The sequence below is a fragment of the Ranitomeya imitator genome, chromosome 2 (genome assembly GCF_032444005.1).
Source record: "Ranitomeya imitator isolate aRanImi1 chromosome 2, aRanImi1.pri, whole genome shotgun sequence".
Classification (NCBI taxonomy): Eukaryota; Metazoa; Chordata; class Amphibia; order Anura; family Dendrobatidae; genus Ranitomeya; species Ranitomeya imitator.
Genome location: NC_091283.1, coordinates 466,301,542 through 466,878,257, shown reverse-complemented (window position 1 = coordinate 466,878,257; position 576,716 = coordinate 466,301,542). Strand labels below are relative to the sequence as shown.

Sequence of the window (576,716 nt, the reverse complement as noted above, 5' to 3'; positions counted from 1 at the left end):
ATGATGGGAGAGGGAGTGTCTGTAGACGCTCTCTCCTCCATCATTGCATTCAACTGTAACGGCATCATAGACGCCGGTATAGTTGAATGCGACGGCAGGGGGGTGAGTCGGCGGTGGTGGGGGGAGGTGGACCGAGCGGCCCACGACTGGCACCGGCCCTTCTGGCATTTGTCAGAAGGGCCCGATGGCCAGTCCGACCCTGCTCCTGTACTGTCAGTTCTTTCGGATGAATGTGATATGTCCAAAGGTAGAAAGAATAAAGAGACTGCTGATTGGCAGCAGGGATCATTGACATTGATGTTGACTCCCGGGAGAGTACATTTGTGAAATACTAAACTGAGAAAAACAGATTCTTGTTGCATTAACTATAGGTTACATTATTTTCTTTCTGATGTTGGGGGGTGGGCGTAAACTGGGAAGCAAAATGACTGCTCAGATTAAACTGTTATAGTTATGGTTGATTAAGGTGAGAAAGTTGTGCTCTTTGGCACATTTTTTTTTGTATGATGCCCAGCGTGCCAGGAATTGCAAGGTTATTGATTAGTAATAAAAAAGTTACAACATAGACTACATGTCCACAGGGCCTACATATCTTGTCAACTTTATCACGGAGATAGTGATGAATATCACGGAGATAGTGATGAAATCGCTCCTGTCAAACCAATCTAATCAGTTTTTATGAAGATGTAAGCTATAGGCTGGACCACGGTGAGTCATTGGACGTGGTATATCTCGATTTTTCCAAAGCGTTTGATACCGTGCCGCACAAGAGGTTGGTACACAAAATGAGAATGCTTGGTCTGGGGGAAATTGTGTGTAAATGGGTTAGTAACTGGCTTAGTGATAGAAAGCAGAGTGTGGTTATAAATGGTATAGTCTCTAACTGGGTCGCTGTGACCAGTGGGGTACCGCAGGGGTCAGTATTGGGACCTGTTCTCTTCAACATATTCATTAATGATCTGGTAGAAGGTTTACACAGTAAAATATCGATATTTGCAGATGATACAAAACTATGTAAAGCAGTTAATACAAGAGAAGATAGTATTCTGCTACAGATGGATCTGAATAAGTTGGAAACTTGGGCTGAAAGGTGGCAGATGAGGTTTAACAATGATAAATGTAAGGTTATACACATGGGAAGAAGGAATCAATGTCACCATTACACACTGAATGGGAAACCACTGGGTAAATCTGACAGGGAGAAGGACTTGGGGATCCTAGTTAATGATAAACTTACCTGGAACAGCCAGTGCCAGGCAGCAGCTGCCAAGGCAAACAGGATCATGGGGTGCATTAAAAGAGGTCTGGATACACAAGATGAGAGCATTATACTGCCTCTGTACAAATCCCTAGTTAGACCGCACATGGAGTACTGTGTCCAGTTTTGGGCACCGGTGCTCAGGAAGGATATAATGGAACTAGAGAGAGTACAAAGGAGGGCAACAAAATTAATAAAGGGGATGGGAGAACTACAATACCCAGATAGATTAGCGAAATTAGGATTATTTAGTCTAGAAAAAAGACGACTGAGGGGCGATCTAATAACCATGTATAAGTATATAAGTGGACAATACAAATATCTCGCTGAGGATCTGTTTATACCAAGGAAGGTGACGGGCACAAGGGGGCATTCTTTGCGTCTGGAGGAGAGAAGGTTTTTCCACCAACATAGAAGAGGATTCTTTACTGTTAGGGCAGTGAGAATCTGGAATTGCTTGCCTGAGGAGGTGGTGATGGCGAACTCAGTCGAGGGGTTCAAGAGAGGCCTGGATGTCTTCCTGGAGCAGAACAATATTGTATCATACAATTAGGTTCTGCAGAAGGACGTAGATCTGGGGATTTATTATGATGGAATATAGGCTGAACTGGATGGACAAATGTCTTTTTTCGGCCTTACTAACTATGTTACTAATAAGGGAGCTCATCTGTTGCTGATCATGATGATTCCTGCTACTCATGAGCCACCTCTCCTTTGGATCTTGCTTTCTTCAGAGGTCATTATCTGTTTTACCCCATTTGAATCTTGAGATAAAAGACTGATAATTAGTTTACATGATGAAATCTGCTGACCTTGAAAAATCCACACAAAAAAATTACCTATGCATAATCTCTCTGGGTGGCTACTGAACATGGTATTGAAAATAAAGTCTGGATATATCACTATAGGCATAATGTTGATTGATTGATGAATAGGTTAATATGTGGCTGTAAAGAACAACATATACAGTAGATGATTACAATAAATTAGCATCTAGAGTTGATTAGGACAGCATGCTCTGCACTTTAGGTTCACAATCTGTGGTACTTGTAACCCAGAGAGTGCATGTGATGTCTCAAGGGGCTACCCACATTTTTGTGATTTTACTGGGAAGTCTTGGGGGACTTAGATGCTTTTCTTTGAGTAGGGGTACAAAGCATAGGAACTAGAGATGATCAAATATTTTGAAGCTTGAATTTGCCAAATAAGTTAAATATTTCCCAAAAATTCGATTTGCAGTGAATTGTAATACGGCAAAGCTTCCACTTGCATGAATTTCAATCTCTTTAACAAAAATAAAGACTTAGCAATGTCAAAGTTACCTCATCATAGAATCGGATAATAACCCAGTATGAACCAACAGCTAATTTAATAGCCCAGCACACTGACATACTTTTCATCTTGCTTAAAATAAAACAATGATTGAAAAATTATCCATTATATCCATTTAGGTATTTGTTATCAGGCACTTTGTTCTTTACAGAAAACTGACTCAAACTAAAGATGTCGCTGTCAGAGGTGCAGTGCCTTGCGAAAGTATTCGGCTCCCTGGAACTTTTCAACCTTTTCCCACATATCATGCTTCAAACATAAAGATGCCAAATGTAAATTTTTGGTGAAGAATCAACAACAAGTGGAACACAATTGTGAAGTTGAACGAAATTTATTGGTTATTTTACATTTTTGAGGAAATTAAAAAACGGAAAAGTGGGGCGTGCAATATTATTCGGCCCCTTTAACTTAATACTTTGTTGCTCCACCTTTTGCTACGATTACAGCTGCAAGTCGCTTGGGGTATATCTCTATCAGTTTTGTACATCGAGAGACTGAAATTCTTGCCCATTGTTCCTTGGTAAACAGCTCGAGCTCAGTGAGGTTTGATGGAGATCGTTTGTGAACGGCAGTTTTCAGCTCTTTCCACAGATTCTCGATTGGATTGAGGTCTGGCCTCTGACTTGGCCATTCTAACACCTGGATACGTTTATTTGTGAACCACTCCATTGTAGATTTTGCTTTATGCTTGGGATCATTGTCTTGTTGGAAGACAAATCTCCGTCCCAGTCTCAGGTCTTTTGCAAACTCCAACAGGGTTTCTTCAAGAATGGTCCTGTATTTGGCTCCATCCATCTTCCCATCAATTTTAACCATCTTCCTGCTGAAGAAAAGCAGGCCAAAAAGGTGATGCTGTCACCACCATGTTTGACAGTGGGGATGGTGTGTTCAGGGTGATGAGCTGTGTTGCCTTTACACCAAAATATCGTTTGGCATTGTTGCCAAAAAGTTTGATTTTGGACCAGAGCACCTTCTTCCACATGTTTGGTCTGTCTACCAGGTGGCTTGTTGCAAATTTTTAAGGACACTTTTTATGGATATGTTTGAGAAATTGCTTTCTTCTTGCCACTTTTCCGTAAAGGCCAGATTTGTACAGTGTACGACTGATTGTTGTCCTATGGACAGACTGTCCTGTCCCACCTCAGCTGTAGATCTCTGCAGTTCATCCAGAGTGATCATGGGCCTCTTGGCTGCATCTGTGATCAGTCCTTGTTTGAGATGAAAGTTTAGAGGGATGACCCGGTCTTGGTAGATTTGCAGTGGTATGATACTCCTTCCATTTCAATATGATCGCTTGCACAATGAACATCTGGAGTGAGTTTGCTGCACTGAAAGTAAAGGGGCCGAATAATATTGCACACCCCACTTTTCAGTTTTTAAATTTCCACAAAAATGTAAAATAACCAATAAATTTCGTTCAACTTCACAATTGTGTTCCACTTGTTGCTGATTCTTCACCAAAAATTTACATTTGGTATCTTTATGTTTGAAGCATGATATGTGGGAAAAGGGTGAAAAGTTCCAGGAAGCTGAATACTTTCGCAAGGCACTGTATCATCATCCTACTAGTGTTGTGCCATTTATTGCACAAAGCCCTTCGCCTCACCAGTGGGAAAGGAGTCTATTTGCAACTTGTATTTGGTAGCCTTCATGGCTCTTTTAAGTATGATGTCTCCCAAAATGCTCACCCTCAAAAAATATAATACCAGTCACAGTGAATCACGCACACACACGCATGCACAGTATGGTGAATACAGTGACCCCAGCAAGGTTTGATGCTCAATAACACAGTATAATGTCCCCACAACCACTCTATAAACAGTATAATGGCCCCCACAGCACCATATATACAGTGTGATGAACCCCCAGCCCCTCTATATGGAGTTTAATGGCCCTTGTTATACACAGTATCATGTCCCCCACAGCTACTTATATGGGACCCCCATAGTGCCCTATATACAGTATGATAAACCCATATCTCCTCTTTATCAAGTATGATAGCCCTCACAGCTTCCTATACAGAGTATGAGGACCCCTACAACTCCCTATACACCATGTCCCATTAGCCCCTCTATACACAGTATGATGGCCCCCACAGCGCCCTATACACAGTATGATAAATCCATAGCTCCTTTATACAAAGGCCCCCACAGGTTGCTATACAAAGTAACATGTCCCCCCCCCCACAGATCCTGGCTGCTGTGATGGGCAGTGACGTTAATAAGGTTACCACAGTTAGGCTGCCGTCACACTAGCAGTATTTGGTCAGTATTTTACCTCAGTATTTGTAAGCCAAAACCAGGAGTGGAACAATTAGAGGAAAAGTATAATAGAAACATATGCCCCACCTCTGCATTTATCACCCACTCCTGGTTTTGGCTTACAAATACTGATGTAAAATACTGACCAAATACTGAGGTAAAATACTGACCAAATACTGCTAGTGTGACGGCAGCCTTAATCTGCTGTGAAATGTGCTAACCTTAATGACATCACCACTCGTTTACTGCCAATTCTCACACTACGCATATCCATGGCTCTTCCAAGCCTATTAATATCAGTATGTAGCTGTCTGCGTAGCCTTTGCTGGTTATTAACCCCTTCCCGACCCATGACGCCACGTAGGCGTCATGAAAGTCGGTGCCAATCCGACCCATGACGCCTATGTGGCGTCATGGAAAGATCGTGTCCCTGCAGATCGGGTGAAAGGGTTAACTCCCATTTCACCCGATCTGCAGGGACAGGGGGAGTGGTAGTTTAGCCCAGGGGGGGTGGCTTCACCCCCCCCCGTGGCTACGATCGCTCTGATTGGCTGTTGAAAGTGAAACTGCCAATCAGAGCGATTTGTAATATTTCACCTATTATAACTGGTGAAATATTACAATCCAGCCATGGCCGATGCTGCAAACCATGGCTGGAAACACTAATGTGCCCCCACCCCACCCCACCGATCGCCCCCCCAGCCCTCCGATCTGTCCGGTACACTGCTCCGGCTCCCCTCCGTCCTGTGCTCCGCTCCCCCCATGCTCTTGTCCGCTCCCCCGTGCTCCAATCACCCCTCCCCTTGCTCCAATCACCCCCCCTGCACTCCGATCCACCCCCCGTGCTCCGTTCCACCCCCCGTGCTCCGTTCCACCCCCCCGTGCTCCGTTCTACCCCCCGTGCTCCGTTCCACCCCTCCCGCGCTCCGATCCACCCCCCCATGCTCCGATCCCCCACCCCATGCTCCCCCCCACCCCATCATACTTACCTTCCTGCCGGGGTCCGTCCGTCTTCTCCCTGGGCGCCGCCATCTTCCAAAATGGCGGGCGCATACGCAGTGCGCCCGCCGAATTTGCCGGCCGGCAGATTCGTTCCAAAGTGCATTTTGATCACTGAGATAGATTATATCTCAGTGATCAAAATAAAAAAATAACAAATGACCCCGCCCCCTTTGTCACCCCCATAGGTAGGGACAATAAAAAAATAAAGAATTTTTTTTTCCACTAATGTTAGAATAGGGTTAGGGTTAGGGCTAGGGTTAGGGTTAGGGGTAGGGTTAGGGTTAGGGGTAGGGTTAGGGGTAGGGTTAGGGGTAGGGTTAGGGGTAGGGGTAGGGTTAGGGTTAGGGTTAGGGCTAGGGTTAGGGCTAGGGTTAGGGTTTCGGTATGTGCACACATATTCTGGTCCTCTGTGGATTTTTCCGCTGCGGATTTGATAAATCCGCAGTGCTAAACCGCTGCGGATTTATGGCGGATTTACCGCGTTTTTTCTGCGCATTTCACTGCGGTTTTACAACTGCGATTTTCTATTTGAGCAGTTGTAAAACCGCTGCGGAATCCACACAAAAAATTGACATGCTGCGGAATGTAAACCACTGCATTTCCGTGCAGTTTTTCCGCAGCATGTGTACAGCGATTTTTGTTTCCCATAGGTTTACATTGAACTGTAAACTCATGGGAAACTGCTGCGGATCCGCAGCGTTTTCCGCAGCGTGTGCACATACCTTTAGAATTAGGCTATGTGCACACGGTGCGGATTTGGCTGCGGATCCGCAGCGGATTGGCCGCTGCGGATTCGCAGCAGTGTTCCATCAGGTTTACAGTACCATGGAAAACCAAATCCGCTGTGCCCATGGTGCGGAAAATACCGCACGGAAACGCTGTGTTGTATTTTCCGCAGCATGTCAATTCTTTGTGCGGATTCCGCAGCGTTTTACACCTGTTCCTCAATAGGAATCCGCAGGTGAAATCCGCACAAAAAACACTGGAAATCCGCGGAAAATCCGCAGGTAAAACGCAGTGCCTTTTACCCGCGGATTTTTCAAAAATGATGCTGAAAAATCTCACACGAATCCGCAACGTGGTCACACAGCCTTAGGGTTAGGGTTGGAATTAGGGTTGTGGTTAGGGGTGTGATTAGGGTTATGGCTACAGTTGGGGTTAGAGTTAGGGGTGTGTTGGGGTTAGTGTTGGAGGTAGAATTGAGGGGTTACCACTGTTTAGGCACATCAGGGGTCTCCAAACGCAACATGGCGCCACCATTGAGTCCAGCCAATCTCGTATTCAAAAAGTCAAATGGTGCTCCCTCAATTCCGAGCCCCGACGTGTGCCCAAACAGTGTTTTACCCCCACATATGGGGTACCAGCATACTCAGGATAAACTGCGCAACAATTACTGGGGTCCAATTTCTCCTGTTACCCTTGTGAAAATAAAAAAATGCTTGCTAAAATATCATTTTTGAGGAAAGAAAAAAAAAATTTTATTTTCACGGCTCTGCGTTGTAAACGTCTGTGAAGCACTTGGGGGTTCAAAGTGCTCACCACATATCTAGATAAGTTCCTTGGGGGGTCTAGTTTCTAAAATGGGGTCACTTGTGGGGGGTTTCTACTGTTTAGGCACACCAGGGGCTCTGCAAACGCAACGTGACGCCCGCAGACCATTCCATCAAAGTCTGCATTTCAAAAGTCACTACTTCCCTTCTGAGCCCCGACGTGTGCCCAAACAGTGGTTTACCTCCACACATGGGGTAACAGCGTACTCAGGAGAAACTGGACAACAACTTTTGGGGTCCAATTTCTCCTGTAACCCTTGGGAAAATAAAAAATTCTGGGCTAAATAATTATTTTTGAGGAAAGAAAACGTATTTATTATTTTCACGGTTCTGCATTATAAACTTCTATGAAGCACTTGGGGGTTCAAAGTGCTCACCACACATCTAAATAAGTTCCTTTCGAGGTCTAGTTTCCAAAATGGGGTCACTTGTGGGGGGTTTCTACTGTTTAGGCACACCAGGGGCTCTGCAAACGCAACATGACGCCCGCAGAGCATTCCATCAAAGTCTGCATTTCAAAACGTCACTACTTCAATTCCGAGCCCTGGCATGTGCCCAAACAGTAGTTTACCCCCACATATGGGGTATCACCATACTCAGAAGAAACTGGACAACAAATATTGGGGTCAAATTTCTCCTGTTACCCTTGGGAAAATTAAAAAATTCTGGGCTAAATAATTATTTTTGAGGAAAGAAAACGTATTTATTATTTTCACGGCTCTGCATTATAAACTTCTGTGAAGCACTTGGGGGTTCAAAGTGCTCACCACACATCTAGATAAGTTCCTTTCGGGGTCTAGTTTCCAAAATGGGGTCACTTGTGGGGGGTTTCTACTGTTAAGCCACATCAGGGGCTCTGCAAACGCAACGTGACGCCCACAGAGCATTCCATCAAAGTCTGCATTTCAAAACGTCACTACTTCACTTCCGAGCCCCGGCATGTGCCCAAACAGTGGTTTACCCCCACATATGGGGTATCAGCGTACTCAGAAGAAACTGGACAACAACTTTTGGGGTAAAATTTCTCCTGTTACCCTTGGGAAAATAAAAAATTGCAGGCTAAAAGATCATTTTTGAGAAAATAATTTTTTTTTTTATTTTCATGGCTCTGCGTTATAAACTTCTGTGAAGCACTTGGGGGTTCAAAGTCCTCACCACACATCTAGATTAGTTCCTTTGGGGGTCTAGTTTCCAAAATGGGGTCATTTTTGGGGGATCTCCAATGTTTAGGCACACAGGGGTTCTCCAAACGTGACATGGTGTCCGCTAATGATTGGAGCTAATTTTCCATTTAAAAAGCCAAATGGCGTGCCTTCCCTTCCGAGCCCTGCCGTGCGCCGAAACAGTGGTTTTCCCCCACATATTGGGTATCAGCGTACTCAGGACAAACTGAACAACAACATTTGGGGTCCAATTTCTCCTATTACCCTTGGCAAAATAGGAAATTCCAGGCTAAAAAATCATTTTTGAGGAAAGAAAAATTATTTTTTATTTTCATGGCTCTGCGTTATAAACTTCTGTGAAGCACCTGGGGGTTTAAAGTGCTCAATATGCATCTAGATAAGTTCCTTGGGGGGTCTAGTTTCCAAAAAGGGGTCACTTGTGGGGAAGCTCCAATGTTTAGACACACAGGGGCTCTCCAAACGCGACACGGTGTCCGCTAACAATTGGAGCTAATTTTCCATTCAAAAAGTCAAATGGCGCGCCTTCCCTTCCGAGCCCTGCCGAGTGCCCAAACAGTGGTTTACTCCCACATGTGAGGTATTGGTGTACTCAGGAGAAATTGCCCAACAAATTTTAGGATCCATTTTATCCTGTTGCCCATGTGAAAATGAAAAAATTGAGGCTAAAAGAATTTTTTTGTGAAAAAAAAGTACTTTTTCATTTTTACGGATCAATTTGTGAAGCACCTGGGGGTTCAAAGTGCTCACTATGCATCTAGATAAGTTCCTTGGGGCGTCTAGTTTCCAAAATGGGGTCACTTGTGGGGGAGCTCCAATTTTTAGGCACACGGGGGCTCTCCAAACGTGACATGGTGTCCGCTAGAGAGTGGGGGCAATTTTTCATTCAAAAAGTTAAATGGCGCTCCTTCCCTTCCAAGCCCTGCCGTGTGCCAAAACAGTGGTTTACCCCCACATATGAGGTATCACCGTACTCAGGACAAATTGGACAACAACTTTTGTGGTTCAGTTTCTCCTTTTACCATTGGGAAAATAAAAAAAATTGTTGCTAAAAGATAATTTTTGTGACTAAAAAGTTAAATGTTCATTTTTTCCTTCCATGTTGCTTCTGCTGCTGTGAAGCACCTGAAGGGTTAATAAACTTCTTGAATGTGGTTTTGAGTACCTTGAGGGGTGCAGTTTTTAGAATGGTGTCACTTTTGGGTATTTTCAGCCATATAGACCCCTCAAACTGACTTCAAATGTGAGGTGGTCCCTAAAAAAAATGGTTTTGTAAATTTCGTTGTAAAAATGAGAAATCGCTGGTCAAATTTTAACCCTTATAACTTCCTAGCAAAAAAAAAATGTGTTTCCAAAATTGTGCTGATGTAAAGTATACATGTGGGAAATGTTATTTATTAACTATTTTGTGTCACATAACTCTCTGGTTTAACAGAATAAAAATTCAAAACGTGAAAATTGCGAAATTTTCAAAATTTTCGCCAAATTTCCGTTTTTATCACAAATAAACGCAGAATTTATTGACCTAAATTTACCACTAACATGAAGCCCAATATGTCACGAAAAAACTATCAGAACCGCTAGGATCCGTTGAAGCGTTCCTGAGTTATTACCTCATAAAGGGACACTGGTCAGAATTGCAAAAAACGGCAAGGTCTTTAAGGTCAAAATAGGCTGGGTCATGAAGGGGTTAAAAATAAATGGCACCCCATGCTATTTTTTTTGGGGGGGTGGCACCCATTTCAATAACCAGTAAAGGCTAAGCATACATCTGAGGGCTTTTATTAATAGGCTGGGAAGCTTCATGTTTATTGGCCCCTTCCAAACTAATAAGACCTTTGAAATGTGTGTGTAAAAATCGGATGGCACTTGCATTGTCTGTGTACTGTGCGATTTTTCTTTCTCACACCCGTTGACTTGCATTGGGAAGTGCGATCCGATTCTCGCTGACAATCGCAGCATGCTCTCATTTTTTTTTCTGAGCTGAGAAAAATCTTGCAGATGAGCACTGAATCATTGTATAACATTGGTCAATGTTTTCTCGCATTGCACCGTATTAGGCCAGTCTCACACGTCCAGATAATTCCGGTACCGGAAAAATCGGTACCGGAATTATCCATGTCCGTGTGTCTGTGAGCTCACGTAGGCCATCCGTGTGGCACACGTGTGCCGCCCGTGAGCCGACTGGGCACCACACGGAGGGTGCAGGAGACAGCGCTAGAGATAAGCGCTGTCCCCTGCATCTGGTGCTGAAGCCGCCATTCATATCTTCTCTCCAGCAGCGTTCGCTGGATAGAAGATATGAAAAATCCGCCCCTCCCCTATGGGAGGTGGAGCCGCATATTCATGACTGTAATCGGCAGCACCACGTGACCGCTCATACAGGAGAAGCTGCGGCGAGGACAGGACGCTGCGAGGGAGCCGGGTGAGTATTTAAATAACAGCGGCGAACGCTGCTGGAGAGAAGATATGAATGGCGGCTTCAGCACCACGTGGGGGGGGACAGCGCATACTGTAGCGCTGTCTCCTGCACGGCACACGGACTGCATACGGACAGCGTCCGTGTGCGGTACGTGTTTTACACGGACCCATTGACTTTAATGGGTCCGTGTAATCCGTGCGCTCCCACGAACACTGACATGTCTCCGTGTTTTGCACACGGACACACGGTCCATGAAAACACGCTGACATGTACAGAGACACATTGATTTCAATGTGTCTACGTGAGTCAGTGTCTCCGGTACGTGAGGAAACTGTCACCTCACGTACCGGAGCCACTGACGTGTGAAACCGGCCTTAGGCCACGTTCACACGTTCAGTATTTTACCTCAGTATTTGTAAGCCAAAACCAGGACGGGAAGAATCAGAGGAAAAGTATAATAGAAACACGTCACCACTTCTGTATTTATCACCCACTCATGGTTTTGGCTTACAAATACTGAGGTAAAAAACTCACCAAATACTGAACGTGTGAACTTTGCCTTATTTACCAGTGTGAGCAAGCCCTTAATGACCTTATTGATACCTCCTGAGTAGATATGTTGGTCATATGATGTTTTTGTACGTGAGGGTTTAGGAATAACTAAATTCTTTCTACCTGGAAATAATCTTTACACGTTACTAGTTTTTTTAATATCATATCAGTTATCTATGATCAAAGTCCAGATAGTTATCTGTGTAAACAAGATTGTAAGATCTCTGGGATGCTGACCTGATAAAGTGCTCAAGATGTCCTTAAAGGGATAGTGTGCTAGAATGATGGCATTAAGGTAAGGCTATGTGCACACGTTGCGGATTGCACTGTTTTTGCAAAATCCGCAGGTAAACCGCACTGCGGATTACCCGTGGTAAATTTTTTTTGCGGTTTTTGTGCGGATTCCACCTGCGGTTTTACACTTGCGGATTCCTATTGAGGAACAGGTGTAAACCGCTGCAGAATCCGCACAAAGAATTGACATGCTGCAGAAAAAACATCACTGCGTTTCCACGCGTTTTTTTCCGCAGCATGTGCACTGCGGATTTTGTTTTCCATACGCTTACATGGTACTGTACAACACATGGAAAACAGCTGCAGATCTGCAGCGTCAAATCCGCTGCAGATCTGCAGCAAAACCCGCAACGTGTGCACATAGCCTCAGGAGTAAAAAAAAAAAAGGGAAGAAAAAACTATTTTAGTGTAGAATTACCGTATTCCTCACCATGTCACTTATTGTTTGAGAAATATGGTATGCTACTTATCTGTGCTGGGTTCTACCTGGCTTAAATGATCCAGATTAGACAATGTGTCAGCCATGTTCATCTTTCCAATGCTTATCCAATTCTTACAAATATGTGGGGGCTTGATAAACATGGAGGTGGAAGCCCCCTCTCCATTGAACATTTGCAATTATCAAATGGGATCCGTTGGATCTCCAATCTAATAATAAATTAGAGGGTTGGATCCATTCCATCAGGACTTTATGACGTCTGCTGTCAATATGGCTGCCGCTATGCTCTTGCTTAGGCCGGGATCACACACAGCGAGATACAGCCGAGTCTTGCTGGTTAAAACCAAGCTCTGGCACTCCGGAGCGGAGCGTGCGGCCGCACAACAATACATGGAGCTGCCCGCTCCGCTCCAGAGTGCCGGTGCCAGAGCTTGGTTTTAACCAGCGAGACTCGGCCATATCTCGCTGTAATGTGACTCTGGCCTTATGGGGGGCTGGGAAGGTGAGCTATAGAGAGTACATTGGTGGAGGTCTCACACTGTTGACCTGATTTAGCTTCTCCTGCAGCTTTGTGACTTGTAGACAATTCGGGATCAAAGGGGATTTTCTTATCAAAATAATGACTCTGTGGTTAAAAAAAACAGCTTCCTACCTTGACCCTCAAGAATAGACAATATTTGCCAGTCAAGGAAGAAAAACCTTGATGACCACAGTGTTCCTTCCATCACATTTAATTAACTGAATGCATTATAATTGGGAGGTAATCTAACATGATAACGTTTGGTATTGATGTTCATGCCAATATTGCCATTAGGTGGTGCTGTACTATTGATGACCTGGGTATTTGTACACTGCGAAAAAGACACCAGCTTTGTCTTTAAAGGGATTTGCATGTCTGTGCCGTAATGAGCACCAGCCTTCAGTGTTCATGACCCATAACCCGCAGGCAGCTCTATTTTTGGATTTCAAAGCTTTCTTATCCTCGTGGGACTAGTCACCGAGGGAAATTTATTACAAGAAAAACATGGCAAACATGGCAATCTCTTTATGGATTGAGAATATTGTACCCTAGGGAAATAGATCAATATTGGGGTCTGGACATTCAGGACACAGAGCAACCACAATTTTATCTTTCATTCTAGAAAGACTGGGACATTTATACATGACATGGACAGCCCACTGATTTCAATGAGAATTGTGCAATACCTCAGTTCTCCTGTGGAGGCACTGCAGGGAAATTGAATACTTGCTGACAGATTTCCCAACAGATTACAGCTAATTATTGGGGTTGAGAGCTATGGATTGGTCCTGTACATAAGTATCCTCGTGCAAGTGAACTACTTCTGGAGCCCCCAAAAGTAAGGAAACACTTCTATTTTTTTTAATTAAACTTTGGATGTAGAAGGATATTTAAATACATTCAACGTATACGTCGATAGACAAACATTCCTTGATGCATGCGCATGCTTATATATACCAATGTGCACCTGGCATTAATTGCTTAGATACATTATATTCCTGCAATGTTTTAAGCAAAAGTTAAGCTGCTGAAGATAATGATCTGCAATAGATGAATTTTTATTCACTGACTGTAAGCAGAGATCTGAATAATGATGATAAATTGGAGGAAAAACTAGATTTAGGTGTTTACAATAAAAAAAAAATTGAAAAAAGAACTCAGAGAACAATCTGTATTCTTCATTTACTGACTGTTATCTGTTTACGCTTGTGTTACAAATCTGCAAATATTTCTTGTTCTCAGAAACAATAGTTCGTATGTTCTCCCCGTGTTTGCGTGGGTTTCCTCTGGGGTCTCCGGTTTCCTCCTACACTCCAAAGACATACTGATAGGGAATCTAGATTGTGAGCCCCGATGGGGACAGTGCCAATAATGTCTGTAAAGTGCTGTGGAATTAATGGCACTATATAAAAATAAAGATTATTATTATTATTATTGAGTTCTGCCATGTGGATGAGCTGTTCCCACACATGGATGATGCAGGAGGCTCAGCAGTGGTAATGCTGCTCATGTCCTGTAGGAGGCGCCTGCTCACCAGCTTTATATCTCCTCTCTGATCTCTTCTTATGCACAGAGCAGCAGGGTATCTCTCCAGTACTGCTCTGCTCCAGCAGCCTGTAGTCACCTCACTTGTCAGTGGCTCAGGCAGGAATGGTCACCCCAGGACAGGGCTGCCTGGCAGGGATTATCTAGAGCAGTTGTGGCATCACCTTCTGGATACTTTACACCTGGGTTCATGGAGCAGAGGCTATTGATTATACTGGGACTGCTGGTCACTTCTAACACAGGTAAGTGGACCCCCAATGTATGGGGTGCTGCTTTATACCACATTAGGGTGCAAATAGCACCCCCTTACATATGGTGTAACTACAACTCCCAGCAGTTAGGGTGTGTGGATCATCAGATGCAGGTGATTGAGACTAAGAACCACAAAGTGATTGAATGAATTGGGATATTTGGTTATGAAAGATGATGTCCTATTCCCCACCTATGTGTATTTAACATGTAGGCTTGTTGTTTCTCAGGTCATTTTTGGGGTTCATGTGTATGGTTCTGGAAATGGTAAGAATTGGGGTGTCTTCTTTAGCCGTGGATTTGTACTGTACTGTACTTTGTGTGTGAGATTTTTGGAAGCGGTTGTAGTTCAGAAGTCTAAGAAATCTTCCATATGGATGTGATCTGGAGCTCAGCACTGACTTCTCACAGCTTCCATGCAATGTAAGGGGTCCATACCATGTCACTGGTCTTGGAAGCATACCGAAGTCATCTCTTGGAGGTCCCATCTGTCTTATGACAGGAGCTTACTGGAATACAATGTCTCATGCAACGTTCTGCAATTTAGTTGAGTACAATGGGTATCGTTGTGGTCCCATGCAATGTTAATTTATTACATAATATGAGATTTAAAATAATCCAATTTCATACAATCTCATAATACAGCACATTAGATATATTGTTAGCGGCTTTTTTTATTTTGTCATATGTTCCGGGGGGGGGGGGGGGGGGGGGCAATCACAACAACTTTACAGCGTACATATATTATATGCTCCAGGATAAGATGCCCTTTTGGTCTACATTAGGCCAATATGTTCATATACAGTATACCTCTTTATATTATATATATATTTTTTTATTATTAATATTATTATTTAGATATTTATTTATTTTTTTCTGTCCTCGTTCGGACATCCATTTTCTTTTCTTGTATGACAGAAAAACGCAGACCGCTTTTAATCAGTGTTCTGGATCCAATTTTCCTTTAGTTTTGGTCTGTGTCAAATTTTTACCATTGATGTGGCATCCGGTATCTGAAAAAAAAAAAAAAATTCCAAGCTTCCCCTACCTACTAAACAGTAAGGCTATGTGCACACGTTGCGGATTAGGCTTAGGAATTTCTGGTGCGGATTCTGCCTCTCCTGGCAGAAAACGCACCTGCGGATTTGTCGCGTTTTTTGTGCGGTTCCGCAGCGTTTTTTGTGCGTTTTTGCTGCGGTTTTCTTGCGGATTTGCTGCGGTTTTTTTACCCCTGCGGTTTTCTATAATGGAATGGGTACAAAAACGCTGCAGATTCACAAAAAAGAAGTGACATGCTACTTCTTTGAAACCGCAACGTTTGCATTTTCCGCAAAGTGTGCACAGCATTTTTTTATTTTTTTTTCATTGATTTACATTGTACTGTAAATCAATTGCGGATCTACAGCGTTTCTGCACCTCAAAAAACGCTGTGGATCCGCAGAGAATCTGCAATGGATTTCTTTTTTTCTGCCAAAAATGCTGCAGCATTTTTAACTACTGCAGTTACTTTAAAAGTCGGAAGCAAATTCTTTTTTTTACTATGTCTTTTTTTGGGGGTGATGAGGAGAGGTATACCGCTGTTTTTCTTGTCATTCTTCCTATAGACATCCTTGTTACAAATGCGGCCAGATTTTTTTTATTAAATAAAAAAAAAAATCAAACCATAAATGAAGAATTATTTAAAAGCACGGTTTTTGTCTTGTAAGCAAATAAAAACCCTAATAAAAAGCTGTATGTGAATGAGGCATAAAGCAGTTATAACCTGATCAAAGGCTAGAAGCACCCTGATCTTATACATTTTCAATGGTGGGATATTTTGTTTTTTGTTTTTTTGGACATAAATATATATTTTTAAATTTTTAGGAGGAGAGGTTTAATTAAAAAAATCAAACCAACTACGGTAATAAGGCTATGTTCACATGGGATTTTTTTTTTTTTTTGCCACTATTATGACAAAAAAATGCATAGTTTGCCACAATTTTTAAAAATCTCAGCAAAAGCGTTGTGTTTTTGTGGCAGTGGCGAGGGTGCTACTTTCACTAATGTTAAACCAGTTTCTCCAACCCTTCCTCAATTATATACATTTATAATGACTGCCCAAGGCTACAGGGACCTTGTATGCCATACAGAGATCATGTGATATACTTTGTACAGTGTTACGGTATATGTCGGCGCTGTATAAATAATCGTTTTATTATAAATTTGTCGATTTTTCTATAGCGTTTGCTGAAACTGTAGGCTGGTATTACGTTGGGACAGACTCTCTCCTGTTTGTCCATAAATCTTGTGTCTGATTCAGTGCCGGGCAATGCTGAAGCCTATGTAATGTAGGGCCACAAAGGCGTCTCACGAACTGTGGGCATGTTCCTTCTTTCTAGGATATATCCATGTTCCCAACATTTGTCCCTTATGTGAATGTGGTATATGTTCATGTGCAGAACTATTATTCAACATGGCTCAAAATACTATTGTTTGGTACACATCAGTACATAGTACCAGTGCATCAACATTTGAAGGGTATGTCCACATTTGCAATCCTCTTCTTATTGCTCTATCTAAAAATACTAAAATGGATGAACATTGTCTTCCTTAAAAATCTCCCACCGTCTTGTGTACACAGCTGCTAAGCTGATCTATTTGCCTCGATGGTTGCAATAATTTGTATTATTTTGTTACATTAGAGTAATACAATTACATAATAATAAAAAAAGCAAAAGTATTCATGCCCTTCAACAGTAAACATTGTTATTATATGGCCAGCCTCTACTTCAAACTCCCAACTTTTCCCCTCTTTCTTGTGCTTTAGGGTTTGTTCTGGCTCTTCTGCCCCAGCTCTCAGGTGCTAAGGGCATCCTCCAAGTTAAGGAGGGAGGAAGAAAAGGTAGCAGGGGAGAGAAGGAGTCATCGACTATTTTTCTCCAGTCGGGAGTAACTCTTCCCCCTGGGTCAGCTTCACCTGGACCTCAAGGAACCCCAATTCCTGGATATGAGCAGATGAGCCCAAGCTTTCACCTGGAGCCAGATTCTGGGGGAGCCCATAGGCGGGAACGACGCTGTACGTGTTACACGTACAAGGACAAGGAGTGTGTCTACTACTGTCATCTAGACATCATATGGATCAATACGCCTGAGTAAGTAAAGGTACTCGTCCTACCTCATCTTCTGTATGACGGAAGGGGTATCCTTTCAGAGCTGTGGGACATGACCGGTTATAGTTGTGTTAGGAGCCATCTATAATGAGTGTTCTGAGGTCCACATTGGTCCCTCACCTCTGTGGCTCGGATTTGAATAGTACAGCCTCAGTTTACAGTCTGATGGACAACATCTTGGGTTGTATAGAGTTTTATCATCTCTGCATTGGGTTCTTTTGCCTAAGCTTCGGAGTGTATATTCTGTATACTATGTTATTGGCTCCTGTACATGTATTCCCATGTACCTCCTCCATAGACATTCCATCGGCAGAGGTCCAGCATCTGTGTTCACCCACCTTCTTATGTAGAAAATCTAATGAGCCCCAGTCTGGAGTGATGACTACACATTTACCACATAGCTTTACTCTACTGAAAGACCCATTCATCCCCATGGAGAAGAATGCTATCTGCTGTTTCTGCACTCAAGCTGAGAATAGGGATTTGAACCAATTCCTTTTTAAAAATGTACCAGGTGGGCATTATCCCTAAAGATATGGCCTGACATTATTGAATCCTCTGGTAGCTCTGTGCATAGGGCATAAGTTTAGGAAGAAGATGGGGTTCTGGTTGGCAAATGTAACCCATGGATGTGACGTTATGAATCTAAGTAGCTTTAACAATTTCTTTTGCCTTCTGTTCTTGTATGTTAAGTTTAATTTATTTGACTGGAAGATTAATTTTTGCCCGTAATTTAAAGGCTATTTATACTTTGACATGGCATATTATTCTACATATGCTAGTAAAGTTGATAAAATTGCACCAAGTATAAGGCTGCAATTGTCATTCTTTCACTTTTTTTAACCACTTGTGGGAGTGTCCCTCCCAGTAATATAGGCTGGGTGTGAGGTCTGTGTGTATCCAGGATGCTGCTGCCTTTACTTACCTTCGTGTATCAGTACAGCTCTGATACTGCACTTGTTTCCTCTCCATGAGCTTTCCTCATTGTCTATTGCCTGTTTTCTCTACTCCCCATAAGACTTTAGATACTTTCTCCCCTCTCCACAGCAGATCTGTGTACAGCCACCTCTTGCTCTCTCCTTTTATTAGGATGATAAAACATTTTTAATGAAGGCTATTTAGAACTAACTTCTCACGTGTGAAGCAAAGGAACAATCATAAAAATATTTCTGTGTGACAGTGTGTATAGCTTACAAAAATTATGGCTGGGGAAAAAAGATAAAATAAATAAAAAATAATCACCAATGCAAAAAGTGAACAAACTAATGAGACTGTGGATATGCTATTTTTATTAATAGGATATTTGTATATCTTTCGACTATATACAATTTAGAGTATGTAATCTGTATAGACAAACATTAAATTCTAGGTTTGCATCCAATACCTGTCAAAGATAGTCACAGATATTGTTGCCTGAAATGTAATATTCTCTGAGGTCTCCTTCAGCCCTTCGGTTTGTTGAGGGTGATTGCCAAACTTTTTTGGAGCTGATTTCCCCTTCTTTGGGAATGTCTTGGACATGCAACAAGAACTGTTAGTAATGGTTATTATAGATGCGATTAAACTAAGGGGCCCAAAAGGTTCCTCTACCAAATTAGAAAAACCCAGTTTTATACATGTCACATGGTTGGCAGAGCAAAGAGGGATTGTGACGGATTGTACATTGAGACCCAGTTGCTTTATTATGTCTCCAGGTCCACATCCAGTGCGAATATATGTTCCCACGGGGCGTATATAAGTGGATTTTCTGTATGCTGAATATCTGCTGTGTATTATTGAGAATGAGGTTTAAATGGAATTCTACAGGATGTCAAATTTATTCTGCGAATGTCGCTGTAGTCTTTATCCTTTGCAGTCATGGTGATACATCTCGGCAATACAAACTACTGCAGTGTAAGATGGCAGCAGAAACGTCCCATGGGTTCGTTCTCTTATTATGATTACATTGGCATGCTGCAGAGTTGGTTCAGACATTTCCGCAATTGAAAATGTATTCAATATATGTCAATGTGTTTTGTTTTTTTGTTGGTGTTTTTTTTTTTTTTTACAATGGGTTTCTGCAAACCATGGGGCTGTTCCTCTAATAAATCACCGGCGAGTAATTATAGGGTATACAGTATAAGAAGTGTGGAGTGGAAGAAGGAATAATTGTGCAAATGCTTGGGGCCTTGTCTCGAAATATCATAAGCATCAATGAATATTGATGGGGTTAGGGTCACACAACCGTTTTTTGTCCACATCCGAGAAAAACCGTTCCATTTTCTGATTAAAGTTTGATCAGAGTGGCATCATTTTTTCTCGGATGTGAAGAGAAAAAAATTTCCAGCACTTTCTCCATCTTGTCTGTCCATGAAAATTGGACCACACTGGGATGTCATCAAAGTGCGGTCAGATATTTTTTTTTTTTCACAGACCCATAGACTTGCATTGCCGGTTGGACCAATATCGGTAATGCAAGTCTAAGCACACGTTCAGTATTTGGTCAGTATTCTACATCAAAATTTGTAAGCCAAAATCAGGAGTGGGAACTAGGCAGAAATGATGCACATGTTTCTATTACACTTTTCCTGTGATTGTTCCACTCCTGGTTTTGGCTTACAGATCCTGAGGTAAAATACTGAACATGTGAATGTGGCCTAAGGGTCATAATAGGATCTGTCTCCGATATTTTCTGTGGAACACTCGGTCCGAAGAAAAAAATCAGACATGTGCACAGCACATGCCCAGAACTGCTCTGCTCCACCTGGCAACAATCAGGGCTGGAGATGCTGCCCATATGTTTAGCTCACAGATGATTGTAGTAGACCCTCATCTATGAGAAGAATCAGATCTGTACAGTAGACAAGCACGATGAAACTGCTGAGAGCCCTCACCTCAAAATGAGATTCCATCACCATTTTGCCTAGCAAAGTGAGTGTTCATAAATCCTATTGTTCCAGATATATGTCCCTATATTTTTGGGATTAGCAGGGATCACCAAATTTGGAGCGCTCCTTTGGATATGCCATAACATTCTGGGATGGGAGATACTCCTTTAGAAGAGCTGTCTAGGATTGGAAGAACGTGATATGACTGCTCCAGACCTGTGTATGGGTTGTGTCTGTAGCTTATCTACTTTGTAGTAAATAGAGGTGAGACGCAATATCACACACAACCTGGAGTGGCGCTATTCTTGGACATAAAGTATCTTTAGGCTATATAAAAAGATTTTTTTTTCTCGTACATATCTTGTCATGGACTGTGGGATAGAAATGTTAATTGATCATGGACCACTTGTATATGTTTGTAGTCAATGCTATACAACCAGGAATAATTTGCATATTCTACTTGGGAATAAATGTATCTTTTCTTTTTTTTAAATCTTCTACCTGGAATGTAAATTGAGCTCCTACGTCTACCAGACTTACCACCTGATCTGGTACCAATGCTGGGCCCCTGCCTTTTAGAAAAGAGTGAACTACTTCATCATTCATTAGATATAATTTAAGGAGCCCTGGTGGTCTACGGAAATGGAGTGCGGGAGCAGGGAAATAGCAAAATTTTTATATTTGAATGGAAAAATGATTAGCAAAGATTATGACAAGATGAAGATACTCCAACATCTGGCTCCAGTTAGACTCAGTAGTGGTCTGGCCCAGTGTAGCAGGATCTTACTGTGTGCACAGGAGCTTGTGTAACATAGCACTAGGGCTGCTCTAAATGGTACCGTATCAGCCCCTAATCCTGGCCTCCTGCAGAGCGACATCTACGCTGTGTAGTAATAAGAGTAGAGCGTAGGCTCTTTAGATAATTGCACATCTGCTTGTATATGACCATATAAAAAGGTTATACAGCGACTCTCGTGTCCACATCCGGCGGAGAGAGACTCTGCTCGTGTACACTCCATTAGCCACATGCCATGTCTTGCGTGTGCCTAGCAGGTATCATACGCCTGCCCTGTTTCTGAGAATAGGATGTGTCGTGTGCACTATACCTGCTGAGTGCACTTCACACTCGCTTGATCGCCATGTCGATAGCGTCTCTGACCTCCATATACAGAAGTGAGAGGTGCTGGATAACTGCTTCAGGCCCTGCACATCTTTAGGGGCCAAAACTGCCAAAGTTGTACCTCCTCTTGAGGTGAATTCAGTAAGGGATTATGTTGGCATTTAAGTCTATTCTGAGATCTGTCCTTAAACAGTTCTTGTCGACAGGTCAATGTAACTTATCTGTACCTTGTACACTGTGATGTAGCATTTCACAGTGCCCAGTTGTATCATACCCCTGAAGATCCAGGGTATTCCTTCCTATCCCTGAAGTTCGGGGGTATGTGCCAACTTCAACTATGCCTTTGTCCTCGGGACACAGAGTAGAAGACAATGATGGAGCAGAGAACCATCAGATCCCTATTCCACCATCACATAACAACTCCTCAGAGAAGCAGGATGCACAGGCAAGAGGGATGCCTATGTGGCATGTGGCAGCATCATACTGTGTGTGTGGGGGGGAAACCTGTGAGATATTAAAGTACATATGGGTCATATTACTGTGTGTGTTTATTGTAGGAGAGTCACTATATTTTGGGTAATGTATTATTCGGACATCATACTATGGGGACATTACACTGTGAGAATGGGGAAGACTGATAGCGTAACTGTCGCTTTTGGGGCATGGTGTCTGTGGGGGCATCATACTGTGTGTGGTGACATTATCATGTGTGGGTCATATTACTGTGTTTGTGAATTTGTTATAAGAGCATTATGGTACGTGAGGACATTCTACTGTGTGGGGGAGACTGTGAGAGCATAACACTGTGTCATGGATAATGGGGGGCTTCATACTGCGTGTAGGGACATACTTCCGTGTGTTTGGTCGTGAGGACATCAATATCTGTGAGGGTTGTGGGGCATCATACTGTGTGTGTGGGTAAATATGCTATTTGTGGGTCATATTACTGTGTGTGAATCTGTTTTGGTGGGCGTCATACTATGTATGGGCACTGTGGCATCATACTGTTTGTACTGGGCACTGTGGAGGACTATGAAATTCATACCATGATGTGTGGGATCACTAATGGGCTTCACTAAGAGCAATGTTTCTTTTGTGATTACATATAAGGGACTTTGAACATTAGGATTAGGATAAAATAAACAATTGCTGGGCATTAGGATCTACGGGAGTTGGACGGGCAGGGCGGGATCTGAGGGTGCTAGGCAGGCACTGTATTATGTGAGGGTGCTGGACTGGGCCATTTATATATGTGGAATATATTTTACAGCAGTTTACTTTGAGAGTGCAATATTTGCATTGTTACATCCTGTAGTAAATGGTAGAGGTGTAAATGGTTAACATGTATATTACTGTGCTGGAAGCCTGGTGAAAGGTTTCTTTTCTTGTGTGGAAAGATACTCATTTGCCTGGCTCTGATTTCCTTCATGGCCTCTGCTTTCTTCTACCTAGCCCCAGACCCGTACTGCCATAAATCGTCTTTAGCTGTAATAACCCCAATCCTCAGTCAGTTCTGGCTTAAGGATGCTGCAATCCATGTGAACATTTATTGGACAGAATCTGTAGTTTCACCCTCTTCAGATTTTGGGCAAGTAACTTGAAAAGACAGTACTTGGCTTTGAATCGGCCTTTAGCCATCAGTCTTGGTCACTTTTCATGAACCTTGAGTTTGTTCCCTCCATGGTAAACCAAGGTGATGCAGGTGTAGAAACCTTTGTTTTCTTTTGAACCCTTTTATCGGGTGTTTGGTTATATTTTCATATGCCATATTGTTATACATGTCCTGTTTTCCTTATTAAATTTCAAATACTTTTCACATTTTAGCCATTTTCTGCTGTTGGGTCATATCCATGTAATTAATTATGTGCTATTTGCTCAATGGAGTAGACAAATGTATATTTTGATTTTTGGCTCTTCGCTTGATAGACTTGGGTAACTCTTGGGCAGAGACTTAACTTTAAGCTCCTGGGCCCCAATGCAAAATCTATATACGCATCCCCACCTATCATATGCCTTTTATAATACTGGCATCTTCTCAAAAGGGCACTTTTCCTTCACCCCCCCCCCCCCCATCCCCCAAAGGCTTGAGGAACCAGCCCTGTTTTGTTAGTGGCGTGTGATAATAATTGATATTTTCAGGTCTTAGGCACAGGTCACTGCGTCTCTGAAGTCGGGTCTACACTTCCATGCTTCAGAGGCGCACTGCCCATGACCAGAAGTTCAGAAGATGGCTCACTGACATTACAGTATGTACACACAAAGGTGTCAAGTGGGTGGGGTCAGCTTTCTGAGCTCTGCTACATGCTAAATCTAAAAACACTGATCGTGTCACAACTACTACACCCACTAAACTAAGTGACACATTGTTGGAATTAGGGTCACAATTCCTACATTATACTTCTCTCAGATGAGGTAGCAAAAACCTGGTGACAGATTCCTTTTAAGCAATTGATTTCAAGGTATGTCAAATGAGGCAAAGCCCTAAGGTCTTGTTCACACACAGTTTTTCCCAACTGATGGCTGTCCATTGTTAAAATGGATGACACACTGATCAGAAAGGTTTAATGGAATTCTTGAAATATGTAATGTTTTCACGTATTGAGTAATTTGATGGGAAGATCATGATGTCTTCAAGCCCAGCATTTGGCTGAGCCATTGGAATAAAGGCATTGCCCAAGTTTTAAAACATATTGCCCAACTGCATAAACTGTTTTAAACTGATAAAGAAAACTATTACTTACCGGTCCTACACTCCTCGCTGCAGCGCCACCATTCTTAGTCGTTCTGCAGAGATGACCACTTCAGCCAATTGCTCCCCTTTAAAAAAAAAAACAACCACCATAAAGATTATCCTCATAGTTAGGCCCTGTTTTTCAGTCCATCATATATTATGCATACACATTACCTCCTTTTGAGAAGACTATCTTGAAGACCATGGTTTTGTTGTTTTTTTTAAACCACACTTTAGAGTCTCAGAATGGTTTTAGATTAGAGACGTGTCATCCATAGATGGCGACAAACATAAAATAGTGGGACACTATCTCTCTACAAGAGTCTGTCTTGGACATTTTATTTATTTTTTTTTTGTCCTTGTCTTTTGTCATTCAAGTTTCTCTATTCCTCTATGGTGCAGTGTTCTGAACTTTTTCACCTTGTGCACGTTCTATAATAAGTACAGTAAGTATTATGTGGGTCATAAATGATGAAGTTCGTTCCACTCATATATTTATTAATAGAAATCGTTACATATTTTGGATATAAAGAACATCTCATGATCCCTGGAGCCTTGTAAAATTATGTCCTACATGATGTTCCCCATGGTTTCATATTACGTACATCTAACAGAGAATGCACAGATCTGGAAATGACAATATACAAATGTTGACCTGTGATCTTAAATGTCTTGAGGAACCAAAAAAATCTAGTCTAATGCTAAAGGATTTTTCAACTAGTTGACCCAGAATTGGCAACTGATGTGGTGTACTGCCAGGTTGTAGGGGCAGAACATGACTCCGGAAGACAACACCAAGTGCTTGTGCCTTGCACTAGACCTAATCATCATCCTGGTCTTGAAATTTGCTTATCCCTTCCCTATGGGCACATCTATACTCTGTGTAGGGTTTATACATCAGCTGTAATATTGAAACCACTGACAGTTGAAGTGAATAACATTAATTGTCTTGTGATAATGGCTTCTGTCAGGGGTAGGATTGTAAGATTTATTAGGCAGCAAGGGAGCATTCAAGTGTTTGAATCTAATGTGATGGAATCTGGAAAAATGGGCAAGTGTAAGGAGGATGTGAGTGGAGCACCCCCCAAGGGCAGCGGGGTACTCAGTACCGGGTCCTTCGGTTCACTGGGGGATGTCACGGTGGCTGACCCGGTCCGTGGCCCTCGGTATGTCCGAGTTAAAGGGAAAGGTCTTTTAAAGGGGAAATGTTCTTGACACCACCTGTGGTATTCAGTCAGGGTGACCTACGCTACTTTAAGGGGTCCGCTGGGGTGATGTTATGGCAGCTAGATGGTATACCTTCCCACAGGTGAAGTATGTCCCCAGGGCTTCCCAGTGTGTAGATGGTGGATGGTGAGAGGCACAGTGAAGAGCGAGGACACAAGGTTGCAGTCTCTTTACGTTTACTGGAGGCTTCAGCATCCACAGTCCAGAGCACCAGATCACAGGGCAGACAGAGTCCGGCCGGTTTGAAGAGCGAGGACACAAGGTTGCAGTCTCTTTACGTTTACTGGAGGCTTCAGCATCCACAGTCCAGAGCACCAGATCACAGGGCAGACAGAGTCCGGCCGGTTTGGAGGCAAGTCCAGAGTCCCCTTATCCAGGTAGAAATCAGTAGCCTTCCTTTAGCGCCATTGTGTTGTAGTGCCTTACTGCTAAGCTTCTCATAAGGTCCTCACAACTGTTGAAGATGTTACAGATGTTATGTCTCTCTCTGTCTCCCAGATGGGTAGGACAAACCCATATGACCGGTGGCTTGAGGCGTTTTACAGGGACTCTATCATGCCCCAGCCTCTATTCGGTGCCACCTTGCCTCCTGGGTATAGGGCGGGCAGGTAACATGAAATTAGCTGTCCTGCCGGTCTCTGGAGCAAGGCATAAAGGACTGTTGCTCCCTCGGTGTTCTAGCTACCGGGATCCTGCGCCTCAGAAGGAGGCAGCTACTCCTTTGCTACGACTTCTTCACCCTCTCTACAATACAGTCCTACTTTAGTGTCTCTTCCTAGAAGCTGCCACACTCAGGGCAGGCACAGCTCTTTGTCCTTCTGTCTCGGCCTCTGACAGGATCCCACCCCTGTCAGGGACCAACTACCTGAGCTAAGCTCAGCCAGCAACTTACTAACTTCCTCCCCAGGCAACCAGTTTTACCTAAGTGTGAGGAGTGCCCTAATAAATAGGAGCATAGCTCTCCCTGGTGGCCTGGAGTGCGAAATGTGTTGTATGTTTGTGATACCTGGATTTAGTTGTCCTTCTTTGCCTCCAAATGTAACATCACTCCCCCTAGAGGAAAATGACATTACTGCAATGACCAGGACCCTGGGGCGCTGCGGACTGGGGAAAAGAAAACAAACAATACATTAGCAAAAGACATACACATTTTTGAAATGCTGGAAAACAAGTTAATATAAACTGTTGCTTCCCTTTATGGGAGGTGAGAACACTTGAACGTTGCATAACAAACATATGTACATTATGGGCCCATTTTACTAAAAGTCTAAAACAGTTACTAACTATGAAATACAATTACCCGTACAGGTATACTATCTATTAAGTGAAAATCAACATTTTATTACTGTTATTCTTCTTCAAGTGCAAAACAACCATTTTCTCTATTCAAGTTCAGGACAGTCTATCAACCCCACGGGCTCACTGCATTTTCCTTCAGGTTATTCAAAATTGCATCATTAAACATTTTCTATTATCTAACTCAATCTTAATTTTATTCAAAGTGCTCTATATTCTCAACTACATACTTTCAACTATGTAAACACAATTCTATCTGGATTAAAATTTTTAACCTTATCTGCTATATTAACCCTGTAATATATTAACCTTCTGGCAAAGTGCAACATTTAAACATTGAACCCTTTATGGGTTCAGATAACTCAATGAGGTAGTGCAATATCAATCACATCAAGATTCAAGTCAGTTTAGCAACATAAGTGACGTGATGCGAGGGACCCGTTACGAACCCTCAACGTTGGTCTTGGGTGGGCTACAAGACGTTTATCCTGACCCGGAATTCTGCCACACCAATGGGTTTTTCTTCAGGTCGCTGAAAAACAAAGCAATTCTCGCAACAAGATTAGCAACAGTCTCTGTTGAAGGCAGTCTCTGTAAAAGCCTCTGTTGTAAAACCAGTAGGAAGCATCTTTAAGAAGGTGCAAACTATTTACAAGTAAGTTCTGATCATGCACAGTCCATGATTCTGCAGTTCTTTAAGGCAACAGGCAACAAGTAACTTGTGCAAAACACAGGATCCCTTTAACATGTGACCCCTTTAAGAAATAACCCTGGAAGGGTTTAAAGCAGCAAAAGAGTTAAAGAACGATGTACAATCAGTGTTCCAGTTTGGTGGGTTTCTATTGCAGTTTTGGAGGTAGCACCAGTGGAGGTAGCCCTTTAGGGTACTGGCGGCTACCAGGTGCTACATATGGGGCTCCTTCGCTCCATATAGGGGTCTAAGTGCCCACTAAGTTCTGTTCTGGCATTTCCTTAGCACAGGTTACAGTTGGTTCTGCAGTTACCGCAGTCTCTGTGGTAGTAATGGTGCACACGGTGGTTTTTGTAAAGGTGCAGGTAGGGGTGATAGTAGTGTCAGCTACTTTAGCACTTATTGGCGCTGTTGCAACATGAAGAGGCATGGCTGGTGTTTTGGAGCTTGGGGTCATAGGGTCTTCACGTTTGTGCATGTTTAAAGCAAACCAGCCCTTTTCACCAAGGTTTAGGTGTAGGTGACACTATCTCCTGGATACAAGTCCCTGTCCGGGTGTCCTTCCCAGAGATGGGATTCCACGTCCCTCCGGTTGACGAATATTTCAGCGTACAACCCCTGCTCCTTTATGAAGCCCCAGCCGCCTTGCAGTTTGAAAGTGACCACTGTGCCCTGCTTACGCGGGGCCTGGTTAGCTGTGTGGTTCTTGCGGGCCTGGGCTTTGACCTGTAGATCTCGCTTGTCAAAGGCTCTGCGCTGGGCCTGGTGTCTCTCCTCCTTTTCCTCCCACTTGCAGGGGCGCTGGGACTGGTAGTCCTCCCAACTTAAGACCTCTACAGTCTCTCCTTTCCGCTCAGTGGTCCCGAGGAACCCCATGAGGTCAGGGCCTGGGTTGACCCATCAGTAAACAGTTCTCTCTGCATACAGCTTACCCGCAGGGTGGTGGGTGCAATTGGGGCCTTCATAAACCGCTCCATTCCCATGGCGTGGTCCCAAGGCTCAAGATGCTGGAGTCGGCTTGAACCGCTGGTAGGTGGCGCTGCCACGGGGCCTATCAACAGTCCCTCGGTCTCTGGGGCAGGGTCGGCGTCCTTACCTGCCGCATCGGTGTTTTCGGTGCCGGTCGGTTCCGTTGGTGGCGGCGTCTGCAGCGGTGCTGGCAGCGGGTCCGGAAGCAGTGCTGGAAGCGGTGCTGTAAGCTATGCTGGAAGCGGTGCTGGGAGCGGTGCTGATTGGTCTTCCGCCAGCACCGTCCAACACGTGGCCTTGGCGCCCAGCTGCATCTGCAGGAGCTGGTCTATTAACTCCTCCGCGCCGGTCTGTGGGAAGTCGGGGCCAATGCGTGATGCCTGGCTGCGGTGTCTATCCAGGTGGCTGGGGGAGTCCTCTGCTTCAACCCCACGGTCTGGTTCCGGGTGTCTGGCCATGGCGTCATCCTCGTGGCTGGCTCCTTCCTGGTCTTTTTCCCGCTCTCTCCTCCAGGGGCGGTTTCTCTTTCTTTGTCTCCGCTCTCCATTGAGGATCAGGAGGCGGTTCTTGGCTGCTGACAGACACGTCCTCAAGGTACATAAATATTTGGACTGGGCGGCCATTATCTTTTGCGCTTCTCAGGTCATTCACGCCCACGACGGCACGCCCTTCTTCTTCTCCTGCGCTCCTCATGGCGCTGTAATGTTGGAGGTTTTGGCGGGAATTTTGGCGGTCTTTTGCAATACACAGTCCTTTAGTAAATCACAGTTCAAGCACAATTCTGACACAGTCTCTAGGCGCACATGACCTGATTTTCAGGCTTAAGTATATCCTGTTCGTGACGCCAAAAATTTGGAGCACCCCCAAGGGCAGCGGGGTACTCAGTACCGGGTCCTTCAGTTCATTGGGGGATGTCACGAGGCTGACCCGGTCCGTGGCCCTCGGGTCCGAGTTAAAGGGAAAGGTCTTTAAAGGGGTATTCGGTCAGGGTGACTGATGCTACTTTAAGGGGTCCGCTGGGGTGATGTTATGGCAGCTAGATGGTATACCTTCCCACAGGTGAAGTATGTCCCCAGGGCTTCCCAGTGTGCAGATGGTGGAGGTGAGAGACGCAGTGAAGAACGAGGACACAAGGTTGCAGTCTCTTTACCTTTACTGAAGGCTTCAGCATCCACAGTCCAGAGCACCAGATCACAGGGCAGACAGAGTCTAGCCCAGAGTCCCCTTATCCAGGTAGAAATCAGTAGCCTTCCTCTAGCACCGTGGTGTTGTAGTGCCTTACTGCTAAGCGTCTCATAAGGTCCTCACAACTGTTGAAGATGTTATAGATGTTATGTCTCTCTCTGTCCCCGAGATGGATAGGACAAACCCATATGACCGGTGGCTTGAGGCATTTAACAGGGACTCTATCATGCCCCAGCCTCTATTCAGTGCCACCTTGCCTCCTGGGTATAGGGCGGGCAGGTAAAATGAAATTAGCTGTCCTGCCGGTCTCTGGAGCAAGGCATAAAGGACTGTTGCTCCCTCTGTGTTCCGGCTACCGGGATCCGGCACCTCAGAAGGAGGCAGCCTGTGTAGGGCAGAACTCTTCTGATATCCACTCCTTTGCTACGACTTATTCACCCTCTCTACAATACAGTCCTCCTTCAGTGTCTCTTTCTAGAAGCTGCCACACTCAGGGCAGGCACAGCTCCGTGTCCTTCTGTCTCGGCCTCTGACAGGATCCCACCCCTGTCAGGGACCAACTACCTGAGCGAAGCTCAGCCAGCAACTTACTAACTTCCTCCCCAGGCAACCAGTTTTACCTAAGTGTGAGGAGTGCCCTAATAAATAGGAGCATAGCTCCCCCTGGTGGCCTGGAGTGCAAAATGTGTTGTATGTTTGTGATATCTGGATTCACTTGTCATTCTTTGCCTCCAAACGTAAGATCACTCCCCCCTAGAGGAGAATGACATTACTGCAATGACCAGGATCCTGGGGCGCTGCATGAGCAACTTTATCAAGGGCAAAATTATGATGTCAAGAAAACAGGGTCATGGCATCTCCAAAATAGCAGGTCTTGTGGGGTGTTCCTGTCATGCAATTATTATTAGGTACCAAAATGGCTCAAAATAAAACAACTGGTGAACAGTTCATGGGTCCTAATGCTCATAGATACTCATGAGGAGTGAAGGGTAGTCCATCTGGTTCGATCTCACAGAAGACATACTGTAGAACAAATTGGTTAGAAAAATACGTTACTGCTGACTATAGAGGAATGGTCTCAGAAACACAGAGTGCATGGCAGCTTGCTGTGTGTGAGACTAGTCTGACTTCCCATGCTGAATCCTGTCAACTGTCGTAAGCACCTAAAGGATGCATCAGAACTGGATCATGGAGCAGTGGATGAAGGTGATCTGGTCTGATGATATATCATGTTTTCTTTTATATCATGTGGACGGCCAGGTGCATATGTGTCCCCTACCTAGGGAAGGTGCACTGCATTATGGGAAGAAGACAAGACAGTGGAAACAGTGTGACGCTCTGGTTGATGTTTTGTTTGCTGAGAAACCTCGGCCTCTGACACTTATGTGGATATGACACATACAGCCTGTCTAATCATTGCACAGACCAAGTACACCATTCATGGCAGGGCTATTCCCTAGTGGCAGCACCCTCTTTCACCAGGATAATGTCCTTGCCATGCTTCATAAACCGTTCAGGAATCGGCCAAGGAGTTCAAGGTGATGACTCCAGATTCCCCAGCTCTCAATCCGATGGAGCATGTGTGGAATGTGCTGGGAAAACAAGTCTGATCGATATGTGCCGCATCTCACATTTTACAGGTATAAAACGTTCTGATGCTAACAGCGTAGTGTCAGATTCACAGGACACCTTCAGAGCTCTTGTAGAGTCCATGCCTCAAGGGGTCAAGGCTGTTTTGGTGCCACAAAGGTCTCTTATTAGTAGGCAGGTGGGTTTAATATTTTGGCTGTTTGATTTATATTTCCTGGCGAACTGAGGAATGGATTTCATTAGAAGACCTATTTTTGTCAAATCATTTTCTGCTTTCCTCTGATTTCATCAAAGAGAGAAAGAAAATGTACACCTAAGGGCTCATGCACTACCTAGTTGGATCTGTCTATGAAATCGATTTAAACTATATGCCCATATTGTGCTCCCGATTTTCTGCATAAAATGTTCCATCACATGCTGTACTATTTGAATATGATCCCTCAAAAGTCAATGGTGTACATGGTCGAGAGAGGGGAGTGGACTTTTGTCTACCTGATCCATTTTCTTTCTACCAATGCTGATTGTAGTGGCAATTCTCTGAAACGTGAAATCCTGCATAGGTTCTCGCTACCCAACCATAGAGGGGATGAGGCTTAGAGGGCCTTTCTCTGTAAAGACCCTATTACTGTAAGGGTATGTGCACACGTTCAGGTTTTTTCGCGATAAAAACGCGATAAAACCGCATTAAAAACTGCAGACATATGCATCCTATCATTTAGAATGCATTCTGCAATTTTTGTGCACATGATGCGTTTTTTTCCCGCGAAAAAAACGCATTGTGGTAAAAAAAAGCAGCATGTTCATTAATTTTGCGTTTTTTTCGCATTTTTCCCGCTATTCTATGCATTTGGAAAAAACGCGCAAAAAAACACATCAAAAACGCAAAAAAACGCATGTGGATTTCTGGCAGAAATGTCAGGTTTTTGTCAGGAAAATTTCTGCCAGAAATCCTGACGTGTGCACATAGCCTAATGGTCTGCCTCTTTAGTATATTGGTCTGCCTCTTTAGTATGCGCACCCTTACTAGAATCATGACTTGTGCTGTTCTGCCCCACCATTTCACATTGTTTTCTGTTTTCCTCCAGGAGCTTTCGCAATTTAAGTCCTGGGGCCAAGTCTTCAAAGGCATCCAGTTATAATGTCAAGTATGGCATGGTGCCAGCCTTACTCAACAACTTTGGCCTCTACTGTTTCTTCTATTGCTCACTCTGGATTATTGCAATATCTATGAGAACTCAGCAGCAGGATAAGATTCTGGAATACGGCCAAAGCAAAACTGCAGAAGACGTCTGAGTAAAGTTTTCTGAAAGGGGTCATCTAATTTTGAAAAAAATTTTTATAAAAAATTCGAGTGCATGGTATCACCGTTCCCTGGTGCTTAGCCGCAATCAGTGCAGGAACCCAGAAGTAGGGAGTTCAATTCTCCTGCAGCACCACTTCTGGTGAAATAAAGCATTACATAATTCCAATAGAAGTCAATGGGCTGGCTACATCATACCTTGAAAATATTGAGTCCTACAGTCCTAATGGAGCCTAGTAATTTATGCATATGAGGGATCTTTTAAATCCTTGGCCTGAAAGCTTCATGGATAAAGAATAAGAATCAATTTTTATCTATTTTCTATGTATGTGTTTTTTGCTGTGTTTTTATTAGGCAGAATATAAATTTCTGCAGTCACTCCTATACTGTAGATTGATGAATCCTAATAGCGTGCAATTTGCAAAGAGAGGAGTCTGCATACTTTTCGATCAAGTGCCGACTAGAAACTTTCCCTGCTAGCACATAGGTTCACATTACGTTAATGGGTTAACGCTAGCGGACTCCATTACATGGCGAAATTGTCACAATTAACGCCATGCAACGGATCCGTTAGCACACCCATTGACGGCAATGTGCTAACAGATCTCTAGCGCATCGCTAGCGCATGCCATTTTCGGCACGCGCTAGCGATGTCCCGCTAGTCCGAGGTCCGTTCCTCGCTAGCGCAGATCGGGTATCTGCGCTAGCGGGATCGGCAAACGCGATCCCTTTTGGGACATTGCATTAGCGCAGTCCATAGCACTATGCGCTAAACGGACTGCCCTAATGCAATGTGAACCTAGCCTAGCTCATCTATAAACCTATACCAGACCGGTATGAGGTCTTGCCACCAGCTGAAGTCACATCCAAACACCACCGTTTCCTCCCACCAGCCCAGGAACAAGTTTGCATACGATGGGGCACAGGGACTCCCCATCGCAGTGCCCCTGAGCTGGTGGTAGTGTTTCCCGGTGGTGTTTGGATGTGACTCCAGCTGGTGGCAAGACCTCATACCGGTCTGGTATAGGTTTATAGATGATGTGTTTCTGATATGGACAGGGACGAGAGAAAGGTTTGGGGATTTCCTTAGGGAGCTAAACCATAATGAGGTCTTGGATTTACATCAGAGATTCAAAAGGAAGAGCTGGCATTCCTGGATGTGAAAATTAGAAAGGAGAAAAAAGGTAACATATCCACGAGCATCTATCGAAAGCCAACGAGTACGAACAGCCTCCTACATTGGCAAAGTCATCACCTGGCCCCCCTAAAAAGGCATCCAATTCCTGAGGTTGAAGAGGAACTGCTCTAGAAAAGATCTCTTTTATAGGCAAGCGAGCGATATGTATAAAAGATTTAGAGCAAAAGGATATCCAGAGCATGTTCTTGATACTGCATATGAGCATGCCACGAAAGCAGATAGACAACAACTCTTGCAAAAAGGTACTGATAAGGACTCTATGGAGACTACTAGGATTATTGAAACATTTGACGTTAGACATCAAGAAGTCAGAAAAGTCCTGCTAAAACATTAGGATATTATAAGACTAGACCCAGATCTGAGAGATGTGGTGGGGGAGTACCCCAGCATTACCTTCAGGAAAGGGAAGTCATTAAGGGACATGCTAGTGCATAGCCAATACAGGAGGCCGGAAATGAGTGGAACATGGCTGGATAGAAAGCCATGTGTTTTTTTCAAATGTGGGAACTGCAGTATGTGCAAATGGATGGAACCAGGGAAATCGTTTTGCAGCTCAGCTACGGTGAAGGTTTACTATCAATGCAGTTTCTCCAATTGCAAAACCACAGGAGTAGTGTATATGGCGAAATGCTCTTGCCCAAAAGACTACATAGGAAAAACCAAAAGAGAGTTCAGGAGGCGAGTGGGGGAGCATATGGGGAACATAAGAAACAACAGGGATACCCCAATGGCAAAACATATGCAGACTTACCATGGAGAAGATGTGGCTAGTGTTAAATTTATGATTATTGAGGTGGTCAACATCAACCCAAGAGGGGGAAACGTAGATAAGACCATTCTGAGGAGAGAATGTGAATGGATGTTTAGAGTGGATAGCCTTGAGCCAAAAGGGATTAATGAACAGTTGTCATTTGCCTGTTTTTTGTAGTTGGACCTAAGTCAGAAAAGAGTGAAATATTGAAGAGGACATTCTATGTATTTTGAGAAATGCCGGCTTCATTTTCAATTTTTGTTGAGTCTCCCTTAGTGAATGGGAGCTCTACAGATTACTGTATGAGATATATCATTTTATTGTCACTCCGTACTCCTACTAAAGTGACAAACCCCCAACCCCCCTCTCCCCCCTCCCTCTCTCTTTTTCTTTCTCACCCCCCCCTTCCCAGTCATCTACATTATGGAGGTATGTGGTGAATGGGATCAGATGGGTGTGACCATTTGGACACATCCACAAAGATACATGGGGGAATACCGGGGGCTATTAAAACTATCAAGGATATATATATATATCAGGAAAAAAAACCCGGAATTTGATAGGGAGAAAGTGTCTGGGTGTGAACTATAGCACCAATTATCAAGAGGAAATTGACCCTGTCTGTACCGGAACTGCATATAAGGGGGATTTATCCCTTTAATTACCGCATGGACTGGGCGAGGGATATGCGCTATGTGTGTATAGAGTATTGCGGCAACTTTGGCAGTGACAGGGATTGTGCTGTGGAGTGATGATAGTGGGATGCGAATGAGTTCCTACGTCACACAGTACAGGTCTGGAGGGGAAAAGAGTGCGCATGCGTGGATATACCGCTGTGCTACGCTCTGGCAGTGACTGGGACTGGGCGTGGGATATGCGCTATGTGTGCATAGAGTATTGTGGCAACTTTGGCAGTGACCGGGATTGTGCTGTGGAGTGATGATTGTGGGATGTGAATGAGCTCCTACGTCACACAGTACAGGTTTGGAGGGGGCATGCGTGGATATACCGCTGCGCCTCCCAGATCGAGCTGGAGGGCTTGAGCATGCGCTGTGGCTTGGCGCGAGGAGGCCCACTGCGACCCGGAAGTAGTTTGAGACGCGGGAGTCACACGTCAGAGAGGACATCGCCGCAGTAGCTATTATGCCACGGATGTGGCTGCTGAATGTATGCGGTCCAGCTGGAGCATGTGCCGTGAGATATAGGGGTGCATCAGCTTCCGGGATGAGCAGGTGAGGGTCGGACACGCCACCAAAGCACGGGCATGGCGGTAAGTTTAAAAAGGAGGATGTATCAGAATCATTTAGCTATTACACCGCATCAGGACACATGCTATCTGTGAATCGAGCCTCCTGAGGAGCCCAATGGGGCGAAACGCATTGAGGCACTGTGGATCTGTATGGCAAATGGGTGAAGGGAGATAAGTGTTTGGATCTTTGTTACTTACGATATATCTTGATGACCTTGTATCTGAGACTAATCTGTTGCATTGGAATACCGTAAGTTTATCCATAACAATTGTAATGGACCTGTAAATAATTATTCCTAGACTCCCTCACCAGTACGCCACTACTATGCCTTCTGTGTTCTATGGATACTATTGATTTTACGTGTGGGGACCTAGGGTTCCTTTAGTGCAGGAACATTTCTGTTTATCGACAGTGGTTTCCTTAGACTGTGAGCAGTGGGATTTCCCGAGTGGCTACAGGGTACAATAGGGCTCCCAGGGATAGCCATCGTGGAGCGGGGGCGCCACAACGCTCCCCCCCTAGGGTGCCAACCCCCCCAGACAGGCAGGTGTGAGTTCAGTACACACCAGGGACACCTAGCATACCCCATTTTTCAATTTTAGTGTTTATGTGCGAGCACAGTGTTTGTGTTTATTTTTGTCAATTTTGTGGTGTGAACCAATGTGTAGGTTCTGGTTATCAATAAAGATTTAGTTTTATAGGGATTGATTACGATAATATTTTGAGACCCTGGGTATAATTGATTTTCTTAAATAATACAAAGTATTCTTCCACAAAAAGCTCTCAAACTTTTCCAAACCAGAAAGAGTTACTAAGTAAGCTAATTGATATTGTGCGGCACTAGATACCTTGTTCTCTTCCACAGTGAAGAGTTTATTTGCATATTTTACATAGGACTGCACAACCTATCTAATTCCATTTAAAGTTCCTGTGGTTCATATGGGACCCTTTGAAGTATCTGACAAAATATGGCAGTAAATATGATCACAACTTACATAAGTGTTCTCCTCAGACATTGACTAGTGTCTGTTCTAGGAATGAACCCTGTGGAGAGACTGAACTTTCTTGAAGTCTTACACCACTTCAAAGCAATACTAAGTTATATTGGTGCTAGATACTGGAAGATAGTCGAATCCCAAGACCAGGGCGCCCATGCTGAGCCCTGAAAGGTGATACAAGGTGCACGTCCTGTGATGTTCTCCTGGCTACAAGAGAATGCAACCTCGGCACGCGATGGAAATGCTGCAATCCATTTTTGGGACACGAGCTTCATCTCTAGCTTAATATTCCGAATGCTTGCCAAGATGTCTCAGACTCGCCGAAACATGCTTGAGAGTTGGGTACCCAGGACATGTGCAGGCAAATTCACGGAATTTTGGGGTGATGATAACTCATCTCGTGGAAATGGCATGTGTTGTAGCTTGGTTCAGGGCATCTGTCTATTTAATACATATATGTCGTTGTGGTTAATTTGCTTACTGTATAAAAGATATGCGTATCTATTCTCACTTTAAGAATTACATTACTTATCTTGTATTGGACCATTATTCCTCCAGAGCTGAACTCACAATTCTGCTGTTTGCCTGGTAATATATTTATTGACATACACTGATCAGCTACGATCTTTTAATGCATGTGAATTGTTAGTCATTTTAATAAATTGATAGGTGCTGTCCCCCCGTTTCCCCCATATCTCTGTGTAAATCACATTGGCGCTGATGTTACTACATTACTGACTATCATTATATATGCTGTCGACACCTGTGTTACCATGTGAGAAGAAATTTGCAGGGTGGCAATATTTGGTGCCAATATCGCTCGTTATGTGGAAGTGAAGTATAAGGCCACATTCACACGTTGCGTCCTGTCCTGCGGGTTCTCCCACAGCGGATTTGATAAATCTGCAGGGCAAACCAGCTGCGGTTATCCCTGCAGATTTATCGCGGTTTGTCCTGCGGGTCCCGCTGCGGGATTTTACGCCTACTATTGATGCTGCATATGCAGCAATATGCAGCATGAATAGTAATGTTAAAAATAATAAAATAATTATATACTCACCCTCTGACGTCCCGATCTCCACGGCGCTGCAGGCGGCGGTCCGGTTCCAAAGATGCTGTGCGACCAGGACCTTCGTGACGTCACGGTCATGTGACCGCGACGTCACCGCAGGTCCTGGTCGCATAGCAAACCTGAGACCGGACGGCCGCGTGCAGCGCTGAGACTTCAGAGGTGAGTATAACATTATTTTTTTATTTTAATTCTTTTTTTTTTTTACTCAAATATGGTTCCCGGGGCCTGGAGGAGGGTCTCCTCTCCTCCACCCCGGGTATAACCCGCACATTATCCGCTTACTTCCCGCATGGTGGGTACAGCCCCATGCGGGAAGTAAGCGGATCAATGCATTTCTATGGGTGCAGAATCGCTGCGATTCTGCACAAAGAAGTGACATGGTCCTTCTTTTTTTCCGCAGCAATTCAGCGCAGTTTTTTTCCGGATTTTCCGCAATGTGGGCACAGCGGTTTTTGTTTTCCATAGGGTAACATTGTACTGTACCCTGCATGGAAAACAGCTGCGGACCCGCAGCGGCGGTTCCGCAGTAAAAACCGCATAGTGTGAACATACCCTAATAGTACTGCTTCCTTGACTCTCTCTTTGTTGGCACAGATAGCACTGCTTACCAGTAACTTCCTAAGGCTTGCTATGGCTTATTAAGTGGAGTGTAATGACACTGTTACTGTCTTCCTGACTTTCTTTGTAAATATTGTTGGCACAGATAGTACTGCCTATCTGTATCTTCTTGTAAATTATGTAAACTGAGATTTCACTAAGACTTGCTATGGGTCAGAATGTTAAGCGGAGTGTAATGACACTAGGACTGTTTTCATGACCCTTTTTACTCTATATAAGTAGATTGTACTGACTCCTTGTATCTCCCTGTGCTTCACGTAATTGCAGAGAGTACTGCTTCCCTGTCTCTCTTGTGATATATGGCTGCTCACAGATAGTATTGCTTTCCTGTCTCATTTGTCTTTATATCCTTAAATAACGCTGGAGCGACGCTGGAGCGTTCACCATTGGGGAAAGTGCTGTGTCCACTTTGACAGCTCATTTTATGCTCTGTCACCAAGACTGATTTTTATGTGATGATTGTGCAGCTGGGACAAACACTGATGGCGGACTTTGACATTTGCTGTGTGGTTATTATATGAGATAAATAGGGAATGTGATTTATACTGAACTCTGGTGCACTGGGCGCTTATTGTCATATTAAATGTCTTAAAGGGCAATTCCACCCAAAATGCATGAGATGAAGTTTCTCACCAGCATTGTGATCCAAGGACTACGTTTTCTCCTTATAGTGACATGCCAGGTCTGGCATGCCATTATGAGGAGATTTAAACACCTTGCATGCTCCTCTGTGAAATTAAATATGCAAATTGTCTCTTCAGAGAGGAAGAGGACTTGAAGTCTAGTGAGATCTATTGGAAGTAGCCATCCTACAAGTCAATATCGACCCTTAAACTAGCCAATCATCAGTATAAAGTAATGAGATCTGATTTGGCTGGGTATGAGGCTAAAACTGGAAGTTAAGGGGTAAGTTTTCTCCTTATGGAGAGTGACATGCCAGGTCTGATTCAAATCAGAATTTATACTTTGCATTGATGAGGGGCAGACAATACCCCGAAACACCGTGTCTGCAAACTGAGATTCTGACTTTTAACCGAAGTTATGAGGCAAGATGTGGCAATATTAAAGGTTCAACACTGACTTTTAGAATTGTTACTTCCTATAGGTGGCACTTGAATTCAAGTCCTCTTCCTCTCTGTACAGACAATTTGCATATCACCCCCATTGTGAAGTCCTGTCCATGAAATGCTTAGGAAGAGTCAAGGAACTCTTTTGGGCCCACCCAGAATGGGAGCTGTTTAAATTTTATTTTGGTGTATCCCATCTCTGATCACGGTCAGAACCCTACATAGCAATCCTTTCAAGAATCCCTCTTTACAGGACAGTCTATGCTTTGACCAATTTTACTTTACTTTTCCCCATTTGCTACATTTGAAATTCATCAATACTAATGCAATATTGGCTCCATGCAGATAGAATCAATTTTAGGTTGGTCTTGTACCTTTTTTTAAATAGATGCTAAAATATAACGTCCTTCTGTGTTGTTGTGTGGCAAACGGGAAAGATGAAAATATATTTATGTCAAGCAGCTCGTGAAAGGGCCCTCATTTTTATCTCTGCTGTGTAGGTATATTTGACCAATTTCTTGTCCGATTAACACTAAAATTGGTATTTATAAATTGCCATTTGATCTGGTTGAACGTTACCAGAAAGTTGATCTGACATGCTTACAAATCTGACTGCCAAACACAGTGATTGTTGCCCCAAACTAAACCTGCCATTAACGATATAAGAAGGTTTAATTAGAGGGCAATCGCAACAAATCAGGAAGACGAGAATAACTCTTGGTCTACATGGCTAAATCTCAACGTTTTCTTCATCTGCGACGCTTCCTACATACTGTACATTATACTAATGTCTGCTGAACCCACTGATATTGAGGGGATTGGCCAAAAAACCAATGCGTGTGAGAGCCAATACAATTCAGAGTTGCAGGGAATATTGACATGCCCAATTTTGGCCTACCAATCATATTGTCTCACAGAGAAACTGCAACAAGACATGTCTTTGTTGACAGCTCTCTCATCTTAAACACAGAAGATCTTGGCTGAACAAGTGCTCGTATGTGTGTGTGCAGCAACCAATATGGCTGCCAGCTGAATCATTTTTTTCTGACTGCCATCAAATGTGTATGTTGGACTTAAAGAGGAGCTGTAACTTGAGCAAAAACATTGAGTTAAATATCTTGTAAAAATCCCTTTGTTCTCCTGATTGTGCTGATCTTTTCTGTCTTGTCGTATGTCACTGCATTGCTGAGATATTCACATTTTGTTTCTTCTGGAGCGCAATATGTGAAATCTCTGCTTTGAAGACCAAGTGGACATTTCTTCAGACTTCTCTGGGGGCGTGTGCTTTTATTTCTACCTCCCAGATGCTGCCAATTGTAGCTTGGCAGCATCTGCGACTGCTAGATCATCTGTTAAGCTGTGATTTGGCAGCATCGGAGAGGGAGAGTTGAAAGTGCATGGCCCGAGAGAAGACTTAAAAATGCCCAGTTGGTCTGCAATCAGAGATTTCACATAGTGCCCTTCAAAAGAAACAAATATGAATATCCCTGCACAGAAAAAAATGCCAGAAGGTGAGGTCAGGGATTTTTACAAGGTATTTCACTGAGGGTGTGGGAGCCAAAAATGTCCTCCTTACAGTGATTGCACACAGTGTGGTAATGTCTCAAATTTGCATAGGTTGAAACAATTTTTATAGTGCATCTACTTTCCCACCCACAAAATAATTGTCCCCGATTGTCTCCATTATTAAGGTTGACTTTCTCAAGTGCATATATTTATTCTTCTCTTTATTTGCTATTTTTCTATTAACACTCAAATTTGCATAGGTTGAAACAATTTTTATAGTGCATCTACTTTCCCACCCACAAAATAATTGTCCCCGATTGTCTCCATTATTAAGGTTGACATTCTCAAGTGCATATACAGTATTTATTCTTCTCTTTATTTGCTATTTTTCTATTAACATTGGGCACTAGGTGGCAGTGCTTCACTGATTGCATTTGCATATGTAGTTTTACTGAACCAACATGGATATGAATCAATGTGTGTGAACATTTTGTGGATAAAATTACTGTAGATTAGTCAGTAATCACTCGGCAATCTTTTCATTGTTTCTTTCTATACGCTGCTGTATTATATAGCATGGAAGACAGGGGTCATTAGTAATGATATTCAGTAGTCATTAATACTCTGGAGAGTCTGTGGTTCTAATTACTGAGCTAAAAGAAGTACTGGAGAAAAAATAAAATTCCCTGTCTATATCGACTTTTGTCTGAAGACCTCAGATATAACATTAGTATTAATATGACAAACTGCAGACAACTTTTTGCAAACTTAAAAAACAAACAAAAAAACCCAACCTGCACCGCCTCTTCTCAGTGTTCTGTGTGTATGTATATCTCAGTGCCCTTGCCTCACCCATTCCTCCTACCATTTGTTGTGTCGATGCTACATTCAGGGTATGTGCACACGTCAGGATTTCTGGCAGAAATTTTCCTGACAAAAACCTGACATTTCTGCCAGAAATCCGCATGCGTTTTTTTGCGCTTTTTTTTTTCGCGGTTTTGATGCGTTTTTTGCACGTTTTTATGCGTTTTTGATGCTTTTTTTCTTGCGTTTTTTGCAAATGCATAGAATAGCGGGAAAAACACAGAAAATCCGCAAAATTAATGAACATGCTGCTTTTTTTTTTACTGCAATGCGTTTTTTTGCGGAAAAAAAACGCATCATGTGCACAAAAATTGCAGAATGCATTCTAGGATGCATATGTAGGCGTTTTCTAATGCATTATTATCGCGAAAAAAACGTGAAAGAACCTGAACGTGTGCACATACCCTCAGGCAATTTTCTTGAGGGACTTCATCCACAGGCTCAGGTATATAGGTCTCCTTTGCCTCCTCATTTAAGGGGATTATCTCTCCAGTTTGGCAAAAGGTTGACACTATTTTGTAAGCATTGTTTGTTCAATTTATATGCTGTAATAGCAGATTATGCCTTCTTAGATAGTGCACTATGTGGATTTTATGAGTATTAGGCTCAGGCTATTTTTTGAGCATTTACCTGTTTCTTTTGCCCACAGGGCAGTGCCTTGCATATATTCTTAGTTGCAACATATTGATAGGAGGATTGCACATAATTTTCATATACCTTGTGAGTGATTATTGGTATTGTGGAATTTGTTGACATAAAATCTGTTATATATTTGGGGCGTGGCAAGGGCATGACCCTATTGTGGGTCAATGTTTTATCTTTTTGCAGTGTTTGTATTTTCACTTAATAAAATTATATATATTTTTCTGCCTTGAAATGAGGTTTATTGTACTAACAGAAAATGTGCAATCTGCATTCAAACAAAATTTGACAGGTGCATAAGTATGGGCACCCTTATCATTTTCTTGTTTTAAATACTCCTACCTACTTTTTACTGACTTACTAAAGCACTTTTTTTTGTTTTCTAACCTCATTGAGCTTTGAACTTCATAGCCAGGTGTATGCAATCATGAGAAAAGCTACTTAAAGTGGCCACTTGCAAGTTGCTCTCCTGTTTGAATCTCCTCTGAAGAGTGGCATCATGGGCTCCTCAAAACAACTGTCTAATGATCTGAAAACAAAGATTATTCAACATAGTTGTTCAGGGGAAGGATACAAAAAGCTGTCTCAGAGATTTAACCTGTCAATTGCCACTGTGAGGAACATAGTAAGGAAATGGAAGAACACAGGTACAGTTCTTGTTAAGGCCAGAAGTGGCAGGCCAAGAAAAACATCAGAAATGCAGAGAAGAAGAATGGTGAGATCAGTCAAGGACAATCCTCAGACCACCTCCAGTGAGCTGCAGCATCAACTTGCTGCAGATGGTGTCACTGTGCATCAGTCAACTATACAACGCACTTTGCACAAGGAGAAGCTGTATGGGAGAGTGATGCGAAAGAAGCCGTTTCTGCAAGCACTCCACAAACAGAGTCGGCTGAGGTATGCTAAAGCCCATTTGGAGAAGCCAATTTATTTTTGGAAGAAGGTCCTGTGGACTGATGAAACCAAGATTGAATTGTTTGGTCATACAAAAAGGCGTTATGCATGGTGGCCAAAAAACACAGCATTCCAAGAAAAACACATGCTACCCACAGTAAAATTTGGTGGAGGTTCCATCATGCTTTGGGGCTGTGTGGCCAATACCGGCACCGGGAATCTTGTTAAAGTTGAGGGACGCATAGATTCCTCTCAGTATCAGCGGATTCTTGACAATAATGTTCATGAATCAGTGACAAAGTTGAAGTTACGCAGGGGATGGATCTTTCAGCAAGACAATGATCTAAAACACCGCTCCAAATCTACTCAGGCATTCATGCAGAGGAACAATTACACTGTTCTGGAATGGCCATCCCAGTCCCCAGACCTGAATATCATTGAACATCTGTGGGATCATTTGAAGAGGGCTGTCCATGCTCGGCGACCATCAAACTTAACTGAACTGGAATTGTTTTGTAAAGAGGAATGGTCAAAAATACCTTCATCCAGGATCCAGGAACCCATTAAAAGCTACAGGAAGCGACTAGAGGCTGTTATTTTTGCAAAAGGAGGATCTACTAAATATTAATGTCACTTTTCTGGTGGGGTGCCCATACTTATGCACCTGTCAAATTTTGTTTGAATGCAGATTGCACATTTTCTGTTAGTACAATAAACCTCATTTCAAGGCACAAACATTACTGTGTCCAACAGTTATTAGATATATGAAACTGAAATAGCTGTTGCAAAAAACAACAACAATTTTTATAAAACATTAAGCTTAAGATTAATAGGGGTGCTCAAACTTTTTCATATAACTGTATATATAATTGTCAGGTATACGAATATGTGTCAGGACTTTGCAAATCCTACAATTCCCTGATATCAGAGGCCGGGGAGATCTTGAGTACAACCCGCTGTGATCTTTGAAGCTAACAGCTCTCTGCTGCCCCCTATCGTCCGGACAATTACACGATTGGGTGATGATCAAGTTAGAAGGCCGCAGCCTGTTTGCACCACTAGGCCGGCTATCAGAAAATTAACAGTGAATTCATGGCATATACGGTAAACAAAGGAAGGCAGTGTTTATGAAAAATATACAAAAGATTTTACAAGGGGGACAAAGCAACACAGCATAAACATTTACTTAAAATTCAAGGAATTAGCAGGAGAACTTACTACACCAATTGCAGAGACAAATCAGTTGAGCCAAAGGAGAGCACTTCGATTTGGCCATCAATAACGGGGTCCCTACATACATGACATGTAGCTCTCTGTACGAACCCTGATGATAATTTGGATTGATCTTTTATCAGACCCTGAGTCCCACCCACACCCCCCCCTGTGATGACCTCACAATGTCCCGATTGTGGGCTGGACTCAGCCATTCATAATTTTAGGAAATCCCAATTTATGTAATAACTCCTCGTAGAGCGATCACAGAAGGTCAAGACTGATGTCATCCTTTGTATCAGGATTTTAGTTACGCTTAGAGACCAAAGACGACTTATCTACCAGTTATCCCAGTGCCAACAATGTACGTCTCATTAGTATGGGATGTATAGAAAATCCAATATTCCATATTTTCTCTCCAAAGCCATACTGTCTGCTCTCTCATTGTACTGTGACCATGGTTTTTTGTAAAGGGTGTCATATCTTCTTTGATCCACTTCAGACCCTAATAAGCCTTTTCCTGTCTCTCTGTGTGGGCAATAAACATCCTCCGCAGTCACCTGGACATAAAGAGAATCCTCGCATTTTAACTAATCTGCTTTACATATTTGTGTCACTACCATTTTAAATAAAGGCAGGTTTGATTGCTAGCTCCCAGCTCCACAGGACAAATGGTTGATGAAAGGAAAAAGAGAGGGGGGACATGAGGGACCTCAAGGATTTTTAATATTTTCTCTGACAATAATCAAGAATTAACAATGACATACAGTTAGTATAACATGGTGTAGAGTTTGGATAGCTATTTTGTCCCCCAGAATTTGCATTATTGGCATCTCCAGAGCAGTCAAATCTTAAAGCAATCTGTAGGCAGGTTTTGCGCTATAATCTAAAAGCAGCATGATGTAGGAGCTGACACCCTGATTCCAGCATTGTGTCACTTACTGTGCTGCTTGCTGTCATTTTGATAGAATCTGTTTTCTGCAGATCTAGCAGTTCTCAAAATGCTGAACTCTGTATAGCCCCCCCCCCCCACACACCACTGATTGGCAGCTTTCTGTTAATACACATTGGACACAGAAAGCTGCCAATCAGTGGTGTCTGTGGGGTAACACATTGCAGTTTAATAGAAGGCACAAGACATCTAGTCCTGTTGTGATAATCTTCTGCTGATAAAACACATTTTATTGAAACCTCAACATACAGCCTAATAAGTGACACATCCCTGGAATCAAAGTAGAGGACAATATCCTGTTGAATGGGCTATGCTGCGATAAGCGAGAAACCATTTGTGTTCCAAAATGATTCTTTATTCTCAACGCGATTCAGCACCGGACCAGCGCCTTTCTCGAGGTAAAAAACAATTTTGAATCACTGGAATCAGGCTCTCAACCCTTACATAATGATGCTCTCAGATTACATGGAAAAACCTGCTGACATATTCCCTCTTTACAGGTGCCATGAGATTAAATGGGGAATTCATGATGATTTGGGTGAAAAAATGTAGTATGTTCAACCCCTTGCAGATTTAGCAGGTTTAATAAGATGCAAATAAGTTATAGCCTTCAAACTTCAAACAAGAGCAGGATTTATTAACAGATGCATAAATCTTACAAACCAAAAAGTTTTGTTGCTCAGTTAAATTTTTATAAATTTTAAACATAAAAGTGTGGGTCAATTATTATTCAACCCCTAGGTTTAATATTTTGTGGAATAACCTTTGTTTGCAATTACAGCTACTAATGGTCTTTTATAAGACCTGATCAGGCCGGCACAGGTCTCTGGAGTTATCTTGGCCCACTCCTCCATGCAGATCTTCTCCAAGTTATCTAGGTTCTTTGGGTGTCTCATGTGGACTTTAATCTTGAGCTCCTTCCACAAGTTTTCAATTGGGTTAAGGTCAGGAGACTGACTAGGCCACTGCAACACCTTGATTTTTTGCCTCTTGAACCAGGCCTTGGTTTTCTTGGCTGTGTGCTTTGGGTCGTTGTCTTGTGGGAAGATGAAATGACGACCCATCTTAAGATCCTTGATGGAGGAGCGGAGGTTCTTGGCCAAAATCTCCAGGTAGGCCGTGCTATCCATCTTCCCATGGATGCGGACCAGATGGCCAGGCCCCTTGGCTGAGAAACAGCCCCACAGCATGATGCTGCCACCACCATGCTTGACTGTAGGGATGGTATTCTTGGGGTCGTATGCAGTGCCATCCAGTCTCCAAACGTCACGTGTGTGTGGTTGGCACCAAAGATCTCGATCTTGGTCTCATCGGACCAGAGAACCTTGAACCAGTTAGTCTCAGAGTCCTCCAAGTGATCATGAGCAAACTGTAGATGAGCCTTGACATGACGCTTTGAAAGTAAAGGTACCTTACGGGCTCGTCTGGAACGGAGACCATTGCGGTGGAGTACGTTACTTATGGTATAGACTGAAACCAATGTCCCCACTGCCATGAGATCTTCCCGGAGCTCCTTCCTTGTTGTTCTTGGGTTAGCCTTGACTCTTCGGACAAGCCTGGCCTCGGCACGGGAGGAAACTTTCAAAGGCTGTCCAGGCCGTGGAAGGCTAACAGTAGTTCCATAAGCCTTCCACTTCCGGATGATGCTACCAACAGTGGAGACAGGTAGGTCCAACTCCTTGGAAAGGGTTTTGTACCCCTTGCCAGCCTTGTGACCCTCCACGATCTTGTCTCTGATGGCCTTGGAATGCTCCTTTGTCTTTCCCATGTTGACCATGTTTGAGTGCTGTTCACAAGTTTGGGGAGGGTCTTAAATAGTCAGAAACGGCTGGAAAAAGAGATAATTAATCCAAACATGTGAAGCTCATTGTTCTTTGTGCCTGAACTACTTCTTAATACTTTAGGGGAACCAAACAGAATTCTGGTGGGTTGAGGGGTTGAATAATAAATGATCCTCTGAAAAGACTTTTCACAATTTAAAAAAAAAATAAACAAAGAAATAACATTCTTTTTTGCTGCAGTGCATTTCACACTTCCAGGCTGATCTACAGTCCAAATGTCACAATGCCAAGTTAATTCCAAATGTGTAAACCTGCTAAATCTGCAGGGGGTTGAATACTACTTGTAGGCACTGTATACAGAGTTCTAGCCCTAAATATCCCATGTAACGGAGTTTAGGCTACGTAGTGTGATGCAGTCTTCCCTACTAGTTAAAGGGATAGGTTGCGGAGAGCAAGCAAGGACCAAGTTCTGCTTTTACAACATGATGTGGTGTCTGTGGGGACATTTCCTCCTTCTACTCCACTCTGTGCAGCTGTAGAAGATGTTCCGCTATACTGTCCCATGAAGTCTGGGATACAACATTGGTCTTCTCTAATGGAGGTTACTATTTGCTCTAGTCTAGCGGTGATGTTCCCATGCTGGTGCAAGCTATTACTGAGTGCTTTAATGGCCAATGAAGATTCCCGTCTGTCTATATCCTGCACTCTCCTCTCCCTATCACTATATTGTCTTCTCGTATAGATAGTAGGAATGGTAATATGTGCTGCCCTCCAACATTCTAAACTCATAAGGCCAATGATGATCCATGAAGTGGCTGCTGACAGGAATGTAAGGGTCTTGACTGTAGGACAAGAGCTGCATACCATGAGGAAAATAAGTCACAGGTCAAAGTAATTGTATATTGGAACATCTTCATGGGTGGTAATGAGCACTTCCACCTGTTGACCATCTTCCCGCTTATGCAGCCCCTTATTGATAGGCATTATTGACTTTAAAGGAGGTGTCCAGTCCTAATCAATAAGTCTGTGTGACTGCACACTTATGAATCCCCACAACGTACTGTGCGCTGCGAGGATTAGCCGGTTTCTGACCCGGCTAATCTGGGGGGGCATTCATAAGTTTGCAGTCACACAGAGTGATTGCAGTCTTATCGTCTTGGACTGGACAACCCCTTTAAGGGGATACCCAGGTCGAAACAAAATGACCTATCCTTAGGTTAGGACTATATCTAAGTCAAAGTCAACACCTATAAGGAAAAATGTAGTATAGGTGTCAGTTGCCAGACACCATTTGGAATTGGCAACATACCTTAAGAGGAACCCAAAGTACCTGTTCTACCATTTTAGTTGTGACTGCTGTTGTGTGCAGTAGCACGAACCAACCATCTTCTATGAGTGAGCCTATCCTTGACCAATTTGATTTCTTCTGGACGAGCCCAGCATAGGCATTGATTGCTATCATTGAACAAATAGAACATACAAATAAAGTCTACTAGAGATATCAGAGAATCGTTCAAAAAAGAAAAAGACTCGTGGTTGGCTCAAATTTGGTACCAAATGCGATTGCCTTCTGCCTGGCCTCTGGGGCTCATTATTTTTGTTAGAGGTGGAGCCATATTTTATAATTGCCCTATATGTGGTGTTTTCCTCACCCTTCTCCTGCTTCCTTATCTCCCTTATGAACTTTATTCCAAGTGCAGATTCTGCCACTGTGTCCTGGCCATCGTGCTGGTAATCTTATCCGAAATCTGGAAACAAATGTACAACTGAGATCAAAATAGATATGTGCTCAATAGAGACCACTCCCTGGCCATCAGATGTGGGAAATGCATTATCTTTTAAGTAGGTTGGAAAAGATATGAGTCGCCCACCAGGGCAGGGTACTTGGTCCTAGGTCCGGTCGGCTATTTAAGGGGATGTCACGGTGGCTGCGACCCGGTCTGTGGCCCTGGGACTCACTGTAAAAGGGAACGGTCTTTAAAGGGGAATTGTGAATAAGCCTGTCGTGAAGCCACCTGTGGTGTTTGATCAATGGGGGACCGACGCTGCTTTAAAGGGGTCCTCTGGGGGATGTTGTTGCAGCAATGATGGTGACGCTTCCCACAGGTAAAGTGGGGTCCCCAGGGGTCCTAGAGTGTATGGTGATTATGGTGTTTGCCAGTCAAGTATAGGACACAAGTTGTAAAGTCTTTACCTGGTTTACTGTAGTTGTCAGGCCACAGTCCAGGGTACCGGCAACAGGTACATTAAGAGTCCAGGCAGCCCGGACACAAGTGGAATCCCCTAGGCAAGTCAAGTTGGGAGCCTTCCACTGTGCGCTTGCTATAGTCCCTTGCTGTCTGTAATGTCCTAACAAGGTCCTGGTTCTTTCTCCTGTCCTGGGACAGGTACCTGTATGGTAGCAGCTTGAGCCGTTCCTTCTGGGGTCTCTGCATGGTGACTCCAGGCTCCAGGGTGCTGCTGTACCAAAGGCTTAATTTGGGCAGTACACATGTAGTTCTGTGCCCTCCGATTCTGTTAGGTGTCCTACAGTTCCACTCTAGCCTCGGGCTCCCGGTACACGGTCTCTGCACTTTTGGCTCCTCGGAGGCCCACTTGCAGCCTATTTGAGCCCTGAAATCTCTCCTCTGCTCCTTTCCTGTCTGCTCTCCAGACTGTCTGATCCAGACTAAACTAGCTCCTCCTCCAAACCAGGATCTTTATCCAGGGAAGCTGCCCTAAAACAGGGTTTTGTGCTCCCCCTCCTGGCCTGGATTCAGAAGGTGTTGTGTGTGTGATTTACCTGCCAAAGAGATCCCTCCTGTTTCCAGACATAGCACTACTCTCCCCGAGAAGAAGGCAGCACTACTGTGGTACCCAGACTCTTGGTTTGCCACAGATACATCACATTACCCTTCAAGGTCAGTGAGCAGTATTGTTCCCTTATGTGTAAACTGTGGCATTGTACAGTAGTGTCCAAAATAATTGCAGTGCATTCAAAACATTACACTCTGTTTTCTAATCCAAAACGTGGAGAAATGTATATAATTTTTAACTACTGTACTTTACAGAAAATAACAAAAAAATGAGCATTGGGCTGTTCGAAAAAAATAACAGTGTCTGTATTCGTCTTTACAAACTCACAATATGTATATTTTTTTGAGGATTTAGCATTCTTGTGAATCACTAACCTAATATGACGTTGTACCCACAGATTTTAGAACTGCTTCACATCTATGTTGCATAGAGTCAACCAACTTCTGGCACCTGTCAAATGTTATTCCAGCCCAGGATGCCTGGACTACATCCCATAATTTCTTGGCATTTGTTAACTCTGCCTCAGAAAGGGCATTTTTAATGTCGCCCCACAAGTGTTCTAACGGATTAAGGTCCAGGGATTTGGCTGGTGACTCCATATCCTCAAGTTTGTTGGAATGGAACCAAGATTTTGCTTGTTTAGGGTTGTTGTCTTGTTGAAACGCCCATTTCAAGGACATATCCTCTTCAGTGTAAGGCAATATGACTTCTTCAAGTATTTTAATATATGCAAACTAGTCCATGATCCCTGGCTGGTATGCGGTAAAAAGGTCCAGCACCATAGCAAGAGAAACATGCCCATATCATGATGCTTGCACCACCATGCTTCACTGTCTGCAGAGTGTACTGTGGCTTGAATGCAGAGTTTGCCGAATTGTCTGCGGCCCTTGGACCCAAAAAGAACGCTTCTACTTTCATCAGTCCACAAAATGTTTCTCCATTTCTCTTTAGGTCAGTTGATGTGTTCTTTGGCAAATTGCTTCAGTCCATGGCTTTTTTTTTTTTTTAACGGTGTGACTTTGCAGGGACTTCTTGCTAAGAGATTATGTTCACACAAGTGTCTTCTAAGGCTGGGTTCACATTGCGTTAATAGCAGCCCGTTAAACACAAACGTTAACGGGCTGCTGTTAACGCAAGTGCCGTTATGGCAGCACGCTAGCGCAGATAGAGCTATCTGCGCTAGCAGTGACAGGCCCGGAAACGCTGCAGCCCACATCTTGGGGTCCGTCACTCAATGTCGGCACATGGCTAGCGCACGCCCATTGTGGGTGTGCGCTAGCAGTGCATCCGACATTGCATTCAGTGGCGGCGTTACCGGACTACGTTACACCGCTTTATGCCGCGGTGTAACGTAGTCCGTCTAACGGACGCCAGGAACACAATGTGAACCTAGCCTAACTGACTCAGTGCTCACAGGTAACTTGAGACTGTCTTTGCTCATCTTGGAGCTGATCATTGGCTGAGCCTTTGCCATTCTGGCTGTTCTTTAATCCATTCCAATGGTAATCTTCTATTTTCTTCCACGTCTCTCTGGTTTGGCTTTCCATTTTAAAGCATTCTAGATCATTTTATCCGAACAGCCCATCATTGTCTGCATTTCTTTTATAAGTTTTACCCTCTCCAATCAACTTTTTAATCAAAGTATGCTGTTCTTCTGAACAGTGTCTTGAACTACCCATATTTCTCAGGCTTTCAAGGAGAAAATATGTCCTGGCTTCACCCTTAGATAAGCGCCAGCTGATTCACACCTGTTTCTTCACAGAATAATTGACCTCACTAATTGAACTCCACACTGCTATTATCTTACACACCCCCCTTCAATTAATTATTCTAATGCACAGACTCAAAAACCTGCAGATCATGAATGCGGAGTCTGTTGGTTTTCTTAGGGTATGTGTCCACGTTCAGGATGGCCGGCGGCATCGTCGGAGCGGCTTAGCCGCTCTGCGGTAAGCCCCGCCCCCTTTCTGGGACGCGATGATGCCGGATGTGTTCACAGCACACATCCGGCATCATCGCTCCCCACCATAGGGCCCTGTGCTATATCTTGCGGCGACGCAGCGTCGCCGCAAGATATACGGACATGCTGCGATCTGAAAAGACGCGCAGCATGTCCGGAGTCGCAGGGCCGCCGCGTGCGTGTTACCACGCATAGTGGAGACGGGATTTCATTAAATCCCCTCCACTATGCTGTAACATCTGGACGCTGCGTGTTTGACGCTGCGTCCCTATGCAGCGTCAAACACGCAGCGTTTACTGCACGTGGACACATACCCTTACAATCTACTGCACCAACTGGTAAATTGTTTGACATGTGGTAATATAATTTATACCAAAAACAGTGATTAATCTGGTTAGTTATTATTGTACCTGTTTTTTAGGGTATGTGCACATGTAAGAATTTCTTGCAGAAAATTCCTGAAGAAAACCGCATGCGTTTTTTCCCGCATTTTTTTTGCGCATTTTTTTCCGGAACTTTCCCAATGCATTATACAGCGGGAAAAACGCGAAAAAAACGCAAAATTAATGAATATGCTGCGTTTTTTACCACAATGCGCTTTTTTTTCCCCAAAGGGGAAATAGCACCACCATCTGGGTTTAGGTAAGGCAACTTTTCACTATCATTTAAGATTTTTTCAATCCTTTTTCTGCCAGCATTGGCATCTTTTTGCATAATTTTTCTAATCCTGAAACCTTCATCCTCATGTCATATGACTGTAATTATGTATTGCCATTGATATGGATTACCAATTGTTTCAGGATGCATTTACTTGTCTATGTCACAGACAATTAGTATATAAAGATTATTATTATTAGTATAACATCGCTATTCCTTGCCATTTATTTGTACTTGTACCTGCCTTGCTTGTTTTCCCAAGGTGGTGCCACTGAAATCTATTTTGGCTCCTTTCAGGCACTCATGGCTACTTTTTAAATAATTTTTTTTTCGCTTTGTTGAGATTATTAATACATTTTCTACTTTGTTCAATATACGTTTTTTGTCTATATGTTCCTATGTACACAAAAATTGCAGAATGCATTCTAAATGATAGGATGCATATGTATGTGTTTTTTATGCATTTTTATAGTGAAAAAACACACAAAAAATGCAACGTGAGTTCACAGCCTTATAGATGACCCATCAGATGACCTACCTGGTAAGTCCAGCCCTATTTGGAGGTGACCACCTGCTACTTAGGTTACTGTGGATCATCATATAAGAAATAGACCAATTATACTTGATGTGTCCAGACTCAGGATAATGTCGAAGTAGAGTTCCTTGAGCCCACCACTGCTCACACAGCCTGGGGTTTCCTCCATAGGATATTTGGAAATCATCGCATAAGTGATGACTCTAAATAGGGTAGTCTTTGATGGATCTTTTGGAATTCTCTGGTATTAGGGGTCTATTGCTATATCAGAATCTAGATCTACTTGGTCAATGGACCCTCTTGATGGTAGGGCTGTAGAAATATTCAAATTCATGTTTGTTGTGAATCTTCAATGGTTGGATTTACGTCCCCTTTGTGACAAGCTGATAGTTCCAACCACAGTACCACCATAACCACACTAAGGCTACGTTCAGATTAGCGTTGCGCGCCGCTGCGTCGGCGACGCAACGCACGAAAAAACGTGTGCAAACGCATGCAAAAACGCTGCGTTTTGCGACGCGTGCGTCGTTTTTTGACGAAAATCGAACGCAAGAAAAATGCAACTTGTTGCATTTTCTTGTGTCCGACGCTAGCGTCAAAAACGACGCACGTGTCGGAAAACGCAACAAGAAAAACGCATGCGTCCCCCATGTTAAACATAGGGGCTCATGACGCGTGCGTCGCCGCTGCGTTTCCCGACGCAGCGTCGGGAAACGCTAATCTGAACGTAGCCTAACTAAATCTGCGGTGTAGCTGTTTATATGCTAATTCCAGAGGAAGGTGCAGGAATGACATAGGAAAACAATCTTTGCTACCAGTAGAGAAAAGCCTACCTAATCTTACAGTGGATATGAAAAGTCTACACAACCCTGCTGAAATGGCAGGTTTTCGCCATGTAAAAAAATCATACCAAGAATTATTCAGAGCTTTTTCCACCTTATAATATCACCCATAATCTGTACAATTTAATTTAAAAATAAACTGAAATCTTTTCAGGTAGTAAAAGAAAAATAAAGAACTAAAATATTTTGGTTACATAATTATGCCTTAAATTTATACTTTCTTGAATTATTTTTTTTTTTTCAATTTATGACAGCACTCAATCTTTTGGGTAGGATTCTATGATCAGCATGGCACATTGAAAATTTGCAATCTTTGGCAGATTGCCAGGGGGAGTGGTCAATACTGAACAGCTGAGATCATCCAAGCAGGAAAGCTTCAGAGACTAAGCTGAACAGTTTAACCCATGCACTGCTAACAGAAACCTGCATCATTTAAATGAAGGAAAAGTGCTTCTAATCAGTGCCGGAGTACGTGAAATCCGATAATGCGGTCTTCTGGTTCCTCTGTCATGGTAAACCCATGAATAAGACAATATCTTTAGCTTTTTAGTAGAAGACTAAATATTTAAAGTAAAATTTACTGATATTTGGCTATAAATTTGGCTTCACCTTGACTAAAACCTCAGTTCCAGCTGCCGAAAAACAGCACCAAAACATAAAGCTGCCTACACAATGCTTAACTGTGGGTATGATGCTCTTTTTGTAATGAGCAGTGTTGGCTTTGTGCCAAATATATTTTATAGAATTATTGACAAAAAAGTTCAACTATGGTCTAATGAAACCATGACCTGTTGTCCCACATTCTTTTGGCAGACTTGATGTGGGTTTTGGCAACACATATTGCTGGACTTATATGTTTTTCTTTGGAAGAAAAGGCTTTCTTCTTGCCACCATACCTCACAGACCAGACATATGAAGAACATGGAAGATTGTTTTCACATACAATACACAACCAGTACTTGCCAGAAATTCCTGGTTCTCCTTTAATGTTGCTATTCGTCTTTTGACAGCCTATAGGACCAATTTTCTTCTTGTTTTTTCATCAGTTTTAGAGGGATGTCCAGTTCTAAGTAATGTCATTTTTGTGCCAAATTTAAGCCACCTCTTGATAACTGTCTTCACGGTGTTAAATGGTTTATCTAATACCTCAGAAGAAAATGTTGTGCCTTTTTCCTGACTGATGGCTTTCAACAATGATACCTTTGCTGTGATGTAAGCTGTTTACAGACCATGGCTTTTGCTGTAAAATTCAATTAATAAAATGTCAAGAAAATCCTACTAGAACAACCAAACCTATGGAGTTAATCTGAATGTCTGTAAATTACGGCAGTGACTACTATTTATCAATTATTTATTAATTCTGAACAGAGCCACATCCACAATGGGTGACATTAGATTATGTTCACACGTTGCATTTTTTGCACCGTTTTTTTTTTTATCATGTTCATGTCTCATGTGCATGCTGATAAAGTTTAGTGCATAAAAAAATCTGATTCTACTTCCATCAGTTTTTGGCACCAAAAACGCAGCAAAACCTGATACCTGCTTTTTTCACCTGTTTTTGCACCACCTATTTATTGCTTTCAATGGGTGAACAAACACTGGAAAATGTGGCATGCTACATTTGGCAAAAAATAACGTATCGGACAAAATAGTGAGGACAAAATAACCCAAGCTGTGTGCATGAGATCTCTGAAGTCTCATAGACTTTGCTTGTACTGTTAAACACAGATAAAAATTTGCATTAAGAGGCGCAGAAAAAAAATGCAGAAAAAATGCAACGTGTGAAGCTAGCCATAAGGTGGAAAAAGTTCTGAAATTACTTTTCTTATGATTTTTTTTACATGACAAAAACATGGTATTTTAAGAGTGGTGTGTAGACTTTTTATATCCACTGTAGGTACTACAAGTAACTACTGTCCTCAATACGGAAACAGCGGCAGTTTATATTTCCCAGCTTTGTCTAGTATTGAATCATTCAAGTAAACGATGATACAACATATGACTTTATCTTAGAAAGTGTGCGAGAGGATGGAGGGGAAGTGTTTCTGGGCCAGAGGGACCTTTTTATATATTTTTATATCCTGGATTTATTACCAGAATTACACCACAGAGTCATAAACAGGTCGGATTTCAGACTATTCTGACCTTTCTGCTCACGTGGAGAATGGAATTTGTATGTTCTGTAGGAGAGTTTCTAATGCAGGGCTCCCCAACCTGTAGCTCGGGAGCCACATGTGGCTCGCGGCCCCTTGAATTGTGGATCGTGACTTCCTGCCAGCTTGGTTCATTAGGTCCAGGTCTAAAGAAGTATAAAGTAGTGGCGCTGTTGCGTTTGTGAACTGCGGACAGCAGCAGGTGAAGCCCTATATAACAACTAGGGTAAACAAAGCTAAAAACAGAAGGCATATACAGAAAGTATATGCACCCGCGCTAAATCCTATGTTACATTAAATAAACCACTATTAATCTGGATTTACCTCTTTGGTAAGATGGATTACCCAAGATGTTAAAATATGGCGTGATTCAAATCGGAGGTGGCACAAAAGTAAGTTATTTGTGTTACTGCTTTGCGATGAAGGGCTGATATGCTCGTTACAGGGTACTTCGTGTGTATAGAATGCACTCAGGTAAGAACCTAAAAAAGGAAAGAGTCTGTGTATAGCTTTCACAAATCAAAAAGTGCATATATATATATAGTGGCAGGGTTTCTGACAGCAGCACAGTTATAAGTTGCTGGGTACCTGTATTATGCGACTATATACATTAGAACAGGGTCCGTAAGTCTTAACGGGCGTTGGCACGGTAATAATGAGCCGATAGTTTATATATAAAAGCTACTTAGCTGTCACACTCGTATTCATATGTTGGTAGTTTGATGTAGGTCTTCTGCGAGCACCGTCCCGGCTGGTGACGGGCGTGCGCGTTGTTGGAGATCGTTGCTGGATGTTCAGGATGTTCAGAAGGACCTTCACATTGTTCGGGTCACGTGACTGGCAGTCACGTGCTGCCCCTTCTGAAGAGTACGGATCGCAGGTGGGAGCCAATTGCTTCGGATTCCTTCATCAGGGTTGGCTCCCCCTGCGCAGGTGAACCTTAAATATACACGGCCCGTTTTGCATAATTTATTTGAAGGCGAAAAGCTCCACCTCATTGTTCAGACCTTTCGGTCTTAAAGTATCTAGTTCAAAGATGGAGCGTGTTTCCTCACGGGACATGAGTTTTATGAAGTCCCCATTTCTCCAGTCCTTTTTTACCACCTTAATGCCCGTTACTTTTACCCCTTGTACTGAGCCCTTATGGTGCTTTATAAAATGTTTAGACAGAGGGTGTAAGTCAAATTTATTGCGGATATTATGTAGGTGCTCATTAATTCTTTTACATAGGGGCCGGTTGGTGCGCCCTATGTATTGTTTTTTGCACGGGCATTCAATCACTTAGATTACTCTTTGCGTTGTGCAGTACACGTTATAAAATCCGTAATGTCAAAATCAGACAAAACCTTCCCTAGCGAGAAATAAATGCTATCCAGACACTACAACAAAAAGAGGATATTGTGCTCTCAGAAGACCTACATCTAAACTACCGACGTATGAATACGAGTGTGACAGCTAAGTAGCTTTGATATATAAACTATCGGCTCATTATTACAGTGCAATCGCCCGTTAAGACTTACGGACCCTGTTCTAATATATATAGTCGCATAATACAGGTACCCAGCAACTTATAACTGTGCTGCTATCAGAAACCCTGCATATATATATATATATATATGCACTTTTTGATTTGTGAAAGCTATACACAGACTCTTTCCTTTTTTAGGTTCTTACCTGAGTGCATTCTATACACACGAAGTACCCTGTAACGAGCATATCAGCCCTTCATCGCAAAGCAGTGACACAAATAACTTACTTTCGTGCCACCTCCGATTTGAATCATGCCATATTTTAACATCTTGGGTAATCCATCTTACCAAAGAGGTAAATCCAGATTAATAGTGGTTTATTTAATGTAACATAGGATTTAGCGCGGGTGCATATACTTTCTGTATATACCTTCTGTTTTTAGGTCCAGGTCTAGCAAACAGGTATGAAAAGCACATCTCAAAATGATGAATTTTGTGAGTAGCCCTGCACAGAATTGCAGATCTGGATGCACTTTTACTGGTCTTAGGGGTTTAGAGATGTTTTTGGTATGCTGGAGGTTTGTACTACCTATTAGAGGAGGTGCTCAAAGCTGGATGTGACAGTGCGTTGGGAGAATACTGAATGGGGGTATTGTGGGAACCCCTGGATCTCCGTGTACTGCTCTGGAGTGATTTCTGTGGAAAAGCTTTGGTTATCATTATACCTGTAATGGGGGCTTTGGTTGACACTACTTTGAAGGGGGTGGGAGCTGGATGTGGCTCGCGACCCTCTCTCAGTGCTGAATGTGGCTCGTGACCCTCTCTCTAAGCTGAATGTGGCTCTCAAGGTCAGAAAGGTTGTGGACCACTGTTCTAATACATAAAGGGCCGCCTCACCACATAATGTGGGTTTTGGGGTCAGTGACCACTATATGGTATCCTACACATATTCCAAGCATGGGGTGGGGTCTGTGATATCTATATATCTGTAAATTTTGAGAATTCTGGTCAAAACTCATCGATACAGATGTGTACATATGTTGAAGGGCAGAGGTTTGGACTGTGAAGGTAAAGATCCGTGATAAAATTAAGGGTCTGTGCTTGGTATCCAAGTTCAACCCACAGTAGCGCTATTTTGTCTGTTGGCTATGTCTACTATTGTGACGTAATGTTCAAGCACAACTGTTGTCTGTAGACTATGGATCTGAGTTGCAACAGAACCTGTGGGTGGTTCTATTTTTTTCTAATCTTGAGCAACCACTTTAAAGGGAGTCTGTCAGCACAAAATGACTGTTCAAACCTAGCACAGGCGCTTAGTGCGCCTACCCCCACCACTCTTATTTCCATCTATCTTTGCCCTGATCTGGCTCCTGTAATGTCAAAATTGTCAAAGAGGGTGGTTACTGCACAGTGACTCACTGCGCCTGTGCAGAAGATGAATGCAGACACTGCCCATAGGAGGGCGGACAGGGTTCACATAACAGCGCTAGTGCATGCGCAGGATTACTGCACATCACAGGTCAGTGTGACGCTGATGGGAGGGGACCATTATACCGAAGTCAGGAGGCAGTGATTTCTTCCAGGCATCGCACGCCCCGGAGCCTGGAAGAAATCATTAACATATAATATAAATGAATTGAATTGAATGAATATAAATTAATTTCTCAAGATCTACACCGCAGCTATGAGGCATACAGGTAAGACTGGTTTAAACATTCTATTACCTGTATGCCCATAGTAATAGATCAAAATCGTCCAAAGAGTGGCAGATTCCTTTAAATTAAGTGGTATCAAAGAGGTATTTCTATAGGAGGTGGCCACAAATGATCAGGACTATGGAAAAAGCAAAGTGGCTTTTTCTACAGTTTTCTTAACTCATATAGAAGTGGATCGCCCCCAGACACAGGGCCACGGGTTACTCGGTACCGGTCCTCTGCTGGCTCAGTTCTGGGGATGTCACGGTGGCTGGACCCGGTCCGTGACCCTGCTAAGGGGCGTCCAATAAAGGGTGATGGTGCGTAGTGCGAGGAATAACGAGGACACAGGGTTCAGTTTCTTTACCTTCTACTGAAGGTTTCAGGATCCTCAAACCGGGGCACTGTCAACAGGGCTGTCTGAGACTGGCCAGTCCGAAGGCACATCCAGAGTTCCCCTTGCAGGTGGAAATCAGTGTCTACCCATTAGCGCCTGTGTGTTGTAGTGCTTCCCTGCTGAGCATTCAGGATAGTCCGCACAACTTCTGTTCTCGTTCTTTCTAGATCTTTCTCTTCTCCGTCTCCCAGGTATGTTATGGCTAGGACGCACCTTTATGACAGGTAGGCCTGGAGTTATTCTGGAACCCTAGTGTCGCCCCTCTCCCACGATTGCCTCCTATGTCCTTCTTAGGTGTTGTATGGTAGACAGTCAACCTGTAATTAACTGTCCTGCTGCTGTTTGAAGTAATGCGTGGAGACTGTTACTTCCTCGGTGCTCCGGCCACCGGCTATGCGCCTCAGTAGGATGTTGCCGTTCTCGGGGCACGACTCCTACTGGATCTCCTTTGTGCTGATCTCGTTTCTCACTGTTCCACAATATCCTTCGCTTCGTGTCTCTTTCTTAGGATACCGCCGCAAGGTAGTGCAGGCGCGGTTCCGTAACAATCTGTCCTTTTGCTAGGTACCTGCCAGATTTCCCAGTTCTGACAGGTCCTCCCTGGAGCTCTGCCAGGCTTCGTTCTCTCTAACTTCCTGTCCAACCCCTTAGTTTTACCAATGTGAGGAGTGGCCCAATAAATAAAGCCTTTTACTCCCCCTAGTGGCCGGAGTGTGAAGTGTAGTGTGTGCTTGGTGATACCTGGTCAGTAGAACTCCTTTAGTGCAGTCAGACGTACCATCACTCCCCTTAGTGGCAGAGCGACGTTACTGCAACGACCAGATCTCTGGGGCGCTGCAGAAGTGTATGACGGAAATTGCATAGCACAACCTGCTCGGCAATTACCACAGACCTGATTGCTTGTGGTCTTTATATAGACATAGATTGTCCTGTCTTTGTCAGGATTGGTTAAAGGTGGGAGTACCTTACTTCGTTAATGCAAAAAATATAAAAAAAAACCTTTCTGTTTTGTCTATACAGTCTCTATTCAAACGTACGTGTTTCCATGCTTGGAGTACAACCATATGCAGCCACGAGTTGCTTCCTTGATAACCTATAATGTAAACCATTTTATTGTTCCTTTTTCTTCTCATTGGAGCATCTAAATACATTTGTGTTCTTGCTTTTTGATGTAAGTTGGTACTTACAATGGTGATGAGTATACGACTATTCTAGGTTGATTCTTCCTGTTTTGACACTGAATTCTTTAGCGGTCTATGGGGCAGCAAGATAGTGGAAGGTGGTAGTAATTGCTGATAACCAGTGTGGCTGTATACATGACTGCAAGAATGTATCACTTGTAAAATGCTCAGACTGACATTAATGGAGTAACAGGATGAATGTTTACATTCATTGTCCAATTATACAGTGTCCTCTAAAGGTGCTGGAATCTGCTATATACACATCACCTGTAATCTTATGCCCCAATATCTGCTGGGACAAGACAAGACCCAAAACTATTAGGCTGTGTGCACACGTTGTGGTTTTTTGCGGTTTTTCCCGATAAAGAACGCTATAAAACCGCAAAAAAACGCATACAATAAGCATCCCATCATTTAGAATGAATTCCGCATAATTTGTGCACATGATGTGTTTTTTTCCGCGAAAAAACTCATTGCGGTAAAAACCGCAGCGGCTCTCACGACCCGAGCGCAATAGCTGCATAGAAAGGTCTAAGGGGTAAGGTTTCTCCTTGTAGAGTGACATACCGGCTCTGGGATGCCAAGGTAAGGAGGCTTATTCACCGTGCAATGCTCCTCTGGGAAATTTAATATGCAAATTGCCTCTTCAGAAAGGAAGAGGACTTGAACTATATAGCTCCAGCTGTTGGAAAATCCTACAAGTCACTATCGACCCTTGAAATGTGACTTTGGATAAAAGCCAATTCAGAATCTCAAGTTGTAGACACGGTGTTTCTGGGTATTCTCCCTCGCCATTGCAAAGTATGATAACTGATTTGGCTGGGTGAGAGGCTGTGGACTGAGGTCTAAAATGCAGCTGTTGCACTTGGCCCGTAGAGCCACCAACCAGTCCATGCACTGTGTTCCGATTCATACAGCTTGACCCTGGTATTGTCGAAGTACATCGGGTGAACATCAACCGTAGCCCCCTCTCGCTGTTCCCCACCCAACCGTGAGCAATACCCCAAAGAAACATAGACATCAATTCTCTTTGGAAAATTATGGCCACAGCAGCCTTTATTTAACAAAACACAAATAAACATTGAAATATAAATAACAGTTTACTCGCTGAGAGGGGCCCTTGAAGCTAACAAAACCTGGTAATTACCAAAACAAACAGTGAACATAAAATACCACCAATTACTCCCAGCCGTTACCCCACTGGCTCGGGAGCACCATGCCCAAAAGGGTTCCCATGTTCACTATAATTTCCTGGGGGTTCGACCACCGTTGCTGAAACTCCCATCCACATTTCACCAGATCCCAACCATGGTAAAATTCCAAAAAAGAGGAAACCATATGCCCATGTATCCCCCATCCCAATTTAAACCAAGTTCAAGGACTCCCCCCAACCGCCTTAGACCCCATGACCCAAGAAAATACAAAATACCAAAATAACCCTGTGCCAGACCAAATAATAAACAGGGGCGGGAGGGCGGGTTCCAGAGCTGACCCCGTAAGAGCGGGAATTGACCAGCCCCACCCGAACCCTTAATTAAATATGCCCCTTTAAGACAGCCCCTTAATTAATTAACCCCTACCCCTCCCCTCTAAACTATTATCATGTCAGCCTCCGCCCACGCCACGGGGAGGAGAAGGCTCAGCTCTGGCCTTTCTGAACCCTCGTATTGTCGAGGTACGTCGGGTGAACCTCAACTGTAGCCCCCTCTCGCCCCACCCAACCGTGAGCAATACCCCAAAGAAACATAGACATCAAATTTTCTTTGGAAAACTATGGCCACAGCAGCCTTTATTTAACAAAACACAAATAAACATTGAAATATAAATAACAGTTTACCGTATATACTCGAGTATAAGCCGACCCGAGTATAAGCCGACCCCCCCTAATTTTGCCACAAAAAACTGGGAAAACTTATTGACTCGAGTATAAGCCTAGGGTGGAAATGCAGCATTTACCGGTGAATTTCAAAAATAAAAATAGATCATTATTTCCCCATAGCTGTGCCATATAGTGCTCTGCACCGTTCATTATTTCCCCATAGCTGTGCCATATAGTGCTCTGCACCGTTCATATTGCCCCATATCTGTGCCCCATATAGTGCTCTGCACCGTTCATATTGCCCCATATCTGTGCCCTATATGCTCTGCACCGTTCATATTGCCCCATATCTGTGCCCCATATGCTCTGCACCGTTCATATTGCCCCATATCTGTGCCCCATATAGTGCTCTGCACTGTTCATATTGCCCCATATCTGTGCCCTATATGCTCTGCACCGTTCATATTGCCCCATATCTGTGCCCCATATATGCTCTGCACCGTTCATTTTTGTCCCATAGCTGTGCCCCATATAGTGCTCTGCACCGTTCATACTGCCCCATATAGTGCTCTGCACCGTTCATACTGCCCCATATAGTGCTCTGCACCGTTCATACTGCCCCATATAGTGCTCTGCACCGTTCATACTGCCCCATATAGTGCTCTGCACCGTTCATACTGCCCCATGCAATGCTCTGCACCGTTCATACTGCCCCATATAGTGCTCTGCACCGTTCATGCTGCCCCATACAGTGCTCTGCACCGTTCATATTTCCCTATAGATGCTCCACATAAATCTGTGCCGCTGCTGCAATAAACAAAAAAAGCCATACTCACCTCTCTTGATTGCAGCTCCCGGCGTCTCGTTCCGGCGTCCGGTCCCGGCGTCTCTCTCCGCTCTGACTGATCAGGCAGAGGGCGCCGCGCACACTATATGCGTCATCGCGCCCTCTGACCTGCACAGTCAGAGCGGAGATAGATGCTGGGAAGATGGAGCGGCTCCCGGCGGCTGGAACGGGGACAGGTAAGTATGACATACTTACCTTGTCCCAGCGATCCTGGCGCTCCCCGCCTGTCACACGGTCTTCTGTGCTGCAGCTCTTCCTGTCAGCGGTCACCGGCACCGCTGATTAGAGAAATGAATAGGCGGCTCCACCCCTATGGGAGGTGGAGCCGCCTATTCATTTCTCTAATGAGCGGTCCCACGTGACCGCTGAAGAGGGGAAGAAGCTGCAGCACAGAAGACCGTGGGACGGCAGGGGGAGCGTCAGGATCGCTGGGACTAGGTAAGTATGCCTCAGCGCCCTCTCCCCCTCACCCGCCGACCCCACCGCTACTGTGACTCGAGTATAAGCCGAGAGGGGCACTTTCAGCCCAAAAATTTGGGCTGAAAATCTCGGCTTATACTCGAGTATATACGGTACTCACTGAGAGGAGTCCTTGAAGCTATCAAATTCTGTTGATTGCCAAAACAGTGAACATAAAATAACACTAATTATTCCCTGTCGCTACCCCACTGGCTCGGGAGCACCATACCCAAAAGGGTTCCCATGTTCACTATAATTTCCTGGGGGTTCATCTACCATTGCCGAAGCTGCCATCCACATTTTACCAGATCAAAACCATGTTAAAGCTCAAAAAAAGAGGAAACCATATGCCGATGGATCCCCTATCCCAATTTAAACCAACTTCAAGGACTCCCCCAACTGCCACAACAAGGGCCTTAGAACACCTCAAAGGCCTGAGACCCAACCAGACAGAAAAGCTGTGGCCCTTTCAATTCCTTCCTGTAAACCAAGCGCCCACATGCCACTACCCACCGCATTCAGATGAACCCCATTAGCCAACCAAAATTTGTCCTTCCCTATTTCCAACTCAAAGTGCCACACTGAAACACCCCCATTCCTGGAAACAAAACACAGACACCGGCCTGTTAACCTTTATCCTGGCTTTATTAAGCTTTCCAAGCGACCTCATATTCCGTCAATGTTTGCGTGGCACAATCTCCGACCAAACAATAGTAATCCCCGGATACAATACCCACAGCCATAACAAATCGTTCTTGACAAATTTTACCAATTCCCTAAACGGCCGAACCCCAAGATCATTACCGCCTACATGTAAAACAAGGACATCCGGGGCTCGGTCCAAACTGGCACTGTTGTGTATCTCCTTCATGACCCTATTCCAGGTCATCCCCCTAAAGCCGAGCCACCTGACCGCTGCCAAGGTTCTGGTAAAGCCGCGCTGTTTACCTTCCTTCCTCAGGTCAGCTCGCAAGGCTCCCTAGTGGACATACGAATGGCCACAAATCCACACAAGCAATGAAGAACAAGCTGAAAAACTAAATACATAAGTACGGGAAAAAACAACAAACAAAATTTATAACAGACTTTACCCGCTGAAATTTTCAACTATTTCTTGCGGCCGAACGTAACTCTGATAGTGCCCAGATCGCCATCCCCCAATGTGCTTAATATCTGCAGCTTGTAGCCCCCAGGACGTTGCGTCCATTGCCGCACCAATACGAAAAGAATGTGGGACGAAGTGAGACTCATCTAAACCCAGCAGGCGAACGGCCTTCCTAAACATAATGGTAAACTGGGACCTAGATAAAAAAGACCCATCCGCGTGACATAATAATACACTCTCCAAACTGGGCTGAACACGATACGCCTACCCTTGCCTTCCTGGTCCATTTTCGACCGTCGTACCCAAAACTCCACACTACTCACATTGACCAGCATGTCTCTAGCCAAAAGCCCACCCATAACCCTTTTAGTCGGGGAAACCAGTTCCCCCACTCTCAAGGCCCCAGAAATGCAAGGGAAAAGCCTAGCCTAAAAAGACAAACTTCAAAAGCCGGCGAGCATAACGATCCCAGTACCCCCCCAAACTTTCCAACAAGCTGAAAGAAACGGGACGCCTCCTGTCCCCTTGACCCTTCCTTCTGTGGGCCCCCTGCACTGCCTGCTTTACCAAAAATATCTTTGTCAGATCCCGATGGCCCTGCAACTTAAAACCAAAGGCCAAAGCTGCCATAACGCGTGAAACCTTTGCTGATGACCAACCTTCCACCACACCTCGACTTAAGCAAGAAAGCAAGATCCCCACTTGATCTGACAATGCTGGCATGCTAGGGCATGCAGCCAACAAACCTTCCCACGTATACCATACCGTCTGGTATGCCTCCGAGGTCCTGGGAGCCAACAAAGTGCTAATTAGCTACTCTGCGGCCCAGAGACCACCTTCCAAAGCTCCTCTGGACACTCCAGCCCCTTGACCTCCGCCTCTTGAGCCAACAACCAAAAACGTTCCCACTGTGAATGAGAAAGAGAATCGGCAATCACATTACGAACCCCCGGCAAATGGGACGCCGTAACATGAGAGTTCAAAGCCAAACACGTCAAAGCCTATGTACCCAAACCACCAGGGGGATGACGCAGTGAGACCGTTAATAGTACAGACCACCCCAATGTTGTCACAATGAAAATGCACCCTACGGTCCCGAAACTCCTGCCTCCACAGATGCACTGCTACCAGAAAAGGAAAGGTTTCCAACAGTGCAATATTTCAAACCAAATCCGAAGAAAACCACTCCTCTGGCCATTGCGCCGCACACCACTGACCATTAAAATAGGCACAAAAACCACAACCTCCTGCTGCATCAGTGAACAAATCCAAAGTTCCGCTATCCACCGCCTCCTCCATGACTAATGAACGGCCATTGTAATCTGCCAAAAAAGTGTCCCAAACCACCAAATCCACCCTGTGCTCCGCTGAAAGCCAGACAAAGTGGTGAGGGGCTCGAACACCCACGGGAGCGCTGGCTAACCTCCTTGAAAAGACTCTCCCCATACGTATGATCCGACACGCAAAATTAAGCTTCCCCAACAAGGACTGGAGATCCCGCAATGGCAGTTTCTTCAACCGGCGTTCCCTAGACACTTCCTCCTTTAATGCCAAAACCTTCTCCTCAGGCAGACTAAACTCCCATCTCACTGTGTCAATACCAATGCCCAGAAAATGCAAACATGTGCTTGGACCTTCCGTTTTGCCTGGCGCTAACGGTACTCCAAAATGCCCCGCTACCCACTCAATTGCTCTCAAAATCCTGTGGCAACACTCTGACTCGGTCGGACCAACGCAGAAAAAAATCATCCAGATAATGAATGATAGAATGAAGACCTAACACTTCTCTAACCACCCATTCCAAAAATGAACTAAAAGCCTCCTCAAAAAAGGCTCAGGATAGAGAACAGCTCATAGGCAAACACCTGTCTTCAAAAAAAACCCTTTCCAATAACAACCCAACAAATTAACACTATCCGGATGAACTGGCAACAACAGAAACGCAGATTCAATATCTCTCTTACCCATGAGAGCCCCTTTGCCACACTTCCTAACCCACTTTACTGCTTCATCTAAAGACGCGTAAACCATCGGGCAAAGTTCAGGGTCAATACTGTCGTTCACTGACATCCCCTATGGATAAGACAAATGATGAATCAATCAAAATTTATTCAGCTCCTTCTTAGGTACAACCCTCAGCGGAGAAACTACCAAATCCTCAAAAGACGGATCGGGAAAAGGACCTGCCATACGACCCAAAGCAACTTCCTTACCCAATTTCTCCGAAACCACCTCCCCATGCAATACTGCCGACCGAAGGTTCTAAAGATCTTGCAGAATAGAAAAAGCAGGAGCCGGAATAACAAAACCATCCTGAAATCCGGAAAGCAGCAAGTCTGCTTTGGCCTTATCCGGATATCTATTTAGATAAGGGGCTATCCTTTCCAGCTTAACTGGAGTCTCCCCCTTGGGTATTGCCCCCCTGCTTTGGACTTGCCTTTTTTGAAACATTTGGCAGCCCTGTGAGAGGAGCCACTGCTGTGCGAGCATAGGTGTTTAAATTTGCAGTTGGCTCCAAATTTACACTGTCCTTCGTTGAACTGCCAGCACAGACCAAATTTCTGCCCTCCGGACTGACCTGGCTGACCCCCTGTTCCCGATGTACCGGGCTGATTATTTCCTTGGCCGGTGTTCCCGGCCCCACCGTGAAAGGGGTGGCCAAACTTATATTGCGCCATGACCCACAACCAATGACCTAAGTCCATCTGATCCCACCTAATCGCAGGCCTAATGGCCTTCCTCTGCCAAAACTGCTCATCATACCTGAGCCAAGCTTGCCCCCCGTAAACCTTATGGGCTTCACCTCTGAAATCTATGTAACAACACGGCGCGGAGCAATTTTCCAGCACCTTCTCACCTATAACGCTCGCTAAAATGGCAAACGCCTGAAGCCAATTGACAAACGTCTGAGGTATGAACCGCCACCTGCGCTTCTCCTCCACTTTCTTACTGTCATCTTTTTTCCCCTTATCCAGGTTAAATTTTTCTAAAGAGAGAACGGAAAAAGATCTCAACGAACTCGTCCTTCCAGATCTTTTCCCCGACCTCCTTCTTAAGATGCGCCCCCAACAGTACTTCAAAGCATACGTAAACCTTGCCATGAGCCCTGTCATCCAAATGAATTCTGCATTCCTTTTCTTTCTCAGTCTGAACTGACACTGACACTGGTACCGCAATCCTACCAGGCACCTCAGCTATCCCAACCGGGCAACCAAAACCGCCAACCCGCGGACTTATCCAAGCTGCTACATGCCTCGGTGTCACCACCCCACGTTCCAGCCATGTACATTAGCTAGTACATCTCTAACCCCGACACTGTTCAAATCTCCAGAAACCCCCACATTAGCATTGGCTAACCCCACCTGATAATCGTTAAAAACAGGAGAAGACAAATTATGTGAACACAGACCAGACATGGAATCATACTCACCAGGCTGCGAGGGAGCTGTTAGCCCTCTAGCCGGAAATCCAGGGTCCAGATGTCCATCCACAATACTGCGCCGCCTGCCTGTTCCTCAGGTGCACGGAGATGAAGTCCCGGCATCTCTTCAACTGGCGGCGAACTGGCTAACTGATCCAAAGAGGGGAAAAGGGGTCCCGACTGGAGCCCATCCATGCTAATATATGCCTGCGATGATGGCTCTTCAGCGCACAGGCCCCCATTCTCCCTAGCCTGCCCGGAGGAAGAGATCGTCCCAACAGATCTTCTAGGAGCAGGAGCATACCCTGCAGTTGAACTTGAAGGGGCCAGTTCGCTCTGCAGCATGCGCGAACCGCCCGCCGCAGCCATGTCCATCCTGGTCCCGCTGATGTCCCGAGCCATGGAGGCGGACAGCCCAGCGCGAGCCTCCCTGCAGCAACCCTCCTTAGCATTAGGCCTCACTTGCTACCCGGAGCACGCCGGCTCCGTCCCCCGGTCTGCACTAGGCGAAGGGCCAGCCGCTGCAGCCAGGACCCCGCCTGACAATAGGATTCCTCCCAGGCCAGAGCCTGCTGGCCTGCGATCTTTCTGGTGCCTGGCCTGGAGGGTCCCTAGAGGGGCTCCTGGGCCTCCGAGAGGTCCAAGGAGCGACATCAGGAGAGAGCTCTCCAGTGCCCGCTCCACCTCCGATATGGTAAGTGGTGCTACCAAAACCGACCCCGTAAGAGTGGGAATTGACCAGCCCCACCCCTTCTTTACATGTGCCCCCTTTAAGACAGCCCCTTAATTAATTAACCCCTACCCCTCCAAACAATTATCATGTCGGCCTCCGCCCACGCCGCGGAGAAAGAAAGCCTTTCTTTCTGACTGCGTCCATAGGCTACATTCACACATCTGTGTGAGACTCTTTAGTGCTGTCCTTTTTTTTTCTCCTGGACACAACGCAGACCCATAGAGTTTAATTGATCCATATACACATCATATTTTAAAAAAATGGATCTGTGCCTCCGGTTCGTGAGACTCAGAGCACGTCCTATTCTCAACACAGAAGACAGACTGTACTTAAGAGTTACATGCGAGTTTCATCTGTTTTTAACTGATACGGTAAGAATCAATGGAGTAAAAATGATTGCAGACAGTCTGCCTGCTTCAGTGAAAAAAACTGATGGAACTAGGATGACACTTGAGATTAAAAAACTGTTTCTCTTGGATGGTAACACTCACACATGGGAATGTAGCCTTTATGTGAGCAGCCTCCTATGCATGGCGCTGGCATGGTTTGGACTCTGGTAATGAGCCCACATCATCAGCAGCAAGTGTCAACTGAAATATACTGTTCATTTCTGCCAGTAATATTTCCAAGCCAAGTGATATTGCCATTTTGTGGGCTGCGCATGTGCAAAAAAAAAACAAAAAACAAACCTTTCAATGGACAACCCCTCTAAGCTCCAATGATCCTCTTGGTGATGACTGTAGGTAGCCCGAATTTTATCACTTCAGATGTCTGTGGAAAGGGGCACATTATATGGATCTTTATAGCCTCTCCCACCAACCAAGATATATTCGCAAAGTAATGTGCACAGATGTGGAGGACATGACACAGGGCTGCTTTGCTCAATAATTCTGTTTTAAATTAAAGGTTGAGATCAGCAACAGATCTTGTCCTGTATTGGAAGAAGGCCATATATTTCCACTACATTAGACAACCCCTGTTAAGATCATTGTTGATCTTAATTCCTACTTAGTATGATTTATGATTAACTTTCATTTTCAGGTTTGTTTGGAGGACACTTGTAATACTATAACGGCTTCACGTTTCATTACTCTTCGAGCTCTTACGTTCTTTAGGAGCTGCTTGGTCTTGAGATGCTGATTTTGGTCTTGGGAGCGGGAAGTTTCCACTTAATTTCCAGCACAATTTATGAGTAGTGATGAATGGATGGTGACAGTTCCCAGGCTCGTGTTTATAGTCTGGCTGATATATCAGGTAGCCTATAGTCTGAGACTTGTACCAGTGTGATGAAAGTATCCAACAGACACTGCCGAACCCGAACTAGGTTAACCCCTTCTCCCCCTTTGATGTGGGTTCCGGTGGTGAGCCCACATCAAAGTCGCGACATGTCAGCTGTTTTGAACAGCTGACATGTGCGCGCAATAGCGGCGGGTGAAATCGCGATTCATCCGCCGCTATTAACCTGTTAAATGCCGCTGTCAAATGCTGACAGCGGCATTTTACTAACGCTTCCGGCCGCGTGGCCGGAAATGAGCGCATCGCCGCCCCCCGTCACATGATCTGGGGTCAGCGATGCATCAGGATGGTAACCATAGAGGTCCTTGAGACCTCTATGGTTACTGATGCAGGCCTGCTGTGAGCGCCACCCTGTGGTCGGCGCGCAAAGCAAGCCTGCATTTCAGCTACATAGCAGCGATCTGATGATCGCTGCTATGTAGCTGAGCCGATCGAATGGTGCCAGCTTTTAGCTTCCTATGGAGGCTATTAAAGCATGGCAAAAAAAAATAAATGTTTTTAAAAATATGAAAAAAATAAAAAAATATAAAAGTTTTAATCACCCCCCCTTTCGCCCCATCCAAAATAAAACAATAAAAAAATCAAGCCTACAAATATTTGGTATCGCCGAGTTCAGAATCGCCCGATCTATCAATAAAAAAGAGCATTACCCTGATCGCTAAACGGCGTAGTGAGAAAAAAATTAGAAACTCCAGAATTATTTTTTTGGTCACCGCGACATTGCATTAAAATGCAATAACGGGCGATCAAAAGAACGTATCTGCACAAAAGTGGTATCATTAAAAATGTGATCTCGGCATGGAAAAAATAAGCCCTCACCCGACCCCAGATCACGAAAAATGGAGACGCTACGGGTATCGGAAAATGGCATTTGTTTTATTTTTTAGCGAAGTTTTGAATTTTTTTTCACCACTTAGATAAAAAATAACCTAGACATGTTAGGTTTCTATGAACTCGAAATGACCTGGAGAATCATAACAACAGGTCAGTTTTATCATTTAGTGAAGTTAGCAATCCTAGTGGCGTTGATTGCAGTTTATCTGCTTTTAACGTCACTTTGTGAAAAGCTATTCTAAATTCATAAAGCGTTCATCAATCTAAGGTACTGTCTATATTGGCGTTAGTTTATAATGCAAGCTATGATGGCATCTTTTTTTAATCAACCCATATGGGCATCTTTGATGGGGATTGCCAGGCTCTCAGAAATTTTGGCGGTAAAATTACCACTTGCTTCCTGTGATGTTCCCCTTGTTTTGCATCTTCTGCCATGAAGCTAAGTAATTTGGCACTATATAGCTTCGACAATGGTCATTTGGGCGCTACACTTTATGGAGCTTAAATGAAGCACTCTATAGATCTGGTTATCCATATATTAAGGCCTCATTCAGACATCAGTTATTTTTTATGTACGCAAAAAAAAGTTTTTTAATACCATTGATTGTCATGAATAGACATACAGTACAGTATTAATCATAGACAGCATATGGACAGTACAATGATGGCATCCATGTGCTGTATGCGATTTTCACTGATAAAATTGATGTGAGATAAGTCACTTCCCACGGCCAAGCCATGAGTCAGAATGGTCAAGGAGTCCACGGTCAGAAGCCAGGGGGGTACGTCATAAACATAAGGAAGAGATAAAAGCGTAGTCAGGTAACGTTCCAAGGTCAGAGTACCGGAAGGATAGCAGATCAGAGCTGAAGGGGTTAAAAAGGAATGGTCAGAACAAATTCCAAGGTCAGGCAACAGATCAAGCATACAGAACTCAAGGCAGGGAGAACAAACTTCACAAGCTGAAGTCTGGCAGGGATCTGGGAGACACAGCTCAGTTAAAGGGGTTGTCCACTACTTTCAATTAACCCCCCAATGTACCCCCCCGGGGCCCCTAATAAATTGTGCAAATACCTTGCGTTGCCGTTTTCGCCTGTGAGCGGCGCTATTCTGCCTGCTGAGTCCAGGTCACGTGACCCCAGACTGCAGCCGCCGCTCATTTCCGCCGACGTCACGTCAATTTCCAGACTCTAGAAATTGACGTGACGTCAGCAGCAGGCGTGACCAGCCCCCACAGTCAGCAGTCACTCAGCAAGAGTGACTGGGCTGTGGGCGGTGCTTGGGGGCTGCCTGCGGGGCTGTGCTGGGGGCGGGCGGGGCTCTGTGTGCTCACTGCTGCTAGGATCTGCGGGCGGGGCTGTGCTGCGGTCGCCGGGGATCTGCCCGCCGGCGCCGGTGTTTTTGTGGACCGGCGCCGGTGTCTGCCCGCCGGCGTGTGCGGGGGTCTGCCCGCCGGCGTGTGCGGGGGTCTGCCCGCCGGCGTGTGCGGGGGTCTGCCCGCCGGCTTGTGCGGGTGCCTGCCCGCCGGCGTGTGCGGGGGTCTGCCCGCCGGCGTGTGCGGGGGTCTGCCCGCCGGCGTGTGCGGGGGTCTGCCCGCCGGCTTGTGTGTGTGTGTGTGTGCCGGCGATGTGTGTGTGTGTGCCGGCGATGTGTGTGTGTGCCGGCGATGTGTGTGTGTGTGCCGGCGATGTGTGTGTGTGTGCCGGCGATGTGTGTGTGTGTGCCGGCGATGTGTGTATGTGTGCCGGCGATGTGTGTGTGTGTGCCGGCGATGTGTGTGTGTGCCGGCGATGTGTGTGTGTGTGCGTGCCGGCACTGTGTGTGCCTGCCGGCGCTGTGTGTGTGTGCGCGTGCAGGCGATGTGTGTGTGTAGGCGATGTGTGTGTGTGCCGGCGCTGTGTGTGTGTGCAGGCATCGTCCGATGGGACTACAAGTCCCATCGGGCTCTGCCTGCTACACTGACAGTAAGTGACACATTAGCCAATGATGGTACAGTAGTAGTCCCATCATCCGGCTAATGTGTTGAATGTAAAAAAAAAACATACACAGTACATACATACAACACGCACCATGCGACGACATGCACCATGCGACATTCGACGACATGCACCATGCGACGACATGCAACATGCACCATGCGACGACATGCGACATGCACCATGTGACATGCACCATGCGGCGACATGCTGCATGCACCATGCGACAACATGCGACATGCACCATGCAACGACATGCACCATGCAATGACATGCACCATGCGACGACATGCACCATGCGACGACATGCTGCATGCACCATGCGACGACATGCACCTTGCGACGACATGCGACGACATGCACCATGCGACGACAAGCAACATGCACCATGCGGCAACAAGCAACATGCACCATGCGGCGACAAGCAACATGCACCATGCGACGACATGCTGCATGCGACGACATGCACCATGTGACATGCACCATAAGGCGACATGCACCATGTGACATGCACCATGCGGCGACATGCACCATGTGACATGCACCATGCGGCGACATGCACCATGTGACATGCACCATGCGGCGGCATGCACCATGCGGCGACATGCACCATGCGACGACATGCTGCATGCGACGACATGCTGCATGCGACGACATGTGACATGCAACGACATGCGACATGCACCATGTGACATGCACCATGCGGCGACATGCAACATGCTGCATGCACCATGCGACATGCACCATGCGACGACATGCACCATGCGACGACATGCACATGTGACATGCACCATGCGACATGCACCATGCGACAACATGCACCATGCGACGACATGCGACGACATGCGACATACAGTACATACATAAGTTGGAAACTTGGGCTGAAAGGTGGCAGATGAGGTTTAACAATGATAAATGTAAGGTTATACACATAGGAAGAAGGAATCAATATCACCATTACACACTGAACTGGAAACGACTGGGTAAATCTGACAGGGAGAAGGACTTGGGGATCCTAGTTAATGATAAACTTACCTGGAGCAGCCAGTGCCAGGCAGCAGCTGCCAAGGCAAACAAGATCATGGGGTGCATTAAAAGAGGTCTGGATACACATGATGAGAGCATTATACTGCCTCTGTACAAATCGCTAGTTAGACCGCACATGGAGTACTGTGTCCAGTTTTGGGCACCGGTGCTCAGGAAGGATATAATGGAACTAATGTATAATGTATAATGTATAATTCTAATGTATAATGTATAATGTTCTTCTGTCAACTCCACTGTCATGTCAACTATGTAATTCCTTTATGATTTTTATGATTTAAGTCGTGCTGCTGTGATACCATAATTTCCCACAGGATCAATAAAGTGTATCGTATCGTATCGTAGAGAGAGTACAAAGGAGGGCAACAAAATTAATAAAGGGGATGGGAGAACTACAATACCCAGATAGATTAGCGAAATTAGGATTATTTAGTCTAGAAAAAAGACGACTGAGGGGCGATCTAATAACCATGTATAAGTATATAAGGGGACAATACAAATATCTCGCTGAGGATCTGTTTATACCAAGGAAGGTGACGGGCACAAGGGGGCATTCTTTGCGTCTGGAGGAGAGAAGGTTTTTCCACCAACATAGAAGAGGATTCTTTACTGTTAGGGCAGTGAGAATCTGGAATTGCTTGCCTGAGGAGGTGGTGATGGCGAACTCAGTCGAGGGGTTCAAGAGAGGCCTGGATGTCTTCCTGGAGCAGAACAATATTGTATCATACAATTATTAGGTTCTGTAGAAGGACGTAGATCTGGGGATTTATTATGATGGAATATAGGCTGAACTGGATGGACAAATGTCTTTTTTTGGCCTTACTATGTTACTATGTTACATGCATACTACAGACATACAGTACATATAACATAGAGTACATACTCACCATCACTTGTCACTTTGTTCCCCGAAGCCATTGTCACCTGTAAAAAATATTAAAATAATAAACAAACAATATACTCCCTGTCCGCAGAAATCCAATTAAAACGAGTGTCCCACGACAATCTCCCGTGGAGAGCAGGAGCATCAGTTGATGCGACCACTCTCCAGGGGCTCCAGGAACACAATGATGGAAGGTATCCTTCCATCATGTATTCCTCACAAGGTATTCCTACGCCCCTGTGAGAAAATAGTCCCTAGTCTCACTATTGGCATTGCTGGGTGAGACATTTTCCCACGCAGCAATTGCCATAAAGTGAGACCAGTGAACTAGAGTAACCTCAGTGATGCACTGCAGGAGCCATTGTCTCCTGTCAGTGTGTCACTGAGGGTCCTATAGAGCAGTGACATCACCCGATGTCACTGTTCTATAGGGGAGATCGTCGTGGGACACTCGTTATTAATTGGACTACGGCGGAAAGGTAGTATACGGTTTATTATTTTACTTTTTTTTGCAGGCGCTGAAGTATGGTAAGTATGGTTAAATGAAGAATATTAAAATACTTTTTTCCAAATGTGTGTGTGTTTTATTAACCCTTTCTTACTATTGGATTAGTAATGGATAGGCGTCTTATTGACGCCTCTCCGTTATTAACCCGGCTTAATGTCACCTTACAATAGCAAGGTGACATTAACCCCTTATTACCCCATATCCCACCGCTACTCGGGAGTGGGAAGAGAGGGGCTAAGTGCCAGAATTGGCGCATCTTACAGATGCGCCATTTCTGGGGCGGTTGCGGACTGGTATTTGTAGCTGGGGGGGGGGCAATATCCATGGCCCCTCTCTAGGCTATGAATATCAGCCTGCAGCTGTCTGCGTAGCCTTTCTGGCTATAAAATATAGGGGGACCCCACGTCATTTTTTTTTTGGGGGGGGGTCCCCCTCTTTTTATAGCCAGTAAAGGCTACGCAGACAGCTGCGGGCTGATATTCATAGCAGGCTACAGATATTGGCCCCGGCCGTCGGCTTTCCCCCTCTGGCGCAGAAAATTGCGCGGGAGCCCACGCAGTTTTTTTTCCGCTCTTTTTTTTTTCTTTTTAAATTCATCGCTCATTAAGGCCTCTTTCACTCTTGCGTCAGTACGGGTCCATCGCTATGCGCCGGGCTGACGTACCGACGCACGTTGTGAAATTTGTGCACGACGTGGGCAGTGGATGCAGTTTTTCTACGCATCCGCTGCCCATTCTGAAGTGCGGGGAGGAGGGGGTGGTGTTTCTGCCACAAATGCGCGGTAGAAAATGGCGGGCGAGCCGGCCAAAAAATTTTTCAATTGAACGTTTTTTTGTGCCGACGGTCCGCCAAAACACGACGGATCCGTAGCACGACGGAGGCGATGTCTGGCCATCCGTCACGATCCGTCGCTAATACAAGTCTATGGGTAAAACGCATCCTGCGAGCACATTTGCAGGATCCGTTTATTTGCACCGGATCGTTTTTTCCGCCAGATCCGTTTTTTTCAACCGGATCCGTTTTTTTCCGCCGGATCCATTTTATTCCACCGGATGTTTTTTTTTTCCGCCAGATCTGTTTTTTCTCATAGAGTTGTATTAGCGCCGGATAGCGCCTGGTGGCCACACGTTTAATCCGTTTTTGCAGGATCCGTCAAAAAAGCTGTTTCCACCGGATGGAAAACACATACAGAGGAACGGTTTTTCAGTACGTTGAAAAAATGCACAGCGACTGATCTAGCAAAAAACGGATGAAACGTGTGGCCATCAGACGCACTCCGGCGCTAATACAACTCTATGAGAAAAAAACGGATCTGGCGGAAAAAAACGATCAGGTGGTAAAAACGGATACGGCGGAAAAAAAAAGATCCGGCAGAAAAAAAAAGATCCGGCGAAAAAAAACTGATCCTGCAAATGTGCTCGCAGGATGCGTGTTGTACCCATAGACTTGTATTAGCAACGTATCCGTCGTGTTTTGGCGGACACAACGCACAAAAAAAAGTTCAATGTAACTTTTTTTGTGCGACGTGTCTGCCATTTCTGACCGCGCATGCGTGGCTGGAACTCCACCCCCTCCTCCACGCTCATCACAATGGGCAGCAGATGCGTTGTAAAACTGCATCCGCTGCCCACGTTGTGCTAAAGTTAGCATAACGTCCGTCGGTACGTCTGGCCGAAGGTTTGCGACGGCCCCGTACCGACGCAAGTGTGAAAGTAGCCTTACATCTAAATTTGTTAAATTTGCTGAGTATAATGCAGCCACCCCAGAGTATAATGTAGCCCCCATAGAATATAATGCAGCCCCCCATAGTATATCAGACAGCCTCCCCCATAGAATATAATATACCCCCCATAGTATATAAGACAGCCTCCCCCATAGAATAGAATATACCCCCGCAATAGTATATAACACAGCCACATAGTATATAACACGGCCTCCCCCATAGAATATAATATACCTCCCATAGTATATATCAAAGCCCGCATATAATATAGCACAACTTGCATAGTATATAGCACAGCCCACATAATATAGCACAGCCCGCGTAGTAGTATACAGCACAGCCCGTGTAGTAGTATACAACACAGCCCGGGTCGTAGTATATACAGCACAACACGCGTAGTAGTATATACAGCACAGCCCGTGGAGTAGTATACACAGCACAGCCCACACAGTGGTATATACACAGCACAGCCCACACAGTGGTATATACACAGCACAGCCCACACAATGGTATATACACAGCACAGCCCACACAGTGGTACATACACAGCACAGCCCACACAGTGGTATATACACAGCACAGCCCACACAGTGGTACATACACAGCACAGCCCACACAGTGGTATATACAGCACAACCCACATCTCATCCCCCCGATAATGGCTCCACACTCTCCTCACCTTTCCTCTTGCCTGCGCTGCTCCTGTCTCGGCGTCTGCAGTCTGCCCGGGACACAGCAGGTCTGTGATGATATGACGTCATCGCGCACCCGCAGTGTCAGAGGCAGAGCGGGGAAAGATGGGAGAGGGAGCGTCAGCGGACGCTCTCTCCTCCATCATTGCATTGAACTATACCGGCGTCATAGACGCCGGTATAGTTGAATGCGGCGGCGGCACTGTTGGGAGTAGGGGGGAAAGAGTGCAGCGGCCCACTACTGGCACCGGCCCTTCTGGCATTTGCCAGAAGTGCCCGATGGCCAGTCCGGCCCTGGTCACCGCCCACACACTTCCCTCCTCCTGAACTGCAGCATTTCTCGGGCCCACAAACGCAGCAAAACTGCAGATATTTTTTACATCTCAATGAAAGTCTAAGGCCGGAGTCACACTACAGCGAGATACGGCCGAGTCTCGCAGGTTAAATACAAGCTCTGGCACCGGCACTCCGGAGCGGAGCGTGCGGCTCCATGTATTGCTATGCGGCCGCACGCTCCGCTCCAGAGTGCTGGTGCCAGAGCTTGGTTTTAACCTGCGAGACTCGGCTGTATCTTACTGTAGTGTGATCCCGGCGTAAGGGTGCAGAAACGCTGCAGTTCGGCACAAAAGAAGTGACATGCTGCGGAGGAAAAAAAAAGCTGTGTTTCGGTGCGGCCTTTTCCGCAGCATGTGCACAACAAGTCTGCGGCTCCCATAGACTTGCATTGGTTGTGCACAACACTGTGGATTTAATGCAATTCAGTACTGCAAAAAACGCTGCGGATCTGCAATCAAATCTGCAACGTGTGCACACAGCCTTAGCATTTAGTGAACCTAGCAAAAAGGCAAGCAAAAAACAAGTGTGGGATTGCACTTTTTTTGCAATTTCATCGCACTTTGAATTTTTTTCACATTTTCTACTACACGATATGGTAAAACCAATGGTGTCGTTCAAAAGTAGAACTTGTCCCGCAAAAGATAAGCCCTCACATAGCCATATTGACGGAAACATTATGGCTCTGGAAAGAAGGGGAGCGATAAACGAAAAAAGCTCCAGGGCTGAAGGGGTTTAGAAACATGGATATGGACATATCTATGGAAATAGATATATAGATATATCTGTATGTATCCATCTATCCCACATCTATCTATTATTATTATTATTTATTGTTATAGCGCCATTTATTCCATGGCGCTTTACATGTGAGGAGGGGTATACATAATAAAAACAAGTACAATAATATGGGGTATACATAATATGTACAAGTACAATAATCTTAAACAATACAAGTCATAACTGGTACAGGAGGAATGAGGACCCTGCCCGCGAAGGCTCATCTATCCCATATCTATCTATCTATCTATCTATCTATCTATCTATCTATCTATCTATCCCATATCTATCTATCTATCTATCTAATATCTATCTACCTATCTATCTGTGTGTAATGGAGTGTGGGTTGGACAAATGTAAAAGAGGAGTTGGACAGAAATGACACCACAAATCTTTTTGAAGAGAGAGGAGGGAGAGGAGGGAGGGGTTTGGGTGTGTTTTTGGAGTGGGTGTGCTAGGTTCGGGCTTAGTGGCAGTGCAAAGCATCATGGAACTTGTAGTATTAGGGCACAATAAGGAAGTTGTCGATTAACCTCATGAGAGCTGAATCCAGCACTGAAGATGTGCTGCTACAGCATGATAACAGGTAATATTGCTAAAATAATAATAATAATAATAATAATAATTTTTATTTATATAGCGCCAACATATTCCGCAGCGCTTTACAAATTATAGAGGGGACTTGTACAGACAATAGACATTACAGCATAACAGAAATACAGTTCAAAACAGATACCAGGAGGAGTGAGGGCCCTGCTCGCAAGCTTACAAACTATGGGGAAAAGGGGAGACACGAGAGGTGGATGGTAACAATTACTTTATGTCATGATCCAGTTCTGAGATTATGTTCGGCTCTTGTCTCTGGACTGGTCATGTGGGAGTTAATCCTCTCTGCCTCACCCTGGAGCTGGCTGAACTATTTAAGTCCTCTGTAGCCATTGGGCCAGTGTCAGCTATAGTTCATGCTGCAAGGTTTGAGCTCCTGACCTGATCCCTGTTAATGTGTTCCTGTTTGCCTCTGACTGCCTACACCCGTTTATGACTTGTTCTGACCTCTGGCCTGTACCCCGACTCCGTCTCTGTCTCACGTTTTGGTTACCACGTTCCCGGTAGGTTCTGACATCTTGCTTGTCCCCGACGATTCTCTGCTCGCCCCTTCTGTACCGCGCTGCTATCTCCGTGTATGACCTTGGCTTGTTTCATGTCCCTTTCATTACCTGTGACACCTGTGTTGTTGTTCAGTGTTGCTGTGCTGTGTGTGCAACCTCTTTTCCTTAGCCAGCACCCCCTGGTGGAGATTGCCCTATACTGCACTGCAGCAGCACATCACACTTTAGTTATTCGGACCAGCTATAGTGTAAGGCTCAGGTGTTCATGTAAAGCTGCATGAACCAGTATGTAACAGTACAGACACAGAGGGCTAATACTGCATAAAGTGTATGAGAACATGATGCGAGGAACCTTTTTTTTTTTTTATTATAAATAGGCCACACAGGGATCGTTAGGTTAATGCATTGAGGCGGTAGGCCAGTCTGAACAAATGAGTTTTTAGGGTACGCTTAAAACTGTGGGGATTGGGGATTAATCGTATTAACCTAGGTAGTGCATTCCAAAGAATCGGCGCAGCACGTGTAAAGTCTTGGAGACGGGAGTGGGAGGTTCTGATTATTGAGGATGCTAACCTGAGGTCATTAGCGGAGCGGAGGGCACGGGTAGGGTGGTAGACTGATACCAGGGAGGAGATGTAGGGTGGTGCTGAGCCATGGAGTGCTTTGTGGATGAGGGTAGTAGTTTTGTACTGGATTCTGGAGTGGATGGGTAGCCAGTGTAATGACTGGCACAGGGTAGAGGCATCGGTGTAACGGTTGGTGAGGAATATGATCCTGGCTGCAGCATTCAGGACAGATTGGAGCGGGGAGAGTTTTGCAAGAGGGAGGCCGATTAGTAGAGAGTTACAATAGTCCAGACGAGAATGAATAAGTGAAACAGTCAGAGTTTTTGCAGAGTCGAAAGTAAGAAAAGGGCGAATTCTAGAAATGTTTTTGAGATGCAGGTAAGAAGAGCGAGCCAGTGATCGGATGTAGGGGGTGAATGAAAGGTCAGAATCAAGGATGACCAAGGCAGCGGGCATGTTGCTTTGGAGTAATGGTGGAACCGCACACGGAGATGGCAATGTCAGGCAAAGGTAGGTTAGTAGAGGGAGAGAACACGAGGAGTTCAGTTTTTGACAGGTTTAGTTTCAGATAGAGGGAGGACATGATGTTAGAGACAGCGGTAAGACAATCACTGGTGTTTTCTAAAAAGGTCGGTGTGATATCAGGAGCAGAAGTGTATAATTGGGTGTCGTCAGCATAGAGATTGGATGGCCAAACTGTCAGTAACTGCTTGCCAGGCACACTGAGGGGTGGAACTCTGACACTTAAATAGGTAATTTTGAGCCATGACTCATATCAAAAATGGACATGTCTCTATGTCACGGTCTACAAAAAAGAATCCAATTGACATGTGAACAGCCTTGTAGATTACAATGGGTGAAAATATATGAATAAATAGGTCCGTTCTACCATATATTTGAGTAGGTGCTCAGAAGTAAGACGTAGTCTTCAGATAGGAAAAACTCTGGCACTCTAGTTGCAGATGAAGAAGGTAACTTTATTAAATCAATCCATGTGAAAACAAATTATGTCCAACGTTTGAGGAAAGGTCCAAACATCCTGCTAGAAAATCTAGTAGAAAATCATACGTAGAACACGTACGTGATAAAGGGACGTCTGAATTATTCATAAATGTGGGTAAGCGACAGCTGAAGGTATTGCACAGGGCCCCATCTAATGCAGCACTTTTCCTACTGTCAAAAAAAAACTGGAAAGCTTGACACGGACCTACCACGACAGCCACTCCTTGTGTATTATTTCTGTCTCCTCTCATTATTCTTAGCTTACTTGATAAATATACATATAATTCACAAGTGATCCAAGCCCATTGGTCAGTAAGAGGAAGCAGAAATATATATAATGCTATTTTTGTCATCGGTCACCGCTAGCCGAGAAATTTCCAAATATATAAATTCCACATGTGATTATGCATTAAATGTGAATGAAAATATGGCAAGAGCTTGACTTTATGGGCTTCTTGTGCATCCTTGCCAGATTTTAGCTATGAGTTGAGTATTATGCTTGAGTACAACTTGTGATTTATGTCTAGATCTCTCCTTCCATAGACACGTAAGTAAGTGTGTAATTTGGCCCATACATGTCTCTCTTGTTGAAACCTCTGTGTAATAATTCATGCAGAGTTGATTAGTATTATTCTTATCCAGTTTGCAAATCTAATCTACTCTTTCTAGATCAAATAAATCAAGCAGCCTTTTAAATTTGTGAATTGCAGAATAAAAAAATATTTTGAAATTGTTTTCTTCATTTGATAAAGAAGCCTGTATGGAGTTGAAACACGTTCTGAATAAACCTTTTCCTCATCACCATTTCTGAAGAATTGACTTACTCCAGCAGCGCACCCACCTACGTGTTCATCCAACTGGATACATGCTATAGATATCGCGTTATGTTTTGCACTTTTGAAATGCTTGGAGAAATGAGAAACATATTTTGGAGCTTGATTTAATTTTTTTTTCGTAACAAAATATTGCAAAAACAAAAGGAAATCATAGAAAAATAAATGACTTAAGGAAGCCTAATAGAACAAAATATATATTAAGATTTTGAAACATAATCTAGTTTTAAGTATCACTATAATTTCAAAAGTGCTGGTCAATAGTGTACCTGTGGCACTAGTCCTGCATGTGCCGGTGTTATAGACTTCTAGTAGACTGAAGATTTGTTATGGTTAATTTGGGATTGATGTGTACTGAATCAAACAGATCCAATCAGCTAGAGTGTGATAGAATCAACACTTTCCAAGCACCCTCAGGATTAGCAATACAACATAGCTTAGAGGATATCCCAATGTTAAAACTTAGCTTTTACTCAGTTCAAATAAAACCTATAACAACCCAACTAATACCCCACTCAAAATAACCAAAACAGTGCTCATGTGAACCAGTGCACAAAAGATAAAAATTGGTTGGATCTCACCAATGATGACGGACATGTAGTCACGATACTATGCCTCCCAGTATATTTAGCTGAGAGTCGGTGGTCCACGTGTAGGGATGGGGATTGGGGGTAAGGTATATACTATCCTTCCCTGTTTAGCCCCGTTTTAAACTCCTGTCCTAACAAGGACAGGCCCCAAGTGATCCCTAACTGTGGGCACCACCAGCAAAATGAGTCCTAATGTGCCGTCTCTGTGTACGGTCCCAAATGATTAATTTAATAGAACTCTCTGGTACCCAGCCACTGCGGGACCATTAACATGAATGGACTTCTTATGGGCTATGATTAATGCCTTTTTGGCGCATTCTCTTGCTCCTCTGATGAGTCTCCGCTATTGCATATGAAACGCGTTGGGAGAACTTTGGAACCTGTCCATTTTCCCTTTGCCAATATAAACCAGGTTTCCTGTAACAATTGAAAAAGCTGAAAATATTTCCTTTAGGACATGAAAACATTAAAAGGGGGCCAGTGCATAATCTACGGTTACACAATCAAACCTCCATACTACGTACTTGCCTCTTGTCAGAGCGGTTGCCTGTCCTTTTGAATTAAATGGGAACTGTTCTTACAAAAAATGTACTAAAAAAACAATAGTGTAAGAGAATATAAGAAACTTTATAATATATCGTGCCAGAGATATTCTTTTTCTTTCTCCACCACCTGTCCTAAACTCAACATCCACTTTAAAAAAAAAAAAAAAAACAGCACAGATTTGTTTTGGTCAACACGAAGACAACACAAAATGTATGTACGGTAGTTTGCCGTTTACACAGACTTAAAGTCCGCACTTCAGAACATATCACAGATATAATTAGTTCTGATAATACTAATCGTGCTATTTCTCATGAATCTAATCATTTTTTTTGTCCACCACCGTAGACAGATTTCCACTTTCTGTCTTTGGCATTGTAATATGCAAGTTGCCTCTTCTGAGAAAAAGAGGACTTAAACTCTATAGCGCCACCTGTTGGAAGTAGCGATCTTACAAGTCACAATCAACCCTTTAACGAGTCTTGCAATATGACTTAGGATAAAAGCCAAATCAGTATCTCAATTCGCAGACACGGTGTTTCGGGCTGTTGGCCCTCGCCAGTGCGACGCATGAGAACTAATTTGGCTAGGTGAGAGGCTCTGGACTGGGATCTAAGGGTTATCGTTTCTCCTTATGGAGAGTGACATACCATCTCTGGCTTGTCAAGGTAAGGAGGCTTATTCGCCGTGCAATGTTCCTCTGGGAAATATAATATGCAAATTGCCTCTTCTGAGAAAAAGAGGACTTAAACTCCATAGCTCCACCTGTTGGAAGTAGCGATCCTACAAGTCACAACCAACCCTCTAACGAGTCGTGCAATATGACTTAGGATCGACGAGGGCCAACAGCCCGAAACACCGTGTCTGCGAATTGAGAAACTGATTTGGCTTTTATCCTAGGTCATATTGCACAACTCGTTAGAGGGTTGATTGTGACTTGTAGGATCGCTACTTCCAACAGGTGTCTTTGGCATTGAAAGAGTCATGAGACCTCTCATGGGGGAGAAGATCATAGGAGGTGCTTACTCACCAGGGAAGCCTTCTGGATCTAAAACCTACTGTAGGCACTCGTGTCCCTGATGGTTTGAACATGTGCAGGGACATTATATTTCACTATTGATGTCTGACATGACAGGTTAAATGCTTGTTTTAATTTTATTTGTTTTTTTATGTTTTTAATTTGCAGGTGTACATTTTTTCCATGGTTATCATTGGGGATATGGAGGGGTGTTATACTAATTAGACCCATGCAACTACATCGCACATGTCATGTACAATGTGACTTCACCAATTCATCTATTTGTAATTATACCTTTGCCTATAAAGCTCCCCTATGTTACCTTCCTAGGAGTTCTGACGAAGGACGCCGGGGGAGCGTCTGAAACGCGTCATATCATGTCCGGCATGTATTTAACTTTTTCCAATATGGAAATGGTATTTTAAGTTTTTCTATAAAAGAACCATTTTGGTTGGATCTGAATACATTCCTCTTTTATCCCTCGCTGCGTGCTGTGCTGTGTATAGAAGACTTCACAGCAGCTATTCTCTCATCTGCTCCGAGTAAGTTGAAACTTTAAGGCTGTGTGCACACATTGCTGATTTTTTGCAATAAAAATGCTATAAAACCGCAAAAAAGCATACAATATGCATCCCATCATTTAGAATGAATTCCGCATGTTTTGTGCACATGATGTGTTTTTTTCCGCAAAAAAACGCATCGCGGTAAACACAGCATGTTCATTAATTTTGCGGGTTTTTTTTTCGGATTTCCCACTATAAAATGCATTGGGAAATGTCCGGAAAAAACCGCATCAAAAACGCATCAAAAACGCATGCACATTTTCTGCAAGAAATCCTGAACGTGTGCACATAGCCTAATTGGTTTTCCACTACTTGGACAGCACCCTTCTTAAATGCTTAAGTCCCCCATGTAAATAAAAAAAAAAATATATAGATTTCTGCCCGGAACCTGCTAATCAGCTGCAGCTCTCACACTTCCCTCAGATGAAATTGTCCCATTGGATGAAAGTGTGAAGGTTAAAGTCCAGTGTCAAACTGGTGATAGCTGACACAACACTGATATTGTTGGAATAATACCAGTCCAAGAGATAAGTGTATTTTTTTATTATTTTTTTTTAAATGGGGGATTTGGGTGTTTCAGAAGGAGTTGTCCAAATAGTGGTCAACCCCTTTAACCCCTTCATGACCGGGGGATTTTTCATTTTTCCGTGTTCGTTTTTCACTCCCCTCCTTCCCAGAGCCATAACTTTTTTATTTTTCCGTCAATTTGGCCATGTGAGGGCTTATTTTTTGCGGGACGAGTTGTACTTTTGAACGACATCATTGGTTTTAGCATGTCCTGTACTAGAAAACGGGAAAAAAATTCCAAGTGTGGTGAAATTGCAAAAAAAGTGCAATCCCACATTGGTTTTTTGTTTGGCTTTTTTGCTAGGTTCACTAAATGCTAAAACTGACCTGCCATTATGATTCTCCAGGTCAGTACGAGTTCATAGACACCAAACATGACTAGGTTATTTTTTATCTAAGTGGTGAAAAAAAATTCCAAACTTTGCTAAAAAAAAAAAAAAAAAAAAAAAAAGCGCCATTTTCCGATACTCGTAGCGTCTCCATTTTTCGTGCTCTGGGGTCGGTTGAGGGCTTATTTTTTGCGTGCCGAGATGACGTTCTTAATGATAGCATTTCGGTGCAGATACGTTCTTTTGATCGCCCGTTATTGCATTTTAATGCAATGTCGCGGCGACCAAAAAAACGTAATTCTGGCGTTTCGAGTTTTTTTCCCGCTACGCTGTTTAGCGATCAGGTTAATACTTTTTTTTATTTGATAGATCGGGCGATTCTGAGCGCGGCGATACCAAATATGCGTAGATTTGATATTTTTTTTATTGATTTATTTTGATTGGGGCGAAAGGGGGGTGATTTAAACTTTTATGTTTTTTTTATTTTTTTCACATTTTTTTTTACTTTTGCCATGCTTCAATAGCCTCTATGAGAGGCTAGAAGCAGGCACAACCCGATCGGCTCTGCTACATAGCAGCGATCTGCTGATCGCTGCTATGTAGCAGAATTGCACGTGTGCTGTGAGCGCCGACCACAGGGTGGCGCTCACAGCGACGGGCAATCAGTAACCATAGAGGTCTCAAGGACCTCTATGGTTACAATATACAAGCATCGCCGACCCCCGATCATGCGAAGGGGGTCGGCGATGACGTCATTTCCGGCCGCCCGGCCGGAAGCGGTAGTTAAATGCCGCTGTCTGCGTTTGACAGCGGCATTTAACTAGTTAATAGGTGCGGGCAGATCGCGATTCTGCCCGCGCCTATTACGGGCACATGTCAGCTGTTCAAAACAGCTGACATGTCCCGGCTTTGGTGCGGGCTCACCGCGGAGCCCTGCATCAAAGCAGGGGAGCCGGCATCGGACGGTATAGTACGTCCGATGCCGGTAAGGGGTTAATGGAGTCTGCAGAGGAGAAGCCTGGTGAAAATTCAGGTTACAAGTTATGTAACAGCTAGAAACAGTGTTACTCCTCATGTACACCCCTGGACAGTTTTTACTCTGAAAAGTTAATTGAAAGTTACCCTTTCACCTTTTAATACTGATGTGTAACTTGCATACAATTAATAACACCCCCCAAAATGTTAAAATTTGGCAGAGGACTATCTGTGCAAAAGTTTTTTAGGGAAGTGTGGAAGAAATGGTGCAAAATAAGAATTCTTTAAAAAATAGAAGTGTTAATAGTTTATCAATTAACAAAACGGAAAGTGAATAAACAAATAAATCTAAATCAACTTGATATTTGGTGTGACCACCCTTTAGTGCTATAAAAACACCATAGAACTAATGGGGAAAAGCTATATTTGCCTTGCTTTTAATTAATAAAAAGTGGTTTTATATACAGTATTTACTGAGGTCTTCTTTATGATTTTGCTGTATGTACCTCGTGCCGATAATACTTTTTGAGATTAGTACAGAGTTTATTCCGAATTTGGTATGGCCAGTTTTCTAGCCGGACCTGTAAACTCGGACTTATGGTTGGAGGATGCAAAGTGAAAAAAGCAGGTTCCTATATATAACTAAAATATAACTTTTATTTCTTACCAATTTAAAAGAAGTGCACACATATAGTGCTAACAAAAGTGCAAAGTGCAGACGTACAACATGAAGACACATATAAAAACGCAAAAAGCATGTCACCGCAGAACAAGATAATATCTCGTGTAGGAGTAGTATCTCAAACAGAACAGGCCAGAAACTGTGAATCCGTAAACCTCTAGATCTCACAATTCTAAACCTAAACTGTTATAATGTGGCAGGATATCGCCCCGGAAGACTATATACCTTATTATTTAAAAGTCTCTAGGTAACTGCTGTTGCAGTGTAAACGTATCCCCACCAAGCGGTGTACTCCTGTTTAAATGCTCATATATCCGCAGTGACCCTGTAGCCATTCAAATACCCTTAGTTTAGAAGCATTTCAGGCAAAAATATAGTCACATGCGTATGTTAAAAGGTTATACTCATCTGCCTTCTGTTGGTCACCATCTAGAGACCTGGTGCAGTGCTGAGTTATAATGGCCCATCACCACGGTTTTCTAATTTCAACCGCATCGTTCCCTCTGGGTCCATCATATAGTAAAGTGCCTCCCAACGCGTTTCATATATATCATAATCATCAGGGGATTTTGTCACCTTTACATATATTGCGTGAGCATGACGCTATGGCGGTCCATCTTCCGTCCCTTTTTATGTGTAGCTCACCGGCGTTTCACCGTCTCGTGTTTCCGGACGCTGAGAGCCTCACTTCCGGTGTAGCCATACACTGTGCACCCTGGAAAAAAGGATCGCAACTACTGTTCCGGATACCTAGACGTCGGCGCAACATGCCGTAACGTCATTTCCGATGGGCGGGCATTGCTCGTATGCTGCCCACTTGCCCGTGCGTCCCAGCGCTTTGCGCTTTCTTTAGTACAGGGAAAGGGGACACCAGTCGCTTTAACCTCTCCTGCACTAGTGTATCAATGGGGGGCATATCTAGCAACCCCAGAGTCCTCCGAAAAAAAGCATATGCAGATTTTAACTACCACTTTGAGCCTGCGATATCCCCATGGTTTGAGGCCCAAGAACCCTCGGAGAAACAGTATAAATCACCCATAGAGAATGCATTACATCCGCATCTAAATAATAGCTCTGCAGCAAAAGAGAATAAACACATCTTTACAAAATATGATAACAATAACTACAAATAGATAATAATAAATATTTACAAAAAACTAAAATGAGAGAATATATGTAGGCGACACAGCGGACCTCCACAGATGAATGAAAGGAAAGGGTGCAGCTAAACGCATCCCTAAAACAAACCCTCTCTGTCTCTATCCCTACCTATCGCGGAGGTTGGCACCCTATACCTGCGCAGTGGCGCCCCCACTCGACGGCAGCTGTCCCTGTCACTGGGGTACCCTATTGCTTCCTATCTCTATAGGAAGGAAGAGAAGCCTAGGTGGTCATTCAGACCATATGGTGCTTTAGTCTGGAGGCGAAAGATCCACCTACTTTCCCTCTGTAAAATGTTTCTGTCCCAATCCCCACCTCTCTGGGACTGGTAGACCCTATCAATGCCTATGAATTTAACCATTTTTAGGTCGCCTTGGTGGATCTTGTTAATGTGGTTAGCGACTGGGGTATCTCTCTTATTAATGGTGTCACAATGGTGTTCTCCAACTCTTCTTCTGAACTCTCTGCTTGTTTTACCAATATATTCGAGCCCACATTCACCGGTCATTTTGTAGATTACCCCTTTTGTCTTGCAATTTATAAAATGGTTTACATGGAAGACTTTTCCCGTTACATTGCTCGTGAACACCATACCCTGCTGTATAGACTGACAATATTTACAATCTCCACACTTATAGCATCCCCTGATTTGTCCACCTAGCCAGGTAGTTTGAGTTTGGGGAGGGGCAAAGTGGCTGTGGACCACCCTGTCTTTTATTGAACGACCTTTTCTGAACGTGATTTGTGGGGCAGGGATGAGAATGTCCCTGAGATCATTGTCCATTTGCAAGATGGGCCAATGTTTTTTCATGATCTCACGTAGATCTCCTGCCCCATTTGTGTATTTTGTGATCAGTCTTAAACTGTTTTCATTTTCTTTTTTGGGGGTGGGGGTCAAGAGATCCCTTCTTGGTTTCGTGAAAGATGACTTAAACGCTTCACTCTTGGAGGATGCAAACCAGGCGTTTAGTATAGACGGTACACAGGATTCCAGCACAGGTCCCCTAGCTCTAAAAAATCTGTTTAATGAGGTCTATGGGAGGTATAAGGAGTACCTCAAATCCTGGTGGGAAATTAGAGCACTTGAAAATTACATTAAGCATCACATTGTCCCAAGGGGTCTGCGGATCAACATCACCCCCTCACAGAGAATTGCATCACCTGAGTTTATGACGATTTGGAAAAAAGAATCCGTGGAATCATCTGTTAGGTTTATGCAGATTCTACTTACAGAGGAGAAAAAGGTCTTTGAAAAATTCACTGAACAGCTGAATAAACTTATAGAACGGGTCCTGAAGTGTAAAACAGATCCCGACTTTAATAGGAGGGAGGGTCTGCTTCAGACCTCAGTGGAGAGATATCAAGCATTATTAAAAGAGAGGAAACATCTACAATTCCAGAGGGACCTGAGCGAGTTCAGTGAAAATAAGATTGCGAGCGCCCCGGTAGAGAGGCAATCAGAGGCATCCTCGTCAGACCTTGATATATCTGACACAGAACGGCCTGAAACAACAGTCAGTAATATACAGTTTTTCAGAGGCCAACAGACCAGACAAAGATGGCAGGGTGGAAGAGGGAAGTCCGGAAAAAAGGGGAGAGGGAGGTACAGGAATGGTGTAGGTACCCTAACTCCCTTTCTGGCACCCAGTCTGGTACCTGGTCAATCATCTGGGGCCTCTTCCTCTGCGTCTGTTTCTTTTTTGGAGCAGGGTGCGAGAACAGGGTATCAACTAAGAACTCGGCTCAAACAGGGGCCAAATTATTAACCTGTCTTCGCATATACTCTCTAGGTATGAGTTTGATGTCTTGCAGAGAGGCCTCAACTTCGTCCCAACAAATAATTTTAATTGTTTCAAATGGGTAAAGGATCTCAATTTGTTTATTAGAAAATTAAAATGGAAGAAATTTTTCAAACACAATACCCGGGAAGAATGTGAGAGACTAGGGCTTGATCAGGAAGATATGGAGGGGTATGAGGCCCTATGTGGGCTACTCCAAGAATCCAATATGACCCCGGAGGAGGGGAAAGGCCCGTTTACCTCACTGAAAAATAAAAGTACAAAATACCACCACGGGGTGACACTGGTAATATTGATCTATTTTCTCTCCTAGTAGAAAGAGACCTTAAAAAATTGAGGAAAACAGATTGGCAGACTGGGGACAACCTTACAGAGGCTGAACGGAGAGCATTAGACAGCCTTAAGAGAAATGATCAGTTGATTATAAAGCCCTCTGACAAGGGGGGAAATTTAGTAATCATGGATCATCCCGAATACCGTGCAATCTGTACCTCTATCTTACAAGATAGGACTACATATGAAATACTTCCTACTAATCCACTTGAGGCCTTTAAAAATGATCTAAGATTAATTCTGGAAGAGGCGTTGTCGCGCCAACTTATCTCACTGAGCGAATTTGACTTTATGCTACCACAATTTCCTTTAACTGCAACCTTTTACGCACTGCCCAAGGTGCATAAGGGGTACCATCCCCTGAAGGGGCGACCAATTGTGTCTGGGGTGGATTCCCTGACACAAAATTGTAGATTGTATGTTGATCAGGTTATCCGTCCATTCGTTACCTCTATTCCATCCTACCTCAGGGACACATGTGATCTGCTCTGAAAGTTGGAGGGAGTGCATCTAGGACAAGACGCGTGGCTGGCTTCCATCGATATAGAAGCATTATATAGCAGCATCCCGCATCAGGCAGGGATCAAGGGAGTTAGTTACTTTCTACAACAAAGATCGGTCAGGTGTAGAGAACATAATAATTTTGTCGTAACATTACTTGAGTACATCCTCACCCATAATGCATTTACCTTTGATGGCAAACACTTCCACCAGCTCAGGGGCACAGCGATGGGGTGTCCATGTGCCCTGTCATATGCAAATTTGTTCCTGGGCTGGTGGGAGGAGACCATCGTGTTTGGGGATGAGAAGAGATGGTGGCATAAATTTGTATCCATTTGGTACAGATATATCGACGATGTTTTTGTGGTATGGACCGGTACCAAAGAGGAGTTCAGATTGTTTATGGGATGTCGTAACATAAATAACGTGGGCCTTAAATTTACATCGGAGATCAGTGAGACAGAGCTGGCGTTCTTGGATTTGAGAATTGTGAAAGAAGTACAAGGAGAAGTAGCAACTATAGAAAGCCGACAAGCACTAACAGTCTGTTACATTGGGACAGTCATCATCCGGTCTCCCTAAAAAGGGGGATACCTAAGGGGCAATTCCTCAGATTGAGGAGGAATTGTTCCAGAGAGGATACCTTTAAGAGTCAGGCTGGGGACATGTTTTACAGATTTAGAGAGAAGGGGTACCCGAGACCTATCGTGAACAAGGCCTATGAGTTTGCAAAGAGGACTGAAAGACAAGGGTTACTTCAGAAACATAGTAAGACGGAGGTCGATGATACTGTAAGGATCATCGGCACCTTTGATACACAGCACCAGGAGGTCAGGAAGGCCTTTGCTAGACACTGGGATATCTTGAAGCTAGATCCGGATTTGATGGATGTAGTAGGTGAACGCCCTAATATTACATTTAGGAAAGGTCGTTCCATCAGAGACATGCTGGTGCATAGTCAATATCAGCGACCTAAATCCGGTGAGACTTGGCTGGATAGGAGGCCATGTGGCTTTTTTAAGTGCGGAGACTGTAGACTGTGTAAATGGATGAGACCGTGCAAACGGTTTCAGAGCTCCACCATGGGTAAAATCTTTTACCAACGTTAGTTTTCAAACTGTAAAACAACTGGGGTGGTATATGTGGCGTCCTGCTCCTGCCCTAAAGATTATATCGGGAAGACCATGAGGGAGTTTAGGAGAAGAGTGGGGGAGCATATGGGCGACATTCGTCACAATAGGGATACCCCATTGGCGAAACATACTGTATGCACACTCACCATAGGGAAGATCCAACAGGAGTAAGATTCACTATCTTAGAAGTGGTTAGAGTGAACCCGAGAGGAGGCAATCTGGATAGATTGATCCTGAGACGGGAGTGCGAATGGATCTTCAGGATGGAGTCTCTTGAACCAAAGGGAATCAACGAGCAAGTATCCTATACATGTTTTCTGTAACGATCAATTGAGAGTCTGACATCCTCTGGATGTGTAGTCCTATATTATTTACAAGTTCGGTTTTAAGGAAGCTATGGTCAAACCATTTTGTCGATGGAGTCCTCACTGGGGAGGATTCACATGGATTTCCATGAAAGATCTAGTATGCATTAGCATTCTTTATATTTATCTTTACCTCACCTTCTTCTTCTTTCTTTGCCGTAGGATAGCTGTATCTTTCTTCCAGGTGTCTTATCCTTGGTGACCCAATACAGGTTTTTTGTTTTTCATTTTATTAAGCGGGTAATCTGCAACAGGACATATTGTAAAACGTGCCCTTACGCCCATTATCTTTTACGCCCAGCATGTTCACTAAATACCGTGGGCCTATCCATCTAATACTCCATGAGTGAGTGTGTATCATCTGTATCATTTGAAGACATAAGACCATAATATGTAGTAGGGTGAATTACTTAAGCAATTATGAAGCTTTCTCAGGGTGGCTGCAATGTATCAGAATGCAAATTGCACGTGATACCTCAGATTATGCGTAGTCCATACACATGGTATTTGTTTATCAAGGTGTGGACATACTCCTTATGGCCTATATTGTGCTCTGGACTCACTGGTGGGGCATGTCTGGCCGCGATAGATTATGTACGCGGTATCGGTATATACAGAGTCGCCTCTATACACTTAGCCTGACGATACGTTGTATCGCTGTGGGAGTATCCCTTAGTTATAAGTATAGCCGGTGATGCGATTATATTACAGGCTGGGTGGTAATTGAAGTTTGACCATGTATGGTGTGTAGTGTGAGATGCACTCTATGCATATGAGCCTAGGAGTGGATGATGTGAAGCTGACGGGTATTGCCCCTATACTTTCGCACATTAAAGTGGGGGGAATATCTCCTTAGTTCCCTTCTATTGGGGAGACCGGGAGTAGATTGGAACAGCTATTGTGCATGGAGGTGGAACGTTGATCGTGACACTGCGCACCAAGAGCGAGCTCTGTATAATTTGCCCGGCAGCCTTACGTCACTAGGTAGTCATATGAGTAAGCAGAGGGATATCCTTGTGCGGTCCTTCCGGGACATGCACAGCGGAGAGTTGTAATCCTCACATCGGGCATGCGCAGTAGGTCCTGGCGCACGAAAGCGTGCATAGAAGCCTGAATATTTTGGGCATGCGTCATACAACCAGCCCGGCAGGCTGCGTCTCTGCTGAATCTATGTAGATAATCAGTGACATCGCTCTGTGCGGTTTAATACGGACATGCGCAGTGAAACGGGCGCACGGGAAAGTGCGCAGAAGCTTGTAATCTGATGTCCCCTCTGCGCATGTCAGAGCGGACATGCACAGTACTGCCTGGGGTACGCCACAGGAAGTGGACAGGCGGCACCTGGATCGAGCTAGACTAGTGGCAATTATAAAAGTAGGTGGTGTGGGACTTGGCATTAAACTATCCACTATCATAGGTGACACTACGTATCATACTATCGAGCCTCCTGATGAGCCGTGGCAGGTGAAACGCGTTGAGGCGCTTACTTTAGATGGCGGTGGTGTGGAGCTCAGTGGACATATTGACAGATGAGTACTGATGATCTCCATGTACATCAATGCATAAGGAGTTATTTATGTTGTTGGAGTTTTTCATACAGACTGGTGATATATCAGGGGAACATAGCACGGGTGCTCATGTCTGTATGAATCAGGAAGTTTTGCTTGGTAGCGGTGTATTCATTGAAACGTGAGCTACCTCCAATAGTCCACTTAGTAGCGATTACTATCTACTGTATCCATCATCTTCTACCTACCGCCATAGGTGTCTATGTTTTACTTTGTTCTTTTGGGGATATAGGTCTTCCCTAGCACAGTTGATCTATGTATAGTGCTAGAGGACCCTTTAGCTTCTGGGTAGAGGCTGTCATTAGCTGCTGTAGGGCACATTAGGGCCCCTAGGGTCAGTCATCGTGGAGCGGGGGCGCCATAACGTTCCCCCCTAGGGTGTCTACCTCCGCAGCTAGGTAGGGGTGGATATAGGTGCCTCAGCTAGGGTTATATCGCTTTTCCCCATTAGTTCTATGGTGTTTTTATAGCACTTTTTGCATTTTTGATTTGGTTATTTGGTTATTTGTCACTATTGGTTGGGTTCGTTGCCTTGCTTTTAATTAATAAAAAGTGGTTTTATATATATATATATACTGAGGTCTTCTTTATGATTTTGCTGTATGTACCTCGTGCCGATATTACTTTTTGAGATATGTGACCACCCTTTACCTTCAAAACAGCATCAATTCTTCTAGGTACTTGTACATAGTAATTGATGGAACTCAGCAGGGAGGTGGTTCCAAAAATCTTGGACAACTAACCACAGATCTTTTGTGAATGTCGCTTGTCCAAATCCTTCTATCTCTTCATACAATCTCCTACAGAGTTGATGATGATCAGGGCAGTAAGGGAGCCATATCATCACTTTCAGGACTTGTTATTTTTTAAAGGGCTTATCCTAGAGATTTTTTTTTTATTGTGAGCCTAAGAAAAAACAAGCGGGTAGTTGCTAACTATCTGCCTTGTACCGATGTCTGCAGGCTCTGATAGGTCACAGATCATTCCTGCAAGTGATTCTGTGGCTTCCGCTGACATCACGTCAACAGGCCCGGATTTAGGGGTGGGCCCAAGCCCTGGGCCACCCACCAAGCGGGGGCCTCCCACCAATATAGGGATAAATATCTCAAAACATGTAAAATACACGTCTCTTTGCTGTGAAGCATTTGTAATGATAAGGAATATTTAGCAAAAGAGAAACTATTGAAAGTGTAGGGACCTGGCTACGGTCCTACATCTCAGTGGCTGGCGCAGAGCGGCAGAGTCATGGCACCTGACCTGCGTCAGCATCCACTGACCTGGCTAGCCAGACTTCCTTAGTACCCTCCTTGTACCTAATGCTTAGTTTATGGCATGTGGCAGCCTTCTCCGATCCCAACAGAAGCTTCTAGGCGTTACCTATTCAGCTATATGATCGCTTCCTCGGGCTAGATCAGATGAGAGTTTGTTCAGCTACCTTTGAGGAAGGAGGTGGAGCCACGATGTCGCCGAGAGAAGAGGATTCTCCACCACGGAGCGCGGCAGGACTTCACTCTGGATCTTCAGTCACTGAAGATCCAGAGGTGAAGTGGTTCAATCTTCACAGTGTCGCGGTGGGTGAGCATGATCTCTGTCTGTGTGTGTCTATGTGTGTCTCTGTCTATCTTTCTTGGAGCTCCTGTCCTACACAGTACCATACTGTATATACAGGTCCACACTATATCCTGCATTACAGTGTGTCTGTGTATACTGTATGTATATAGTGTGGACCTGTTTACAGTATATTGCTGTGTATACACTTTATACAGCCCCTCCGCCTCTATTCTATATACAGCCAGCACAGCAACAGCCTCTGATATATACAGCCCGGCAGCAGCCCCTCATATATATACAGCCCAACAGCAGCTTCTAATATATACAGCCCAGCAGCAGCCCCATATATATATACAGCTCAGCAGAAGCCCCTCATAAATATACAGCCCAGCAGAAGCCTCTCATACATATACAGCCCAGCAAAAGCCTCTCATGCATATAGAGCCCAGCAGAAGCCTCTGACATATAGAGCCCAGCAGAAGCCCCTCATATATATACAGCCCAGCAGAAGCCTCTCATACATATACAGCCCATCAAAAGCCTCTCATACACATACAGCCCAGTAGAAGCCCCTCATACATATACAGTCCAGCAGAAGCCTCTCATACATATACAGCCCAGCAGAAGCCCCTCATATATATACACAGCCCAGCAGAAGCCTCTCATACATATACAGCCCAGCAGAAACCTCTCATACATATACAGCCCAGCAGAAGCCTCTCATACATATACAGCCCAGCAGAAGCCTCTCATACATATACAGCCCAGCAGAAGCCTCTGACATATAGAGCCCAGCAGAAACCTGACATATAGAGCCCAGCAGAAGCCCCTCATATATATACAGCCCAGCAGAAGCCTCTCATACATATACAGCCCAGCAGAAGCCTCTCATACATATACAGCCCAGCAGAAGCCTCTCATACATATACAGCCAGCACAGCAACAGCCTCTGATATATACAGGTAAACAGCCTCTGATATATACAACCCAGCAGAAGCCCCTCATATATATACAGCCCAGCAGAAGCCCCTCATATATATACAGCCCAGCAGAAGCCTCTCATACATATAGAGCCCAGCAGAAGCCTCTGACATATAGAGCCCAGCAGCAGTCTTTGATATAGATAGCCCAAATTTCTACAATATACATACATACATATGTACATATTTTAATCATTAACGCCCTTTCAGGACTTCAAGGGTTGACAAGGTCAGATATACTGTGTGAAATGAACTTTAGTGACATCATTAGTGATTTTGCAGCACAAAAATCAAGGAAAGTGCCCGGATTGTAAAAAATGAATGATTTTACTTGAATTACTCTGTGTAAATGATTTTTGTAAATAAACTTGCGTTCATTTAATTTTGTGTTTTTGCATTACATATTGCAGCACCTTGAAAAATGGGCCTCCCTCCAAAATGGACCCCGGGCCACCCACCTCCTAAATCCGGCCCTGCACGTCAAGAGTGCAGCATCTTCTCTTCCTCTCTGTTCTGTTGACAGGGCATGACTGCGAGTGTCATGCTGATTGATAACCAGCTCCTCTGCTACCTGTGGTAATCAGCATGACGCCAGCAGTCATTCCTCATCGACAGAGCAGCCTGGAAAATAAATAGTTGCTCTATTGAAATGAAGCAGCAGAATCGCCTGTAGGAGCGGTCTGTGACTGCTCTGAGCCAGCATCAGTAGTAGTAGTACTGTAGTTAGCAACTACCTGCCTGTTAGTTCTTAGCCCTGTGATAAAAAATAAAATAATCCAGGATAATATAGAATAGAGAATATAGTTCTTAATGACATTGGCTGTATGTTTGGGGTTGTTGTCTTGCTGCAGGATATTTTTGGAGGAAATTGGATGCCTCCCTGATGGTATTGCATGATGGATAAGTATTTATCTAAATTTCTCAGTATTGAGGACACCATTAATCCTGATCAAAGCTCCAATTTGCTAAATCTCCGCTCCAAACTTGTACCAGGCCACCAGGCTTTACTGCTGCCTGCAGACTCTCATTATTGTACCACTCTCCAGCCTTTCAGCAAGCAAACTGTCTTCTGTTAGAACCAAATATTTCACATTTTGACTCATCAGTCCAAAGTACTTGCTGTCATTTTTCTGCACCCAAGTTCTCATGTTTTTTTGTGCATAGTTTAGTCGCTTGCCCTTGTTTTCATGTTGGAAGTATGGATTTTTTGGCTGTAATTCTTCCATGAAGACCACTTTTGGCTAGACTTCTCCAAATAGTAGATGGGTCACAATGCCAGTTAGGGGCTGATGGCACTACTGGATATCTTCACATTTCGAATGGAAGTGAGCATGATGTGTCTTTAATTTGTTACACTTTTTCCTTGGCCACCCGCTGTGTCTACGATCTTCATTGTTTCTTGGTGCTTCTTCAAAAGATCTTGTATAGCACATCTGGAAACCCTAGTTTTCTTTGAAATTTTTCCATGTTGTGTACGCTGCTCATGCAGTATAACAGTAACAGTACTTTGTGTTTTGTTGCTGTTCTCAATTTTGCCTCGATGTATGACCTGTGATATGAAAAGTCATTTACAAGTTTGGCTATTCTTCACCCACATTTAAGCCTCCTTCACATCTGTTTCTGTTTGAGTTAATGACTCTGTTTCGACCTACATACGAAAATGATGATCATTATCACCTGTTAGATGTATGGGTAACCAATTATACCAGACTGTAATCCAAGAATATCCTAGACTTTGTGCTACTGTACCTAGAAGAAATCATGTTGTTTTTAGAGATGAGAAATTATGATCGGGTCCCTGCTTATTCTGCAAGCTATAACGCTTACCGAATAAGCTCCAGTGGGAACCCGGCTTCCCGATAATCAGCTGTTCGGCTCCTCAGCTGCATGTGTCGGGGCTGTGTGGACAGCCCGTGTGTTGTGACTGTCACAGAGCCGCGACACATGCAGCTGCGTTGCCGGACAGCTGATCAGCCGGCGCGCTCCATGTATCTGAAGCTTATTCGGTAAGCGCTATAGCTTGCCGAATAAGCAGGGACCCGAACAGATTCACTCATCTCTAGTTGTTTTGAAGGAAAAGGGTGACACACACACCAAATATTGGTTTGATTTTGATTTCTCTTTTGTTCATTCTCTTTGCATTTTGTCAGTTGATAAAAACAAACTATTAACACTTCCATTTTTAACAGCACTCTTACTTCGTAGAATTTCTTCCTACGACTGCCTAAAACTTTTGCACAGTACTGTTGGTTGTAGAATCGCAGTGGTATAGTTCTGGTCAGCATGTTTCTTCATTTGCTAAAGAAGCTCTCCCATGAAAAATGTTAATCATTAAATGTGTGTATATGGTATGCAGGGTGAGTGTATTACTATGCTCACTTACCTCTGCTTGTTCCAGAACCCAGCACTGTTCTGCTCCGCTTCTCAGTGATGTCACCACTCACCACAATTCTTACTCTCCGACTCCCTCTATGCACGACCCAGAAGTGTCTTTTACAATTTAAGCCTATGAGGCCTCGTTCTGACACTCCATGGACTTACACTATAGGAGCCACTTCCGAGTCACGCAGAATGCAGGGTGAGTGTGACAAGAGAGTCTGCAGAGGGTTGACATCAGTGAGAATTACAGCAGAACGCTACTGGATTAAGGAGAAAGTGGCGGTAGGGGAGTATATTAACACACTTGCACTACACATCATATACACATTTAATGGACATTCCTCACTTATTTTTGAAACTCTTAAGATTTACTGCCTTTAACAGCAGCCTCCTGACCTTATGTTCTGCTTTACATGTTTATCAACTATTGAACTTTAGTCTTGTTTGAAAATTATTTTCACACTCAAGTCTTTGAACAAACTACGGTATATGGACAAAAGAATTTGGGTGCACGGTTTAATCACTGAATAGAGGTTTTCCATTCAGTCTCGTTGCCACAGGTGTATAAAATCTAGCCATGCAGTCTGCCCTTATTTGTGAAAGAATGACCCGTTCTAAAGATTTCATTGAATTCGTGCACCGTCCTGTAATGTGACGTCACCAGTGTAACAATTCATTCGTGAAATTTCTTTCCTCCTAAATATACCACAGTCAATTGGGAGTGGATTAGTAAAAGTAGAAATGTTCAGGAACCCCAGCATCTGAACCATGAAGTGGAGACCATGTTTTCTTGACTCCTTAAGTTCAGAAATCCAAATATCCTCTAGCATTAACTTCAGTACAAAAAATGTGCATCGGAAGCTTTATGGCATGGGAGTCTATGGTCGAGCAGCTACATGCAAGCCTTAAATCACCAAGCACAATGCCAAGTGTCGGATGGAGTGTTGTAAAGTCATCACACTTCTGTCTGGCATCTGATGGATAACTTTTTAATTTTGCGAATGCCAGGAGGACGTTACCTGTTTGACTGAACTGTGCCATCGGGAACATTTGAAGGAGGAGGCATAATGCTATCAAGTTGTCTTTCAGGTGTCCGCTTAGGCCCTTTAATTCCAATGAGTAGAAATCTGAATGCTTCAGCATACAATACATTATGTTCAATTGTAGCTTCCAACTTTGTGGAAACAGTTTGGGGTGGTCTTTTTGTTCCCCATGAATGTGTCCAAATGCACAAAGTAAGGCTCATAACGATATGGTTGAGGGAGTTTGGTGTTGAAGTTTGTTGGCCACACAGAGCCCAGACCTCAGCCACATTGAAAACCTTTGGGATGACTTAAAAATTAAATTGTATGCCTAGCTCTCTCCTCCAACGTCAGTGTCTGCCCTCACAAATGTTCTTTAGGACGAATGGTCAAAAATTCCCGCAGACACTCCAATATCTTGTAGAAAGTCTCAACAGAGAGGAATCTTTTTAGTTGCAATCAAGGATCAACTCGATATTTCTAAATACAGGTTTAGAATGGGATGTCCTAAAAGCTTACATAACTGCAATGTTAAGGCATCCCAATACTTTGGTTAACATAGTGTACATACATTTATCTGTTTTCAGTTATTGAAATAATGTGAGCTGCCCAAGAGCAATCACTACAGAGATGGAGAGATAAACCTGACATTTCAATATCTGCATTTGGCCCAGAGCAGTATAGGAGTTGTGAAGCCTCATTGTATAACAATGTAAATAAAAAAAGATGATGCAACTTGGTCCTAAATAGTGTGTTAAATACCATAGAAAGGTTTTCAGTAAAGCTGGCTATACACTAGTCATCTGAGCCCAATGTTTTTCTGGGGACCTCCAAGTTTTGTCCCGAACATGCCTAATCATTTGCCCCTATAGCAGATATATCAGAACGGTGATGTGTTTTAATTGACAGTACCTTTTAAAGGGATTTTTGCACAAATTTTAATCAATAGTTCTTGGAATAACAATAAATTCCACAATTGAATATGATAAAAAAAAATGTCCCTGTGCTAAGATAATCTTATAAATGTGCCCCTGCTGTGTACTGTGTAATGGCCGTGTGTGACCGTACAGGAACATGGTCTTAGCATATCACAGCGCCTCAGCGGGGAGGGGGGGTGGGGCTAGCAAATAAGGATACAGACACTACAGCACAGGATCACAGCTTATCTGCCTGTTTTTAAGCAATATTTTACCTCAAAGAATCAGCTGTGATCCCATGCTGTCCTGCCTGTATTCTCTTTGCTTCCTCCCCTGCCCAGGAGCTGTGGTATGATCAGACCATGCTCCTGTACGGTCAGACACGGCCATTACACAGTACACAGCAGAGGCACATTTACACGGGGTGTAACGATCATGGTCCCACATTCAGCTGAAGTGTATTGCAGTGGGTCTGTGCAATGCAATACACGCTGCCTGCCAATCAAACGCCAGCAGCTGACATCTGTTTGCATGAGACTGGCAGCCCATGGCAATGACGTTATGCACTCCCGTGGCTGGCACGTTGAAGTTAACTGCTGGCTCCAGAAGAGGATGCTGTTTTGTGGGGGAGCAGGGGAAGCTGAGTAGAATCATTTTTTTTCCTATGTACAGTGATGGCCAAAAGTATTGACACCCCTGCAATTATGTCAGATAATACTCATTTCTTCCTGAAAATGATTGCAAACACAAATTCTTTGGTATTATTATCTTCATTTAATTTGTCTTAAATGAAAAAACACAAAAGAGAATGAAGCAAAAAGCAAAACATTGATCATTTCACACAAAACTCCAAAAATGGGCCAGACAAAAGTATTGGCACCCTCAGCCTAATACTTGGTTGCACAACCTTTAGCCAAAATAACTGCGACCAACCGCTTCCGGTAACCATCAATGAGTTTGTTACAATGCTCTGCTGGAATTTTAGACCATTCTTCTTTGGTAAACTGCTCCAGGTCCCTGATATTTGAAGGATGCCTTCTCCAAACTGCCATTTTTAGATCTCTACACAGGTGTTCTATGGGATTCAGGTCTGGACTCATTGCTGGCCACCTTAGAAGTCTCCAGTGCTTTCTCTCAAACCATTTTCTAGTGCTTTTTGAAATGTGTTTTGGGTCATTGTCCTACTGGAAGACCCATGACCTCTCAGGGAGACCCAGCTTTCTCACACTGGGCACTACATTATGCTGCAAAATTTGTTGGTAGTCTTCAGACTTCATAATGCCATGCACACGGTCAAGCAGTCTAGTGCCAGAGGCAGCAAAGCAACCCCAAAACATCAGGGAACCTCCGCCATTTTTGACTGTAGGGACCATGTTCTTTTCTTTGAATGCCTCTCTTTTTCTCCTGTAAACTCTATGTTGATGCCTTTGCCCAAAAAGCTCTACTTTTGTCTCATCTGACCAGAGAACATTCTTCCAAAACGTTTTAGGCTTTTTCAGGTATGTTTTGGCAAACTCCAGCCTGGCTTTTTTATGTCTCGGGGTAAGAAGTGGGGTCTTCCTGGGTCTCCTACCATACAGTCCCTTTTTATTCAGATGCCAACGGATAGTACGGGTTGACACTGTTGTACCCTCGGACTGCAGGGCAGCTTGAACTTGTTTGGATGTTAGTCGAGGTTCTTTATCCAACATCTGCACAATCTTGCATTGAAATCTCTTGTCAATTTTTTCTTTTCCGTCCACATCTAGGGAGGTTAGCCACAGTGCCATGGGCTTTAAACTTCTTGATGACACTGCGCACGGTAGACACAGTAACATTCAGGTCTTTGGAGATGGACTTGTAGCCTTGAGATTGCTCATGCTTCCTCACAATTTGGTTTCTCAAGTCCTCAGACAGTTCTTTGGTCTTCTTTCTTTTCTCCATGCTCAATGTGCTACACACAAGGACACAGGACAGAGGTTGAGTCAACTTTAATCCATGTCAACTGGCTGCAAGTGTGATTTAGTTATTGCCAACACTTGTTAGGTGCCACAGGTAAGTTACAGGTGCTGTTAATTACCTAAATTAGAGAAGCATCACATGATTTTTCGAACAGTGCCAATACTTTTGTCCACCACCTTTTTTATGTTTGGTGTGGAATTATATCCAATTTGGCTTTAGGACAATTCTTTTTCTGTTTTTTCATTTAAGACAAATTAAATGAAGATAATAATACCAAATAATTTGTGTTTGCTATCATTTTCAGGAAGAAAATGAGTATTATCTGACAGAATTGCAGAGGTGTCAATACTTTTGGCCATGACTGTATTTTTATTATTATTTTTTTATTATTATTTATTTATATAGCACCATTGATTCCATGGTACTGTACATGAGAAGGGGTTATACAAATTACAGATATCACTTACAATAAGCAAATTAACAATTACAGACTGATACAGAGGAGCGAGCACCCTGCGTTTGTGGGCTTATATTCTACAGGATGGTGGTGAAGGAGACAATAGGTTGAGGGTTGCAGGAGCTCCAGTGTTGGGGAGGCGGTAGCTTCGGTAGTGGTGAGGAGGCAGCGGGGTCAGTACAGGCTGTAGGCTTTCCTGAAGAGGTGGGTTTTCAGGTTCCGTCTGAAGGATCCAAATGTGGTTGATAATCGGACGTGTTGGGGCAAAGAATTCCAGAGAATGGGGGATATTTGGGAGAAGTCTTGGAGGCGGTTGGGTGAGGAGCGAATAAGTGTGGTGGAGAGAAGGGGGTCTTTGGAGGACCAGATATTTTATTGATGGAAGATTTCGGGAGATTAGTTCAGAGATATATAGAGGAGACAGGTTATAGATGGCTTTGTACATTAGTATTAGTAATTTGAATTGGATACGCTGAGGCAATGGGAGCCAGTGAAAAGATTTGCAGAGGGGGGAAGCGGAGGAGTAGCTAGGAGAGAGATGAATTAGTTGGGCAGCAGAGTTAAGGATGGACTGGAGAGGTGCAAGAGTGTTAGCAGGGAAGCAAAAGAAAAGGATGTTGCAGTAGTCAAGGCGGAAGATGATAAGGGCATGCACAAGCATTTTAGTAGATTGACGGTTGAGGAAAGGACGGATTCTGGAGATATTTTTGAGCTGGAGGCGACAGCAGGTGGAAAGAGCTTGGATGTGCTTTGAAGAACAGGGCAGAGTCAAGGGTTACTCCGAGGCAGCGGACTTCCGGTACGGGGGAAAGCGTGATGTCGTTAATTGCGATAGATAGGTCAGGTAAGGAAGATCTATGAGATGGAGGAAAGATGATGAGTTCAGATTTGTCCATATTGAGTTTGAGGATGCTAGAGTAGAAGAAGAAGGATATGGCTGATAGACACTCCGGGATTCTGGACAGCAGAGAGGTGATGTCTGGGCCAGAAAGGTAGATCTGAGTGTCATCAGCATAAAGGTGGTACTGGAATCCATGAAACTTTATGAGTTGCCCCAGGTCAAGTGTGTAGATTGAGAAGAGTAGGGGTCCTAGAACAGAGCCTTGGGGGATTCCAACAGAGAGAGGGTGGGATGAGGAGGTAGTATGGGAGTGGGAGACGCCGAATGTGCGGTTGGAAAGGTATGAGGAGATGCAGGATAGGGCGAAGTCTTTGATGCCAAAGGAGGAGAGGATCTGTAGTTGGAGGCAGTGATCATCTGTCGAAAGTAGAGGACAGGTCTAGAAGGTGGAGTACAGAGTTTTGTCCTTTGGCTTTGGCTGTAAGTAGGTCGTTAGTAATTTTGGTCAAGGCTCTCTTACTTGAGTGATGGGGCAGAAACCAGATTGTAGATTGTCAAAGAGCAAGTTAGATGAGAGGTGGGAGGAATGTTCAGCGTTGACGTGCTGCTCCAGGAGTTTGGAAGCGAATTGGGCGATAGCTGGACATAGCTGTTGGATCTAGGGTTGGCTTTTTAAGGATAGGCGTGATTGTGGCATATTTGAAAACAGAAGGGAAGGTGCCAGAAATTAGTGATAGGTTGAAGAGGTAGGCAAGGGATGGGATAAGAGTGGTGGTGAGGTTGGGGAGGAGGTGGGATGGGGTCGAGCACACAGGTGGTGAGGTGCGATTTGGAGAGGAGGCAATTAAACCCCCCTTCAGTGATGTTAGATAGGGTGGTTATGGGGTTTGGGAATACCATAACTCGCCACTGCTGTAATAAGTTTTTACATACCAAAATTGCTGCAAATTTTACCTAACATTAGCATTCCAGATATATAAGGTATAGTTGGGGATTGGGGCATTGCTATGAAATTTAAGTAATTTTATTCAATTAAAAAAAAACTTGTCTAAATTTAAATTTTGCTTTTCCTGACAATCCCATGGACCATGGATAGAGCGGAAGTCATGCTTGCATACTTATAGTCCACTCAACACTGTTCTATTCAAGAGCGCTGTTTTTGGGTTTAATGGGGGTCCTATGGGTAAGACCCCCAGTAACTGGGAAGTTATCCTATGGATAAGACATGATTTTACAATTTTTTTCATCTTTTTCCATTAGTTTCTGCTTTTACAGTCTGCCGCAGGTGCAGACAGAAGCCCAGCTTTCTATCATTTAGTAGACTCCTTAATACACCATTGGGAGACACCGGACTCAGTGGCTGCTTTAGTCCAAAACCTCAAGGACCAGGGCTAATCCCACCAAACATCCGCTCTCCTTTTACAGTGGGCATAACACTAGCCGAGTGATGCAGGATGAGGGTAAAACAGTATGGCAATACTTTATTGAACCACAAAACCAGCAAATAACACACACAACAGTCCCAGCAAAATCCCTGAGATGGTGACAAATTAGAGAGTCTCATCCTTGTGCTGACTTGCTGGGATAAGAGCCACTGTGACTTCAGAGCTTCCAGGGCCATCTACCCCACCTCTGGCACACACAGAGAGAAGGTATCAACAAGCTTAGGAAGCTGACAGTCCATTGAGGTACAAGGACGGGTGACCAGAGGGTCGCAACCTGGCTTCTCCGAACATCTCCATAGAGCCAGGTGACCGATGGATCCCAATCCCAAACAAATCCATGGGTCTCAGGTGACCAGTGAGCCTAAATCTTGACTACCCAAAACGTAGTCATAGGTTCAGTGATGGACAATGCAGCAAATCTGTATTCTTTCAGCTGGGGCCATGGTCCCCTAAGCTGGCATCCTGTAGAATGTCAAATCTGTGTCCCTCATGATGGAGCCATGATCTGGTAGCTATCCTGTAGAATGTTCCTGGCTGTGGTTTTCTAAAGAGTATCTGGGTCTTTGGATCTCTGGATCTCTTTGATATCTTGTTACAGAACATGTCACCTTTATATAGCTCACAACTGTTGTCCTTCAAGCCATCATCCAGAGGTCAAGAGGAAGTTGAGATTAACTCGCATTGTTTGAGTATTAATCAATTTGCATAGTTTTTTACTCCTTTTTTTGCAAGTCAACAAACTAGCTGGCCTGGACAACATGTAATAAACATATTAACAAACCTCTATTGTTCAATTACCCTGCATCTGTCATCCAGGATAACAACATGATATGTTTGTTACAACAAACATCAACTTACAAGTCAATATTACAGGCTTATACGAACAAATGTCTGTGTTTTCTTGACCAACAAAAGAACGAACACAAAAATTCAAAAGTCAACATATAGATAACAGAGTCTATACCTTCTGGCTTACTGAAAATAGACATCTGGATAATTAAGATTAAACGCTGTATCGTCACACCCCATATCTATGAAAGGCCTGGAAAAATGTAAACCTACCACACTTTTAAGTGCATAGGAATCCTCCAGTCTATAAGATGTTACATAATCTATGACCAGGCTTCTGACAGGTTTATTAAGTGTAAGCTATCATATTAAAAAGCACTGAACTTCCTTTTATGTGTTGATACATCTTGTGTGAGGACGCCATTATTATTCCATTACTTTGGCGACGTGATAGTGTTGCATAATGAATTCTGGTGTTACTGGCTTATCTTAAAATGTAAATGAAGTGTGTGTATGAAGTATCCTGCCCTTTTATCAATTTCAATTCCATCAGGATGGTGATCTCCAACTAGTGTCTCTGCAGCTGTTAAAAAGCTACAACCTCATGGCAGAAACCCCTCATGTGGAATAAAGCGATCTGAAACTTTATTGCTGTGCAGGACTACAACACTTGCTTTATAAAGCTGCTATATCTAGTTATGAATAATGAAAGCTGTAGTAAAAGGCATATTCACACTATAGTCATCTACGGCTTTTTCATAAGATAAGTTTCCATGTACCTATCAAAATCGCCAACAGCAGCTGGGAATAGAGCACAAGTAAGTCAGCCATGTTTGCTGCTTTGTCTACATGGCAAGAAAAAATGGCCATGGATCTTGATGCAACTATTATCAACAATTCTCTTAAATCTTTATCATCCTATATTTAGATAGATGTTAAAGGTGCAATTCTTGTTTAAATTACTGTTGTGATCTGATGTGCAGTCATCACTGCATATCCCATTAGCCAGTCATTAGTATCCATCACTTGCGTAATCTGCTGTTCTTTGTAATGAAACACGCCTGCAGATTATCTAGTTTTCAATAAGTTATTTGATGTTGCTACATGTGCTGTGCTTTTATAATCACCTCCTAAGACTGCCTTCCCTGTTTTTATATGCAGGGTTCATGCAGATTTGTTCTTGAGATATGACTTGCCAACCTATAACTCACAATGATGTCTGTATGAAATGTTTCGAGGAAAATTTGAATCATATAAAAGAATACTGTGCAAAATGCAATAAACCAGCAAGTGCAAACAAGCCCAGGAAACTTTATAATGGCATTTATAGAGCTGAAGGCACAGTGGGGTAGGAAGATTCCACATCTGAACTGGGTATTTGACATATTAAAACAAGAAGCCCATTACAGGCAGAGGGACTGCTATGGGGTCCATAGAGACCCCAACAAAAATATGGTCACATTGTTGCAAGCTTAAAAGAAGGCTGAAAGTAACTTAACTGCCCAATAAATTTAGTCATATTTGTGCTCTCTCTTTTAGCCTGTTACTGCTATCAACACACAGCCACTCCAAACCCTACTTCATTCTTTCTCTGTCTAAACCTACACAACAGTATGGATGCATGTTGGTGGTAGCATGCACCTTGATACTTAGTATTATAGAAACTTTTTTCTTTTTGTCAAAGAGTAAGGCTAGTTTCACACTAGCGTTTGGCAGGGTTGCGGATGACAGCCTTCTTCCTCCGTTAAGCCCCGCCCACAGGTCAGCGCAGCGTCAAGACGACACATGCAGAGGCATCCGTGTACAAACGTGTACATCCGCAAGGCCTGTGTACCCCATGTTAAAGATAGGGTACACAGGATGTATGCAGACCTAGGTGGAGCTGAAGGAAGAGGTGCGGCAGTGGGCAGGGCTTAACGGAAGAAGGCGGCTTTCATCCGCAGCCCTGCCGAATGCAAGTTTAAAACCAGCCTAAGTGTTACAATCCTAATTGTGTCGTAGAAACTTGATATTACTATGGACAAACCTACTTCAAACATTCATTGATGAGTAAACTATTTAGAAAATAGTCGTGGCCTTGGGGATATTTAGAAAGCATAAAATGTCTCAGAAAAGTTCTGTAACAAATGTTACTACTAGTTCAGGTGAATCCTCAAGTTTGCCTTTAGGGCTTCTATATTTTCAAGTTAGTTACGTTTTTAACATGTGAAAATAATCTTGGTCCCATCATTCTTGGCATGACTATCCTGAGTTTAATATTTTATGATTATTTGTGGATTACTGGTGTTTCCTATATTTTTTTTTCTCTTTTTCAGGTGTAAAAACAACATTATTATGTATATATTTTTGGCACGGATTCATTATAACCGCCTTGAAAAGTTGCAAAATGTTGGCACAGGTCAGAGTTGTGCCCATATTTTGGCATTTTTCACACCAGTCTCTAGCAGTATATGATGCCACAGCAGTTCTAATTTATGATGAGCAGTGTAATTCTTTAAGCTAGAAATCTCACTTGAGTACCTGACTAGAGAAAGATCTCTGGTGTGGCACATAGGCACATGCTACTCGTAAAATATTCCTAATTCATGAAGTGGCATGCTCCTCTCACCTCTTCATGAATCGGACGTCTGATTCCACCACACCTCCTCCCCAAGAGAGATGAGAATATCGCCGGTCTTGATTATTCAGGGCCTTTGTATAATATAATGTATAAAAATTCAATCTCTGCTACATGGGAAAATAAATTGGTAAAATAAGTGCCGATAAACTGTGCACACAAGTATCTATATTGTACAATCATTTTATGGAGCGTTTAACCAACTGTGATTACTAAAAACTACACATGCCAGTTTCCACGAGTAGCTGTACTACTGAAAAAAAATCATGTCTATGTCATCTTTACTGATGTGTTCAACGAGAAATGGCTGAATTGTGGCTGGTTATTCTCTCGCTGCACATATTCACTCTGAACAATGACTGGGAGCATTTACTTTATCTAGCCATCTTTCACACAATACGTTCTCCATGTAAAAGCTATTAAAGGTAAGAAGGGTCAGATTAATGTAGGAAAAAAACAATACTCACCCAGACTGATCCCCTGAAGTTCCTACTCTCACGCTTATTTGGTCCCCTGCTGGAAATGGCAGAAAATTCCTACTTAAACAATCACTGGATGATGCAGGTAATTATTAGTAAAAATGATTGATGTAACATATAGTTTCTTTATACTACCTTGAAGATTCCTCCGGGTGCTCCGGTTTCCTCCCACATTCAAAAGACATACTGATAGGGAATTTAGATTGTGAGCCCCATCAGGGACAGCGATGTTAATGTGTGCAAAACTTTAAAGCGCTGCGGAATATGTTCGCGCTATATAAAAATAAAGATTATTATTATTAAGACACTTTTTGATTTTACACGTAATGCGATTCCTGTATGAGACAGAACCGAGCCTCTGACAACCCATAAACCTGAACCCACTATGTAATTCTAGATTTGAATGCAGCCAACTACTTCATTTCTCAGGAGTGGGTTAGGACTTTGGATTTTCAGCTGTTTATTGCCATGGTTCTCGGAGCAGAAGGTTATCTGTCAAGTGACAATCATTTTACGATTAAAATAGTTGAGTAACATGGATAAATACTTGTATATTTCCTTAGCTGTAATGTATTCTACTTCTCACACTGGTCATGTTTAACCGATATCTCAATCCTGACAAAATATAATACATTTTATACTATGGTGTAACTGGAAAGAGATTTCTGAGATAAGGTGATGGAGATTATCAAAAATATTTTGCAAAATTCTGGTCCGACATCCATGTCAGTATTTCTGAGGCAGTTAGACGAGGATCTTGCAGACTTCCCAGCATCATGGGTGGCTTTGTCTTCACATGAGACCATGACATTATGAGGACAGTTGCAAATGCTAGAGGTGCATAGGATACTAACATTCCAGTGCCGGCCTAGGATGTTCACTAGACACTAATGTGGATGCCAGACCAGGGTCCTACAGATTTGTTTTGCCAATCCCTAATTCTAATGCAGCATGGAGCCTGTATGGTGAAATACAGTATGTGGAGCAGAGTATTAGGACACCTATACATTACACCCATAGGAGCTTTTATAACATCCCATTTGAAATCCATATGAATTAATGAGTTGGTTCCCAACCAATAGCCTTTCAATCTATAATAGTTCTTACAAGATTTTGGAGGTGTCTGTGGGAGTTTTAGCCCATTCATCCAGAAGAGCATCTGTGAGGTCAGATATTGATGTTGTATGAAAGGGATCTCAATCTCTGTTTTGGTTCACTAATGGTGTTTGATGGGACTGAGGTCTGGGCTCAGTGTGGCCGGTCATGTTCTTCCACACCAATTTTCTCGCCAATGCTTTTATGGAGCTTGCATTGTGCACTGGGGCTTAATCATGCCAGACAAGGAAACTGGCCTTCCCCAAACTGTTCCCACAAACGTGGAAGTATAGTTGTCCAAAATGTTGTGGTATGCTGAAATATTCAAGATTCACCTTCACTGGAACTAAGGTGCTTGGGCAAACTCCTGAAAAACAAGACCATAGTATTATTCCGCCTCCACAAAACTTTAGTGCTGGCATAATGGTGCCAATCCACTTGTATATATAAGAACGCAATTTGTTACTAGATTTTTTTTATGTGCCGTTTTTTATATGGAGTAATATCAAGACCATACTCCTCATACAGAAGACTTAATTGGATAACATCAGCTCATTGCAACCTAGAGGGCACCTCATTTTGCACGTTTACCTTTTCACTTTGCTGCAGGTGGCAGGTCGGATGAATTACCGCTGACAAATTAGGAAGTCAAGTTTGAAATATCCCAAGGCAAGTTATTAATGAAGATTAACTGTCTACATTTAATTTATTCCTGGAACGTGGCAAATTATTTTTTTGAATGTCATTCAAGGTAATGAGAGACAGTAAAGGAGATTATGAAGTTTTCACCTCAACTATGTGATCACTGATGGACACACAACTCATATCTAAGAATTTTTAAATATCTATTTTCAAGGGAATTAGAAAACTTTTATTTTAGATATCTTATTAGTGAATTCTGATTAAATAGAGGGGGATCCACAAATTATGATCCTCATATCTTGGCCAGAATAGAGAGCGGCTACTTGCCACATCTCTCACTTTGGAGGACATGGCCAGTCCTGCATGACACAAACTATTAATTTAATTTACTCTGTTATGTTGCAGAGAAATTAAACAATTCATTTTTGGTTTATAGGTAATTGCTAATTGGGTCCTTTTCAGTGTTGGAGTGGTGCCATTAGTATAAGTTTCCTGCTACTAGCATTATACTTACTAGCTGCTGTTTCCAGCTTTTGCCAGTGCTCCTCCATTCCCCATCTGTCATCTTGTGACTGCAGCTTCTGACTGACCGGAAGTCAGAGGTAACAGTCACAAGCTCTCAGTGTAAGTCTGAGATCCTCGTTCTGGCCCTACTGATCTCAAGAACTGAATCTCTGACGAACCCTCGGTGAGTTGAGCTGTGGTTGATTGCATTCATTCTTAGTGGGACCCCCGGAGATAGCGAAGCACTGCTCTCGGCTGGTGTTCTGTACTCCCGTAAGAGTGAATGGAGCAGCAGTGCTCATGACCAACCACCGCTGTACATAGAACTGGTTCTTGGGACGAGTAGGAATCCCAGCAGTCAGACCCCTAGTGATCGTGAAGTTACCCATTATCAGTTGGATAGGGGATCACTTTTAAACTTGAGAATACCCCTTTAAAATGCCATTGACAGTGATTTTACTCAACTGTTTGGGGGCTTAGGATAAAGGTCACTACGTGGTAAAGTATATGGACTACATTAAGAGAATGTGCACACAACTTTTTCTGGTGGGTTTGCTTGGTAATCCATCTGAAAAAGAGCTAAATAAATGCTAAAGAGAATGAACATAGACATATCAATATAAAAACGACCTGCTGTGCAGATGTATAGTCTTCTTTTAACCACTTTGTTTCACAAGGTGTAAAGTAGTTGAAAGAAAAGACTTGACTATTCTTTGGGTGGCTTCTGCTTGAAAACTGCTCATTATCTTTTTTGCGTTTTTGTTTTTACTCCCCTTCTTCCCAGAGCCATAACTTTTTTTATTTTTCAGTCAATATGGACATGTGAGGCCTTGGTTTTGCAGGAAGAGTTGTACTTTTGAGCAACACCATTGGTTTTAACATATCAAGTACTGGAAAATGGGGGGGAAAAATCCAAGTGTGGTGAAATTGCAAAAAAGTGCAATCCCATGGTTGTTGTTTTTTTTTCATGTTCACTAAATGCTAAAACTGACCTGAAATTATGATTCTTCAGGTCACTATGAGTTCATAGACACCAAATATGTCCAGGTTCTTTTTTATTTAACTGGTGAAAAAAAATTCCAAAGTTTGCTAAAAAAAAAAAAAATTGTGCCATTTTCCGATACCCATAGTGTCTCCATTTTTCGTGATCTCAGGTCGGGTGATGGCTTATATTTTGTGCACCAAGCTGATATTTTTAATGATACCACTTTGGTTCAGATACAGCCTTTTGATCATCCGTTATTGCATTTGAATGCATTGTTGCGGCGTCCAAAAAAAGTAATTCTGGCGTTTTAACTTTTTTTTCTCATTATGGCGTTTAGCGATCGGGTTCATTATTTTTTATATTGATAGATCGAGTGATTCTGAATGTGGCGATACCAAATATGTGTATGTTTGATTTTTTAATTGTTTTATTTTGAATGGTGCGAAAGGGGGGTGATTTGAAGTTTCATTTTTTTAAAAAAAAACATTTTAGAAATACAGGCAGCCGCATGCTCCATTCCTGAGTGCCGGCGGCAGTGCCGGGTATTGAGGCGAGAGACTCACGTGAGTTTCTCGCATTGCACTCGCAAGTTTGACTCTGGCCTTACTGTGATCTTTTGGGAGGCAGAATGAACAAATCAACAGCAGGTGAAGAATTGTTTTTATTTTTTTACACCATTTCTCATGCTATATAAGTGATTAGACAACTTTATTCTATTGGTCCATGCAGTTGCAGCGATACCAGATTTATATAGTTTTTTTTTATGTTTGACTGCTGTCACACGCTAAAAGACTCTTTTTTTTGCAAAAACTATTGATAGCTCTAATTTTTCCATATTTCAGCAGACAGATATGCAACGGCTTGCGGGACGAATTGACATTTTTATTGGTGCCATTTTTGGGCACATGAAATTTTTTGATCGCTTTCTATTCCAATTTTTTGGGAGGCAGAATGAATAAAAACTAGCAATTCAAGAATTGTTTTTTTTTTGTTGTGCTGCATGTGGTAAAATTGATCTTTACTTTTCTACTGATGGAACTGCTTGTTTTTTGCAGGACAAGATGAGTGTTTCAGAGATGCCATATTTATTTACATTACAAGTTTTTCGGTATTATGTGTGGTAGATCGGCTCACTCAGTTGCACATGGAGGTAGTTACAGGAACACTGCATCTTTAAGGATGCACTTTGTTTATTAGTTACAGTATAAACCAAGTTTTAAGCACAAAATAAACACGGCCCTCTCGGCAAAACAAATCAAAATGGTAGCACTACGTGTAGTCCTTGCATCACTGGGGGTCAGCCCACTCAGGTTAGCAATTTCCTTTAACAGGCACCACGTGCACAAACACTGTCCTGGAGTCTTCTTCTCCAGGCACTCAATAGCCCAAACTGCCCCTGAAGTTCAACCATTTAAGGCCAGACCATGTGACGCCTCACTCATGTGATTGATCGCATGACTGACATCACACAGGTCCTGTCAGCACACGGCGATGCCAACTGTGCCAGTGGAGATAAAATGGACATTCTCCCACCCACTCTATGAATGTCCACATAAAACCAGCCTATTTATGCAACTTTAGCTTAAGCCTCACAACACTTTAGAGTGATGGAGGAGAATACCCTAGCCTTATATCGCTGACGCCGTTAAGCGAAGTGACACATATCTCCCCTCCAGTACTTTACCAGTGAGTCTGTCACAGATAATATAGAAATGTATGTTGCCTCATTTATTTTATTTTTTTACAGTGTTATTAAAAAGATTAGTAGGACAATTTTATAAGTCGGATCGTTACAGATGCGGCGACACCAAATATGCATCTTTTTTTTTTTCTTCCTTAAAAATATGTGTTTATGGGTACATTATATTTTTATTTTTTCAAATATTTTTACAATTATTTTTTTACTTATTTATTTCACTTTTTTGCAGCTTGATCGCTTAGAAATAAATAAATGCAGGAGCATTACAATGCTTTATAAACTATCAGTGCTGCACTCACAGACAAACTTGCTACAGCGTGCTCTGAGCATGATGTTTCAAGTTTGGTAGCTCTGGTGACCCACATGTCATCATGATGACATTGGGTCACATAGGAAGGATCGGGCCCCTGCGAGGGCGCCGATCCAAGGGCAGAGGGGGCTCCCTCCCTTTACCTACCTTCTAAATGCTGCAATTGATATCTATCTCAGCATTTAGTGAGTTAAAATACTGAGAGTAGTGCGGGCAGCACTCCTGACACTGAGTGCCAGATGTCAGCTGACACCTGCCGGTGATCGCCCGCTCAAAGCCTCCTTTGCATGGGCTATCATCATGACGTGTGTATATATACACTGCTCAAAAAAATAAAGGGAACACTTAAACAACAGAATATATCTCCAAGCAATTCAAACTTCTGTGAAATCAAACTGCCCACTTAGAAAGCAACACTGTTTGACAATCAATTTCACATGCTGTTGTGCAAATGGAATAGAAAACAGAAGGAAATTATTTTCAATTATCAAGATTCACTCAATATCGGAGTGGTTCTGCAGATGGGGACCACAAACCACATCTCTGTACCAATGCTTTCTGGCTGATGCTTTGGTCACTTTGTAATGTTGGTTGTGCTTTCACACTCGTGGTAGCATGAGACGGACTCTACAACCCACACAAGTGGCTCAGGTAGTGCAGCTGATCCTGGATGGCACATCAATGCGAGCTGCGGTAAGAAGGTTTGCTGTGTCTGTCAGCGTAGTGTCCAGAGGCTGGAGGCACTACCAGGAGACAGGCCATTACACCAGGAGATGTGGAGGGGGCCGTAGGAGGGCAACAACCCAGCAACAGGACCACTACCTCAGTCTTTGTGTAAGGAGGAACAGGAGGAGCACTTCCAGAGCCCTGCAAAATGACATCCAGCAGGCCACAAATGTGCATATGTCTGCACAAATGGTTAGAAACCAACTTCACGAGGATGGTCTGAGTGCCCGACATCCACAGATGGTGGTTGTGCTCACAGCCCAACACCATGCAGGATGCTTGGCATTTGCCACAGAACACCAGGATTGGCAAATTCACCACTGGCGCCCTGTGCTTTTCACGGATGAAAGCAGATTCACATTGAGAACATGTGACAGACGTGACAGAGTCTGGAGACGCTGTGGAGAGCGATCTACTGCCTGCAAAATCCTTTAGCATGACCGGTTTGGCAGTGGGTCAGTAATGGTGTGGGATGGCATTTCTTTGGAGGGCCACACAGCCCTCCATGTGCTCGCCAGAGGTAGCCTGACTGCCATTAGGTACCGAGATGAGATCCTCAAACCCCTTGTGAGACCATATGCTGGTGAGGGTGGCCCTGGGTTCCTCCTAATGCAGGACAATGCCAGACCTCATGTGGCTGGAGTGTGTCAGCAGTTCCTGCAAGATGAAGGCATTGAAGCTATGGACTGGCCCACCCGTTCCCCCGACCTGAATCCGATTGAACACATCTGTCTCGCACCATTCACCAATGTCACGTTGCACCACAGGCTGTCCAAGAGTTGGCGAATGCTTTAGTCCAGGTCTGGGAGGAGATCCCTCAGGAGACCATCCGCCGCCTCATCAGGAGCATGCCCAGGCATTGTAGGGAGGTCATACAGGCACGTGGAGGCAACACACACTACTGAGCATCATTTCCTTGTCTTGAGGCATTTCCACTGAAGCTGGATCAGCCTGTAACTTCATTTTCCACTTTGATTTTGAGCATTATTCCAACTCCAGAACTCCGTGGGATATTAGTTGTGTTTTATGTTGATAATTTTTAGGTTTTATTGTTCTCAACACATTCCACTATATAATGAATAAAGATTTACAACTGGAATATTTCATTCAGTGATTATATATATATATATATATATATATATATACACACTTCACAAAACAGGCAGCACTCCATATTCTTAGAAAAATGTGCAGGGTTTTATTATACCCACATCACCGTGCAACGTTTCGGCTCAAATGAGCCTTTCTCAAGCAGTGAGTATGGTTACAAGCAGCATATATATAGGAACAAATCCCCATCATCCTCCAATCATAGCCTATTAACAAACATCATGTGCTTCATAAATCCTTACAGTTTCTATACAGTGCTACAGTGCTCTCATTGTGCAAACATTATCAAGTGAACAATTATATTTAGCCCATTACTGTCATTCCTTTGTATTTACCTCTGGAGAGACTAAGTGTATATGGAGGCACCAGCATGTAACTGGCGTTCTATAGATCCTACTGCGCATGTCAAACTGTTTCTGCCTGCATCATGAACACAGGACGGATCAGGGGCCAATCAAAAAGAAGCTACTCGTAACTAGCGTCCGGCGCATGCGCAGTAGCACCGACGGACGCCATCTTGAGTGTGGCATGGAACATAAGCGCTTCTCCACACCATATTAAATATGGTAACTAGCGTCCGGCGCATGCGCAGTAGCGCTAGCGGACGCCATCTTAATTGTGGCATAACACCACCAGTGCTTCATATTAGATGTGGCGACTAACTTGCGGCGCTTGCGCACTGGCACCCGCAACCGCCACCTACTGATGGCATCTTCGAAATGTGTACCCCAAAACGCTATTTGTAGCTGTGACATCTGTGGTCAGGTGCTTGCCCAACAGCATTCACATACCACCTTATATCAGTGGCTAATCACAGCCTATACCTCAGACTGACTCATCTTTCACCACTATTTAAGTCCACTGGGCTAAATGCCCTGTCCCTTGCCTTCTGGACATAGATTTGTACCTAATCCCGCCATGACAAACCAGGTGTGGCCTTTATTCAGACCCTCACCTGGTAGTCAAACAGTGTCCAGAGGGTGCCCCCAATCCTCTCCAGACAAGGTGCCACGACTCATGACCCCTGTGTCCAGCAGTAGTACTCTAGTCCCGGCTTATGTGAACATACATGTGGCTACTATCAAGAGAGTCAACCAAAAATTAACCATTTCTCACCACTACTCAAAGAAGTTCCACCATGTGCATAGCTACCACTAAAAAAATTATGAACAATTAAAAAGATGTTTTTCAACAATTTATTCATTAGCCACTGATCCAGTCTATGTGTGAATTTCATGATACCAGATAAGTATTTTTTAAACTTCAAGATTTGTGCTGACAAAATTCTATAATTTTCAAAAAATCAATTTACATGAAAGAAATCTTTCCATAAAGAAAAACACACATCTTTGAACTCCAACACTATAGGCCACTCCAGAGATAATCTTCGGAGCATCTGACAGCAGAGGCACCTATACAGAGATAAAAAAATTAGGAACATACTCAAGAAAATCAAGTACTCCCAAACATAAAATACATTTACCAAGTCATCAACCTCACAGTTTCAATATAGGTACGGTATACTTATAAAACTGCATGTAATTTGAAGTCTACATTCAGGCCATTAGGTCTGAGTGTATTCAATCTATAGATCCACATCAATTCTTTTTTCCTGAGGATGAGCTCCCTATCCCCACCCCTCCTTCCCAAAGGTACTCTATCAATTATTTTAAATTTCAAATCCTTTTCCGAATGATTACACTCAACAAAATGTTTAGGGACAGGAAGATCCGTCCTCCTCTTCCTTATAGAATACCGATGTTGGTTCATTCGTACCTTAAATTCACATGTTGTTTCGCCTACGTACCACAAATGACACGGACACATCAACAGGTAGACCACATAATCTGAACTACATGTTAAATACTGTCTAATTTCATAATTTTTCCCAGTAACTGGATGTTCAAAAGTTGCACCCTTTGCCATACAGGTGCAATTCACACATCCAAGGCAAGGGAAGCAACCATTTTTACTGGAACCCGTCATAAAAGATTGTCTACCCCTCCTCATTGGACCAACATCAGATTTAACCAAAAAGTCTTTAATATTTTTGTTCCTTTTATAGGAGAACAATGGCGGTAGTCCAAGCTCCTTAACCCCGGGCAAACATCTTCCCAACATACCCCAATGCTTACTAATGACCTTAGCAACGTCTCTACTCTCCTCACCATACATGGTGACAAACGGAACCCTTCTATGTTCAGTAACATGTTTATCTCTCGTATCCTTGTATAAAAGTTCCCTCCTACTCCTCCGTAATATCTTATTTTTTGTTGTTTCCATTAAATCCCTAGGATATCCTCTAATTAGGAATTTATCTACTAGTGAGTCCACCACTGTACCGACTTCTTCCTCATTCTTGACTATACGTCTGATCCTAAGTAATTGACTTAGAGGAATAGACCTCACCATGGATCGTGGGTGTTGGCTATCATATAGTAACAAATTGTTTCTGTCCGTATTTTTCACAAAGAGTGTGGTACTGAGCTGCCCCTCTTTTAAACTAACAAGCACATCAAGAAATTGGATGTCAGTTCTCGACATCACCAATGTGAATTTTATTGTTTCATCGATGGTGTTCAGAAACTGATAAAACTCCTCCAACTAACTTTGAGACCCGGTCCAGAGGAGGAAGACATCATCTATGTACCGCCACCACGCCAGAACATACCGGAAGTGGTGGGATACATAGATGAGGTCCTCCTCCAGGACTTCCATAACTAAATTAGCATATGCGGGGGCCATATTGGCCCCCATAGCTGTCCCACGTCTTTGCGTATAAAACGCGTCACCAAACAGGAAATAACTTCTTTTCAGAATAATCTCTAACATTTTTAGCAAGAAGGTTTTACCCTCTAATGTGCACTTCAACAGATCCAATTTCCTCCCCACTGCCTTTAAACCCTGCTCGTGGTCAATAGAGGTATATAATGACACTACATCGAAGGATGCAAGTATAACATCCCCTTCTACATGTAGTGCCTCCAATTTTCTCAGGAAGTCGGTAGTGTCCCTGATATATGACCTACATTCCCTGACCATAGGGTTAAGTATCCTATGTAAGAAGATTCCCATTTTGTTGAATACTGACCCCACCCCGAAACTATAGGTCGTCCCGGGGGATTGATCAGGGTCTTATGAATCTTTGGGATTATATAAAGCACCGGAGACTTTAAATTACATGCAGTTTTATAAGTATACCGTACCTATATTGAAACTGTGAGGTTGATGACTTGGTAAATGTATTTTATGTTTGGGAGTACTTGATTTTCTTGAGTATGTTCCTAATTTTATTTTTTATCTCTGTATAGGTGCCTCTGCTGTCAGATGCTCCGAAGATTATCTCTGGAGTGGCCTATAGTGTTGGAGTTCAAAGATGTGTGTTTTTCTTTATGGAAAGATTTCTTTCATGTAAATTGATTTTTTGAAAATTATAGAATTTTGTCAGCACAAATCTTGAAGTTTAAAAAATACTTATCTGGTATCATGAAATTCACACATAGACTGGATCAGTGGCTAATGAATAAATTGTTGAAAAACATCTTTTTAATTGTTCATAATTTTTTTAGTGGTAGCTATGCACATGGTGGAACTTCTTTGAGTAGTGGTGAGAAATGGTTAATTTTTGGTTGACTCTCTTGATAGTAGCCACATGTATGTTCACATAAGCCGGGACTAGAGTACTACTGCTGGACACAGGGGTCATGAGTGGTGGCACCTTGTCTGGAGAGGATTGGGGGCACCCTCTGGACACTGTTTGACTACCAGGTGAGGGTCTGAATAAAGGCCACACCTGGTTTGTCATGGCGGGATTAGGTACAAATCTATGTCCAGAAGGCAAGGGACAGGGCATTTAGCCCAGTGGACTTAAATAGTGGTGAAAGATGAGTCAGTCTGAGGTATAGGCTGTGATTAGCCACTGATATAAAGTGGTATGTGAATGCTGTTGGGCAAGCACCTGACCACAGATGTCACAGCTACAAATAGCGTTTTGGGGTACACATTTCGAAGATGCCATCAGTAGGTGGCGGTTGCGGGTGCCAGTGCGCAAGCGCCGCAAGTTAGTCGCCACATCTAATATGAAGCACTGGTGGTGTTATGCCACAATTAAGATGGCGTCCGCTAGCGCTACTGCGCATGCGCCGGACGCTAGTTACCATATTTAATATGGTGTGGAGAAGCGCTTATGTTCCATGCCACACTCAAGATGGCGTCCGTCGGTGCTACTGCGCATGCGCCGGACGCTAGTTACGAGTAGCTTCTTTTTGATTGGCCCCTGATCCGTCCTGTGTTCATGATGCAGGCAGAAACAGTTTGACATGCGCAGTAGGATCTATAGAACGCCAGTTACATGCTGGTGCCTCCATATACACTTGGTCTCTCCAGAGGTAAATACAAAGGAATGACAGTAATGGGCTAAATATAATTGTTCACTTGATAATGTTTGCACAATGAGAGCACTGTAGCACTGTATAGAAACTGTAAGGATTTATGAAGCACATGATGTTTGTTAATAGGCTATGATTGGAGGATGATGGGGATTTGTTCCTATATATATGCTGCTTGTAACCATACTCACTGCTTGAGAAAGGCTCATTTGAGCCGAAACGTTGCACGGTGATGTGGGTATAATAAAACCCTGCACATTTTTCTAAGCATATGGAGTGCTGCCTGTTTTTGTGAAGTATATTGACCAAGAATAACCAGTGGACAGGTTGTTTGGGGCTTTGCACCCGAAGATAAGTATTGGATTTGTGCTGTTCCATTTTCTTATTGCTATATATATATATATATATATATATATATATATATATATATATACTGCATAGTTGGAGAAGTCCTTCTATGACGTATACAGTATATTCTGCAGATGACATTTTCTGTATTTCTTGACCGAGTTTGTACACACTGCAGCAGGGATTTTGACCCACTCCTCAATACAGGTCTTCTACAGATCTTTCAGGTTTCTGGACTGTCGCTGGGCAACATTGAGTTTCAGCCCACTCCAAAGATTTTCTATTGGGTTCTGGTCTAGAGACTGGCTATGTCACTCCAGGACCTTTGATATGCTTCTTACAGAGCCACTCCTTAGTTGCCCTGGCTGTGTGTTTTGGGTCATTGTCATGTTGGAAAACCCAGCCGCAACCCATCTTCAATGCTTTACTGAGGGAAGGAGGTAGTTGGCCAAAATCTTGTGATACGAGACCTTGACCATACTTCTTTAATTTGGCGCAGTCATCCTGTCTCCTTTGCAGAAAAGCATCCCAAAGTATGATGTTTTCCCCATTAGGCTTCACTGTAGTGACCGTGTTCTTGGGTTTGTACTCATCCTTTTTCTTCCTCCAAATACGGCGGGTGGAGTTGATACCAAAAAGTTCTAATTTGGTCTCATCTGACCACATGATTTTCTCCCATGCCACCTCTGGATTATCCAGATGGTCATTCACAAACTTCAAACGGGCCTGGACTTGTGCTGGTGTGAGCAGTGGGCCTTGCGTGCCCTGCAGGATTTTAATCCATGACGCTGTAATGTGTTACAAACAGTAATGTTTAACACTATGGTCCCAGCTTTCTTCAGATCATTGACCAGGTCCTCCCATTTAATTTTGGGCTGACTCCTGACCTTTCTCAGAATCATCAATACCACACGAGGTGAGATTCTGTATGGAGCCCCAGATCGAGGAAGATTGACAGTCATCTTGTGTTTCTTCCATTTTTCTAGGAATTATGCCAACAGTTGTTGCCTTCTCACCAAGCTGCTTTCGTATTGTCCTGTAGCCCATCCCAGCCTTGTGCAGGTCTAAAATGTTGTCCTTGGTGTCCTTAGACAGTTTTTTGGTCTTGGCCATGGTGGAGAGGTTGGAGTTTGATTGAGAATGTGGACATGTGTCTTTCTTACAGATAACGAGTTCAAACAGGTGCAATTAATACAGGTAATGAATGCAGAGCAGGAACACATGCGGAATCACTTGCGTTCAAAAGCCTACAGCGCTTTGGATGCAGCAGATATGTGCTGCGTCCAAAGCACTGCTGGATCCTGACCGTGGAAACATACCCAAAGAAGATGATGGTTCGTCATGCTCCTCCTTCTGTATATGTTCTGTAGGCAGATTGTGGTCAGAACATGCAGTTACTGATACAGTTATGCTGTTACCCATCGACCCCGTTTTTTTTAATTTTATTGTTATGCACATAGCCAGAGACCCCATTATTAGCCTTATCTCAAGCAACCCCAATTATAAACATTTTTTAACTAGTTTTTATTTAAAGCACCACTCATACCTTGTTTTCTTATTGCAACACTGGATTTGTGCCTCTAATCTAATTTCCCTGCCCTTAGTATTATACTCACCAACAGCCATCTTCATCTTTTATCGACACCACTACGGTTTTCTTCAACAGTTTGTGACTTTCCAAATCGCTCCAGTATTTTCTGGGTGGGCCGGAAGTCACATCTCAATGTAAAAATCTATGAGAGTCAGAAAGAAGCCAGAACTCTGCTCTCATAGAGTAACACTAACAGCTTGTGACAGATACCTCGGACTTCCCTTCAGTCAGAAGTTATGGCCGCAAGATGGCGGACCGGCACAGGAGCGATGTCGGGAAGAGCTGTAGACGGTGGCTGGTGAGTATAATACTAACTACAGGGAGCTTAGATTAGTAGCACCACTTCAGTGCTGAAATAAAAAAAAGAATGTAGTGGTGCCTTTAATGGCAGAAAAATCTGGAAGGTTCAAATAGATTAGAAAAACATTCCAGTAATGGCACCACACCTATCCACAGGCTGTGTGTGGTACTGCAGCTCGGCTTCATTGAAATATCTAGGCCTGGGAGGAAATGTTACACACAATCCATGGACAGTTGCTGACCTGTTTTTAGAATAAAACAGCAATGCCATATTTTGTTTTTTTTCCTCCAAAGCTTTGACAACAGAACTAAAACAAATTAGTAATGAAGATCATATACAACGTTTACTGAACGGATGACACCGCATAAGATTTTAATATCATAACTGATAGTTTATGTAATTACCGTATATACTGTGAGATCTCTGCAATAATTCAAGCGATCTAATCAATTTCTCCCTTTTGGAGACCATCTGTACAGATGAGATCCCTCTGATTAGAAGTGTTTGTTGACTGAGCTCGTGCTTAGTTTGCGAGTCCTTTCTCTGGATGCTGCACATCTGTAGCCTCTCCTACCACATACATGACTTCCCCAGATGTTGCGTTTAATACATACACCTTCAGTGAGTGAATCTCAATTGCAATGGCTCGTTAATCAATAGTCATTTTTCATCTGGGCATGGAAGGGTTAAAACTATCTTTCATGCCGGATCAAAGAGTGTTCGCAATACCAATCTGATTCCTAAGATTATACGGTAAAGTATGGAATTTGTCAGCTGTTAACTTTGTCTATATGAGCAAGGTTTATAGGGTGCTGGTCAACATCTGAGAATACTTTTACTCTTTATCATTTTTGGGGCCCGTGGTGTGTGAGTGGTGCCAGGCCTTCATCATGATGGACTTCCGGCAAATGGGATATGAGCCTTCAGATAAAGTTTATTAGAATTGAAAGGTCTTGACTTGGGCTAACAGGTCTATATGATTTTCTTCAAGTGCCTCCCTATTGTGCATCTTGAAACAGCCACACCGCTAGTTTTCAGAGAGTCCTGTATTTCAGCTGATGTTGTTTGTGGGTTTTACTTTGCATCCCGAACAATTTTCCTGGCAGTTGTGGACGACATTTTTGTTGGTCTACCTGACTGTGGTTTTGTTTTTACAGAGCCCCTGATTTTCCATTTGTTAATCACAATTTGAACATTGCTGGCTAGCATTATCAAATCCTTGGATATCTTTTTGTATCCCTTTTCAGTTTTATACAGTTCAACTACCTTTTCCCATAGATCCATTGACCATTCTTTTGCTTTCTCCATGACTTACAATCCAAAAATGTCAGTGGCTGGATGAAAGATGCAAGAGTCTGTTTGGATCCCAAATACTCATTCAGATTTTATGTATACACACTAATTACAAGTAAACAGGTCACAGGTGAGGAGGTTACCTTTAGTAGCTATGCAAACCCATTTGTGTCAACTTTTGTGCATGTTATCAGGCCAAAACAACCAGGGTATGTGAACTTTTGATCAGGGTAATTTGAATGTTTTTGGTTGTCGTTATGTTTTAAAAAGAGAAAACACAGTAGTTTGACAAAAAATGGCTTCACCTAACCACTAACCATGAGTGGAGAAAATGCTTTGGTGTTATCATTCATACATTCATATTCTCTGAACAAAAAAGGTCAAGAGATCAAAACTCCTGCCGGGGTATGTAAACTTTTGAGCACAACTGTGTATGTGTGTGTGTGTGTGTGTGTGTGTGTGTGTGTATATATATATATATATTTATATATATATATATATATATATAATATTTATACTTGAGTTACGGTAATGGGTTTCTATGAGACATATATATATATTCTCAGTTAATCACCTGATGAAGGGGATATATTTCCCTGAAATGCGTTGTGTTGAATGAATAAACTTTTCTTATCTGACCTGGGTGGTTCCTGACTCAGAGCGTGGCACTCTGTGGATCTCCACCGCCCACCTTTCATCGTTTTTCATCGCAACAGAAATCGCACATCTATTCCAATAAGTCTTTCTGATCAACATCTAAATTCCCTTTATAGTTGTAGTTCTATGGTTGGGGCCCTTGAATTTCATTCAGTACATAGCAAAGGTGCCAACATTTCCAGGGGACATTTAAATGGTTTATCCTGTTCTGTCCGGCAATGATCTTTGTCAGCTCAGAGTAGTCAAAGACTGCTCCTACAAGCATTCACGTCAACAGAGCAGCTGCTTCTTTTCCTCTCTACTCTGTTGACGGGAATGTGACTGCCAGTGTCATGATGATTGACAAATTTGTTCCCAGCTGCCTAGCCAGGAGCCGGCTGTCAATCAGCATGATGAAGGCAGTGATTTCCTGTCGACACAGCAGCCCGGAAGAGGAAGAACTGTTCTGTTGACGTGTGGTTAAATTAATCAGCGGAATCGCCGGCAGGAGTGGTCTGTGATTGCAGGCGCCAGCCAGAACAGGCAGGTAGTTCGCAACTACCTTACAGTTAGTTCCCCATGAAAAAAATATAAAATACAGTTCAGACCAAAAGTTTGGACACACCTTCTCATTTAAAGATTTTTCTGTATTTTCAAGACTATGAAAATTGTAAATTCACAATGAAGGCATCAAATCTATGAATTAACACATATGGAATTATATACTTACCAAAAAAGTGTCAAACAACTGAAAATATGTCTTATATTCTAGGTTCTTCAAAGTAGCCACCTTTTGCTTTGATGACTGCTTTGCACACTCTTGGCATTCTCTTGAAGGGCTTCAAGAGGTGGTCTCCGGGAATGGTCTTCCAACAATCTTGAAGGATTTCCCAGAGATGCTTAGCACTTGTTGGCCCTTTTGCCTTCACTCTGTGGTCCAGCTCACCCCAAACCATATCGATTGGGTTCAGGTCTGGTGACTGTGGAGGCCAGGTCATCTGGCGTAGCACCCCATCACTCTCCTTCTTGGTCAAATAGCCCTTACACAGCCTGGAGGTGTATTTGGGGTCATTGTCCTGTTGAAAAATAAATAATGGTCCAACTAAATGCAAACCGGATGGAATAGCATGCCGCTGCAAGATGCTGTGGTAGCATGCTGGTTTAGTATGCATTAAATTTTGAGTAAATCCCCAACAGTGTCACCAGCAAAGCACCCCCACATCATCACACCTCCTCCTACATGCTTCACAGTGGGAAACAGGCATGTAGAGTCCATTCGTTCACCTTTTCTGCGTCGCACAAAGACACAGTGGTTGGAACCAAAGATCTCAAATTTGGACTCATCAGACCAAAGCACAGATTTCCACTGGTCTAATGTCCATTCCTTGTGTTCTTTAGCCCAAACAAGTCTCTTCTGCTTGTTGCCTGTCCTTAGCAGTGGTTTCCCAGCAGCTATTTTACCATGAAGGCCATAGAGATGTGTCTGCTGCTAGAACTCTGTGTGGCATTGACCTGGTCTCTAATCTGAGCTGCTGTTAACCTGCGATTTCTGAGGCTGGTGACTCGGATAAACTTATCCTCAGAAGCAGAGGTGACTCTTGGTCTTCCTTTCCTGGGGTGGTCCTCATGTGAGCCAGTTTCTTTGTAGCGCTTGATGGTTTTTGCAACTGCACTTGGGGACACTTTCAAAGTTTTCCCAATTTTTTGGACTGATTGACCTTCATTTCTTAAAGTAATGATGGCCACTCATTTTTCTTTACTTAGCTGTTTTTTTCTTGCCATAATACAAATTCTAACAGTCTATTCAGTAGGACTATCAGCTGTGTATCCACCAGACTTCTGCACAACACAACTGATGGTCCCAACCCTATTTATAAGGCAAGAAATCCCACTTATTAAACCGGACAGGGCACACCTATGAAGTGAAAACCATTTCCGGTGACTACCTCTTGAAGCTCATCAAGAGAATGCCAAGAGTATGCAAAGCAGTGATCAAAGCTAAAGTTGGCTAATTTGAAGAACATAGAATATAAGACATATTTTCAGTTGTTTCACACTTTTTTGTTAAGTATATAATTCCACATGTGTTAATTCATAGTTTTGATGCCTTCAGTGTGAATTTACATTTTCATAGTCATGAAAATACAGAAAAATCTTTAAATGAGAAGGTGTGTCCAAACTTTTGGTCCATACTGTAGTTCCGGACAACTCCTCAAGTCCCAACTCCATCCTCACACATCCCTTTTGGGAACACCTCTGCTGATTTGAGGCTAAGGCCAGGATCACACATGCGAGAAACACGGCGGAGTCTTGCATGTTAATACCCAGCACTGCCGCCGGCACTCAGGAGCGGAGTGTGCGGCCACATAGGAATACATGCAGCCGCAAGCTCCACTCACGATTGTAGGGTGCAATGCCGGGTATTAACATGCGAGACTTGGCCGTGTTTCTCACATGTGTAATCCCAGCCTTATATAAACTTTATCCAGTTTTGCATAGGAATATTTAATGTACAATTGTGATACAGATCCAAAAGTTCCCTTCCCTCTAATCTTTACAACTACATTAAATAAAAAAATAATCATAAATCTTATGTTGGATCCCATGAAAAGCATAGTTATAAATTAAAGCAAAAAAAGTACAGCTCTGTGCGACATTCAAAAGCACTGACACAATGTTGAGTATTGTTAGACATTTCCTAAAGTTTTCCAAAGATTTTGACAGATTTTTTCCAACAATCTATGATTGTGTCCTTGCCCTTCTGTAAGAAATATTCACACATCTGTTCTGTTTTTAGAAATAAAGGAAATATTTACCCTGCAGTTCAGTGTCAGAGGTATATCTTGGGAGTAGTACCTGATTTATACCTCCAATGTATACTGAAATATAGGCATACATAGCCCATCGGCTTTCGCATTAAAAATTGATAGATGTGACACAATAAGAGATTACCAGGCACAAATGGATACTGCAATGCGAATAGACCATTACAGCAACATTTTTGTATCTCTTGGGTCCTACAGAGACAGTTCAGCTAGCATGGGGTTCACCTTGAGTGGTGGTTTCATAGTATTTTATAAGGCTATTAGCTTTCAACCATTGACCTCCCACTGAATTGACATTTGACCAGTCCTGCCTTCCTGCACAAAGTTTTCACTATGAAAAGGATGTCAGGTCTGCTTATTCGTAGAGATGGTGAATAAGGCTATGTTGGCAGCAGGTGGCACCATGAAACTTGAACCCTTGTGATTTAGTCCCTTTGTTAATGCTCCTTTTCAGTAACCTTTTATGGGGCCAGGGGACCATAAATTCCGGTCTGCTGAGAGACCTTGTGGTTTCCATTGAGAGCAAGATGTCTGCGTTGAATAAGATAATCATCTAAAGCCTGGCTTTAGCAGGGTCATCTATCTCTTCGGTCTTCTGATTTACAAGTAACCAGTCCAATGACCCAGGAATCGGATTTATCTACCATATACGCAAAGCAATTTTTTTTTCCAGGCTCTAATCTCTATGGGCCTAAATGGGCCTTAAAGAAGGGACGTTCAACTCTATCTTGTGAAACTCGGGGGCAATCTTATTTGCAGTGTAGGGTGGCACTGGCCTTCCGTTATAATCCACATGCATGACCCAGATGTATTACTTTTCCTTTCAAAATATTTTATTAAATTTTAACTTTAACCAGAAAGGATTGGCTAGGAAAGGGAGGGGGGGGGAAGGGGTGGGGTATGGAAAAAGGGAAAAGACAAACCCCCTAACAGCAGGGGAGACAGGCGATCATACAGTAGAATTATACAAACATAGTAGGATAGCAAGTACTCTGTACAGTTTCGCTAAAACATATTAGTTTAGGTTGGAGTAACACAATAGGCTATTAAACTGACACAGGTAAAGTTTTATGTAGATGCGTTGAGTATGCATCTAAGACCATGTTGACTAACTAGCAGATAGTAATGTACGAAGGTCTGCTGTAAATTTTAGCTTAATGTATGATATGTAGTATCATAATGACTAATTGGTGGGTAGTAGTGTACGAAGGCCTGTTGTAAATTTTAGCTTGATATATGATATGTAGTAACTTATGTCCGGAAACACCCAATGGTGATCCTGCGACTATGTGGGCGGCAAAATATCTGGCTCAGTATTAAAGCTAATCTTTGGGAATAAATACATTTATGTCTTGTGAGGGGTGTTGTGAAAGTAGATGTCAATGTATGCAGAACAAGGCTACAGTTCATGTAGGACCATTGTAGGATCTAAGAGATTTCGGGTCATGTTGCTTAGAGATTCCAGGAGGCTTCAGGCCGTGTTGCTGCAGAAAGGATAAGCCCTCCACTAGGTTTGCAACATGGACATTTCCAGACAAAAGTTTTATCGTAAGAGTAGAGGAGGGAGACCACGAATATGCAAAGTGAGCCCTCTGAAGCTCCCGTGTGATGGATGAAAAGTCTTTTCGTTTTTTCAGGGTATCTCTAGATAAATCCCTAAAAAATGATAGATGACCATATGGGGAGAGCTGAAAGTTCTTATCGAAGGGGAGATCAAATAATTTACTCCTGACCCAAGCCAGGAAAAAGGAGACGATGATGTCCCTTGGCACATCCTGTGGAAGAAACGCGGGTCTTTTGATACGGAAAGCTTTTTCAATAATGTTCGGTTCACTGGCTTCAGGGATGAATTTGTTAATCATTTTGAGAATATAATTCTTCAAATGAGGGGGTTTAACAGACTCTGGAACTCCTCTTATTTTTACGTTATTTCTTCGTCTGTGGTCCTCTAGACTCGCCATGTTGTTTTTTAGTGCGTCTATGTCTTTTTGCAGATTTTCCAGTGTAATTCCAGATATAGGAGGGTCAGCGAACTAACCGAGTGGGTGAGGTCTAAACTCCGAGGTGAGAAGTCCTCCTCGCTACTATCCGATGAATATACAGAGGGTGAGTATGAGTCGCATATAGGCGAGGAGCAATCACTTTGGGATGACCTTGAAGAAGAAGCCGATGAGGAGGAGTCGATGCTCTCTGCAATTGAAAACAATGCGTCTCTTATGTAGGACTCAGACGCTGTCTCCATACCATCTAATCCTGTGTTAAAAGATTTGAAAGAGAGTATGTACTTGTCTAGCTTTGAAGAGCCTTCATCCATTTTTTTATTTATGATGTCACAGAAGCCTGTTAGTAAATTGTTATTTTAGTGGGGGGACCTTCTGTCACTGTTGTCTCCACTGAACCGAGTGATGGACATGGGGTGTTTGATGTTTGATCTATTTGACCGCTATGACCCTTTAACAGTGCGTTTTGTGGAATGCGATTATTTTGTGCCATGTCCTCTGGTTTGAGCTGTGAAACTCCAGGACTTGTGGACTGATGTATCTCCTTTAATTGGGGTCTGAGCTGCGGTATTAATGAAGGGGCATCGTATCTAAGGGTACGGGTTGCTGCTTGTTTTCTAATGTTGTTGGTGGCCGTGCAGCTGTAATCAGTGGACGGAGTTGAGGGCGAGGTCTCGTCCTGTCTCTCTCTCCCCTGTCCGAGGATTTGCCCTGTGCTGCCCTGCACCCCATCCCAGCCGGCAAATGCAGAGCCACACCACCCGACCCAGATGATGTACCGGATCGAGGAGCTGCAGTAGTCCCAGCTGGGGAGTCCAGAGCCAGAGCTGCCCTTGGCCGAGGAACCTCCGGAGCTTCTTCTGTGAGCGGGTCCAAGCTCTTCCTATTATGATCTGTATTGCCGTGCGCTGTGGGCGGGACTATGGGCGGGACCTTCTCTCTGTCCCCTCTCTCAAGCTTCTTCGGCGCGAGCAGTGTCGCGGCTCCACGTCCTCTCACGGAGGTCTCACCAGCCCGGGTGAGTCGGAGGGTCCCGGGGGACTAGTGGAGGTAGGCACCGCTTCATCCGATCTCCCCTTAGCTATCGGGATGCGGCTCAGTCCTCCTGTAGCGGTGCCGCCGCAAGCGGCGGGCGGAGCCGTGGGTGGGATTGCGGGCGGGGCCACCTCCCCTCTCTTGCTTCTCGGCCTCGCCAGCTCAGGCGAGGCCGCGGCTTTAGGCCTACCTGCGGCGATAGCTCCGGGACCAGTCAGGGAGTCGGCGAATCTCACAGAATTCAATGCGGGAGCCACTGTGGACGGAGGCACACCTGGTCCGGAGCTTGGTAGCGCCGGTGATTGTAGCCTCCTGCGTCCTTGTGTATGTAAACAAACGGCGCTCTTAAACTTCAGCAAGTTTAAGAGCGCCGTTTGTGCTCGAAACGCGTCCAGCAACTACACGGTAGCTTCCATCCAAATGATGTAATTTTCCACTTGCCAGCAGTTTTCCATATTTTAATATGTTTAAATAAATTTTTGATACTTTTTATTCCTGGAGCTGGATTTTTCTTTCCATGTGCACAGGCCCCTTAATTGTGCCCGGCTGACGCAAGGGTCAAACTCCCACCAATTTATTACTGGATAGGCCACCAACTTCTAAATATTAGAGTATACCTTTCAGGGACTGCTGCAGGATTGTATAAACATAGTTGTGTTCTTCAAGTTACACCTGATCATGGGTTATCCGGTTTAGCAGCTCAGCTGTTCTGAAGGGAATGGTACAGAGCTGCAATGTCACACACAACCTGTACAGAGGGGTGACGCCATTTTTAACCATAAAACCTTTTTGAATTTGACTGACTATGGCACTAGTCTCCAAGTTCTAGCTGGCGATAATTTCATTTTTTCATCCTAGGGAAATTACAGATTACCTTTATAGGGTAAGCTATAAAAAGTAATGTGCCAGTATTGCAATTTTAGTAAATTCTTAAATAGTTGTCTTTTTCTTTCAGAAGAACAGTGCCGTATGGACTCTCAAGTTACAGGGGCAGCGTACGAAAAAGACGAGGTACAGACAGAAGGCGGATGAGCTCCTCGTCACAGCTCCGGTGTTCATGTACAGATCCAAGAGACCTACATTGTGTCAACTTCTGTAAAGAAAAGACAGACAGGTGAAAGCTCAGTCTGTGGTCACTTGTATGGGCTATCATTAGTGCATCGCAAACTACCACATGACCTGTCAGTCTTGCAATACTACGAAGATCCGGGAAACCTGAATTGTTGTTTTTTTTTTTGGAGAAAAAAATGTGGTGAGAAACAGTTGTCTGACTACGAAAGGGTTGACTGGTGGTTATCGAGACTCATGCAGTTTAAAACCCTTGAGACCACAGATTTGTAAAATAACACCCATGTTATTTTAAAACGATACCCATTCCTTGGCCAAGTAACAAAATTTCAAGTGAAGAACAAAAATATAACACGAATCAGATGCCTCACTCTTGGCACCTGAGAATGGGAGAGAGAAATTAGGCATTAGTACATTAAAAAAGTTATATGAGCAAAGTTTAACTCGCATTTCTGCAGGTTCAGATCATGTACTATGAATTGAACTAGCTCAGCAGATTACTTAATGGAGTTTCAGCAATATTAATATTCAAAGAATGGTTAATCAATGTATATTTATTTCTACACCAACCCCCTCCTCATCCAGCAGAGTGAAGTAGCAGCTGCTCTGGCGGTGTTCCTGGCATGGCAGCTCAGCCCTGTTTAAGGCTGCTGGTCCCTTATGTTTTGATCGGTGATAAGCAATGGTGTAGTTTCCAATTGATCCGGCACAGTGGGCTGTGAGCACAACCCCCTTCTGTGGACGTCGGGCACTCAGACCATCCTCATGGAGTTAGTTTCTGTTTGTGCAGACACATGCACATTTGTGGCCTGCAGGGCTCTGGCAGTGCTCCTCATTGCACAAAGGCTGAGGTAGCGGTCCTGCTGCCCTCCTACGGCCCCCTCCATGTCTCCTGGTGTAGTGGCCTGTCTCCTGGTAGCGCCTTCAGCCTCTGGACACTACGTTGACAGACACAGCAAACCTTCTTGCCACAGCTCGCATTGATGTGCCATCCTTGGATGAGCTGCACTACCTGAGCCGCTTGCGTGGGTTGTAGCGTCCGTCTCATGCTACCATGAGTGTAAAAGCACAACCAACATTCAAAAGTGACCAAAACATCAGCTAGAAAGCATTGGTACTGAGATGTGGTCTGTGGTCCCCACCTGCAGAACCACTCCTTTATTGAGTGTGCCTTGATAATCACCAATAATTTCCATCTGTTGTCTATTCCATTTGCATAACAGCATGTGAAATTGATTGTCAGTGCTGCTTCCTAAGTGGACAGTTTGATTTCACAGAAGTTTGATTTACTTGGAGTTATATTCTGTTTAAGTGTTACATTTTATTTTTTTTTGAGCAGTGTACATGCCCTAAAACTTATATTGCTTCCCAAACTTCTATCTTTTTTGGGTTCTCCCAATGACTTTCCCAGCACACTGTGCCTGATTAATTTGTTTGGCGAGGAGGCCTTCTTTGGGTCAACAGAGATATTCTAGACCGCCATAGGTGAACGTTAGTTTTGGAATCCCAAACATAGTTAAATACTACCAAAAAGCCAGCTGGCCCAGTTGACCTCATAAACTCGCAAACTTAGATATAATTTAAAGCCCCAGAATGTCATCCTCTTACTTTAGATATATGCTTACACTGTGTTGGTGGGAGCCTTAGTAATGTAACAAACCTCATTATGCCCCATAATATAAAATATATCGGATCCCACAAAATAGATGAAGAATATCATCTCATCTTTATTACCCCTAACCTTATTGTGTGGTAACGAATAGCAAAACTATTTCCACCGGGTAAAGAATCTCCACAGGCCTTTTGTACGTGGTATATAGGATTGTGTGTGAGGGGTATTAACAAAAATCAAGCACCTACTTATCGTTAATGGAATTACGAGAAGTATGACCTGCCTTGAAGGGAAATATTCCATTATTTACAACTCGAGTACTTTGTCTTTACCTTGCTTTAACCAATCTCCCCCATGAAAATGGGCAGATGCAAAAAGTTTGGGCACCCTGCATGGTTCGTATCTTGTAACACCCCCTTTTGAAAGTATCACAGCTTGTAAATGCTTTTTGTAGACAGCCAAGAGTCTTTCAATTCTTGTTTGGGGGATTTTTATCCATCCAAATTCTGTGTCTTTATTTCTCAACACATACCTTTGATCATTGTGGCCAAAAAAATGCAATTTTAACCTCATCGGTCTACAGGACTTGTTTCCAAAATGCATCACGTTTGTTTAGATGTTCTTTTGCATACTTTTAACTCTGAATTTTATGGTGATGACACAGGAGAGGTTTTCTTCTGATGACTCTTCCATGAAGACCATAATTGTGCAGGTGTTTCTGAACAGTAGTACAATGTACCACAACTCAAGAGTCTGCAAAACACCTTTAGAAAGATTTAGCAGTCAAGTGGGGGTTCTGATTTGCCTCTCTAGCAATCCTACAAGCAGCTCTCACTGAAATTTTGATGGTCTTCCAGAACTTCTCTTGACCTCCACTATTTCTGTTAACTGCCATTTCTTAATTTCATTTCGAACTGAGAAAAGGGCAACTTGAAAACTCTTTGCTATATTCTTATAGCCTTCTCCTGCTTTGTGGGCCTCCACTATTTTCATTTTCAGAGTGCTAGGCAGCTGCTTAGGAGAACCCATGACTGCTGTTTGAGCACACTGTTAGAAGAGGCTGGGTTTTTTAAAGCTGAGAAATATATATATATATATATATATATATATATATATATATATATATATATATATATATATATATATATATAAAATTAAAATACAAAGAAAATGTGTCATCTTTAACGTTAGGCCTTTTAGAGATCATTTAATCTTCATCTTGCTTAACTCTTCACAATAACAGTCATTGTGACCAGGGGTGTCCAAAGCTTTAAAGCCACTGTAATAGTGTCTTGTAGAACTTTAGGCACACCTGTTCAAAATTATTGTTATGGCTTGAGAAAGGCTCATTTGGAGCCGAAACGTTGCCCAGACATGTGGGTCTGAATAAATCCTGTATATCACCAAAAAGAATATGGAGTGTTGCCTGCTTTTTTGAATTGTATGGACTAAACACAACGGGTGGATGGGCTGTTTGGGGGTTTTGCACCCGAAAAGTAAAGGATTTGTGCTGTTCCATTTTTATTAATATATATATAATATATTATAATTAGCTGGCATCGTAACTGTTTTTAAGTGAATGGACATCCTGGAATGCCTAAAATTGACTTGTAAATGCTTTTCATGTGGGTGGGCAGGTAGCATCATCTTTCTTTCTCTTTTGTGATGAACCTGACCTCACATTCTGTCTTCTGTTCCCTCTAGACCTTCTGTAGAAAGAAAGCGCAGAGATATCAGATTAAAACAGACAAGAATGCGTGCAGCAGCATGAGTGCCAGCCACTGTGGTCAGCCTGCAGCACACAGGTAGGTAACTGACCTTCTGTAGATTATATCAATGAAATTTGTCAGTAGGAGCTTTCAAAATGCCGCACATGTCTAGACCAGCACTGGTTAATAGGTGGCAATATACAAGACTGCTTGACACCTATATTTTATTGAGAGGTTGTGAACTACTGATCTTCCTTAAGGCTTAAAGCATACTTGTCAGTTTATTGCCAGTACTTGCTTTTAAGCTAAGCATATATAAATTACACTGAAGAATAGTGGGATGTTGTTTCTGTTGTATTGTCCATTGGTGTCGTCATCCATACCTGATTTCTAGGGGGAAAAAAGCTGGTAACAGGATAAATAATTAAAATATATATCAGAATGTTGCAAATTGCAAAACTTTTACCTTTTATTTCTCGACTTCTAACCAGTGAATAGAAACAATGATCGACAATGATTGCTTAAAGGTAACTTATCAGGTTGGAGAACACTATTAACCTGTGGCTATTGGATTAATCTACAGGTTAATAGCGTTATGAAGGTTCCTGGCCATAGTACCGAGAGTGCAGCACCAGGAGAAAATTAACTTTATTACTCCTGGGAACAGCTGGCTTTCAGTTATGTAAGCGTGTCATCTGTCGTTGCTCACTATACCGATTTCTGAAGTGGAATTATTGTTTCCACCAAGGCCCTGTGGTGGCCCCATATGCTGTGCCTTTCACATGGAAGACATGAGGTCCATCCACTGACCCCAGTAAAAGTCAAAAGATCCTACCCAGAAATTGGTTTTCAGTTGCTATTAAGCTTTTACATCATAATCTATCATAGGAGCATCTTCTGACTGGGCTATGGTGATTTCCCTAACATTTTTCTCCTTTAATGGCTCCCATGGCTATATGATGATTTCCCTAGAAGAGACAAGATCAGCTCTTTGACTGCAATTAGGTTGTCCTTGTGTCATCCAAGATTGGTGGATGAGAGAGTAAGGAGTACTGCAATTGTAATAGCACCATGGCAATCATTAGAACTCATTGATTAGAAATCCCAACTTTTGTCTGCGTGCCATAAATGTGCAGTAAACTGTAAGGAAATAAGTTTGCTAGCACTTAATTTTGCTTTATGTCTATCATTCTTCTCTTCTGAGTCTGACACTTCTACATTTTCATCTTGTATAGGTTTGGCAGATGCCATGTAGGAGAAGTGAGTTTCCAAGACACCCGTGATGACTCGTCGCTGTAGGTCAAAGACAATGGACACAGCCATCAACCCTTCAGGCTCAGAGACATTAAATATTGTGTTCGCAACATAAAAGTCTTTACCTCACATCCAGTATTCATTTAGAGAAGTGAAGAAAGATGAGGGCTGCAACGCGTTACCCTCCAAGGCAGTTTTTGTAGAACTCAAACTCCCTTTGCCACAGAAGATCAATACTACTTCTATACATATATGAATATATCCAACCAGTGCTAAAGTAAGGCAAAGAATCTGTGTTATGTCTACTGCATAGCTTGTATACAGATAATTAAGCATAGAAAAGCTTAGCTCTATCAACAACTTTCACCTACCATGTACCATCTCATCCTATAGAAGTCTATATTCAAGGCTTGTGACAATTATGCAAGGACCACTAGATTATCATGTGCAGCCTGAAAACTCTGGCTCTATGTATCTAGAAACGTGCTGGGACATCAAGGGATGGTGTTCTCAGTACAGTACATTGCCAACAATCTGGAATTACAGTTACTCAGTGGTTTTCAGAGAGAAATGAAAGATCTAGACTGAGCTGTAGAACAAAGGTTCAGTCCTTGGTTGGTTTCATGACCATAAAGCAATGTATGTGATTTTCCTTATCATTAATGCAGTTATATTTAGGACTCCACTGGATCTCTGGGCTTTTAAATAATGGATTTAACTTGGTAAGGTCAGCTATGGCTTTAAGAGTCATACAAGATATGGACAGCTTCATGGTGAACAACAGATGTTCAGACACGTGGTCAAAGTTGGATGAAAGGTGGCTAGGCTACTGTGTGTCTCAATCTCATGAACTTTCAGCTCCTGTAAGAGTCGGTCTTGTATAAGCAGTTCCTTAACACTAAGAATACAATGTCTACGGAGATGAATCCTGCATGCTTAAAATCACCAATGATCTCACATTTGAGCAGGTCCCTAGTCTCTGAAGAGTTGACTATCCTTCAACCCCCACAATGTGACTTTTACAAGTTTGAATGATATCAAGTTAGCTGATGAAAACATACCTTTAAAAGAGTCCTGTATTTTCAGGATGATCTGATATGGTGTTTTGAGTTCTAGCCAATACCTGCAAGAACACATTTTGGTACTTGGAAATCATCTTTCTAACCATCATCTAAGTGGGATTTTGATTGGCCAACACACCACTGAAATAATCGAGACAGATGAAAATGCACCAAACATACAGGGACATTATACCACTGAAATCAGATTTTCTTCAATTTACAACAATGAAAAAGTCACAGTTGATGGTTGAACAGGCCCACCATCAGTTCAGCTTTGTGTCAAATGTAAAATACAGTCTGTATAGAGTCTTGTGCGTGGGTGCCAGGAAACACAGAAGACACAGGCTTGTTTAAGTAGTTCTTGTATTACTTCATACAAGTAAGGGTTAACACAGTTGCAGGCAGGATACAAGACAGGCAGGAATAAACCTTAAGTCCATCTAGTTACAGAAACAGGTTAAAGGTTCTCTCTCTACTTCCCTTGCCAATGTTGATGGTAAGCTGAGAGATTCCTGAGTCCACACATGTCCAAGGATCTGAAGTAGAAGGTGGTAGGATAATAAGTCCAAGTCTTCCAGGAGCAAGGTGTCAAGTAAACTGCAGACTTGATTCTGAAGCACTGATTAAACAGCTGATGCTGCTTAAAAGGGCAAGTGGCAGAGAACAGGGCGGAAACATTGAAACTGAGAACTCCATGCAGGTTAAGGGCAAAGTAGATACAGCAGAACAGAAAGCAAAATGGCCGACAGGAAAAACTAGGTTCTACAAAAAATAACAGCAGATATAGCAAATCGTCTAAAACCTTACATTACTCCCCTTAGGGACAGCCTCCGGATGACCCCAGACCCGGCTTGTCTGGGTACCTCTGATGGAACTGGCGAAGTAAGCGAGGAGCATTAATATTATCAACCGGTTCCCATGAGTTGTCTTCAACTGAGTAGCCTTGCCACTTAATCAGGTATTGTAGCTGATTTCTATGCAACCTGGAATCCAGAATCCTTTCCACTACAAATTCCTCCTGACCATCAATCAGCACTGGGTCAGGATGAGGAGAAGAACGTCCAGGAAACATATTGGGTACTGCTGCCTTTAGTAGGGAAACGTGAAAAACAGGGTGAATTCTCATGGTTCTGGGCAGACGAAGACGACAAGCCACGGCACTTACAATCTTATTGATCCTGTAGGGACCAATGTACTTATGTCCCAATTTGGATGATGGAATCCTTAACTTAAGGTTCTTAGTTGACAGCCAGACCAAGTCTCCTACCTTGAAGGCTGGTGCGGGTTTACGAAATTTATCAGCTGCTCTTTTATATTTCTCCTGAGCCGATTCCAGATTCTCTTTTAGAAGATCGACATTCCGTTGTAGGGAAGCGATTCTGTCGGTCACAGCTGGCAGAGGCGTATCTATAGGAAATCGAGGAAGTATGTTAGGATGATAACCTAGATTAGCATAAAAAGGAGACTGCTTAGTGGAGGCACTCTGAGCGTTATTATAAGAAAATTCAGCCAAAGGAAGTAAATCCACCCAATCATCCTGTAGGTGGCAGATAAAGCAGCGGAGATACTGCTCCAGGGTCTGGTTGGTCCGTTCTGTTTGGCCATTTGTCTGAGGATGAAAGGCAGAAGAAAGATTTACTTTAACGTCCAATGCGGCACAGAAGTTCTGCCAAAACCTTGAAGTGAATTGCACCCCTCGATCAGAAATGACCTCATCCGGTAGTCCATGCAAACGAAACACCTCTTGAATTATTAAATCTGCGGTCTGTTTAGCAGTGGGTAAGCCGCTACAGGGAATAATGTGAGCGGCCTTTGTCAAACGATCCACCACCACCAAAATGGTGTTTTTTCCTTGCGAGGTTGGCAACTCCACAATGAAATCCATGGAAATGGATCCCCATGGACGGGATGGGGTGGGTAGGGGTTGTAATAGACCCGTCGGTGAAGAACGTGGTGTCTTGCATCTCGCACACACTTCGCATGAAGAGACATAATTTAGAACATCTTTTCTATAAGTGGGCCACCAAAAGAAACGAGAAAGGAATTCTTGAGTCTTTAGGACTCCTCTATGTCCCGCTATCTTGGAGTCGTGGATGAGCTGTAGTACTCAGTCTGACCGTTTCAGGTATATACAGACGTTGGCCTTGAAACCACACACCATTCTTATAAACAAGACTTACATCCCTAGGAGGTTGAGCCAGAAAGGAATCCGAATGGTATGCCTCCTTGATGTCATTAAGTAGGTCTTGATTGTGAATCACTCCCAGGAACCTGGAATCGGGAAGAATAGTCTTAGAAGTAGTGAGTGGAGAGGTCTCAGTTGAATGGATCCTAGAGAGTGCGTCTGCTTTTCCATTGCACGACCCTGGCCTATAAGAGATTACAAAATTGAATTGATTCAAGAACAGACTCCAACGAGCCTGGCGAGGAGTCAGGCACTTAGCTGATCTGATAAATTCAAGATTGCGATGGTCGGTCAGGACGACTATCTGCTGTGCAGTTCCCTGAAGATGATGTCTCCATTCCTTGAAGGCAGCAATGATGGCCAACAATTCTCTATTGCCCACATCGTAGTTCTTTTCTGCTGCAGACAACCGCTGTGAAAAAAAAGCACAGGGATGCAAAACATTCTTCTCACCTGTTCTCTGGGAGAGTATAGCTCCGATGGCACAGTCAGAGGCATCCACCTCTACTATGAAGGCCAGTTCAGGGTTGGGATGCACTAGGATAGGTGCTGTGGTAAATTTACTCTTCAGGTGAGAAAATGCTTCTTGGGCTTGAGGAGTCCAGGTGAAGGTAGATCTTTTACGGGTAAGTTGCGTGATAGGTGACACTACCTCAGAAAAGTTCCTAATAAAACGCCTGTAGAAATTGGCAAACCCGATGAAGCGCTGTACTTCCTTCACATTCTTCGGAACTGGCCAGTTCTTGATGGCTTGGGTCTTACTCTCATCCATACAATTTCCTCGTGATGACATTACATACCCCAAAAATTGAATCTCGGTCTGATGGAATTCGCATTTTTCAAGTTTGATATAAAGATGATTCTGTCGTAGGCGTTCTAAGACCATCTTCACGTGTCCATGATGTTCCTCTGTAGAGTTAGAAAAAATCAAAATATCATCTAAATAAATCACTACAAAAGTATCCAAAAGATCCCTGAAAATGTCGTTCACTAAATGTTGGAAAGTTGCTGGGGCATTACATAGACCGAACGGCATGACTAAGTATTCGAAATGTCCATAAAGTGATCTGAATGCGGTCTTCCATTTATCCCCAGGTCTAATACGGACCAAATTATAGGCCCCACGGAGATCCAGTTTAGAAAAAATCTTGGCATGCCGTACTCTCTCCAATAACTCAGGGATCAAAGGCAGTGGGTAACGGTTTCTGATAGTAACTTTATTAAGCTCCCGGTAATCTATGCAGGGTCTAAGAGATCCATCTTTCTTCTTCACAAAGAAGATGGGTGCACCTGCAGGAGATGAGGAGTGGCGTATGAAGCCTTTGGCTAAATTCTCATCAATATAGTCCTTCAAAGCCTTTAGCTCGGGCCCTGCCAAAGGGTAGATCTTACCAAAGGGTATACCTGCTCCTGGCAATAGTTCAATTGGACAATCATATGGACGATGAGGGGGAAGCTGATCAGCGTTCCTCTTGTCACATACGTCGGCATACTCATGGTACATAGCTGGTAGCTCTGAAAGCGTGGAGGATCCCTCAGGAACAGCACAAACTGCAACTTCTGGACCTATCTGTTTCTCCGGGAAGTGCAACTCCTTGGTCTCCCAGTTAATTGTAGGGTTCTGAGCCTGCAGCCATGGCAACCCTAAAATGATGGGAAAATGGGGGGAAGCAATAAGCATAAAAGACAATCTCTCTTGATGATCTTTACAGATGAACACCTTCAAGGGTTCCGTCTCCTGATCCACTGGTCCAGAGTTTAACAGGGAACCATCCACAGTCTCCATCTGTACAGGAGTAGCTTTCTTCACGGGACGTATCCCATGTTTCTGGGCAAAAGCGATGTCCATAAAATTGCCACTTGCCCCTGAGTCAATCATGGCAGAGCTACACACCCATACCGAGTCAACCCAGAGTTTGATGGAGAGGGAGCAATGAGAGTTATGCTTCTTACAGCTCAACTGGGATACTGTTGGGGAAACTTGAAAAATTGCTGCATTAATACAATCATCAGGCTCTGAAATAATGGAGTTTAAGTCCGAGAAGTCAGTATCTATAGCTGCAGATCTCCCTAGAACTTGAGATTCGGATTTGACAGATCCCCTTTCGCAGCACTCACAGTGTATGACTGCTGCAGCAGTCTTACGAGAACGGTTGGGGCAGCTTGTAATGAAGTGCCCTGACTTACCACAATAGAAACATAGATTTTCTTTTAGTCGATGTTCCTTGCGGGCATCACTCACCCGTCTCTGTAAGGAGTCCACCTGCATTGGTTCAGGTTCTGGTTCCCGTGTGGTCCGGCTCACAGACTCCTTAGCTGGGGAGGAAGGCAGGAAATGATTAGGACGATTAATTTCAGACCATCTCTCCTGTCTGCGTTCAGTAAGACGGGCATCAATACGGATGCAGTAGTTAATAAAATCTCCCAACGCGGTGGGAGGGTCGGCACGAGCAAGTTCGTCTTTAATCATAGGAGACAACCCTTTACGGAAAATTGATTTCTTCGCGGAACTGTCCCAAGTGGTATCAAGAGCTCATCTCCTGAAATCCAAGGCATATTCAGCTACTGAGCGCTTACCTTGGCGCAAAGCCAACATGGCTGCTTCAGCTGTTGCACCTCGGTTTGGGTCATCAAAAACCTGCCCCATAGCTGAAATGAAAGCTTCAAGATTATTTAGACATTCATCCTCAGTCTCAGTCAGGGGGTTTGCCCACATCAGAGCTTTGTTGGAGAGCAGCATGATTATGGTTAGCACCTTGGATCGTTCGGAGAGAAATTGTGAAGCATGAGCAGAGAAAAACAGTTTGCATTGATTAATAAATCCCCTAAATTTGTCCCGTTCACCGCCAAAACGGAAAGGTGGCAACTTTGGAAACCCAGAACCCGGGGATGTGGATGGTGCCAGGACTCGTTCCTCCAGAGCCTCAATCCTGTTTCGCAATTCCTGCGTATTTTGTCCGAAAACTTGCAAGTTGTGATTATTAAGATCTTGCTGGCTTGAAAAGCTGGTCTTTAAAGCCTGAATATCCGCAAGAATCTTATCAGTAACTCCACATAAATCATTTACACGAGCCTCCATCTTCCCAGATATTTTACGGCAGAAAAGCTGGAAAAGAGGAAAGAGCGCACAATAGTGTTTACCTGTGGTAACACACCTGGCTGAAAAAAGGGAATGCGCTCGCCTGAAATGGTTGTGAGAAGTCACAACCACTGTCGTCACAGAATGTATAAATGAATATCTTCCCAGATCCTTTAAGATAGAAATGCTGGAAAAGAAACAAGGGCGCACAATAGTGTTTACCTGTGGTAACACACCTGGCTGAGAGAAAAAAAAAAAAAGAATGTGCTCACCTAAAATGGTTGTGAGAAGTCACAACCACTATCATCACAGAAGGTATAACTGGATATCTGGCATTCACAGTCCACAGCAGACTCTAACGTTGGCTTCAGAATCTTGTCAAATGTAAAATACAGTCTGTATAGAGTCTTGTGCGTGGGTGCCAGGAAACACAGAAGACACAGGCTTGTTTAAGTAGTTCTTGTATTACTTCATACAAGTAAGGGTTAACACAGTTGCAGGCAGGATACAAGACAGGCAGGAATAAACCTTAAGACCATCTAGTTACAGAAACAGGTTAAAGGTTCTCTCTCTACTTCCCTTGCCAATGTTGATGGTAAGCTGAGAGATTCCTGAGTCCACACATGTCCAAGGATCTGAAGTAGAAGGTGGTAGGATAATAAGTCCAAGTCTTCCAGGAGCAAGGTGTCAAGTAAACTGCAGACTTGATTCTGAAGCACTGATTAAACAGCTGATGCTGCTTAAAAGGGCAAGTGGCAGAGAACAGGGCGGAAACATTGAAACTGAGAACTCCATGCAGGTTAAGGGCAAAGTAGATACAGCAGAACAGAAAGCAAAATGGCCGACAGGAAAAACTAGGTTCTACAAAAAATAACAGCAGATATAGCAAATCGTCTAAAACCTTACACTTTGCGTACTAGATGCCATGCTAAGCTCTCCAGGGTCGCATTTTAAAGGGACTTTGTCACCTGAATTTGGAGGGAACAATTTTCAGCCATAGGGGCGGGGTTTTCAGGTGTTTGATTCACCCTTTCCTTACCCGCTGGCTGCATGCTGGCTGCAATATTGGATTGAAGTTCATTCTCTGTCCTCCATAGTACACACCTGCGCAAGGCAAGATTGCCTTGTGCAGGCATGTCCTACGGAGGACAGAGAATAGACTTCAATCCAATATTGCAGCCAGCATGCAGCCAGCGGGTAAGGAAAGGGTGAATCAAACACCCGAAAACCCCGCCCCTATGGCTGAAAATTGTTCCCTCCAAATTCAGGTGACAGAGTCCCTTTAACAGATAGGAAGCTTTGCTTTCTTGGGGTCGAACAAAAGCTATATTTTGAGGTTCCAAATTCACATTTGCTAAATCAGACACTTAGGATGAAAATTTTTATTTGTTATGCCCAATCTATTATAGAACTATGCAGCAGCTGGACAGGGCTGCCAATAATGTTGTTTGCATTAAAACTGTTATAGACTTAAAAGGATTATCTGTGCCACTAGAGCCACACTGTTATAATTATAATGTGTGTGCAAGGTTTTAATGTACGCTCATTTGCGGTGCATGAGTGGGATAGCGGAGAGGGCTGTATAAAATAGAGACTGCATTAAAGAGGATGGCAAAGAGGAAAGATAAAGGTCTGAAATTATGTTTTTGAGAACTGACACCACGCTTGTCCATGAGTTGTCTTTGGTGTTGCAATTCATCCCTCTTAAAGTTAATAGGCCTAATATGTAATACCATACTTGGCCTACGCCTAAGAATAAGGCCGGTTTCACATGTTTGACATTTACAGTCTGAGTGTGACCCCACCAGCCTCAGGACTCTTGACTCAAACTCAGCAGTCTCATATACGTCTATCAGGTAGTTTACTTCGATTCAGGAGACCACGGTCCATATTCAGGCAAGTTTTGTGTATATGACATTTGAAGTTGAACTCCTGAAAAGGAGAAGAGGAGGCTTGCTTATAAATATTCTTTTGAGAATCTTTTAAAATTCCTGGAAAACTTCACACATTTTCTAAAGGCACTTTGTGTCAAATCCTACATATGGACTAAATGCTGCACATCTCTATGGTACAGCTGTGAGAATGTATATTATTACTAGTGTTGGCTAATGGGATAGTAAATTCACCATTTTCCCTATTTCGGACAATCGCAAGCTATCAGGGCATGCCAAGAGTTGTAGCTTCACATAGTGGGAGAACCACTTGTTGAAGCCTATATAAATGCCAATAGAAGTGTCTGACTTTATCATACACATTAAATCCAATAAAATGCTCCAGAAACGACAAGAGGTTAAGCGATTCCACCAGTCTCTACAGAATCAGACTCTGGCTTCGTATATGTCTCCACGGAGATTTACAAGTTGCAAGATCTTGTCTCTAAGGAGACTATTCATCAAACTTTGGGTAATTCTAAAGATAATTTGCAAACGCATTTACACTTTAACAAATTGAATCTGTAAACTTTCACATAAGCACATTCATGATAAGGGCTCCTAGACCTGTACTGTACCTTTTGTATGAAATTGAACCATGTTCCGTCCATAATCTTGAGCCATAAACAATCTATATGCTACCCTACAGGCTCTATGACTTCCAGGTCGTTAGGTATAGGGAAAAAAATGTTCAATATCGTGAAAATATGCTAATGATTTCCCAAAAATAGCTTGGTTATGGTCACATCTGATAACAACATGTTCTTGGCAAATAACGGTCTACAAGAATGAAATTGATGCCAAAATCTTTTTTTTCTCCAGTAAAATCAGTATATTTGTCTATATTCCAGATCGTAGATGCTTCCATGTGTTTAACATTATTCATCTACAAAACTCCATTTGTGGCATTAACTTTAAGGGTACATGCACACGCTGCGGATTACTCTGCAGATTTTCCTGACTGTTTTTTGTAAATCCGCAGGTAGACCGCACTGTGGATTACCTGCGGAATTACCGCGTTTTTTTTTGCGGATTCCACCTGCGGTTTTACACCTGCGGAATCTATTATGAAGGAATATCTATTATAATAGGAATCTATTATGAAGCAGGTGTAAACCGCTGCGGAATCCGCACAAAGAATTGACATGCTGCGGAATAAACAACGCTATGTTTCAACGCAGTATTTTCCGCAGCATGTGCACTGCAGATTTTGTTTTACATAGGTTTACATAGTGCTGTAAATGCATGGAAAACTGCCGCGAATCCGCAGCGTGTGCACAAACCCTAAATCCCGATCAGACACCCTTCTGATATGGAAGAAACCCTTTTTTTTCTTTACACAGAGTTCATAATAGAATCTGTGTCTAAATTCAGGAATCTACTGTATTTCTTTTTTTACTTTTTGTATAGAAATTTAGATCTTTAAATGTGATTCATATCCTGGGCCTTTCATAGACCAGAAATTCCCATAGCTGCCTATTTTGTCCTTTGAAAACTCATCATGACCACATGGATATAGTGGTTTTGATGTATTACTCTTATGGCCCTGTAAAGACAAAAATGGCAGCAACCGATAATCATCCAGCTTATTTTTTGATAACAGGATAAAATAAAGATCAGAGTAACTCATATGGGCTCCAGGTCTTATCCATGGTAGATTTCATACTGGAAAGGTTTTTGCCAAACATTATATTTAGCGGTAACGATCTACAACCGGACACTTCTCCGGTCTCCTGACAGTCTTGCAACAGCTGGAGAACCACTAGTTGGAGACCACCACTCTAAGTTATTGTATCTTCAAGCGACATGTATTGTGTTTCATGCTGCCACTGTATATCTGCTCCCTAGCCACAGGCATGTGCTCTGTACAGTTATAAATGTGGACTATTTATTGTGGGGAAAAAAATCTTCAAATACTACATTATGTTGATTTTTTTTTTGTAGTAAGAAAATCTTTATATATAAAATATCTATTAAAATTGGACTTTTGTTATAAAGCAATCAGATTTATTGTGCCTTTTATTCAATTATATTTTTTGGTATTACTCAGTTTTACAATTTAAGTTTTCATTTTCGAAGACTTAAAATCAGGGGCGGACATACCACATGTCCGATGCAGCTGCACAAGGGCGCGGAGGGTGAGGGGGGCCCCAGCAGGACGGCTAATAATGAGCGCAATCTGGTCGGTTTATCTGGCTCCGAGGCTCCGTGGGGTCCCTGGCCAGATTGCCCTCATGTGAGGCGGGCAGGGAGAGATCCCTGCAACTCCGCTGCCTGCAAGAGAAAGTGGCAGCGGAGCTCCCATCCCGCTTCTCACACAGCAGCGCGTCTGGTCGCTGCTGTGCCAGAGAGACGAAGCTACTTCAACGGTGATCCATGGAGAGGTAGGTGTTTGCTGACTCTGCGGACTTCTTCCCCCCTATGAGCTCCTCTTCCCCTCGCACTGCTCTGCAGCACAATAAACACCCGTGATTGCTGACTCCAGACTAAAATCTGTGCAACTTCACTTCAACTCAGACAAAGCTCCTGCTCTGCATGTGCTGAAGCCAATCAAAAAACAGAGAAGTCACATTAGTAGCATGACAATGTGCTGGGGGACGTAAGGAGAAACGGGGGCGCTTCCCTCTGCATTCACTTTATGGAGCGTGCCATAACAAAGAACAGACAAATTGCTGCCAGAGAAAAACTTTACATCCAAAGCTTTGTAGCAGTCATAAGCAGCGTAGCCAGGCTTCTTCTAGGAGATGCAGCCGCTGTGGAGGGGGCTGGCAGCATGTCCTCAAGGAGAGCTGTGTGCAGGGTCTCTCCAGTGCTATAGGTCAGGGGTGTCATACTGCATTCCTCGAGGGCTGCAAACAGGTCATGTTTTCAGGATTTCCTTGTACTGCACAGGTGATAATTTAATCACCTACACACATAATGATTGCAGCACCTTGTGCAATGCTAAGGAAATCTTGAAAACACGTAAGGTTTGCGGCCCTCGAGGAATGCAGTTTGACACCCCTGCTATAGGTGCAGGGGGTCATCCACTGCAGAGCATCCCCTCTGCGACCAGAGAATAAGATGCAAAATAAATGGGATTTTACTATCTGTCCATATATCTACTGTCCCCTAGTGCTTAGCTGCAATCAGTGGAGGAACCCAATAGCAGGAGATTCAATTCTCCTGCAGCACTACCACTGGTGAAATAAAGCATTACATGATTCCAATAGAAGTCAATGGGCTGGCCACATCATACCATGAAAATATTGGGTCCTCCAGTGCTAATGGAGTCTAGTAATCTGTGCATATGAGGGATTTTATAAATCCTTGGCCTGAAATTTCATCTTCTTGGGTAAAGAATAAGAATTAATTTTGATCTATTTTTTATGTATTGCTGTGTAAAGAGATTTGTTTTTAGGCAGAATATACATTTCTACAGTCACTCCTATACTGTAGATTGATGAATCCTAACAGTGTGCAATTTGCATAGAGAGTAGTCTGCATACTTGCAATCACGTGCTGACTAGCAACTTTCCCAGCTTGCAAATGAGAAGCTATTAGGCACATTTCTTCCCTTGGCATCAAAGACTTTGCCCTGTCCTGCATTGCCTCATACCTTTGCGACCGCACATTTAGCGTTTCCCACTCCCACACTACCTCCTCATCCCGCCCTCTCTCTGTCCCTCAAGGCTCTGTCCTGGGGCCCCTACTCTTTTCCATCTATACTCTTTGCCTAGGGCAACTCATGTTGTCCCATGGCTTCCAATATCACCTATATGCAGATGACACTCAGATCTACCTCTCTGGCCCAGATGTTACCTCTCTGCTGTCGAGAATCCCGGAGTATCTATCAGCCATATCCTCCTTCTTCACCTCTTGCTTCCTAAAACTCAATGTAGACAGAACCAAACTCATCATCTTTCCTCCATCTCGCGTATCTCCCCTACCTGACCTAGCTATTATGGTAAATGGCATCACGCTCCCTCCCGCACCTGAAATCCGCTGCTTCGGAGTAACTCTCGACTCCGCCCCGTCCTTCCAACCGCACATCCAAACTCTTGCCGCCTCCTGTCACCTTCAACTCAAAAATATTGCCAGAATCTGTCTCATCCTCAGCCCTCAATCTACTAAAACTCTTGTGCATGCCCTCATCATCTCCTGCCTTGATTACTGCAACACCCTCCTCTGTGGCCTCCCTGCTAACTCTCTTGCACCACTCCAATCTGTCCTCAACTCTGCTGCCCGACTAATCCACCTCTCTCCTCGCTACTCCCCTGTTTCTCCTCTCTGCAAATCCCTCCACTGGCTCCCAATTCCTCAACGAATCCAGTTCAAACTACTAACACTGACGTACAAAGTCATCCACAACCTGTCCCCTCCCTATATCTTTGAACTAATCTCCCAATATCTTCCCTCACGTAATCTTCGATCCTCCCAAGAACTCCTACTCTCCTCCACACTTATATGTTGCTCACACAATCACCTCCAAGATTTCTCCCGAATATCTCCCATCCTCTGGAATTCCACGCCTCAACACGTCTGATTAGCCACACTTATTCGTTCCTCACACAACCGTCTCCTAGATTTCTCCCGAATATCCCCCATCCTCTGGAATTCCACGCCTCAACATGTCCGATTATCCACCACACTCGGATCCTTCAGACGGAACCTGAAAACCCATCTCTTCAGGAAAGCTTACAGCCTGCAATAACCATTCTGCCGCCTCACCACCACCTGAGCTGCCGCCTCACCACCACCAGAGCTGCTGCACTCCTGACCTTCTGTCTCTTCCCCATTATCCCGTAGAATATAAGTCCACAAGGACAGGGTCCTCTCTCCTCTGTACCAGTCTTTCATCGTAAATTTGTTTACTGTAAACGATATCTATAACTTTGTATGCAAACCCTTCTCATGTACAGCTCCATGGAATTAATAGTGCTATATAAATAAATAATAATAATATCTGTCTATCCCATATCTATCTATTATCTATCTATCATCTATCTCACATCTATCTCTATATCTATTATCTATCTATCTCATGTCTATTATCTATCTATTATCTATCTATTATCTATCTCATACGTATCTATCTATCTATCTATCTATCTCATGTCTATCTATCTATCTCATGTCAATCTATCTACCCCCAACAATGGGAGCTCCTCGTGTATTTGGGATCTTGGGCAATGGAGACTCACTGTACCAGCTATGAGACTCAAACTGAAGGCCTCTGTGCACATTAGAGAGACATCAACACAATTTGATCATTTTTGCAGGTCCAAGAGAGCAATTAATGTATAATCGGACCTCCCGAATCTCCCCAGAAGTGGAGAAAAGGATCAGGCTCTTTGAACATCAAGTACTGATCCTCTTCCTCTCCTGTGCATTAATCCACCATCAGTTCCTGGTAATGACTTACTCCCGACTACTATTGGAAGCGCGTACGTTCCTAGGCCAGCTGAGTGTTCATATATAGTAGAGAATTGGAATAGCTGGAGTCCTAACAAATGTTTGACTGATGGTAACAAAGATATATTCCCATCTCCAACATCCTATCCTATTATGCAGTAAGTATATCAGTAATATTAGCAAATACCTCCAATTAGAAATATAGTATAGATCTTCTCATTCTCTATGTATATATAATGTAGCTTTGTCGCCATAGAAGAGGGGCCCAGACACATTTCTTGCACAGGGGCCCCAAGCTGTCAGTGTCCGCCCCTGCTTTAAATAATTGGGGGTATATCACTAGAATTTGCAACCAATGACAAATTGGTGAAGGTGTGAACAGTGTGACCCTTCCCCCCCAGTCACTAAAAATGACACCGCAGGAGTGCCATGGATGTGCCGTGATGTCTCTTCTACTTTCTGCTTAGTTTCTCCACCAAACACATTGGCCTCTGAAGAGTTAAATTAATGGGTGCCAGGAGTAATCACAACCAACAACACCAAGGTGCACTTTGTTTCCATTGGAGCAATAAAACTTCAATGTCATTGCATCTAATGAGGTTAAGGTACCGTTACACATAACGATTACCAACGATCACGACCAGCGATACGACCTGGCCGTGATCGTTGGTAAGTCGTTGTGTGGTCGCTGGGGAGCTGTTACACAGCTCTCTCCAGCGACCAACGATCAGGGGAACGACTTCGGCATCGTTGAAACTGTCTTCAACGATGCCGAAGTCCCCAGGTAAACATTGGGTTACTAAGCGCAGGGCCGCGCTTAGTAACCCAATATTTACCCTGGTTACCATTGTAAAAGTAAAAAAAAAACACTACATACTCACATTCCGATGTCTGTCATGTCCCCCGCCGTCAGCGCCGGCCGTAAAGCAGAGCACAGCGTTGACGTCACCGCTGTGCTCTGCTTTACGGCCGGCACTGACAGTCAGTGCAGGGAAGCTGACGCCAGGGGATGTGACAGACATCGGAATGTGAGTATGTAGTGTTTTTTTTTTTACTTTTACAATGGTAACCAGGGTAAATATCGGGTTACTAAGCGCGGCCCTGCGCTTAGTAACCCGATGTTTACCCTGGTTACAAGTGAACACATCGTTGGATCGGCGACACACACGCCGATCCAACGATGACAGCGGGTGATCAGCGACCAAAAAAAGGTCCTGATCATTCCCCAGCGACCAACGATCTCCCAGCAGGGGCCTGATCGTTGGTCGCTGTCACACATAACGAGATCGTTAGCGGGATCGTTGCTACGTCACAAAAAGCGTGACGTTGCAACGATATCGTTATGTATGAAGGTACCTTTACTCTTCTTATTACCACTCACACATTAACAGCTACAAGGATTATGGGGCTACTCCCCTAAGATCAATTTTTGGCCACCTTAATTTTGCAGCAAACCTAAAACATCTAGCAAGGGATTGGAAGGGAGCTGTTTTCATCTGATGGCTACTCCGAGGCTGGACTAATCAAGCAGCTGGATCCCAGAGCTCAACTGTTATCATGAAGAAAACCTGTTGCCACATCTGGGCATTTGTCAGGGGCTGAAGGGATCCATGGTAACCTAGGAAAATATTTTACTACAGCATTTGGCTAGTGAGAGTCAAATCCTTTAGGCTATGTGCACACATTGCAGAATTGCCGCGGAAATTCTGCAACTCCCTGCGGCGGGAAATATGCATGCCGAATTGGCATGCAAATGTTGGGGGTCGAATTCCCGCCTCTGCACAGAGGGATTCTCGGGCCATCTCCGCTGCGGTCTCCCATTCTTCTCCTGCCACAGTGGAGCCTGCTCAGCGGAGACGTCGGTCCCAGCATCTTGCTCAGTCTGACTCTGTACAAAGAGTTACTGCTGCTTTTCCTGCTTCTGCCATTGAAGCCAGTGCTGGGCAGCGGCGAGCAGACGCTTCTAGGACTAAGTCCTGCTTTTCTCGTTCTGAGCATGCCCAGAGTAAGATCTTTCAGTGGAGATCGAGGGTCACATGTTCAGATACTGCAGCATTGGTCCTTCAGGAAGGTCCTGTAGGTGCTCAGGCTCTGTGGCAGCTTCTCATTGGTCCTTCTAGGAAGGTCATGTACTTGCTGCAACTATTTAAAGGGACACTGTCACCTGAATTTGGAGGGAACAATCTTCAGCCATGGAGGCGGGGTTTTGGGGTTTTTGATTCACCCTTTCCTTACCCGCTGGCTGCAATATTGGATTGAAGTTCATTCTCTGTCCTCCGTAGTACATGCCTGCACAAGGCAAGATTGCCTTGCGCAGGCGTGTACTATGGAGGACAGAGAATGAACTTCAATCCAATATTGCAGCCAGCATGCAGCCAGCGGGTAAGGAAAGGGTGAATCAAAAACCCAAAAACCCCGCCTCCATGGCTGAAGATTGTTCCCTCCAAAATCAGGTGACAGTGTCCCTTTAAAGCACGCATGGCCGCACGGCCATGCGCTAATATCTTTCTAAGTTATGTGCTTTGCGCCAGTGTGGTCATGTAAGATTGTGTTCAGGGACCCGGCTGAAATAAGCCCCTAGAATGCTGGCACCTCCGGCGAGGAACTTTGTGTGCATGCATGACCACTGACTGCTCTCAGTTTGGTAGTTAGCCTGTGCCTCTGTGAAGTCTAACAGGGCGCAGTGCTTTGCTTTCATGGCTACTCTGTGAAATCACAGAGCTAGTTCATACCGCCATATAGTGCCGCTGTTTGCTAGCAGCAGGTTCTTCTGCACGGCGGACCCCGGGCTGCGAACGCATCTATAACAATAAAACATCAATATTTACTCGGTGCGTTCCGCTAGCCCTAACAGAGTACTAGCGCCAGGGTCTGGCTAGTAAATGGCGGACATTCATCAATCCTTGCGGTATATCCAGCAGCTGGAGGGTAGGTTGGCGGCTCTAGAGAGCACAACCTCAACTGTGGATGTTACCGCAGTTGCTGTACAGGCTGCTAGCGTGGCTGCAGCAACCTTGTCCACTGCCACCCCTGTTCCGACATTATCTCGCCTCCCGCTGCCAGAAAAATTTTCTGGAGATAGTAAATCTTGTAGGGGATTCGTGAGTCAGTGCTCTATTTACCTCGAGCTCCTGGGTGCACGTTTTCCCACAGAGCGGGCAAAGGTGGGATTTATTGTGTCTCTCTTGTCGGACAGGGCGCTGGAATGGGCTACGCTGCTGAGGAAGCGTGGCGATCATGTGGTGCAGAGTGCTCCGTTGTTCCTGAGCACTCTGAAACAGGTCTTTTTAGGACCTCGAGTCACCCATGACACGATACTCCAACTGCTGGCATTGACTCAGGGTTTGTCCTTGGTCAGCCATTTTGCCGTCCACTTCCGTACCCTAGCATCTGAGCTGGAGTGGTCAGATAAAGCCCTTATCCCCATATTTTGGAGGGGGCTGGCTGACCACATTGAAGGACGCTCTGGCCACTAGGAAGATTCCTGCCACACTGGAGGAGTTAATAGCTGTCTCCACTCGTATTGACCTCCGTTTTAACGAGCGGAGGTTAGAGCGAGCCCAGTGTAGGCAGAGGTTTCGGCTGGCTTTCACCTTTGCCAAACGTCTGAAATCCCCAGTCCTGGTTCCTAAGTCACATGAGGCCATGGAAGTGTCACCAGCGAGATCTAAGTCCCGGACCGCTTGTGCACTCAAGGTCTGTCATGTTTGCCAGGAGTCAGGGCATCTTGCCACCAGATGTCCCCAGCGGGCAAAGGTGGGATTTATTGTGTCTCTCTTGTCGGACAGGGCGCTGGAATGGGCTACGCTGCTGTGGGAGCGTGGCGATCATGTGGTGCAGAGTGCTCCGTTGTTCCTGAGCACTCTGAGACAGGTCTTTTTAGGACCTCGAGTCACCCTTGACACGGCGCTCCAACTGCTGGCATTGACTCAGGGTTTGTCCTTGGTCAGCCATTTTGCCGTCCACTTCCGTACCCTAGCATCTGAGCTGGAGTGGTCAGATAAAGCCCTTATCCCCATATTTTGGAGGGGGCTGGCTGACCACGTGAAGGACGCTCTGGCCACTAGGGAGATTCCTGCCACACTGGAGGAGTTAATAGCTGTCTCCACTCGTATTGACCTCCGTTTTAAAAAGCGGAGGTTAGAGCGAGCCCAGTGTAGGCAGAGGTTTCGGCTGGCTCCCACCTTTGCCAAACCTCTGGAATCCCAGGTCCTGGTCCCTGAGTCACATGAGGCCATGGAAGTGTCACGAGCGAGCTCTAAGTCCCGGACTGCTTGTGCACTCAAGGTCTGTCACGTTTGCCAGCAGTCAGGGCATCTTGCCACCAGATGTCTCCAGCGGTCGAGCAAACGTCAGTGTCTAGTGGTAGTAGGTGGAGGTACACTAGACACGGCGATGTTTGCCTCCAAATTGTCCTTTAAGGGGACAATTACTATAGGCTCATCCTCCCACTCGGTAGAGCTCTGCATGGATTCTGGGGCGGAGGGAAATTTTATGTCTTCTGCCTTCACCCAACGTCACGCAATACCCCTGGTAATGCTAGCTCAACCAGTAACGGTACGAGTGGTGAATGGGTCGACACTGCCCTCACAGATAACGCACCAGACCATCCCTTTTACTCTGTCCATGGCACCATCCCATCAGAAGATTATATCTCTGCTCGTCATTCCTGAGGGAATTGATGAGGTCCTGTTGGGAATACCTTGGCTACGGTACCACTCTCCTCATATCGAGTGGTCCTCAGGCAGAATTTTGGGATAGGGTGAATCTTGTGGTGGTAGGTGTCAGAGGGAGTGTGTTCAGGTTGCTACTACAGAGGTACCCGCAGATCTATCCTTTCTCCCCAAGCAATATTGGTCCTATGCGGACGTGTTCTCCAAAAAAGCGGCGGAGACCCTTCTGCCTCATCGCCCCTATGACTGTCCTATTGATCTCTTGCCTGGTGCTGAGCCTCCCCGGGGTTGAGTCTGTTATGATCTGGTGATTAAGGAGCGACATGCATCTAGCTCTGAGCAGGTGGCAACTATACTGACCGCAGTCCCTAAGCTCAACACAACACTAGAAGTAGCCGTGGTATGCTCCTAACTCTGCCTAGGCATCTCGTCACAGCCTAAGAGCTAACTACCCCTAAAGATAGAAGCAGGAAAACTATCTTGCCTCAGAGAAAATCCCCAAAGGATAGATTAGCCCCCCACAAATAATGACTGTGAGAGGAGAAGGAAATGACATACGTAGTATGAAACAAGATTTAGCACAGGAGGCCACTTCTAGCTAAATAGAAAATAGTACAGGACAGAACGCTGTGCGGTCAGTAATAAAAAACTAGAAAAAGTCCACCGCAGAGAAATGCAAAAATCTCCACACCTGACTAAAGGTGTGGAGGGCAAACTCTGCTGCCCAGAGCTTCCAGCTTAGCTGAATAGATCCATACTGAAAAGCTGGACAAATGAACAAAAACAAAGAAAGTGCTGAACAAGTCCACAACAAGAGAACTGCAAAAGGACAAGCAAGGACTTAGCTTTGATGAACTGGTCAGAGTGTCAGGAAAGTCCTAAGAGCAATGACTCCAGGCAGGAACAATTGACAACTGGCATTGAATGAGGGATAAGGCCAGACTAATATAGCCGAGCCAGAAAGACGATCAGTGAAAACAGCTGCTGAAGCTAAATCCAAGAAGCAGCCATACCACTCAAAACCACAAGAGGGAGCCAAAGAGCAGAACTCAGAAAAATGCTACTTACAACCACCGGAGGGAGCCCAAGAGCGGAATTCACAACAGTACCCCCCCTTAAGGAGAGGTCACCGAACCCTCACCAGAGCCCCCAGGCCGATCAGGATGAGCCAAATGAAAAGCACGAACCAAATCGGCGGCATGAACATCGGAGGCAACAACCCAAGAATTATCCTCCTGGCCATAACCCTTCCACTTGACAAGATACTGAAGCTTCCGCCTCGAAAAACGAGAATCCAAAATTTTCTCAACCACATATTCCAACTCCCCCTCAACCAACATCGGGGCAGGAGGATCAACAGATGGAACAACGGGCACCACATATCTCCGCAACAAAGATCTATGGAAAACATTGTGGATGGCAAAAGAGGCTGGAAGGGCCAAATGAAAAGACACAGGATTAATAATCTCAGAAATCTTATAAGGACCAATAAACCGAGGCTTGAACTTAGGGGAAGGAACCTTCATAGGAACATGACGAGAGGACAACCAAACCAAATCCCCCACACGAAGCCGAGGACCAACACACCGACGGCGGTTAGCAAAACGCTGAGCCTTTTCCTGGGACAACGTCAAATTGTCTACCACATGAGTCCAAATCTGCGGTAACCTGTCCATCACAGAATCAACACCAGGACTATCAGAAGGCTCAACCTGCCCTGAAGAAAAACGAGGATGAAAACCAAAATTACAAAAGAAAGGCGAAACCAAAGTAGCCGAACTGGCCCGATTATTAAGGGCAAACTCGGCCAACGGCAAGAAAGTCACCCAATTATCCTGATCAGCAGACACAAAGCATCTCAAATAGGTTTCCAAGGTCTGATTAGTTCGCTCAGTTTGGCCATTGGTCTGAGGATGGAATGCCGAAGAAAAAGACAAATCAATACCCATCCTAGCACAAAAGGCCCGCCAAAACCTGGAAACAAACTGGGAACCTCTGTCAGACACAATATTCTCCGGAATGCCATGCAAACGAACCACATGCTGAAAAAACAATGGAACCAAATCAGAGGAGGAAGGCAATTTAGGCAAAGGTACCAAATGGACCATTTTAGAGAACCGGTCACAAACCACCCAGATAACAGACATCCTCTGGGACACAGGAAGATTCGAAATAAAATCCATGGAAATATGCGTCCAAGGCCTCTCCGGGACGGGCAAAGGCAAAAGCAACCCACTAGCGTGGGAACAGCAAGGCTTGGCTCGGGCGCAAGTCCCACAGGACTGCACAAAAGCACGGACATCGCGCGACAAGGAAGGCCACCAAAAGGACCAAGCAACCAAATCTCTGGTACCAAAAATCCCAGGATGACCAGACAACACTGAACAATGGACCTCAGAAATCACCTTACTCGTCCATCTATCAGGAACAAACAGCTTCCCCACAGGACAGCGGTCAGGCCTATCAGCCTGAAATTCCTGAAGCACCCGCCGCAAATCAGGGGAGATGGCAGAAAGAATCACCCCTTCCTTAAGAATGCCAAACGGCTCAAGGACTCCAGGAGAATCCGGCAAAAAACTCCTAGAGAGGGCATCCGCCTTAACATTCTTAGATCCTGGAAGATATGAGACCACAAAATCAAAACGGGAGAAAAACAGGGACCACCGAGCCTGTCTGGGGTTCAGCCGCTTGGCCGACTCAAGGTAAATCAAATTCTTATGATCGGTCAAGACCACAATGCGGTGCTTGGCTCCCTCAAGCCAATGTCGCCACTCCTCAAATGCCCACTTCATAGCCAACAACTCCCGATTGCCGACATCATAATTGCGTTCCGCAGGCGAAAACTTTCGGGAAAAGAAGGCACATGGCTTCATCAAGGAACCATCAGAATTCCTCTGTGACAAAACGGCCCCTGCCCCAATCTCAGAAGCGTCAACCTCAACCTGAAAGGAAGAGAAACATCCGGTTGACGCAACACAGGGGCACAAGTAAATCGGCGTTTAAGCTCCTGAAAGGCCTCAACAGCCTCAGAGGACCAATTAGTCACATCAGCGCCTTTCTTCGTCAAATCGGTCAGGGGTTTAACCACACTAGAGAAGTTGGCAATGAAACAGCGATAAAAATTAGCAAAGCCCAAAAATTTCTGAAGGCTCTTCACAGATGTGGGTTGAATCCAGTCATGAATGGCTTGGACCTTAACAGGATCCATTTCTATAGACGAAGGAGAAAAAATAAACCCCAAAAAAGAGACCTTCTGAACTCCAAATAGGCACTTAGACCCCTTCACAAATAGAGCATTATCACGAAGGATCTGGAATACCATCCTGACCTGGTTCACATGAGACTCCCAATCATCGGAAAAAATCAAAATATCATCCAAATACACAATCAAGAATTTGTCTAGATAATAGCGGAAAATATCATGCATGAAAGACTGGAACACAGATGGAGCATTAGAGAGCCCAAATGGCATCACAAGGTATTCAAAATGGCCTTCGGGCGTATTAAATGCAGTCTTCCATTCGTCACTCTGTTTAATACGAACACGATTATATGCCCCTCGAAGGTCAATCTTGGTAAACCAACTAGCCCCCTTAATCCTAGCAAACAAATCAGAGAGCAAAGGTAAAGGGTATTGGAATTTGACCGTGATCTTATTAAGAAGGCGATAATCAATACAGGGTCTTAAGGAGCCATCCTTCTTGGCAACAAAAAAGAATCCCGCTCCCAATGGTGACGAAGACGGCCGAATATGCCCCTTCTCTAAAGACTCCTTAACATAGCTCCGCATTGCGGCATGCTCTGGCACAGACAGGTTGAAAATTCGGCCCTTAGGGAACTTACAGCCAGGAATCAAGTCAATAGCACAATCACAGTCCCTATGTGGAGGAAGGGAACTGGACTTGGTCTCATCAAATACATCCTGGAAATCTAACAAAAATTCAGGAACATCAGAAGAGGGGGAAGAGGAAATTGACATCAAAGGAACGTCACTATGTACCCCTTGACAACCCCAACTAGTCACAGACATTGATTTCCAATCCAGCACTGGATTGTGTACTTGTAACCATGGAAAACCCAGTACAACAACATCATGTAAATTATGCAACACCAGAAAACGGCAATCTTCCTGATGTGCAGGAGCCGTGTACATAGTCATCTGCATCCAGTACTGAGGTTTATTCTTGGCCAATGGTGTAGCATCAATACCCCTCAAGGGTATGGGACTCTGCAAAGGCTGCAAAGAAAAACCACAGCGCCTAGCGAATTCTAAGTCCATTAAGTTCAGAGCAGCGCCTGAATCCACAAATGCCATGACAGAAAAAGATGACAATGAGCAAATCAGGGTCACAGATAGGAGAAACTTAGGCTGCACAGTACTAATGGTAACAGATCTAGCGACCCTCTTAATACGCTTAGGGCAATCAGAAATAGTATGAGCAGAATCACCACAGTAAAAACACAGCCCATTCTGACGTCTGTATCCCCTCTGTTCCGCTCTAGTCAAAATCCTATCACATTGCATGGGCTCAGGACTTTGCTCAGAGGACACTGCCATATGGTGCACCACCTTGCGTTCGCGCAGGCGCCGATCAATCTGAATGGCCAGAGACATAGATTCGCTCAAACCAACAGGCGTGGGAAACCCCACCATAACATCTTTAAGGGCTTCAGAAAGACCCTTTCTGAAAATTGCTGCCAGAGCGTCCTCATTCCATTTAGTGAGCATAGACCATTTTCTAAAATTCTGGCAGTATAATTCTGCCGCTTCCTGACCCTGACACAGGGCCAACAGTGTTTTCTCAGCATGCTCTACAGAGTTAGGTTCATCATACAATAATCCAAGCGATTGAAAAAATGCATCTACATTAAGCAATGCCGGATTCCCTGACTCAAGTGAGAATGCCCAGTCCTGAGGGTCGCCATGCAGTAGAGAAATAACTATCTTTACTTGCTGAATGGGGTCACCAGAGGAACGGGGTTTCAGAGCAAAAAACAATTTGCAGTTATTTTTAAAGTTCAAAAACTTAGATCTATCCCCGTAAAACAAATCCGGAGTAGGAATTCTAGGCTCTAAGGCCGGAGTCTGAACCACATAATCTTGAATACTCTGTACTCTTGCAGCAAGCTGATCCACACGAGAAAACAAACCCTGAACATACATGCCTGCATCCAAATCCCGAATCACCCAGAGATCAAGAGGAAGGAAAAAGACAAAACAAACTAAAGAAAAAAATGGCTCAAACTCTTTTTCTCTTCCTTCTTTTGAGAGGCATTCAGCTCATTTTTTGCCAGTTGTACTGTTATGATCTGGTGATTAAGGAGCGACATGCGTCTAGCTCTGAGCAGGTGGCAACTATACTGACCGCAGTCCCTAAGCTCAACACAACAATAGAAGTAACCGTGGAATGCTCCTAACTGTGCCTAGGCATCTCGTCACAGCCTAAGAGCTAACTACCCCTAAAGATAGAAGCAGGAAAACTATCTTGCCTCAGAGAAAATCCCCAAAGGATAGATTAGCCCCCCACAAATAATGACTGTGAGAGAAGGAAATGACATACGTAGTATGAAACAAGATTTAGCACAGGAGGCCACTTCTAGCTAGATAGAAAATAGTACAGGACAGAACGCTGTGCGGTCAGTAATAAAAACTAGAAAAAGTCCACCGCAGAGAAATGCAAAAATCAAGAGCGGAATTCACAACACGAGTCTATCCGTTATCTCTCCTGGAGACGGAGGCAATGTCTCAGTACATTCAAGAGAATCTGGCAAGAGGGTTCATCAGGAAGTCCGTGTCACCTGCTGGGGCAGGGTTCTTTTTTGTGCAGAAGAAGAATGGGGAACTACGTCCATGCATAGATTATAGGGGTCTTAACGCCATCAATGTTAAGAATAAGTATCCTTTGCCCCTGAAATCGGAGTTTTTTGATAGGCTTCGGGGAGCAAGGGTATTTACTAAATTAGATCTGCGGGGTGCTTACAACCTGATTCGCATCCATGAGGGGGACGAATGGAAGACGGCTTTTAACACCAGGGATGGGCACTATGAATATCTGGTGATGCCCTTCGGGCTCTGTAATGCCCAAGCCGTTTTCCAAGACTTTGTGAATGACATCTTCTGGGATATGCTCTCCACCTCGGTCGTAGTCTATCTGGATGATATTCTCATCTACTCTCCAGATATTGACTCCCACCGGAGAGATGTTTGCAAAGTCTTCGACCTCCTACGGACAAACTCCCTCTATGCCAAGTTGGAGAAGTGTGTGTTCGAGCAGGAGTCCTTACCTTTCCTGGGCTATATCATCTCCGCCCGGGGATTGGCTATGGATCCTGCCAAACTACAGGCTGTGATGGACTGGCAGGAACCCCATTCTCTTAAAGCGGTGCAGCATTTTATGGGGTTCATTAACTACTATCGCCAGTTCATTCCACACTTCTCAAATTTGGTAGCTCCCTTGGTTGCCCTCACCAAGAAGGGAGCAAATCCCAAATTATGGTCTGAGGAGGTCTCCAAGGTCTTTATGTACATTAAGTCACACTTCGCTGGCGCTCCCATCCTACATCGCCCTGATGTAGATAAGCCATTTATAATGGAGGTGGATGCCTCATCTGTTGGTGCTGGAGCAGTCCTTTTCCAAAAGGATGCTCAAGGTCGGAAGCATCCTTGCTTCTTCTTCTCTAAGACCTTCTCACCAGCAGAGAGGAATTATTCCATCGGGGACAGGGAGATACTAGCCATGAAGTTGGCTTTCTCGGAGTGGAGACATCTCTTGGAGGGAGCTCGTTTTCCCTTCCAAGTCTTCACAGATCACAAGAATTTGGTTTACATGCAGACAGCCCAGTGGTTAAATTCTCGCCAGGCCAGATGGTCCTTATTTTTCTCCCGCTTTCATTTTACCCTTCATTTTCGTTCTGGGGAGAAGAACATTCGTGCCAATGCTCTCTCTCGCTCCGTTGTATCATCTGTGGAGGAGGAAGAGGAGCCTCGGCTTATTGTCCCCACCGAGAGCCTGAGAACTGTGGCCTCGGTTTCTCTAGAGTCTGTGCCTCCGGGCAAGACTTTTGTACCATCCAGTTTGCGACCGGAGGTTCTCTCTTGGGCTCACTCGTGCAGGGTGGGTGGACATTTTGGTTCCAAAAGGACATCTGAGTTACTGGCGAGGACATACTGGTGGCCGCATATGGCTAGTGATGTCGCAGACTATGTTCGGGCGTGTGTCTCTTGCGCCAAGAACAAGTCTCCTCAGCAATGGCCAGCTGTGTTGCTTTATCCTCTGCCGGTGGCGGACAGGCCCTGGGAGATGGTCGGGATGGACTTTGTGGTAGGCTTACCCAAGTCTCGTAGCTGCACCATTATCTGGGTGATCACCAACCATTTTTCCAAAATGGTTCATTTGAGGCCTCTTCCACGGCTACCTTCTGCACGGACTCTGGCAGCGTTGTTTATCAAGCATATCTTTTACCTTCACGGTATGCCGGACAAGATTGTCAGTGACCAGGGTCCCCAGTTTGCATCTCGGTTCTGGAGAGAGCATTGTCGTCTGCTCAGTATTGAGTTGAATCTCTCCTCGGCTTATCATCCCGAGACGAATGGGTTGGTTGAGAGGGCCAGACTCTGGTCACATATTTACGACATTTTGTTTCTGCCAGGCAGGATGACTGGGCATCCTTGTTACCGTGGGCAGAGTTTGCCCTTAACAACGCTGTAGCCGACTCCACCCGTCAGACTCCTGTCCTCCTTAATTACGGCCAGCATCCGCGGGTTCCTGTGCCTATGCCCGTGTCCTCTGCTGACTCCAGGGTGGCAGACTGGGCAGTGGAGGCACGGGACATTTGGGACCGCACTCAGGAAGCCATCCAGGCCTCCAAGGAGAGAATGAGGTCCTCCGCTGATGCACATCGGCACCCTACCCCGACCTTTGCTCCTGGCGACATAATGTGGCTCTCCGCCCGTAACATCAGGCTGCGTGTTGAGTCCACTAAGTTTGCACCTCGCTACTTGGGTCCCTTCAAGGTCCTTGAACAGGTTAATCCTGTGGTCTACCGTCTAGCCCTTCCTCCACGCCTTGGTATCACCGACACCTTTCATGTGTCCCTCCTTAAGCCCGTATACATGTTCCGGTTTTCTGAGTCATCTGCCGGGACATCGGGTTCGTCTACAGACGATTACGAGGTGAATGCTATTTTGGGGTGCAAGGTGGTACGTGGCAAAAAATTTTATTTGGTGGACTGGAAGGGTTACGGTCTTGAGTATAGGTCCTGGGAGCCTGCTGAGCACATTCAGGCTCCGCAGCTCATTGCCGCCTTCGAGCGTAGCGAGGCCCAAGGAGAGGGGGCCCTAGGAGGGGGGGTAATTTTGGGGGTCGAGTTCCCGCCTCTGCACAGGGGGAATCTCGGGCCATGTCCGCTGTGGTCTCCCATTCTTCTCCTGCCACAGTGGAGCCTGCTCAGCGGAGATGTCGGTCCCAGCGTCTTGCTCAGTCTGACTCTGTACAAAGAGTTACTGCTGCTTTTCCTGCTTCTGCCATTAAAGCCAGTGCTGGGCGGCGGTGAGCAGACGCTTCTAGGACTAAGTCCTGCTTTTCTTGTTCTGAGCATGCCCAGAGTAAGATCTCTCAGTGGAGATCGAGGGTCACATGTTCAGATACTGCAGCTAAATCCATTGGTCCTTCAGGAAGGTCCGGTACGTGCTCAGGCCCTGTGTCCGCTTCTCATTGCTCCTTCTAGGAAGGTCATGTACTTGCTGCAACTATTTAAAGCTCACACGGCCGCACGCTAATATCTTTCTAAGTTATGTGCTTTGCACCAGTGTGGTCATGTAAGATTGTGTTCAGGGACCTGGCTGAAATAAGCCCCTAGAATGCTGGCACCTCTGGCGAGGAGATTGCGTTTGTGTGTATTCAGGGACCTGGCTGAAATAAGCCCCTAGAATGCTGGCACCTCCGGAGAGGAGTTTTGTGTGCATGCATAACCAGTGACTGCTCTCAGTTTTGTAGTTAGCCTGTGCCTCTGTGAAGTCTAACCGTTGACTGATTTGACCAAGAAGGGTGCTGATGTGGTCAATTGGTCTTCTGCGGCTGTGGAAGCTTTTCAGGAGTTGAAGCGTTGTTTTTCTTCTGCCACTGTGTTGTGCCAGCCAGATGTTTCGCTTCCGTTTCAGGTCGAGGTTGATGCTTCTGAGATTGGAGCAGGGGCTGTTTTGTCGCAAAGAAGTTCTGATGGCTCGGTGATGAAACCATGTGCCTTCTTTTCTAGAAAGTTTTCGCCTGCTGAGCGCAATTATGATGTTGGCAATCGAGAGTTGTTGGCCATGAAGTGGGCATTCGAGGAGTGGCGTCATTGGCTTGAAGGAGCCAAGCATCGCGTGGTGGTCTTGACGGATCACAAGAATTTGACTTATCTCGAGTCTGCCAAACGGTTGAATCCTAGACAGGCTCGTTGGTCGCTATTTTTCTCCCGTTTTGATTTTGTGGTTTCGTACCTTCCAGGTTCTAAGAATGTGAAGGCTGATGCCCTGTCAAGGAGTTTTGTGCCCGACTCTCCGGGTGTTCCTGAGCCGGCGGGTATTCTCAAAGAGGGGGTAATTTTGTCTGCCATCTCCCCTGATTTGCGGCGGGTGCTGCAAAAATTTCAGGCTGATAGACCTGACCGTTGCCCAGCGGATAAACCGTTTGTCCCTGATAAATGGACTAGTAGAGTTATCTCTGAGGTTCATTGTTCGGTGTTGGCTGGTCATCCTGGAATCTTTGGTACCAGAGATTTGGTGGCTAGATCCTTTTGGAGGCCGTCTTTGTCGCGGGATGTGCGTTCTTTTGTGCAGTCCTGTGGGACTTGTGCTCGGGCTAAGCCCTGCTGTTCTCGTGCCAGTGGGTTGCTTTTGCCCTTGCCGGTCCCGAAGAGGCCCTGGACGCATATCTCTATGGATTTTATTTCGGATCTCCCTGTCTCTCAAAAGATGTCGGTCAATTGGGTGGTTTGTGATCGCTTCTCTAAGATGGTCCATTTGGTACCCTTGTCTAAATTGCCTTCCTCCTCTGATTTGGTGCCATTGTTTTTCCAGCATGTGGTTCGTTTACATGGCATTCCGGAGAACATCGTTTCGGACAGAGGTTCCCAGTTTGTTTCGAGGTTTTGGCGAGCCTTTTGTGCTAGGATGGGCATTGATTTGTCTTTTTCCTCGGCTTTCCATCCTCAGACAAATGGCCAAACCGAACGAACTAATCAGACTTTGGAAACATATCTGAGATGCTTTGTTTCTGCTGATCAGGATGAGTGGGTGTCCTTTTTGCCTTTGGCTGAGTTCGCCCTTAATAATCGGGCCAGCTCGGCTACTTTGGTTTCGCCGTTTTTCTGCAATTCTGGTTTCCATCCTCGTTTCTCTTCAGGGCAGGTTGAGTGTTCGGACTGTCCTGGTGTAGATACTGTGGTGGATAGGTTGCAGCAGATTTGGACTCATGTGGACAATTTGACATTGTCCCAGGAGAAGGCTCAACGTTTCGCTAACCGCCGGCGCTGTGTTGGTCCCCGACTTCGTGTTGGGGATTTTGTTTGGTTGTCGTCTCGTTATGTTCCTATGAAGGTTTCCTCTCCTAAGTTTAAGCCTCGTTTCATTGGTCCGTATAAGATTTCTGAGGTTCTCAATCCTGTGTCGTTTCGTTTGACCCTTCCAGCTTCTTTTGCCATCCATAATGTATTCCATAGGTCATTGTTGCGGAGATACGTGGCGCCTGTGGTTCCATCCGTTGATCCTCCTGCCCCGGTGTTGGTTGAGGGGGAGTTGGAGTATGTGGTGGAGAAGATTTTGGATTCTCGTATTTCGAGACGGAAACTCCAGTACCTGGTCAAGTGGAAGGGTTATGGTCAGGAAGATAATTCCTGGGTCTTTGCCTCCGATGTTCATGCTGCCGATCTGGTTCGTGCCTTTCATTTTGCTCGTCCTGGTCGGCCGGGGGGCTCTGGTGAGGGTTCGGTGACCCCTCCTCAAGGGGGGGGGGTACTGTTGTGAATTCTGTTGTCAAGCTCCCTCCTGTGGTCATGAATGGTACTTTGGCTGGTTCTATCCATGGAATTCCTCTGGTGGCTGTGGGTGTTTCTGTGTTTCCTTCCACAGGTGACGAGGTTAATTCATTAGCTGGCTGCTCTATTTAACTCCACTTAGATCATTGCTCCATGCCACCTGTCAATGTTCCAGTATTGGTCTAGTTCTCTCCTGGATCGTTCTTGTGACCTGTCTTCCCAGCAGAAGCTAAGTTCCTGCTTGTTTTTCTCTGGTTTGCTATTTTTCTGTCCAGCTTGCTATTTTGATTTTTGTCTTGCTTGCTGGAAGCTCTGGGACCTCTGCGTGGTCCTTTTGTAGTTTTTTGTGCTGACCACATAGTTACCTTTCCTATCCTCTGTCTGTTTAGTAAGTCGGGCCTCACTTTGCTAAATCTATTTCATCTCTGTGTTTGTAATTTTCATCTTTACTCACAGTCATTATATGTGGGGGGCTGCCTTTTCCTTTGGGGAATTTCTCTGAGGCAAGGTAGGCTTTATTTTTCTATCTCTAGGGCTAGCTAGTTTCTTAGGCTGTGTCGAGTTGCATAGGGAGCGTTAGGAGCAATCCACGGCTATTTCTAGTGTGTGTGATAGGATTAGGGATTGCGGTCAGCAGAGTTCCCACGTCTCAGAGCTCGTCCTATATTAGTAACTATCAGGTCATTCCGTGTGCTCTTAACCACCAGGACCATTATTGTCCTTACCACCAGGTCTTAACAGCTGTCCCTAGCAACCCGCGGTGTTTACTGATTACCAGCTATACAGCGGGCTGCGGGGAGTGCAATTCGCACCCCCGCATCCCCCTGCACAGAGAACTCCTCAAGATGCGTTCCCTGGGGAGAGAACCTAGCAAAAAGATAGTTAGGAAATAAAAATAGGTAATTTGAAAAATCTAACCTGAAGACAGCTCAGAGTCCGAATCCGGTTGAAGGACTATGTCTTCTCCATCTGAGTTAGAAGGGTTGGTGTTGCTCAGGATCAGTTCCAATGCCTGTTGAATGGTGTGCCTTCTCTGCATTTTGTTTCTTGTGAAAAAAATAGGTGAAGCAGTCACCTATTTATCCCCCACAAGAGGCTGCATGCAAATTTGCTAAGGTGGGGGCTGGAGGGTGGGCAGACACACTCAGGAGCAGATTACATTCTTTTGTTTACACTTTCTTACAAGACCTTTGTTGAGGTGGATCAACACAATTGCCCCCTGCAGATTCCTCAGGCAATGGACACATTGACAAATGAAAGGATGCTAATTGGAGCCATCAGAGATGTCAATTTGGACTAAAGGTACCATCACATTTAGCGACACTGCAGCGATCTAGACAATGATCCTGATCGCTGCAGCGTCACTGTGTGGTCGCTGGAGAGCTGTCACACAGACAGCTCTCCAGCGACCAACTATGCGAAGTCCCCTGGTAACCAGGGTAAACATCGGGTTACTAAGTGCAGGGCCGCGTTTAGTAACCTGATGTTTACCCTGGTTACCAGTGCTAATGTAAAAAAAACCAAACACTACATACTTACATTCCGGTGTCTGTCCCCCGTCGCTGTGCTTTCCTGCACTGACTGTGAGCGCCAGCTGGCCGTAAAGCACAGCGGTGACGTCACCGCTGTAATCTGCTTTACGGCTGGCTGGTGCTGACAGTGCAGGGAAGCAGAACGCCGAGGGACACGACAGACACCGGAATGTAAGTATGAAGTGTTTTTATTTTTTTTTTTACATTTACACTGGTAACCAGGGTAAACATCGGGTTACTAAGCGCGGCCCTGCGCTTAGTAACCCGATGTTTTTCCTGGTTACCAGTGAAGACATCGCTGAATCGGCGTCACACACGCCGATTCAGCGATGTCTGCGGGAGATCCAGCGACGAAATAAAGTTCTGGACTTTCTGCTCCGACCAACGTTGTCACAGCAGGATCCAGATCGCTGCTGCGTGTCAAACAACGATATCGCTATCCAGGACGCTGCAATGTCACGGATCGCTAGCGATATCGTTGTGAAGTTGGTCAGTGTGAAGGTACCTTAAGGGTCATTTGAACCTCTTTCGGGACTTCAGGGGGAGCTCGAAATTCCTGGGACTTCTAGTGATAAATATAATATAACTGGTTGCTAGGGAATCCCAACATGTACCTAAGCTGGCTAACAGATGTAAATCATTCAGCTGCGGCAAGAAAAACTAAAACTCCGAGCACTAAAAAATACTCGGAGGACCCCCGAGCATGCTTGAGAAATCTCGAGTAACGAGTATATTCGCTCATCACCACTTGTTACCTGCATTAAACACAGCCGTCTTCCATAGTCACCTTTATAAAAGACTCCTGTCCACATACACAATTAATCAGTCAGACTCTAACCTCTACAACATGGGCAAGACTAAAGAGCTTTATAAGGATGTCAGGGACAAGATCATAGACCTGCATAAAGCTGAAATGGGCTACAAAACCATAAGTAAGATGCTGGGTAAGAAGGAGACTACTGTTGGTGCAATAGTAAGAAAATGGAAGAAATACAAAATGACTGTCAATCGACATTGATCTGGGGCGCCATGCAAAATCTCACCTTGTGGGATATCCTTGATCGTGAGGAAGGTGAGAGATAAGCCTAAAACTACACAGGGGAACTTTTTAATGATCTCAAGGCAGCTGGGACCAGAGTAGCCAAGAAAACCATAGGTAACACATTACGCCATGAAGGTTTAAAATCCTGCAGTGCCCGCAAGGTCCCCCTGCTCAAGAAGGTACATGAGTAGGCCTGTATGAAGTCTGCCAATGAACACCTGGATGATTCTGTGAGTGATTGGAAGAAGGTGCTGTGGTCAGATGAGACAAAAATTGAGGTTTTTGGCATTAACTCAATTCTCTGTACTTGGAGGCAGAGAAATGCTGCCTATGACCCAAATAACATCATCCCCACCGTCAAGCATGGAGGTGGAAACATTATGTTTTGAGGTGTTTCTCTGCTAAGGGCACAGGACTACTTCACCGTATCAATGGGAGAATGGATGGAGCCATGTACCGTAAAATCCTGAGTGACAACCTCCTTCCATCCTCCAGGACATTAAAAATGGGTCGTGGCTGGGTTTTCCAGCAAGACAATTACCCAAAACATACAGCCAAGGCAACAAAGGAGCGGCTCAAAAAGAAGCACATTAAGGTCAAGGAGTGGCCTAGCCAGTCTCCAGACCTTAATCCCATAGAAAACTTATGGAGGGAGTTGAAGCTCCGAGTTACCAAGCGACAGCCTCAAAATCGATTAAGTGTTGTTTGTCAGAGGGATAAAATACTTATTTCTCACTTCAAAATGCAAATAAATGTATATAATTTATACAATATGATTTTCTGGATTTTATTTTTGATATTCTGTCTCAATGTTAAAATTAACCTACCCTTAAAATTATTGACTGTTCATGTCTTTGTCAGTGAGAAAACTTACAAAATCAGCAAGGGATCAAATGCTTATTTCCCCCACTGTATATTGCTAGAGATCACCATACAAGAAATAAATTTAATAAGAACAAAGTCGAACAATGCATTTATAGAAGTATCGTATGAGGGCTCAATGGAAAATGCTGGTGATACTTGGATCGTGGAGCTGCTTAGGAGAAAAAACCCTGACGCGCATATCGCAATTGCTACTTCCTGGGGTAGTATCTTTTGTACTTCATACCTTATGGATCAGTGTTTTGTATTTATACACCAGCACTTTACCCTGTGCTCTAGGTCGCCACATCTTAGTATGTACAGTTATATGAAAAAGTTTGGGCACCCCTATTAATCTTAGGCTTAATGTTTTATAAAAATTGTTTTTTTTTGCAACAGTTATTTCAGTTTCATATATCTAATAACTGTTGGACACAGTAATGTTTCTGCCTTGAAATGAGGTTTATTGTACTAACAGAAAATGTGCAATCTGCATTCAAACAAAATTTGACAGGTGCATAAGTATGGGCACCCCACCAGAAAAGTGACATTAATATTTAGTAGATCCTCCTTTTGCAAAAATAACAGCCACTAGTCGCTTCCTGAGCTTTTAATGAGTTCCTGGATCCTGGATGAAGGTATTTTTGACCATTCCTCTTTACAACAATTCCAGTTCAGTTAAGTTTGATGGTCGCCGAGCATGGACAGCCCTCTTCAAATGATCCCACAGATGTTCAATGATATTCAGGTCTGGGGACTGGGATGGCCATTCCAGAGCAGTGTAATTGTTCCTCTGCATGAATGCCTGAGTAGATTTGGAGCGGTGTTTTGGATCATTGTCTTGCTGAAAGATCCATCCCCTGCGTAACTTCAACTTTGTCACTGATTCATGAACATTATTGTCAAGAATCTGCGGATACTGAGAGGAATCCATGCGTCCCTCAACTTTAACAAGATTCCCGGTGTGGGCATTGGCCACACAGCCCCAAATCATGATGGAACCTCCACTAAATGTGGGTAGCAAGTGTTTTTCTTCGAATGCTGTGTTTTTTGGCCGCTATGCATAACGCCTTTTTGTATGACCAAACAACTCAATCTTGGTTTCATCAGTCCACAGGACCTTCTTCCAAAAAGAAATTGGCTTCTCCAAATGTGCTTTTGCATACCTCAGCTGACTCTGTTTGTGGCGTGCTTGCAGAAACGGCTTCTTAGCATCACTCTCCCATACAGCTTCTCCTTGTGCAAAGTGCGTTGTATAGTTGACCGATGCACAGTGACACCATCTGCAGCAAGTTGATGCTGCAGCTCTCTGGAGGTGGTCTGAGGATTGTCCTCGACTGATCTCACCATTCTTCTTCTCTGCCTTTCTGATGTTTTTCTTGGCCTGCCACTTCTGGCCTTAACAAGAACTGTACCTGTGTTCTTCCATTTCCTTACTATGTTCCTCACAGTGGAAATTGACAGGTTAAATCTCTGAGACAGCTTTTTGTATCCTTCCCCTGAACAACTATGTTGAATAATCTTTGTTTTCAGATCATTAGACAGTTGTTTTGAGGAGCCCATGATGCCACTCTTCAGAGGAGATTCAAACAGGAGAGCAACTTGCAAGTGGCCACTTTAAGTAGCTTTTTTGTCATGATTGCATACACCTGGCTATGAAGTTCAAAGCTCAATGAGGTTAGAAAACCAAAAAAAGTGCTTTAGTAAGTAAGTAAAAAGTAGGTAGGAGTATTTAAAACAAGAAAATGAAAAGGGTGCCCATACTTATGCACCTGTCAAATTTTGTTTGAATGCAGATTGCACATTTTCTGTTAGTACAATAAACCTCATTTCAAGGCAGAAACATTACTGTGTCCAACAGTTATTAGATATATGAAACTGAAATAGATGTTGCAAAAAAAACAATTTTCATAAAACATTAAGCTTAAGATTAATAGGGGTGCCCAAACTTTTTCATATAACTATCATTGAGCCCACTTGGTGTCAAATCCTTCTTATTACATTAATTGTATGGTGATCTTTAGCAATATACTTGTGCATTTAAACCTGTGACATACATGTTATAATTATGAACTTTGCTTGCTCAGGCTTCAATTTGCTTGTGTTCAAAATTACCCTTATATTATTTTTAAACTTTTTTTTTAACTTTGATTAATTAATAAAATATCTTTGATTTTACTTGTTTTTTGTTAATTCCCTTTTTCATGGGTACATTTATGGTTTTGGAAATCTCCTTATTTATTCTTTTGTGGTCGTTATTTGAGAACAGCCATTACACAGTACACAGCAGGGGCACATTTATAAGATTATTTCAACACAGGAACATTCTTTTTTAAAACATCCAATTGTGGAACTTATTATTATTCAAAGATCTATTGATTAAAATGTTGCTTCAAATTAACTTTAATAGTGGGAAAACCCCTTTAAGGACTTTAAGCTTGAGCACTAGTGTTGAGCATTCCGATACCGCAAGTATCGGGTATCGGCCGATACTTGCGGTATCGGAATTCCGATACCGAGATCCGATATTTTTGTGATATCGGGTATCGGTATCGGAAGTGTAAAATAAAGAATTAAAATAAAAAATATTGTTATATTCACCTCTCCGGCGGCCCATGGACATCTGCGCGAGGAACCGGCGTCCGGCACGGCTTCTTTCTTCAAAATGCGCGCCTTTAGGACCTGTGGTATGACGTCCCGGCTTCTGATTGGTCGCGTGCCGCCCATGTGACCGCCACGCGACCAATCAGAAGCCGCGACGTCATTCCTCAGCTAAAGTCCTAGAATGAGCGCCTTTTAGGACCTGAGGAATGACGTCGCGGCTTCTGATTGGTCGCGTGGCGGTCACATGGGCGGCACGCGACCAATCAGAAGCCGGGACGTCATTCCACAGGTCCTAAAGGCGCGCATTTTGAAGAAAGAAGCCGTGCCGGACGCCGGATCCTCCCGCTGATGTCCAGGGGCCGCCGGAGAGGTGAATATAACAATATTTTTTATTTTAATTCTTTATTTTACACTTTAATATGGATCCCAGGGCCTGAAGGAGAGTTTCCTCTCCTTCAGACCCTGGGATCCATGAGGATACATTCCGATACTTGATGTCCCATTGACTTGTATTGGTATCGGATATCGGTATCGGCGATATCCGATATTTTTCGGGTATCGGCCGATACTATCCGATACCGATACTTTCAAGTATCGGACGGTATCGCTCATCACTATTGAGCACACACAAGGAAAAGGATTTGCACACGCTCAAAGAGTGTTTTTTATAAAAATTACAGCAAGAAGAGACTAAGAAATGGAATCAGGGTATGAGTCCCTATTTTATACTATCAGGTTGCATGAATATGGCTGTCACATTCCTTTTAAGACACATGCAGGATTAGATATATAGAGGGTTTTGTCCTCAGTACCACCTGTCAGGTCCCTAGTTCCTAACATCAAAAGTTGAAGATTTCCTTCTGCAGTAAAGAATCCTGAATTTCAGGACCATGGAAAGAAACCAAGGTGCAAATCTGCTGAAAATCATCCCTAATTTGGATTGCATCCGTGTATAAAAAGCATCACAAATAAAATATCGGGATGGAAATTCCTTAAATAATTTCTTCAGAAGCAAAGTTTCCCAAATACAGATCAAAGAGAACAGATACAAAAGTTACTTTCTACCTTTTACAATTGTGCTGATCAATAGAAAAATATAAAAGCTTCTTGTAAAGAATATGAGATTATACTGTATAATACACCAAAAAACAAGTGAAATGTATAATAAATGTGAAGCATAAAGATATTCAACCACACAACAGCAAATCGTTCAGCTCCCAGCTCTCAAGGATGTCAAGCTGTAGGTTAACAATTTTCGGAATGTTTTGAAAGGTTGTCAAAGAATAGGGAAAGTTATCATAAACAAATGATTTCTTACTCTTTCACTCTCCCGCGGCTTCAGTGCTGCCACCAGTACTGCAAGAGTTGTTGTCCATCATTCGTATAAATGAATGCAACCAAACACTGGCCTCAGCCATCATGTATCTTTCATGCACACGTGAACACTGAGGCCAGTGATTGGCAGCAGTGGTCAGATGAATGAAGCTCCAACAGACTGCTACTCTGGATCAAACACAAAGATACGGCAGCATCCTGTCCTGTTGGGCTTCATCTTAGTTAGGGACTACACCCTCCTGTTCAAAATGCTTCTAATTACAGCATAATAACGCTGGTTTCTATTTGCTTTGAGTTCATTTTAAAGGCTGAGGCCCACATTTTTTTTTTTTTTTACCAGACAGCACACAGATCCATGGAGTAGAATGGATGTATTCGGACATCTGTTAAAATCACAGAACCGAGAATATGATGCATAAACCTAAGACACAAACATCTGATCCAATTTTAAGGATCAGTATAGGACAGAATCAATGAGCAGCACACAGACATTGTGTGTAAATGCATCCTTAAAGCCCCCAAATATATTATACTAATCCTTGCTGACCCCACCAATATCGTTGGGTTTGGATAATACGCTAATGTACATGAGATGCGGGGCGCTGGCTAACTGATGGTGGGGAGAGCTGTTGCATGGGTATGTCCAATTTCAGACTGTTTATCTCGGAGATGAGTAGCCGACAGAGATGCTGGCAGTTGTCTTATAGAGAGCATAAGAATGCTTAGCCGAGCGAGCGCTCCTCTGTATGATACAGATGGCCCAACGCTTGGATAAGCATAATTTAGTCGACAGTCATACTACAGACGCTTCTGATTTCGTTATCTTGGCAGATGAACTCGTACATTACATCTCTCTGGTCACATAGATCTTTTCTTGGTCAGTTTGGAAGACATAATTGGGAAAAAACACAACACTACACCAACGGCGCCAATCATTCCATTATTTGCTAGGGGCAATGCCACCATTCTTGTTGTCACTGATCTTAAAATGCTCCCATTATGGGAAAATACCATTGATATAGCTATAAGCATCTTAATTCAAGATCCCCTGATTATTTTGACTCTGTTTTTGATTTACTTGTAATGCTTAACATAAGGATAAAATAATACATTATAATTTTATTAGAAAAATGGCTTCTCTTGATTCACTTAAATCCCTTTTGTTGATCTAACCGGAGATGAATCTTTGGAAATACAGTCTAAAAATATCATAAGATGATTGCCTCTAGTGATTGTTTATGAAGTTCCATGTATTTCCAAAAGACGAATTTATGGTAAGCTCGATAAACATACAATGCCGCATTGCAATCACGAATATATTCCAAAGAAAAGATGCCCGACTTATCATTATTAAACTGGCTCGCAGGGCTTCAACGAAATGTTGTAAAATGAAACAATGCTCCGAATTTGAACAGCACAGAATCAAGATCTAAAGAGCAACTAGCACATTGTAAAAATATACAAAATATAACACATAATAAAAAGATGAATTCTACTCATGGGAGAAGAATTTTGTTAAAAGAATACCTAACGATTCTTTTTCTGCTGGGACCACCATCAATCAGCTGGAAATTGTAAGGGAATCTAGCCCCAAAACAGTAGAAATTAAACATTACACAATTACCACTGAAATCAACAGATTTCCAATATGATCAAAAGAAGTGTATATTAAAATATGATTTTATTTTCAGCTAATTTATAAGATCACCATAATTGATGCACATCAATCACAAAACATCATATGTCGAAATAATGTAATTAATGCTTCCACAGATAAAAAGGTGGTCTTACCGTGGTACTCCTGTCCAGTTTGGGCCAGCCATTTACTATCTTTCATGCTGACCCTGTTGCCACCCTTTGAGCAAAATGCGGTCGGGGCACCTAGATTGTACCTGGCACGGCTCACAAGATTTCAACAAATAAAAAAAATATACTAAAGAATTAAGATTTAAAAAGAGTAACTTGCACAATGTAAAAATACACTGCTAAAAAAAAATAAAGGGAACACTTAAACAACAGAATATAACTCCAAGGAAATCAAACTTCCGTGAAATCAAACTGTCCACTTAGGAAGCAACACTGTTTGACAATGTCACATGCTGTTGTGCAAATGGAATAGACAACAAATGGAAATTATTGGCAATTATCAAGACACACTCAATAAAGGAGTGGTTCTGCAAGTGGGGACCACAGACCACATCTCTGTACCAATCCTTTCTGGCTGATGTTTTGGTCACTTTTGAATGTTGGTTGTGCTTTCACAATCGTGGTCGGTCCCTACAACCCACACAAGTGGCTCAGGTAGTGCAGCTCATCCAGGATGGCACATCAATGCAAGCTGTGGCAAGGTTTGCTTTGTCTGTCAGCTTAGTGTCCAGAGGCTGGAGGCGCTACCAGGAGACAGGCCAGTACACCAGGAGATGTGGAGGGGGCCGTAGGAGAGCAAAAACCCAGCAGCAGGACCGCTACCTCAGCTTTGCACAAGGAGGAACAGGAGGAGCACTGCAAGTTCCCTGCAAAATTACCTCCAGCAGGCCACAAATGTGCATGTGTCTGCACAAATGGTTAGAGACCAACTCCATGAGGATGGTCTGAGTGCCCGATGTCCACAGATGGGGTTGTGCTCACAGCCCAACACCGTGCAGGATGATTGGCATTCGCCACAGAACACCAGGATTGACAAATTCGCCACTGGCGTCCTGTGCTCTTCACAGATGAAAGCAGGTTCACTGAGCACATGTGACAGACGTGATCGAGTCTGGAGACACCATGGAGAGCGATCTGCTGCCTGCAACATCCTTTCGAATTACCAGTTTGGCAGTGGGTCAGTAATGGTGTGGTGTGACATTTCTTTGCATGGACACACAGCCCTCCATGTGCTCGCCAGAGGTAGCCTGACTCCCATTAGGTACCGAGATGAGAACCTCAGACCACTTGTGAGACCATATAATGGTGCGGTTGGCCTTCGGTTCCTCCTAATGCAGGACAATGCCAGACCTCATGTGGCTGGAGTGTCAGCAGTTCCTGCAAAATGAAGTCATTGAAGCTATGGACTGGCCCGCCCGTTTCCCAGACCTGAATCCAATTGAACACATCTGGGACATCATGTCTTGCCCCATCCACCAACGTCATGTTGCACCACAGACTGTCCAGGAGTTGGTGGATGCTTTAGTCCAGGTCTGGGAGGAGATCCCTCAGGGTACCATCCACCGCCTCATCAGGAGCATGCCCAGGCATTGTAGGGAGGTCATACAGGCACATGGAGGCAACAAACACACAATGAACATCATTTCCTTGTCTTGAGGCATTTCCACTGAAGTTGGATCAGAATGTAATTTGATTTTCCACTTTGATTTTGAGTATCATTCCAAATCCAGGCCTCCATGGGATATTCATTTTGATTTAAATTGATCATTTTATATTTTATTGTTCTCAATGCATTCTACTATGTAATGAATAAAGATTTGCAACTGAAATGTTTCATTCAGTAGGATGTGGTATTTTAGTGTTCCTTTAATTTTTTTGAGCAGTGTACATATAAGCAGGAAGGGTAGGGGCATGATTCAGCTCAAACTATGGCCAGATACCATCTGTAAATGATGGTTGAGTGCCACTTTTATTGGAAAAGCGGGGTGGGGAGGTTGATTTCCTTTTGCTATAGGACAGTAACATAATCAACTTTTGGCACTGAACAAGGTTGGAAGAAGGGTCCATGAGGACTGGGCTCTAGCAGCAATGAGAAAATGTTAAAACATAACTTTTACTGTGCAATTAATAACATGGTGAGAGAAAGCAAAAAAGATTAAGGATCCATAAGCTTACACATTTTGGGTTATTGAATAAGGTTTGCTAACCTAAAACGCGTAAGCTTTTTTTATTTGCACATTAAAAGATATGTTTTAACATTTTCTCATTAGGTCTGGAGCTTAATCCTCATGGAACCTTCTTCCATTTCTCACCTGGATACCAGCCTGGTGTGTCCCTACACTCCTTGCACCATACCCTGATCGAACAAGGTCTACCAGAGTTCCTATCCCTGGTAGGTGAGCTGATAACCATCTTCTTCTCCTTCTCTACAGTATAAGGATGTCCTATACTGGGCAACAATACCATAGTTAATACCATTCTATTTTTTCTTCCTTGTGGAACCAACCACAACTTGATGTGCACCAATTATAGTTCTATTTAATTAAACTGAATATACAAAGTTAAATTGCGATCTGTGCTTCCCCTGATAATACTGGAAGCATTGGACTGAGTTGAGAATTTCCTTATCTATCCTGATCTGTATCTTAATGAATATTTACTGGATCCTCCTGTGAGAGAAAAACTTTTAATAGCCACTCTTTGCTTTTATAATTGGATGATGGCTCAGAACAGAACTTGCACACTATGCAGGGACAGACATATCACCAGTGCAGCTGCACCGGAGCCCAAAAGTGGAGGGGGGCCTGCCGGCATCAGGGACCATTTCAGCTGGATGTGCATCCTAGGGCAGAAATTCAGCTGAAATGCACTGTGATGCAGGGAACCCACCGGTGCGCTGTGCTGCAATACACTCCAAGAGACATAGGCCATTGTACATATGAGCCTGAACATTGACACTTGAATTGATATTTGTTGCAACTTATTGTGCTGCTATGGAATACAGGGACGCAGGGTAATTGAACAACGGTGATTACACATTGTATAAGTCCATGAAGCTTGTTAACGTGGAAACAGTGAAGGACAAATTGATTGAATAATCAAACAATGAGAGATGAACTCATCTTTATTAGCATACATGCAGTCCCTTGCCAGCTTCAAGTCCACGCTCACTGCCGCAAAACAAACTTACTTCTCATCTCATATTTCTCCCTGTCTCACAACCCTAAACAGCTTTTCAACACTTTCTAAAACTGAACATGGACAAAACAAAATTCATTTTCTTTCCCCCCATCTTACTCTACTCCTCTACCAGACCTATCCATCAATATCAATGGCTGCTCACTTTCTCCAGTCCCGCATGCTCGGTGCCTCAGGGTAATACTTGACTCTGACCTCTCTTTCAAGCCACATATCCAAGCCATTGCTTCCTCCTGCTGACTCCAACTCAAAAACATTTCCCGGATCCGTACATTCCTTGACCAAGAAACTGCAAAAATGCTCGTGCATGCCATCATCTCCTGCCTTGACTATTGCAACTTCCTACTCTCTGGACTCCCCTCTAGCACTCTTGCACCACTCCAATCTATTCTAAACTCTGCTGCCCGACTAATCCACCTTTCTCCCCGTTATTCCCCAGCCTCTCCTCTCTGCCAAGCACTTCGCTGGCTTCCTATTGTCCAGAGGCTCCAGTTCAAAACCCTAACCCTCACATGCAAAGCCATCCACAACCTTTCTCCTCCATACATCTGTGACATGGTCTCCCGGTACTTACCTACACGCAACCTTTGATCCTCTCAAGATCTCCTTCTCTACCCCCCCACTTATCTATTCTTCCCACAACCGCATATAAGACTTCTCCCGTGCTTCCCCCATACTCTGAAACTCTCTACCCCAACACATCAGACTTTAGCCTACCACGGAAACCTTCAAAAGGAACCTGAAGACCCACTTTTTCTGACAAGCCTACAAACTGCAGTGATCCTCAGTCTACTGAACCGCTGCAGGACCAGCTCTACCCTCTCCTAGTGTATCCTCACCCATCTCCTGTAGACTGTGAGCCCTCGCGGGCAGGGTCCTCACTCCTTCTGTACTTGTGTGTGCCTTGTATTGCCCATGTTTATTGTACTTGTCTATGTATGTCCCTTTTTCACATATAAAGCACTATGGAATAAATGGCGCTATAACAATGAATAATAATAATAATCCCACCTTCCTCCTGACTTGTGGATGATGACTTAAAGGCCAGTTGTGAACTATAAGTTGTTCCCAGAGAGACAATACAGAAAAGCAGCCAGGACACCATGGTTCCAACCAGAGGGATACTGATTTAAGTCACTCTTCAGTAAGTCAGCTTAAGGGACCACAGCCCCAGCTGGAGGAATACAGATCTGATCCATTGACAATCACTGAATCCATGGAGATGTTTGGAGAAGCCAGATTGGGACCATCTGGTCTCCTGGCCCCATGCAAACGTTCAGAGAAGCCCGGTTGGGACAATCTGGTCATCTGGCCACGTAACTCAATGGACTGTCAGCTTCCTAAGCTTTTTGCTACCTCCTCTCTGTGGGTGCCTGCCGTAAGTGGGGTGACACTGGTGGGGGTAGTTGGCCCGGGAAGCTTTAAGTTGCAGCTGTTCTAATCCCAACGAGCCAGCGGAAGGGTGAGATTCTGTAATTTGCGCCATCTTGTGCATTTGCTGGTACTGTACTAGATGTTATTGTCTGTTGGTGGTTCAATAAAGTATTTCCACACTGTTTTAACCTCACCCTGTGTTGTCTGAGTAGTATTCTGCCTGTGGGAAAACGAGAGCAGGTGTTCAGTGGGATGAGCCCTGGTCCATGTGGTCTTTCTAAAGACAGCCAGGCCACTGGACAAGAGCACCCACTGACGCTTGTTTCTCCACAGGCATATATATACCAGGATGGGGTACATTATACCTGGATGAGGGACATACAGTATATCACAAAAGTGAGTAGACTCACATTTTTGTAAATATTTTATTATATCTCCTCATGGCACAACACTCAAGATATGACACTTTGATACAATGTAAAGTAGTCAGTGTATGGCTTGTATAACAGTTTACATTTGGTGTGTCCTCTAAATAACACAGCCATTAATGTCTAAACTGCAGGCAACAAAAGTGAGTACACGCCTAAGTGAAAATGGCCAAATTAGCCATTTTCCCCCTCCGGTATCATGTAACTCATTAGTGTTACAAGGTATCGGGTGTGAATGGGGAGCAGGTGTGTAAAATTTGGTGTTATCGCTCTCACACTCTCTCATACTGGTCACTGGAAGTTCAATATGGTACCTCATGGCAAAGAACTCTCTGAGGATCTGAAAAAAAATAGTTGCTCTACATAAAGATGGCCCATGCTGTCAGAAGATTGCCAACACCCTGAAATATAGCTGTAGCATGGTGGCCAAGACCATACAGCAGTTTAACAAGACACATTCCACTAAAAACTGGTCTCGCCATGGTTGATCAAATAAGTTGAGTGCATGTGCTCAGCATCCTATCCACAGGTTGTCTTTTCACACTAGATGTGCGAGTGCTGGTAGCATTGCTGCAAAGGTTAAAGGCTTGGGGGGTCAGCCAGACAGTGCTCAGACCATACGCCACACTGCATCAAATTAGTTTGCATGGCTGTCGACCCAGAAGGAAGCCTCTTTAAAGATGATAAAGAAAGCCTGGAAATAGCTTGCTGAAGACAAGCAAACTAAGGACATGGCTTACTGGAACCACGTCCTGTGGTCTGATGAGACTAAGAAACTTATTTGGTTCAGATGTCAAGAAGATCTGGTGACAACCAAGTGAGGAGTACAAAGACAAGTGTGTTTTGCCTACAGTCAAGCATGTAACAGTATCATGGTTTGGGTGTCCATGAGTGTTACCGACTGTAGGGAGCTACAGTTCATTGAGGGAACCATGAATGTGAACATGTACTTTGACATACTGAATCAGAGATTGATTCCCTCCCTTCAGAAACTGGGCCTCAGGGCAGTATTCAAACATGATAATGAGCCCAAACACCTCCAAGACAACCACTGTCTTGATAAAGAAACTGAGGGTAAATGTGCTGGAATGGCCAAGCATGTCTCCAGACCTAAAGCCTGTTGAGCATCTGTAGGGCATCCTCAAACAGAAGGTGTCTCCAACATCCAGCAGCTCTGTGATGCTGTTATGACAATAGAAAAAAAAGCTCAAGTGAACTCCATACCCAAGAGAGTTAAGGAAGTGCATGAAAATAATGGTGCACACAAAAAATATTGACAATTTGAGCATAATTTAGCCATTTTCACATGGGGTGTACTCACTTTTGTTATCAGGGGTTAACATTAATGGCTGTGTGTTGAGCTATTTAGAGGGTACGCCAAATTTACGCTGTTATAAAAGCTGTACACTGACTACTTTACATTGTATCAAAGTGTCATATCTTCAGTGTTGTCCTATGAATAGATATAAAATATTTACAATAATTTCAGGGGTGGACTCACTTTTGTGATATACTGTATATACCAGGATGGGCCACATTATAACAGGATGGGCGACATTATACAAAAAAGGAGGCCAGGTTGGGATACATTATCCTAGTAAGGGGCCCAATATGGAGGACTTTATTACTGTAAAGGGCATTCCTTATAACGTACCATCCTCTCTACTATTCGTCCCTTATGTAGCATCCTGTTATGTACAGTGCAATCCCATTATTACATAGTATTTTGTCTTGCTATATATAGCACTGTCCATGACATAGCGCATTCTCATAATTTTTGTTACTCACAGCACCATATTATACAGTCCTCTCTTGTTACATATAAAATAACTGCTGATAGAGCAGCATCTGACCAGAAGACAAGTCCATTAAGTCGCCTCCATCAGAAAAGAAGCTTTCTCTTGTTCCATCAAGCTGGTGTTGTACGTCACATGAGAGGACACTGTAATAAGGGACGGCAATATACATAATGTGAGGAGACTATGTAACAGATATACTATCTCTATATATTTATAGCTAGGTCACCATTAAAGGAGGGGGACCCAAACACGTCTTGCACAAAGGCTCCAAGCTATCAGTGTCCACCCCTGCCACCGTGAATAAGATAACTGCTGTAAATCTTAACAAACATTTATTAAGCTTTCTTAAAAAATGAATAAGGAAAAACATACAGTGTAAACAAAAATTGTATAGCTTATCTATACGTATTTACTGCCTTATAGGGTCCAGATTCATGTCTTCACTGGTGGTTTAGCTTTGCTCAAATGCACAAGACATTGTTCAAAGCGCTTATTATATTTACAATAAACTGACTATAAATTTCACACAATTAAAATGAACAGAAGTTTAGTATAGTCAAATGATTATCTAAAGGAAGTAGACATGTGTTAGAGACTGGACTTGGACAAATTAATGAGCTTGTGGTTTAACACGAGCTCTCTCAGCCTCAGGATGAAGCTTTAGTAAGTGTTTCTTCTCCATTGTGATACAATGCTACTAATATCACGGATCCAAAGGGAACTTCAGTGATTTTACTATTGTTTTGTTTCATGCTTTACTTTTCCTTCTGTGATTCTTAAACATTGTAAGTTAGATGTAGAACACTTTTTAAAGTACATTGCATTTCATTATTAGGTGGTTTTGCTAGGGTTGGATAAGATTACTTATATTCCTTTTTCTTTTCAAGAATCTAATTGTGAAAACCTCTCTAAACCATTCAAGACAGTTTATGACCCCATAAAGTTTATTTTACTCCCATAACTTCGAGTTTATATCCTACTAAAAATAAATAGTATAATATAGGTGATATATAAGACTCACAGATTTATCACATTTTCCTCTGGATGCTAAAAAGGACACTTGTTTTTACCTACTCTCTTGAGCCCTGTGGGCTGACATGTACTACATGTAACATCTGTATGTGTAAAACACGAATATTTACCAGTTAAATGAAATGCAACATAATTTGATCAAACTTCTGAGCCCCATGGAGGAAAATTCGGTGTCTCGTGAGCCAGATTAAAACAGTCCCTTCCTCTACTCGATGGTGTAGTCATGGCTCAACCTCCTTCTGTACAACAAATAAATTAATGAATGTCTCATTTAGGAATTTCCATTGCTTATTTTGGAACAGGACAAGAATGTTTTCTTAATCCAGATCAAGACATACAAATAACAGTTTGCAGTTTTATAAAACTTAAGAAAGAAGGATGAGACATTCCTTGTGGAGGAGAATAGACATTTTATTAGGTTTGTTATTTGTAACAGTTGTTGACAGAGATACAAATGGCATGACATTACACAAGGTGAAAATATATTTGTCAACTAGATGGAACATATGTCTCTCCTGGTCCGCACTGAGGATAGACAATGTAATAATGCATAGTAATGGTAAACCCCAAAATCTTATTCTGATTATGTAATATTTCCAGAATCCTCTGAAGGCAATACAGAACAGAACAAGTTTCTCGATAATTTGAAAAAGTTTAGCTCATAACAATTCATCCTTTACTATTTAACCATCCATCTCAAATTAAAATATTAATTTTGAGTTGGAACCTTCTTGTAATTGCCATGCTATTTCAAGAACTACAAAGTTACATAGGTTTAAAAAAGACCTTGGTCCATCAAGTTCAACTTTTCTCCACCAATTGAAGTTATTCCACCAGAATGTGAATGAGAGCCTTCAAGACTTGTAGAAGTCAATGTACAACTTAGTAACATATTCTTCAATCTGTGGCTCTCTAGTTGAGAAACTGCAGCTTTTAGGCTGTTGTGGGATGGATCCTCAACTACTGGAGGTCTACAGATTGACAGACCATTGTATTAAAGACTTTAAAATTCGATATATTTCATTCAAAAGCTTCTAACTTCTTTGACAAAATTAAAAGAACATAAACTACATATTGGCTTTTGACTTCAGATAGCCATAAATGTAATCACAACAATCGTCATAGACATAGAAGACACATAATAATGGAGATGTTGTACATTGCACTGCACTACATATACAGTGAAACCTCTTTGAGATGACCACCTAAATTGCATTTAAAAATGATCTTCTACAGGGGAAAATCTCTCAATGAAGAGGTCAATTTATATTAGACATAAGGAAAATGAAAGACAGTCACAAACAATCTGGTTTTTATAAATATGTAGTTAAATCAGCATTTTCTTGACTAGTAATAAACTCTACATTTGTAATGCTTAGTTGGCTACTAATGTCTAAAGAAATATATGGTATTTGAAGCAGACATTATAAGTGTTTCTAGTTTCTACCAGTAGAACTCACTGTTTTTACTAAAATTAGCATAAGAATTATTGTAAAACTAGTTTGATTGCTAATGGTTGTAGTTATCTAATCTTTCTTGGAAATATATGCTTTGGCATGTGACAGGATGACAAACACTGCAATAGGAATGATCAAAATGAAATTGCAATTGTAAGAATTTGTATGAGAATCTTCTATAAAACTATTTTCACTAAATAGTAGATGGATGGAAAAATGATCTTTTTTACTTTATTAGGAGAGTTACAGTTAAAATCCATTTAAGCAAATGTTCACAAATATCTATATTAAAAATTTCCCTATTTATCAGGGAATAAATTGATATTTAAAAAGAATCTTGAAAAACAAAAACTTGACTGAAATTCCACTCATGGAAGGAACAAAGACAATCAAGGTCATTATCAGTTGGTTGAATATTTCCTATAGCTAAAATTCTACACTTTTACATTCCTGATGTAAAAAGTGGCGTCCACCTAGAATTAGCATGCAGAATAGATAAATTAAGACATTGTCTTTTTTTCTATTAACCTTTTAAGTGGACACAAATCTACTGGGACTTCAGCTCGATGACCATGTTGCTGCAATTACATGATTCGAGATTATGTCAGGGACAACTTGGGCATAATACAAAAGGTGTCTAATCTGTACCTCATAGTCAAAGCAATCCAATGTACCTACAAGCGAGCAGGAGCACCCAAACCATGGTTATCTACAATTTTCCAGAATTTTTTTTTTTTTTTTAGAAAAAATGGTTTAAGTCCTAAAAATTAGAGCATCTTATTGGTCCTCGACCTGGTGGATACTCTGTCTTGATGACAAACTACATCCTTTTTCCTGTTGAGTGTTGTAATCACAATACTGATGAAGGTGAGAGGAAATAAGAGAAAGACAGGCAGCTGCCATTGGCTGGGGATCTCTCTCATGATGTTGCGAAGGCTCCTGCCAAAAGTATGGCTTAAAAGTTCCACCGGATGGACCACAAATCTACAAATAACAGAACTGATGGCCTAAAAAAAAGAAAGCAAGAGTGAAAAATTATGGAGTTGTTGATAATATTAATCATTTTTATTTGTATACGACTAACATGTTCCATAACACTCTAGAATTCAGCGTGAACTTGAACAAACAAAATAAAACGTTACAGAGTAACACATACCAAGAACAGTGAGGACTCTGCTGCCAAGCTTATAATGTGAAAAAATAGGGGTGACACAAAAGGTAAAAATAAAAGTGCTTGTCGTGTAAGGTCCAGCCATCAGTATAATAACTAGTGGTATTCAAATAACACTGCATGAACCTGTCACCAGCCTACATGTGTGCAAGCATAGATACAAAGAGCTACTAAGTGCATGGAAAGGGGAAATAGTTACTAGTTAGATTAGGGAGATGAGGTGATAGGCCAGGCTAAAGAAATTTGTTTTTAGGGTGCTTAAAACTGTGGATACAGGAAATTCGCCGGATTGTCTATTGTAGTGCATTCCAGATGTTAGTCTTGGGTCATTAGCAAAATGGAGAGGATGGGTAGTGTGTTAGACAGAGATGAAGGAAGAGATGGAGAGGGCTGCAGAACAGTAGAGAGTTTTGTGGATAAAAGTGATGAGTTCATATTGTACTCTGTAGAGGATGGGCAACCAGTGCAAAGACTGGCACAGAGTGGCAGTAATAGTATAGTAGTTGGCCAGAAAAAATTATTCTAGCTGCTGCGTTCACGATAGATCGGAGAGGGGAGGGTTTTGTAATAAGGAGTCCGATTAGTAGAGAGTTTCAGTAGTCCAGGCTAGAATGAATTAGAGCAACATTAAGAGTTTTTGAAGAGTTAGAGTAAGGAAAGGTAGAATTATAGAGATGTTTCTGAGGTACAAATCATATGAACAAGCAAGTAATCGGATATAGGGAGTTAATGAAAGCTCTGAATCAAATATAATCCCAATACAGCGAGCATGGTGCTTGGGAGTTATGGTAGAACCACGCATGGAAGTGGTAATTTCAGGTTTAGGTAGGTCAGTAGAGTGGGTAAACACAAAAATCCCAATTCATCAAGACCGGCGTTCATGAATATGGAGCATGTGACCTACGCCAGAAATCTCACTCCAGTTAGTGACTGGAGTGAAATTTCTGGGATATTGAATAACATAGCTTATCATGAAATACACAAGCTGTGGCATCAGTCCCCCGTCACACTACAGCGCTGCCTATTTTGGCAGAGCTGGTAGATAACGCCAAAAAGTGCAAACTTTGACTTTTCAAACCTTTTACAGCAGAATCCTTGTGGAAAGGCTTTGATGAATTGGACTCGTGGAGTTCAGTTTTTGACAGATTCAGTTTTAGATAAAGCGAAGACATGATGTCAGAGAAAGACAATTACTGGTATTTTCTGGAAGATGGTACTGAAAATCAAATCTGCTGTCACTTTGTCTAATATGGCAGTGTATATATAACAAAATCCCAAATATAAGAAATACCTTTAGCAAAACATTGTAGAACAAAATTCCCCCTTGTATGTGGGGAAACAAAGGCATATACAAAAGAATAAAATTGAAAGTACTTAATTAGATATTGCACTGAACAACAATAAAACCCGTGAAAATAACCAAAGAAGGAAAATCTCAATAAAAACAAGCAGACATAGGGCAAACACGATACACCAGTCACAGTTTTATAGGTGTTGATTCTGAAACATGATGTGAACAATTCTGATTCCAAGTCGTCAAATTTACTGTGTAGACTGAAAAATTCAGTCATATAATGAGATATATGTCACATAACCACAAGCAATTAAAGAACTATCAAAAAGCACAATTGAAAAGAATTGCAATAGTCCAATTTCATATATATAAAGTTATACGTGCCAAAATAGTTATAAGCACATGTGGAAAAGACATACTAAATGAAAACCGTAGACTAGAATATATATATGTTACTATGATTGTTCAACCAAATACACCAATAATGGATTTGCTACAGAGACTACTGCAGTGGCCAAATTCTGATATGTATTCAGGGATACGCAATAAAGTGCAATCAGTGCTAAAAGCCTATGGTTGAAATGCAACCTAATAGGCACAATATGCTATCCCTATGAATGTCCTGCAGGTATTGTCACATCTATAGAAGTGTATAAAAACTAAGGGCAAACATATACCAAAGAATGGTTCACATGTAGATGAGGTTAACTTACATGAATGTTGTGACAGATCTCGTGTGCCTGTGCTACATCCCCGACAGCGCCGTTTCACCAATCAGGCTTCTTCCATATGTTAGCATAGTAACATATATATAAATTCTAGTCTACGGTTTTCATTTAGTATGTCTTTTCCACATGTGCTTATAACTATTTTGGCACGTATAACTTTATATATATGAAATTGGACTATTGCAATTCTTTTCAATTGTGCCTTTTGATAGTTCTTTAATTGCTTGTGGTTATGTGACATATCTCATTATATGACTGAATTTTTCAGTCTACACAGTAAATTTGACGACTTGGAATCAGAATTGTTCACATCATGTTTCAGAATCAACACCTATAAAACTGTGACTGGTGTATCGTGTTTGCCCTATGTCTGCTTGTTTTTATTAAGATTTTCCTTGTTTGGTTATTTTCACGGGTTTTATTGTTGTTCAGTGCAATATCTAATAAAGGATTTTCAATTTTATTCTTTTGTATATGCCTTTGCTTCCCCACATACAAGGGGGAATTTTGTTCTACAATAATATGGCAGTGTATAGAGAACTATGAAACCTGAGGAACCCTGACAGTAAGGGTAAGAGGAAGGAGCGGTCAGAGAAGTAGGAGAAGAATCAAGAGAGAACGGTGCTCTTGAGGCTGACAGGCACATATTGAGGAGGATCTGGTGGTCCACAGTGTCAAATGCTGCAGAGAGATCCAAGAGAATCAACAGGGAGTAGTGGGTATTAGATTTTTTTTCTTTTAGTAGATCGTTAGAGACTTCAGTATGGCCAGTTTTTGTATAAAGAGCAGAAGCCAGATTGTAAAGGGTCAACAAAAAGTTCTGTTGGACAAGAGTGAACCAAGTGTTCCAGGAGTTTAGAGGCAAAGGGGAGATTAAAGACAGGTATGTAGCTAGCAGCTCAGTTCTGGGGAGAGTTTTTTTTAATATTGGGTTTATGATGGAGTGTTTGAAGGTGGAGCAAAGAAAAGGAAATGTAAAATATTTCAATTAGGTAGTGACAGTCAGGGAGAGGGACCTAAGGCGGCGAGAGGCAATAGGTCACTGTTGCAGGTATTAGCGCAAGAAGAAACGAGGAGCCTGGTAAGTTCTTCTTCTGTTCACGGTAGCGCAGTGGTTAGCACTGCAGCCTTCCAGCGCTGGAGTCCCACCCAGGACAACATCTGCAAAGAGTTTCTATGTTCTCTCCGTGTTTGCGTGGGTTTCCTCCAGGTACTCCGGTTTTCTCCCACATTCCAAAGACAAACTGATAGGGAATTTAGATTGTGAGCCCCATCGGGGACAGCGATGATAATGTGATGAACTGTAAAGCGCTGCGGAATATGTTAGCGCTATATAAAAACAAAGATTCTTATTTATTATTATCACGGTCGGAAAGTGAACTTCGTGAAGTGCGGGAGGGAAGAGGATGTAGGAGATTGGGAGACAATTTCCTGTCTGATATGATCAATTTTGTTCTTTGAAATAATTGGCCATATCGTCAACGCTGAGGTTAGTGATTGAGGCCAGTACTTTAAGACTGGGAGTGAAAAGTGTCAAATAATCATTTACGATTGTTAGTGAGGTGATTAAGGTAGGCTTGTTTGGAGCATTGAAGGTCAGAGTTATAGGTTTTAAGCATAAACTTATAATGGATGAAATGTTCGATCAAGAGTGATTTTCTCCACAGATGTTCGGCACACCTGGAGAACAACTGGAGAAAACGTGTGTGCCAGGGTTGCCACCATCTGTGTCAAGTTGATTTACATGTAGGGGTGCAGCTTTATTAAGGGCACTTTCCATGTTTTATTATAAGGTTTCAAAGCCAGGTTGGAACATGAGAGGGAGGAGATTAAGGCCAATGATGAATACAAATTCTTCATAAGTTGCTGGGTATTGGTGGCAAATAGATTTCGTTAAGTGTGGCATGTATGAGTTCCTGAGCGGGGCAACAGTTCTTGACAAAGAAGGAAAGAAGGTTGTGGTCAGAGAGCGGGATAGTGGAGTAAGATCATGCACTGAGTAAAGCTGGGAGAAGATCAGGTCTGATGTATTCCAATCTTCATGTGTAGTTGAGTTAGTAAATGGTGAAAGTTCTAGAGAGGAGGTTAGAGACAATAGATATGTGACAGATGGGGATAGTGAACTATCAATTGGGATGTCCCCCAAGAGGGGAGTGGGAATAGAAAGGATAGAAAGTGAGGAAGCCAGGTGACAAAGTAATCCAGGAACCGGTGGGCGGGACTCAACTGCCAATCACAGGGAAAAGGAGAGAAAAAAATCAGTGTGGACCTCAAAAGAAGGGAGATAAGTGAGAGTACTTGGGAGGGAAAACCTGAAAAGCACACGTTGAAGAAAGAAGCAGGCCAACGCCAACATCTGGTCTGTTCTCGGGTCTAGGGGTATGAAAAAAATGTAAATCACTATATGAATATGCCCTGGTGGTGGTGTCTGAGAGCTAGATTTAAGTTGTATTATTATTTATTTATATAGCACCATTGATTCCATGGTGCTGTACATGAGAAGGGGTTACATACAAATTACAGTAACAATTTGTAACAAGCAAACTAACAATGACAGACTGATACAGAGGGGAGAGGACCCTGCCCTTGTGGGTTTACCTTCTACAGGATGGTGGGGAAGGAAACAGTAGGTTGGGGGGTTGCAGCAGCTCCGGTGTTGGTGAGGCGGTAGGTCCGGTAGTGGTGAGGAGGCAGCAGGGTCATTGCAGGCTGTGAGCTTTCTTGAAGAGGTGGGTTTTCAGGTTCCGTCTGAAGGATCTGAATGTGGTTGATAGTCGGACGTGTTGGGGAACAGAAATCCAGAGGATGGGGGATATTCAGAAGTCTTGGAGGCGAATAGGTGAGGAGCCAATAAGTGTGGAGGAGAGCAGGAGGTCTTGGGAGGACCGGAGTTTACGTGAGGGAAGATATCGAGAGATTATTTCAGAGATATCTGGAGGAGACAGGTTATGGATGGCTTTGTAGATCAGTATTAGTAATTTGAACTGGATAGACTGAGGGAATGGGAGCCAGTGAAGAGATTTGCAGAAGGGAGAAGCGGAGGAGTAGCGAGGAGAGAGAATTATTCGGGCAGCAGAGTTAAGGATGGACTGGAAAGGTGCGATGTTATGAGAGGCAATTCAGTATCACAATGGACATGGAGGTCACAGCACATACAGTGATCTGACAATAACCCAAAATAATAGAACGAGCTCTGAGACGTGGGAACTCTGCAGACCGCAATCCCTGATCCTCTCCAAACACAACTAGAGGCAGCCGTGGATTGCGCCTAACGCTACCTATGCAACTCGGCACAGCCTGAGAAACTAACTAGCCTGAAGATAGAAAAAATAAGCCTACCTTGCCTCAGAGAAATACCCCAAAGGAAAAGGCAGCCCCCCACATATAATGACTGTGAGTAAGATGAAAAGACAAACGTAGGGATGAAATAGATTCAGCAAAGTGAGGCCCGATATTCTAGACAGAACGAGGATAGGAAAGATAACTTTGCGGTCTACACAAAACCCTAAAGAAAACCACGCAAAGGGGCAAAAAGACCCTCCGTACCGAACTAACGGCACGGAGGTACACCCTTTGCGTCCCAGAGCTTCCAGCAAAACAAATAGACAAGCTGGACAGAAAAAATAGCAACGAATAGCAAAGAAGCACTTAGCTATGCAGAGCAGCAGGCCACAGGAAAGATCCAGAGAAACACAAGTCCAACACTGGAACATTGACAGGAAGCATGAATCAAAGCATTAGGTGGGGTTAAGTAGAGAAGCACCTAACGAACTCACCAGATCACCTGAGGGAGGAAACTCAGAAGCAGCAGTACCAGTTTCCTCCACAAACGGAAGCTCCCAGAGAGAATCAGCCGAAGTACCACTTGTGACCACAGGAGGGAGCTCTGCCACAGAATTCACAACAGTACCCCCCCCTTGAGGAGGGGTCACCGAACCCTCACCAGAGCCCCCAGGCCGACCAGGATGAGCCACATGAAAGGCACGAACAAGATCGGGAGCATGGACATCAGAGGCAAAAACCCAGGAATTATCCTCCTGAGCATAACCCTTCCATTTAACCAGATACTGGAGTTTCTGTCTTGAAACACGAGAATCCAAAATCTTCTCCACAATATACTCCAATTCCCCCTCCACCAAAACCGGGGCAGGAGGGTCAACAGATGGAACCATAGGTGCGACGTATCTCCGCAACAATGACCTATGGAAGACGTTATGTATGAAAAAAGAATCTGGGAGGGTCAGACGAAAAGACGCAGGATTAATAACCTCAGAAATCCTATAAGGACCAATGAAACGAGGTTTAAACTTCGGAGAGGAAACCTTCATAGGAATATGATGAGAAGATAACCAAACCAGATCCCCAACACGAAGTCGGGGACCCACACGGCGTCTGCGATTATCGAAACGTTGAGCCTTCTCCTGGGACAAGGTCAAATTGTCCACTACATGAGTCCAAATCTGCTGCAACCTGTCCACCACAGTATCCACACCAGGACAGTCCGAAGACTCAACCTGTCCTGAAGAGAAACGAGGATGGAACCCAGAATTGCAGAAAAATGGCGAAACCAAGGTAGCCAAGCTGGCCCGATTATTAAGGGCGAACTCAGCCAAAGGCAAAAAGGACACCCAGTCATCCTGATCGGCAGAAACAAAGCATCTCAGATAGGTTTCCAAGGTCTGATTGGTTCGTTCGGTCTGGCCATTAGTCTGAGGATGAAAAGCCGAGGAAAAAGACAAGTCAATGCCCATCCTACCACAAAAGGCTCGCCAAAACCTTGAAACAAACTGGGAACCTCTGTCAGAAACGATATTCTCTGGAATGCCATGCAAACGAACCACATGCTGGAAGAACAATGGCACCAAATCAGAGGAGGAAGGCAACTTGGACAAGGGTACCAGATGGACCATCTTAGAAAAGCGATCACAGACCACCCAAATGACTGACATCTTTTGAGAGATGGGAAGATCTGAAATAAAATCCATAGAGATATGTGTCCAAGGTCTCTTCGGGACCGGCAAGGGCAAAAGCAACCCACTGGCACGAGAACAGCAGGGCTTAGCCCGAGCACAAATCCCACAGGACTGCATAAAAGAACGCACATCCCGCGACAGAGACGGCCACCAAAAGGATCTAGCCACTAACTCTCTGGTACCAAAGATTCCAGGATGACCAGCCAACACCGAACAATGAACCTCAGAGATCACTTCATTTGTCCACCTATCCGGGACAAACAGTTTCTCCGCTGGACAACGATCAGGTTTATTAGCCTGAAATTTTTGCAGCACCCGCCGCAAATCAGGGGAGATGGCAGACACAATTACTCCTTCCTTGAGGATACCCGCCGGCTCAGACAAACCCGGAGAGTCGGGCACAAAACTCCTAGACAGAGCATCCGCCTTCACATTTTTAGAGCCCGGAAGGTACGAAATCACAAAGTCAAAACGGGCGAAAAACAGCGACCAACGAGCCTGCTAAGGATTCAAACGCTTAGCAGACTCGAGATAAGTCAGGTTCTTATGATCAGTCAATACCACCACGCGATGCTTAGCTCCTTCAAGCCAATGACGCCACTCCTCGAATGCCCACTTCATGGCCAGCAACTCTCGGTTGCCCACATCATAATTCCGCTCAGCAGGCGAAAACTTCCTGGAAAAAAAAGCGCATAGTTTCATCACTGAACAATCAGAACCTCTCTGCGACAAAACAGCCCCTGCTCCAATCTCAGAAGCATCAACCTCGACCTGGAACGGAAGAGAAACATCAGGTTGACACAACACAGGGGCAGAAGAAAAACGACGCTTGAACTCTTGAAAAGCTTCCACAGCAGCAGAAGACCAATTGACCAAATCAGCACCCTTCTTGGTCAAATCGGTCAATGGTTTGGCAATACTAGAAAAATTGCAGATGAAGCGACGATAAAAATTAGCAAAGCCCAGGAACTTTTGCAGACTTTTCAGAGATGTCGGCTGAGTCCAATCATGGATGGCTTGGACCTTAACAGGATCCATCTCGATAGTAGAAGGGGAAAAGATGAACCCCAAAAATGAAACCTTCTGCACACCAAAGAGACACTTTGATCCCTTCACAAACAAAGAGTTAGCACGCAGGACCTGAAAAACCGTTCTGACCTGTTTCACATGAGACTCCCAATCATCCGAGAAGATCAAAATGTCATCCAAGTACACAATCAGGAATTTATCCAGGTACTCTCGGAAGATGTCATGCATAAAGGACTGAAACACTGATGGAGCATTGGCAAGTCCGAATGGCATCACTAGATACTCAAAATGACCCTCGGGCGTATTAAATGCAGTTTTCCATTCATCGCCTCGCCTGATTCGCACCAGATTATATGCACCACGAAGATCAATCTTGGTGAACCAACTAGCCCCCTTAATCCGAGCAAAGAAATCAGATAACAAAGGCAAGGGGTACTGAAATTTAACAGTGATCTTATTAAGAAGGCGATAATCTATACAAGGTCTCAGCGAACCATCATTTTTGGCTACAAAAAAGAACCCTGCTCCTAATGGCGACGATGACGGGCGAATATGCCCCTTCTCCAGGGATTCCTTCACATAACTGCGCATAGCGGTGTGCTCAGGCACGGATAAATTAAACAGTCGACCTTTTGGGAATTTACCACCAGGAATCAAATTGATAGCACAATCACAATCCCTATGCGGAGGTAGGGCATCGGACTTGGGCTCATCAAATACATCCCGGTAATCAGACAAGAACTCTGGAACCTCAGAAGGGGTGGATGACGAAATTGACAAAAATGGAACATCACCATGTACCCCCTGACAACCCCAGCTGGACACCGACATGGATTTCCAATCCAATACTGGATTATGGGCTTGTAGCCATGGCAACCCCAACTCGACCACATCATGCAGATTATGCAACACCAGAAAGCGAATATCCTCCTGATGTGCAGGAGCCATGCACATGGTCAGCTGGGTCCAGTATTGAGGCTTATTCTTGGCCAAAGGCGTAGCATCAATACATCTCAATGGAATAGGACACTGCAAGGGCTCCAAGAAAAACCCACAACGCTTAGCATATTCCAAGTCCATCAAATTCAGAGCAGCGCCTGAATCCACAAACGCCATGAAAGAATATGATGACAAAGAGCAGATCAAGGTAACGGACAGAAGAAATTTTGACTGTACCGTACCAATGGTGGCAGACCTAGCGAACCGCTTAGTGCGCTTAGGACAATCAGAGATGGCATGAGTGGAATCACCACAGTAGAAACACAGCCCATTCAGACATCTGTGTTCTTGCCATTCAACTCTGGTCAAAGTCCTATCGCACTGCATAGGCTCAGGTTTAAGCTCAGGTAATACCGCCAAATGGTGCACAGATTTACACTCACGCAAGCGTCGACCGATCTGAATAGCCAAAGACATAGACTCATTCAAACCAGCAGGCATAGGAAATCCCACCATGACATCCTTAAGGGCTTCAGAGAGACCCTTTCTGAACATACCTGCCAGCGCAGATTCATTCCATTGAGTGAGCACTGACCATTTTCTAAATTTCTGGCAATATACCTCTATCTCATCCTGACCCTGACAAAGAGCCAGCAAATTCTTTTCTGCCTGATCCACTGAATTAGGCTCATCGTACAGTAATCCGAGCGCCAGGAAAAACGCATTGATATTACTCAATGCAGGATCTCCTATCGCAAGAGAAAATGCCCAGTCGTGAGGGTCGCCGCGCAAAAAAGAAATAATAATCAAAACCTGTTGAACTGGATCACCAGAGGAACGAGGTTTCAAGGCCAGAAATAACTTACAATTATTTTTGAAACTCAGAAACTTAGTTCTATCTCCAAAAAACAAATCAGGAATAGGAATTCTTGGTTCTAACATAGATTTCTGATCAATAGTGTCTTGAATCTTTTGTACTCTTGCCGAGAGCTGATCCACAAATGAAGACAGACTTCTAATGTCCATCGCTACACCTGTGTACTGAACCACCCAAATGTCTAGGGGAAAAAAAAGACAAAACACAAAGCCAAGAAAAAAAAATGGTCTCAGAACTTCTTTTTTCCCTCTATTGAGAATCATTAGTACTTTTGGCTTCCTGTACTGTTATGAGAGGCAATTCAGTATCACAATGGACATGGAGGTCAGAGCACATACAGTGATCTGACAATAACCCAAAATAATAGAACGAACTCTGAGACGTGGAACTCTGCAGACCGCAATCCCTGATCCTCTCCAAACACAACTAGAGGCAGCCGTGGATTGCGCCTAACGCTACCTATGCAACTCGGCACAGCCTGAGAAACTAACTAGCCTGAAGATAGAAAAAATAAGCCTACCTTGCCTCAGAGAAATACCCCAAAGGAAAAGGCAGCCCCCCACATATAATGACTGTGAGTAAGATGAAAAGACAAACGTAGGGATGAAATAGATTCAGCAAAGTGAGGCCCGATATTCTAGACAGAACGAGGATAGGAAAGATAACTTTGCGGTCTACACAAAACCCTAAAGAAAACCACGCAAAGGGGCAAAAAGACCCTCCGTACCGAACTAACGGCACGGAGGTACACTCTTTGCGTCCCAGAGCTTCCAGCAAAACAAATAGACAAGCTGGACAGAAAAAATAGCAACAAATAGCAAAGAAGCACTTAGCTATGCAGAGCAGCAGGCCACAGGAAAGATCCAGAGAAACACAAGTCCAACACTGGAACATTGACAGGAAGCATGAATCAAAGCATTAGGTGGGGTTAAGTAGAGAAGCACCTAACGACCTCACCAGATCACCTGAGGGAGGAAACTCAGAAGCAGCAGTACCAGTTTCCTCCTCAAACGGAAGCTCCCAGAGAGAATCAGCCGAAGTACCACTTGTGACCACAGGAGGGAGCTCTGCCACAGAATTCACAACAGTGCGAGAGTGCTAGCAGGGAGGCCACAGAAAAGGATATTGCAGTAGTCGAAGCGGGAGATGATGAAGGCATGCACAAGCATTTTAGTAGATTGAGGGTTGAGGAAAGGATGAATTCTGGAAATATTTTTGAGCTGGAGGTGAAAGGAGTTAGAAAGAGCTTGGATATGCAGTTTGAAGGACAGGGCAGAGTTAAGGGTTACTCCGAGGCACAGCGGACTTCCGTTACAGGGGAAAGCATGATTTTATTTATAGTGACAGATAGGATCAAGTAAGGAAGATCTATGAGATGGAGGAAAGATGATGAGTTCAGATTTGTCCACACTGAGTTTGAGGAAGCAAGAGGAGGAGGAGGATATGGCTGACAGACACTCTGGGATTCTGGACAGCAGAGAGTTGAAGTTTGGGCCAGGGAGGTAGATCTGAGTGTCATCAGCAATTTTAGTAAGCGTAAAAGGGTTAAAAAATTTTGAAAGGAAAAAGCCATGGCTATAGAGGAGATTTTGACCAACAAACTCCTTCCCTCAGTAAGAGCATTGAAGATGGGTTTTCCAGCATGACAATGACCCAAAACACACGGACAGAGCAACTAAGGAGTGGCTCCATAAGAAGCATTTCAAGGTCCTGGAGTGACCTAGCCAGTATCTAGACCTGAAACCAACAGAAATCTTTGGAGGTAGCTGAAACTCAATGTTGCCCAGCGACAGCCCCGAAACCTGAAAGATCTGGAGAAGATCTGTATGTACAGTTGTGCTCAAAAGTTTACATACCATGGCTGAATTTTTGCTTTCTTGGCCTTTTTTCAGAGAATATGAATTATAACACCAAAACTTTTTCTCCACTCATGGTTAGTGGTTGGGTGAAGCCATTTACTGTCAAACTATTGTTTTCTCTTTCTAAATTATAATGACAACCCAAAACATCTAAATAACCCTGATCAAAAGTTTACATACCCCATTTCTTGCCCCCTCTAACATCAATGATAGCTTGAAGTATTTTGTGGTAGTTGTGGATGAGGTTTTTTATTTTCTCCGATGGTAAAGCTGCCCACTCTTCTTTGCTGGCAAAAGGCCTCCAGTTCTTGTAAATTCCTGGGCTGTCTAGCATGAGCTGCATATAGCAATAGAGGACACGGCACTCAGGGCTTCTTGGTGGTGCACAAGTTAGGTATCCAACCCGTCAAATATAAGCAATAAATTACTTGGCACTCAGGAGATAGTTATGCAATTTGAGAAGTTCATTTATTCAGTGCATCCAGTTCAAAATTAAACGTTTTCGGTCTAATCACAAGACCTTCATCAGAAACAGTTTTGAATACTGAAACACATATGCAAAAGAACAAAAAAGAAGTTTTTTAGACAAAATACAAGATGCACAGTACAATTATATGCGTATAGTACATTCTGCTCATCAAAAAAGAAAAACTACATCACATGTTAAGTGGCGAACAACAATGGTGGCGGTCTAGGTGGATCCAACCTGGTGTGCCGTGAGGCGTGGGTCTCGTTCAGGAGATGCTAAGGACCGTGAACGTGTAAAGGAAAACTGTTGTGAAGTGACCGGACCGAGTCTAGCCGAAGGACTAATAAAATGAAAACCGACTGACCACCCCAAAAGGATACAGAGACTGAGGTGACCTCCCAAGACGCGGGGTCTTATGGCTAAGGTGCAGGGTGAGCTGCCTAAAACATAAAAACAGATATATGAATACATACAATAATGCCGTAGTGTAGATATGGTACAGAGCGACTGGGCATAAAATCCTATTAAACATGCCATAAGAGAGAACCGCCCCATGTGTGACCACCAGGAGCCTGTATCTAGATGTGTGGGTATAACCACAGAGTGCAATGCATGTAACTGGGGTAATATGTCCCCCAAGGTCCTAAACAATACCTGGAAGCCACAAGAAATATAAATGTGTCAGCCCTCAAGGTGCTAACTGCAGATGGAGTCCGGGAGAAAAAGGCGCCTGAGGAACATAACAGGATAGAGGTATAACATCATACATAGCACTGGCTCTGTCTGTAACCCAAGATGGGAAAACACCCCTGATATAATCGTAGTTACCTTTAGGAGTCTGGAGGTATAGGGGATTAGCGCTGCAGAGAGGCGAGATGCTCGCTAGGGTAGTGGCGCTATACAGGAGAGAAACAGGGAGTAGGTAACAGAGCCAAGATAAGTGCAGGACTGGGGGGGAAGGGGACATGAAGGAGGGCGCTGTAAAGAGGGAGCGCTACTATACCTGTAACCTCAGGGAGTGCTGGCGCGGTGCTGCAGAGATCGCGTGGCTCCCGGGACGTCTCAGCTTTTTTGTAATATACTGTGTACGTTTAGAGCTTATTTGATGATGTATATTGACCTTGTCTAACTATTGTTGTTTCAATTTTAAATGTCTCATACTTTCCCCTTGTTCCTCCACAGAACCGTTAATTGCACCTTTTTGCACTGAGCACTGGCTTTATCTCACATGGTAGAGTATCCCCATATAATGCCATTATATTATAGAGTGTTAAACATATAGCACCTGTGTGACCACCTTAGGGACCTGCTCTGATTTCTGCTAGTGGGTAGATTGCCTTTAACATTGGTCCCCAACCTTGCCTATGTATCCGTTCCAGCCTCTCCTTCAGCACTTCGGTGCTCTTATGGCCCGCCCTGCGCCCTACCCTCCCATGTACACGGCTTCAGTTATCATGGACAGCGCTCCCATTCTCTAGTTCCTATGCGCAGGCGCCGTTAGCGCTATAGCTAGTCCCTATGCACAGGCGCCGTTAGCGCTTTAGCTCTCTAGGGTTCCCCTCATGTCGGCTCTTTCTCTGCGCATGCGCAGCCTCGCTAGTCAGGTGGTTTCTATGACGCGATGGGTCAGCTGACTCTCTGGCAGCGCGCACTTATATCCGGAAGTGCCGCGGCTTGTCAGCAGTCCCGGGAGCCACGCGATCTCTGCAGCACCGCGCCAGCACTCCCTGAGGTTACAGGTATAGTAGCGCTCCCTCTTTACAGCGCCCTCCTTCATGTCCCCTTCCCCCCCAGTCCTGCACTTATCTTGGCTCTGTTACCTACTCCCTGTTTCTCTCCTGTATAGCGCCACTACCCTAGCGAGCATCTCGCCTCTCTGCAGCGCTAATCCCCTATACCTCCAGACTCCTAAAGGTAACTACGATTATATCAGGGGTGTTTTCCCATCTTGGGTTACAGACAGAGCCAGTGCTATGTATGATGTTATACCTCTATCCTGTTATGTTCCTCAGGCGCCTTTTTCTCCCGGACTCCATCTGCAGTTAGCACCTTGAGGGCTGACACATTTATATTTCTTGTGGCTTCCAGGTATTGTTTAGGACCTTGGGGGACATATTACCCCAGTTACATGCATTGCACTCTGTGGTTATACCCACACATCTAGATACAGGCTCCTGGTGGTCACACATGGGGCGGTTCTCTCTTATGGCATGTTTAATAGGATTTTATGCCCAGTCGCTCTGTACCATATCTACACTACGGCATTATTGTATGTATTCATATATCTGTTTTTATGTTTTAGGCAGCTCACCCTGCACCTTAGCCATAAGACCCCGCGTCTTGGGAGGTCACCTCAGTCTCTGTATCCTTTTGGGGTGGTCAGTCGGTTTTCATTTTATTAGTCCTTCGGCTAGACTCGGTCCGGTCACTTCACAACAGTTTTCCTTTACACGTTCACGGTCCTTAGCATCTCCTGAACGAGACCCACGCCTCACGGCACACCAGGTTGGATCCACCTAGACCGCCACCATTGTTGTTCGCCACTTAACATGTGATGTAGTTTTTCTTTTTTGATGAGCAGAATGTACTATACGCATATAATTGTACTGTGCATCTTGTATTTTGTCTAAAAAACTTCTTTTTTGTTCTTTTGCATATGTGTTTCAGTATTCAAAACTGTTTCTGATGAAGGTCTTGTGATTAGACCGAAAACGTTTAATTTTGAACTGGATGCACTGAATAAATGAACTTCTCAAATTGCATAACTATCTCCTGAGTGCCAAGTAATTTATTGCTTAGCATGAGCTGCACACTTGAGATCTCCCCAGAGTGGCTCAATGATATTGAGGTCAAGAGACTGAGGTGGCCACTCCAAAACCTTCACTTTGTTCTGCTGTAGCCAATGACAGGTCAACTTGGCCTTGTGTTTTGGATCGTTGTCATGTTGGAACGTCCAAGTACGTCTCATGCGCAGCTTCCGGGTTAATGAGTGCAAATTTGTCACCAGTATTTGCTGATAACATGCTGCATTCATCTTTCCTTCAACTTTGACCAAGTTTCCTGTGCCTTTGCAGATCACACATCACCAAAACATCAGCGATCCACCTCCATGCTTTACAGTAGGAATGGTGTTCCTTTGGTCATAGGCCTTGTTGAAGTGTCTCCAAATGTAATGCTTATGGTTGTGGCCAAAAAGTTAAATTTCGGTCTCATCATCCCAAATTACCGTGTTTCAGAAGTTTTGAGTCTTGTCTCTGTGCTTTTTGGGACATTGTAGGTGAGATACTGAGGCATTTGCGCAGAAATGGCTTTCTTCTGGCAACTCGATCATCCAGCCCATTTTCTTCAAGTGCCTCATTATTGTGCATCTAGAAACAGCCACACCGCTAGTTTTCAGAGAGTCCTGTATTTCAGCTGATGTTATTTGTGGGTTTTTCTTTACATCCTGAACAATTTTCCTGGCAGTTGTGGACGATCAAGATCCCCTGATTTTCCATTTGTTAATCACAGTTTGAACGATGCTGACTGGCATTATCAATTCCTTGGCTATCTTTTTGTATCCCTTTCCTGTTTTATACAGTTCAACTACCTTTTCCCATAGATTCAGTGACAATTCTATTGCTTTCCCCATGACTCACAATCCAGAAACGTCAGTGGCTAGATGAAAGAAGCAAAAGTCTGGATCCCAGAAACTCACTCAGCTTCTATTAACACATTGATTACAAGCAAACAGGTCGCAGGTGAGCATGTTACCTTTAGTAGCCATTCAAACCCATTTGTGTCAACTTCTGAGCATGTTATCAGTCAAAAATCACCAGGGTATGTGAACTTTTGATCAAGGTCATTTTGATGTTTTGGGTTGTCATTATGATTTAAAAAGAGAAAACATAGTAGTTTGACAATAAATGGCTTCACCCAGCCACTAACCATGAGTGGAGAAAAAAGTTTTGGTGTCATCATTCATATTCTTTGAAAAAAGGCCAAGAAAGCAAAAATTCTGCCAGGGTATGTAAACAAAATCCCTGCTGCAGTGTGTGTGCAAACTTGATCAAGAACTACAGGAAACGTCTAACCTCTGTAATTGCAAACAAAGGTTTCTGTACCAAATATTAAGCTATGTTTTTCTATTGTATCAAAAGCTAATTTCATGCAATAAAATGCAAATTAATTATGTAAAAATCATACAGTGTGATTTTCTGGATTTTTTTCAGATTTTGTCTGGCACAGTTGAAGTGTACCTATGATAAAAATTTCAGACCTCTCCATTCTTTGTAAGTGGGAAAACTTGCAAAATTGTCAGGGCATCAAATAATTATTTTCCCAACTGTTTCTATAAAAATAAAAAAATCTTGCCATTTTCACACAGGCCACGGATTCTAATATTTCCTATTTATTTCAGCAGCCACATGGAGATAAGTAACATGATAATGTATGTAAAGCGCTGTGGAATTAATGGCGCGAAATAAATGAGTAAAATACATAAATAAATTATACTCTCTCAGACCCTACTCATTTGTATAGAAGTATTTACTGTTCATGCTCTGTTCTGGGCAAAGGTCATTGTTAAGGGGAAGGAGGTGAGCTATAATATCTTTGTTTATTACGCTTACTGATTTAGTTCCATCATATAATAATAATAATCTTTCTTTTTATATAGCACTAAAATATTACGCAGTGCTTTACAGTTTGCACACATTATCATCGCTGTCCCCGATGGGGCTCACAATCTAAATTCCCTATCAGTATGTCTTTGGAATGTGGGAGGAAACCGGAGTACCTGGAGGAAACCCACGCAAACACGGGAGAACATACAAACTCTTTGCAGATGTTGTCCAAGGTGGGATGTGAACCCAGGATCCCAGAGCTGCAAGGCTGCTGTGCTAACCACTGAGCCACCGTGCTGCCCTATCATTGTTAATGCTAGTTCCTTTTATTTACTGTGGTGTTACCTACCATCGTAATCCTGCCTGTGATGACAATGAAACTAATATTAGTCCTAGTGAACAGTGTAAAAATTGCAATATTTTAAGATTTTTTTCATTAATATGAATAGCGATATGGAAAATAAAACAAAAATCCTTATTAAATGTAAAACACAGATTTTGAAAAAAATAAATGTATGGTTTTTCAGTCTCTGGTCTAAAAATAATAAAAAATAAAAACAGATGAAGAAGCGGATATATGTGAAAACGATTGCATGTCTTTCATAGACTGCAATGTTATAAAAACCTTAATTTTTTTTCATCCACTTTATTTTTAACAGGATGAAAAAGCACAGCAGATTGTGTTTTTTGAATCATGTGAAAAAAGTGTCAAAAGTGATACATGCACAAACATATGTCAAACATTGCAGTCTATTGCAGTTTGACATACATTTTTCCTTATGTATTTCATATAACAATAAAACATAAAACATAAAACAATAAAATTGGCAGCACGGTGGCTCAGTGGATAGCACCGCAGCGCTGGAGTCCTGGGTTCTAATCCCACCCAGGACAACATCTGCAAAGAGTTTGTATGTTCTCTCCATGTTTGCGTGGGTTTCCTCTGGGTGCTACGGTTTCCTCCCACATTCCAAAAACATACTGATAGGGAATTTAGATTGTGAGCCCCATCGGGGACAGCGATGATAATGTGTGCAAAACTGTAAAGCGCTGCGGAATATGTTAGCGCTATATAAAAATAAACATTATTATTATTCCTTTTTTTTAACAGCAAAAAGATACAAAAAAAGTGGTGTGAAACAGGCCTTAGCATAATTCTCCCAAGTTTGCCTGACACTGAGGGTTTTTGCAGCCTTTGAAGTGTCCACTTATTGCAATAAAATGTGTGTTAACACCCCGGAGGCGCTGATTTATCAAGTTGCAGTTCACTGGCAGGTCAGACCATCAGGGTGTTAAAGCTGCAATCTCTCAATGCAAATGCCAAGCAAAACCTGAAGGGTCAACACCCCCAAATCATAGCACAAACAGCCTGTTTCTGTATAAATCCAATGACAGGAAACATAGCAAACAAAAGCCCAGGTTAATTACTCCCATACACACAAGAACAGAGCACTCCACTCCCAACTCAATACCACTGGGATTAATGTTAGGCCATAGAATTCATTGGACCACAGATAGAAAAGTAAAGCATCTCACATAACTGCTGAGGATTTCAGCTGCACAAACTCAAGGCAAGTCTACATTTTCCAGTAACAGCTGTGTCTATGGTCCTCAGCAGAATACCTTTTAGGTGAGCATGGTGGGAATTGTTATCCAAAACTGGAAAACACGATAAATCTTGAGAGCAAACCTGACTCTTTCATAGGCTTGAGCAACAATCTAAGGTGCATGAATGTAACCCAACAGTTAAGGAGGGTGATCAGTAGTGTTGGATTCAAGTTTACCCAATTTTTGTCCATGTTGGAGTTATGTCAGTGCTTGTCTCCCTATTCCCAATGAAGTACACATGCAGGCATGGCTGTTTGAGCATGCATATATATTTATGGAGATGAACTCTTCAGAGAGGATTAGGTAAAGAGTAACATTTCTACCTGTGGGGAGTGACATGTCTGCCATACCAGGGTAAGCAGGCTTAGGAATATCAAATATGCAAATTGGCTTTTCAAAGTGGAAGAGGACTAGAACTGTAGTCCTACCTATTAGAAGTAGCAATCCAAAATGTCAATATTAACCCTTTAATGAGCCTTGCCACATGACCTAGGATAAAAGCCAAACCTGAATCTCAATTAGCAGACACGAGTTTCAGGGACGTTTTCACTCGAGAGTGCAAAGTATGAGATCTGATTTTGCTGTATGAGAGATCTCTGAGGCTACGTTCAGACTAGCGTTGTGCGCCGCTGCGTCGGCGACGCAACGCACAACGCTCGCAAAAACGCGGCAAAACGCACGCAAAAATGCTGCGTTTTGCGACGCGTGCGTCGTTTTTTGCCGAAAATCGGATGCAAGAAAAATGCAACTTGTTGCATTTTCTTGGTCCGACGCTTGCGGCAAAAAAGACGCACGCGTCGCAAAACGCAACAAGCAAAAATGCATGCGTCCCCCATGTTAAACATAGGGGCGCATGACGCGTGCGTCGCCGCAGCATCACCCGACGCTAACCCGACGCACACTAGCACAACGCTAGTGTGAACGTTGCCTGAGTACTATTTAAGGGGTAAGGTTTCTCCGTCCGGAAAGTTACATGTCAAGGTGAACGCCTGCTTTTGGCTTTTATCCTAAGTCATGTGACATGGCTCGTTAGAAAGTCGATATGGATTTTCAGGATTACTCCTTCCTATAGGAGGCGCTAGAGTTCTAGTCATCTTCCTCTCTGAAGAGACAATTTGCACCTTGTGGAGAGTGACATTGAATGACCTATAAGCATCTTTTCCCTGGCATGTCATTCTCGTTACCCCATATACAGTGCCTTGCGAAGATATTCGGCCCCCTTGAACTTTTCAAACTTTTCCCACATATCATGCTTCAAACAAAGATACCAAATGTAATTTTTTGGTGAAGAATTAACAAGTGGAACACAATTGTGAAGTTGAATGAAATTTATTGGTTATTTTAAATTTTTGTGGAAATTCAAAAACTGAAAAGTGGGGCGTGCAATATTATTCGGCCCCTTTACTTTCAGTGCAGCAAACTCACTCCAGAAGTTCATTGTGGATCTCTGAATGATCCAATGTTGTCCTAAATGCCTAATGATGATAAATATAATCCACCTGTGTGTAATCAAGTCTCCGTATAAATGCACCTGCTCTGTGATAGTCTCAGGGTTCTGTTTGAAGCACAGAGAGCATCATGAAGACCAAGGAACACAACAGGCAGGTTTGTGATACTGTTGTGGAGAAGTTTGAAGCCAGATTTGGATACAAAATGATTTCCAAAACTTTAAACATCCCAAGGAGCACTGTGCAAGCGATCAATTTGAAATGGAAGGAGTATCATAACACTGCAAATCTACCAAGACCAGGCCATCTGTTATGACCTGGTGGTCAGGACAATAATGGACCTGGTGGTTAAGAGCACACGGAATGACCTGATAGTTACTGATAATAAAGGACGAGCTCTGGGACGTGGGAACTCTGCTGACCGCAATCCCTAATCCTATCAAACACACTAGAAATAGCTGTGGATTGCGCCTAACGCTCCCTATGCAACTCGGCACAGCCTAAGGAACTAGCTAGCCCTGAAGATAGAAAAACAAAGCCTACCCTGCCTCAGAGAAATTCCCCAAAGGAAAAGGCAGCCCCTTACATATAATGACTGTGAGTAAAGACGAAAATACAAACACAGAGATGAAATAGATTTAGCAAAGTGAGGCCCGACTTACTGAACAGACCGAGGATAGGAAAGGTTACTTTGCGGTCAGCACAAAAACCTACAAAAAGACCACGCAGAGGGCGCAAAAAAAGACCCTCCGCACCGACTCACGGTGCGGAGGCGCTCCCTCTGCGTCCCAGAGCTTCCAGCAAGCAAGACAACAATAAAAATAGCAAGCTGGACAGAAAAACAGCAAACCAAAGAAATACAAGCTGGAACTTAGCTTCTGCTGGGAAAACAGGTCACAAGAACGATCCAGGAGTGAACTAGACCAATACTGGAACATAGACAGGTGGCATGGAGCAAAGATCTAAGTGGAGTTAAATAGAGCAGCCAGCTAATGAATTAACCTCGTCACCTGTGGAAGGAAACTCAGAAACACCCAGCAGAGGAAGTCCATGGACAGAACCAGCCGAAGTACCATTCATGACCACAGGAGGGAGCCCGACAACAGAACCCACAACAGTACCCCCCCCTTGAGGAGGGGTCACCGAACCCTCACCAGAGCCCCCAGGGCGACCAGGATGAGCCAAATGAAAGGCACGAACTAGATCGGCAGCATGAACATCAGAGGCAAAAACCCAGGAATTATCTTCCTGACCATAACCCTTCCACTTGACCAGGTACTGGAGTTTCCGTCTCGAAACACGAGAATCCAAAATCTTCTCCACCACATACTCCAACTCCCCCTCAACCAACACCGGGGCAGGAGGATCAACGGATGGAACCACAGGCGCCACGTATCTCTGCAATAACGACCTATGGAACACATTATGGATGGCAAAAGAAGCAGGAAGGGCCAAACGAAATGACACAGGATTGATAACCTCAGAAATCTTATACGGACTAATGAAACGAGGCTTAAACTTAGGAGAGGAAACCTTCATAGGAACATAACGAGACGACAACCAAACCAAATCCCCAACACGAAGTCGGGGACCCACACAGCGCCGGCGGTTAGCGAAACGTTGAGCCTTCTCCTGGGACAATGTCAAATTGTCCACCACATGAGTCCAAATCTGCTGCAACCTATCCACCACAGTATCTACACCAGGACAGTCCGAAGACTCAACCTGCCCTGAAGAGAAACGAGGGTGGAAACCAGAATTGCAGAAAAACGGCGAAACCAAAGTAGCCGAGCTGGCCCGATTATTAAGGGCGAACTCAGCCAAAGGCAAAAAGGACACCCAATCATCCTGATCAGCAGAAACAAAGCATCTCAGATATGTTTCCAAAGTCTGATTAGTTCGTTCGGTCTGGCCATTTGTCTGAGGATGGAAAGCCGAGGAAAAAGACAAATCAATGCCCATCCTAGCACAAAAGGATCGCCAAAACCTCGAAACAAACTGGGAACCTCTGTCAGAAACGATGTTCTCCGGGATACCATGTAAACGAACCACATGCTGGAAAAACAATGGCACCAAATCAGACGATGAAGGCAATTTAGACAAAGGTACCAAATGGACCATCTTAGAAAAGCAATCACAAACCACCCAAATGACCGACATCTTTTGAGAGACGGGGAGATCCGAAATAAAATCCATAGAAATATGCATCCAGGGCCTCTTCGGGACCGGCAAGGGCAAAAGCAACCCACTGGCACGAGAACAGCAGGGCTTAGCCCGAGCACAAGTCCCACAGGACTGCACAAAAGAACGTACATCCCGTGACAAAGACGGCCACCAGAAAGATCTAGCCACCAAATCTCTGGTACCAAAGATTCCAGGATGCCCAGCCAACACTGAACAGTGAATCTCAGAGATAACTCTACTAGTCCATCTATCAGGGACAAACAGTTTCTCCGCTGGGCAACGGTCAGGTCTATCAGCCTGAAATTTTTGCAGCACCCGCCGCAAATCAGGGGAGATGGCAGACAAAATTACCCCCTCTTTGAGAATACCCGCCGGCTCAGGAACACCCGGAGAGTCAGGCACAAAACTCCTTGACAGGGCATCAGCCTTCACATTCTTAGAGCCCGGAAGGTACGAAACCACAACATCAAAACGGGAGAAAAATAACGACCATCGAGCCTGTCTCGGATTCAACCATTTGGCAGACTCAAGATAAGTCAAATTCTTGTGATCTGTCAAGACCACCACGCGATGCTTGGCTCCTTCCAGCCAATGACGCCACTCCTCGAATGCCCACTTCATGGCCAACAACTCACGATTACCAACATCATAGTTACGCTCAGCAGGCGAAAACTTTCTAGAAAAGAAAGCACATGGCTTCATCACCGAGCCATCAGAACTTCTTTGCGACAAAACAGCCCCTGCTCCAATCTCAGAAGCATCAACCTCAACCTGAAACGGGAGCGAAACATCTGGCTGGCACAACACAGGGGCAGAAGAAAAACGACGCTTCAACTCCTGAAAAGCCTCTACAGCTGCAGAAGACCAATTGACCACATCAGCACCCTTCTTGGTCAAATTAGTCAACGGTTTAGCAACAGTAGAAAAATTAGCGATGAAGCGCCGATAAAAATTAGCAAAGCCCAGGAACTTTTGCAGGCTCTTCACAGATGTCGGCTGAGTCCAATCGTAAATGGCCTGGACTTTAACAGGGTCCATCTCGATAGTAGAAGGGGAAAAAATGAACCCCAAAAATGAAACCTTCTGAACTCCAAAGAGACACTTTGACCCCTTCACAAACAAGGAATTCGCACGAAGGACCTGGAACACCATTCTGACCTGCTTCACATGAGACTCCCAATCATCCGAAAAGACCAAAATATCATCCAAATACACAATCAGGAATTTATCCAGGTACTCTCGGAAGATGTCATGCACAAAGGACTGAAATACTGATGGAGCATTGGAAAGCCCGAATGGCATAACCAGGTACTCAAAATGGCCCTCGGGCGTATTAAATGCTGTTTTCCATTCATCGCCTTGTTTAATACGCACAAGATTATACGCCCCTCGAAGATCTATCTTGGTGAACCAACTAGCCCATTTAATACGAGCAAACAAATCAGACAGCAACAGCAAAGGATACTGAAATTTGACTGTAATTTTATTAAGAAGGCGGTAATCAATACAAGGTCTCAAAGAACCATCCTTCTTGGCCACAAAAAAGAACCCTGCTCCTAACGGTGATGACGACGGGCGAATATGGCCTTTCTCCAAGGATTCCTTTATATAACCCCGCATAGCGGCGTGTTCTGGCACAGATAAATTGAACAATCGGCCCTTAGGAAACTTACTACCAGGAATCAAATTAATTGCACAATCGCAATCCCTATGAGGAGGTAGGGCACTGGCTTTGGGCTCATCAAATACATCCCGATAATCCGACAAAAACTCTGGAACTTCAGAAGGAGTGGAAGACGAAATAGACAAAAATGGAACATCACCATGTACCCCCTGGCAACCCCAACTGGACACAGACAGATTTCCAGTCCAATACTGGATTATGAACCTGTAGCCATGGCAACCCCAAAACGACCACATCATGCAGATTATGCAACACCAGAAAGCGGATATCCTCCCGATGTGCAGGAGCCATGCACATGGTCAATTGGGTCCAGTACTGAGGCTTATTCTTGGCCAAAGGCGTAGCATCAATTCCTCTCAATGGAATAGGATACTGCAAGGGCTCCAAGAAAAAACCACAGCGCCTAGCATACTCCAAGTCCATCAAATTCAGGGCAGCGCCTGAATCCACAAATGCCATAACAGAATAGGATGACAAAGAGCAAATCAGAGTAACAGACAATAGAAATTTAGACTGTACCGTACCAATTGTGGCAGACCTAGCGAACCGCTTAGTGCGCTTAGGACAATCGGAGACAGCATGAGTGGAATCACCACAGTAAAAACATAGCCCATTCCGACGTCTGTGTTCTTGCCGTTCAGCTCTGGTCAAAGTCCTATCACATTGCATTGGCTCAGGCCCATGCTCAGATAGTACCGCCAAATGGTGCGCAGCTTTACGCTCACGCAAGCGTCGATCGATCTGAATGGCCAAGGACATAGACTCATTCAGACCAGCAGGCATGGGAAACCCCACCATGACATCCTTAAGGGCTTCAGAGAGACCCTTTCTGAAGATTGCTGCCAGGGCACATTCATTCCACTGAGTGAGCACAGACCACTTTCTAAACTTCTGACAATATATCTCCGCTTAATCCTGACCCTGACACAGAGCCAGCAAGATTTTCTCTGCCTGATCCACTGAATTAGGTTCGTCATAAAGCAATCCAAGCGCCAGGAAAAACGCATCAACATCACGAAATGCCGGATCTCCTGGCGCAAGGGAAAATGCCCAGTCTTGAGGGTCACCACGTAACAAAGAAATAATGATCTTTACTTGTTGAACAGGGTCACCTGAGGAGCGAGGTTTCAAGGCAAGAAACAATTTACAATTATTTTTGAAATTCAAGAACTTAGATCTATCACCAAAAAACAAATCAGGAATTGGAATCCTAGGCTCTGACATCGGATTCTGAACCACAAAATCTTGAATGTTTTGTACCTTTGTAGTGAGATTATCCATCCAAGAGGACAGACCTTGAATGTCCATGTTTACACCAGTGTCCTGAACCGCCCAGAGGTAAAGGGGAAAAGAGAGACAAAACACACTGCAAAGAAAAAAAAAATGGCATAGAACTTCTCTTATCCCTCTATTGAGATGCATTAGAACTTTGGGCCACCTGTACTGTTATGACCTGGTGGTCAGGACAATAATGGACCTGGTGGTTAAGAGCACACGGAATGACCTGATAGTTACTGATAATAAAGGACGAGCTCTGGGACGTGGGAACTCTGCTGATCGCAATCCCTAATCCTATCAAACACACTAGAAATAGCTGTGGATTGCGCCTAACGCTCCCTATGCAACTCGGCACAGCCTAAGGAACTAGCTAGCCCTGAAGATAGAAAAACAAAGCCTACCCTGCCTCAGAGAAATTCCCCAAAGGAAAAGGCAGCCCCCCACATATAATGACTGTGAGTAAAGACGAAAATACAAACACAGAGATGAAATAGATTTAGCAAAGTGAGGCCCGACTTACTGAACAGACCGAGGATAGGAAAGGTTACTTTGCGGTCAGCACAAAAACCTACAAAAAGACCACGCAGAGGGCGCAAAAAAGACCCTCCGCACCGACTCACGGTGCGGAGGCGCTCCCTCTGCGTCCCAGAGCTTCCAGCAAGCAAGACAACAATAAAAATAGCAAGCTGGACAGAAAAATAGCAAACCAAAGAAATAAAAGCTGGAACTTAGCTTCTGCTGGGAAGACAGGTCACAAGAACGATCCAGGAGTGAACTAGACCAATACTGGAACATAGACAGGTGGCATGGAGCAAAGATCTAAGTGGAGTTAAATAGAGCAGCCAGCTAACGAATTAACCTCGTCACCTGTGGAAGGAAACTCAGAAACACCCACCAGAGGAAGTCCATGGACAGAACCAGCCGAAGTACCATTCATGACCACAGGAGGGAGCCCGACAACAGAACCCACAACAGCCATCCCTCTAAACTTTCATCTCAAACAAGGAGAAGACTGATCAGAGATGCAGCCAAGAGGCCCATGATCACTCTGGATGAACAGCAGAAATCTACAGCTGAGGTGGGACAGTCTGTCCATAGGACAACAATCAGTCATACACTGCACAAATCTGGCCTTTACGGAAGAGTGGCAAGAAGAAAGCCATTTCTCAAACATATCCATAAAAAGTGTCCTTAAAAATTTGCAACAAGCCACCTGGGAGACAGACCAAACATGTGGAAGAAGGTGCTCTGGTCAGATGAAACCAAAATCGAACTTTTTGGCAGCAATGCCAAACGATATTTTGGCGTAAAGGCAACACAGCTCATCACCCTGAACACACCATCCCCAATGTCAAACATGGTGGTGGCAGCATCATGGTTTGGGCCTGCTTTTCTTCAGCAGGGACAGGGAAGATGGTTAAAATTGATGGGAAGATGGATGGAGCCAAATACAGGACCATTCTTGAAGAAAACCTGTTGGAGTTTGCAAAAGACCTGAGACTGGGACGGAGATTTGTCTTCAACAAGACAATGATCCCAAACATAAAGCAAAATCTACAATGGAATGGTTCGCAAATAAACATATCCAGGTGCTAGAATGGCCAAGTCAAAGTCCAGACTTCAATCCAATTGAGAATCTGTGGCAAGAGCTGAAAACTGCTGTTCACAAACGATCTCCATCAAACCTCACTGAGCTCGAGCTGTTTGCCGAGGAAGAATGGGCAAGAATTTCAGTCTCTCGATGTACAAAACTGATAGAGACATACCCCAAGCGACTTGCAGCTGTAATCGCAGCAAAAGGTGGCGCAACAAAGTATTAAGTTAAAGGGGCCGAATAATATTGCACACCCCACTTTCCAGTTTTTCAATTTCCTCAAAAACTTTAAATAAGCAATACATTTTGTTCAACTTCACAATTGTGTTCCACTTGTTGATTCTTCATCAAAAATTTACTTTTGGAATCTTTATGTTTGAAGCATGACATGTGGGAAAAGGTTGAAAAGTTCAATGGGGCTGAATATCTTCGCAAGGCACTGTATATGGGATGATGGGAAAGATGTTATTCACTTCTAGGCTGTGTATATAGCGATTTCTCACAAGAGAGCAGTGGAGGATTCATCAGATAATTTGGTCTTCACAGTCATTTCCAAACCGTTAAGATGGCTCTGGATGAGTTTAATTGAAAAGGAAAGCAAACCACGAATTACTCAGGATACCTGAAAATTTCTTCAAAATGGACAGAAAATCATCTCAAGTGGCCACTGCCTGAAAGAATACGTAGACCCTCTCAGGCTCTTATCAAGATAAAGGGTGTTTGATCAGCGCATAATTTACGTTATTGCACAACCTAGTTCTATTTTACCAGTATTCTAAAATGTGGAATAGAGAAAAAGGAGTGGGAGTGATCACATTTCTTATTGTATCTTCAAATGACCTGGCTTGTTGCAGTGGAGTCCAAAAAGGGAATCTGTCAGCAGATGTTTGCTATGTAATCTGAAGACAGCAGAAAATATGGTCTGAAACACAGATTTGTTAAGGCTTGCCAAAGGACCATATAGGTCTAATAATAATAATAATAATAATAATGCTTTACTTTTCTATCTGTGGTCCAATGAATTCTGCAGCCTAATTGCCCAATGGTGTTGAGTTGGGAGTGGAGTGCTCTGTTCTTGTGTGTATGGGAGTAATTAACATGAAACATGTTGCCCGGGAGCGCTGCGGATATTTCATTTTTGCCTTATAAATTGTTGTGTTGCTGTTTTCAACCATTTTCTATGCCTTTTACACCCTTTTACACTACTGGACCAATAAAGCAATTCTATTAAGACGATGTGAGTGTCGGCTATCTTTTGCACTGCTGCTACTACCGGAGTATTTCGCCATGCACCCGGACAGGTGGGCTGGCTGCTCCTTTTTCATATTTCAATTAAAGTTAGTGCAACCAATCCCTTTAACTATGTATTGGGGACTTTACTTTACTGTACTCATGAATTTAAATGGTAGAACAGTTTCCCCTCCTGAACTTGTCTGAATAGTAATCATTGAATACTAAACATTTATAGACTTGTAGAGATTTCAGAAAGAATATGTGTAATGAGACCACCCCTGCCAAGCCAACGAGTCCCTCCTGTACCTTTAGAGACTGAATTCTAGGGACATGACACCTAAAAATCCCATTGACAAGACTGTAGCAATAGCAATTAGTCAGTATCTCTCTAGCAGCCAGACTGCCAAGCATGAATCGTTGGCTTGGCCACAGCCAACCTGGCACAGTGCTGACATAAGAGAATAGAAAATATTTGTTGATGAATATCAGCAATCATATTATAATTAACGGAAATGTACCAATTAGATAACATTTCCCAGCAAACATTCCCTTTTCCTTATGCATTTCAATTTATAAGGCACAAGCAGTTAATGTGAGTGATCTAACAATACTAAAAAGTGAACGTTCTTTGTAAAAATCCTCCAGGGAAAGTAATTAGCTGGTGATATTGGAAATGTGGATGCACACAAGCTGCAGTGTGAAGAAGCAAGATAATAGCGGAGGGTGGAAAGAATATTTAAAATGTGTCTCCAAAGGAACTAAGTCAAAAGAACTAAAGACAGTCCGGAAAGGCAAAATCCGCACCAGATGTTTTTCACCAGCTTCTAAACAGACAAAGGGGAAGCTAATTGAATCCACAAAGTTTTGGGGACAGAAAGAAAAAAATAACAATGAATTATACATTTTTTTCCTTTGCCGTGCATAAAATATTAGCTGTGTTTTAAATTCTTCATTTGTTTTGGGTCCACGTTTCCAAATAAATTTATTGTAACGCTATGCTCTCTTACCCTCCAACATGCGCAGAGCCTCCTCCTGAGTCGCAGTGTCTCTCTTTTGAAGGTCATTAACTTTTGTATTTTAAATGTCACTTTACTTTTATCTAGATCAACACCAAAAAAGTATGTGTATTCTTGATTCTTAAGAGCCATATTATAATAACCAGGATGTTACTAGGATGTCTTCTCCTGGCACAGCATATGTACACATCACAGTGTAAGAACTCGTAGATTCGCAGAATTTAAATACAAATTTAAATATTTTCAGATAAAGTAATGCCTCATATAATAAACAGGGAACCATTCCACAACATATCCAAGGACAGGATGGTCGTGTGCTTTCTGCAACCTTCCTTTCCCTGCAAATGTAACATTTATGCCAGTTCCTGTCCCATCTATTTCTGCTACATTCCTGTTTTATTCCTGGGACTTTTAATATCCTAGTCCTGTGACTTTTGGTGCCATTTGATCAGGGAGCAATGGGATTGTTTGGTTTTGATTACTCCCTTCTGTGCACCCTGTGCAGGGCTGTTTGCTCTGTAACCACCTTCACGACCTCTGACGTACAGGTACGTCAAAGGATGTGTCCCTGCTTTTGATGTGGGCTTCAACGTTGAACTGTCATGTGTCTCTAACAGCCGCGGGTTGATAAGAGATTCACCTGCAGCTGTTAACACGTTAAATGCTGCTGTCAATCACTGATAGCGGCATTTAACACGTGCCGGCCGAAAGCGCGTCACAAGTCCATGTCACGCAGTCGCGGGTGCTGATGGGTTGTGATTATAGCTGGGGTCGGCAGATGACCCCCGAGCCAGTCATTGTGAATCTCCTATGAATGCTGGCTTGTGGCCGGCATTCATAAGAGATCATGATTTCTGCTACACATACCTAAAGCCCTGCTAAGTGTAGCACAGATGATTGCAGCTCCAAGTTTCCTAAGCGGACTATTGAAGCCAGTAAAAAGAAAAAAGTTTTAAAAACATATATAAAAAAAAAGATATGCCTCATTGAAAATAAAAATTAAAAAAAAAAACAAACTGGATTTAGAAATGTCTTATTTATCAAAATATCAAATAAATTAATCAGATTGGTAAACAGAGTAATGAGAAAAAACATCGAAAAGCCAGATTTACTTTTTTTAGCTACATTGCTTTACAATGCAATAACAGGTGCTCAAAACATTATATCTACCCCAAAATGGTATCAATAAAAAATGTCAGCTTAGGGTATAAAACATAAGTCATCATCCAGCCTTAGATCCCCAAAAAATAGAGACGCTGCAGGTCTCGGAAAATGGCGACATAAGCTAATTTTTGTTCCTACAAATTTTGGAATTTTTTTTCACAACTGAAATAAAAAAAGAACCTATACATGTTTGGTATATGCATATTCACACTGACCTGAGGAATCATATTGCCAGGTCAGTTTTAGCATTTAGTGAACATGGTAAATAAACTCCCCCCATTATTTTACCACACTTGGATTTTTTTTCCTGTTTTCCAGTACATTATATGGTAAATTCAAAGGTATCATTCAAAAGAACAACTCGTGCTGCAAACAATAAACCCTCATACTGCTCTATATTAACAGAAAAATAAAAAAGTTCTGGCTCTGGAAAGAAAGGGAGCAAAGATTGAAAACACAAAAACAGAAAATGACTAGTGGCCCTTTTAGAAGAAAAGGTGCGGGGTCTGGAAGAAAGAATAGCAACTTTGAAACTCATCAAAGAGAATGAAGACTTTCTAGACAGAACAGAAGCATCTCTACTGGTCACAGAAGGTGAAAAAAGTGTCAGAGAACCTCCAAAAGCAGATGAGTGGAAGCATGTGACCAAAAGAAGCAAGAAGACCATGGAGAAATCACCAACCACACAACTGAAGAACCGATATCAAATCTTTGTAGAGGATGAAGATGGCACACCTAAGAATGAAGCAATACCAGCAAGCAAAAAAGAAAAGGGCACACAGCAACAAGTGACAGCAAAAAGTACAGCCAAGAAGCAACGAAGAGTGGTGGTGGTGGGAGACTCACTACTGAGAGGCACCGAAGCAGCCATCTGCAGACCGGACATAACTGCAAGAGAAGTATGCTGCCTTCCAGGTGCGATGATCAAGGATGTGACCGATAGGATACCAAAGCTCTTCAGCTCCAAGGACGTCCACCCATTTCTTCTGATACATGTTGGCACCAATGACACGGCAAGGAAGGACCTACCGACAATCTGCAAGGACTTTGAAGAGTTGGGGAAGAAAGTAAAGGAACTGGATGCACAGGTAGTTTTTTCTTCTATCTTTCCAGTAGACGGGCATGGCACCAGGAGATGGAACAGGATCCTTGATGCAAACAACTGGCTAAGACGATGGTGCAGACAACAAGGATTTGGATTCCTGGACCACGGTGTGAATTACTGGTATGATGAACTCCTCGCCAGAGACGGACTACACCTCAACAAACCTGGGAAACACACATTCGCCAGAAGACTCGCTACACTCATCAGGAGGGCGTTAAACTAGAAGAAGAGGGGACGGGAAGAAAAACATTAGACTCGAACAAAGACGACCCAGGAAAATATACTCAGAAGGGAGGTAAGAACATTTCTAAAACAATCCACAGTGAGGAGATTGGAACAAAACAAAATCCTCTAAACTGCATGCTCGCAAACGCCAGAAGCCTGACAAACAAGATGGAAGAACTAGAAGCAGAAATATCTACAGGTAACTTTGACATAGTGGGAATAACCGAGACATGGTTAGATGAAAGCTATGACTGGGCAGTTAACTTACAGGGTTACAGTCTGTTTAGAAAGGATCGTAAAAATCGGAGAGGAGGAGGGGTTTGTCTCTATGTAAAGTCTTGTCTAAAGTCCACTTTAAGGGAGGATATTAGCGAAGGGAATGAGGATGTCGAGTCCATATGGGTTGAAATTCATGGAGGGAAAAATGGTAACAAAATTCTCATTGGGGTCTGTTACAAACCCCCAAATATAACAGAAAGCATGGAAAGTCTACTTCTAAAGCAGATAGATGAAGCTGCAACCCATAATGAGGTCCTGGTTATGGGGGACTTTAACTACCCGGATATTAACTGGGAAACAGAAACCTGTGAAACCCATAAAGGCAACAGGTTTCTGCTAATAACCAAGAAAAATTATCTTTCACAATTGGTGCAGAATGCAACCAGAGGAGCAGCACTTTTAGACCTAATACTATCTAATAGACCTGACAGAATAACAAATCTGCAGGTGGTCGGGCATCTAGGAAATAGTGACCACAATATTGTACAGTTTCACCTGTCTTTCACTAGGGGGACTTGTCAGGGAGTCACAAAAACACTGAACTTTAGGAAGGCAAAGTTTGGCCAGCTTAGAGATGCCCTTAATCTGGTAGACTGGGACAATATCCTCAGAAATAAGAATACAGATAATAAATGGGAAATGTTTAAGAACATCCTAAATAGGCAGTGTAAGCGGTTTATACCTTGTGGGAATAAAAGGACTAGAAATAGGAAAAACCCAATGTGGCTAAACAAAGAAGTAAGACAGGCAATTAACAGTAAAAAGAAAGCATTTGCACTACTAAAGCAGGATGGCACCATTGAAGCTCTAAAAAACTATAGGGAGAAAAATACTTTATCTAAAAAACTAATTAAAGCTGCCAAAAAGGAAACAGAGAAGCACATTGCTAAGGAGAGTAAAACTAATCCCAAACTGTTCTTCAACTATATCAATAGTAAAAGAATAAAAACTGAAAATGTAGGCCCCTTAAAAAATAGTGAGGAAAGAATGGTTGTAGATGACGAGGAAAAAGCTAACATATTAAACACCTTCTTCTCCACGGTATTCACGGTGGAAAATGAAATGCTAGGTGAAATCCCAAGAAACAATGAAAACCCTATATTACGGGTCACCAATCTAACCCAAGAAGAGGTGCGAAACCGGCTAAATAAGATTAAAATAGATAAATCTCCGGGTCCGGATGGCATACACCCACGAGTACTAAGAGAACTAAGTAATGTAATAGATAAACCATTATTTCTTATTTTTAGTGACTCTATAGCGACAGGGTCTGTTCCGCAGGACTGGCGCATAGCAAATGTGGTGCCAATATTCAAAAAGGGCTCTAAAAGTGAACCTGGAAATTATAGGCCAGTAAGTCTAACCTCTATTGTTGGTAAAATATTTGAAGGGTTTCTGAGGGATGTTATTCTGGATTATCTCAATGAGAATAACTGTTTAACTCCATATCAGCATGGGTTTATGAGAAATCGCTCCTGTCAAACCAATCTAATCAGTTTTTATGAAGAGGTAAGCTATAGGCTGGACCACGGTGAGTCATTGGACGTGGTATATCTCGATTTTTCCAAAGCGTTTGATACCGTGCCGCACAAGAGGTTGGTACACAAAATGAGAATGCTTGGCCTGGGGGAAAATGTGTGTAAATGGGTTAGTAACTGGCTTAGTGATAGAAAGCAGAGGGTGGTTATAAATGGTATAGTCTCTAACTGGGTCGCTGTGACCAGTGGGGTACCGCAGGGGTCAGTATTGGGACCTGTTCTCTTCAACATATTCATTAATGATCTGGTAGAAGGTTTACACAGTAAAATATCGATATTTGCAGATGATACAAAACTATGTAAAGCAGTTAATACAAGAGAAGATAGTATTCTGCTACAGATGGATCTGGATAAGTTGGAAACTTGGGCTGAAAGGTGGCAGATGAGGTTTAACAATGATAAATGTAAGGTTATACACATGGGAAGAGGGAATCAATATCACCATTACACACTGAACGGGAAACCACTGGGTAAATCTGACAGGGAGAAGGACTTGGGGATCCTAGTTAATGATAAACTTACCTGGAGCAGCCAGTGCCAGGCAGCAGCTGCCAAGGCAAACAGGATCATGGGGTGCATTAAAAGAGGTCTGGATACACATGATGAGAGCATTATACTGCCTCTGTACAAATCCCTAGTTAGACCGCACATGGAGTACTGTGTCCAGTTTTGGGCACCGGTGCTCAGGAAGGATATAATGGAACTAGAGAGAGTACAAAGGAGGGCAACAAAATTAATAAAGGGGATGGGAGAACTACAATACCCAGATAGATTAGCGAAATTAGGATTATTTAGTCTAGAAAAAAGACGACTGAGGGGCGATCTAATAACCATGTATAAGTATATAAGGGGACAATACAAATATCTCGCTGAGGATCTGTTTATACCAAGGAAGGTGACGGGCACAAGGGGGCATTCTTTGCGTCTGGAGGAGAGAAGGTTTTTCCACCAACATAGAAGAGGATTCTTTACTGTTAGGGCAGTGAGAATCTGGAATTGCTTGCCTGAGGAGGTGGTGATGGCGAACTCAGTCGAGGGGTTCAAGAGAGGCCTGGATGTCTTCCTGGAGCAGAACAATATTGTATCATACAATTATTAGGTTCTGTAGAAGGACGTAGATCTGGGTATTTATTATGATGGAATATAGGCTGAACTGGATGGACAAATGTCTTTTTTCGGCCTTACTAACTATGTTACTATGTTACAAGGTCATGAAGGGTGTTAAAACTCTAGGTCTCTGACTTCCATTCACAGTTAATAGACTTTGCTTACCTTTCCTGCAGCTATAGTCCTTGCTCTTATGCGGTCTTCCTTATTTTTCTCGTTTTCTGACATTGGCTTGTATTTTGACCATTTGCATGCTTTCTGATTTTGTTCCTGACTAGGCCTCTTAGCATTAACCCTTCTGTGTTTCAGCTTGCTGCACCAGTTAGCATCTGATACTGTGGCCCAACTCAGGAACCCCTGTGTATGTCCTTATCCCTGTACAGGTGTTAAAGTATGGAGGGCCAAAATCTAGTAACAGTAGAAATAGGCGAACCCAAACAGTAAAGTTTGGGGTCCATACTGAACACCAACTGTTACTGTTTGGGTTTGGCACGCCAAACACCAGGTGTTTGTCGCACTGTCATGTACGTGACAGCGCAGCAAATACTACCACTGATCAGCGGCATAATTATGACTGCCTGTCAGACAGACGCGGTTCAAATGACAGCATGAGCCTGCAGCTGTGTTCGGAGGTAAAAAGTTTACCTACGGTCACTAGCGTCAGTGTTGTGAATTCTGTGGCCAAGCTCCCTCCTGTGGTCGAGAGTGGTACTTCGGCTGGTTCTGTCTATGAGCTTCCTTTGGTGGATGAGAGTGGTACTGCGGCTTCTGAGTTTCCTTCCTCAGGTGATTAGGTTAAGTCGTTAGGTGCTGCTCTATTTAACTCCACCTGGTGCTTTGATCCTGGCCTCCAGTCAATGTTCTAGTATTGGTCTTGCTTCCTCCTGGATCGTTCCTGTGGCCTGTCTATCCTGCATAAGCTAAGTTTTGCTTGTGTTATTTTTGTTTGCTATTTTTTCTGTCCAGCTTGCTATATTGGTTTTTCTTGCTTGCTGGAAGCTCTGAGACGCAGAGGGAGCACCTCCGTACCGTTAGTCGGTGCGGAGGGTCTTTTTGCCCCTCTGCGTGGTTGTTTGTAGGTTTTTGTGTTGACCGCAAAGCTATCTTTCCTATCCTCGGTCTATTCAGTAAGTCGGGCCTCACTTTGCTAAATCTATTTCATCTCTGTGTTTGTATTTTCATCTTACTCACAGTCATTATATGTGGGGGGCTGCCTTTTCCTTTGGGGAATTTCTCTGAGGCAAGGTAGGCTTATTTTTCTATCTTCAGGGCTAGTTAGTTTCTCAGGCTGTGCCGAGTTGCATAGGGAGCGTTAGGCGCAATCCACGGCTACCTCTAGTGTGGTGTGTTAGGATTAGGGATTGCGGTCAGCAGAGTTCCCACGTCTCAGAGCTCGTCCTTTGTTTTTGGTAATTGTCAGGTCACTTTGTGTGCTCTGAACTTCAAAGTCCATTGTGGTTCTGAATTACCTGTTTATAACACGTCAGCTGATGGGACTACTACTCCCATAAGCCTATGCCTGCTGCCGCTAATAACAGCGAGAGTAGGAAGGCTGATGGGAGTATTCATCAGATGGTGCTTGTGCTGTAAATAATAATAAAAAAAAGTCTTGGATTTCCCTGAATTTCTGATAACTAGCCAGGCACAACTGACAGCTGCGGGCTGCAAACTTCAGCTGTCAGCATTAGCAATGCTGGTTATCAAGAATAGAGAGGTCCCCATGGTGTTTTCTAAAATTATTTAAATAAAAATGGAGTGGGGTCTCCCCATTTTTGACAATCAGCTAAGCTAAAGCAGACAGCTGGGGGCTGGTTTTCTTAGGCTGTTAAGGGGCCATGGATATTGTTCACACAGTCTAAAATTAGCAGCCCACATCCGCTGAGAAAAGGTGCATGTATTAGATGCGTCAATTATTATGAGTCATAATAAGATCAAAGAAAAAGAGTAAGTCATTTGAGCAAGTGCGGAGATATATTTCATTTTTTTGTGGATTTTCTTTGATTCGCTTTTTTTTCTAAGTAGCCTGATAAGTTTAGAAAACCCGATGAGTGGCCTCTTGGGGTTTGTAAAAGTTAGTCAAGCACAATTTTACGATCTAGAAGAATTTTTATGCAAACTAATTAACCAGCAGAATTTCCAGTGAAATAATGAAGGAAAAAGCCTGGAATGTCTCATACCTAAACCGACCACGGAAACCCCCAATCTGTTCACATTCTGCCTGCTAAATGTCTTATAAAATCTTATGAACTCATACACAAACTTATACAGGTTTATGAAGTCAATCCATGAAATAGCTTTGTAGTTGCACTCATCCTGTCTCCAGAATGGTAATCAGTATAATAGTATAAAATTCCTCCCCAAGCTTTCGATACTTTACGATCCCAAGGCAAATTTCAGGGGAGAAAGTGTGTTTGAGGAATGTGACCAAAAACAAAACAATAAAAAGTCATCTTAACATCTTTCAACTTTTTTTCACAGTAGATTCAATTTCATAAACCATGCCTTGTTAGTCACCACTGTTTTCAGCGTGTTCTTCCAGAATTCCCACCTGCATTCACAAAGGAAACATAAAAACTGAATTTACGCACTGTTTTACCTAGCGCAAGACCCAATGGATGGATTCTCTCTGTGGTGCTTTAATCCCTGTGTTATGCATTACCTCCTTCTGCACTTTGGCAGATTACAGTCTTGCTCGTTGTGATCCTTTCAAACCCTTGACTCCAATTGCAGAACTAAAAGTACCAAAAATCCCATATACTGTTTACATTTTGCAGAAAGTAGATATGTTTATTATCAATTCTACATTATGTGGAAATTATCTTTAAATGATATTTACATTACATTTATTGTACCTTCAACGAAATTAAAGGGATTTCCCCTTTCAAAGTTTATAGCTCCAAATGCTTAGAAGCAAAACAAAATACCAGCAAACCAAATTCTTAGGCTAGGTTCACATTATGTTAAAGCAGCCCCTTCAACACATGAGTTAAACGGGCTGCGTTAACGCGAGTGCCGACATGCCATCACGCTAGAGCAGATAGAGCTAGCGGATGCTCTATCTGTGCTAGTGGCGACGGACCCGGAAACGCTGCAGCCCGCATCCGAGAGTCCTTTACTCAATGATGGCCCATTTTGGGCGTGCGCCAGCAATGCGCCCGAAATAGTGTTTAATGGCAGCGTTAAAGGACTGCGTTACACCGCGTTATGCCACGGTGTAACGCAGTCCAGCTAACGGACTGCTTAAGCGTAATGTGAACCAAGCCTTACTGACTTTCCTGGTGTCCAGCCATCAGCTAGTACTGAAGGCTTACTTGATCTGCTGCAGCATTGACATCATGTTGACAGTGCTGCGGCCAATCACTGAGCTCAGTGGCCCTAGTTGTGTAGATGGCATGAAGCGCTGAACTCAGTGATTGACTCAATGCCACCAACGTTAGGTTACTGCTTAAGGAAATAACATAAGGCAGCGGTAGTGGTTAGAAGAAGAACTGGATCCTGTAAGGGTAAGAGGAGACTGCCCCTTTAAATTATTTGTTTGTTCATCCTTCACCCTTGAAACTTTTCTAAATGTTTTTAATATATATATATATATATATATATATATATATATATATATATATATATATATATATATATATATATATATATATATATATATACAGCTCTTTCAAAAATTAAGAGACCACCACATCAAAACCCTGTCATGGGCAGCCCAATCTCCAGACCTGAGCTCCATTGAAAACCTCTGGAATGTAATCAAGAGGATGATGGATAGTCACAAGCCATCAAACAAAGAAGAACTGCTTACATTTTTGGGCCAGAAGCAATGTGAAAAATTAGTGGAAAGCATGCCAAGACGCATGAAAGCTGTGATTAAAAATCATGGTTATTCCACAAAATATTGATTTCTGAACTCTTCCTGAGGTAAAACATTAGTATTGTTGTTTCTAAATGACTATGAACTGGTATTCTTTGCATTATTTGAGGTCTGAAAGCACTGGGGTTTGTTTTTAAATTTTGACCATTTTCTCCTTTTCAGAAAAAAAACAAACAAAATGTATTGCTTGGAAATTCGGAGACATGTTGTTAGAAGTTTATAGACTAAATTAACAATTTACATTTTACTCAAAAATATACCTATAAAGAGAAAAATCAGACAAACTGAACATTTTGCAGTGGTCTCTTAACTTTTGTCGGAGCTGTATTTGCGTACATTTGTGCCTTTACAATTCTGTTTCTTCTATTTTTTGCTAATTTGTCACAAATAGAGAAGGGCGAACTCGAACAGTAAAGGTTGGCGTCCATACCGAACACCTACTGTTCGAGCACAAACTCCGAACACAGACTATACCAGGAAGTCCATGTTACTGTTTGGGTTCGGCCCCCACCGAACACTGGGTGTTTGTTGCACTTTCATGTGCATGACAGCGCGGCAAACACCGTTTCTGAATGGTGGTAAAATCATCACTGCCGATCAGAGAGCCGTGGTTCCCACACTGTTAAATGACAGCGTGAGCCCTCAGCTGTGATCAGACGTATAAGTTTACCTCCGGTCATTGATGTCAGCTGATGCAACTACTGCTCCTGCCGCTAATAACAGTGAGAGCAGAAATGGCTGATGGAAGTATTCATCAGACGGCGCCTGCGCTGTAAATAAATAATTTTTTAAAACGCCGTGGGTTCCCCCGTATTTTGATAATCAGCAAAGCAAAACTCACAGCTGGGGGCTGGTATTCTCAAGATGGTAAGGGACCCTTAAAATAGCAGCCCGCAACCACTCAGAAAAGGCGCATCCCACTTGCCCTGTAGTGGTTGCTAGTGGAGCTCATATTTGTGGGGTTAATGTCACCTTTGTATTGTCAGGTGACAGAAAGCTCACGGATTAGTAATGAGACACCCTACTATTACTAATCCTATAGTTATGTAGTAAATAAACAAACAAACAGCCAGAATAAAGTCAAAACACTTGTACCTTTTTATTTAAATATAAACACAGTTATACTCACCTAACACCTAATTCCACTGAATACCTTCATCTCCTGTAATAAAACAAAAATAAAAAACAAAAATATCCCTCACCTGTTTATTGTTCTGTCCCACAGCGTAATCCTTGTCTTAAAGAAGAATTTCAGTTTTATGCTTTACTACAGCCAGATCCCAGGCTTCTCCGTGCGTGGTCCAGCAGTGCAATCAGTGGTGAGCTGACTCTCGTTCCCCTCTCTCCTGCTTCAGTAATCCATGTCTGGGGGATAAACAGTTTTTAACATGGATGGTGCAAAGATGCGACCATGAAGGCTGAGAACCACTGGTGAATGAGCTGCTGCAAGCGCAGCATCAGTGACTAGCGGTGATGTCATCCAGGTTTTTGCCAGTGACTGAGGCTGCGTTACCAGCCTTGCTGAACTGCATGACCTTGGTGAGATACCCGCTAGCTATGCGATCCAACTGCAGTCCATCATAACTATGCGATCCAACTGCGGACCATCGTCATTAACCCCTTAACGACACCAATACGCCTTAACGGTGGCAATTAAGGGTACTTATGCCTCAGCGCTGCTTTTAACGGTGCTGAGAAATAAGCGGGAGTAGCCGAGAACTCAGAGAACATGATTCGGGTCGGTTTTTACTAACCCCAGTGTTGGGATCGCTGTTATTAACAGAACAACGGCGACGTAAAAAAAAGTCGGATTTCCCATTTAATTTCTCTCTCCTCTGATGTGATCGCACATCAGAGGAGAGAGAAATGGGGTCCCCCAGAGTCCCTGCACTGCATTTCCCCATGAAGTTGCCCTTGCCAGTGGCGTCTTCTTCCAGGAAGAAAGTGGCGGGCGCATGCACAGTGCGCCCGCCGAGATCTGCTGGCCGGTACCCAGCAACAAAAGGAAATTTTTCCTATTGGTTCATTTTGATCACTGTGATAGACCCTATCACATTGATCAAAATAAAAAAAATAGTAAATCAACCCCCCCTTTATAACCCCATTAGTTATGTAAATTTAAAAATGTATTTATTTCCATTTTCCATTAGGGTTAGAGTTGGGCTAAAGTTAGAGTTGGGCTAGGGTTAGGGTTGGGATTACGGTTAGGATAGGGATCAGGGTTAGGGGTATGTTAGGGTTAGGTTTGTGGTTAGGGTTATGGTTGGGATTTGGGTTAGGGGTGCGTTGGGGTTAGGGTTGGAGTTAGAATTGGAGTTAGAATTGGGGGTGTTCCACTATTTAGGTATATCAGGGGTTCTCCAAATGCGACATGGCGCCACCATTGATTCCAGCCAATTGTGTATTCAAAAAGTCAAACGGTGCTCCCTCCCTCCTCTGAGCCCTGCCATGCGCCCAAACTGGCTTTTCCCCACATACCGGGTATTGGCATATTCAGGAGAAATTGCACAACACATTTTGGGGTCCATTTTTTCCTGATACCCTTGTGAAAATAAAAAAAAATTGGTTCCAAAGTAATTTTTTTGTGTAAAAAGTTAAATGTTCATTTTTTCTTTCCACGTTGCTTTAGTTCTCGTGAAGCACCTGAAGGGTTAATAAACTTCTTGAATGTAGTTCCATGCACCTTTAGGGGTGCAGTTTTTTGAATGGTGTCACTCAGGTATTTTCTGTTATATTGACCCCTCAAACTCACTTAAAATGCGAGGTGGTCCCTAAAAAAATGGTTTTGTAAATTATGTTGGAAAAATGAGAAATAGCTGGTCAACGTTTAACCCTTATAACGTCCTAAAAAAAAAAAATTATTTTTCCAAAATTATGCTTTTGTAAAGATGACATGTGGGAAATGTTATTTATTAACTATTTTGTGTGACACCACTCTCTGATTTAAGGGTACAAAGATTAAAAGTTTAAAAATTGCAAAATTTTCAAAATTTTGGCCAAATTTCCATTTTTTCCAGAAATAAATGCAAGTAATATTAAAGAAATTTTACCTCTAACACGAAGTACAATATGTCACGAAAAAAATTATCTCAGAATCAGTGGAATATGTTGAAGAGATCTAGAGCTGTAACTTCATAAATTGACAGTGGTCAGAATTGCAAAAATTGACTTGGTCATTAAGTACCAAATTGCCTCTGTCACTAAGGGGTTAAAAGACAGCATTTTGTGTTTACTTAGGCTATCTTTGCTTAACAGTAACCCATTCATGCTCCATGATGAATTTATCCACCATGTGTGCCTGAGTGTGTAGAGCAGTCTCATGACCTGAGCCTGCTCCACACAGGCTAGATGTTGACTGTGTAAGGCTACGTTCACATTAGCGTTGCGCCGCCCTGCGTCGGCGACGCAACGCGCGACGCACGGAAAAACGCGCGCAAACGCGCGCAAAAACGCGCGCGTTTTGCGACGCGTGCGTCATTTTTGACGAAAATCGGACGCACAGAAAATGCAACTTGTTGCATTTTCTTGCGTCCGACGCTAGCGTCGGAAACGACGCACGTGGCGAAAAACGCCACCCAAAAAACGCACGCGTCCCCTATGTTAAACATAGGGGCGCGTCGCCGCTGCGTCGCCGCTGCGTCGCCGACGCAACAGCGGCGCAACGCTAATGTGAACGTAGCCTTATACAGCTGTCACATGCAACTAATAGCAGCCACTGGATCTAGCAACAATTACAGTTGGTTAACCATTTAAATTCCACTTTCAATCTCTGACACTAGCGTTTAAATGTCTGCGTTACAATTTAATTGGTGTTATCTAATATTTTGGCACTTCCTGAAAGGTTATATTTTTTCCCATACTGGCAAAGAGTATAATCTGCATCACCTGCCATGCATATTGTTACTTGGCAGTCTTCCTTTTCTCTTTTTTTTTTCTCCGTTTTTATTTATTTATTTTTTATTTTTTTACCATTTTGGATTCACGCATGTGTCTAGCAAAGACACCGAATCATGCCAACCTAATAGCAAATTCAACAAAGAAAAGTTTTTTGTCTTGCTGGCTTTTATTTGTGGGGATTTTCAGTCATTGACTCGGCAAATCATATGTTTGTTTTTACTCGTCAATGATTGTCCACCTTTGATCGAAATATCAAGCAATGAGAGGGATGGGAACTGACATGGAGTGAACAAGATGAGAAGGTTAATCCTGAAAATTTGTCCCATTACTGAAGCATAAAATTCTTTCATCCAAACCACATTATGATGCAATAATGTTTTGGTTTTATTAGATTATTCTAGTGCTAAATAGTTTAAGTGATTCATCATTCTTTCATTCAAGTCATATTAGCATTAGCAGAACTGTCACATTCCCAGGCCTAGGACAAAGTCAGAAGTTGACGATTGAAACTAAAAAAAAAGAATTATTATTTACTAGCACAAAATGTACAAGCCGAACAGCACAATCACAAAACACACTGTTAAAAACACTTACAAAACATGTTTATTAACATGGGACACACAGATGAATAATCTGTACTCCCCCTACAATGCCTTAGCCCAAAATAAGGCAGCCCACCTATCTGCTAGGACACCCTAGAAATCGGTCATAGTACACAGTGCAAATATAAAATTTATGCTACAGATAAATATTTGCAGATATTTTTCCACTGTATCACCCCTTGAACAATAGAAAGTCCAACAATTAAGAGGGTGGACACAGATGGATAGGTGAGCAAAGCATCAGAGAACCCAAACACCACTGAAAATGGTTCCCTTGTGGAGGTGATGTTTCCCCTTCTAGACACTACCCCATGCGGCCGTAAACTTCTAGCTGACAGAATTTGGTGACTCTTGCAAGTGACCAGTATTTCTTTCAGAATCCAGCCTAAACTTTGCCTCAGTGCCACTTCCTTCACTGTCTCAGGGTCCCCACTAACCCACAGATGTGCTAGTCCCAGAATCCAGCCCTTGTACACCGGCTCCCTCTCTGTTCTTTATCTCAGTTCTGGGCATCAGTGTTCTCCTTCTTCCCTTACTTCAATTAGCAATCAAAACTTGCCACTCTTTATGCAGATTATTTCTTGGCATCACAGCTGCTCTTTGTCATGCACACACTGTGGCCTCTTACTAACCACTGACAGCGTATGTTCACTGAACCGTGCGGATTTAACGCATTCCAATACATTCTATTCATGAAATTTCTGCTGCAGAGACAAGCGTCTCCACAGCATGCCAATTTCTCTTGCAGTCTTGAAAGAAGCGCTGCATGTCAGTGTCCACAGATGATCCACAGGTACAGATGCAAGCATAGTGGACATGGGATTTCTAGAAATCTCATCCACTATGCTGTAAGATCTGGCAGCTGCGGGTTTGATGTTGCATAAATACACAGCGTCAAGCCCGCAGCAATTTCGGATCATGGGCAAGTACCCTTACAATGCAGATTTATTTGTATACCCAGACCTTATCTGAACTCTCGATCAGTCTGCACTTTCTACCATGAGTGTTTGCTGTGTTTGGGGCATTCACAAAACAATGCATAAAAGTTTCCTTCTGCTGTTAACACAATTCCTGTTTTTGCAGATTTGCTGTGAAATGGACACCCCGGCTCATGGTTTTCTTAATTTCTTTCTGTTTATTTTATTGAAGTTTAATAAATGCTAGAGACCAATCAACAAGCCTGACAATTCTACGAACTCTAATACAAATGATTAAGCTGACTTCACCAATACTTCTGACCGTGAACTTGTAAACTCACAACAGTGAAAGATTTCTACTATTGTACAAATTGTGAAATTCTTTTATTCTAGCATTTGATAATCCAAGACTGATTATATAAAATTTGGTCATACAATAGAACAAAAATATAAGGTATAGAGATGAAAACGGAGGTTTTACTCATTCGCTGCTAATGGTGAATAGTCGGTAAAATAAAATGATTTTATTTGAACAGGTTTAAAAGTCAATTCGTTAAACCTGTTTAAATAAAAATTTTATTTCACTGACAATTTGCCATTAGCAGCGCATGAGTGATACCTCCGTTTTCATCTCTATATTCATGGTTGATTCCTTGACCGGTATCTGTGCAGCAGCTGTTATATGCCCGTCATGTGTTGCCATTCAGCAACATAACAAGGTGAGTGTATCTCCCCTTTTTCTGACACCCCATTGTCACCAGGAAAGACCCTATTACGTTTTTTCCCCCCAGTTTCTCCCTTCCGTTAGAAATATAAGATAGACATTCTGGCTTCTGTTCCCACCACTCCAATGAAACTTCCCTAACCAAACATACTAACAACTTACTCACCTCCAAGACTAACAGACAATATTCTATACTCCTCCTGCTACAACCCCTGGCAAAAATTATGGAATCACCAGCCTTGGAGGATGTTCATTCAGTTGTTTAATTTTGTAGTAAAAAAGCAGATCACAGACCTGGCACAAAACTAAAGTCATTTCAAATGGCAACTTTGTGGCTTTAAGAAACACTAAAAGAAATCAAGAACAAAAAATGTGGTAGTCAGTAATGGTTAAATTTTTTAACCAAGCATAGGGGAAAAATTATGGAATCATTCAATTCTGGGGAAAAAAATCTGGAATCATGAAAAACAAACAAAAAAACACTCCAAAACATCACTAGTATTTTGTTGCACCACCTCTGGCTTTTATAACAGCTTGCAGTCTCTGAGGTAGGGACTTCATGAGTGTCAAACAGTACCGTTCATCAATCTGCCTCCAACTTTCTCTGATTGCTATTGCCAGTTCAGCTTTGCAGGTTGGAGCCTTGCCATGGACCATTTTCTTCAATTTCCACCAAAGATTTTCAATTGGATTAAGATCCGGACTATTTGCAGGCCATGACATTGACCTTATGTGTCTTTTTTCAAGGAATGTTTTCACCGTTTTTCCTCTATGGAAGGATGCATTATCATCTTGAAAAATGATTTCATCATCTCCAAACATCCTTTCAATTGATGGGATAACAAAAGTGTCCAAAATATCAACATAAACTTGTGCATTTATTGAAGACTAGATGGCAGCCCGATTCTAAAGAATCGGGAGTCTAGAATCCATATATACTTTATTTATTCAAATGTAAGAATAATACAATTAATAAATAATAGTAAGAAAGAACAAAAAATGGCTGCACTTACCAGCTCTTGACAATTCTTGTTATTTAAGAAATTGCTGGGCAATAATGGACAATGTCCTTATGTGGCAAATAATAGAGCAATATACCCAATGTGGCAAAGAAGAGGTTAATAAACGGCAGTCTCTCAGTATAACAGTCAGTGAATAATAGGCAGTATATGGAGAAAACACCAAACAAAAGTTCAAAATTGGTGTGAAAATGTCACTGAACCACTTCACAACTAAATATATATAGTTTTGGTAAATGGTATTATCATTTTTTTGACGAAATTCGGCAGGAGCTTGAAGAGCAACGTCACTGGGCCCGCCTCCACGCAGTAGAAACTTGCTGTGAGGTAAAAATTCAAAAATCACACCAAAATGGCGGGCGGAGTGTGTCACAGTACGGCACGTTTCTGATTGGTCGCTCGCAGCAGGCGGCAACCAATCAGACACTGGACACTGATGACGTCACTTATCTCCGGACATTAGCTCCGGACATTAGCTCCAGACAGGAAGTTGGCACAAATTGCAGGAAGTAGTATTCTAGGCAATTATGTATTAGATGTAATGACAGCCATTTCCCCAGTGCCTTTACCTGACATGCAGCCGCATATCATCAATGACTGTGGAAATTTGCATGTTCTCTTCAGGCAGTTATCTTTATAAATCTCATTGGAACGACACCAAACAAAAGTTCCAGCATCATCACCTTGCCCAATGCAGATTCGCGATTCATCACTGAATATGACTTTCATCCAGTCATCCACAGTCCACGATTGCTTTTCCTTAGGCCATTGTAACCTTGTTTTTTCTGTTTAGGTGTTAATGATGGCTTTCATTTAGCTTTTCTATATGTGAATCACATTTCCTTTAGGCGGTTTCTTACAGTTCAGTCACAGACGTTGACTCCAGTTTCCACCCATTCCTTCCTCATTTGTTTTGTTGTGCATTTCCTGTTTTGGAGACATATTGCTTTAAGTTTTCGGTCTTGATGCTTTGATGTCTTCCTTGGTCTACCAGTATGTTTGCCTTTAACAACCTTCCCATGTTGTTTGTATTTGGTCCAGATTTTAGACACAGCTCACTGTGAACAACCAACATCTTTTGCAACATTGCGTGATGATTTACCCTCTTTTAAGAGTTTGATATTTCTCTCCTTTATTTCATTTGACATCTCTCGTGTTGGAGCCATGATTCATGTCAGTCCACTTGGTGCAAGAGCTCTCCAAGATGTGATCACTCCTTTTTAGATGCAGACTAACGAGCAGATCTAATTTTATGCAGGTGTTAGTTTTGGGTATGAAAATTTACAGGGCGATTCCATAATTTTTTCCTCAGAATTGAGTGATTCCATAATTTTTCCCCTAAGCTTGGTTAAAAAGAAGTAACCATTACCGACTAACACATTTTTTGTTCTTTTAGTGTTTCTTAAAGCCACAAAGTTGCAATTTGAAATGACTTTAGTTTTGTGCCAGGTCTATGATCTGCTTTTTTTCTACAAAATTAAACAACTGAATGAACATCCTTCAAAGGCCAGTGATTCCATAATTTTTGCCAGGGGTTGTAGATGTATCCTCTGCTTTCGACACAGTCAACCACTCCCCCCACTACACATCCTTGCTTCCCTCGATATCAAAACATTGCCATCTCCTAGAACTACTTATACCTTGCTAACTGCACAATTCCCAATCTACCTCCTCATTCCACCATTTCTCTGTTGGTGTCCCTCAAGGCTCTGTCTTGAGACCCTATTCTTGTCCATCTATACCTTTGGCCTGGAACAACTCAAAATAACATGGCTTCCAGTACCACCTATACACTGATGACACTTTGATCTACCTCCCTGGCCTATACATCACCTCTCTGTTGTCCAGAGTCCTAGAATGTCTATTAACCCCTTTCTGCCATTGGACGTAATATTCCGTCCATGTGGGGTGGGCCTTAATTCCCAAGGACGGAATATTACGTCCAGCGCGATCGGCCGCGCTCACGGGGGGAGCGCCGCCGATCGCGGCCGGGTGTCAGCTGCTTATCGCAGCTGACATCCGGCACTATGTGCCAGGAGCGGTCACGGACCGCCCCCGGCACATTAACCCCCGGCACACCGCGATCAAAGATGATCGCGATGTGCCGGCGGTGCAGGGAAGCATCGCGCAGGGAGGGGGCTCCCTGCTGGCTTCCCTGAGACCCCCGCAGCAACGCGATGTGATCGCGTTGCTCCGGGGGTCTCCTACCTCCCTCCCTGCAGTAAGTCCCGGATCCAAAATGGCCGCGGATCCGGGTCCTGCAGGGAGGGAGGTGGCTTACCAAGTGCCTGCTCAGAGCAGGCACTTGGTAACGCTGCACTGCTCTCAGACAGATCGGTGATCTGTCAGAGTGCTGTGCAAACTGGCAGATCACCGATCTGTATTGTCCCCCCCTGGGGCAAAGTAAAAAAGTAAAAAAAAAAATTTCCAAGTGTGTAAAAAAAAAAAAAAAAAAAAAATCCTAAATAATGAAAAAAAAAAAAAAAATATTATTCCCATAAATACATTTCTTTATCTAAATAAAAAAAACAAAACAATAAAAGTACACATATTTAGTATCTCCGCGTCCGTAACGACCCGACCTATAAAACTGGCCCACTAGTTAACCCCTTCAGTAAACACCGTAAGAAAAAAAAAAAAAAAACGAGGCAAAAAACAACGCTTTATTATCATACCGCCAAACATAAAGTGGAATAACACGCGATCAAAAAGACGGATATAAATAACCATGGTACCGCTGAAAGCGTCATCTTGTCCCGCAAAAAACGAGCCACCATACAGCGACAACAGCAAAAAAATAAAAAAGTTATAGTCCTCAGAATAAAGCGATGCAAAAATAATTATTTTTTTCTATAAAATAGTTTTTATCGTATAAAAGCGCCAAAACATAAAAAAATGATACAAATGAGGTGTCGCTGTAATCGTACTGAACCGAAGATTAAAACTGCTTTATCAATTTTACCAAACGCGGAACGGTATAAACGCCTCCCCCAAAAGAAATTCATGAATAGCTGGTTTTTGGTCATTCTGCCTCACAAAAATCGGAATAAGAAGCGATCAAAAAATGTCACGTGCCCGAAAATGTTACCAATAAAAACGTCAACTCGTCCCGCAAAAAACAAGACCTCACATGACTCTGTGGACTCAAATATGGAAAAATTATAGCTCTCAAAATGTGGTAACGCAAAAAATATTTTTTGCAATAAAAAGCGTCTTTCAGTGTGTGACGGCTGCCAATCATAAAAATCCGCTAAAAAACCCGCTATAAAAGTAAATGAAAAAAATGTATTTATTTCCATTTTCCCATTAGGGTTAGGGCTAGGGTTAGGGTTAGGGCTAGGGTTAGGGTTAGGGTTAGGGCTAGGGTTAGGGCTAGGGTTAGGGCTAGGGTTAGGGCTAGGGTTAGGGTTAGGGCTAGGGCTAGGGTTAGGGCTAGGGCTAGGGTTAGGGCTAGGATTAGGGCTAGGGTTAGGGCTAGGGTTAGGGCTAGGGTTAGGGTTAGGGTTAGGGCTAGGGTTAGGGTTAGGGCTAGGGCTAGGGCTAGGGTTAGGGTTGGGACTAGGGTTAGGGTTAGGGTTAGGGCTAGGGTTAGGGTTGGGGCTAGGGTTAGGGCTAGGGTAAGGGCTAGGGTTAGGGTTAAGGCTACAGTTAGGGTTGGGGCTAAAGTTAGGGTTAGGGTTTGGATTACATTTGCGATTGGGATTAGGATTAGGGGTGTGTCTGGGTTAGAGGTGTGGTTAGGGTTACCGTTGGGATTAGGGTTAGGGGTGTGTTTGGATTAGGGTTTCAGTTATAATTGGGGGGTTTCCACTATTTAGGCACATCAGGGGGATCTCCAAACGCGACATGGCGACCGATCTCAATTCCATCCAATTCTGCATTGAAAAAGTAAAACAGTGCTCCTTCCCTTCCGAGCTCTCCCGTGTGCCCAAACAGGAGTTTACCCCAACATATGGGGTATCAGCGTACTCAGGACAAATTGGACAACAACTTTTGGGGTCCAATTTCTCCTGTTACCCTTGGGAAAATACAAAACTGGGGGCTAAAAAATAATTTTTGTGGGAAAAAAAGAGATTTTTTATTTTCACGGCTCTGCGTTATAAACTGTAGTGAAACACTTGGGGGCTCAAAGTTCTCACAACACATCTAGATAAGTTCGTGGGGGGGTCTAGTTTCCAACATGGGGTCACTTGTGGGGGTTTCTACTGTTTAGGTATATTAGGGGCTCTGCAAACGCAATGTGACGCCTGCAGACCATTCCATTTAAGTCTGCATTCCAAATGGCGCTCCTTCCCTTCCGAGCCCTCCCATGCGCCCAAACGCTGGTTCACCCCACATATGGGGTATCAACGCACTCAGGACAAATTGGACAACAACTTTTGGGGTCCAATTTCTCCTTTTACCCTCGAGAAAATACAAAACTGGGGGCTAAAAAATAATTTTGAGGGGAAATTTTTTATTTTATTTTCACGGCTCTGCGTTATAAACTGTAGTGAAATACTTGGGGGCTCAAAGTTCTCACAACACATCTAAATAAGTTCCTTGGGGGGTCTAGTTTCCAATATGGGGTCACTTGTGGGGGGTTTCTACTGTTTAGGTACATTAGGGGCTCTGCAAACACAATGTGACGCCTGCAGACCATTCCATCTAAGTCTGTATTCCAAATGGCTCTCCTTCCCTTCCGAGCCCTCCCATGCGCCCAAACGCTGGTTCTCCCCCACATATAGGGTATCAGCGCACTCAGGACAAATTGCACAACAACTTTTGGGGTCCAATTTCTCCTGTTACCCTCAGGAAAATACAAAACTGGGGGCTAAAAAATTATTTTTGTGGGAAAAAAATTTTGTTTTATTTTTACGGCTCTGCATTATAAACTTCTGTGAAGCTCTTATTGGGTCAAAGTGCTCACCACACATCTAGATAAGTTCCTTAGGGGGTCTACTTTTCAAAATGGTGTCACTTGTGGGGGGTTTCAATGTTTAGGTACATCAGTGGCTCTCCAAACGCAACATGGCGTCCAATCTCAATTCCTGTCAATTTTGCATTGAAAGGTCAAACGGCGCTCCTTCCCTTCCGAGCTCTCCCATGCGCCCAAACAATGGTTTACCCCCACATATGGGGTATCAGAGTACTCAGGACAAATTGTGCCACAACTTTTGTGGTCCAATTTCTTCTCTTACCATTGGGAAAATAAAAAATTGGGGGCGAAAAGATAATTTTTGTGAAAAAAAAATGATTTTTTATTTTTACGGTTCTGCATTATAAACTTCTGTGAAGCACTTGGTGGGTCAAAGTGCTCACCACACCTCTAGATAAGTTCCTTAGGGGGTCTACTTTCCAAAATGGTGTCACTTGTGGGGGGTTTCAATGTTTAGGCACATCAGTGGCTCTCCAAACGCAACATGGCGTCTCATCTCAATTCCTGTCAATTTTGCATTGAAAGGTCAAACGGCGCTCCTTCCCTTCCGAGCTCTCCCATGCGCCCAAACAATGGTTTACCCCCACATATGGGGTATCAGCGTACTCAGGACAAATTGTGCCACAACTTTTGTGGTCCAATTTCTTCTCTTACCATTGGGAAAATAAAAAATTTGGGGCGAAAAGATAATGTTTGTGAAAAAAAATGATTTTTTATTTTTACGGTTCTGCATTATTAACTTCTGTGAAGCACTTGGTGGGTCAAAGTGCTCACCACACCTCTAGATAAGTTCCTTAGGGGGTCTACTTTCCAAAATGGTGTCACTTGTGGGGGGTTTCAATGTTTAGGCACATCAGTGGCTCTCCAAACGCAACATGGCGTCCCATCTCAATTCCAGTCAACTTTGCTTTGAAAAGTCAAATGGCGCTCCTTCCCTTCCGAGCTCTGCCATGCGCACAAACTGTGGTTAACCCCCACATATGGGGTATCAGCGTACTCAGGACAAATTGTACAACAACTTTTGGGGTCCATTTTCTCCTGTTACCCTTGGCAAAATAAAACAAATTGGAGCTGAAGTAAATTTTTTGTGAAAAAAAGTTAAATGTTAATTTTTATTTAAACATTCCAAAAATTCCTGTGAAGCACCTGAAGGGTTAATAAACTTCTTGAATGTGGTTTTGAGAACCTTGAGGGGTGCAGTTTTTAGAATGGTGTCACACTTGGGTATTTTCTATCATATAGACCCCTCAAAATGACTTCAAATGAGATGTGATCCCTAAAATAAAATGGTGTTGTAAAAATGAGAAATTGCTGGTCAACTTTTAACCCTTATAACTCCCTAACAAAAAAAAATTTTTGGTTCCAAAATTGTGCTGATGTAAAGTAGACATGTGGGAAATGTTACTTATTAAGTATTTTGTGTGACATATCTCTGTGATTTAATTGCATAAAAATTCAAAGTTGGAAAATTGCGAAATTTTCAAAATTTTCGCCAAATTTCCGTTTTTTTCACAAATAAACGCAGGTAATATCAAAGAAATTTTACCACTATCATGAAGTACAATATGTCACGAGAAAACAATGTCAGAATCACCGGGATCCGTTGAAGCGTTCCAGAGTTATAACCTCATAAAGGGACAGTGGTCAGAATTGTAAAAATTGACCCGGTCCATAACGTGCAAACCACCCTTGGGGGTAAAGGGGTTAACCATATCCTCCTTCTCTTCACACTTCCTAAAGTTCAATGTAGACAAAAGCGAACTCATCATCATCCTCCATCCCTGTTAACTTCCCTACCTGATTGATCTATCTATCACAATAAATGACATCATGCTTTTCCCTGTACCAGAAGTCTGCTGCCTTGGTGTAACCCTTGACTATGCTCTGTCCTTCAAACCACACATTCAAGATTTACCACCTTTTGCTGCATCCACCTGAAAAATATTTCCAGAATCCGTCCTTTCCTCAACTCTGATTCTATTATTATTCTATGCTAGTGCATGCTCTCATCTCCTATTTTGACTAATGCAATATCATCCTCTTTGGCCTCCCAGCTGTCAATCTCGCAACTCTCCAGTCTATCCTTAACTCTGCTACCCAATTATTCCACCTCTCTTCTCAATACATCTCTGCTTCTCTGCTCTACAAATCTCTTCATTGGCTTACAATTCCCCAACATATCCAGTTCAAACTACTTACATTGACCTACAGGGCCATCCATAATCTGTCTCCTCCACATATCTCCAAACTAATCCCCGGATATCTTCCCACACAATCTCCAGTCCTCCCAAAACCTCCTCCTCTCATATAAGAACTCCTTTTCACATGTACAGCACCATGGAATCAATAGTGCTCTAAAAATAAATAATAATTCACAAGAGTAAAAGCAGAAGACTGGTTAGAGAGCACCAATGAGGAAATTGTATGGATTATGGTTGAGTTCTCACGAGCGTACTTCACAGTCCATATATGTACATCTGAACTGACCATGGGTCTCTTGACCTGAATTTACAGCTTTGTATGTCTATGAGGCTCTAAAGATTGGGTAGAGAGATTTGCCTCCAGACCAGGCATTGCGGTCAGTATACGAACCGAGAAATAAGCCCAAGTACCCAGTAGAACAAATAGTATTATACCAAGTCTAGACTTTCCTTCACCCTGGGAAAAGATTTTGTTCAAATTCGATCCCAAAAATTTAATTTATTTAATCCACCTGGCAAATGATGTAGAAAAAAACTGTGTGATGACACAGCATTTATTCTTAATTAGGCCAGACATATTCTTCAGTAGGTCAGGAGACATAGGCCACTGTTCATATGAGCCTGAACGTTGGCTATTGAATTGACGTTAATTGCAGTTGTGACGACACAGCATTTGTTCTTCATTAGGAGGCCCTCATTTCGGTAGGTCAAGACACCAAAGTAATTGTTCATATGAGCCTAAACATTGACTCTTGAATTGATGTTTGTTGCAGCTTTTTGTGTTGCTAACCTTGGAGGACAGAGACGCAGGGAAACTGAACAATTGATGTTTCCTAATATGTTGATGACCAAATGTATTAGTCAATGCAGCTTGTTGACCTGCAAACATTGAAAGACAAACTATGCAGATTGACTGAATACTCGAATAATGAGAAATGACCTCAACCCACCTTCCCCCTGACCTGTAGATGATGACCTGAAAGAGAGTTGTGAACTATAAAAGGGTGATCTGCCTCAGTATATGAAAAAAGAGACTTTATAGGACAGTAACAAAGGTAGCATGGCTACAACCGAAGGAATATAGATTGGAGACACTCTACAGGATGCCCACTTAAGGGACCATGGCCCCAGCAGAAGTAAAACAGATCTGCTCCATTGACCATCACTGAACCCATGGAGACGTTTGGAGAAGCCAGGTTGGGACAATCAGGTCACCTGGCCACATAATTCAATCGGGGCGGGCATCAGGACCCTCTACTTGCCTGCACCTGTTTGCATTTTACAGTGATGTATATATGTTATCTCTCATCCATCATGGTTATAGGTTATATTATAAATTGGTATAGTACGGCCCATTATAGGACCTAAGTATGTATATGTTTTCTTATATAATCTGTTGGACACATCTATTACCTTCTATAAGTTGTATACAATATTGAGTGCTTTATGTAAATTCTGGCATGCGGGGTTCCTAATGCCCTATTTTTAAATTGGGTGATCGTTCACTGTTGTCACTGCCTTCTTGCCCCCACAATAAAGCAAGTTTTATTAGACCTATGGTATTCGTTTGGGTTTTTTCCCTCCCCCCTTTTTCTATGGCATGTTTTTGACAACCGGTCTTTCTACAGGTCAACGGCAATTATTATCTCTGGGCATTAATAATTTCTAATTTTGACTAATATTATGTACAGTATTGCCCAGATGTTTATTAATAGTATCTTCCCTCTGGTCACTCCCTTTTTTTGTTTATCACATAATTCAATGCACTGTCAGCTACCTAAGCTTGCCGTTACCTCCTCTCTATGATTGCCTGCCAAATGCAGGGTTCCACTGGTGGGGGTGTTTGGCCCTGGAAGCCCTGAAGATGAAGTTGCTCTAATCCCGGTGAGCCAGCGGAAGGGTGAGATTCTGTAATTTGCACCATTTTATGCATTTGCTAGGAATGTGCTATAGGTTATTGTCTGTTGGTAGTTCAATAAAATATTGCTACACTGTTTTACCCTCACTCTGTTTTGTCTGAGTAGTATTCTGCCCATGGGAAAGAGTGTGGGCGTTCAGTGGGATGAGCCCTGGTTCATGCGGTCTTTCTAAAGACAGCTGGCCAAACAAACAAGAGCACCCACTGACCCTCATGTCACCACACTTGGTAGCAGTGGCGGGATACTACTCAGCCCGGCGGGTCCGGGGAGCTGCAGGGGAATGGTGTTCATAGACACCATCCAAGGGCTTCACTTACCCAGGTCAAGGTTGATCAGCAGCCTATCATGACTAGCTAATTAAAATGTGGGAGGAATGTGACGACACAGCATTTATTATTAATTCGACCAGACATACATTACGTCAGGAGACACAGGCCATTGTTCATATGAGCATGAACCTTGACTGCTGAATTGATGTTTTTTGCAGCTTATTGTGTTACTAGCATTGGAAGACAGGGACACAGGATAATTGAACAATCGATGTTTGCTAATATGCTGACTACCCATTGTATCAGTCAGCTTGTTGATCTGCAAACATTGAAGGACAAACTATGCAGATTGAATGAATACTCAGCACTGTGGCTCAGTGGTTAGCACTACAGCCTTGCAGGGCTGGAGTCCTGGATTCAAATCCCACCAAGTACAAATATGCAAGGAGTTTGTAGGTGTTCCCTGTGTTTGCGTAGGTTTCCACAAGGTACTCCGGTTTCCTCACACATTCCAAAGACATACTGATAGGGAATTTAGATTGTGAGCCCCATTGGGGACAGCGATGATAAGGTTTGTAAAATGCTTCGGAATGACATAGCACTGTATAAACAAAGCATAATAATAATACTCAAACAATGAGAGATTACCTCATCCCACCTTCCCCCCAAGGTAGCATGGTTCCAACTGGAAGAATACAGATTGCAGACTATCACAATTCCTCCGCTCAGTGCGTGATTGCTATGCTGTCCTGGAAACTGACTCATGCTGAGTTGTCAGGGTTTTGATTGACAGCTTGGCTGCCAATTCTGTGATGGGTGTGCTGAGCTGTCAGTGCTGTGATTGCCAGCTCAGCTATCCAATCTTTGACTGGGAGGTGTGGGATTTTCCCCAGGTTTTCAACGATCTTGAGATTTCAAAAAGCTATTTAACTGAGCTTTCTCTGCCTCTGATACCTGCAAGACATAGTTTGAGCTTCCTGATGATTGTTAGCCTGATTCTGTTGTTCTGAGTTCTGGTCTTCTGCTGCCTGACCTTTTGGACCGTGTACTTACTATCCCTTGGTCTTGTATTTGGCTTTGATCCGCTGTCTCTTTTTATTGTTATTGACACCAGACTATGACCTGACTAACTCCTTTGTCTTTTCCCTTGCTTTCTTGTTATTGACCCCGTAATGTCTGACTATTTTGCCTCATGGTCTGTCCGTGAGTAGTGATTAGCATAACATTATGTCTGGCCATATACTTTTTTTTCCTGCCCAATGGATCCAGTTAGTGCACTCTGTGACCAGGTGACGAATCTGACCCAGATGGTTCAGGATCTTGCCAGGCATCACCAGAGACTAGAATCCTCACAGTCCCAGCTGTAGGATCAGTTTACCACTCTTTAGTGCTTTCCAAAGATCTCCGGTATCGACAGTAGTTATGTATTCTGGACCGGCTGACATGCAGTTGACAGCCCCAGAACCAGTGGTGGCACTTCCTCACAGATTTTTTGGAGAGAGGGATCAATTTAGGGTATTCAGGGAGAGATGTAAATTATTTTTTATTCTGCCGCCTTGGTTTTCTGGGGATGAGTCCCAGGGGGTGGGTATGATTATGTCCCTATTGCGTGGGGGTCCTCAGACTTGAGCATTCTCTTTGTCCCCATTAACCCCAGACCGTTCTTCTGTTAACGCCTTGTTTGATGCTTTTGGAATTATTTATAATGAACCTGACAGGGTCTAGGTCACAGAGGCTAAGATCATAAACCTGACGAAGGAGGACCGCACCGCTGAAGATTATAGTTCAAAGTTCCGGCAATTGTCATCAGAGGGTCTGTGGAACGATGCTGCTCAGTTTCACAGTTGCCTTACGGACACTCTTTAGGACATTCAGGCTTTGCATTTTTAACCCTGCTCTTTTGGGGAGGCCATTTATATGGATCATAACATTCAGGAGAGAGGTGAGGAGAGACAAGGGGTTTCGGTCATTCTTCCCGACTCTGTTTCCTTACCTAAGACAGAACCAATGGAGGTTGGTACAGCCAGCATTCAGACCGTGGAGAGGAGGCATCGGTGTGATATGGAACTCTACTACTACTGTGGTCGTACTGGACATTATCTCAAGGACTGCTTGATTTGCCCTCAAACAAACAAGCCGTCGGGAAACGCCTAAGTCTGGGTGATATTTGAGAAGGTCACCAAGACTTCCAGATACTTTTTTACTCATCAGATAAAGTACTGTTGAACGTGGAACTATTTTTTTCAGAACCTGTGGTTATCTGCTTTTGCCTTCATTGACTGTGAGTCTGACACAAATGATATTGATTCTGAACTGGTTCTTAAATAAGGATTAAGGACAGTTAGATTGGAAAGACTGATTCAGATTTTCGCCATTGTCAAGACTCCATTACTCCAGAACTTTGTCCAGTTGGTAACAGTATAATTCACCAAAAGAGTGGGAACACTTCAAACTGAGTCCATCTCCTGTTATGTCTTGGATAATTTACCTGCTAGGTTGGTGTTGGAATTTCCATGGCTGCATGTTCATAATCCTGTTTTAAATTGTTGGCAAAAGTATATTGTTTAGTGGAGCCAACTGTCATAAAAAGTGTCTTTGTTCTAAGCAAATTTGCTGCATTAGTCTGGAGGGTCTGCCAGCTTACCTGAAAGACTTCGGAGATGTGTTCTAGGAAAAAGAGGAGGAGATACTACCTCCCCATAGTCCTTATGCTTGTGCTATTGATCTTATTCCTAATGCCAAACTGCCTGTACAATTTGTCAGGACCTGAACAGACAGCTGTAAAAACAATATGCAAATGAATGTTTACGGAAGGTGTTATGATCAGGTGACCTTGGAGCAGCATGAAAACTTTCACTGGAGAGGTGGTAACTATACTGACCGCAAACCCTGATCTTAACACCGCAACTAGAAGTAGCCGTGGGGTGTGCCTAACAAATCCTAGACACCTCGACACAGCCGGAGGACTAAATTCCCCTATAGATGGAAATAGGAATTCTACCTTGCCTCAGAGCAGAACCCCAAAGGATAGGCAGCCCCCCACAAATAATGACTGTGAGTAGTAGAGGAAAAGACACACGCAGGCAGGAAACAGGATTTAGCAAAAGAGGCCACACTAGCTAAATAGGAGAGGATAGGACAGGATACTAAGCGGTCAGTATTAAAATCCTTCAAAAATATCCACAGCAGAAAATACAAGAAAAACTCCACCATCTAACTAAAGATGTGGAGCGTATATCTGCGACTCCAGAGAATCCAACAAGACTGAGAAAACACTGACACAGTCTAAGCTGGACAAGAGAAAACAAATGAATAGCACAGAATATAAGCACACAGCAAGTGTGCCACAGAAAAAGAAACAGACACTTATCTTTGCTGAATTGGCAGCTAAGCAGGAGAAGCCAGACAAAGATCCAACACTTCCCAAGAAACATTGACAACTGGCAAGGACTAATGAGTCCTGCAAACCTAAATACCCCAGTCAGAATTGCAATCAGCAGATACACCTGTCCAAGACTGCCGCCCAGGGACAACTGCATTACCACCTACAACCACCGGAGGGAGCCCAAAAGCAGAATTCACAACAGGAAGGGTCATATCCGTCCTTCCTCCTCGCTTGTAGCCATTGGTTTCTTCTTTGTGAAAAAGAAGGATGGCGTGTGTGGAGACACGGGGGTCTGCGATTCACCCGATCCCCTTTTAACGCGGGCATAACGCTACTCAGCCAACACAGAGTGAGGGATAAACAGTGTGGCAATACTTCTTTGAACCACAAAACAGGCAGATAACACGTTGAACAGTCCCACCAAAATACCCCAAGATGGTGTACATAACAGTCTCACCCTTCTGCTGACTCACCGGGATAATGGCAGCGGTTACTTCAGAGCTCCCAGGGTTGACTACCCCACCTGTGGCATGCACACAGAGAAGAGTTAACAAGCGTAGGAAAGATGACAGTCCAATCAGGTACATGTCCAGTTGAGCAAAGGGTGACAACCTGGCTTCATCTTCCAGGGTCGGCTACCCCACCTGTGGCATGCACACAGAGGGGAGGTAACGACAAGCTTAGGAAGATGACAGCCCATTGAGGTACAAGGCCAGTTGACCTGAGGCTCACAACCTGGTTTGTCTGAACATGTCCATGGAGCCATGGCTTTCTCCAAACATACCCATGGTACAGCGATGGTCAATGGTCAGATCTGTATTCTTCCAACTGAGGCCGAGGTCTACTAGATTGTTGCCTGCAGAATAATAGATACGTCTCCCTCGTGATGGAGCCATGATGTATTGGAAGCAGTCCTGTAGAATCCCTGGATGTTGGGATGTCTTGGCAGAATCTCTCGCTGTCTCTCTCTCTCTATAGAGGCATGTAACCTGTCATGGTTAGGACATGGTTAATGTCCTGTTCTCTCAGAGTTAATATTGTTGGCCTCTCTTTCAAGATGGGAGGGGTATTTATACTCACTCCTAGCTGGGTTTCACTGTCAGCTATACGCTCTGCTTTGGTTTGTGTGCTTGACCCCTGGAGTGTGTGCTCGGTTTACACTGTGTTTATCTTGCTCTCCGTGCATTACTCTGTTTGCTATGCTGGATTTCTGACCTTTGGCTTTGCTTCTGACAATCCAGTCTCTCCCTTTTGGTAGCTCGTGATCTCCTGGCTCCGATCTTTGCTTGTTTGGTAACTCTAGTATTTATCCCTTCTCTGTTCTGCGGCGTCTGGCTCCGCGCTCTGACCTCATCTCACTCTGTCACATGTTTAAGGTCTTGTTGGTTACCAGGTTAGTACCCGGCGTTTAGCTTAGCTCCGTTACTGTTGTGTGCAGCTCTCCCAGCAGCATTTATTCCTTGGAGCTATGACATTATAGCAGACCGTAAAGTTTCTCCCTGGTTGGGGGGTGGTGTTTATATGTCATAGATTCGGTACAGGCTCTCACGGGGCAGATTAATGAGCTCTCCCAGCTGTTTCAGAAGCTGTCCGTGGACTAGTAAGCCCTGGTCCACTCGCCCAAACAGGTGCAGAGAGATGTGTCAGGTGCTTTACAAATGTCTGCTCCATTGCGGTTCCGGGAGGGTGGCCCCTCTGATGTATCCCTAGCAGACCCCGAACCACAGGTAAAGCTACCCGATACTTTTTCTGGGAATAAAAAAAATTGTTCAGGGTCTTTAAGGAGGGATGTAATTTGTTCTTGAGTTGCGTCCCTGGACTTCTGGAAATGAAAGGCAGAGGGTGGGGGTAGTAATGTCCTTGCTAAAGGGGTCTCCGCAGGCATGGGCTTTCTCTCTCCCTTCCTCTGCTCCTGAACACAAGTCTGTGAACCTGTTCTTTGAGGCTCTGGGGCACATTTATGATGAGCCTGATAAGAGTATGTCTGGCGGAGGATATGGTGATGAGTGTGACACAGGGGAAGACACTCCGCTGAATGGTTCTGCTCAGAGTTAAGGCATTGGGCAGCCAAAGGTTCTTGGAAAGACACAGCTCTGAGGGGGTTGTTCCGCAAGGGTCAGTCTTACCATCTGATGGACGCTCTGTCACTTCATCTTCCTCCGGATACCCTGGAGGACGCCATGAGACAGGCGGTTCGAATGGACCGGAGACTCTTTACTAGAGAAGTGATGCAACAAGAGACTTCCTTGTACTTTAAATTGCGTGACGCTGCACCTGTATCTGAGCCCATGGAGATTGGGTCAGACTCTGTCATGGAGAAAGAGAGAAGGCACTGTAGAAACAACCAACTGTGCTTTTACTGTGGAGGCTCTGGGCATTGGAATAGGGAACTGCCCCTCCTGCCCTTTTTCTTTGAAACCGTCTGAGAAACGCCTGAGTCTGGGCAACAATAGAAGAGGTTGTCCAGACTCCCAGGTACATTTTTTCTTGCTTGCAAAAATTGTGTTCCAAGTGGAATTGGAACTTGTTAGTGGTCCTGTGGTGACCACCGCCTTTGTTGACTGTGGTTCTTCCATTAATTTGATTGATGCCCAAGTTGTGACTTGGAATAACATAGGGACAGTCAGGCTGAAAGACCCTGTTAAAAGTGTGGCTGTTGATTCATCCCCTCTTACCCGGGATAGAATTTGTTTCAGGACTGATGTCTTTTCTCTGAAAGTGGGTTACACTCACGTGGAAAAATTAAGTTGTTTTGTGATGAATAATATAACTGCAGTACTTATACTGGGAATGCCCTGGCTGCAATGCCACAATCCTCTCATTGATTGGGTGGCGGGGGAGATCACTCAATGGGGATGTAAGGGTAAAGGTCTGTGTTGTAAACTGGGACCGGTAAAGTCTGTATCCGTGTCGTCTGTCGGTCTGGAGGGTATTCCGGAGTACCTGAAAGACTTCGAAGACGTGTTTTCCTAAAGCGAGGCTGAAGCGCTTCCACCACATCGACCCGGTGATTGTGCTATTGATTTAGTTCCAGGAGCCAAATAACCCAAGGCTCGTCTGTACAATTTGTCTGGGCCTGAGTGCCAAGCCATGAAAGAATACATCACAGAGATCCTCCGCAAAGTGCATATTCGGCCTTCTGTCTCACCCGTGGCAGCGGAGTTTTTCTTTGTGAAGAAAAAAAGATGGTGGTTTGCAACCATGCCTCGACTTTCGGGAACTGATTAAAATTACTGTAAAAAACACGTATCCTCTTCCTCTGCTTCCTGATTTATGTAATCAACTCACTGGGGCCAAGTGGTTTTTTAAACTTAACTTACAAGGGGCTTATAACCTTATAAGGATCTGAGAGGGGGATGAATGGGAAAAAAACGTTTCTGACTACTGAGGGTTTAATTGAAAATTGGGTTATGCCCTTCGGTCTCACTAACACCCCTGCTATTTTCCAGAATTTCATTAATGTTGTTTTTTCTGACCTGATTGGACGCTATGTTGTCAATTACCTGGATGACATCTTGATATATTCAGAGGACAGTCAGTCACACTTACACCATCTACATATCGTTCTTGTGAGATTCCGGGAGAACCATTTATACACCAAGCTGGAGAAGTGTTCATTCTTTATGCAAGAACTGTCTTTTCTGGGTTTAATTGTATCTGGGGAGGGATTCCGCATGGATACGGGGAAGGTTCAGGCCATTTCTGATTGGGTGCAACCTCATGACCTGAAGGGGTTGCAACGATTTCTGGGCTTCGCTAATTATTATAGGAAGTTCATTAAAGGGTTTTCACAGGTGGTGAAACCCTTGACGGACCTCACACTCAAAGGGCGGATGTAAAAAATTGGTCCATGGCCACAAAAAATTCCTTCCAGACTCTGAAGAAATGTTTCACTTCAGCCCCGTGTTGATACAACCCGATCCATCGAGACCTTTTATCGTGGAGGTTAATGCTTCGGAGGTGGGAGCAGTGTTGTATCAGGGCCCGTCCACCCTCACTAACCTTAAACCCTGTGCCCTTTTCTCTAAAAAAAAAATTCTATTCGGCAGAGAGAAATTATGATGTCGGCAACAGGGAATTGTTGGCAATTAAATTGGCCTTCGAAAAATGGAGGCATTTTCTGGAGGGGGCTGTTCATCCCGTTACGGGCATTACTGATCATAAAAAGCTGGCCTATATCGGGAAATTGACCTCCAGACAGGCCAGGTGGGCACTTTTTTTTTCTCGATTCCATTTTACCATTATGATCTGACCAAGGTCTAAAAATGTAAAGGCGGATGCCTTATCCCAAAGTTTTGATTCTGTGTCCCCTCCAGAACCTCCTTCCTCCATTCTTCAACCAGGAGTGGTTGTGGCACAAGTCTCATCTGAGTTACAGAGAGAGTTTTTACCTGAACATTTCCGTCTCTCACTCCTGCAAGAATTTCATGATTCTGTGTTGAGTGCACACCCTGGGATTGCAGCTACCCGGGGGGCATTAGGTAGGAATTTTTGGTGGCCCTTTATGGGTACTGATATCAAAAAGTTTGTGAACACTTGTGGGGTGTGTGCTCATTCTAAGAGTTCTCTGGTCCGGCCGGCCAGGGAATTGGCACCTTTGCTAATTCCGGATAAACCTTGGACACACCAGTCGATGGATTTTTTTTCACTAATCTTCTGTCTTCCAAGGGTAACTCAGTAGTTTGGGTAGTGGTTGATAAGTTTTTGAAGCAAGCCCATTTTGTGCCGTTACCTGCGTTACCTTCTGCTGAAACCTTAGCTCGTTTGTTTGTTTATTCAGCATATAGTTCGTTTGCATGGGGTCCCTGTGAATGTGGTGTCTGACAGGGGTGTGCAATTTGTGGCCAGGTTTTGGAGGGCTTCTTGTAAGAAGTTGGGGGTTACGTTGGCGTTCTCCTCTGCTTATCACCCGGAATCTAACGGACAGACTGAATGCACCAACCAGTCATTGGAACAAATTATGAGATGTCTGGCCTCTTCCAGACAGGAGGACTCGTGTGAGGTATTACCCATGGCAGAATTTGTGTTCAGTTGTTGTATTAATCAATCTACTGGCAAATCTCCCTTTCAGGTAAATTATGGATTTGTTCCGCAGTTTGGAGAATGTTCCTGCATGGATTCTGGCTGCCCTGGTGCCGAGGGTTTGGTGCAACAGTTAAGAACCCTTTGGAGAGAGGTTCAGGGGAATATCTCCAAAGCTCAAAAGAGGTAAACATTTTGCGGAAAGGAGGAGGGGGTCAGCTCCTACACTGACTGTGTGGGAAAAGGTGTGGTTTTCTACCCGTAACATCAAACTTAAGGTACCCTCTATGAAGTTGGGCCCCAAGTTTATAGGTCCATACAAGATTATAGAGGTGATAAATTCGGTGGCCTATAGGTTACAGTTGCCTACCTCCTTCAAAATTTCTAATGTCTTCCACAGGTCCCTATTAACGCTTGTGGGGACGGTTAAAGAAGACTCCTCATCAAATGTTCCGCCGGTTATGGTAGAGGGTCAGCTGGAGTATGAGGTAGGGAGTATCATTAATTCACAGTGGGTGCATTGAAGACTTCAGTACTTAATACATTGTAAGGGGTTTTCCATTGAGGATTAGTTATGGGTTCCAGCCAGTTCTGTGCATGCTGATCGACTGGTACGGGCTTTTCATGCCAGATACCCTGAGAAGCCTGGGGGTCCATTGGCCCCCTTGTTAAGAGGGGGGTACTGTAATGGTTAATGTCCTGTTCTCTCATGGTTAACATTGTTGGCCTCTCTTTCAAGATGGGAGGGGTATTTACACTCACTCCTAGCTAGGTTTCACTGTCAGCTATACATTCTGCTTTGGTTTGTGTGCTTGAGACCCCTGGAGTGTGTGCTCGGTTTGCACTGTGTTTCTTGCTCTCTCTGCGTTACTCTGTTTGCTACTCAGGATTTCTGACCTCTGACTTTGCTTCTGACAATCCCCTGTCTCTCCCTTTTGGTACCTCGTGATCTCCTGGCTCTGATCTTTGCTTGTTTGGTAACTCTCAAGTATTTATCCCTTCTCTGTTCTCTGGCTCCGCCCCCTGACCTCATCTCACTCTGTCACATGTTTAAGGTCTGGTTGGTTACCAGGCTAGTACCCGGCGTTTAGTTCAGCTCCGTTGCTGCTGTGTGCAGCTCTCCCCTCAGCATTTATATCCGAGAGCTGTGACAACCTCTTTTTATACTTAACAAGTGCCCTACATTCAGTATTGACATAAAGGGTAAGAATGGAAATGAGATCAAGTAACATTACTTGATTATTTAATCTACTGTATTTGCAAAATTTTTCCTTCTCCGTTTACGAAGTCACCAAACTATCTGGCCTACACAATGCATAATTAACATATCAGTATACATCACTAGTCATCAAGGATAAGAGCACAATATGTTATATTAAATGTCAATATTACAGGCATACACAAGCAAAAGTTTGTTTTCTTGACCAACATTTAAATTCAAAAGTCAACATAGACAACAGTCTATTCTTCTTGGTTTGGTGGTCTGGTTAGAGGGAACCTGTCACCCCCAAAATCGAAGGTGAGCTAAGCCCACCGGCATCACGGGCTTATCTACAGCATTCTGGAATGTAGTAGATAAGCCCCCGATGTATCCTGAAAGATGAGAAAAAGAGGTTAGATTATACTCACCCAGGGGCGGTCCTGGCGGTTCTGCGCCAGAGCGTGAAATCAAGAAGAGGACGTCATCGTAAGAAGATGGGAGGCCTCGGACCGCGACGCCCACTTCAGCGGGACCGCCCCTGGGTGAGTATAATCTAACCTCTGAAGTCAAATTATTTCCTCCCAGCAGCAGGGCTCTCAGGGCGAGCACAGGCAATTTCAGATTGCTATTAAAGGGAACTTGTCACCCCCAAAATCGAAGGTGAGCTAAGCCTACCAGCATCAGTGGCTTATCTACAGCATTTTGTAATGCTGTAGATAAGCCCCCGATGTATCCTGAAAGATGAGAAAAAGAGGCTAGATTATACTCACCCAAGGGCGGTCCTGCTGCGGTTTGGGTCCGATGGGCATCGCGGTCCGGTCCGGGGCCTCCCATCTTCATACGATGACGTCCTCTTCTTGTCTTCATGCTGCGGCTCTGGCACAGGCGTACTTTGTCTGCCCTGTTGAGGGCAGAGCAAAGTACTGCAGTGCGCAGGTGCCAGGAAAAGTCAGAGAGGCCCGGCGCACTCCTCAACAGGGTAGACAAAGTATGCCTGCGCCGCAGCCGCAGCGTGAACCCAAGAAGAGGACGTCATCGTAAGAAGATGGGAGGCCCCGGACCGCGACGCCCATTTGACCAGAACCGGATCGGGACCGCCCCTGGGTATAATTTAACCTCTTTTTCTCATCTTTCAGGATACATCGGGGGCTTATCTACAGCATTACAGAATGCTGTAGATAAGCCCCTGATGCTGGTGGGCTTAGCTCACCTTCGATTTGGGGGGGACAGGTTCTCTTTAACTAGAAACGTCTGCTCCAATAATGTGATATTATATCCAATGTTGATATTGATTAAAGTTTGCATGAATATGATGTACTATCACTCAAATACAAAAGAAAAAGTAGAATGGAGAAGGGTTCTAAACTGCCCTTGTGGATATGCTTCCCAGAAAAATTATAGATACAAAAAGGCTTCTTAATACTCACACACAAGGACAAGGGGGGATACCCCAGGTATGTTAATCATATAGTACAGATCCAGGTTGTTATGGGGCAAAACAGAATTACATCCAATCAACAACAACAACAAAAAATCAGTGGCTCATATGCTCCTATTCATCAGAAAAAACAATATTTCCATTTACATGATGTACAGCTCAAATTGCCAATATCATAAAGTGCTGAATGTGCAGATAAATTGCTGAATCGTAGCTCATAAGTTTATACACTTAGCTTATAACTTCATGGCCAGTCTCTTCAGTCAGATATGACAATACATTAGCTCCCACTGTCCTGATGGGATAAATAAGGTATGGGGCTCTCATTGCAGGTGCCAGGCAGCTTCAGAATGCTATTAACCTGCAGATTAACCCCAAATCTGCAGGTTAATAGAATTATTTGACATGACAAGTTCCCTTTAAAAAAAAAAATGTGGATTTAAGCTTACAGCAACATAATTTAACCCAGTACATTAGAGTTTCAAGGGAGAACAAGGATGCAACATGCTTTGCCAAGGTGAGGGTAGAACAATGGCCTAAGGGAAGATGTGTATCTTGCAGACTGATCAGTTCATGCCAGTTTTAAACTTTGCTTTTGCAAAGTGTAAGACAAATATGTGTCTGACAGAACACACCTGACAATGCATGCATTTCAATGTTCACACCAGTCTTGATTAGTGGGTGCTCTAGAGTCAGAGGAGGATGTCTCTGAAAAGTGACGTGCATGAATTAGATGAGCAGGTGACGCCATGCCCCATCATGCTCCAATCCTGCCACAGCTCCATCCATCTGGGCAGAGCTGGATAAAACTAGTGTGAAAATTCCAAAACTCAATTTTTGCACAACTCTGCATTGCGCCAAATTTTGCAACTTTTCGTAGTAGTTTATTCTAGAATTCTGGTGCAATCACTTTGACGAATCAGCTCTGTTAAAGGGTCATATTTTTTATAAAATCTTTTCTTTGTGGCTCACCTTCCAAACAGCTGACAAAGGAGAAAAGCCACGTTCACATATTCAGCATTTGGTCAGTATATTACATCAGTATTTGTAAGCCAAAACAAGGAGTGGGTGAAAAATACAGAAGTGGTGACGTGTTTCTATTATACTTTTCCACTCCTGGTTTTGGCTTACAAATACGGAGGTCCAAGAAGTATCGTTTCTCCTTGCGGAGAGTGATATGATAAGCGTGTCAAGGTGAGGAGACTTAAAGCTCCAATGCTCCTCTGGGAAATATGTAAATTGTCTCTTCAGAGAGGAAGAGGACTAGAACTCTAGTGCCACCTATTAGAAGTAGCAATATTAACAGTCAATGTCGACCCTTTAACGAGCCTTGTCACATGACTTAGGATAATAGCCAAACCAAAATCTCAATTTGCAGACACCGTGTTGCGGGGTACTGCCCCTCGTCAGTGCAAAGTGGAGATCAAGTAGAGACAATTTGCATATTTCCCAGAGGAGCATTGCGGCTTTAAGTCTCCTCACCTTGACATGCTTATCATGTCACTCTCCGCAAGGAGAAACGATACTTCTTGGATACCGGTCAGACGCCTCTCAATCAGCCAAACCAGATCTCCAGTTTGCACTGAGGAGGGGCAGTAAGTACCCCGAAACACAGTGTCTGCAAACTGAGATTCTGGTTTGGCTGTTATCCTAAGTCATGTGACAAGGCTCGTTAAAGGGTCAACATTGACTGTTAGGATTGCTACTTTCAATAGGTGGCACTAGAGTTCTAGTCCCCTTCCTCTCTGAAGAGACAATTTGCAAATACGGAGGTAAAACACTGACCAAATACTCAATATGTGAATGTAGCCTAATGGTGATCTCCATTATTGTTTAGCTAGGTACAGGGCAGGACATATCCCTGTGCCTAGGAAAACAATTAAGTGTGGTAACTTCCTAAATTATGTGCCTTAGAATACAATTAAGTGTGGTAACTTCCTAAATTATGTTACCAGCTGCCCTTAAACCTTAGATAGGTGTCCCTAAGAGTGATTCCTCCTGAACCCCTTGCACACAAATATGCTGGGTTAGGCTAAGCATGAATGTGTTCTGAATGAAGAAGGGTAGTACGACACTGCTAGACACTCCCGGCAGTTTATCCCCACTAAAAAAAAGGATTGGGAATTAAACTTCCATATATCCAACACTTGTTTCGCCTGACTTCATTCAGTGTATCTGCCTTTCACCTGATTTGTATCTTAGTTTTTTTTTTTTAAGGTGTGTTTTTAAATTGTTTTGACTCTCTGTTATGACTCATTTTGTGGGATTAAGGATGATTTTATCCAATGATGAGGTTAACACATTTGTACTCATTACAAGTTCTTATTTCATAAGCTCATTAAAGCTCATTACAGCCTTTAAGGCTACTTTCACACTTTCGTTTATTTATATCCGTCACAATGCGTCGTTTTGAGAAAAAAACGCATCCTGCAAATTTGCCCACAGGATGCGTTTTTTTTCCCATAGACTTGTATTGCCGACGGATCGCGACGTATGGCCACACGTTGCGTCCATCGTGCACTGGATGCGTCAGGTTTTGGCGGCCCATCTCGGAAAACGTTCAAGGGAATGCTTTTCTGTCGCATCCAGTTTTCCCGTCTGAACATGCCCGGCAGGAAATGTCTCTCTCTGACTCTTTCCTGCCCGACAACGCAGACAAAAATGTGAAAGAAAGCAAACACTCAAGTCGGTACGTCGCGCCGACGCTTCGTGACGGGCGACTACCGACGGAAGTGTGAAAGAAGCCTAAGATCCAGTTTAAGGAAAGTAGAATGTTGAGTAATGTGAGTAAACAATTACAGCTATGTGATACGAAGGTTTTCCTGGAAGTCATGTACGTCGAATAAAAACCCCACAAAATAGAAAAAAATTAGTTGTATAGGAAGGAGGGATGTAATTTTTTGTAAAGGAAGGAGGGATGTAATTTTTTAAGACTAATTCCATGATGGATCTTGTTAGCCATATTGCTATTTTTTGCAATTCTGACCAGTGTCCCTTTATGAGGTAATAACTCGGGAACGCTTCAACGGATTCTAACGGTTCTGAGATTGTTTTTTCGTGACATATTGGGCTTCATGTTAGTGGTAAATTTAGGTCAATAATTTTTGCATTTATTTGTGAAAAAAATGGAAATTTGGCTAAAATTTTGAAAATTTAGCAATTTTCAAATTTTGAATTTTTATTCTGTTAAACCAGAGAGTTATGTGACACAAAATAGTTAATAAATAACATTTCCCACATGTCTACTTTACATCAGCACAATTTTGGAAATAAATTTTTTTTTTTGCTAGGAAGTTATAAGGGTTAAAATTTGACCAGCGATTTCTCATTTTTACAACGAAATTTACAAAACCATTTTTTTAAGGGACCACCTCTCATTTAAAGTCAGTTTGTGGGGTCTGTATGGCTGAAAATACGCAAAAGTGACACCATTCTAAAAACTGCACCCCTCAAGGTACTCAAAACCACATTCAAGAAGTTTATTAACCCTTCAGGTACTTCACAGCAGCAGAAGCAACATGGAAGGAAAAAATGAACATTTAACTTTTTAGTCACAAAAATGATGTTTTAGCAACAATTTTTTTATTTTCCCAAGGGTAAAAAGAGAAACTGGACCCGAAAAGTTATTGTACAATTTGTCCTGAATACGCTGATACCTCATATGTGGGGGGAAACCACTGTCTGGGCGCACGACAGGGCTCTGAAGGGCCCTTTTTTTTTACTTTTTGAATGAGAAATTGGCTCCAATCTTTAGCGGACACCATGTCACGTTTGGAGAGCCCCTGTGTGCCTAAACATTGGAGCTTCCCCACGAGTGACCCCATTTTGGAAGCTAGACCCCCCAAGGAGCTTATCTAGATGCATAGTGAGCACTTTGAACCCCTAGGTGCTTCACAAATTGATCCGTAAAAATGAAAAAGTACTTTTTTTTCACAAAAAATTTATTTTAGCCCCAATTTTTTCATTTTCACATGGGCAACAGGATAAAATGGATCCTAAAATTTATTGGGCAATTTCTCCTGAGTACACCAATACCTCATATGTGGTCACAAACCACTGTTTGTGCACACGGCAAGGCTCGGAAGGGAAGGAGCGCCATTTAACTTTTTGAATGAAAAATTAGCTCCAATCGTTAGAAGACACCATGTCACGTTTGGAGAGCCCCTGTGTGCCTAAACATTGGAGCTCCCCCACATGTGACCCCATTTTGGAAACTAGACCACCCAAGGAATTTATCTAGATATGTGGTGAGCACTTTTAACCACCAAGTGCTTCACAGAAGTTCACAATGTAGAGCCGTGAAAATAAATCATTTTTCTTTCCTCAAAAATCATTTTTAGCAAGCAATTTTTTATTTTCACAAGGGTAACAAAATAAATTAGACCCCAATAGTTGTTGCCCAGTTTGTTCTGAGTACACTGATACCCCATATGTGGGGGGGGGGAACCACTGTTTGGGCACACGTCGGGGCTCGGAAGGGAAGTAGTGACTTTTGAAATGCAGACTTTGATGGAATGTGCCTAAACAGTAGAAACCCCCCACAAGTGACTACATTTTGGAAACTAGACCCCCCAAGGAACTTATCCAGATGTGTGGTGAGCACTTTCAACCCCCAAGTGCTTCACAGAAGTTTATAACGCAGAGCTGTGAAAATAACAAATATTTTTTCTTTCCTCAAAAATTATGTTTTAGCAAGCAATTTTTTATTTTCGGAAGGATAACAGGAAAAATTGGACCCCAATAGTTGTTGTCCAGTTTGTCCTGAGTACGCTGGTACCCCATATGTGGGGGTAAACCACTGTTTGGGCGCACGTCGGGGCTCGGAAGGGAGGGAGCACCATTTGACTTTTTGAACGCAAGATTGGCTGGAATCAATGGTGGCGCCATGTTTTGCGTTTGGAGACCCTTGATGTGCCTAAACAGTGGAAACCCCTCAATTCTAACTTCAACACTAACCCCAACACACCCCTAAGCCTTATCCTAACTGTAGCCATAACCCTAATCACAACTTTAACCCCAACACACCCCTAACCACAACCTTAACCCTAACCACAAGCCTTAACCCTAATCCCAACCCTAACCCTAATCCCAACCCTAACTCTAATTCCAACCCTAACCCTACGGCTATGTGCCCACGTTGCGGATTCATGTGAGATTTTTCTGCACGATTTTTTTAAAATCCGCAGGTAAAAGGCACTGCGTTTTACCAGCAGATTTACAGTGTTTTTCTTGTGCGGATTTCACCTGCGGATTCCTATTGAGGAACAGGTGTAAAACGCTGCGGAATCTGCACAAAATTGCCATGCTGCGGAAAATACAACGCAGCGTTTCCGCACGGTATTTTTCGCACCATGGGCACAGCGGATTTGGTTTTCCATAGGCTTACATGGTACTGTAAACCTGATGGAAAACTGCTACGAATTCGCAGCGGCCAATCCGCTGCGGATCCGCGGCCAATCCTTTGCGGATCCGCAGCCAAATCCGCACCGTGTGCACATACCCTAACCCTAGTTCTAACCCTAACCCTAGTGGAAAAAAAATATATATATTTTATTTATTTTATTATTGTCCCTACCTAGGGGGGTGATAAAAGGGGGGTCATTTATTATTTTTTTTATTTTGATCACTGTGATAGGTTATATCACAGTGATCAAAATATACCTGGAATGAATCTGCCAGCCGGCAGATTCGGCGGGTGCACTGGGTATGCGCCCGCCATTTTGGAAGATGGCGGCGCCCATGGAGAAGATGGACTGACACTGGGAGGCCCGGTAAGTATGAGGTGGGGGAGATCGGAGCATGGGGGGTGGATCGGAGGACTGGGGTTGGCATCAGAGCACGGGGGAGCGGGCAGGAGGACGGGGGAGCAGACAGGACAACGGAGGGGAGCGGAGCACCGGACGGAGGACCGGGGAGGAGACCGGTGGCGGTGGGGCAGATCAGTGTTTCCAGCCATGGCTGATGATATTGCAGCATCGGCCATGGCTGGATTGTAATATTTCACCAGTTTTTATAGGTGAAATATTACAAATCACTCTGATTGGCTGTTGAAAGTGAAACTGCCAATCAGAGTGATCGTAGCCACGGGGGGGGGGGGGGGGGGGTGTAGTACCACTCCCCCTGTCCCTGCAGATCGGGTGAAATTGGAGTTAACCCTTTCACCCGATCTGTAGGGACGCGATCCCTCCATGACGCCACATAGGCATCACAGGTCGGATTGGCACCGACTTTCATGACACCTACGTGGCGTCAAAGGTCGGGAAGGGGTTAAAGGGGATGTCCAAGATGCTGATATTGATGGTTTATCAGCATGACCAGATGTAAGATGGTGGTGTTGGGTGTCAGACACCAGTGATCTAAAATTGAAGTCCTAAGCTAAGGGTAGGTTATCAATATCAAATTCCTGGACATCCCCTCTAATTCCTGCTCTCTTGTTGGCCTTATGTAATATATTAATTTCCCTTTCCTTTGTAGTTCAGGGTAGGAACTGTAGGAGAATTTCTATGTCTAAAGTTTTTGCCTGCCTTAAACTGATCATATAGATGGGAAGAGAATGAGCAATTCTCCAATGCCTACTCTACGTTCATCAGGAGTGTATCCATCTTTACCTGGACCTTTCAACATTTGGCTGCCTACCAACATGGAAAGTGAGGCTAAGCAGGGTTGACCTTTTTTGTCTTCCATTTTGTGGCCTTCAAACAGAGATATAAACCTCACCCACCCATTTAGCAAAATGGGAAGTATAGAGGGGAGGTAATCTGGTTGCTTCTTGGCAGATAACATACAACACAAATACGGTATATATTTGTAGCTTTCATTTTTCATCCTTTTCTCTTAGAATAAACTTATTGCAGAAAATTAGATCATAGACATTTTTTATTATTGCTTTTATTTACTCTTTTTAGGACATAAAGAAATGGATTGTCATTATTAAACAACCTTTCTTAATAGTATTTAGTATATTAGGAAACAAGATCAGCTTCTTCCCCAGTGTCAATGCCCTTCTTGTTTATGCTGGATATGATATTAGCTTAAACTGGGTTAGGCTGCAAAGCGGAAAAGTTTTTTTTGTCCAAATTTAACAAATGCCTTTACAATTAAAATAAAGATCCCAAAACTATCTAGAAGTTGCTATGTGAAAAATGATTTACCAGTAAACAAAAGACAACAAAGCGATATAATGGCACCTCCAATGAAACAAGACTGACTGCAAAGAAAGGGAGACTAACTAGCTGAAAGGCAATGTGTTGGTTAATTTCCACGACACTATAGTCCCCATTAATACAATGGGCTTGCTTCTCGGGAGAAATTACTTGTTTGTTTGTGCAGGCAAATTCCAGTTGAGGTTATAGAAGAGTCAAGAATTATAATCAAGAGGAACTGTGAATTCCTGGGGGACCTCCTTGTGTTAACAGAGATAATTCACATTTGTCACTTCTACCACCCAGTTTATCCACCATCAGATTTCTCTTTAATATGAATGTTCCCACTGTCACATATCGGACAGATGTAAGGAGATGGAAATGCTGCCCATGTTCCCCCTTTGAAGACGTGTATATTGTTGTAATGTGTTAGAATGTTTGTATGAGTAATAATCTGTATTGTTAGTGATGAAGCTGTATTCTGTCCAGCAACATAATGAGGGTGGAACAATAGCCTATGTCCTTTTCCTAAGGACCGATGCCTTTGCCATTTGGACTATATTCAAGTAGACTAACTTTGCCGTAGTTTGTTCCAGGGCCCTTGCCAAGAAGGGCCAGATTGACCTAGGGGACAGATTCTGGGTCGAAGGACTTTGTTGATTGCACGTTCCAAGGTCCTTACCAAGCAGGAATTTGCCAATGCTACCCTATGGGTAGAAGAGGGCTATTTGACATTGTTTGTGTGTGAGGAAATGTTGAGTTTCTCAGATTCCAAATGGCCATTGACGACCTTTGTTAACCCCTTCACCCCCACGCCAGTTTTCACCTTCATAACCAGGACAAATTTTACAATTCTGACCAGTGTCACTTTGTGGTATTAACTGTGGAACGCTTCAACACATCTCTGATTCTAAGAATGATTTTTCTTGACATACTGAATGTCATGATAGTGGTAAAATTTCATTGATATGACTTGCGTTTGTGAAAAAAATGGAAATTTGGAAAAACTTTTGCAATTTTCAAACTTTTAATTTTTATGTTCTTAAACCAGCGAGTTATGACACCCAAAATATTTAATAAATAACATGTCCCAAATATCTACTTCACACGAGCACAATTTTTTAAAACAATTTTTTTTGTTAGCAAATTAGAAGAGTTAAAAGTTGATCAGTGATTTACAAAACCAGTTTTTTAGGGACCACATAAGATTTGAAGAGACTTTGGGGGCCTATTTGATAGAAAATACCCCAAATTGATACCATTCTGATACCATTCTAAAAACTGCACCCCTTAATGTCCTCAAAACCACATTCAAGAAGTTTATTAATCCTTCAAGGAATTAATGGAATTTGGAAAGAAAAAAATAAACATTTTACCCTTTCCCACATAAAAGATCTTTAAGCCTGAGAGGGGACAGCTTTTTTTTGTAGATTAATGGGAACCTGTCACCCGTCCAGGCGTTTTTAACTAAAAGAGCCACCTTATGCAGCACTAATGCTGCATTCTGTCAAGGTGGCTCTTTTAGTTGGGGTCCCTGCCAACGCTGAACTATTCGGTTTTAGAATTTGCTTTTCCTACCTGTAAATTGTCAGGTGGGCATGTATTTTCCCCCTGACACAAACGCCTCCCAGCCATCACTCAGGGCCTCTGTGCGCCGCCTCTACTTCCTTCATTAACGTCCCGGGCGCCTGCGCTATAAGTTTTTTTTCGGGCAGGTGCAATTTGCGCTGCCCTTTGACTTTCATCACATGATGGGAACTTACAGCACAGGCCCCGGGGACGTTAATGAAGGAAGTGGAGGCGGCGTCTAGAGGCCCTGAGTGATGGCTGGGAGGCGTGTGTGTCAGGGGGAAAAGGACATGCCCACCTGACAAATTACAGTTAGGAAAAGCAAATTCTAAAAACACATTTTATGAGGGACCACAGGTTCTCTATGGGGTTCAGATCAGGTGAACAAGGGGGCCATGTCATTATTTTTTCTTCTTTGAGACTTTTACTGGCCAGCCATGCTGTAGAGTAGTTGGAGGCATGTGATGGAGTATTGTCCTGCATGAAAATCATGTTTTTCTTGAACGATACCAACTTCTTCCTGTACCACTGCTTGAAGAAGTTATCTTCCAGAAACTGGCAGTGGGTCTGGGAGTTGAGATTCACTCCATCCTCAACCTGAAAAAGGTCCCACAAGTTCATCTTTGATGATCCCAGCCCATACCAGTACCCCACCTCCACCTGGCTGGCGTCTGAGTCGGAGTGGAGCTCGCTGCTCTTTACTGATCCAGCCTCTGGCCCATCAAGAGTCACTCTCATTTCATCAGTCCGTAAAACCTTTGAAAAGTCAGTCTTAAGATATTTCTTGGGCCAGTCTTAACGTTTTATCTTATGTTTCTTGTTCAAAGGTGGTCGTTTTTCAGCCTTCTTTACCTTGTCCATGTCCCTGAGTATCGCACACCTTGTGCTTTTTGTTACTCCAGTAACGTTGCAGCTCTGAAATATGGCAAAACTGGTGGCAAATGGCATCTTGGCAGATTGACGCTTGATTTTCCTCAAATCATGGGCAGTTATTTTGTGTCTTTTTTGCCCAACACGCTTCTTACGACCCTGTTGGCTATTTGCCATAAAACGCTTGATTGTTCGGTGATCACGCCTCAAAAGTTTGGCAATTTCAAGACTGTTCCATCCCTCTGCAAGACATCTCACAATTTTGGACTTTTCAGAGCCCGTCAAATCTCTCTTCTGACCCATTTTGCCAAAGAAAAGGAAGTTGCCTAATAATTAAGCACACCTTATATAGGGTTTTGATGTCATTGGACAACACCCCTCCTCCTCACAGAGATGCACATCACCTGATTTACTTAATTGGTAGTAGGCACTCCAGCCTGAACAGCTTGGAGTAGGACAACATGTATAAAAAGTATCATGTGATCAAAATACAACTTGCCTAATAATTCTACACACAGTGTATATGAAATCTTCTGCTGGAGTTCCATCTGAATCACGTACTTCAGAGTTTACACGAAAACCCCGCTGTAAGCGCTCATCTCTGAGCCTAGCCTTACTGCTATCTTTGGGAGAAAGAATGAACAAATCAACAGCAGGTGAAGAATTGTCCTTTTTTATGCTGTTCCTCATGTGATAAAAGTCATGAGACAACTTTACAGCAACACCAGTTTTATATGGATATTTTATGTTGGGCTGCCATCACACACTAAAAGCCTCTTTTTGCACAAATTGGTTTTAACGTCATCATATTTTAAGAGCTATAATTTTTCCAGATTTCTGCCGACAGGGTAATGTGAGGGCTTGGTTTTAGCAAGATGAGTTGCCGTTTTTATAGGTATCATTTTCGGGCACATTAAATTTTTTGATTGCTTTCTATTCTGATTTTTGGGAGGCCGAATGTACAAAAACCAGGAAAAATTCAGGAACTGCTTTTTTGGGTCTTTTTTCATGCTGTTCCACGTGTGATAAAATTAAAGGGAACCTGTCACCCCGTTTTTTGAGATTGAGCTATAAATACTGTTAAATAGGGCCTGTGCTGTGCGTTACTATAGTGTATGTAGTGTACCCTGATTCCCCATGTATGCTGAGAAATACATTACCAAAGTCGCCGTTTTCGCCTGTCAATCAGGCTGGTCTGGTCAGGTGGGCGTGTTCACAGCGCTCTTTTCTTCCCCAGCTTTCCGTTGGTGGCGTAGTGGTGTGCGCATGTCCAGAGTTCCGACTTCCCTGCGCCCACGTGAAGACACAGCGCGCGATCTGCGCTGTAATCCCTTGCATCGGTGGGGGCGGCCATCTTCCTGGGGCCGCGCGTGCACAGATGGAGTGCTCTGCTGCACGGGGCTTCAGGAAAATGGCCGCGGGCAGCCGCACGTGCGCATTAGAGATCGCGGCGGCCATTTTCCCAAAGCCGAGATGCAAACTCGGCTTTGGGAAAATGGCCGCCGCGATCTCTAATGCGCACGCGTGGCTGCCCGCGGCCATTTTCCTGAAGCCCCGTGCAGCAGAGCACTCCATCTGCGCACGCGCGGCCCCAGGAAGATGGCCGCCCCCACCGATGCAAGGGATTACAGCGCAGATCGCGCGCTGTGTCTTCACGTGGGCGCAGGGAAGTCGGAACTCTGGACATGCGCACACCACTACGCCACCAACGGAAAGCTGGGGAAGAAAAGAGCGCTGTGAACACGCCCACCTGACCAGACCAGCCTGATTGACAGGCGAAAACGGCGACTTTGGTAATGTATTTCTCAGCATACATGGGGAATCAGGGTACACTACATACACTATAATAACGCACAGCACAGGCCCTATTTAACAGTATTTATAGCTCAATCTCAAAAAACGGGGTGACAGGTTCCCTTTAATAAGGCAGCTTAATTCTTCATGTCAGAACGATTACAGTGATACCACATTTATATAAAAAAAAATTGTTTTGGCCCTTTTACACAAAAACTTTTAAAAAAATAATTATTTTTGCATCAATTTATTCTGAGAGCTATAACTTTTCTATTTTTATGCCGATGGAGCTGTATGGCAGCTTGTTTTTTGAAGGTCAAGATGACATTTTCAGAGATACCATGTTTATTTACATTTGTGTTTTTGATTCCGTTTTATTACACTGTTTGTTCGGTGGTATGATCAAAAAGCATCGCTTTTTTGTTTACGATCTTCACTGAAAGAGTTAACTAGTGGGATAGTTTTATAGGTCGGGTCGTTCCGGACGCAGCGATACCAAATAGGTTTACTTTTTTTCATAAAAATTAGTGATGAGCGAGTGTGTTCGTTACTCGACATTTCCGAGCATGCGCGGGTGTTCTCAGAGTATCTGGGGGCGTGCTCGTCTTTTAGGTTTGTGTTCCCGCAGCTGTATGATTTGTGGCTAGCAGCCGCAAATCATGCAGCTGCGGGAGCACAAACCTAAAACACGAGCACGCCCCCAGATACTCTGAGAACACCAGAGAAATTTTGAGTAACGAGCACACTCGCTCATCACTAATAAAAATATGTATTTATGGGTTCAAAATATATATTTTTTATTATTAATATTTTGTGGATTTTTGTTTTTTTAAACTATTTTTGCATTTTTTTTTACTTTTTCCCACTTTACCCTTTTTGCAGTCTGATCGCTATGCTTTATAAACTGTCAGTGCTGCAGAGACAAACTTGTTAGAAAATGCACTGCACATGGTCAAACAAGCTTGCTAGGAACCGGGTAATGACATCTAGGCATTGCCAAGGTGCCCATCGGAGGCAGAGGGAGGCCCCTCCCTCTCCTTGCCTTCTAAATGCTGCGATTGATATTGATTGTATCAATTAGAGGGTTAAACTGGCACCGCACCTGGCAGTGAGAGCCGAGTGTCAGCTGTCAGAATTGCTGAACATCTGGAGGTGATCGCCAGGACCTATTCCATATGTTCAAGGTCGGGATCTACTATAAGTAGCTAGATATGCTGCCCACGTTCCCCCTATGAAGACGTGTGTATTGTTGAATGTGTTATGGTGTTGGTGTGAGTAATCATCTGTGTTGTTACTGATGAAGCTGTATTCTGCCCAGCAACAGGTCTGGAATCCATGAGGCCAGAGGGTTTAAACGAGCAACTCTGCTTCGCCAGCTATATTTAACATTTGCTCATTGTAGACACACCTTGCTTTATCTAGGTGTATTGGCCTTGTGAGGATATGCCCTTAATACTATATGCATATGATCCTTTATGGTCAGGATCTCTTTGGATATTTTTTCATTTATTTATTTAGTAACTTTCCTATAAATATTTGGCATGGACCTTCCGGCCATTACAATGTCTTGAACCACCGTATATGGCCTATATTGGTGGCACATTAGCACTTGTCCTGTTAAATGAGCATTAAGAACAATAGTGGGACATGTAGCAGAAACATTTAAACTGAGCCCTATATTTACCATTATGGAGCGCATTGCCCCCTGATGTAACAGGCCAAACTAAACCACGTCCAGATTAACCCAGGGTAAACAGTCCTAGGCCAAACTATACCCCTCCAGGCTACAACATATCCTTCTATTTTCTTATTTATGAGCCCTTGTAAATTAGATAGATTTTAGATGCCATTTTTTTTACCCCTCCAGGCTATGATATACCAGTCTTTTTTTTTATGAGCCCTTGTAAATTAGAGATTTTAGATGCCATTTTGTAATAACCTAAAATTGACTTACAAGTAGTGGGAAGGTATTTGTGCTGTTAAGGTACCTTCACACATAACGATATCGTTAACGATATCGTTGCTTTTTGTGACGTAGCAACGATATCGTTAATGAAATCGTTATGTGTGACAGCGACCAACGATCAGGCCCCTGCTGGGAGATCGTTGGTCGCTGAATAAAGTCCAGAACTTTATTTCGTCGCTGAACTCCTCCTGACATCGCTGGATCGGCGTGTGTGACACCGATCCAGCGATGTCTTCACTGGTAACCAGGGTAAACATCGGGTAACTAAGCGCAGGGCCGCGCTTAGTAACCCGATGTTTACCCTGGTTACCATCCTAAAAGTAAAAAAAAAAAAACACTACATACTTACCTACCGCTGTCTGTCCTCCAGCGCTGTGCTCTGCTCTCCTCCTGTACTGGCTGTGAGCGTCGGTCAGCCGGAAAGCAGAGCGGTGACGTCACCGCTCTGCTTTCCGGCCGCTGTGCTCACAGCCAGTACAGGAGGAGTGCAGAGCACAGCGCTGGAGGACAGACAGCTGTAGGTAAGTATGTAGCGTTTGTTTTTTTTTACTTTTAGGATGGTAACCAGGGTAAACATCGGGTTACTAAGCGCGGCCTTGCGCTTAGTTACCCGATGTTTACCCTGGTTACCGGCATCGTTGGTCGCTGGAGAGCGGTCTGTGTGACAGCTCTCCAGCGACCAAACAGCGACGCTGCAGCGATCCGGATCGTTGTCGGTATCGCTGCAGCGTCGCTTAATGTGAAGGGGCCTTTAATCACGTGACTAAGATTGATCTACAATACAATGTGGACTGGGGGAGTCTAGCATCTGAGATGTGTCATTTTGTAGTAATGACTCAGATGTTAAGAGCTCCACAAAGATAAAGGATGACTTGGAACCAACCTGAGCCCCCATTAAGATGTTGAAAAATTAAGTAATTCTTGTGTAAATCACTCGATGCTGATATCAATGGGGTATAATCTGGCATGAGGGGGTCTCAAATGGTCTAGGCCAATTTATACCCCCAGAGTATAACTTGGCCTACGCCATAATATACCTGGGGTATGATCAAGTCTAAGCCACTTTAACCCCAGTAAGGCTATGTTCACACTTTGCGTTGTCCTTCTGCGGGTTCTCCCGCAGCGGATTTGATAAATCTGCAGGGCAAAACAACTGCGGTTCTCCCTGCAGATTTATCGCGGTTTGTTCCGCGGTTTCCGCTGCGGGTTTCCGCCTATACTATTGATGCTGCATATGCAGCAATATGCAGCATCAATAGTAGTGTTAAAAATAATAAAAATTGGTTATACTCACCCTCTGACGTCCCGATCCCTCGGCGCTGCACCCGGCGGTCCGGTTCCAGAGATGCTGTGCGAGAAGGACCCTTCGTGACGTCACGGTCATGTGACCGCGACGTCACCAAAGGTCCTGGTCTCATAGCAACTCTGACCAGACGGCCGCGTGCAGCGCTGAGACTTCAGAGGGTGAGTATAACATGATTTTTTATTTTTCTTCTTTTTTTTAACCCCAAATATGGTTCCCGGGGCCTGGAGGAGAGTCTCCTCTCCTCCACCCCGGGTAGGAACTGCACATTAGCCGCTTACTTCCCGCAACGTGGGCACAGCCCCATGCGGGAAGTAAGCGGTTCAATGTATTCCTATGGGTGCAGAATCGCAGCGATTCTGCACAAAGAAGTGACATGCTGCGGGTTTTAAACCGCTGCGTTCCCGCGCGGTTTTTCCCGCAGCATGTGCACAGCGGTTTGCGGTTTCCATAGGGTTTACATGTTACTGTAAACGCTATGGAAACTGCAGCGGACCCGCAGCGGCAAAATCGCTGCAGTTCCGCGGTAAAAACCGCAACGTGTGAATATAGCCTTATAGTCTGGACTCTGAGCTTACTATGGCCTGTTACACCGGAACAGATGTCACTTCCAACGAATCGGGGAGTGCTTTGAGCTGTGGAGTGCATAAGTGTTCTACCTAGCAAGAAACGTCACTTCCGGTGACACGTGAGGGGCGTGGATTGATAGTGGAACGCAGTGTGCATTCCAACTGTGGCCACAGATGACGTCCTGCGAAAGCCCGGTAGAACCAGCTTTTAAAGGGACTTGGGTATGGTGGAACGCTTGCAGCGCTCCATCACACACATGCTCCCCTGACGGCAAGAGTCTTATTAAAACACGGCTCTCCATCCTGGAATTCAATTATATCCCATGGTGAACCCCTTATCTTGCATTTAAGAGGGTAAATGTATCAAGATGCGGCTTGAAAACATCTACTATAGAGGAGTCTATCCATTATTATGGTTACAGATACTTGATCTGCATATTTTTACTGACCTTGCATGGATCCTATTATGGCTCGGTGTTGATACTGAATATCTTGAGCCTTTACACGTTTTAGTTTATGTGGATGGCTAGAGGCCAAGCATATTTGTCTAGATTAATTTATATTCATCATATTGCTGGACTCATTAGTTATTTAATTAGAAAAATAGCGCGTGTTATCTGGTCCAGTTATTTAAGCATCTATTTGACTGTAGCTATGGACAATTTTTGGACATAGTCCAGATATATTTTTGTTTGATTGAATTTGAATACTGATGTATGTTGTGGATATTGTCCAGATATCTATATACCAGATGGATTATACCAGAGTACTTAGACTAACATCTATGACTTAGATGCATTATAGAACTTTATCTGGAAACAAGCTGATGCTTTAAAACATTGAAGCTTGGTGTCTATACAGATATATAAACAGTGAGGAAAATAAGTATTTGATACACTGCTGATTTTGCAAGTGTTCCCATCTACAAAGAATTGTGAGGTCTGTAACTTTTATTGTAGGTACATTTCAACTGGTAGAGACAGAATCTAAAAAAACGAAATCCAGAAAATCACATTGTATAATTTTTACATACCGTATGTACTCGAGTATGAGCCGAGATTTTCAGCCCACTTTTTTGGGCTGAAAGTCCCCCTCTCAGCTTATACTTGAGTCATACCCAGGGGTCGGCAGAGGAGGGGAAGCGGGGGCTGTCTAATTATACTCAACTACTCCTGGCACGGTCCCTGCAGGTCCCCGGCTCCCTTGCGCCCCAGCTACTTCCTGTACTGAGTGGTCACATGGTACCCATAGAGGTGGAGCCGCATATTCATTACTGTAATGAGCGGTAACGGTGACCACTCAGTACAGGATGAAGCTGCGGCATCGGGGAAGCAGAGACTGCACAACGCCAGGAGCAGGTGAGTATAACGGGGAGCGGAGCGCTGCGCAATATTCACCTGCTCCCCGTTCCGGCGCCGCTCCGTCTTCAGCGTCTTCTGCAGTGACACTCAGGTCAGAGAGCGCGGTGACGTGGTTAGTGCGTGCCCTCTGCCTGAACGTCAGTACAGAAGACGCTGAAGATGGAGCAGAGCAGGTGAATATTGAAAGTGCCGAGGGCCTGAGCGACGGAGAGGTGATTTTTTTTTTATCGCAGCAACAGCAAATGGGGCAAGTGTCTGTATGGAGCATCTATGGGGCCATAACGTTTGTGCAGCACTATATGGGGCAAGTATCTGTATGGGGCCATAATTAACATTTGTGGAGCACTATATGGGGCAAGTGTCTGTATGGGGCCATAACGTTTGTGCAGCACTATATGGGGCAAGTGTCTGTATGGGGCCATAATTAACGTTTGTGGAGCATTACGGTATATGGGGCAAGTGTCTGTATGGAGCATCTTATGTGGCCATAATCAAGGTTTGTGCAGCACTATATGGGGCAAATATCTTTATGGAGCATCTTATGGGGCCATAATCAGCATTTGTGCAGCACTATATGGGGCAAATATCTCTATGGAGCATCTTATGGGGCCATTATTATACAGGATTATATGGGGCATATTTTAATATGGAGGATCTTATGGGGCCATCATAAACTTTATGGAGCATTATATGGGGCTCATGATTCAATATGGATATTCAAAAACACTTAACCTACTGATGTCTCAATTAATTTTACTTTTATTGGTATCTATTTTTACTTTTGACATTTACCGGTAGCTGCTGCATTTCCCACCCTAGGCTTATACTCGATTTATTAAGATTTCCCAGTTTCTTGTGGCAAAATTAGGGGGGGTCGGCTTATACTTGAGTATATACGGTAATTAATTTGCAATTCATTGCATGAAATAAGTATTTGATAAAATAAAAAAACAGAGCTTAATATTTCATACAGAAGCCTTTGTTTGCAATTCCAGAGGTCAGACGTTTTTTGTATTTCTTGATCAAGTTTGCACACACTGCAGCAGGGATTTTTGGCCAACTCCGCCATACAGATCTTCTCCAGAACTTTCAGGTTTCGGATCCGTCACTGGGCAACATTAAGTTTCAGCTTCCTCCAAAGATTTTCAGTTGGGCTCTGGTCTGGAGACTGGCTATGCCACTCTAGGTCCCTGTGGTCGGCGCTCATAGAAAGTGAGCAATTCTGCTATATAGAGGTGATCTGAACATCGCCTCTATGTAGCAGAACTGATTGAGTATTTAAAAAATAAAACAAAAAAGTTTAAATCACCCTTCTTTCTCCCCATTCAAAATAAAACAATAAAAATAAAATCAAACATACACATATTTGGTATCGCCACATTCAGAATTGCCTGATCAATAAAAAAAGGATTAACCTGATCGCTAAACAACGTAGTGAGAAAAAAAGTCAAAACGCCAAAATTACTTTTTGTTCGGGTCGCCGTGACTTTGCATTAAAATGCAATAATGGGCGATCACAAGATCGCATCTGCACCAAAATGGTATCACTAAAAATGTCAGCTCGGCATGCAAAAAATAAGCCCTCACCCGACCAGAGATCACCAAAAATTAAGGCGCTACGGATATCAGAAAGTTGCGCAATATATATTTTTTTAAACAATGTTTGGATTTTTTTTCGCCACTTAGGGTTTGTGCACACGTTGCAGATTTGGCTGCGGATCCGCAGCGGATTTGACACTGTGGATTCGCAGCAGTTTTCCATCCGCTGCACAGTACCATGTAAACCTATGGAAAACCAAATCCGCAGTGCACATGCTGCAGAAAATAACACGTGGAAACGCTGCAGTTTAATTTCCGCAGCATGTCAATTCTTTGCGTGGATTCTGCAGCGTTTTACACCTGTTCCATAATTGGAATCTGCAGGTATGAAAACGCATGTGAAAACCGCACAAAAACCATGGTAAATCCGAGGTAAATCCACAGGTAATCAGCGGGTAAAAATCAGGGCGTTTTATCTGCGGATTTTTCAGAATCTGCACGGAAAAATCCGCAAATGAATCCACAACGTGTGCAGTGCACATACCCTTAAATAAAAAAGAACCTTGACATGTTTGGGGTCTATGAACTCACAATGACCTGAAGAATCATAATGGCAGGTCAGTTTTAGCATTTAGCAAGTTGATTTCCCCCTTAACTCTTCCTCTCCCTGAGTGGAGTAATCCTTGTAATAAACCCGTTAACTCTTGCTCTGCCTCTTGCTCATCACTGCATCCTAGTGTCTGCTATCTCACAGTAGATCAGATCACTCAGCTGTACACGGAGGTAGACACAGGTACATGGTCTCTTTAAATCTTCTGCTGGTTTATTATACATGTGGCATATAAACAAGAAATTAAATGAAAATAACCATGGCCACTGGGGCAAAACAGGAAAGCAGAATATAATGGTATACAATCACTGCATCTACAGGGATCCGCCTCCTCACGAAATAACAGCCAGGGTGAGTACAAAACCAAGTCTCTGGAGTTGCCAGATTTAGACTCACTGAATGCTGACGGTCTCAGGAGGCCAACTATTTAAACCCCAAACCACATCCTTGGATGGAGATAAGGTGAACAACCTCCCACCTGCTCTATGGTTGTCCACAAAAACCCAGCCCTTAAAATGGCCGATTAACCCCTCTCCACATATAGTCTGCTAGAGCAAACTTCTGGTTTTCAAATCACTGTAGCTAATAGTCTCAGTGAAACGTATCTCCCTTCCAGCACTTTGCCAGTGACTGTCACACTATATATTTTAATCTAGCACTTCAGCACTTTATTTGGGTGATGGTGGTGGACCTTTTAGGGAAGTCTCAATAGGGTCATGTAGGGAAAGCCAGGAAGGGTGAATACACTCCCTTATTCCCTTAGTCTTTTTTCTGTACTAGCCTAGCTGTATTGGGCATACTTACCTGGTGGTTATACTTTAGAGATCCTCTACTTCCCTGTGAATACAATTTTTTTCTTGGTATATTTTAATCATAACCAATAAAAGGTATTTTTTTTAACGGTTTCTTCTTTTTTTGGCCTTTCATATACAATATAACCTTTTTATATAATTTTTGTTGTTTGACTTATGTTATCAGCAACAGGTAGCTAACAACAGGGATAGTTTAGTTTAACAGTTGGGACTAGCTCAGAGTGGTAGGAGATAAAATGAAGGGACAAGAGGGAGTTCTTGTCAGAATGTTAGAAACTGGACTGTAGTACTGAGCTGGGTTGTGGTGAAGTGAAAAAGCACAGTAAAGAGAAATAAAAAGTGAGTTAAGAGGAAGGAATTGAAATATGTGTGGAAAATGATCTGTATTGTAAGGGAAATATTCATCAAGATGTATACCCACTATCTACTGGATATATTCTTTATCAAGTTACTGTTCAGTAAAATGTTTGTTTTTGACTAGTGGTCTCACTCATTGAACTGTCCAACACCTGGTCCTGGCAAACCAATGTCACCAGTTATATGCAGCCTGCAAGGGTGTAGTGCCCCTACAGCACAAGTCCACACACCCAACCAGGACTCCCACATTCATGTAACATGTTGAGGTGTAAGGCCATGTTCACACAATGCGTTTTTTACTGCGGAACCGCCGCGATTTTGCCGCTGCGGGTCCGCAGCTGTTTTCCATGCAGGGTACAGTACAATGTTACCCTATGGAAAACAGGAACCACTGTGCCCACATTGCGGAAATTCACTAAAAAAGCCGCGCTGAATTGCTGCGGTAAAAAAGAAGGACCATGTCACTTCTTTGTGCGGAACTGCAGCGGTTCTGCACTCACTGACCTCCATTGTGAGGGTCAAACCCGCAGTAAAACCCGCAGACGAAAAAAATATCTGCGGGTTTTCTGCGGTTTGTGGTGCAGAACCGCTGCAGCAGGAAGTGCGTGGGCGGACTGTGGCTGTCCCCCCGTGACCCAATCCCACCCCCCATGCTCCGATGCCACCCCCCGTGCTCCAAGGCCCCCCCTTATACTTACCGGGCCTCCCGGTGTCCGTCTGTCCGTCTTCTCCCTGGGCGCCGCCATCTTCCAAAATGGCGGGCGCATGCGCAGTGTGCCCGCCGAATCTGCCGGCCGGCAGATTTGTTCCAGGCATATTTTGATCACTGTGATAACCTCACAGTGATCAAAATAAAAAAAAGTAAATGACCCCCCCCTTTATCACCCCCATAGGTAGTAACAATAATAAAATGAAGAATTTATTCCCCCCCCCCCACTACAGTTAGAACTAGGGTTAGGGTTAGGGGTAGGGTTAAGGGTAGGGTATTTTCAGCCATTTTAACCCTAAAAAACTTCCTAGAAAACACACAGACTCTGCAGAGAAAACTGCATAAAAAACCACACTAAAAACTGCATCAAAAAACGTATCAAAAAACGCACCAAAAACGCACCAAAAATGCACCTGCGTTTTCTGCCAAGAGCTGCGGTTTTTAGTGCAGAAAAAACAGCAGGGAAATCAGGAACGTGTGAACATAGCCTAAGAGAGGAATATCTCGCCCACTGCGGTCAATCAACCTGGTCTCAGTCTCAGGCATTTAACCCTTCAAAACCTCCTTCTACATAGCATGTCTGGAATGCTTCTAATATTTCAGAAATGAAGAACACAATGTACTTCTTGGAATATCGTAAAAGCTGCTGTCGAAGTCTAAAAGTGCAAGTAGAGGAACTTTCAAGGCTGTGGAGCTGCATAAAGAGAAGATTGCCAAGAGGGGTCGTATGGTCAGCAGTAATAGTTTAGTAAACCTAAATGCCTTATGAAAGAGTGGGATTCAGCATCTTCATCTTGTATTTAGAGGCGAGAAAGTCTCTAAAGAAAGTCTGGAGGATCCGACATGTCCATGTGTTACATGATGGTTTCAACTAGAGTTGAGCGACCTTGACCTTTTTAGAGTCGAGCCGGGTTTCGCGAAACCCGACTATCTCAAAAGTCGGGTCGAGTGAAATCGGCCGATTATGACGTAAAGTCGGGATCGACCGAAACACGAAACCCAATGCAAGTCAATGGGGCAGCATAGTCGGCAGTGAGTGGGGGCCAGGAAAACACCTAGAGTGCCCATTTTAATGTCAAAACCATCCATTCTTCTTAATGAAGCTTGTCAAGCGTAATTTACCTTATAATAATTGGAAGGCATTTGAAATTGGGGTTCATTTGGCTAAAGTTGTGGTGGGTAGGGCTGGTTCAAGTAATTAGTGGGCCCAGGAAATCTGGACCACGTCACGGCAGTGGAGCAGGGAGAGGTAAGTATTTCAACTTTGCAAGTGCTGTGAACCTGAGGAAGCAGGGGGGGCCCACTCGTTGGCATTGGCACTGGCACAGGGCCCCTCAAAGTACAGCGGTGTTTGCACGGCGGGGGCGCCTCCCACCGGCAGCAACACTTTTGCGTACTATGAGAGGCCCTGTGCCAGTGACGTCGCCAACTAGTATTCCTCCCCCCACCTGATGAAGGAACCTGCACTTTCATCTGCACCTTCCTGTTTGTCCCCGTGTAAGGTGGTATGGTATGCGGGAAGGGGGACCTGACTTTCAGCAGGGTCACAATCTTGCAGTGTAGCGTGCACGGGAAATGTTGCGTTATGGGTCAATGTACCAGCAGACTTAACTATCACTGGCTGGGCAATGGGCAGGATGAGGAGGAAACACAGATATAGGCCCAAAGAATAAAGTGGGCTAAATGCAGTTCAAAATTGGTAACACAGGACTAATCAGGGGGCATTGCAGTGGAGGACAACTGGAATGAGAGGCTGACACAGAGAGTAGGCCCAAATCAGTAAGTAGTCGAAATGCAGTTCAAAATTGGCAACAGTAGTAAACAGGCGGCACAGCTTTGTTCAGTGGAGGAGAACAGCAAGGAGTGGCAGACACCGATAGTAGGCCCCAACCCAACTAGTAGGCCAAATGCAGTCTAACATTAACAACTACTTAACGAGCGCCTGAAAACGGAATTTCAGGACAGGAAACCAGGAGAACAGCAAGGAGCGGCAGACACCGATAGTAGGCCCCAAACCAACTAGTACGCCAAATGCAGTTGTTCCGTTTAACCACAATTTAATGAGAGCCTGAAGATAGAAGTTCAGGAAAGGCAACCTGGAGAACACCTTGGAGTGGAACACACCATCTCTCTACACCCCATACCCAATTTGTAGGCCTAATGCAGCGTAGTTTCCAACAACTACTAAACGAGAGCATGATGATCGAAGCATTGGCGAGGAAACCTGGGGAACACCTTGGAGTGGAACACACCATCTCTCTACAGTGGAACACACCATCTCTCTACACCCCATACCCAATTTGTAGGCCTAATGCAGCGTAGTTTCCAACAACTACTAAACGAGAGCCGGAAGATCGAAGCTCAGGAAAGGCAACCTGGAGAACACCTTGGAGTGGAACACACCATCTCTCTACACCCCATACCCAATTTGTAGGCCTAATGCAGCGTAGTTTCCAACAACTACTAAACGAGAGCCGGAAGATCGAAGCTCAGGAAAGGCAACCTGGGGAACACCTTGGAGTGTAACAAACCCTCTCTCTACACCACGGAAGGGCTGATTCTTAGGAAGGAAGGCTGTCGGAAAGAAGCAGGGCGCGTCCGAGGGTGATTATATTCTTATTAGGTATATACTCACCCTCGGACGCGCCCTGCTTCTTTATTTGTAATGAATGTTTATTTGCAATGTGGTTTTGACTTACTCTATTTTTTTGGTAAATAATGATTTTATTATTTTCATTGTTTTGCATCTTCTTGGCAATAATATAAAGAAGACGCGACAGGACAACACTCGGTGGATGCCATATCTGTGTTTAAAATTGAAAAAACCTTTCAGTTAACTACTTGCAGGAGAAAGTTATTGTAGCTGGTGGCCATTTTTAGTACTGTACCAGATTTTTGTTGTATGTGTTTGTTTTTAATGTTAAAATGTCTGCATTTGATATCTCTCCAGTATTTTCTTTTTTATAAGCAAAATACTTATTTTTATATTTTCTGATGTTGGTTCCAGGGGTACACGGGCAGCAGTGGTGTGGTCAGTGGAGGACTAGTGGAAGGAGTGACCGCAGACAGGCATCGAAGGCCTAAAATAATAACACATGGCTGTAGGCAATTTTAAATTGGTTCCAGGGGTACACGGGCAGCAGTGGTGTGGTCAGTGGAGGCCTAGTGGAAGGAGTGACCACAGACAGGCATCGAAGGCCTAAAATAATAACACATGGCTGTAGGCAATTTTAAATTGGTTCCAGGGGTACACGGGCAGCAGTGGTGTGGTCAGTGGAGGCCTAGTGGAAGGAGTGACCGCAGACAGGCATCGAAGGCCTAAAATAATAACACATGGCTGTAGGCAATTTTAAATTGGTTCCAGGGGTACACGGGCAGCAGTGGTGTGGTCAGTGGAGGCCTAGTGGAAGGAGTGACCGCAGACAGGCATCGAAGGCCTAAAATAATAACACATGGCTGTAGGCAATTTTAAATTGGTTCCAGGGGTACACGGGCAGCAGTGGTGTGGTTAGTGGAGGCCTAGTGGAAGGAGTGACCACAGACAGGCATCGAAGGCCTAAAATAATAACACATGGCTGTAGGCAATTTTAAATTGGTTCCAGGGGTACACGGGCAGCAGTGGTGTGGTCAGTGGAGGCCTAGTGGAAGGAGTGACCGCAGACAGGCATCGAAGGCCTAAAATAATAACACATGGCTGTAGGCAATTTTAAATTGGTTCCAGGGGTACACGGGCAGCAGTGGTGTGGTCAGTGGAGGCCTAGTGGAAGGAGTGACCGCAGACAGGCATCGAAGGCCTAAAATAATAACACATGGCTGTAGGCAATTTTAAATTGGTTCCAGGGGTACACGGGCAGCAGTGGTTTGGTCAGTGGAGGCCTAGTGGAAGGAGTGACCGCAGACAGGCATCAAAGGCCTAAAATAATAACACATGGCTGTAGGCAATTTTAAATTGGTTCCAGGGGTACACGGGCAGCAGTGGTGTGGTCAGTGGAGGCCTAGTGGAAGGAGTCACCGCAGACAGGCATCGAAGGCCTAAAATAATAACACATGGCTGTAGGCAATTTTAAATTGGTTCCAGGGGTACACGGGCAGCAGTGGTGTGGTCAGTGGAGGCCTAGTGGAAGGAGTGACCGCAGACAGGCATCGAAGGCCTAAAATAATAACACATGGCTGTAGGCAATTTTAAATTGGTTCCAGGGGTACACGGGCAGCAGTGGTGTGGTCACTGGAGGCCTAGTGGAAGGAGTCACCGCAGACAGGCATCGAAGGCCTAAAATAATAACACATGGCTGTAGGCAATTTTAAATTGGTTCCAGGGGTACACGGGCAGCAGTGGTGTGGTCAGTGGAGGCCTAGTGGAAGGAGTGAACGCAGACAGGCATCGAAGGCCTAAAATAATAACACATGGCTGTAGGCAATTTTAAATTGGTTCCAGGGGTACACGGGCAGCAGTGGTGTGGTCAGTGGAGGCCTAGTGGAAGGAGTGACCGCAGACAGGCATCGAAGGCCTAAAATAATAACACATGGCTGTAGGCAATTTTAAATTGGTTCCAGGGGTACACGGGCAGCAGTGGTGTGGTCAGTGGAGGCCTAGTGGAAGGAGTGACCGCAGACAGGCATCGAAGGCCTAAAATAATAACACATGGCTGTAGGCAATTTTAAATTGGTTCCAGGGGTACACGGGCAGCAGTGGTGTGGTCAGTGGAGGCCTAGTGGAAGGAGTGACCACAGACAGGCATCGAAGGCCTAACATAACAAAAATGTCAATACAATGGTATTGTCAGTGGCAGGCATTGAAGGATGTCAGCGCATAGACTAAACATTGGTGGAGCTGTGAGATAATTTTGCAAGTGGTAGAGCACTGTTTGAGCTGGGGGGGGAAACTGTCTTGTGGCCGGCGGTACAGGCCCAGGGCCCCTCATATTACAACGGTGTGTCTGACGTTGGGTGCGCACCACCACCGCCACAGACACTTTATTGTACTAGGAGGGACCCAGTGGCAGTGCCGTCAACCAAAAGCGGGCTCACCCACCTCTTCAGACAAACTGCACTCTCACGGGTGCTGTCGCCAAGTGTCGATACCACGGCCCCGTGTGGGGAGTTTGGCCATTTAGTGAGGTGTAAACATGTCGTATGCTGGACAATCAGGTGCAGAAAATTACGAGATTGGAAAAGGCATTCAGAATAGTCCACAGGCAAGACCTTTTCATAGGAAAGCTAGGTGTCAGCCGGGCAAGGTGGGGCAAAAGATTTCGAAATCCAGTTGTGGTTCATTTTAATGAAGGTTAGATCATCTACATTTAGGGTAGCCAGACGAGTCCTTTTTTCTGTTAGTATTGAACCTGCAGCACTGAATACTCTTTCTGATGGGACACTAGCTGCCGGGCAAGCAAGCTCCTGCAATGCATATTCTGCCAATTCTGGCCAGGTGTCTAATTTTGATGCCCAGTAATCAAATGGGAATGACGGTTGAGGGAGAACATCGATAAGGGATGAAAAATAGTTTGTAACCATACTGGACAAATGTTGTCTCCTGTCACTTTGAATTGATGCTGCAGTACCTGTCCTGTCTGCGGTCATAGCAAAATCACTCCACAACCTGGTCAGAAAACCCCTCTGGCCAACGCCACTTCTGATTTCTGCCCCTCTAACTCCTCTGGTCTGCTGGCCCCTGCAGCTCGTGTGAGAACGATCACGGGCGCTGTGTGCAGGGAATGCCAGAAGCAAACGGTCAACAAGAGTTGATTGTTTGGTTGCTAATATTAGTTCCAAGTTCTCATGTGGCATTATATTTTGCAATTTGCCTTTATAGCGAGGATCAAGGAGGCAGGCCAACCAGTAATCGTCATCATTCATCATTTTAGTTATGCGTGTGTCCCTTTTGAGGATACGTAAGGCATAATCCGCCATGTGGGCCAAAGTTCCAGTTCTCAAATCTGCGGTTGTGCTTGGTTGAGGGGCAGTTTCAGGCAAATCCACGTCACTTGTGTCCCTCAAAAAACCAGAACCCGGCCTTGCCGCGCCACCAATTTCCAGTGGCCCCGGAAAAGCTTCCTCATTAAAAATATAATCATCCCCATCATCCTCCTCGTCCTCCTCCTCCTCTTCGCCCGCTACCTCGTCCTGTACACTGCCCTGGCCAGACAATGGCTGACTGTCATCAAGGCTTTCCTCTTCCTCAGCTGCAGACGCCTGATCCTTTATGTGCGTCAAACTTTGCATCAGCAGACGCATTAGGGGGATGCTCATGCTTATTATGGCGTTGTCTGCACTAACCAGCCGTGTGCATTCCTCAAAACACTGAAGGACTTGACACATGTCTTGAATCTTCGACCACTGCACACCTGACAACTCCATGTCTGCCATCCTACTGCCTGCCCGTGTATGTGTATCCTCCCACAAAAACATAACAGCCCGCCTCTGTTCACACAGTCTCTGAAGCATGTGCAGTGTTGAGTTCCACCTTGTTGCAACGTCTATGATTAGGCGATGCTGGGGAAGGTTCAAAGAACGCTGATAGGTCTGCATACGGCTGGAGTGTACGGGCGAACGGCGGATATGTGAGCAAAGTCCACGCACTTTGAGGAGCAGGTCGGATAACCCCGGATAACTTTTCAGGAAGCACTGCACCACCAGGTTTAAGGTGTGAGCCAGGCAAGGAATGTGTTTCAGTTGGGAAAGGGAGATGGCAGCCATGAAATTCCTTCCGTTATCACTCACTACCTTGCCTGCCTCAAGATCTACACTGCCCAGCCACGACTGCGTTTCTTTCTGCAAGAACTCGGACAGAACTTCCGCGGTGTGTCTGTTGTCGCCCAAACACTTCATAGCCAATACAGCCTGCTGACGTTTGCCAGTAGCTGCCCCATAATGGGAGACCTGGTGTGCAACAGTGGCAGCTGCGGATGGAGTGGTTGTGCGACTGCGGTCTGTGGACGAGCTCTCGCTTCTGCAGGAGGACGAAGAGGAGGAGGAGGGGGTGCGAACGGCTACAGCCAATTGTTTCCTAGACCGTGGGCTAGGCAGAACTGTCCCAAACTTGCTGTCCCCTGTGGACCCTGCATCCACCACATTTACCCAGTGTGCCGTGATGGACACGTAACGTCCCTGGCCATGCCTACTGGTCCATGCATCTGTTGTCAGGTGCACCTTTGTGCTCACAGACTGCCTGAGTGCATGGACGATGCGCTCTTTAACATGCTGGTGGAGGGCTGGGATGGCTTTTCTGGAAAAAAAGTGTCGACTGGGTAGCTCGTAGCGTGGTACAGCGTAGTCCATCAGGGCTTTGAAAGCTTCGCTTTCAACTAACCGGTAGGGCATCATCTCTAACGAGATTAGTCTAGCTATGTGTGCGTTCAAACCCTGTGTACGCGGATGCGAGGCTAAGTACTTCCTTTTTCTAACCATAGTCTCATGTAGGGTGAGCTGGACTGGAGAGCTGGAGATCGTGGAACTAGCGGGGGTGCCGGTGGACATGGCAGACTTAGAGACGGTGGGAGATGGTATTGTTGCCACCGGTGCCCTAGATGCAGTGTTTCCTACTACGAAACTGGTGATTCCCTGACCCTGACTGCTTTGGCCTGGCAAAGAAACCTGCACAGATACTGCAGGTGGTGCGGAAAATGGTGGCACTACACTGCCGGAAGGGATGTTGCGTTGCTGACTAGCTTCATTGGCCGAGGGTGCTACAACCTTAAGGGACGTTTGGTAGTTAGTCCAGGCTTGCAAATGCATGGTGGTTAAATGTCTATGCATGCAACTTGTATTGAGACTTTTCAGATTCTGTCCTCTGCTTAAGGTAGTTGAACATTTTTGACAGATGACTTTGCGCTGATCAATTGGATGTTGTTTAAAAAAATGCCAGACTGCACTCTTGCTAGCATCGGATACCTTTTCAGGCATTGCAGACTGAGCTTTAACCGGATGGCCACGCTGTCCTCCAACAGGTTTTGGCTTTGCCACGCGTTTTGGGCAAGATACGGGCCCGGCAGATGGAACCTGTTGCGATGTTGATGCCTGCTGCGGCCCCTCCTCCTCCGCTTCAGAACTGCTGCCGCCTGCACCCTGTTCCCCCAATGGCTGCCAATCGGGGTCAAGAACTGGGTCATCTATTACCTCTTCTTGTAGCTCGTGTGCAACTTCGTCTGTGTCACCGTGTCGGTCGATGGTATAGCGTTCGTGATGGGGCAACATAGTCTCATCAGGGTCTGATTCTTGATCAGCACCCTGCGAGGGCAATGTTGTGGTCTGAGTCAAAGGACCAGCATAGTAGTCTGGCTGTGGCTGTGCATCAGTGCACTCCATGTCAGATTCAACTTGTAATGGGCATGGACTGTTAACTGCTTCACTTTCTAAGCCAGGGACGGTATGTGTAAAGAGCTCCATGGAGTAACCCGTTGTGTTGCCTGCTGCATTCTTCTCTGTTGTTGTTTTTGCTGAAGAGGACAAGGAAGCGACTTGTCCCTGACCGTGAACATCCACTAACGACGCGCTGCTTTGACATTTACCAGTTTCACGAGAGGAGGCAAAAGAGCTAGAGGCTGAGTCAGCAAGATAAGCCAAAACTTGCTCTTGCTGCTCCGGCTTTAAAAGCGGTTTTCCTACTCCCAGAAAAGGGAGCGTTCGAGGCCTTGTGTAGCCAGACGACGAACCTGGCTCCACAGCTCCAGACTTAGGTGCAATATTTTTTTCCCACGACCAGCTGATGCTCCACCACTACCACTATCCTCATTACCAGCTGACAATGAACGCCCCCGGCCACGACCTCTTCCACCATACTTCCTCATTGTTTTAAAAACGTAAACAAACTAACGGTATTTGTTGCTGTCACACAAATTACACGGTGAGCTATAACTTCAGTGTGATTTAGCTACCCCTTTACAGCTGAGTGAGACCACAACGAAAATCAGGCACAATGTTACACACTCTGTTGTTGGTGGCAACAAATGAGAGAGATGCCACACACGCAGGACTGTCACTGAAGCACAAATGTAAATATTAATCTCCCACTGATTTGATTTTTTTTTTTTTTTTAAGAGAGACTTTAGGAAAAAAAAATAATAGAATAAAATGATTTTTTCAGGAAGAATTTAGAAACCAAATAAAATAAAATGATTTTTTCAGGGAGAATTTAGAAAACAAATAAAACAAAAAAAGGCTTTCTATGGCCCACTGAGTGAGAGATGACGCACACAGGAGTCAGGAGTGGCACACAAGCCCAGAGGCCAATATTTATCTCCCACTGATTGATGTAGTGATTTTTTCAGGTAGATTTTGGAACCCAAATCAAGCTAAAAAAATAATAGGCTTTCTATGGCCCACAATTGGAGAGAGAGAGAGAGATGGCACACCCAGGAGTCAAGACTGGCACACAAGCAGAAAGGGCAATATTAATCTCCCACTTTTTTTTTTTTGTTCCAGGGAAAATTTATAAACCCAATAAAAAAAATAATAAATAGGCTTTCTATGGCCCACTATCTGAGAGAGAGAGATGGCACGCTTAGGACTGGCACACAAGCCCAAAGGCCAATATTAATCTCCCACTGATTGATTTATTGATTTTTTCAGGTAGAATTTAGAACCCAAATAAAGCAAAAAAAAAAAAAAAATGGGCTTTCTATGGCCCACTGAGTGAGTGATGACGCACACAGGAGTCAGGAGTGGCACACAAGCCCTGAGGCCAATATTTTTCTCCCACTGATTGATGTAGTGATTTTTTTCAGGTACATTTTAGAACCCAAATCAAGCAAAAAAATAAATAGGCTTTCTATGGCCCACTATTTGTGAGAGAGATGGCACGCTCAGGACTGGCACACAAGCCCAGAGGCCAATATTAATCTCCCACTTTTTTTTTTTTGGTTCCAGGGAAAATTTATAAACCCAATAAAAAAAAAAAAATAGGCTTTCTATGGCCCACTATCTGAGAGAGAGAGATGGCACGCTTAGGACTGGCACACAAGCCCAAAGGCCAATATTAATCTCCCACTGATTGATTTATTGATTTTTTCAGGTAGAATTTAGAACCCAAATAAAGCAAAAAAAAAAAAAAAATGGGCTTTCTATGGCCCACTGAGTGAGTGATGATGCACACAGGAGTCAGGAGTGGCACACAAGCCCTGAGGCCAATATTTTTCTCCCACTGATTGATGTAGTGATTTTTTCAGGTAGATTTTAGAACCAAAATCAAGCAAAAAAATAAATAGGCTTTCTATGGCCCACTGAGTGAGAGATGGCACACACAGGAGTCAAGAGTGGCACACAAGCCCTGAGGCCAATATTTTTCTCCCACTGATTGATGTAGTGATTTTTTCAGGTAGATTTTATAACCCAAATCAAGCAAAAAAATAAATAGGCTTTCTATGGCCCACTGAGTGAGAGATGACACAGACAGGGATGGCACTCTAGCAGAAATGTCAATCTTAATCTCCCACAAAAAAAAACAAAAAAAAAACAGGGAGTGTCCTTCAATTACTATCTCCCTGCAGTAATCTCAGCCAGGTATGGCAGGCAGCAATAAGGAGTGGACTGATGCACAAATTAAATAAAAAGTGTGGACAAACAAAAAAGATAGCTGTGCAGAAAGGAAGGAACAAGAGGATTTGTGCTTTGAAAAAAGCAGTTGGTTTGCACAGCGGCGTACACACAGCAATGCAGCTATCAGGGAGCCTTCTAGGGCAGCCCAATGAGCTACAGCGCTGAGGGGGAAAAAAAAAAAATGTAGCTTCCACTGTCCCTGCACACCGAAGGTGGTGTTGGGCAGTGGAAATCGCTACAGCACAAGCGGTTTGGTGGTTAATGGACCCTGCCTAACGCTATCCCTGCTTCTGACGAAGCGGGAGCAACCTCTCCCTAAGCTCAGATCAGCAGCACTAACATGGCGGTCGGCGGGAACTCCCCTTCACTGCAATGCCCTTCTCTAAGATGGTGGGGACCAGGACCTATGTCATCACGCTGCCCACACTCTGCGTTTACCTTCATTGGCTGAGAAATGGCGCTTTTCGCGTCATTGAAACGCGACTTTGGCGCGAAAGTCGCGTACCGCATGGCCGACCCCGCACAGGGGTCGGATCGGGTTTCATGAAACCCGACTTTGCCAAAAGTCGGCGACTTTTGAAAATGAACGACCCGTTTCGCTCAACCCTAGTTTCAACCTGAACTATATAAAACCTCAATTTCACTGTAATGGCACTGCAGAAGTGAACACTTGGCTGCCAACATTGTAAAATATGTGAAATTGAATATCATTGATTGCATCTACCCAACACATTGGGTAGATGCAATAATTGAAAAACTAAGGCATTTGGTATCATGATTATTTGCTAAAAGAGGTTGCCAGGCCTTGGGGTACAAGTCTGCGGTCACTCTATGTGAGAGCAGGCTTGTGAATCCTCACATTGCAAGCACTACACGCTGTGAAGATTATCTGGTGCCACAGTCATGAGCGTGACCACAAGTATGTGACTTGCATACCTGTGGTCACATTCCGATTAGAAGGACGTAGCCTCGCTCAATACAAGAGTATTGAGCGAGGCCAGACTAGTCTTGTCAGAATGTGGCTGGAAGAATGCAAATCACATACTTGTCATCACATGACCACCCGCTCTTGACCCCGGCACTAGAAAATCCTCACAGTGCGCACGTTGTGAGGATTCTCAAGTCTACACTCACAGAGTGACCGCAGACTTGTACCCTAAGGCCAGACAACTAAGATGGTCCTTTTGCTACCATGATAAACTGATCTCAGGGTGTTCCTCTGTTGTAATTTCTAGTGATTTGCTGCCATCTGTGGATGAATCTGACATCAAGTGCTTACTGTCCAAGTTTGGAGATTCTTTTTCTCTTTTACTTTAATGCATTCATTTGCTGTTCAAATCATTTTGTTTTGCAACTAGGTTTCAGAACAGATTTTGCCCCATTTTGCTTTTACAGTTTTTGATTTCCTGCACATTCTAATTTCATGTGGTCTCTGGTTATAAATAAGTTGAAACAAGCTCAGAAAAAAACATCTTCCCGTAGAACTGTCATAGAAAGAATGCAACATAAGCTATAGAAAGCAAATGGTGCAAAATTTTTAACTGCGCCCAATTTAAAAAATGGTTTCTTTAGACGCAAAATAAATTAATTTATGCATAAAAAAATTGTCCCCGAAAGTGAAGAACCCCTTTAAAAATGTCTGTCTCTTTTTGATGGGAACTGCCAATACTGCCAATAGTCATGTAGCAAAGAATCTATTCTGCGCTCAGTGGACTATAGCAATAGGAACGTTCTCCCATAACACTGTGTTGCTGTATCGAAAGGCATGTTTTCTTCTAGCCCCAACAAAGAACAGATCACATATAACAGATGAAAAGAGGCCCATGGTACTGTGCCGGCGCCGGCTCATGAGTGTGTTGGGAGGTGATGGGAAGCTATTACTACAAATAAACTAACCCAAAAATCCTTGAACTGCCATTAATCCCTCTGCTCCATGAGCTTTCATCTGGTCCCTAATAGAATTACAGGTGGGATTTACAGCAGGAATATGAGAAGGTTATTACAAACACAATAAATGTTTCCCATAGCCCGGACACTGATCAGACTGCTCACTGTTGTTACAGGACGTAATTATCGGTGTAATTGTGACCCACACACGGGGGCATGTATTTATCCAGCTACCGCCAGGCTAAACACAAAATCTTACTGGGGAATTATGTCCTTTAAGCGAATTTCCTGCACAGGTTACTTTGTACATAGTTCGGCTCAACGCCTAATCTTTCATCAACATTGAGAAATAGATCTCATGAGAACTCCGGGGGAAGGTGGGAATGATGCAAAATTAACTATTAAGCAGAACGTATCAAATCTAAAACAAATCTTCTACAAAATTCTCAAACACATATATATTAGAAGGCATTAAATACTTAAATATTTATTAATAATGTCATGTAAAGAACCCGGAATACACAAAAAATGGAATGATAATTACATGGTAAATTCAATCAATTTTTTTTTTCTTATGAATTCGACCATTTCCTAAGCTGGAACACTATATTTTGCAAAGTTATAAGACCAATGTAAAAGTTCATAGGAAGTTAGAAATATAAGAATGTAAAGTTGCTTATCTAATATTTCATATTTGTTCAATAGCTGTCCAATAGTTTTCTGGTACAATAAAATTATATATAATTAGATATAGCATACTGTATATGATAAAATTCTATGCATTTAATGTGGAATAATTTATTATAAACTAATGTATTAATCTATATCACAAATTATTTAAACCAAAGGACTTGCACAGGTTAAAAAAAATATATATATTTTTTAACATATGGCTATATATTTCTTCATTAGTTTTATTCTTAATATATTTAGAATTGAGATACCATAGTTAAAAAATGTTTAAGTGAAAAAAATACAGGTTAACGGTTCACTTGCAAAGTAATAAATCCAAAAATATTCTTAAAGTTACTTTAACGATGATGGGATATAAATAATAATTTCATTTTAAACAATCTGACTTTATGCTTCGAGAACTAGAAGCTAAACAGATCCAGAATAGATTATGCATCAATGTCAAACCTGAAATCAGTTTAATCAAATTGAATTTTCAATTACGCTGAGAAATAGGAGCAATCTACTTAAGATACAAATCTACTAATGATGTAGTACATTAGACCATAAGGTATGGGAAAAAACACAAATACTCACAAAACAGAAAAGTTAAGGTACCTTCACACATAACGATATTGTTAACGATATCGTTGCATTTTGTGACGTAGCAACGATATCGTTAATGAAATCGTTATGTGTGACAGCGACCAACGATCAGGCCCCTGCTGGGAGATTGTTGGTCGCTGAATAAAGTCCAGAACTTTATTTCGTCGCTGGACTCCTGCTGACATCGCTGGATCGGCATGTGTGACACCGATCCAGCGATGTCTTCACTGGTAACCAGGGTAAACATCGGGTAACTAAGCGCAGGGCTGCGCTTAGTAACCCGATGTTTACCCTGGTTACCAGCGTAAAAGTAAAAAAAAAAAACACTACATACTTACCCAACGCTGTCTGTCCCCGGCGCTGTGCTCTGCACTCCTCCTGTACTGGCTGTGAGCGTCGGTCAGCCGGAAAGCAGAGCGGTGACGTCACCGCTCTGCTTTCCGGCCGCTGTGCTCACAGTCAGTGCAGGAGGAGTGCAGAGCACAGCGCTGGAGGACAGACAGCGTTAGGTAAGTATGTAGTGTTTGTTTTTTTTTACTTTTAGGATGGTAACCAGGGTAAACATCGGGTTACTAAGCGCGGCCCTGCGCTTATTTACCCGATGTTTACCCTGGTTACCGGCATCGTTGGTCGCTGGAGAGCGGTCTGTGTGACAGCTCTCCAGCGACCAAACAGCGATGCTGCAGCGATCCGGATCGTTGTCGGTATCGCTGCAGCGTCGCTTAATGTGAAGGGGCCTTTAAAGTCTAGGTGCAGACGAGAGTATTTGCTGTCCGAGTGGGATCTGATAAAACATTGGATCACACATGGACCAATGTTATTCTTTGGGGCCGAGCTATTCTGTACGACAAATAACAACAACAAAAAAAAAACAGGTAAAGAAGTCAAATTTAGGTATTTTAGACTGACTGTCATACACGCTCTAGCCACTTTTGTTCAGTTATATATTACAGCTGGCATCTGTCAAGTATGGTGCTGATATGCCAATATAAACTGTATGCATACATCATTAAATATATCTCTTGATGAAGCTGTTGTATTTCCTTTGAAATTACATATTAAAGATGGCTGTACATTCCTGATAATAAAGCTCCACTCCAGCGCTTTTATTTTCAGCGCTAGAGTGGTGCCACTAATGTAAGTTCCCTGACCTTAGTCTTCTACTTACCAGCCTCCGTCTTCAGCTGTTTCCAGTACCACTCCTCCATCTTGTGACCACAACTTCTGACTGACCGTAAGTCGAAGGTAATGGTCACAAGCTCTTGTGTAAGTCTACAAGAGCCTCGTTCTGACTCTCATAGACTTACATGTGACTTCAAACACTGGAGTGATCCGGCAGATCACCCAGCAGAAGACGACAGAGGCAGTGCTGACAAAAGTTGAAGACGACGGCTGGTAACTATAATTCTAGGTGCAAAGAACTTAGATTAGTGGCACCACTCCAGTGGGAAAATGAAAAACATAAATCGGCTGGAATGCTGCCCCTAAGGATGAGCATTTTGGAGCTGGTCTCATCAAACACTAATTTTAATATTTCTGGGAAAGATTTGTAGAAATCGCAGGAACGTGAGAGGTCATCATGGACAGGAGGCAGATCAAGAGTTAACAGGTTTATTAATCCCTTTCTGCCATCGGTCGTACTATCTGCCAGGGACGGGATAGTACGTCATACGCGATCAGCCGCGCTCACGGGGAAAGAACGGCTGATGGCGTCCGGGTGTCAGCTGATTATCACTATGTGCTAAGAGCAGTTACGGGCCGCTCCCGGCACTTTAACCCTTGGAACACTGCGATCAAACAAGATCGCAGCGTTACGGTGGCATAGGGAAGCATCGCACAGGGAGGGGGCTTTCTGCGCACTTCCCAGAGACCCTCAGAACGCGATGTGATCGCGTTGTTCCAAGGGTCTCCTCCCCGCAGGCCCCTGGATCCAAGAAGGCCGTGGGGTACTTCCAGGTCCTGAGCAGGCACTGAGAAGCCTCCTACACTGCCTGTCAGATCGCTGATCTGACACAGTGCTGTGCAAAGTGTGAGATCAACGATCTGACTTTATACAGTGATGTCCCACCCTGGGACAATATAAAAAAGTTAAAAAAATGAACATATGTAAAAAAAAAGGTTTAAAAATTTTTAAATAAAGAGAAACAAATAAATATTTTTCAAAAAAATATATTTCTTTATGTAAAGAAAAAAAAACAAAACAATAAAAGTACACGTATTTAGTATCGCCGCGTCCGTAACGACCCGACCTATAAAACTGTCCCACTATTTAACCCCTTCAGTGAACACCGTAAAATAAAAAAAAAACAAGGCAAAAAAACAATGCTTTATCATCATACCGCTGAACAAAAAGTGGAGTAGCACGCAATCAAAAAATCAAAAAGACGGATATAAATAAACATGGTACCGCTGAAAACGTCATCTTGTTCCACAAAAAACGAGCTGCCATACACATCATCAGCGAAAGAATAAAAAAAGTTATAGCCCTCAGAATAAAGCGATGCAAAAATAATTATTTTTTACATAAAATAGTTTTATTGTATAAAAGTGCCAAAACATAAAAAAATTCTATAAATGAGGTATTGCTGTAATAGTACTGACCCGAAGAATAAAAGTACTTTATCAATGTTACCATACGCGGAACGGTATCAACGCCCCACCCAAAAGAAATTAATGAATTGCGGTATTTTGTTCATTCTGCCTCCCAAAAATCCTAATAAAAAGCGATAAAAAAAAATGTCATGTTCCCAAAAAAGGCACCAATAAAAACGTCAACTCGTCCCGCAAAAAACAAGACCTCACATGACTCTGTGGGCCAAAATATGGAAAAATTATAGCTCTCAAAATGTGGTGATGCAAAAATTATTTTTTGCAATAAAAAGCGTCTTTTAGTGTGTGACAGCTGCCAAACAAAAACCCTATATAAATAGTACATCAAACCCCCCTTTATCACCCCTTTAGTTAGGGAAAAATAATAAAATTTAAAAAATGTATTTATTTCCATTTTCCCATTAGGGTTAGGGTTAAAGTTAGGCTTGGGGCTAAAGTTAGGATTTGGGCTAAAGTTTGGGTTAGAGTTGGGGCTAAAGTTAGGGTTAGAGTTGGGGCTAGGGTTTGGATTACGTTTAGGGTTGGGGTTAGCATTGGGATTAGGGGTGCGTCAGGGTTATGGTTGAGATTAAGGTTGGGGGTGTGGTGACGCAGAGCAGCGATTTGGCAACCTCCCTGGCTGAGTGCAGACACCAGTAGCCGGAAGGCCGGGGTTGTGTCGGACTTCATGAGGCACAGCAGAAATCGGCAGGACAGCTGGATTATAAATCACCTGTCCGCCTTAATACCCAGGAGGCACAGTGGCATATAAGGCCCGGGTCGTGATAGAGACCCTGTAAAAAGGCTCGAGTCACCTGTCATACGGGTTTGTGTCCTAAACTTTATGGGGGACAGAGGAGAACTGTGAGGGCCTTATCAGAAGCCATAGGCAGTCAGGGACTACAACACCACCGCACTTTGAAGAAGGCTTTCATCTCCACCTGGTATAGGAGATTGGCTTCCAAGTCGGCCGGACCCTGCCTGTACCTGTGATCTGGTGCCCTGGACTGCGGTTGCCTGAAGCTACAGTAAACCAGGTAAAGAGACTGCAAACCTGTGTCCTCCATTCTTTACTGCACCACGCACTCTCCTCATCTATACACCGGGAGCCCTGGGGACCTACCGCATCTGTGGAAGTTATACCATCTAGCTGCCATAACATCACCCCAGAGGACCCCATTAAGCAGCGTCGGTTCCCACTGACCGAATATCACATGTGGTGTCACGAACACAAACTTTATTCAATTCCCTTTACATGAGCGCCCAGGGCCATGGACCGGTTCACCGCCATCGTGACACATCCCCTTAAGTACCGAGTACCCCATGGCCCTGGCGGGCATTTCAGTTACCCTTGGTAAAATAAAATAAAATGGATCTGAATTAATTTTTTGTGTGAAAAAAAGTTAAATGTTCATATTTTATTTAACTCCAAAAATTCCTGTGAAGCATCTGAAGGGTTAATAGACTTCTTGAATGTGGTTTTGAGCACCTTGAGGGGTGCAGTTTTTAGAATGGTGTCACTTTTGGTTATTTTCTATCATATAGACCCCTCAAAGTGACTTCAAATGTGATGTGGTCCCTAAAAAAATGGTGGTGTAAAAATGAGAAATCGCTGGTCAACTTTTAACCCTTATAGCTTCCTAACAAAAAAAATTTTGGTTGCAAAATTGTGCTGATGTAAAGCAGACATGTGGGAAATGTTACTTATTAAGTATTTTGTGTGACATATATCTGTGATTTAAGGGCATGAAAATTCAAAGTTGTAAAATTGCGAAATTTTCTTTAAATTTCCGTTTTTTCACAAATAAATGCAAATCATATCACAGAAATTGTACCACTAATGTGAAGTAAAATAAGTGACGAGAAAATAATGTCAGAGTCACTGGGATCCATGGAAGCGTTCCAGAGTTATTACCTCATAAAGGGATGGTGGTCAGAATTGTAAAAATTGGCCCGGTCATTAACAAGCAAACCACCATTGGGGGTTAAGGGGTTAACAACATGGAGCGCCCCCAAGGGCTAGGGGTACTCGGTACCGTGTCCTTCGGTTCTCAGGGGGATGTTACCGTGGCTGATCGGGTCCGTGGCCCTCGGGAGGTCCGTATTAAAGGGAAAGGTCTTTAAAGGGAATGTTCGTGATGCCACCTGTGGTATTCGGTCAGGGTGACCGACGCTACTTTAAGGGGGTCCCCGCTGGGGTGATGTTATGGCAGCTAGATGGTATACCTTCCCACAGGTGAAGTGTGTCCCCAGGGCTTCCCAGAGTGTAGATGGTGGATGGTGTGAGGCGCAGTGAAGAACGAGGACACAAGGTTGCAGTCTCTTTACATTTACTGAAGGCTTCAGCATCCACAGTCCAGAGCACCAGATCACAGGGCAGGCAGAGTCCGGCCGGCTTGGAGGCAAGTCCAGAGTCCCCTTATCCAGGCAGAAATCAGTAGCCTTCCTCTAGCACCGTGGTGTTGTAGTACCTTATTGTTAAGCCTCTCATAAGGTCCTCACAGATGCTGTAGATGTTATTGATGTTATCTCTTTCTCTCTGTCCCCCAGATGGATAGGACAAACCCGTATGACCGGTGGCTTGAGATTTTTTTACAGGGACTCTATCATGCCCTGGCCTCTAAGCAGTGCCACCTTGCCTCCTGGGTGTTGGGGCGGATCAGTAACTTGCAATTAGCTGTCCTGCCGGTCTCTGGAGCAAGGCATAAAGGACAGTTGCTCCCTCGGTGTTTCGGCTACCGGAATCCTGCGCCTCAGAAGGAGGCAGCCTGTGCAGGGCAGAACTCCTTTGCTATGACTTCTTCACCCTCTCTACAATACAATTCTCCTTTCGTGTCCTTTCTTAGGAACTGCCGCACTTAGGGCAGGTGCAGCTCCGTGACCTTCTGTCTGGGCCTCCGACAGGCTCCCACCCCTGTCATGGACCAACTACCTGAGCAAAGCTCAGCCAGCAACTGCCTAACTTCCTCTCCAGGCCACCAGCTTTACCTAATTGTGAAGAGTGCTCTAATAAATAGGAGCATAGCTCCCCCTGGTGAACTGGAGTATGAAATGTGTTGTATGTTTGTGGTACCTGGTAAAGAGATCTCCCTAGAGGAAAATTACATTACTGCAACGACCAGGATCCTGGGGCGGTGCAAACACATATTCTTGTAGGGCCTCGGGAGGTGTGTAATGGAGAAAGGCAGAACTGGAAGCTAGGACGGGACAGAGCAGGGACGAACGGTAGTTCAATAGGAAGAAACAAAGCCAAATAAACTTATCAGTCTGTAGTTTTCTTGATTACAGTGTCTCAGTTCTCCAACGGTGGCACCGACAACAGCGGCACGTGAAGTTGCAGAGGTGTTTGTAGAGGATGGGGCTCCAATCCACGGAGCGGGTGACGGGACTTTGAAAAATGAGGAGTGCTCCTGCACTCCAAACGCTGCGCTCAGTCCCGTACGTAGTACCGCCGGAACGAAGCCTCGCTCTGCGATGTACACAGGTACCTGGCAAAGGGGCTCTGGCCTAGTCACCTGCTTCTCACTGCACTGCGCGGACATTACAGTCACTGGTCTCAACTCAGAGTCGCCTCCTGGCGTGGAGGTTAGCAGGAAACTGGCAGCCTGTCATCCACTTACAGTAGCCCGGTACGCCAGGGATCTGTCAAGTCGGCCTGCACTCAAGGGAAGCTCTGCAGTCGCCACTGGTACTGCACTCGACAGGGGGCGTGGCCTGCATGCAGACTAGAGAGGCAGCATAACTCACAGGCTCCTGCACTCCGGACTTAAACCGGCTAATATCAGCACTTTTTATTATTTCTTCTCCTCTCTGTGCACTGTTACGGCTCCCGGAAGATCTTGGGCACATGATGACTCGAGGGAGATCGCAGAGATGCAGAGCTCCCGGATTTCTTCCCCCAGAGGTAGTCTGCACATGCGGCAGGTAAAATGGCGGCGGCTTCCCCATCGGCTTCCTCCAACTCGTCTGGTGGCTCCGGAGGGAGGGAGACATCTGAGACTCTCAGCAACTTATCTCCTATTACTAAAGGAGACATGAAAGAATTTTTAGCCTCCATCCGTGCTTCTCTAAAGGAAGACATGCAGTCTATGCTGCAGGAGATTGGGGGGGGGGGGGGAAGTCTCGTCCTTGAGGGAGAGGACTGCACATGTTGAGAGCAAGATGGCCGAATATGCCAAAGCTATAAATGCTCTAGTGGATGAAAATAAAGCTTTAAGGGAGGATATGGATATGGTTCAAGATAAGATGCAGTACTTGGAAGATAGATCACGGAGAGATAATGTACATGTCAGGGGTATACCGGAGGACATTCCAGACAAAGATCTATCTGACTTTTCACTTAAATTCATGCAATCTGTGCTCCCTTCCTTACTCCCCAGGGATTTCCTAATTGATAGGATACATAGACTCCCTAAGCCTCGGCATGTGAACCCAGCCTTGCCCAGAGACACTTTGGCGCGCGTACACTTCTATTGCAGCGCTGGGGTCCTGGGTTCTAATCCCACCCAGAACAACATCTGCAAAGAGTTTGTATGTTCTCTCCGTGTTTGCGTGGGTTTCCTCCGGGCACTCCGGTTTCCTCCCACATTCCAAAGACATACTGATAGGGAATTTAGATTGTGAGCCCCATCGGGGACAGTGATGATAATGTGTGCAAAACTGTAAAGCGCTGCAGAATATGTTAGCACTATATAAAAATAAAGATTATTATTATTATTCTACCAAAGACGCCTTCATGCAGAAGATGAGAAAAACCCCTGAGCTCCCTGCTGAATATCATGGCTTACAAGTGTTCCTGAACTTATCAGCGCCCACGCTGGCAAAGAGGCGAGAATTTGCTCATGTCTGTAAAGCACTACGTGATGTTCATATCCGATGCAAATGGGGATTCAACCCTGTCAAGCTGATAATTTCCTATGAAGGTCGTGGTGTAGTCTGTCAATCTCCCAAGCAGGCTGAGATCATGCTAACTGAATGGAAGATTTCCTTCGCTCCCGTCAAAATCCGACAGGAAAGAAAATTGTCCAGGACTGGTTTCAAACTTGAAGAGGAGAATGAGATGATGTCCGGATGCAGGACTATGCTGTGAGGGTGCTACAGATTTTATACTGTTTTTCTATTTTTGTTGTTTTTTTCTTTCTCTCTCCGCCTTTTCTCTCTCTGCTCCAGCACCCCGTCCAAGATAATTCCCGGTTATTTTCATCTGTTAGGGAGTGACTCTTGGAATTGCCCTGAGCTGGCATCCACCTACGGTCTAGGACTGACCTCTTAGGTGTTTATTGCCTGACCAGCCTGGCCTTTGGCCTAGTGGCTACATGACTTTGTGTTTAGAAGTTCTTCTAGTTTTCTATGTGTTTTGTTCCCCTTGTCTTCCTTTCTTTAGGTACTCCTTCGATATGGGTCTTTTTAATGTGGTTCCTGTGATCTTTTATGTGGCTAACACAGGTGCCCTGATGCGGGTGATGTGGGTTAATGAAGATGTATGTGTGATAGCAAGGTTTAGAATGTTCAATTATGAGTGTTACCATTATGTCTCTAAATGTTAGGGGGTTGAACTCCCCCTGTAAGAGGTCCATCCTATGGAAAGAAGTGAAAAAAATCAGGTGCGGAGATCATCTGCCTGCAGGAGACACATCTGATAGAAGCTGATAATTTTAGGCTTTGTCACCCGCAATTCTCTAATATCTACTTCGCTAATAATAACACTAAAAAAGCTGGGGTGTAATTGATCTTTAAAAATACCTTAGCCTTTAAGTATATTTGGAGGGTTGCGGATCCTGCGGGCAGATTTCTGATCCTCATATGCACATTAAATGGCGAGTTGCACACTATCACAGTCCTGTATACCCCAAGTCATTCGCAGCAGTCATTTATCCGCATGGTATTACAAAGAGTGGATGGTTTGGCACAGGGTGAAAAGTTATATTGCGGAGACTTTAATCTCCCCATGGATAGAGATCTAGACTGCTCACGAGGTGGTGTTCGGCCTAGGGGGGAGTTGAAAGGTTTAACCAAAGAATATCATCTACATGATTTCTGGAGATACTCCCATGCGAGCGAAAAAGATTATACCTTCTATTCTTTCCGACACCGTACATACTCTCGGATAGACCATATTTTGGTAGATACTACGGTTCTTTCCAGATGCGTCTCCTCCAACATAGGACTAATTACCTGGTCTGACCATGCCCCCATTGTGTTACAGTTAGCATTAAAACATCATGTGAACCCTGCCTTTAGATGGCGTCTGAACCCTTCTCTCTTGCTAAATGATTATATCAAATTCTGTGCAAAGCGTCTCTTAAATATTTACCTAATGTTCAAAAGCCATTTTGCTATTCATATTTCATATATTTCATATTAGACATGCTTTTGCACGATAGAGTGCAACCTTTTTTGTATATTTATGTATGGAGGTAGCTGCTCCTGGTATGCACCTATTCACACTAGTTTGGATGTGCGAGTCTTTTTTCTGTCATTTCTATGTTAGCTGACTGTCTGCGCACTCCTCCCATCACCATGTGGTTTTTAATTGCATCTCATCACACTTGGTCCCGGTCAACCCATATGTAGGCTTTGCTGAACAGAGGTGTCCACATTCACCCAGGCATACAGACATTGGCCTTCGGTAAGTGTTCACATTTGGACAGGGAGATCAGTTTTATGAGACCACCTTGACGATTGGTTGATGGGCTCACACTATTTGATTATATCAAATTCTGTGCAAAGCGTCTCTTAAATATTTTCCTAATGTTCAAAAGCCATTTTGCTATTCATATTTCATATATTTCATATTAGACATGCTTTTGCACGATAGAGTGCAACCTTTTTTGTATATTTATGTATGGAGGTAGCTGCTCCTGGTATGCACCTATTCACACTAATTTGGATGTGCGAGTCTTTTTTCTGTCATTTCTATGTTAGCTGACTGACTGCGCACTCCTCCCATCACCATGTGGTTTTTAATTGCATCTCATCACACTTGGTCCCGGTCAACCCATATGTAGGCTTTGCTGAACAGAGGTGTCCACATTCACCCAGGCATACAGACATTGGCCTTCGGTAAGTGTTCACATTTGGACAGGGAGATCAGGGACCCATCAGTTTTATGAGACCACCTTGACGATTGGTTGATGGGCTCACACTATTTGATTATATCAAATTATGTGCAAAGCGTCTCTTAAATATTTTCCTAATGTTCAAAAGCCATTTTGCTATTCATATTTCATATATTTCATATTAGACATGCTTTTGCACGATAGAGTGCAACCTTTTTTGTATATTCATGCCCCCATTGTGTTACAGTTAGCATTAAAACATCATGTGAACCCTGCCTTTAGATGGCGTCTGAACCCTTCTCTCTTGCTAAATGAGAGGGTGACGTGTGGTATCTCTAATGAGCTGACCCACTATTTCCACATTAACGATAATGGGGACGTTTCAGATGAAACGTTATGGGCTGCACATAAAGTGGTTATTCGGAGATATCTCATCCAACAAGCCTCCATACTGAAGCGCAATAGGGGGTTACGGGATGACCTCTTAACTAGACTTGATCAATTGGAATCACTGAACAAAACCTCCCCCTCTCAGGCGGTATCGGAGGAGATATACGGGGTTCGCTTTAAATTGCGGGAGAATTTGCTCTCTACCTATGCCCACAATTTACGTAAATTTAAAACTCACTTTTATGCCACTGGAGACAGGGCGGGAAATATACTGGCCCGTAGGGTCAAACGAGAGGCTAAATCTAGATTGGATGGTTTGCTAGGTCAGAATGGGTGTTTGGTTAGGAATCCGATTGAAATCGCAGAGACTTTTGCAAAGTATTACTCCCATTTATATAACTTACATTCTGACCAGCAGACCTGTCAACCCACCCAGGTATCAATCGACTCATACCTACAGTCAGTTAATTTACCATGCGTATCCCAAGAACAATTACTCTTGTTAAATGCCCCATTTACAGAGGAGGAAATTAAAAAAACCATTAAAAGTAGTAAGCTGCACATGGTTTGGATGGGATATCAAATGAATATTATCGCACTTTCCAAGATATTCTGGCCCCATATCCATTGAGGTTGTTTTCAAGTTGGCGGGATTCAGGCAAAGTTGCTGTCTCCAATCTGGAAGCTATTATTACCACTCTCCCTAAGCCAGGTAAGACCCCTGATAGTCCTGGAAACTTAGGCCCATTGCTTCATTGAATTGTGATTTAAAGATATATACCAAATTGTTAGCCTCCCGCCTTCATTTGATAATCCCCTCTCTTGTCTCTCCCGACCAGGTCGGTTTTGTGGCTGGCCGAGAAACTAAGGATGGTACTCGCCGAATGTTGAATCTCATCATGGTGGCGGAACTGTCAGGCCTTCCCAGTGCCTTTCTGTCTTTGGATGCTGAGAAGGCTTTTGATAGGGTACATTGAGGTTATTTGGGAAGTGTTCTTCGGAAGTTCGGTTTGGAGGGCCCCATCCTATCGGCGATTTCAGCCATATATTCCACTCCATCTGCCAGAGTTCTCGCCTCTGGAGTAGTGTCTGCTCCCTTTCTGATCACCAATGGGACATGGCAGAGATGTCCACTATCCCCCATTATATTTGCATTATGCATGGAGCCTTTGGTGGAGAAAATCCGTGTTAACTCTGATATTTCAGGTTTGATGGTGGGCCCGGCTGCTCATAAGATTGGTCTTTACGCGGATGGCATTATCATAACCTGTGTGGACCTGGAGCGGTCGTTCTCGGCCATCATGGCTGAACTAGAGGATTTTGCAGCAGTATCCTATTACAAAGTGAACGCATCCAAATCTTTGGTATTTCCTGTCGTGGTCCTTTTGGTCGTCAGAACTGAATTAGAGAATAAGTTTCTCTTTCGTTGGACTAATCAGGGTATCCCTTTTCTTGGTATAAAGCTTACATGTTCTTAACCTATTATAGAGGTGAATTATTCTGCTCTATCCAGGGAGATTAAGACTGAGTTAGACTCCTTGCATATGTTCATGACATCCTGGGTGGCCAGAATCAACATTTTCAAAATGAAAATTCTCCCCAAGATATTATATTATTTTAGATGTCTCCCTTTGAGGGTTCCAAGCAAAATTATAACAAACCTTCAACGCTTAACAAATAGATACAAATGGGCCCACAAATCTCCTAGAGTGGCTAAATCCCTTATGTACTACCCTTATGATTTGGGGGAATGGGATTACCAAACTTGATGGCGTACAATAAGGCTTCGGTGGTGGCAGGGTTGCGGGACTGGTGGCAGCTTGATAAGGATCATAGATGGTTGCAAATTGAAAATTTCTATGCAACTAGAGGCTCCACCCAATTCATGTTAGAGGTTGAAGCTTTGGGGCCGCGGACAGGTAGGCTCCCTCTACCGACCATGTCTACTGCACTGCATTTTTGGAGATAGACGGTCCCGACCCTTATTAAAATTCCATTAACTGAAGTGTCACTGAAGGCGCTAGAATTACATATTCCATATTTAGATTTACAGCCATGGATACAGGCTGGTGTAAAATCACTTCATCCGCTGCTTGATGACACAATGATAAAATCGTTTGATCACCTAGTTGCGAAAACACCCTGATATTCGGCATAGATTTTATCAGTTTTTACAATTAAGACATCTTATACACGCTACACAACTGAAGTCTTTTTTTAATAACAAGCTAGTTTGTACAGTAAATGATCTTTTCTTGGTGCCTGGTCCTAGTACTCGCAATGTATCTATTTTGTATAGAGCCCTGAATGATTTTGACTCAGAGGTTAAGTTAAAATTCATGAGTCAGTGGGAGGATGACTTGCAGGTCACCCTAGCGCCTGATGGGTGGTGTGAAGCGGTGTTAGAGGTTCGGAGAGTATCCTCCTGTGTAAACCATCTGGAACAATTGAAAAAAGTCCATTTACGCTAGTACTACTACCCAGTTAAAGTTGCCCATTTTGGCCCTCAATGCTCCCCATTGTGCTGGAGAGGCTGCGGTATGTTGGGGACGCTTAGCCATATGTGGTGGTCGTGTCTGAAATTACTGAATCTTTGGGTTAGTTTGGAGGACGTGATAGTAGAGGCGACTGAGATTCGGATGGCCCTGCAACCTAGTATGGTTTTATTGCATATTGGTTTGGATGAGATCCCACATGAACTGAGAGGTGTGTTCTCACATTTGTTTATAGCCGCTAGACTGGCAATAGCTTCCAAGTGGAGAGTGACTAGCGTACCGACCATACAATCTGTGATTGATAGGATGAACCTCCATTGCCAATACGAACGGGCGCTGGTGTTATCTGCGTCATCAAAAACAAAAAAGTCACAGATCTGGAAGCCGTGGCTTGATAGCCGGTTTTCCTTTATCCCTTCGTGAAGAGGATTGTGCTATGGTGATCCGGGGTCTGATACTCTCGGCCCGTGACAAATCCTTGCTCTGTGCCTGGCTGTTTAGTTTATATGGCGCTTAGACTTTCAGGAACCGATATTTTGGTAGGTTAGTTAATGTTTAGACCTTCGATCTAAATAATCTACAGTTGCATACCTATGTGTACCTACCCCCTCCCCCCCCTTGCGTTGGAATGTATGTTTTCTTATTGTATTATTATTCTACTCTGCTCTGTTTGCAGAATTGTTGTGTTTATCTGTTTAATCTGAATTTTTTTTTTTATAAATATGATTCAGTAAAAAAAAGTATTGCACTCGACTGTCCACTTCGCTTTCCCGCCTCGATTCTGGCTCTTTACCCACGCGCTGCGCTTCTTAACACGACCCCACCCACCGCAGTCACATGCAAGGGTCTGTCCTTGTCTGAAAATCTTCCCCCCTGCAACATTAGGGACAGTCCCGTTAGTTCTGGAACCGACGTGAGAAATGTAAACCCGATCTTGTTCTTCCTCTTACTCACTTAATTATTCACAATGGACTATGGTATACATTTATTTTCATAGTAAGTACACCATTTTCATTAGGTCTAAGATCTATTTATTAATCTATGCAGTTTATATTGTAAAATCTGGTGACGGATTGCCTTTAAATGGTGCAGAACGGATATAGTGAGCTGAGCTGTGGCATTATTTATGGAGGCTGGCCGCCATGTTTTTATAATTCTGAATAACCCTTTAGGGTGGGACAATTTAATTGTAAGTTCAAGTGGAGCAAGGGTTGATTTTCTTAAATAATCCGGCCCTGCAGGATACTTCCTTTATGTAAGGAAGAATATTAACAAAATAATTAATTTCTAAAGTTGTATTAAAAGGGGAGACCCTTGCTTATAGTAGTGACGTGACCTTGCCACACACGCGCTAAGACAAAAATTCAAGAAAAGGGGCAGATATAATATCCGTAGCATATGCAGAGGCCTGAGAAACACTTGTTCTTAGACTTCCCAGATGATGAGACCTCCCACATGGTACAGGGAAGAAAAAGATAACATTGTACAGAAGTTATCAACTTCTGCTGGAGAAGGCATAGGGTTCACAGATACAAACATTTCAGCCCAATCTGGGGTATTATTCAAAAGGAATATCTACTAAATAGTCTCAAAAATAAATACATCGATGGAAACTAAATCACATTATACATGGAGGGTGAAACATAATAATTCCATCCTGATTTAGCAGGTCCAAAATAAAGGGGCTCCGGGTCTCTGTGTTATTTTTCTCAGACGGAGCTTTAAATCAAATATTTACACACCCTTTAAACTAAAAAAATATATTATCTTATTATATGAGGACAAGAGGACACATTCCTGTTTTTCTATTAGTAAAACCCTGAACTCATGAGAACAGAGATGTTATGAATCCAATGGAAAACGCCCAAATCACATCCTCTCCTTGGCGAAGATTTCAGCACTCGAGCCATTATCAGCAGTTTTGGGATTTTTTTTTTATTTTTTATTTCTTCACACTGCTCTTTCCAGTGGTATCAGTGCATTTTAACTGTCTTACAGCCACTATTCTGTCCTGCACTCTACCTGTACTACAAGTGCTGTACTGCTCTCAACATTTACTACATGTACGGTTTAGTGATGCTTTCTGCTGATGGGCATACACTTTGAAGTGTGGCAATTGGGCTTTCTAATTGCCCAGTTAAACCATAAAACAGAGTTTAGTTCTGGGCACCAGTCACTTTTACATAGCAAATCAGATTCTGAGACAGATCAAAACCATAACCATTGACCGAGGATTAATCTGTACTCTGGGAATTAGTGGTTAGGAGATTGTGACAGTCAGTGAAAGGTTTATTAAATCTCTAAACCCTTTTAATCTTGTAAGCAAATTAAAGGCTTGAAAAAAATGACAGAGCGGGTGGAGACCGATCAATCACCTCCAGTATCTCTATGAATCTGGCAGAGTATTAGTCAAAACACTCACAGCCTTCCATACAACTGCAAAAAATTCTTCAAACTGAAGCAAAGACCCATATTTTATTTCTGCTCATAGGGGGCAGTATTTAGGGTTGGCTTCCATCACCTTAAGGGCTGATTTACATGTCCGATTTTCTCATACAAGTGCTGTCCAGGGTTTTCATGAATAGCACTCGTACCTATGACATTCTATGGGGCTGTGCACATGTCCGATTTTTTTTCCTCAGATATTCCTCAGACCGAGTGGTCCATCTAAAATATTGGAGACATGTAGGATGCTAGGGTCGCGTCAAAAAACGCCAATGCAAGTTTATGGGTCTGTGAAAAAAAATCAGACTGCACTTGGATGACCTGCAAGTGCAGTCCAATTTTCATAGACTGTCTGAATGGAGAAGGTGGATAATTTTTTTTTTTTACGAGAAAAAGGGATGATAGTTGTGTGCTGTTCCCTTCATGTTCTTTTCATATCTTGCAATTTACCATTGTATTATTAGCTTGCTTTCCATGCTTGTCTGCCGCAACCTACTGACCGAAACCTTTGTGTCACTCCCTCGCTCCTCCTTTTACATTTTTCTAGAATGTGGGAGTGTCCTGCAGCCTTGTATATGAGCTCACTTCCTGGCATCCATTCTTACTTTCAGCCATCGTGTGAGAAGTACACATCTCTTTTGGGCTGCAGAAAGCAAAGTCTTTTGACCATACACACACATTCAGTAGTGGCTCCAGGGGTGAACACGCACAAGACAACCACAGGAACGGCTACTTGTACCATCTGCATCGTACCACCTCATGTCTTTGGGTTATGGTTCAAATAAACAACCGCTGATTCATCTGGTCCTGTCTGCCCCACTGCTTCTCACACCACCGCCATACTACACACCTTCAATCGTCTAAGGCTACTTTCACACTTCCGTCTTTTTAGATCCATCACAATGCGTCGTATTGGGAAAAAAACGCATCCTGCAAATGTGCCCTCAGGATGCGTTTTTTTCCCATAGACTTGTATTGCCGATGGATCGCGATATATGGCCACATGTCGCGTCCGTCGTGCACTGGATGCGTCTGTATTTGGCGGACCATCGTAGCGAAAAAACGATCAAAGGAACGTTTTTTCGTACACCGTGTCCTGCATTTTAAACTGCGCATGCCCGGCCGTAACTCCACCCCCTCCTCCCTGGGAGTTTACTATGGGCAGTGGACGCGCTGAAACACTGCGTCCGCTGCCCACGTTGTGCAGAAAATCACCACTGTCCGTCGGTACATTGCGCCAACGCTTTGTGATGGCCCCGTACCGACAGAAGTCTGAAAGAAGCCTTAAGTGGGGACAGAACAGTCAAAAGACTATCTTGAGCCCAGCACCCGGCTTCAGAATCCCTAAGAATCCAGTACCTCACTCTGAAATCTGCCTAGCAACAGCGCTTGCCTGGATAAGTCTAAGAGTAGGCCCTCTCATCTGCCAGGCCTGAAACACCTGTGTCTACATTGTAAAGGAACAATTATGGAAACCAAAACACATGGGCTACTTGCACAATGAACAAGTCTGTAGGAACATGTTTATACACCACCAAGAAACTTGAAGACACAAAAGAGCACAGTAAGACCAAAAACACTCTGTTGTAAAAAAAAAAAAATCACAGTAATAAGCAAGTGCTAGTAAAAAGATGGAAAAAACAGGGTATTTGGTTGATACTTTTTTTGCAAAAAAATGTATACTAAGCTGCTCCACCAAACGTCAAGGTATACCCATACAGAGCAGTCCTAACTGATGTATGTAATCCCTATCTGATGTATTTAAAATCTGACCAGCTGTATATTACCTGTATAAGCCGGGTTCAGAGAGGGAATGTCCATGTGGACACGTTGAATGGAACAGCTTTTGTGCAAATGACCCACAAGGAGTGGTGGATACCTCGTCAGTCTTGTAGACACAAGAGAACAATTATGGAAACCGAAACACATGGGCTACTTGCACAATGAACAAGTCTGTAGCAAGTGAAGAGACCCTCGTCTATCCGGCCTGTGTTACCTGGATACAGCGCATGGACTGAACCCAATTGTGAAGTTACCATACAGTCTGCAGGAGAAGTGGGCAATGTCAGTCACAAGGTATAAAAGAGTGCCCCACGTTATCTTCCCCCTATTTATTCACTTTTGCAGGTTCATCGACGAGCAGTCACAGATGAGAAATGACCCCAGCCTCGACTTCCTAGAGCTCAACACAGCAACTTCAACTACGACATCATCAAAGTATGAAGGTGTCATACAGAAACGTAGAGACTTTGAGAACACTGTGAGTGTTAGAAAGACTAATGTCCCATCACCTGCAATACCCACAGGTAAACAGTACACCACTTCATCGGGAGACAAGTCCTTCAATCAGGAATGTCCCATTCATAATAAACCTCACTGAACAAGTGCAGAGGGTTTAGATCCAAAACCCTACAGGACCGCAAGAAAGTCTTCATCGAGCTTGGGGTATGTTTCACATGCTGCACTTCACTGGAGCATATGGCCAAGGATTGCAAAGCTGTCATCAAGTGTGAGGAGTGTCATAGTGAAAAACACGCCTCGTCTATGCATTCAACCCCACTCGCCAGATATTATTAATTATTATAGCGCCATTTATTCCATAGCACTTTACATGTGAGAAGGGGTATACATAATAAAAAACAAGCACAGTAATCTTAATCAATACAAGTCACGACTGGTACATGAGGAGAGAGGACCCTGCCCGCAAGGGCTCACAATCTACAAGGGAAGGGTGAGAATACAGTTGGCAAGGGTAGAGCTGGTCGTGCAGCGGTTTGGTCTATCGATGGTTACTGCAGGTTGTAGGCTTCTCGGAAGAGGTAGGTCTTTAGGTTCTTTTTGAAGGTTTCCACGGTAGGTGAGAGGGGTTGGGGTAGAGAGTTCCAGAGTATGGGGGATGTGCAGGAGAAATCTTGTATGCGATTGTGGGAAGAGGAGATAAGAGGGGAATATAGAAGAAGATCTTGGGAGGATCGGAGGTTGCGTGCAGGTAAGTACCGGGAGACGAGGTCACAGACATATGGAGGAGACAGGTTGTGGATGGCTTTGTATGCCATCAATTCATCGGCTGCAGCTGCCACCGCCGCTCCCACTCCAAGTCATGGCGGGGAGCCCCAGAATCAGACTGACACCTCCACGGCCATCTCATGCTCTGATGTGTGTGGTCATGGCCAAAGGGAAAAATGTTGTGCTGGAATATGTCTAATCAAGGTCTATACAGAGGGGCTTACAGAAAAGGCAGTGAAGATGAATGCCATCATAAACGACCAAAGCAATCAGTCCTTAGCAGGACTGGAAGTTCTTTGAAGCCTTTAAGGTGCAGGGTTCTGATGGACCTTTAACTTCAAACACCTGCTCATGCCGCTTAGAGACTAGTGGCAGAAGAGCTCAGGGATTCATTGCTTATCCTATCAATGGAGATATTGAATTACCTCTACCAACCCTTATTGAATGTGACCAGATACCCAATCACAGGGACGAGATTCCTACTCCTGAAGCCACATTTCACCAACCACACCTAAGGCACCTGAACAGCATTATTCCTCCTATGGACGTCAACGCCGAGATTCTGCTCCTGCTCGGCAGAGACAATCTAAGGGTACACAAGGTGCGTCAACAGTGTAATGGACCTGATTATGCACCACACGCCCAGAGACTGGACTTGGGATGGGCAGTCATAGGAAAAATATGTGCGGATTGTTCAGGAATTAATTCCTTCAAGACTTATTTGCGTGGAGATGACGCACAACTTTCATCAATCCGTGTCCTCATCATTACGGGGTGAAAGTCTCCAGACCCCACACAGACACCTGGCATCACTTCTTCTCTATGTATCGACAATTTGGGAATATCAGCTCTTCAAACAACTAAGGACGACGATAAAGTATCCCTGTCTGTAGAGGACAAAGAATTCATCAAAATAATGGACTGTGAATTCTCTAAAGATGAAACCAACCACTGGGTTTCTCAATTGCCCTTCTGAGCTACCAGGGTAAGACTCCCAAACAATCGGGAACAAGCTCTATCTAGATTTAATTCTCTTTAGTGTGCCACGAACAACAAACCTGTTCAGATCACCACCCCCATGGTGTTTACTGAGGATGTGTCCAAGAATAAAAGTGCAGAAGTGAAGGCCAAAGATGAGAAACCCAAGATTGGCCTCTACCAAGGAACTGAGAAGAACAATCCTGCTAACCAGAATCTTTCTGAGCCAAAGCCACCTGTGCCAGCAAGCTGAGGAGAGGCCCGAGGTCGGAGCATGGTTTGGGGCCAAAGATGAGAAGGAGGCTCTACAAAAACCAAGATATACCATTCAAAGCCAGGGAAAAGAGAGAAGGAGCGCGAGGAGCTCCAAGTGTTCATCCAGTTCACCAGGAACAGTCTAACAGCCAGCATGTTTGACCTGTCCATCAAAGACAAACCCAAAACTTCATTTGGGAAACTGAAGGACAAGCTGAAGGTCAAGAAGCTCTCACAGCTCTGCAACTTGTCTGTGATGAGATGTTGCAATGCAACATCGCGATCTTAAGGTTACTTGGCACATGCCGTCGTGCAGCTCTAAAATAAATATCATGTGTTATTGAGGGCCAATATTTAGCAAAAAAAATTATATTCCCATGCATGGCTAAATAGTTAAAGGGGTTGTCAGAGACTAACATTAACGTATTGATGACTAATCCGCTGGATAGGCTATCATTATCACGTCAGTGGAGGTCCAACATCCATCACACACGTCAATCAGCTATTCTGCTCTAGCAGTGGCCAGAAGTAGACACCCATCCACTTGCATAGAAGATAAGGTAGATGAAGTAACCAAAAGCGGCCATGCATAATGTACTGAGCTGTGTGTCGCACCCCCGCCGATCTGTTATTGATGACATATGGCTTTGGGCAACCACTTTAAATGAAAACCAGATAAACTGGAGGAAACCCACACAAACAAAGGGAGAACATACAAACTCCTTGCACATGTTATCCTAGGTGGGAATTTGAGCTCAGGACCCCAGCAGCCACCAAACAGATATTGAATGGGCTTTTTGGGATCAGCAATATTAGGTCAACGTAGTAAATGGCATAATATAACAAAATAGTCATTACTAACCTAACAAAACTCACCTTTTCTGCTCCACCGAGTCTTTGTTTTCTCCCTAGCAGCGAATCTGACCACTGCAGTCAATCATAGTAGGAATCTAAGGCAATGGCAACAATTCAACAGTGACTGGGGGGAGCAATAGAGCAGTCATGCTAGAGAAGTAGGGGATTTATCAGATAAATTATGTTATTTTATGCCGCTTATTCCCTTCAGTCTAATTTCTGCCGATCCTAGAAAACCCATGCAAGAAGTTGTCTCAAGAGAGACATTTGTGGTATTATCATAAAGCATACCACATAAATGTCTTCTAGATGTGAGTCCAACCTCTTATGTGTCTCCATAATGGAGGATGCGAGATCTTATATATCAGCTTACACTAACCAGCATTGAGTCAAGACCTTGCCACGAAGGGGTCTGCTCTCCATTCATTGCTTTGGGATCCAAATACAACGGAACGGCAAATCATATGGGATCAAGCTAACTCTTTGCCAGTGTTTTTTGCATATACTCAGAGGAAATACCAGGGCTGTGGAGTCGGTAGGCCAAACCTCCGACTCTGACTCAATTTCCCTGACTTTGGACTCCGACTCCTCAGCTCTGTCTCACTACGGAGCATGTACATAAAGTGCAGCGCAGATTCATCTCAATTAAAAGCCCAGATCCTTACATCAGGAACAGAACAGACATTTATAGAACATTTCAGAACTTTCCCAAATTCTTATGATAAAATGTACAGCATATCCCGCACTGAACTACTGGACCCAATTTATTATATATTTTAGGAGTTGACAGCCCTGGTTTATACTGTATATGTTCTAATAAAGAGAAAAGCAGAGGAGAAGTGCAGCACGGACATTTGTGAAGAAGGTATGGCCGTGGACAAGTCCAAAATTTGCCACTAACATAGGCGGCCATCACTCTTAGATAACTACAAAGAGGAACCTTCAAAAATTAGCAGTAAAGCGCAGTATCGGACTCCATAAAACAGACTCCATATTGACTTAGACATTCCAGTTTGGAATCCGTCACTCACATCCTGTTTATATTTGCACTGAATACACTTGATCTTGATATATTTCCAACCTCAGTACTGCAACCTTAAAGCAATACGTTTTCCCTACCATCCCAGTAATCAGAGGTGGTCATATGTTCCTGTCCTGCAACTAAGAAAAAGGAAACTCTACTCCAACATCTGTCAATGAAGGATTCCTCCCCTCCTACCACAATGTCTTAGCTTTGTTTTTTTTACCTCTGACATCTGCTGTTGCATTGCAATACATCTCTCCAAGTGGTGTTTTAGCTACAAAGGTGGGCATGTGGGGGAATAAATCAGGATTAAACAGGACTCCTGTGGGGCATTACTAGAAAATAACTATGAAAAAAAAGGTCTAGTGCCAACAAAAATACCAATTTTGGCATATTTCAGCTATATTTTAAAAGCTGTCTCATAGATTTTGGAAAACCCTGAAAATGTGTTCTTACTGTAATGGGTGGTAGGAATCTGGAACTATTGTCAGCCATTTTTTAAACATATTCAGTGAACTGAATTTGGTCACCAAGTCAGCAGTAATGCATACAGGTAGAACTCCACTTCTCTTCCATTCCTACTTCAATTAATCCATAAGAGAAAGGCCCTCTTACGCTATAGACATCCAATTTACAGGGAGATATAGTCATCAACTGGTAAACAGGTAGAGAGTGTCAGACCCCACAGTACATATGGATGACAGGTAGAGAGTGTCAGTCCCCGCACAACACATGGAGGACAGGAACTGATTGACAGACCCCACACTACACATGGAGGACAGGTAGAGAGTGTCAGACCCCGCACTACACATGGAGGACAGGTAGAGAGTGCTACACCCCACACTACACATGGAGGACAGGTAAAGAGTGACAGACCACACACTACACATGGAGGACAGGTAAAGAGTGACAGACCACACACTACACATGGAGGACAGGTAGTGATTGACAGACCCTGCACTACACATGGAGGACAGGTAGTGATTGACAGACCCCACACTACACATGGAGGACAGGTAGAGAGTGACAGACGCCGCACTACACATGGAAGTCAGGTAGAGAGCGACAGACCCTGCACTACACATCGAGCACAGGTAGAGACCCCAAACTACACATGGAGGACAGGTAAAGAGTGACAGACCACACACTATACATGGAGGACAGGTAGTGATTGACAGACCCCGCACTACACATGGAGGACAGGTAGTGATTGACAGACCCCACACTACACATGGAGGACAGGTAGAGACCCCAAACTACACATGGAGGACAGGTAGAGAGCGTCAGACCCCGCACTACACAAGGAGGGCAGGTAGTGATTGAAAGACCCCACACTACACATGGAGGACAGGTAGTGATTGACAGACCCCACACTATACATGGAGGACAGGTAGAGAGTGTTACACCCTGAACTACACATGGAGGACAGGTAGAGAGCGTCAGACCTCGCACTACACAAGGAGGACAGGTAGAGAGTGACAGACTTTGCATTATACATGGAGGACAGGTAGAGAGTGACATACCCCACACTACACATGGAGGACAGGTAGAGAGTGACAGACCCCGCACTAGACAAGGAGGACAGGTAGAGAGCGACAGACCCCACACTACACATGGAGGACAGGTAGAGAGTGACAGACGCCGCACTACACATGGAAGTCAGGTAGAGAGCGACAGACCCTGCACTACACATCGAGCACAGGTAGAGACCCCAAACTACACATGGAGGACAGGTAAAGAGTGACAGACCACACACTATACATGGAGGACAGGTAGTGATTGACAGACCCCGCACTACACATGGAGGACAGGTAGTGATTGACAGACCCCACACTACACATCGAGGACAGGTAGAGACCCCAAACTACACATGGAGGACAGGTAGAGAGCGTCAGACCCCGCACTACACAAGGAGGGCAGGTAGTGATTGAAAGACCCCACACTACACATGGAGGACAGGTAGTGATTGACAGACCCCACACTATACATGGAGGACAGGTAGAGAGTGTTACACCCTGAACTACACATGGAGGACAGGTAGAGAGCGTCAGACCTCGCACTACACAAGGAGGACAGGTAGAGAGTGACAGACTTTGCATTATACATGGAGGACAGGTAGAGAGTGACAGACCCCACACTACACATGGAGGACAGGTAGAGAGTGACAGACCCCGCACTAGACAAGGAGGACAGGTAGAGAGCGACAGACCCCACACTACACGTGGAGGACAGGTAGAGAGTGTTACACCCCGAACTACACATGGAGGACAATTAGAGAGTGACAGACTCTGCATTATACATGAGGACAGGTAGAGAGTGTTAGACCCTGCACTACACATGGAGGACAGGTAGAGAGTGTTACACCCCGAACTACACATGGAGGACAGGTAGAAAGTGACAGACCCCACACTACATATGGAGGACAGGTAGAGAGTGTCAGACCCTGCACTACACATGGAGGACAGGTAGAGAGTGTCAGACCCCACACTACACATGGAGGACAGGTAGAGAGTGCTACACCCCGAACTACACATGGACGACAAGTAGAGAGTGACAGACTCCACACTACACATGGAGGACAGGTAGAGTGTGTCAGACCCCACACTGCACATGGAGGACAGGTAGTGATTGACAGACCCCACACTACACATGGAGGATAGGTAGAGAGTGACAGACCACACGCTACACATGGAGGACAGGTAGAGAGTGTCAGACCCTGCACTACACATGGAGGACAGGTAGTGATTGACAGACCCCACACTACACATGGAGGACAGGTAGAGAGTGACAGACCCCACGCTACACATGGAGGACAGGTAGTGATTGACAGACCCCACACTACACATGGAGGACAGGTAGAGAGTGTCAGACCCCGCACTACACATGGAGGACAGGTAGTGATTGACAGACCCCACACTACACATGGAGGACAGGTAGAGAGTGTCAGACCCCGCACTACACATGGAGGACAGGTAGAGAGTGTCAGACCCCGCACTACACATGGAGGACAGGTAGAGTGTTACACCCTGAACTACACATGGAGCACAAGTAGAGAGTGACAGACTCTGCATTACACATGGAGGACAGGTAGATAGTGACAGACCCCACACTACACATGGAGGACAGGTAGAGAGTGTCAGACCCCGCACTACACATGGAGGACAGGTAGTGATTGACAGACCCCACACTACACATGGAGGACAGGTAGAGAGTGTCAGACCCCGCACTACACATGGAGGACAGGTAGAGAGTGTCAGACCCCGCACTACACATGGAGGACAGGTAGAGTGTTACACCCTGAACTACACATGGAGCACAAGTAGAGAGTGACAGACTCTGCATTACACATGGAGGACAGGTAGAGAGTGTCAGACCCCGCACTACACATGGAGGACAGGTAGTGATTGACAGACCCCACACTACACATGGAGGACAGGTAGAGAGTGTCAGACCCCGCACTACACATGGAGGACAGGTAGAGAGTGTCAGACCCCGCACTACACATGGAGGACAGGTAGAGTGTTACACCCCGAACTACACATGGAGGACAGGTAGAGAGTGACAGACCCCACACTACACATGGAGGACAGGTAGAGTGTTACACCCTGAACTACACATGGAGCACAAGTAGAGAGTGACAGACTCTGCATTACACATGGAGGACAGGTAGAGAGTGTTAGACCCTGCAATACACATGGAGGACAGGTAGAGAGTGTCAGACCCCGCATTACACATGTAGAACAGGTAGAGAGTGTCAGACCCCGCACAACACAAGGAGGACAGGTAGAGAGTGTTACACCCCAAACCACACATGGAGGACAGGTAGAAAGTGACAGACCCCACACTACATATGGAGGACAGGTAGAGAGCGTCAGACCCCGCACTACACATGGAGGACAGGTAGAGAGTGACAGACTCTGCATTACACATGGAGGACAGGTAGAGAGTGTTAGACCCTGCACTACACATGGATGACAGGTAGAGAGTGTCAGACCCCGCATTACACATGTAGAACAGGTAGAGAGTGTCAGACCCTGCACAACACATGGAGGACAGGTAGAGAGTGTTACACCCCGAACTACACATGGAGGACAAGTAGAGAGTGACAGACTCTGCATTACACATGGAGGACAGGTAGAGAGTGTTAGACCCTGCATTACACATGGAGGACAGGTAGAGAGCGACAGACCCCGCACTATACATGGAGGACAGGTAGAGAGTGTCAGACCCCGAACTACACATGGAGGACAAGTAGAGAGTGACAGACTCTGCATTACACATGGAGGACAGGTAGAGAGTGTTAGACCCTGCACTTCACATGGAGGACAGTTAGAGAGTGTCAGACCCCGCATTACACATGTAGAACAGGTAGAGAGTGGCAGACCCCGCGCCACACATGGCATGGAGGGCAGGTAGAGTGACAGACCCCTAAACTACACATGGAGGACAGATAGAGTGACAGACCCCACGCCAGACATGGCATGGAGGGCAGGTAGAGTGACAGACCCCTAAACTACACATGGAGGGCGGCTAGACAGTAACAAACCAGGACAACATGTGGAGGACAGGTAGAGAGTGAAAGACCCCGCACTAGTCATGATGAGTAGGTAGAGAGTAACAAACCCAAGACTACACATAGGGCAGGTAGAGAGTAACAAATCCACACTACACATGGAGGATTAGGTAAATAGAGAGAGACGGTTCATGCAGCCACTTATAGTTCCACAACTGAAGAAGCTGAATAGTTGTGCTGTCTTGGTTATAGGAAATTAATGGATATGACTCCTCTCACCAAATGTCGCACTCTAATAGAAGAGCGTGGCAAAGTCACATGATGTCTATCAGAGTGCAATCGCAATTTTGGCTGTGAAGTGATGGCTGCCTATGGGTGCTATGGATGAAGTGAGATCTGGGATTGTGGAGGGAGTGTATGTGGTCTTAATTAAGTTAAATATATTTTATACGAGATATTCCCATTTTTGCAGTGACCTGCTGCTTGAATATCACACTGTGAAGGACTCTCCATGGTTGACCTTTTTGATGCTATGGTATGAACACTCACATTACAGCCCACATCCAAAAATCAGCAAAATATATCCAGTATGTCTGAAATACAAATGTTTATATCCTGAAGTTGCACCTTTCAATCTCCTGCATAGTACAGAATGTGGTGTAATAAATGACTCACATTTTTACTTACCATAAGTGGTGTCACTTCCCATAAAGGATCCACCATCAACGCCTTGTAGTAACTCTCACAGGAGTCACTGTCCCAGGAGAAATTCCAGGACAACCATATCTTTAGATTTTCCCAGAAGGACAGGTCTTGCTGGTAACAATTCCTGGCATATCCCTGGTCAGAGACACAAAGGAACAAGTTATTTCCGGACACCAATTGTATTCTTCTTGGGACTTTATCTACCAGCATCTTATGACAACTTGCAAACAGGGCATAGTGGAAATATTCAGGAGATATACACTTTATATGGAAATAACATATTCCTGAGGATCATACAACTGCAATAAAATTTATTTACTTCTATTGCATATTAGGTTTATTAGGAAATGTTACAAACTTTCTGCTGTCTGCGATAAATCAATCAGACTAGAACAATATGATTAGCTCAACACAACTTATGTAACAAGTGGTTTCACCAAATACATCACAAATTGCCACTTCTGCTAACTACTGTAGCTTCAAAATTATTCAGCTCCTTCATGACAAGCATCTTTAGTACTAAGTAGAGCACCTTCAGCTGTTATGAGCTGCTGCAAACGTGATGCATATACAACGAACCTATAATAAGGCATGAAAATGACCAAGTAATATATGAAAAATATCACAAACTTTGTTGAAGATATCTCAGTTAAAAATATTAAAAGAAACAATGAAATTAATCCACACAATGAAAAGGTCTTGGGACAACTAGATTCACAAAAGGTATAAATATAAGGGCATATGAAAGTGGCAACAAAATCAAAAGAATATAATACACAAAATGCCCATTACAGACCTAGTTAATAAAGTACGGTAATTAGTTATGAATATACACAATAATTAGTGTGGGCTGTGTTATATACTACGTGGCCTGTGCTATATACCACGTGGCTGTGCTATATACCATGTGGCTGTGCTATATACCACGTGGCTGTGCTATATACTACGTGGCTGTGCTATATACTACGTGGCTGTGCTATATACTACGTGGCTGTACTCTATACTACGTGGCTGTGCTATATACTACGTGGCTGTTTGTGTTACGTGGGCTGTGCTATATACTATGTGGCTGCTATATACTATGTCGTTGCTATATACTTCGTGGCTGTGCTATATACTACGTGGCTGTGTTATGTGCTACGTGGCTGTGCTAAGCACAACGTACATACATACATATTCTAGAATACCCGATGCGTTAGAATCGGGCCACCATCTAGTCTATCTATATAATTGTCTAAGGGTTACTCCCGTCTGTCTGCCTGTCAATCTGTAACGGAAATCCCGCGTCGCTGATTGGTCGTGGCAGGCAGCGACGGGCACAGTCAGTGAGACCGGTAAGTCATCTGGGTAATTTCGCAATGCATCTCTGGGAATGGAAGCTGGCGGCAGCGTCATGCGCATCGACACAACTTCGCTGGATGCCGGAGGGTGAGTATATAACTATTTTTTATTTTAATTTTTTTTAAAGGGATATGGTGCCCACACTGCTATATACTAGGTGGGCTGTTATATACTGCGTGGACTGTGTTATATACTGCGTGGGCTGTGCTATATATTACGTGGGCTGTGTTACATACTACGTGGGCTGTGTTATATACTATGTGGCTGTCGGTGTTACATACTATGTGGCTGCTATATACTATGTGGCTGTGCTATATACTACGTGGCTGATATATACTACGTGGCTGATATATACTACGTGGCTGTTATATACTATGTGGCTGTGCTATATACTACGTGGCTCCTATATACTACGTGGCTGTGCTATATACTACGTGGCTCCTATATAATACGTGGCTGTGCTATATACTATGTGGCTGTGCTATATACTACGTGGTTGATATATACTACGTGGCTGTGCTATATACTACGTGGATGATATATACTACGTAGCTGTGCAATATACTACGTGGATGCTATATACTATGTAGCTGTTATATACATACATACATATTCTAGAATACCCGATGCATTAGAATCGGGCCACCATCTAGTCTACTACATAATCATCTAATTCTGTCTGTTTGTCTGTAACGGAAATCCCGCATTTGCTGATTGGTCGCGCCAGCCGCCCACGACCAATCAGCGACAGGTGCAGTTCTGTCAGTCACGGTGCCACGTAGATCAGTCACGTTTACTGAATAAGTTCTGTCAGTTACAGTGCGACGCACAAATATATTATAGTGTCGATGTACTTCTTTCGTCCGATGATTTATTTAAATACATTTAGATATTCATGTAATAGTTTATATATTTTGATGATCTGTTTAATAATTTTGTTCAGTTGTATTAAGTTCTATGAGCAATAAAATTTAATGATAATGTATATATTTTGCCCGGAAAATCCTGTGTATTCATTGCATTATTCTTAAATCTTCATAAATAAACGACATACATATTCTAGAATACCCAATGCGTTAGAATCGGGCCACTATCTAGTTAATAATAACTGTGTTACTTATGGGTAATGGCCTCTGGAGCACTAATATTCTTGGGTTTCCGCCTTTCCACTGACTTCTAAAAATCACACCAAACATTTTCAACGACGTTCAAGTCAAGGACATCTTCTGGAACAAAGTCTTGGTGGACTTTAAGGCATTTTGTGGAACAGTGTGATCATTCTCCTACAGAAAGGTGCAATGATGCCCAAGTTTTCTCACAGAAGGTATGATGTTTTCTCCTAGAATTTCCAGTTACTTGATTTTGCCCTTTACACATTGCAGGCTTCCAGTGTCAAAGGAACAGAGCATCACTGAGCCACTGCCTTGCTTCACTGTAGCCATCACTGAGTTACCTTTCCTTTCCTTCACTATAGGCATCACTGAGCCACTGCCATGCTTAACTATAGGCAGGGTGTTTCAAGCATAAGCTTAATTTTTTCATCTTCAGACATACTGCTGATATATAGGCTTGAAAAGTTCTAGTTTTGTTTCATTGTTTCAGAGAACAGAATCATCAAACTTCTGTGACTTATTTATATGGTTTGAGTATATTGGAGATTACTTTTCCTTTTTTTGCGTGAGCAGATGTTATGTTTTGGCGTTAATGAAGGAAGACCTTCAGCATTTTGTAGACACTTTACTGTGCAAAATTAACCCCTTTCTGCCATCTGACGTACTATTGCGTCCATGTGGGGTGGGCCCTACTTCCCAAGGACGCAATAGTACGTCATGCCCTTTAATGCGACACTGCGACTTAAGTCGCAGTGATCGCATTAAAATTCCGACGCCATCTTACCTGCAGGAAGATGGTGTCGGCATCCTAGGGCCTGTCGCCGCCCCCCCGGCCTCCCGATCGCTGTGATTGGCTGCTCAATTCTGAGCAGCCAATCGCAGCCTTTCTCATTGTTTCAGCCAATCAATTTGGCTGAAACAGTGAGGTCCCAGCCTAGGATCGAGTACCGATGTACTCGATCCTAGACCAGTGCCTGGCAATGCCAGGCATGTGCCCAAACCCCCCCGGGATTGGCGCGATCGCGATAGATCGATCGCGCCAATCGCAGGGCACAGCGGCGGTGTTACCGCTCTGTGCCCTGCCCCTATCTGCGCACTCTGCAGCCCCGGGCCATGGCTCCGGATCTCCTGCCATGGCTCCGGAGCATTCAACTCTGATTGGCGCGATCGACGATCACATCGATCGCGCCAATCGCAGGACACAGCGACGGTGTTACCGCCGCTGCTGTGTCCTGCCTACCTGCGCGCTCTGCAGCCCCGTGTTCCCAGTCTGATTGGCGCGATCGATGTGATCGTCGATCGCGCCAATCACAGGGCACAGCAGCGGTGTGACCGCGCTGTGCCCTGCCGGTGCCCTGCCGGTGACCTGCCGGTCACCTGCCTGTCACCTGCCTGTCACCTGCTGGTGACCTGCCGGTGACCTGCCTATGATCGGAGCTGTGAGCTCCGATCATAGGCTGGTGCATAGCAACACCAGCGTCACCAGGGCCTTCTTTGATTGGTGGGATCGATGTGATCATCGATCCCACCAATCACAGGTCACAGCAGCGGTGTGACCGCTCTGTGACCTGTCTCACCTGCCCCTGACCTGTGTAACTGCTCTGAAGGAATCCTCACACTTGGTGAGGATTCCTTCAGAGCGGTCACGCTTTGAGATCCCCTCCTGTGCTGAGACTTGTGGTGCCACAGTAGCCTGTGACACCACAATTCTAGCTAAAGAAAGAAGAGAGAAGAAAGAAGAGAGACTACAAACCGTAAGTGTTGATACCCCGATCCCGGCCCGATCTCTATTCATCCCCCCTTCTCCCGTCCCCCCTTCTTCCATCCCCCCTTCTTCCATCCCCCCTTCTCCCATCCCCCCTTCTCCAATCCCCCCTCCTTGCGCCGTATCCGTGCCCAAATTTAGCAGCCGCCGAGCGTTGATTGGTGACGCAGTTCACCTATCAACACTCGTGCTCGCTTTTTTTTTCCCCATCCCCGTGCGCTCCCCCAGCCGCCGCGTCTAATCTGTGCCTTCCCTTTTCTTTTTTTTTTTCTTTCCCCATCTCCGTGCGCTCCTCCAGCCGCTGCGTCTAATCCGTGCCTTTTCTTTTTTTTTTCCCCCATCCCCTTGCGCTCCCCCAGCTGCCGCGTCTAATCTGTGCCTTCCCTTTTCTTTTTTTTTTCTTTCCCCATCTCCGTGCGCTCCTCCAGCCGCTGCGTCTAATCCGTGCCTTTTCTTTTTTTTTTCCCCCATCCCCTTGCGCTCCCCCAGCCGCCGCGTCTAATCTGTGCCTTCCCTTTTCTTTTTTTTTCTTTCCCCATCTCCGTGCGCTCCTCCAGCCTCTGCGTCTAATCCGTGCCTTTACTTTTTTTTTTCCCCCATCCCCTTGCGCTCCCCCAGCCGCCGCATCTAATCTGTGCCTTCCCTTTTCTTTTTTTCTCTTTCCCCATCTCCGTGCGCTCCTCCAGCCGCTGCGTCTAATCCGTGCCTTTTCTTTCTTTTTTTTCCCCCATCCCCTTGCGCTCCCCCAGCCGCCGCATCTAATCTGTGCCTTCCCTTTTCTTTTTTTTTCTTTCCCCATCTCCGTGCGCTCCTCCAGCCGCTGCGTCTAATCCGTGCCTTTTCTTTTTTTTTCCCCCATCCCCTTGCGCTCCCCCAGCCGCCGCATCTAATCTGTGCCTTCCCTTTTCTTTTTTTTTTCTTTCCCCATCTCCGTGCGCTCCTCCAGCCGCTGCGTCTAATCCGTGCCTTTTCTTTTTTTTTTCCCCCATCCCCTTGCGCTCCCCCAGCCGCCGCGTCTAATCTGTGCCTTCCCTTTTCTTTTTTTTTTCTTTCCCCATCTCCGTGCGCTCCTCCAGCCTCTGCGTCTAATCCGTGCCTTTTCTTTTTTTTTTCCCCCATCCCCTTGCGCTCCCCCAGCCGCCGCATCTAATCTGTGCCTTCCCTTTTCTTTTTTTCTCTTTCCCCATCTCCGTGCGCTCCTCCAGCCGCTGCGTCTAATCCGTGCCTTTTCTTTCTTTTTTTTCCCCCATCCCCTTGCGCTCCCCCAGCCGCCGCATCTAATCTGTGCCTTCCCTTTTCTTTTTTTTTCTTTCCCCATCTCCGTGCGCTCCTCCAGCCGCTGCGTCTAATCCGTGCCTTTTCTTTTTTTTTCCCCCATCCCCTTGCGCTCCCCCAGCCGCCGCATCTAATCTGTGCCTTCCCTTTTCTTTTTTTTTCTTTCCCCATCTCCGTGCGCTCCTCCAGCCGCTGCGTCTAATCCGTGCTTTTTCTTTTTTTTTTTCCCCCATCCCTTTGCGCTCCCCCAGCCGCCGCGTCTAATCTGTGCCTTCCCTTTTCACATCCCCGTTCGCACACCCAGCAGCCACCGAACTCTGATAAGTGAACCGTGTCACTTAGAGCTCTCGTGCCTGGCGTTTTTTCCACATCCCCGTTCGTACACCCAGCAGGCGCCGAAATTTGACGCGGTTCACTTATCAGAGCTAGGGCCTGCTGTTTTAGACTTTTCCTTTCACAGGTATTTTTTTCTCCCCTTTACTTTTTCTTTCCCTTTAGCTTTTTCTTTTAAGAATAGTTTGCACCAAACACTATCCCCCCACACGTACACATAGTTCCCAATAAATTACACCCAAGCACCATACTCATAAAAAAAATGTCCCGCTCGTCCCGTTCGTCCCAACAGCGCTATTCAGCGGAGGAGGCATATGCTTTCCTTGCCTCCGACACTGATAGCGAGGGAGAGGATCCCACTTTTCATTATTTTTCTGATTCTTCCTCATCCTCTTCCTCCTCCTCATCTTCCTCCTCCGGCCCTGCGGAACCGCCACGCAGACGCCGCAGGACAGAAGTGCCCATCATTCATGAAGATGAAGATGAGGCAGGGCCCACTCCTGAAGATGAACCAGCGCGCCCCTCTTCGGACCCCGTATGGACCTCGCCCCCCGAAAATTACGAGCCACTGATTCCTGATTTTGTGGCAGAATCAGGAATCAGTTTTGACACCACCGGCCTCACAGAAATAGACTTTTTCAAAGTCTTTTTCTCTGAGGATTTTGTTAACCTCATGGTGGAGCAAACTAATTTGTATGCTCGTCAATTTTTGGAGCAAAACACCAGTTCATCATATTCTAACTGGTCTCCTGTAGACGCAGTTGAAATGATGCAGTTTTGGGGCCTGATGCTTCATATGGGGCTCCTGAAGAAGCCAGAAGTTCGGCAATATTGGAGTGTTGATATTTTATTCAACACTCCAGTGTTCCGAATGGTCATGGTCCGAACGCGTTTTGAGGCCATCCATAAATTCCTGCATTATTCCGATAATGCACAGTGTCCCGCACGAGATGACCCCAACTTTGACCGTCTGTTCAAAGTTCGGCCTGTCATCGAACACTTCAACAAAAAGTTCGGTGAAGTGTACGTGCCCAAAAGGGACATCTGCGTGGATGAGTCCTTGGTTCATTTTAAGGGGCGGCTCAGATTCCGTCAATACCTGCCCAGCAAGAGGGCCAGGTACGGAATCAAACTCTACAAGCTGTGTGAGAGTACCTCAGGGTACACCTACAGCTTTAGAGTCTACGAGGGGAAGGACAGCAGGATTGAACCGCCTGAGTGTCCCCCTGTCCTGGGAGTGAGTGGGAAAATAGTGTGGGATTTGGTGCACCCACTGCTGGATAAAGGTTATCACCTCTATACTGATAACTTTTATACCAGCATCCCACTCTACAAATCCCTCTCTGCGCGAGGTACCGCAGCCTGCGGTACTGTCCGCAAAAATCAGAGAGGCCTCCCAAAGACGCTACTTGGGCAGATGCTCAGAAAAGGTGAGAGCAGAGCCCAATGTAGCGACCACCTGCTGGTGGTCAAGTACAAGGACAAGAGGGATGTCCTTCTCTTGACCACCATACACGGTGATGGCAGTGCCCTCAGCACTGTACGGGGTACCTCTACACAGGTCTGCAAACCGGACTGTGTACTGGGGTACAACAAAAGCATGGGGGGCGTTGATCTCTCCGATCAGCTCCTCCAACCGTACAGTGCTTTGAGGAAGGCCAAGGTGTGGTACAAAAAGCTGTCCGTGTACATCGTACAAATGGCAATGCTCAACGCTTTCCTGCTGTCACAATGTGCACGCCACAGCGATACGTCGTACCTTCAGTTCCAGGAGGTAGTGGTTAAGGCCCTGTTATTTGGCACGAGGGAAGGAGCGGGCCCCAGTACTTCCGGAACTGAAGGTGCTCGTATCGTACCAGGTCAGCATTTCCCGGGGGAGGTCCCGCAAACTGCAAAAAGAGGTAGGTCGCAAAAAAGGTGCCGAGTGTGTTACAAAAGGGGAATACGCAAGGACACCACTTATCAATGCGACACCTGCCCCGAAAAACCTGGCCTGTGTATGAAGGATTGCTTCAGATTGTACCACACCTCCATGCACTACTAATTTACTTTACAGGAAACAGTAGATTAGTTCCAAAAAGGGGGCACATCTATGTAAGTTCATTGGGGGTCTAGTTTACAAAATGTCACTTGTGGTTTTTTTTTTTACTGTTTGGGCACATCAGGGGCTGTGCAAACGGAACATGATGTCCGCGTACCATTCCATCAAAGTCTGCTTTTCAAAGCGTCATTACTTCCCTTCCGAGCCCCGAAGTGTACCCAAACAGTAGTTTTCTCCCACATGTGGGGTATCAGCATACTCAGGACAAATTGGACAACAACTTTTGGGGTCCAATTTCTCCTGTTACACTTGGGAAAATTAAAAATTGGGGACTAAATGATCATTTTTGTAGGAAAAAATAGGATATTTTATTTTCACGCCCGGGCGTTATAAATTTAAGTGAAACACTTGGGGGTTCAAAATTCTCACCACACACCTAGATAAGTTCCCAGTTAGGTCTAGTTTCCAAAATGGGGTCACTTGTGGGGGATTTCTACTGTTCAGGCACATCAGGGGCTCTGCAAACGGAACATGATGTCCGCGTACCATTCCATCAAAGTCTGCTTTTCAAAGCGTCACTACTTCCCTTCCGAACCCCGAAGTGTACCCAAACAGTAGTTTTCTCCCACATGTGGGGTATCAGCGTACTCAGGACAAATTGGACAACAACTTTTGGGGTCCAATTTCTCCTGTTACACTTGGGAAAATTAAAAATTGGGGACTAAATGATCATTTTTGTAGGAAAAAATAGGATATTTTATTTTCACGCCCGGGCGTTATAAATTTAAGTGAAACACTTGGGGGTTCAAAATTCTCACCACACACCTAGATAAGTTCCCAGTTAGGTCTAGTTTCCAAAATGGGGTCACTTGTGGGGGATTTCTACTGTTCAGGCACATCAGGGGCTCTGCAAACGGAACATGATGTCCGCGTACCATTCCATCAAAGTCTGCTTTTCAAAGCGTCACTACTTCCCTTCCGAACCCCGAAGTGTACCCAAACAGTAGTTTTCTCCCACATGTGGGGTATCAGCGTACTCAGGACAAATTGGACAACAATATTTGGGGTCCAACTTCTCCTGTTACACTTGGGAAAATTAAAAATTGGGGACTAAATGATCATTTTTGTGGGAAAAAATAGGGTTGTTTTTTTTCACGCCCAGGCGTTATAAACTTTCGTGAAGCACTTGGGGGATAAAAGTGCTCACGACACATCTAGATAAGTTCCTTAGGGGGTCTAGTTTCCAAAATGGGGTCACTTGTGGGGGTTTTCCACTGTTTAGGCACATCAGGGGCTCGCCAAACGTGACATGGCGTCCGATCTCAATTCCAGCCAATTTTAGATTGAAAATGTCAAACGGTACTCCTTTCCTTCTGAGCCCTGCCATGCGCCCAAACAGTGGTTCCCCCCCAAATATGGGGTATCAGCGTACTCAGGACAAATTGGACAACAACTTTTGGGGTCCAATTTCTCCTTTTACCCTTGAGAAAATAAAAAATTGGGGACTAAACGATCATGTTTGTGGAAAAAATAGGATTTTTTATTTTCACGCCCAGGCATTATAAACTTTCGTGAAGCACTTGGGGGATAAAAGTGCTCACGACATATCTAGATAAGTTCCTTAGGGGGTCTAGTTTCCAAAATGGGGTCACTTGTGGGGGTTTTCCACTGTTTAGGCACATCAGGGGCTCGCCAAACGTGACATGGCGTCCGATCTCAATTCCAGCCAATTTTAGATTGAAAATGTCAAACGGTACTCCTTTCCTTCTGAGCCCTGCCATGCGCCCAAACAGTGGTTCCCCCCCAAATATGGGGTATCAGCGTACTCAGGACAAATTGGACAACAACTTTTGGGGTCCAATTTCTCCTTTTACCCTTGAGAAAATAAAAAATTGGGGACTAAACGATCATGTTTGTGGAAAAAATAGGATTTTTTATTTTCACGCCCAGGCATTATAAACTTTCGTGAAGCACTTGGGGGATAAAAGTGCTCACGACATATCTAGATAAGTTCCTTAGGGGGTCTAGTTTCCAAAATGGGGTCACTTGTGGGGGTTTTCCACTGTTTAGGCACATCAGGGGCTCGCCAAACGTGACATGGCGTCCGATCTCAATTCCAGCCAATTTTAGATTGAAAATGTCAAACGGCGCTCCTTTCCTTCTGAGCCCTGCCATGCGCCCAAACAGTGGTTCCCCCCCACATATGGGGTATCAGCGTACTCAGGACAAATTGGACATCAACTTTTGGGGTCCAATTTCTCCTTTTACCCTTGAGAAAATAAAAAATTGGGGACTAAACGATCACATTTGTGGAAAAAATAGGATTTTTTATTTTCACGCCCAGGCATTATAAACTTTCGTGAAGCACTTGGGGGATAAAAGTGCTCACGACACATCTAGATAAGTTCCTTAGGGGGTCTAGTTTCCAAAATGGGGTCACTTGTGGGGGTTTTCCACTGTTTAGGCACATCAGGGGCTCGCCAAACGTGACATGGCGTCCGATCTCAATTCCAGCCAATTTTAGATTGAAAATGTCAAACGGCGCTCCTTTCCTTCTGAGCCCTGCCATGCGCCCAAACAGTGGTTCCCCCCCACATATGGAGTATCAGCGTACTCAGGACAAATTGGACAACAACTTTTGGGGTCCAATTTCTCCTTTTACCCTTGAGAAAATAAAAAATTGGGGACTAAACGATCACGTTTGTGGAAAAAATAGGATTTTTTATTTTCATGCCCAGGCATTATAAACTTTCGTGAAGCACTTGGGGGATAAAAGTGCTCACGACACATCTAGATAAGTTCCTTAGGGGGTCTAGTTTCCAAAATGGGGTCACTTGTGGGGGTTTTCCACTGTTTAGGCACATCAGGGGCTCACCAAACGTGACATGGCGTCCGATCTCAATTCCAGCCAATTTTAGATTGAAAATGTCAAACGGCGCTCCTTTCCTTCTGAGCCCTGCCATGCGCCCAAACAGTGGTTCCCCCCCACATATGGGGTATCAGCGTACTCAGGACAAATTGGACAACAACTTTTGGTGTCCAATTTCTCCTTTTACCCTTGAGAAAATAAAAAATTGGGGACTAAACGATCACGTTTGTGGAAAAAAATAGGATTTTTTATTTTCACGCCCAGGCATTATAAACTTTCGTGAAGCACTTGGGGGATAAAAGTGCTCACGACACATCTAGATAAGTTCCTTAGGGGGTCTAGTTTCCAAAATGGGGTCACTTGTGGGGGTTTTCCACTGTTTAGGCACATCAGGGGCTCGCCAAACGTGACATGGCGTCCGATCTCAATTCCAGCCAATTTTAGATTGAAAATGTCAAACGGTACTCCTTTCCTTCTGAGCCCTGCCATGCGCCCAAACAGTGGTTCCCCCCCACATATGGGGTATCAGCGTACTCAGGACAAATTGGACAACAACTTTTGGGGTCCAATTTCTCCTTTTACCCTTGAGAAAATAAAAAATTGGGGACTAAACGATCATGTTTGTGGAAAAAATTGGATTTTTTATTTTCACGCCCGAGCATTATAAACTTTCGTGAAGCACTTGGGGGATAAAAGTGCTCATGACACATCTAGATAAGTTCCTTAGGGGGTCTAGTTTCCAAAATGGGGTCACTTGTGGGGGTTTTCCACTGTTTAGGCACATCAGGGGCTCGCCAAACGTGACATGGCGTCCGATCTCAATTCCAGCCAATTTTAGATTGAAAATGTCAAACGGCGCTCCTTTCCTTCTGAGCCCTGCCATGCGCCCAAACAGTGGTTCCCCCCCAAATATGGGGTATCAGCGTACTCAGGACAAATTGGACAACAACTTTTGGGGTCCAATTTCTCCTGTTACCCTTGAGAAAATAAAAAATTGGGGACTAAACGATCATGTTTGTGGAAAAAATAGGATTTTTTATTTTCATGCCCAGGCATTATAAACTTTCGTGAAGCACTTGGGGGATAAAAGTGCTCATGACACATCTAGATAAGTTCCTTAGGGGGTCTAGTTTCCAAAATGGGGTCACTTGTGGGGGGTTTCCACTGTTTAGGCACATCAGGGGCTCGCCAAACGCGACATGGCGTCCGATCTCAATTCCAGCCAATTTTAGATTGAAAATGTCAAACGGCGCTCCTTTTCTTCTGAGCCCTGCCGTGCGCCCAAAAAGTGGTTCCCCCTCACATGTGGGGTATCAGCGTACTCATGACAAATTGGACAACAACTTTTGAGGTCCATTTCATCTTTTTACCCTTGGGAAATTAAAAAAATTATTGCTGAAAGATCATTTTTGTGACTAAAAAGTAAAATGTTAATTTTTTCCTTCCATGTTGCTTCTGCTGCTGTGAAACACCTGAAGGGTTAATCAACTTCTTGAATTTGGTTTTGCGCACCTTGAGGGGTGCAGTTTTTAGAATGGTGTCACTTTTGGGTATTTTCTGCCATATAGACCCCTCAAAATGACTTCAAATGTGAGGTGGTCCCTAAAAAAAATGGTTTTCTAAATTTTGTTGTAAAAATGAGAAATTGCTGGTCAAATTTTAACCCTTATAACTTTGTAGAAAAAAAAAATGTTGTCTCCAAAATTGTGCTGATGTAAAGTAGACATGTGGGAAATGTTATTCATTAACTATATTGTGTCACATATCTCTCTGGCTTAACAGAATAAAAATTCAAAGTTGGAAAATTGCGAAATTTTCAAAATTTTCGCCAAATTTCCATTTTTTTCACAAATAAACGCAAGTTATATCGAAGAAATTTTACCACTATCATGAAGTACAATATGTTACAAGAAAACAATGTCAGAATCACCGGGATCCGTTGAAGCGTTCCAGAGTTATAACCTCATAAAGGGACAGTGGTCAGAATTGTAAAAATTGGCCCGGTCCATAACGTGCAAACCACCCTTGGGGGTAAAGGGGTTAAACAACAGTGCCTGCTGTCACCAAATCTTGCAGGAAGTCCTTTACGGGAAAATTGTGCCCCTTCCAGATTCTTCTACAGACGCCGTTGCTGGTTTCTAATGTTTCATATGTGCTCTGCTCCAATAGAGAAGCTTTTTATCCACCATCCGTCTTAGCTCAGGAGAAGAATCCAGCTGTGCTCCTATACTATCTATATTCAGCACCAACATAAGGCCCCAGTTTTATAGGTTGAAGATGTTCAGCTTATGTCTGGCAGTTATTTGCCTTATGGTATTACTTTCTTCTAAAAAAAATATTATTAAAAGACGGTAAAATTGCTTGCTACATCATGTAGAAAACCAGTGGACGACATCGAGTGCTAAGCTTTATAAACTTGGTACGATGGGTTTGCAACATTGCTTAACCTTATCCCATCAGTGGAATCATGGCACGGCAATATGCCTTCATAAATAGAGAATAAACTCTGTATAATGTTCAATAATGGTAAGAGTTTTGAAACAAAGATCCAGCCCTCACTACATTATGTAATCAGACACACATGATGTAGGCAGGCCTATCCTTTTAAGAAAATTTACTACAAATTTGCATCATTATGCAATTATGATCTGGACACATCCCACGATTCTGGTATTTTTTTTTTAGGGTTGTAATAGCTCCTTCCACTTGTCTAGGTTTTGACAATACATCTTACAGAGTGTCTACCTCTATAAAACATAGGCTGGTTACTCTAGGGTTGGCCACCTAAAGATATTTCTAGATTATGACATTGCTTAACCGCCAGGAAAGAGACCCTTGTGACTTTTCAGACCATCTATGATCATGAAGACCTCTCAAGATGTCCACTTTTAAATGGGGTCTGTTAGCACTAAATGACTGTTCATACCAAGCACTGGTGTTAGGTGCACCCTTCGCATGGCCAAACAGGTCAATGCACCTAACCACATACATCTTTTTTCATCAATGTCCACGCTCCACTTTCTTGATTGACAGCTCTGGCGTTAAAAGAGCCAGTTAAAGGCAGATATAGTTGGAGAACAAGTAGGTGGGAAGGTGCACTGAAGAGCCATGCCAAGCGTGCATCAAGCACCGTTGCTTGATTTGAACAGTCATTTTGTTACCTTTAATGTCATTCCAAGACAGAAGAATGGCTAGAAATTCTGAACCTGAAATTTTCCCTCATAAGCACAATACGGAAGAAACAGTAAGTGGATGAGATTTTCATCAGTCTCACATGCAAAAAAACAAAAAAAACAGATGGAGATTTCTCAACCTTCTCATACTTGAATGGGAGAGCTTGGTTTGGACCAAAGTAGGACTGACCATACATTTGTTAAAAATTGACATGTGAATGAGCATTTACATTTTTTTTTTAGTTTGAGGGCTTGGAGGGAGTGAATATTTTGGTCACTATCCCTCTTCATGCATATTTGAGCAATCCGAACTATGTAGACACCTTCCGAACTCCAGCATCCTCTCCCCTCTCACAGCATGCAGTCTCAGCATTTTGGAGACAAACTGAAGCTGCCTTACCCACTTCCTTGTCAGGAGAAAGAAAACTAGAAAATAAAATAGTGCTGCCCTAATAAGATTTATAATAACTTTTCAAGTGTTCACTAGAGTTATGCCAAAAATATATGAAAATTATATTTACATTTTAAAGACAACCAATCAAATAAATCACAAAATGACTCAATGGTTTAATAAGTACAAGCTCATGGGGCGTCACGCAAAATCTTGAAACCTACCCATAAGTATGATTATGGGGCTTCCTTAGATCTTGGGTGTGACCCATAATTCTGCACCCTACAGCTATGTTCCTCGTGTCATTCAAGAAATTGTAGAGTTCGGGGGAAGTGTTCAACTCATACACACATCTAATAACATGGCACAAACTTCTCCTTGCATTAACATATGATAAAAGAAGAGAGCAGCTAAGTTTTCACTTTCTTGTGAAACTTTAAAAATCTGAGGCACAGACGGCGAAGAAGCAAGAAGTTCACGTTCAGTGCCCGCTGTGCAGAATAGGGTAATGATTAAGTACATCTGTGGTATTTAGCTCTCAGAAAAATTGGGCGGCACCTCTAAGGAAGGGCATTATGATCACGCAGATAATGACCGCTGCCTGCTGATGTGGGTGATGCAACGTGAAAAATGGTCTACTATACAGGAAAAGGGGTTGATGACAGAATTAAAAATGAGTAACTGTAATGTATGTGAGGGAACTTTGAAAAACAGAAAGCATTTTTTCGCTCTGATTGTTCTATAAAATGGAGGTGATGAGTTTCATTGAATTTGTAGTGACCATAAAATTCAAGGTTTACAGAGGTTCCGTAAGATCAGTGATCCTCAGTCATATCCTTTCAGCTGTTTTCCACTGCCCAATCCTATAGCTTAATGAACTACTCCGATTGTAGATGGTATCATTTAAAGAGGATGATTTTTTGGTATGTGTAATAAAGTTGATGGCTTTTTAACACAAAATGCAGTTATGATCTATCCACAGGATATCTGATCACTGGAAGTCCCACTGGTGGGAGATCGTCAGTCATGCCTATGTGGGCTCCAATCCCCCAATCTATCTCACTTTGGTTGAGAATGAATGGAGCGCCATGGTCACACATTACTGCAGCCTCTCCATTCATGTTTATGGGATTGACAGATAGTCACTGGTTTCAATTCCTCAATATTTTTAAGAACTTTGTTTGTATCAGTGAATAGAAACATTATCTGCATTTAGTCAGTGCCTGTCCACAACCTGCTCACACAACTAATGAGTTTGATCCATTGATTCAAACTGGACACTAAACCAGCATTGGATTGGAGATTCTTGGGCCAACAAGGAAACGATATAAGATCCATCTTAATTCTATAGCGTACTTGAGCATTTCCATTATTAATCTATTAATGGCATCATAATCTTTGCTTTCAAAAAGAGATAAAATGTATCTTCAATAAGTCACTTGTAAATCATCTCACAAGAAACAGATCATAGTGCCAAGCGATTCAGAATATGGCAGCCAACAGGGCTCTCACATCATGTCAGTGAACCAAGGAGTGCAATTTGGAAAACATTCCAGAATGAACCCCATTTTGTCTTTGGATGCTATTTATTTTACATAGTGCCAAGAGATTTTCTCTAAATAGTTGACCAATGCTTTAATTTTGTAAACCCATTGTTCTGTCACAGCATTGGTATAAGTAGAGTTAAAAAACAGTTCCTTCCCTGAGGAAGTCTTCTATTATTCTCGAGTTCTGTTTTCTATAGCAAATTCTATAAGGAATGATGGTTGTTTTGGGTGCAAGAAAATGTCTCGCAAAGCTTTGGCTACTCTCTGGCGATGGTCTTGTGCTTCATTTTCAGTTAAAAAGCTGCAATGTGAGGAGCTAAGGTGAAGGAACAATACAATTAGAAAGGCAAAAGTAAAACAGAACAAAGACCTACATCTCATTATTTAGTGGAATGAGCAACCCGCTAACCTGAAGACAGTATTATTATTATTTATTATTATTGTGCCATTTATTCCATGGCGCTTTACATTATTTTAACATAATAAAAAACAAGTTCAGTAATTTTAAGCAATAAAAGTCATGACTCGCACAGATGGAGAGAGGACCCTCACAATCTACAAGGGATGGGTGATGATACAATAGGTGAGGATAGAGCTGGCCGTGCAGCGGTTTGGTCGATCGGTGGTTACTGCAGGTTGTAGGCTTGTCAAAAGAGGTAGGTCTTCAGGTTCTTTTTGAAGGTTTCTATGGTAGGTGAGAGTCTGATGTGTTGTGGTAGAGAGTTCCAGAGTAGGGGGATGCGCAAGAGAAATCTTGTATGCGATTGTGGGAGGAGGAGATAAGAGGGGAGTAGAAAAGAAGATCTTGTGAGGATCGGCGATTGCGTGCAGGTAAGTACCAGGAGACTAGGTCACAAATATATGCAGGACACAGGTTGTGGAAGGCTTTGTATGTCATGGTTGGTGTTCTGAACTGAATTTTCGGGTAATGAGGAGCCAGTGTAGGGATTGACAGAGGGGAGAGGCCGGGGAATAGCGGTGGAACAGGTGGATTAGTCGGGCAGCAGAGTTTAGAATAAAGTGGAGGGGTACGAGAGTGTTAGAGTATGGTGGATAAATTCTCTACAATTAACTGGACAACATCAGATAATTCAAAGAGGCAAAAAAAAAAAAGAGGACATGGCTCTTTGAGGTTCCTGTTGTTCTCAGAAATAAAAATCAACTATTCTGCATATTCAAATTTAACACGCTCGCTTTACTTTATGACATTACTCAACTAAAGAAGGCATTTAATTTTGCAAGCATAGGAATAAAGTTACTTGGAGGGTTCAAGAGTTCCACATTCTGCAACAAATAAACCTAGATCAACTGGCTTGCACTGTAAGTGGTATCCTATGGCTAAATATCCGTTTACATGGACCCACTGGTGGCCAATATGACCACCAATCGGTTTGAATTGATTTTCAGTTTACTGATTGGCAGTCATTTGAATGCCAGTTTAGTCAGGCAGACTAAAGAAAACAATGCCAACTGAGCGATCAATACTAGATCATTCAGTACATATAAGCTGCCATAGTTCTTGGCAGTGTGAGTTCTGTTTACATAGGACAAAGCCCTGCCGAGAAAGATCATCTGCATAAAAGATCATTCTACCAATTGGCTGCCTGTTTACATATCAAGAGAATTGTGAAACCAGTGTTTTTAACAACGCTTGTTCATGATTTTCTTACAGTGTAAATGCCCCTTAAGCCTAGTGAGTATGGGAATTACTGTAGATTGTATAAGGACAATGACTAATCCAAGTCAATACATTTTAGGCATACCTCTTCAGGCCCATTTACACTGGTTGATAATCTGTCAGATTTAAGTGTAACGAACCATCATTCATGACATGTAATGTGAATGGGTTGAGTGACTGAACAATGTGTCCAAAAACGCTCGTTCATCAAGCATTAGATAGTTTAGGTGAAGTAAAATATTCCTATTCATATGTTGAAAACTGTGTCATGGATATCTAGATTAAACAACTAGAACAAAAACAAAATAAAAAAGGAGTGTAATGATCACTATTCAACCACGTGATGGGCAGCATGGTGGCTCAGTGGTTAGCACTGCAGTCTTGCAGTGCTGGGGTTCTGGATTGAAATCCCACCAAGGACAACATCTACAATAAGTTTGATAAGTTTGAATGTTCTCCCCGTCTTTGCGTGGGTTTCCACCGGGTTCTCCAGTTTCCTCCCACACTCCAAAAACATACTGATAGGGCATCTAGATTGTGAGTCCCAATGTGGAATTATGGGTAATGCGCTGTGGAATTGATGGCAATATATAAGTAAAATAAATAAAAATAAATGTTATTCTTGATTCTCATCCTACATATAAACACTTGTCTGACATTGTTTTATTGGTTGTGAATTACGATTGCATTAGTTAAATGATTATCTTCTTGTGTAAGGCAACCCTTACCCTCACTCAAGAGTAAAAATTTCCCAAAAATCAAGGTCATTTGTCTTCCAAAATTAAGAACTGGGCAGCTCCATGCTCTGGATCAGCGGTGGTTCTTTGTGATGAGACACACACATATGATTTCACGTTTTGTTTTTTCATGAAGTAGACAATTACATTGTAACGGTTCTTCGAGATGTGACACTAAGTAGGTAATAAGATTGCAATTTTAGGCTCTAATGTTTGGGTCAAAAAACACTTTGTGTACTTCAACCAGTACAATTGAGATTCAAGGATTTTTTTTCCCCAATAAGGTCGTGCTAATTGTCTAATTCCATTGAAGGACTATCAGATATCCTTGAACATTTTGACATGCTGGATTTAACCAAATAGATTATTTCCAAAGATTTCAAAAACAATCTCTAACCACCACTAGCCAATTTTGTTAAGCCAAAAGTTCCTGTTATTGTATCATACAGAATTACTATTGAAATGAGTGAATTCAAGTTGCAATATTTCCTGTGGACAGATGAATTAGGCAGCCATGTTTTTCTAATTCTGTACAATCCTTAAAACTCTTTTAAGTGGCAATTTTTTAAAATGTTTGACCGGGTTACGGTTATATCTCTGCCTCACATCTTTGTAACTAATTCATCCGTCTGTCTTCAGTATTAGTTTTCTCAAGTCGGAAATTAGATTTACCCAAGAGATACGCCGATTATATATTTTCTTGTTCTAAAGTCCCAAAAGTAATGAAAGAAAAGTCCACTTCAAATGACATCTCCACCCGTTCACACGTTTCAGAAGCCCAGAGGGGCTCTCAATGTGTTCCGATTTATAAACAAGTTAATTGATAACATTCTATGATGTTGAAGAATGTTCTGTCCTAATGAAGGGAAACATTTTTCAGAAAAAAAGGCGCTACGTTTCCTAGATAGAAGTAAAATACCATGTAAATCATAAATGTCAAGATGATCTGGGGAGCAGATGCCACAAGAAAAAAAAAAAAGAATGAAAAGCAGAAATTGATTTCATAAGATGTCGAGTCACACAGTACATAGAGGTGAGGGAGCCGCATACTACACAACTACAGCCCCCAACCATCTGGGACAGGAGGGCATAATTACGTTTATTTGCTGCAATCTGGTTATTGGTATACCAATTTTTGTTAATATTGAAGGAATTCTCAAGACCAGTTTTTACAAGTGAATAAAATATGGGATACAGCCAACCTGCTCCCTTTCCTTTCTCCAGGGGACCCATCGAATATGTATAATGTATGACCTGTTCCTATGGTATAGACACCATTTATAGCTAGCCATCAGGGTAGAAATCTAAAACCTTTCCCAAAGTGTAGCTCTGTTTTTGGAAGAAAGAAGACATTATTTCAATCCTGGACAACCCTTTAGAGAACGACAGTAGGTGCTTCTAAACTTATCAGCACTTTCTTGGAAAATCAGGAACTCCCAATAGACTTACATGTTGATAAAGACCCACAACCATCAGGGTCATACCATCATTAGGGTCCTACTATCAAAGGATCTGGTGCAAAAAAATTGAAGAACTCATACGACCTAACAGGTTAATGTGGGAAAAAGATTACGTTGCACCCTGAATTGCTAAGAATGATAACTAACACAATGGAACTGCATTACTGCCAAAGCAAAATTAATAGAACACTACATTTTGTACATAAGGAATATTGGTAAATTAAATTACAATATTGCTATGAAAAAGGTACTTAGCTCAAAGATTGTCCAATAAAGGTGTCCTTCATTGTTGGGTCCCGGTCCTGAGTTGTTGTTGGAGTGGTGTAGGACAGGAGTGGGAATCGAAGTACCCTGGCCCTAGTACTATACTTACCAGCCGCTGTCTTCATCTGTTATCGGCGCTGCTCCTGTCGTCTTCTGCAGCTTTTGACCTGCCGGATCACTCCAGTGTTTGCTAGGTGATCTGAAAGTCACTACTCAATGAAAGGTACTTAACCCCTTTCTGACCTCGGATGGTATAGTACGTCCGAGGTCAGATCCCCTGCTTTGATGCGGGCTCCGGCGATGAGCCCACATCAAAGCCGCGACATGTCAGCCGCCGCTATTAACTAGTTAAATGCCGCTGTCAAACGCTGACAGCGACATTTAACTACTGCTTCCGGCCGGAAATGCGCTGATCGCCGACCCCCTCACATGATCGGGGGTCAGCGATGCGTCAAGATAGTAACCATAGAGGTCCTTGAGACCTCTATGGTTACTGATGCCGGCTTGCTGTGAGTGCCACCCTGTGGTCAGCGCTCATAGCAAGCCTGTAATTAAGCTACATAATCTGATAATCTGACCGATCAGGCTATGCCAGCTTCTAGCCTCCTATGGAGGCTATTGAAGCATGGCAAAAGTAAAAAAAAAATGTTTAAAAAAATATTAAATAAATAAAAAAATATTAAAGTTTAAATCACCACCCTTTCCCCCATAATAAAACAATAAAAATAAAATCAAATATATACATATTTGGTATCGCTGCCTTCAGAATCGCCCGATCTATCAATAAAAAAAAGGATTAACCTGATCGCTAAATGGCATAGCGAGAAAAACATTTGAAACGACAAAATTACGTTTCTTTGGTCGCCGCGACATTGCATTAAAATGCAATAATGGGCGATCAAAAGAACATATCTGCACCAAAATGGTATCACTAAAAATGTCAGCTCGGCACGCAAAAAATAAGCCCTCACCTGACCCCAGCTCACAAAAAAGGGAAACGCTACGGGTATTGGAAAATAGTGAGATTTTTTTTTCAGAAAATTTAGGAATTTTTTTTCACCACTTATATAAAAAATAACCTAGACATGTTTGGTGTCTATGAACTCATAATGACCTGGAGAATCATAATGGCAGGTCAGTTTTAGCTTTTAGTGAAGCTCGCAAAAAAGCCAAACAAAAAACACGCATGGGATTGCACTTTTTTTGCAATTTCACCGCACTTGGAATTTTTTTCCCATTTTCTAGTACATGACATGGTAAAACCAATGACGTCTTTCAAAAGTACAACTCGTCCCACAAAAAAATAAGCCCTCACATGGCCATATTGACGGAAAAATAAAAAAGTTATGGCGCTGGGAAGGAGGGGAGCGGAAAACGAACACGGAAAATCCCAAGGTCATGAAGGCGGTTAAAGACTTACACTGATTACTTACCTCTGACTTCCAATCAGTCAGAAGTTGTGGTAAAAAAAAGATGGCGGAAAGGGATTAGAGCAGCTCTGGAAAGAGATAAAGACAGCGTTTGGCAAGTATAGTACTAGAGGCAGGAACTTACCATACATTAGTTGCACCACTCCAGCATAGAAATATTAAAAAAAAAAAAAAAAAAAAAAAGCGTAAGTGGTTATTTACTGAAAAGATCTGCACTGTTCTCAGTGATCATTTTTGATTGCAGTGGCTACTTATGAACGCACTTTGTTATTGGCATAGTCTCGGTTAATGGAAAAACACTATACTCATTATGTAGGCAATCTCTGGCTGTCACTATATATGGAAACACTGTGGCTCTTTTATTACTGGATCTGTTAAAGGGAACCTGTTACTAGGTTTGTCCCATATGAGAGAAGACCATAGTACACTTGTTAGGCACTAACAAACAGGCAATGCTTGCCTGTTGGTTAGGGACTACAGAACAGAAGAAGGACTTGGGTAGGCTGGTTACAAGTAAGCTGTGCAGCAGTACTCAGTATCAGGCAGCAGCTGCAAAAGCAAACAAGATTTTAGGGTGTGTAAAATGAGCTAAAATCCCAAGATCCCAATGTATTGTGACCCCTATAGAAATCACTTGCGAGGCAACATCCTAAAATATGGGATCCAGTTTTGGGCTCCACATTTTAAAGAAGATATTCATAAGTTAGTCAGTTCAAAGGTGGACATCTAGATTATTACAAACGATAGAAGGCCTCTTATATGATGAGAGGTTGGATAAGTTGTGCTGGATAAGTCTCATTTACATGTATAAATATATGTGTGGTCAGTACAAAGTATTGGCACATGACTTATTCCTTCCAAAGACCATAATAAGGACCATGGGGCACTCATTATAGGTGGAAGAAAGGCAATTCCGGCAGCTAAATAGGAAAGGGTTCTTTACAGTTAGAGCAGTCAGAATGTGGATTGCCCAACCACAAGAGGTAGTAATGGCAGACACTATAACCGCTTTTAAAAAAGGGCTGGATGATTTACTCAATACACGTAACATTGTGGGTTATAGTTAAATTAGTGACAATATGTACAATTGGTGGAGAAAGGTTGAACTTGATGGACCTAGGTCTTTTTTAATCCTACATAACTACTGTTCTGCTACGTGATGCAGAACATGTTGATGGTTCATATGTTTCCTCAATATCTCCCTCTGATCTGACTCTATTGACTCATAATTCACTCCCATTAGGATTAAATAAACATAATTGTCCAGGACCTGAATGATTTGGGCTTCGTTATAGATTTTATGCTGTTAATTTGTCACTTTGGCAAAATTTATTACAAGATATTAGGCGTATAGGAAGTATGCACGCAAGGTGCGGTTTCCTAAAACACAATTCCATCTACTGCAAGACTAAAGAAAGAATAGGAAATTACAAGGAAGTGACTTTAATTACATATACTGAAGAAAAATAAAGTATAAGACAAGGAGGTGCTGTTGTTGGCTGGAACATGCTCTTCACCCTCGCTCCTCACTATTGGGAGTGGTGGGTTTTCACCTACGTCTTAGACTTCCTATTATGGCATACAATGTGTAATGCAGGTGACTGGATTAAACGCACAGAGGACACAAGGCAGGAATGGTCAGTGAACGATATCATTCTGTTTAAATACAGCTCTGGCTAAAATTAAGAGACCACCACATTAAAACCCTGTCATGGGCAGCCCAATCTCCAGACCTGAACCCTATTGAAAACCTCTGGAATGTAATCAAGAGGATGATGGATAGTCACAAGCCATCAAACAAAGTGGAACTGCTTACATTTTGGGGCCAGAAGCAGTGTGAAAGACTGGTGGAAAGCATGCCAAGACGCAGGAAAGCTGTGATTAAAAATCATGGTTATTCCACAAAATATTGATTTTTGAACTCTTCCTGAGGTAAAACATTAGTATTGATGTTTATAAATGATTATGAACTGGTTTTCTTTACATTATTTTACGTCTGAAAGCACTGGGTGTTTTTTTTTTAAATTTTGACCATTTCTCCTTTTCAGAAAAAAACCCCTAAGGCTACTTTCACACTAGCGTCGGGCTCGGTCCGTCGCAGTGCGTCGGGCCGAGGTTACCGACGCTAGCGTTGTCTCCGCCGCACAACGGGTGCAGCGGATGCTGCTTTTCAGCGCATCCGCTGCCCCATTGTGAGGTGCAGGGAGGAGGGGCCGGAGTTCCGGCCGCGCATGCGCGGTCGGAAAGGACGGACACGTCGCACAAAAAACGTTACATGTAGCGTTTTTTTTGTGCCGACGGTCCGCCAAAGCACGACGCATCCGTCGCACGACGGATGCGACGTGTGGCAATCCGTCGCAATGTGTCGTCAATACAAGTCTATGGGGAAAAAACGCATCCTGCAAGCACTTTTGCAGGATGCGTTTTTTCTGCAAAACGACGCATTGTGACGGATTGCAGTTAACGCTAGTGTGAAAGTAGCCTAAAATGTATTGCTTGGAAATTCGGAGACATGTTGTCAGAAGTTTATAGACAAAGAACAATTTACATTTTACTCAAAAATATACCTATAAAGAGAAAAATCAGACAAACTGAACATTTTGCAGTGGTCTCTTAATTTTTGCCAGAGCTGTACAATAGTAATTTACAGCAATTCTAAACAGATGGTGATAATAATAAGACAAATCAACAATAAACCGAACGACGATACGAGTGAAATAGCAATGAAAATTCATCACTATTGTGAGACAGTGAGGGGAATGATATGGGAGGGTCGTTATGTATCCCCTAGGATGGGTATAGAGGCATAGGGAACCCGATGCAGTGCAATGTAATCACAGCTACAGCTGTGCTTGTGATGTAAAATAAAAGTAAGTGTGAATTTGGTCAAGCTATTTGACCAGGTAAGATTAAACTTAACTTGGGCTTTTACTTTTGGAGAGACCAATAGGATTGGTGGTGGGATGGGTCTACCTCCTCTCTGCCTTTGGAGAGTGGCTCATGTCCACAATTCCCATTTAAACATTCAGTTTAGCTTTGCGAGTGTGAGTGTTTGGTTTTGCAAGCTTGAGAGCAGGAGCTCCCTGCAGTACATGTCTGTGTGAAACTGAACTCAGGCCAGAGGTAAACAAACCACTGACCCACCGAAGAGAGAAACGGTGCTGTAGTCGACCATGCCAACCGAGTATTACGGATGGTTACGGACAATCCGACTGCGACCTGGAGGGTAACGTTTGCCTTTTCTTGTGAGTTGGCAAAATTAAGACTTTTAAGTTGGACTCACTGCCTCTTTACCACTGTGTGAACACCACTGCATTACAGTATATACAGGTGCTTCTTACAAAATTAGAATATCATCAAAAAGTTAATTTATTTCAGTTCTTCAATACAAAAAGTGAAACTCATTATATAGCCATTACAGAGTGATGTATTTCAAGTGTTTATTTCGGTTAATGTTGATGATTAACCCAAGTGTCATTATATCAGTAAATTAGAATACTTTATAACACCAGCTTGAAAAATGATTTTCAAATTCGAAATGTTGGCCTACTGAAATGTATGTTCAGTAAATGCACTCAATACTTGGTTAGATCTCCTTTTGCATCAATTACTGAATCAACGCAGCATGGCATGGAGGCGATCAGCCTGTGGCACTATTAAGCTGTTATGGAAGCCAAGGTTGCTTAGATAGCAGCCTTCAGCTCATCTGCATTGTTGGGTCTGGTGTCTCATCTTCCTCCAAACAATACCCCATAGATTCTCTATGGGGTTAAGGTCAGGCGAGGTAGCTGGCCAGTCAAGCACAGTGATGCTGTTGTTTTTAAACCAGGTATTTATTTTACTCACCTTTTATAGCGCCATTAATTCCATGATGCTTTATTGGTACTTTTGGCAATGTGGATGTAACACCCCAGGGTCCTGGTTGTTACAGTGGCATTGCTTTCCTCACGGGGAGAGGGATGTCACACTTGGAAGCGAAGGAAGATCTCTTTTATCAGGTAAACACAAGCATACATGTTCGCACTCAAGACCAGAAGGGGGAGCCCTGATCCAGTTTGTGGGTGGCTTCCCTAGATATATGTAGTACAGACCAAAAGTTTGGACACACCTTCTCATTTAAAGATTTTTCAGTATTTTCATGATTATGAAAATTGTACATTCACACTGAAGGCATCAAAACTACGAATTAACACATGTGGAATTATAGACTTAACAAAAAAGTGTGAAATAACTGAAATTATGTCTTATATTTTAGGTTCTTCAAAGTAGCCACCTTTTGCTTTGATGACTGCATTCTCTTGGCATTCTCTTGATGAGCTTCAAAAGGTAGTCACCGGGAATGGTCTTCCAACAATCTTGAAGGAGTTCCCAGAGATGCTTAGCACTTGTTGGCCCCTTTGCCATCACTCTGCGTTCCATCTCACTCCAAACCATCTCGATTTGGTTCAGATCTGTTGACTGTGGAGGCCAGGTCATCTGGCATAGCACCCCATCACTCTCCTTCTTGGTCAAATAGCCCTTACACAGCTTGGAAGTGTACAAAGTCTCCTCTTAACAGTTGTTGTAGAGATGTTTCTGCTGCTAGAACTCTATATGGCATTTACCTGGTCTCTAATCTGAGCTGCTGCTAACCTGCGATTTCTGAGACTGGTGACTCGGATAAACTTATCCTCAGAAGCAGAGGTGACTCTTGGTCTTCCTTTCCTGGCGTGGTCCTCATGTGAGCCAGTTTCTTTGTAGTGCTTGATGGTTTTTGCCACTGCACTTGGGACACTTTCAAAGTTTCCCAATTTTTCGGACTGACTGACCTTCATTTCTTAAAGTAATGATGGCCACTCGTTTTTCTTTACTTAGCTGCTTTTTTCTTGCAATAATACAAATTCTAACAGTCTATTCAGTAGGACCATCAGCTGTGTATCCACCAGACTTCTGCACAACACAACTGATGGTCCTAACCCCATTTATAAGGCAAGAAATCCCACTTATTAAACCTGACAGGGCACACCTGTGAAGTGGAAACCATTCCCGGTGACTACCTCTTGAAGCTCATCAAGAGAATGCCAAGAGTGTGCAAAGCAGTCATCAAAGCAAAAGGTGACTACTTTGATGAACTTTAAATATAAGACATAATTTCAGTTACACACTTTTTTGTTAAGTATATAATTCGACATGTGTTAATTCATAGTTTTGATGCCTGCAGTGTGGATGTACAATTTTCATAGTCATGAAAATACAAAAAAAATCTTTAAATGAGAAGGTGTGTCCAAACTTTCGGTCTATACTGTATATTCTGGTTTTGGAGGGAAAGTCAGTCAGATTGTGAGAGGACAGTGAAGTGGAAAGATGTGCTAAGAAGGAGCTCCCTCTATGAGGGGGCTAGAGCGAGATTGCCAGAAGGGAGCTTGTCAAAGAACATCAACTTAGGTGGAGTTGGTGCGAGAGGAGTGCGACTGAGCAGACGTAAGAGTCTGCAGCTCCTGGTAGACAGAGGAGAGAGAGATAAAGCCATGAGGGTGCTGCAGCTCCTGGACAGAGATAACACCGAAAGAACAACTTTAAGTGAGAGTGTAAGAGAGCGAAGCACAGGAGAGTGAGACCTGGGGAGAATAGCTGAGCTACCTCCTTGCAGAGCACCTGAAACTGGTAGCTGGAAGACCGAGGTTGTGCAGTATTCTACATCTCACAGCAGAAACCAGTGGGACAGCTGATTGCAAGTCACCTGTCCACCCCACACCTGAAGACACAGTAACGCATAGAGCCCGAGTTGTGATAGAGATTCTGTAAAAAGGCTAGAGTTACCTGTCATACAGGTATTGTCCTATCCTTTAAGGGAGACAGAGAGAACGGTGAGGACTTTGTGTGAGGCCTAAGGCAGCAAAGGACTACATCACAGTGCTAGTAGGAAAGCTTCTAAATCCACCTGGTAAAGGGGACTCTGAACTTGCTTCCAAGCTGGCCGCACCCTGCCTGTACCTGTGATCTGGTGCCCTGGACTGTGGCTGACTGACGTCTTGAGTAAATCAGGTAAAGAAACTGCAAACCTGTGTCCTCCGTTTCTTACTGCACCATTCACCATCTCCATCTACCTACACACCAGGAGCCCTGGGGACCTACTTCACCTGTGGGAAGTTATTCCATCTTAGCCGCCATAACATCACCCCAGAGGACCCCTTTAAGAAGAGTCCCCTTTGACCGAATATCACAGGTGGCGTCACAAACACAAACTTTATTATCAAAACCCCTTTAAAGACTATCCCTTTTACTTGGGCGCCCAGGGCCACGGACCGGGTCGCAGCCACCGTGACATCCCCTTTAAGGACCGGACCCGGTACCGAGTATTCCCACTGCCCTGGCGGGTGACTCATGGATAGGTGCCAAGTCCTGCTGGAGAATGAAACTTTCGTCTCCAAAAAGCTTGTTGGCAGAGCAGATGATGTGGCTCCCCAAACCATCACTGATTGTGAAAACTTCACACAAGACCTCAAGCAGCTTGGATTGCGTGCCTCTCCACTCTTCCTCCAGACTCTGGGACTTTGATTTCCAGATGAAATACAAAATTTACTTTCATCTGAAAACAACACCTTGGACCACTGAGCAACAGTCCAGTTCTTTTTCTCCTTAGCCCAGGTAAGATGCTTCTGGTGTTGTCTATTGGTCAGGAGTGGCTTGACACAAGGAATGCGACACTTGTAGCCCATGTCCTGGATACATCTGTGTGTGGTGGCTGTTGAAGCAATGACTCCAGCAGCAGTCCACTCCTTGTGACTCTCCCCCAAATTTTTGAATGGCCTTTTCTTAACAATCCTTTCAAGATTGTGATCATCCCGGTTGCTTGTGCACCTTTTTCTACCACACTTTTTCCTACCACTCAACTTTCCATTAATATGCTTGGATACAGCACTCTGTTAACAGCCAGCTTCTTTAGCAATGACCTTTTAAGGCTTACTCTGCTTGTGCAGTGTGCCAATGATTGCCTTCTGGACATCTGTCAAGTCAGCAGTCTTTCCCATGATTGTGGAGCCTACTGAAATACACTAAGGGACCTTTTTAAACGCTTAGGAAGTTTTTACAGGTTTTTTTTGTTAATTATTCTAATTTACTGTGATAATGACTTTTGGGTTTTCATTGGCTGTAAGCCATAATCATCAACATTAACAGAAATAAACACTTGTAATAGATCACTCTGTTGGTAATGACTCTATATAATACATGAGAATCACTTTTTGTATTGAAGAACTGAAATAAATTAACTTTTTGATGATATTCTAATTTTGAGAGAAGCAACTGTAGGTCCTTCCTTTAACTCTGGCCTTAGTAGGGGTTAATAGATTTTCCTGCTAAGCCGCAAGTCTTTCTGACAAAGTCTATTAAAGCGCGTTGAGCCTCCCACGCACCAACCAGCCACCTCCCAACCTGTTGTCGTAACCCAGGCTGGCCCCAATGCCAAATATTATGACTGGAAGTGAAGGCTGCTCACTCGCACTGTTCCTCTGCAATGGCAGACGTGTCTCTGTAGTCGTTGTCCGGTCGGCATATGGCAGTCTCGCCTCACTATTGTCACATCCCGTAAGAGCTGTTTAGGGGTGTCACTGCTTTCTCTTACATCTCTCCCCCCTTTTGGCTCGCCAGTCCTCGGGCGAGTGGGATCTCTGCAGGTTCAAAGTTTCCCTAAGGGTAACCCTAAGTTCAGACAACAGTTGTGTGCACGCCCGAGTTTTCTGCTGTATCTGTGACCAGACCAACTCATCTTGGAAATACCGATTAGGGGGAAACTCCAGCATTGGTCTGGCCAGTCCTGTGAGGCTCTTCCAGAAGAGGCACTTTTGGAGTACTTGGAGACTCAGCCACTGGAGATTGCAAGTCAACTCCTGCAATCTCTGACCCACTAGAGTGCGGCATCGGCATCTCCAGTGAATTCACTCGCACTGTAAGCCATCCTTCCTCCTCTTCTAAGACTCCTCTTTGGGGGACCTCGGTCACTTCAGTTGGGCACCTGGCCTCAATACGCTACTTTGCTTTGGAGGAACGGGACCACAGCATATTTCAGTGCAACACCCAAGGTAACACGCCGCCATCTTCCACGGGCCTGACCTCATTGACTAAGTTATACAGAAGAATCTTCCTGACTATTCAGTAGGGTACTGCTTCCCAGTGGTAATCTAGTTTTTTCTGGGTCATTTGGCTTGCACCAGTACATAGTCCCCTGGCTGGAGCTTTCCACTCAAAGCCAGTGGATGACCTGGGCTTTCCACCTCCTGAAACTTCTGCACAACCAACTTCCTTACTGTCTGGCGTTGGTATTCTCGGATCTAGGTACTTTGACTACTGCCCGGATAGGGGTCCTCCAAACCCAGTTCCAGTTCAGTGATCTCTCGCCCGCTTTGCTCAAACAGCAGCATATAAGGAGTGCAACCAGCAGTCACATGGACTTGATTGTTATACAGCCACACTATCTCAGGCACAAATTTGGGTTACTTCATCTTCTTGTCCTCTTCCAGGGTCAGCAACATTTGTAACAGGGTTCGGTTGAAGTGTTCACAGGCTCCGTTCCATATTTTATGATACGGCGTAGTTAGGGACTTATCAATCCTGTAGATACGATAAAGTTTGTCCATTATTTGACCTTGGAAGCAGGCCCCTTGATTGGAGTGGATTTGCTTCAGGCACCCATATACTGTATGTGAATTAAGTGACCAGTAGAAGCGTCACTGCAGTGAGAAACGGCTGTTGTCCATTCCACTCCTGCTCCCATCCTCCCAATGCCGATGTTTTAAAGTATTGGAATAAGGAAGCTTTTTTAACCGATGTGTGCCATCCGTTCCTTTCAATTTTTGCATCCATTGTGGCTATTTCTTTGGAGTGGCACCCGGCTCACAGAGCACTTACTGCTGTATATATGCTTGCAGCATCAGTTCATGAAGTTAGGCTACGTTCACATTAGCGCTGTGCGACGCAGCGTCGGGCGCCGCTGCGGCGACGCATGCGTCATGCGCCCCTATATTTAACATGGGGGGCGCATGGACATGCGTTGTGCTGCGTTTTGCGACGCATGCGGGGTTTTTTGCCGCACGCGTAGGGCGCAGAGGACGCAGCAAGTTGCATTTTTTTTGCGTCCATTTTTCGGCAAAAAAGGACACATGCATCGCAAAATGCAGCGTTTTAGCGTGCGTTTTGTTGCATTTTTGTTTGCGTTGTGCGTTGCGTCTCCGACGCAACGCAAATGTGAACGTAGCCTTACCTGTGCACTGAGTGGGCTTCCCCGCTGTGCGGATTAACACTTTGTTGCAACTGTATGTGAATTAAGTTCCGACAGATGACCCTGGCCGCAGTTTTGGCTGTCTGATTCCGGGTGGGGGTCACCACAGCGAACTTGCTGAAATGATCAGTCATAACCATACAATATTCATATTCCTTGTGCAAAGTTCCGATCATAAGATAGTCGATTATCAGGACCTCCAATGGCGCAGAGGATAGACTGAATTGTAGCTCTCTATGTTCCGGAAGTTTATTCAGCTCACACCGGCAACATTTTCGGCAAACATTTCAGACATACTGTCACAGTTGGGGCTAATATACCAGACTTTGCAAGCACTGAAAGGTCTTCTCCACACCGAAGTGAGCACCTCTCTCATGAGCTTATTTAACCACCTGCACAACCAACTCCTCTTTCGGGGTTTGACTTTTAACCCATGTCTTTGAAGCCACTCCAGTGATTGTTCCAGCAGGTTAACCCTAATGTGGAACCATGAAAAAAAATCACTGCTTTGGTACCATGGGGTCTCTATGACCCCAGGCTCAAAATTATCATATTTCATTAAAATGAACATGCTGGCTGTTCAGAATAATCAAGTTTTATTCTGTCATCATTTCAGAACACAGTTATGAAATCAAACATAACTTTGAAGCGATTTATTTCTCATCATCAAACACAAACTGAAATTTATACCAAAATGCTTTACTAATAATTAAAAGTATTCAAATTCAATAGAAAAAGCACAATAACTGCAGCTGTATTGATTTTAGTAAAAACATAATGACAACGAATGATCTGGCAATAAATTTAGCCCTTGCATTCACTGCACGTCATAGTGTCATGTTCTTCACAAATGAACTTCTTGCAGTCATTGCAAACAAATCTCGTCTTTTTGTCCTTCGATCCAGGACAAACATAGCACAGTTTGTGCTGTCCTGTAACACTGCTGGTGTCACGTGGAAGTGATTAGCCATTGTTTATTTACAATTATATTACAAAACCTGTGAATAAACAGAAAATATACAAAAAAAAAAACAAGACAGACAATAAAGGTACTATTGGCTAAGGAGAGTCCCAAACACAGAAAATGGAAAATAACTTTGAAACAAAATTGAAAAACAAATTCAAAATATCATCAACATAAGCAGAAATATGTTACTTGAAAATACATAGAAGGTCAATGTCTGAGATTGATCAGTTTTAGAAATATTTCAATTTATTCAGCGCTGTGGTCCATAGGACCCCATGGTTCCACAGCAGGGTAAAGGTGATCTTCAAACGTGGCAGAAAAAATTATGTCACCTAGACATATCAGAGTGACTTTGAAATTCAGATCTCCCTAGCATCTCTCCATCAAACATTCAAAGGTCCCCAATGCATTTATCAGTCCGAAAGGCATTCAGTTAAACTAAAACAGGCCCAAAGAGGAGAAGAAGGCCATTTCCAGGAGATCATCCACAGCCACCGAGACTTGCCAATAGCGAATGGCGAGCTTGAGGGAGGATAAATATTTGTTTTTTCCCAACGCAGACAGACTACTCGATTTTGGGCATGGGATAGGAGTCCCTCACAGCACACGTGTTCAGTCTCCAGTAGTCCATGCAGAACCCCAGAGCACAATTTTTAAAAAAATTTAAACAATGGGGGCCGCCCAAGAACTCTGGCTCTCGCGGATCATGCCATTGTGCAGCATGTGCACCAGTTCTTTGACCTCCTGGTACATCTAAGTTGGGATCTGCCAATACCTCTCTCAAATGGAAGCAATGGTTCCTGTAGGTATATCGTGCTGAATAGCCTGGATTAACCCAAAGTCATCTTTGTGTCGGGCAAACACCCCCAGACACCACTGTAATAACTGTTCAGCCTGTCCAACTTGGCTGGACGATAATTCTGTGAGATTGACCTCCATCTGTTCCAAGAGGTGACGTCATGCTGGTAGTTCACTTCTGCCCTTCTATTGAACAACACCGCTAAGGTCCATGGGTCTCCTCCTACAGGTGGCAATTCTATAGCATCAGCTATGGTATAATCTTCTGATACTATGCAAAATTGGGCCAATTCTTGTCAGGGCATTAACTGCAAACTTGCGAAACTCAAGTTTATACAACGTACTGGTACTCATCACTATCATACAGTGGCCAAGGTACGGGTAACCAATAATTCAGAGATTGCATCGTCCATCCCTATCAATTCAATTTGGTCATCCACACCCTTTAAGGATACATAAGTCAGTATCGGCACAGTAAGTGCAGTCTGTCCCACCGTTAGTGTCGTCGTGGCTTCCAAAGATGTTTTTATACGGGCAATCGGTCAAGAACTGTCCCACTTATTTTAACACATTCATGCCAAAGGTTACAATAGGTCCTCTTCCTATGGATCCCTTCACCAGCACTATTCCTTTTTGAGCCGCCACCAGTCAGATGGTGTGTTCTTTTCTAGAATGAGAAACTTCAGGAAAGTGACCCTGGAAATACTCTTCAGACATACTAGTCACCTGCGACCTCGTGTCCATCAAACAGTGAAAGTGCTGCCAATTGAATTGAGCCAAGGTAACTGGTCTCTTGGAGTCTCCTTTTCTGACGTCATAGGCTCAGAACCCCACGGTACGCTCTACAACCGTGGGGCACAATAGTTTTCTCCTTTCTTGACTTGAGATATGTCCTCTTCTACTGCAAATCCAACACTCAGGCTTGCATGTCTCTGATGGGTTATGAATATGGCGTGGCAGGCCTTTCCTGCTCTCACCTTTCACGTTTGGCTTTCAGCATAGGGTCACCTTGATACTACACAGCTCACCTCGGATATCCCATGTTTATTGACATATCTTCTGGACCCAGTCGGGCTCAGAGTGGGTTGACTCAGGGGTGGTCACTTCATGGCTCTTGACTGTGACTGTCAGGACAGAGGCCTCTCTATCCAGGACTCCAGCTTTGTCTCCGACCTCAGGAAAGCCCAAATCTGGATTCAGACGTTGATGCTCCTTAAAGGTATGTCTCTGGTAGGGGTTCCTCAGTCTAGCAACTAGTTGATCCCGCACTTCATCCAATGGACCCAGTCCTCTTTGCCCATCTTGGGTCTTCTTGGTCATATGGGCCATCACTTCCAGCAATGCAATAACATACTGAGCTAAGTTTTCATTCTCCCCTTGGACCCACTGAAACAACTATATGCGAAGGTGCCCTAGGTCAGTAGTGTCACCTGCATGTCCTCCAAGATTTATATCACTTTATCCATGGTGTCATGGTCCCTAGGTGGACGATACATAACTGTCTGTTGGGCCTACCTGTCAAGCGTCAGGAGGACTAACTTAACTTGAAGGAAGTGGGTCAGGGGGTACATGTGCAGCATGCCCTTCAGTCTTTCTACCAGATCCCACAGTGACACGTTGCTCCCCGTGAATTTGGGGAAAGTGCTGAACATAGTCTCTAAAGGTATATTTCCCTGATTGGCTCGGTCATGGACTGGTCTACCATCTGTGTTTGAAAGATGATATTGTCCACTACGCCAAATGTGATGCAGGTGACTGGATGCAACGCACAGAGGATACAAGGCAGAAAAGGTCAGTGAACGATATAATTCTACTTAAATACAATAGTAATGTACAGCAATTCTAAACAGTTGGTGATAATAACACGGCGAATCAACAATAAACCAAATAACAATATGAGTGAAATAGAAAAGTTCTTCACTATAATACACCAATGTTCTCTTTACGAAGGTGGTATGCCAATTTACAGGAATTACAAAGTAGGCTCTTCTTTTAACTCTGGTCCAAGCAGGGGTCACTAGTTTTCCCGCTAGGCTGCAAGTCTTTGTGACAAAGTCTATTAAAGCATGTTGTGCCTCCCATGCACCAACCGGCTCCCTCTCAAACTGTTGTCTAACCACAGGCAGACCCGATACCATATGTTATAATGAAGTGATGGCCCTGCTCACTCACGCTGTACCTCTGCAATCATAGGTGTGCCTCTTTGGTTGTCGCCTCCTAGCGGATCGTCACTGCTTGACCGTTGTCGAATGTCTCCTGGACCTGGAATGGAAAGAACTGGGCCTCAGCTCTTGACAGTCAAAGTCTTGTCTCTGTGTCTTTACCGGCGTAAGATGCATGTTCTGGTGTTGACTAGCAAAGTCAGAACTCAGGGTCTTCCAGGGCTTGGTCTTAACCTTGTCAGATGGTGACCGGCACTCTGTGGCGTAGACTTACCGCTGAAGCCTGTCACGCTGGCCTCAGAGCCATCCCCATTCCGTGCCTGTTCCTCTCTCTCTATGCCAAATCTGCCTCCACCTTCGCACACAGGGCTTTTATACTCAGGAACTATGTCATCTGAGTTACCTGACGAGGTCCAGCACACAAAGCTGCTCCCCCTGCAATTCTTGCAGTACAATTTGGTTGCACCTGATTTTGCTCAGCCAGCAGATGGCAGTTTCTTCTCACTGTTGTCACATTCAGCAATGGCTCCTCAGGGGTATCACAGCTTCCTCTTCCAAATGTGTGCAGCCAATATGAGCTACGTGAATGGAACTACATGAACTATGGTGTCATGAAATCCTACACAACACACATAGGATTTATTGGACACATGAATCACTAGCGGCAGGGCTCTCTACAAGAGTTCAAAAAATGAAACAACTTTGAAACAATGTTGACTACAAGTTTGGGAAGTTATTTTTCCATGTGCAGAGCACATATGCAGACCTGTGCATCTCCAGACAACAAAAAATCTTGTAGGGCAAATTCATCTGTGTATTTGTGTTATATTTATGAAACCCCGATGCCCGCTCTTATCACATACAAGTAGGGTTTTTAGAGTCCGAACTCATTTATCTTGGTTTTTCAACACTTTTCTACTTTACTGGTATTATCTTGGCTTGATCCTAGTTGATGAATCAGGAGCACACTTTACAGCTGGAGAAAATTCCAGCATATACTGAAATGTTTTGTGATTCCACCAGAAGTAAGAACGTGTCATATGGGTTTAGTGGGCGACTGATAGGGGTCGAGTTCCCGCCTCTGCAAAGGGGGAATCTCGGGCCATCTCCGCTGCGGTCTCCCATTCTTCTGCCGCAGTGGAGCCTGCTCAGCGGAGACGTCAGTCCCAGCGTCTTGCTCAGTCTGACTCTGTACAAAGAGTTACTGCTGCTTCTCCTGCTTCTGCCATTGAAGCCAGTGCTGGGCAGCGGCGTGTAACATCAGGCTGCTTATTGAGTCCACTAAGTTTGCACCTCGCTACTTGGGTCCCTTCAAGGTCCTCGAACAGGTTAATCCTGTGGTCTACCGTCTAGCCCTTCCTCCACGCCTTGGTATCACTGACACCTTTCATGTGTCCCTCCTTAAGCCCGTATACATGTCCCGGTTTTCTGAGTCATCTGCCGGGTCATCGGGTTCGTCTACGGACGATTACAAGGTGAATGCTATTTTGGGGTGCAAGGTGGTACGTGGCGAAAAATTTTATTTGGTGGACTGGAAGGGTTACGGTCCTGAGGATAGGTCCTGGGAACCTGCTGAGCACATTCAGGCTCCACAGCTCATTGCTGCCTTCGAGCGTAGCGAGGCCCAAGGAGGGGGGTAATGTTAGGGGTCGAGTTCCCGCCTCTGCACAGGGGGAATCTCGGGCCATCTCCGCTGCGGTCTCCCATTCTTCTCCTGCTGCAGTGGAGCCTGCTCAGCAGAGACGTCAGTCCCAGCGTCTTGCTCAGTCTGACTCTGTACAAAGGGTTACTGCTGCTTCTCCTGCTTCTGCCATTGAAGCCAGTGCTGGGCAGCGGTGAGCAGATGCTTCTAGGACTAAGTTCTGCTTTTCTCGTTCTGAGCATGCCCAGAGTAAGATCTCTCAGTGGAGATCGAGGGTCACATGTTCAGATACTGCAGCTAAATCCATTGGTCCTTCAGGAAGGTCCTGTAGGTGCTCAGGCTCTGTGGCAGCCTCTCATTGGTCCTTCTAGGAAGGTCATGTACTTGCTGCAACTATTTAAAGCTTGCATGGCCGCACGGCCATGGGCTAGTATCTTTCTAAGTTATGTGCTTTGCGCCAATGTGGTCATGTAAGATTGTGTTCAGGGACCCGGCTGAAATAAGCCCCTAGAATGCTGGCACCTCCGGCGAGGAGTTTTGTGTGCATGTATGACCACTGACTGCTCTCAGTTGGGTAGTTGGCCTGTGCCTCTGTGAAGTCTAACAGGGCGCAGTTCTCTGCTTTCACGGCTACTCTGTGAAATAACAGAGCTAGTTCATACCGCCATATAGTGCCGCCGTTTGCTAGCAGCAGGTTCTCCTGCACGGTGGACCCCAGGCTGCGAACGCATCTATAACAATTAAACATCTATATTTACTCAGTGCGTTCCGCTAGACCTAACTGCAACAGATGCTTGATAGCAGTTAAGACAGAGTAAAACACCCCCCAAAAAAATAAGTTCAAATCAATGACTAGCAGAAAAAATACACAAGCAAGCAATGGATAGAATGAGCAAAACACACAGAAAATGGGGCTGAACAATAAACCATAGCAGTACACCACTGTTAAACAACACACAACTGCTACATACTATTGTCTAGCCAAATTGTGAGATTGAAGCAACTATATATGCTGCAATAAATCATCATAAATATCGAATACGTTCTGATTCCTCTTTTAGGGCTCCCAACTATTAGAGGGTAGAGGTCCTCTCCCATTCGCAATCCAGAAAGAGAGAGACCTTGGTTTCCATTGCAGTTTCCCTTCTGCCATAAACTACAATTATTATGGCACTGCCATACATGGCCCTTTTTAATCCTTTCCTAGATGATGGCACTGTTACAGTAAGGTTTTTTTTAGATTTGGCTATCTTAGGAGGATATCTGTTTGTGCAGGTAACGATTACTGTGCAGTATTATTAGGCAACTTAATAAAACCAAATATATTCCCATCTCACTTGTTTATTTTCACCAGGTAAACCAATATAACTGCACAACATTTAGAAATAAACATTTCTGACATGCAAAAACAAAACCCCCAAAATGAGTGACCAATATAGCCACTTTTCTTTATGATGACACTCAACAGCCTTCCATCCATAGATTGTCAGTTGCTTGATCTGTTTATGATCAACATTGCGTTCAGCAGCCACCACAGCCTCCCAGACACTGTTCCGAGAGGTGGACTGTTTTCCCTCCCTGTAGATCTCACATTTTATGAGGGACCACAGGTTCTCTATGGGGTTCAGATCAGGTGAACAAGGGAGCCATGTCATTTTTTCTTCTTTGAGACCTTTACTGGCCAGCCACACCATGGAGTAGTTGGAGGCATGTGATGGAGCATTGACCTGCATGAAAATCATGTTTTTTTGCACCTTGCTGGCGACTGAGTCGGAGCGGAGCTCTCTGCCCTTTACTGATCCAGCCTCTGGTCCATCAAGAGATATTTCTTGGCCCAGTCTTGACGTTTTATCTTGTTTCCTTAACTTAGCCATGCCCCTGAGTATCGCACACCTTGTGCTTTTTGTTACTCCAGTAACGTTGCAGCTCTGAAATATGGCAAAACTGGAGGCAAATGGCATCTTGGCAGCTTCTCGCTTGATTATCCTCAATTCATGGGAAGTTATTTTGCGCCTTTTTTGCCCAACACTTCTTGCGACCCTATTGGCTATTTGCCATGAAACGCTTGATTGTTTGGTGATCACGCTTCAAAAGTTTGGCAATTTCAAGACTGCTGCATCCCTCTGTAAGACATCTCACAATTTTGGACTTTTCAGAGCCCGTCAAATCTCTCTTCTGACCAATTTTGCCAAAGGAAAGGAAGTTGCCTAATAATTAAGCACACCTTATATAGGGTTTTGATGTCATTAGACAACACCCCTCCTCATTACAGAGATGCACATCACCTGATTTACTTAATTGGTAGTTGGCTCTCAAGCCAGAACAGCTTGGAGTAGGGCAACATGTATAAAAAGTATCATGTGATTAAAATACAATTTGCCTAATAATTCTGCACAGTGTATACAGGGTGTACAGCAGTGTGAGCGGCCTCTTCTTACCCCAGCACCCCCGGTATTTCCAGAATTAGATCAAATGCACAGGTTGGACAGCAGCCTGGGCGGCCTCTTCTTACCTCAGCACCTGTGATAGCTCCAGTATAATATCAGATAGACAGGGTGGACAGCAGTGTGAGCAGCCTCTTCTTACCTCAGCATGTCTGGTATCTCAGGTAGTATTAGTGGAGCGCATCTTCCTACATATGAAGGAGGGCGGAGCTTCTTACAGCATATACTTACAGGCATCTGTATTAACATTCTATGACAGGTTTCTCTCAGTGAAACTTGCTGGCGGCCATTTTAATTCTATAGAAATTACCTCCCTAGACAACACAATTGTGATTTGCTAATTAAATGTATTTAGGAATTTATTTAAAAAGACATTTCCATTAGGTTTTCTTTTCTATTCCTGGAGAACACTTTTAAGAAACGGAAAAAAAAGGATATTTCCCTGAAGGAGGCCAATTTCTTTATGTGTTAAGAAAACAACAACAATAAATCATCCTCTTCTGAATAAACATGGTTTCATTTACCGTACATTAAAGAAACAGGAAAAGGACACAGAAAAAGAAATCTAGAGAAGAATCGCCGGTCCCTTAGGTGAATGTTGGACTGTTATTACTTTACCATCGCTCTAGGTCTATTAGCACATTATTCAAAAATGGCAGACAGCCCTTTTAAAATTTCAGACAAGTCAGAGGCAGAAGCTGGAGGCTTTGGCAGAGACAAGTTTAATGTACATAAATGTAAAAATATGCCAAGGAAATAAAATGAAAATCAAAAATTATGTACTCAGTAGTAAAATATATAGGTAAAATTGTAAATGAAAAAGATTTTTGGCTCCAGGGTAAGAAAAGAACATAGCTGACCTTAGAGCGGCTGCAGAGAAGAGCTATAAAAGTTATTAAAGGAACGGAAGGACTGCAGTACCAAGAAACGTTATCAAAACAAGTGTACTTGCATTTGGAAAAACGACCTATGAGGGTCGATGTTATTACAATTAACAAAAATATGAAGCGGCAATTCAGAGATCTTTCCAATAATCTTTTTACACCTAGACAGACAATGACAAGATGGCATCTGCTACGTCTAGAAGCTAAAAGGTTTAATTATAATCAGAGACTATGATTTTTTACAGTAAAAACAGTGAAATTATTTACAGTAAACTCTATAGAACATTGCTTAATAGGTTTTCCAAGCATCCTCTTAAAAGAGAACCTATCACAAGGTTTTCCCCACATAAAGTAGGGCCAGAACCTCAAAGTCAGGGATTCCCAACCTGTACCTCAGGAGACACATGTGGCTCGCGGTCCCATGACTTGTGGCTTGCGACTGTCTGCCAGCTTGGTGCATTAGCTCCAGGTCTAGAAAACAGGTATGAAGAGTACATCTGAAAATGGTGAATTTTGTGAGCAGCCCTGCACAGAAAAGCAGATCTGGATGCACATATCCTGGTTTTAGGGATTTTGAGATGATTTAAGTATGCTACACTGGATACAAGATGACACAACCTATCAGAGGAGGTGTTTGAAGCTGGATGTGAAGCTTGGGAGTGCTTTATAGGAGAATAATTAATGGGGGGTATTGTGGGAACCCCTGGATCTTAGCATACTGCTTTGGAGTGATTTTTGTGGAAAATCTTTAGTTACCATTATGCCTGTAATGGGGGCTTTGGTTGCCACTATTGTAAGTTGGCAGGAGCTGAATGTGTCTCACGACAGTCTCTCAAGGTCAGAAACGTTGGGGACCTCTGGCCTAGGTCCTCATATACAGCATTCTAGAATGCTGTATATATGTCCTCTGTCTTGCTTTGTGTGGATGATGATTGCTATGTCATCCACACAGTGTCCTCCATTCCACTGCAGTGCAGGTTTACTTCTCTCTCCCTTGCCGAGGACAGAGTAAAAGTATTGTAGTGCTTGCGCCGATGTGCTTTGGCTTTCCCCATGCATACCCATTACAGTACTTTGATTTGCCCTCGGCAGGACAGAGGGAAGAGCGCCTGTGCAGGAGAGTTATGGAGGACACTGTGTGGATGATGTAAGATGCGTCATCCACACACAGCAAGGAGGCACCGATTCAAGATCAGCTAATCCTCCAGATTGGACAGCACGATCGACGAGTATAATAAGAGCTCGTTTGTTATGCAAAGCATCTTGGAGATATATACAACATTCTAGAATGCTGTATATGAAAGCGTACAGGCACTGGCCCTACTTTATATGGGAAAAACATGGTGACAGGTTCCCTTTAACTTTCAATTTCAGTGATCCCCTCTTTCTATAAGTGAATGGACCCATTATTGTTTAGAGTGAAACCAGAATTTTATCATTTAACTGTACACTACTCTGGAGTAAAATGTAATTTAATATGATAATTCTTAAAAAACATCTTAGGGTGCCTATAGTGGATGTTCACTTAATTTAACCTTAGACTATAGTGGATCTCCACTGCAGCCAGTGATTGGCTGTAAGGCTACTTTCACACTAGCGTCGGAATCTCCCCGTCGCAATGCGTCGGGCAGAGATTCCGACGCTAGCGTTTAACGCACTGCACAAAGGGTGCAGCGGATGCATTTCTCCGGCGCATCCGCTGCCCCATTGTGAGGTGCGGGGAGGTGGGGGCGGAGTTCCGGCCGCACATGCGCGGACGGAAAAAGCGGTCCGTCAGGAGCAAAAAACGTTACATGTAGCGTTTTTTGCTCACGACGGTCCGCCAAAGCACGACGCATCCGTCGCACGACGGATGCGACGTGTGACAATCAGTCGCAATGCGTCGTCAATACAAGTCTATGGGGAAAAAACGCATCCTGCAAGCACTTTTGCAGGATGCGTTTTTTCTGCAAAACGACGCATTGTGACAGATTGCAGTTAACGCTAGTGTGAAAGTAGCCTAACAGTCACATGTGTCTGTGATGGGATAGCACCACTGTAGTGGAAACCAGTGACCCTCAGAAAAACGGGCAGAATCAGAATGGAAGTGGTGGGGGATTGGTATGGCAATCATGGCTCCCATTTTTTATATTTTATTTTTTTTTACCTTATCTTTGTTGAACATTTGTATTTCCCAAACTACCCCTTTAACTAAGAATGAGAGGCTAATGTAGTGTTTGCAGATAATAAAAATAAGATAACCGCCAGAGCACCTGAACTAGGCAATAAGCTTCTGGCTATGATAAGAATTTCTAGAAGAATGACTTAATTTTAACCATATGTGAACACAGACTTACTGACCGCAGAGTAGCTAATGAGCAAATTATACATTTATCTATGACATCTGTCTTATAGATTACTTCAACATCAAGTTGCAATAAACCAAAAAGATTGGTTAGATAAATCTCAATGGTTACAAGGTATCCTGATACATGGCAATTTCAAAGCTGCATGCTTGTTAGAGACCACTGTATATTTTATTAGCGACCACTGTGTATGATAGAAACTGGTGCGATATTTAAGTTTGGGTATTAATATAGCCTTTTATTTATTTTTTAAAGGAAATTATTAGTTTGGGTAGCTCCATCACCTCTTCACAGAGTCACAAATGTTAATGGCCAAGGGACATGCATTCTGCAACAATATGCAATGATCTAAGTGATCCAAGATATATATGGACAACCTTAGGTGAGTGTATACCATATAAAGTAGCAAGATATGATCTAAAGAAAATATATCTAATCTAAAACAGGCCTGCACAACATATAGCCCACAGGCTGCCAAAGTATATTATGCGGCCCACAGAGCTGCCTAAATTCAAATGCATTCGCGTTTTTGGGATGCGAATACATTTGAAAACTGGGGCGTCAAGACAGAGCAGTGCTTGTCTGCTCTGGCAGCAACATGCAGCAGTGTGATGAGGTCAGCATGCTACTGACGTCATCAAACTGCTGCTGGCGTTAGACCGCAGAGGTGCAGAGGACGCGGAGGGAACAGGTAAGTGCTCCTGAAGCTGAAGATGAAATGTTTGCTTTATGCTTGGTGTTAGTTTCCAGGGGCCATTATGGAGCAATATGGAACATTATGAGGTCATTAAGGGGAACACTATGGAGCAATGAGGGACATTATTAAGGCCATTGTGGGGGGGACATTATAAGGCAATTGGGAACATTATGGAGCAATGAGGAACCTTATGGAACAGGCTTATTCTTACTGACTCCACAGCCTAGGACCTATTCATGGCACCTCACTGTCTCCACTGAACAACCGTCTCAAAAGCAAGCTGCCCCAGCAATAATAGGACTAATAGCCAGGGATACAATGGGCTGCAGGAAATTTGCAGTATTACATGACATCTGTGCAAACAGTAGATGTTACAGCGATATTCTCAATTGCTTTAATCAGCTGGCATGAAAATAAGCAAGTTTGCAATTGACTTGCTTTTTCTATCTGCTCTCAATCTCCTGCAATGACAGCTTTTATCTTTTTGTTTGGGTATAGTTGATTTCCATGGAGCTTAGCCTCCAGACCCTGGACAAGTATGTGCAGTAGTTACATTACAGGAAAGGAGTTAGCTCTTAATATCCCAATCTGCTCCCTCCAGTCCACTGACTTCCATACAAGAGTTAAGGTACCTTCACACTGAACAACTTAACAACGATAACGATAGCGATCCATGACAATGCAGTGTCCTGGATAGCGATATCGTTGTGTTTGACACGCAGCAGCGATCAGGATCCTGCTGTGACATCGCTGGTCGGAGCTAGAAGGCCAGCACCGCTGACACAGCAGAATCGGCGTGTTTGACGCCGATCCAGCGATGTTTTCACTTGTAACCAGGGTAAACATCGGGTTACTAAGCGCAGGGCCGCGCTTAGTAACCCGATGTTTACCCTGGTTACCATTGTAAATGTTAAAAAAACACATACTCACATTCCGGTGCCTGTCGCGTCCCCTTCCCTGCACTCCTCCTGCATCCTGTGTCAGCGCCGGCCGGCCGTAAAGCAGAGCACAGCGGTGACGTCACCGCTCTGCTTTACGGACGGCGCTTACACGGGATGCAGGAGGAGTGCAGGGAAGCGGACGCCGGGGACGTGACAGGCACCGGAATGTGAGTATGTGGTTTTTTTTTTTTACATTTACAATGGTAACCAGGGTAAACATTGGGTTACTAAGCGCGGCCCTGCGCTTAGTAACCCGATGTTTACCCTGGTTACCCGGGGACTTCGGCATCGTTGGTCGCTGGAGAGCTGTCTGTGTGACAGCTCTCCAGCGACCACACAAGGACTTTCCAACGATCACGGCCAGGTCGTATCGCTGATCGTGATCGTTGGAAAGTTGCTGAGTGTGACGGTACCTTTAGATGCTGACCTCCCTCTCAACATCTGACAAGCTGCTATTATAAATCTTGTAAAATCAGCCAGCAGCTTTCACAGCAAGTCTCATAATCTTGGCTTTCTGCTCTGCTGTCCTAAGCTCTCTCTGTTAAAAAGGTCTGCTATCTCTATATGCCTATATACTGATAACAGTATACACTCCAGAACAAGCCACTGATAAATGAAGGTATTATAGCAGAACTTTAACTGAGCTTTATAGTTCTACTAACACTACAGATCTACTACTACTATCTACACGAGAAATGTCAAGTCATGAAACTAAGGAGACTTAATTACTCTGAGTTGCTTTAGTGACAACTTGAGAATATTCCCTTAAGTAACTCCACACACATTCACCTGATCAGACGATTGGAGGCTAGACATGTTCCTCCTAAAGAAGCGGAGGGCAGAGCAGAGTGTAAACTACTAACACGGAAAGTGCCGAATTAGAAAAAGATCCCAGAGTGAGTAAATCAAACTAGAAATACAAAATAAAGGATTAAGTACGTACTGTTATATGCTGCCTACTTCCTAAAAAGAAAAAGAAGATTGCTGCAGGGTAAAGAACGTAAACAGCAAACCGTATTATGGTCTTTCACTGGCTGGCTTAAAACCACAGAAGTATGGCTGGACATCCAAATTAGACAATCACCAGCAGGAAATAACAGCAGAGTAAAGGACTTAAAACCGCACCAAAACGGTGATAGGACCCAGACTATGCGGTTACACAATGGCCTGAAGAGTATATTAACTGTATTAACACAACTTTTTTCTAAGGCTATCAGCCAATCATTTGGGCAACAGCCATCTCAGGTGACTCTCCCATATGCAAGAGCACTCATTTGCGGAGCACTCATGTATTTATCACAAGAAAGCCACTGGCTGACATGTTGGCCAGTGGTTTATCTCCGGAACAACAATGCGATCGTCCTTCCTTTATGGGATACGACTGATCAATATATCCTCTGACAATCTCTCAGACAGTATTCCCATACACATTACATTGCAGTTCGAACCTGTCGATATCGGCGGTTTCAGCCGACAAGAATCTAATGTGTGCATTAAGATAAGCAAATATTTCTAAGGCTATGTGCACACGTTGCAGATTCGTGTGCGGATTTTTCTGCACCGGTTTTGAAAAATCCGAAGGTAAAATGCATGGATTCACCACGCTTTTTGTGCGAATTTCACCTGCGGTTTTACACCTGCGGATTCCTATTATGGAACAGGTGTAAAACGCTGCGGAATCCGCACAAAGAATTGACATGCTGCGGAAAATACAAAGCAGCCTTTCCCGCATGGTATTCTCCGCACCATGGGCACTGTGGATTTGGATTTCCATAGGTTTACATGGTACTGTATACCGCAAGGAAAACTGCTGCGAATCCGCAGCGGACAATTCGCTGCAGATCCGCAGCCAAATCCACAACATGTGCACATAGCCTAAGACAGACCTTAACGACTTCACATATGGTATGTTTATAAAGATCACTATGGGCCCTTCAAGCTAAGTGGGCCTTGGTTTCTTTCCAGTTTTTCCCTATGGAATTTTGTGACTTTTTGGACCCTATTCAAATTCATTTCATATTCAGTTTCCATTATCTTTATGAATTTTTCATGCATCGTGGAACCTTCTGATAGGCTGCAACCCAGTACTGATCCCTGCTTTGGCAGTGCTGCAGGCATAAAAGGGGTTTCAAATTGGAATACTTAAATTTAGAATGCAAACAATATTTTCAGTATGGAGTCTTTTCACAACTGTGTCTCCAGCTCTGAAATGTGGATTCTAACTTGGGACATGTTGGATTGGTAGAGCATGGAGCAAGGGGATCAGCAGGCGAAATGTTGGAAGGTTCCTTTAACCAATAAGATATGCATGGAAAAGTCAAGTAATTCCAACCACAAATAAACTTGGACAAAACTACTGCCAATAACTTAAGACACAGGAAATGCACAATGGTATGCGTGTTATTCTATTAGTCATCTCTTTCACTTCCCTCAAATAAAACATATTGCTTCTTTGCTTCTTTATGTGGTTTTCCGAACCCTTAGATCTCCGACATCATCCATGTTACTTAAGAGCAATGTAACGATTCCCAATGCATATCCATAATTCTTGCTTTTCATGGGCAATTATCGAGATGGGATTCAGTTTGGGTCCTTCCTTACTTATTTATTCAAAGCAGTTACTCACATGTGACACACTGATTTTGGGGAGATTTTTTTTTATAGGGAGGTGATTGAATTTGTAATGAAACAGTTTAAGAAAATGTTTGTAAATTATGTTTTTAAAACTGTTTGCTATGCATAACCACATTTATGTAACCATGAGATTTGTATTGTAACACAGTGGTTTTTAGTTGGGGAAAAAAGACCACGAAAAAAAAATATAACTTGAGCTGCATGATCAAGCAAGGAAAACAAATCAAATTTTATAATTCCCCATTTGCCAGTCTCCAGTAAAAAAAAAAGTTTCTAGCTATTATGGAATCTAGAAGAAAGTTATAATACATCAAATTTGCAGATGATGCAAAGCTATGAGGGATAGCTGACACTAGAGAAGACAGAGGAAGGATTCAGAAGGATCAACATAGGCTTGAACAATAGGCAGCAACAAATTGAATGGTATTTAACAGGGAGAAATGCAAGATTCTACAATTGGGCAAGAAAAACAAAAATTATATCTACACTACAGAATGGGAGGAAAAGCACTAAGCAACAGCACGTGTGAAACAGGTTTGGGCATACTAATAGATCACAGACTGCACAAGTCAACAGTGTGATGCAGTAGCAAAATAGCCAAACACAATAATACATCTAGGATGTATTAAGCCAAGCATAGAGCCTAGATCATGTGAAGAAATTATACCCTTCTACTTCTCCTTGATCAGGCCTCATCAGTAACACTGTCCAGTTCTGGGCACCACATTTTAAAAAAGTAATTGAAAAACCAGAGCAAATTCAGAGAAGAGCTATTAGGATGCTGATCAGACTACAAAGTATGTCCTACGAGAAACGGTTAAAGGATCTGGGGATGTTTAGCTTGCCAAAAAGTAGGCTAAGAGGAGACTTAATTGCTGTCTACAAATATCTGAGCGGATGTCACAGTGTAGAGGGATCATCCTTATTCTAATTTGCATATGGAAACACAAGAAGCAATGGAATTAAACTGAAAGGGAGTAGATACAGATTAGATATTAGAAAAACTTTTTGATAGTAAGAATGATCAATGAGTGGAAAAGGCTGCCACGAGAGGTGGTGAGTTCACCTTTTAATGGAAGTCTTCAAAGAGAGGCTGGACAGACATCTGTCTGAGATGGTTTAGTGAATCCTGCATTGAATAGGGGATTGGACACGAGTTCCTTCCAGCTGTAATATTCTATGATTCTATATGTGAGAAATCTTTAAATCCATTCATTCAAGCCCAGGTTATTTGATAGGGTTTCACTGTGGACCATTCGCTCCTGCTACAGATTCTGTCATCTCTTGGCATCACAGATTTAACCCTATCCTGGATCTTGTCATATCTAACAGACTTGACATTCAGTGTCTCCCTCTCCCACTCCACCTCCTCACCTCGCCCCCTGTCGGTGTTCCCCAAGGCTCAGTTCTAGGACCCCTGCTCTTCTCCATCTACACCTTTGGCCTGGGAGAGCTCATAGAATCCCACATTCTGCAGTTTCATCTCTACGCCGATGACACGCAGATCTACCTATCTGGACCTGACCTCACCTCCTTACTGACCAAAATCCCACTATGTCTGTCTGCTATTTCATCTTTCTTTTCTACTCGATTTCTAAAACTGAACAGACAAAACAGAATTTATCATCTTTCCCCCATCTCACTCTGTCCCTCCACCAGACCTATCCATTAATGTCAACGCTGCTCACTTTCCCCAGTGCCGCACGCTCGGTGATCCGCAACTTGTCCTCTCTTTCAAGCCACATATCCAAGCCCTTGCCTCCTTCTGCCGACCAACTCAAAAACATTTCCCGAATCCGTACATTCCTTGACCAAGAAGCTGCAAAAACGCTTGTGCATGACCTCTTCATCTCCCGTCTTGACTATTGCAACCTCCTGCTCTCTGGCCTCCCCTCTAGCAATCTTGCATCACTCCAATCTATCCTAAACTCTGCTGTCCGACTAATCCACCTGTCCCCCCACTATTCCCCAGCCTCTCCTCTCTGTCAATCCCTGCACTGGCTCCCCATTACCCAAAGACTCCAGTTCAAAACACTAACCATGACATACAAAGCCATCCACAACCTGTCTCCTCCATACATCTGCGACATGGTTGCCCGATACTTACCTTCGATCCTCTCAAGATCTCCTTCTCTACTCCCTTCTTATCTCTTCTTCCCACAACCGCATACAAGACTTCTCCCGTGCTTCCCCCAAACTCTGGAACTCTCTACCACAACACATCAGACTTTCGCCTACCACGGAAACTTTCAAAAGGAACTGAAGACTCACCTCTTCCGACAAGCCCACAACCTGCAGTGATCCTCAGTCTACTGAACTGCTGCACAACCAGCTCTACCCTCTCCTAGTGTATCCTCATCCATCCCCTGTGGACTTTGAGCCCTAGCAGGCAGGGTCCTCTCTCCTTCTGTACATGTGTGTGCATTGTATTGCTCATGTTGATTGTACTTGATTATGTATGCCTCTTTTTTCACATGTAAAGCGCCATGGAATAAATGGCGCTATAAAAATGAATAATAATAATAATAATAATAATAGTACTGCAGTCTTGGCCTCCTTCTCAGGCAACATGCCAGCATGCCTCCTGGGCTCTCTTTCCTTTACTCAAGTTACCCAGTCAGTTAGAGTAGGGTCACACAACAGTTTTCTCCACAATTGAGAAAAGCAGAAAAATGGAGGGAAAAACACTGAATACAAAAGTCCATTACATTAATTACATAAATAAGTGAGGTAAAGGTGGAGGGAAACACCAGGAAGCAAAAGTGACACCATAAGAGACAAACAATATGCAAAATAAATATAACTAGTAGCAACAAGATGAGGTACAGTGGGGCAAAAAAGTATTTAGTCAGTCAGCAATAGTGCAAGTTCCACCACTTAAAAAGATGAGAGGCGTCTGTAATTTACATCATAGGTAGACCTCAACTATGGGAGACAAACTGAGAAAAAAAAATCCAGAAAATCACATTGTCTGTTTTTTTATCATTTTTTTTGCATATTATGGTGGAAAATAAGTATTTGGTCAGAAACAAACAATCAAGATTTCTGGCTCTCACAGACCTGTAACTTCTTCTTTAAGAGTCTCCTCTTTCCTCCACTCATTACCTGTAGTAATGGCACCTGTTTAAACTTGTTATCAGTATAAAAAGACACCTGTGCACACCCTCAAACAGTCTGACTCCAAACTCCACTATGGTGAAGACCAAAGAGCTGTCAAAGGACACCAGAAACAAAATTGTAGCCCTGCACCAGGCTGGGAAGACTGAATCTGCAATAGCCAACCAGCTTGGAGTGAAGAAATCAACAGTGGGAGCAATAATTAGAAAATGGAAGACATACAAGACCACTGATAATCTCCCTTGATCTGGGGCTCCACGCAAAATCCCACCCCGTGGGGTCAGAATGATCACAAGAACGGTGAGCAAAAATCCCAGAACCACGCGGGGGGACCTAGTGAATGAACTGCAGAGAGCTGGGACCAATGTAACAAGGCCTACCATAAGTAACACACTACGCCACCATGGACTCAGATCCTGCAGTGCCAGACGTGTCCCACTGCTTAAGCCAGTACATGTCCGGGCTCGTCTGAAGTTTGCTAGAGAGCATTTGGATGATCCAGAGGAGTTTTGGGAGAATGTCCTATGGTCTGATGAAATCAAACTGGAACTGTTTGGTAGAAACACAACTTGTCGTGTTTGGAGGAAAAAGAATACTGAGTTGCATCCATCAAACACCATACCTACTGTAAAGCATGGTGGTGGAAACATCATGCTTTTGGGCTGTTTCTCTGCAAAGGGGCCAGGACGACTGATCCGGGTACATGAAAGAATGAATGGGGCCATTTATCATGAGATTTTGAGTGCAAACCTCCTTCCATCAGCAAGGGCATTGAAGATGAAACGTGGATGGGTCTTTCAACATGACAATGATCCAAAGCACACCGCCAGGGCAACGAAGGAGTGGCTTCGTAAGAAGCATTTCAAGGTCCTGGAGTGGCCTAGCCAGTCTCCAGATCTCAACCCTATAGAAAACCTTTGGAGGGAGTTGAAAGTCCGTGTTGCCAAGCGAAAAGCCAAAAACATCACTGCTCTAGAGGAGATCTGCATGGAGGAATGGGCCAACATACCAACAACAGTGTATAGCAACCTTGTGAAGACTTACAGAAAATGTTTGACCTCTGTCATTGCCAACAAAGGATATATTACAAAGTATTGAGATGAAATTTTGTTTCTGACCAAATACTTATTTTCCACCATAATATGCAAATAAAATGTTAAAAAAACAGACAATGTGATTTTCTGGATTTTTTTTTCTCAGTTTGTCTCCCATAGTTGAGGTCTACCTATGATGTAAATTACAGACGCCTCTCATCTTTTTAAGTGGTGGAACTTGCACTATTGCTGACTGACTAAATACTTTTTTGCCCCACTGTATATTAAGCAAATAATGAAGTGCCTATGTACAAAATTGCTAGCATACGGTCTGATAGTATCCGCATATACAGCTCTGGCAAAAATTAAGAGACCACTGCAAAATTTTCAGTTTGTCTGATTTTTCGCTTTATAGGTATATTTTTGAGAAAAATGAAATTGTTCTTTTATTCTATAAACTACTGACAACATGTCTCCGAAGTTCCATGCAATACATTTTGCATTTATTTTCTGAAAATGAGAAATGGTCAAAATAACAAAAAAATGCATTGCTTGCAGACCTCAAATAATGCATAAAAAAAGTTTATAATAATTTAGAAACAACAATACTAATGTTTAACTATGGAAGAGTTCAGAAATCAATATTTTGTGGAATAACCATGATTTTTAATAACAGCTTTCATGCGTGTTGGCATGCTTTCCACCAGTCTTTCACTCTGCTTTTGGGTTACCTTATGCCACTCCTGGTACAAAAATTTAAGCAGTTCTTCATTGTTTGATGGCATTGTTTGATGGTGACTATCCATCTTACTTTTGATTACATTCCAGAGGTTTTCAATGGGGTTCAGGTCTGGAGATTGGGCTGCCCATGAAAGGGGTTTGATTTGGTGGTCCTTCATCCACACTTTGACCTAGCTGTGTGGCAAGGCGCATTGTCCTGTTGGAAAAATCAGTCCTTAGAGTTGGGGAACATTGTCTGAGCAGAAGAAAACTTTTTCCAGGATAACCTTGTATGAGGCTTGATTCATACGTCCTTCGCAAACATTAACCTGCCCAATTCCAGCCTTGCTGAAGCATCCCCAGATCACCGACCCTCCACCAAATTTCACAGTGGCTGCAAGACACTGTGGCTTGTACGCCTATCCAGGTCTCCTTCTAACCATTAGATGACCAGGTGTTGGGTAAAGCTGAAAATTACACTCATCAGAGAAGATTACCTTACTCCAGTCCTCTATGGTCCAATCCTTATGGTCTTTGGCAAACTTCAGAGTGGCTCTCCTTTGATTCTCATTGACGAAAGGCTTTTTTCTTGCTTTACATGAGTCCTGCGTCTAGGAGCCTGTTACGAACTGTTCTTGCCATGCACTTCACCCCAGCTGCCATTTCCAATTCCTTTTGTAGATCACTTGATGTTATTCTGCGGTTGCTGAGTGACATTCGAATAAGATGATGGTCATCCCAGTCAGTGGAGAGTCGTTTTCACCCTCTACTGGTCTGTACCTTTGTTGTCCCAAATGTCTGCTGCTTGACCTTGTTGTAATGGAGTGCCATCTTAGAAATTTTAAGGATGGAGGCAACATGACACTCATTGTGTCCCTCTGCTAGTAAAGCCAGAATTGAGCCCTTCTTTTCCTCACTCAAGACTTTTCTTTTCAACTCCTTTGGCATGGTTAAAAGTTATTTTTTCATTCCTATTACTTTTGGGATATTACTAGCACTTGTTTTACCATCCAGCTTGTCCTATTGCAAGAGGATTGTGAACACCACAGCACATTTTTTTATATACTTTCTTTTGTTAAATAAGATTTGGTTCAGGTGATCACCTAATCAGAAGCACATTAAATAGAATGAGGTGTACTCTGGTTGGAATTCAACTGACACTGGAATGGAATGGCTGTCAGACATGTAGAGAAACTGATTTTTATAAAACTGTGCAATGATCTCTTAATTTTCCGGCATATCTATAGTCTATAGTTGATGTCAGATGTACAGCAGATGTGTTTAAAAGACAGCTTATCGAGCTTGTTGTGAAGGACTGTGTACCATTATCATTATTTGCACGACCAGCTTTTACAGCTCTTAATGGAGAAATGGCTCGCAAACTTGGTGTTTCTCTGGAAAGAGAAAGTATTAGAAAATTAGTGATTGAAGAAGCCCTTAACCAAAAGGAAGATCTTAAAAGGACTCTCAAGAGACACTTTGTATTTCTTAAAATGCATGCCTGCACATGTCAGAGTGGACAATTTTGCAATTAACATTCGAAATGTTTGTGACAACAAAGGATTGTTACTAAGACACTGGCAGTAAAAGATACTAAGGCTCATCACAGCAGCCAGTTTCTCCAGACCTTAAGGTACCTTCACACATAACGATATCGTTAACGATATCGTTGCTATTTGTGACGTAGCAACGATATCGTTAATGAAATCGTTATGTGTGACAGCGACCAACGATCAGGCCCCTGCTGGGAGATCGTTGGTCGCTGAATAAAGTCCAGAACTTTATTTCGTCGCTGAACTCCCTGGAGACATCGCTGGATCGGCGTGTGTGACACCGATCCAGCGATGTCTTCACTGGTAACCAGGGTAAACATCGGGTAACTAAGCGCAGGGCCGCGCTTAGTAACCCGATGTTTACCCTGGTTACCATCCTAAAAGTAAAAAAACAAACACTACATACTTACCTACCGCCGTCTGTCCTCCAGCGCTGTGCTCTGCTCTCCTCCTGTACTGGCTGTGAGCCGGAAAGCAGAGCGGTGACGTCACCGCTCTGCTTTCCGGCTCACAGACAGTACAGGAGGAGAGCAGAGAAGAAGAGCGCAGCGCTGGAGGACAGACGGCTGTAGGTAAGTATGTAGTGTTTGTTTTTTTTTACTTTTAGCATGGTAACCAGGGTAAACATCGGGTTACTAAGCGCAGCCCTGCGCTTAGTTACCCGATGTTTACCCTGGTTACCGGCATCGTTGGTTGCTGGAGAGCGGTCTGTGTGACAGCTCTCCAGCGACCAAACAGCGATGCTGCAGCGATCCGGATCGTTGTCGGTATCGCTGCAGCGTCGCTTAATGTGAAGGGGCCTTTAGTGGAAAAAGTTCTGCAAGATTATCAACTCAATAAAGAACAGTGTTGTGAATTCTGTGGCAGAGATCCCTCCTGTGGTCACAAGTGGTACTTCGGCTGATTCTCTCTGTGAGCTTCCGTTGGTGGAGGAGAGTGGTACTGCGGCTTCTGAGTTTCCTTCCTCAGGTGATGTGGTGAAGTCGTTAGGTGCTGCTCTATTTAACTCCACCTAGTGCTTTGATCCTGGCCTCCAGTCAATGTTCTAGTATTGGACCTGTTTCCTCCTGGATCGTTCCTGTGGCCTGCTGCTCTGCATAGCTAAGTTCTGCTTTGCTATTTTGTTTGCTGTTTTTTTCTGTCCAGCTTGTCTATTTGTTTTTTCCTGCTTGCTGGAAGCTCTGGGACGCAGAGGGTGTACCTCTGTGCCGTTAGTTCGGTACGGAGGGTCTTTTTGCCCCCTTTGCGTGGTTTTTGTAGGGTTTTGTGTTGACCGCAAAGTTACCTTTCCTATCCTCGCTCTGTTCAGAAAGTCGGGCCTCACTTTGCTAAATCTATTTCATCTCTACGTTTGTCTTTTCATCTTAACTCACAGTCATATGTGGGGGCTACCTTTTCCTTTGGGGTATTTCTCTGAGGCAAGGTAGGCTTATTTTCTATCTTCAGGCTAGCTAGTTTCTCAGGCTGTGCCGAGTTGCATAGGGAGCATTAGGCGCAATCCACGGCTGCCTCTAGTGTGGTTGGAGAGGATTAGGGATTGCGGTCAGCAGAGTTCCCACATCTCAGAGCTCGTTCAATGTTTTTGGGTTATTGTCAGGTCACTGTATGTGCTCTGACCTCAATGTCCATTGTGGTACTGAATTGCCTTATCATAACAGTACTGGAGGCCCAAAGTACTAATGATTCTCAATAGAGGGAAAAAAGAAGTTCTGAGACCATTTTTTTTTCTCTGCACTGTGTTTTGCCTTTTTTTCCCCTAGACATTTGGGTGGTTCAGGACACAGGTGTAGCGATGGACATTAAAGGTCTGTCTTCATGTGTGGATCAGCTCACGGCAAGAGTACAAAATATTCAAGACTTTGTGGTTCAGAATTCTATGTTAGAACCGAGAATTCCTATTCCTGATTTGTTTTTTGGAGATAGAACTAAATTTCTGAGTTTCAAAAATAATTTTAATAATAAACTATTTCTGGCTTTGAAACCTCGCTCCTCTGGTGACCCAGTTCAACAAGTTAGGATCATTATTTCTTTTTTACGTGGCGACCCTCAGGACTGGGCATTTTCTCTTGCGTCAGGAGATCCTGCATTAAGTAATATCGATGCGTTTTTCCTGGCTCTCGGATTGCTGTACGATGAACCTAATTCAGTGGATCAGGCAGAGAAAAATTTGCTGGCTCTGTGTCAGGGTCAGGATGAGATAGAGGTATATTGTCAGAAATTTAGAAAGTGGTCCGTACTCACTCAATGGAATGAAGGTGCGCTCGCAGCTATTTTCAGAAAGGGTCTCTCTGAAGCCCTTAAGGATGTCATGGTGGGATTTCCTATGCCTGCTGGTCTGAATGAGTCTATGTCTTTGGCCATTCAGATCGGTCGACGCTTGCGTGAGCGTAAATCTGTGCACCATTTGGCGGTATTACCTGAGCTTAAACCTGAGCCTATGCAGTGCGATAGGACTTGGACCAGAGTTGAACGGCAAGAACACAGACGTCTGAATGGGCTGTGTTTCTACTGTGGTGATTCCACTCATGCTATCTCTGATTGTCCCAAGCGCACTAAGCGGTTCGCTAGGTCTGCCACCATTGGTACGGTACAGTCAAAATTTCTTCTGTCCGTTACCTTGATCTGCTCTTTGTCATCGTATTCTGTCATGGCATTTGTGGATTCAGGCGCTGCCCTGAATTTGATGGACTTGGAGTATGCTAGGCGTTGTGGGTTTTTCTTGGAGTCCTTGCAGTGTCCTATTCCATTGAGAGGAATTGATGCTACGCCTTTGGCCAAGAATAAGCCTCAGTACTGGACCCAGCTGACCATGTGCATGGCTCCTGCACATCAGGAGGTTATTCGCTTTCTGGTGTTGCATAATCTGCATGATGTGGTCGTGTTGGGGTTGCCATGGCTACAAGTCCATAATCCAGTATTAGATTGGAAATCCATGTCTGTGTCCAGCTGGGGTTGTCAGGGGGTACATGGTGATGTCCCATTTCTGACTATTTCGTCATCCACCCCTTCTGAGGTTCCAGAGTTCTTGTCTGATTACCGGGATGTATTTGATGAGCCCAAGTCCGATACCCTACCTCCGCATAGGGATTGTGATTGTGCTATCGATTTGATTCCTGGTAGTAAATTCCCAAAAGGTCGACTGTTTAACTTATCTGTGCCTGAGCACGCCGCTATGCGGAGTTATGTGAAGGAGTCCTTGGAGAAGGGGCATATTCGCCCGTCATCGTCGCCATTAGGAGCAGGGTTCTTTTTTTGTAGCCAAGAAGGATGGTTCGCTGAGACCTTGTATAGATTACCGCCTTCTAAATAAGATCACGGTTAAATTTCAGTACCCCTTGCCGTTGTTATCTGATTTGTTTGCTCGGATTAAGGGGGCTAGTTGGTTCACCAAGATAGATCTTCGTGGTGCGTATAATCTTGTGCGTATTAAGCGAGGCGATGAATGGAAAACTGCATTTAATACGCCCCAGGGCCATTTTGAGTATCTAGTAATGCCATTCGGACTTGCCAATGCTCCATCAGTGTTTCAGTCCTTTATGCATGACATCTTCCGAGAGTACCTGGATAAATTCCTGATTGTGTACTTGGATGACATTTTGATCTTCTCAGATGATTGGGAGTCTCATGTGAAGCAGGTCAGAACGGTGTTTCAGGTCCTGCGTGCTCTTTGTTTGTGAAGGGATCAAAGTGTCTCTTTGGTGTTCAGAAGGTTTCATTTTTGGGGTTCATCTTTTCCCCTTTTACTATCGAGATGGACCCTGTTAAGGTCCAAGCCATCCATGATTGGACTCAGCCGACATCTCTGAAAAGTCTGCAAAAGTTCCTGGGCTTTGCTAATTTTTATCGTCGCTTCATCTGCAATTTTTCTAGTATTGCTAAACCATTGACCGATTTGACCAAGAAGGGTGCTGATGTGGTCAATTGGTCTTCTGCTGCTGTGGAAGCTTTTCAAGAGTTGAAGCATCATTTTTCTTCTGCCCCTGTGTTGTGTCAACCAGATGTTTCGCTTCCATTCCAGGTCGAGGTTGATGCTTCTGAGATTGGAGCAGGGACTGTTTTGTCGCAGGGAAGTTCTGATTGCTCGGTGATGAAACCATGCGCCTTCTTTTCCAGGAAGTTTTCGCCTGCTGAGCGAAATTATGATGTGGGCAATCGAGAGTTGCTGGCCATGAAGTGGGCATTGGAGGAATGGCGTCATTGGCTTGAAGGAGCTAAGCATCGCGTGGTGGTCTTGACTGATCATAAGAACTTGACTTATCTCGAGTCTGCCAAGCGGTTGAATCCTAGACAGGCTCGTTGGTCGCTGTTTTTTGCCCATTTTGACTTTGTGATTTCGTACTTTCCGGGCTCTAAAAATGTGAAGGCGGATGCTCTGTCTAGGAGTTTTGTGCCTGATTCTCTGGGTTTATCTGAGCCGTCGGGTATCCTCAAAGAGGGAGTAATTGTGTCTGCCATCTCCCCTGATTTGCGGCGGGTGCTGCAAAAATTTCAGGCTAATAAACCTGATCGTTGCCCAGTGGAGAAACTGTTTGTCCCTGATAGGTGGACGAATAAAGTTATCTCTGAGGTTCATTGTTCGGTGTTGGCTGGTCATCCTGGAATCTTTGGTACCAGAGAGTTAGTGGCTAGATCCTTTTGGTGGCCATCTCTGTCGCGGGATGTGCGTTCTTTTGTGCAGTCCTGTGGGATTTGTGCTCGGGCTAAGCCCTGCTGTTCTCGTGCCAGTGGGTTGCTTTTGCCCTTGCCAGTCCCGAAGAGGCCTTGGACACATATCTCTATGGATTTTATTTCAGATCTTCCCGTCTCTCAAAAGATGTCAGTCATTTGGGTGGTCTGTGATCGCTTCTCTAAGATGGTCCATTTGGTACCCTTGTCTAAATTACCTTCCTCCTCTGATTTGGTGCCATTGTTCTTCCAGCATGTGGTTCGTTTACATGGCATTCCAGAAAATATCGTTTCTGATGGAGGTTCCCAGTTTGTTTCGAGGTTTTGGCGAGCCTTTTGTGGTAGGATGGGCATTGACTTGTCTTTTTCCTCGGCTTTCCATCCTCAGACTAATGGCCAGACCGATCGAACCAATCAGACCTTGGAAACATATCTGAGATGCTTTGTTTCTGCTGATCAGGATGACTGGGTGTCCTTTTTGCCTTTGGCTGAGTTCGCCCTTAATAATCGGACCAGCTCGGCTACCTTGGTTTCGCCGTTTTTTTGCAACTCTGGGTTCCATCCTCGTTTCTCTTCAGGGCAGGTTGAGTCTTCGGACTGTCCTGGTGTGGATACTGTGGTGGACAGGTTGCAGCAGATTTGGACTCATGTAGTGGACAATTTGACCTTGTCCCAGGAGAAGGCTCAACGTTTCGCTAATCGCAGACGCTGTGTGGGTCCCCGACTTCGTGTTGGGGATTTGGTTTGGTTATCTTCTCGTCATATTCCTATGACGGTTTCCTCTCCTAAGCTTAAACCTCGTTTCATTGGTCCGTATAGGATTTCTGAGGTTCTTAATCCTGTGTCTTTTCGTCTGACCCTTCCAGATTCTTTTTCCATACATAACGTATTCCATAGGTCATTGTTGCGGAGATACGTGGCACCTATGGTTCCATCTGTTGATCCTCCTGCCCCGGTTTTGGTGGAGGGGGAGTTGGAGTATATTGTGGAGAAGATTTTGGATTCTCGTGTTTCAAGACGGAAACTCCAGTATCTGGTTAAGTGGAAGGGTTATGCTCAGGAAGATAATTCCTGGGTCTTTGCCTCTGATGTCCATGCTCCCGATCTTGTTCGTGCCTTTCATATGGCTCATCCTGGTCGTCCTGGGGGCTCTGGTGAGGGTTCGGTGACCCCTCCTCAAGGGGGGGGTACTGTTGTGAATTCTGTGGCAGAGCTCCCTCCTGTGGTCACAAGTGGTACTTCGGCTGATTCTCTCTGTGAGCTTCTGTTGGTGGAGGAGAGTGGTACTGCGGCTTCTGAGTTTCCTTCCTCAGGTGATGTGGTGAAGTCGTTAGGTGCTGCTCTATTTAACTCCACCTAGTGCTTTGATCCTGGCCTCCAGTCAATGTTCTAGTATTGGACCTGTTTCCTCCTGGATCGTTCCTGTGGCCTGCTGCTCTGCATAGCTAAGTTCTGCTTTGCTATTTTGTTTGCTGTTTTTTTCTGTCCAGCTTGTCTATTTGTTTTTTCCTGCTTGCTGGAAGCTCTGGGACGCAGAGGGTGTACCTCCGTGCCGTTAGTTCGGTACGGAGCGTCTTTTTGCCCCCTTTGCGTGGTTTTTGTAGGGTTTTGTGTTGACCGCAAAGTTACCTTTCCTATCCTCGCTCTGTTCAGAAAGTCGGGCCTCACTTTGCTAAATCTATTTCATCTCTACGTTTGTCTTTTCATCTTAACTCACAGTCATATGTGGGGTCTACCTTTTCCTTTGGGGTATTTCTCTGAGGCAAGGTAGGCTTATTTTCTATCTTCAGGCTAGCTAGTTTCTCAGGCTGTGCCGAGTTGCATAGGGAGCGTTAGGTGCAATCCACGGCTGCCTCTAGTGTGGTTGGAGAGGATTAGGGATTGCGGTCAGCAGAGTTCCCACGTCTCAGAGCTCGTTCAATGTTTTTGGGTTATTGTCAGGTCACTGTATGTGCTCTGACCTCTATGTCCATTGTGGTACTGAATTGCCTTATCATAACAGAACAGGTTCTTGCTATTGCAACTGATAATGCTTCAAACATAAGTACAATTAAACGGATGATTGAGAATAATGAAGGTGAACAGCAGCTAGAAGAAAATTTCACATTCAGTATGTTGGAGATGGAAGGCCACAGTCCTGTTCCCATAACAGAGGAACAGATATTACTACAGAAGAACAGCAAAATGATCCTTTACAATTAGATGATCTTGTTGAAGCTGCTTCACACCTCTTTCCTATTCATCACAGGCGCTGTATTGTGCACACACCGCAGCTGGCAATAAGAGATAGTATGCAAGAGGAACAATGATGGAACTCTGATTAGGAAAGTGAGGAAATTGGCTATTGCTGCCAGAACCCCTAAACCGGTTTTTAAGTACCGGTAATAGGATCTTACGGAGCCACGACAGCACCCCTACGAGAGAGGGGATCCGCCCACCTTCCGGACAGGAACCTACAGGATTTAAAGGGGCGGTCCCCCTCACCACTCCAGTTTGTTTCAGAGTATAAGGGACACCGCCATTGAGTTAGTACATAAACATATATACTTAAACATTACTAAATACCATCACCTCCTAAAGAGTGATTTTTTAACAAGCACACTTTCTCCAAAAGGGTGCAGAAACCAGTGATCAACTACGGGGGGGAATGTGCGGGTGCTGTCGTGGCTCCGTAAAATCCTATTACCGGTACGTAAAAAACGGTTTTCCTATTGCCACGACAGCACCCCTACGAGAGATTTTCAAAGATCAATCACCTGGGAGGGACTACAGCACTAAGTACTGTACGGCCAAAAACTAAATTGGCCTCTGAAGATAAGTCAAGACGATAATGTCTATAAAAGGTGGAAGGAGATGACCACGTTGCCGCCTTACATATTACGTTTATGGAGACGTCCGCTCTTTCCGCCCAGGATGAGGCCATGTGGAGTGGGCCCTGATGCCATCTGGTGGTGTCTGGCCTTTAGCAGTATAAACAAGACATATGGCATCTCTTATCCATCTGGCGATAGACGCTTTAGTTACACTCGCCCCTTTCCTTGGATTCTGAAAGGAGACAAACAGAGCCCTACTCTGCCTCCATTGTTCTGTCCTGTGTAGATATTCTAATAGAGTTCTTCTGACATCTAAGATGTGATATTTCTGCTCGTCAGCTGAATTCGGATTGTCATAGAAAGATGGTAAAATTATTTCCTGACTTCTATGAAATTTGGAAGCTACTTTTGGTAGGTATGCTGGGTCTGATTTTAATACTACCCTATCTTGAAAGACCATTAAATAAGGAGGATCTATCGACAAAGCTTGTAAGTCACTCACTCTCCTAGCAGAGGTCAGGGCTACTAGGAAGGCTGCTTTTAAAGTAAAATTTTTTATGGAGACAGAATCTAATGGCTCAAAGGGGGGTTCTGTTAAGGCGTCTAAACCAAATTTAAGTCCCATGGTGGTAATCTAGGGATAAACACTGGGTTACTACGTTCAGTGGCCCTAATAAATCGGGAAACCCATCTATTTCCCGCCACATCGCTGTTATATAACGCTCCCAAAGCTGATACTTGGACTCTAAGGGTATTTACCGCCAAGCCCAATTCTCGGCCCTTCTGTAAAAACTCCAGAATAGCCGGAATTGGAACCTTGCCTGAGAAGGGATTTTGATAGAAGGCAAGGAACTTTTTCCAAGTTTTAGCATAGATTTTAGTGGTAACTTCTTTCCGGCTATTTAAAAGGGTAGATATGAGAGCCTCTGAAAACCCTCTTCTCCTCAACAACTCCCTCTCAAATTCCACGCCGTCAGATGCAGGGATTCCACATTGGGGTAACGGAATGGACCCTGAGAAAGAAGCTCCGGGCTGGTCGGCAGTACCCAGGGGTCGGACACAGACATTGCCCTGAGTAACGAGAACCATGCCCTCCTGGGCCAAAAGGGGGCAATCAGGATCACTCTCGCTCTCTCCTCCCTGATCTTCCTGAGGACTATAGGGATCAGACACATTGGGGGGAACGCATAAGCCAGAGGGAAATCCCAGTGTATTTGAAGGGAGTCTATTATACAGGGCTTGTCCGCCACCTGAAGAGAAGCGAACTTCCTGGTCTGTCTGTTCTCTCTCGTTGCAAATAGATCGATAACGGGCAACCCCCATAGGTCTACTACCTGTTTGAACACACATTGATTCAGAACCCATTCTCCCTGACGTAGAGAATGACGGCTGAGGTAATCTGCTTCTGTGTTGAGCTCTCCCCGAATGTGAACAGCTGATAGAGAGCGAAAGTGGGCTTCGGCTACTTTGAGTATGTCTGTGGCGGTGTTCATTAGGGATCTTGACCTTGTACCCCCTTGATGGTTGAGATACACCACTACTGTTGTGTTGTCTGTCTGGACTCTTACATGTGAATCCTGCAGAGATGGAAGCAACCTGAGTAAGGCCTTCTTTACTGCCGTGAGCTCTTTCCAATTTGAGGACTCTTGAGCCTCTAAGAGAGACCATTGCCCTTGAGTCCAAACATCTCCTATATGAGCTCCCCAACCTATTGGACTGGCATCGGTTGTGACCGTGTTGTCTGGTACTATACTCCAGCGTACTCCTTTTCCTAAATGTATCCTGTTTAACCACCATCTCAGACTGTGTAGAGTGGCGGTGGACAGCCTGAGTCTTCCGCCTAATTGCCCTTGAAGACTCCTCTCTGCATCCAAGACTTGGGCCTGCAACACCCGAGTGTGGAATTGAGCCCACTGGACGGCTGGTATGCAAGACGTTAGGGATCCCAGAAGGGACATAGCGTCTCTTAAAGTCAGATCTGGCTTCCTTGTTACCGTACTGACTTTGTGCACAATCCTCTGCTTTTTGTCTTCCGGAAGGAAACATTGTTGCTCTTCCGAATCTAGCAGAATACCCAGTAAGGTCTGAGTTGTTGATGGTTCCAATCTTGATTTTTCCATATTGACTATCCACCCCAAGTCCTGTAAGGAAGATATTACATGATTTAGGCGAGTACTACACTGAAAAAACGAATTTCCCACTACCAGGAAGTCATCCAAGTAGGGTACAATTAATGTATCCTGTTCTCTGACATGGGCCATTACTTCCGCCATGACTTTAGTAAACACCCTCGGTGCCATAGATAGACCAAATGGCATTGCAGTAAACTGAAAGTGTCTGACCTGGTCGTTTAAGCGCACCGCCATTCTGAGGAATTGTTGATGATCCTGGTGAATGGGCAGATGGTAATACGCATCTTTTAAATCCAGGACTGTCATATAACATTTGGGAAAAAGAAGTTTAGTCGCCGTTTTAATAGATTCCATCTTAAAGGCATGATAATTTAGATGTTTGTTCAATCTCCGTAAATTTATGATGGTTCGAAAGGATCCATCTGGCTTGGAGATTAAAAATAAAGGGGAATAGAACCCTTTCCCCTGTTGATGTTTCGGAACCTCCACTATAACTTCCTTCCGTCTTAACATATGGACCTCTTTTTCAAGGGCTTTTTGTTGGTCTAAGGAATCAGGGGCAGTCAAGATATAAAAATCAGAAGGTTTCTCCCGAAACTCTAATTTTAACCCTGAATCAATTATACCTAAAACCCAATTACTCGCAGTTATTTTAGCCCACTGCGTATAGAAATATTTTAACCTGCCCCCTACTGGAAGATCTTTACTAGCGATAATTTCTTCTTCTTCTTGAGGAAGATGATGAGGCATTAAAGTCTGAACCTTTCTTTTTCGGGTCTGTTGGTTCCCAGTCCCGGTTGTGGTAAGGTCTTCGGTATTGGAAGCGTCTCCTGAAGATATTCCTAAAGGTAGGATTGAAAGCTTTAGGAAAACATTTCTTCCTATCCTCAGCTTTAGCTAGGATATCATCCAATACCGGGCCAAACAGGTACTCACCCCTACACGGTATTGTACACAGTTTAGCTCTCGCCTGGGCATCTCCTTTCCAGGTTTTAAGCCATAAGGCTCGGCGAACCGCGTTTGAGAGGCCTGCTGATCTTGCCGCTAATTTTAAAGAATCCACCAATGCATCCGCTAAATACGACACCCCTTCCCGTATTTGCGAAAGAGAGTTCAGCATCTTGTCTCTGGGCACCTTGGATTTCAGCTCTTCCTCCAGCTGTGATATCCACACCATGACGGATCTAGCCGTACACGTGCTAGAGATAGCAGGCTTAAACGCTCCCGCAGATGATTCCCACACTTTCTTCAAAAACATGTCGGCCTTTCTATCCGACGGATCTTTCAGAAGGCCCACATCCTTCAGCGGCAAAGCACCGGCTTTAGACGTAGAAGCCACCGCTGCATCCACTTTTGGAACTTTCATCCATTCTGCCAGATCATTGTCGTCAAAGGGATATCTTCTCTTGGCTGATGACGGCAGGAAACCTTTATCCTGCTTATCCCATTCCCGCTTTATAAGGGACTTAACTGTATCTACCACCGGGAATGCCTTACGACTCCTCTGGCACAAGCCCGCAAACATTATGTCCTGTGCGGACCTTGGTTCCTTGCTCTCTGCAACACCCATGGTAGCTCGGACTCCTTTAACTAACATGTCGATGTTCTCCACCGAGAAACAAGGCCTTCCCTCTTCATCTGAGGAGGATGGAGATGAGGAGCGGGAACATTCACCTTCTTGCAGGGACAGACTAGATCCTGGAGATAAGTCCCTGCCCGACCTTTCCTGGCGGCTGCCTCTAAGGGAATAACTTATTTCCTCCCTGATGACCGCTCTAAGGTCTGATGACCGAAGGGGAGCTTCCTCTTCTAAGGTCTGACAGATGCAAGCCTGACAAAGCCTCTTGGTATAACTGTCAGGCATTGGAGTCATGCATAGAGCACATTGCTTGTGCTTAGATTTAGCTGTTTTTTTCCCTAAAACAAAGCACAAATAACAGACCATATCAGCACCAGGTGTCTAGTTAACACTCACCATTAAGGCTGACTCTGTGAATACCGGTTCTGGAGGAGTAGGGTCCAAATGTGACGCTGGGGCGCTCGCACGCTGCTGCCACCGTACCACGCTGCTGCTGCTGCTTCTACTTGAGCGGCCGCTACCGCTCTTACTGCGCTGCTCCGTTCCCTCTCCATTAGGGTGCTCGGCGTCCCCTACTGAGGACATGGCTGCACAACTCATTCCACAGGCGCCGCTCTTTTACAGCGCTCCTCCCCTGGCTTACCCCGGAAGTGCACTAACTACTTCCGGGTTCACCAGCGCCGGTGTGGACGCTGCACACCGCGCTCAACTGCGGACCAGGACGGCACTGCCCGACTCCTGGGACGCGCTCCGTATGGCCAGACGAGGGGGGGTCTGCGCGCAGGACACCCCCGACGCTGCTTCCGAGCCCCCGATTCTGCCGTTCCCACAGATACCGCACAGAGGCATGGAGGCCCGGGTAAGACTGCTGCTGCAGGCTCCCGCCGTCCGGACAGGAACCCAAACTGGAGTGGTGAGGGGGACCGCCCCTTTAAATCCTGTAGGTTCCTGTCCGGAAGGTGGGCGGATCCCCTCTCTCGTAGGGGTGCTGTCGTGGCGATAGGAAAAATGTATTCCATTTTGAAGAGACGTGCTGGGAAAGGGGCAATTGTGGTTCAAGCCACTCGGTGGGGCAGCACCTATTTAATGATTGAGCGATTGCTTGAGCTGAAACCCTTCCTTGTAGATATGGCCAACCCTCAGGTAATACTACATGAAGGTCAATGGACACAGGTGTCTGAATTGAAGGAATTGCTTCATCACCCATTTACAGTGACTAAAAAGTTACAAGCTGAGGATTTAACTCCAGGAATTTTTATAAAGGAGTGGAAGAACTTGTTGTTTTGCCTATCCCAAAAAGGAGGTTTAATCGTAGATGGCATTGCTGCTTCAATGAAACAGAGAGAGATACTGCTATTAGAAAATAAAATTCTTCTGGCAGCTGTTTATGTGGACCTGAGTCATTGTATATTTCTAGATGATCAACAGCTTACTAAAGGAAAAGAAGCTTTGATTGAGGTAGCAGTTAGAATGAGTGGGCTACAGGACGGCCAAGAGCAAAAGAACTCGGGTCCTGCCAGTGCTACTGCTGCGGTTCCTTCATCCTCATCAAATGAGGAGTTTGATTTCGACAAGTATTTGGAAGACATGGATCAGGCAAAGCGTCACCGCAGGGAAAAATATTCCACTCCCATAGAAAACAGATTGACCATATCTCAGCAACATTTTTCACTTGCTCTCAAAGAAGTAGAAGAGTTCAATTGTTCATCAAAACTGACTGTGCACAAGGCAATTCATTTATACCCTGAAATTGTTAGAGATGTTGCCCATGTGGTTACTGCTTTGCCACCAACCCGTTAGTGTAGAGAGGTTGTTCGCTAGCCTTAAAATAATGACATCAGATGTGAGGCCATCTATAAAGGAGCATCTGAAGGAGGCGATACTATTTATCAGAAGAAATTCATAGACTGCACAAATGTTATTCAGTACGTTTTTGTTGAAAACGGTTTTTTTTCCCCACTTACTGCATAGTGTATAATAAATTGTAAATATGCAAAGTTTTTTTTGTTCTAAAGTTGTACTCCAATAAATATATTTTATGTTCCATCTACAGTAAATGGCTTGATTATTGTATCATAATAAAGATTAAAAGCCTGATGTTACCATTTTACTATAGTAAATTTATCACTTAAACATGAGCCATGTATGAGGGAGTCTGAGTCAGAGTCGTGGAGTCGGTGTCACGGGAACTGAGGAGTCAGAGTCGGAAGTTTGGCAGAGATGAGCTCCAGATACTGGACCTATAAGGTTTTTTTTGTTTGTTTTCTTAAATCTGTGCAGGTGGCCTATAGCAAACAGCTACAATAGTGTCCTGTTCTTCTCTCTTTGCATTCTTACTCAAACAGTGTCTACAGAGCTACCAGACTTTAAAGCTTGGATCACTGTGAAGATATACGTTTTCCTAACATACAATGCAACACCTCCTTCCCTCTTGTTAATCCTGTTTTTAATAAATAAGTTGTAGCCTTCAAGGTTTGTATTCCAATCATGAGTATCAACCCACCAAGTTTCAATGATGCCTATGACATCATATCGCTTCCTGTGGTAGCAGCTCCAATTCTCTTTGTTTCTTTCCCATGTTCTGTGCATTTGGATAGACATATTTTAGTTTGTAGCCCGTTTCTCTTGCTCCTCTATTTTCATTCAGTGATTGTTGTTTTTGTTCTTGATTTCCATTTCCGATAGCAGGGTTCTCAATATAATTAATTAGCTGCATATTTTTTTCCTGGCTGTATATTTCCCATCCCATATTGGTCTAATTTAAAGTTCTCCTGATGAGTGTATCAAGGCGACTACCAAATATGTGTTTTCCGGTTTTCGTAGAAGCAACCCATCTCTAGAAAGTAGTCCACCATACAGGTAATTCACTCCATGGTCAAAAACAACAAATTGTTGCCCAAGGCACCATCGACGTAGGCAGTTCACCTGTAGAATCCTCTTCAATCTCTTTGGTCCATTTCCATCCACTGGGAGGATGGATGAGAAGAATACCTGCGCTCCCATTTCCTTCACTTTCCAGCCTAGGTCTTCAAAGACTCTGCATATAGTTTCCAGGTCCTTTTTTGCCATGTCATTTGTCACAAAGACATCTTTGATTAGGCACCTGGAAGAAAGCACACTTCTCGTGAGGTAATGTCCAGTCGGCAGATAGAGGCTTCTGTTCCTCTCAGCAGGGAATCCCCCACGACCACCAGTCTCCTTTTCATGGTGGATGATATTAATCAGCAATCCGTTTGTAGGAACAGCAGAAAAAAAAAGAATTGAAAAAAAAACAACGGGCATTTCCTAAACTGGAAATAGCTAAATCGAGCTCGGACATTCAGGCAGCAGTAAATGCTGGTATATTTCAGTTCTGAAGCAGTAGGGGGCAGCTGATTTTAGATGAGGCTCATGGTATAGACTACATTTCCAATACTGCAATTCACCAGATCAAACTTTATGCAGACACTAAACAAAGGGTTTTTTAGGTCTAAGGGTATGTGCACACGTCAGGATTTTATGCAGAAATTTCCTGAAAAAAAAAATGCGTGCGGTTTTCACGCATTTTTTTCACGTTTTTTTCCTGAGCTTCAAAATGCAATAAATAGCGGGAAACCCACAAAAAATCCGCAAAATTAATGAACATGCCGCGTATTTTTCCGCGATGCGTTTTTATCGCGGAAAAAAACGCAACATGTGCATAAAAATTGCAGAATGCATTAAAAATGATGGTATGCTTAATGTATGTGTTTTTTAAGTGTTTTTGCCAAGGAAAACCGCCGACAAAACAAGAAAAATCCGGAACGTTTGCACATACCCTAAGGGGAGATTTTAAATCTGAGCTGCTAGGGGGTGAGGGTGGGAAAGGGCATTTAGTTTTTCCAAAATTCACTAAATCAAGTCCTGACAGACATTCCACAGGTATGAAATGCCTAGAGATTTCAGCTCTGAAGCCTTCAGAAATGTGAATGCGGCACTAAAGTATAATAAAGGCTGTAATTCGGCATTAGTTCAACATATGTAACCTTTTCATACTGACTTTGGCTACAACAGTCTACTTATCGGACTCCCTATAAAAGGTCAAAGTTGAAATGACAAAGTATTACATTGCACATTCCTTATTAAGGTCCCAGGGTCGCATCATTGACCCTTAAAATAAATCATTTTCCCACCCCCTTAAGTAATTATCTTTCCCATCAATGTCTTCCACTGATTTACATAAATGTAAACACAAATACATCATCTACAGCAGACACTCCCAACATAGGGGGAGCACAATGGTCTGAAGAGGCTCCTTTAAAAACCAGAACAAACTTCTCTGGAAATTTTCACACCTTGGGACAAGAAAGTTAAAACATGAAGATTGATTGGGTTCCTGAGTGCATGAAAGGACATGTTTAGTCTGAGGAGCTGTGTCAGACATGGAAAGAAGGGGAACAACTTTTGAAGTGAAATTGCTTGAGGGAGCTCCTGATGTTTACCATTTGTTACTCTGAGGAGGCCAGTATGGACAAGTCCCAACACACTTATTAATATCCTCATTACCACTTTTATGATACAATGGAAAGATGATAATTTATATGACTCATTGTGCAAGCTGGGGGTCATTGACAAAGCACAAGATTAGGAGACCGGCCATGTGTACCCCTAAAATCAAATATTAGTGCTGGGTCCTAGTGCCTCAGGGGACCTAACAGCCCCTCTGACACATAAGACACAAGTATTATAAAACACACATGGAGGAGGGCATTTTGATTTGGGGACCAGGGACAAAGTTATACCTCTGAGGTATTCTAATCTAGAAAACAGCATCAAGGGGAGAACATCTCCATTACAGTGCTGAATGGAGATCCAAGATGCCAGCAGTGGGATAACTTCCACAAGAGTGTCTCTGACACCGTTCAGTCCAGTTAGAACAAACTTTATGTCTTTACTTGTTATCATGATGTACAAAAAGTTCTTAATGGGCAATATATGGCATATTAGTTCTCAATGAGATATGTAATCCACAACAATAAAACATGAACAGTCATGAACTAGAAGGCTTCTACTGTGGTGTCTTCAGCTCTGAAAATATATGAGGCAGGTGGCAGTGGTGATCTTCTCCTTAAAGGGAACCTGTCACCCCCAAAATCGAAGGTGAGCTAAGCCCACCAGCATCAGGGGCTTATCTACAGCATTCTGTAATGCTGTAGATAAGCCCGCGATGTATTCTGAAAGATGAGAAAAAGACGTTAGATTATACTTACCCAGGGGCGGTCCCGCTGCGGTCCAGTCTGATGGGCGTCGCGGTCCGGTCCGGGGCCTCACATCTTCTTTCGATGACGTTCTCTTCTTGTCTTCCTGCTGTGGCTCCGGCGCAGGCATACTTTGTCTGCTCTGTTGAGGGCACAGCAAAGTACTGCAGTGCGCAGGCGCCGAGAAAGGTCAGAGAGGCCCGGCGCTTGCGCACTGCAGTACTTTGCTCTGCCCTCAACAGAGCAGACAAAGTACGCCTGCGCCAGAGCCGCAGCGTGAAGAGAAGAGGAGGACATCATCGTAAGAAGATGGGAGGCCCCGGGCCGGACCGCGACGCCCATCGGACCAGAACCGGACCGGGACCGCCCCCTGGTGAGTATAATCTAACCTCTTTTTCTCATTTTTCAGGATACATCGGGGGCTTCTCTACAGCATTACAGAATGCTGTAGATAAGCCCCTGATGCTGGTGGGCTTAGCTCACCTTCGATTTTGGGGGTGACAGGTTCCCTTTAATTGTCTCCACGGGTACACCAGCTAAACTTATTCAGTCTGAGCCACCCAATGTATATGTACTTCAAGCTCAGTACTTCTAATTCACCCTCTAAATATTTATCTCTGCATCGGCCTCTTTATCCTCAACATAGAAGACTATCCTGTCCACCCACTTCACAAGGAAACTTTGTTCTTCACCTTATTGGCCAAGGCCATCCAACTACTCTCGGCTGCCTCTTAGGCTACGTTCCCATGATGAGCTTTTATCGCGTTTTTGATGCTGCATGTTGTCCTTGCATCAAAAACACAACTTCTTACAGTTCCAACAAGGAGGTTTATGGCATTTCTAGAGATCTCATGTCCATTGTGATTATTTGCACTGCGTAAACTGACCTGAGGTGCGTATTTCAAATGCTCAGCATGCCAATTTTCCTGTAGGTACGCAGAGTTTTATGCGCAGATTTTCCCATAGACCTGATGCTTAAAATATGCAGGTTAAAATGAATATACGTTTTTAGTGTGTTTCTGAGATGGACATACATAAAAAAGCATGTAATCAGCCTCTAAGTATATCAATAAATTTCTAGATAAATACCAGAAAGTTTCAAAAACAAAGTAGCTTTATTAAAAGAATGACACACCAAACAGAGACAAAAACCGCAGTGCCAAAAAATGCATGCTACAATACCCACACAAAAATGAAATGAAAAAGCGAAGATAACAAAATAGGTGCAGAAATTCTGCAACATCAAATACTCACAAAAAGCTCATGGTGGATATGTAGCCTTACTTTCAGGCTCATTACAACTCACTAGAACCTCTGCTGCAACTCAAGATTGCTCCTCTACACCACGGGAATAACATCACCTGTCAGGGAAACCAGGGCTGTGGAGTCGGTAAGCCACAGTTGCGACTCCGACTCCTGGATTTTATCAGGTTCCGACTCCGGCTCCGACTGCTTCATAAATGGCCAATTAGCAACAATTAATTTACTGTTGTCAAATATTAACATCGTGCTTATTCAGTTTCTCACCATCATATAAGTAATCAGACTACTTAGAGGAAAAAACTATATTTATTAGAATACAATTAGAATATAGCAAATAACTTTTATAAACTTTTATAAACTTTTGTAAGTAAATATGCAATAAACACTGTTATGCAGTTAAGAAGAAATCTATAAATTTGTCCTCAGAAAAAGTATTGCCTCTGTCAGATCCTCCTTCATGGATGCCCTCAAATCTGATCTAATTATTTTGAGAGCAGAGAACAACCTCTCCACACTAACTTGGGTTGGTGGCAAAGCAGTAACCACTCGGGCAACATCTCTGAAAATGTCAGGATACAGAGGAATCGCTTGTTGCACTGTTATTTTTGATGAACGGTCAAATTTCTCAATTTCTTTTAGTGCACATAAAAAATTCTGCTGAAATGTACTGGCTGTGTTCTTTGATGGGGATGACTCTTCTATGCAGGAATGCTTTGCACGGTCCTTGTGATCCAAATATTTTTCAAAATTAAATTCTTCATCAGTTGATGAGGGTGAAGATGTGGCAGGACGACCAAATTCTTCTTGTTCCTCCCGACTGTTCTGCAACCCTTTCATCCTTACTGCTATTTCAAACAGAGCTTCTTTTCCTTTAGTTAGCTGTTGATCATCTAGAAGAATCCGATGCATTGGGTCTACATAAACAGCTGCCACAAGAATGTTATTTTGTAATAGTAGCTCCTCTCTCCATTTCATTGATGTAGCAATGCCACTTGCAATTAACAGTCCTCTTTGGGACAGGCGAAAAATCAGGTTCTTCCATTCCTTTAAGAAAATACCTGGAGTTAAGTCCTCCGCTTGTAATTTTTTAGTCACTGTAAATGGGTGCTCTAGCAATTTTTCCAGCTCAGTCACCTGATTCCACCGACTTTCATTTAGCGTCAGTTGAGGGTTAGCCAGGTCTACAAGAAAGGTTTTCAGTTCAACCAAGCGCTGAATCATTAAGTAAGTACTGCCCCATCGTGTGGCTTGATCAATAATTGTAGAAATAGCTACGGAGGATATCCACTAAATTAAAACATAACTTTTAATGAATGTAAGTAAAAACTCGGATCCTAATAAGACACATACATAAACAAAACAAAAAGTGCTCAAGTGAACCAGTGCTCAAGATAAAAAATTGGATCAGTCTTACCAATTCAGACGGACATACGGAAAAAATCCCTCAAAATCCATGAGGGTGGTGGTTCCAAAAACTGCTAAGGGCCAAGGGTAGGGAAAGATACACCGCCACTGTCTTCCCTGTAGACCCTTTAGAAGAGCTCCTGTCCTAACAAGGACAGGCCCCAAGTGAGCCCTGCTATGGGAAACCACCAACCACAGTGTAGCCCTAAATGTCTCTCTTCTCCCTACGCGTTTCAACTCCGATGGGGGAGCATCATCAGGGGAGTATTATAGTCAGAAGAGGTACCAGTGGGCCCCCTCAAGGTCCTACATGGGACAATCCAAATGCTTCATATAAGTCTGTATGCATAAAAGTCCGTACAGCATGAGCCCCGCAGTGGCTGGGAAATCTCAGAAAACTGGAGGATTCTGGCTGTGTCTGCAGCTTAGGTAAGTCCCAACCGCCGACCACAAAAGCCCCCCTTATAAAGGTACTCACTGTGCAGCTGAAATGCATCTCTCCCTAATTGGTTCCATGTGAGGTCCCAGCCGCATCACCCATAGTAGCGTTCCTGAGCGGCGGGCGCGCATTACCGGGAGTGCCGCCGCCATCTTGCACGCGTCACTTCCGCCCACCATGTTCCCGAAGTACAGTATCACCACAGGCAGCAAATGCGCATTACCGGAAGTGGCGCCGCCATCTTGGGCGCGTCACTTCCGCCCACCATAGTCCCGGAGCCCAATATCCCACAGAATAATATATACGGTGCGCACAAAACCCCAGCTACTCCGGACACCTATCAAGGCGCGAACGTCGCCCCCTCCAAGACGCCATGAATATACCACGACCACTCGCCCAGTCCCGCTCCCAAGTGGACATGCGCAGGAGAATCCCACCATATTATGTACCCTGATAGTATCCTATGCGGCGGGCGCCATATTGGAAGAGCCCAGATAAAGTCCAAAACTCATAATGTGTGTCCCATACATGTCATATACTGCGGACAAAAAGTAAAAGCATAGTTGCAAATGCCATATACAGGAGATCCGATCCCCATGATGAAGCAAATATGCCATCTGACATGTCCCTTATGTGTGGGGCAATGGCGAATGCCCCATGTCTCGGCATTAACGCCATTTTGTGTGTGCTCCTACATATCATAGGCGGCTCCTGCCGTATTAATAGGGTCCAGACGGTTAGGATGGGGTATTCACGCCAATATATATCTGCCATGTTTACCAATAGCTATGGAGGGTATTTGCAGTGTAGCAGCATACCAGCACTGTTTATACATATGCCATATCCCAAAGGGGAAGCCATGTCTAGGGGATCCCAAAAGCGAGATCTCCCCATACTACATTATGTGCCATATGTAAAAACATACAAAAGTGTACTGTCTCAGGAGTGCAAACAATCCACTCCTAGACACCCTGTTGCTGGTATGTAAATAACCCATCCTAAAAGTACTTCGGGAACATGGTGGGCGGAAGTGACGCGTGCAAGATGGCGGCGGCACTTCCGGTAATGCGCGCCCGCCGCTCAGGAACGCTACTATGGGTGATGCGGCTGGGACCTCACATGGAACCAATTAGGGAGAGATGCATTTCAGCTGCACAGTGAGTACCTTTATAAGGGGGGCTTTTGTGGTCGGCGGTTGGGACTTACCTAAGCTGCAGACACAGCCAGAATCCTCCAGTTTTCTGAGATTTCCCAGCCACTGCGGGGCTCATGCTGTACGGACTTTTATGCATACAGACTTATATGAAGCATTTGGATTGTCCCATGTAGGACCTTGAGGGGGCCCACTGGTACCTCTTCTGACTATAATACTCCCCTGATGATGCTCCCCCATCGGAGTTGAAACGCGTAGGGAGAAGAGAGACATTTAGGGCTACACTGTGGTTGGTGGTTTCCCATAGCAGGGCTCACTTGGGGCCTGTCCTTGTTAGGACAGGAGCTCTTCTATAGGGTCTACAGGGAAGACAGTGGCGGTGTATCTTTCCCTACCCTTGGCCCTTAGCAGTTTTTGGAACCACCACCCTCATGGATTTTGAGGGATTTTTTCCGTATGTCCGTCTGAATTGGTAAGACTGATCCAATTTTTTATCTTGAGCACTGGTTCACTTGAGCACTTTTTGTTTTGTTTATGTATGTGTCTTATTAGGATCCGAGTTTTTACTTACATTCATTAAAAGTTATGTTTTAATTTAGTGGATATCCTCCATAGCTATTTCTACATTTTTCCCTGAGGATACAGACGAGGCGAGTTTCTGTATAGGCCTTAGCTATTCCTGTATATTTTCTTCTTTTGTTATGGCTGGCTTTTTGGCAACAGGCCCGGATACAGAGTTGTGGCTTACAGAGGCCAGAGACATATTTTCAGAGAAAGAATTCTCACAGAAAAAGTACACACCCACTTACACCTCAGCATTTAAGGATCTGGATAGGATCTACAGGGAACACATTGTTTCATGGTGGGAGCTACAAAGCTTGGAGAACTATATTAAAAACGGGATTGTCCCGAGGGGACTACGTATCCCCCTGCTCCCAGCTGTTCGGTGTAGGACTCCCCAATTGATGCGCCTTTGGGAGAAAGAGGCCACCTGCAGTTCCCTGAGATTTATGCAAATTTTGGCTAGCGAAGAAAAAATCAATCTGGAAAAACTGAATGATAAACTTAAAGAGCAGATTGATATTACCAAAAAAATGTAAATCTGAGAGTGACTTTACAGTCAAGGAGAGTCAATTACAGAACTCCATTGAGAAATTCCAATACAATCTCAAGGAGAGGAAACAAACAATATCTCAGGGACCTGCAGGACTTCAAAGAGGGGAGAGTCTATCAGATCACATCGGACAGAACAGAGAGGGAGAGAGAACCTGATTTATCTTCCACTGAAACAGATCTCTCAGATACTGAGGGCAGAGGGAACTATCCTAGAGGCCGTCAAAAGGGGAGAGGGGGCGGGTACCGCAGAGGAAATAAATATCAACACCCAAACCCGAGACCCGGTTTTTTAGACCGGCCATATCAGCTCCGGAGTCAAACCGCCTTCAACAGGGAGGAGAGTCACAGGTTTTAAATTTATCCAGTAGACAGCTAACTACAGCCGAGATGGCAGTACTGTCTAAAGGACTCTCGTTTGTCCCCAGCACGGACCTCAAAGTCTTTGATATTGTCAAAGACCTTAACCTCTTTGTTAGGAAGTTAAGATGGCACAAATTCTTTAAATTGAGGGACAGGAGAATGTGTTATGATTTAAATATCCCGCAGGATATTCTACCTGAGGTACGCCTTTTGGCAGACCTAGACACAGTATCTAACAACAGTAATGGATGTGGCCCGTTCACCCAACTAAAAAATACGAGTAAAAACATGGCACCAGTGGGGGGAGACTTATCCGCAATAGACGTGTTTCTCAATTTGAGTATCAGTGACATAAAGGAACACGCAAAAAATCAGTCAAGACATAACCTCACTAGGGAACAGATGACAGCACTCCGTGATTTAGAAACAGACACTTCCCTGGTTTTTAAACCCTCCGATAAGGGGGGGAATGTCATAGTCATGGATACAGAGAAATACAGGGATATGTGCCTGTCAATATTGAACGATCGGACTACGTACATACGGGTAGCCTCAAATCCTACCAGTAACTGTCTGAAAACTCTAGGGGTAATTTTGGGAAAAGCTAAGACCGACAGACTCATTAGCGAGGAGGAGTACTCTTTTCTGCTACCTCGCTATCCAGTTATGGCCACATTCTATGCCCTGCCTAAGGTCCATAAAGGCCTGGACCCCTTAAGAGGTAGGCCTATAGTCTCAGGCATAGGGAGCATAGGCCAAAACATCGGTATTTATTTGAATGATGTGTTGAGACCTTTTGTACTTTCACTACCGTCCTACATTAGGGACACAATGGACCTGCTGCGTAAATTGGAGGGCATTTCTCTTGAACCAGGTACCCTACTCGCTAGCATTGATGTTGAGGCCCTGTACTCCTCAATCCCACATGAGTGTGGTATTCGAGGAGTGCGCCATTTTATTAGCGCGAAGGGCTGTCAATTTAATGCTCACAATGAACTCATCATGACTCTCCTCGAATTTGTACTTACCAATAACTACTTTACCTTTGATGGCAAGATCCTCCACCAGCTCAGGGGCACCGCCATGGGGAATCCCTGCGCACCTACCTACGCAAACTTGTTCCTGGGCTGGTGGGAGGACAATATTGCCTTTTCAGAACAGTACACCAGTTACCTGGCCCATATTGACCTATGGGTCAGGTATATTGATGATATTTTTGTTATATGGAGAGGGACGCAAGAGGAGTTCAGTAACTTTATGATGTCTTTAAATAAGAATGAGGTCGGTCTTAAATTTACCTTTGACATCCAAGAATTCCAGTTACCTTTCCTTGATGTATTAATTACTAAATCAAGGGATGGGGATCGTCTGGAGAGTACCATCTATAGGAAACCCACGGCAACAAATTCGTTGTTAAGATGGGACAGTGGCCATCCTTACTCTCTAAAGAAAGGAATCCCCAAAGGCCAGTATTTGAGATTGAGGCGGAATTGCTCCAACCAAAAGGACTTTAAAGTCATGGCCGATGACCTGAGGTTACGATTTTTAGCTAGAGGTTACCCGGATCGGATTTTGCGAGAAGCATTCCGACATGCTAACAGACAAAAGAGGGAAAACCTCCTCATACCACGCAGGGAGGAGGGTGAATCCTCCACAGTCACGAGACTAATCTGTACGTATGATAACGGAGCATCGTCTGTCAAAAACATCATACGGAAACACTGGGAAGTGTTAAAAATGGACGAGGATTTGAGGGACACTCTGGGGAGGGAACCAGTCATTACGTATCGCAGGGCTAAGACATTAGGTGATAGACTTGTACACAGTCACTTTACTGCACCCAAGGCGACAACATGGCTCCCACAAAGACCAGCAGGGTGCTTTAGATGTGGTGGGTGTGTAGCATGCGAGTCGATGTGTACTGGAAAGGAATTCTTTAATGATAACACACAAGAGACCTTTAAGTTAAAGAAATTTGTAAACTGTAGAAGTACAGGTGTTATTTATAGAGCCACTTGTCTATGTGGCATCACCTATGTCGGGAAGACAATAAGGGAGTTCAGAAGAAGGGTGGGGGAACACCTTGGTGACATACGCCATCAAAGAGACACCCCGATTGCCAAACATGTCAACAGTGCACATGGGGGAGACACTAAGGTCATACGATTCATGGGGATTGACAAAATTGATATGCCCAAAAGAGGTGGTGACCTGGACAAACTGCTGCTACAGAGAGAGGCCAGCTGGATTTTTACGCTGGACACCTGTCACCCCCGAGGCTTGAACGACCAGATCAATTTTGGGTGTTTTTTATAAGAGTAACTCTCCCCCCCCCCCCTTAGCCTTTTTCTGTTACTCCCTCACTCCTTCCTTTCTCCTGCCTCCCCCCTTCCCCTTCCCCCCCCCTCTTCCTGCCCCCCTTTTCCCCCCCCCCTTTTTTACCCGGTTTCAGGACGATTCATCGTATCTATCGTACCATTCATATATTGATTATGTGGGCTTTCTTACTTTCTGTTACATCATGTTCTAAGTAGTAACGTGTGCTCTGTATCATGGTGTCCTTACCCACAGAGCTGGCCAAAGAAAACAAAACTAGTTTTATGTTTTTTCTATCATATAGTATAGGAGCCACTGTTCCCTACTGTTATTTTTACCTTCAGTAGCACATCTAATGGGGACCCTATTATGGGGTTGGAAACCCACTCTATTGCCCTGATAGGAATTTCTCTTTTGCTCTTTCTCGGACCTAATTTTTATATCACTTAGCTCTTTGTCCATGCTGCCCCCCCTTCCCCCCCTATGACTAAGCTGAAGTGTTTTGGCAGAAGATATATATGTGGTTTGTATGGGTACATATCGTTATTAATCTTCTTTGGTCATGTCCCCCCTCATATACGGGTACCCATGGGATATTACTGCACCACATATTTTGCTGGTCCCTGCTACCGGTATATCTTAGAGTGTTTATTTTTCCTTATTTCCCCCTTTTTTATATTCTCCCCCTGGTCACCCTGATTTTCCCTGATTGGTTTACACATTTTTCTCCTTTATCTAGGTGCATAGCATTCTTTTAGGATGGGTTATTTACATACCAGCAACAGGGTGTCTAGGAGTGGATTGTTTGCACTCCTGAGACAGTACACTTTTGTATGTTTTTACATATGGCACATAATGTAGTATGGGGAGATCTCGCTTTTGGGATCCCCTAGACATGGCTTCCCCTTTGGGATATGGCATATGTATAAACAGTGCTGGTATGCTGCTACACTGCAAATACCCTCCATAGCTATTGGTAAACATGGCAGATATATATTGGCGTGAATACCCCATCCTAACCGTCTGGACCCTATTAATACTGCAGGAGCCGCCTATGATATGTAGGAGCACACACAAAATGGCGTTAATGCCGAGACATTACTTGGGGCATTCGCCATTGCCCCACACATAAGGGACATGTCAGATGGCATATTTGCTTCATCATGGGGATCGGATCTCCTGTATATGAAATTTGCAACTATGCTTTTACTTTATTTGTCCGCAGTATATGACGTGTATGGGACACACATTATGAGTTTTGGACTTTATCTGGGCTCTTCCAATATGGCGCCTGCCGCATAGGATACTATCAGGGTACATAATATGGTGGGATTCTCCTGCGCATGTCCACTTGGGAGCGGGACTGCGTGAGTGGTCGTGGTATATTCATGGCGTCTTGGAGGGGGCGACGTTCGCGCCTTGATAGGTGTCCGGAGTAGCTGGGGTTTTGTGCGCACCGTATATATTATTCTGTGGGATATTGGGCTCCGGGACTATGGTGGGCGGAAGTGACGCGCCCAAGATGGCGGCGCCACTTCCGGTAATGCGCATTTGCTGCCTGTGGTGATACTGTACTTCGGGAACATGGTGGGCGGAAGTGACGCGTGCAAGATGGCGGCGGCACTTCCGGTAATGCGCGCCCGCCGCTCAGGAACGCTACTATGGGTGATGCGGCTGGGACCTCACATGGAACCAATTAGGGAGAGATGCATTTCAGCTGCACAGTGAGTACCTTTATAAGGGGGGCTTTTGTGGTCGGCGGTTGGGACTTACCTAAGCTGCAGACACAGCCAGAATCCTCCAGTTTTCTGAGATTTCCCAGCCACTGCGGGGCTCATGCTGTACGGACTTTTATGCATACAGACTTATATGAAGCATTTGGATTGTCCCATGTAGGACCTTGAGGGGGCCCACTGGTACCTCTTCTGACTATAATACTCCCCTGATGATACTCCCCCATCGGAGTTGAAACGCGTAGGGAGAAGAGAGACATTTAGGGCTACACTGTGGTTGGTGGTTTCCCATAGCAGGGCTCACTTGGGGCCTGTCCTTGTTAGGACAGGAGCTCTTCTAAAGGGTCTACAGGGAAGACAGTGGCGGTGTATCTTTCCCTACCCTTGGCCCTTAGCAGTTTTTGGAACCACCACCCTCATGGATTTTGAGGGATTTTTTCCGTATGTCCGTCTGAATTGGTAAGACTGATCCAATTTTTTATCTTGAGCACTGGTTCACTTGAGCACTTTTTGTTTTGTTTATGTATGTGTCTTATTAGGATCCGAGTTTTTACTTACATTCATTAAAAGTTATGTTTTAATTTAGTGGATATCCTCCATAGCTATTTCTACATTTTTCCCTGAGGATACAGACGAGGCGAGTTTCTGTATAGGCCTTAGCTATTCCTGTATATTTTCTTCTTTTGTTATGGCTGGCTTTTTGGCAACAGGCCCGGATACAGAGTTGTGGCTTACAGAGGCCAGAGACATATTTTCAGAGAAAGAATTCTCACAGAAAAAGTACACACCCACTTACACCTCAGCATTTAAGGATCTGGATAGGATCTACAGGGAACACATTGTTTCATGGTGGGAGCTACAAAGCTTGGAGAACTATATTAAAAACGGGATTGTCCCGAGGGGACTATGTATCCCCCTGCTCCCAGCTGTTCGGTGTAGGACTCCCCAATTGATGCGCCTTTGGGAGAAAGAGGCCACCTGCAGTTCCCTGAGATTTATGCAAATTTTGGCTAGCGAAGAAAAAATCAATCTGGAAAAACTGAATGATAAACTTAAAGAGCAGATTGATATTACCAAAAAAATGTAAATCTGAGAGTGACTTTACAGTCAAGGAGAGTCAATTACAGAACTCCATTGAGAAATTCCAATACAATCTCAAGGAGAGGAAACAAACAATATCTCAGGGACCTGCAGGACTTCAAAGAGGGGAGAGTCTATCAGATCACATCGGACAGAACAGAGAGGGAGAGAGAACCTGATTTATCTTCCACTGAAACAGATCTCTCAGATACTGAGGGCAGAGGGAACTATCCTAGAGGCCGTCAAAAGGGGAGAGGGGGCGGGTACCGCAGAGGAAATAAATATCAACACCCAAACCCGAGACCCGGTTTTTTAGACCGGCCATATCAGCTCCGGAGTCAAACCGCCTTCAACAGGGAGGAGAGTCACAGGTTTTAAATTTATCCAGTAGACAGCTAACTACAGCCGAGATGGCAGTACTGTCTAAAGGACTCTCGTTTGTCCCCAGCACGGACCTCAAAGTCTTTGATATTGTCAAAGACCTTAACCTCTTTGTTAGGAAGTTAAGATGGCACAAATTCTTTAAATTGAGGGACAGGAGAATGTGTTATGATTTAAATATCCCGCAGGATATTCTACCTGAGGTACGCCTTTTGGCAGACCTAGACACAGTATCTAACAACAGTAATGGATGTGGCCCGTTCACCCAACTAAAAAATACGAGTAAAAACATGGCACCAGTGGGGGGAGACTTATCCGCAATAGACGTGTTTCTCAATTTGAGTATCAGTGACATAAAGGAACACGCAAAAAATCAGTCAAGACATAACCTCACTAGGGAACAGATGACAGCACTCCGTGATTTAGAAACAGACACTTCCCTGGTTTTTAAACCCTCCGATAAGGGGGGGAATGTCATAGTCATGGATACAGAGAAATACAGGGATATGTGCCTGTCAATATTGAACGATCGGACTACGTACATACGGGTAGCCTCAAATCCTACCAGTAACTGTCTGAAAACTCTAGGGGTAATTTTGGGAAAAGCTAAGACCGACAGACTCATTAGCGAGGAGGAGTACTCTTTTCTGCTACCTCGCTATCCAGTTATGGCCACATTCTATGCCCTGCCTAAGGTCCATAAAGGCCTGGACCCCTTAAGAGGTAGGCCTATAGTCTCAGGCATAGGGAGCATAGGCCAAAACATCGGTATTTATTTGAATGATGTGTTGAGACCTTTTGTACTTTCACTACCGTCCTACATTAGGGACACAATGGACCTGCTGCGTAAATTGGAGGGCATTTCTCTTGAACCAGGTACCCTACTCGCTAGCATTGATGTTGAGGCCCTGTACTCCTCAATCCCACATGAGTGTGGTATTCGAGGAGTGCGCCATTTTATTAGCGCGAGGGGCTGTCAATTTAATGCTCACAATGAACTCATCATGACTCTCCTCGAATTTGTACTTACCAATAACTACTTTACCTTTGATGGCAAGATCCTCCACCAGCTCAGGGGCACCGCCATGGGGAATCCCTGCGCACCTACCTACGCAAACTTGTTCCTGGGCTGGTGGGAGGACAATATTGCCTTTTCAGAACAGTACACCAGTTACCTGGCCCATATTGACCTATGGGTCAGGTATATTGATGATATTTTTGTTATATGGAGAGGGACGCAAGAGGAGTTCAGTAACTTTATGATGTCTTTAAATAAGAATGAGGTCGGTCTTAAATTTACCTTTGACATCCAAGAATTCCAGTTACCTTTCCTTGATGTATTAATTACTAAATCAAGGGATGGGGATCGTCTGGAGAGTACCATCTATAGGAAACCCACGGCAACAAATTCGTTGTTAAGATGGGACAGTGGCCATCCTTACTCTCTAAAGAAAGGAATCCCCAAAGGCCAGTATTTGAGATTGAGGCGGAATTGCTCCAACCAAAAGGACTTTAAAGTCATGGCCGATGACCTGAGGTTACGATTTTTAGCTAGAGGTTACCCGGATCGGATTTTGCGAGAAGCATTCCGACATGCTAACAGACAAAAGAGGGAAAACCTCCTCATACCACGCAGGGAGGAGGGTGAATCCTCCACAGTCACGAGACTAATCTGTACGTATGATAACGGAGCATCGTCTGTCAAAAACATCATACGGAAACACTGGGAAGTGTTAAAAATGGACGAGGATTTGAGGGACACTCTGGGGAGGGAACCAGTCATTACGTATCGCAGGGCTAAGACATTAGGTGATAGACTTGTACACAGTCACTTTACTGCACCCAAGGCGACAACATGGCTCCCACAAAGACCAGCAGGGTGCTTTAGATGTGGTAACATAGTAACATAGTAACATAGTTAGTAAGGCCGAAAAAAGACATTTGTCCATCCAGTTCAGCCTATATTCCATCATAATAAATACCCAGATCTACGTCCTTCTACAGAACCTAATAATTGTATGATACAATATTGTTCTGCTCCAGGAAGACATCCAGGCCTCTCTTGAACCCCTCGACTGAGTTCGCCATCACCACCTCCTCAGGCAAGCAATTCCAGATTCTCACTGCCCTAACAGTAAAGAATCCTCTTCTATGTTGGTGGAAAAACCTTCTCTTCTCCAGACGCAAAGAATGCCCCCTTGTGCCCGTCACCTTCCTTGGTATAAACAGATCCTCAGCGAGATATTTGTATTGTCCCCTTATATACTTATACATGGTTATTAGATCGCCCCTCAGTCGTCTTTTTTCTAGACTAAATAATCCTAATTTCGCTAATCTATCTGGGTATTGTAGTTCTTCCATCCCCTTTATTAATTTTGTTGCCCTCCTTTGTACTCTCTCTAGTTCCATTATATCCTTCCTGAGCACCGGTGCCCAAAACTGGACACAGTACTCCATGTGCGGTCTAACTAGGGATTTGTACAGAGGCAGTATAATGCTCTCATCATGTGTATCCAGACCTCTTTTAATGCACCCCATGATCCTGTTTGCCTTGGCAGCTGCTGCCTGGCACTGGCTGCTCCAGGTAAGTTTATCATTAACTAGGATCCCCAAGTCCTTCTCCCTGTCAGATTTACCCAGTGGTTTCCCGTTCAGTGTGTAATGGTGATATTGATTCCCTCTTCCCATGTGTATAACCTTACATTTATCATTGTTAAACCTCATCTGCCACCTTTCAGCCCAAGTTTCCAACTTATCCAGATCCATCTGTAGCAGAATACTATCTTCTCTTGTATTAACTGCTTTACATAGTTTTGTATCATCTGCAAATATCGATATTTTACTGTGTAAACCTTCTACCAGATCATTAATGAATATGTTGAAGAGAACAGGTCCCAATACTGACCCCTGCGGTACCCCACTGGTCACAGCGACCCAGTTAGAGACTATACCATTTATAACCACTCTCTGCTTTCTATCACTAAGCCAGTTACTAACCCATTTACACACATTTTCCCCCAGACCAAGCATTCTCATTTTGTGTACCAACCTCTTGTGCGGCACGGTATCAAACGCTTTGGAAAAATCGAGATATACCACGTCCAATGACTCACCGTGGTCCAGTCTATAGCTTACCTCTTCATAAAAACTGATTAGATTGGTTTGACAGGAGCGATTTCTCATAAACCCATGCTGATATGGAGTTAAACAGTTATTCTCATTGAGATAATCCAGAATAACATCCCTCAGAAACCCTTCAAATATTTTACCAACAATAGAGGTTAGACTTACTGGCCTATAATTTCCAGGTTCACTTTTAGAGCCCTTTTTGAATATTGGCACCACATTTGCTATGCGCCAGTCCTGCGGAACAGACCCTGTCGCTATAGAGTCACTAAAAATAAGAAATAATGGTTTATCTATTACATTACTTAGTTCTCTTAGTACTCGTGGGTGTATGCCATCCGGACCCGGAGATTTATCTATTTTAATCTTATTTAGCCGGTTTCGCACCTCTTCTTGGGTTAGATTGGTGACCCTTAGTATAGGGTTTTCATTGTTTCTTGGGATTTCACCTAGCATTTCATTTTCCACCGTGAATACCGTGGAGAAGAAGGTGTTTAATATGTTAGCTTTTTCCTCGTCATCTACAACCATTCTTTCCTCACTATTTTTTAAGGGGCCTACATTTTCAGTTTTTATTCTTTTACTATTGATATAGTTGAAGAACAGTTTGGGATTAGTTTTACTCTCCTTAGCAATGTGCTTCTCTGTTTCCTTTTTGGCAGCTTTAATTAGTTTTTTAGATAAAGTATTTTTCTCCCTATAGTTTTTTAGAGCTTCAATGGTGCCATCCTGCTTTAGTAGTGCAAATGCTTTCTTTTTACTGTTAATTGCCTGTCTTACTTCTTTGTTTAGCCACATTGGGTTTTTCCTATTTCTAGTCCTTTTATTCCCACAAGGTATAAACCGCTTACACTGCCTATTTAGGATGTTCTTAAACATTTCCCATTTATTATCTGTATTCTCATTTCTGAGGATATTGTCCCAGTCTACCAGATTAAGGGCATCTCTAAGCTGTTCAAACTTTGCCTTCCTAAAGTTCAATGTTTTTGTGACTCCCTGACAAGTCCCCCTAGTGAAAGACAGGTGAAACTGCACAATATTGTGGTCGCTATTTCCTAAATGCCCAACCACCTGCAGATTTGTTATTCTGTCAGGTCTATTAGATAGTATTAGCTCTAAAAGTGCTGCTCCTCTGGTTGGATTCTGCACCAATTGTGAAAGATAATTTTTCTTGGTTATTAGCAGAAACCTGTTGCCTTTATGGGTTTCACAGGTTTCTGTTTCCCAGTTAATATCCGGGTAGTTAAAGTCCCCCATAACCAGGACCTCATTATGGGTTGCAGCTTCATCTATCTGCTTTAGAAGTAGACTTTCCATGCTTTCTGTTATATTTGGGGGTTTGTAACAGACCCCAATGAGAATTTTGTTACCATTTTTCCCTCCATGAATTTCAACCCATATGGACTCGACATCCTCATTCCCTTCGCTAATATCCTCCCTTAAAGTGGACTTTAGACAAGACTTTACATAGAGACAAACCCCTCCTCCTCTACGATTTTTACGATCCTTTCTAAACAGACTGTAACCCTGTAAGTTAACTGCCCAGTCATAGCTTTCATCTAACCATGTCTCGGTTATTCCCACTATGTCAAAGTTACCTGTAGATATTTCTGCTTCTAGTTCTTCCATCTTGTTTGTCAGGCTTCTGGCGTTTGCGAGCATGCAGTTTAGAGGATTTTGTTTTGTTCCAATCTCCTCACTGTGGATTGTTTTAGAAATGTTCTTACCTCCCTTCTGAGTATGTTTTCCTGGGTCGTCTTTGTTCGAGTCTAATGTTTTTCTTCCCGTCCCCTCTTCTTCTAGTTTAACGCCCTCCTGATGAGTGTAGCGAGTCTTCTGGCGAATGTGTGTTTCCCAGGTTTGTTGAGGTGTAGTCCGTCTCTGGCGAGGAGTCCATCATACCAGTAATTCACACCGTGGTCCAGGAATCCGAATCCTTGTTGTCTGCACCATCGTCTTAGCCAGTTGTTTGCATCAAGGATCCTGTTCCATCTCCTGGTGCCATGCCCGTCTACTGGAAGGATAGAAGAAAAAACTACCTGTGCATCCAGTTCCTTTACTTTCTTCCCCAACTCTTCAAAGTCCTTGCAGATTGTCGGTAGGTGTGTAGCATGCGAGTCGATGTGTACTGGAAAGGAATTCTTTAATGATAACACACAAGAGACCTTTAAGTTAAAGAAATTTGTAAACTGTAGAAGTACAGGTGTTATTTATAGAGCCACTTGTCTATGTGGCATCACCTATGTCGGGAAGACAATAAGGGAGTTCAGAAGAAGGGTGGGGGAACACCTTGGTGACATACGCCATCAAAGAGACACCCCGATTGCCAAACATGTCAACAGTGCACATGGGGGAGACACTAAGGTCATACGATTCATGGGGATTGACAAAATTGATATGCCCAAAAGAGGTGGTGACCTGGACAAACTGCTGCTACAGAGAGAGGCCAGCTGGATTTTTACGCTGGACACCTGTCACCCCCGAGGCTTGAACGACCAGATCAATTTTGGGTGTTTTTTATAAGAGTAACTCTCCCCCCCCCCCCTTAGCCTTTTTCTGTTACTCCCTCACTCCTTCCTTTCTCCTGCCTCCCCCCTTCCCCTTCCCCCCCCCTCTTCCTGCCCCCCTTTTCCCCCCCCCCCTTTTTTACCCGGTTTCAGGACGATTCATCGTATCTATCGTACCATTCATATATTGATTATGTGGGCTTTCTTACTTTCTGTTACATCATGTTCTAAGTAGTAACGTGTGCTCTGTATCATGGTGTCCTTACCCACAGAGCTGGCCAAAGAAAACAAAACTAGTTTTATGTTTTTTCTATCATATAGTATAGGAGCCACTGTTCCCTACTGTTATTTTTACCTTCAGTAGCACATCTAATGGGGACCCTATTATGGGGTTGGAAACCCACTCTATTGCCCTGATAGGAATTTCTCTTTTGCTCTTTCTCGGACCTAATTTTTATATCACTTAGCTCTTTGTCCATATGGCATATGTATAAACAGTGCTGGTATGCTGCTACACTGCAAATACCCTCCATAGCTATTGGTAAACATGGCAGATATATATTGGCGTGAATACCTCATCCTAACCGTCTGGACCCTATTAATACTGCAGGAGCCGCCTATGATATGTAGGAGCACACACAAAATGGCGTTAATGCCGAGACATTACTTGGGGCATTCGCCATTGCCCCACACATAAGGGACATGTCAGATGGCATATTTGCTTCATCATGGGGATCGGATCTCCTGTATATGAAATTTGCAACTATGCTTTTACTTTATTTGTCCGCAGTATATGACGTGTATGGGACACACATTATGAGTTTTGGACTTTATCTGGGCTCTTCCAATATGGCGCCTGCCGCATAGGATACTATCAGGGTACATAATATGGTGGGATTCTCCTGCGCATGTCCACTTGGGAGCGGGACTGCGTGAGTGGTCGTGGTATATTCATGGCGTCTTGGAGGGGGCGACGTTCGCGCCTTGATAGGTGTCCGGAGTAGCTGGGGTTTTGTGCGCACCGTATATATTATTCTGTGGGATATTGGGCTCCGGGACTATGGTGGGCGGAAGTGACGCGCCCAAGATGGCGGCGCCACTTCCGGTAATGCGCATTTGCTGCCTGTGGTGATACTGTACTTCGGGAACATGGTGGGCGGAAGTGACGCGTGCAAGATGGCGGCGGCACTTCCGGTAATGCGCGCCCGCCGCTCAGGAACGCTACTATGGGTGATGCGGCTGGGACCTCACATGGAACCAATTAGGGAGAGATGCATTTCAGCTGCACAGTGAGTACCTTTATAAGGGGGGCTTTTGTGGTCGGCGGTTGGGACTTACCTAAGCTGCAGACACAGCCAGAATCCTCCAGTTTTCTGAGATTTCCCAGCCACTGCGGGGCTCATGCTGTACGGACTTTTATGCATACAGACTTATATGAAGCATTTGGATTGTCCCATGTAGGACCTTGAGGGGGCCCACTGGTACCTCTTCTGACTATAATACTCCCCTGATGATACTCCCCCATCGGAGTTGAAACGCGTAGGGAGAAGAGAGACATTTAGGGCTACACTGTGGTTGGTGGTTTCCCATAGCAGGGCTCACTTGGGGCCTGTCCTTGTTAGGACAGGAGCTCTTCTAAAGGGTCTACAGGGAAGACAGTGGCGGTGTATCTTTCCCTACCCTTGGCCCTTAGCAGTTTTTGGAACCACCACCCTCATGGATTTTGAGGGATTTTTTCCGTATGTCCGTCTGAATTGGTAAGACTGATCCAATTTTTTATCTTGAGCACTGGTTCACTTGAGCACTTTTTGTTTTGTTTATGTATGTGTCTTATTAGGATCCGAGGATACAGACGAGGCGAGTTTCTGTATAGGCCTTAGCTATTCCTGTTGATTAATAATTGCCCCTTTTCCAGCACGTCTCTTCAAAATTGAGTCAACTTTAGGGGTTCTGGCAACAGTAGCCAATTTTCTCACCTTGCCAATCAGTGCAGCAGCATGTCCTTCTTGCAGACTGTCTCTTATAGCCAGCTGTAGCGTATGCACAACACAGCGCATGTGATGAATGAAAGAACGTATTGACACAGTTTCAACAAGATCATCTAAACTATCATGTTGCTGTTCTTCTGAAGCAAATTCAGTTTGCTCCTCAGTTACAATACTGTGTTCCTCTTTTTTAAACATTTCTGTGTCTGTGGACCCAGAATGTTCTTCTAGCTGCTGGTCACCATCATTACTCTCATTCATTAGCTTAATAGAACTTATCATATTTGAAGCATTGTCAGTTACGACAGAAAGAACTTGTTCTTTTTTAAGTTCATAGTCTTGAACCTTTTCCACCAAGACCTGGAGAAACCCACTGGTGTGATGAGGTTTGGTGTCTTTTACTGCCAATGTCTTGGTAACTATTTCATTTTTGTCACAAACAAATCGGACATTGATGGCAAAATAGTTCACTCTGTGACGTGTGCAGGCATCCATTTTAAGAAACAGAAAGCGTCCCTTGAGAGTTTTTTTAAGTTCTTCCTTTTGTTTAAAAGCTTCTTCGATTACTAATTTTCTAATACTCTCTCTCTCCAGAGAAACAACAAGCTTGCGGGCCATTTCCCCATTCAGACACATAAAAGCTGGTCGTGAAAATAATGAAATAGGCACACTATCCTTTACAACAAGCTCTATGATCTGTTTTTTAAATGTATCTACTGTCATTGTCACAGTAACTTTGTCACTGACAAAATATCTTGCAACTGATGGCTGCAAAGTTCTCTGCTCCTTTGTTTGGCTGTAAGAGCTGGGCACTGGTTCATTGGTTTGGATGCAGTCTTTCTCATCCACTGCTTTCAGTACTTCTGGATGAAAGTGCTGTAAATGTCTCTTTAGATTAGAAGCTCTGGTAGGAGCATTTTTATCTTTGCCTGAATATGCACTGATCTTATTCTTGGCTTCACAGCATTTGTTTTCGTCTGGATCATTTGTCATACACTGACAGACATAATGTTTTCTATCTTGAGTGATGGTGGAATGTTCAAATACAGCTGATTTAATGTGACGCTTCTTTGACATTCTCAGGTTTTTAATTCTGCATTCACGATCCAAATGACAATTGTTTTTCCTAAAAACAATTGTACAAAATTATTGCCAGGTCGTACAACTGATATAGTGGTCAGTAATACTGTTATTCCTCACGTACTCACAGTTAACTGATGCAAAGTTTGTTGAAAGGATAATACTTCTTACAGTCTTCCTCTTCTGAGTAGCAGCTGTGAGATGCTTTGAAGATGACACCAAACATCTAGTCTAGAGGAGGAGCTTTACTACTAAGAATTTGCAACACATTTTCACTTTCAGTTTCATACATTTTAAGTAGGGGGGGTTGGGGCAGCATGAGGTTAACCAAGTATAAGATTAGATAAGGGCAGTGAAGAACAGTGACACACGAAGTAAGAAATGTCTCTATCTCCAGCAGAACTGCTTATTACTGTTGTTCAAAGTTTGATAGAACATATATATTTGAGTAACATTTATAAAATTCATATGAAAGTTCAATTATGAAATATTAATACATTTTATTTAAAGCTTGAGTCGAAGTCGGTACATTTCTACCGACTCCAACTCCAACCAAAACTAACTCCGACTCCATGACTCCGACTCCACAGCCCTGAGGGAAACATCCAACTTAAAGTGAACATGAAACAACTAGGCCCAAGAGCAATATAGATAGAATATAAATTTTATTGTACACAAATTAAAAAAAGAACAGCTTAAAAATATCAGTTGATGTAACGACGCAATTTTAGAAGAGATACAGACAACAACCTAGTACCGCAGACAAAAAACAGGATATTGCACTAAAATAATGACCACTGGAGGGATATATCATAGGTGTAACCGAAAAATACAGTACATGTAAAGCTTAATGCATGTATATGGTAATTAGACACCCCCTGACGAAGGAGTTTAGCGTCCGAAACGCGCGTCGGGGTGCACCATAATCGATCTGGCGACCAGTCCATCTATTTCATATACCCTAAAGTAAGTGACTCCATATGTGAATTATTGCACTTTATTTGAGAGTTTCTCTCCTTCCTCTGCACTTTCAGCAGTTGCACTTTCACTTTCACTTTAGTTTACACATTTTTTTACTTGGAATCTTGGATGCACATTGTTGCACTTTATTACGGTTTTATACACAATTTTTAAAAAAAAAATTTAACCCCGTCCCCCCCCCCCCTTTTTTTCATAATAGTCCTTACGGGTACTTAATATAATTATATAAATAGGTCAGCCGAATAGATATGGGCACTAATTGATATTGCATACATACCGTATATACTCGAGTATAAGCCGAGATTTTCAGCCCAAATTTTTGGGCTGAAAGTGCCCCTCTCGGCTTATACTCGAGTCAAGGTGGGTGGCAGGGTCGGCGGGTGAGGGGGTGAGGGCGCTGAGGCATACTTACCTAGTCCCAGCGATCCTCGCACTGTCCCTGCCGTCCCACGGTCTTCTGTGCTGCAGCTTCTTCCCCTCTTCAGCGGTCACGTGGGGCCGCTCATTACAGAAATGAATAGGCGGCTCCACCTCCCATAGGGGTGGAGCCGCCTATTCATATCTCTAATCAGCGGTGCCGTCGACCGCTGATTAGAGAAAGAAGCTGCGGCACCGAAGACCAGCTGTGACAGGCAGGGGGAGCCGGAAGTCGGGACCAGGTAAGTATGTAATAGTCACCTGTCCGCGTTCCAGCCGCCGGGCGTCGCTCCATCTTCTCGGCGCCTCCATCTTCCCGGCATCTGCGCTCTGACTGTTCAGGTCAGAGGGCGCGATGACGCATATAGTGTGCGCGGCGCCCTCTGCCTGATCAGTCAGAGCAGAGACGCCGGGAAGATGGAGGCGCCGGAACGAGACGCCGGGAGCTGCAATCAAGAGAGGTGAGTATGGCTTTTTTTTTTCTTTTTACTGCAGCAGCAGCGGCCATGGCACAGCTTTATATAGGGAACAATGAACAGTGCAGAGCACTGTATGGGGCACAGCTATAGGGAACAATGAACGGTGCAGAGCACTGTATGGGGCACAGCTATAGGGAACAATGAACGGTGCAGAGCACTGTATGGGGCACAGCTATAGGGAACAATGAACGGTGCAGAGCACTGTATGGAGCACAGCTATAGGGACAATCATGAACGGTGCAGAGCACTGTATGGGGCACAGCTATAGGGAAATAATGAACGGTGCAGAGCACTATATGGGGCACAGCTATGGGGCAATCATGAACGGTGCAGAGCACTGTATGGGGCACAGCTATAGGGAAATAATGAACGGTGCAGAGCACTATATGGGGCACAGCTATGGGGCAATCATGAACGGTGCAGAGCACTGTATGGGGCACAGCTATGGGACAATCATGAACGGTGCAGAGCACTGTATGGGGCACAGCTATAGGGAACAATGAACGGTGCAGAGCACTGTATGGGGCACAGCTATAGGGACAATCATGAATGGTGCAGAGCACTATGTGGGGCACAGCTATGGGGCAATAATGAACATGCAGAGCACTATATGGCACAGCTATGGGGCAAGAATGATCTATTTTTATTTTTTGAAATTCACCGGTAAATGCTGCATTTCCACCCTAGGCTTATACTCGAGTCAATAAGTTTTCCCAGTTTTTTGTGGCAAAATTAGGGGGGTCGGCTTATACTCGGGTCGGCTTATACTCGAGTATATACGGTATATATTAATTGTTATTATTTTTTGTTTTTAATAATAAAATATATATTTAATGTATACCATGTAATAAATAAAATATGAATTATTTATATTCGTTGCTGTGAATGATTTCTTGGGCTTAATACATGCATGTATATGGCAAATACAATGTACAATACTACCCAGTTGGTCAAGACTCTGATTTTCCATAAAAATATCAAAAGTGCATAGTGCCAAAGTGCAATAAATCAAAATTGGTATGACCCATCAGTAACTGTGCAAGCATATATAGGCTGAATTATACCCCAAGTGGAGAAAGCCCTAATATAATGGACTATAGAGGTCCCAACAGGTATATATATATATATATACAGTGGGGCAAAAAAGTATTTAGTCAGTCAGCAATAGTGCAAGTTCCACCACTTAAAAAGATGAGAGGCGTCTGTAATTTACATCATAGGTAGACCTCAACTATGGGAGACAAACTGAGGAAAAAAAATCCAGAAAATCACATTGTCTGTTTTTTTAACATTTTATTTGCATATTATGGTGGAAAATAAGTATTTGGTCAGAAACAAAATTTCATCTCAATACTTTGTAATATATCCTTTGTTGGCAATGACAGAGGTCAAACGTTTTCTGTAAGTCTTCACAAGGTTGCCACACACTGTTGTTGGTATGTTGGCCCATTCCTCCATGCAGATCTCCTCTAGAGCAGTGATGTTTTTGGCTTTTCGCTTGGCAACACGGACTTTCAACTCCCTCCAAAGGTTTTCTATAGGGTTGAGATCTGGAGACTGGCTAGGCCACTCCAGGACCTTGAAATGCTTCTTACGAAGCCACTCCTTCGTTGCCCTGGCGGTGTGCTTTGGATCATTGTCATGTTGAAAGACCCAGCCACGTTTCATCTTCAATGCCCTTGCTGATGGAAGGAGGTTTGCACTCAAAATCTCACGATACATGGCCCCATTCATTCTTTCATGTACCCGGATCAGTTGTCCTGGCCCCTTTGCAGAGAAACAGCCCCAAAGCATGATGTTTCCACCACCATGCTTTACAGTAGGTATGGTGTTTGATGGATGCAACTCAGTATTCTTTTTCCTCCAAACACGACAAGTTGTGTTTCTACCAAACAGTTCCAGTTTGGTTTCATCAGACCATAGGACATTCTCCCAAAACTCCTCTGGATCATCCAAATGCTCTCTAGCAAACTTCAGACGGGCCCGGACATGTACTGGCTTAAGCAGTGGGACACGTCTGGCACTGCAGGATCTGAGTCCATGGTGGCGTAGTGTGTTACTTATGGTAGGCCTTGTTACATTGGTCCCAGCTCTCTGCAGTTCATTCACTAGGTCCCCCCGCGTGGTTCTGGGATTTTTGCTCACCGTTCTTGTGATCATTCTGACCCCACGGGGTGGGATTTTGCGTGGAGCCCCAGATCAAGGGAGATTATCAGTGGTCTTGTATGTCTTCCATTTTCTAATTATTGCTCCCACTGTTGATTTCTTCACTCCAAGCTGGTTGGCTATTGCAGATTCAGTCTTCCCAGCCTGGTGCAGGGCTACAATTTTGTTTCTGGTGTCCTTTGACAGCTCTTTGGTCTTCACCATAGTGGAGTTTGGAGTCAGACTGTTTGAGGGTGTGCACAGGTGTCTTTTTATACTGATAACAAGTTTAAACAGGTGCCATTACTACAGGTAATGAGTGGAGGAAAGAGGAGACTCTTAAAGAAGAAGTTACAGGTCTGTGAGAGCCAGAAATCTTGATTGTTTGTTTCTGACCAAATACTTATTTTCCACCATAATATGCAAATAAAATGTTAAAAAAACAGACAATGTGATTTTCTGGATTTTTTTTTCTCAGTTTGTCTCCCATAGTTGAGGTCTACCTATGATGTAAATTACAGACGCCTCTCATCTTTTTAAGTGGTGGAACTTGCACTATTGCTGACTGACTAAATACTTTTTTGCCCCACTGTATATATATATATATATATATATATATATATATATACATACACTAGATAGGTGGCCCGATTCTAACGCATCGGGTATTCTAGAATATGCATGTCCACGTAGTATATTGCCCAGCGACGTAGTATATTGCCCAGCCATGTAGTATATTGCCCAGCCACGTAGTATATTGCCCAGCGACGTAGTATATTGCCCAGTGACGTAGTATATTGCCCAGCGACGTAGTATATAGCAGAGCCACGTAGTATATTGCCCAGCCACGTAGTATATTGCAGAGCCACGTAGTATATTGCCCAGCAACAGAGTATATTCTCCAGCCACTCTCAGGAGTTTCTGTAATCACACACAGTTGTGTGAGCACGGCCAAAAGTCCTTTTTGTGACAATTTTTTTTAACAGTGGCCAAAGTCAAAACACGTTGGCGCTCGATTAAGGACCGCTTCAACAAGGACCTGCGTCAAGAGAGCTGTGTTCCGAGTGGTTCAGGAGCAAGGATCCGAACGTACAAATACCATCGCGTTCTATCATTTTTAAGACCAGTCCTTGCTCAGAAAATGTAAGTATTTCTCCTGTGCATTTGGATGTGTTGTATTGCCATACTATGTACTGTATGTTTCTATTCCACAGGATTTGGCGTCTTGTTAATTTTTGGTATTCATTTTCTTTTTCCTTTTTTCACAGCACATGGAACACTACTGTTGGCCCAGGTTCTGGAGCGGTCCTTCATCCGACAGCCGTGGACCCGTCCCAGCCATCCAGCAGCGCAGCAGCAAGTGGGCCTTCCACACTAACTGGAGACCAGGGAGCTGGTCCATCAGGTCTTCCCCTTTCGCAGTCCTCTTCCACTGCCCCTTTTTTTGGGGCTCCTCCCGGCAGCAGAAGAGGGCTTTGGACAGGTCACTCATGCCCGAGTTTTTGCACTTGAGCTCGGTTTTACACGAAGCAATCAAGGCTTTGGGTGACCGAATGGATGTTTCACATAGCCTCTTGAATGCACGTATCCAGGAGGTCACCAAAAGCCTTGATCAAGTGAAAGCCGACCTCCAGAGGCCAGCACATCATTTTTTTAACCAAATTGAACAGGGCATGTCGGAACACCTTACTCCTGATCTCCAGCTGAGTGTTATGCAGGCCTGCAATGCTGCTTACGTGCAGGCTATGCAGCAGAGTCGGACATATCCAACTGTGCCTTCACTGTCACGATTAACCTCAATGCCGACCTCTGCTGCATACCACTGCACGGCCACCTCAATTCCTTCCACAGCCGGACACCACTACAGCGCCAGCACCATGCCGAGTGCAGTTGGACATCCCACCGCCACCACCATGACAACCGCTGCTCCTGCTTGGACCTCCTCCACTGACACCACGATGCAGCAGGACCCTGGCATGGCCTTCCGTACCGCCACCACCACGATGCAGCAGGACACTGGCATGGCTTTCTGTACCGCCACCACCACGATGCAGCAGGACCCTGGCATGGCCTTCCGTACCACCACCACCACGATGCAGCAGGACCCTGGCATGGCCTTCCGTACCGCCACCACCACGATGCAGTAGGACCCTGGCATGGCCTTCCGCTCTACAAACGCTATGGACTCTGGCATGGCTGCACGCTCTACGAGAGCTATGGACTCTAGCATGGCTGCACGCTCTACGAGCACTATGGACTCTGGCATGGCTGCACGCTCTACGAGCACTATGGACTCTGGCGTGGCTGCACGCTCTACGAGCACTATGGACTCTGGCATGGCTGCACACTCTACGAGCACTATGGACTGTGACACAGTGCAGCCGGACCCTGACAGGTCACCCACCACCACGCCACGCCATATGAACCCACCAATACCTCCCAAAACCTGGCAAACTAAAAAAAAACACACAAAAAACAGAGAACTCTTAGCATTCCTCCCACTTCACCTCCCAATGTGTCTGTAATGTTAGGTTTGTCTCACCCTTCCAGTGCGTCTCAAGCCTCTCATGTGTCAAGCCCCATCCCCGAACTACCAGACCCCACTAGTTTCATTGCCCCTTCTCCTATCACCTCTGCGTCGTCCACGGTTAGCCAGGCCTCAGTGCTTCACGCCCCCCGTTTACATCACTCTACCCCAAGCCGGCGCAGTTAAATAAATTTTTTGGGTTGTTAAAAAAATAAATACAATTTGATTTGCCACAATTATGTTTGGTTTATTGTGTCTATCGCCGCCGGCAACACACACCGTGCACCAAATAAGAAACTTCGCCACACACGTAATTTTTGGGCCACATCATATCTCCAGTAGTTAGAAAAAAAAGACTGCAGCTTTGTGTGTCTTTAGTATAAATCTATGAGGTGGGCCAAAAAATAATAGATGTATTATCTCCATAATCTCTTCTTTCTGCTGTGACTAGGAAAAACATAGGAGACACGGTCAACACAACCAAAACTTAAGTTTATTAATGAGAAATATTATCATTTCAGATAATTACTGTAACAGATCTAATTACAACAGGACATTTAAACAACATTGTCCTGCCATGACACACATCCAATATCTGAATCAAAAAATGCAGCAAATTGGTCCCGCATGTGACCAACTGCTGCAGTTGACCGCAGCGGGTGATGCTGGAAATCGGGCAGTGGGTGTGCAACTGGTTCATCCAGGTCAATGTTGGGTTGCTCCTTAGCCATTATATAATTGTGCAGAACCACACAGGCTTTGACCACCTCGTCAACTGTTTCCACTTTTAGATTTATGGCTGATGCAAGAATGCGCCATTTTGAGACCAGAATGCCAAAGGAACACTCTACTGTTCTTCGGGCCCTGGTCAGTCTGTATTTAAAGATCCTTCTAGTGTGGTTCAAGTCCCGACTGGAATATGGCTTCAGTAGGTTTTCACACATCTGGAAGGCCTCATCCCCAACCATAACAAATGGCATCGGTGGACCTTGAGTGTTGGGGAGAGGTTGTGGCGGGGGAAAATTTAAATTTTTGCCATACACACGCCGGCCCATATCAGAGTTCTTGAAAGTCTGGGAATCGTTGCCACGGCCAAAAGCTCCAATGTCCACGGCGATGAAGCGACAGTTCGCATTGCCATGAGCACAACAGAAAAATATTTTTTATAGTTGAAAAACTCAGCTCCTGTTCTGGCAGGTGTGATAATGTGCTTTCCATCCACCGCTCCTAAACAGTTTGGGAAATCACACACACTCCAGAATTTTTCAGCTATTTCAAGTCACATGTCCGCGGTGGGTAGGGGTATAAACTCATCCCGGAGTACATTCCACAAAGCCCGACAGGAGTCCGCAACTATTCCGGACAGAGTGGATATTCCAAGCCGGTATTGGAAGTGGAGGGATGATAAACTCTCTCTGGTTGCCAGAAATCGCGTTTGTACGCGTTTATATGCGTTTTTTCTACCCCTTGCGCAAGCGTATTAAACGCTGCGGATTTAAATGCAAATGTGAAACTAGCCTAACCCTCACGCGAAGTTGTCGCGAGGTAAGACCAACGTAAATTAGGCCACAAGGGCATGTTGTATAATATATCACGCCCTCAGTCTGGAACGTGATATATTGGATGATACGAAATTCTTTGAGGCCTTCGCTGGACATAAAATTAAAACAACGTTCCAGATTGGCACATGCGGCACAGTTTTTGCAGGGAAAGAAGCCCCATCTGGGGCCTTTTGATCCAAAGGCACCTTTCGATTCACCGCCTTTGCAGTAGCTATGGGTTAGCATGTCACGCAGATTTTTATTGCGCCTTTATGTGATGGAGGGAGTAGCAGTGATACATTTAGCCAATATAGTATCTTGCTTAATAATTGGCCAATATTTATTCAATACATCTCTAAACGCCCTAGAGTTACTTGAATAAATGGATATTAATCTCACCTGTGTAGAGGAATCAAATTTTCTTTTAGTCTTCAAAAGATCATTTCTTTCAATATGTGAGGCTTTCAGCATGCATTTGTTCACAATCCTTTTCGAATAACCCTGATCACAGAATCGGTGGAAAATCTCATGAGCTTGTTTTTGATATGATGTATCCTATGAGCAGATCCGTTTTGCCCTCAAAAATTGACCATAAGGAATATTATTCTTTAGATGTTTAGGATGGGCCAAAGAGGCATGGAGTTAACTATTCACAGCTGTCTCCTTCCTATGCAGATCGCTTTGTTGGAATCTATCTTCACCCCTTCGAAAGCACACATCAAGGAAATCCACATGGTTACGGCTATAATGGCAAGTAAGGCTGGTTTCACATTTGCGTTTTTTTGGGTGCGTTTTTGCGGTAAAAAACGCAAAAAAACGCATGGTGAAAAAACGCATGTAAACGCGTGCAAACGCTGCGTTTTTTTGACGTATGCGTTTTTGCATGTGGTGAAAAAAACGCGGCGTTTTGACGCGTTTACATGCGTTTTTTCATGCGTTTGCGTTTTTTAAACGCATGCTGAGAAATGTGTGACAGCTGCCAATCATCAAAATAAAGTAAAAAACCCACTATAAACAGAAATAGTTAGGGTTAGGGGTAGGGTTAGGGATCATAACCCTAACCCTAAAGGGATCCTAACCCTACCCCTACCCCTACCTCTAACCCTAAGGGATCCTAACCCTAACCCTACCCCTAACCCTACCCCTAAGGGATCCTAACCCTACCCCTAACCCTACCTCTAACCCTAAGGGATCCTAACCCTAAACCTACCCCTAACCCTAAGGGATCCTAACCCTAACCCTACCTCTAACCCTAAGGGATCCTAACCCTACCCCTAAAGGGATTAGGGTTAGGGGTAGGGTTAGGATCCCTTAGGGTTAGGGTTAGGATCCCTTAGGGTTAGGGGTAGGGTTAGGATCCCTTAGGGGTAGGGTTAGGGGTAGGGTTAGGATGGACGAAAAAGGGGAGTATGTTCCAGCTCCAAAGTTTAAAATTAAGTCCTTTATTGATACATGATAAAAGCGTAAGCTGAATAACTCTCCACAGCACAATAGGAAACGAGCTACGCGTTTCGATCTTTGCAGATCTTTGTCAGAGCTACAAATGAATAAAACCAGGACAATGGGAGAATTTGAATAGAACCCCGAAGTCCATTTTAAAACGCAATCAGACTCACCGCAGGCATACAGCAGCGAAATCGCATGTGAATTTCACCTCGTCTGATCCAGACTCTTCAGATAACAATCCTAGTGTATCAGATGTATCTTTAAATGACACAGCAAATGTGGGAAGAAGGAAATTTTTCCGCCACTCAAAAAACGCCAAAGACGCGGTGGTAGGAAACACCGCAGGAAATCAAGGAGTTGTCACCCGCAACAGGAAGTGTCTTTTCAAGTGAATGAAAATGTCCCTGTCATGAGCATGTGAAACTAACGTGTGTTTTTCTTATGTGTTTAATGTGTTCACACAAATTTTAATGTATATGTGTATTGTTTTTCCTTCTTTGTTTTATATTGTTTTCGCCAATGGGATTCTTTCCTGTCATGTGATTTTGAGACTGTTGTCTATTGGCTGGTGGTGGCTATATAGTATTCCTGGTTTTATTCATTTGTAGCTCTGACAAAGATCTGCAAAGATCGAAACGCGTAGCTCGTTTCCTATTGTGCTGTGGAGAGTTATTCAGCTTACGCTTTTATCATGTATCAATAAAGGACTTAATTTTAAACTTTGGAGCTGGAACATACTCCCCTTTTTCGTCTTTCTATTTATACTACGTGGATCAACGTGGAAGTTCCGTGCACCTGCTGTAGCTGCCTGGTGAGCTGGCTTTTTGCTTTTCTGTAGGGTTAGGATCCCTTAGGGGTTAGGGGTAAGGTTAGGGTTAGGGGTAGGGTTAGGGGTAGGGTTAGGATCCCTTTATCACCTTTATGTTGGGGGGTGGCATATCAGTGAGTTTTCTGGTTTTTTAATAGAAAAATGCATGCGTTTTTAACGCAAAAAAACGCATGCACAAAAAAACGCATGCGTCCCCATTGATTCCAATGTATTTTTTGACCCCCAAAAAAACGCATGAAAACGCATGCGTTTTTTTTGGTCCAAAAAACGCCTCTCAAAAATACTACAAGTTGCATTTCTGAAAATGAACGCATGCAGTAAAAAAACGCATGCGTTCAAAAACGCATGCAAACGCGTACACCAAAAAACGCATGCGTTTTCAATGTTAAATATAGGGGAAAAAACGCATGCGTTTTTTTTTTTTAAAAAAACGCTGCAGACAAAAATGCAAGTGTGAAACCACCCTAAGTTATATATTATGCAATATGCCCTTGTGGCCTAATTTACGTTGGTCTTACCTCGCGACAACTTCGCGTGAGGGTTAGAGAGCATGTTCGTGACATTAAAGGGGCCTTGGAATCATCGGCTGAAGAAGTTTTGAAACATATTCCTAGGCACTTTAAGGAAAAGCATGGATGCAACAGCAACTTACTACGGGTACGGGGTATCGATCGTGTCCTGATGGACAAACGTGGTGGTGACATTAAAAAGAGACTTGCGCAACTGGAAACACAGTGGATCATTCGTATTGATTGCATTCGTCCTAAGGGCCTCAATGAGGTCCTCAGTTTTGTCCCATTTTTGTGAATTTTTATTGGGTAATGTTTGTGACTCTTTATGCTTTTTAATATTATGTGGTTTATGTTTTTATTCATTCTCACTTTCTCTCTCTTTCCCTATACAGGCTTGTTTATTTTTACCCTTCTTATCTTTATTCTACATTGAGATTCTCGGACATATGGATGGACCTCTGGGATTGATATGACTCAACATGAAGAAAGCAATTGTATTTCACTAATCGGATTCTGTACACCCTTGGATACATATTTTATGTTTTCACTTGTATTTTCTTCATTCATATACCGTAATTCAGCATATGTTGTTTTATTTTTTTACTTTTTGTTTTGTTATGTATTGTCCCACTTTCTTGGATTATTCGTCATCATCTTTTCTTTACACATTCTTAAGTGTATATTGCCTGTGCGGACATATGGCCTTACTTATTATTTGCGCACATTTTACACACACACTTTGATTTCTATTTATTTGGCCAATTGGTTCTTTATGGTTTGTGTGTTCATTTTCTACACACTTCACTATGTATACATGCTCTGTTACTTTTAAATGTGCATTTATAGTCCGGTTTAAGTTTAACTGTTTGTATTTATGCATAGTCCGGCAAATGTTTGTAGTGCATATGTGAATATATGGAGTCCGGTATCATATATATGATTAGGTATATATATTTATATGTATTCACTCATCTTCACTATTTTTATTGATTTCTCCACTTGCTTTTACCATATTTTTATTTTTATTGTTCAACCCGTATTTATTTGTGTTCCTTTTCCCTTCACGTTTATATTGTTTTTTCATATATTTCTTTCCCCTTTCTTTTCATTTCATTCACTTGGTGTCATAGTCTCGTTCACTTTACTCACTTTCTGCACCTTATCAGGTATGAGCACTTGCACCTTTTATGTTAGGAGTTAATGTCTCTTCCTGTTTATTGGTCCTTCTGTTTAGGTGGCTTTGTTTATCTCTGCGGCGTGCGCTCCTGGTGGCTGGCGTGCTTGGGTTTCCTAGGACACGCATCCTAGCAGCGTCGCACTCCTGGCCCTCCCACTGACGCGTCAGTGATGGGCGTGGACCTGTGACATTGGACGCCGACTCCTCGGTTTCCGGCAACTGCCGCGCCATCGGAAGCGCCGCATCAGCCGCTCCTTCCATATGCAGTTCAGGGTATTTAAACCGGTCATTACATCTCACACACTACGCCCCCCGAGGAAGCAAGTGTGCGAAACGTACGTTGGGGTTTCTCTTCCCGCATTCAGGTACAGGATGACTCTTTGAAGACACGCACAGAGAGGTCAAAAATACTCTGTTGTAAAAAAGTCACAGTGAATAAGCAAGTGCTAGTCAAAAAATGAAAAAAATACAGGGTATTTAGTTAATACGTTTTTTTGCAAAAAAATGTATGTTAAGCTGCTCCACCAATCGCCAAGGTATACCCATAATAGAGCAGTCCTATCTAATGTATATAAGTGTCTTCAAGTTCTTTGGTGGTGTGAACAGGTTTCTACAGACTTGTTCACTATGCAAGTAGCCCATGTGTTTTTGGTTCTATAATTGTTCTCTTGTTTCTACAAGACTGGGGAGTCCACCACTCCTCTGTGGGTCATTTGCATTGTAGCTGTTCCATCCTGCATGTCCACATGTATATTTTTTCTCTCTGAACCCTGCTTATACAGGTACTATACAGATGATCAGGTTTTTAAATATATCAGATAGGGATTAGATAGGACTGCTCGATTATGGATATACCTTGGTGATTGGTGGAGCAGCTTAACATACATTTTTTTTGCAAAAAAACGTATTAACTAAATACCCTGTATTTTTTTCATTTTTTGACTAGCACTTGCTTATTCACTGTGACTTTTTTACAACAGAGTATTTTTGACCTCTCTGGGCGTTTTTGTGTCTTCAAGTTCTTTGATGGTGTGAACAGGTTTCTACAGACTTGTTCACTATGCAAGTAGCCCATGTGTTTTTGGTACTACAGGATGACTCTTTATATCTCCTCTGTATTACTATTTGAACACACTGCCCATTATGTTAGGTAACTTTACTTTATTGTGCATACACTTAGCTTAATGTGTGTGCTGTATTATACTATATATACATATATATACATATATGTATATATACATATATGTATATATACATATATGTATATATATATATATATATATATATATATATATATATATATATATATATATATATATATATATATATATATATATATACACACACACACATACTGCCTGTTGGGCACCTCTAAAGTCCATTATATTAGGGCTTTCTCCACTTGGGGTATAGTTCATCCTATATATGCTTGCATGGGTGATACCAATTTTGATTTATTGCACTTTGGCACTATGCACTTTTGATATTTTTATGGAAAATCAGAGTCTTGACCAACTGGGTAATATTGTACATTGTATTTGCCATATACATGAATTAGGCTTCACATGTACTGTATTTTTCGGTTACACCTATTAAATATATCCCTCCAGTGGTCATTATTTTAGTGCAATATCCTGTTTTTTGTCCGCGGTACTAGGTTGTTGTCTGTATCTCTTCTAAAATTCTGTCGTTACATCAACTGATATTTTTATGCTTTTTTTCTTAAATTTGTGTACAATAAAATTTATATTCTATCTATATTGCTCTTGACTCTGAGCCTAGTTTTTTTTCGGTTCTTGTGTATGTATATATATATATATATATATATATATATATATATATAATAAGTATATAATTCCACATGTGTTAATTCATAGTTCTGATGCCTTCAGTGTGAATATACAATTTTCATAGTCATGAAAATACAGAAAAATCTTGAAATGAGAAGGTGTGTCCAAACTTTTGGTCTGTACTGCATATATATATATATATATATATATATATATATATATATATATATATATATATATATATTTTATATATATATATATTATATATATATTTTATATATATATATTATATATATATATATATATATATATATATATATATATATATATATATATATATATATATATATATATATATACACATACATATACAGTACAGACCAAAAGTTTGGACACACCTTCTCATTTAAAGATTTTTCTGTATTTTCATGACTATGAGAATTGTACATTCACACTGAAGGCATCAAAACTATGAATTAACACATGTGGAATTATATACTTATCAAAAAAGTGTGAAGCAACTGAAATTATGTCTTATATTCTAGGTTCTTCAAAGTAGCCACCTTTTACTTTGATGACTGCTTTGGACACTCTTGGCATTCCTCTTGATGAGCTTCAAGAGGTAATCACCGGGAATGATCCTCCAACAATCTTGAAGGAGTTCCCAGAGATGCTTAGCATTTGTTGGCCCTTTTGCCTTCATTTTGCGGTCCAGCTCACCCCAAACCATTTCGATTGGGTTCAGGTCTGGTGACTGTGGAGGCCAGGTCATAATTTCAATTGTTTCACACTTTTTTGTTAAGTATATAATTCCACATGTGTTAATTCAAAGTTTTGATGCCTTTAGTGTGAATGTGCAATTTTCATACGGTAAGGAAACACGGCACTCAGTAGATATGAGGGTTGGCGGTGCTCAAGTAGGGTGTCCACCCCGTATATTAAAGATGAATGAAACTTGGCACTCAATTTTTGAGAAGAAAAGCTTCTTAGTTTATTGATGCATCCAGACAAACAAAACCGCTAAACGTTTTCGGTCCACACCGGACCTTCGTCAGAGCGTTTCTTAGACATTGACTGGATGAGGAAGCTAATGAGCCTGAATGAGCGTCAGCCAGAGCACGGGATATAGGAGCTGCAGTCTGCAGGATCACAAAGGAAGGTGAAGCGCCAGAGGAGAGGCACAAAGCCTGGAGGGAGTAACGGCGCTGGATCCTGAGCGCTAGTAGCGCAGAGCAGAGGGTCGCTCTCCTCTGCTCTGCACTACTAGCGCTCAGGATCCAGCGCCGTTACTCCCTCCAGGCTTTGTGCCTCTCCTCCGGCGCTTCACCTTCCTTTGTGATCCTGCAGACTGCAGCTCCTATATCCCGTGCTCTGGCTGACGCTCATTCAGGCTCATTAGCTTCCTCATCCAGTCAATGTCTAAGAAACGCTCTGACGAAGGTCCGGTGTGGACCGAAAACGTTTAGCGGTTTTGTTTGTCTGGATGCATCAATAAACTAAGAAGCTTTTCTTCTCAAAAATTGAGTGCCAAGTTTCATTCATCTTTCATGTGCAATTTTCATAGTCGTGAAAATACAGAAAAATCTTTAATTGAGAAGGTGTGTCCAAACTTTTGGTCTGTACTGTGTGTATATATATATATATATATATATATATATATATATATATATATATATATATATATACATACATACAGTGGGGCAAAAAAGTATTTAGTCAGTCAGCAATAGTGCAAGTTCCACCACTTAAAAAGATGAGAGGCGTCTGTAATTTACATCATAGGTAGACCTCAACTATGGGAGACAAACTGAGAAAAAAAAATCCAGAAAATCACATTGTCTGTTTTTTTAACAATTTATTTGCATATTATGATGGAAAATAAGTATTTGGTCAGAAACAAAATTTCATCTCAATACTTTGTAATATATCCTTTGTTGGCAATGACAGAGGTCAAACGTTTTCTGTAAGTCTTCACAAGGTTGCCACACACTGTTGTTGGTATGTTGGCCCATTCCTCCATGCAGATCTCCTCTAGAGCAGTGATGTTTTTGGCTTTTCGCTTGGCAACACGGACTTTCCAAAGGTTTTCTATAGGGTTGAGATCTGGAGACTGGCTAGGCCACTCCAGGACCTTGAAATGCTTCTTACGAAGCCACTCCTTCGTTGCCCTGGCGGTGTGCTTTGGATCATTGTCATGTTGAAAGACCCAGCCACGTTTCATCTTCAATGCCCTTGCTGATGGAAGGAGGTTTGCACTCAAAATCTCACGATACATGGCCCCATTCATTCTTTCATGTACCCGGATCAGTCGTCCTGGCCCCTTTGCAGAGAAACAGCCACAAAACATGATGTTTCCACCACCATGCTTTACAGTAGGTATGGTGTTTGATGGATGCAACTCAGTATTCTTTTTCCTCCAAACACGACAAGTTGTGTTTCTACCAAACAGTTCCAGTTTGGTTTCATCAGACCATAGGACATTCTCCCAAAACTCCTCTGGATCATCCAAATGCTCCCTAGCAAACTTCAGACGGGCCCGGACATGTACTGGCTTAAGCAGTGGGACACGTCTGGCACTGCAGGATCTGAGTCCATGGTGGCGTAGTGTGTTACTTATGGTAGGCCTTGTTACATTGGTCCCAGCTCTCTGCAGTTCATTCACTAGGTCCCCCCGCGTGGTTCTGGGATTTTTGCTCACCGTTCTTGTGATCATTCTGACCCCACGGGGTGGGATTTTGCGTGGAACCCCAGATCGAGGGAGATTATCAGTGGTCTTGTATGTCTTCCATTTTCTAATTATTGCTCCCACTGTTGATTTCTTCACTCCAAGCTGGTTGGCTATTGCAGATTCAGTCTTCCCAGCCTGGTGCAGGGCTACAATTTTGTTTCTGGTGTCCTTTGACAGCTCTTTGGTCTTCACCATAGTTGAGTTTGGAGTCAGAATGTTTGAGGGTGTGCACAGGTGTCTTTTTATACTGATAACAAGTTTAAACAGGTGCCATTACTACAGGTAATGAGTGGAGGAAAGAGGAGACTCTTAAAGAAGAAGTTACAGGTCTGTGAAAGCCAGAAATCTTGATTGTTTGTTTCTGACCAAATACTTATTTTCCACCATAATATGCAAAAAAAATGATAAAAAAACAGACAATGTTATTTTTGGGATTTTTTTTTCTCAGTTTGTCTCCCATAGTTGAGGTCTACCTATGATGTAAATTACAGACGCCTCTCATCTTTTTAAGTGGTGGAACTTGCACTATTGCTGACTGACTAAATACTTTTTTGCCCCACTGTATATATATATCGCCGAGCGGTAGTATTGTTTGCCCTATTTGTTGGTATATTAAAGTGAACATGACAGCTAATATATGCTGCCTAATTCACAGACAGCATGTATGAGGCAGTGGCTGTGTAAACTCAACCAGGTATTGTTTGATTTGATAGAGAAGCCTCAGGGGACCAAGCCGCTCTGTAGACTAGACAAGCAGGTAGGTCCAGGAGTCTTTTCCCCACCTGCTGCCCTGGATTAACAGGTCTCTGCCCATAAGAGCAATAGGGAGACACTTGTCAATTCAGGGCAGTGAGTCAGGAGAAGCCAACTGTCTAGCAAGTCTACAGTGTGGCTTGGCCCTTGGCAGCTTTTAAGATATGTTTTTCCCTGAAATGTCATAACACAGGGATCACCATAAAATAGAACAATGCTTTTATTGGTACAAAAAAGAGCCACAAAACATCTAAAAGCAATTATAATTCACTAACACATGACCCAGCCGCCCACAACAGAGCGGTATACCTAGTATAGAAATATAGTATGCGATAACATATCAAACAAGGTTAAATGGGACAAATTTCATGGGTATAATACCTATATGATCAGCACCTGGTGCATACTCCATCAAGACCAAAAATTACACTTGAATTAGCAATCTGATAATCACACTATGAGATGATATAGTGGAGTTATATATGTGTGTATAAACTTACAATATTCATTTGATGGAATCAGTTAAACAATTAGCTTACATGCGGTACTCTCAGGGGCGCAAATACAACAGGTGCAGGGGATTGCAATCGCACCAGGGCCCTGGAGCCTAGGGGGCTCTAAAAGTCCCTTTGGCCTATAGAAAAAGACTATTGCTATTAAGATTTAAAATATTTGGGGGCCCCGTTGGAGCTTTCGCATCAGGGCCCATGCGTTTCAAGTTACGCCACTGGGTACTATACATGTAACAACCCAGGCAAAGTATGCATAGCCACCTTAAACACCTATGGAAATGTGCACCCAAAGCCGCGTTATAGACCCTGCAATGGTCAGTGACGAATCTCACCAATAAAACAAGGTACAAACGGCTGATGTAATCCCACAAACCCTACAGTGGTCAGAAGAATAGGGCAAGGCAAAGTGCTCGACGCATGCCGCCACAAAAGTGGCTTCATAAGGGACATGTGGTATGGCTCCAAGTACCTATACAGTATATACGTGTGTGTTTATATATATTGTGTGTATATATACACTGTGTGCAGAATTATTAGGCAAGTGTTATTTTGATCACATGATACTTTTTATACGTGTTGTCCTACTCCAAGCTGTTCAGGCTTGAGAGCCAACTACCAATTAAGTAAATCAGGTGATGTGCATCTCTGTAATGAGGAGGGGTGTTGTCTAATGACATCAAAAACCTATATAAGGTGTGCTTAATTATTAGGCAACTTGCTTTCCTTCGGCAAAATGGGTCAGAAGAGAGATTGGATGCGCTCTGAAAAGTCCAAGATTGTGAGATGTCTTGCAGAGGGATGCAGCAGTCTTGAAATTGCCAAACTTTTGAAGCGTGATCAACGAACAATCAAGCGTTTCATGACAAATAGCCAACAGGTGTGCGATACTCAGGGACATGGCCAAGGTAATGAAGGCTGAAAAACAACCACCTTTGAACAAGAAACATAAGATAAAACCTTAAGACTGGGCCAAGAAATATCTTAAGACTGACTTTTCAAAGGTTTTATGGACTGATGAAATGAGAGTGACTCTTGATGGGCCAGATGGATGGGCCAGAGGCTGGATAAGTAAAAGGCAGAGAGCTCCACTCCGACTCAGACGCCAGCAAGGTGAAGGTGGGGTACTGGTATGGGCTGGTATCATCAAAGATGAACTTGTGGGACCTTTTCGGGTTGAGCATGGATTGGAGCTCAACTCCCAGACCTACTGCCAGTTTCTGGAAGACAACTTCTTCAAGCAGTGGTACAGGAAGAAGTCGGTATCGTTCAAGAAAAACATGTTTTTCATGCAGGACAATGCTCCATCACATGCCTCCAACTACTCCACAGCATGGCCGGCCAGTAAAGGTCTCAAAGAAGAAAAAATAATGACAAGGCCCCCTTGTTCACCTGATCTGAACCGCATAGAGAACCTGTGGTCCGTCATAAAATATGAGATCTACAGGGAGGTAAAACAGTCCACCTCTCGGAACAGTGTCTGGGAGGCTGTGGTGGCTGCTGCACGCAATGTTGATCGTAAACAGATCAAGCAACTGACAGCATCTATGGATGGAAGGCTGTTGAGTGTCATCATAAAGAAAGGTGGCTATATTGGTCACTAATTTTGGGGGGTTTTGTTTTTGCATGTCAGAAATGTTTATTTCTAAATTTTGTGCAGCGATATTGGTTTACCTGGTGAAAATAAACAAGTGAGATGGGAATATACCGTATATACTCGAGTATAAGCCGAGATTTCAGCAGGTGAGGGGGAGCGGGAGTTGTCTAATTATACTTACATGCTCCAGGCGCGGTCCCTGCAGGTCCCTGGCTTCCCGGCGCCGGCAGCTTCCTCCTGTACTGAGCGGTCACATGGTACCGCTCATTACAGTAATGAATATGCGGCTCCACCTCCCATAGAGGTGGGGCCGCATATTCATTACTGTAATGAGCGGTAACGGTGACCGCTCAGTACAGGAAGAAGCTGCAGCTTCGGGGAAGCAGGGACTGCACAGCGCCAGGAGCAGGTAAGTACAACGGGGAGGGGGAGCGCTGCGCTGCGCGATACTCACCTGCTCCTCATTTCGGCGCCACTCCATCTTCAGCAGTGGCGCTCAGGTCAGAGGGCGCGGTGACGTAGTTAGTGCGCGCCCTCAGCCTGAACGCCAGTGCTGAAGATGGAGCAGCGCCGGAACGATCAGCACGTGAATATTGAAAGCGCCGGGGGCCTGAGCGATGGAGAGGTGAGTATGTGATTTTTTTTTTTATCACAGCAAATGGGGCAAGTGTCTGTATGGAGCATCTTTGGGGCCATAACGTTTGTGCAGCACTATATGGGGCCATAACGTTTGTGCAGCATTATATGGGGCCATAATGTTTGTGCAGCACTATATGGGGAAATAATGTTTGTGCAGCATTATATGGGGCCATAATGTTTGTGCAGCACTATATGGGGCCATAATGTTTGTGCTACACTATATGGGGCCATAACGTTTGTGCTACACTATATGGGGCCATAATGTTTGTGCAGCACTATATAGGGAAATAATGTTTGTGCAGCATTATATGGGGCCATAATGTTTGTGCAGCACTATATGGGGCCATAATGTTTGTGCAGCATTATATGGGGCCATAATGTTTGTGCAGCATTATATGGGGCAAGTGTCTGTATGGGGTCATAATCAATGTTTGTGCAGCACTATATGGGGCAAATATCTTTATGCAGCATCTTATGGGGCCATAATCCGCATTTGCGCAGCATTATATTGGGCAAATATGTCTATGGAGCATCTTATGGGGCCATTATTAACCTTTATGCAGGATTATATGGGGCATATTTTAATATGGAGCATCTTATGGGGCCATAATGAACTGTATGGAGCATTATATGGGGATCCTGATTCAATCTGGATATTCAAAAACACTTAACCTACTGATGTCTCAATTAATTTTACTTTTATTGGTATCTATTTTTACATTTGACATGTACCGGTATCTGCTGCATTTCCCACCCTAGGCTTATACTCGAGTCATTAAGTTTTCCCAGTTTTTTTGTGGCAAAATTTGGGGGGAGGGGGGTGGCTTATACTCGAGTATATACGGTATTTGGTTTTTATTAAGTTGCCTAATAATACTGCACAGTAATAGTTACCTGCACAAACAGATATTCTCCTACGATAGCCAAATCTAAAAAAAAAAACACTCGAACTTCCAAAACTATTAAGCTTTGATATTTATGAGTCTTTTGGGTTGATTGAGAACATAGTTGTTGATCAATAATGAAAATAATCCTCTAAAACACAACTTTCGTAATAATTCTGCACACAGTGTATATTGTGACAGGGTCACTGGTGTCGTACATGAGGGGAACTATGTGTCACAAACATTGCTTTCCTGCATGATGTTTAAGCCATAAGTGTTTTCTCCAGAATGACATGTGCTGAGAGCAATCCAGTCACTATATGGGGGTCAGAGATGGGCGGGACGCCTGCCCACCATATCTCCACCTCCAGGGTGAGGCTGGAGGGAGCGAAATGTCCAGATTTATTTTTTTCCGTGGTCTGTGTGTGGAGGAGTGAAGCCTCCAGAGGGCTAGCTCCTGCGAGAGCGGCCATATGCATTGTCCCAGAAGTACTGGGCAAGACTGTGCATGAACTATTTATTTTCTTTTGAGCCAGACAGGCTGTTTTTCTGTTACCATTTTGGGATTTTGGTTTATGATACAATAAACCACCCAGTGACATTAACCCCACGTGTGCCTGTGTCTACCTCAAGGAGCAGCTAAGGGTGGTTTCACACTTGCGTTTTTGTCTGCGTTTTTTGCAAAAAAAAAAAAACGCATGCGTTTTTTTCCCTATATTTAACATTGAAAACATATGCGTTTTTTGGTGTACACGTTTGCATGCGTTTTTGAACGCATGCGTTTTTTTACTGCATGCGTTCATTTTCAGAAATGCAACTTGTAGTATTTTTGAGAGGCGTTTTTTGACCAAAAAAAACGCATGCGTTTTCATGCGTTTTTTTGGGGTCAAAAAATACATTGGAGTCAATGGGGACGCATGCGTTTTTTTGTGCATGCGTTTTTTTGCGTTAAAAATGCATGCGTTTTTCCATTAAAAAAACAGAAAACACACTGATATGCCACCCCCCAACATAAAGGTGATAAAGGGATCCTAACCCTACCCCTACCCCTAAACTCTAAGGGATCCTAACCCTAACCCTACCCCTAACCCTAAGGGATCCTAACCATAACCCTACCCTTACCCCTAACCCTACCCCTAACCCTAAGGGATCCTAACCCTAACCCTACCCCTAACCCCTCTAGGGTTAGGGTTAGGGGTAGGGTTAGGATCCCTTAGGGTTAGAGGTAGGGTTAGGGTTAGGATCCCTTAGGGTTAGGGTTAGGGTTAGGATCCCTTAGGGTTAGGGGTAGGGTTAGGATCCCTTAGGGTTAGAGGTAGGGTTAGGGTTAGGGTTAGGATCCCTTAGGGTTAGGGTTAGCGGTAGGGTTAGGGTTAGGATCCCTTTAGGGTTAGGGTTATGATCCCTACCCCTAATCCTACCCCTAACCATAACCCTAACTATTTCTGTGTATAGTGGGTTTTTTACTTTATTTTGATGATTGGCAGCTGCCACACATTTCTCAGCATGCGTTTAAAAAACGCAAACGCATGAAAAAACGCATGTAAACGCGTCAAAATGCCGCGTTTTTGTCACCACATGCAAAAACGCATGCGTCAAAAAAACGCAGCGTTTGCATGCGTTTACATGCGTTTTTTCACCATGCTTTTTTTGCGTTTTTTACCGCAAAAACGCACCCAAAAAAACGCAAATGTGAAACCAGCCTTAGTGAGCTGATTTTCCACAATATATACATACACACAAGTGATCAAAGAGGATTATTACCATCTATGAGACTTACCAATGGAAATTTAGGTGCGGTCAGGGAATATACCACCAGAAAACCGGAAACAGAGAATATTTACAAAGAGAATGCGCGGCACGAGATGTCATCAGCTGTAGATTAATTCATAAAGAGGCAGCATGCGCACTAAATCATGCCAGAGGTATGAGGGCTTTGGGCATGCACCATTAAAAGGTAAATCGTAATTTGAGAAAAAGATGGGCTGAAGATGATACTGAAAATAGCGTATTCGAAGAGTCGAAGGAGCACAAATCAGATGCATAAATGAACTATGCTACAAGTGGATGAATGAGTTTGCAACTGAGCAGGTTCACAATTCAAACATCTTTATTTGATAATTTACCTGCTGATGAAAGACAAGCATTTCATGACCTTATTGAACTTCTGCAGGAAAATGAGGATCCTCATTTGAGAAGAAGGTTTTCATCCAAACTTCTTTTAAGGACAAAATGGATTCTCTGCTTACCACTGATTCATGGTGTGATCTCCTTAAAAAATAACTTGAATTCCTTACCACTCATCACCCTGGAGGTACTGACTTTTTATATGCTCCTCATGGTGCATAAGTCATTAGTAGAATCTCCACATAGGCTCGGGGATTGGTGGATTCTTAGAACGCCCCTGCATCTATCTGGATTATTTCCTACAACCGTTTGTTCTCTCTTTAGGTTCTTTTGTTAGAGAGACTGCATATCTGATACAACATCTGGACTGTTTGATCATACCTATCAATACCATCTTAGCTACTTTATATTTGGAATAGTTATATACCAGTATTCATCATAATCTTGGTATTTAGGCAGTTTCCTAATTTGTAGACACACATTATACTGATGACAGGAAGCACGACTCATCCGGCAGAAAGTATAATAGTTCCAAGATGAATAAGAACTACTGTATTTTCTGGCGTATAAGACTACTTTTTAACCCCTGAAAATCTTCTTAAAAGTCGGGTGTCGTCTTATACGCCAGGTGTCGTCTTATAGGGCAGATGCGGAGTAATCTGCGGTCGCCGCATATTGTGGGGGGAGCGGTCCCAATGACGAGGTGAGGGGGCGCCTCACCGGGAAGGTGTAAGTGAAGCAGAGGCAGAGAAGGAGATAATAGGATACAAGGGCGAGCCAGATGAGTGAAAGAGGAGTGTTTTTCTAGGCACAGCATCGCTCTCTCTCTCTTTTTTGCATACCCCTGTCATCGCAGACGCTGACAGTTTGCTTCACTTACACCTTCCTGGTGAGACGCTCCCTCACCTCGTCATCGGGACCACTCCCCCCCACTACATAGGTCGACCTCAGATTGCTTCGCACCCACCCTATAAGATGACACCTAGCATATAAGACAACCCCCGACTTTTGAGAAGATTTTATATTTTAACTGGAAAAGTTGGGGGTCGTCTTATACGCCGGAAAATACGGCACTTCATCTTTGACAGAACATTTTTCAGGCAAGTATCTGGAACTGCAATGGGTGCTCGTTGTGCACTTTCATATGCAAACTTATTTTTAGGACGGTGGGAGACGACCAGTGTCTACACACTTGAGGCATACCATACACATGTCCTTGGATGGTTTCGCTTTATTGACGATGTCCTATTACTTTGGACAGGTACTTTGGAGGAATGTAGGTTTTTTGCTTAAGAACTCAACAGGAACTCTCTGAGCACCACATTTACTTCCAATATTTCATCAAAATCTGCTGATTCTTTGCATCCGAGACTGGCGATTAAAGGTTCCCGTATCTCTATTATACTGTTTCACAAACCAACAGCAACCAACAGTGAATTGCATTGCTCAAGTTTCCATCCCTGTCATTTAAATAATAGGATCCTGAAGGGACAATTTGTACGCCTAAGAAGAAATCGCAGCACTCTAACAGAGTTCCAAACATAATATTATAGAACTGATAGTCCTCAGTGGTTGATACCTTTTAATGGCTAACTGAAAAGATGGGAACAAATTGCAAGCTTTCTCAAAAGCTTGCAATTTGTTATCATCTTTTCAGTTAGCCATTAAAAGGTATCAACCACTGAGGACTCTCAATTCTATATATTTTTCTATCTACTGGCTAACACGGTACAAAGATATATATATCTTTCCTGTATCAAAACACAGGTGGAAGGTTTAACATCCAGTGTAGGAATAGCGGATACCCGTGGAGAGTGATTTCTAGTGTTTTCTGGTTTGCCAAGAATTATGACTGTCAAGAACTACTTCAAACCTGTGTCTGTGAATCTACAAGACCTCTGAGCATCATAACTACCATTAGTGGCATGATGTCTGTGAGATTCTTACAAAGAAATTGGGGAATATTGCTTAGTGATTTTACGATGACTCCCCATGTATCTACGCATCCTAATATTGTTGCTAGGTGAGATAGGAATCTCAAAGACAACCTGAGCCACAGTCATTATAAACGACCATCTAATAGACTCAACAGGGGCACTAGACTCATTGGTTCATACCCGTGTGAGGGGTGTAACATTTGCCTTTTTACTACCGCACAAGATGGTATTTCATTTTTGATTTTTCCTTTCCAGATTCGTCCCAGAGCTTTCTTAAACTGTAGGTCTCGTAACGTTGTATATGCCATCATTTGTGACTGTCCCAAGACTTACGCTGACCAAACCACTCAGAAACTGAGAAGGAGAATCCAACAACACATCTCCGACATCTAAAAACCGCTAAAAAAGACCAGGAAAAAGGTAAGACATTGTCATCAGTTGCTTTACATTTTCTCAATAAACATCTTTGCAATACAGCTGGACTCAAAATGTTAAGCCTCGAGGGAATACAGATTAATATTAGATGATGTAATATTTCCAGCGGCCTCCTTCGATGTAAATCTAAATGGATCCATGACTTCAGGAGTCTTGCCCCGCAGGGATTGAATGAGGAATTATTATTTACCAGATTTTATAAGCAGTTGTAACTCTTCTAGCTCATTATTTTTGCGTTTTGTGTTTATATCCTGTGGTAATTTTGTTCCTTTTCTTTTCACAGAATTCACAGGCTTTCTGATGGATACCTACCTTGATAAATGATCATAACTACCATCACATATCACCCGTAGTGGGTTTTTCCTCTTTTGTTTTTCACACTCATATGGATGGCACATACATTTTTCTTCTTTTTTGTCAACACATACAGTGGGGCAAAAAAGTATTTAGTCAGTCAGCAATAGTGCAAGTTCCACCACTTAAAAAGATGAGAGGCGTCTGTAATTTACATCATAGGTAGACCTCAACTATGGGAGACAAACTGAGAAAAAAAAATCCAGAAAATCACATTGTCTGTTTTTTTAACATTTTATTTGCATATTATGGTGGAAAATAAGTATTTGGTCAGAAACAAAATTTCATCTCAATACTTTGTAATATATCCTTTGTTGGCAATGACAGAGGTCAAACGTTTTCTGTAAGTCTTCACAAGGTTGCCACACACTGTTGTTGGTATGTTGGCCCATTCCTCCATGCAGATCTCCTCTAGAGCAGTGATGTTTTTGGCTTTTCGCTTGGCAACACGGACTTTCAACTCCCTCCAAAGGTTTTCTATAGGGTTGAGATCTGGAGACTGGCTAGGCCACTCCAGGACCTTGAAATGCTTCTTACGAAGCCACTCCTTCGTTGCCCTGGCAGTGTGCTTTGGATCATTGTCATGTTGAAAGACCCAGCCACGTTTCATCTTCAATGCCCTTGCTGATAGAAGGAGGTTTGCACTCAAAATCTCACAATACATGGCCCCATTCATTCTTTCATGTACCCGGATCAGTCGTCCTGGCCCCTTTGCAGAGAAACAGCCCCAAAGCATGATGTTTCCACCACCATGCTTTACAGTAGGTATGGTGTTTGATGGATGCAACTCAGTATTCTTTTTCCTCCAAACACGACAAGTTGTGTTTCTACCAAACAGTTCCAGTTTGGTTTCATCAGACCATAGAACATTCTCCCAAAACTCCTCTGGATCATCCAAATGCTCTCTAGCAAACTTCAGACGGGCCCGGACATGTACTGGCTTAAGCAGTGGGACACGTCTGGCACTGCAGGATCTGAGTCCATGGTGGCGTAGTGTGTTACTTATGGTAGGCCTTGTTATATTGGTCCCAGCTCTCTGCAGTTCATTCACTAGGTCCCCCCGCGTGGTTCTGGGATTTTTGCTCACCGTTCTTGTGATCATTCTGACCCCACGGGGTGGGATTTTGCGTGGAGCCCCAGATCGAGGGAGATTATCAGTGGTCTTGTATGTCTTCCATTTTCTAATTATTGCTCCCACTGTTGATTTCTTCACTCCAAGCTGGTTGGCTATTGCAGATTCAGTCTTCCCAGCCTGGTGCAGGGCTACAATTTTGTTTCTGGTGTCCTTTGACAGCTCTTTGGTCTTCACCATAGTGGAGTTTGGAGTCAGACTGTTTGAGGGTGTGCACAGGTGTCTTATTATACTGATAACAAGTTTAAACAGGTGCCATTACTACAGGTAATGAGTGGAGGAAAGAGGAGACTCTTAAAGAAGAAGTTACAGGTCTGTGAGAGCCAGAAATCTTGATTGTTTGTTTCTGACCAAATACTTATTTTCCACCATAATATGCAAATAAAATGTTAAAAAAACAGACAATGTGATTTTCTGGATTTTTTTTTCTCAGTTTGTCTCCCATAGTTGAGGTCTACCTATGATGTAAATTACAGACGCCTCTCATCTTTTTAAGTGGTGGAACTTGCACTATTGCTGACTGACTAAATACTTTTTTGCCCCACTGTACCCTGTATATGGGGTATTTATATACCGTATATACTCGAGTATAAGCCGAGATTTTCAGCCCTTTTTTGGGTGAAAGTCCCCCTTTCGGCTTATACTCAAGTCATACCCAGGGGTCGGCAGGGGAGGGGAGTGGGGTCTGTCTTATTATACTCACCTACTCCTGGCGCGGTCCCTGCATGTCCCTGCTTCTTCCAGCACTGCAGCTTCTTCCTGTAGTGAGCGGTCACATGGTACCGCTCATTACAGTAATGAATATGCGGCTCCATCTCCCATAGAGGTGGAGCCGCATATTCATTACTGTAATGAACGGTAACGGTGACCGCTCACTACAGGAAGAAAATGCGGCGCCGGGGAACAGACGTGCAGCGACGGCACCAGGAGCAGGTAAGTATGACGGGGCAGAGCGGGATAATCACCTGCTCCTCGTTCCACCGTTGGCGCTGCTGTGTCTTCCGCAGTGACGCTCAGGTCAGAGAACGCGGTGACGCTATTAGAGCGTGCCGCCCTCTTCCTGAACGTCGGCACAGAGGATGGGAAGACACAGCAGCGGTCAGCCGTGGAACGAGAAAGGTGAGTATAGCAAGTGCCGGGGGCCTTAGAGGGGAGTATGTAATTTTTTTTATTTTTTATTTTTGTAATCGCAGCAACAGCATATGGGGCAAATATCTGTATGGAGCATCTTATGTGGCCATGTGCGGCATGATATGGGGCAAATATCTGTATGGGGCATCTTATGTGGCCATGTGCAGCATTATGAAGGGGCAAATGTCTGTATGGAGCATCTTATGTGGCCATGTGCAGCATGATATGGGGGCAAATATCTGTATGGGGCATCTTATGTGGCCATGTGCAGCATTATGAAGGGGCAAATGTCTGTATGGAGCATCTTATGTGGCCATGTGCAGCATGATATGCGAACTCGGCATCAGGAAAATGGCCACCGAGATCGCCATCTGCGCACGCGCGGCATCCCGCGGCCATTTTCCTGAAGCCCCGGGAAGCCGAGAAGAACCATTTGCGCATGCGCGGCCTCACAAAGATGGCCGCGCCCACTAATAAACGACTGAATAGCGCAGATCGCGCTATTTTCCTTCAAGCTGCGCAGTGGATTCGCCACTTGGACATGCGCACACCACTACGCCACCAACGGAGATCTGGGGGAGAAACAGCGCTGTCACCACGCCCATATGACCTGACCAGCGTGAGTGACAACCCAAAACGGCGACTTTACAAAGGTATTTCGGTGGCAAAGGTGGGGAATAAAGGCTCCAAAATACATTAATGTAAAGCACAGCTCTGCCCCTATTTAACGCTATTTTTAGCTCTTCTTGAAAAAACGGGGTGACAGGTTGCCTTTAAGGTACCGTCACACATAACGATATCGTTAACGATATTGTTGCTATTTGTGACGTAGCAATGATATCGTTATGTGTGACAGCGACCAACGATCAGGCCCCTGCTGGGAGATCGTTGGTCGCTGGGGAAAGTCCAGGACTTTATTTAGTCGCTGGATCACCCGCTGACATCGCTGAATCGGTGTGTGTGACGCCGATTCAGCGATGTCTTCACTGGTAACCAGGGTAAACATAAGGTTACTAAGCGCAGGGCCGCGCTTAGTAACCCGATGTTTATGCTGGTTACCATTGTAAATGTAAAAAAAAACAAACAGTACATACTCACATTCCGGTGTCTGTCCCTCGCCTTCAGCTTCCCGCACTGACTGTGAGCGCCGGCTGGCTGTAAAGCTCCGCCGGCGCTCAGTCAGTGCGGGAAGCGCCACCGTGCTGCCCCATGCGTATATACTCTCTCACAGCACCTCAACTTCCATTGGTAACACTCACAGATGTTAATTATCCTCTTTGATCATAAATACTAGGTATTTGCAACCATACCACAGGCTCCTGAGGAAGCCACTTTTTGTGGCGACACACATCTGGCACTTTGCCTTGCACTATTCTTCTGACCATCACAAAGTTTGTGGGATTGCATCAGCCATTTGTATTTTGTTTTACTGGTGTTATTCATCACTGTTTATGGACTTTTGCAGGTCTCTAACACGGCTTTGGGTACACATCTCCATAAGTGATAAAGGTGGCTGTACATACTTTGCCTGGGTCGTTACACGTATAGGACCGCATTTGAGCTACCGGTAATTGGTTCCATCATACGCATGTCCTATATTAAGTTTAAACACAAATATCTTCTCACATATCAAAAATCTTAGTCTGCATATAAAAAGCAGTAAAACAGTCAGCAAACATTTAATAAAGTGATTTGAAAACACCAGAAACCAAACAGTTTATGCCCCTAATTACACTCTCACCAAGGCAACACATTGTGCCACATGAGGTGCCTAAATAACAGTACCACACTTGGCCTACTGATATATTAACAGGCACTGCTTGACTATGAAAGTGGACATCATCATAAGTGAGAGTTGAGTGGACATCATAATGGAGGACATTAGTGATAGACATCTCACCCGCCTTCAATATGTTTATAGTAAAATACCCCAAAAAACCATGAGAACTTAAAGGGAACCTGTCACCAGTTTTGTCCTGTGTCAACTAAAACTATGACCTTAATGAGGGCCTGTGCTGCAGTCCATCAAAGGTTATCTAACACCCCAAACCCCTCTGTATACCACACAAAAACACGTTTGAAGTTCTCCCTGTATTGTATGTTAATTCGGTCGGTCCAGTCCGATGGGCGTGGTATCTGCGGTCTCCATCCCTCCTCCCGGCTGCTGATAGCCGTAATCCTGCCTGCGCAGCGAAATCGTCGGCTCGCACCTGCACCCTATGCTCTGCCCTATTGTAGACAGAGCCGAAAACATAAGTGCGCAGAAACCGTTAGGATTTAGGCTCTGCCCACAATAGGGCAGAACATAGTGCGCAGGCACTAGATTTTGCCCGCCTTTGTGGATGATGCAGAAGGTGTCAACCACGACAATTACAGAAGGAGTACAGCTGTCGGGAGGAGGGATACAGAAGCCGGCAGAAGGGATGGCTTCCACAGAAACCACACCCATCGGACCGGACTGGCCGGATTAACAAACAGAGTGGGAGAACTTCAAAAGGATTTTTAGCGGGTGTACAGAGGGTTGCATAACCACTGATGGACTGCAGCACAGGTGCTGATTAAGGTCATAATTTTAGTTGACACAGGATAAAACTGGTGACAGGTTCCCTTTAACAAATCATCATGACCCACTTTATTTAGAACAATTACTATATATTAGTTAGAAAGAACTTCTTCATTGTCTTCACCTACGTTTCAAAAACGGAGTCAATGACATGAAAGACCTGATACAAGATGGCCATTCTTATATTTTCAGATCATGATTTGAATCTGGTGGGAATTTTTTAAGGCTACTTTCACACATCAGGTTTTTTGTTTCAGGCTAAATCTGGCTCTTGGGAGAAAAAGCGGAAAAAATAAAAACCGGAACCGGTTTTTCCCCCCATTGACTTGTATTAGTGCCGGATGGCCCAGCGTTCCTTCCGGTTTGATGCCGGATCCGGCATACACTCGATTCCGGCGTCTGGAAAAAACGTCTACTGTAACGTTTTTTGTCTCCGGCGAAAAAGCCTGAAGCGCCGGATCCGGCGCTTCCAGCTGTTTGCTAGAATGGAAGCCTATGGGAGCCGAAAGGTGCCAGATCCAGAAAAGGCCGGATCCGGTGGCCTGATCCGGTTTTGTTAAACTGAGCATGCTCCAATTTTTTTTTAGCCAATAATCTAGATAGGCTAGCCGGATCCGTCAAAAAAACGGATTCGTCGCATCAGTTTTTCACAATCTGCACCGGATCCAGTTTTTCCAACATTTGCCGGATTTAGCCTGAAACAAAAAACCTGATGTGTGAAAGTAGCTTTAGCCTCATGTGTCAGTCAGAAAATAAAATCCACACTCAAATCAGGAGGTCATAACAACCCACAGACCAGGGCAAAATAACACATTAATCAATGTGCTCTCACCGCCTGTAATTATACCAGCGGCGATCCATCTTTCGTCTGTTTACCACCTCATTCTACTGACACTTTTGCTTCAATCCAGATTTTAAATTACTCTCCATCTGGTAATACCTTTATTATTTTTTAGCAGAAAATTACTCCAGATTTTTAACAAATGGCAAAACAACAGTGTAAACACCAATTTTCACACAATGGAGGGCATTCAATACAGTTACAAGAGGGCGACACAGCATCAAATAATACAAGGATTGTAGACATTCATCTTACCACCTGTCCATCATTCACATGGAGACTGCCAAATCTAATGTGTAATCAAACATGGCCAATTTACTTTAGGTAGAGTTAAAGGTACACTACCCTTTAATACACCATCAAGGGTCCAGTTATGGCTTAAGTCCAAACCCCTCCAAAATGGGATTCCGTGATATGCACTGATGGGGCCATTGACTATAATGATGCAGACCGAGTCACAGTGCGCTCTGTCGCGTATCATTTTTGGTCGTATCTGCCTAGTTAAAGCTGTAGACTGTGTCTTGCTGCCAGACTCAACTTTGGCCAAAAATCATGCATGACAGAGCACACGGTGATTCCTGCTACATCAGTCTAGTCAATGGCCCCGTCAGTGCACATGCCTGAATCCCATTTTGGAGAGGATTGGACGTAAGCCCTAACGGGACCCTTGATTATTGAAACAAATGCTATGTGAACATAACTTTCAGGGTATTTTTGCAGCATTTTTCTCTGCACCTACTAATAATTGTAAGTGTTGGCTTTTATTCTTGATCAACCAAAGGTTGACTATATTTTTTTATTGGCAAACTAAGGCAGTCTGAAAATCCCCTATGGCTCCCGCTTCTCTTCATGGCTTATACTGCAACGCTGCCCATTCAGATCAACATTTATATTCCCTCATCCGAGAGAATAGGGATGATTATGCTAATCACACCCTGATCAGTGTTTCATGAGATTGTGCTCACAATGTGATCTGAATCTCTAAGATGAGAAGATGGAAAAACAAAATGCTCCATCTTCTCCATTCTGTTAGCCCGTGAAAATCAGACTGCACTCAGATGTCATCAAAGTGCAATCAGAAGGTTTCCACTCACTCATTGACTTGCATTGCAGAGTGCGATCCGAATACTGCAGAAATTTTTTTCTCGGACAGACGTGATCCTAGGAAATAAATCAGACACTCATAGAATAACATTGGTCTGTTTTGCCAGATCGCACTTGGCCCGAAAATATGGCCATGTGCAAGAGCCCTAACACACAGGACGTTCTGGAGCTACGCTGTAATGGTATTGCATCTGAATGCATATGGGTATTTTATATTAGAAACAGAACAACATTTCCAGGGGAATATTTTAGTAACTGATATTTTGATTTTTTTTTTTTCTTCAATTTAATCAAGTAGTTAGAAAGTTTAAAACAGTGGAGAGTGATGGGGTGTAAGAAAAGTAGCTAATATTAAATGATATGTAAGTTGTAGAGAGTTTAGACTATTACTTGTGTTATTTTGGGTGTAAGATATACACTACGTCAACAGAGGTATGGCGACCCCTATACATTACATCTACAAGAGCTTTTATCACCTCGAATTCTAAATCCATAGGCAACTTTGCAACTAAAACAGTGCCCATTCTGTTGCCAGCCTGCCACGAACAGTTGACCAATAATTCGGCACGCCTAGAAATTCTTCCAAGAAAGACAAAACCTTACTTTTCATTTCTTAAATATTCAAGTTTCAGGTGTATTAACCTTTTGCATTGGCTGAAAATTGTTCAATAATAAAATTAATAATGAAAAAGAGAGATCTCTAACTGCTCAAGTGAGGTGAGAGTCTCTCATTTTTCATTTCGGAATCCCTACAAGAAAGAATAGTCTTTAAAGTCTTTCCAGGTCCAATTCCCAAATCACAGTCTTCTGAGATATTAGAAAAAACTGTTTGACAGGGTGATCAATGAGTGGAGCAGGCTGCTACGAGAGGTGGGTGAGTTCTACGTCCATGAAAGTCTTCAAACAGAGGCTGGACAGACATCTGTCTGGGATGATTTAGTGAATCCTGCTTTGAGCAGGGGGTTGGACCAGATGACCCAGGAGGTCCCTTCCAACTCTACCATTCTATGATTCTATGAGTAGTCACCTGCTGGTGGCAGGTACAATGTGGAAATATTTAGTGTGGTGCATAATCAAAGTCATCATGATGATGATCAGGGACAATCACCAAGAGGGCAGTCAGGCTGGAACAAACCAGAGGATGAGACAGAAGAAAAAGGGCCAGGGGTTCAAACAAAAGGGTTGAAGAATAGGTAAAGAGAGATAAAGTTAAGATCAGTATTAACCCCTTAGTGACAGAGCCAATTTGGTACTTAATGACCGAGCCAATTTTTGCAATTCTGACCACTGTCACTTTATGAGGTTATAACTCTGGAACGCTTCAACGGATCCCGCTGATTCTGAGACTGTTTTTTCGTGACATATTGTACTTCATGATAGTGGTAACATTTCTTCGATATTACTTGCGATTATTTATGAAAAAAACGGAAATATGGCGAAAATTTTTAAAATTTTGCAATTTTCAAACTTTGCATTTTTATGCCCTTAAATCAGAGAGATATGTCATGAAAAATAGTTAATAAATAAAATTTCCCACATGTCTACTTTACATCAGCACAATTTTGGAAACAACATTTTTTTTTGTTAGGGAGTTATAAGGGTTAAAAGTTGACCAGCAATTTCTCATTTTTACAACACCATTTTTTTTAGGGACCACATCACATTTGAAGTCATTTTGAGGGGTCTATATGATAGAAAATAATGAAGTGTGACACCATTCTAAAAACTACACCCCTCAAGGTTCTCAAAACCACATTCAAGAAGTTTATTAACCCTTTACGTGCTTCACAGGAACTGAAACAATGTGGAAGGAAAAAATGAACATTTAACTTTTTTTTGCAAACATCTTAATTCAGAACCATTTTTTTTATTTTCACAAGTGTAAAAACAGAAATGTAACCATAAATTTTGTTATGCAATTTCTCCTGAATACGCCAATACCCCATATGTGGGGGCAAACCACTTTTTGGGCGCACCGCAGAACTTAGAAGTGAAGGAGCGCCGTTTGACTTTTTCAATGCAGAATTGGCTGGAATTGAGATCGGACGCCATGTCACGTTTAGAGAGCCCCTGATGTGCCTAAACAGTGGAAACCCCCCACAAGTGATACCATTTTGGAAACTAGACCCCTTAAGGAACTTATATAGATGCGTGGTGAGCACTTTGAACCCCCATGTGCTTCACAGAAGTTTATAACGTAGAGCCGTAAAAAAAAAAAAAAAAAAAAAAAAAAAAAAATCGCATTTTTTCTACAAAAATGATCTTTTTGCCCACAAATTTTTATTTTCACAAGGGTAACAGGAGAACTTAGACTACTAAAGTTGTTGTGCAATTTCTCCTGAGTACGTCGATACCCAATATGTGGGGGTAAACCACTGTTTGGGCGCACCGCAGAGCTTGGAAGATAAAGGGTGCCGTTTTACTTTTTCAATGTAGAATTGGCTGGAATTGAGATCGGACGCCATGTCGCGTTTGGAGAGCCCCTGATGTGCCTAAACAGTAGAAATCCCCCACAAGTGACCCCATTTTGGAAACTAGACCCCCCATGGAACTTATCTAGATGTGTGGTGAGAACTTTGAATGCCCAAGTGCTTCACAGAAGTTTATAATGCAGAGTCGTGAAAATAAAAAAAAAATTTTTTCCACAAAAAAGATTTTTTAGCCCTCAAGTTTTTATTTTCACAAGGGTAACAAGAGAAATTGGACCCCAAAAGTTGTTGTCCAATTTGTCCTGAGTATGCTGGTACCCCATATGTGGGGGTAAACCACTGTTTGGGCGCACGGCAGAGCTCGGAAGGAAGGAGCGCCGTTTTGGAATGCAGACTTTGATAGAATGGTCTGCGGGCATTATGTTGCGTTTGCAGAGCCCCTGATGTACCTAACCAGTAGAAACCCTCCACAAGTGACCCCATTTTGGAAACTAGACCCCCCATGGAACTCATCTAGATGTGTGGTGAGAACTTTGAATGCCCAAGTGCTTCACAGAAGTTTATAATGCAGAGTCATAAAAAAAATATATATATATATTTTTCCACAAAAAGGATTTTGTAGCCCCCAAGTTTTTATTTTCACAAGGGTAACAAGATAAATTGGACCCCAGAAGTTGTTGTCCAATTTATCCCGAGTATGCTGATGCCCCATATGTGGGGGTAACCCACTGTTTGGGCGCACGGCAGAGCTCAGAAGGGAGGGAGCACCATTTGACTTTTTGAGCGCAAAATTGGCTATCGTGTTTGGGGACCCCCTGATGTACCTAAACAGTGGAAACCCCCCAATTCTAGCTCCAACCCTAACCCCAACACACCCCTAACCCTAATCCCAACCTGATCTAGAATCCTAATCACTAACCCTAACCATAATCACAACCCTTACCCCAAAACAACCCTAATGTCAACCCTAACCATAACCCTAATCAAAACCCTAAATCCAACACACCCCTAATCCTAATCTCAACCCTAACCTCAAACCTAACCCTAATCCCAATAAACCCCTAATCACAACCCTAACCTTAACCCTAATCCCAAATCTAACCCTAATCCCAAGCGTAACCCTAATGCCAACCCTAACCCTAATACCAACCCTAATCCAAACCCTAACCCTAATCCCAACTCTAACCCTAACTTTAGCCCCAACCCTAACCCTAGCCCTAAGGCTACTTTCACACTTGCGTTTTTTGGCATCCGTCGCAATCCGTCGTTTTGGACAAGAAACGGATCCTGCAAATGTGCCCTCAGGATGCGTTTTTTGCCCATAGACTTGTATTGCCGACGGATCGTGACGGATGGCCACACGTCGCGTCCGTCGTGCACTGGATCAGTGTTTTGGCGGACCGTCAGCACAAAAAAAGTTCAATGTAACTTTTTTTGTACGTCGCATCCGCCATTTCTGACCGCGCATGCGTGGCCGTAACTCCGCCCCCTCCTCCCCAGGGCATAGATTGGGCAGCGGATGCGTTGAAAAACTACATCCGCTGCCCACGTTGTGCACAATTTTCACAATGTGCGTCGGTATGTCGGGCCGATGCATTGCGACGGCCCCGTACCGACGTAAGTGTGAAAGAAGCCTAACCCTAAATTTAGCGCCAACCCTAACCCTAAATTTAGCCCTAACCCTAATCCTAGCCCTAACCCTACCCCTAGCTCTAACCCTAGCCCTAACCCTACCCCTAACCCTAACCCTACCCCTAACCCTAACCCTACCCCTAACCCTAATTTTAGCCCCAACTGCTCTTCTCCTGCCGGCCGGCAGATGGAGACAGATGGCGGGCGCACTGCACATGCGCCCGCCATTTTCTTTTGCCGGCGGCCAGGAGGAGCAGCAAGAGGACCCAGGGACACAGGTGAGTATGGCAGGGTCCCCGAATCCCCCTATTTCTCTGTCCTCTGATGTGCGATCACATCAGAGGACAGAGAATTGCACTTTGACTTTTTTTTTTTTTTTGCGGTCTCCGGTAAACAGTTAATTACCGGCGATCGCAAAACAGGGGTCGGTAAAACCGACCCCAATCATGCTCTTTGGGGTCTCGGCTACCCCCGGCAGCCGAGACCCCAAAGATTCTCGCGGGGCCGGCCGGCGGGCGCACTGCGCATGCGCCCACCATTTTGAAGATGGCGGCGCCCACCGGGAGCCACGAGGAGCACCGGGGGAGACAGGTAGGTATTGGGGGGCTACCTGGGACCCCTTTTCTCTGTCCTTTGATGTGCGATCACATCGGAGGACAGAGAAATTAAAAAGAGATCGCGTTTTGTTTTTTTTGCGATCGCTGGTAAACGGTTAATTACCGGCGATCGCAAATGCGGGGTGGGTTAAAAAACCCCCGAATCATGTTCTCTGGGGTCTCGGCTACCCCCGGCAGCCGAGACCCCAGAGAAAATCCGACTCTGGTTAATTAACGGCGCTGTGGTTTAAGTACCCTTAGCGGCCGCCGTTAAAAGGCGTATCGGCGGTCACTAAGGGGTTAAATCAATTATCTAAACAGAAGAATGCTCGCTAAGGACAACTGCACCTTATACACAAGCAAGATTTTTTTAACATGTGGTTATCAGAGCAGGTCAGTCAATATAGAATATAGATATATCATAGAAATGGTGGGTGTCCCAATTAAGAATTCACTTAAAGTCTCTTCCAGTTTCCATAACTTCATGTGTAGAATGGAGAGAAATTGCACAAGTCTATTGCACTGTTTATAGCATGTCACTTTGGCACATGTCCTGAAATGATGGTCATGCAGTCAAGCCATTGCTAAGAAACCAAAATATTAAGCCGAAAATTGGCCATAGAAAGTTAAATTTTCTCTTCACTACAGCTGCACTGTTCATTCAATGCAGGGACTTAGTGGTTTTCTGGGCCACAGCAAAAAGTTTCAGATTTGCGGTCAAATTTGGAATCATGTTTGCCAAAAATTGTGGAATCTTTTCCAGAACTTCTACGGCCATTGTAATATGGGATGAGGTGACGCTATGCAGGAACCTCACAGTTTCATGGGATGAATTGATTACACTTGAAGCCAACAACTTTTTGATCCAGAGTAGTGTCTATGGTCTAACCTCTTTCACACATCAGTTTTTTGCCAGTCACAATCCGTCTTTTTTTTAGAAAAAAAATGGATCCAGCAAATGTTGCTGCTGGATCCGTTTTTTTTCTCATCGACTTGTATTAGTGACGCATTGTGAAGGATGGCCTTCCATTTCGTCCGTCGTTTGATGGATCCGTCGTAAAGTCTTTGTCCGTCCGCCTGAGACAACAAACAAAGTAACGTTATTTGTGTACGTCGAAAAGTTGGCGCCTATGGGCGCAGGATCCGTCGCTGTCCGTCAATAGATGGAATCCAGCGCCTGGAAGAATTTCTATTCCTTTAATTTAACCCATTTTTCCATTCAGCTGCTTCGACGGCTTCGTTAAAAAAAATGGATCCAGTGAATCAGTTTTTTACAATCAGCAAAGGATCCGTCTTTTCAACACTTTGACGGATTGTGACCGATTCTAAAAAACTGATGTATGAAAGAGGCTTTAGACTAAGGCTACTTTCACACTTCCGTCTTTTTTCCTCCGTCGCAATCCGTCGTTATGGGCAAAAAATGGATCCTGCAAATGTGCATCTGGGCCAGAGAGATAGATCTGAGTGTCATCAGCATATAGATGGTACTGGAAGCCATAGGACCTTATGAGTTGTCCCATCATCTGTTCCCACACACTCTATGCACTCAGTAACTTTGTATCTGTATATATACAGATACTGGCTGATGACTACAATTATTTATTATAAAATATGATTGGATGATACAACACAAGCACTTTTTACCTTTTGTGTCACCCCTACTTATTTATAGATTGTAATCTGTTGTAAACCAGACTCTCACTTCTCTTGAATTGTTGAATTATGTTACTTTTTGTAATTTCTAATATTATTTGTCCTTGTATCTATAGAATTGTAAAGTGTTGTGGAATACGGTGAACTACACATATAAAATTACTATTGTTATTGCCACCTTAAAAGCAGGGGTGGGGAACCTGTAAAGTCCTTTCCTCTAGCCCCCAGGCAGATTCTACAGACTATACAGATATTACAGCATGGAATCACAGCTGATTCATTCTTTGAGCTAAACATAGATTAAAAACAGGCAGTCAAATGCTTCAACTCACAGAAAGATTCAGCTGTGATCCCATGCTGTCCTGTCTGTATACTCTTTTGTGTCCTTTCCTGTCCAGGAGATGTGCTATGATCAGACCATGTTCCTGTACGGTCAGACACGGCCATTACACAGTACACAGCAGGGGCACATTTATAAGATTATCTCAGCACAGGAACATTTTTGTTTTAACACAACAAATTGTGGAACTTCCTTTTATTCCAAGATCTATTAATTAAAATGTACTTTGTTCATGGGAAGCCTGTTTGCATCTTCATGACCAGGCCAAATTTTACAATTCTGACCAGTGTCATTTTATGTGGTAATACCTCTGGAATGCTTCAATGGATCCCACTGAATCTGAGAATGTTTTCTCATGACATATTGCACTTAGTGATAGTGGTAAAATTTATTCGATATTACTTGCAATTAATTCTGAAAAAAAAAAACAATTTTGGCGAAAATGTTGTACATTTTACAATTTTCAAACTTTTGATTTTTATGCCCTTAACCCCTTCATGACCCCAGCTTTTTTTCCGTTTTGCGCTTTCATTTTTCACTCCCCTCCTTCCCGGAGCCATAACTTTTTTTATTTTTTCATCAATATGACCATGTGAGGGCTTATTTTTTGCGGGACAAGTTGTACTTTTGAACGACATCATTGGTTTTAGCATGTCGTGTACTAGAAAAAAAAAATCCAAGTGCGGTAAAATTGCAAAAAAAAAGTGCAATCCCACACTTGTTTTTTGTTTGGCTTTTTTGCTAGGTTCACTAAATGCTAAAACTGACCTGCCACTATGATTCTCATTACAAGTTCATAGACACCAAACATGTCTACGTTATTTTTTATCTAGGTGGTAAAAAAAATTCCAAACTTTGCGAAGAAAAAAAAAAATTGTGCAATTTTCCGATACCCGTGTCTCCATTTTTACTGCTCTGGGATCGAGTGCGGGTGGGGCTTATTTTTTGTGTACCGAGCTGATGTTTTTAATTATACCATTCTGGTGCAGATATGTTCTTTTGATTGCCCGTTATTGCATTTTAATTCAATGTCGCAGCAGCCAAAAAAACGTATTTATGGCGTTTCTAATTTTTTCTCTCTACGCTGTTTACCGATCAGGTTAATCCTTTTTTTATTGATAGATCGGGCGATTCTGAATGCGGCAATACCAAATATGTGTAGGTTTGATTTTTTTTATTGTTTTATTTTGAATGGAGTGAAAGGGGGTGATTTAAACTTTTATATAATTTTTTTTTTCATATTTTTTAAAACATTTTTTTTTTTTTTTTTTTACTTTTGCCATGCTTCAATAGCCTTCATGGGTGGCTAGAAGCTGGCAAAGCCTGATCGGCTCTGCTACATAGGAGCGATGATCAGACTGCCCTTATGTACCTGAATTACATGCTTGCTATGTACGCCGACCACAGGGTGGCACTCACAGCAAGCCGGCGTCAACAACCATAGAGGTCTTCAATAGACCTCTGGTTGTTATGCCGACAAATCGCTGACCCCCAATCATGTGACGGGGTCAGCGATGCGCTCATTTCCGGCCCGATGGCCGGAATTGCTAGTTAAATGCCGCTGTTAGCATTTAAAAGCCGCATTAACTAGTTAATAGCGGCGGGTGGATCGCAATTCCACTCACCGCTATTGCGGGCACATGTCAGCTGTTCAAAACAGCTGATATATCCCGGCTTTGATGCGGGCTCACCGCCAGAGCCCGCATCAAAGCAGGGGGATCTGACCTCGGACGCACGAGGTCAGAAAGGGGTTAAATCGGAGAGTTACGTCACACAAAATAGTTAATAAATAACATTTCCCACATTTCTACTTTACATCAGCACAATTTTAAAAAACTTGTTTTGTTAGGAAGTCAGAAGGGTTAAAAGTTGACCAGCAATTGTTCATTTTTTTAACACAAGTTACCAAACCATTTTTTAGGGATCACATTACATTTGAAGTGACTTTGAGGGACCTTTGTGACAGAAAATACCCAAAAGTGACACTATTACAAAATCTGCACCGCTCGAGGTGCTCAAAACCACATTCAAAAAGATGATTAACCTTTCGAGTGCTTCACAGGAATTTTTGGAATGTGTAAAGAAAATATGAACATTTAATTATTTTTCACAAATATTTCACTTTAGACACCAATTTTTTTATTTTCACAAGGGTAACAGGAAAAAAAGGACCCCAAAATTTGTTCCACAATTGCTCCTGAGCATACCAATACCCACATGTGGGAGAAAATGACTGGGCACATCGCAGGGCTCGGAAAGGAAGGAACACCATTTGACTTTTTGAATGCAAAATTTGCTGGAATAATTAGTGGATGCTGTGTTGCATTTAGAGAGCCCCTGATGTGCCTAAACAGTGGAAACCCCATCAAATCTGACACAATTTTGGAAACTAGACCCCTCAGGGAACTTTTCTAGATGTGTGGTGAGCACCTTGTACCTCCAGGTGCTTCTCAGAAGTTTATAACATTGAGATGTGAGAAAAAAAAAAAAATCACATTTTCCCCATACAAATGTTATTTTAGCCCCAATTTTTTTTTATTTCACAAGGGTAACAGGAGAAATTTCACCATCCAAAATTGTTGTGCACTTTCGCCTGAATACGCCGATACCCCATATGTGGGGAAACACTACTGTTTGGCACGGCAAAGATCGGAAGGGAAGGAGCGCCATTTGATGCAAAATTTGCTGAAATCATTAGTGAACACCATGTCCAGTTAGAAGAGCCCCTGATGTGCCTAAACAGTATAACCCACCCACAAGTGACCCCATTTTGGAATCTACACCCCTGTGTGGTGAACACCTTGAACTCTCAGATGCTTCACAGAAGTTTATAATGTTGAACTGTGAAAATAAAAAAATCTATTTTTTCTCATAGGGGAAATTGCACCATATTAAGGAAAGAGTGACGCTTTGGAATGTAGACTTTGATGGAATTGTGTGCATGTGTCATGTCGTGTTTGGAGAGCCCCTGGTGTGCCTAAACAGTGGAAAACCCCCACAAGTGACACTAGGGCCGGACTGGCCATTTGGCAATTCTGGCAAATGCCAGAAGGGCCTGTCTGGTTGTGGGCTGCCTTGTCTGCTACATTGTTAACAGAATCGTTGTTCTCAAGACACACCGTACTCTTAACAGTTGTGACAGACTACAAAGTCACTGACTCCGTCACTTACCTCAGCAGGCCACAGGTATCATTAGAAATATTGATCTTGTAGTCAATCTTACTTTCCTCCATCCAGAGTAATATTAGTAATAATATATCCCCCATCTGGTGCTTGGGGACGGGGACAACATGGGCCTGTGTGATTTCAAATGCCAGGGCTGAATTTCAGTCCCAGTCCGTACCTGAGTGACACCTTTTTGGGAACTAGACCCTTCAAGGAATTTACCTAAATGTGTGGTGAGCACCTTGAACCTCCCTCCCCAGGTGCATCACAGAATTTTACAATGTTGATCTGTGGAAATGAAGAAAAACATTTCTTTCCATAAAACTGTTTTAGCCCCATTTTTTCCATTCTCACAAGGATATCAGGAGAAATGGAACCCAAACTTTGTTGTGCCATTTCTCCTGAGAACAACGATACTCCATATGCAATGGATAATAACTGTCATTGCTCCACCGACACAAGACACTGAGACCGTGCTCTGCCCATGGTCTGAGGGGCCTGCTGTAGCCTGGCGACTCGGCTGTCATTATGACGGTATCGGGTCACCATGGCAACAATCAGGCGTCATCACAAACGGCGCTATCGGAGGGCAGATGGAGCCCTTTCTGCCTGCAAAATGCTGTGATTGCAGAATTTAGGGGGTTAAAGTGCTGGGAGTGGTGTGGGCACTGTTCCTGCACTGAGAGCCGAGTGTCAGCTGTTAGAATCAGCAGACACCAGCGGCGATCAAGCAAGCAAAATTGCCTGCAAGTTCTCAAGGTCGGTAAGTAGCAGCCAACCAGTCAACCTGGATGTACGGAGTACATCCAAGGTCGGGAAGTTGTTAATTACATGTTTATATAGCAGGATAAATATCAAGTTGATAATTTTCTATGGCCCCAGAATGATGGTATAAATATCCAAAAGGCCCCTGGCAGAAAAAAGGATCCCCACCCCTGGCTTACAGTAATGAACATTTACATACATAAGGTTTCATTGTAGAATGTTGAGTTGTAGAAACATCTTTACCCAACTGGCCTCCAACTCATTCCATTACTTTTCCACTTATTTTCCTAACATGATGCTGCTGTTCAGTTGTTGAAGCTTTGAATAAACAATAAAGGAAAAACAGCGAGAGTGTGTACAGAAACCCAATGCATTCGTCATGAACAGGCGGCAGTCCTTGACAATTGTGCTCCAAACACAAACATAGTTTAACTGCTTTAAATAGTAAATGACCACAATTAGGCTGCAGAATAACATCAGCATGTCTGCTTTGCATCACGTATGCCAGTTAAAAACACATGGATAGAATTTGTCATGTGCCTTAAGGCCATGTGCACACGTAGGTTCGGGTCCCTGCGGGTTCTCTCGCAGCGGATTTGATAAATCTGCAGGGCAACACCGCTGCGGTTATCCCTGCAGATTTATCACGGTTTGTCTTGCGTTTTCCGCTGCGGGTTTTACTCCTGCACTGGTTTTACTATTGATGCTGCATGTGCAGCATCAATAGTAATGTTAAAAATAATTAAAAAAAATGGTTATACTCACCCTCTGACGTCCCGATCTCCTCAGCGCTGCAGGCGGCGGTCCGGTTCCAAAGATGCTATGCGAGAAGGACCTTCATGATGTCACGGTCATGTGACCGCGACGTCACCGCAGGTCCTGCTCGCATAGCAACCCTGAGACCGGACGGCCGCGTGCAGCGCTGAGAGGTGAGTATATCATTATTTTTTATGTTAATTCTTTTTTTTTTTACACAAATATGCTTCCCGGGGCCTGGAGGAGAGTCTCCTCTCCTCCACCCTGGGTACCGCCCGCACATTATCCGCTTACTTCTCGCATGGTGGGCACAGCCCCATGCGGGAAGTAAGCGGATCAATGCATTTCTATGTGTGCAGAATCGCCGCGATTCTGCACAAGAGAAGTGACATGCTGCGGATTGTAAACCGCTGCGTTTCTGCACGGTTTTTCCCGCAGCATGTGCACAGCGGATTGCGGTTTCCCATTGGTTTACATGTTTACTGTAAAACGCAATGGAAACTGCTGCGGACCCGCAGCATCAAAATCACTGCCGTTCCGCGGTAAAAACTGCAACATGTGCACATAGCCTTAAACTTATACCACAAAATACTTAATACTACTACCTGGAAACCACCAGACTACACAAAAAAGAAGCTCTACAATAAAATAAGACTTATACTTGCACAAAGTGCATTTACTGGGTAGAAATTAGAGAGGTACACGTCTTGTTTGCTTTACAGCCATGACATTCATGCCCATTCATTGTCCCATGTAGAAGATGGTCTTACGACCCCAATACACACTAACATCGAGCAAACCCTCCCACTATCGACGGATTGAGCTGATACTCTAATGCATAAGGTGACGCTAAATGATGTCGGGGATGATAAGGATTCATCAATTCGAAATCAGAACCTTTTGTTGTAAGAGATACAACACTGTAAGACAAGGTAGCAGAGGATCTCTCATAGAGAACATTCGACCGTTCGGCAGAGCGAGTGCTCCTGTGCATGGAAGATTTGGACAAGATAGCTGTCAGCTTAACAATTGTCAAAACCAGTGTTCGGCTGCCAGCTATCTAAAGTGTATGGGGGCTTTAGAATACAGTGTTATGGGCCATTTACAATACAGTAAATGAGGAGAAGGCCCTTGATACCCATGTTCATCCTGGCAAGAGTGTGTTGGAATAGATCACTGGCAGTGGATCTCACAAATAGAGCTATAGTGACAGATATTACAGAACGGTGGAGAACGCCTTGAGTCCCGGCAAATTTTGCATTGTGTTATGCTGAATATACCTTTAATATAACCAATTAGTGACAGCATTTTAATCACCAGCAGCGGTAACAGTCTCTGCAAACACAGGAAGCAATTCACGCAGGGAGCATAAAAGAGCAATGAATCCTGTGGCCGATGGCCAAAACAAGACAGCATGGTAAGATCAGTGGCTGACAGATGTGTATCCAATATGTCATCCTTCATGAAGTGGCCCTTTTCTTCATTCGCTCCGAGGGAGAGCAGAACACTTTTTGTGGTATTATTTTACAACTTCCATTTGCTGTTGAGGAGACAATGATATAAAGCAGTTTGCTTTTATCTGACTCCAGAAGAAGTTACATAAAGTAAGTGGTTAAATCTCTCCCCAAGGAGTTACAGCAATGAAGTGGTTAAATCTCTCTGTATGGCTGCTCACAGAAACGGAACTTATAGGTCAACTAGATGGTGGCCCGATTCTAACGCATCGGGTATTCTAGAATATGCACGTCCACATAGTATATTGTCCAGCCACGTAGTATATTGCCCAGCGACGTAGTATATTGCCCAGCCACGTAGTATATTGCCCAGCCACGTAGTATATTGCCCAGCGACGTAGTATATTGCCCAGCGACGTAGTATATTGCCCAGTTACGTAGTATATTGCCCAGCCACGTATTATACAGCACAGAGCCACGTAGTATATTAGCCAGCCACGTAGTATATTGCCCAGCCATGTAGTATATTGCCCAGCCACATAGTATACAGCACAGAGCCACGTAGTATATTGTCCAGCCACGTAGTATACAGCACAGAGCCACGTAGTATATTGCACAGCGACGTAGTATATTGCCCAGCCTTGTAGTATACAGCACAGAGCCACGTAGTTTATTGCCCAGTGACGTAGTATATTACCGAGCCACGTATGTCACAGGTTAAAAAAAATAAAAAATAAACACTCACCTAACGATCCGACGGCCCCTTATAGTTTAACATACTCACCATTCTGGTCGCTGCTCCTCAGCGTCCCGTCTCTCCACCTCCTGGGATCCAACGGCGCTGTGCAGATGGGCGCTCGGCTGCCGCCATCTTGTGTTCCCAGGATGCTTTGCGAAATTACCCATATGACTTAGCGGTCTCACGAGACCGCTAGGTCTTCTGGGTATTTTCACAAAGCATTGCTGGGAAAGGAAGATGGCGGCAGGCGCGAGCGTCTCAGCGGACAACGGAGGGTGAGTATAGCAGGTTTTTTGTTTTTTTACTATTTTTAACATTACTTTTTTTTACTATTGATGCCACATAGGCAGCATCAATAGTAAAAGGTTGGGGACACACATGGTTAATAGCGGCGGTAACGGAATGCGTTACCCGCGGCATAACGCGGTCCGTTACCGCCGGCATTAACCCTGTGTTAGCGGTGACCGGAGGGGAGTATGGAGCGGGCGCCAGGGACACTGACTGCGGGGAGCGGAGCGCCGGGGACACTGACTGCGGGGAGCGGAGCGCCGGGGACACTGACTGCGGGGAGTATGGAGCGGGCGGCGGCCACTGACTGCGGGGAGTATGGAGCGGCCATTTTCTTCCGGACTGTGCCCATCGCTGATTGGTCGTGGCTGTTTTGCGGCGACCAATCAGCGACTTGGATTTCCATAATAGACAGAGGCCATGACCAATGAATATCCGTGTCAGAAAGACAGACGGAAGGACAGACGAAAGTACCCCTTAGACAATTATATAGTAAATTCCCCCCAAAAAAGTAAAAAGATCTAAATGAGGTTGTACAGCATTACAAGAACATGAAATCTTTCTTCCAAACACAGCTCCACAATTGTACACAGGTTATACATGGCATTGCACAATTGACATGCAAGTACAAACAAGATGGGAATGTCCAGCCATCATACCGCTCAGGAAGGAGACGGGTTCTGTGTCCCAGAGATGAACGTACTTTGGTCCGATATGTGCATATCAACCCAAGGACAAAAGTAAAAGACCTTGTCAAGATGAAGGCGGAAGCTGGTAAGATTGTGTCAATATCCGCAGTGAAACGAGTACTGTATCAACATGGGCTGAAAGGCCATTCTGCCAGGAAGAAGCCATTACTACAAATGAAACATAAAAAAGCCAGACCAAGGGTATGTGCACACGTCAGGATTTCTGGCAGAAATTTTTCCTGACAAAAACCTGTCATTTCATGCGTTTTTGATGCGTTTTCGGTGCGTTTTTTCCCAAATGCATAGAATAGCGGGAAAAACGCGAAAAAAACGTAAAATTAATGAACATGCTGCTTTTCTTTACCGCGATGCTTTTTTTTTTCGCGGAAAAAAAACGCATCATGTGCACAAAAATTGCAGAATGCATTCTAAATGATAGGATGCATATGTCTGCGGTTTCTAATGCGGTTTTATCACGTTTTTATTGTGAAAAAAAACGCGAAAAAACCTGAACGTGTGTACATACCATAAAGTTTGCACACAGGAACAAATACCTTAATATTGGAGACATGTCCTGTGGTCTGATGAAACTGAACTTTTGGGGCATAATGACCATCGTTACGTTTGGAGGAAAAAGGGAGAAGCTTGGAAACCTAAGAACACCATCCCAACTGTGAAACATGGGGGTGGCAGCATCATGTTGTGGGGTTGGTGTGCTGCAGGAGGGACTGGTCCACTTCAAACATAGATGGCAACATGAGAAAAGAAGATTATGTGGCAATACTTAAGCAACATCTCAAGACATCAGCCAGGAAGTTAAAGCTTGGGCAGAATTGGGTCTTCCAACTGGAAAATGACCCGAAGCATACTGCCAAAATGGCAACAAAGTGTCTTAAGGATAACAAAGTCAATGTTTTGGAGTGGACATCACAAAGCCCTGATCTGAATACTATTGAAAATTTATGGACAAAGCTGAAAAGGCAGGTGCGAGCAAGGCGACCTACAAACCTGGATCAGTTACACCAGTTTTGTCTGGAGGAATGGGCCCAAATTCCGACCAACTATTGTGAGACGCTTGTGGAAGGATATCCCAAATGTTTGACCCAAGTCATTCAGCTTAAGGGCAATGGTACCAAATACGGTACTAATGAAATGTATGTAAACTTTTGACTTTGCAGTAAGTAATAAAAATGCCTTAAACATTCTCTCTCATTAATATTTGCCAAATGTCAGAATAATAATTATGGTAATCTTAAGGTTGGGTTCACACTGTTAGAGGCGTCCGTTAGACGAACTACGTTACCCCGCGGCATAACGCGGTGTAACGCAGTAAGTTAAAGCCGCCATTAAGTCCTACGTCGGACGCATTGCTAGCGCACGCCCACAATGGGCATGCGCTAGCGATGTGCCGTCATTGAGTGACGGACCCTGGAACGCGGGATGCAGCGTTTACGGGTCCGTCACTGCTAGCGCAGATAGAGCATCTGCTAGCTCTATCTGCGCTAGCGCGATGATATATCGGCACTTGCGTTAACAGCAGCCTATTAACGCATGTGTTGAACGGGCTGCTGTTAACGCAATGTGAACCTGGCCTAACTGACCTAAAACAAGGAAAGGTTTATTCTGATTTCATGTCAGATATTGAGAAAAACATGGATTTGTGTCTTTTTATATAGTATGTAAACTTCTGGTTTCAACTGTATAGCGTATTTCTGACAAAAAATTCATCTGCCATATAATTGTCTACGGATCACTTCCGTCTGTCCTTCTGTCTGTCTGTCACGGTTATTCATTCGCTGATTGGTCTCGCCAGCTTCCGGTCATGGCTGCCGCGACCAATCAGCGACGGGCACAGTCTGGAAGAAAATGGCCGCTCCTTACTCCCCGCAGTCAGTGCCTGTCGCCCGCATACTACCCCCGGGCACCGCTAACACAGGGTTAATGCCGGCGGTAACGGACCGCGTTATGCCACGGGAAATGCACTCCGTTACCGCCGCTATTAACCCTGTGTGTCCCCAACTTTTTACTATTGACGCTGCCTATGCGGCATCAATAGTAAAAAATGTAATGTTAAAAATAATAATAATTTTAAAAAAAAACTGCTATACTCACCCTCCGTAGTCGCTCGCACCTGCCGCCATCTTCCGTTGCAGGTTCCGGTGGCAAAGATGGTATGGGAGAAGGACCTGCCATGACGTCACGGTCATGTGACCGCGACGTCATCACAGGCCCTGTGCGCGAAGGACCTGCCATGACGTCATGGTCATGTGATCGCGACATCATCACAGGCCCTGCGCTAGAAAGAACTGCCATGACGTCACGGTCATGTGACCGCGACGTCATCACAGGCCCTGCGTGAGAAGGACCTGCCATGACGTCATGATCATGTGATCGCGACGTCATCACAGGCCCTGCGCTAGAAAGACCTGCCATGACGTCACGGTCATGTGACCGCGACGTCATCACAGGCCCTGCGTGAGAAGGACCTGCCATGACGTCATGATCATGTGACCGCAACGTCATCACAGGTCCTGTGCTCATACCAACTATGGGACCGGAAGCTGCCATGGACTACAAGGGGCCCTCAGAAAGGTGAGTATATGTTTATTTTTTTATTTTTTAAACTGTGACAAACCTGGCTGGGAAATATACTACGTAGCTGGGCAATATACTACGTGACTGGCCAATATACTACGTGGCTCTGTGCTGTATACTACGTCACTGGGCAATATACTACGTCACTGGGCAATATACCACGTGGCTGCGCAATATACCACGTCACTAGGCAATATATTACGTAACTGGGCAATATACTACGTGGCTGGGCAATATACTACGTAGTTGGGCAATATACTACGTGACTGGGCAATATACTACGTGGCTGGGCAATATACTACGTGGGCTGTGCAATATACTATGTGACTGGGCAATATACTACATCGCTGGGCAATATACTACGTCACTGGGCAATATACTACGTGGCTGGGCAATATACTACGTGGTTGGGCAATATACTACGTGGTTGGGCAATGAACTACGTGGCTGGGCAATATACTACGTGGGCTGTGCAATATACTACGTGGCTGGGCAATATACTACGTGGCTGGGAAATATACTGCGTGGCTGGGCAATATACTGCGTGGCTGGGCAATATACTTCGTGGCTGGGCAATATACCACGTAACTGGATAATATACTACGTGGCTGGGCAATATACTACGTGGCTGGGCAATATACTACGTAGTTTTGAAATATACTACATGGCTGGGCAATATACTACGTGACTGGGCAATATACTACGTGGTTGGGCAATATACTACGTGGCTGGGCAATATACTACATGGGCTGTGCAATATACTATGTGACTGGGCAATATACTACGTTGCTGGGCAATATACTACGTGGCTGGGCAATATACTACGTGGCTGTGCAATATACTACGTGGCTGGGCAATATACTGCGTGGCTGGGCAATATACTACGTGGACATGCATATTCTAGAATACCCGATGCGTTAGAATCGGGCCACCATCTAGGGTTTTTATAATCATATGCAACCCCTTTAAAGGCAAAAGCCTGAAATAGGGCTTCCTGGAGAGCTGTACCAAATCTGTAATCAGATTATGGATGAAGAATTTTAGAACTGGCCTATAAATATTATGATAAATAAGTGTGACCTAGAAAGTGATTTATTAGATATGCTCTTTGCTGGGACAATAGAATGCTGCAGTTTTTGCTGAAAAAAAAAGCTTAGAAAAAGCACAGGAGAAATTTAGCAAAAATGCAACGTTTGTATTTACCCTTAACCCCCAAGGGTGGTTTGCACGTTAAAGACCAGGCCAATTTTTACAATTCTGACCACTGTCCCTTTATGAGGTAATAATTCTGGAACGCTTCAATGGATCCCGGTGATACTGACAATGTTTTTTCATGTCATACTGTACTTCATGACACTGGTAAAATTTCTTTGATATGTCTTGCGTTTGTAAAAAAAAGCGGAAATTTGGCAAAAAAATTTAAAATTGCGCATTTTTCCAAATTTAAATTTGAATTTTCATGCCCTTAAATCACAGCGATATGTCACACAAAATACTTACAATTTTTTTTTGTTAGGAAGTTATAAGGGTTAAAAGTTGACCAGGGATTTCTCATTTTCACAACACTTTTTTTTTTTTTTTTTTTTTTAGGGACCACATCACATTTGAAGTGACTTTGAGGGGTCTATATGATAGAAAATACCCAAAAGTGACACCATTCTAAAAACTGCATCCCTTAACGGTCTCAAAACCACATTCAAGTAGAAGTTTATTAACCCTTCAGATGCTTCAGAGGACTTTTTGGAATGTTAAAAAAATTGAACATTTAACTTTTATTCCCAAAAAATTTACTTCAGATCCCAAATTTTTATTTTGACAAGGGTAAAAGGAAAAATGGACCCAAAATTTGTTGTGTAATTTCTCCTGAGCATGTCGATACCCCATATGAGGGATAAAACCACTTATTGGGCGCACGGCAGAGCTCGTAAGGGAAGATGCGCCATTTGACTTTTTGAATGCAAAATTTGCTGGAACAATTGGCGAATGTCATGTCGCGTTTGGAGAGCCTCTGATGTGCCTACACAGTGAAAATCCCCCACAAGTGACAACAATTTGGAAACTAGACCCCTCAGGGAACTGATGTAGATGTGTGGTGAGCACACTGAACCCTCAGATGTTACACAGAAGTTTATAACGGTTGAGCCGTAAAAATAAAAAAAATCTAATTTCCCCACAAATATGTTTTCAGCACAAAATATTGCATTTTCATAAGGGATAAATAAAAAAGCTCAGGAAAAAACCTCCAGAAAAGTATTAGGGGATAACTATACCAAGTAGAAAACCAGAAAGAGCAAAAAAAAGAAAAAAACAAAAATACCTTTTAATTCAATCATTAAAACATCATAAAATAGAGTAGACATCAATACCAGGGGGTCACTCCCAAAATACAAAAACAGATGCCAAATATAGGGATACCAGGATGGGGTAAAAAATATCTATTTCTCACCCTACGGGGCCCTAATACGTCCCTTCCTGGCTGCGGAGGTTGGCCCCTTAATCGTAGACGTTATGGCGCCCCCGCTCAACGTCGATAGCCCTATATGGCCCTAGACCACCCTAGAAACTAACCCAGGATGCACAACAAAAACACACACATACATTTAAATCGGAAAAACACAGTTTTTGTCTCACTAGAAAAAATATTAAAGTGCTGAAAACTTATCTTGGAGTGTCCTGGAGGCCATGTGTAAGGCGAATAATGTGAACCTTCTTTGATTTAGGGTCGATTGTGTGCCCCTGATCTAAAAACTTTTTGCGAACTGTATATATTGGGTCAGCGTATAGGTAATTAGATTTGTGTCTCATTGGAATTTGTCCTTTTTGTATGTGTGTGTTTTTTTGTGCACCCTGGGTTAGTTTCTAGGGTGGTCTAGGGCCATATAACGCTATCGACGTTGAGCGGGGGTGCCATAACATCTGCAATTAGGGGGCCAACCTCCGCAGCCAGGAAGGGACCTATTAGGGCCCCGTAGGGTGAGAAATAGGTATTTTTTGCCCCATCCTGGTATCCCTATATTTGGCATCTGTTTTTGTATTATGGGAGTGACCCCCTGGTATTGATGTCTACTCTATTTTATGATATTTTAATGATAGAAAACCAGAAAGAACAAAAAAAGAAAAAACCCTAAAAAATACCTTTTATTTCAAATAAATAAAAAAGCTCACAAAATATATCAGCATGACAAGTGTCCAAAAGGATTTACTAACATTCGCTTGGAATGGCCAAAAGTATCTTGCTAAAATGGGCGGGCTAACCTTTTACATCTCTGCCATCAAGTGGACAAATATGGTGCTCTATGGATTCAACAACTATTTTTGATTCCTGTGCTTCCATAAAGCCAGTTGGACTATCTTGTGTTGTTTGACACAAATACGAACAATTAACAGGGAAGATTCCAGCGTATAGATACTGGCGGCACTTCTTTGACTCAAGTGTCAGCAAACCAATGGTGCCTCTCTTTGTTTGTTATATTAAAATTATTTTCTTTTCTATTCATAGCTACATTATTTGTATCTACATAGATTTATATAGATCCCTTTGATCCAGATATTGATAAGTGGTATTTGATTGTTGTAGGAGAAATAGTTTTCTATTGCGGCTTCTTTTCAAAGTTATTCTTCCATTGTGGCTGTATAGTTATTATTTTTTTAATTATTTTTTATTTTGCATTCTTTATATTTTCATTTATTATCTTTTTAATTTATTTACTGTTCATTTTATTTATTTATTTTAATTTTCTTTATTATTTTTTTTTCTTTCTATCTACAGCACGACGGTCAACAGTTTTACCTTCTTTGTGCCCTTATTACTGCACACTGGATATTTCACTTTGGGCTTCTCCTTTGTGCATTAAGGATGTTCACTATGTGGTAAATTTATAGGTAATCCCACCAGGATACTTTATATAACCTCCGTTAGCCTTATGATATATTGTCACCAGTTCCATAGACCCCTTCCTTTGCCAATCTTTTTGCCCTTACTGGAAATGGTGTCTTTATCATCATCTGCCCATTGCGCATGCGCAGCGGTTCCTCCACCCTCCCGCTGGCGCCGTTGCCAGCTGCACACTCGGCATCAGATTTTATAGGGCCCCATGCATTTCTGTGTTCGAAAGGCGCAGCGCGTGTGTCCGCGGGTGAAGGGTTGGTCGCACTGCCTGTGTTTTCTTTTTTTGTACTTAGCGGTATGTGTTAAGTGTGTGTCGGCATGGCAACCCGCACACACTCCCGGGGTTACGATCGCATCTACTTCCAGTGGCCAATACTATTTAAAGGGAACCTGTCACATGAATTTGGCGGGACTGGTTTTGGGTCATATGGGCGGAGTTTTCGGGTGTTTGATTCACCCTTTCCTTACCAGCTGGCTGCATGCTAGCAGCAATATTGGATTGAAGGTCATTCTCTGTCCTCCGTTGTACACGCCTGCGCAAGGCAATCTTGCACTTTGTTCACCTACGGTAACGTTTGTAATTTTAAATAGTAAAAGTAAAAGTTAAGTTTTAATATTTAATCTCTAACCCGCTGCTAGATCTAGGAACTATTGGTTAGTGGTAGTTTTGTCCTTGCTGAAATACCATTTCCATAAGGGTAACAGGAGAAATTGCACCATATAATTTATTGTTCAATTTCTCCTGCGCACGTTGATACCACATATGAGGGAGAAAACCACTTTGGGCGCACGGCAAGGCTCGGAAGAGAAGGAGCGTCATTTGACTTTTTGAATGAAAAATTTCCTGGAATCATTAAGGCACGTCATGTCCCATTTGGAGAGCTCCTCATGTGTCTAAACAGTGAGCCCATTTTGGAAAATAGACCCCTCATGGATTGTATTAAGATGCATGGTAAGCACCTTGAACCCCCAGGTGATTCATAGAAGTTTATAACGTTGAGCTGTGAAAATAATAAAAACCACATTTTCCTCACAAAAAAATTTGTTTTAGCCCTAAGCTTTTAATTTTTCTAAGGGCTAATAATTTTTTTTTTTTTATATAACAAACTGAGGTCCATTTTTTCCTGAGTGTGCTAATACCCTACATGTCATCGGGAAATATTTTTCAGGGACAGTGCAAAGCTCCGAAGGCAAGGAGCGCCAGTTTTTACTGATATGGTTTGCAAGTACCATGACCCACTGGGAGATCCCATGAGGTGCCAGAATAGCAAAAACCCCAATTAGTGACCCCATTTTACAAACTACACTTCTCAATGAATTCATATAGGGGTTCAGTGATCATATTGACACCACAGGTGTGTCACAGAATTTTATAACATTGAGCAGTGAAGAAAAAATAAGTACATTTTTACCATCAAAATTTAGTTTTAGCCAAATATTTTACATTTTCACAAGAAGCGAGTAAAAATGGCACCAAAATTTGTCCCACAATTTCTACTGAACATGGCAATAGCCCATATGTGGCTATACAGTACTACTTAACCATATGGAGAGACTCGGGAGGAACGGAGCGCTATCTGCCTCCTGGAGCACAGATTTTCATAGAAGAGTTTGCGGACTTCATATATAGAGCCCCTAATTGCTAGAAGATTAGAATCCCCCTCTCAAGTGACCCCATTTTGGAAATTATACCCCTTTGGGAATTTATTTACAGATGTATTGACGATTTTGACTCCATGGATATTTTCCAGAAACAAGCAGCAATGAATGTTGCCGAGTTAAAATAGCAAATTGTCGCTGTAGTGACCAGTACGTTGCACTCACCAGTACGTTATGCCCCACCCTCTGTTCAGCGGTGTCCTTTTGCAAACGTGCACAAAACTGTGGCTGATGCCACTTTTATGCAATCCTAAAAAGACCGACACCTCTGGATCACAGGCCAGACGGCATCCACAGTACCTCCATCTGCCTCATTTAGGTGTAAATCAGCAGGTTAATAGCATTCTGCACCTGCCAAGCACCGGCATTTAGAGACCAGCTACTGGGAGGAAATTAACTTTATTCCTTCCAGCAGTATTCGGGTATCAATCACGGGAATGGCGCCGGCGCTGCTTCAGTCACCACTCTGTGTATAGAGAGTAGTGGCTGTAGCCTCTTCCCTGGCACTGACTGACAGCAGCTCAACAGTAGGGAGAGCTGTCCATCATTGCCGGGGACACGGTTACAGCTGCTGCTCACCGTACACGTCGGTGACTGAACCCGCATCGCCAGGGAAAATAAATTTAATTTTCCCCTGGCAGTGGGACTCCCAGCGCCAGTGCTGGACAGGTTCAGAATGCTATTAACCTACAGATTAACCCCGAATCTGCAGGTGAATAGAATTTTTTTTTTTTACACGACAGGTTCCCTGTAATGTCATCCATAATTTGTACAATTTAATTGAAAAATAAACTGAAATATTTCGGTTCATAAAATAAAAAATAAAATAAATAATTAAAATAATGTGGCTGTATAAATATGCATACCCTTAAATTAACAATTTGTTGAAGTGCCTTTTGAATTTATGACAGCTCTCATTCTTTTTGGGTAGGAGTTTAGCAGCATGGCACATTTAGAATTGCCAATCTTTGCCCACTCTTCCTTGCAGTAGGGCTCCAAATCTATCACACTGTGGTGGCAGCATCTTTTGTGTATAGTGCCCTCTTGAGGTCACTCACAGCTTTTAAATTGGATTCAGGTTTTCACCATTTGAGAACATTAATCTACTTTTGCTGAAACCATTCTCTTTTTGATTTGGAAATATGTGAGATGAAAGACATGTACCCTTTTTGACAGAGGTTAAGTATGCTTGTGATAAAATTTCCAAAAATGAATGGGAACTTTGGACATAAAGCAATAAGGACAGAGGAGTGACACCCCATATGTATCGCCCCCAAAGTGTGGCTTCCTCAGGGGTAGAAGTAGATAAAGTAGCCCCTATTGGTTCCATATATACTTGTAAATGTACAAATTAGAGTAAATCATTACCACATGTCTAGATAAGAGAGGTGTGTCCTCCATGTCGGCGTACAGGGATTTAATGTGTGCAAGGGCAGACAACAGCACTTTGTAGTATTCCATGAAAGATCCACAGCGCATGCGCATCAGTCGGAGATACTTATTGTGCAAACGCGGTACACTGAATCCCATGGAGATACGAGAATCTCGCATGGAGCATCGGCATCCAAATATATCAAATGCGCATGCGCCAGCACCACCAATACGTAGTGTTCTTGCAGTGTAGGAAGTTGAAAGACCAAAAGAGCTCATGCACACAAGCGCATCAGGCGCACAGACACATCAGTAGGATAGTTCCTGATGACGCGAGTCACTATAGTAAATATTAGTCCCAGAAGTAGAGAGAAAGACTACAATAACATAGTAAAAATATGAACTACTTACAGAATAAGTAAAGAAAGGTCAAACAATTTGAGGTCAGGTGCAGGAAATGGTGCAGTGCAACAAGGGGAAGTCAGAGACGAAATCCAATTCACGAGCCAAGGTCAGGAAAACCAGAAAGACAAGACAGTTTACAGGGAGCAGGCACAAGAGAAGTCAGGTCACAAACAAAGAGTCTAAGTCCAGGAAGGGATAAAAGTCAGGCACAGAGGGATCAGTCTTACACAAGCAACAAGTGTATGATTGACACTGGAACGAGGTGCTAGCATGCTTAAGTAGAAGACTAATCAAGGAAAGTGAACACAGATGAATGCAGCACAGACCCAGCACAACCCCTACACAAAGTAACATATCAGACTGGAACAAAGTGGAGATTGTGACATTCCTATTGCGCAAGCGCAATATACTTGTTCACAAAAAGATGCAAAGTTTTAAAATATTACACATGCGCAACACATGACTCAATGATCTAAGTAACAAGCAAAATGCTCGGAAACAAAAGAGCACACACGCTTGTTGGCGCACCACCTGTGAATGAATGAAAGTGATTGCGCAGGCTCCGTATGGCATAGAATGTTTAAAAGGTCCATAAAACACATGCACACGGTCATATTGCCCATCACCGAAAAGATTCAATGACGTAATTCTGAATGGCAATCAATAAAACAGCATCCCATAACTGTAATACAGAGTTGATATGCTAAATAAGTCATTAGCCTATGTTTGAATGAAGCACAATCACCTCTCCAATCAAGGATATAAAATGTGATTTAGCCATAGACATTTTGGTTACAAATGAGGTACTATGAACTATATATCTTTAGACCAATGTTAAATTAGCCTTTGGGCAAGCATACTGTGCACGCGCGAGGTCACATTGCAATGCGCACGCGCAAAATCTGTACGCGCTCTGCGAGATTCACGGCGAAGAATACCTACAGCAAGCCGAGGAGAGGTGGAGTGAGGGAACAGAGGCAACGCCCATCGAACCGGACTTAACAGATTAACATACAGCGCGGGACAAATTAAGAAGATTTTTATGAGTGATGCATGGGGTGTCGGGGGGTTTCAAATGTAGATGTGGAATGCATACCTGACAAGCAATTAAATGATATTTTTAGCTGATAGAGCAAAAAAGTGGTGACAGGTTCCCTTTAAAACCACCTAAGCACACTAATATATAATGAAATATGCAGTATTAATGATCCCAATATGGAAATGAACCAATTTCCTATCAGATCCCAATCGATCAATATTAGAATACACTGCACATGCGTAGTGAAAAGAGGCATAAAAGACAAAGCCAAGCACCAAGTTACAAAGAAATACGCTTGTAAGTTGCAATTATCCTCAGGTTGATACGCACAAATTTGCGAATAAAGCCAAGTTTGTAGTCATACAATGAAAAAAGCACCAACTAAATATCAGGGCACAGATGCAAAGGGTGATACTTAAACTCAAAACAGGCACACATTTGTGCATTTATCAAGAGTATCAGTGGGTATACAACGATGAAAAGTGCAGAAAGTGTGCCAACCATAAGGAATGCAAATTAATGCCAGGGCATATCAAGATGTTTAGGGCCATAAATCATTCGTTAGTGTGAGTTGTTCTCTTGAGCAATATCAAATCAAAACTGATGAGAAGTTATTCAAAACAAAAATGACAAAAACTTCAAACAGAAAATTAATGGAATAGCACATTGTGGTGTAGTGACCAATGGTACAGCCAGGGGGTGCTGTGTGTGCGCTGCAAGATGCACTTGGAGGCATAATTCTGATGAGACAAAGTCCGGCAGTGTTGTGAATGGCCGATATGTGTCGCAGAGGGAGTCTGCGTGGTATGTCTGATGCAATAATGTTGTTCAGGGACCTGTAGTCCCTCAAGAGTGTGTATATGTATGGTGTAGTTGTAAGGGAGACTTACTAGGCTAGTTGTGTGAGAAGGTCGGGACAAACTAGCCACACATCCACACTCCCACCTGTGGGAGTGCTTAGTACTATATAATGTGACTGAGGTCTGGTCACATGGTCTTGGAGTGTGGACCTAATGGTCTATGTCGGAAGGTCCTGGAAGCCTGTGTTGGAAGTCCTGGAGAATAGGATTCCTGAAGAGCACATGGCAGGGCTCTGGACCTAGCACATGCCAGTGTGTGGAACGAATGGAGATCCGTGTTGTACTGACCGGGGTCAGAGTGAGAAATGTCTGAAGGATACCTCTGTGGAGGAGAGGTATCTGAGAAACATGTGCAGCACCAACAGGTAACGGAAAGGGATCCGTGTTATGCTAACCGGGGTTAGAAGAGAGAGACATTGTGTATGGGGCACCTCTGAGGCCAAGAGGTGTCCAGGAACCTGTGAAGGTCGCCAGCAGGTATCGGATGAGGTCCATGTCTTATGCTGACCGGGGTCAGAGACGAACTGTGGTGAAGTTGAATATGTCCAGATGGTGTTCATGCTCTTGCCAAGTTCCTGAGGATGTGCTTTATGTCGTGTGAAATAAACCTAAAAGACTCTGTTTTATAAGAAATCTGTGTCTGAGTGCATTAATCCCGTGCCAAGTGAGTGTTCCCCAAGACACGTAGTAGGCGCTATGCTACAACATATTAAGAACAAAGTAAAGTCACGAGTACAAAGTTTTTACTAAAAAAAATAATGGTATGTCCAACTTGTTAGAATGTCATAAAAAAGTTAATTTATTTCAGTTCTTCAATACAAAAAGTGATTTACTATTATGTGAAAATAATACCTTGGACCACTGAGCAACAGTCCAGTTCTTTTTCTCCTTGGCCCAGGTAAGACGCTTCTGCAGTTGTCTATTGGTCATAAGTGGTTTGACACAAGGAATGCGACACTTGTAGCCCATGTCCTGGATACGTCTGTTTGTAATGACTATATAATATAGGAGTTTCACTTTTTGTTTTGAAGAACTGAAATAAATTAACTTTTGACGATATTCTAATTTAGTGAGAAGCACTTGTATAGTGCGATACTATGGGTGAGTAAAAACATTATCAGAAATAGACTGAGTAATAACACACGAGTTAGAATAGACTTTTGGTTAAGGATGAACTGAAAAAAAATGTCCCTGTGCCAGGTGGCGCATTCAGGTCTGTATGCCAAGGAAGAAGGCAAAATGACCCTTAAGCTCTAAAATAGTCAGTTTGCAAGTCCATTGTAAAGTCAACGGACAAAAAGCTGCAAGAGCATCCTACAATTGATCCTAAACTCTGCTGCCCGACTATTCCCTCTATCCCCCCCCTTGCAATTTCTCGCCCTATCCTCTCTGTCAATCCTCTCAATGGCTTGCCAGTGAAAGGGACTGCAGTTCAACACCCTAACCATGACATACAAAGCCGCCCACAACTTGTCTCCTCCATACATCTGTGACCCAGTATCCCGGTACTTACCTGCACACAATCTCTGATCCTCACAAGATCTCTTTCTCTACTCCCCTCTCATTTCCCTTTCCCATAATCGCATACAAGATTTCTCCCATGCATCCCCCATACTTTGGAACATTCTACCTCAACATATCCTACTCTCGCATAACGTGGAAACCTTCAAAAGAAACCTGAAGACCCACCTCTTCTGACAAGCCTACAACCTACAGCAGCCATCATTCCACCATACCGTTGCATGATCAGATCTACTCTCACCTACTGCATCCTCACCCTTCCCTTGTAGACTGTGAGCCCTCGCAGGCATGATCCTCTCTCCTTGTTTTGTATTATGTATACCCCTTTTCATATGTAAAGCACTATGGAATAAATGGGACTATCGTAATAAATAATAATTTATCTTTAGCATATTAGCAGTCCTGAAGGTTTTCATGCAAAATTAAATGATATTTGCGACTTTTCATAATTTCCTTCATGGTGACTAAAGCCTCAGTTCCAATGGCTAAAAAAATGCTCCAAAGTAGGGGATGCATGCCTCCTCCATGCTTCACTATGGTTATGGTGTTCTTTTAGTGATGCGCAGTGTTGTGCCAAACATACCTCTTGGAATTATTGCCTAAAATTTCAACCTTTGTCTCATTAAACCATAAAATGTTTTCTCCCATATGCTTCTGGTAGATTTTATGTAGATCTTGGAAAAACATAAGCTGGGCTTGGATGTTTTTACTTTAAGAAAAGCTCGTCTTGCCACTCTGCCCCACAGCTCAGACATATGAGGCATAAGGGAAATTGTTGCCACATGTAGTACAGAACTGGTACTTTCCAGAAATTGTTGCAGCTCCTTTAACCCCTTTCTAACCTCGAAAGGGATAGTACGTCTGAGGTCAGAACCCCTGCTTTGATGCGGGCTCTGGCGGTGAGCCCACATCAAAGCCGGGACATGTCAGCTGTTTTGTACAGCTGACATGTGCCCGCAATAGCAGTGCGTGGAATCGCGATCGATATGCCGCTATTAACTAGTTAAATGCCGCTGTCAAACCCTGACAGCGGCATTTAACTAGCGCATCCGGCCGGAAATTAACGCATCACTGACACCCGTCACGTGATCGAGGGTCAGCGATGCGTCAACATGACAACCAGAGGTCTAGTGAAGACCTCTTTGGTTATTGATGCTGGCTTGCTATGAGCGCCACCCTGCGGTTGGCGCTCATAGCAATGCAGTAAATCTGCTACATAGGAGCGATCTGTGCTTCGCTCCTGTGTAGCAAATCAGATCGAGTTATGCCAGCTTCTAGCCTCCCATGGAGATTATTGAAGCATGGCAAAAGTTAAAAAATGTTTTTAAAAATATGAAAAAATTATATATAAAAGTTTAAATCAAAAAATCAAACCTAGACTTATTTGGTATCGCCACGTTCAGAATCGCCCGATCAATAAAAAAAAAAGGATTAGCCTGATCGCTAAGCGGCGTAGCGAGGAAAAAAAATTTAAACGCCAGAATTAAGGGTTTTTTTGTCGCCACGACATTGCATTAAAATGCAATAACGGGCGATAAAAAGAACTATCTGCACAACAATAGTATAAATAAAAACGTCAGCTCGGCATGCAAAAAATAAGATCTCACCCAACCTGAGATCATGAAAAATGGAGACACTACAGGTATCGGAAAATTGCGCAATTTTTTTTTTAAGCAAAGTTTGGAATTTTTTTTTACCACTTAAATAGAAAAAGAACCTAGACATGTTTGTTGTCTATGAACTCGTAATGACCTGGAGAATCATAATGGCAGGTCAGTTTTAGCATTTAGTGAACCTAGCAAAAAAAGCCAAACAAAAAACCAGTGGGGGATTATTTACACCGCACTTGGAATTTTTCCCCCCCGTTTTCTAGTACACGACATGCTAAAGCCAATGATGTTGTTCAAAAGTACAACTTGTCCCGCAAAAATAAGCCCTCACATGGCCATATTGGTAGAAAAATAAAAAAGATATGGCTCTGGGAAGGAGGGGAGAAAAACGAAAAAGCAAAATCGAAAAAAGCTAGGGTCATGAAGGGGTTAATGTTGCTGTAGGCCTCTTGGCAGCCTCCCAGACCAATTTTCTGTTTGTGCGTTCATACATTTTTGAGGGATGTCACTGTTATGATGAATTTAAGTCACATCTTGACGACTGTCTTCACAATGTTCCACGGTACATCTAAGGGTATGTTCACACGTTCAGGATTTCCATCCTTTTTTTTTCAGGACAGTTTTTTTAAAAAACTGCAGCTCTTGGCAGAAAACGCAGGTCCTTTTTTTGTCCTTTTTTGATGCGTTTTTTGATGCGTTTTTTTATCCTTTTTTTACTGTGTGTTTCCTAGGAAGCTTTTTAGGGCTAAAATGGCTGAAAATACCCTAACCCTACCCCTAACCCTAACCCTACCCCTACCCCTACCCCTAACCCTACCCCTACCCCTAACCCTAACCCTAACCCTACCCCTAACCCTACCCCTAACCCTAACCCTAACCCTACCCCTAACCCTACCCCTAACCCTATTCTAACCTTAGTGAAAAAAAAAAAAAAAAAATTCTTATTTTTTTTATTGTCCCTACCAATGGGGGTGACAAAGTGGGGGGGGTGTCATTTACTATTTTTTTATTTTGATCACTGAGATAGGTTATATCTCAGTGATCAAAATGCACTTTGGAGCGAATCTGCCGGCCGGCAGATTCGGCGGGCGCACTGCGCATGCGCCCGCCATTTTGCAAGATGGCGGCGCCCAGGGAGAAGGCGGCCGGACGGACACCGGGACGCCGGGTAAGTATAAGGGGGGGAGATTAGGGCACGGGGGGGGCATCGGAGCACTGGGGGGGGCATCGGAGCACGGGGGGCGGGATCAGAGCACGGGGGGGCAGCCACACTCCGCCCACGCACTTCCGCCCGCTCCCCCGCACTTCCTGCTGCAGCGGTTCTGCACATCAAATCGCAGTAAAACCCGCAGATATATTTTTGATCTGCGGGTTTTACTGCGATTTTGACCTCACAATGGAGGTCTATGGGTGCAGAACCGCTGCGGTTCAGGAAGAAGAATTGACATGCTCCTTCTTTTTTCCGGGAGCTATTCAGCGCGGCTTTTTTTTTACAATTTCCGGACCATGTGCACAGTGTGTCCTGTTTTCCATAGGGTACAGTGTACTGTACCCTGCATGGAAAACAGCTGCGGAACCGCAGCGGCAAAACCGCCGCGGTTCCGCTGTAAAAAACGCACTGTGTGAACATGGCCTAATGCTTTGGAATTTTTTTTGTACCCTTCTCCTGACTGCTAACTTTCAACAATGAGATCTCTTTGCCTTGTTGTAAGCTGTTTACGGACCACGGCTTTTGCTGTAAAATGGAACTAAGAAAACGTCATGTCAGGAATTTCTACTGGAACAGCTTATCCTTACATGGGGCTAACCACCATCAGTGTAAAGGATGGCAGCCGTATACCGACTACTATTTAACATGAATTTAAGCCTGATTGGCTAATGATGAACAGTGGCACAATCACATCCCCAATCATAAGAGGGTATTCACACTTAAAATTATTTAAGTTTTGTTATTTTTTCATAATGATTTCAGGTTGTTTCTCAGTTGCTATGTACAGATTATGGGGGATATTAACCCCTGGGCCATTTCCCATTTTTGTTTTTTGCTCCCAGTCTTCCCAGAGTCATAACTTTTTTTTTTTTTTGGTCAAAATGGCCATGTGAGGGCTGGTTTTTTGTGGGACAAGTTGTACTTTAGAACAACATCATTGGTTTTAACATATTGTGTACTGGAAAATGGGGAAAAAATCCAAGTGCGGTTAAATTGCAAAAAAAGAGCAACTTTTTGTTTGGTTTTTTTTCGCACCATGTCCACTAAATGCTAAAACTGACTTGCTATTATGATTCTCCAGGTCATTACGAGTTCATAGATACAATATATGTCTAGGTTATTTTTTATTTAACCCCTTTCTGCCAGTTGACGGAATAGTACGTCAGCTGGCAGAACCCCCGCTTTGAGGTGGGCTCTGGCGGTGAGCCCACCTCAAAGCCGCGACATGTCAGCTGTTTTGTACAGCTGACATGTGCGCGCAATGAGCGCGAGCGGAATCGCGATCCGCCCGCGCCCATTAACTAGTTAAATGCCGCTGTCAAATGCTGACAGCGGAATTTAACTAGCACTCCCGGCCGCACGGCCGGAAGTGCTCGCACCGCTGACCCCCATCACATGATCAGGGGTCATCGGTGCATTGACATAACAACCAGAGGTCTCCTTGAGACCTCTATGGTTGTTCATGGCCGATTGCTTTGAGCGCCACCCTGTGGTCGGCGTTCAAAGCAACCCTGCATTTCTGCTACATAGAGGTGATCTGTGCTTCACCTCTATGTAGCAGAGGCGATCGTGTAGTGCATGCTTCTAGCCTCCTATGGAGGCTATTGAAGCATGCCAAAATTAAAAAAAAAAAGTGTTTAAAAATATAAAAAAAATAAAAAATATATAAAAAGTTCAAATCACCCCCCTTTCGCCCCAATCAAAATAAAACAATTAAAAAAAAATCAAACCTACACATATTTGGTATTGCCGCGTTCAGAATCGCCCGGTCTATAAAAAACAAAAAACAAAGGATTAACCTGATCGCTAAATGGCGTAGTGAGAAAAAAATCGAAATGCCAAAATTACATTTTTTTGGTCGCCGCAAAATTGCATTAAAATGCAAAAACGGGCAATCAAAACATATCTGTATCAAAATGGTATCATTTAAAACGTCAGCTCGGCACGCAAAAAATAAGCCCTCAACCAACTTCAGATCACAAGAAATGGAGACGCTACCGTTATCGGAAAATACCGGATTACGTACCGGTAATGCTCTTTTATAGAGCCCACGACAGCACCCACTAGAGAGAGGGGATCCGCCCCTAGGAACAGGAAACCTACAGAGAGATAAAAGGGGCGGCCCCCCCTCGCTCCTCAGTTGTTTTACAGAGAATAGGAGGAACCGCCGCCAAGTTTTAGTTAACAGGTTCAGGTATATACATATATACACATATTTACAACCTCATATTATATCTTTCTAATATTTACACCTCACCAAACAAGCACCATGTGCAACTATATACAGAAAAGGGAGGGATGTGAACGGGTGCTGTCGTGGGCTCTATAAAAGAGCATTACCGGTACGTAATCCGGTATTTTCTATTCGCCACGACAGCACCCACTAGAGAGAATTGCAGAGACTATAGACTGGGTGGGTTTACTGAGTCAAGGACCGATACACCAAAAGTTAGATCAGAAGCAGAGGATAGATCTAATCTATAATGCTTATAGAAGGTATTTGGTGAAGACCAAGTTGCAGCCTTACATATAAGGTCTATTGGCACATTCGCCCTTTCTGCCCAGGAAGTCGACAAGGCTCTTGTAGAGTGCGCTCCCACATGCATTGGAGGATCTTTCCCTCCAGCTTTATACGCCAAGATTATGGCCTCTCTGATCCAGCGAGATAATGTGTTCTTTGTGACTCCGGCACCCTTGGTTTTACCCTGGAAAGACACAAAGAGAGCCCTACTCTTCCTCCAGTCCCTAGTTCTCTCTAAATAGGCTAGGACAGACCTTTTTACATCTAGGGTGTGAAGTCTTTCTTCTTCTGGAGTTGAGTGGTTCTCATAAAAGGTGGGTAACAAGATCTCCTGGGATCTATGAAAGGTAGAAGCCACCTTAGGGAGATAACAAGGATCTGTTTTTAAAAGTATCCTATCTGATGTTACCGTTAAAAAGGGAGGATCTATAGATAATGCATGGAGATCGCTCACTCTTCTGGCAGAGACTAATGCCACTAGCAAAACAGTCTTCAAAGAAATGTTCTTTAGTGAGGCTGTATGGAGAGGCTCAAAAGGTGGTTGTGTTAATGCATTCAAAACTATCGAAAGATCCCACTGAGGAACCCGAGGAATGTTAATTGGTTTTGATCTTTCACAAGCGGATATAAACCGGGATATCCATTTATTTCCTGCAATGTCATGATTAAAAAGAGCTCCTAATGCTGAAACCTGCACCTTCAGAGTGCTCACGGAGAGCCCTAATTCCAGCCCTTTTTGTAGAAATTCTAATATTTGAAATATAGGAATCTCAGAGGAAAATTGTGTAGTATGAAATTGAAGGAATTTCCTCCAAATTCTAACATAAATCCTGGTAGTTGAAGGTTTTCTGCTCTTCATAAGAGTATCGATTAACCCATTAGAAAACCCCCTGAGATTTAGTAACCGCCTCTCAAACTCCAGGCAGTTAAGTTCATGCCCTTTGCCTGAGGATGGAGGAATGGACCCTGAGAGAGCAGGTCCTTGGACTGAGGCAGAATCCATGGATCTGACACTGACATCGCCCTCAGCCATGAGAACCATGGCCTCTTGGGCCAAAATGGGGCTATCAACAGAACTTTTGCGCCCTCCTCCCTTATTTTTCTTATTACTATAGGTAATAGATTCCATGGAGGGAAAGCATAGGCCAGATCGAATGTCCATGGCGTCTGGAGGGCATCGAGTATGTCTGGCTTGTCCTCCCTGTTTAGAGAGGCAAACATCTTGACTTGACGGTTGGCTCTTGTGGCAAACAAGTCTATTTGAGGAACACCCCATCGAGCTGTTATTGCCTTGAAAATCTTCCTGCTCAGCATCCATTCCCCTTGATGAAGAGTATGACGGCTCAGGAAATCGGCACGAAAGTTGTCTGTGCCTCTGATGTGTACTGCCGATAGTGATAGTAGATGACCTTCGGCTAATTCCATGATGTCTGATGCCACCTCCCTGAGTTTGTCCGACCTTGTACCTCCCTGATGGTTCAGATACGCCACCGCAGTGGTGTTGTCGGAGAATACTCTTGTATGAGAGCCGCTGAGCTGGGGAAGAAAGTGGAGAAGGGAGTAATATACCGCCCTCAACTCCTTGACATTCGAGGAATTATTAAGATCTGAGCTGGACCAAAGATCCTGAACCCATTGATCCTGAAAATGTGCCCCCCCAGCCTTCAGGACTAGCATCTGTGGTCACAACACTAGAAGGAGTGATTACCCATAGAACCCCCTTTGAAAGATTATTCTGATCCAACCACCACCTAAGGGAGTGTAATACTTCCGATGTTAGAAAAACTGTTCTATCCAGACATCCTCTATTCTTAATGTCCTCCTCCAATACAAATTTTTGTAGCTGCCTAGTATGGAACTGTGCCCACTGTACCACAGGAATGCACGATGTTAGAGAGCCTAGCAATGACATGACCTGTCTTAGTGACATACTACGTCTTTTTATTGCTGAGGACACCTTATCAACTATGGAGAATTTCTTATCCTCAGGCAGTTTACAAATCTGGTCAACGGAATCCAGAAGGAGCCCAAGGAATCTTTGACACGTTACAGGCTGAAGTCTAGATTTTTCCCAATTAACTAGCCAACCCAGGGATTGTAAGGATATGACTACTTCCCGTAATCTCTGCTCACACTGTAGGGGGCTCTTTCCTACAATCAACAGGTCATCTAGATATGGAATGACCAAAGTATCCTTTACCCGTAAAAAGGACATTACTTCTGATAGTAACTTAGTAAAAATCCTTGGGGCCATAGATAACCCGAAGGGCATTGCTCTATATTGTAAATGACGAATTTGCCCCTCTATACAAACTGCTACCCGAAGAAATTGTTGGTGTGAATTATGAATGGGAATATGGTAGTAAGCATCTTTTAGATCCAATACTACCATGTAACAATTTGGAAATAGATTTTTTATAGCTGAACGAATGGATTCCATTTTGAATGTTTTAGGTTTTATAAAGGAATTCAGCTTCCTCAAATTGATTATAGTTCTGAAAGAGCCATCCGGCTTACTAATCAGGAACAAGGGAGAGTAAAAACCTCTCCCTATCTGAGAAGATGGAACCTCTACTAGGACATGTTTGCGTAGGAGGGTTTTAACCTCGGTTTCAAGTGCCTCTTGCTGAGGCTTGGATCTTAAGGTGGTAAGAAGGAAAGAATCCGGAGGAGTTTTAATAAAGTCTAGTGTGAGGCCTGAGGATGTTAATTTAATAGCCCATTGATTAGTTGTTATTTCTTTCCATTGATGACTGAATTGTTTTAGTCTTCCCCCCACCGGAGAAATATCACTGATGGAATTTATCGGTTGGCTTGAAGGGGCGTTTATTAAACAGATTTCCTTTTTGTTTGAAATCCTTATTATTCCACCTGTCTCTGAAGCCTCCCTTTCTTCCGAATGGTGGCTTCCTGAACGCCCTTCTGTAAGACGGAATAAAGGGATTAGGGAATCCTTTCTTCCTCTCGCCCGCCTTAGTGAGAATATCATCAAGGACTGTGCCAAACAGGTACTCACCCTGACAGGGTATGGAACATAATTTGGATCTTGACTGGGCATCCCCCTTCCAGTTTTTTAACCATAAAGCCCGCCGAGCCGTATTAGCGAGATTAGCTGTCCTGGCCGCCAGGCGGAGGGAATCAATTGAGGCATCTGAAATAAAAGCCGCAGCACCTTTAATCAAAGGGATAGATGCCCTTAATTTTTCTCTAGATACGCCACTTTTAATCTTCTGATCCAGCTGATCCAGCCAGACTAGCATTGATCTGCCAGTACATGTGGCTGAAATAGCCGGCTTGAATGCCGTGACACAGGCCTCCCACGATTTTTTAAGGAGTGCGTCTGATTTCCGGTCCATAGGATCTGATAAGGAACCTGCATCCTCTACTGGTAAGGAGAAACGGCGAGATGTAGACGCAACTGCCGCATCGACTTTTGGTATCTTGGCCCAGGTATTCAAATCCTCATCATCAAAGGGGTAGCGCCTCTTACAGGATATTGGGACCAACCCCTTTTGACCTCTACTCCATTCTTTTTTAACGAGATCTTTTATGGCCTGATTTATTGGAAATACGTGGCCTTTCTTCTGAGAAAGACCAGCGAACATAACTTCTTGTGGCGTCTGGGGTTCTTTTGATTCAGACACCCCCATCGTATTTCTCACTGATTTTACTAGGTTGTTTATGCCCTCAGTTGGAAAACAGACGAAGTCCTCTTCCTCTGAGGAATTAGATTGCTGAGAAATATCAGAGTCGACCTCCCCACTCTCCGCTGATGTGTCAGCTCTAGGAGAGGATGTTTTCCTCCTTCGTTTCTCCATATTTACTGAAGAAGTAGAACCACCTCCCAACGACTGGAGTTCTTCCCGAATTATGAGACGTATCTCATTCATTTTAACCGATTCCTCCTGCCGTAAGGTGTTGTCTATACATGCCTGACACAGACTTTTAAGATAGGAGTCAGGCAGGGGTTCGGTACATATGGCACATTGTTTGTGCTTACTCTTCCCCGTCCTCTTTGCCTAGAAATAATATAAGCAAAGGAATCAATATAAGCTTCAGTGAAGCTATATACGCACTCACCCAGCGTAATATTTATACCGGCTGCGGAGATGTCTTAGCTTGGGGTGTGGAACGGGAGGATTTTCTTCCTGATTTATCAGTGGAGTCACTTATTTTAGAGTGTCCACTATTCCTTTTCCTGGCTTCACCACTAGGGACTAATGGCTCTTCCATAGGGTGCACCCTGACCTCCTCTTCGGACGACATAATGGCACACTGACTGCCTTAACTGACTACACTTTATAGTGTAGTAATGTACACACCCCTTGCTTTGTCTCCACTTTTTTTTTTTTTTTTTTTACTTACAGATCCGGCGTTTAGAGTAATGGCACCACATGGGGGAATCCAATATGGCGGTTCCCCCGGAAATGACCTCCAACACCGTGCCCCGGAAGTTCCTCTCCATTTCCGGGACGCCGACGCTACTGCGCATGCGCCCGCGTCCTGTATGCCGGGAGACGCCGCTGCCTGCTGCATCCCACCATGTCACCTCTTACCTTGGAGGGACAGGAGGGCCTCGTATCGTGGAACCGTCTCACCGCTGCCCAGACGCACACCGGAGGACGTCGCACCAGGTACCCGCACTGTCGGCGTCTCCACAACGGTGTCCCAGCAGGGAGACCGTTGGATAACTTCAGGCTGCCTGTCAGCCGCACCAGATGAGGGGGGAGCCCGCAGGATCATTCCCCCGACTCTGTCTACCTGCTTCTGGAACCCCTGCCGCTCAGCAGAGTCGTACAGGCGGTAGTCCAGGCAGGTCTTCCTCTTCCTATCCATAGAGTCTTCTCTGTGGGTCTCCATCTAGGAACAGGAAACCAACTGAGGAGCGAGGGGGGGCCGCCCCTTTTATCTCTCTGTAGGTTTCCTGTTCCTAGGGGCGGATCCCCTCTCTCTAGTGGGTGCTGTCGTGGCGAATAGAAAATTATCGGAAAGTTATCGGAAAATTGTGCATTATTATTATTATTTTTTTTAGCAAACTTTGGAATTTTTTTTCACCACTGAGATAAAAGAGAACCTAGACATGTTTGGTGCCTATGAACTCGTAATGACCTGGAGAATCATAATGGCAGAACCTAGCAAAAAAGCCAAACAAAAAACAAGTGTGAGATTGCACTTTTTTTGCATTTTCATAGCACTTGGAATTTTTTTCCGTTTTCTGTTACACGACATGGTAAAACCAATGGTATCGTTCAAAAGTACAACTCGTCCCGCAAAAAATAAGCCCTCACATGGCCAATGGCCATATTGATGGAAAAATAAAAAAGTTATGGCTCTGCAAATAATGGAAGCGAAAAACGAAAACGAATAAAGCTCCGGGGGTGAAGGGGTTAAGTGGTGAAAAAAAATTCCAAATTTGTAAAAAAAAAAAATTGCGCCATTTTCCGATATTCATAGCGTTTCCATTTTTTCGTAATCTCGGGTTAGTTGAGCACTTATTTTTTGCGTACCGAGCTGACATTTTTAATGATACCATTTTGGTGCACATACGATCTTTTGATCGCCCGTTATTGCACTTTAATGCATTGTTGCAGCGACCAAAAAACAATAATTCTGTAACTGACTTTTTTTCTCATTATGCTCTTTAACTCCTTTACCCCCAAGGGTGGTTTGCACGTCAATGACCAGGTCAATTTTTACAATTCTGACCACTGTCCGTTTATGAGGTTATAACTCCGAAACGCTTCAACGGATCCTGGTGATTCTGACATTGTTTTCTCGTGACATATTGTACTTCATGATAGTGGTAAAATTTCTTTGATAGTACCTGCGTTTATTTGTGAAAAAAACGGAAATTTGGCGAAAATTTTGAAAATTTCGCAATTTTCAAACTTTTAATTTTTATGCAATTAAATCACAGAGATATGTCACACAAAATACTTAATAAGTAACATTTCCCACATGTCTCCTTTACATCAGCATAATTTTGGAACCAATTTTTTTTTTTGTTAGGGAGTTATAAGGGTTAAAAGTTGACCAGCAATTTCTCATTTTTACAACACCATTTTTTTTTAGGGACCACGTCTCATTTGAAGTCATTTTGAGGGGTCTATATGATAGAAAATGCCCAAGTGTGACACCATTCTAAAAACTGCACCCCTCAAGGTGCTCAAAACCACATTCAAGAAGTTTATTAACCCTTCAGGTGTTTAATAGGAATTTTTGGAATGTTTAAATAAAAATGAACATTTAACTTTTTTACACAAAAAATTTACTTCAGCTCCAATTTGTTTTATTTTACCAAGGGTAACAGGAGAAATTGGACCCAAAAAGTTGTTGTCCAATTTGTCCTGAGTACACTGATACCCCATATGTGGCAGTAAACCACTGTTTGGGCGCATGGGAGAGCTCGGAAGGGAAGGAGCGCTATTTGACTTTTCAATGCAAAATTGACAGGAATTGAGATGGGACGCCATGTTGCGTTTGGAGAGCCACTGATGTGCCTAAACATTGAAACCCCCCACAAGTGACACCATTTTGGAAAGTAGACCCCCTAAGGAACTTATCTGGATGTGTGGTGAGCACTTTGACCCACCAAGTGCTTCACAGAAGTTTATAATGCAGAACCGTAAAAATAAAAAATCATATTTTTTCACAAAAATTATATTTTTGCCCCCAATTTTTTATTTTTCCAAGGGTAAGAGAAGAAATTGGACCTCAAAAGTTGTTGTCCAATTTGTCCTGAGTACGCTGATACCCCATATGTGGCAGTAAACCACTGTTTGGGCGCATGGGAGAGCTCGGAAGGGAAGGAGCGCAGTTTGACTTTTCAATGCAAAATTGACAGAAATTGAGATGGGACGCCATGTTGCGTTTGGAGAGCCACTGATGTGCCTAAACATTGAAACCCCCCACAAGTGACACCATTTTGGAAAGTAGACCCCCTAAGGAACTTATCTAGAGGTGTGGTGAGCACTTTGACCCACCAAGTGCTTCACAGAAGTTTATAATGCAGAACCGTAAAAATAAAAAATCATATTTTTTCACAAAAATTATATTTTTGCCCCCAATTTTTTATTTTTCCAAGGGTAAGAGAAGAAATTGGACCTCAAAAGTTGTTGTCCAATTTGTCCTGAGTACGCTGATACCCCATATGTGGCAGTAAACCACTGTTTGGGCGCATGGGAGAGCTCGGAAGGGAAGGAGCGCCGTTTGACTTTTCAATGCAAAATTGACAGGAATTGAGATGGGACGCCATGTTGCGTTTGGAGAGCCACTGATGTGCCTAAACATTGAAACCCCCCACAAGTGACACCATTTTGGAAAGTAGACCCCCTAAGGAACTCATCTTGATGTGTTGTGAGAGCTTTGAACCCCCAAGTATTTCACTACAGTTTATAACGCAGAGCCATGCAAATAAAAAATATTTTTTTTTCCACAAAAATTATATTTTAGCCCCCAGTTTTGTATTTTTCCAAGGTTAGCAGGAGAAATTGGACCCTAAATGTTGTTGTCCAATTTGTCCTGAGTACGCTGATACCCGATATGTGGGGGGGAACCACCGTTTGGGCGCATGGGAGGGCTCGGAAGGGAAGGAGCATCATTTGGAATGCAGACTTAGATGGATTGGTCTGCAGGCGTCACATTGCGTTTGCAGAGCCCCTAATGTACCTAAACAGTAGAAACCCCCCACAAGTGACCCCATATTGGAAACTAGACCCCTCAATGAACTTATCTAGATGTGTTGTGAGAACTTTGAACCCCCAAGTATTTCACTACAGTTTATAACGCAGAGCCGTGAAAATAAAAAATCTTTTTGTTTTCCCACAAAAATTATTTTTTAGCCCCCAGTTTTGTATTTTCCCAAGGGTAACAGGAGAAATTGGTCCACAAAAGTTGTTGTCCAATTTGTCCTGAGTACGCTGATACCCCATATGTTGGGGTAAACCCCTGTTTGGGCACACAGGAGAGCTCGGAAGGGAAGGAGCACTGTTTTACTTTTTCAACGCAGAATTGGCTGGAATTGAGATCGGACGCCATGTCGTGTTTGGAGAGCCCCTGATGTGCCGAAACAGTGGAAACCCCCCAATTATAACTGAAACCCTAATCTAAACACACCCCTAACCCTAATTCCAACGGTAACCCTAACCACACCTCTAACCCTGACACACCCCTAACCCTAATCCCAACCCTATTCCCAACTGTAAATGTAATCTAAACCCTAACCCTAACTTTAGCCCCAACCCTAACTGTAGCCCCAACCCTAACCCTAGCCCTAACCCTAACCCTAGCCCTAACCCTAGCCCTAACCCTAGCCCTAGCCCTAACCCTAACCCTAACCCTAGCCCTAACCCTAGCCCTAGCCCTAGCCCTAACCCTAGCCCTAACCCTAGCCCTAATGGGAAAATGGAAATAAATACATTTTTTTTTATTTTTCCCTAACTAAGGGGGTGATGAAGGGGGGTTTGATTTACTTTTATAGCGAGTTTTTTAGCGGATTTTTATGATTGGCAGCCGTCACACACTGAAAGACCCTTTTTATTGCAAAAAATATTTTTTGCAATACCACATTTTGAGAGCTATAATTTTTCCATATTTTGGTCCACAGAGTCATGTGAGGTCTTGTTTTTTGCGGGACGAGTTGACGTTTTTATTGAAAACATTTTTGGGCACGTGACATTTTTTGATCGCTTTTTATTCCGATTTTTGTGAGGAAGAATGACCAAAAGCCAGCTATTCATGAATTTCTATTGGGGGAGGCGTTTATACCGTTCCGCGTTTGGTAAAATTGATAAATCAGTTTTATTCTTCGGGTCAGTACGATTACAGCGATACCTCATTTATATCATTTTTTTATGGTTTGGCGCTTTTATACGATAAAAACTATTTTACAGAAAAAATAATTATTTTTGCATCGCTTTATTCTCAGGACTATAACTTTTTTATTTTTTTGCTGATGATGCTGTATGGCGGCTCTTTTTTTGCGGGACAATATGACGCTTTCAGCGGTACCATGGTTATTTATATCTGTCCTTTTGATCGCGTGTTATTCCACTTTTTGTTCGGCGGTATGATAATAAAGCGTTGTTTTTTGCCTCGTTTTTTTTTTTTTTTTCCTTACGGTGTTTACTGAAGGGGTTAACTAGTGGGACAGTTTTATAGGTCGGGTCGTTACGGACGCGGCGATACTAAATATGTGTACTTTTATTGGTTTTTTTTTTTTTTATTTAGATGAAGAAATGTATTTATGGGAATAATATTTTTTTTTTTTTTCATTATTTTGGAATATTTTTTTTTATTTTTTTTACACATTTGGAAAATTTTTTTTTTACTTTTTTACTTTGTCCCAGGGGGGGACATCACAGATCAGTGATCTGACAGTTTGCACAGCACTCTGTCAGATCACTGATCTGACATGCAGCGCTGCAGCCTTCACAGTGCCTGCTCTGAGCAGGCTCTGTGAAGCCACCTCCCTCCCTGCAGGACCCGGATCCGCGGCCATCTTGGATCCGGGGCTGGAGGGAGCAGGGAGGGAGGTGAGACCCTCGCAGCAACGCGATCACATCGCGTTGCTCCGGGGGTCTCAGGGAAGCCCGCAGGGAGCCCCCTCCCTGCGCGGTGCTTCCCTGCACCGCCGGCACATCGCGATCATCTTTGATCGCGGTGTGCCAGGGGTTAATGTGCCGGGGGCGGTCCGTGACCGCTCCTGGCACATAGTGCCGGATGTCAGCTGCGATAAGCAGCTGACACCCGGCCGCGCTCCCCCCGTGAGCGCGGCCGATCGGCTATGACGTACTATCCCGTCCAGGGTCAGATAAGCCCAGGGCACCTCGACGGGATAGTACGTCTAAGGTCACAGAGGGGTTAACGGTCGTGTAAAAAAAATTTTTATATTGATAGATCGGGTGATTCTGAACCCAGCGATACCAAATATGCGTATGTTTGATTTTTTTTTATTGTTTTATTTTGAATGGGACAAAAGGGGGTGGTTTAAACTTTTTAAAAATGTATTTTAAATAACTTTTTTTTTTTTTTTTTTTTACTTTTGGCACGCTTCAACAAGGCGGCACTCATAGCAATCTGGCAGTGACAACCATAGAGGTCTGCTGGAGACCTCTGGTTGTCATGCCAACCCATCAGTGACCTGCGATCAAGTGACGGGGTCACCTATGGGTGGGATTTCCAGCACGCTTGCCGAAAGTGCAAATTAAATGCCACTGTCAGTGAGTGACAGTGGCATTTAACTAGTAACAGTCGCGAGTGGATTGCGATTCCACCAGCGGCTGTTGCGGGCACATGTCCGCTGTATAATTCAGCTAAGGAAGGTGCGGGCTCAGCGCTGGCGCAAGCACCAAACAGGGGGAGTCCGACATTACGCCTGATGTCGAAAAGTGGTTAAAAGGTGAAAAAAAAATCTGAATTTCTTCTTTTCTTTTTTACATGACAAAAATCTGGAATTTTAACAGGGGTGTGTAGACTTGTTATATCCACCCTAGATAGTTAGATATTTTGAGATAAGGGCTTTAACAGATGTCTTGATCTCTCTTTTGACCAGCTGCCTTTTGGTTGCATTCCAGACCCCACAGAGCACACAAGGCATTTCATATGAAACATTCTTATTTGTGTTTTACTAGACAAAAATAAATTCTACCAAACACAGCTGCTGAGTGAAACCACAGGTCATGTACGGTTGTCATATTGTTCTGTATCAGAGATACAGTATATGATGCAATGAATGGAACATGATCTATTTTATAATGTCCGATTAAAGCACATAAAAGTAATAGGGGCCTCAATATAAAAGGGTCCTCACCTTCCAAGTTTACTTTATAATACGGATACATACAAAAACAGAATTGTAGACAACCAAGAAAGTACACTGGTGTTTGGAAACTCTTTAAAATTGTCCATATTCCTGTACAAATGTGATAAAAAAACTGCATCAGATTTTCGCACAAGTTCTAAAAGTAGATTAAGAAACCAAATCAAACAAAAGACAAAAATATTAGACTGCAATTTTTGTAAATTAGAAAAATAATCCAATATCACGTGTCTGTGAGTGGAAAAAATATGTGAACATTACTCCCGTACCTATTCTTATATGTGAACCTCACTTGGCCCAATGTTATTTATCGGGCTGTGTACAAAAAAAAAATCAAAGCATGCCCAAGTTTATATACGATATGTGACAACACAAATCAACGAGTCTGTGGCAAATATCATACGGCACTCGGATGATATTTGAGTGCAGTCCAAATTTCACAAACTAACAGAATTGAGAAGTTGGAGAAATTTTTTTTCTCGATCTTCTCCTCATCCGAGAGAATCTGATCATATTATAATCAAACTCTGATCAGAGTGTGATTAGCATAATCAGCCAGATATCTCGGATGAGAGAATATATGCTTGCATAACCCCGGGCCTTAAGATGAGTAAATAATTTGAAGTTGAAAATAGAGTCTGATGTTTTCAAATCAAAGGGATGGCAATCGGGTTTGAGTTTGCAACCCGTTTTATTTAAATAGGGATTTATCAAAGTTTGATCATCACAAAGCATGTTTGTGGAAGTTTATCCTGGCAAGAACATAGGAGATTTTTGGAGACCTCAGAAGAATTGTTGACGCACATCAGGCTGGAGAAGGTAACAAAACCATTGCTAGAGAGTTTGGACTCCAACAATGTGCAGTGAGACAGATTGTGTTTAAATAGGGGAAACTCAAGACAATTATTGCCCTCCCCAAGAGTGGTAAACCAACAAAGATCACTAAAAAAAGAAAGTATGCAAGGTCACAAAGGAACCAATGGTAACCTCTAAGCAACAAAAGGTCTCTCTCGGACTGCTCTCCAAAAAGAACATTGCTGCCCGTATGCTGCTTGCTAAAGAACACCAGGACTAGCCAGAAGGCTATTAGAACAATATTATGTGGATGGATGAGCCTGAAACATTTAATTTAAATGAGAAGAATTATGTTTGGTGAAAGAAACACAGAATTACAGCATAAAAATGTTCACACGATCTTGTAAACAAGGTGGTTATGGTATCATAGTTTGGGCATATTTTCGCTGCATCTTGGCCAGGATAGTTTCCATCATTGAAGGAACAATGAATTGTAAAATATGCCACCAAATTCTAAAAGAAAATGCCATCTGTCCATAAGCTGAATCTCAAAAGAATGTGTATCATGCAACAAGACAACGTCCCACAGCACACAAGTTGTTCTAAACAAAATGGTTAAAAAAAGAATACAAGTTAAAGTTTTGGAATGGTCAAGTCAAAGTCATGACCTTAATCTAATACAAATGTTAAGGAAGGTGTGGAAGAGAGGAGTTTATTGGAAAAAAAACTCACAAATATAACAGTAGAACCTGTATTGTATGCAGGAATGGGCTAAAATTCCTACAAGCGGATATGCAGGATTAAAAAGAAGGCCAAAAAAGATTAGATGAGGAAAGTATTATATTGTTGAAAATTCTGACAGGTGATTGGATAAGAGTAATTACTCTGCAGCCAATTCGTTGTTAAAGAGTCTGTTCAAATATAAAAAATCATATGTTCTTAGGCCTCCTAGTGTAGAATGTAGTTGTAGTATGTGTTACCAATATGTATAACACCAAAAAATGTTGTGCTTTTATCTTGGAAAGAGCGCATATCTTCCCGTAGGCCGAGCCTTGTATTGTAGTATTCACGGGAACGGAGTTACGCCTCAACACTAGACACAACCTATAGACAAGAGAGGCACTCTTTCTGAAGAAAATTAGCAGACTCATTTTACATTATCTTACACAACACAAATTCCATTCTGTCCATTTTTTCAGCCCGAGGCCACTAAGAATGTCAGGAGATGTGATGAGAAGGATGACACATACTCATTCACATTTCATGTGGAATTTTAGTATTTCCAGAACAGAGAACTTTAAAGTTGTACAATAAACTATAAATTCTGACAGCGATGGGTGACAATGACTCGATAGATGAAGAATAAAGACTTTTTCCACTAAGAATACAATAAAAGTTTTAAAACCAAGAACAAAGACTTTTTAGGATTCTTTGGCATCAGAGAAACATACTAGGATCTGGCAATGCTTCCAAGTGAATCTCACAATGATTAATTGACCCTAGACTGATCATCTTCAACAATCCCTGATGTTTTTATCTATAGAAAAAGTGCCCATCTACCTAATTGACACCCTAGATACCGATACAGTAACACTCTTCTCCTAAATAAACATTATATCCATCACTATTGCCCCTGTTGGATGTGTTGCCCCTGGATTTGCCTATTCAGAATATTGTAAGAAATAATACAGTGGGGAAAATAAGTATATGATACATTGCCGATTTTGCAAGTTTTCCCACCTACAAAAAATGGAGAGGTCTGTATTTTTAACTTGCAAAATTGGCAGTGTAGCAAATACTTATTTCCCTCACTGTTTGTAAGAAAGTGACCAAAGGGTTTCAATTTATTGGGATTTCTTTGATATGGAGAGGGAAGGCCCTTCAGTACAAATCTTGGCATTGGTCTTGATTCCAAGATATGGGGAGAACCTCTTAATTTCAGGCAAAAGGTTGGAATCAGACAAAAACAAAAAACACAGGAGCCAGGTAGACAAAACTTTGTAAGTGGTGTCGAAGTTTGAAAAGATATAATAGAAGTTCATCTAAAAAGGTTACTACTTGACACTTAAAAGCGTAAAACTGACTCCCAAGTTAGGAGTTTCAAAAACATTTCCCACAGGGAGGGCTCCACCACTAAAATGGAAGAAGGAGCCTCTACCAGTGGTAGCTGCTGCAATGTTCCCCCAACCGGCCTATCTCTGTAGAGCAGACTGGGAGCTTCTCCCTACTAAACGGTTACAGGTTTAGTGCCAGAGAAAGACCAGCAAGCAAAGCAAGTGCAGAACTCAAATTCAGGAAAGAGGAGTCTTAGCTTCTGAAGATGTCCTCTTAAAAGGGGTTGACCCGGACTAACGTATTGATGATTTGCCCTATAAGAATAAAACTATAATAATGCCTACTACATACAAGAATATAACTATCATAAAAGTGTCTGCTATGTACCAAAATCCATAGGATCAAAAAGTGATCAAAAACATTCAGACACAGCACTCTCACAGATCTGCTGTAATTCCTTCAAGCAGTGGCCAGATACAAATGATATATGAGAAACCCAACAAAACTTCAAATGAGATAAAATGACTGCAACCCTAGCACAATTATTTGTAAGCCTATATTAAATATAAGGAAACATGCAGACTAATATATTAATAATAAAACTTGATATTTATTAGAATTACACAGTAAATATTATATACAGTACACAGAGAAAAAGTCCTACAGTAGGGAGGACAAGTCTCCTCAACACAGAAACCATATGCTCCAGGTAGGGAATGCCATACATATTTTTATGACTATGTATAGGTAAATATTCACACAATAGCGTATTATATATTGGGGTGAACACAGTGTGAAAACAAACAGGTTATCAATAATCAAGGCACATGAAAAACAAACTGACGAAACCTCAGGGCAGCGATAAAACGGTGTTGAGGTTGCGCCTACCCCACATAGGGAGCAGGATGTATCAATGAATACATTAAAGGCAATTTACTTTTTTTCTTGCTGCTATTTTGGCATCCTGGCTATTTGAACCTGGTATGTACATGCTATAATTGATGGGACATTTGTTAACCATGCTTCTTTTCATGTGCATCAAAGTTCATTCCATTGTATAATGCACTATTGCGTGAATAGTTACCTATATGTTACTCGATTGCAGCCCATTTCTCTATGTACTCCATATTATATTAACTGTGTAATTCTAATAAATTTCAAGTTCTAATAAAGGGTTGATTGTGACTTGTAGGATTGCTACTTCCAACAGGTGGCGCTATAGAGTTTAAGTCCTATTTTTCTCAGAAGAGGCAATTTGCATCTTATATTTCCCAGAGGAGCACTGCATGGCGAATAAGCCTCCTTACCTTGACAAGCCAGAGATGGTATGTCACTCTCCATAAGGAGAAAGTTGCCCCTTAGACCCCAGTCCAGAGCCTCTTACCTAGCCAAATTAGTTCTCATGCTTTGCACTGACGAGAGCCAACAGCCCGAAACACCGTGTCTGTGAATTGAGATACTAATTTGGCTTTTATCCTAAGTCATATTGCACGACTCGTTAAAGGGTTGATTGTGACTTGTAGGATTGCTACTTCCAACAGGTGGTGCTATATAGTTTAAGTCCTCTTTTTCTCTGAAGAGGCAATTTGCAAGTTCTAATAAGTAATATATGAGTCAGAACACCACAGCCCTGAACATTGCTGAATGGATACTGCCCAGCACTGCACTTTACTTTCTATTCATTTGAATGGGAGATAAAGTGCAATACTCGGCAGCCACTTGGACTTATATGGGGCTGTCATGTTCCATTCCATACATTGCTTAAATCTTACCGCTGCCGGAGTGATTTTCAGTTGAACAGTGAAACTGATGTTCTAACCTACGGAAAGGTCCTCAACATGTTAATCCCAGACATGCCATTTAAGGTGACCAGATAAGAAAGGAGGCAATATAATAGTAGTTCTGGCCCTAGTTTATTCATTTTCCAATTGCATTGGTCATTGCCAATACTCAACACAAAAAAGATGGAAGAAGCTACATCTGCTCTTAATGAGCAAATATGGTAACTACCTAACAAGATGTGGAAATATTTGTTAAATTGTAGCGATGCTATTGATATATAAAATTATTTGCTTCCTTGTTAAAGTTTTTCTGTTGCAAGGAGCATCTTGTTTTGTTTTTTAGGAGAGCCAAATTGCATTTTCTCTCATCTGTGTGACAGCCCATATATCAAATATGACAAAACACTCGAAATTAATAAAAAAACAAACATTTGGTGTAAGCCCAAAACCAAGTTCCTTGCCTCAGACGGAAGAAACAAGGATGAGAGGAGCGTCTGAAATATCTCTCGTCTTTGCCATCTGGATCTAATTTATGGAAAAGCAAAATTATAAACATTTGAGATGTATTAATTACCCAGACTAATATGCTGTTGCCATTTTTTTCTAGTGTGCTTACCTCAGAGAGAATGGTCGCCTTCTTAGCCACTTCTATTTGATACAATCGAACCCATTCCCAAGGAACGGATATGAACAGGCAAAGTATGAGGAACAATGCAAAATGGTAAAGCCAAGTGTCTAAGATGCAACTCTCAGACTCAACAGAGTTGCTTGCATGTGGAACTATCAACGTTTTGATGACAATCATCTTCTTGGGAACTGCAGATTGTCTTCGAGAATGTAAAATGATAAAGATGATGAAGCAAGTAGCTGCAGCAGCTAATGATGCTTTAGAGTAAGTAGTCCATTTCTGAAAAGGTGACTCCAAGGACCAAGGAGAAGGAAGAGAATGTTCAATCTCCGTAGAGCCCACTAATTTGTCTCTTAATAAGTTGACTTTGCTGATAATCCAACTACCAAAAGATCCCATACTTTGCATTTGGCTCCTTATTGATTGAAGAAAGTCATCAATGCTACAGTAGCCTGCAAGGAAAGGTACAGTTTTAAAAGAAGTATCCATGAAGTCTACTGTTTGAAGAAAATACTGTTAATCTCAAGAAAGACTCAATATCTGTCTGGGTTCATTTGGCACCACAAAAAAACAAAACAAAACAAGGATCCCTAAAATATAACTTTTAAATGAATAAAGTTTTAAAAAAATATTCCAAGATTGGAGACAAAGCAACAAATATAAATAGATTACCATAGGGAATTAAATATATCTCAATAGTGTATCCTATTATGCTCTGCAGATACACTATACCAGGGGTGTCAAACTGCATTCCTCGAGGGCTGCAAACAGGTCATGTTTTCAGGATTTCCTTGTACTGCACAGGTGATAATTTAATCACCTACACACATAATGATTCCAGCACCTTGTGCAAAGCTAAGGAAATCTTGAAAACACGCATGGTTTGCGGCCCTCGAGGAATGCAGTTTGACACCCCTGCACTATACTGACCCGTGCTTGGCAGTGCAGGCTCATTTGGCACCAAGTCTAAAGACCCAAAATGTAGTACATAAGAAAAAATCCTAGGATGTACAAACCAGACTGAGTAGATGAAGGATCTTACATGGAGCATACACCTTAGACGAATGTCGTCCAAACCTACCGATATTAGATGGCTTGACAAATAGTCCAAAGTCATTATGATGTTGGGGGAGATACGGATCTGGCATGTCTAATTTCAGAGTGAAGATACTTGGTGAAATAAGCCAGTACCTAAGGAGCCTGATAGTGTCGCTTTCTTAGAGATTATAGGTGTAATGGGTAAGGTTTCTCCTTATGGAGAGGGACATACCAGCTCTGGCTTGTAAAGGTAAGGAGGCTTATTCGTCATGAAATGCTCCTCTGGGAAATTTAATATGTAAATTGCATCTTCATGAGAAACCTTACCCCTTAGGCCTTAGTCCAGAGCCTCTTACCTAGCCAAATCAGTTCTCATGCTTCGCACTGACGAGGGCCAACAGCCCGAAACACCGTGTCTGCGAATTGAGATACTGATTTGGCTTTTATCCTAAATCATATTGCAAGACTTGTTAAAAGGTTGATTGTAACTTGTAGGATTGCTACTTCCAACAGGTGGCGCTATAGAGTTCAAGTCCTCTTTTTCTCTGAAGAGGCAATTTGCATATTAGAGATTATAAAAATTCTCAACAGAGCCAAGTGCTCCTGTGTATGGGGGAGTTGACAGACAGAACTGTTGGCCGAGTTATGACTACTATAATATTGCCTCCTATGTAAAAAAAAATATACCTTTTACAATACTGCCCTTTTTATACAAGAATATGACTTCTAGAATACTGCCTTGTATGTACAAAAATATAGCTGCCATAATACTGCCACCTGTGTACAAGAAAGTTAGAACTAATTCTATGCAACAGAATAGAACTATAATAATGCTGGCCCTATGCTGGGCAACATAACTACTATAATACTGCGCCCCATGTACAATAATATCAAGTACCATACTATAATACACCCTATGTACAAAAATAAGTACCATAATACTGCCCCTATGCTGGCCAATACAACTATGATACTGCTCCTATGTACAATAATTTAAGTACTATAATACACCCCTACGTACAAAAATATAACTGATATAATAATGCCCTTATGTACAATAATATATTAGTACTATAATATTGCCTGTTTATGAAAGAATATGACTACTATAATACTGCCCACATGTACAAAAATATAACTACTATAATACTGCCCCTATATACAAGAATATAACTACTATAATACTGCCTCCTATGTACAAGAATATAACTACTATAATACTGCCCTCTATGTGCAGGGATATTACAACTATACTATTGACCCCAAGTACAAGAATATAATTACTATAATACTGCCCCTATGGCTTCCAGTACCATCTATATGCCGATGACAGTCAGATCTACCTCTCTGGCCCAGATGTCACCTCTCTGCTTTCCAGAATCCCTGAGTGTCTATCAGCCATATCCTCCTTCTGCTCTCGCTTCCTCAAGCTCAATGTGGACAAATCTGAACTCATTATTTTTCCTCCATCTCGCATATCTTCCCTACCTGATCTATCTATCAAAATAAATGAAATCACACTTTCCCCTATCCCCAAAATCCGCTGCCTCGGAGTAACCCTTGACTCTGCCCTGTCCTTCAAGCTGCACATCCAAGCTCTCGCCACCTCCTGTCGCCTCCAGCTCAAAAATATTTCCAGAATCCGTCCTTTCCTCAACCCACACTCTACCAAAATGCTTGTGCATGCCCTAATCATCTCCCGCCTCGACTACTGCAACATACTCCTTTGTGGCCTACCTATTAACACTCTCGCACCCCTCCAGTCCATCCTTAACTCTGCTGCGCGACTAATTAATCTCTCTCCTCGCTATACTCCTGCTTCCCCTCTTTGCAAATCCCTTCACTGGCTCCCAATTTCCCAGCGTATCCAGTTTAAATTACTAACACTGATCTACAAAGCCATCCATAACCTTTCTCCTCCGTATATTTCCACACTAATCTCTCAATATCTTCCCTCACGTAATCTCCAGTCCTCCCAAGATCTCCTCCTCTCCTCCACACTTATTCGCTCCTCACCCAATCGCCTCCAAGACTTCTCCCGAATATCCCCCATCCTCTGGAATTCAGTGCCCCAGCACGTCCGGTTATCCACTACTTTTGGATCCCTCAAAAGAAACCTGAAAACCCACCACTTCAAGGAAGCTTACAGCCTGTAAAGACCACACGGCTACCTCAACACCATCGGAGCTACTGCAACCCTCGACCTACTGTCTCCTTCCCCACAATCCTGTAGAATGTAAGCCCGCAAGGGCAGGGTCCTCTTCCCTCTGTACCAGTCTGTCATTGTTAGTTTTGTTTACTGTAAGTGATAACTGTATTTTGATGTAACCCCTTCTCATGTACAGCACCATGGAATTAATGGTGCTATAGAAATAAATAAATAATAATAATAATACTATAATACTGCCCTCTATGTGCAGGGATATTACAACTATAATACTGCTCCTACTGCCCCCATGTACAAGAGTATAACAACTACAGTTATATGAAAAAGTTTGCGCACCCCTATTAATCTTAAGCTTAATGTTTTATAAAAATTGTTTTTTTTGCAACAGCTATTTCAGTTTCATATATCTAATAACTGTTGGACACAGTAATGTTTCTGCCTTGAAATGTGGTTTATTGTACTAACAGAAAATGTGCAATCTGCATTCAAACAAAATTTGACAGGTGCATAAGTATGTGCACCCTTATCATTTTCTTGTTTTAACCCCTTAGTGACAGAGCCAATTTGGTACTTAATGACCAGGCCAATTTTTATAATTCTGACCACTGTCACTTTATGAGGTTATAACTCTGGAACGCTTCAACGGATCCCGCTGATTCTGAGATTGTTTTTTCGTGACATATTGTACTTCATGTTAGTGGTAACATTTATTTGATATTACTTGCTTTTATTTATTAAAAAAAACGGAAATATGGCGAAAATTTTGAAAATTTCGCAATTTTCAAAATTTGAATTTTTATTCCCTTACATCAAAGAGATATGTCACACAAAATGGTCAATAAATAACATTTCCCATATGTCTACTTTACATCAGCACAATTTTGGAAAAAAAAAATATATTATGGAGTTATAAGGGTTAAAATTTGACCAGCAATTTTTTATTTTTACAGCAAAATTTACAAAACCATTTTTTTTAGGGACCACCTCACATTTGAAGTCAGTTTGAGGGGTCTATGTAGCAGAAAATGCCCAAAATTGACACCATTCTAAAAACTGCACCCCTCAAGGTGCGCAAAACCACATTCAAGAAGTTTATTAACCCTTCAGTTGCTGCACAGGAACTGAAGCAATGTGGAAGGAAAAAATGAACATTTTACTTTTTTTCACAAATATTTTACTTCAGAACCAATTTTTTTTATTTTCACATGTGTAAAAAAAGAAAATGAACCACATAATTTGTTGTGCAATTTGTCCGGAGAATGCCGATACCCCATATGTGGGGAGGGACCACTCTTTGGGTGCACAGTAGAGCTTAGGAGGGAAGGAGCGCCATTTGGCTTTTTCAACATAGAATTCCCTGGAATTGAGATCGGACACCATGTCGCGTTTGGAGAGCCGCTGATGTGCCTAAACAGTGGAAACCCCCCACAAGTGACACCATTTTGGAAACTAGACCCCCTAAGGAACTTATCTAGGTGTGTGGTCAACACTTTGAACCCCCAAGTGCTTCACACAAGTTTATAACGTAGAGCTGAAAAAATTAAAAATCATTTTTTTTTCACAAAAATGATCTTTTCACCCCCAATTTTTTATTTTCCCAAGGGTAGCAAGACAAAATGGACCCCAAAAGTTGTTGTGCAATTTGTCCTGAGTATGTCGATACCCCGTATGTGGGGGTAAACCTCTGTTTGGGTGCACAGTAGAGCTCAGAAGGGAAGGAGCGCCGTTTGACTTTTTCAACATAGAATTCTCTGGAATTGAGATCGGACACCATGTCGCGTTTGGAGAGCCCCTGATGTGCCTAAACAGTGGAAACCCCCCACAAGTGACACCATTTTGGAAACTAGACCCCCTAAGGAACTTATCTAGGTGTGTGGTCAACACTTTGAACCCCCAAGTGCTTCACACAAGTTTATAACGTAGAGCCGAAAAAATTAAAAATCATTTTTTTTTCACAAAAATGATCTTTTCACCCCCAATTTTTTATTTTCCCAAGGGTAGCAAGACAAAATGGACCCCAAAAGTTGTTGTGCACTTTGTCCTGAGTATGTCGATACCCCGTATGTGGGGGTAAACCTCTGTTTGGGTGCACAGTAGAGCTCAGAAGGGAAGGAGCGCCGTTTGACTTTTTCAACATAGAATTCTCTGGAATTGAGATCGGACACCATGTCGCGTTTGGAGAGCCGCTGATGTGCCTAAACAGTGGAAACCCCCCACAAGTGACACCATTTTGGAAACTAGACCCCCTAAGGAACTTATCTAGGTGTGTGGTCAACACTTTGAACCCCCAAGTGCTTCACACAAGTTTATAACGTAGAGCCGAAAAAATTAAAAATCATTTTTTTTTCACAAAAATGATCTTTTCACCCCCAATTTTTTATTTTCCCAAGGGTAGCAAGACAAAATGGACCCCAAAAGTTGTTGTGCAATTTGTCCTGAGTATGTCGATACCCCGTATGTGGGGGTAAACCTCTGTTTGGGTGCACAGTAGAGCTCAGAAGGGAAGGAGCGCCGTTTGACTTTTTCAACATAGAATTCTCTGGAATTGAGATCGGACACCATGTCGCGTTTGGAGAGCCCCTGATGTGCCTAAACAGTGGAAACCCCCCACAAGTGACACCATTTTGGAAACTAGACCCCCTAAGGAACTTATCTAGGTGTGTGGTCAACACTTTGAACCCCCAAGTGCTTCACACAAGTTTATAACGTAGAGCCGAAAAAATTAAAAATCATTTTTTTTTCACAAAAATGATCTTTTCACCCCCAATTTTTTATTTTCCCAAGGGTAGCAAGACAAAATGGACCCCAAAAGTTGTTGTGCAATTTGTCTTGAGTATGTCGATACCCCGTAGGTGGGGGTAAACCTCTGTTTGAGCGCACTGCGGAGCTTGGAAGGGAAGGCGCGCCGTTTGACTTTTTAATCTCTTAATTGTGAGAGCGGACGCCATTTTGGGTTTGTAGATGTGCCCAACAGCAGAAACCCCCCACAACTGACCCCGTTTTGGAAACTACACCCCTCAAAGATTTTAATCAGGGGTATATTGAGCAATTTGAACCCACATGTATGACACAGAGTTTGATAACATTAGGTCGTCATATTGAAAAAATTCATTTTTTTCCACGAGAATCTTGTTTTAGACCTGAATGTCTCATTTTTTCAGAAATAACATCAAAAAGTGGACCCCACAATTCGTTACCCACTTTATTATGAGTGCAGCGATATCCCATATGTAGTAAAAAAGTTCTGTTTGGACAAATGGCAGGGCTTGGACAGAAAGGGGCACAATGTGACAAATTTGGCTTTATTTGAAATTGAAGATCCAGGACCCATTCAAAGCTTCTAGAGACATTGAGCAAAAAAGAAAATCCTTCCAGGAATTATTACTCACAGAGGGAGGCATGCTCCTAAAACACAATGGCTGACTATAAAATTGGTCTTGCTAACAAAACAGTTGTCCCGCATTTGCGTATATTGTAGCGGGAAGAATAAACTGTACTGGAATGAAGGGCAAAATGTGTAGGAAAATGCAGCCAACTATGTGGCAAAGCGGAGTTTGTTCCAAAGATGAAAGAACACCATCAGGGCTAGAATGGCAGACACTTTCAGAGACTGGTCGTACAACGTCCTTTTAGCTCCATCAATCCCTATATGAGAGACGAATGTGCCAATAGACGTGGTACACCATAGCAAGCTCCCACCCGCCAAGGTCAGAACCGCTATATGCACAAAACAACCAGTTCTCTATAGAAAGTATTGTCTGGTACCAGAGGTTCGGCAAGAACCATAAAGTAAAGCCCATAGTGTATAAGTACGGAACTTCCTCATTTTTTAGAAATCCTACAATAAAATGATCATGCCCGTATCATCAACATAAATATAAGTAATATAAATGGAAGCCAAAGTTTTGTGTAGCAAGACAGTTATAAAAACAGTCAAAGTTAGATAAATGGTCAAAAATGTTTGTGAGTAATCAAGTCCTAGAATTCATTTTCAGATAATCTCACTTTTCATGATCATTTCTGGGGTCCACATTCTAACGCTTATTGACATAGGTACGTGGACGAGAATTTGTTGGAATAGTAGTTTGGTATGGGATTGATCGAGTCGTAGAATTTTCAGATGACCTGACTTTGCAAGAACATTTGTGGGGTCCACACTCTAGAGCGTACAGACGTGGGTACGTGGATGAGAATTTGTTGGGATAGTAGTTTGGTATGGGATTGATCGAGTCGTAGAATTTTCAGATGACCTGACTTTGCAAGAACATTTGTGGGGTCCACACTCTAGAGCGTACAGACGTGGGTACGTGGACGAGAATTTGTTGGGATAGTAGTTTGGTATGGGATTGATCAAGTTCTGGAATTAATTGTGAAATGGGGTAAAATGGGATCTACTAATTAAAATATTATTTATCAATTGTTCCAAATTGTACTACTGGGGCCACTAAGCAGAAAATAAAAATTATTGAAAAAAAGCAAACTAATAATTGTAGGTGGTGTGGTAGGTCTCAAAACAGGGGGAGATACAAAGGCCTGGTTGGGATGGGCATGTGGGGCAATAGAATCGAGAATCACTCCGCCTGCCATGCTTTCTGCAAACTCGGCACCTTTTTTGAGGATACCTTTGGGTGGGAGTGACAGGGACAGGGTGAGGAAAATGGCGTTCTGACAGTCTCCGGGAATCCTCAGAGTCGAAGGCTTCCCCCGGTGCCATGGACTCAAATATGAGGCTCTCTACTACTTTCTCCTGAAAGTGCAGGAAAGTTAGCGGTCCTTGAGATTTTTTATATAGGACAAAGCTGTTGTAGGTGGCAGTCTGAATTAGATAGATTCCCACCTTTTTATACCACGCCCTGGTCTTCCTCTTGACCAGGTATGGTTGCAGAACCTGGTCTGACAGGTCTACGCCACCCATATGGTTGTTATAGTCTGTGACGCAGACAGGTTTTTCTTTGTCCCTGGTGGCACCCCTCTCTCTGACCGTCACAGTGGTGTCCGTATGCAGTGTGAAAAGCATATAGACGTCCTTCCTGTCTTTCCACTTCACTGCAAGTAGTTGGTCGCTTGCAAGTGAAAATGAAGCCCCCTCTCCAAACGTCTGGACACCAACTGTGACGGAAACCCCACTCTGTTTTTCCTCACTGTCCCACAGGCCCCTGTATTTGCAGCATGGAGGGATTTGTATAGGGGGATGCTAGTGTAATAGTTATCTGTGTACACGTGGTACCCTTGATTGAGAAAGGGCGTCATTAGCTCCCAGACAATTTTGCCTGGGATACCAATTGTCTGGGGGAAGTTTGGGGGGTTTATTTGGCGGTCCCTACCTTCATAAATTAGAAGGTGGACGTGTACCCTGATGAGCTCTCGCAAGCTTTATATAATTTTACGCCATATTTGGCTCTCTTGGAGGGAATAAATTGGCGGAATGACAGACGGCCCTTGTAGCTCATCAAGGACTCGTCGACTGCCACATTTTGCTCTGGGGTATAGGAATTTAGAAAGGAAGTTTTTAGGAGGGAAATTAGGGGTCTTAATTTATTTAGCCGATCGTAGTTGGGGTCAGTTCTTGGGAGAGCTTGGGAATTGTCACTGAAGTGGAGGAATCTCATCAGGGCTTCGTAACGGGCTCGGGACATGATGGCTGCAAATACAGGGGTGCAGTGGACAGCTTTTGTTGCCCAGTAAGAGCGGAGAGTGGGTTTTTTTACTATACCCATATTCAGGGTGAGGCCTAAGAATTTTTAATTTCGGGGACATTTGTGGGGATCCAGGAACGGGAATGAAAGGCAGTGGGTTTTTGGGAAATATATTGCCGGGCATATAGGTTAGTTTGGTGGACGATTAATTGCAGGACTTCGGGGCTAATGAAAATTTCAAAAAAATCAATGGGGGTAAAATTGGCGACATCTACTTTTATTCCAGGGACTGCAGAAAAAGGGGGAATTTGAGGGGAAAATGAGGTGTCATTATACCACAGCGGTGGGGGGACTGCGGTACTTGGTCCTGCCTCTGAAGCTTCAGCAGTGACGACCGACTCCGCTACCACCGGGCTGGGGGATCCCGTGGAGGAAGAGTCGTCATCACTGTCTGAAAGCTGCTCAGCTTCAGGGGCAGAATCTGTTTCGCTGCCGGAGCAAAGCAGGCTGTAAGCTTGCTCCGCGCTAAAAGTTCTGCGAGCCATTTTATCTAATTCCTCCCCTAACCCTAACCCTACCCCTAAAAAATTAAAAAAAAAAAAATTATAATTTTTTTTTTTTCTTTTTTTTTATAATCCTCTGCTGATGATGCAGGGATTACGGAGAACGGGGGTGGGTAAATGGGAAGCTAGTGGAGGCAGATATGTTTTGTGAATAACTCCTAGAACAACTACAAGGAGAGAAGAGAGAGGTACAGCCCAAGTGCTGCCATATTTATTAAATATTAGGGGTTTTGATCACTGTAATTGGACATGTTACAGTAATCAAAACCCAGCAGCCAATGAGAAAATTCTCATAGGTTGCTGGGTCTCTGCTGGCAGATCATGGCAGACGCACTGCGCATGCGCCCGCCATTTTCTTCCAGCAGAGAAGAAGAAGGTGGGCCAGGAGCAGTGGGCTGGGGACCGGGGACCAAGGGCTGTGGACCGGGGACAGGGGGACATTAGGAGGAGGTATGGTGGGGGGCTCGGGGGCTCTATTTCTCTCCCCTCTGATGTGCGATCACATCAGAGGGGAGAGAAATGCAAAGCATAATTATTTTTTTTACAAACTATTTGCAGCGATCGCAATCCCGGGGGTCTGTAAAGACCCCCGGGATTGCGATCGCTCCAGGGGGTCTGTAAAAACAGACCCCAATACACCGGGGGAAGCTAGGCTTTGGCGGGCGCATCTGCACATGCGCCCGCCATTTTGGAGCCCGGACAGGAAGGAGGAGGGTCGGGGACCGGGGGGGCACCTTCTCCGGTACATAAGGTACCGTGGGGGGCTCGGGGGACCCTATTTCTTTCCCCTCTAATGTCCGATCACATTAGAGGGGAGAGAAACACAATACTAATGCGTTTTTTGGTTTTTTTTGCGATCGCCGGTAAACGGTTAATTACCGGCGATCGCAAAAGCGAGGTTGGTGAAAACCGACCCGAATCATGTTCTCTGGGGTCTCGGCTACCCCCGGCAGCCGAGACCCCGGAGAAAATCGGCCTCTGGGGGGCGCTATGTACTTTTTCCACAGCGCCGTTAATTAACGGCGCTGTGGCTTAAGTACCCTTAGCGGCCGCCGTTAAAAGGCGTATCGGCGGTCGCTAAGGGGTTAAATACTCCTACCTACTTTTTACGGACTTACTAAAGCACTTTTTTTTGGGTTTCTAACCTCATTGAGCTTTGAACTTTATAGCCAGGTGTATGCAATCATGGGCTCCTCAAAACAACGGTCTAATGATCTGAAAACAAAGATTATTCAACATAGTTGTTCAGGGGAAGGATACAAAAAGCTGTCTCAGAGATTTAACCTGTCAATTTCCACTGTGAGGAACATAGTAAGGAAATGGAAGAACACAGGTACAGTTCTTGTTAAGGCCAGAAGTGGCAGGCCAAGAAAAACATCAGAAAGGCAGAGAAGTAGAATGGTGAGATCAGTCAAGGACAATCCTCAGACCACCTCCAGAGAGCTGTAGCATCAACTTGCTGCAGATGGTGTCACTGTGCATCGGTCAACTATACAAGGCACTTTGCGCAAGGAGAAGCTGTATGGGAGAGTGATGCGAAAGAAGCCGTTTCTGCATGCACGCCACAAACAGAGTCGGCTGAGGTATGCAAAAGCACATTTGGAGAAGCCAATTTCTTTTTGGAAGAAGGTCTTGTGGACTGATGAAACCAAGATTGAGTTGTTTGGACATACAAAAAGGCGTTGTGCATGGTGGCCAAAAAACACAGCATTCCAAGAAAAACACTTGCTACCCACAGTAAAATTTGGGGGAGGTTCCATCATGCTTTGGGGCTGTGTGGCCAATGCCGGCACCGGGAATCTTGTTAAAGTTGAGGGACACATGGATTCCTCTCAGTATCAGCAGATTCTTGACAATAATGTTCATGAATCAGTGACAAATTTGAAGTTACGCAGGGGATGGATCTTTCAGCAAGACAATGATCCAAAACACAGCTCCAAATCTACTCAGGCATTCATGCAGAGGAACAATTACACTGTTCTGGAATGGCCATCCCAGTCCCCAGACCTGAATATCATTGAACATCTGTGGGATCATTTGAAGAGTGCTGTCCATGCTCGGCGACCATCAAACTTAACTAAACTGGAATTGTTTTGTAAAGAGGAATGGTCAAAAATACCTTCATCCAGGATCCAGGAACTCATTAAAAGCTACAGGAAGCGACTAGAGGCTGTTATTTTTGAAAAAGGAGGATCTACTAAATATTAATGTCACTTTTCTGGTGGGGTGCCTATACTTATGCACCTGTCAAATTTTGTTTGAATGCAGATTGCACATTTTCTGTTAGTACAACAAACCTCATTTCAAGGCAGAAACATTACTGTGTCCAACAGTTATTAGATATATGAAACTGAAATAGCTGTTGCAAAAAAAAACAATTTTCATAAAACATTAAGCTTAAGATTAATAGGGGTGCCCAAACTTTTTCATATAACTGTATAATACTGTTCCTATGTACAAGAATATAACTACTATAATACATCCTCTAACTGATATTCTCATAATAAAATAACCCAAAAGTGACACCATTCTAAAAACTGCACCTCTCAGGGTGCTCAAAACCACATTCAAAAAGTTTATTAACCCTTCAGATGCTTCAAGAGAACTAAAGCAATGTGGAAGGAAAAAATGTATTATTTATTTTCACAAGAGTATCAGGAGAAAATAGACCATAAAATTTGTTGTGCAATTTCTCCTGAGTACACCAATACCTCATATGTGGGGGAAATCCACTGTTTGGGGGCATAGCAGAGCTCAAAAGGGAGGGGGCACAGTTTGACTTTTTGAGCACAAAATTGTCTGGAATTGATGGCAGGCACCATGTTGCGTTTGGACACCCCCTGATGTGCCTAAACAGTAGAAACCCCCCAATTCTAACACAGCCCTAAACCCAACCTTAATCTAAACACATCCCTAATCCTAACCCCAACACATCCTTAACCACACCACCAACCCCGACACTACCTTAACCCTGACACTACCCTAACTGTAACCCTAACAAAACCCTAACCCCAACTCTAACCCCAACCCTAACTCCAACCCTAACTGCACAGAAGGGCCAGACTAGCCATCTGGCAAATGCCAGAAGGGCGTGTCTGGTTGTGGGCTACCTTGTCTGTTAAATTGTTATCAGAATCTGCAGCCTCAAGGTGCCTATACTGTTAACAGTTGTGATGACAAACTAACTGACTCCGTCACTTACCCCAGCAGGCTGTGGACGTCCCTTCTATATAACCTATAAAAATGTCCACTCAGCTAAGTGGGTCACACCTCTAAGCCAAAACATTAAACCAACTAAATTTAGGATCTCTAGATAAATGATCCTGACATAACCAATGAGTTATTAACGGCAGCTAAAAGAGACCGGTGCAAGAAAATATGAGAAAGGTTATAAACACATCTGACAAAGCCAAAGCGGGGAAATGCGCGTCGAGGCTCCTGCATGTCTCGCCTGCACTCCCGCACTTTAAATACGACATGTCTCAAGGCAATGCTCTCTATGCACCTTCAAGCACTTGAGCTTTAACACATTGTATATTCAATTTGTTGGGCATTATTCTTCTCACTCTACCATATGCAACACATTACTCTAATATCTACCACCCTGTTTACGCATGGGTTTGCATCTAATATCTATTTACACTGTTTTCCCTTTTTAGTGCTCTGCCAAAGTATTTTTACGCTAATAATAATCTTTAGACCGCATCTGTGCTGTGCTGGGTTGATATCATTATTCTACTCACAGTATTTGGTTATGATTTTTCCCTGATATAGTGTATGCACTTACCTGTTTCACTTGATTATTTATTATATGGTTGCTCGGAGGTCAATCTGCCTTGGGTTCTCTGCCCCTGTTGTATTATTATTTCCTTTCAAGAACTTTGTTTTTATTTGATTTATATCAATAAAATTTTCACATTTTACCTTGCATTGTGGGGGACCATCAGACTAAATGGGGGCTGTGAGTTGGACCATCATACTATATAGTGTACTGTTGGAGGTATCATCATATTACTTAGAGGTCTGTAGGGAGGACCATCATACTATATAGGGGGATATGAGGTGAACCATCATACTATATGGTTGTCAGTTGGGGGTACCATCATACTACATAGGAGCTGTATATAATATAAAAGGAGTAGTGGGTTGTACCATCATACTATATAGGATTTGCTGGAGGGACCGTCATACTATATGGGGGTCTGTGAGAGAGACCATCATACTGCTGTGAGGTGGACCATCACACTATATAGGAGGCGGTGATGTGGACCATCATACTATATATGGGGCTGTGATGTGGACCATCATACTATATAGGCAGCTATGAGGTAAAACATAATACTATATGGGGGTTGTTGGGGTACCATCATAGTGTATAGGGGCTGTGAGGTGCACCATCAAAATATACAGGGAGCTATGAGGCGTACCATCATACTATATAGCGGGCTGTTGGACGGACCATCATACTAAATGGGGGGCTGTGAGGTGGACCATCATACTATATAGGAGGCTGTGATGTGGACCATCATACTATATGGGTGGCTGTGGGGGAACGGTCATACAGTATTGGGGCTATAGGGGATCTTCATACTGTATGGGGATCTGTTATGCTGTGTGGGGGATCTATCATGCTGTGTGGGGTGGCTGTGGGGGGACAGTCTTACTATGTAAGGTGGTTGTGGGGGACATCATACTGTGTGGGGTGGCTGTGGTGAACATTATACTATTTGGAGGTCTATGGGGTACATTATACTATGTTGGGGCTGTGGTGATCATCATATTGTATGGCATGGTTATCGGGGTCATCATACTGTATGGGGGCTGTGAGGTCCTCATACTGTATGGGTGGCTTTGGTGGAAATCACACTTTATATGGGGTCCTGTAGAGGACAACATACTGTGTGGGGGTCTGTGGTGCATCTCATACTTTATATTGGGGGCAATGGTGGATACCATACTGCATGGGAGGCTTTGGCGACAATCTTACTGTGTGGGGTGATGTGGGGCATCATAATTTATGTAAGGTTTGTGAGGATTCATATTGTATGGGGTCATCATACTTTGTGGGGGCATAATACTCTACGGGGATCATGAAAGGGGTATTAGTGCGTAAGACCACTCAGAGGCTTCAGTAGGAGCAAAATAACTGTGCTGCAATAGGTTTCCATCTACCTGGTGAGAACCTGCACAATATACACACATATGGTCTGCAGAGCACTAGTGTACAACCGATATTAGCAATTATATAATTGTAACTGTATGGTGGTAATATCAGTCTTAGTTCAGTGGTTTTGGTTAACACTAGGACTACTGGACTCGTGACCCCGCCTAGAACTACTGAAAGGAGTCATTTTGACTCCTTGCTTGTTTTCGTTTATTTTTAGAGTTTCATTTGTGGTTATTTATTAATAATTATATTTTTTGTAATGTATTATTATTGTGAGATCCAACAGTAATGCTTTTGATTGTTTTTTTTCTGCTTTTCTTATTTTTCTACAGAAAATAACAATAATTATAATAGACGTTTTTCAAACATTTTTTTTTATTCAAGTGCACACATATAAACAACAACTGAAGAACAAACAGCAGAGAAAATGTAGGTGGAGGAGCATAAAAATGAAAATATGGCGCAGAATTCACCTTCTAAACGTTTGGTGTTTCGCATTCACAAAGACTTACCACAAGTCTTACAATTGCCGACAGATCTATTTTTCTTGCACTTTTCTTTGATCTGGCAAAATTTTGTTTGAACCATCACTTCTGAACATGTAGAAACTTCGGACGTGGAACCCTTTTCCCTATCTGTGACATAAGGACCACTCAACTCTCTCACAAGCGTTTGCAAAAATGCCTTGCGTGACATTTTTTGGTGGGTAATCTCCTTGAATATTATACATGCATTTATACCCGCAAAGTCTAAGGCATTTTCAAATGCATGAACAGGCCATCTCCTTGTGGATGTTCGTGTGGTATATTTTCGTGCCATCTGATCCACTACATCTACTCCATATTTTGTTTCATTGTAAAACTTTACCGTTTCTGGAGTTTTTTTTAGCGGAATCAGACGCAACAACAACATCTGGATGGACGGAACTCAAAATGACAACATTTTTGTTGGGCTTTCCTTGATATACTGTAAGTGTAAAATTGTCTTCATTTCTAAACACTTTAGTGTTGTACAATTCCTCTTTCATGGATTTTATTTCTTTAGGCACTTCTCGCCTTATCTTATTCAGTGTTCCCACGATGGTTGTTCATTTGCTTTTTAGCTGTTTAGCTAATTTTAATGAAGTAAAATAATTATCGGTTGTAACATTTCGACCTTTTTTCAAAAACGGGTCCAATAACTTCATTACCACATGGTCAGCTAAACGGTCCTCAGCACAGCGTGTCATCTTTGCCTAGATAAGGGAAGCCATTTGCCAGATATTTGCTCTCCTTATCAACAGCTAGCCAATATTTGTGGCCATATTTATCTGGTTTGGAAGGCATGTACTGCGTGAATGGACACCTAGTTTTGCTTGGGAAAAGTTGCTCATCCACCGTTATGTATGGGCCAGGTTTGTAACACGCAATACAATTTTCAATAAACCTGTCCCACACAGTAGAAAATAGAGCAAACTTGTCCGTTTGCAGTCTCTCCGATCGAGTAGATTTCTCATCAAATCTGAGAAACCTCATAATTTCAACAAAGCGGTCCCTAGACATTGTCGCTTTGCAAAACGGTATTCCCCAGTCATTACACCAAATACTGCTAATCGAGTGACGGTTCGTGCCAGATATTCCACGAGCATAGAATATCGCAATGAATGCATCTAGCTCCTCATCAGATAGAGTAAACTGTAAATTATTGTTCCTGCATGCTTCTGCAAGCGCACAGTTCTTTATATGTGTCAATATATATGAATCAAAAAATAAACGCCATGCGCTCAAAGGACTATCGATAATGATATTTCTTCTGGCGTATCCTGTAGGGCCAGGTGCTTCTCGAAGAATATTTTGGCTGTCACGCCTACCAGGCAAGTGTTGTCCAATTTCAACAGGTTTCCATTGAATACCATCCGCTGAAACTAGTATTCCTTCAGATTCGCCTTCTCTGGTGTTTGTTGTTGCATTACCTTCGCCGCCATCGTTATCTGTTGTTCTTTCATTTCTGGGACGTTTTGCTGATTTTTTTCTGTCCACGACCAGGAGGATGGTCACGAGGCAACATAACTGCATGAGCCCGATCCCCAGTTGATGTGCTTGGAATATCTGGAAAAAAGTTGATGAATATTTAGAATTTTTGTTTTGTAAGGGTCCGTGCACACTGGCTGGATTAGCGGCGGAATATCCGACCTGATATTCTCACCACAATCCGGCCCGTACCTGCCCGCTCAGGTACAGAGCGGAGTTTCATACCTGAAGCTCCGCTCCGAACCCCGGGCTGGAGCCGCTGTCTGGGACGGAGCCGTGCTCGCGCGTAAGCAAGCGCTGCTCTGTCCCTGACAGCGGCTCCAGCCCGGGGTTCGGAGCGGAGCTTCAGGCATGAGCGGGCAGGTACGGCCTGTATCGCGGCAAGAATATCCAGATGGCTATTCAGCCAGAATTCTGCTAGTGTGCACAGGCTCTAACTCAATGTATGGAAGAACAAATAAATACACATAACTACTTACCTTCTGGATTTGTTCCTTCTGAGTCTTCAGATTCACTTGATATGTTCTGAGGAATGAAATCTTCATCACTGTCAGAATCAAATACATGTTCCTGCAATTCGGATTCCGATTCATCCTCCGGTATGGATTGCAAAGTAGCCAGAATATCCTGAGGCTTTATCAAACGTCTTCTCTCCATATTCCTCACAAATTCCATAATTCTATATAGTTCCCTGCTGAAAAATAGAAATGAAATGAAAACTAAAAGAAATAATAACTGTTCTGCCACCTTCAAAAGTAGGTGGGCTGAATCAGTTGACAGACAGCTAAACTATTTCATAAAAATTCATACCTGTATGAGTCTTCAGAGCTCGTATGTCTGCGTCTGTTCTCTTTGTCTCTTCAGCTGAACTGAAAGTAAAGTTACTATCCAGAATACTGTCTCCTGCTAGGACCTTAGAAAAACACCACCCTTCATTAGTATAAGATAAGAGCCTAGAGTAAACAAGCTATTTTGTTCAGCATTACACAGTAATACAAGCAGGTAAAACACAAGGAAAATGTGAAAAGTTGACATGTAAATTGAACTACATCTATATGAACATCAGGGTAAATAAGACAGAGTGAAAAAATTATGCACAAAACTTTATAGCAACATTTAGTGACAAAAGGACCTCAAAATATAGTAGGGAGTCAAAATGACTCCCTTCAGTAGTTCTTGGTAAATTTTGAAAAAAACGCGCAAATTTTTTACCAAAATTATTTATTCTCACAAAATCTTTTTTCACATCATATTTGAGGAAAAGTCACCGAGTTTCAAGCCGGAATTCTGAAAAATGTAGTCACAGAAGAGAAATAAAAAACGAAAGGAGTCAAAATGACTCCATCAGTAGTTCTAGTGTTAAAGCAGTTGTCCAAGCTTGATGTTAAAGTTTGCAGTGACTTTATGGGACTGCAGACTTCTGAATCCTCAGAGCGCTAGCGCGCTGTGAGGATTTTATGGTGCCGACTCTAGGTGTCTGTGATCATGTGTAGTGGCATAACTTGAACAACATGGACCCCAAAGCAAAAACTTTGGGACTTTTGAGGCAACCTAGGCTGCAGGGCCCGGATGCAATTGCAACCCTCGAACCTACTGCAGTTACGCCCCTGATCATGTGAGCACAAGTATCATAATTGCATTCATGCGGTCACATGCTGACTAGACGTGCACGGTCCCGCTCAATACAAGTGAAATTAGCAAAGCCGAGTACTGGAATGTCCAGAATGTGGCTGGAGGTGTAAAAATCACATATATTCGTCACATGACGGCTGCTCTCAATGTTGGCACCCGAGAATCCTGGCAGTGTGCGCTATAAGGATTCAGAAGTCTGAAGTCTCATAGACTTTAACCTTAACGCCATTAATAATCAGTATGGTGGTATTATTAACACTGTATATGCTGGCAATATTTGGTTATGGCTTGTTGGTATTATTTTGATAATATTATGTAATTTTATACAGCAATATTAATGATATTATTAGAAATCTTGGTCTTGCAGTAAATCTTGATTTCCTCCAGGCAGAGTAATATTAGTAACTAGATGGAGGCCCGATGCTATCGCATCGGGAGGGCGGTAATGTCATGATGGGGGCAGGCTTTGCAGCGTTGAGAATCTCTCCCCCCCCCATGTGTTCACCCACCTATCCACTCTGTCTATCCCCATGTGCTGACTTCTCCCGTCTGTGCTCTCTCCTTTGACCTGTCTACACCATGTGCTATCCCCTTGTCTGCGGTCTCTCTCCTTCCTGTGCGGTGTTATACGCTTATATGCATTGTTTTTGTCCCAGCGATGCTGTTGCTCTTCAAGGGTTTGCCCGTTGATGTCTTCGACATTGTGCCTTTGCGGCTTTCCTTTCATAGACATTAGCTTACTTTCTAGGAGGAGCCATGTTGTTAATTTTAAAAATTATCTGTTTCTGACTGTGTGCAGGACATACCACAGCTCCTGGGCAGGGGTGGATGCAAAAGACAATACTGACATTACAGCAGAAGATCGCAGACGATACATTTTGTGAGGTAAAATATTGTTTAAAAACAGTCAGTGAAACATTTTACCTGACAAAAGAAATCCTCTGTGATCCCCTGCTGTAATGTCAGTATCAGTGGCGTAGGAAGGGGAGTGCGGGGGGGGGGGGGGGCGGTCCGCCCCGGGCGGCACAATGCGGGGGGCATCCGGCGCTGCAGGAGGAGAAAGAAAAAGAAGAAAAAAAAGACGCCCCTTTAAATCTTCGGGCGGCGCCGTCCGCCGCCACGACCAGGCTCCCCCCACCCCCGGGCCCCTGCCCTAATACTCACCTCTCCTGGTTCCTGCGGCAGCTGCAGCGTCCTCTGACTCTGCGACGTCTCAGAGCAGAGGGCGCGATGACGTCACTACTGTGCGCGGAGAGACGCTGACTACTGCACCGGACCTGCGCTAGGAACGGGAGAGGTGAGGATTTTACTTTTTTTTTTTTTTCTTTATGTCTGACTCTGTCTGGGGGCAATGCTGGACACAATGGGGCAATACTGGAGACCATGGGGCAGGTTGCTGGACACACTGGAGACCATGGGGCAGATTGCTGGACACACTGGGGCAATACTGGAGACCATGGGGCAGATTGCTGGACACACTGAATACTGGAGACCATGGGGCAGATTTCAGGACACATTGAGGCAATGCTGGAGACCCTGGGGCAGACTTCTGGACATACTGGGGCAATACTGGAGACCATGGGGCAGATTGCTGGACACACCGGGGCAATACTGGAGACCATTGGGAAGATTGCTGGACACACTGGGGCAATACTGGAGACCATGGGGCAGATTGCTGGACACACTGGGGCAATACTGGAGACCATGGGGCAGAATGCTGGACACACTGGGGCAATACTGGAGACCATGGGGCAGAATGCTAAACACACTGGGGCAATACTGGAGACCATGGGGCAGATTGCTGGACACACTGGGGCAATACTGGAGACCCTGGGGCAGATTTCTGGACACATTGAGGCAATGCTGGAGACCCTGGGGCAGACTTCTGGACACACTGGGGCAATGCTGGACACTGGGGCAGATTGCTGGACACACTGGGGGTAATATGCTGGACACACTGGGGCAATGCTGGACACTGGGGGTAATATGCTAGACACACTGGGGGTAATATGCTGGACACACTGGGGCAGACTGCTGGACACACTGGGGCAATGCTGGACACTGGGGCAGATTGCTGGACACACTGGGGGCAGTGCTGAACACACTGGGGCAGATTGCTGGACACACTGGGGGTAATATGCTGGACACACTGGGGCAGATTGCTGGACAACATGGGGGTAATATGCTGGACACACTGGGGCAGATTGCTGGACACACTGGGGGCAGGACTGGAGGCATGGGCAGAATGTAGATACGGGGCATGATTGGAGACACGGGGCAGGATTGGATCATGGGGCAGGACGGATACGATGGAGGCTGGTGGGGCAGGATGGGGAGATCATATGGGGTAGAATGGATACTCATGAGGGCAGGATGCGAGAACATATGGCTGGAGCCAGGAATGAGATAAACGGGGCCAGGGTGGGGAATAGTGTTACCATAGGGGCTAATTAAGGGATATTATTACTGCAGTGATGTATTTATTACATTTTTTGAGTATACTGTTTTAAATGGGGGGCGGTCCTGTTACTGTGCAGAGTGACACTATATCACCTTTTTTTCTTCATGTGATGTAATGTAGAAGTTGTGAAAAATTAAGTAATGTGTTCTGCAAGCGGAGCTCGAGATAACTGTGTTATTTCCTGCAGAAACGAGTCCTGACTGGAAGGAATGATGGCGGTCTGTGCTGGATGAAAGATGAAGGACTTCACCTAGAGACGTCACTGGTGAGTCAGTGTTACCTATACACTGACACTATACACTGTATACTATATAGAGGTCCTGTGTATAATGTCACCAGTGATCTCTGTATTACCTCTACACAGACACTGCATACTAAGTACAGATCTCCTGTGAATACTGGCACTTATGGTGATAGTATTGTGGTTTTTTTTTTTTATTTTATTACTGATCAGTATTGTAGTATTCAGTCACTATGTGGTGGTAATATGTGGTCTGGAAATGGTGTTGTGGTATTTGTCCCTTGTATGTAGTATTATTCGGTCACTATGTGGCCTGGTCAAGGTGTGGTGGTATTAAGTCACAGGTTTGGCATGTGGGGGTGACACCATTAGGCCCAGTTTAAGTTCTACAAAACAGGAAAACCATTTTTGGTAGCCTATGTGTGTATTGAGCCGGGGGAGGGGGGGGCGGGCGCCAAACTCGGGAACAGCCCCGGGCGGCAAAAGCTCTAGCTACGCCTCTGGTCAGTATTATCTTTTGCTTCATCCCCTGCCCAGGAGATGTGGTATGCTCCATACACGGTCAGACACAGACAATTTTTAAAATTAACTTTAGTTTGTTGGAAAACCCCTTTAATGTGACCGGCTTCCTCTGCCTGTAGACATGTCGTGCATCTGCAGCTGGGATCAGCCGAGTGATTCACTGCACCTGCGCGGAATTGACGTAGGTGCAGTAAATCAGACCGCTGCCATCTTTGTGCAGACAGATAGCGGGGGTCACATTAAAACTGCGCATGCGCTCCTCCTGTACAAAGATGGCAGAGGTCAGTGAATCATTCGGCTGATCGCGGCGGCGTGTTCCGCTGGTGGTACCGTGCAAGAGGCTACGTATGGCATATACAGTGTTTGTGTGTGGTGCTTATGGCATATACAGTGTGTGTTTGTGTGTGTGTGGTGCCTACGGCGTATACAGTGAGAGTGTGTGTGGGTGTGGTGTGACGGTGTTCCGCTGGTGTTACTGCGCAAGAGGCTGGTACCATCAGCAGTTTCCATATTGAGACACCCATCACTTGGGTGTCCCAATATGGAGGTCGGTGTACGTCCGCCGCTTGGAATTCTGGAATCCGGACACATCTGGACGGAACAGGATGTGAAGACATTCCAAGGTAAGTATATATTAAGATATCCCCATCTGGTGCTCGGAGGCGCGGACAGCATGGGCCTGTGTGATGTCAAATGCCAGGGCTGACTTTCTATCCCAGCCCGTCCCTGCATCATACTACACGTTATAATTTCACCCAGTCTAAGAGTTTTAAGGGTTAAACCAATTCAGTATTTATTTATGTCCAATGTATATATCACAAAGTATTATAATTTCAAAATATTTAAAAGGTTGTTATTCAAACTTTTACATTAAAAAACGTAATTCCGCTACATCAGGCCCATCAGTTCCAATACTATGTTGAGCACATAAATGGGTAGTCCGAGGCAAACTGATTGCAATTTGAATACTGAGGAAAAATAAGTTCCCTTATTCTACATCAAATAAGCATTCATAAAAAAAATCAAAAGCAAACAACATTCAGAACGATTTCTTAACTTTAACAAACTTAAAAACATTTAAAATATACACTCAGCTAAACTTTAGCAAAGATGCAAACACAAATTGTATGTACATGGCAATAAGAGAAGTAAACTCAACTCTTCTTACTGAAAAAATATTGTAAAAAGGTCCTTTATAAAACAAATACTGAAACCAAGATTTTAGTAGAAGAAAGCAGAAGAGATAGTAAACTCATTTAAACACTTAACTCATTTAAACCTATACAATTTAGACACACCACCTATGAAGCAAGATCAAAGGAAGCCACCAATAAAATACAAGATTTTTTAAATTCTCTGTCCCTCCCAACCCCTCAAACCAAAAGACTGACATGCTAACTTCTCAAGTCACCAAATAAATATTACACATGCTTAAAAAGGAAACCCGTCACCAGCTTTCTCCTGTATAGCCTACGGCCACCACCTTCCAGCCCTGTGTTACAGCATTCTGGAATGCTGAATGCAAGTCTCCAAGCCGCACTGCAAAAAAAATACCGGATTACGTACCGGTAATGCTCTTTTATAGAGCCCACGACAGCACCCACGAGAGAGGGGATCCGCCCCTAGGAACAGGAAACCTACAGAGAGATAAAAGGGGCAGCCCCCTCTCACTCCTCAGTTGTTTTACAGAGAATAGGAGGAACCGCCGCCAGGTTTTAGTTAACAGGTTCAGGTATATATACATATATACATATTTACAACCTTATACTACATCTTTCTAATATTTACACCTCACCAAAAAAGCACCACGTGCAACTATACAAGAAAAGGGAGGGATGTGAATGGGTGCTGTCGTGGGCTCTATAAAAGAGCATTACCGGTACGTAATCCGGTATTTTCTATTCGCCACGACAGCACCCACGAGAGATTTTCAGAGACTATAGATTGGGTGGGTTAACTGAGTCAAGAACCGAAACCCCAAAGGTTAGATCAGAAGCAGCAGATAGGTCTAATCTATAGTGCTTATAAAAGGTGCCCGGTGAAGCCCAAGTTGCGGCCTTACATATGAGCTCTATTGGCACGTTCGCCCTTTCTGCCCAGGAAGTTGATACGGCCCTTGTAGAATGAGCCCCCACATGCATTGGAGGATCTCTTCCTTTGGTCCTGTAGGCCAAGACTATGGCTTCTCTGATCCAACGAGACAACGTCCCCTTCGTGACTCTGGATCCTTTGGTTTTACCCTGAAAAGACACAAACAGGGCCCTACTCTTCCTCCAGTCCCTAGTTCTCTCTAAATAGGATAAAATAGTCCTTTTAACATCTAGGGTATGAAGTCTTACTTCCTCTGGAGATGAGTGGTCTTTATAAAAGGTAGGTAATAGGATCTCCTGGGATCTATGAAAACTAGTGGCCACCTTAGGTAGGTAACATGGATCTGTTTTCAAAACTATTCTATCAGGTGTTATAGATAGGTATGGAGGATCGATTGACAACGCCTGCAGATCACTCACTCTTCTAGCTGATACCAAAGCTACTAATAATATTGCCTTCAATGAAATGTTCTTTAATGAGGCCGCATGAATAGGCTCAAACGGGCTTTGTGTCAATGCATCCAGGACCAAAGATAGATCCCACTGGGGCACCTGTGGAATATTCATTGGTTTCGACCGTTCACATGCAGATATAAAACGGGATATCCATCTATCACCTGCGATATCATAACTGAAGAGGGCTCCTAACGCTGAGACCTGAACTTTCAAAGTATTAACTGAAAGTCCCAATTCTAGTCCTCTTTGCAAAAACTCCAGTATTGAAAATATAGGCACCTCTGAAGAAGTTTGTGTAGTGTGAAACTGAAGAAATTTTTTCCAGACTCTAACATAAATTTTGGTGGTAGAAGCCTTTCTACTCTTCATAAGGGTATCTATCAATCCACTAGAAAACCCTCCCCTGCTTAGTAATTGCCTTTCAAATTCCAGGCAGTTAAGTTCATGCCCTTCACTTGAGGATGGAAAAACGGACCTTGAGACAGCATGTTGTCGGCCAGAGGCAGAATCCACGGATCTGTCACTGACATGGCTCTGAGCCATGAAAACCATGGCCTCTTGGAAATGCGTATGCTAGGTCGAATGTCCATGGTACCTGAAGGGAATCTAATATGTCTGGATTGTCCAGCCTGCATAGGGAGGCAAACATCCTGACCTGTCGATTGGATCTTGTTGAGAACAAGTCTATCTGAGGCATGCCCCATCGAGTTGTTATCATTTTGAAAATCTTCCTGTTGAGCATCCATTCCCCTTGATGAAGAGTATGACGACTGAGAAAATCGGCCTGAAAGTTGTCTACCCCTCTTATGTGTACCGCTGACAAGGACAACAGATGACCTTCGGCTAGCCTTATGATGTCTGACGCCACCTCCATAAGAGTGACTGACCGTGTACCTCCTTGCCGGTTTAGATAGGCCACCGCAGAGGTGTTGTCGGAGAGGACCCTTGTGTGCGAGCCTCGCAGCTGAGGAAGAAAGTGGAGCAGGGAATAATATACAGCTCTCAACTCTTTAACGTTAGAAGAATCACTATACTCTGATCTGGACCAGAGTCCCTGGACTATCTGATCTCGAAAATGTGCTCCCCAACCTTCAGGACTAGCATCTGTGGTAACTATATTTGAAGGAGTGATTACCCACAGGACTCCTTTTGACAGATTTCCCCAATCTAACCACCATGTGAGGGAGTGTACCACTTCGGTTGGAAGAAAAACTATCTGATCTAAACGACCCTGATTCTCAATATTCTCCTGTAATATAAATCTCTGCAGCTGCCTGGTATGAAACTGTGCCCACTCAACTGCAGGAATACAAGAAGTTAAAGACCCCAGCAACGACATGGCGCTTCTCAAAGTCATACTACGCCTATTGATTGCTAAGTTCACTTTATCAATTATGGAGGTCTTTTTACTATCTGGTAGGTAACATACTTGATCAACTGAATCTAAAAGGAGGCCAAGGAACTTCTGACATGTAACAGGCCGGAGTCTCGATTTCTCCCAATTAATAATCCAACCAAGAGATTGTAACAAAACGGCTACCTCTTCCAATCTCTGTTCACACTGTAGGGAGTCTCTACCCACTATTAGAAGATCATCTAAATACGGGATGATTAGTGTGTCCTTTAACCTCAGAAAAGACATTACCTCTAACAATAATTTAGTGAAGACCCTCGGAGCCAAAGATAGGCCAAAGGGCATTGCCCTATATTGCAGATGACAAACCTGACCATCTAATACAACTGCTACCCTGAGAAACTGCTGGTGTAACTGGTGTATAGGCAGATGGTAGTAAGCATCCTTAAGATCCAGCACCACCATGTAACAGTTGGGAAATAGATTTTTAATGGCTGATCGAATGGACTCCATTTTAAAGGCTTTAGGTCTTATGAAGGTGTTTAACTTTCTTAAATTAAATATAGTCCTAAAGGACCCATCCGGCTTAGTTATTAGAAATAAGGGAGAATAAAAGCCCTTTCCTCTTTCAGATGGTGGAACTTTTATTAACACTTGTTTAGACAAAAGAGACTTGACTTCAGTTTCCAGTGCTTCTTGCTGCAGCCTGGATTTTAGGGATGTAAGAAGAAAAGAATCCGGAGGTGTCCGAATGAGGTCTAAGGTGAGACCTGACGAAATTAAATTTAAGGCCCATGTATTGGCCGTTATCTCTCTCCACTGTTCCACAAATTGAAGTAGCCTACCGCCCACTGGTGGAATAGGGTTCACGGAACTTATCCGCTGGTCTGAAGGGACGCTTATTGAACAGATTGCCCTTCTGCCTGAACTCCCTGTTACTCCAGCGGTCTTTAAAGCCTCCTTTCTTTCCAAATGGTGGCTTCCTGAATGCTCTTCTGTAGGAAGGAATAAAGGGATTAGGGAACCCTTTTTTCCTTTCGCCCGCCTTAGTGAGTATGTCATCCAGGACAGATCCAAAAAGGTACTCACCCTGGCAGGGTATGGCACACAATTTAGCCCTGGATTGGGCGTCTCCCTTCCAATTCTTTAGCCATAATGCTCGACGAGCCGTATTGGAAAGGTTAGCCATTCTGGCCGCAAGGCGGAGAGTCTATTGAGGCATCAGATATAAATGCCGCAGCCCCCTTGATCGATGGAATGGAGGCTCGCAACTTTTCTCTGGAAACGCCACTTCTGATGTTCTGATCTAGTTGATCTAGCCAGACCACCATGGATCTACTGGTACATGTAGCGGAGACTGCAGGTTTAAATGCAGTCACACAGGCTTCCCATGACTTCTTGAGAAGCGCATCAGATTTCCTGTCCATTGGATCGGGCAAAGAACCCGCATCCTCTACCGGCAAAGAGGAACGGCGAGCAGTAGATGCTACAGCCGCATCCACTTTAGGTACTTTAGCCCAGGTGGCCAACTCCTCGTCATCAAAGGGGTAGCGTCTCTTACAGGAGACTGGCACAAACCCCTTTTGACCCTTACTCCATTCCTTCTTGACCAGGTCTTTTATAGCCTGGTTTACTGGGAACACATGGCCCTTTCGCTGAGACAGACCCGCGAACATCACCTCCTGCTGAGTTTGAGGTTCTTTCAATTCTGAAACCCCCATAGTACTCCTTACGGATTTAACCAAGTTATTTATGCCATCAGTAGGAAAGCAGACATAGTCCTCTTCATCTGATGAACCCGATAACTGAGAGACATCTGACTCGACCTCCCCACTTTCTGCCGAAGTGTCAGCTCTAGGTGAGGATACTCTGCTAGCTCTCCTCTCAATATTTACGGCTGGACTGCCTCGCAAACTCTGAAGCTCTTCCCGAATCATAAGTCGTATTTCATTCATTTTAACAGATTCTTCCTGCCGCAGGGTGTTATCTATACAAACTTGGCATAACTTTTTGCTATAAGCATCAGGTAAGGGCTCAGTACACATTGCACACTGCATGTGCTTGGTCTTCCCAGTCCTCTTCCCCTATAAACACATAAGGAGAGGAGACCAACATAAGCTTCCATGAAGCTAAATAAACACTCACCCCGCAGTATCTGTATATACCGGGTCTCGGCTCTTTTGTTCGGCCTGGGGTGTGCCACGGGACGACCTCCTCCCTGACTTGTCAGTGGAGTCGCTCACTTTTGCACCACTTCTCTTCCTGACATTTTCACTGGGCTCCACTAACTCCTTCATAGGGCGCTCACAAATCTCCTCATGGGATGACATGTTGCCGCACCCTCTACACAGCTGAACTGCAATTTATAGCACCAGCCTCACACACCCTTTCCACCTTTTTTTTTTTTTTTTCTTACCAGCCGCAGTGTAGTCCAGGGGGGGGAACCGCTCACAAAATCCAATATGGCGGCGCCCCCGGAAGTAATAGCGTGACCTCGTAGTACAGGGAGCGCCTGCTGTACTGCGCATGCGCCGGCGTCCCTGCAACTTGCCGGCCGCTCTCACTGCCATCATGGGATCGGGAGAAGAGACGCCGACCCTGCAAGGCCGCACCGCCGCAACCAGAAGTGACGATGTGACCCCGGAAATCAGGGAGCGCAGCTGCACTGCGCATGCCCCAGCGTCCCTGCAACTTGCCGGCCGCTCTCACAGCCATCATGGGATCGGGAGAAGCGACGCCGACCTCTCTGCCAGGCAGCACCGCGACCGGAGCCTTACCTGAGGTACACCACTCTCCTTGTCATAACTTACAACGATGTCCCAGCAGGGACATTGTTGCTCCAAGCCGTAGCAGATGAGGGGGGAGCCAGCAGGAACCCCCGACTCTGTCCATCCGTCCTGGAGCCACTGACTCTCATCAGAGACGGACAGGCGGCATCCAGGCAGACCTTCCTCTTCATCTGTACTCCATAGAGTTTTCTCTGTGGGTTCCCTTCTAGGAACAGGAAACCAACTGAGGAGTGAGGGGGGCCGCCCCTTTTATCTCTCTGTAGGTTTCCTGTTCCTAGGGGCGGATCCCCTCTCTCGTGGGTGCTGTCGTGGCGAATAGAAAAAAGACCTTTTATTATTCTCACCTATGGCACTGTCCGGTCCGATGGGTGTCGCAGGTTTTGGTCTGTCGCCTCCTCTCTTCTTGCGATCGCCATCCTCTTTCTCTGCTTCATTTGGATGACGAGTCTTACGTCATCCACAGTGTGTCCCATCGCGCTCCTGCACAGGTGTACTTCTCTCTGCACTACTGTGGGCATAACAAAGTACTGTTCTGCGCATGCATGGGGAAAAACAAAAGAGCACGGCAAAAAGAGGAAGAATATGCGGCACTCACCCAAAAGATGCTGTGTAAGCGTGCTCTTTATTGGAAACAAAATGTATATATAATAATAATGTATACATAATGTGGACCCGTTGAAGCACATTCAGTTGCGAAACGGCCGTCGTCCAGCCTCCATCACCGCACCCTCCGCTCCACCTGATGACCTAAATGGATGTATATACATTTTGTTTCCAATAAAGAGCACGCTTACACAGCATCTTTTGGGTGAGTGCCGCATATTCTTCCTCTTTTTGCCGTGGATTTTGTAGCTTATTGCTATTCATGCAGAGCACCAGTATACCCATAGCTTGCGTGACGCCTAGTTGTCAGAAGTTGCTTAGTCCATAATCTGTGCAGCGTTATACTCTTGAGTGCCATCCATTTCCTATCTTTTCGGTTGTGTAAAACAAAAGAGCACTACAGTAGTTTGCTCGGAGGGCAGAGAGAAGAACGCGTGCACAGGAGCGTGATGGGGACCACTGCATGGATGATGTAGGATGCGTTATCCACACGAAGCAGAGGAGGGTGGACATTACAAGAAGAGAGGCTGCGATGAACCAAGACCAGAAAAACTCACCCTGACCGAATACCACTGGTGGCATCACCAACATTTCTCTTTTAAAGACCTTTCCCTTTTACAACGGACCTCCCGAGGGCCACGGACTGGGTCAGACACCGTGACATCCCCCTTGAGAAGCGAAGGACCCGGTACCAAGTACCCCACTGCCCTACGGGGGCGCTCCACTTTTAGAATTTGAATTCGCCGGCTTCACCAAATTGGATGCAACATTTATCGCTGGTTGGCGAGTATGAAGAGCTTTGCATTTTGCTAAATGAAGAAGAAATAGTTTTTTCATGAGCTGTCCTAAAAATATCCCTTTAATTAGTGAGACTAAATGGATGTACTGTATTGCTTTGAACATGAAAAAGTAATAACCTAAAAGTGGAAAATTTGCTGATCACAAAATAATTTATACATTTTCAAAAGCTTTTTAATCAAAGCTTCTAAAAATTGTCTCCTTTTTTCTGGCCAGGTTTTATATTAAGAGTTAATCACCAGATCAGAAGCAGCTGACATAGGGCTGCATGTTTCTGACCAGAATAGAAAGGGTCATTAATCTCTTCATTACCAAAGGAAACAAATTGAATTTAATATGGGATCCAAATACACAGGATAAATGGAAGATCTAAGACTCAAAATATGCAGTGATCTTTACATCATGTGTAAAGTTAACTAAAAAATGGTTGTGGGCTCCAGCATAATTGCCATAACCTGCAGAGGGAAAGCCCACAGCTGGGGGTTGATGTTAATAATCTGGGAAAAAGGGCAATATCCCAAAAAGTTTCCAGGGTACTAATAACAGCTCACAACTGTTTGCTTATTTTATTGGTGAGTTTACCACAGAAAAAAAAAATGATGTAGGGTCCCCGTATAAATCCAAGCCAGCAAAGGCTTAATGGACAGCTGTGGGTGGATATTAATAGCATGGGAAGGGGCCAGGGATATTGTCCTCCCCTCCCAAGCTACCAACACCAGCCCTCAGCCGCCCCAGAAATAGCGCATCCATAAAATCTGGTGCTTAGACTCCCTCTTCACACTTGCCCTGCAACATTGGCAAGAGGGATATTAGCATTGGGGTTGATGACAGCTTGGTATTGGCAGCTGACATCAAGCCCAGGGTTATTAATAGAGAGGCGTCTATAAGATGCCTCATTACTATCCCGTAAGTTTTGAAATAAATACACAGCAAGAATGAAGTCCTTTATTTGAAATAAATCTCAACAACCTCTTTGCACAGCTGATATCAGCCGTCAGTGCATGGAAGTCTGCATTGATCCATGCCTGACTCACTTTGACAGATGTTACGTTTTCCACACTTGTGGCAGAGAACCTCGACCGCTTTGGTGTGGAAAAATTCACAGGAAGCACTGAAAACCCTCTTTGACATGAAACTGAAAGCTGGACAAGACAGTCCTCCCATAGCAAACACGGCAGTTCTTGCCACTGCTCAAGCTTGTGGATTCGAAAATCCATGGGATCGGGGCTCAGAGTGTCTGCCTGATAAAGAACACAGTCCAGGTATGACTGCAATGGGCTGTTCAGATGGTGCGCATACATTTGATGAAGTGCGCCAGGTTACAACGATGTCAGAAAAAAATCTAGTCCATCACGTCAAATATAATGCAACTGTTTCTGCTGCTGCATTGGCTATATGTTGTAGCCAGGGCCGTATTTGCCACTAGGCACGTGAGGGCACATGCCTAGGGCGGGGACAATGCAGGGGGCGGCACCTGAGCAAGGTTTTTTTTTTTTTTTTTAAAGCTGGGTCACCTCCCGAACGACCCCGCCCCAACTGGCCGCCCACCCTCCCTCCCACCCGCCCTCCTTGAAGACAATACTCACCCTGCTGCTCCAGCGATGCCTGGTCTCGGCGTCTGGAGCTCGTCCTTAATGAGCGGTCACGTGGTACCGCTAATTAAGGTCATGAATATGCGCATATTCATGACCTTAATGAGCAGAGCGGTATCACCTGACCGCTCACGCAGGAAGAAGGTGCAGCGCGCCAGGAGTCGGGACAGCCAGAGGGACGTCGCGGCCGCGCGGTGAGGAGCAGAGGAGTATGAGGGATGGGGGGACAGGGGATGGGGGAAGAAGGACGGTAAGCCGCGCCATTCAAGATGGGGGGTGGAGGAATATGAGCCATGCATATAGGTGTGCGGGGTGGAGGAATATGAGCCATGCATACAGGGGGGGGTGGAATGTGAGCCATGCATACGGGGGGAGTGGAATATGAGCCATGCATTGGGGGGGGGGTGGAATATGAGCCATGCATACAGGGGGGGTGGAATGTGAGCCATGCATACAGGGGGGGTGGAATATGAGCCATGCATACGGAGGGGGTGGAATATGAGCCATGCATACAGGGGGGGTGGAATATGAGCCATTCATACAGGGGGGTGGGGAATATGAGCCATGCATACAGGGGGGTGGGGAAAATGAGCCATGCATACAAGAGGGGGGGTCATTATACAGTATGGAGAACTGTGTGTGGCCATAATACAGTATTGAGCATCATGTGTGGCCATTATACAGTATGGAGCATCATGTGGCCGTTATACAGGATGGAGCATCATGTGTGGCCATTATACAGGATGGAGCATCATGTGTGGCCATTATACAGTATGGAGCATCATGTGTGGCCGTTATACAGTATGGAGCATTGTGTGGCCATTATACAGTATGGAGCATCGTGTGCGGCCATTATACAGTATGGAGCAGTGTGTGGCCAATATACAGTATGGAGCATCATGTGCGGTCATTATACAGTATGGAGCATCACGTGCGGCCATTATACAGTATGGAGCATTGTGTGGCCATTATACAGGATGGAGCATCATGTGTGGCCGTTATACAAGATGGAGCATCATGTGTGGCCGTTATACAGGATGGAGCATCATGTGTGGCCGTTATACATAATGGAGCATCATGTGTGGCCGTTATACAGGATGGAGCATCATGTGTGGCCGTTATACAGGATGGAGCATCATGTGTGGCCGTTATACAGGATGGAGCATCATGTGTGGCCGTTATACAGGATGGAGCATCATGTGTGGCCAATGGCCATTATACAGTATGGAGCACTGTGTGGCCATATTTTTTTTGTTTATAATTATTGTATATAAAACAGTGTGATCAGCAGTGCTAAATGGCTGTGGTTGGGACGTGGATATGGGTGTGACTAGTTGTGAAATGGGTGTGGTCAGAGGTGTGGCCTAAAATTTGCAGCGGCGCACTACGTGCGCCGCAAACTTCATGACTCCTTCCCTTTTTCAAAAGTTGGGGGGTATGGTACCGCATTTGCCAGATCATGGCAAGTGCCGCAAATCCCATAGGGAATGAATGAGGTTGAACGCAGTGTTGCCGTAAGTGATCCGGTACACGGCAGATGCAGAAAAACTGCCGATCTGATGCAAAAGGCGACTGCCGATAGTGTCTTACTCACCAAAGTGGGAGACAGCACTAAAAGTGCCTAGGGCAGCAGAAACTCTAAATACGGCCCTGGTTGTAGCCCTAATGCTGGCACAGGCAGTGGAACATTATGAGGAAACACAACAGGAGCTGAACAGGTGCAAATTAGAGTTCTTCATCCATCCCCACTTGCATGCTGGTGTTTTTCCAGGTGAAATACCAACTAGGTTACATCAATGATTCCACACGTGTCCCTATAGACAAATTTTATCACCTCTTCAAAAAGTTTCAGTAGGCGACACACATCCCTCATTAGCTGCTAATGATAGATCTCCAACTAACACACAATCCCACTTGACTGCTGCATGATATAATCCGTCATCACTTTATGCTGTTTGTACAAGTTCTGCAACATATACAGCATTGAATTCCAGCAGGTTGCGACATTGCAAACCAGGTGGAGCTTTAGCAGGTGCTCAGTGTCTTTGCTGGATGGCAGTCTGAATAACAGTTAGTAATGCTTATACCAAAAATGGGATAACCAATAGGTCTGAGGAGCAGTAGACGCAAGTTGTAGAAATCCCAGGAAAATGCAGAGATGATGGAAATGTAATTTGAATAGTCTCTAAATAACCGTTTGAAATGCTTAGAGTAAATAGCTGGTTAAGCAGCAGGTGTGAGGAGCAGTAGATGCAAGCATTAGAAATCACAGGAGTTTGAGGAGATGATGGTAGCTACAGAAACTGTACACAGTGGGGGAAATAAGTATTTGATCCCTTGTTGATTTTGTAAGTTTGCCCACTGACAAAGACATGAAACGTCTATAATTTTAAGGGTAGGTTAATTTTAACATTGAGAGATAGAATCTCAAAAATAAAATCCTGAAAGCCCCACTGTATAAATTATATAAATTTATTTACATTTTGCAGTGAGAAATAAGTATTTGATCCCCTACTAACCATTAAGAGTTTTGGCTCCTACAGATCAGTTAGGGTATGTTTCCCACGGTCAGGAATGGCTCAGTATTTGCTCAGGATTTGACGCAGGTAAAATCTGCTCCAAATCTGCATCTGAGGTCACTGGCAGGTCACCGGCAGGTCACCTGCGTTTTTGATGCATTTTTCATGCGGAATTGTGTGTGTTTTTGTAAGCTAAATAAAGATATACAAAAAAAAGAATTGTGATGTAATATACTTGTCCAACCTCTTCTTTTACATACTCCATTGAAGAATACACACACAGATAGATGCATCTATTGATAGATAATAGATAGATAATAGATAAATAGATATACCGTATATACTCGAGTATAAGCCGCGATTTTCAACCCAAATTTTTGGGCTGAAAGTGCCCCTCTCGGCTTATACTCGAGTCACGGAGGGTGGCAGGGTCGGCGGGTGAGGGGGAGAGGGCGCTGAGGCATACTTACCTAGTCCCGGCGATCCTGGCGCTCCCCCTGCCGTCCCACAGTCTTCGGGTGCTGCAGCTCTTCCCCTCTTCAGCGGTCACGTGGGACCGCTCATTAGAAAAATGAATACGGACTCCACTCCCATAGGGGTGGAGCCGCATATTCATTTCTCTAATCAGCGGTAACGGTGACCGCTGATAGAGGAAGAGGCTGCGGCACCGAAGACCAGCTGTCCGGGGGAAGGAGCGGGACGCCGGGAGCAGGTAAGTATGTCATATTCACCTATCCCCGTTCCACACGCCGGGCTTCGCTCCATCTTCCCGGCGTCGCTCCATCTTCCCGGCGTCTCTCCGCTCTGACTGTGCAGGTCAGGGGGCGGAATGACGCATATAGTGTGCGCGCCGCCCTCTGCCTGATCAGTCAGTGCGGAGAGATGCCGGGACCGGATGCCGGGAGCTGCAAGCAAGAAAGGTGAGTATGGCATTTTTTTTTTATTGCAGCAGCAGCAATGGCAGAGCTTTCTATGGTACATCAATGGGGCAATAATGAACGGTGCAGAGCACTATATGGCACAGCTATGGGACAATAATGAACGGTGCAGAGCACTATATGGCACAACTATGGGACACAAATGAACGGTGCAGAGCACTATATGGCAGCACAGCTATGGGGCAATAATGAATGGTGCAGAGCACTATATGGCAGCACAGCTATGGGGCAAGAATGAACGGTGCAGAGCACTATATGGCACAGCTATGTGGCAATAATGAACGGTGCAGAGCACTATATGGTACAGCTATGGGACAATAATGAACGGTGCAGAGCACTATATGGCACAGCTATGGGGCAATAATGAACGGTGCAGAGCACTATATGGCACAGCTATGGGGCAATAATGAACGGTGCAGAGCACTATATGGCACAGCTATGGGGCAATAATGAACGGTGCAGAGCACTATATGGCAATAATGACCGGTGCAGAGCACTATATGGCACAGCTATGGGGCAATAATGAACGGTGCAGAGCACTATATGGCACAGCTATGGGGCAAGAATGAGCGATGCAGAGCATTGTATATGGGGCACAGCTTTATATGGAGATGGAGCATCTATGGGGCAATAATGAACTGTATGGAGCATTATATGGGGCTCCTGATTCAATATGGATATTCAAAAACACTTAACCTACTGATGTCTCATTTAATTTTACTTTTATTGGTATCTATTTTAATTGCGTGGTACTTCACAATTTTGTATTGTCCAAAGAACATGTTTCCCTGGAGGATAATGTGTCTGAAACCACCTTGCGGGATTACCACAACACAAGTTTTCGCAGTCCAGTAGCAGTCTCCAGAATGCGGGACAATTTTGCAGACTACTTCATGTCTCCTCAAGGATCAGTTGACTGGCAGTATGAAATGGTGTAAAAAAAAAAATTGTTTTCACACTTGTAAATATACCATGTATTTTGTTTTGTGACCAAACCTTTGGACTTTTACCTCACAGTATCGTTTGTTTTGAACTGGTACCCCTTTACACATTTTCTACTGTTACTATTACCATAACCTTGGTGGCTTTAATACAGTTTTTTTTTAAAAAAAGGAAAGACAATAAAATTGTTTTTAAACCAAAAAAAAGTTTATTTATTTACAAGTTCTCATAATTTGGGGTGGAGATAGTAGCAAAGGGGCTGACAGGGCGGACCACGTCGAGAGTGGGGGACAGGACATCACGGGGAGGAACAGAAGTGGAATGGGTGATGAAAACATGAGGTTGGGCAGAGAGTTGAGGTGTATATGTGGTTTGTGAGAGGTATGAAGGTGTTGGTGGGATCGTGAACGGTGAAGTTAAAGGGGAAGAATGAAAAGGGGAAGGTAAAAACTGGGAAAGACTAAGGGGGGAGGAAGGAATGGCGAAGGAGTAGAATGGACGGGAGGATAGACGGTGGCTTGAGAGGGGAAAGGTGTTGAAACATGAAGGGTAGTGGAGGGGTTTGGGACATCACCTGCACTAGAGCAGTGTGGCAGCCTTGCATCACATTCATCTGCAGGTCAGAAGTCAGATTTTCCATGTGCCTGAGGACCGACTGAAAAAAACAGTGTCTTGGTGACTGGTTTGCATCTGATTGCATCCTATCCAGACGACTGCGGAGTTCAAGTATGCTTTTGTTAAGCATATTGTACCCAGCAGACGTTTGCTCACTCAAAAGCTTGATGGCACTCTGGAAGGATGCATTCAGATGCAAAAAAAATCAGGCGCATAGCTCCTTCCTGACCTCTCTGGCGCTACCGTCCTGACCCCAAAGGTGGTCTAGATGTTGCGGCAGTGGCAGAGCGGTGGGGTAAAGGGAACTCTAACTCATCACCTGCAGCTTCAAGTGACAAAGTCCGCCCTGCTGCTCCAGCGCTGGTGGATGGGGCTGAGGGATCAAACAAAAGGGAAGGTACAGATACAGAGGGGTCGACGTGGTCCCCGGTGGCGGACTCTTGAGAGATCGCTCCAGAGGGGTGCAACTCTGATGCAAGCTCCCGAGTGCTGCAGAAAGTGCTGTGAAAGAAGAAGAAGAAAAAAAAAATTAGTATCTTAATATTACAATTGCCCTTGCTGCCAAAAAAAATTGAAGGTTACACATTTTTACAGTTTGACTGAAAACATGTGGTGTTGAATATTTACCTTCTGCTCAGCAGCGTCGACCGGAGGAACGACAGGGCTCTGGCATGTTTGTACCTGCTCCTGCGTCCTCTAGATCCACTTGGGGCCTGCATCTCCTTATTAAATTCCCTCTTGAAGCGATCCCTGAGTGACCGCCACCGCACGATAATCCTGTTACCTGGAAAGAGAAAGCAAAAATTGGTTACCATACAACACATTAAATCATGCTAACATAAGGTAATGAAGTGTGAATACTTACGCGCTAGATCCTGGGCCCCAGCATCGAGTTCCTCCCAGTTATCCAGAACAGCACTGCACACTTCCTCCCATAGCCGTCTGGTGATTAACTGGTCAGCATGGCGGCGGTCCGACATGTTCCACAGCGGCTCCCGACTTTGTACCGCTTGGATGAGGGTGTCCACATCAATGCCCTCCACTTCGTCAGCCTGTTCGGGAGCACGCTGTGAAGCCTAACAAAAAATAAGAATAAAAAGGGAAAGATTACACCACATGAATTTTACAGTTTACTAAACACCAAACCAAAAAGGAACTTACTCTTCGGTGACCGCCGCGCTTATCATTCCGACGACTATGGGAGGTGCTTTGAGGAACTCTACGTCGAGCCCCGGATTGTGAAGACTAATAAAAAAATAAATAAATAAATAAATCAATAATGTGCTTGGATGGAGGCATATGTATTGTGTGCTGAATGTTTGTGTTGGGTGTAGTTTGTTGTATGTGAGGATCGGTCTCTGCAAAACTTACACTATGCGCTCCCGCTCCTTGTATTTCTCCACCCTGTCCGTCTCCTTCTGTAAGCCCCTGCTTCATCTTCCTGTGAAAACAGAATAAAGACAAAGGGTTAAAATACAATTACCGTACCATAGTTGTACCAAAATTAAAAATTTATGAAGAACAAAAATAAACACCTCAGTTTGCTGATGATGTGATGGGGGGCTCTCAGAAGAAGACATTATGGTCTTGGGGGGCCTGCCTACGTCTGTCTTGGGTCCCTCTTGGTCCCTAGAATCTGCAAGTATAAAGAGAGTTCTAAGCTACTATACAAAAGGATAGATGCAGCTCTCGGGACTTTACACTTACATCTGTTTTCAAAATTTGGGGGGCCTGCCTGCGTCTGTCTTGGGTCGGTCCCTTGCTTGGTTCCTCTAAAATCTTCCAATTTAAAGACAGTTTTAATTAGAATGATTATAAATTGGTATGCCAACTTACATTTTGATTTCCTCCCCCCCCCCCAAAAAAAAAAAAACACCACCACACACACACAAAAAAAAAATTGTTAACCTTCAAACTTGATATAATAGATATGATTGGTGCAAAAGCTGCCAAACCCTCCATCTCCTGTTTCCCCACACAAAAAAACAAAACAAAAATCCCTTGAAAGCAACACCAAAACTACTTCAAACTTGATATGCGCCATGCGCATGCTGGTAAACCTACCTAAACAAAGTATTAACCTTATAAAAAATGTTCCTCATTCAAAGTTAAAATACCAATTCCCAAAAATGTTAATTATGATTACCCTACAGTTTATATTTTCTAAAACCAGATAACATTTTCTATACCAAAGGTTTGCATTCCGCATTTGTATATAGAACCTTTATTGCATGTATACCCAGTTTTAAATTTATCTTGAAATCAGACTACGGACAGTTTGGTGAAATTTTTATTACTATATTTTTTTTAATTCATTTTTTTTTGTTTGGAAAGTAGGAGCTACACTGCTCTTTATTTTAAATACCAGTACAGTATGAAAAATAAAAATGCAGAACACATCACACAACATTTATACACACACAAAACACATGTTACAGCACAGCTATTCAAAGTAACAGCACAGTATGAAAATAAAAATATAAACAGGGCAGGTGGGCGCACGCACGCACACACACACGCACGCACTCACACGCACGCCCACACACGCAGAACTCATAATGGATGGCAGTACTCACATGGCTGTCTCAGGCAGGGTCTTGCTGGCAGGGCCTCTCTGGCTGGCAGGGCCTCTCTGGCTGGCAGGGCATCTCTGGCTGGCAGGGCATCTCTGGCTGGCAGGGCATCTCTGGCTGGCAGGGTCTCTCTGGCTGGCAGGGTCTCTCTTGCTGGCTGGTACATTTGGGAATGAAGCCCACCTGTCCTCTTTATATAGTTTTGGGGTTGTCTGGGCAAAGTATCCACTTTTTGGAGCATGCTCAATTAAAAAAGCGGATTGGGGCGACGGATCTGCCAAATGACGGATCGCGACGGATCCGTCGCCCATAGACGCCCATTCTAGAAAGTGGCGGACGTGACGGATCCGCCGCGGTCCGCCATTTTGGCACCAACAAAAAAACGTTACAAAGTCCGTCAATGTCTAGACAACGTCCGCCACATCTTGACGGATCCGTCGCATGGCGGATGGAATGGACGACCATCCGCCACAATCCGTCGCTAATGCAAGTCTATGGGAAAATAGCGGATCCGCCCAAAAAAAAAAGGCGGATCCGCTATTTGACGAAAATGGCGGTTTGAAACTGACGACAAAAGACTGAAGTGTGAAAGAGGCCTAAGTAGTGAAATCGGACGTGGAGCACAGCAAGAAGTGGCAGCCATAAGGAAAAGGAGTGAAGCATAACCTTGGATATGAGATAGGCACGTATCACCCCGTGAATAATGTAGGCACAGACTGCTTAGCAGCAACTCCCTGTAAAAAAACAAAGGCACTCCTAGGACTGCCTCCCAGCTTTTCTTTGTGAGTTGTGGCAGGTTGATATTGTTGTTCCCTGTAAATGATGTAGTTATAGACAGAGCTTCCTTCTGGTCTTTTTCTGTAAGTGATATGGATGTCTCTCCATGTGAATGATCAGGACTGGCTCACAGCTGACTTTCAGGCTATGTGCACACATTCAGGATTTCTTGCAGAAAATTCCTGAGAAAAACCTGAAATTTTCTGCAAGAAATCGGCATGCGTTTTTTGCGCGTTTTTGATGCGTTTTTTTCCGGACATTTCCCAATGCATTTTATAGTGGGAAATCCGCAAAAAAAAAACGCAAAATTAATGAACATGCTGCGTTTCTTACCGCGATGCGTTACTTTCACAGAAAAAAAAACATCATGTGCACAAAAGATGCGGAATTCATTCTAAATGATGGGATGCATATTGTATGCTGTTTTTTTGCGGTTTTATAGCGTTTTTATCGCGAAAAAAAACGCAAAAAAATCAGCAACGTGTGCGCCCAGCCTTAATTTAACCATCAAGACTTTAGGTCACTATTCAAATGCAAACCAACAATGCTCCTATTTACTGACAACAAGCAGACATATTGAAACAACGTGAATTAGAAAGTCGCAGAAGCTTTGTTAATATGAAGTCAGAAAACCCCCTTTTAATCACAGAGGATTTTTAATTACAATAAGTAATTGCCTTGTAATAGAGAACTTTGGGTTTCTACTGGAAATTCTCAAATTCCGACCTGCTTAAAAGGCTCTGAGTACAACTGACAGTTAAAAAAGCCAAAAATTTTATGAATCAAATGTCACAAACAGCTTAAACCTCAGAAGCCGCCCAACATTATGCAAGTAGAAGTAACTGCAGTTATATAAGGCGTCCTGCAGAGCATTGCACATTACAGGAACAATGTACAGTTGTTTCCTTCCCTGCAGAGCGCATCACTATCTCACGTACCCTAAGGAGAGAATTTCATCTTGGCGCACCTGTTACTGATTGAAGGTGGAAACGTATAAGTCAATGCAATCGGGAATGTGTGTTTGTGGGGGGGTACATTGTGGGGCCTTGAAAAATGTATCATTCCCATGTGTCAGAATCTGAGCCACTGCCAGAAAATGTTATGCAAAGATTTTATCTGGAACAAGTTCAAAGTAGCTCCAGCCACACTGGCAGTAAACACACTTTAATAAACCAAGGATCATTTCTTTTCTTGTGTTTCTAAAAACTAAGCTCTGTGCCGCTTAACAGAACACATGGGCCGGTGAGAGCTCAGTCTCCGTCTCACCAAACACGTGTAAATGATTGTGGATCCTAACTGAGGTGTGCATTATACCAGTCCAGCCTGAGACTTCATCTAAAGATTCCCACATAGATGGCATAATCACTCCATCATAAACTTATTTAGGCAGGTGGGGAACCTAGATTTAAAGGGGCACGCTAAATAAAATTTTACAATGTGTCATACAAAGTGCAGGACCTCACAGGGATTCTCTTTTTGGTGTTAAATCCCCTTTAGCCCTATACAGAGATGCACTAAGAAAATTACGACATCAAAGAATTGAAAACCTAGATGGGGGTTAAGTGTCCCAAAAGGAACCAAGAGTCATAAAAATACCAAGAACAAAAAAAGTGCCAGAACTAGAGTAATCACACAATAGATTAACCCCTTAATCCCATATGACGTACTATCCCGTCCAGGTGACCTGGGACTTAATTCCCATGGACGGGATAGTACGTCATATGCGATCGGCCGCGCTCACGGGGGGAGCGCGGCCGGGTGTCAGCTGCCTATCGCAGCTGACATCCGGCACTATGTGCCAGGAGCGGTCACGGACGGACATTAACCCCCGGCACACCGCGATCAAAGATGATCGCGGTGTGCCGGCGGTGCAGGGAAGCATCGCGCAGGGAGGGGGCTCCCTGCGGGCTTCCCTGAGACGATCGGTACACGGTGATGTGCTCACCGTGTACCGAGCGTCTTCTCCCTGCAGTCCCCGGATCCAAAATGGCCGCCGGGCTGCATCCGGGTCCTGCAGGGAGCACTTCCGGGTCAGGATCAGGCTGCAGCTGCAGCTCTAATCCTGCCCGGCTGTATGTCAGATCACCGATCTAACAGAGTGCTGTGCACACTGTCAGATCGGTGATCTGTGATGTCCCCCCCTGGGACAAAGTGAAAAAGTAAAAAAAAAAATTTCCACACTTGTAAAAAAAAAAATAAAAAAAAAATTCCTAAATAAAGCAGAAAAAAAAAAATATTATTCCCATAAATACATTTCTTTACATAAAAAAAAAACAAAAAAAACAATAAAAGTACACATATTTAGTATCGCCGCGTCCGTAACAACCCGACCTATAAAACTGGCCCACTAGTTAACCCCTTCAGTGAACACCGTAAGAAAAAAAAAAAAAAACGAGCCAAAAAACAACGCTTTATTATCATAACGCTGAACAAAAAGTGGAATAACACGCGATCAAAAAGACGGATATAAATAACCATGGTACCTCTGAAAACGTCATCTTGTCCCGCAAAAAACGAGCCGCCATATAACATCATAACCAAAAAAATAAAAAAGTTATAGTCCTGAGAATAAAGCGATGCCAAAATAATTATTTTTTCTATAAAATAGCTTTTATCGTATAAAAGCGCCAAAACATAAAAAAAATGATATAAATGAGGTATCGCTGTAATCGTACTGACCCGAAGAATAAAACTGCTTCATCAATTTTACCAAACGCGGAACGGTATAAACGCCTCCCCCAAAAGAAATTCATGAATAGCTGGTTTTTGGTCATTCTGCCTCACAAAAAATCGGAATAAAAAGCGATCAAAAACTGTCACATGTCCGAAAATGTAACCGATAAAAACGTCAACTCGTCCCGCAAAAAACAAGACCTCACATGACTCTGTGGACCAAAATATGGAAAAATTATAGGTCTCAAAATGTGGAGACGCAAAAACTTTTTTGCTATAAAAAGCGTCTTTTAGTGTGTGACGGCTGCCAATCATAAAAATCCGATATAAAAAACTCGCTATAAAAGTAAATCAAACCCCCCTTCATCACCCCCTTAGTTAGGCTAGGTTCACATTGCGTTAATGGGTTAACGCTAACGGACAGCGTTGCACGGCGAAAATGTCACAATTAACGCCGTGCAACGGGTCCGTTAGCACAACCATTGACAGCAATGTGATTTTCGGGTGTAGCGCATCGCTAGAGCGTGCCATTTTCAGCTCGCGCTAGCAAGGTGCCGTTCTTTTGTGGCGCGCCTCAGACGCTGCTTGCAGCGTCCGCGGCGCGCCCGAGGTCCGATCCCCGATCTTCCAGAGCGGGGACGTTAACGCGACCACTAAACACGACACCTAAAAAGACATTGCGTTAGCGCAATCCGCTAGTGCTAAACGGATTTCCCTAATGCAATGTGAACCTAGCCTTAGGGAAAAATAATAAAATTAAAAAAAATGTATTTATTTCCATTTTCCCATTAGGGTTAGGGTTAGGGCTAGGGTTAGGGCTAGGGTTAGGGTTAGGGTTTGTATTACATTTACGGTTGGGATTAGGGTTGGGATTAGAATTAGGGGTGTGTCAGGGTTAGGTGTGTGGTTAGGGTTACAGTTGGGATTAGGGTTAGGGGTGCGTTTGGATTAGGGTTTCAGTTATAATTGGGGGTTTCCACTGTTTAGACACATCAGGGGCTCTCCAAACGCGACATGGCGTCCGATCTCAATTCCAGCCAATTCTGCATTGAAAAAGTAAAACAGTGCTCCTTCACTTCCGAGCTCTCCCGTGCGCCCAAACAGGGGTTTACCCCAACATATGGGGTATCATCGTACTCGAGACAAATTGGACAACAACTTTTTGGGTCCAAGTTCTCTTGTTATCCTTGGGAAAATAAAAATTTGGGGGGCTAAAAATCATTTTTGTGGGAAAAAAAAGGATTTTTTATTTTCACGGCTCTGCGTTGTAAACTGTAGTGAAACACTTAGGGGTTCAAAGTTCTCACAACACATCTAGATAAGTTCCTTGGGAGGTCTAGTTTCTAATATGGGGTCACTTGTGGGGGGTTTGTACTGTTTGGGTACATCAGGGGCTCTGCAAATGCAACGTGACTCCTGCAGACCAATCCATCTAAGTCTGCATTCCAAATGGCGCTCCTTCCCTTCCGAGCTCTGCCATGCGCCCAAACAGTGGTTCCCCCCCACATATGGGGTATCAGCGTACTCAGGACAAATTGGACAACAACTTTTGGGGTCCAATTTATTATGTTACCCTTGTGAAAATACAAAACTGGGGGCTAAAAAATAATTTTTGCGAAAAAAAAAAAAAAATTATTTTAACGGCTCTGCGTTATAAACTGTAGTGAAAAATTTGGGGGTTCAAAGCTCTCAAAACACATCTAGATAAGTTCCTTATGGGGTCTAGTTTCCAAAATGGTGTCACTTGTGGGGGGTTTTAATGTTTAGGCACATCAGGGGCTCTCCAAACCAACATGGCGTCCCATCTTAATTCCAGTCAATTTTGCATTGAAAAGTCAAATGGCGCTCCTTCCCTTCCGAGCTCTGCTATGCACCCAAAAAGTGGTTTACCCCCACATATGGGGTATCGTCGCACTCAGGACAAATTGCACAACAACTTTTGTGGTCTAATTTCTTCTCTTACCCTTGGGAAAATAAAAAATTGGGGGCGAAAAGATCATTTTTGTGAAAAAATAAGATTTTTTATTTTTACGGCTCTGCATTATAAACTTCTGTGAAGCACTTGTTGGGTCAAAGTGCTCACCACACATATAGATAAGTTCCTTAAGGGGTCTACTTTTCAAAATGGTGTCACTTGTGAGGGGTTCCAATGTTTAGGCACATCAGGGGCTCTCCAAACGCAACATGGCGTCCCATCTCAATTCCAGTCAATTTTGCATTGAAAAGTCAAATGGCGCTCCTTCCCTTCCGAGCTCTGCCATACGCCCAAACAATGGTTTACACCCATATATGGGGTATCAGCGTACTCAGGACAAATTGGCCAACAATTTTTGAGGTCCAATTTCTTCTCTTACTCTTGGGAAAATAAAAAATTGGGGGCGAAAAGATCATTTTTGTGAAAAAATATGATTTTTTATTTTTACGGCTCTGCATTATAAACTTCTGTGAAGCAATTGGTGGGTCAAAGTGGTCACCACACATCTAGATAAGTTCCTTAGGGTGTCTACTTTCCAAAATGGTGTCACTTGTGGGGGGGTTTCAATGTTTAGGCACATCAGTGGCTCTCCAAACGCAACATGGTGTCCCATCTCAATTCCTGTCAATTTTGCATTTAAAAGTCAAATGGCGCTCCTTCCCTTCCGAGCTCTGCCATGCGCCCAAACAGTGGTTTACTCCCACATATGGGCTATCAGCGTACTCAGTACAGATTGTACAACAATGTTTGGCATCCATTTTATCCTGTTACCCTTGGTAAAATAAAACAAATTGGAGCTGAAATAAATTTTGTGTGAAAAAAAGTTAAATATTCATTCTTATTTAAACATTCCAAAAATTCCTGTGAAACCCCTGAAGGGTTAATAAACTTCTTGAATGTGGTTTTGAGCACCTTGAGGGGTGCAGTTTTTAGAATGGTCTCACACTTGGGTATTTTCTATCATATAGACCCCTCAAAATGACATCAAATGAGATGTGGTCCCTAAAAAAAAATGGTGTTGTAAAAATGAGAAATTGCTGGTCAACTTTTAACCCTTATAACTCCCTAACAAAAAAAAATTTTGGTTCCAAAATTGTGCTGATGTAAAGTAGACATGTGGGAAATGTTACTTATTAAGTATTTTGCATGAGATATCTCTGTGATTTAAGGGCATAAAAATTTAAAGTTGGAAAATTGCGAAACTTTCTAAATTTTCGCCAAATTTCCGTTTTTTTCACAAATAAACGCAAGTTATATCGAATAAATGTTACTACTAAAATGAAGTACAATATGTCACGAGAAAACAATGTCAGAATCGCCAAGATCCGTTGAAGCGTTCCAGAGTTATAACCTCATAAAGGGACAGTGGTCAGAATTGTAAAAATTGGCCCGGTCATTAACGTGCAAACCACCCTCGGGGCTTAAGGGGTTAAAAGCTACTGAACTTAATTAAATAGAAAGAAATAAAAAAAAATCCCAAATTACAGGCACATAGAGAGACAAATTGGTTTAAGTATTGTTTTTGTTCTTGGTATTGCTAAGAAAATTATGGTATCTGAGTATTCCTTCACTACAACCTACAATCATCAGTGTAGTCAAGGTTGTCTTAAAGCAAACTAGTCAGCAGGATTTTACTAAGTAATCTACAGACACTCACAGGTTACAGCTGTTATACTGATTGAAATGATACCTGGGGTGAAGAAATCCATCTTGTGGTTCTTGTGTAATCAGTGTTAGATGTTTTCAGCAAATGAGTCAATGATATGACCATGCTCTGGGCAAGACTGTAGGCAGAGTCTTATCTTCCTGCTCTAAGCCAGGGAAACCAAGGATAGAGCTGCACACAGGTCGTCCCGAGGCACAAACAGTCTGTCTCTATGATTAGGAACATGTTTGTGCTTCAGGGTGACCTGTGGGCACCTCTTTCCTTGGGCATCAAAAAGACTTGGATGTCCATGGAAGACAACAGTGGTGGATGATGGCAGAACCTTTTCTAACATCCACCCAAATAAAGAACGCTCTCCAAGTAGGTGTTTCAGGAGAACACTCTCTGAGATCAAATACAGAGAGATAACCACAAGGTTCAAACCATTAATTAGCCTTAAAAATAAATAAGCAAGCTCAGTTCTGGAAAAGTATTCTTTCAACAGATGAAATGGAGATCAGCATGTACCAGAATGATGAGAAGAAAAAAGTATGGAGAAGGCTTGGAACAGCTCATTATCCCAAGCACACCACATCCTCTGTAAAACATGGTGGAGGTAGTGTGATGGCATGCATTGCGTCCAATGGCACTAGTTCACTAGTGTTTATTTTTAATGTGACTGAAGACATTAGCAGCCAGATGAATTCTGAAGTGTACAGGGTGTAGGAAAGCAGGAGGTAAAGTCCTGGATGGGAGATATGTGTCACCGAGATGGCTAGCTTTGGTGATGCAAGTCTCAGTGATGAAAGTTCCAGCAATAGTAGGCTAGGGTTAAATCTTAGAACTATAGGACCCGATTAAGTGCACCTGGATAGCTATGACTAGAATCAGGCCATGTGTTCACTGGTCAGTCATCTGGGGAAGCTGAATAGAGTGCGCTCTGTTGGAACTGGAGAAAGACAAGCCAGAATCTCTCTGAGAAGGGACTGCACAGGCCGTGTGCACCAAACTGCAAGTATCACTGGTTTCCATGGATAATAGCGGTTTTGTATGACCGAACTGAGATTAGCTCAGCCGTGGCTGAGTAGCCATGGTCTATATTGTTTACTTAGCGCCTAGACAAGGCTAGGAATTTTATGTTTATGGTTTTGTTTTCGGTACTGTGCAAACAGTGGAAATAAACATAAATCCATGTTGAGATAAAAACTCTGAGGCTTTGTGGTACAAGCAGCTACCAGAGATCATGAATCCCTACAAGGTAGATGCTTTCTGCTCAGAATCAACTGAATGCAGCAAGGTTGGACGGCGCTTCGCAGTACAGCTGAACAATGACCCAAAATATACCGTGAAAGCAACCCAGGAGTTTATGAAGGCAAAGAAGTAGAATATTTTGTAATGGACAATCACCAGCTCTCAACCCCATCGAGCATGCATTTCACATACTTAAAGGGAGCCTGTCACCCCGTTTTTTCAAGATGAGCTACAAATACCGTTAAATAGGGGCAGAGCTGTGCTTTACATTAGTGTATTTTGTGAGCCTTTATTCCCCACCTATGCTGCCGAAATACCTTTGTAAAGTTGCCGTTTTGGGCTGTCACTCACGCTGCTCAGGTCATATGGGCGTGGTGACAGCGCTGTTTCTCCCCCAGATCTCCTTTGGTGGCGTAGTGGTGTGCGCATGTCCAACTGGCGAATCCACTGCGCAGCTTGAAGGAAAATAGCGCGATCTGCGCTATTCAACCGATTATCGGTGAGCACGGCCATCTTTGTGAGGCCGCGCGTGCGCAGATGGTTCTTCTCGGCTTCCCGGGGCTTCAGGAAAATGGCCGCGGGATGCCGCGTGTGCGCAGATGGCGATCGCGGCGGACATTTTCCTGCAGCCGAGATGCGAACTCGGCTTCAGGAAAATGGCCGCCGAGATCTCCATGTGCGCACGTGCTGCATCCCGCGGCCATTTTCCTGAAGCCCCGGGAAGCCGAGAAGAACCATCTGCGCACGCGTGGCCTCACAAAGATGGCCGCGCCCACCGATAAACGGCTGAATAGCGCAGATCGCGCTATTTTCCTTGAAGCTGCGCAGTGGATTCGCCAGTTGGACATGCGCACGCCACGAACAGAGATCTGGGGGAGAAACAGCGCTGTCACCACGCCCATATGACCTGACCAGCGTGAGTGACAGCCCAAAACGACGACTTTACAAAGGTATTTCGGCAGCATAGGTGGGGAATAAAGGCTCACAAAATACACTAATGTAAAGCACAGCTCTGCCCCTATTTAACAGTATTTGTAGCTCATCTTGAAAAAACGGGGTGACAGGTTCCCTTTAAGACAAAATTTAAGGCAGAAAGACCCACAAACAAGCAACTGAAGTCAGCTGCGATAAAAGTCTGGCAAAGCATCACAAAGGAGGAAACTCAGCATTTGGGAACATCCATTGATTCCAGACATCAGGCAGTTATTGCCTGCAAGGGATTCTCTACAAAGTATTACTTTTAGTGATGAGCGAGTATACTCGGTACTCGAGTTTTCCTGAGCACGCTCGGGTGACCTCCGAGTATTTGTAAGTGCTCGGAGATTTAGTTTTCTGCGCCGCAGCTGAATGATTTACAGCTATTAGCCAGCTTGATTACATGAGAGGGTTCCCTAGCAACCAGGCAACCCCCACATGTACTTATGCTGGCTAACAGATGTAAATCATTCAGCTGCGGCACAGAAAACTAAATCTCCAAGCACTTACAAATACTCGGAGGACATCTGAGCATGCTCGGGAAATCTCGAGTACCGGGTTTACTCGCTCATCACTAATTACTTTACCATAAATAATATGTTCATTTGTTCAATTACTTTTGAGTCCCTGAAATAAGGAGGCTTTGTACAAAAATGGTTGGATTTCTTAAAGGTGTCACAGGATATTTTTTGCTCAACCCCTTTTAATTAAACCTGAAAGTCTACACTTCAGTTGTCAAAAGTAGGAAGCTGGTCGGCACTGTGCGATAGTGGTGCACGTGGAGAGAAACCGCAAAATGGAAAGGAATCTCGGCACTCACGTGTAGAATTGCTTATTTAATCCAGTGAAATCCAAACAAGACGTTTCAGCCCATCCCAGGCTTTTGACAATTTTGATTGGGAATGGGATTTCTTTCTATTTTACACTTTAGTTGTATCTCAGATGTTTTTAAATAAAAGATCGTGGCATGCAGAGCCCAAATCACAAAGATTTACCGTATTTTCCGGTATTTTTTCGCGTGACCGTGACCTCATCGAAGGTCCTTCACTCACTGCATCCTTAAGAACGGAGGCCGCCGCTTGCACCGCTGAGAGCCTCGGGCCGTCGGAGGGTAAGTATATCCCATATTTTTTATTTTTATTCTTTTTTTTTTACATGAATGTGGATCCCAGGGCCTGAAGGAGAGTCTCCTCTCCTCCAGACCCTGGGAACCATCCGCACCGCACACGCCATATAAGATGACTGGGCATATAAGATGACCCCCGTCTTATACGGCAGGTATATCCCAAACTCCATATTTTATATGGAAAAGTTGGGGGTCGTCTTATACGCCCAGTCGTCTTATACACCAGAAAATAAGGTAGTCACTGTCCAAACATTTCTTTAAATCAAAGCATATACACGTGTGTGACCAGTTTAAAGGTACCGTTACACTAAACGACTTACCAACGATCACGACCAGCGATATGACCTGGCCGTGATCGTTGGTAAGTCGTTGTGTGGTCGCTGGGGAGCTGTCACACAGACAGCTCTCTCCAGCGACCAACGATCAGGGGAACGACTTCGGCATCGTTGAAACTGTCTTCAACGATGCCGAAGTCCCCCTGCAGTACCCGTGTAACCAGGGTAAACATCGGGTTAGTGCAGGGCCGTGCTTAGTAACCCGATATTTACCCTGGTTACCATTGTAAAAAAAAAAAAAAAAAAAAAAAAAAACACTACATACTCACATTCCGATGTCTGCACGTCCCCCGCCGTCAGCTTCCCTGCACTGACTGTGTCAGCGCCGCCATAAAGCAGAGCACAGCGGTGACGTCACCGCTGTGCTCTGCTTTACGGCCGGCGCCGCTGACAGTCAGTGCAGGGAAGCTGACGGCGGGGGACGTGACAGACATTTTTTTTTAACTTTTACAATGGTAATCAGGGTAAATACCGGGTTACCAAGTGCGGCCCTGCGCTTAGTAACCCGATATTTACCCTGGTTACAAGTGAACACATCGCTGGATCGGCGTCACACACGCCGATCCAGCGATGACAGCGAGTGATCAGCGACCAAAAAAAGGTCCTGATCATTCCCCAACGACCTCCCAGCAGGGGCCTGATCGTTGGTCGCTGTCACACATACCGAGATCGTTAGCGGGATCGTTGCTACGTCACAAAAAGCGTGACGTTGCAACGATATCGTTAACGATATCGTTATGTGTGAAGGTACCTTAAGTCCAGACCTATATCTCATTGGGAATTTGTAGCAAGACTTGAAAATTGCTGTTCCCAGATGCTCTTCATCCAAACTCTCTGAGATAAATCTAGTTTGCAAAGAAAAATTGACAAACATTTATTTCAACCTCTAGATGTGCAAAGCTGGCAGAGACATACTCCAAAAGACTTGAAGCGGTAACTGCAGAGAAAAGTAATACTACAAAGTATTGATACAGGGGGCTAAATACAAATGCACATCACAAGTTTCAGATTTACATTTTTAAAATATTTAAAAAACCTTGTATCATTTCCTTTAGGCTATGTGCACACGTTCAGGATTTCTCGCAGAAAATTCCTGAGAAAAACCGGACATTTTCTGCAAGAAATCCGCAAGAAAACCACATGCGTTTTTGCCGCGGATTTGACGCGTTTTTGACGCATTTTTTTCCGGACACTTCCCAATGCATTTTGTAGTGGGAAATCCGCAAAAAAAACGCAAAATTAATGAACATGCTACGGTTTTTACCGCGATGCTTTTTTTTGCGGAAAAAAACGCATCATGTGCACAAAACATGCGGAATTCATTATAAATGATGGGATGCTTATTGTATGCGTTTTTTGCGGTTTTATAGCGTTTTTATCGGGAAAAACACGAAAAAAAACGCGAAAAAACGTGTGCACACAGCCTTACACTTCACAAATACTTGAAACTTTGTTGTTGGTGTATCACATAAAATCCCAATAAAATGCATTTAAGTTTGTGAGTATAACATGAAAAAAAATGTGGAAAAGTTCACAGGGTATTAAAACTATTTCAAGGCACTGTATTCGCTCTCTGGTGTTCTTTAAATCCATGTATTATTCTCCACCTCTTTGGGCCCTGCACTATACATAGCACAGAATCAGTTTTGCCTGGAGTTTTCCTTTAACCCCTTCACCCCGAAGCCTGTTTTCAACTTCCTGATCAGGCCATTGTTTTCAATTCTGACCACTGTCACTTTATGAGGTCATAACTCTGAAACGCTTCAACCGATCCTGGTGATTCTGAGACTGTTTTCTCGTGACATATTGTACTTTATGATAGTGGTAAAATGTCTTCGATTTGACTTGCGTGTATTTGTGAAAAAAATGGAAATTTGGCGAAAATTTTGCAATTTTTTAACTTTTAGTTTTTATGCCCTTAAATTAGAGAGTCATATCATTCAAAATAGTTTAAAAAAAAACAACATTACCCACATGTCTGCTTTACATTAGCACAATTTTGGAAACAATTTATTTTTGTTAGGAAGTTAAAAATTGACCAGCAATTTCTCATTTTTACAACAAAATTTGCAAAACCATTTTTTTAGGGACCAACTCACACTTGAAGTAACTCTGAGGGGTCTATATGACAGAAAATGCCCAAAAGTGACACCATTCTAAAAACTGCACCCCCTCAAGGTACTCAAAACCACATTCAAAAAGTTTATTAACCCTTCAGGTGCTTCACAGGAATTTTTGGAATGTTTAAAAAAAATTGAACATTTAACTTTTTTTCACAAAATTTTTACTTCAGATCCAATTTGTTTTATTTTACAAAGGGTAACAGGAGAAATTAGACCATAAAAGTTGTTGTACAATTTGTCCTGAGTACGCTGATACCCCGTGTGTGGGGGTAAACCACTGTTTGGGCGCATGGCAGAGCTCGGAAGGGAAGGAGCGCCGTTTGACTTTCCAATGCAAAATTGGTTGGAATTGAGATCGGACATTATGTCGCATTTGGACAGCCCCTGATGTGCCTAAACAGTGGAAACCCCCCACAAGTGACACCATTTTGGAAATTAGACCCCCTAGGGAACTAATCTAGATGTGTGGTGAGCACTTTGAACCCCCGAGTACTTCACAGAAGTTTATAATGTAGAGCCGTAAAAAAAAAATATCATTTTTTTCACAAAAATATTTTCGCCCAAAATTTTTTATTTTCCCAAGGGTAACAGGACAAATTGGACCCCAAAAGTTGTTCAATTTGTCCTGAGTACGCCGATACCCCATATATGTGGGTAAACCGCTGTTTGAGTGCATGGCAGAGCTCGGAAAGGGAAGGAGCGCCGTTTGACTTTTCAATGAAAACTTGGCTGTAATTGAGATCGGAACCCATGTCGCGTTTGTAGAGCCCCTGATGTGCCTAAACATTGGAAACTTCCCCACAAGTGACCGCATTTTGGAAAGAAGTCCCCCTAAGGAACTTATCTAGATGTGTGGTGAGCACTTTTAACTCCCAATTGTTTCACTAACGTTTAGAATGTAGAGCAGTGAAAATTAAAAAAATCATTTTTTCTTTCCACAAAATGATCTTTTAGCCCGCAATTTTTTTTCCCAAGGGTAACAGGAGAAATTGGACTGCTAAAGTTGTTGTCCAATTTTTCCGGAGTACGCGGATACCCCATATGTGGGGGGAACCACTGTTTGGGCGCACGGCAGACCTCGGAAGGGAAGGAGCACTGTTTGGAATGCAGACTTGGATGGATTGGTCTGAAGGCGTCACGTTGCATTTGCAGAGCCCCTGATGTACCTAAACAGTAGAAACCCCCCACAAGTGACCCCATATTGGAAACTAGACCCCCCAAGGAACTTATCTAGATGTGTTGTGAGAACTTTGAACCCCCAAGTGTTTCACTACAGTTTATAACGCAGAGCCGTAAAAATAAAAAATCTTTTTTTTTTTCCGTAAAAATTATTTTTAGCCTCCGGTTTTGTATTTTCCCAAGGGTAACAGGAGAAATTGGACTGCAAAATTTGTTGTCCGATTTGTCCTGAGTACGCCGATACTCCATTTGTGGGGGTAAACCCCTGTTTTGGCGCACGGGAGAGCTCGGAAGGGAAGGAGCACTGTTTTAGTTTTTCAACGCAAATTTGGCTGGCATTGAGATCGAACGCCATGTTGAGTTTGGAGAGCCCCTGATGTGCCTAAACAGTGGAAACCCCCCAATTCTAACTGAAACCCTAACTCAAAACACACCCCTAACCCTAATCCCAACCATAACCCTAACCACACCCCTAACCCTAATCCCAACCCTTATCCCAACCGTAAATGTAATCCAACCCCTAACTTTAGCCCCAACCCTAACCTTAGCCCTAACTCTAGCGCTAACCCTAGCGGGAAAATGGAAATAAATACATTTTTTAAAATTTTAGTATTTTTCCCTAACTAAGGGGGTGATGAAGGGGGGTTTGATTTACTTTTATAGCGTTTTTTTTGGCGGAATTTTATGATTGGCAGCCGTCACACATTAAAAGACGCTTTTTATTGCAAAAAATAGTTTTTGCATCACCACATTTTGAGAGCTATAATTTATCCATATTTTGGCCCACAGAGTCATGTGAGGTCTTGTTTTTTGTGGGACGAGTTGACGCTTTCAGCGGTACCATGTTTATTTATATCCGTCTTTTTGATTGCGTGTTATTCCACTTTTTGTTCGCTGGTATAATAAAGCTTTGTTTTATGCCTCTTTTTTTGCGGTGTTCACTGAAGGGGTTAACTAGTGGGATAGTTTTGTAGAGCGGGTCGTTACGGACATGGCGATACTAAATATGTGTACTTTCATTGTTTTTTTTATTTACATATACTAAATGGATTTATTGGGAATTTTTTTTTTCTTTACTTTCTAACATTGTCCAAGGGTGGGACATCACTATATTAGATCAGATCGCTGATCTGACACAGTGCATAGCACTGTATCAGATCAGCGATCTGACAGGCAGTGCAGGAGGCTTTCCGATGCATGCTCTGAGCAGGCGCCGGCTAGCCACCTCACTTCATGACCCGGAAGGAGTCCGGTGGCCATCTTGGATCCGGGGACTCCTTCCGGATCACCGGAACAACACGATCGGATTGCGTTGTTCCGGTGGGAGAGCTCAGGGAGCCCCGTCCCTGCGCGATGCCCCTCTATGTCGCTGTCACTATTGACAGCGGCATCAGAGGAGTTAAATGCCCACAATCGGCGCTAGCGACACCTGCACGCGATCGCCGCGGCGCTCAGTGAGGCCGCGTGATCGTGCCACCGTACTAGTACTGCGGTTTGCAGGAACTCAGTTCCCGCAGGGGAGTACTATTACGGCGCATGTCAGGAAGGGGTTAAAGGGAAGGTGCCACCAGTTTTCTTGTAGTTTGTTATTTTTGTGAAATTAAGCTTAAAATAGTAATTAAGATGCATTAATGCAATGTTTGCAAACATTTCTATATTAAAAATATTAGATATTTTTGCACAGATATATATATATTTACCACTGGGGGGAGCATTTTCCGTTTTAGACCTCAATCAGCTATAGTAAGACTTACCAGACCTTTACTGTTAGCTGGAAAATTGGGGCAGTAACTGCTGACATCACCATTTCCCTCCCCTTTTGGGTGGTCTAGTATCCCTGGGGCAGAATGAAGAATAGCATCACAGGGCAGCACCATTTTGTGGGTGACTGCCCTGTGATCTGCTATCATCACTAGTTACTGTCCCATCAGTATTCATATGTCAATCTCAAGGTACCTTCACACATAACGATATCATTAAGGATATCGTTGCTTTTTGTGACGTAGCAACGATATCGTTAAGGAAATCGTTATGTGTGACAGCGACCAACGATCAGGCCCCTGCTGGGAGATCGTTGGTCGCTGAACAAAGTCCAGAACTTTATTTTGTCGCTGGATCTCCCGTGGACATCGCTGGATCGGCGTGTGTGACACCGATCCAGCGATGTCTTCACTGGTAACCAGGGTAAACATCGGGTTACTAAGCGCAGGGCCGCGCTTAGTAACCCGATGTTTACCCTGGTTACCAGCGTAAAAGTAAAAAAAAACAAACACTACATACTTACCTACCGCTGTCTGTCCCCGGCGCTCAGCTTCTCTGCACTCCTCCTGTACTGGCTGTGAGCGTCGGTCAGCCGGAAAGCAGAGCGGTGACGTCACCGCTCTGCTTTCCGGCCGCTGTGCTCACAGCCAGTACAGGAGGAGTGCAGAGCACAGAGCCGGGGACAGACAGCGGTAGGTAAGTATGTAGTGTTTGTTTTTTTTTACTTTTACGCTGGTAACCAGGGTAAACATCGGGTTACTAAGCGCGGCCCTGCGCTTAGTAACCCGATGTTTACCCTGGTTACCCGGGGACTTCGGGATCGTTGGTCGCTGGAGAGCGGTCTGTGTGACAGCTCTCCAGCAACGCTGCAGCGATCCGGATCGTTGTCGGTATCGCTGCAGCGTCGCTTAATGTGAAGGGGCCTTCACCCAGACTACATGTATCTCACTCCACAAGTTCACTGCAGACCTGCAGCGCATCTTATCTTATCTTACTGAGGGATGAGTCACAGCTCTTGCTGACAGCTCCTGCTGGGATAATGCTGATCATACACTGTTCCTCCATGATGCCCTTGCAGTCTCTAATACTCTGCCTGAGCTTTTTGCCCTACTCCCCTCAATCTCTGATCTGTCCTGCTGGAAGCAGTACTGCTTATGTGAGGGCTCCATGAATATGGCAGCAAAACACTCCCACTACTGTGAATTGTGCAGCCCACAGAGGTGTGCCCAGTTCACAGCAGTGACAGTTCTATTACAATAGATACAGTCATGGCCAAAAGTGTTGACACCCCTGCAATTCTGTCAGATAATACTAATTTTCTTCCTGAAAATGATTGCAAATACAAATTATTTGGTATTATTATCTTCATTTAATTTGTCTTAAATGAAAAAACACAAAAGAGAATGAAGCAAAAAGCAAAACATTGATCATTTCACACAAAACTCCAAAAATGGTCCAGACAAAAGTATTGGCACACTCAGCCTAATACTTGGTTGCACAACCTTTAGCCAAAATAACTGCGACCAACCGCTTCTGGTAACCATCAGTGAGTTTCTTACAATGCTCTGCTGGAATTTTAGACCATTCTTCTTTGGCAAACTGCCCCAGGTCCCTGATATTTGAAGGGTGTCTTCTCCAAACTGCCATTTTTAGATCTCTCCACAGGTGTTCTATGGGATTCAGGTCTGGACTCATTGCTGGCCACCTTAGAAGTCTCCAGTGCTTTCTCTCAAACCATTTTCTAGTGCTTTTTGAAGTGTGTTTTGGGTCATTGTCCTGCTGGAAGACCCATGACCTCTCAGGGAGACCCAGCTTTCTCACACTGGGCCCTACATTATGCTGCAAAATTTGTTGGTAGTCTTCAGACTTAATGCCATGTACACGGTCAAGCAGTCCAGAGGCAGCAAAGCAACCCCAAAACATCAGAGAACCTCCACCATGTTTGACTGTAGGGACCGTGTTCTTTTCTTTGAATGCCTCTTTTTTTTCTCCTGTAACCTCTATGTTTATGCCTTTGCTCAAAAAGCTCTACTTTTATCTCATCTGACCAGAGAACATTCTTCCAAAGCGTTTTAGGCTTTTTCAGGTAAGTTTTGGCAAACTCCAGGCTGGCCTTTTAATTTCTCGGAGTAAGAAGTGGCGTCTTCCTGGGTCTCCTACCATACAGTCCCTTTTCATTCAGACGCCGACGGATAGTACGGGTTGACACTGTTGTACCCTCGGACTGCAGGGTAGCTTGAACTTGTTTGGATGTTAGTCGAGGTTCTTTATAAAACATCCGCACAATCTTGCGTTGAAATCTCTTGTCAATTTTTCTTTTCTGTCCACATCTAGGGAGGTTAGCCACAGTGCCATGGGCTTTAAATCTCTTGATGACACTGTGCACGGTAGACACAGGAACATTCAGGTCTTTGGAGATGGACTTGTAGCCTTGAGATTGCTCATGCTTCCTCACAATTTGGTTTCTCAAGTCCTCAGACAGTTCTTTGGTCTTCTTTCTTTTCTCCATGCTCAATGTGGTACACACAAGGACACAGGACAGAGGTTGAGTCAACTTTAATCCATGTCAACCGGCTGCAAGTGTGATTTAGTTATTGCCAACACCTGTTAGGTGCCACAGGTAAGTTACAGGTGCTGTTAATTACACAAATTAGAGAAGCATCACATGATTTTTTGAACAGTGTCAATACTTTTGTCCACCCCCATTTTTATGTTTGGTGTGGAATTATTTCCAATTTGGCTTTAGGACAATTCTTTTTGTGTTTTTTTCATTTAAGACAAATTAAATGAAGATAATAATACCAAATAATTTGTGTTTGCAATCATTTTCAGGAAGAAAATGAGTATTATCTGACAGAATTGCAGGGGTGTCAATACTTTCGGCCATGACTGTAGGTTTGGCATCTGTCTTATCTTCTATGACCATAATATGGGATCCCAATATTATGACACTGAAAGTGTCGTGCAGCTACTGTGAAAGCAAGATGTCAGCCTCCAGTGCCTTATTTAAACTCCTATAACACACAAAATATGTTTCAAATGCAAAAAAAAGTGTTTATAACAGCATGTTATGCTACATTACATTGATTTATTAATGATCTACAAACGCGGTACCTTCCCTTTAAGAGAATTCTGACTTCAATATTAGACAGATCTTTTCCTAAAATACTCATTGGAGTCTCATCAGTGCAATCATGATTTTAGAGATTTGCTTATAGAGAAAGAATAGAAACACACATACACAAGATACAAAGTATTAGGTCACATTTCTGCATGCACAGTTCTGCCAAAACAGAGTAAAACAGCAAAACACTGTGTTCTAGAATGAAGTGCAATTAAATCAAGGAGGCTATTTGCCTCCAAGTAGGGGGGGGGGTTCCTCTCTGTGACCTCTAGGATCTATGGAAAAGGGTTTTCTTCATAGGTACTCAGAAATGTCTGGGTAGTCCCCATAACTACAGATGAAAAACTCAAAAATGCTGCAAGACAGGCTCATATCTTCAGTACTCAATACTTGAAGATTCTGGCTTCTCATAATCTCCTACTTCCTTGCAATGAAAGCTGGTCTTACCAGCGAGGATACAGTGTAAGCCCAAATATCTGTATTGGCCTTGGGACACACATCGAATAATTCTCCTATAAATAATATTCATATGTGGAGTTTAATTTTTATTAAGAGAAAAAGCAGGAAAACATCCCCGAGAGGAGACGGATAAATCCCTTCTTACTCCGGTAGCAGCACTAACCCTTTCTTTTAAGGAACATGGGGGCAACAAGAGATATGTCATCACTAGTAACCGTGATAAAAACTCTTTAGAGGGAACGTACAACCTAGATTATATTTTCGTAAATGAAGCCGGATACTGGTACATTATTTTTCTATTATGTTTTAGTTTTAGAATTGTAGAATTTTTCTGCTTTCCTCAAATTATTTTGGGGGGTGGTCAAGATATGCTTTACAGCAGCCATATGGACCACAGATAGCAATAGTCCAGATATATTGATTGGCTTCTAGGTGTGAGATATTTTGTTGTCTGTGCAGAGGTCACTTTGAAAAGGGGGTAGAGGTGAGCTTTGACGATTAATTATTGCAAAATTGTATGACCTTCACAGAGTACACAATCAGCCATAACATTAAAACATTGAGTAGATCTCCTTTGTGTTACCAAAATAGCTCTGACCCACTAAGAATGGACTCCACAATATCTCTGAAGCTTTCCAGGGGTGTCTGGCAAATCCTCTAAATCCTGTAACTTGTGAGATTAAAGGGAACCTGTCACCCCGTTTTTTCAGATTGAGCTATAAATACTGTTAAATAGGGCCTGCGCTGTGCGTTACAATAGTGTATGTAGTGTACCCTGATTCCCCATGTATGCTGAGAAATACATTACCAAAGTCGCCGTTTTCGCCTGTCAATCAGGCTGGTCTGGTCAGGTGGGCGTGTTCACAGCGCTCTTTTCTTCCCCAGCTTTCCGTTGGTGGCGTAGTGGTGTGCGCATGTCCAAGGTCCGAATTCCCTGCGCCTACGTGAAGACACAGCGCGCGATCTGCGCTGTCATCCCTTTCATCGGTGGGGGCGGCCATCTTCCTGGGGCCGCGCGTGCGCAGTTGGAGTGCTCTGCTGCACGGGGCTTCAGGAAAATGGCCGCGGGATGCCGCGCGTGCGCACAAGAGATCGTGGCGGCCATTTTCCCAAAGCCGAGATGCAAACTAGATTGAATACCCTGCCCAGAACAATTACAGTACAAAGGACCCACCGTTCTAGAAAAAAGTCGGGTCGAAATGTCTTGGTTGTGGGATCCCACAAACCCCCATGGCCCACCTTACTGTCACACACACGGATATACATGAAGAGTGACTGCAGACTTATTGATTTGGACCGGACAACCCCTTTAAGGACCATCCATAGTACTAAGTGATATGTAGTAAAATCATCAGAACAAACAGAAAAAGAAGCCACTGAAACATATTCGCACACCACCAATAATGCATATCAAAAAGGAACAACTTTATTGGAAGCATAGTTAAAAACAGTCCCAAAGGTGTCAATAAGACACCTATCCATTATTAATCCAATATTAATAAAGGGTTAAAAAAATACACATTTGGAAAAAAGTATTTTAATTAAATAAAAACACACATGGGGTTGTAATATCTTTATTATACGCTCAATCCAATTGAAGACCCTTGTCACCTGAAACAAAGTTAAAATAAAAAAGCAACAATATCCCATACCTTTCCGGCGACCAGTCATGTCCCACTCTGTAAATCCACAAATCAAAGGATCACAGGTGCACTGACTATATACCAATCATATATCTAAAGGAAAATATACATAACCAAATAAGTTCTATAGGGTGCTGCAAAAATGCATAGAAACAGCATAGCCACAAAGAAAAAATAGCCTATGCATAAACAAGCGCACACCTAAATATATATAAACAACAATCTTTATTGTAAACATGAACAAGGATAAAGACACATAAATCCATTAAAAACAATTAAAACCATGTGGAAACAAACCACCCTTCCCCCTGAAAGAATAATATGACCAAAATAAGGTCTAATCCCGCATGCAAAGGTATACACCAAAATCACACACTATAGTATATGGATGTTGACAAATACAATATAATAGCCTATAACTAATATTTATCAGGTAATATAACATACATTGTGCGTCCCCAACATAATAACTGAAGGATCCTGAATGCAAAAATATATAGGTTATAAAATCTAGCAGCAGCAAAATATCTATATAGCTGAGCATAAAGATACATCCACAAAGAAGGAGGATATGGGGTCACAAGGTATAGTGGACGAATAATGCTACCCAAAAGGGCGCTAAAGAGTCCCCAAATCCAAGGATTCGATAAATGTGCCAATATCGGGAATGCCCAGAGCTCAAAGACATACCCTAAAGGCAATGTAAAGTGCGAGAAGCCTCCAACAGGTCAGGGAGCAAAAAGCATAAGGGGGAAGGAGTGGGGAGAAGTCCCACGCGTATCGCTGCCTCTGTGCAGCTTCGTCAGGGAATAAACAGCAACCACAAGTGTCCCCCTTATATACAAATAGTACCGTATCCTATTGATTCCCGCACCGGAAGGTCCCGTACAGGGCCGGAAATGCAGAGAGAGGAAGTGTGCACCCATCGTAATCCACCCCGGCTCTGATGATCACCAACTCAGTACCGAGTCCAGCGCATGCGCTAAAAGAGCGGCATTTCCGGCCCTGTACGGGACCTTCCGGTGCGGGAATCAATAGGATACGGTACTATTTGTATATAAGGGGGACACTTGTGGTTGCTGTTTATTCCCTGACGAAGCTGCACAGAGGCAGCGATACGCGTGGGCCTTCTCCCCACTCCTTCCCCCTTATGCTTTTTGCTCACTGACCTGTTGGAGGCTTCTCGCACTTTACATTGCCTTTAGGGTATGTCTTTGAGCTCTGGGCATTCCCGATATTGGCACATTTATCGAATCCTTGGATTTGGGGACTCTTTAGCGCCCTTTTGGGTAGCATTATTCGTCCACTATACCTTGTGACCCCATATCCTCCTTCTTTGTGGATGTATCTTTATGCTCAGCTATATAGATATTTTGCTGCTGCTAGATTTTATAACCTATATATTTTTGCATTCAGGATCCTTCAGTTATTATGTTGGGGACGCCCAATGTATGTTATATTACCTGATAAATATTAGTTATAGGCTATTATATTGTATTTGTCAACATCCATATACTATAGTGTGTGATTTTGGTGTATACCTTTGCATGCGGGATTAGACCTTATTTTGGTCATATTATTCTTTCAGGGGGAAGGGTGGTTTGTTTCCACATGGTTTTAATTGTTTTTAATGGATTTATGTGTCTTTATCCTTGTTCATGTTTACAATAAAGATTGTTGTTTATATATATTTAGGTGTGCGCTTGTTTATGCATAGGCTATTTTTTCTTTGTGGCCACTCTGTAAATCCATCTGAAGGGGTTAAAACATTTTACAAGCAGGAGCCTGCTAATGCAGAGGTTGCCCCTGTCTGTAAAAACTGGGGAATAAATGGAATGCAGGGGAACGTAGCATTGTAGACTTGCGGTGCTGCGCCCCCTGCTGGCATAACCTCATATGAACTCTAGCGTGGGAATTTTTCTGAATATTTTCTCACGCTAGAGTTCATATGAGGTTATGCCAGCAGGGGGTGCATCACAGCAAGTCTAGGTAGCTATGTTCCCCTGCATTCCATTCATTCCCCAGTTTTTACAGGCAGGGGCAACAGCTGCATTAGCAGGCTCCTGTTGGTAAAATTATTTAACTCCTTCAGATGGATTTACATCTTGGGACTTGACTAACGCCGGAGAGCAGTAGCAAAGCTTCCGGAGGGGGGGGGGGAGCCGAGGTGCTCTGAGTGGGCCCACCCGGAGATACACTACTGTAACAGCACGCACAGCGCGCCAATACAGTTACATTATGCGGAAGAGCAGGGAGAATCGATCTCCCTGCTCTGCCGCCTGGCCGCTATGGGGCCCCTGAGCAGGCGGGGGTGTCCGGTGCCAGCAGTGGGCCCCCCGCCGTAATCGGAAGACCAGCTGTACCGGCATTAAGCCGATACAGCTGATCGCATTGGTGGGAGGAGTGCTACGCTCCTTCTCCCATCATCCCCCTGTCAGTGTCGGCTGCCTTATTACACGGTCTGACTATGGGGTGCTGCCTTATTACAGGGGCTGCCTTATTACTGGGTCTGACTATGGGGGCTGCCTTATTACAGGGTCTCACTATGGGGGTGCTGCCTCATTACAGGGTCTGACTATGGGGGTGCTGCCTTATTATAGGGGCTGCCTTATTACAGGGTCTGGCTATGGGGGTGCTGCCTTTTTACAGGGTCTGCCTATAGGGGTGCTGCCTTATTGCAGGGTCTGACTATGGGGGCTGCCTTATTACAGATTCTGACTATGGGGGTGCTGCCTTATTACAGGGTCTGCCGCCATGTTACAGGGTCTTCCTATGGGGGTGCTGCCTTATACTACAGAGTCTGCCTATGGGGGTACTGCCTTATTACAGGGTCTGCCTATATGGGGGTGCTGCCTTATTACAGTGTCTGCCTATGGGGGCTGCCATATGCTATAGAGTCTGCCTATGGGGAGTGCATTATACTATATTTTGGACTATTTGGTGCATTATGCTACTGTATATGGAGGCCATCTAGGGGGCCATCATACAGTATGGAGATTACAGTGTGGGGGTCATTATACATTGTTGGAGCCATCAGTTTGGGGGCTACTAAGGAGTCAGTATACTGTGTGGGCACTTGTACCCGGCATTACTATATTATAGAGGGGTGCTTTACAATTTAGAGGGCACAGAGAACCACACAGCAGGTGGAGTAGTAGGGACACATACGGCAGCAGCGGCTCAGTATTGAGGTATTAGGTGCAGTAATAGGGTCACATACGGCAGCAGCGGCTCAGTATTGGGGTATCAGGGGCAGTAATAGGGACACATATGGCAGCAGCGGCTCAGTATTTGGGGTATCAGCAGGATGAGGAGTTTATGCAGGATGGGAATAGATGGTGATGGGGGCTGGAATATGAGAAGTGAAAAGTCTCTTTTTTGTATTCTCTGCACACGAGTTGTAGCTGGAAGAAGTTGTTACCTCGGTCTGGGCCAGATGGAAAAGAAGGGAAAAATGAACGATTCCATCAGAAAGGACGTCAGCGGTAAGACATTATCTGTAACTGTGCTGTGATCTCTATATGTCCTGTGGGACTGGTATATACCATATGGCGGTAATATCCATATTGGTCTTTATATAGAGATTATCTTCAGTAACAGCGCGGTCATCTGCTGAGGTTCTCCTCCACTATTAGGGTGCGTCACCGAGTTGTAATCAAGGTTACCTGGTTAGGGGCCCACTCAGAAGTTTCGCCCCCTCTGGACCGTAACCCTAGCTACGCCTCTGCCGGAGAGGTATGCGATATTGTTGCTTTTTTATTTTAACTTTGTTTCAGGTGACAAGGGTCTTCAATTGGATTGAGCGTATAATAAAGATATTACAACACCAAGTGTATTTATTTCATTAAAATACTTTTTTCCAAATGTGTTTTTTTTAACCCTTTATTAATATTGGATTAATAATGGACAGGTGTCTTATTGACACCTCTCCATTATTAACCAGGCTCAATGTCACCTTACAATAGCAAGGTAACATTAACCCTTTATTACCCCATATCCCACCGCTACAGGGGAGTGGGAAGAGAGAGGCTAAGTGCCAGAATAGGCGCATCTTACAGAGTCCTATAACCATGGTCTCTCTCTAGGCTATTAATATCTGCCCTCAGTCACTGGCTTTCCCACTGTGGTGGATAAAATTGCCAATTTTTTCCGTGATTTAACCCTTTATTTTAACAGCTAGAGCCCCCAAATTTTGCACACATACACTTCTAACATTAGTAGTGAGGAATATGTATAAAAAAAAGGGATATGAAATGGTTTACTGTATGTAAACCATGTCTCATATCCTGTCGGGTTTGGGAAGGAGATAGCAAAAGCCGGCAATTGAAGAATTAAGAATAAAGAAATGAATACACAGGATTTTCCGGGTAAAATATATACATTATCAGTGAAGCGGTGTTTAAATCCTGCGCCAATATCACTGATTGGTCGCGGCCAGCCGGGCACTGGAACGTCACACACTGTCCTCCATGTTATTCTCTCCCTCACAGACTGTCCTCCGTGTTATTCTCTCCCTCACAGACTGTTCTCTGTGTTATTCTCTCCCTCACAGACTGTCCTCCATGTTATTTTCTCCCTCACAGACTGTCCTCCATCTTATTCTCTCCCTCACAGACTGTCCTCCATGTTATTCTCTCCCTCACAGACTGTCCTCCGTGTTATTCTCTCCCTCACAGACTGTCCTCCATGTTATTTTCTCCCTCACAGACTGTCCTCCATCTTATTCTCTCCCTCACAGACTGTCCTCCATGTTATTCTCTCCCTCACAGACTGTCCTCCATGTTATTCTCTCCCTCACAGACTGTCCTCCATGTTATTCTCTCCCTCACAGACTGTCCTCCATGTTATTCTCTCCCTCACAGACTGTCCTCCATGTTATTTTCTCCCTCACAGACTGTCCTCCATCTTATTCTCTCCCTCACAGACTGTCCTCCATGTTATTCTCTCAAACACACTGTCCTCCATGTTATTTTCTCCCTCACAGACTGTCCTCCATCTTATTCTCTCCCTCACAGACTGTCCTCCATGTTATTCTCTCAAACACACTGTCCTCCATGTTATTTTCTCCCTCACAGACTGTCCTCCATCTTATTCTCTCCCTCACAGACTGTCCTCCATGTTATTCTCTCCCTCACAGACTGTCCTTCATGTTATTCTCGGTCTAGTATATGTATGTAGTTTATTTATGAACGCTCATTGGTCGAGGCCGGCCGGGCGCGACCAATCAGCGACGCGTGATTTCGGTTACAGACAAACAGACCCTTAGACAATTGTATATATAGATGACCGAATGCGCTCTATTAACCCTGCTGTTCTGTTCGGTCTGGGGAGACCTATTTTGAACTTTGGTATTTTTTGGGGTGTTCAAGATGCGGTTCTGAAACTTGTGGTTGATTGACTTAAATGAGGATGGGTCGGTCGGCCACGGGTTTCAGAGCCGCATCTTGAATATTTTAAAGAATATTGAAGTTCAAAGTCGGTCATTTTTGACCAACAGAACAGCAGGGTTAAGGTGTTATCCGACCATGCTAGTGTGCTCACGGAGTGGCTTCGGCGTGCTCGAAAAATATGTTTGATTCCCCGTGGCTACACTTCTCGTGGTGTTCAACAGCCACAACACATGAAGGGATGGCCTAACAAACAGGTAATCCCTGCATGTGTTGCGGATGTCTAACAGCTGCAAAACATGCAGCCACGGGGACTCAAACATATTTTTCGAGCACGCCAAAACCACTCGGTTAGCACAGGAGAATGGTCGGATAACATCTTATCCGAGCACCTTCATTCAATACTAGTATTATAGTATGTAAAAGATTATGTTAAAAACTTATTGCATTTGGATGTCATATGGATGATAGGCAAAGAAAAAAATAAAATCGCACTTGCATGACACTCGCCCAACTTCTTGTGATATAATTCAGAGCGATTTTTAATATGCAGATGTGAGCGAACCGTATAGGTGAGCCTCAGAGGAAGACCGTGATGGCAGTGAGCAAAGCCTTCCGCAGTTTATGGTACACTATCTTAAAGCAGAATAAAGTCGTTACAGATGTGTGGATTACTGTGCAGGGTTGAACATGGGACTGGTATTCTACAATTCTAATTTTATATTTCAATCTAATTTGAGGCTTTGTTTAAGAGAAATTGAGCTCAGATTGTTATAAAGCTACAGTAAGAAATTATTAAGCCATAAATAATTAACAAAAAGCACACATAAGGAATAAAGCAGCCATGACATTATGATTACATTTTAATTCTATGGGTTTCAAAGCAGCCATGACATTATGATTACATTTTAATTCTTTGGGTTTCTAGACTTTGTTTTTATTCTTGTATATACAAGCAATATATTACTCATCCCACCCATGCAAACACATGAAGACACTATCCAGACAAAGTCATTTATTAATGAATCAACATAAAATTAATGTGGTATGCAGATGGGCAGATTAAAAATCACTTTACCCCAAGAATAAGTGTTTTGCTCCTTTTCTGTGATAGACTGGGGAAACGATCACGGTAGTCAACCAGTGAAAATGCAGTCTAAGTAACAAAACAGACTAAGGACTTGGGCAAACAACTTCATTATCGGTCTGACAAAACATCAGATCGCACTCGGACCAATGTTGTTCTGTGGGGCTGTGCACAAGCCCGAGTTTGATCTGATATTCGTATTGCACTCGGCCATGTAAGTCAATGAGCGCGTGGAAACCATCGGTCTTCACTCAGATGACATTTTCACAGACTGACACAATGGAGAATTGTTATTCCTCATCGAAGAGAATTGGGTCACACTATGCTGACACTCCGAATAAACTCTGCTCAGAGTTTGACCACAGTGTGATCAGCACGATCGACGCAATTCTCTTGGATGAGAGAATACTTGCTCGTGTGACCCTAGCCTAAAACTGATAAGGCCACGTTCACACGGTCAGTAGGTGTAAGCCAAAACCAGGAGTGGGTGATAAATACAGAAGTGGTGACTTTTCCTCTGATTGTTCCACTCCTGGTTTTGGCTTACACATACTGAGGTAAAAAAAACTCACCAAATAATGTCTACACGTGGCCTAACAGAAATAAAAGGGTATTACACTGTGACTCCCTGTTGACATGTTTCGTCAGCCCCCTTTTCAATGTTAAAGTCCCTCACTAAGAAGTCCCCTTAGAAAAATGTCCGGTGGCTCCTCACTTTCCTTGTGGAATCATTAACCCCATCCTAACCAGACCAATTTTAGTTTGTTTTTTTTCAGGAGCCATACGTTTCTTTTAACATATGTTTTTTTGCTCGAGTTATAGTTTTTAATGATATCATGTTGGGTGACAGTGAAACAAAGTGATTTTTACCATGGCTGGAGCATTACAATGGCTTTTTTGGGCAGGATGAGCTGTCATTTTTAATACCAGTATGACTTTTTGATCACTTTTTATTTAATTTTTGGTGGTTTATTCCCCTTTACAACATTTACTGTATGAATGAAATGAATTTTTTAATTTTATCTCTTGGAAGAGCTGGCTTTACCAATGTGGCAGTCTCATTGGATGGCTAGCATTTTACAAAACTCACAGTTGCTGATAATGGAGAGAGAGCTGTGCATAACGCAGCACTCCCCATTCACTTCCGAAAACAGTCATGCACCACAACTTTCAGAAATCTCACAGTGAATGGAGAGATACAATAATTCTAAAAGTGGACAATTCCTTCAATTTGGTTGGAAGAAATTAGGAAAATGTAATTGGAGTTTATCGCAAACAGCGCCGCTCACATGTTGGTACTGCAGCTCACTCCGCTCCATTCATTAGGGGAGATATCTAATACCACACACAGACCATAGTCCGGTGTTTGAAGAAACCTGTTTTAACCTTATACGTCCTTAAATATATGTATATGTGTGTGTATGTGTTATCCACTATGTTATATAGGACTGCATAAACTACAGAGAAGGGACTGACAGACAGATAATGTTTTCAACAAGTATAAACCCTCGAGCCCAGAAACTTCCCAGTTTATTCAATCATGTAACATAGTATGACAACTAGCAGGATTTTTTCTTCTAACTTCAGGAACTTCAAAGCCCTGTGTTGGGGACCTGTGGACACTCGCAACCCCAGAGTCTCACAGACTTTCAGAGCTTGTCACTCAAATGTTACGAGGCTGAAAGCCAAGACAGCGCCCCAGGGGCAGCTACTTAATTAGAGATTCCCAAGACGTGTGACATTAAAAGGGAGATACCCACACAAGTTGCTGATGTCAGGATAATTAACTGATTGAATAGGGGAGAGAAGGCCTCTACTACTGAGACAATGGCCCTCAACATCCAGTCCTGTTTCACCAGGAAAATGTAAAAAAAAAATGAGAGATGCAGACTCAGATAGCTTTTTAAGGTTCTTCACCTAAATAAATGTCCTCAAAGAGCTTTCCAAGAACCCCGAAAGGCATATCCAACTTATGTTATTACTGTGTTATCCGATCTGGCATTCTTCACCATTCAAGTCTGAAAGAATCTAAAACAACTTAGACCCATAAAGCCACGAATGCCACAAGACTCTTGAAGGTGTCCTGTGGTATTTGGGACCAGTTGTGGCCAGATTACTGGTCATTCTACCACAATCAGAAGGTACTAACCACAAGTCCATCACGATTTGACGCTAGTCTATGTCACCAGATCCGCGTTTGCCCACATTTCCCACTTTCAACACATTACCTAGAACAGGCTTCATGTGCTGCTTAATATATCCCAACCTGTGGCATTTTGATGACATTATGAAAATCTAACCACACACATGAACAGTTTCCACGTTTCTACCCCAACACAGTGGAGGATAGGGTCTCCTACCCAAGGCAAAAGAAGGAATTTGGATGCAGCCTGAAGGCTTATTATAACGTTCAGCCAGAGCCAGCTGACTCAATAGTAGAAGCGTTTTAAGTGCAAGGAATGGAGAGGGAAATAATGCTCCCTCATCATTCAGCAACTTGCTAATATACTCTTCAAAATCTCTCAAGATGTCTGCTTGCTGTCAGCGTACAGAGCAACATGAGCAGATCAGAGATTTGATTGTATTACTACTGGTAAGAGTCTAGGAGTAGCCCAAAGATGAGGACGGCCACCAAACCCCAGTGCAGGAAAATAGATTCTTAAAATGTTTCTTGTGTTTAAAAAAATGTAAAAGGGTCTTTGGGAGGGGGTTGTTGGGATTTACTGCCACTTAACTATTTCTTTTCAATCCCAATGTTAAATCTCTCAGAAGAATTAAATATTTCTACTTCCTTCACTGCAATTTCTACATAAAAAAAAAAAAAAAATCACATACGAATCTCATGTACGTGCCGCTCTCCTGAGATGGAACATGGTGCCAAGTATAACAATAGGGAGAGATTTCAACCTAAGAGGAAGCATATGGAAACCCACTCCATGACTGCGTTTTCTCCTCTCCAGCTACAATGAGGGGATTAGTAAAATGTATGTCCATCACTGCACCATTATATAGTTTATTCAAACAAATGAGTTAGGAGGCACTTACACTAAAAGATTGGAACATTTGTTTCACAATAACCTCACAGTGTAAGACTATCATTCATCGGATGAAGTTATTTTTATGGTTGTTTAAAAATCATAGTTCTCGGCAGCATGTTGTCTGTGTGAACGTGCTGCTGAGAACAATGGCAGCTTATGCGCACTTTCTGTGCCTTTTCACAGTTTACCAACTACCCTGGATCAATACTGCTATTTTTTATATAAAATGTCAGAGAAAACACTGGAAAGATCACATGGATCTCACCGCTGCCTCCAGTTTGCCACGGATAACAGAAGGGGAAGAGTACAGATCTCAAAGCTACTACCAAATTGTCAGGGGACAAAACTCCACTGCCACCAAACGTCCAGGCAATTGCACAATTGACCACTAGTTACCACTATTAGGAAAACTCACTACTCACAGAAAGTGTTTCATATACAGTATACACCTCTGACTCCAACGCATGGAATATAATATATATATATATATATATATATATATATATATATATATATATATATATATATATATATATATATATATATATATATACACACACCCCGATAGGATCACTAACAACTCCACAATAACAAAAGAAACTACTAGCTGCCAAAACCAATCATTTATACAGGCTGATTGGACACCAGCTACAGGTAGCATATGGCTTCAGGGGTGCAGTTTACAGAGTAAGAGGAACGTAGCTATTCAATTTTACATATTTAATCCGGAAAGATAGGCGGTGTTTATAAAAAAATATACAAAGATGTTACAATACTATACATACAATCAAATAGTATTAGTACTTTTTCTTTTGTTATCCCATTTATCCTGTGCCATGAAAATGGCTCAGAGCTTAGTGGTGGGAGGTACTCCTTAGGAAAATGAACCAAACTACAGCAAGTTGTACCTTGCTGGACTGACAAATGACCAAAACCCAAACTCTGATTTTTATTAGATCTAGGTTACACCAACATACTACCTCCCATTGGTGAGCTCATAGAGGGACTGGTTTTGGGATATGCTAGGTCTTTTTAGAAGTTTGAGATCCCCAACTTTCAGGATATTTTCTCTCCTGGAGGTCCCAGGCGTTAGATATTGACGCCATGCCTCTTATCGTGATTCTACCTTTCTATAGTGATGAAACATGGCATAGATACCATAATCCATCTTCCGTTATTAAGTTGGAGGTGTTAGAATGGCCTTACGGCGATGTGAGGGAATGTGTTATATTCGTCCCTTCGCTACTACGCCAAGACTATATATCCCATAAATATTGGATCGATGCAAATTCCATCACTGACCAATGGCTCCAGAAAGACTGAGATAATTCCTTTGAACAGAGGAAGCTTTTGCCTCAGAAAATGTACTTCACCTCTGAGTATACGAATCCTAGATCTCTTCTGTAATTGCCTGTTCATGGCAGCGGGTCCTACTTCAATGAAGACGTGTCCGCTCTTTTCACTTCCTCAGTTATAATTAATCCCATATGTTCAAAGTGAGGGTGATGTATCCCTTCTGCGGAGAGGTCTTTAAAGATTTAAATTGTTCTCTATGACAATAAATAAGGAAGGTAGCCGGGTATTTTCATTGTAAACCGCACCCCTGCACTGTCTGAACTCTTGCACATGTTTCATTGGACAACTTAAAGGGGTTTTTCCACTACTATGATCTAGATGACTTATCCTGAGGATAGGTCTTCAATACTAAAACAGTGGGCACCCGACACCTTCACCAATCAGCTGTTACTAGCTCCAGTTCCATTATTTAGCTACCACTCCCGGTTACTGCAGATCAGAGTCTATAAAAATGAATATGAGGTGATCTTCAGGACTATAGAATGACCACTACCCATGTACAGAGCTGAGGGGCTCCTTTAAGCACAGTCTTTACATTTGACCGCTGCCAGAGCTGATAATGGTTGATCGTGGGGATGCCCGTATGCCAAACTCACACCGGTCTGATATTGATAGTAGTGGACATGGACAACTGTTTTACATGGGTTGTCTGGTCCTGAATATTTTAAAACATCATCAGGATGTCTGACTGCAGTGATTGGCTGCAGTGGTCGCTTGCCCACTTGGATCAACAAATAGGAACTACAGAAATTGGCAAGGAATCTTTAACTATAGAAAGTGCACAAGAAGCAGTTACCCCTTCCAGCATAAAGGAACCAAATGTGCCCTTAACTTCACAGATGATATTTGGGAACCCTATTACAGGTCTTTCACCACTGAAGCCCACATCTTGCACAATTGGGCAGACTGTAAATAAAGGGACAGTGAAGCGGATGATGGGATGGGCATCAGTCACTGTAATCACTTCATTTACCATATAACCTGGCAATGGATTGAGCCTAATCCTTCGTACACCGAACTTCCCGCAGACCTAGAGGAGCTGCTATCCAGCCATCAAAGTCTATCAGTGAGCTTCTTGACTGGAGAGGAGACAGCCATGTACACTTCATTAACTCACATAAGGAGCAATCAAGGAGTTTTGACATTATTACTTAAGCAATATCCTTAGACATCCCCCGCAGGCTGATTAGGCAGCCAACACATAAGGTGTTATTTTACAAGGAATCATGAGAAAAGAAATATTAGGATTCAGGCATAAATACCTGTGGAGGTGATTAAGCCTGACAGTATGTGTGAATTAGTTAAAGAGAATATGCAGGATTTGCCCCAACACGCCGCAGTCGCCAGCTTCTCCCAGTCTCCTGACTCCCCCTAGTGGCCACTTGCTGTAACTGACAGCAGGCTACAAGAGTTGAGGCTAGCCTCGAATTCATTATCCTGTCCCTGTGGCACACTTTTCACACCCCCAAGATAAGATCCAGAGTTCTGGGAGTTGAAATTTGCGATTAGCATGGGACCAAGGAGTGCCAGGGTGTGATCAAGAAATGAAAATTGCACCAGAGTAGAAAATAAACAGAAACATGATAGGATATGTAGACATCTGGGGGAAGTGAGCAGCTTCAGATCTAGGAATCCTAATTTCTTCCTACTTCTGTATGGCACTTACTAGAAGCCTGTGAGCTATGGTGCAACTATAAGGCTGTGTGCACACGTTGCTGATTTTTCGGGGGGTTTTTTCGCTATAAAAACGCTATAAAACCGCAAAAAAAAAAAAAAAAAGCATACATTATGCATCCCATCATTTAGAATGAATTCCACAATTTTTGTGCACATGATGCGTTTTTTCCATTAATTTCGCAGATTTGTTGCGATTTCCCACTATATAATGCATTGGGAAATGTCCACAAAAATCAGCAAAAAAAAAAACGCGCAAAAAAAAAACACATGCAGATTTCTTGCAGAAAACTTCAGGTTTTTCTCAGGAAATTTCTGCAAGAAATCCTGAACGTGTGCACATAGCCTTAATCTTAGCACTCCTACAGTTGAAGTGCTGGTTGAACTTAAATAGAGTTGTCCGACTGATTTGTTGGCGCTAAATAATGGAGAATATTAATACAAAACACCGGATTACGTACCGGTAATGCTCTTTTATAGAGCCACGACAGCACCCACTTGAGAGAGGGGATCCGCCCCTAGGAACAGGAAACCCTATGGAGAGAATAAAAGGGGCGGTCCCCCTCGCTCCCACAGTTGGGTTTACAGAGATTGCGAGGAACCGCCCACCAGACTTTAGTAGGTCATTCAATATCATCATTTATAATTAGTTAACTTAAGCATGGCTAACTATAAGAACCAAACACCCTTAACCGTGCTTATAAATAAAAACCTATAAGGGTGGGAAGTGAAGGGGTGCTGTCGTGGCTCTATAAAAGAGCATTACCGGTACGTAATCCGGTGTTTTCTCTTCGCCACGACAGCACCCACTTGAGAGACTTTCAGAGATAGTCATTTGGGAGGGATCACCGTGTTAAGGACTGATCTACCGAAGGACAAGTCAGATGAGGAAGACAAGTCTAATCTATAGTGATTATAGAAGGTAGTAGGCGAAGACCAGGTTGCGGCCTTACATATCAGCTCTATCGGAACCTCCGCTCGTTCAGCCCAGGATGATGCAATCGCCCGGGTGGGATGTGCTCTTACGGTCTCAGGCGGATTCTCCCCTTTGGATGAATAGGCCAGACATATTGCATCTCGAATCCACCGAGATAAAGTACCCTTCGTAATTCCAGCTCCTTTTCTATGACCCTGGAACGAAACAAAGAGAGCCCTGCTCTTCCTCCAGGCGCTAGTCCTATCCAAATAGGCTAATATGGCTCTCCTCACATCTAATGTGTGGTATCTTTGTTCTTCCTGACTTGTAGGGTTATCATAGAAGGAGGGAAGGTAAATTTCTTGTGTTCTATGAAATTTAGTGCATACTTTGGGTAAGTATGAAGGGTCTGTTTTAAGGACAACTCTGTCTGGGAAGACTGACATAAAGGGAGGATCTATCGATAGTGCCTGTATGTCACTTACTCTTCTTGCTGACACTAAGGCGACGAGAAGAGCTGTCTTGAGGGAGACATGTTTTATGTGAGCTGAATGTAGAGGATCAAAAGGGTGATCTGTAAGAGCTTCGAGAACTAAATTAACATCCCAAGGTGGTACATGGGGAGTTCGAACTGTTTCTGACCTCTGGCATGCTGCAACAAATCTGGCTACCCACTTATTACCTGCGATATCAAGACCATATAAAGCCCCCAGCGCAGAGATGTGTACTTTTAAGGTACTGACTGCCAGACCTAGATCACGCCCTTTTTGAAGAAATTCTAGAATCATGGGAATGTGAATTTCGTTTGACAGGGCCGTTGGGTAGAGGTTTAGAAATTTTTTCCACACTTGCATAGATGGAGGTAGTGGACTTTTTCCTACTTCGTAGTAGAGTGTCAATCACTTTGTTTGAGAACCCCCTCATCTTTAGCAGCTGCCTCTCAAGTTCCAGGCTGTTAACCGTAGACCCTTCACCTGAGGGTGGTTGAAGGGGCCCTGGAAGAGAAGATCCCGATCCTCCGGGAGGATCCAAGGGTCTGAGATTGACATGGCTCTCAGCCAGGAAAACCATGGCCTCTTGGGCCAGAATGGAGCAATTAGGATCACGTTTGCTCTGTCCTCCCTTATCTTCCTGATCACTGTCGGAAGTAGTATCAGCGGGGGAAAGGCATATGCCTTCTTGAATACCCATGGTACCTGTAGGGCGTCGAAGATATCTGGATTGTCAGATCGGAACAATGATGCGAATTTTTTGACTTGCCTGTTTTGTCTTGTCGCAAAGAGATCTATTTCGGGAGTGCCCCACTTTTTTATTATCATACAAAAGATACGACGATTTAGAACCCACTCTCCTTGATGGAGAGTGTGGCGACTGAGGAAATCTGCTCTCGAATTGTCGATTCCTCTTACATGTAGCGCTGATATGGACAGGAGGTGTTCCTCTGCCATGGCTAGAATATCGTTGGCTATAGACATGAGTCCTTCCGATCTTGTTCCTCCTTGGTGGTTTATATAGGCTACTGCTGTCATGTTGTCTGAGAAGACTCTTGTATGTGTTCCGTGTAGCTGCGGAAGAAATTCAGATAAGGCATGATAAACAGCCTTCAGCTCTTTTTTATTAGAAGAATCATCTGATTCTGTAGGAGACCACAGACCTTGCACTATTTGATCTTCTAAATATGCTCCCCACCCACTAGGACTGGCGTCAGTGAAAACAGTTTTTGATGGTTTTACCACCCAGGGGACCCCACTGGAAAGATGGTTCGGATTTAACCACCAAGTGAGAGATTGTATCACGTCTGTCGTTAAGGAAATACGAGAATCTAATCGGCCAAGTAACCTTTCTTCCTCACGAAGTATTGTATACTGCAATTTCCTACTATGGAATTGGGCCCACGGAACAGCTGGAATACAGGAAGTGAAGGAACCAAGAAGGGACATACCTTCTGTTAGGGAAATTAGAGGGTGGTTAATCACTGATTGTACTTTGTTTATGATTGCTATTTGTTTTGACTCGGGAAGAAAGCACATTTGATTTGTAGAGTCTAGAATAATTCCTAAAAATTTTTGCTCAGTTGTGGGGGACAATCTAGATTTTTCCCAATTCACTAACCACCCTAACCCCTGTAAGGATGAAATTGAATCAGACACGCGTTGATGACATTGAGAGAGAGACAGTTCCCGACTATCAATAGGTCATCCAAATAAGGTATTATGAGTGTATCTTTTAACCTCAAATATGACATTACCTCTGACATCAGTTTTGTGAATACTCTAGGGGCTATTGATAGTCCAAAGGGCATTGATGTGTATTGATAATGCCGTATCTGACCTTTGACCATAACTGCCACCCGTAGATATTGTTGATGCTCTCTGAAGATTGGCAGATGATAGTATGCATCTTTAAGGTCAAGAACTGCCATGAAGCAATGGGGAAACAGAAGCTTGACAGCTGACCGAATGGATTCCATTTTAAACGTTTGGTTCTCTAAGAAGACGTTTAGTCTTTTGAGGTTAATTATTGTTCTATATGATCCGTCAGGTTTTGAAATCAAAAATAAAGGGGAATAAAATCCCCTTCCTTTTTGATGAAAAGGGACTTCCACTAATACTCCTTTGGACAGGAGAGTTATTATTTCCTGTTCCAAGGCCTCTTGTTGTGAAGGTGAACCTAAGGAAGTCAAACAAAACGAGTCCGGCGGAACTTGAGAAAATCTTAGTTTTAGGCCTGTAGTTATAAGGCTAGTTGCCCATGAATTAGAGGTTATTGCCAGCCATTGTGTGGAGAAGAAGGACAACCTACCACCAACAGGTAGATCTGTCCTAGCGGGGTTTATCCTCAGGTTTGAAGGGGCGTTTTCCGAAGAAGGCTCCCTTCTGCTTAAAGTCCTTATTAGCCCAACGGTCCTGGTTTTTATAGTCCCGTCTTCTGTTGAACATGGGCTTTCGGAATGCTCTCCTATAAGATGGAAGATAAGAGTTATTGGGGAACCCTTTCTTCCTCTCACCCGCTTTGGTAAGAATGTCATCCAACTGAGCACCAAATAGGTACTCACCTTGGCAGGGCAGACCACATAACTTGGATTTTGTTTGTGGATCGCCTTTCCACCCCTTTAGCCACAAGGCGCGGCGAGCCGCGTTGGTTAGGCCTGCTGATTTGGCTGCTAGTCGGATGGAATCAGCCGAAGAATCTGCCAAAAAGGCAGTAGCTCCTCTAATTAACGGAATGGATGACACGAGTTTATTGCGGGAAAGGCCACCTTTTAAGCCTTCTTCCAGATCATTCAACCAAACCATCAGGGACCTAGCAGTACATGTGGCCGAGATAGCTGGTCTAAAGGCTCCTGTACAGGATTCCCAAGCTCTTTTTAAAAGGGAATCTGCTTTCCGATCGAGCGGGTCTTGCAGGGATCCTGAATCTTCAACAGGCAATAAAGATTTCTTAGAAGTGGATGCCACTGCCGCATCTACTTTTGGGGCTTTTACCCATTTGGAGAAATCCTCGTCATTAAAGGGATAGCGACGTTTTGAGGAAGACGGCAACCCTCTTTGCCCCTGGCTTTCCCACTCTTTTTTAACTAACTCCTTTATTGCTGGAATAATAGGAAAGGAAGGTCTCTTTTTCTCGGACAGGCCAGCAAACATCACGTCCTGTGGTGTTTTAAGGGTCTTAGTATCTTCTATACCCATGGTGTTTCGTACTGATCTGACTAAATTGTCAATGCTTTCTGTAGGGAAACATGTATCCTGTTCACCCTCCGAGGATATAACCTCTTGGGAACTGTCCGACTCCTTATCCTCAACCTCAGATGACTGTTCAGATATAGGAGAGCTGTATTTCTTCCTACTTCCAGGAATTTTATCCGAGTTTCGAAAGGCTCGCAACTCCTCTCTTATCATACTACGTATATCATCCGACCTTACTGAAGACTCCTCTCGTAAGGTGGATTCGATGCAAGACTGGCATAACTTTTTTAAGTAGGTATCCGGGAGTGGCTGAGAGCATAAGGCACATTGCTTATGTTTTGATTTCCCTGTTCTTTTAACCTAGGGAATTAGACGAAAGAGGGAGTATAATCAGCTTAGAATAGGGTAGACATACACTCACCCCTGAAGCTGTCATAATACCGGCTGGAGAGGAGGAGACGGAGGCACAGATGGAGGAACCGACCGGTCCGATCTCTTTTCCCTGGCGCTCTTGGAGGATGATCTGCGGCTGCTAGTCCGGCTTCCTGGTGTGACAGCGTTAACCTCAGAAGAAGGCAACGTTGTCTCTTGAGGAGATGCCATGATGGACGCCGGGAATCAGCGCCGGCGTCCTTTTGTTATGGGGGCCGCCATCTTCTTCCTGCCGCACCCGGAAGTGACCACTACATCCGGGTTGCGGCTCTGCTGTGCTCGCCTGTTATGTTTGCTAATGACAGATGTTATGAAGGCAATCCAGAAACACAGTGTGCTTAGCGATCAGAGCGCACACAGTGATCTGACAAATACCCAAAAATACAAGAACGAGCTCTGAGACGTGGAAACTCTGTAGACTGCTCACCTGATCCTATCCTAAACACAACTAAAAGCGGCTGTGGATTGCGCCTAACAACTACCTAGGCAACTCGGCACAGCCTAAGAAACTAGCTAGCCTGAAGATAGAAAAATAGGCCTGACTTGCCCCAGAGAAATTCCCCAAAGGAAAAGGCAGCCCCCCACATATAATGACTGTGAGTAAGATGAAAAGACAAAACGTAGGGATGAAATAGATTCAGCAAAGTGGGGCCCGATATTCTAGGACAGAGCGAGGACAGTAAAGCGAACTTTGCAGTCTACAAAAAACCCTAAAGCAAAACCACGCAAAGGGGGCAAAAAAACCCCACCGTGCCGAACTAACGGCACGGCGGTACACCCTTTGCGTCTCAGAGCTTCCAGCAAAACAAAAGACAAGCTGGACAGAAAAAAAGCAACAAAAAAGCAAAAAGCACTTAGCTATACAGAGCAGCAGGTCACAGGAACAATCAGGAGAAGCTCAGATCCAACACTGAAACATTGACAAGGAGCAAGGATAGCAGCATCAGGCGGAGTTAAGTAATGAAGCAGTTAACGAGCTCACCAGAACACCTGAGGGAGGAAGCTCAGAAGCTGCAGTACCACTTGTGACCACAGGAGTGAATTCAGCCACAGAATTCACAACACTCGCCTGCGCTCCCACCCAGCGATCGCGCAGGCGCCGTCCTCCTCCTCTATCACCCCGGAAGTTGTAGTAATACTTCCGGGGGAGAATTACTGGGCCCCATGCTGCCTGTGCGCCACCCGAGGCTGGCGTCACAGGATCTTACCCCAGCGGTCCGGCCCGCAGGTCTGCTGGATGCCTCTCCGTGAGCCAGGCGACTCCCCGATCCTGGCCTCACGGTACCTGCCAGCAGAGGGGGGAAGCTGAAACAGGACCCCCGACGCTGCTTCCAGCTCTGGAGCCCTTGCCGTCCCTATTCAGGTAAACCGTGCAAGCGGCGTCCAGGCTGGGAATCCTCTTCTCTCCAGGTCTCCCGTAGGAACAGGAAACCAACTGTGGGAGCGAGGGGGACCGCCCCTTTTATTCTCTCCATAGGGTTTCCTGTTCCTAGGGGCGGATCCCCTCTCTCAAGTGGGTGCTGTCGTGGCGAAGAGAAAATATTGATAACATAAGTTAAAGGGGTTGACGACTGCTGGACGACCATATATCAATGGCCCCAGCGTGCTGGAAAGCCTCCGGTGTCACGGGGCTGAGGAGCAGGTCCAGGAGGGAACAATACTTTAGGGTTTTTTCACTTTATCTAGCACCATTGGGTAAAATGATCAGATGTTGTACAGTAGAGGACAACCCCTTTACCGGAGGACCCAGCAGACGCGTGCACTAACTAAGCAGCCCATGGACATCGATAGAAACTATGAAATGCTTCATTTCTCCAATGGGGAGGAACCATTGAAAATTTGCTGCATGATCTCGATTATCACTACTTCCGCAATAAAAAGAAAGGCCCTGAATGAGCTTTATTTATCTAAATGTACACAACTCAATTAAAGGGGTTGTCCAGTACTTTTAGATTAATGGCTCACTCTTAGGATAAGTCATCAACAGATCATTAGGGGTGCAACACCCTACCGATGCTGGCAGGATGTGATCATTTAGGGAGCAGAACAGCACAGCTCTGTCAACTGTATAGTGGCCGACTACTGCACTTCCACCCCTTATTCGAATGAAGAGCAGTGGACCTGCAGTTCCTCAATGTGGCCACTATACAAATGACGACGCTATGCTGTTTCGCTCTGCAACTGACCACACCCAAATGGCACAGGGATGATATCAATAATAATCTGATACTGATGACCTGTCCTAAGGGAGCAGTGAGACGGATTTATAAATTGGAACGCAGCGCTCGGACTGGACGGCGGCTCTCCTGACACAAACATGAATGCTGCATGTATTTCTATGCGGCTGTCACGCTCTGGTAGGGAGAGCCGCTGGCCAGTCCGAGCATTGCAATCCGATCTCTGTCAGATTTATACAGCCATCTGACTGCACCCTAAAGATAGGCCATCAATATAAAAGTACTGGTCAACCCCTTTTAGGGGAGTGTATACTAAACTTTATCCATTGCTCTAATGCAGTCAGGGCAAGACATAACGCAGCACACTGGTCCCTTGTAAATCTATGATCCTTCATACAGACCACAATCAAACCTTATTTAGTCAGAATCTGCAGGCGCATCTTACGCCAACCGCTCTGCCTTACAGTGTACCTGTAAGCAAAGGAGACTTTTCATGGAACATTATTGTGTATACATGAGGATTATTATTATTGCTGGCCACTATATGAATTGTTTCCTGCATTTTTAGCAGTTTTTCTCTCTGCACTAAAACCATGAGAAGTTTCCCCGTGTGCTTTTCCAAGCCTGTAACTATAGTGTAAGCAGGGACTGCAGTCATACCTGGGCTCTTTTAGCCCATATATGAGATAACCAATGTAATTAAAGACCAGCGATAGCTGGCGCACTGTAACAGGGGTTATATGGGACTTTTACATTGATGGCCTATCCTTAGGGTAGGTCATAAATATCTGATCTGTATAGCTGCGACACCCGGCGACCCCGCCGAACAGCCGTTTTCAGTGCTGACCTGAAGTGCTCAGTTGTAGAGTTGCACAGCACAGATACGGCAACAGTATAGTTGCCAGGGCCGTGAACTGCACATCATCCGCCCCCAATGATTTGAATAGGGGCAGATGGGCAGTACCTGGCTGCAGCCGCTATATTGTTGACAGAGCTATGACGTGCAACTCCGCACTTCTGGCTGACGCTGGCGCCAGGAATTTTCGATGGGTGAAGGTTAGTGATGAGCGAGTGTACTCGTTGCTCGGGTGGTCTCCAAGTATTTTGGGTGTGCTCAAGATTATGTTTTCGGCGATGCAGCTGCATGATTTACAGCTGCTAGACAGCCTGAATACATGTAAGGATTCCCTAACAAACAGGCAATCTCTGCATGTATTCAAGAATCTAGCAGCCGCAAATCATGTAGCTGCATCGATGAAAACATAATCTATGAGCATGCCCAAAATACTCGGAGACCACCCGAGCAAAGAGTATACTCACTCATCATTAGTGATGGTGTATGGTGTCAGATAGGCCATCAATGAAAAAGTTTCAGGCAACCCCTTTAAAGATACTGTATTGGGACCCACAAACTTCAGGTTATGTCACTGTGTTTCTTTGCTTTTGTTTCCTACCAGACCCTTCCCCACCCCACCTACTCTTCATAGACCTGTATAGATAGTCATGGGTAACTTGATCCCTCACTGAACACAGATCTGTATGAGCAACTTTTCAAAGTAATAAAAAAAACACTGTAGGCGAGAGAAGCGCAAATAGGGTGTTATCGGATAAAGATGTTAGAGTATACAATCAGATGGCACTCACCTGATGGGTCTTTCCATTAGAATATAAATACTTATCAGAGTTGACAGCTGCTACAGATCCACAGGCCAAACCAGTGACCGATTCATGATATTAAAACTTGGAAATTCGTGGATACCGTCCGCGCTGCTGTACAAATAAGGTCCAGGCAAGTTGAAGATAAAGAATGGTGGCTTATTCTCAACGCGTTTCGAAAACTTCTTACTCCTGAGGAAGAAGTTTTATTAACTTCGAAACACGTTGCGAATAAATAACCATTCTTTATCTTCAGCTTGCCTGGAACTCATTTGTACATCAGCGCGGACGGTATCCACGAATTTCCAAGTTTTAATATCAAGTTTTCAAAGTGAAAGATTTACGCAGAAGACACAAATTGTCACCAATGTGGAACATTTTTCTTTAATTAAATACACTTCAAAGTTTAACTTCACTTGTACTGTTGATTTGTCAAAAAATAAAAAGAAACTGTTGATGCTATCATTTGGGAGGTGCAGCCTCCACAGATAGTAATTGTTTTTCCAGTAGACTGAGAGTTGTAGAATTTGGAGGCCAAGTCAATTTCGTAATTATGTTCCCAACAACATTCCTGAATTATTTTTACTTTTTTAATTGCCAGACAGCGAAGTTTCCCTGCAAAACATTACACTGCCCCGTCTTGTTCCCATAGTAAATCTTCCTGCCATCTCTTCCCCACGTGAGGCACCCCGCCATCCATACAATGTAAAGAAAACTATTTATCAGCAGACCAGGCGGCCTGATTCCCTTGATTCATGGTCTACTTTTGCCATTCTCATGCTCATTGCAGGGAGCAGGGCCGGCTCCAGGTTTTCGTGGGCCCCTTTAACACATACCACAATTCATAATTAAGATGATACAGCAGAGAACTATAGGTATAATACAATGCCAAAGATTTCACTTCTTACATTACATGAGTGATATCTATTGTAAATTCTTCAATAGGTCAGAACCTGGAAAGTATAGTCCTCCATACAGTATTATGGGCATCACATAGTGCTCCATACAGAATAAAGTGCCCCATATATTGCTCCATACAGTATCATGGGCACCACATAATAATAATCTTTATTTTTATATAGCGCTAACATATTCCGCAGCGCTTTACAGTTTGCACACATTATCATCACTGTCCCCGATGGGGCTCACAATCTACATTCCCTATCAGTATGTCTATGGAATGTGGGAGGAAACAGGAGACCCCGGAGGAAATCCACGCAAACACAGAGAGAACATACAAACTCCCTGCAGATGTTGTCCTAGGTGGGATTAGAACCCAGGACCACAGCGCTGCAAGGCTGCAGTGCTATCCACTGAGCTACCGTGCTGCCCGTGCACCACATAGTGCTCCATACATAATAATGAGCCCCACATATTGCTCCATCTACTATATAATTGTCTAAGGGTCACTTCCGTCTGTCCTTCTGTCTTTCTGTCTGGGATATTCATTGTTCGCAGCCTCTGTCTGTCATGGAATCCAAGTCGCTGATTGGTCGTGGCAAAACGCCCACGACCATTGCCACGACCAATTAGCGGCGGCCACAGTTCGACGGCAATATGGCCGCACTCCGGTTATGCAGCTATTAACCCTGTGTGACCAACTTTTTACTATTGATGCTGTGTATGCAGCATCAATAGTAAAAAGATCTAATGTTAAAAATAAGAATAATAATTAAAAAAAAGTTATTCTCACCCTCCGACGTCGCATCCTGTCCTCGGCAGTGCAAGCGGCAGGTTCCGGTGCTAAGGATGCTATGCGAGAAGGACCTGACATGACGTCACGGTCATGTGACCACGATGTCATCACAGGTCCTGCGTTCATACCAACCCTGGGACCGGAAGCTGCCGCGTGCACCGCACATAGGCGACAGGACTACAAGGGCTCCCTCGGAAGGGGAGTATGTTTATTTTTTAACCTGTTACATACGTGGCTGGGCAATACACTACGTGGCTGGGCAATACACTACGTGGCTGGGCAATACACTACGTGGGCATGCATACTCTAGAATACCTGATGCGTTAGAATCGGGCCACCATCTAGTACAGAATAATGAGCAACATATATTCCTCTATACAGAATAATGGACCCCATGCAATGCTCCATACAGTACAATGAGCCACATATATTGCTATGTACAGTATTATGGGCACCATATATTGCTCCATTCAGAATAATAGGCCCCATGTAATGCTCCATACAGAATGAGCCCCATATATTTATCCATACAGAATAATAGACCTCATATAGTGCTCCATACAGTATAATTAGCCACATATATTGCTCCATACAGTATATAATAGGCCCCATATAATGTTCCATACAATATATGATGGCCTCCATATAATGCTCCAGTATATGATGGGCCCCAAATATTGCTCCATATATAGTGGGCCCCATATGATGCTCCATACAGTATAGGATGGGTCCAATGGAGTATAATGAGTCCCATATATTGCTCCATACAGTATAATGAGCCCCAAATAATGGTCCATATAGTAAAATAAGCCTCACATAATGCTCCAAACAGTATATGATGGGCCCCATATAATGCTCCATATAGAATAGTTCCCATATAATGTTCCATATATTATGGGCTCCTATATATAATGCTCCAGTGTGTGATGAGCCCATATCATGCTCCATGTATAATTGGCCCCATATATGATGCTCCAGTGTATAATGGGCTCCATATATGATGCTCCAGTGTATAATGGGCTCCATATATGATGCTCCAGTGTATAATGGGCTCCATATATGATGCTCCAGTGTATAATAGGCTCCATATATGATGCTCCAGTGTATAATGGGCTCCATATATGATGCTCCAGTGTGTAATGGGCTCCATATATGATGCTCCAGTGTATAATGAGCCCCATATATGATGCTCCAAGTGTATGATAGTCCCCATATATAATGCTCAAAACATAAAAAAAATTAAATACTCACCTCTCATCGCTGGCTGCTGCCCTGTTTCGGACTCCTCAGTGTCGTTCTCTTCCAGCTCTCTGAACTGTGACTGCTCAGGCAGAGGGCGCACAGACATGACATCATTGCGCCCTCTTACCTGAACGTCACAGTCATCAAACGCCGCAGCGGTGGAGCTGGGAGAGGTAAGTATCACAAGTGCCGGGACCCTGATCAAGCGGAGGGGCCCACTCGCGGGTGTCTGCACTAGCACAGACACCGGACCCCCATAGTGTGCAGGTGTCCCTGACGGCAAGAGGGCCCCCCTCCTGCTCAGGGCCCTGGCACTTGCCCGGGTACTGATGCCGGCCCTAGCAGTGAGCATGTGATTTTTGGTGATGAGCATGGGTCAAAATGGACCCTCTGACCAGCCTGCAGCCTCATCATATGCAGCAAGCCATGATAGTCTGTGTTCAACACCCGTAAAATAGCCGCAGTAACTTTTGTGGCTGCATGTGCTACCGTAGCTCTTCTGTAGGCCTAGATCAGACAGCCTAGCCACTGGTCTCACTCTACATCCATAAACCTTGGTTGCCCAGAAGCCTGTTCCTGGTTCAGGGGTAGACACAGTAAGAACAGAGCCCCTGTGCAAGAATAATATATGGACACTTTGCAGTCGAATAACCCATCATAATACATTACTATGTGTGTATGTGACAGAAGCTGCTTTGGAGATGGAAGTGGGCCCCGTTACCTCTTGAGTCTCCGTGCGACTACACAGGTTGCACCCAAACTATGTCCACCCGCACCCAGGGTCATCAATTATCCTACCTTAGATCTCTCTTGGTAGGTATTAATCAATATACACCAAGAACCCCACACAAGACCTGTCGGTTATGAGATAATCTGACCGTTATCCAGACATCAAAATCCGGTCTTTAACCCCTTTACCCCCAAGGGTGGTTTGCACGTTAATGACCGGGCCAATTTTTACAATTCTGACCACTGTCCCTTTATGAGGTTATAACTCCGAAACGCTTCAACGGATCCTGGTGATTCTGACATTGTTTTCTCGTGACATATTGTACTTCATGATAGTGGTAAAATTTCTTTGATAGTACCTGCGTTTATTTGTGAAAAAAACGGAAATTTGGCGAAAATTTTGAAATTTTCGCAATTTTCAAACTTTGAATTTTTATGCAATTAAATCACAGAGATATGTCACACAAAATACTTAATAAGTAACATTTCCCACATGTCTCCTTTACATCAGCATAATTTTGGAACCAATTTTTTTTTTTGTTAGGGAGTTATAAGGGTTAAAAGTTGACCAGCAATTTCTCATTTTTACAACACCATTTTTTTTTTTAGGGACCACGTCTCATTTGAAGTCATTTTGAGGGGTCTATATGATAGAAAATTCCCAAGTGTGACACCATTCTAAAAACTGCACCCCTCAAGGTGCTCAAAACCACATTCAAGAAGTTTATTAACCCTTCAGGTGTTTAATAGGAATTTTTGGAATGTTTAAATAAAAATGAACATTTAACTTTTTTACACAAAAAATTTACTTCAGCTCCAATTTGTTTTATTTTACCAAGGGTAACAGGAGAAATTGGACCCAAAAAGTTGTTGTCCAATTTGTCCTGAGTACGCTGATACCCCATATGTGGAGGTAAACCACTGTTTGGGCGCATGGGAGAGCTCGGAAGGGAAGGAGCGCTATTTGACTTTTCAATGCAAAATTGACAGGAATTGAGATGGGACGCCATGTTGCGTTTGGAGAGCCACTGATGTGCCTAAACATTGAAACCCCCCACAAGTGACACCATTTTGGAAAGTAGACCCCCTAAGGAACTTATCTGGATGTGTGGTGAGCACTTTGACCCACCAAGTGCTTCACAGAAGTTTATAATGCAGAACCGTAAAAATAAACAATCATATTTTTTCACAAAAATTATATTTTTGCCCCCAATTTTTTATTTTTCCAAGGGTAAGAGAAGAAATTGGACCTCAAAAGTTGTTGTCCAATTTGTCCTGAGTACGCTGATACCCCATATGTGGCAGTAAACCACTGTTTGGGCGCATGGGAGAGCTCGGAAGGGAAGGAGCGCCGTTTGACTTTTCAATGCAAAATTGACAGGAATTGAGATGGGACGCCATGTTGCGTTTGGAGAGCCACTGATGTGCCTAAACATTGAAACCCCCCACAAGTGACACCATTTTGGAAAGTTGACCCCCTAAGGAACTTATCTGGATGTGTGGTGAGCACTTTGACCCACCAAGGGCTTCACAGAAGTTTATAATGCAGAGCCATAAAAATAAAACAAAATTTTTTTCCCACAAAAATTATTTTTTAGCCCCCAGTTTTGTATTTTCCCTAGGGTAACAGGAGAAATTGGACCCCAAAAGTTGTTGTCCAATTTGTCCTGAGTACGCTGATACCCCATATGTGGGGGGGAACCACCGTTTGGGCGCATGGGAGGGCTCGGAAGGGAAGGAGCGCCATTTGGAATGCAGACTTAGATGGAATGGTCTGCAGGCGTCACATTGCGTTTGCAGAGCCGCTAATGTACCTAAACAGTAGAAACCCCCCACAAGTGACACCATTTTGGAAAGTAGACCCCCTAAGGAACTCATCTTGATGTGTTGTGAAAGCTTTGAACCCCCAAGTATTTCACTACAGTTTATAACGCAGAGCCATGCAAATAAAAAATATTTTTTTTCCACAAAAATTATATTTTAGCCCCCAGTTTTGTATTTTTCCAAGGTTAGCAGGAGAAATTGGACCCTAAATGTTGTTGTCCAATTTGTCCTGAGTACGCTGATACCCGATATGTGGGGGGGAACCACCGTTTGGGCGCATGGGAGGGCTCGGAAGGGAAGGAGCATCATTTGGAATGCAGACTTAGATGGATTGGTCTGCAGGCGTCACATTGCGTTTGCAGAGCCCCTAATGTACCTAAACAGTAGAAACCCCCCACAAGTGACCCCATATTGGAAACTAGACCCCTCAATGAACTTATCTAGATGTGTTGTGAGAACTTTGAACCCCCAAGTGTTTCACTACAGTTTATAACGCAGAGCCGTGAAAATAAAAAATCTTTTTGTTTTCCCACAAAAATTATTTTTTAGCCCCCAGTTTTGTATTTTCCCAAGGGTAACAGGAGAAATTGGTCCACAAAAGTTGTTGTCCAATTTGTCCTGAGTACGCTGATACCCCATATGTTGGGGTAAACCCCTGTTTGGGCACACAGGAGAGCTCGGAAGGGAAGGAGCACTGTTTTACTTTTTCAACGCAGAATTGGCTGGAATTGAGATCGGACGCCATGTCGTGTTTGGAGAGCCCCTGATGTGCCGAAACAGTGGAAACCCCCCAATTATAACTGAAACCCTAATCTAAACACACCCCTAACCCTAATTCCAACGGTAACCCTAACCACACCTCTAACCCTGACACACCCCTAACCCTAATCCCAACCCTATTCCCAACTGTAAATGTAATCTAAACCCTAACCCTAACTGTAGCCCCAACCCTAACCCTAGCCCTAACCCTAGCCCTAGCCCTAACCCTAGCCCTAACCCTAGCCCTAACCCTAGCCCTAGCCCTAGCCCTAACCCTAGCCCTAATGGGAAAATGGAAATAAATACATTTTTTTTTTATTTTTCCCTAACTAAGGGGGTGATGAAGGGGGGTTTGATTTACTTTCATAGCGAGTTTTTTAGCGGATTTTTATGATTGGCAGCCGTCACACACTGAAAGACCCTTTTTATTGCAAAAAATATTTTTTGCAATACCACATTTTGAGAGCTATAATTTTTCCATATTTTGGTCCACAGAGTCATGTGAGGTCTTGTTTTTTGCGGGACGAGTTGACGTTTTTATTGGTGACATTTTTGGGCACGTGACATTTTTTGATCGCTTTTTATTCCGATTTTTGTGAGGAAGAATGACCAAAAGCCAGCTATTCATGAATTTCTATTGGGGGAGGCGTTTATACCGTTACGCGTTTGGTAAAATTGATAAATCAGTTTTATTCTTCGGGTCAGTACGATTACAGCGATACCTCATTTATATCATTTTTTTATGGTTTGGCGCTTTTATACGATAAAAACTATTTTACAGAAAAAATAATTATTTTTGCATCGCTTTATTCTCAGGACTATAACTTTTTTATTTTTTTGCTGATGATGCTGTATGGCGGCTCTTTTTTTGCGGGACAATATGACGCTTTCAGCGGTACCATGGTTATTTATATCTGTCCTTTTGATCGCGTGTTATTCCACTTTTTGTTCGGCGGTATGATAATAAAGCGTTGTTTTTTGCCTCTTTTTTTTTTTCTTACGGTGTTTACTGAAGGGGTTAACTAGTGGGACAGTTTTATAGGTCGGGTCGTTACGGACGCGGCGATACTAAATATGTGTACTTTTATTGTTTTTTTTTATTATTTAGATGAAGAAATGTATTTATGGGAATAATATTTTTTTTTTTTTTTCATTATTTTGGAATATTTTTTTTTTTTTTTTTACACATTTGGAAAATTTTTTTTTTACTTTTTTACTTTGTCCCAGGGGGGGACATCACAGATCAGTGATCTGACAGTTTGCACAGCACTCTGTCAGATCACTGATCTGACTAGCAGCGCTGCAGGCTTCACAGTGCCTGCTCTGAGCAGGCTCTGTGAAGCCACCTCCCTCCCTGCAGGACCCGGATCCGCGGCCATCTTGGATCCGGGGCTGGAGGGAGCAGGGAGGGAGGTGAGACCCTCGCAGCAACGCGATCACATCGCGTTGCTCCGGGGGTCTCAGGGAAGCCCGCAGGGAGCCCCCTCCCTGCGCGGTGCTTCCCTGCACCGCCGGCACATCGCGATCATCTTTGATCGCGGTGTGCCAGGGGTTAATGTGCCAGGGGCGGTCCGTGACCGCTCCTGGCACATAGTGCCGGATGTCAGCTGCGATAAGCAGCTGACACCCGGCCGCGCTCCCCCCGTGAGCGCGGCCGATCGGCTATGACGTACTATCCCGTCCAGGGTCAGATAAGCCCAGGGAACCTCGACGGGATAGTACGTCTAAGGTCACAGAGGGGTTAAAGATAACAAGATCTTAAAAGGGTTGTCCACTTCTCGGATAACCCCTTGTGAATCCTTATATTTCCCCTGTAGTGATGAGCGAAAATGCTCAGATAAGGTTCCTGTTTGTTAGATAATCCTTGCATGATCCCTGCGACCAATCATTCTCCTTTCCTTCGGGAAACTCAAGACATCTGGAAGAAGTGAGAGAGAAGCCACAGCTGTCGATTAAGTCTGTGAAAGGAGAGTGAAGCCAGAACTGATTAGCTGCAGGGGTAACGCGACGGGATAACCACACGCAATCCCCGGGAGGGAGAGCCAGTGCCGACACTGGGGATTGCACCAGAGGCGAGTATAGGTGTTAGTATTTATTGGGGTATTCAGACGGGGGTGTCCGAGCAGTGAACAACCCCTTTAATAGCCCATTTTTTACTGCTTCCAATACATCAACTTCAACGTGACTGCTCCTTTTCTGTCTAAAATATAGCGCCCCGACAGGAGCAACTGTGTCAACATAATAAATGGGAAGTCCCTGCACATCTACTATATAATTGTCTAAGGGTCACTTCCGTCTTTCGGTCTGTCTGTCACGGATATTCATTGGTCGCGGCCTCTGTCTGTCATGGAAATCCATGTCGCTGATTGGTCATGGCAAAACGCCCACGACCATTGCCACGACCAATCAGCGAGGGCCATAGTCTGGCAGCGAAATGGCCGCTGCTTTAGTGCCCTGCAGTCAGCGCTGAGCGGTCACACAGATTAATGGCAGCGTTAATGGACCGTGGTGTAACGCACTCCGTTACCGCAGCTATTAACCCTGTGTGACCAACTTTTTACTATTGATGCTGCGTATGCAGCATCAATAGTAAAAAGATCTAATGTTGCAAATAATAATAATGAAAAAAAAAGGTTATTCTCACCCTCCGACGTGGCGCGCTGTCCTCGGCAGTGCAAACGGCAGGTTCCGGTGCCAAGGATGCTATGCGAGAAGGACCTGCCATGATGTCACGGTCATGTGATCACGACATCACAGGTCCTGCGCTCATACCAATCCTGGGACCGGAAGCTGCCGCGTGCACCGCACACAGGCGCCAGGACTTCAAGGGCCCTTCGGAAGGTGAGTATATGTTTTTTTATTTTAAGTCTTTTTTAACCACTCATATAGTGCCTACATTGCTATATACTACGTTGGCTCTGTTACACACTGCGTGGGCTCTGTTATATACTACGTCTCTGTGCTATAGACTATGTAGCTGGGCAATATACTACGTGCTCTGTGTTATATACTACGTCGACTGTGCAATATACTACGTGGCTGTGCAATATACTATGCAGCTATGCAATATACTACGTGCCTCTACAATATACTACGTCACTGACCAATATACTACATAGCTGTGCAATACACTATGTGACTGTGTTATATACTACGTCGCTGTGCAGTATACTATGTGCCTGTGCAATATACTACGTGGCTCTACAATATACTACATGGCTATGTTATATACTACTTGGCTGACCAATATACTACATACCTGTATAATACACTACGTGGCTATGTTATATACTACGTGGCTGTGTTATATACTACGTGCCTCTGCTATATACTACGTACGCTGTGTTACATACTACGTAGCTATTTTATATACTTGAAGACACAAAAGAGAATAGTAAAACCAAAAACACTCAGTTTGAAAAAATGTTGCAGTAATCCGCAAGTGCTAGTAAAAGATGTAAAAAACAGGGTATTTGGTTGATACGTTTTTTGCAAAAAAATAGTTTATATACTATGTCAGTTTGTGTTATATACTACGTCACTGTGCAATATAGTACGTAGCCTGTGCTATATACTACCTACATATTCTAGAATACCCGATATGTTAGAATCGGGCCACCATATAGTATAAATATGAAAGTGGCTGTTACATAGGAACGGTCATCAATATGCGAGTGTCAGGGGTCCGACACCTGGTAGCTCCCCTCAGCTCTTACAAGCTCTGGTGATGGCTGGGTGAGAACACATGGAAAGAGCTGCAGTACACAACCTGAATCAATGTGTGGCTGCAGACCGCCTCATTTTTCGGAGCAAAGAAGAGGTAATTGGAGGGTGCGCCGTGCCCTCTCCAATCACATGGATAGGCCATCTATATGGCGAGATTGGACAATCCCTTTAAGCCTTGTATATAATCAGGGTTCAGCCATGAAAATGAGTAATTAGCCCTGTGTGCCGCCATACAGTGCATCGTATGCGCATTGCTTTCAGGAGAAAACTTCTACGGTAATTATTCGTGTAGTTACTAAAAATTCATCATTTTGCGCCGTTGGAGTGACGTCCGCGGTCCCGTGACCGCCAGACTCCGTACATGACATAGCGGGACAGAAAAGGTATTTGCAATGTTTAGAACAGAGACTGTTATAATAACAGCTACAAAACAATATATCATGGGTGTCTGCTACATTATATAGCACATGCACCGTGTGACCTCAGCCCCCTGCACCAGAAAAACTATAACTCCCACCATGCCCTACTAGAGCCTTGCTGGAACTAGTAGTTGCTGGAACTAGTAGTTGCACACGGTCTACAGCGCCACTGCACGTCTATATTTGCACCCCTGCCACTTACCGAGTCCTGGATACTTCCTTTTCCCTTCCTCGCGTTTAATTCAGCCGCCTCTACGAACTCCTGCAAGGACCAAACAACCTCACAACTCGAAAGCATCATTCAACTATCAGCTTATGAAGTTCTGAGAAGTGTTCTGCTCCCATCTAGTGGTCAGACGCGAGTACTGCAGCCACCGAATTATTCTCAATGACACAGTAACAATCGTATTACTAAATCTAGATCTGTAAATTCCCTGAGGTTTCGCAGAGAAGCCTGCAGCAAATCTCCACTTACAATAATCCAGCGGCTGAGTTATCAGGATAAACTGCTGAGTAATCTGATGAAAAGGATCATGTGAAATAACAGGATTTGTACAGGGGATGACAGATTGATCTTGTCAGGGATGTAGTAACTCTATCATGTAATGGATATGAAATGCAAATGTCTATGATGTCCAACATTGTGGCCTGAATATATAATAATTCTGTTTGACACATCACTTATCAGGCCAATGTCCATAGCAAAACTTGTAAACTAATAAATGAAGTCATTTTGCAACTAGAGAGATTATTAAAAATCTCCAACTGCAGTGTGTCCACAGCTTTAATGCAGACCTATGTGTCTCCATGGTTACCGACAACTAATATTTCCCTGTGTAGTCTGATCTCTCTTCTCCATAACTTTTTGAGAAGGTATAAGCACAGTGGCGTAACTAGAGTCCGATGGGCCCAGGGGCAAGATATGGAAAGCCCCCTGCCCTCCAACCCTTATCCGATGCCTCATCCTGGTATATATGCCCCTTATCCTGGGCTCCATCCTGATGTGTGTATATATATATATATATATATATATATATATACAACACAAGAGAACGGAGCAACAAAATCCCCAAAAACATGATCATAAAATCATACAAATTGTATTTAAACCAATAAATAACAAATTATATCATAATATACAAATACAGAGCAGGCACGTAGCCAAAAGGTGAGGTGTGGAGGAAACTAGTGATATGCTTGGGGAATAGGAGGGAGTAAAATACGTTACATCCAGGGTACAGCAAAACAGGTCACCACATCACATTGCCGACTCATAGAGTCATTTCATAATTTCAAAGACCTCAGTACAAGTGTCCATGATACTAAAGTCATGAAGTGCCACCATATCAGTGAACATGGACACCAGTGCAAATCAACCAAGCTTACCCATAAATCAGGATGACTCCCTCAGGTTCCACAAGCGGCCCCCTGACGCACGTTTCGCG

General features: G+C 43.6%; 2 protein-coding genes and 1 long non-coding RNA gene across 5 annotated transcripts; 2 read left to right on the top strand and 1 right to left on the bottom strand.

Moving 5' to 3' along the window:
- The first annotated feature begins 14,395 nt into the window (after positions 1–14,395).
- EDN3 (endothelin 3) lies at positions 14,396–140,921 on the top strand. 3 transcript variants are annotated; one of them, XM_069751219.1, is made up of 5 exons: positions 14,396–14,598; positions 17,412–17,736; positions 133,177–133,332; positions 136,603–136,703; positions 137,843–140,921. In XM_069751219.1, the coding sequence occupies exons 1-4, from the start codon at positions 14,547–14,549 to the stop codon at positions 136,667–136,669; spliced, it is 600 nt and encodes a 199-aa protein (XP_069607320.1). In that variant the 5' UTR covers positions 14,396–14,546; the 3' UTR covers positions 136,670–136,703; positions 137,843–140,921. The 3 variants fall into 3 exon arrangements, with proteins under 3 accessions (XP_069607320.1, XP_069607323.1, XP_069607322.1); XM_069751222.1 differs by having other exon boundaries at positions 133,174–133,332; XM_069751221.1 differs by lacking the exons at positions 133,177–133,332; positions 136,603–136,703; positions 137,843–140,921 and adding an exon at positions 32,516–33,634.
- A 43,529-nt stretch (positions 140,922–184,450) lies between these two features.
- Positions 184,451–575,533, bottom strand: LOC138664483 (chloride channel CLIC-like protein 1). The gene is made up of 4 exons (XM_069751218.1): positions 575,474–575,533; positions 483,705–484,168; positions 312,899–313,051; positions 184,451–186,516 (listed from the first exon to the last, which is right to left on the bottom strand). Exons 2-4 carry the CDS (start codon positions 484,122–484,124, stop codon positions 186,277–186,279), a joined length of 813 nt encoding a protein of 270 aa, XP_069607319.1. The 5' UTR covers positions 484,125–484,168; positions 575,474–575,533; the 3' UTR covers positions 184,451–186,276.
- Positions 200,026–201,447, top strand: LOC138667496 (uncharacterized). The gene is made up of 3 exons (XR_011318791.1): positions 200,026–200,079; positions 201,151–201,210; positions 201,316–201,447. It is a non-coding gene; the product is annotated as an uncharacterized lncRNA (long non-coding RNA).
- Positions 575,534–576,716: the final 1,183 nt, after the last annotated feature.

Coding starts and splice junctions, on each gene's coding strand:
- EDN3 (XM_069751222.1), top strand. CDS start 14,547: ATGGAGCAGAGGCTATTGATTATACTGGGACTGCTGGTCACTTCTAAC. Junction 14,599..17,411: donor GCTGGTCACTTCTAACACAG/GTAAGTGGACCC, acceptor CTTGTGCTTTAG/GGTTTGTTCTGGCTCTTCTG. Junction 133,333..136,602: donor TGTAAAGAAAAGACAGACAG/GTGAAAGCTCAG, acceptor TGTTCCCTCTAG/ACCTTCTGTAGAAAGAAAGC.
- LOC138664483 (XM_069751218.1), bottom strand. CDS start 484,124: ATGCAAAGTATGGGATCTTTTGGTAGTTGGATTATCAGCAAAGTCAAC. Junction 313,052..483,704: donor AGGCGACCATTCTCTCTGAG/GTAAGCACACTA, acceptor GTCTCTGACCAG/GGATATGCCAGGAATTGTTA. Junction 186,517..312,898: donor GGGAAGTGACACCACTTATG/GTAAGTAAAAAT, acceptor TCTTTTTTTTAG/GCCATCAGTTCTGTTATTTG.